The sequence below is a fragment of the Hemibagrus wyckioides genome, linkage group LG11 (genome assembly GCF_019097595.1).
Source record: "Hemibagrus wyckioides isolate EC202008001 linkage group LG11, SWU_Hwy_1.0, whole genome shotgun sequence".
In the NCBI taxonomy this organism is placed as follows: Eukaryota; Metazoa; Chordata; class Actinopteri; order Siluriformes; family Bagridae; genus Hemibagrus; species Hemibagrus wyckioides.
In genome coordinates, this window is record NC_080720.1 from 20696666 (window position 1) to 21273381 (window position 576716).

Below are 576716 nucleotides of genomic sequence, written 5' to 3' on the forward strand. Positions count from 1 at the left end.
TCTAAGCTTGTCTATTCTTGTGCATGTTCAGGAATATATATAATCATTTGTACACTGGGAATTTTGTTATTGAAAATGATCTGTCATGGCAGTTGAGATATTGAGATAATGAGGTGTGTAGTTCAAAGCCTGCCTTCACTCTGACACACACACACACACACAGTTTTCCTTACAATACATGTGGTGTGACATTATATGCCTTCACCCTGTTCTTTTAGTCTTTTTAATAAAAAGCAAAAACTTGTCAAAAGCAAATGTCCCAACTAGGTCAAAACTATCAGATATTCTGATCATTTTGAGAACATTTGGCAACACCAAGATACAAAAACATGCTCACATACACACATGCACACACAATCAGAGCAGAAGAGATAAGCATAAGAAGAGCAGACAACTTTTCATTTGCAAATTTCTCAGCACAAATTTTTTCATCCTCTTATTCAAGCATTGGATTCTCTACACACTTATCACTTTCCTTGATTCTATTTTTAGAGATTTAGCTTTCGTGTTATAAACCCTATAGCTCACCTAGGAAAAAAAGAAATTCACACGCATACAAATGCAAACCCTGAAATACACATTTACAAGAAGGGATATTAAGAATCTCATAGTTGTTTCAGCAGAAATGTCAGGGTGTGTTGTAACCTTTACCCAAACGCATTATCTACCTTGATAGTAGGAGGGGGGGACAAGGAACTGAAATGACACGATGGAATTTGAAAGGTCTCCATCGGTGACTGGCCCTGGGGCTATCTCCCCTTCACAGTTCAGTGACACTAGTACTCTGCCACATGCACACACCCACCCACACACACACACACACCCACACACACACACACCCACACACACACACTTTACCTTCACATGAGCGTCACTGTTGATCTTCATCCCTGAATCGAGCCTTGATGGCTGCTCTGCTGAATTATGGCTCTCTACCAACACAGTTGGATAAGAAGAGACAGTTAAATGTGTGGTGTGATATATTTTTTTAGATGAAAGATTGACCTAGTACAATGGTGGGTATAAGACAGTGACTTTTTAACATGCTTTAAGATATACCGAATGCCTTCATTTCTGAACTATTAAGTACATTTATGTCAAGAAGAGAGTAGAATCCTAGATAGTGAACATTTTGCTCTAGGAAAACAAGAATCAATCATGTCAGATTCAGATATCAGAAGTTATTGCCATTAGAAGTAGTCAGGTATTACAGAAAATACACAGAGATCCAACAAATCTTACGGTCAGAACATTTTCACAAAACTCACATAAAAGCTCAAATAAATTGAAAATTGAATCAGCCTGTAGCATTAGTTTTAAACTGAATAATTAATCATTAGTTACAAACCAATTCAAAAGAGAAACTGATCAATAAATGTAACAATGTAACATACTGCATTTAGCTAAACTGAGTCCACTATACTGTAGGCACTAGAGCCGTCATACTCATTTACTCTGAGTTTATTTGTACTCACTTAAAATATGCATTCAAATATTACTGAGCCTATTTTGTTTAGACTGTCACAGACAGATTCTCTTACTGCTTTTAATCATGAACATGGAAAAATATTGGTTAACAATTTCTATGAAGGTCAGGTGTATAACGAATGGAAAAACTTCACATGGTCTTTTTCCAGTCTGTCCAGTTAGGGTGAGCCTGTGCACATTGTAGCCTCAGATTCTTGCTGCTTCTGACAGATGTGGAACCTGATATAATCTGATGGTATCAATCTATATAGCAAGATCTATGTACACTGTATAAAGGTGGCTTGAGAATCTTTGATATTTGTGATGTTAAAAACTTGCTTTGCATCAAGTACATGTTAGCAACTCATAATGCATATTAAAGATAGCTATGCAGCATAATGCATATAAATAAAGAATTATTAGATGTGTACAATACCTCATGAAAGCAAGATAACATGAAATTAATATAAATTCATAGCTTTTTATAAATATGACTTTAGAAAGTCGAAATTGAAAGTGTTGATAACAAATATTGATACTTTCTCCAAAATTTTCCAGATCTGCAAATGATCGCTTTGTATTTGTAGCTGGAAAAGATAATGGTAATAGAAAGTAAACTTTCCTCTTAATAGGTCTCCCTGGTGGTGCGACAGAAAAGTGTTCACTCGTATCATCAGGAGATCGCGAGTTAGAATTTCAGACAATGCCACAACAGCCTTCTATGGCTGGGAGCCAGAGGAGCAAGATCGGCGGTGCTCTCTGCATGAGAGAGAGGTCATTCAAGCAATAAGCATTCTGGGTATTGCTCTGTTATCAGAAAACTCTGGTCCTAGTTTTAATTTATTTAACATGCAGAAGTGGGGAAATGGTGATTACTCTGAGGCTCTATTTTTCGAAAGAATATTATGGGCAACAAACAGTGGTGAAAATATTCCCAAAATCATATTCATATTTACTTTACACTACATGTTTACTTTACACTACATGTAACTTAACAGAATGTTTGTGTCACAACTCTGGGGTTGGAGGTTGGAGTTCTCATCCTGTGTGAGTGGAGGTTCTCTCTGTGCTTTGGGGGTTTCCTCCAGGTACTCCGGTTTCCTCCCACAGCCAAACAGCATGCACTGTAGGCTGATGGCATGTTTAAATTGTCAATAGTGTGTGATTGGGTGAATGAGAGTGTGCGGTTGCTTCTTTGCGATGGACTAGGGTGTCCAGAGTCCCCAGGGAGAGTCTCCAGGCTCTCTGCAGCCCTATGTAGGATAAATGGCTCAGAAAATTGAGGTATGGATGAATAAAGAGGTAGAAGAAACTGTGTAGTACACAATATGTCCAGCAGAATTCCATTTGAAATTCAGCCACAGAAAAAATATGAATTGAATGATGGATCATACTTTAGTTGCATGTATTATATCAGATGCCCTTTTTGATGCACCACTTCCATTTTATCTGGGCTTGGGACCGGCACTGAGAGCTCAGTCGCTGGGATGGTTCCCTGCACAGGAATCAAATGCAACGATGACAGCACAATATTCTTAGCCACTGGACCACCAGGAACATTTTTCACAAAAAAGAGACTCGGAAAACCAGGTTTGGTAATGCAGTAAATACCCATAAAATATTTAGCAAAACATAAAAAAACTGGACTCAAGAGGATTTGATTCAGTGATTGCCAGGGCATCACACATAAGCTTACTTTAGAGCAATTCAGAATGGTCAGTCCCTTGGCTGGCATGTTTTTGGAGTCCCCACCTGCATGGACACACAGAGATCACCATAAACTTAGAGCTCACACCCCTTCACATACCCTGGAATTTTGACGAAGCAACATTATATGCTGAATGATAATGTAGGTCCACCATGGTAACAAACAAAATATAGAGACTCAGTGGTTCAGCGATGATCAGTGGTAACTGATTATAAAGTTAGATGTTAAAGCCCTGCCACTGTTGGAGGGTCATGTCATGGCTGACCCTGTGCACTTTCTAACAAGCTGGGATATGTGAAGAAAGGGCTATCACTGTACTGTATTGTATATTCAATCAGTAACATTTGACTAATTAACTAGCAGGACATCTCTTTGGTGTGCTTAATTTGATGTTATATCACTAGGCTTCAAATCTAGGCAGCAGAAAGAGATGCAGCACAGATTTAGCACAGATATATCTAATGGAATGAAAAGAATGATCAAGGTCCTCTTTCAATCTGATTACCTGCAGTTAAAATGACCTGATAACGCACACAATCATCACTCCTTCCTTGTTATTGCCTGCACTGTAAAATGATATTCCTCTGTTTTGCTATCCTCCATCTTAGCCAGCACCTGCTGAGTAGTTTCTGTCTGTGCTCCCCTCTGCTCCTCCTTCCTCCTTCATCAATCACCTCTTGGAGGCAAACCATGTGCATATGGAGAGAAGCAAGCTGGTTCAATCTGGCAATCCTATCTTTTATTGCCAGTTCATAATTGAGACAGTTTTTCTGAACAGGTGAAGTCTGCCAAGCGCAACTAATAGGATCTCTCTCACTCCCCCTTGTTTGCTCTTTTCTATTCCTCCAATCACTGCTCAACCTTTATGATTTATATTAGTAAGGTTAAAAAAGTAAATTAATGAAGTAATTGAATGAAGCAGAGAATAATTCATGTTTGACCGTAATATGTCACATGTGTACTAGGAATTTCATTCAGTTTGGTCATGCGAGAAATTTATTTTAATAAATCCTTCAACTGTTGGTGACATGTTAATTATTTCATAGTGGTAGATTTCTGAATAAATATATGTGAAGTTTGTGCAGTTTGTAACACATCTATACTGAATGATTATGATATACTGTATGTAATAATTATGGCTGCTTGCATTACAAACAAGCTTGTTTATTTAAGGGATTAAAACAAAATAGTCATTTATTCCAGCAGAAGTAAATCTCCATGCCTCAGAGCTGTATCTAACTAATATTCTTCAAATCAACTCTGTCAAAAATAAAAATAAAAAAATCACTTGGCCTTAAATGAAAAATGTTTAAAGTTTAATTAAAGTAGGCTGAAAAATTATTGGATCTGAGGATGATGGTAATTTTTTTGTTTGAGTGCCTGAGGGCTTAAATGTTACCCAACACCAAACCACACCTTGAAATGCTTGCAAAATGCCCAAACAGACTGTAGAAGTTCAGTCATTACCACAGAAACAGGCAACAGAGCGAAATTTTACATTATAATAGTGATTAAAAATGATCTAAGAACTATTATGGTAACTACAGTTACAATACATAATCAGCCGTTGTCAAGTTTTAGTTTTCTTTTTGTAAGAGAAACATGATATAGTTATATTTACAGAGATTTTTTTCATGCTGTGTTTTGGTGAGAGACTGAATGAAAGCAAGCAAACCAATGTCATAAGCTCCACTCTCTTAAGGTCAATCCTTCACAAAAGGAAGCTCACAGTCTGCTCAAGACTAATCTCCTTCTGTCTCGCCATCCCTTTTTTTTGTATCTCTCACTGCTTTGTCTTCCTCCCTTTCATTATTTTTTTCAGCTTCAGTGCATTTTCTTCAGATCTTGCTCATGCTTTGCTTCTTTCCCCTTCTCTCTCTTTCCCCTTCTCTCTCTCTCTCTCTCTCTCTCTCTTTGCTAGCAGACAGTGTGTAAGTGCTCTAACTTGGAGCAGACTCTGAGTCTGTGTGATTGGCTAAACTCAGCAGTGTTCACAATCGATTACAGCATGCTATCACCCAACTAACAGGTTTTGTGTGTAGCATGTTTTCCTTTCATACCCCACAACCTGGCCGTGCAAATCCTCTTCTGCCATCTTCCATTAATATCTTTCCCAGTTTGTTCTTTTATTGGGTGTTTTTCTCATTCTACAGCTTTCAGGGTTTTTTTTCTTTTCTGCTATACAGCCCGGTTGTTCCTCTGTTTCTCTTCTCTTCTCTTCTCTTCTCTTCTCTTCTCTTCTCTTCTCTTCTCTTCTCTTCTCTTCTCTTCTCTTCTCTTCTCTTCCCCACGTTTCTGTGCTATATGCTATAAGGACATCTCTGACAGAAGATATCTGTGAAGGTGATTGTTTTCATACAGACAGATATTGTTGAGCTCTCTTCCTCAGCAGGTTAATGTGCTGTGACTAAAAATAAGAATTGTGAAATAAACATGCTGCCATTAGCTATGTTTTCCTACTCAAGACTAATTCTCCAGGTATTATATTTCAGACGTTGTCATTCAGTAACACTCTCCTAATACCCTTTGCCATCCTGACTAAAGACACTCATGTCCTTTTACATTTAAAGTAAGATAAATGCATTACAACAATAATTCTGTTTTATCTGTATTGCTTAGCCTTCTCAAGTCTTTTGTGTGCGTCTCTGTGTGTTCGATCTTGTTGAGGTCAATGTGGACTGAAGAGAATTGCCATAGAAAGTGACAGAGAGAAGGCCTTTTCATTCTTTTCTATCGGTTTGCCAATGTTTTTTTTTTGTATTATTGAAAGTCAGTGAACCATTCTCACAGAAACAGAAAGATGAGCTCAAAGAGAGGGCAATCCCTCAGTATGGCAGACACAATGTTCTCTCTCATTCGGAGGAAAAGAACATCATCACGTGTACTTTTTGAAAAGGTGACTCTGTGTCATGCATTTTAGGAAAGTCATAGTGTGTTAATGTGAGCGCTCCCCACCCAATTCACTGTGTCATTCTGTCTTGGCCTGTGTTCTTTTGACTTTGCCTTTCTCTGTCTCTTCCCATCTCCCTCCCTGTCTCTCACTCTCTCTTTTTCATTCTGTCTCTTCCCTTCTCTTATCATCTGTTCATCATAATGATTAGATTCTAGCTATCTCTAAATGCCCCAATGTATTTTCTGGCCACATATCAAAGAGCTAATAAATAACACTTTCATAACTAGAGACTGCATCTAGGCACCATTAAATGTGGCCTCCCATATACACACATTTCTCTCTGTTCTGGCCTCAGCATTTATCATGCCCTGGCCATTCACACGGTTATATAGTCATATAACCTGTCAAAGTCAGGCTGTAAATACAATGAAACAGAGAACATGTTGAGATTCCTTAAATGGCTTAGGGATGGAGATTGTACAGAGATGGGTTTATTTCCTGGGGGAGCAAATTGACATGTTTCTGATTTCTGTAAGTGCAGACCATTGGTGAATGCCATGGAACATTAACAAGCCTATTGGCTGCCAATCACTACTGCAATTCACTAGTACAACCATGCATACTTATAAAAAAAACACTGTAGCAATGATTTATACCTTTTTTGTTATTTTTTTTAATTTATCCTGTTGTTTAGGCTTAAACTATGTGAGTGTCTGCCATATTAGTGTCTGTGAGCCCTCTGGTGTCTCTACTATATGCATTCATCCCAACCAAGTACCAGAGTTTGAGGACCACCCATTCGTTGGCCAGACTCTCTTTATCTTTTAGGGTGCTTCTACCCCTTCACTATCTGGGACAACATGGCTCCCAGCCCCTGTCTGATTTTAGTGTCTGCAAAACAAAATGGTGGGAGCATATAAAAATGGTCTGCCACAGAGTACAACCTTTACCTGAGTATATCGGTGGTATGGCATGGCTCTGTCCACTGGATGAGATCTAGTGCCCCCTTTTTAGTTTGATCAGTCATCAGGACAGTGCCTTCTAAGTAGTTATGCCACAAAACTATGAAATACAACAGCCAGCCCCAGAAACTGTCTCACCTCTTTTTTGATCTTGGGCCTTGGACAGTCTGCAATTGATGCTATCTTATCAATTTAGGGAGTACCTGCTCGAAGCCCAAGTGGAAACCCTGATACCATACTTCCATTCGACTGGGAGTCCCGCCAACCTTCCCACTTTTAGAACAGCCCTCAAATGCCACTGCCAATCTAGATAAGCAGTAAACAGTGTTTGGACAGAGGATTCTGGCCATGTTTTGCTGGAATGCTGTTGGGGCCCCAAGCAACCAAACAGGAAGGGTCATGAATTGGTGTCATCCAAATGGAGTGGACACCTCAAAAACATGGGTATGTGTCAATTTTAGACACTACACAAAGCCTGACTGAACTGTCAGCTTTGGGAACCAAAACATTTGGGCTGGACCAGTCACTGTGGGACTTCTTGATTACTACCATATTGAGTATGGCCAGGAGCTCATCCCAAACCACCTGTTTTTTTGTGGTCAGATGGATGGTAAGGACAGCTGTGTACCACCACCCTTGGGGGTGTCTCTATGTGGTGTTTTATGATATTAATGTGACACTAATGTGTAATGATTGTAAACTACCTTTTACTCTAACTCTTTTTACTATATATATATATATATATATATTCACTTGTAGACATAATACTAAAAGATTCTTGCAGATGTTCATATTGGTGTTAAAATTAATCAATTAAGATGCTACTACTACTACTACTACTACTAATAATAATACCTTATATTATCCTCCTTCCCCTGAACACTGAAAGTTTTCTGGGTTGTATTAATCCTCCAGCCTAGAATAAGGATGGGGGTATGGTAAGTACCAATCTGTGAAGTTTGCATCAGCAGCAATAGGCAGAAAGATTTATTATAATTGCTACAGTTTTTGTAGGGGTTTGGTGCACATTGAACAGTTTACTCTATGGGCAATACATGTACAACCTATTAGTTATGTGTGGTCATTAAGAACAGTGATCTTCATTCTTATACTGTTTTTAAAGAGAATATAAATAATGTTTGTTTTTTGGGGACGAATGTAAAATATCTCATGAATGAATGTGTCAGAATGTTGTGCCTGAATTAAAATAATGCATGTTGCAAATGTTTATGGCCAATAGTACATTTTAGTCAAACAGATTGAATATTGCATCACTGCATTGAATGCGCAAGCCCTGGAAACCTCTAGAAGTTTCTATTGTAAAAAGTACATTAAAAAAGCATACTAAAACATTCCGATTACTGCTGATACGAGAACAAGAATTGACATCTTTTCCTTTAGTGTAAACATGCTTAAAGAGATTTGAAAGAAATTCCCAAGTTCCTGGAAAATCTGCTGTATTAGAAACACACCTATAATTGGCAGGAAGTCCAAAATAAATCATTCTGTGCTTATATAAGGAATTGTACCACTTTGCTAGCAGAGAATATAAAAAGTAATTTAATGTTGATGTGAAATTTATTGAGGAGATTAATATAGACCTTCTCAATTCATGATTTATATACTGCATGGAGAATATGTTTACACCTATTTTTTCAGTTTTTCTACAAGACGTCAAGCAGCAATATAGTTACTGTGAAATAGTGACAATAGATTTTTAATAATATGATTATATATGAGCTTCATTGACAAATTTCATGTTAATATACTAGAATACTATTCTCAGTCACATCTACAGTACACACAACTGTATATACACAACTGTTTTTAATATTAGGTGTCTTAGTAGCTGTATAAACACAACGACAATAAAAAGTTCAGTTCAGTCTAGAAACCAGACCATCACAGCTATATATGGTTCTAGCCAATGTCATGTCTGGGCGCCCCCGCCCTGTGCAGGACTCGATCCTGGACCTCTGTGATAGCATGTGTGCTGGCACGCCATGGAAACAGACCCATATGTGGGATTCAATGAAGCACTGCTTCATTCACATAGACAGACAGACATGGGGAAGACTAACAATCACATAGACTAACATGACACTAACTAAACTGAAACTAACAAAACCTTCAACATAAACTAGGACATGACTTGAACCAGAACAGTACATAAAACACTGAACAATAAACAATGACCGATGAAGACAGATACACAAGGATCCCTATTTATAGGGCTAGACATTAAGGTAAATGGGAAACAGGTGATACAACAGGAAGGAGAACAATGGGAAAGGCGTGGCACAAAATACACACAAAAAAGCAGGCTTCCAACGGTCACCTGCCAGCGCCCTCTCCGGGGCTGGCAGGGAATTGTCCAGCTGTTCCTGACAGCCAAACTGTTGCCACAAAGTAGTACACAATTGTCTGTAATGTCTTTGTATGCTGTAGCATTATAATGTCCCTTCACTAGAAGTAATAGGCCTGGACTAAACTTGTTCCAGCATGATAAAGTCCTTGTGCAAAATACCTTAAAGGTGTGCAAAAATATGAATGACCTGCACAGTCCCTGACCTCCTCCCCACTGAGCACTTGTAGGATGAACTGGAACTCTGTCTGGGTACCAGTCCTTCTTGTCCAAGAACAGTTCCTAACAGTCCCTAATCACCAGTCATACTCCAAAATCTAGTGAAATGGAAGGTTATAGAAGATTACTGCTGCAAAAAAGGAACCAAATTCATATTACTGCCAATACTTTAATAAAGGGATGTTCAACAAGCACATCGGAGATTGTTAAAGAATTCATGAATTACAAAACAATACCATCACTGTTCTAAATTTAATAAAGCACTATTTCTGTAATCAACAACTTGTGTTCAGTTAAAACAAAATGTGTAAAGTAGAATATCACTTTGTACACTGAAATCAGAGTTACTTGCCAAAATAGATTTTTGGAAACAGCATTTTTTGATAGGTTTTTGGCGTAATTATGCTTCTAGAGAACTGACTTTTCTAATAATTTCCAACAGGCAGAGTCTTTCTGATGTTCTTGATTGCAGGATGTATTTGATGGTTCTAAAAAATCTAATTCTTCTTAATTAAATACAGATTTTTTTTATTGTTCTGACTTGAAAGCTTTCACACACTGCCATTTTTTGTAGGCTAAAAATCACAGTTAAAGTTGATTGTAAGGTTTTCCTTACATTAGTTTCTGATGTTTCAGACACCCTATATAACAGCATACCATGACAAATCACATGTTCACAATAATGCTTTTGTTCTAATAAATTTCTTTTGCACAAAAATGTTTATGGTCCATAATAATCTAGGCCTAATAATAAGTGGATTTAAAATATTTAGATGTTCTACTACATGCGAAATAAAATCTATGCCATAATCATAGTTTACATAATGGTATAAAATGAATTTAAGAAGACTATTGTCTTCCTCACCCTATTGTTGTTTATTTTCCTATGACAGCATTTTTCATTGTGTTAACATAGAAAAAAGAAAAATAGAAATAGCCTTTATTTGTCACATATACATTACAGCGCAGTGAAATTCTCTCTTCACATATCCCATCCTTGAAGGTTGGGGTCAGAGCACAGGAACAGAGAGGGTTAATGGCCTTGCTCAATGGCCCAATAGTGACAACTCTGTCTCATTATGACAACCATAATGTTATTATGGCCCATTATGTTAGCATAATCACTATATGGCCAAAGGTATATGGACACCTGCCCATTACATTGCTAGGACTATAAAATATATATATATAGGGAGAGTTTCACTGTGTTTCACTGTTTTCATTTTGTTATTTTATTTCATAACTAATTAAATTATACAATTAAACAGGTCATTTAGTTTTACATTTAAAAGCTAAATGGATTTCCATTTAACTATAAAACTTGATAAAACTTGTATTATATGTGCCAAGTTAGTTATTGCAAGGTTTCTTGTACACAGTTAAATACCTTTCTTTCTTTCTTTCTTTCTTTCTTTCTTTCTTTCTTTAAATGCCTTCTTGTGTTGGTCATGATGCTATATTTACCTGATTGTTGGACAATTTTGGAGATACATAAATAACTATACATAAATAGTTATTCTTTTAATGTTAATTCTCTCAATCTTTTAAATTCTATCATGGTGCATAGTATTATAAAGACATTCTGTAGGATGTCAGGCTTTCTGATCTATGGGATTTATTTATTTAAACTCCAAGTGCAATGTGTCAGCATTGCCCAGGAAAATTACTCCACTCAAATCATTTGCTGAGGCAAGTACAACGTCTCTGATAATGTGAATTCTGCTTTAGAGATTTTATGTTCCTGTTTGTTTGGCAGGGAATGCTGAGTGGATTATTTCACTGGTAACCTCTTTATGCTGCCTTATTTGAAAAGAAAACCAAAACTTGTCAATCATTTTTGACCCCCTCTGCTTTATGGTCCTTAGTCCTATTTGTTATTTTTATGCCATCAAAAAAGAGGTGCAGCAAAAATACCCTCTGAATTTAGTGGAACGTGGCTTTTCATAGCTCATTGTCCAACCAAAGGCATACAGCAGCAAGCAATTAGCTGACTGACTTACTGCATAGACAACTAATGCTAGTTAATTTTTTTCTATTTTGACAGAAATATATAAACTATGTAATCCCTGTACATACCTAAGTCTCATATTCACATTCTTTTCAGAATGTCCATTAGATATTAGATGTTGGTATGTACACACATTATACTTCCTCTTACATAACACTCAAGCTAATTGCATATTTTTGCAATAATGATAATCCAGGCAATTAATTAATTATTTTAACCATTCAGATTCGAATGTTTTTAGAAATTCAGCACAAAATAAAGTTTTCTAATAGAATGTGTTTGATCAGGTTATTTTTTAAAGATGCAGCATCTCAGGATATTTTTTTCTTTTTTTCTTTCACATCCCTGTCATAAAAAGCGGATAAGCTGCTAGACGACTCCCATAGAAAATTGTTGTTTTGCGAAAAAGCCAGTTCATTTTGTTTTGACTGCAATGATGAACCATCTCGAACAAATATCTTGTTGTTGTTGTTCATAATGGATGTGGATCATTTCATACATGGCAATAAATTAACATATTTAAGAAGAGTTGTTGCTGTGTTGTTGGGCCTACTTCCCATTGAATTAAGTATAATGTTGCCCATTACTTAAAATGACATGCTGAAACCCCTGCTCTACTCAGTATTCAACCACAGCTCTGATGCCAGCCTGAGACTCAGTTTGTTTGGTAATCCTCATGACAGTACTGATTTCATGTAAAAGGTTTGTTCAGTGCTACTTCCAGTTCCATTATGGATGAATATTGGGTATCTTCACAGTGTATTGGTTGAGTAAAAGTTAGCAGTAGCAATTGTTATAATGATGGGTTGTATACAAGCTGAAATGAGACATCGGCAGAGATGAGAACATATTTGCCATGGATGGAACCACTAATTAGGATCGACAAACCTTGAAGAAAGAAAAGCACAGGTGCAAGATAAGAACTGAGCCTTTCTACAGTCCAGATGCCAGATAGTAAACACAAAAGCAGACAAAGAGCCTGATACCTGGCACCTTCTTGAACCTTCATTATCTGCTGATACACTGTTACCACCTTGAATGGAAATTTAAATACTTACACAATATATATAGGTGCAGTTTTAATTGTGAAACAAAAGTACAAAAGAACAAAAAAGCAGACATTTGTTGTTGCATAATTACTCACCTCCTTTGGGACTTGGTAGAACAGCAGTTAAAGAAAATGCAGGGGTTTTTTTTAGATGTATTTCCATAAGCTTTGTACATCTGGATACTCAAATTTTTGCTTATTCTTGGCAAAATTGCTTGACCTCTGTCAGATTGGATGGAGACAGTTGGTGAAGAGCAGTACTCAAGTCTCAGATTCTCAAACAATCTAAGGTCTGAGCTTAAACTGGGCCATTCTAATACATTCAGGTTCTTAATTTTGAACCACTCCAGCGTAGCTTTTGCAATATACTTAGGGTCATTGTCTTGTTGGAGGGTGAACCTCCTCCACAGTCTAGAGCATTTAACTTTTGGAACAACTATTTCTTCTAGGATTGCCTTGTATTCGGTTAAATCCATCTTCCCCGAATCCTATCATGGACTCAGATAAAAACCTGTCATTGTATCAGTGGCTCAGAAAATCTCAGGATGTGTAGTTTATTTAATACCTAGTCTTAAGGCCTAATTTTGCCATTACTGAAAATATCTAAATATTACCTCATGCAGAGACTTAAGGCAAAGCTTAGCAAAGTCCTTATAGAAAAATCTAATACCATTCTCATAGTCAACTTCAAGATTATATGATTTATTAACAAATTAGCCGTTATCAATTATCCACATAGTTTTAGTTTAAGTAGTTGTGAATTTATATAAAATACACACAGTATAATGCGTAATATAATTGTGGGAAAGCCCACAAAGAACATCTTGCAGTGGCATTTGGGGATAGACTCAGTCTCCAGTAAACAACTTTCAGTAACACTACTATGTATGTTCATTTATATAATTGCGCAAGTGACTCATAACCATTTCATATCCATCCTCTCTATTAAGTATTACAATATGATAATATTAATATATTATATATTATATATTATATTATTATATAATAATATATTAATATATATAATTAATATAAGCATAGTAATGTGTTTGCTGAACAATAACATGAAATGTATCCATCAGAATTTAGGCCTCATCACAGCACTGGTAAACTGGTAAACTGACCTATTACTGACCTCTGATTAGAGTTGCATCTCTTTGCTTGTTTTTAGTAATCTTGTTATTGTCAGTTTATCAGTTTAAATCTTGTGAAGAGAAATATAGTAAACTCCCGTTTCTAATTCCAATTAGAAACCATGACATTTTTTGAGATCTCCGTCACATATATTATATTTCTTTTATTTCTTATTTATATCTACCAGTTTTGATATGCAGCGAGCATGGGACTAGCTGCTATAGATTCAATTCTGTTCAGTTCAATTTTAATTAACAGTGTACACTGCCACAAAGCATTCTAAGAGAGGACAAACATTTCATATAAATCTATTCATAATGAGGAAGCCAGAGGTGAAGGATGATTTGTCAGTTTATCTAATGCAGTGTGTATGGGAGCTAGCTTTAACTTGCTATAACCTGGTGAATATATGCTAGGTTCTGTCTTCTGTCAGAGAATGACAATGTTGGATTAAAATGCAGGTTTATTAAATATAATTAGTCCAGACAAACTAAATAGACAAAGTAGTTACCAGCAACATCAATCACAGTGAAACGTTTACTTGTGTTACTGGTTACATGCATTTTTAAAAACTTTTGAAACTGGAATGTGTGACTAGATGAAAACAGGAATTTGGGTGATCACAGCTATATTGGGTTGTGTTTATTAAACAATGTATAATATACAGATGGGTGACAAAAGAAAATAATACCACACAATGATTCAGCAAGGTCTTTGGCCCCCAGACCAACAACAATGCACATAGATTCTACAAGATTTTGGAACTGTATAGAGGGATAGAACATTCCAAAAAATTTCCTCAATTAGTGTTTTGATGGAGGTGGTGGAGAGCACTGCTGTTCAGTTGGGTTGAAATCAAGGCCATAGCATAGGATTTACAAAATTCTCATACCCAAACTATTCAGTGTATCCTCATGCCCTTTGGACAGTGGTATTGTAATCCAGGAAGACATCACTTCTACCAGAAGTGTTATAATGTTTCTTCCAAGGATAAAGGTGATCAGTCAAAATAACTTTGAATTGATGTGCGATGACCACACTCTCAGAGGGGACAAGTGGACTCAAGCCATCCCATCAAGTTGCCATCTTTAGCAAAACAGCCACCTTTTTTTTATTCAATTTGTCACCTGTCTGTATCTTTGATGTGAGGGCCTCAGAGATACCTCTTTTTGAGTGAAGTCTACATTAAGAGTTTCTACATTAATCTGAAAATATATTAGGAAATGAGGTAGAAGCCTTTTAAATACTGCACCCACAGCATGACAAGGACAGGTTTCTCCAAGTATGCTGCAATCTATGTCCAAAGTGAGTTAAAAGTATTAGAGGAATTAGAAGTAGTGAATTCAGTATGGCATATTTGAAACCGGTAGAGATTTAGTGTATTATAATATTGCATGTGGTTATGTAGGTACTTTTGTCTCTAAATTATGTGTGTCAGTAGTCTATTTGGTAAATAGTCACGTTGATTGTCATACATAAGAACTCTCTTTTTCGCATGTTTTATCTTAAGCTTTAAAGATGTTTTAGCGAAAATTCGGCAAGGACATCACGTTTATCTTCTTTTGCAAGGCTGTCGCTCTGTCGCTCCTCTTTCTATGTCTGAGTGGTAATCACAGTGTGTGTCAGTGTGCCCTCTTCTAATTGGCCTGTCACTCTCCGTGTACCGGCAAGGAGGGGTCGGCCTTTGTGTGGCTGCCATGGCGACCGTCTGAGCTAATGAGAGGGAAAGGGCTGTGACTAATGACATCGCTCCATCCATCTGAAAATGAAGCACTATAACACACACCCACATGCATGCACACTTTCCCTGCTTGTGTCAACACCTCTAGCCCTCTGAAGACAGATTGCAGCATATTTGTGACATATTGTCCAACATTTGCTAGTAGCGTGCTAATATAAACAGTTTTCATCTGCACATCCTAATAAGGTCTCAGATTAATGTGAAACTCTTAATCCGGATTATTAATCCCTAATTGTATGTAGTTGACTGTAAGTGTGACAGATGGTCTGCTGCAGTCTTTAAATAAGATCCACATTAATCATGCAGTTTCCAGTCAATGACATAGAGAAGTGTGCTCATAGCTGGTAATGTAGACTATAGGGCATTATAATTAAAAGTAGAGAGTTAGTAGTTATTATTTCTCAGCAGCCTTCGGTCTGCTTTTGTACTTCATATCCTGGATATGAGAACATGAACAGAGTAACCGATGAGTCAGACAGTCAGTTACTTTGAGATGCTTGAGATGTACTTTTTTCTATTTTTGTGTCAGCATCAACATGTAAAAAATGGTCATCCAAATGATATTTCAAAGCAGAATAATGAGAGTTAGATAAGTGCTTTTTATATTTCTCTGTTAATTTTTTTTATTATTATTTGAAATTTAAGCGTGTTCCAATACTTTTACTTACCCGAGAATTCGGTGGTCTGTCAACAAAGGGACCATGTTCTAAGTTGTTCAACACATCTAGATGTATTGATGTTCCTATGTTTAGGAAATAAAAGCTGAAAGTCTGATCTATCGTCTCATATTTTCCATTTGATCTCAGATCCAAATGTCTTCCTTTTATAGAATTCACTGTTCCAATACTTTTAGAGGTGACTTTTTTTTGAGAGCAAGCTGGATGTGTTCACAAAATCAAATCAGTTTCTTTTAATTACTACTGCATATCTGGAAAATATAACAGGAAATTCAAACCAGAAATAAACATGTCTGTAAAACCACTGCCTGCTGTGTCCCAGAACGAAAGCCTCAATGGAACATTTACATATGATTTCTGATTAGATCAGAGTTTCCTTTAGAATAAAGTCAGTAATTTTATCCAATATTGCTAATGTGACTATTCAATCTCAGAATGCTGTTGGTGTATTATTTTGGATAAATGTTAGGTTAGGGTGGGAATTCAGCCTTGGCCCCCTGCTCAACTTCTCTGTATGCTTCATCTGAAACGGGATTATGAATTTTGCCTCGTGAGACAACATAAGCAGTACATATTGTACATTATAAAGGGTATGATTGAGTCCATTTTTGAATAATGGATACATCTGAGTCTTCTCAGTGATGTTGTCCAGTGATGTCCAGTGATGTACACAATGTAAACAGGATCTTATTAAGTACAAAGTCCTGCATTCTAAGATCCTAACCATCTATTTAGGACATCTATTTCCTGTTCCCACTTTCAGTGCTTATGCAACCTATCAACCACCCATCATCCATGCAAATGTCAAGTAGGTTCTTGCTACAGAGCTTGCTGTACTTCTTGTTGCAAGAGATAATGCAAGGCGACACATCTCATCTCGCTGCTGATAGGAAAAGCCCTAGATTGGGCCATTATTGGCTGTATGAGGCTAACACAGTTCAATCTTATGGTTTCAAGGAGAGGCAAATTAGCAGACTCTAGCAGAATACCATAACAAGTGACACAGCAGAAAAACATTATTGTTGATTTGGGAGATTGTGAGATCAAATCCTGACAATGCTACAGCTGTCATTGGCCAGGAATCAAGAGCAAAAACAGACCATGGTAACAACTAAGCAGTTTTCAGTGAGATCTACTATGTGTAAGAGGGCAGTAACATATCAAGCTCCAAACATGATGAGTTGCTTTCTCCCACAGCAGCAGCACATGTTCACATGTCTTGGAGAAAGGACATTTTGGTAGCTATTGTTAGTGGGTGGGAAATTACAAGATCAAAATCGCAAAAAATAAAATCTCTGATACAGTCACCTGATAAAGGCTTCTTGTTTCCAGGACCTGTCCAGATTAGCATTGCCAGATTGACTTCCAGCACTAGGAAAAACAGGAGACTGTATTTTAACAACTATCATCCATTCAGGTTTGGCATGACAAAATGGTTCTTAGATGTAAAAGTCCCTTCAAAGTCATCCAGTGTATTATTGAGGTATAATACAAGCTACAATTCGCATGTCAGTTTTGTTTGTCACACAGTTTAAATCTCTCCCACAGTGCCTGGTCCATTAGATGAAGCACCACCGAGCAGCTCCACCACTGGACATGAAGGGATCACCTGCTTATATAATAAGGGCCATTCTTATGCAGGACATCCTGGTCATAGGACTAGATTAATTCCACATTATCTCACTCCAGCATGACACCTGTAACATTATTAAGCTGATTGATTGTTTTGTGTGTTTTTTTTTTGTTGTTGTTGTTTATTGATTGTTTTGCCTGTTGTTTATTGATTGTTTTGCCTGTTTGCTGATCACCTGAGTATTGCCTACCATTTTGGGCTGATTTCAAGATACACGAAAACCTGCACTTCTCTCTGCCTTCATTCATTTGTGTTCCTTTTGATTACAAAAGATCATATAACTTCAGAAATTAAAAACCTGAAAATGTAAAACAGAGCTAAAATTATAAGCAGAAACAAAACGGAGCTGGGTAAGAAATCATAAGTGCATTAGTTGCGATGTTCTGACAGACCCCCTGTGTTAGCAGCTCAAGGGGAGCCTTATGCGTAGTAAGAGAGAATGCTGTCTCCATGACAGCATGCCATCTGACCACTGTTGACAGCTTTAGTCAGTGTGTAACAAATTACCTGTCATTAAACCCCCTGCAACAAACAATACGGCCTCTGCCAGTGCTTTGCCCTGCTAGCAAACATGTAAACCTATCCACCGCAGCAGGATGTAGACAGATCATACTGATAGATAACGTGGTAGTTTTGTGGGAATGTGTTACAGGTACTTGGTAGCAGAGGATGTCCAGACAGTGTTATCTGTTCCATTTGGCGATTACATAAACAAAAACACAATTACAGTCAAAGTGAAAGCGAATAATCCTCTTTGAATTCTTGCCTATACACAAGCTTCATTGTGACTCTTGTAGGGTTTATTATATATAGCTCCATACCTGTAATCTCTCATACAGGGGACCTCCAGCATTACAGTTATTATATTCACTGAAAAGCTTTTTTTCCTGTAGGAAGACACTTACAGTGAGGTCTGATCTATGATTTTGAGGTACGTAGTGCAGTAGCTGTGCATGGCCCTTGTTTCTTCTGCAAAATTGATATTAGTTCTGGGAATCCGAAAGCAGTTTTATGGTCCTTGATGAGGGCTGCACTTGAAAATTGTTTTTGCTGTTATTGTGTGTGTGTGTGTATGTGTGTGTGTGAGAGAGACAGAGAAAGAGCTCATGTTAACATGTTAAAATGGCAGTTTTAATGTAAAAAATGAATCATGAAATGAATCACACCAATTTTTATTTTTTACACCTTTAATGTGATATAGCATTTAACATGAAGAGAGAAAGGGCATGCAATAACCTGGCTGCATATGTGTGCACACCTTTTTATTATAGGGCTTGTGACTGTGTGTAGAATTCAAACTCTGTTCAAAAGTGATTATCATACACGTGTTTTAGTCAAGTGATTCTGATTAACCTCAAATAAAGATCATTTGTTTCATCTTCTTGGTTTCACTGACCTCCTGAAACCATGATTTTCAGCATGTGTAAGACCTGAAAACATTGACACCTACAAAGCCTAAAGATGTCAATCAGCAGTGGTGTCCAGAACATCTCTCAAAAACATTCAATGTTCAACTATACAACACCATGAAGGCCTTCATCTTGTGGGGAAAATGGGGCTTACCAGGAAAGCTGTCTAGAGACCTGTAGCTACAGGGGCTGCAGGAATATCGGGCAGGTACTGGTCACTCCTTGCATGTGAAAACAATCTGTCATATTTTTCATGTTTCAGCTATGGGGTAGGGTGTCATATCTAGATGGAAGCCCTCATGAAAAAACAACCAAGCCCACCTAAATTCTGCTAAACTGTGTAGCAAAATGTGTTGTGTCCAAGGTAGAACTTTTGAGGAATCATTTGAAAGGATTGGCTTGGTACAGATTCAACCTATCACGCCAACAACACCATTCCCATGATAAAGCATGGTGGTGGCAGCATCATGCTTTGGGACTGCTTCTCTTCAACTGGGGCTGGAGCACTAGTCAAGACAGAGGGAATCATACCAAATACACGTGAGTAACTTTCTTATGAAGTGTGCAATACTTCATAATATATGTTAGCATTTCCATGTAATTTTTCAATGGCATACAAAAGATCCATCAGGTGTTAATTCTTTTCACAAGCAGAACACTTAATTGTTCAACCTCTACATTCAACACCATGCTGTTGAAACAAACTTTGAGCAAGAGTTCTGTGAGCTTTTTGACCCAGAAATGGGACAAGATGCTGGAGAAAGACAGCTAAAACTTAAACAAGGTAAATTATCTGCTGCTAGCTTTTCATTAATGTTTTGTACTTTGGGTGCAGAGAGAGGAGTATGTCAAGGCCTCAATGACACTCCAAACCAAACTGGCTTGCAGAGATGATACCAGTGCTTAAATTGGACAGCTCACTGTCCAAACAGACAACTTGATTAAATCCCATAATCCCACTCACTGCTCTAGAGTGTCTCTCTACCAGGAACAAGCCAGAACCCATGGAAGTAGCTCAAACTATTCACTGTTCAGAAGAGAAGGAACACCATAAACACCTGGACTTGTATTTTTTTATTCTGGAAATAAAGGACATCTTCATGCAGCTTGCACTCTCAGATCAGAAAACAAGGATCATGATCAGGTGAGCCACAACTCTCATAACTCCCATGATTAATAAATCCCTGCCCTTGTCAGTAGACTAATGTATAGGTGATATGCTGAACAGCCCTCTCACAGAAAAAAAAGTGAATGCAAAACCTCTGGATGACTCCCCACTAGGTAAAGTGATAAGGCAAGTGAGAAGGTAAAGTGAGAATGTAAATGAATTATTACTCTCGAGATGCACACAGGCCTTTCAAAAGGAGAGACACTTTCATTCATAATAACCAAATCACCACAGTCCTGTAGTCTTGGTGTCCACTGGTTAACCATACATGATCCAGTCGTCTTGTGGAAGATAGGGGATAGGTTATCCTGGAATGCTACCTACTACTTGAATTGGGTATTCAGCATAACAAAGATTTCGCTAGGCTTAAGATTGTGCTATTGAGCTACTAGCAAGCACTTCTCCTTTTCTAAAGGCCATGACTAACCCATTTTGCTCCTAGAAACCAAAGCCGTGGAAGAGTACATTGCTGACACTTTGACCCAAGATTACATATACCCATCCATAGTACCTGCTGCTGCAAGTTTGTGGAAAAGAAAGATCATGGACCCAAGCTACAGTAAAGTATCACTACCCTATAGTGCTGGTATCATCCACCATAAAACAGGTAAGAGGAGCCAAATACTGCACTAAACTTGATCTTCACAGTGCATACAACCTGATCTGCATTAGTGAAGGTTCAGTGGAAGACGGCTTTCGTTACCAACACCAGACACTACAAGTAACAGGTTTTCATATTCTCTCTTTAAAGCATTTACCTGCAATTTTGTGAGTGTTTGACTATGCCTTGCCATGACCACTGCCTGTTTTTGTCCCAATAAACCTTTCACACATGGATCATTAGTCTGTCTCTGAATCCCATTTTACAAATGGAATGAACGGATGCCAAGCACTAAAATAATAGGAGGGCAGTTTATTGCCAATATTTTGCTGCATACATATTTGTAATTCTATTTTTTTTTCTATCAGTCACAGGTAGTTATTTGTGCATAGAACTTAATGTAACCACTAATATACTGTTTGTACTGCATTTTGGTCATGGAATTGTAATATTCATTGAATACAGGTTATATAAAAATGCTTTTAATTTAAAGGAACAATACTAATAATTATTTTTTTCTGAATTTAGTAGTTGTGTCTAGTGCTATTCAATATTTTTTATGTGCATTTAAGGCACAAGACATAATTTCAGAGTGACATACTGTATAATATTTGTTCAAAACTATCAAATGTTAGACTTTGATTTGAATTACCTGAGTCAATCAACAAAGAAACAAAAATTACATTTCAGGTCAGAATTGTGCGTAACCAACACACCTCTGTTTCAGGCCAATTCCATTCTGCACACACCTAGCAACCTCTGAATAATGCTTAGGTCTGTAGATATGTCTGCTCTGGCACTTAGCTGGTAAAATTAACTTCCCCTAGATAGTCTGAACAGCTGAATCACTAGCATCCTTCAAATCATTTCTAAAGCCCTACCTCTTCATGAAGTACTTAAATTTATTATTTATTTAAAAATATGTATTGTCTGTGTGCATTGCTTACAATGTTACTTCCTTAACAGAGTTTGTTTTGAGATAATGTTGATAGTTTATGACCTAGTGAACCCGCATCAGGATGTTTTCATTGATTTAGACTTCAACTCACGTCTGTAAGTCGCTCTGGATGACAGCGTCTGCCAAATGGCATAAATTTAAAGGACTGAATACTGATATACATAATTTTGGTCTTAAATCCTCACTAAATGTGCTTAATTATAATTATGGACCATAGTTAATACATCTCCTTGCTAATAAGGATAGAAGGAGTAAGAAACTACTATTTTATTAGCCTTTATTCAAGAATCCTGCATTGCTGGCTCCTAGAGCAGCCATGATTTATATAAATACATCAGTGTAGTTTTTTGCCCCTCTTCCCCTCATTCACAACATGTTTCTTGTGAAAACAGTGCCCTGTGACTGTTATATGAGACTTATACGAGTGCCCTGTGACTGATGCTAAATCATGCTAGACTGAATTACCCTGGACTTCCCCCCAAAAATTGTGTGTTTTCCTGTTGGGCTGTTTATGATGGCAGGTTGATGCATTTCTGCTTAAAGGGGAAATTTACTGCTATGGATTTTGTGCAGTCACCATTACAGTGAATCAGTGTGACCAAGCAGGTGGCCAGCAATTCTTCCAGTGAATTATATTCAGTCACACACCCAATTTATCCCTGAAAACACACTTAACAGGAAACAAGTGGGGAGGGAAAACAGGACACACACACACACACACATACATCTTTACATTTAAAATTATTATTACATTCAATAGATTGCTGTGGTTTTAATGTTACATGAAAATTGACACGATGACCAAGCTTGCAATTTCATCAGGGGTCAAGAGGAACAGAGAACAAATATACCAAATACAGAAAGCCATAGACTGGTCAGAGTGTCCATGCTGACCCCTACAACTGGCATGTAAGCATCAGAACTGGACCATGAAGCAATGGCACCAGCAGGAACTATAGGACAAAGTCAAGATATTCACTTTTCCATTTTTCTGGGAAACCTTAGGATCTGACATTTATGTGGCTGTTACAAGTCTAGCTTTATTAGGTATTCCCTAATGGCAGTGGCCTCTTTCAGCAGGATAATGCGCCCGGTCACACTGCAAAAATTGTTTAGGAATGGTTTGAGGTACATGACAAAGAGATCCAGGTGTGGACTTGGCATCCAAATTTCCCAGATCTAAATCTGATCAAGCATCTGTGCGATGTGCTCGACAAACAAGTCAGATCCTTGGAGACCCCACTTCAACACTTACAGGACTCAAAGGATTGTCTTGGTGCCAAATACCACAGCTCACCTTCAGAGGCATTGTGGAGTCCATGCTTTGGCAGGTAGTATTAATTTTGTGGTTGATTGGTGTAAGTGATACAATAAATTGCATACTTCAGTGAACTGTGAATTAAAACAGTCAGTAGTATACTGGTAATATAATGGCAAAAAATATATAAATATCTGCATATATTGCAATATGTACATTCATGCCCAGCCAACCATTTTCTGTACTACTTTTCCTACACAGGGTCACAGCCTAGGTCTCAGGGGATTAACGACACAAGGTGGGGACAGGGTGTCAACCCATTTCAGGGCACAGTCATGCACACACTCACACAGTTTAGAGATGCCAACACATGTTTTCAGAGCATACAACACATGTCTTTGAATTGGAGAATGAATGCAGAATACTCGTAGAAAACCCGTAAAGCACTGGGAGAAAATGCAAAGTCTGCACACACAGGGTTACAGATATAACCTGGATGAGCTGCCAGTCCTGCTACCTGTGCCACTGTGTCCCGTTGTTTATTGTTGATAAATATAAAGACAGTCATTATCAGCATTACAGTGAACAGTGGGAATAGAATGAATGATTATTCTGTGAGCCTCTTTCCGTCAAGTATTAATGGTTGCATCTCATGGAGCATTATGCTGCACTCCATTCCATTCCATTAGTTTGACTTTACTTTAGATGCATCTTTTGTTTGAATAAGGACAAATTTTGAAATTGTGAGTATTGGTTTCTCAGCATTTTCAGGGAACAGGTTTTTCTTGACATTGCCGCAGGATGTTCACCTGGAATTTTGCAAAGCTTCCCAATAACTGACTGTTAAAAGTGCTATATAAATTACTGGCAACTAAAAATCAGTAAAGACAAAATTTTTCAGGAAGCTGTTTGCACGTCATTTAATTTCGGTCATCTGAAGTGACCTTCTATTTGGTAACAGAAGCTGTTGGTTGGTCTAAATTAAGCCATTAATGATGATGGCTATGGTCTAAGCCAATTAAGGGGGTATCCAAGTACATGAGGCTGCAAATTACTCAGTCTAGTCAGTGACTGTGAAGAAAATGACTGCAGTAGTATGTGATTTGCAGTCTAATACTTGTGTGTCTCTATGCTTCTGAATCTGTATGTGTGTCTGTTCGTTCATCTGCCCTGGTTCCACTCCCCCTCATGCTAAGTGCTCTCATGTCCCTCTTTAATGTGTTCTGCCTACTATGAAAAATTTATCCTCGTCTCCTTGGTCGCAGATCATCAAGGTATTCTGCCCTGACTGCTCGGCAGCCCTCTCCTGTGGCCAGAGGGAACAGCTGGTGGAAATTAAGACACCAGATTGTGTTACTTACACCAGCCAGTGCGACTGATGCTGATGGCTCCAGAACCCAGAATGCAATCTGTCAGCAATGAGGCTCACAGGAGAGTGTGACCAAATAGGGGTGTCACAGAGAGTGTGTGCATGGAGAGGGGGTGTTCTCTCTTGCCCCCAACTTTAGGTAAGTTACAATGTCCAAAGTCAAAACTGTGTGTGCTGAGTGAAGGTTATGGTGTTAAAAGTGTACAAGTGCAGTCTGCAACCCGAATTGTTTTTTTCCAAACTCAAGATTCAGAATGATGCATTCTTATTTTTATGTATGAAAAACTACAACGTATAAAGCAACTGCGTTTGTATGATAAACACACGTCTTTGTAACATGTACAGTAATAAAACATCTTGCAGTCAACTATTATTTGTTATGGTTTGTCTGAATATTTTTGAGATTCTGCCAGCATGTGAAATAAACAGAATTCATTTGAAATGAACAGAATGCATTAGCAGAAAAAGAGAGTTAAACCACAAACTTTGTGTAACTAATACTTTGTAAACTGTGTAAACATTTCAATAGCTTATTATTTGATGACTACTTTACCACATGCATGCCTTACAAACCTTACAGACAGGCCAAACATTTTAGATCGCTAAGGAAGTATCTTTGGCAATCAGAGATATGGAATATAGATATCTTCCTAATTTGTAATCTAATTTGTCCTAACAGTAATGATGTCATATCTCAACTCAATTTGCTCTCTTAATCCTGTAAATGCAGGTAATGCATTGCATCTTTGCCAAATGGAATCTGGAGCATTAATAAGCAGACATGAACTGCTCAGTTATGTGGACAGATTGGTGGCCATCTTTTAATGAGTCAGTAGCATATCAGTGTGTCCACTATCATCTAGTACTCTGCTTCCTGTTAAACCCCTCCTAGAGAATATGATGTTTCATAATAACTCTGCACAATCAATTAGTTTTTCATTTTTCCTTGAGTTCAAAAGAGAAGCCCTCATTCCCTTGCTCTTGTGTGAATAGTGAATCACATTTGAACTGTCAGGACAAATATAAGGGCGTGATGGATGACCGTTTTCTCAAAAGTAGACAGTGTGACGAATGTGATTAATTTTCTGACACCACGATCTGCTGACAGAATCGTAGGGGAAAATAATCAGCTTGTTTAATGGGATGCGCATGTGCAAGCTCTGAGTGTGCAGCTTTCATTGCCTCTTTTGATTGGCTCACAGTCATTATGCAAATCACAGAAACTCATGTCATTTAGATGACTCTTTTCAATTTCCAATTAGATTTGAGGAAGACACAAAAATGGTGAGTTGAAATAACCATTTCTAGTGATAATATTTATAAACCACTAGCTTGTTTTCACCATTGCACTGGTCTCATTGACTATGTAATAATAATAATAATAATAATAATAATAATAATAATAATAATAATAATGTGCTTATAAAATACAACAGTTGATTTGCAATTTGCCTTTTTTTTTCTTTTACAAAATATCAAGTTAAAGCAGTTAGTTAAAAATACAGGAGAAAGTTAGTTAAAAATACAGGAGAAAGAATAGGGATAATACTGGAATGAAATAAACTGTACAGAATACATGAACTATAAAAATAACATTAGACAGACCTCATAAAATAGAAGCCCAGCTGTACTGATCTTGTAACATCTAGCCCAGAAATTTCCCCCATACCACCAGAGGGCACATTCTCTTGAATGTTGAATCCTTTCTCCCGTTGTTATTATCATTTCCTGATTAACTGCTAGTTAAAGCACATGGACTTGACCTTCATTATGAAGCCTTACAATTTGCCAGCAAATCTTGAGTTCTGAGTCATCTGATCTTTGCCTTGTGACTACATCTACCCTGCCTTACCTCACTACTACATCTTTTGATATTCTGGATTTGTTTGTATTTCAGGTGTTTGTTTTTCTGGTAATAACCCTGCCTGTTCTGACCTTGAGTGCTGTATTATCTGTTAAGCACAGGATGGATTTGATGACATCGAGGCAAGACTGGCAAAAAGATGCAAAGCTTCTTTGGGTATAAAAACCCTTATAGAAGGTATGTCAGGGGATTCAGCACTATTGTGGCCCCTTTGACTTCTCTCCTCAATGGAAAACCCAGGTGCCTACAACAGGACCCAGAGATGATGAGGGTGTTGAGCACTATTAGAGGTCACAGTGGATGACTCTGAGAGTGGAGTCTGAGCCATGTTATCTCAACAACAAATTAACTCAGCTAAACATTTTTCTCCAGAATACTCCCATCTACTGAGAGAACGTATGATGTGGTTGTTATGTTCATAAATAAAAATAATTAAGCAGAGAACAATATGTACATCTCTTAATATCAACAACTTCACTAATCTCTTTGTTTCATGTACCACAGCATTTCCAAATACAAATGAACATATATCTACCACAGTGACATCTAAGGGACATTAACAGTAAGGCAATGTAATAGCATTGACAGTACAAGAGAACACAACAGTGGGGAACCGGGAGTGGTTGGCAATCAATCAAAATAATGTGTACATTATTCTTTACCCATTTCAAATCCATGCTCACATAATGACCTGCTTAGAAGAATAGTAGGGCAGTTGATGTTTCATGTAAATTCTCTCAGCAAATCCAGTTCTGAAACTATTCTTCCAGAGTCCCTCTTTAAAGTCACAGTTCAGTGGGAAATTTTGAAGAAGATCCAACAAGCTCAGCAGGATGATCCCACACCTCCAGAATCCCCAGCTATTTGAGTCTGGGTACCTCAGGCCATGCATGAAGAAGTGATGTGCTGGGTACACACCTACCTTAGCTCTGGGACACCTGGTGTGAATTCTGATGATGAGTTCTGTTTGGTATCACTGAATCAGTACATTAAAAGGTATGTCAATGGCTGTTCTGTGTTTTCTTAAACCTAATGATGGCTACCCACAGGCCTTCTGCAACCTCTCCCTGTGTCACAACAAAACTGGCTGCACATAGCCATAGACTTCATCACTGATCTCCACAATTCACTGGGCTACACCACCATACTTGCCGTCATTGACCACATCTTTAAGGCCTGCTACCTCATTCCACTGACCAAACTATCCATGGCGTCTTTCCAGAGGTCTCCAGGCTCTATGCACTCCCAGAAGACCTTGTTTCAGACCAAGATGTCCATTTCATGTTGCAAGAATAAGAAGGCTTTTTAAAAGACTTAATATCAGTCTCTCCTCAGATTTTCACCATTAGTCCAATGACTGGACAAAGAGACAGAATCAGATCTGGAGGTTTCTGAGAGCCTACTGCAAACTACCATGAACAGAACTGGAACAGATATCCTTTCTGGGCTGAATGTGCCTGAAACACCCTCAATCACTCGCCCACAGGTCTCACCCCATTCCACTGAGTACTGGGGTACCAAACTCCACTCTTTCTGTGGTCTGGGGAATTGTCCAGCGTGCCTACTGTGACTAGAAGAAATAGAAAGAAACACCTTGAATGCAGTGAATGTTTTCGGGGAGTCATTCAAAAGAGACTAGCAGACTGATGTCAACACCTACACATCAATCTCTACAACTAGGACAGAGACCACTGTCTGAAACTACCAGTTTGAAAGGTAAGTCCACAGTTCATTGTTCCGTTTAGAGTAACAAACCAAGTAAACCCTGTATCATAAAAACTTGAATTTCCACAACAGTATAAAATGGCACCTACCTTTCACAAATCTCTATTCAAACTCTGTTTATTGTACCATCTTGCCAGGTGATCAAGAATGAACCATTTTTTATTTGAGATTAAGGGCATGCCACAAAGCTCTTTGAGTCCAAACAGTTGGCTAATATCTTAGCTATAGACCCGAGGAACATTCCTGGACATGACGTGCCCCTTGTCATTGGCGGGGCCCTTATAACTTCCACCAAGAACACACTCAGACCCAAAGGAAGACCCCCTGGACAGAGATTTCAGCCTCATTCTCATTCAGACTGCCAGAGGGCAACTTCAACCTGGTTTTCAATCTTGTCTTCTTCTGCTGTTTTTCTTATTTCCTGTTGAACTGCTTTTAAAGCACTTGGCCTATGAGTGTAAGCCATGTTTTCTTTAATAGATCCTTTTCTTTTACTTATTTTTGCCTTTGCATAGCCTTGCCCTGGTGCTATACCTTTTGTTATCATTTTGGATTTGTCTGTATTTCTAGTGTTTTTCGTCTCATAATGCCTTCCCTGTTCTGACCTTGAGTTTTGTATGTATAAATCTTTTGCAAATTGATCCTTATTGTGACTCCCTGACACAAATGTGTTACAGATGTATGGAAATGCTAGCCTATAATGATAGATGGCACAATGTCAGAGTGTCAACTTATTGCCCACATGACAACATCTATCTTTAAGAAAATATTTCCCTGGCAAACCTACATTAGTGATATAGTTTTTGCTGTCAAGGCTCTCGACAAATAAACAAACAGTTGTGTGTGCACCGCTGACACTTGCAATCACATTAAAATCCACCGCTGTTCTCTGCCAGCATAGTAATTGCTCTTTTTATGGTGGTAATTATTTCCTCTAAGGTGCAGACTGTTGCACAATGCAATTATACATGTGCTGTCATCGCCAGGTTCTGATAGGGGAGGGTGGCTTTTATTCAGGTGTTTGAAGAATACGCTGTGCATATGTAAATAAGTAAGTGTGTATAGATGTGTTTCTACAAATGTATTTTTTTATGAATTTGGGGAAAATGTGAATGTATACTGGTGAAAGAACAAAGATAATATTTTCTGGAATGGAACCACTATAGTTTACAGAAGGTTAGGTGACTGCAAGAACAAAGATTGAGTCACTGTAAGAACATAGTAGTGTAGACACAGTACTTTAAAGTAGTATGGACTGCAGTTTATAAATGAGCCCATTCTAATATGTTATTGTTTTTAGTAACAGCTTATCCATAGGGATGAAACTTGTATGGTAGACACATATAATCTTTTATCATATAATCTAAGCATAATAATATATAGGTTAAAAATAGAAATATTATTTAACAAAAAATCATTATTATGGTTATGCTTTTTAAAGGATATTTGCTAAAGAAGGATTTAGTACATTTTCTGCTACAGGATAGTTGGTTGGTTGGATGGTTGAGTTTGTGGTCTCTAGATAACACGACAAGCTGTGTTCTTTTCTATTACTAAGTTGAAGAGAGAAAAAAGAGAGGCTGAAGAGAAAAATAGAGACTGTTTGTACTTCTCTCACTCACATTACACAACATTAAAAATAACTATATATGATTTTAAAGGTTATACGTGTTCGTTAATATATTGAAAACCACTGCGTTAAATAGTAAAATAGGCATAAAACACTACAGAATGTACTTTGCATCAGGCTCTATGGTGTTTTATTCCTTACACATTATAGTTACAATATTTTATAAACACAGAGACTTACGAGAGACTTAAGAGACAAACTGTACTGCTTTGTAAACTTTGTTAAGAATTAATGGTTGCATTAATCCTATAATAATTTTAATAAATATTATGTAAATGTTATTGATTGTTAAATGTTTAGCTGCTATTAACATTAAATTAATGGCTCAGTGATACACATCTTGTCAAGATGCTCATTTCAGGAACCTACTGGCATGAATTTCTTCAAAATAATTAGCTATACATATTAAAATATAATATTAGGAATTATTATTGTTTTGTACATTTGGATTGCACATGCATTATTTGGATGTCCACATCAGTGTCATATTAGTATGACCTTTCTGCTCTTCCCTCTTCACCAGATTTCTTATTTCCTTTCTCTTGCTCCTTACCTTGAATGACCTCATGCCCCCCCCCCCCCCCCCCCCCAGATGCTACGCTTAGAGAAACACTGTTGCACATGTTCCGGCAACATTTTCCTGATGTTTGCTCTCATTCTCCCCTAATGTTTCCTTCACAGCTGGTAGGTGTCAAGACATCTGATCAGTTGTAGACATGTAGCAGATGTTCAACTGTGTGAATTTGGAAAGAAAAAGAAAAAACCTTTGGGGAGGTTAGTGAGGTGCTGGGCTAAAAATGAGAGAGAGAGAGAGAGAGAGAGAGAGAGTGAGTGAGAAGGATTAGCAGTATTATATTCTAGAAATTATTATCAGCAAATTATCCCATCAAGAAATTGTTTTTTTCTCATTTTATGCACCTTTTGATTAAGTTCAATTACTTACATAAACAATGTAACCTTGTAAATTCTTTCCACTGACCCCAATAACATTCCTTTTCATTTTTTTCAATCTTTATTTATACAGTATTTTTCCTGCTGTGTACCATATATGGCATTTATTTTACCAGATCTGTGTTGTGAATAATTGTTAGACATAGTCTTGGACCCTTGACTTTCAATGTCTGCGTGAGCTCCACATTTATGGCATCTCCTATATTTATTCTCACGGGCTCTCTTTATGAGCACTTGAAGATTTAGTAATCGTAATTCAAACAGATATTCATCCAACGCCTCCCAATTAACCCGCCTCTCCTCTCTGCCTGACCTCATTTCTAATAGTATTAAACTCTGTCATTGGGGCCCTTGTGGAATTTGTGCGTGAGTGTGTCTTCAGGTGGAAATGACACAGTGAAAATGAGAAACACTATTACTGATTCAGTTGATTGTTCCAGCTTTTTGTGTTTGTGTAAGTGTGTCTTAGAAAGAATGTGTGCACTTATTCCTGATGACAGCTTTAGTTGTTCTTATTGTTCATGAGACCATAGTGTAAAGTGTGGGTCTGCCTCCTTGTGAGGTGATGAGATCAAGTCCCACATCTCCGTATGTGATCAGTTATATGAGGGGTTATTTCAGTGTTGCATTTTAAGCAGCTAACGATTCATTATGTGATTAGAGCAGATTTTATACAGTATTATAAACTATTTTTACAGTATTATAAAATACCATGTGATTAATTTTAATTCTGCAATGTTAAAACTCAGCTAACTAAATAAATCTCAGAAATTTGGAATTATTCATTTTTGGAATTTAAGTCTTTCTTGCTGGAATTTTTTTTACTGGGGGCATACAGCTGTTTAAATTAAACAATGGTGCTGCATCAATTATGTCTAATAGAAAGTAACTGTATTTTTAAGCTGGGGATTGATCACTGAGCACATTGTATGCGTAATTGGGGAATTAACTTTGAGGAATGGGAGGACAGGTGTCTTTTAGAGGGACTGACAGATGAATATTTAGAAGCTTCTACTTAAAATAGCCTATGACGAGATAGAAATTTGGACAACTGTTAGGCCACAATATGTCAGTATATATTGTCTTAAAGTCTACAGTTCTGGAGGTAATGTGCTGATTACACAGTTGGGTTAGCATAAAGGGAAACGTTCAATGACAAGACATGAGTGGAGATATGACATGAATTAAAATAAAACACCAGTGGCCATGAGTGGTATAGTGCTGCAGACTGCTATGTATGCTGTGCGGCAAGGTTTGCAGCACTTGGTGTGACATATGACATTTGAAACTTCTTGCAATTTTGGCAATATAGGGGTTAGTTGTTGCCCTATTTTGCTTTGCTGATCTATAAAATGATGTTAGCTAGAGAAAGAGTATGCAATATGACTAAACAGCCATGTAACATAACCCAATTTCTGCATAAATCAAAGAGCTACAGCAATATTTACACTGGGAAAGTTGCTTTTATTAAGAGATGGTGCATGCAGCTGCTTAGGTTGATTTGCTGTGAGGGAATATATCACCTGAGTGATGCTAATCTTTCTTAAGTAAAAGCGTCTGCTACAGTGTCTAGAGCAATGCCATTAATCCCAAGCACTTACTTTTAACCCCTAATAAAATCGGGGGTACAAATATTTCTTTATGTCTGTGGTCTAAATACCAATGTATATAATTTCTGTATCAAATCTTCAACTCAACTTTGAACAGCGCTCTAAGTTTTCATATTTAAGTCATGAAAAATGTGTGTGATTTCCCCAAATCCAGCAGATTATATTTTGCTAATTTTTTCAACTTCCGAGCAAGAATATATCTTGTAAAAAAAATTAAATGATGTCATATTATACATGGGAATAAGTAGGGTAAAAAGGTGCCTCTGTTAATGGTGAATTGCTCTGACTTTATTATTTAGATACGGAGAGAGAGAGAGAGAGAGAGAGAGAAAGAGAGAGAGAGAGAGAGAGAGAGAGTAGTCTTCATCTCACAGTCTGTTGAGATTGTGAGTTTAACAGTGTGCTGATCTTTTCTCACTGTGCTGCCAAAACCATTTAGTGCACAGAGAGCGAGGATGAGAGAGTCGAAGAGAAGGAGTGAGAAAGCATTGCAGTTCAGCATTTCACCAGTTTCTTGATATCAACGGGTTAATACGGGTTAATATCAACGGGTTAATACTTCTTATAATGAATATGATTGATCATGTTATTATATTCACTTATGTGAATTTGAGAAGGTAACACTTACATGTCACGCTATCGTACTATATACTGAACATTACGAATGGTTTAGCTGTAGGCAATCTGGCAGTATAAATATGTAGCAATGTGATGTATTATGCAAGTTGAATTGTGTCCTAACCATAACAATTGAACATGAAATCCGTATATCATGACTCTTGTGTCCAATGACAAATATGCCACCTGCCAACTCATAAATCATCTAAACGCCCTTGTAAAGCTTTGACTTCCAATTCGACTGAAAGATGCCAACATCCTACCTCTACTTTTATAGCCTAATCTATTAAATCTAAAACCAACACTGCTGCGAAATTGTAAAGAATTTATAGAAGTTAAAATGGGGAATGAGTTACTCACATCAATCTCGTCACCTGAAATAAAAGTTGCTTGCAGCCTTTGACAAAACCGACATCATCTCTTGCCTCAACTGATCACTGTGCACTCATTTCTGTGCTGTCCACTAAATGCTGTGGTATTAATGTCTTTTATTAGGTCATTTCAGCTCTAGCGACCTCAGATGGATTTTGCCGGACTGCATCAATAGTATGGTGAAGGCATCCGTGAATAGAATAACAACACTGAGACATGTACAGCATGTAGGGATCTTGGAGCATGTCTAAGCACAACATTCCAAATTGTTTTATACAGGTTTGTGCCCCTGGAACCCCTTTTTAAATTCAGTACACAGGCTTAAATCCAGAGGACAGTGATTTTGTGTTTCAGCAATCATTTCTCTCTTGAAATGGATATATTCTGCTGTTTCACACTCACTCAAAATCAATATCTGTTAACAGCCCTAAAGCATCAATCATACCAATAAGGGATCAAAAACGACTCATTGTAAATTCATTTATTTTATATACTACTTATACTTGCCAAATTCTTGTCATACAGACCATTCATTCTGGTGTAGAGTGTCTGTAATGCAAGTAATGTTTTGTAAAACATAGGATTTTAATTGAATCTTATCGGTATTCAGCAAGGTGTATATCTTTTAATACCTACGTCTAGACTAATAGTTTATATTTAAATACTGTATCTAAGACGTGAATATGTAATGTGTTTTTCAGCCTGGAATTGAGCAGTGCTAAGTGATAAAGCTGAGATTAAGAGAGATTAATAGCAGCTGTGTGATAATCACAGTGCTGCTTCACTCCTTGGAACCTAGCAGGTGGATTCACCTCACTTACCAGCATGCGCTGCCCCCCCCAGTCCTCTTTTTTCCATCTTTACCCTGTTTCCCCTCCCCTTGCCCTCATGGGCAGATAATAACAGAGGGAAAAAGAGAATGTTAGAAAAGATGGTACAACAGAAAGGAAATCAGTGGGAGAGTCTGAGAGAGAAAGAGAACAGGTGCTGCCTGTATAAAGCTTAAGGATTAAATTATAGTGGCCAACAAACATCCTCGATTTAGACATGATGAGACCGATCTGCCGAAATAAAATGGGAGAGAACATTTGAGACAGAATTGGTGTGTACAGTATTTAGTGTTAATTCATTTACAATGGCATTTTCAGACAAGACACAGTATGACATTTAATATTTAAAAGGGATATCGTTATATTATAGAATGTTAATAGCTTCAGAGTTAGCTACTAAAAATGGATCCTACAATGATTCCTTCCCACCTTCTCAGTGTTTCTCACCCCCACCTACCTGTGCTGACCATCATGTTTCCATGACAAACACAGCACATGAGTCTGGGGTAGTGGTGTATTTGTCTGGCTTAGCTGATTGGTCAGTTTGTGCAAGACTGTGATAAGACCAGCAGCCACTGCTATTCAACAGCAGGATGCAGAGGAAGGGGTGTGAGTTTGTAAGCTGTAGAGAAAATGGTTTTCCTAAAATATTTTTTTAAAAAGCATATGGAACACAACATTTTAACACTAGCATTTGTACATGTTAATCTCTGGATTCTAATAATTGATAACTGAATTAGTCTTTCTGTGGGAATGTGGGAATGAATATGTCTACAGGATGTCATTTCAGATCTAGAGTTTATGGAACAGTGATTGAAACCAAACCGAGTGTCTTTTAAAAAAAGAAAAAACTGATGCACTAATATTCTGTATCTCACCAAGTGGTATATCAATTAATTTGTGGATTCGGTTAATAATATAGGTAAAGTAGAAGTTTTAGCCTAAACAGTAGGCCAGTGATATTATATAGTTACATAAACATAGCAGTGTTGTATTTGCTTATAATCTGTAGATGTTGGAGATACTGGAAAAATATGGAGCAAGTATGATAACATTTAAGGATGAAATTTTCAGCGATTTTAACAACATTGTCAGCCATCTTTAAAGAGCACAAATGATCAAATCACCGCTTGGGATAGTGGTGCATTGTGGGCCATAATTTTAATCCCCAGTGCTAGTGAAAGAGCCTGTTATATTCGTTAATTAAACACATAATCAAAAATTCCCTTTTAGCTGCAGTGGAAATGGAGGCTCTCTGTTCATTCCAGCTCAGGAAAGCTTTCCCTTCCAAAACACAAACATGGGCAAGAGAGTGATAGTGATAGGGGGAGATGTGAAATTAGGTAATGTTATGTGTTTGAGGATTGTAGCAACACAGGTTTTGTCAATTTGCCTAACTGTGGGGTTTGTGTGTGTAGATTTCCCCTGGAGTTATTTTAAAAGCTTGTTTATTTTATCTCAGTGCTGGAGCCTAATTACCTAGGGTTTTTTGGTCCGGAGCAAGAACGTGTGACACTGGTATTACTGAATGTGTGTGTATGTGTGTGTGTGTGTGTGTGTGTTGAGAAAAATTAAAGCAACACTAGAAGGCAATTGGATTACAGAAATGTGATCATGCTAATTACCCCTTGCAATCTTCTTGTTTATTTATGTTTAGGTGTATCCTTGTGAGGAGAGATTTTGGTGTGTATAGAAAAGATGGTAAGATTTTGTGACTTTTAAAGGAATTTATTTTGGATAATCCACAGCATTTCCACAGGGGTGTCTTGCTTAACTAATGTGTGGCTTGGGACAGAGGATTTGAGGTTCAGGCTACAGCTCATGTTTATTAGTTCATTAATTTATTCATCTTAACTCATTGTTTAATCAAGGTCAGAGTCACAGCGGATCCTGGTGCATTTGTCAAGATGGCCAGGACAGGATGCCATCCTCGTTACTGTATTTATAACTGAACTTTTCAAAACAACACAGTGGACTCAGGGAAGACAGGCATTCCATGGAAAATAAACTGGTTGGCATTAGAACAAGGATCAAGTTCTAATGAAATATAAGGGACTGAAACATTCTTTTTTATTACTGATACATGGCTGACATCTTTGGTACTGGTCACTGCATTTTAACCAAAATGTTTATTATATGAACGTTGGAAGTAGGAGAGGTAAATACATGTGTAATGTATGCATTAGACATTCTACTTCCCCAAGAATTTACATATTCACTGCTGTGTATATTCCACCTTATGTAGACAATGCTATGCCTTTTGAACTGCCCAGTGCCCTCAACAATTAACTGGACACATGCCTCATTCAATTCAATTCAATTTTATTTGTATATTGCTTTTAACAATGGACATTGTCTCAAAGCAGATTTACAGAAAATAAGAAACAAAAAGTCCTAGATGTTAGACAAAAACATCCCGAGTGAGCAAGCCTGAGGTGACTGTGGCAAGGAAAAACTCCCTTAGATGGTATGAGGAAGAAACCTTGAGAGGAACCAGACTCAAAAGGGAACCCATTCTTATTTCAGTGACACTGGAAAGTATGATTATAAATTATTCTAAACACAGAAGAGTGTGATTATGAACAGTGTCCTTTCTACAGTCATGTACAGTCAGTTGTGTGATGCAGATACTTATTGTGGTCAGGGAATTCAATAAGGTGAATGACAAGGGTAATGTACATCACTAACCGCTTTTACTCCATGTTTAAATATGCAGATGCCTTCTTGGTAAATATGACCACACCATCATTTTCTTCACACACAATTTCAAACAAAGGCTGAAAAGGAAGTTCTTAGGGAATCTACACACTAGATGAGTAGAAGGTATCCTGCAAGATGTACTAGATAAGTGTGGCAGAGCTCAGATGTCATCAGTGTGTATATGGAAGTGGATGAAATTTTTTAAGATATCTGGTGAATAATATTACTCATAAATACTCTAAAAGGTGATGATGGCCTTATATAGCATTTAAATATTGATGTAATTACATATTGGCAAGACTATACTCGATTAAGTTTATAAGTAGAAAAGCATTTCTAACTAATGAGTGTAACATAAACCTGCTATTATTTACCTATATCCTTTTTTTGTGAACAAACAGCATCATGAATGCAATAGACATCAAAACAAGTCACAGTTCTTTAAAAGTCTGAGATTATGAAAAATACCCCAAGCACCGAACATCCTTTAGAGTATCAATACATCCAGTATTAAAACATTTCAAAAAATATAGCACAACCATGTCTCTAGGGTGCTTGAGGAGGCTGTCTACCATAAGTATGTTACCAAATAAGGAGAGTATTTTACCGCATTTGTCTTATCTCAGCAGTGGGAAGTCAGAACTCAGAACTGAGTTATTTAAACCTCTGAATGTTCAAGCTAAACACAAATGAACTCTGAAGAAAACCACAGCTCAGATAGCAGAAGCTGTACACTGTACTGTGGATTAGAGAAGAGTGATGAGCCTCGTATAAAGTCTTGTTTTGGGTCAAGACAAAGTGGAGACTTAGCAAACGTGGAAATGTTTCTCTGGCCTGACCAGGCCAAAATGGCACAAAGAATTATTTGTGTTTGGTGGTCAACTAACACTGCTCATCAGCCTGAGAACACTACCCTCACTGTGAAACATGATAACATCATGTTCAGAGTTACCCTTGGCCTCTTGGTTGATTCTCTGACTAATAACTTCCTAACCCAGTCACTGACCTTGGTGGATTGCCTCTAGGCAGAGACACAATTGCTCCATGTTCTTTCCCATTTTTCAATAATGCATTTAATGATGCTCAGTGATACATTTCCAGACCTTGTTCTGGTCTTGTTTTGATAGGACTTTGATCTTCATGATAATGGGTGTTATTTACCTCTAGGTCCTTACAGGAACAGGTGTATTGAAATGGACATTAAGTGGAATGGACATAACTGTGCCTTAAAGATGTTATTCCTTTTGAAACCTCTGAAACAGCATGTATTAAATTTCCATTAATGATAAGTTCTGGGCTGTAATTCAGTCCAGTGTAATTCTATTTTTTTTCTTTTTGGCTGTGCATTTTACAGGTGTAGTGCTTTCTAAAAAATTCTATATATATATAGATTTATATATAAAGAAACTAGAGTCAGACCCTTCTTATTCTTAAATACATCAGAAATATGTATCTGAAATGAGAGGAAAGCACAATTGTAGCAGAAGTAGTTAACGGAGCAGGTGTGTGTGTGTGTGTGTGTGTGTAATTCAGTCCATGGTGGAGTCCATGCCAGGAACACTGGACGTGAGACAGCACCCCCTAAATTGAAACCCTCTCTACTCACACACATTCACACTTATGGCAATTTAGTGTAGCCAGTTCAGTTTCTGGCATTTGTGAAGTGAGAGGAAACCAGAAAACCCAGAGGAAATACACATGGACTCAGGGACAACATGCAAAACTGGAGCTGTGAGACAGCATTGTTCTCTGCCATGAAGTTACACAAGTATACTAGAACATAAATTGCAAAAAAAAAGAGAAAAGAAACACATTAAGCACTTTCCTGGTGTGTGTGTGTGTGTGTGTGTGTATGCCTGTGGTCTTTATCTGTGCTCTTTTCTGTGCTGTTGAGATGATTGATGACCTCTGTATGGTTTCTCAAAGTTTGACTATTCTGTGTTACAATCCATATCACTATTGCACTTATTGTTTTGAGGATATGGAAACATTTATCACTTGGCTCACTGTATTTTATCAGTTCTATGTTTAGACTACATTCTGGCTTTTTAACAGAGTTAGAGAATGTGTCAAACAAATAAAACGTGAATGTAAATTATTAGAAAATACTGTTTGTATTACTTCTGTTTATCGATGGTTTTATTTCCGTGGAAATGTTTTGTACTTTAGGGATTACATACAGTATAACTCGTTTATTCTACAGTAAACACGAAGCCATTTTAAACATGTTCTTTCTTCACCATGTTCTTACTTCTTATGAGAAACTGTTGACAAATATGCAAGAAATGAAGAGAGAACTCATTTGGAGGCTACAATTATTTTCTCGGCAAATGGTCTGTCAGCAAACATCAACTTGTAAAATGCTTGAGCATTAACAGACCAATGATTTTGTAATAAAAATGCTCTTGTAATAAAATGCACCATTTAAGCTGTCAATTCAGAGATGTGCATAATAGGCACATGCTACTTCACACATCACTTAAGTGTGATACTGATAAGAATTACTCAACCTTCTGGTAGTACTTTCTGTCAAGGCCGGAAAAATACTTAATGTGTTGGTAATCTTTTGAGAATAGCTTAAAGAGTCTTACTGTATTCTTGTGGGGAAGGATCACTAAAAATCCACCACAGTCCATCCATTTTTTGTACTACTTATCCTACACAGGCCCGGGGGGAAGCTGGAGCATATCCCAGCTGAATTTGTGGACTAAGTGGCGGACACCCTGGATGCCAACCCAATGCAGAATATAATCGCCAACCTATTCACGCACTAAGGACAATTTATAGATGGCAAATAGACTACAACATGGTTTTAGAATTGAGGAGAAAACCAGAGTACCAGAAGGAAACCCCTGAAACAGGGGAAACTCCACACAAACAGGGCAGATAGGGGAATCAAACCTCAAACCCCAAAAGTGTGAGGCAGCCATGCTAACCATTAAGTCACTCTGCCCCCATGGGTTGCAACAGTCTGTGTCAAAAGGCAGTTAATGGAAAAAGACACTTCTTGACCTGTGTTAACGGATGCTTGTGCAACCACTTCCTTTGCTTAATGGGATAACCTGTGTTTTGACAGCACATGCCCTTTAAGGTGCAACCCAAAGTGTTGGTCAGTGACCCACCAGCTGGCCGTTATTTCCTTTTAGCACTTGAGAGCCCTCACTGGACACAGGGCTGTCCTGCATATATTCTAATTTCTAACCCACTTCTGCTTTGCTGTGGGTGTTCCAAATTAACTAAACCACCTTCTTGTGAATTTTCCAATCCTATGTTTAATCAACATTTACTCTGGGATAACACATCCACCTGTCTGCACATACTGTATGCAGCACCTATGCATTTTTAGGGGTTCCAAAAATGCTGTTTACCTTCATAAATTATCTGTGTACTAAACATGCATCCAATTGGGTATGCATCCAAGACTGAAATGACCTAAGGTGTTTGGCCACTAATGTCCTGAATACCGTTATAATTCAGTCAGAAAGACTCCCATAATCTGCAAGTAGAGCTTCCACATGAGATCAGAAGTTTTGGTCCAGTTTATCGCTTGATGTTTGAACTGTTTACACTGCAGCCAGTTGTCCAGATGGGGGAGTCTGCATAGACCCCAGACACGCAGGGCAACCGAGTATCTCAAATTTTGTGAAAACCCTGGCTGCTCAAGCTAAGTCAAAGGGATGGACCCTAAATTGACACATATTGCATATGGGAGAGCAGAGGACTCTTCCATGGTCCACTGCAACTAGGAGTATAGAAATATTCATCCTTCAGGTCTTTGGTTTGTTCACTGTTCCTACCACATCTGCTACATGTAGCAAGTAGATCAGCAGTCATTTTAAGAAGACATTTAAATCTCTCAAATCTAAAGAGGAGCAAATTCTCATTCCTAGATTTGGGGGGAAATGGTAAGGCATTCTATGTACTATTTCTATTGCTTGTGTGTGTTTGTTTTGGTTTCAAATTGAAAGAGGCATTTTTTTGTCCGGATATAATGGCATGTGCACCAACAAACTCCTCCTCATCTGCGTAAACAGTCCCACTGATTTTTGTTACTGAGATGCTTATAGTTTGATATACTGTCTGTTAGATCTCTGTGCCCACTGCATCACTGCTTCAGGCATTATTTCCTTAAGAGCCACTACTATATCATTGTATTGATAGTTATATGTACTAGAAAGTGTATTAACTTAGAATGTCTAGTATATCACATGCTTTACAAACCAGCATACCAGATCATCTAGACTTGGGCTGTATGCATTGCAGCTTTATTCACAAAGCTTCATCAACCTATAATACTAATGAGGTGACCAGTCTCTTTACTAAAGTCACTGATCTCACTCCTAGGCTTTTTTTATTGGCCATTAAAGAATTTATGCTTGTTCTTTCACTAATTTCAAAATGCTTTTAAACCTGCATCAATTAAATTGCCATATTATGGAATCTTCCCAGCCACTCAAATGGGCAGATGTAACACAAAATTGATTAGATTCTTGTCCAGCCATTTTGAGTGGAGGATCCAATTTGAATTTTCCCCTGGCAACCTTAACTCCTGCTTAAGTGCTTTCAATGCCTCTGCTGTGCTGCACTCTTGCTTTACACTCTGATCTTTAATGTCATTCTTACCCACACTCTCTGCTGAAGTGCACCTTAAGTTCAGAAAATGTGAGACAGCCACTGATAGAGTCACATCAAGGTGGTTGTACTAGGCTCCCTAGAGTTCCTTACTTCCTCAAATCTGTGTTCACATGCAGTAAAAGTGCTCTGTGCTAGTCTATGGGACTGCTCAGCGCTGTCTTCTGTCTGCTTTGTAAAAGAGCTTAGCTTTTTTTTTTTTCTTCCTAGAGGGTTCTGCAGCTGTATGGGCTTTTCATTTTCACACCTTTCAGCTGCCACACAAGATCAGAGAAAGGTGATGAATATACAGTAGCATGAATAGATATAGCCAGAGTGGTGCGCTCGGCATCTCACTATTGGTATTATGCTGCATTTAGGGTAGGACTCTGTAAGTGCCTGTTGCAAATGGATATTGATCTTTGGGTTGACCAGAATCCAAATCCATCTGGTCTTGGCAGAACAAACAGCATATCAGCCTGCTCTGAAAGATTGGAAAAGTTGACAAAGAATATTTACAAGCCAAAACTTCATGGGCCTTTTAAAGATTTAAAGATAAATATTCTGCATCCGCATCATCGACGCTGCTACACGGCAGCATGTAGAATAGACCATGCCTTGTTCAGCAACAGCTCCTCAACAAGATGGAATGAACAGCTCCTCAACAAGATAACAGGAAAGAGGGTGTGGTGACATACAGGGGGCCATTTATAAACTGCACATGAGAGGTCATGGTCATAAAGTTATTGACTTTGCAAAACAAGCAAAAAGGAAAAACATCACTAGTTCTGAAAGAAAAAAAAACAGGTCCAGGACAAAATGAAGTATGCATGACCAATATCATCAAACGATACAATAAATTCCCTCTCCAGTCTTTTAACAGTTTAATTATTCCTGTATGGGTGACAGCATTTTTCATTATTTCAAAATTTTCTGACATTGTTTGATGGACTGATCTTCACTGTAAACTCATGAAAAACCATCTCAGTTACAAAAATAGTAAAATATGAACGAACATATAATCTAAAAATGTTGATAGTAAACAGTAAATAGATTCTATAATTGAATAGAAAAATTAAAGTAAATAAAAATACAAATCCAGCATTAAAACACATTTTATTTTATTTAAGTTTATTCACTTATTTATGACATCAGTAGCAATTAGGAAATTTCTTTTTTTTTAGTAATTCCTTATTAACTCTGGAGAAACTGTTCAAGAGGCACTTTAGTGAATATACCTCTCTTTGTGTATTCAGCCCCTATAGCCTACCCATAATTTGTCATAAGTGAAAGAGATCCTTCAGTCTGAACATGATCTGTGAGTTAATCTCAGACTGAAAGACATTATAAGCCATAAAGCAAGAACTAGCAGACCTATTTTAAAGACTTTCTCTTAAACCGTCAGTTGGGAGCTTTATATATATATATATATATATATATATATATATATATATATATATATATATATATATATATATATATTTATATAATATATATATACAGCTACTGAAGGACAAGGATCTGAATGTAGTGAAAGTGTCTGCCCTCAAATCGATAATGGCCAATGGTATTTTTCTAAATTTTAGAGCTAATGTGGTCTGTGAGTTTGAGTGAATGACAGGAATGGCTACAGAAAGATTTGTTTTATCAAGTCTTGTTGATGGGTTAGAAAAGAAAGTGGCAAGTGCAAAGCAGGCATGAAATTGCAGAAAGGATGAGGTGCCTCCTGCCATCCAGTGGGTCTGGCTGCATTAGGTCACCTCTAGGCTGTAGGGGTACAGTTAAGACCCAATTTTATCCTCTAGTAACCCAATCAAAAAGCAGGTCCCCAGAGCCTTTAGAACTTAGTTTAAAGCAAAGAGGTGGAAATAAAGACATTCATATGGTCATGAGAAGGAAAAGACACACATTTAAGAGTAGGGAAAGCATTCTCGTAAGATAATATAAGGAGGAGCGAGAGGGTGGAGATGTTAGTCTGGCAATAAGATAGTGAGTCTGTTGTAACAATTCTGACAAGACTGAGTAAATTCTAAGGTGTAATAGAGTGGATGTAGGAGAGTGTTGAGGACACACACACACACACATATTAATTATAAATTCCAGAACATAATCCATAGCTTAAGGTATAAGATCAGGCAAGGATCAAAACACAGATCTTTCAACAACACAACAAGGTCAAAACAGTACTATAAAGAACAATCCAAAGGGCAGGCAGAACTCAAGAGCACATTTATGCAGTTGGAGAAAAAACAAGGCTCAGAACATGGTCACAAGCACAAACTAGGTCACTGGCAAGACAAAAGAATGTTTGTGAATCATGTGCTTATATTGCTGAAAGTTAACAGGAAGCTATGTGTGTGGAAGAAAAATCTTTAGTATTCAGGGGAGGGGGACCTCAGCTGGTATAGAGGTATAATGGCCTGGGGGAATGTTACAGATCACTCCAATAAAATGAACAATCCAAGTACGCGAAGTCTACCGATGCTTGCCATCAAACTACTTGTACTCATAGTGTTAAGTAAAAAACACATGCTGTATTGTGCTCACTTTTCACTCCTTCATGACATGAATGACGCATGACCCAGATAGGTATCAAACATTTGCCAATGAAACTATTATATTTTAGCACTACTAAACAGTGCTTTACATGCGATCATGACACCTTTAGGTAATTAACTTCATATCGTTACATTTTCGAAAGATCTTGGTTACACTTAGAAGCCACCCAGTTTGTGATGAGCTGGCATTAGTTCAGCAGCTGGGTACCACTGTTAGTTACCATGGCAGCTAAATGCCAATCACAGCTTGAGCCGAACTCCTAAAGTTCACTTGTTTCCCCATTGGCTTTATTCAAAGGTAGGAACATTATACAGTCAGCAGCAGAATCGGCATCACTTATTACTTTTTGCAGCTGTAAAGGCCAATTTCCATGCCTGTTTATCTAGATAATAGTATAGGCACACAGGACGGTATGTATTGTCTAGCTGTCATCAAAATCTCTCATATTCCACTCTCATGTGGACTGCCCCCCTACTGGCATGCAAATTCATGGCACAGAAAGTAACACACACAAAAACGTTATGTGTTAACATTTATTCTGAATGGTTTACACTTTTTAAATCATTTTATGTGCCTCAGAAGATTGTCAACAATAAATATTCAAGCTATTCTATAAGAGTGTGCTCACTGTGTCACCACTCATCATTTTCTACTATCTGACTGAGAGACAAAATTAAACATGAATCTCATAAACTTGTCTTTTTCAGTACAACCAGGCATAAATAAATATGCTTGCATGAAAATGATTGCATGAGAGAGTTTACTAGTGATATATGCACATGCCATAGGACAGGAACATCTCCTCATAGCCTGTTGGTACTGAGACTTTCTCAGGAAAGTTGTCCATTAAAAACCATTAATACAAAATATGTTAAATGGTTTAATAAGATAAATGATGAATATATCATGGACAAATATACCAGCCATTAGAGGAGGAAAAAGAAGAAATAGTAAAAGAAGCTGGAAACATGTAACTATTGATTCTGCATGATAAACTAGCTAGGAATTGTGCTTGGGTTAGACTACAGCCTCCATGTGATGTCAGTCAGATGCGGGGCAACACACACACACACACACACACACACACGAGGAAAACATTGGGGAGTTTCCAAATTGCATATTCTTATTCATTTACTACACTTCCCACACTATAATATGAGTGCAAATATTATTTCTAAGTTATATAAAGTTTTTTAAATAATTTACATTTATGACATTATAAGGATGGCTTACATTTATATTATAGATTTTATATATAGTATTTCATTACTTTATGCTGTTCAACTATTTAAAAGTGAAATTTGTCAAATTTGTATAAATGGAGAAAAAAATAATCTTTTTGTATTTTAATTTTTGGCTATTTAAAAGGATATCAGCTATAATTATCAGCTCATTTTAGCTTCTTGAAATTAGCGTCTGTGTATATATCTTCATATCAGTCATGCCCTAGCGTGCTATTTAAAGACTGTTTAAAACTGCTTAAACTGAATGGCTGCTTATTTTCCCCCCTGAACTGAACAGATGATCTAATTACACACATAAGCACATTCCACCCCCCCGACCAACCAATAAACAAGATCAGGTCTAAACTACTCCCAGTTGTAGCATGCACTCCATGTGCTTGGAGATTAAGTGGAGAGTACACCCCTTCCGAGTGCGCATGAGGTAGACACAGGCTGAGAAATCTTGACAAGAGAATAAACCTGCTCTCTACTGCCAGACATACTATATAGTATCTGTACTGGTATGTTTAGTGTGTTGGTAAAGAGTAGAGTCATCCTAACCCAACTGATATTGGAAGTCAAAGTGTCAATATTTGAAAAAATTCTGATTGATATTATATCTATCAACTGTTTAATACTGTACAGTGTAGAAATTTCTTAGGTTGCATCCAAGGGATGAAGTGAAATTGGAAAAAGGCATGCTTCACTAATTCATGTGACCTGTGCTCACTGTGGACCAATGTTTCATTTATTTTTTACATAAGTCTGATTGTTGTAAAGCCAATATTGAATATTTTAGCATGTAGATCCGTCACAGGTAGGGAACAGCAATCAATGTTTTTTCTGCTTACTTTAATGCACCACATTTGTTTCAGTGCTGATAACATGCAAATATTTATTTTTTTGCATGATTTAATAATCTTAATCTCTTGTGCTACTATTTGCCAGGACTTATCACTACTGGGAGCTTGCCATTGCCCAGTGGTATTTAAAAGACTGTTGAATATTGGACAGCCTGTACCAGCTAGAATAAAAAATGGAAAAAGAACATTTTGATTACTTTCCAGAAATAAAAAGCCATGCACGTTTTTTATTTGGTGTGTGTGTATGTGTGTGTATACGTGAGCAAATACATGCCTGCTTCCCATGAGTATGTGTGTATGCATATTTGTACGTGCTAAGAGCTGATAATTATTGATTTCGTGGGCCGGTAGGGAATAATCTGACATGTTTCCGAGAGTTAAAAGCTTGATGTTTTGGAGCAGATACAGTGAGCAGGATTTCAGGCATGATTCCATGTTTAGCTTCATTTCCTCAAATGGCCCATTCATCTAATTCTCATGCTTGCAGTGTAGAGCTGAGCAGGAAGACCACACTAGCAATCAAACAAACGGGCAGTAATGATGCAAAAGTTATTGAACAAAAGCATAATGTTGATTTACTAAACTTTATATTTCTTAAATGTATCAGTGTATGTGGCATCTTGAAGAAAAAAATTCTGCACCATATGGTTCCTGTTTATCTCGTAGTTAGAGGAACAGTTAGATCAGGCCAGAAGTAAGATTTGTATTCTTCTTCGTTTAAGTGGTGCTAAATGATCTAAGTGATTTTCAACCAACACTTAGGACTAGTTTGTAAATGCAGCCTCTTATATTAAAAGGTTAATTTGGTCTTCTACAGCTAAAAACAATGTTTATGCATAAGGATTACACATACAGGGTTTGCACTTTTAGTAGACCCTCACCATCCACCTTATTAGGACACCTATACACCTGCTCACTAATGCAACTATTTAATCAGCCAATCAGGTGGCAGCAGCGCAAGTCATAAAATCATGCAGATACAGCTTTAGATTAAGAAAAGATTGGCATCGTTGTTGGTGCCAGGCAGGGGGTTTTATTACTTCTGAAACTGTTGTGCTGGGATTTTCTACACACTATTTAGCATGTGAAAATCTAAACAACAACAACAACAACAACAAAAAACAGGCGTTGATTAGAGAGGTCAGAGGAGAATGGACAAACAGGTTTGAGCTGAAATGAAGACTGGTACCTCAAGTAACACTCATTCTTTACAACTGTGGTGAACAGAAAAGCATCTCAGAATGCACATCATGCCAAACCTTGAGGTGGATGAGCTATCAGAGCAAAAGAGGTTCACTGCTGTCAGCCAGAAACATGAACCTGAGGCTACAGTAGGCACACTGAAACTGGAGAGTTGAAGACAGAGAAAAAGAATCACTTAATCTTCTTCCAACATTTACCTGCTCACTTTTGGTCAACCTGTGCAGTCTGTAGCCTCAGATAACTGCCATGGTTAAAGTCACAGAGCTCACATTAACTGTAGCTCCTGACCTGTTTCTGTATGATTGCGCTGCTGCCACATGATTAGCTAATTAAGTTATGAAGCCTTTTATTTGTCACATATACACTACTGCACATTTCTTCACACATCCCATCCTTGGAGGTTGGGGTCAGAGCGCAGGGTCAGCCATGATACCCCTGGAGCAGGGCGATGTTGGGGGCCCTGCTCAAGGGCCCAGCAGTGGCAGTTTGGTGGTGCTGGGGCTTGAACCCCGAGCTTCCAGTCAACAACCCAGACCCTTAACCACTTGAGCTAGATGGATGCAAATGCAGTTCAAATGCTTTAATGATGACAAAGGCAGCAGTATCTATAACATTAGGTAAAACACAGGTGTGGGTCATGTGATGAGCAAGAAGGATCAACTAGGCAAAATCAAGAGACAAAATGGCAAACACAGGCAAAAGGCTTGCAACAGTCAGATGTGAAAACTGAGATTCACTTCACTGAGAATGTAGTGAATGAGTGTTTCTTATTCAATTCAATTTATTTGTATAGTGCTTTTAACAATGGACATTGTCTCAAAGCAGTTGAGATGAGGGTTGCAAGTGCTGTGGTTTCTGGGAAGTGAAGTAGGGTACAGCCATGTTTGTAGGCCTTGGTGTGTTCTGGGAAGTGGAGATTGTGGTCCTGTCAGATATGTGCTTGAATGAACAAGTAGTTCCTAATAAACTAGGCAGATACTACATATAGGTGAATTCTAAGCATTACCATTTTCTATTTTTGTTAATAATGATCATAATAATAATAATGATTCTGGTCTGTAGTCCTCAGCAGGTGGCATTAAAATAAATTAATAGCAGCTTAACAGCTTAAAGTTTTGGAACTTACCCTACATTCATGATTAAATCAATACACTTTGGTTGGGTGACCAGTTGTTTCTGTATGGCAGGCAGATATCAAAACAAATGCAAGTACAGGGAAGCACATCTTGTAAAAAATGGGCCTGTCTCACTAAAGATGTGTGCCATCTTGTCCTGTGGGACAGGAGGATGACGTTTTCAGCCGTAAAGCTTGTAAAGGTGTAATTACGTATGGCTCTCTAATAGACTTTATGTGTAAGGTTTTTTGTTCCTTGCCTCATTCACTCACATAAACACACACTTGAAGTATACTAACAAATGTATTTAAATAGGACAGCGTGCTAGAGCAGTACTGCCTCACAGCTCCAGGTCCCTTGTTTGTTAGGATTTAAAATAAGCTTAGAGAACATAGAAGGCTGAAATTGATTCTATAAATGAAACAACAGCTCGGGCGAGAGTGAAGCGGACTAAACCATTTCTGTAATTAGTCAGCACACACTCATTGGTCCATAAAAAGATATGGATATATTTGTATGAGAGCAATCCTGTGTGGCCTCTCAGCTCTTTATTTTTTTTAACTCCTTGTCTACTGAGAAAAACCTAATGCCTTTTCATATCCTGCCTGTTCTCCACTCTTTTTAACTAATGTGTGTGCATGTGTGTGTGTGTCTAAGAGTGAGAGAGCAGAACGAGCTCTTATCTCTTAATTCCCTCATTAAGTTCTTATCAATAGTTTTAATGCTAATTAAGATGCTGTTTAAAGTGACGGAGAGGCGGGTTCATGCTGTGGAGCCGGATGCGCTTTTCACTGCATTTCACACACACATGCTGTATATGCGCAAAGAGGATTCTCAGCCCTTCTTTTAACCAGCCGATACTTACGTATGACCTTTCACTGCAATCTTCAATTAGACACAGTATTCCCTGGCAGTTGTCCCCGTGTAAAAGCACTGTGATTGTTTTAAACGGCACCTTTCACCGACTCAACTGCTGTTTCTAAATGGAAGGACATTTGGCCTAATTGTAAGTGCTTGCTGCAATAAAAGGACTTGTCTTCTGGCAAAAGGGCAGCTTTTATGGCTTTTTTTCAACTAGTTTAATAGCCAAAGTATTTTGAAATAAAATGTGTAATAATAAAATAATAAGATGAGCTCTCTCTCTCTGTCTCTCTCTCTCTCTGTGTGTGTGAATGATAAGTCTGCTTTGAGGTATCAGTGCTATAAAGAGGGCATTATAATAAGTCCTTTCCTTGGTAAGCAGCTGGTAATAAGCAAACGATCTAACCTTCTAAATCTACTCATTCTATTCCTTATTAAATCTGTGATGAAGGTTTATGACAAAGACTGAGAAAATGATTCATTTTTATCATGTGGATCTAAGTGAAGTGATGTGCATGACTCACATTCCCTTTTCTGAGTTTTATTTCCATGCCTTCTCTTGCTCTTCACATCTCTTTTCTCTGCTTACACGCACTCCGCTCTCTCATGAAGCAGGCACAAGGGACGGTTTCCTGTGGACTAAAAAGGGCCATTACACAGGGGTCATTAGACCCCAAACAGAGCATGACAGCACTTCAACTCTGTTATCACATGGCCTGGCTGTGTGAGTGTGTGTGTGTGTGTGTGTGTGCATGTATGAGCATGTTTTATGACAGAGTTTTATATTACAAAAAAGTATAGCTTTAAGTTTAATAATAGTGAAATAATTATGACAGTGGAAAGTCCACACAAGGACAGTAAGGTTCTCAGACCATTCTCAGTAAATTCTGCTACAGTGTGTGTGTGTGTGTGTGTGTTTGTATTGTGGCTAAACTCACTGAAAAATAAATTCTGTCATTTATCAATTTAAAGCCTGTATGATATTTTAATTGTGTTTAAGAGTTACATGGTATCAGAGATATAATTGGACAGTTATTTTGCCATCCTCAATTTTCCTCATCCTCAAAAAAAAGAGAACTTCCTTGTTTTAGCAAATCAGGATAGTGAAACCTGAAGGAGAATTAGTCAGCATTTGGTAACATTAGCCTATATGGGTAGCTAATGTTTGCTGAGTAACCTGATAGGCCATATACTTTGGCTTAGCTTCCTTCAAATTTGTCTGTGATATTTAGGCCTGTGATCAATTTCTTATTGAGTAATTTGATATCTTATGTTTGTTCTTATGTGTAACAACTGCTTGATAAAAAACACTTTTAAATCGTTTTATAGGATTATTCACTCTTTTTTTTAGCTATATTTGGCAAATAGCAGTACGAATGTTAAAAAGCAGCAGTGGTTTCGTAGTAAATTTCTGCTACTGCTATTAATACATGCTGTGCTGTAAAAACACAGGAACTTACTATTTAAAAATACGGCAAAATTTGCTGTCATTGCAAACAAACATTACAGCATGGATGCTACAAATGAACTTGTAATAGCACGAATAATTGACAGATATTTATTTTGTAGGCTTTCAAACATTTGTGACCACACTTCAAAAAATACTAATGGAGTGTAATTAGAAATCTGTATATGATTCTAATCAGAACTTATATCATATATAGTGGACCCATTCTTTAGGTCCATTTCTACAGGATTTTTAATTGGGTCCATTTGGGATATTGTTCAGGTCTAAACAGGAATTCAATGAGATATTTTTAAAAATGGATAGCAAAAGTGCAATGCAGCAACAGTGATTAAGATGTTTCCAGCAGGAGATACATTCCCATATAAACACCCTCTTCCAATAACAAGCCATTATTTCTAATAAAATACACATAGACTTCCCATCAAAAAAAAAAAAAAAAAAGATTCTACAGGAAGTTTACGGCAAGGCTATACAGCTCAGTTGAATCTCTGTATTAGTCTTTATTAGTTATTTATTCCTTAATTGCACTCCAGCTAAGCTGTGTTACGTCAGCACATGGTTACTCACATTCACAGCTCATAAAATATTTAGACCCTTTTGGCTGAGCCTCTCTAATGCTCTCTGACATCATAGTTAAAACACTGAATATTGTAGCATAACTGTTTGAAAGTCATGCAGCGTTGTTCTGCAGACTATTCTTATTATAATTGTGGGAAAATAGTGCAATCATATGATCAGGGCTGTTTGGGTGGGGTTTGAACATTTGGGTAACTTAAATATCCTCGTCTTATCTGTCTAATCGTTTCTGGTCACAGTATAGTAGAAAGCTGCTTCGGAGGAATTGATAGCATTTGAACACAAATAAGGCTTCATACTGGAAGGAAGCTTTTATTCCACTCACAGGCTGATCACAAGTCTGTTTGTTCACACAATCTAGAAATAAAACTTGTTTGTCTTTATGCTAGTCTTTAATTTAATATGGTTAATTTATGGTCATTAATGTTGGATGGTGCTGGTGTGAGTGTGTGTGTGTGTGTGTCTCCATACAAAGCTAAAAACAGTATTTGATGAATCATTGTATAGAGCCTATGAAATCATTTTACACCACTTTTCTTTTTATTTATTTATAGCAAACATTTTGTTTAATAAAGGCTGTGACACCTTGGCTTATGACACAAGTAAATGAGCTGAGTTAATGAAGACTTTGGCAGTTACTGAAGCCAGAAATACAATAGACATATCCACAATTCACAGTTTTGCTGGAATGTCATAGTCTGTAGATGATCAGGGCAGTCAGTGTTGACGCTCAAGTCAAGAAGAGTGCAGAGGGCAGAGACTATAATTATTTTTGCCTTTTAATTTTTATTTTTAATGCATTTTTTTTTCAGTCCAGCATAAGTGAGGCACAGTTTATCGAATTCTCTAGCCTGTGTATGCTAATTAACAGCTATAGCAATGGAAAAGCATGTTCAAACATGTTTCCATGTGAGTATGCAGATCTTTAGTTTCGTTAGTTTTAGTTTAGTTGGCACCCAGATGAGGATGGGTTCCTTTCTGAGCCTGGTTCCTCTCAAGGTTTCTTCCTCATATCATCTCAGAAAGTTTTTCATTGCCTCAGTCTTGCACATTGGGGATAAATGTTAGGGATAAATAGTAACTTAGCTTTAAACTTTATAATTTCTATGTTTAACAAAACATCATTTCTGTATTTCTGTAAAGCTGCTTTGAGACAATGTCCATTGTTAAAAGCACTATACAAATAAATTGAATTGAAATGTAATTGAATTGAATGATTATGAGCATGCTTTAAGCATCTATATCCTATTAAATTCTTATGCTATGGTTGTACACTCCTACCAGATACAGTGCAAAAATTATAAGTAGCTCTTATCTAGTGCAATAAGTAGCTAAATTATGTAAGTGAAATAATACTGAACTGTAAATAATGTCTGGAGTCAAACTGTGACATAGTGAAAGATATTGCACATGTATACTAGCATGTAAAAAAAATAATTATATTCTTTTAAACAATATAAACATTGTATGAAGTCTATAAGTGACGAAGTGGGATATAGTGTACTCTACTGCAAATATAGTACAAGGATAATCAGGGTTTAATATTAGTACTATCTATCATTCAGTGTCCAGTGTAAATGGAAGTGATAAACGATCAAGTGCAGTGCATGGAAGAGAGAGTGGGTTGTGCTAGAGGTTGTGTTATTGGTTGAACATTTCATTTTAACACCGTACACTGCTTCGAACACTTTTAACTTTTAACACTTAAAAATATACATAATCACTAATACACAGAATTTCCTCCCCAATAGAAATGGCAGATCAGCCAATCAGCATTTGAATCTAGAGTGATTGACAGTTGTGTTGGCTCTGCCCCCTCCCTCTGGTTTTTATTCCATTTTGCTAACTTTAGAATAGTTTATATTTAGTAGAATTTATTTATCTTTGTTAGGGATGCCAATAAAAGCCTCAGACGGCTACTCTCACTCACCCAGAGGTTACTGTAAAGCCCTGTGTATACATAATGCATGTGATTTTTGAAACATCTTTACTAAAACATGCTTAGTTTTTATTCAGCTGAAAATAATGCAATCTGTTAAAAATTCAGTTGGCAAATCTACTGGATGACATTAAGATTTTGAAATATACCATATCAAAGGTTTAAATGAGCTAAGCTTGTGAAATGCTTTGGTGTTACTTCTGAGCAACCTGAGCAAATGAAGGCTAAAGTGAGACTGAGTGAGGTGACTGCACAAAGATATGTTCTGAATTTGGCAGTTAAGACTGAGATTTGGATGTTGTATGGATTCCTGGGGCTAATCACTTTAACATCAGTCCTGTTTAACTCATGTATCTAGCTAACCAGCTTTACTGGACATGCATGCTGTGATGTAGCAGTGCACACAGAATCAGCACAGTCTTTCTAGAAGAATCTGAATGATGAAATAAGTTCAAAAAATTCTACAAGCACAAAACATTATGTTTTTGTTTAATAATTTTTCATTTCATTGTCTGTACCACTTATCCGATCTATACACGGGTCACAGGGAGCCTGTGCCTATCTCAGGAGTCATCAGGCATCAAGGCAGGATACACCCTGGACAAAGTGCCAACCTATTGCAGGGCACACACACACTCCAGACAATTTAGAGACTCCAATCAGCCTAGATGCATGTCTTTGGACTGTGGGAGGAAATCAGAGCACACCCACCAAGCACGGGGAGAACACGCAAGCTCCACACACACACAGTGAGAAGGAGCGAGGCTCGAACCCAGGATGCTGGAGGTGTCAGTCAGACAGTCAGACCTACAAAGTGTATAAAAATGGGGTGTTGGGCGCTTGAGCAAGGTCCCCAACCCACCCTGCTCCAGGGGTGCTGTATCATGGCTGACCCTGTGCTCTGACCCCAACCTCCAAGGAAAGAGAGAAGAAAGGATTTCACAGTATGGTAATGTATATGTGACAAATAAAAGCTACTTAACTTAAATGGGTTACTGTAATATATAACCATTTTTATTGGTGGGGAAATTTAATTATATTTTAATTGAATATAGTTGAATAGATGAAAGAATTTGACAAATTTTAGAGCAGTTAATTTAAGCTAAAGTTAATTATGTGAGGTGGAAAGTTAACTTGGGTCGTCTATGTTTACGAAGGGTGAGGGAACATAATTAGCTCGCTAACTGAAGAGCAGACAAAAACCTCAAAATTAAGATGCAAACATGCTTGTTACGCTACACTTTTCCATTCGTCCACTTGCTCATTTACATGGTAGATTGATCAGAAAGAGCTAACACAGAGACACAGAAACTGATAAAAGCTCAGCCGAAAAAAAGGAGAAATGCCTCAAAAGGCGATTTCTTCTCAATCAGAGATCAGATAGAATCAGACTGTGTGCATGTTAATGCATCAGGTCCTATTATTTACAGTTACTTACTGTAACCAATTCATCAAAAGTAAGCTATTGTTGATAATATGTAACGTCACAGAAATGACCCATGATGCAATGCAAATTACAGATAAATACGATATGATTACATTCTATATTTTTTAAGTTATTTTTGGTGAAAACACAGTGTGTATTCAATTGTAATTTTCTCTGTATTGCGCTCTCTCTCTCTCTCTCTCTCTCTCTCTCTCTCTCTCTGTCTCTCTCCCTCTCTCCCTCTGTGTGTGTGTGTGTGTGAGACTCATCATCACTTTGACATTTGAGAATGATAGCTCTGTAGCTCTAAAGATCTATCCCGTTAGTCATTTACAGTCGTAAAACAGGGGTTAACAGAGCAGAGGACAAGGCTGTTCACTACAATAAACAACCAATAGATCTGCCAATAGATTTCTGTGTGTACTTACGCACCTTTGATTAACCACAAACAGACCCCCTTACTGCAAACAGAAGACAACCCTGTACTAAAAAGCTGTTTTAACTTGAACTTTACAAATCTGAACAAATTCTATATATAAAGTGACATTTACTTCTTTCTTTGAAGTGAGTTCACAGCAAGGTGAGTTTCTGGAGTTTGTATGTTCTCTCTGTGCTTCAGAGGGGTTTCTCCGGATACTCTAGTTTCCTCCCTCCTCCAAAGACCCGAAGAAGAAGAAGCACTTACTTACTTTCAGTTACCATTTTGTTCTGGTCAGGGTCATGGTCATTTTGGAGCCTATCCGTTGAATGCTGGGACTGAGGCAAGAATAAACACTAGATGGGACATCATACACACACACACACACACACAGACACACACACAGACACACATTTACATGCTCATTCACAATTAGAAACAATCAATCTACTGCCATGTTTTTGCTTGCTTTGCTACTTGCTTTGCTTCGACATTGAATCCTTATTCAGAGAATTGAGACGTGAAGATGAGACATGTGAACTTCCCCATAAACTTAAATAATCCGATTTCTTTGCATTTAAAAGGTTTTCAAGGTTTTTCAATTAAACAAAATCAAAAGGTACTACTGTCTGTGGTGTTCGAGTTGAGTTTTATAAATGCCTTACTGAAGAGTTCAGCTAGAAAAATGGTCTGGAGTTCATTTTAAACCAACACATTTGTCCTTTCTGTCTGGCTGTGATTGGTGATGTGAATAGATTTTGTACAGACAGGAAAGAGAAAGATAATAAAGTGTAGGTGAAGAAAGAGGAAAGTGGGATGTAGAAAGATGCTTGGTGTTCTTTTATTTGGCTCAGAGACAGGGGCAACATAGTGTGATTAATTTCTGTCTGAGGGTGTCCTACTTGATCTGTGTGTGTGTGTGTGTGCGTGTGTGTGTGTCTGTGTGTGTCTGTGTAACAGCCCAACAGAGTCAGCACCATTACCCAACCTCATATGCATTCTCTTCCTTTATTTTATCATACTTGCAGATGAGTTTTGGTCAATATGTCTGATTACTACCACTCTCACCAATTAGAGTTCATGTTGCATCTTCCCACTATTTCAACTCCCACTACCCCTCTGCTTCCAGGCTGGGATTTCTCCTCGCTGTGTAGTTATATTTCATATGTCCTTCACTCAGTCTTCTTTATTTTCCTCGAATGTAGAATTTGAATGACTGTACATAAACAAAGATAATTCACCCATAATATGTAACCACCCTGCTAAATATCCTCATTGGGATTGGTCGATTTCTGATCACTCCCTCAATATTCTCTCATTTAGCAAGTCTAGACAAACTACACTATAGCCAAACTCAGTATATTAATTCTCTGTATGGTCAGTTGGGATGGGATGGAAGCTCATGCTAAAGGATCATTGCTTGCCCATGTGTGCCCATTTCTCTTTTTTCTTTATTACAGATTACATATGTGGTTATTGAACCCAACTATTTGTCTCTCTGCAGGAGCCAAAATTGCTATACTTATTCAACAGGACCTAGTACTGTCAAAGTACTGACAAATTTCTGATTAGCCTACTGACATTCAAACTGTGGGCTAACCTGCAGCCCACTATTGGCATGTGGTGTATGTTTGCTTGACATTTGGTTGGTGAGATTAAAAATGCGTTATTTCTAACTAAGAATAATCCCTTTCTGTTGATAATTCCAGCTCAGATCCATGATTTCATTGGTTCCTTTCTTCCTTTACATATTTTGAAAGCACTCCAGCTTGAGGCAATGTCGGTCATGCAGCAGTAGTCTTCGGCACGTTAAACGATCTAGACAGATTTGTTTGGATTTACTCAACAGAACTATCCAGCTGTATGAACCTTGTGCTGTGAAAGCACTGTTTGTCAAAAGTCAGGTATCTTTGACATTTTGAGACAAGGTATCAAAGCTCATTCAAGAAAGATGCCAATAAAACCAAAATAATCCACTGAGCAACCTGAAGGTACGAGAAACAGACTTTTAAGTGTTTATATAAGGATAAGGGATGATAAAATTACAAGTTACAAGGTGGTTGAAGGTACCTAAGTTCAGTGCTAAACCAAGGAAGTTCTTCCCAGATGGAGAATACACCAAAGAAGCATTTTGTGTACCAAAGAATTTGTTGAACAAGGGCATGATCATCATTAAGGTTAAAGACATGTCCGTCCCAGCAATACCAGCTAAATGCCATATTATATGAAAAAACAGGGAACAGCAAGTGACTGGTCTAAAGGAGTAATGTTAGAATAATGTTAAGTGTTGCTCTTGATTAAAAGATGGATAACAGTTTGACAGTGTTGGAAGTTGTGGCTGGATTTTTCGAATCTACATTATGTTGTGAATCTTATGTTGTTTTAACCCACAAAAACCACAACCCAAAAAACATTTGTTGAAACCACTAGAGTCGAGATTAGAAAAATTGACTTGGGGAAGCAAAAAAATTTTTTTTGCCAGAATAATCAAAGAGCAATTTCACCATCTGGTTTGTAAATTTACCAAACATCTGGAAAATCTCTGTGCAAAGATTTCAAGCACTGATCTAAAATTCTGTGATGGCAATGGTTGTGAAAACTGTTTCATTTTCTGAGAGCTTGCTTTGCCTTGACTCACAGGCAATTCCAAGCACTGCTTGAAGAGGTGGAATGTGCGTACAAAGACATACCGCATCACGGCAGTGTCAGATGGTGGAGCAGTGCGAAAGTGGTTGAGAGGTTTGCGAACTGAACTGATGCAATCAGTTTCTTGTTAAAAAGTTGACCAGCATTACCCAGAATGGGGGGATGTCAGGTGACCTAAAAAAATGATGCTTTTGACAGGCATTACAGTACACAGTACACTTGAATGAGTCTTTCAGCTGTTTGGCTTACAACTTTAGTTTAGACACTTCTGCCCAAAATGTGAGACAGTTAACATTACCATGTTCACTCACCAGCCTCTTTAATAAAAGCACATGCAATTCCCCAATCATCCAATCATGTCGCAGCAATGAAATTTCATGCAGATACAGGTCAAGTGTAATCTCACTGTGACAATGTTGCTGGTGTCAGACATGCTGGTTTAAATATTTCAGAAACTGCTGATCTCCTGGGATTTTCACACACCAAATTCCCCACAGTTTATAGAGAATGATGTGAAAAACAATAACGATCCACTGACACACAGCTCTCTGGGCGGAAATGTCCGTTTTTTCCAATTTTCAACCGTCTCTAGTTTTTCCCAATCTTCAACTGCTTCGGTTTCTAATCTTCAATCTGTTTCCTCTGTAGCCTCATATTATGGGTTCTTGGCTGACAGGAATTGAACTTTCTGTGCTCTTCTAGTGTTGTAGTTCATCCACCTGGAGTTTCAATATGACCTGAATTTTGAGATGCTTTTCTGCTCAGCATGGATGTAAAGAGTGTTTATTTGATTACTGTAGCCTTCCTGTCAGCTCAGACCATTTTCTTTTGAGCTCTCTCATCGAGCCGGGGCGGTTAAATAAAGAACTGTAATGAATACACTGTTGACCTTTCCTGAACATCATTATAGTGCAAATACTGGATGAAACATGTTATATGGCACATAATCAGCAGTGCTGTATATGTGTTATTCTCACCACCCACAAATTAGGAACTGTCATAAAATATTTTTTCAGGTCCAGCTACGCCTCTGCGTTTGAAAGAAAAAAAAAAAGAAAAGGATAATCTCTACTGGCCTGATATTGAAATATAAAAACTTTGAAGTCAAGACTAGTGATATAACTGATATTGTTAAAATCAGAATGAATATTTAACTTGGTGAAACAGACAAAAAAAAACGATTTTGCAGGTGTGTAATTTTCACTCTTGCACACACTTCCACTCAAATCCTCTTCATCTATAAACATTTCAGTCCCTAGTGCACCTCGCAACTATCCATTTACTGTTGAGCCTTGATCTGTTTTAGTGGATATCATTTGCCTTTGACTGACTCTGTATCTGTATCGTCCAGACAGAGCCCATAGTAAAGAAAATTAGACTTACAAAGCCTCACAAGGCCACAACAGAAATTTAATGATGCGCTTTTATCACATGGTTTCTGGGCCACTTACAGCTGCTGATCAGATGAAGAGGGTTTTTTTGTGCACAGTGTCTCAGAGCGCGCAGTTGAAGGAGAGAAGAATGGATAAGGAAGAGGAGTGGATAAGGAGAGTGGAAAGAGAGCGTCAGCAACCGTGTTCACGTTGGCAGATGGCTCATAAAGCTTAAGAAACTATTTTATTAGTTACTGATTAACAGGGACGGAGGTCCATTTTCAGTGCAGTGCTGTAGGACATGGTCTAGATATATGTCGTGTGACTATTTTAGGATAAAGTCACAACTCTTGTATGCGTATTTAGAATGACAGATGAATAGATCATTTGAAAGGTGCTGTTTATATTGAAACAGGTAGCATTTTCTTTTCTTTTTAGAGTACTTGATAAATAGTTGATAAAACAGATAAAACAATGTACTTCACTTAAAGGTCACAAACCTGCCACTATCCCTTACTACTTATTTAATACTATTAGTACAACACAACTACCCCAAAAAAAACTTTTAAATACATTTTAAACTTCTAAAATACATTTTAAACTATGACAACTTTGTCAATTGTTATTATTATTATTTTTATTATTATTATTATTACAACAGGACAAAGGAAAAAGTATTCAAGGGTCAAGTAAGGCCTCTTGCTGTATTTCTTTCACTAATCATCGTGCTAGCTGTCAATGTATAGCAGAGTGACTGAAAATTGTAGCTATTTATTTGTAAGCTATTTTAGCCTTAGAGCAGTCTTTAGTAGGCTAACAGTATGTTGTTTTGTGTTTTTGTGCTTCAAAGTTGGTGAGATCAAGTGGAAGTGAGTCATTTGAGTGAGTCAGATGCTTTTAGTTTGTGTATTTGTCACAGAACTGTGCCTTTTATTTTCCTTGTGTTTTAGCTGTTGCATTAATATTAGCCAGCTACTTCAGGAACAATGTGTCATAAAGCTGATTAATTAACCAATTATAGTTCATTATCATTTGCAGACCTAGCTAGGTGCTGCTTACAGTCACTTTTCAGTGCAACCTTCATTTCTTGTTGTTTAACTTACAGCAGTTTCAGGGTTTTCTCCTTGCTCAGGTGAAGCTCACCATCAGTTGTTGAATTGATACTCATTATATTCCATGTTGAATAATGATTTGCACAATGAAGTTTATTTTCCATAACACTTATGTAACACTGAGGAGAGGACATTAATGGGGATGACATGGTGGTGCAGTGGGTAATATTACTGCCTCCCAGCTCCAGGGTTGCTGGTTCGACCCTGTGACCCTGCCCAGAATAAATCGGTTACTGAAAGTGAGTGAGCGAGAGGACAATAATAAAGCACATTCCTTAAAGCTTGAACCTTGAAGAGTTGTAATTACTACTTTGATGCACTATTTACTTCATAGTAGGCAGTTTAAGACACAGTCTTGAGCACTTCTTGATTGAGTATCCACTTACAATAATCAATGCGGAACATCTCACATTAAGGAATGCTCCTATGCAGATGCTATCAGATTATTCGGAATCCATTCAGATGAATCCTTTAAGAGAATTCAGTGGAATCAGATGAAAACTCTTTGTGAGTGTATATATTCATATATGGCGTGGTTGCACAAAATGACTTTGATTTCTAGGTTACCAGAAGCATTTAGATCAAGCACAAACAAGATCAGACCACTGACATAATATTCTTTGACTGGCTATGTCAACTCATGTTTAAATTATTGCAGAGAGCTGCACAATGTTCTTCCTTCCCTCCTGGTGAGTGCAGTCAATGCTGTGCATGATTTGATTGTATTAGATCACCCGGTGTGATGAGACATAAACTATAGAATATATATAGAGGGAGATATAAATGTTTTTGTATATTATATTATATTATATTATATTATATTATATTATATTATATTATATTATATTATATTATATTATATTATATTATATTATATTATATTATATTATATTATATTACATAAAAATGTTCTGCCAAAACAGCTTCAAACCTCTGAAGGTTTGCTGCGCTGTCTGGTATCAAGATGTTAAGTCCTGTGTTAACTTACCTCAGTGGATTGGACTTGTTTTGTCCAGCACATCCCACAGATACTTAATCAGATTGAGATCTGGGGAATTTGGAGGCTAGGTCAACACCTTTGTCAGCTGTTAGCCAGCATGAACTCTTTTCCAGCAATCTGTGCTATAGTAGCTCTTCAGTGAGATCAGACCAGACGGGCTAGTCTCCACTCCCCGCATGCATGATTGAGCCTTGGGTATCCAGGAACCTGTCACTGGTTCATTAGTTGTCCTTCCATGGAATACTTTTGGTCAGTACTAACCAATGCATATTGGGAACATTCTGGAAAAGCTCTGACCCAGTCATGTACCAATCACAATTTAAACCTTTTCAAAATTGCCTATATCCTTATGTTTGCTCATTTTTCCTGCTTCCAACACATCAACTTTCAGAACTGACTGATCACTTGCTGCCTAATATATCCCAATCCTTTGACAGGTTCTATTCTTATGAGATAATCAACACTATTCACATCAGCAGTTTTAATGTTATGGCTGATCAGTTTATGTAAATATGTATACAGCACAGCTTTCCTCCAATTATATTGTGCTATTGTCAGAGAACATTGTTTGTCTTTGTCCAAGAATATATCTATCTTACTATTGCCTTTGAAACTGATCTAGTTGCCTTTTCATTTGGAAAATTGAATTATATTATATTACACCAAGAATTAATTAGATCAAAAACAATATCTATGCACAAAAAATGACTCTCTGGACTTCAAAATACGGCATTGTTCATTAAATCTGAAGCCTCTGAGAACTGTGCTGAATCCTAAACTCACTGGCACTCACTGTCACCATGACCATATTTACAGTAAATATCAGTAAATAGAGTAAATATCTTACGGTAATAACTCTCTAGTTTTTCATGCCCATTTATAGTTGAAATCTTGCAAATTCATAAATTTGTACTTGTATATATATCTAGTATTGGTTATACCATGATTACATATCACTTACATACCTGCAGACATGCATTTAAGTCTCTCCTCTTCTATCAAGCAGCTATCAAGAATTTTTTGTTTCCTCCTGAAAGAAAGAAAGAAAGAAAGAAAGAAAGAAAGAAAGAAAGAAAGAAAGAAAGAAAGAAAGAAAGAAAGAAAGAAAGAAAGAAAGAAAGAAAGAAAGAGAAAATCAATACTGACTCAAGGGCACACAGGAAGCGTTGCTGCATAAGATGGACTGTGTCATCTGTTCTCTAGTGACCTGCCTACAAGATAGCCACATGCCTTACCCAGAATAGCTGTGACACATGAAGTGAAGGCAGCAATAAACTGTGGAGGTTTTTGATGGTGGATTTATGTCTGTGCATGTTTGAGCTGAAAGGGATTTATTTGGGATCGATTAATTTTTGTCTATTTCTTAGAGAGTCAAAATGCTTTTCTTGTTATGGAATTAGTCTTTTATAATATTATTATACTATTTTTTTCAATCCAGTGTAAACAATTGTAATCAAAGATGATTCACAACTTTGTATAATCCAAATATCTAACATTTTGCAGTTTGCATGTCACTGTCTTTTAAATATAATTGCCAGTGAGTGCCTTTTTATAATTTAATACATGTCCAAAAGAACACATGCATCAAGAGGTCAGCAAATGTAACAGAAGGTAAATGGAAAGTCCTCTTATTGAGGTGTTTCCAAAATTAGAAGGTCACAATCAAAGAGGTCACAGAGGTCATCAGCACAGAGATCACAAGGTGGAGCTAGAGCAGAGAGCAGGCAGTAAGGAAAGCTATAAGGTTATGTGTAAATTATTTAAAAGTAACCTCCGATATTGATTTCTTATAGAGTAGACTCAAAATTAATTAGTCTTCATAAGTCGCTTCATAACTGCCAAACAAACAAAAGGTCTAGTCTATAAAAAAAGGACCTAATATTATTCTATCCTAATATTTCAGTTTTTTGGACAAATGTTCAGTCTCCTATATAGCATATATAGCATGTGTGTTCTGCTTTAATCCTGCTTTGGAAGTGATACACAACTCTCACAGCCAACACAGATATTCCTGGTGTAAGGACGCGTTAAACTTAGACACAACTACATCATAGACCCTATTATGAACGTAGCACCACAATGAATTAATTAATATATGAATGAATGAATCAACGGATCATTGAATCAGTGAATCAGTCCATGAATCAATAAATCAGTAAATCTATGAATGATCAGAAACAAACTCGAAATGGTTACACAAAAAGCAAAATATGGAATGTGTATTATAAAAGTATATAATATAGCAGTGTGTTCTGCTGAGTGTAAATTTCATTGTCAAAATTCACACTTCATAGCTTTGTGATTCGGTGAGGTTTTGTAAGCTCCGCCTCGCGCGCGCCCCCCGTCTGACACACAGGAATAACAGAGAGATATTGTGTGTGTGTGTGTGTGTGTGTGTGTGTTAGAGAGAGAGAGAGAGAGAGAGAGAAAGAGAGAGAGAGAGAGAATAAGGCTGAGCACTAGCACCAGCAGCCTCGACACATCAGTGTGCTCGACTCGCTCGCTGTGTCTCGGAGCTCCGGTACACGCGATCCGACTCCGGCGCTAAGGTTTAAGGCGACTCGGATCTCCGGAGGTCTTTGCCGTTAGGAGTCACGGTGCGCCTGCAAACCCGACTCTCCTCTTTCATTTTTTTCTCCAGCTGTCTTGAATGTTACACTGAAAATGGCGATCTGCGCTCAGTCCTCGAGTCTCTTCTGGCTCTTCTCCGTGCAAACGGTGTTGATTTTCTGTGTGTCCTGGCCCGGAACGGAGACGCTCCGCTTCCCGCAGCACTACACGTAAGTGAACTCAGTACGCGGTTCTCCGGGGCGGACAGGTGGCTTTAGCGCCTCACCGGCTTGTGCGCGAGACGCTTTTTTAATGTCGCACCGTACGCGACACGGGGATGTGCGTTTGTGCGTGTGTGTGTGTGTGTTATGGTAGAATGAATGCCCTCTTCCATGGTCAGCCTGGTGTTTGACGCGTTCACCATAAACATGGTGTTCTTGAGCGACTCACAGGTGGCCGCCGTTACCGAATAACTCGCGCCTTCAATTATTGATCGGAGCGCCGTGTTTTTGCTGACATGTTAGCAAGCGTGGCGATCGTCAGAAAGCATGAAAGCCGCGTTGGGTATCAGCTACTTTTTCCCCCCACCACCAGCTTCATACACACAAAACAAGTAACCTTCCTAAATTGCGGGTTAGACAAAATCAACAATGGTGTTTGTACAGACCGGTGTCCTTGTGTTAAGTCAATACCGGAGTTTCAGCTGTGCAAGTCCGTCATGTGTGTCATGTCAGGTAGAGAGCTTTTCCCCAACATAGGGAGTGGAGTTGCTCTGAGTGCGTTTATTGTGTTTATCTCAAGCTTCGCATTGATTCTGAGATTAGTTTTTCTTTTGCCAAATAATTGTTTACACATTCAAACGGATTACATTTCGACCTGTCCTAATATTGCCCTTTGCTTTGTCTGAGATATAGTCTAATAAACTTATATTTACAAATTAATATTAATTGCTATATATTAGTCATTAGAAATAATATTATTTCTTTGCATATTGAACATCTTGGATCCCTTCGGTATAGTGGTTAAAAGGATTATTTTACAGAATATTCCAGTGAAACATGACCATGAGCCTGCTTATATGCACGCTGGACTACATATATGAATGTCTCTGAATTTAAAAGTGGCACTTGATTGAGTCACTATATACTGCTGTGTACTGTATCCTGTTGTTTAAATCACTTTGTGCGCATATAGACACACCCTTCGACTTCAAAAATAGACTCTAGGAGTAAGTCGTTCAGGCTGCTGTGTCTGACTTGTGGAGGTCCTGGCTGTATGCCAATGTGTTTCTGGTTTGTTAGTCTGAGTGTTGAAAATCTAGACAAGAATACTGTCTTCACAAACTAGAGATGCAACAATAGCACTGCTTGCCAGTACATTACAGCCATGAGTATAGAGCGATATTAAAAATTGACCAATTGACCCAATGCGTACTGACCTAAATGGTATTGGTATTATATTTGCTACACTTTTCATAAATCTGTGAGTCTGCATATGTATGTATATATATATACCAGTCCAGGGTTTCAGGTCAGTACCAAATTAATTTAATTTAATATAATATAATATAATATAATATAATATAATATAATATAATATAATAATGTAATGTAATGTAATGTAATGTAATGTAATGTAATATATAATTTTGGCGATTGTGCTATTCTAAATGAACACAATATATGAATTATTAATTCCTTTAAGAGAGAGATGATTTGACCTCATTGTATAAACAACAGGTGTGTGTGTGTGTGTGAGGGTGGGTGTGTGTGTGTTTGTCGTTTTGCTCTACAAGGCCTTCTCACAGCTCAAATTACGCAGCTGTTTGATAGTTGAATCCCTCTGCCCTCAAACAAAGCTAGTTCCCATGCCAAGTATTTACACTATTGCCATTAAGGTTAACGTATTGTGAGAGTAAAACAATAGTAGAGTTAAATGCAATCTACCTTATTTAGCATCTCAGAAAGTAGTATTGTATTTTCTAGCAGATGTTGCTAGAAGACTGGTTTGAATCCTGATCACACTTCTTTCACTTGTTCATATGTGGAGAAAGACCTGATTTTCTTATGAGCAGCTATTCCTTAAGTGTATGGTAGTTTGCTGGCTAGATATAGAAATGTGTCACATTCTATAATGACACAGTTCCAGCATTACCTACATCATTTTTTTGGAGTAGCTAGTTAGCTAGTTCTGTTTATGAATATTTTCAAACAGAGTATGTATCTCTAAAGTTAGCTGTCAAGGTCATTAGTAAGTGTTGTTTTGGGATTCTCTAAAACATTAGCTGGCAAGTTAGCCTGGTTTGTTTGAACATAAACACTGTAAACATTTGCAGTTTAGTAATATTGTCAGATTTCTTGGGATTTTGTTTAACTTTATTGTGACAGAAAATAATTCTAAAGGCGATTAAATGTTTTTATACAGCCATGGGAACACTAGCAACGATTAGCAGCATAGCTTTGAAGGTCTGTATTAGCATTAAAATATTGTATTTAAATTGTAATGTAAGCAGTTCCTCACATTATCATTAGGAAAGTCTGTGATTATTATGCATTGCATATATTAGCTAGTTAGCTAGGAAAGAGGTCTTTGTTTTGTGTCATTTAGGTTAGTGTAGGAGGTTGTAGCTGGTGCTGTGTTATCAGTTCTCGGTTTTTGCACTGCTAATTGCTAAGCTAGAGTTATGAAAGTGCGACAAAAATAGCACGAATTTAAATGGGGGTAAAGTAACCTGGTTGTAAACACCACAGATAAAACATTTCAGTCTGAGTACAACATTTTGTATAACATTTTATGTCACATTTTCACTAAAGATGTCACTGAGTGGCTTATAATGAGGATATAATTAAGGGATTTTTATGAACCTTTAGGAATTTATCAGAATAACATCTCTGGATAAAGTAGGCTGTTACAAATACAATGTTGTAGTATATTTTAACAGACAAACTCATCATCATTACTAGTCTAGACGACAGCAACCGTGTTAGGTATACTCTCACTCTCTCTCTCTCACACACACACCCACACATACACACACACACACACACACACCCACACATACACACACACGAAACAAAGCATAACCTATTCAGAAAAACAAGATACATTTAAAAGTGTTTGTGTGTGTAATTATGCGTGTGCACTGAGTCTTGGCAGTAAAATTTATTACAGTTATTACAAATCTTAATAAGATTGAGTAAATGGCCTAATTTAGGCTACATTCGATTGCAACAGGAAAAAGAAATGCTTGTGTTGTGCCTTGGTCATACTTTGGTTCAGACTGATAGTCGAACATCTACTAGCCTCTTAAAGAACCTAAACCTAAGCAACTATTATAGTGGATTCTGTAAGTATTTACATGTATCTAACAATGCAGGTAGGTTTTTTTTTTAACCTGGCCTGTAGACGAGTAGAGCATGAAAACAGCCTGCTAACATGCAGTTGCATGCATGTTACTAAATTATAAGCAGGCAGATGATGATTTCCTGATGTTTGGTAATCAATAACACTTGTATTTGCTTGATAACTCATTCTACTGACTGTGATGCAGCCTGATTTCATGACCCTTGGTGATACAGATTTGTTTATAGCACTGCCTTGTGAAGTTTCCATGTTGGAGTAGATTTTTCCCAGAGTTCCATAGGAGTACATGTTACACAACATTTTAAAGCTCTGAATCGCTAACCCTTTCACACTACACAATATTCTAAATCTTAGAATTGTTAACCCTACATGTGTACTACATGGCTTGAATCGCTTGTGGTCAGTTGTTTGGTGTTGTGGACATGTATGAACTAAACAATTGCTCAAAAATTCACACACACACACACACACACATATATATATATATATATATATATATATATATATATATATATATATATATATATATATGCTACACGTTCGAAGTGATTCTGTCACCATTTTGTATAGAAACAAAAAATGAGACATAAGAGACAACATGGTGCAAGGATTGGTTGAGGAAATGTGGGCGGAGTAAACTGGCCATGCAGCTTGCACCCAGCTTTATTCATGGTGTATTTAGACTGTAGAGCTTTCCAGGGTCGATCGTTCATACTTCGATCTTAGAGCTCTCCATGGTGCTGAAAGTCAACCTGCGGTTGAAGAACAATGTCTGAGTGAAAAAGCAGCGCTGTCTGTAGTATGGAATTGAAAGCACTTTACAGTTAGTATATCAAACTGAACAGAAAACCTCATTATACAGTTCAGTTGCCCTTTAAAGGTAATGTCCTCATAATGATTATTGCTGGAGTTGCTAATCATATGAGGTAGCCCTGGAAGCAGGTTAAACAGCTTGACTCATAGACATTTGGCTTAGACCTCAGACTTTCATGTGCTCTAGAGCCATGTTCACACATGCCTGCTTTGTTCACAGAGCACAGCTCACCCCATGCGATAATTGTAACTATAACATTGTAGCTGAAACTGTGTTGTGCTAAAGCATAACATTTACCACTAGTTATTTCCAGTAATCATCTGGTTTGTGCCCAAACTCCAGCCTTCTGTTCTTTGTTTTGATGTTGGTTTTCCTGATTGGGCGTGTGATTAAAAAGTTCCTTAATGAGAATTTTCTGTAAACATTTGAGAGAAGTTGAAATGAATGCTGCAGCAACACTTTTTGTTTGTTTGTTTGTTTGTTTTTAACCAGTTTAGTTTTTGGCCTCTTGCTGTGGGATTACATGTAAAACATTTTTTGTGTGAGCATAGACAATCTAGGCTAAGCCTGAATCTTGATACTGTAAAGCTCTTCTTTCAGCTCATGAGCTGTGTGTTTTATCCAGACACCAGGTGCTCTGAAATTCCCCTTGCCTCCAAGCTGCCAGTCTCTGTTTATGCTGAAATAGAGATGATGAAACCAAACATCATAGGCTTTAGAGCATCTCTCCTGCCAGACTCTCAGTTATACACAAGCAGTTAGTGAGCTTATAAAGAGCCTTTTTGATACAGTATTGTTATATACAAGCTCTTAAACATGATCTGTCTATCATAGTGCACTGGGATAGATACAGCTACCACTAGAAGTATTGGTGCCCACTGTACATATGGGTAAGAAGGTTACAGGAAAAATGACTTTGTGGTTAATCTGCTGGGTCAAAAATATACATACAGCCATGCTATTTTATGGCAATGAATGCAGTTTTCTGGGTTTCTGACATGGACTTTAAGTCTGGACTTTGAAAAAGCCTTCATCCAAGACCCAGGTTTTTCTTAAGAATCTGGAGATAATCCTTCTTCTTCATCTTTCATTTGCTTTCTGTAAAGCACTAGTTCCACTGTCAGCAAAACAGGACCAGAGTACAATGCTTGACAGTGGGTTTTGACTAAAACCTCACCTTTTTTCCTCCAAACAAACTTCTGGTCATTTTGGCCAAATATGACATGCTTTAGTCAAGCGTTAAGGTGTCACTTCTGGAGCAAAGGCTTCCTTTTTGTATGGCAACTTCTCAGCCGATGGCAATGTAAAACACGCTTGACTGTGGATGCTGACACCTGTGCTCCAGCAGCTTCCAATTCATCACATACCTGCATTTTGGTGGTATGTGGTTTACTACTGAGCATCCTGAGCAATTTTCTCTCAGCAGCAGGTGATAGCTTGAATGTCCTTCCTTTAATGCATTGCAGTGACAATACTGCGCCATGCTTTTTATACTTTTTTACACAGTTGATCTTGGGACCTGTAGCTCATCAGAAATGGTTCCAAATGACTTTCCTGGCTTGTACAAGACAGTGATCCACTTTTTTAGATCCTTGCAGAGATTCCCCATTGTTGCATTTGTGGCTGAGTCTAATGAGTATATTACACCAGTCCTGTTTAAATAGACTCAGAGAAGTCACCAGCTGTAGTCAATCATAATCACTCACAGGATGGTAGGAGGCCATGCAACAAAGCAAATTTTTTATTGAAAACAACTTTCTACATCAACAAAATTTATAGCTCAATTGGCTGTATGTATATTTTTGACCCAGCAGAATTTGTCATTGTCTAGACCATAATAAATTTTATAAAAGAACCAAAATGCATGACTTTCCTTGTCTTTTTTGTGACAAGGAAATAAAGATGCTGTTTAATCTTTTCATGACAGAAATCAACAGAGCTGAAGAAAACTTTGAGAACTCAAGACTACCATGTTCTGTACAAATAAACAAAATGGCCTCCTCCATGTATTCTTCTTCTTCTTCTTCTTCTTATTGTTGTTGTTCTTTACTTTAGTGTTTAGGAACAAAGCCATTTTTATAACCTTTCACTCACTGTTAATAAGAGCACTGGATTCTGTCGCTGTAGTAACGACACCAAATGTGTACAGAGATACTGTTCGGTTCAGTATTACACACTTTGGGAAATGGTCCAAGAATTTGCAACCCTGAGGATATAAATAGCAAGTCTGCTTGTCACTGTGTTATAGAAGTTTTCTGAGCATACAGTTTTTTTTTGCTCATTAACATGGCTCACATTTACCGAGAATTGGATAAAAGTACCTCTTTCTTTTTATACCACACTCCTGTCTTTGAGCTCCAGTTGATGATGAGTGAACAGAGGAAGCAAGTATAAAAATATCAGAATGAGTGACGCAGACATAACATTTCCATACATCCATATGCGCACAGCCTCATACAGAGTAAACCCTCAGTTTAGCACGTTGAGAATCTCTCGATATAAAATAACACACACTTCACAGCACGCCCCGCTCGGGCCTCGTGGGCAGGATTAGCAGACATCTAGCTTTAGAGAATATGCTGAAACAGTTTCGCTTAGTATTAAACAAAAAGAGCAGACATCCAACAGGGCACACAAGCACACACACATACACGTGCACTGTGTATAGCTTGGGGTCAGAGGTGTTGTCACTAGCAGTTAGCATCAGTAGTGTGTGTAGCACACTGCTCCCTCTCTAGAGGGTTCTCTCCCTTCACTCCTAGTTGACCTTTTTTTAGCCGGTGCTTCTTCAGCACTGCTGCCTCAGTAAATCTTGTGTTGACTTCATGGTGCCTTGTAAGATGCAATAATGTCGTTTCCCACTTTGACTTGCAAAGTGTGGAAGAAAAACACGGACACCATTAGAAAAGTTTTGTTTTTTTCTGTCAGACCACGTTAAAACTATAGATAAATCTACTTAAATGGCATGTTTACAGTTACAGGCCTGTGTTTAGAGGCCATTAGCACTGCTCTATGTATAGTATAGTATAGTATAGTATAGTATAGTATAGTATAGTATAGTATAGTATAGTATAGTATATAGTATAGTATACTGTTCTATATATAGTAAACTTTAAACATTCATGCAACAGCCTGAACTCAATTAGCAAAAAAACAGCATGTAGTTTAGCAACAAGCTAGCCACCAATTAGCCTTCTCAACAAACTAGTCTTCTTCTTCTTCGTCTTTCGGCTTTTCCCTCAACAAGCTAATCAGTTGATGTTTATATTTACGCCATTTTCTCACATGTCCTTATCCAGAGCTTTCACAAGTCTCTATCACTGAATACATTGATACTGGTTCACTAGGTCATGGACGAAGAATACCATCAGTCTAAAACGTTTGGAGTAAATGCAGCAAGAAAAGCACACAGATAAAAAAAAAGAAGCTAGTTTTCAATGCTAGTTTAATTACTCCAGGAAGAGGTAGGTCTTTAGACGTTGTTTGAAGACAACAAGTGACTCAGCTGGTTGAATATTTAGGGGAAGCTTATTCTGCCACCTAGATGGCAGACCAGAGTAGAGCCTTGATTCTAACGTTAGTGATAATTCTAATAACGATGATAACTTTCTCAAAACCGTGATTACTACTGACCGCGTTAGAGATTTAACCAAGTGCTCTGTCTGTTTATTTTTCTGATCAAAAGCCAGCCCTGCTATAAACTAATTTAAAAGTAGAGAAGAAGTAATTTGTACTTCACACTGCACAGAGTACGCGTCATCACTTTGTAAACTTGGAAGGAGCTAGAAATTGTGAAGACGACCCTAAGGTGAAATTTCAAATTAAGGGGGTGTTTTTGCTGGTTTTATTGCAGAAAGGGATTATGTTCATTATTACGTTGCAACTTCGCCTCAAACGCAGGATAACTCTTACACCCGTGTTCTACATTTTCTACATTTTCACTCCGCTGTTTATCTGTTCACTTTTTTATTCCACATTAGAAATGCGCCATAGACTACGACAGATAGCATATTCATAAACATAAGCATAACATAAACATAAGCATAAACATATTCATGTCATAATAATAGAATTAAAAATCAAATGAAAGGTGAATGAAGAATGAAAATAGATGAGGAGCAGAATTTCAGTAAATTTAGAATTAATGATTCAAATTTACTCTACAGGAAAATCATATGGAAAATCTTCAGAATGTATATATTGTATGAATGCAGATGTATTAAGTGGTGGATCAGCATGACTGTTGTGAGTAAAATGCAGGTGTGCTGATTTGTGCAACTGTAATGCAATGAATATGCAATACATGTGTTGAGTTGGTGAGTCCAGGTTCTAAGCATTGTGCTGGTTGAGGGTCTGAGTGGGCTACAGGAAGAAGCTCCTCCTCATACGTTCTGTGGTTGGAGCAGAAGCGCTTCCCTGACCACAACAGAGAGACGATCCCATTGTTGGTCCATCACTTGATCGTATCTTGAAGATACGTTAAGTTTCTAAGTCAGTCATCTAGTCTATTAATATTATGAAACAGTAGACAGGGAGTAGTGTTTGGAAGCTGAAATCCTGGTTCTTTGGCCTTATGCTTTTTCTTCACTAAAAGGTCACAGTAGTTGTCTGTAAAGTCAATTGGTTAGCTGGGAATGGAAAAATGTTGATAGTGTGTTGCGTGATATATCACGATATTCAACACAACACGATTACCGTGGTGCATATCATGGTGTATTTAGTCTTGTGTTATTTTTTTAACCAGAGGCCAAATAATGGAATTTGCACTTGTTTTGTGGTGTCTGTGTTTAGCATTGAATTTCTTGTCATGTCACACTCCACAGTGGTGGTTAATGACTCATATGAAATCAGACACTGGGTGCTTTAAGAATTTACGGGCAATATATTCCTAGAAAAGTTTTTTAAAAAACCCATTTTAATACAAATGTTAAGATCTTTAAAGTAAACGGTGATATTAAACCCATTTTTTCACAAGTATCTAAAATTTGAAGGTGTTATCTGCAACCACTAATATTCTGTGTAAGGTTATCTGAACAGAGGTAAAAACATCTCACACTGAAAGTCAAGAGTATTCTGACTCATTTTATATCAGACTTTCTGCAATAAAATAATTCATTTATTTATACTGAATACAAATGTCTGATATGTTGATTTCCATTCTGCTGGAGGAATGAAACACCAGTGTACTGGTAAATAGAGTTAAACTTTGAATCAGTTCAGGCTCTTTAGCACTTTTATAATGTGTCATTGAAACTGAATTGAATACAGTGGATTGTTTTGATTATTTCTTTTATTTAATGTGGATTAAGTATTGAAGGTTGGTTTTAATAAATTATGCAGAGGCATAAAAGTTTTCTAAGTGGCACAGTGGATCCTATTGCTGGCTCACAGCTCCATAGTCTGTGGTTCGATCCTGAGCTCAGACTCTTTCTGGAGTTTTTTTTTTTACCTCCCAAAAACATATCAGTAAATTGCCTTGGGTGTGGATAAGTGTGTGTGTGTGTGTGTGTGTGCGTGTGTGTGTTTGTGCATTCCTGCCTCAGGCTCTGCAACCCTGACCGGGATAAAGTGGTTAGTGAAGATGAATGAATGATAAAGGTTGTTAATACAAATCCTGATAAAGGATGTGACAGTTATTGTGATATAAAAATGACATTTGGCAGCTGGAAGGTGGGGTTCATGTTAAAAATCCCACATGTCTTAGCAGTCTTTGTCTCCTGTTTCACCTCTGTGATTCTTTCTTTTGCTCATCACTCCATCCTTGTCATACAAATTAGGCTGACATTTCAAACTGACATTTATTTTGTGCCGCTGCCGTTTGATGACACCACGGCCGCGCCCAGTGCCGATGCGGGAGATAGAAGAAAGGGAAATTAGAGAAGGCCGTCGTAGTCATCGCAATTTGGCTTAGCCAAATGCGATAAACGGTATGAAATTATGAGTGGGTGTTCTGATCTGATGCAGAGTGCTAGTATGAACTGGTGTGTAGACAGTGCTGGAGAGGTCTAATTGTGTTTGTATGTTATTAGCGCCGTTGTAATTGCTTTAATTGTAGTTCTTGTGTCCTGTTTCGATGCACTTTTGCTGTGAGGTTTTTTAGAGAACGTGTGTGTATGAAACTAGGTTACATAAGATAATAAGAGAAACACCTAACAATGTCTTAAGCTACATTGTGGGATGTCGTGGGCTCATTTTTTTTTCTAGAAGCAATAGCCTGCAGTCCTCAGAGAAATGAAAGCACACTAATCTACTTTGTGTTAAGTGCTTGAGGACTACCTATAGAGCTGTTTAAACATGGTGATTGGTTTGCCTTTCACTTTCTCTAAATGCACACGAATCCAACTGTAGGGAGAAGAGTGAAAGATGAACCAACTAACTGTATTACATTTTTTCCATTGCTTTAGGGCTCCACATTTTATGGTTGGTACACATGGTTGTCTGTAAAAGATTTCCAAACAGCAGTTCTGTCATTAATTCCAGCTTAGAAATGCTCACAGTGTTAAGCATCTTATACGTGTGTAAATAGGATGTACAGACAGTGGGAAGATCAGGTAATACCAGGTTTGACTGGATGTACACATCTCTGAGAGCAACATGATTTATCTTCATTCGAGTCCCTCCTGGGAAATTCGTATTTACAGGTCGGGAAGTCATAATTACATCCGGTGCGTTCAAGCCACTCTGTTCGGCAAGAGACGGATGTGTACCTTCTCTTAATTAATTACAAAAACATACCGCCAGGTTTATGAACTCTACTGCTAGGAAATAGAGAACAAAAATGTGCATTTGGAGTGTGTGTGTGTGTGTTTTCATTTATGAAGCCACTGTAAACTTTATCGTCACATCATAATCGTAAAGTGCTTGTTTTGTTAATCTTATTTTTACGCAGATTGATTAGTTTAAATATTTATAAACAAAATACCTATGAATTTCAAATCTAACCATTTCTTTCATAAAGGAGCTTAAATGTTTTTTTGATATAATTGGCTTGTATTTCAATAATTTGCATAAAAACACAAACACATACTAACCGAAATCAGCTTCTGAGACGAGTAAACTTCCTTTTTTTTTTTATTTTTATAAATTTACGATTATGTTCCATCCACTGATTCCACCATGTTTTCTGTCTGACACACCCCCTATTCTGAAACTTTCAGTTTCTTCTTCAAAATTATGACTTGGTGGTGGCGTGCATGTGTGTTCAACTTGTAAATCTTTCAGACACGTATCCAAACCACCGTCTTATTAATAACCCACCGGTTATTATGATGTCTTAGGTCACATGACAGTGCCAACATGGTGGATGTGGTATGTCCTTATTAGATAAACAATCTGTCTAGCATGAACTTTCTGCAACAGGTAATCCCCACTCCACCTCTACCTTATCAACTCAGCTAGTGTTTCTAAAGGTATGGGGGGTAACACAGTGACACTGTCTGCATCTTCAGCCATAATCAAACCCAAAGTTATAGCCTAAAGCATTTTTTTAAATGAAATATAAAACCTAGTTAGACGTATCAGGACTGTCTACATGCTCTGTGCATTCTGCCTCTGATGATTCCTCAGCCTCAGCTACATCATTCAAGTTTAATCTCAACTCCTGATCACACAGTTGTACAACTGTACTAATAAACTACTAGCTTAATTTAAAAAAGGCACAACCCTGACCAGGCAGGTACTAAGGATGCTGTAAATGCACCGTGCTGGAAATTCTTTTTTTCCTTTACGTATTATTGAACTGGTATGTTGTAGCTTAGTGGTTAAGTTATTGGACTATGGATCAGAAGGTTGGGAGTTTGAATCCTAGGTCCACCAAGCTGCCCCTGAGCAAGGTCCTTAACCCTCAGTTGTATAAAATGAGATAAGTTGCTCTGGATAAGGGCTTATGACAGAAATGTAGTTGCTTGTTCACACCTATGTAAAACAGCTCTGTTCTCAACCAGATGGCCTGCAAGATTTTCTGGCGAGCAATCTGAAGAAAAACGCACAGTGCTCCGCTCAGTATTAGTATTTGTTTAATACACATTACCTGTTCTTTCAGAGTAATACATTCATATTCAGTTACATCCCTGACGAGATGATGTTAGTCATTATGTTCACACATACAGCGACTCGCAGCACAAAGCCACCGGAGATCATACATTTTCAATGAGAGCTGCCAACTTCCAGCGACATGAGAGACAGCAACCTTTGTCGTCTAGCTGTGGGCGTGTCCGGCGACGCAAGAAAGTTGAGAAACGGTTAACTCTATGCAAATATGGAGAGAATTGGCACAGCGACTAGCAACACTGCTTCTTCTTCATCTTGTATGATATGACGCTGCTGGATTTCATGTACAAACTCTCTCTATCCACAACGTTTTGTTTTAGCAGCAAGAAAACTGATTTGGAATGATAGTTACACCACCCACTGATAAACATTGTTACTACGGAAACCAGTAGTAGGAGCTCCTATTGAAGACTTCATAGTAAAGCGACTGGCGATTTTAAAGAGTACAATTCTTTATAAATATGTAGGTCTCCATAATTTAGATTGTGTAGATGATACCATTATTACGTTATGTAGATTGCATTTTTATTTACTGTACATGCATTATGGAGTGTGTTATATATATAGTGTTACTTTGTCAGGATGTGTGAATTCACACAAGGCCGATGTTCACCTTCTCCCTGGTCTCTCTCTGTCTGTCAATCCTCCTGTCTGCATCAGCAGAATCTTGGTAGACATCTTACTGTGTTAAGTGCTTTTGGGAGTGTGTGTGTGTGTGCGTGCGTGTGTGTGTGCGTGTGCGTGCGTGCGTGCGTGTATGTGTGTGTGTGTAGGAAGAGATATACTGTGCTGATGTGAGTACACTTGATGTCGTAATTCCTGTGCTGGCTCCGTTTAGTGCTGCTTAGGGTAGCACTTGTGTCAGCATTGGACTTTTTTTTATTGCAAGCAGTCAACTGAGAGAGAGAGAGTGAGAGAGAGAGAGAGAGAGAGAGAGAGAGAGATTGGGGAACAGGGAAATCTAAAATAGGAGCTTTAGATGCTTGATTGGACAAGAGAGAGAGAGTAAATGTAGCAGAAACACACACGCAGTTGGTTTTTACCATGTTTGTGAGTTGCTTCATTTGGTGTGTATTACTGTAGCTAAATGATCTTATGCTTTGACCTTAAAGTAAACCTTTTGCCTGTTTTAGTATTTAAAAAAACAAAAACAAAAACAAAAAACATTTTAATTTATAGGGACCTGCCAAATGTCCCCACAAGGTCAACACAGTCACATGTTCCTATTATGCTGCGGATATTTGGTCTTCACGAGGTGCTAAAAACCTACGAAACAGGATGCTATTATGTTGATAAAATTGTTTTTGGACTCATTTACACACACACACACACACACATACCACACACACACCACACACATTCTATAAGGGTGTTCTAAGGCTGCATAGTGTAGATAAGCCTAATTTCACACTGCAGGCCCTGGTTGCAAATCTCAGACCATTAAGGACTTTTAGATAAAGCTGTTAAAAGGTTCCTGTCACACTGCAACACTACGGTGTTGTCTGTCGACGTCTGATACCTTCAACGTGTGAAAATACCTCATTGACAGTGAATGCATTTCTGTAGATATAGCCTGCAAATAGGAAAATGTGCCACTATCACTAAAACTGGCAACACAACGGCACACAGCTAATAGTCTACATTATCCAAAAATATTACACATTGAAAAGCCAGGCCAGGTTTGAGGAGATTCCATGAGGCATTTCAGGAGTAAAATAACATAATGTAAAATTAAGCTTAATTAATCTTATCATACTGGTTTTCAACTGGGATCAACTCTACATGATATGACTTTGCTTTGAAATCTTGGGATGTTTACTAAAATATTGACAAACTGCCAATTAAACTCTTTTTCAACATTTGAAAGTCTTTGAAATGAATGTTTTAAACTCTTTGTGAAATTAAAGGTACCATTTAAAGACCAGTTTCAGGTTTTGTGCGATATTACTATTTTATCGACTCTACATAGCTTTACACTGCCGTGACATCCAGTGACGTTTACTCCAAATATATGATATTACCACTATTACCAGAAGTTTTAAAGCATTTTACGCTGATAACCATTTAAAACTCTTTGACATTGACGTTTTAAACCCTTTAATGTTAATTGAAGCTCCGCCCCCTTTCCATCATCTCACATGATCCTGACTTGTCCTCCCTTTTAGTCAAGGCAAATAAAGAATTTGTTTTTCTTGGCTAACAGTGGACATGTTTTCTGTTTTAATTTTAAGGTTAGTTAGCTGGATTTATTAGGGAAGCTGAAACAATTACGGCTGAAACGGGAAAAATAATCTGTTTTAGGTTTTCGGTAGAGAGAACAAAAAGAGTGGAGAGTTCAAGCTAAAAAGACAACGTAGAGTCAAATCACTTTATAACAAATGCTAATGATGCTCGTTAGAAATAATTAGAAAACCCAAGAAAGAACATTAAAATGCATGCTAATTTCAATCTTGTTTGAAGTGAAGCATGTCCTACGTGGTTTTGATTAACTAGGGGGAAAAAAATGACTGACCTCTTCCGAGAAAGAGGGATGATTCCATACCGGTGGGTTTTGTATCCAGGCTACCAGCAGCATATAAAACAAGGCAGACGTACTCATTCCCAGCAGTAATATGAGCCGTCCAGTCTCTCCATGCTGTCATTCATACAATAATCCTTGGTGAGATCAGATCCCGCAATGTGTTGATCAGCTGCCAAGTCATCAGTTACACTGAAGGCTGTCACAGCTAACTAAGGTTTGTGGGAAATGCAGTGCTACTGGTTAATGATGACAATTTACCACATCCTGACTCCTAGACCATTTTTTTTTTGTGTGTGTGTGTGTGTGTGTGTGTGTGTGTGTGTGTGTGTTATTTGGTCTGTTTCCTTGTTTAATACAATGAAAACAAGAACAGGACATATTTCTGGGAAGAGAAATGTTAGACCAGATCTTTTTTTTAATCCAAAACAGTTTACAAGTGAAACAGAATCCAAACCCAGTTCACATGAAGATCATTTAGTAATGTTGGATATGTTTCATTTTGTCCTTTAAATCATCTATTGATGTACGCAGTTAGAATAATAGTAATAATAATAATAACCAATTTTAATCCTCCTGCTATTCTCAAATTTACAAACATGTTTTGCCCTTGGGGTCAGTTTGACTCCATCACTTTAAGACTCCAGAATATACTTTTTTTTCCGGTAAATTATGTTTTTTTGTTGTCTACCTTAAAAGCTTTTTGAATAAAACATTAAAACCCTAATTCACCTCACCGCCCTATTCTCCTAAACACCCAGAATTTCTACTGCGTGACTTTAGAAAAATTGACAAATTACCATAAAATCTCACTGATTGACCTGAGATTGGACAGAAAGATCGTTTTTAATGGTTTTATTTTATTACTAAGCACAGATTTTTGTTATTTATAACATTTGGAAAGTAGTACAATTTCTGTTATTAGGTAAAGTAACATGTCTTTTCCTCTGGCTCTCTGAGAAATAATGTTTTCTCTTCCCCGTGCCGTGTAAACACTCAGTAGTTCTCGCAATACCACAGGGATGTTTATGTTAGCTTAGGGCCCTATAGCAGAGGAATGATCTGGAAGATTATAAAATTGATTGTTATAGTGACCTTAATATAATCCAAAACAACCGAAGCAGATGAATGTATTTTTTATGTGCTTTATACAGTTAAAACAGCATGGGGTCAAATGAACACTGATGCCACAAATTGTGTACAGGACACTGAAAACATGTTATGATCATTTTATGTTTACCTGGTTGTCCCAGTTAAATTAGGAAAAGTCTTTTTGTAGTGATTAAACAGTGAATGGGGTCATTTGATAGGATAGGATAATAGGAGGGTTGAACAACACATTAATTTTCCTTAATAATGAGTAGTTTTGCATTTAAATCCTCAACAGCAAACTGTTGATAACAAGATAGACTTCATATTATCAAATGAATTTCCTGGTTTTGACTATACAATACACAGTTATGGAAAGGAAATATTTTATAATGACACAATTCAGTGTAACCCATAAGAGGATGGGTTCCATTCTGAGTATGGTTCCTCTCAAGGTTCCTTCCTCATATTGTCTCAGGGAGTTTTTTTCTCACCACTGTCATCTCTGGCTTGCTCATTAGAGCATTTATACCCTAAATTTATAGATTCCTTTAAAGCTGCTTTGTAGCAGGGGCTGTTGTAAAAAAGCACTATACAAATAAAATGGAATTGAATATTAATAAACTTTCAAACTAAACATTTCAAATCCAGCCCAAAGTGCTTTACAGTGTGAAGTAAAATGGAAAAAACGAACAAACAAAAAACAAATAAAGAAACAAATGGTAGTCAAAAATAAAAAGTTAAATAATATAAAATAAATCGGTATGAAATACTATAAATTAGCATTATATGTAAGCAAATAATAATACAGAAATGAAAAATACCATTGACAGAGTGAAAAAAAACAATAGCAACATAAAATATTTAAAATATCTAATAAAAAATGTAGAGTAAATGTCCAATAATTCAAACGGGAAACAAAAATAAATAAATGAGATGTACTCAGAAATGTATGAACCAGTTTAAATCAGCTGTTAATTTTCTCTCTCTCTCTCTCTCTCTCTCTCTCTCTCTCTCTCACACAGGATGATGCACTGGGCGAGCTGCATAGAGAAAGAACTGGACAAAGTTCTTCCACAGGTCACAGGAGTCCACCAGTTAAAAGCAGTAAGTCTTACAGCTTGGCTGTTACACTTAAAGTAATAGATTAGCAATTTATCCAAACACTGCCTTCACACGTACAGCGACTAGCAGCGATACGGCAACCAGAGATCATTCATTTTTAACCAGAGATGACGATTTCTGATTGGAATGAGCAATGCCGACTGTTGACTAGATGTGGGCGTGTCCAAAAGCATGACAAAACTGACAAAAGTTGAACTTTATGTAAATATAGGGCGGCTTGGTGCAGCACCTAGCAATGAGATTAAAGACAGTAGAGAGCATGTGATCCGTGACAAAGAGCACAAACACTGCTTCTCCTTTATCTCATATGACAAGATGACTTATACACTGCTAAATTTTCCACACAATTCCAAATCTCTCTCCAGAATGTTTTAAGAAAACTGATTTGTTGTCAAGTAGAATGCTAGTTGCACCACCCACTGTAGTTATTACTACAACAACCAGCAGAGACTTGTAGCGATAAAATCACTGTATGTGTGAACGTAGCTTAGGTACTATGACAACTTTTATTAATTTTATTAAATAAGAAAAGAAAAAGAAAAGCTCATGGTTTTGGGACAGAAATTTCATTTTTGGTACAATACAAGTTGATTGGTATCCTCCATGCTTCTGAATGACAGTGACAGTGAATATTAGTCATTGCCTGCCTCCTGACACTGTCTCTTCTGTCTACACAACTTGCTAACGTTTTTTTTTTCCTCGCACACACTCACACTGTATCTCTTTTGAGTCCCTCAGTATGGGAGCTTGATACTCGGCATATGGTTTGGCACCACAGCTTGTGTGTGTGTTCAAGTCTTCAAAGGACTTTTGCATTTCCTTTTTGCTGCAGCAGTGTTAATTGCTAACAGTTTTGGATGGCGTAGAAATGGCAGCAGATTAAGATGACGGTTTTTCTCAGGGCTGTTATCACAGGGCTTGTTATGGGCCGCTCCATCAAATGAGTTTGGGATTAATTTTTTATTTTTTTTAAGCAGTATAACAGTCCTTGAAGATTTGATTGATTTAGTCCTACATAAACTAGCTTCTTGTTATAGCAGCATGTAACAGCCACCTGGACTCTAATTAAAATTTAGACCAACAACAAAATCGGAGTATATGTGATCTAGATTAGTATTAATTAAGCCTCGGAGAAGAAAAGGCTTTCATGCTACTTATTCGTCTTCAAAGCGCGCCGCTCATTTCGAATCAACGCCGATTGAGTCGTAGATGGTGAAACACTGTTGCTATGACAACGCACAACACCTTCATACTTAGAAGCGGTCGACCAGTTTGTCCTAATCAGTGTATGTTAGCAAGCTAATTGGTAAAACAGTCCCTTCAGGAGTTTTTTTTTGCGATGTTTGCAGGCAAAACTGTTTTTTTTCTGCTTTTTCAGTTTATTTTTGTTTTTTTTTTTGTTCAAGTTTTTCTGCCTTTTTTTGCAGAAATTTTGAATAGCTGAAATTGCTAGCACAGGATTCGTCTTTTAAACTCCTACATGTGAAGATCTGATTACTTTCTATGAGAGCTGTACTCATGTTCGGTTCACGTGAATAGAAGAAGGCTTTGGCTGAATGGGTGTTGTGATGACTTCACACTAAACTTCTTAGTCCAAATTTGCGGGAAATCTGCTGTAATTTCGAACATCCCAAAGATTTTGCATTCACTGCTGCGATCACTAAATCCTGGAAGGTCACTAAAGACTGATAATAAAGATAAAGACTGGGATTACTAATTACTGATAATTGGTAAGAAAAATAAAAGCTAAAAATGAAATAAAATGAGCATTCAGGAAGTAAAACAGTTTATTTTTCCGAATTTCTTGGTGCAAAGGAAAATAGGAATATGTGTTTGTTCCCAATAAGAAAGGCATAAGCCGTATACCACTGCGACAACACAAAAGCCCAGTTTGAACAAGATAATGGAAGGAAGTAGGAGGTAAAATCAGAGGCAGTGGCGTCATTAGGCTGCATTATTTTAGCGCGTAAGCACTGAATGTTTTGCACAGTGTAATGACTGTGTAGTCCATTCTCTTTGGCTGCATTGAATCTTCTCTCCACCTCATATAATCACACAGCACTCGACTATGAAAGGAAACTGACACCCAGACCCACAAAATACAACGTATATATCTATATATAAAAGAGAGAGTACGTAATTATTCCTCACGTGAAAACTTGATGTCACAACATCCACAACTCAAGAGCAACAGTGAGGACTTAAAGTGCACAATAGACCTACATACAGGAAAATGGAAATAAAACACTGTATTTTAGACACAAAAATTCATTAGTATGGTATATGGATGCTTTAGAAATGACATATACAAGTCCTGCACAACAGCCAGGAGGATTTTGAGCCATTCCTCTTGCAAAACAGTGGCCAGGTCACTATGTGATGCTGGTGGAGGAAATGATGCTGGTTTCTTGACTCGCTTCTCCAAAACACCCCAAAGTGGCTCAATAATATTCATATCTCCTGACTGTGCAAAACCATGGGAGATGTTCAGCTTCACTTTCAGGCTTACCAGTCCACTCTGTCACCAGTCTTGCTATGTGTATTTGCTGCATTATTCCTACTGATTCGCGGCACCATTTGAAATAAATCACAAATAAATAGATAATAAATACAGCGGAGGTCTCTGTACAGATGAACTGTACAATTAATATTAACTGACTTTGTGCATATAAGTATATTATTATTAACAGTGTGGTTAGCAGAAATTTAGTAATGTGTAGCTTTGAAGCTGCTCCATTGAAAAAGAAATTAAAATATGTGTTCTATTGATGTTCTGTTCATTTTATGCCTGAGTGATAGACAGCAAACTTGTGTCACTTTGTTTGTATTTTTCGTTATAGTTTTTCCAGCATATTTAAAAAGAATATTTCAAGCTCAATACACAAAGTTGAGTTTGGTTTCATTCAACAGGAAGCTACAGGATACCAAAAATATCAGTTACTGAATATGATCTTTGTGAAACCGAAGAGACACCAGATTATACAGTGATGTTTGCTGTTATCGTGAGAATTTAAAACTATACTGTAATAGAAATCTTTGGCCACAACTAAAAATAAGTAGGATATTTTGTGTCACGCAGTTGGCAGATGGCCTACAGATCCTAATCAGTTGTGTGCTCAATAAAGGAGGTACTAATAAGAGCAAAATAAGAGCAAAAATATAATATTTGTGTGACGATTAAAGCCTGGATCTACACAGTGACACAGCAAGAGCCAGTAATAGAGGCCTCACTGTGAGTGACACGGGTCTTGAGCAAGAACAAGAAACCTTCTAAGAAAATATGACGAAATAATGAATGTGTGCAAATGAAGACCATTCAAGGATGAAATTATATATAAAATAAATCAGCGCAGATACCATTACTACAAGACTGACTTGCTGAAGATGGTTTGAATTGAACCCAGGTGTGTTTTCACTCACCGGTTCATGTAGGCAGGTAAGAAATCAGCATTCGCAGAGGAAAACAACCAGATCGCATCCATCTGAGGAAGGAGGTCTCGGTCAACTTCCAGTCCAAACTCAAGCACTGTGTAACCATGTATTCTGGCTTTTGTTTCTCTAGATGTGAACTGCTACACTGAAAAAAAGGAACATGTTCTCAGCCTATATTGCGTACAGGTTACATAAAAATATTACGTTTCTCAGTAAAATGTAAACTCAATCTAGTTACTCAGTACTAAATCGTATTGTGAGATTCAGCAGCGAGACTCGTCAGTGTTCTAGCTTCAGCATTGCTTGCTTTGTTTGTTCGTGACTGAAGCCACAGCATCTGAATCATTTGCTCTTTCGCAGTAATGTCAGAGATGTTTTTTTGGCCATTCACAAAGTGTAGCATTTTGCTTTTGTGGAAAAAAAAGTGTAGAAGCTAAATAATCTTTGGATTTTCTGTCAGAATGAAAAGAAAACTGAAGGTGCTGGAATCTCATCTCACCCCAGTGACTTAAATGTCAAACACCAGGTCAGAAACAACATAGCATACGAATCCATGTCATCGTTTTCCAAAAGATACCAGACTTATTGAGAACAGACAGAATGCAGGACGGTCTGCTCCACTTCCCACAACTTTTTTTTTTTTTCTGAAGAAAAAACACACACAAAGATGAAAGCCACCATCTGGATCATGCTTATTCAAAACTCACTTTGAAGACTTCATCCTGGGTAAAGTCCTACCATGCATTGCAAATCCATTTCTTGTCAGAAATGTCATAGAATTCTCAAAGGAGGATCTGCCCATGGGCCAGTGCTGCCTTTCTGCAAACTGAGTTAATTGAATGCCAAGAAAACCTTGCCTTTCTCTGCCGTGCTCTGCTCTGCTGTGCAGGACGTTTACTGTGACCTTGTCACTTCCAGGACAAAGAGGGTTACTGCAGCAACTGTTCCTCTCCTGCACAAGATGACGCTTTACGTTCTCATCACGTTAATGTAAATTTGTACATTAATATTTTCAGCTCGGAATATGGTGAAGAACCCAAATTTATGCTTACTACACCGGTGTCTCTGCCAGGTCTTTTGTGTAAAGTTTTGGGTACATAAAATGGCCTGCTCCACTTCTATTAAACAGCATTTATACACATTTCCACTGTTTTTTTGCCCCTGACACTGGCATTATGTTTTCAAGGTACGTCCATATGTCTTTCTATCTGAGATTCTCATTAGAATGATATCTCAATAATGAATGTGTGTATGATTTCTATAACTTGATCACTGTAACCTGTAGATGTATTTATTAGATATTGAAATTGATCCAAACAGAATGAAGGTCACAGCAAGTTCAAATGTCTGAAATAGTTTTTCCTTTCATTTCCTTCCAAAGATGTTCATTATACCTCTAAGATCAGAAACATGAGACCATCCATCTGTTCATCCAACCAACCAACCATTCATCCATCCATCCATCCATCCATCCATCTATCCATCAGTGTGTCTATGCATCTGTGTAATTGTAGTGTAATATCTCAAAAGTGAATGGTTGACCCATAGGGCAATTTTACACCTGGCTTGTTTGAAGTGATTGTTTCAGAACCTGGTGCATTTTCTCCTTTGGTTTGGTTTGTTTAAACATATATGAACACGGTAATTGCCCTCAGATCCGCATCAAAATGAACTCTGAATCAGTTTGTTTGTAGTGAGAAAGCAATCTGACCCAACCAACCAATCTGTATACCAGTGCATGATGGGAACTGTTATGTAGATATGAATTGTGGGTTTGGAGTTCATAAACACAGTTTGGTAATTTTTGAAATTTTGGTGTGAAAGCAATTTTTGAGATTGAAATTTTTGACATTTTTGTGTGAAAGCAAACCAAGCCAAAGACAAAATGCTGTAACAAAACACAAACAATATAAGTCCTTCATTTCTGAAAAAAGCACGCATCAGCAGATTTGAAGATGGCCCTAGATTTTAAAATTGAACAGGGTCAAGGTCAAAGTCTGAAATAGTTTTTCTTCAGTCACTTCCTTCATGCTTGCAGTATGTTGTATAGGTATAAGGAAATATGTATGAGGAAAATATGGTGCTCAAGTAAAAGTCTGAAAGCTTCCCAGCAAAAAAAAATCAATCGCTGCATGTTTTATATCTTTTACATGGTTATCTTTGAACATTTTTACGACAGGCATCAACCATTCTAGAGTTTACTATTATTTGTTGCTTATTCGTGGACCTAAAAGTAATAAAAATGAATGATAATGTAAGTGACGGTTGTTTTTCTAATCTTCTCCACTCTATTCATCTCTGCAGCGTGTGTTCTTTGGTCTTCTGCCGCTCGGTTTGTGAGCGTACCTGGCGAGAAATGATACGGGAAGCGAATACGTCTCCCAGTTAATGGAGCAATTTTCCCGTTTAGTTGTGTTTGTGTCTTTTTGTGTTTGCATAGCTTTGAGGGAGAAAAAAAAGAGAAAAAGAACAGGTAGACAGATGGGACAGGCAGAATACAGCTAGAACGTTTGCACATGAAATAGCTGTTGGGAGAGGCGTTTGTGTGTGTGTGTGTGTGAGAGAGAGAGAGAGAGAGAGAGAGAAAGAGAGAGCATTTATCTCCAGCCCAAACAGGAGTCATCACAGGGTGTGCTAAATGGCCCAGCATGTACAGAAAAAGTCATTTTCTAACTGGATGCCTCTCCCCGTACGTGCATCTGATAGAAATCTTCCCAGGGCTACAGCAGGCCGCTAACAAGATGCTTTCCCTTCGCTTCCTCTCTTCCTTCATGGCCAGTTTATTCCAATATTTCCACCTTCCCCCTTAAAAAGTTAGAGTCTGAAAATAATTGAATGTGTGTTATTTTCCTCCCGAACTTACTTCCATGACACTAAATAGAAAAACCGACTGCATTGCGTTTGGCATATCTGTGAACTGACTTCACGGTCCTTCTGCTCTGAGAATGGCAGCTAGGCAGAGCGAAATCTCTATTAAATTATCTGAAGAAGAAAAGGCACATAAGCATTTTAAAGCCTTATCTCTCAGGACCCTTCTGTAGATCCAGACTTATATATTCCTCCTTCTTGTAACTGCATACTTTAGCTATTAATTTCAGTATAGTTACTGAATAACATGCTTTAACTTAACATAATAACTGAACATTTTATAGGTTAATATATGCCTACAAACTGTTGGCTGAATGTCTGATGCACGATTCAGGAGGTTGGAAGTCATCTGATGCTACAGGATTTCCAGACCACGTATTTCATGAAACAAAGCCTCTTTACTTCCCTCATGGAAGAAGGAAGCCATCTTGCTTACAACTGTGACAATGAGCACTTATGAGAATCAGCTAAATGCTGGATTTTCCAACTTATAGACTTTTGCTCAACTTTCTCAAATGATCCATTTATGGTCTGTTTCTGTAGGGACATTTTCATGCCCATTGACATGATGCTGAATGAAACAAACTGTGATTGGTTGCTTTACATGTCAGTCAGACACCATCTTGGGTGGTCCTTGGAGTTCAGACCTTCTGCCTTCAGTCTGAGGGTCTGGCCATGTGAGACTAAGCTTTATGGAGTTAAAGAAGTATTTAGAGTAAATGGGGATGGCTTTTGAGATTAGGTACATTAATAATCAACTATCAGTTCCATTTTTTTCATGTTAGCTCCATGTTTGTGTTGGACAGATGTAAAACATACGGAATAATACACAGCTAACCATAACACATGATAGCGCTGTACACAAGCAAATCCTTATTTTCGTGGAACAGCAAGGTTCCAGGAGGCAAAGTGACGGTACATTGGGTATTAATTGTGAGTACTCCCTCACTGTTTCACTTTGTGGTAAATGTCTCAGTATTCTCAGTCTTCCCTCAGTAAAGGTCACAGAATTTGTGTAGGATTATTTACTAAACTAGTGAACAAAATCACGAGAGTAAATCCACAGGAGAGCAGTGGCTGGCGCTAGTTCAGGTGGAAATGGGCTTAATCTGAAAAACACCAGCTCCGGGGATTTTTTTTCAGTACCACTGTGCCGATGATGACTTTATTTTTTCAACGCTACACATGCTGTCTATTCTTGTAGACATAACACCAGATATTTATGTGAACACCAATTATACTTTTTAGTATGTGTGTGATTTGCTTGTAGCCAGATGTGTGATGTATAATGCCAGAATTAAATAAGTGTGTTAGAGAGCATGGCCTAGTGTTCAGCTAAAATGATGCAGTAGAGGGTTTGGGGGCTTTGGGGGAAAAAAGTATTCCTCTGTCTCTTTGTCAGTACTGTTAGATAAACATTAGCCCAGCTTCACTCCCACACAAACACACACACACACTATTACAAACTGTACCTACATCAGCAGCAGTGATATAAATAGAACAGTGAAGACTCACAGGGCCTTTTTCCAGCGCCGTCTCTTCACGCCTCTCCTGCTGAAGGTTATGACAACTCATGTTAGGCCCCCTGCCTTTTTCTAAGAGGATGGTCCAATCAGCATGAATAATTCAATACACACAAACACACACACACACACACACACACACACACACACATAAGCACACACCCACTTCTCTCGCATTTGCTAGTGTTCTGTGTATCCACACTTAACTTAGACCCTCTCTCTGCTTCCTTTGTCCTTCTATCTATTTGTGTGTGTGTGTGTGTGTGTGTGTGTGTGTGTATACGCACACGTGTGGGAAGAGAGGATGGAGATTAGACAGAGCAGATGCATATGCTTTATTCACTGAAGCCAGAAGAGCTGTTGTTAAAAGAGAGAGGAAGTGAGGAGTAGGAGTAGAGAGACAGAGCAATAGGGGAAAGATAAGAAGGAGTCAGTGCTACAGGAACTACGATTGTTCACCTTTTATGGAGTTCAGAACTGAGCTGTCACCATATACATTTAGGCTTGAATAATAATCATTAGGTATGAAATAGAATAATGAGGTGATATTTGGATCAAATGGCACTGAGCAATTAAATGAGTTAAATGTGACTGTTCTTACACTTTCTTACACTTTTTTTGCCTCAAGCATGCTAACAGAGCTAAGACAGAAAGTGTGTATGATATTAACCACTCAATCCTTACATCTACATTTTGCCTTGATCCATAATGGAAGCCGGTTTTGGATTGTTGGTCATAGCATTGTTAGATATTTATAGTTATAATAGATATTTATTTATTTCAGAATATTCGGGGAAGCTAAAAATGTTTCTGAATGATCTCAGATATTCTGCAGATTTGTGCCGAGGCATGTAGCCTGACATCATCACAACACACGTTCAGCCAAAACCCTCTAAATAAGTAATTACACATGTGTCTTTACTTTACTGGTAGTAGTTAAATAGAATCCTGTGTTTGCATGTAGGTTATGTTGTTTTCTGCACAAATAATTATATAAAATAATTAGATAGATAGATAGATAGATAGATAGATAGATAGATAGATAGATAGATAGATAGATAGATAGATAGATAGATAGATAGATAGATAGATAGGTAGGTAGATTTAGATAGATAGTTTATTCATCCCAATGTAAAATTTACTTCCAGCAGTATCCACAAAAATAAATACAAAAAAATACTAAATACTAAAAATTTTAAGGTACTAAAGATAATAAGGTAATGGGTATGTGCAAAATGTGCAAATTTCATCACAAATTTTGGGAAGAAAATAAAATTGATGCAAAATCAAGCATTTTTGGCTGCAGCAATCATGAAAAACTCTATGAAATCCTGGAGAGACTGAATGTTATAGCTGTGATAAACATTCATTCTCCCAACAGCCTTTCTCTTTCTTCTTCATCTTCTTTCTTATAGTATCTCTCTCTCTCTCTCTCATTCTCTTTCTCTGTCCGTTTCTCTCTCTCTTTCTCTCTTTCTTAATATTTCTCTCTAATACTCTCTCTCTCTCTCTCTCTTTCTAAAACACACCTTGTCATTTGTCCAAGAACGTTCTGTACCGTTAAACTTCACAAAGCTGCCCTGTGGATAAGCTGTTACTATAGAAACAACAAAACAAGCGCATTAATATTTAACATTACGTATCAGTCTGAACTACTTTCTGAGCCGTACTGTAATGATAACAACTAGAGGGCACCACTTGACCAATCGGATTTGACCATTCGGCCTCTCTGTGATATAAAGACATTTATAGGAACTTGAACTCTTAATACAGAATGAATAGACTAAATGAAGACTTCTCACACATTAAAGAGATTTGTACTCATCGCTCATTAGAGCGTGACATTTAACTTTGCATTAACTTGTGCCACTCCATTTAGCAGCAGTCAGAATTCATGCAATCATAACTTTAACACATAATTTCACAGCTTCCTTCTACGATCAATTATCAGTGCATGGCATCTTGCTATAGGAAATTTACTGAATTATTATTATTTTATTTTTTTAATACAAAACTTGCCGGCTCCCCAGGTCAGCATTTTGGCTTGAATGTCCAGGACGTCTCTTCATACCGATGCGTTTTTTTAGCAGACTTACTTGAGCGCTTCAGTTTTCAAACTCAAGAATTCCTAGACATTTTTTCTCTGTGATGTCAGCTTGATCTGGGCTAGAGTTAGAAAAATACTCCGATACAGTTAAACTCACGCCTCCTTGCTTGACAGTAGGGATATGTTCACACATACAGCGACTCGCAGTGACAAAGCGACCGGAGATCATTCATTTTCAATGAAAGCTGCCGATTTCCAGGGACACGACTTCCTCCTACGCAAGATGCAGGTGTGTCCAGAGATGTAACAAAGTTGTGATATGTTTCTGGTGCAGTGACTAGCAATGGGAGTGAAGACAGTAGAGCATACATGATCCATGGCAAAGAGCACATGCTGTTTCTCCTTCATCTCATATGGTATGATTCATATGTGTTGTTGTTTTCCTTGCCCTGCTCTCTGTTCGGGGTCACCACAGCGGATCATCCGGATCAGGTTTTACGCCGGATGCCCTTCCTTTTGCAACCCTACCATTTTATCCGGGCTTGGGACCAGCACTGTGAGTTAATCCCTCAGTGGCTGGGTTGGTTCCCTGCCCGGGAATCGAACCCTTGGGATCCTGCTGCTAAACCACAAGAGACCATATGATGCCTATATACACTGCTGAGTTTAATATACAAACTCTCTGCATCCAGAATGTTTCATTTTAGCGGGTTGATTTGGAATGCTAGTTGCGCCACTCAATGATAAATGTTGTTACTATAGCAACTATGGTGCCATCATGGTACAGCGACTGGCGACTTGCTGAGATAAAATCACTGTATGTGTGAGCGTGGCTTAAGGATCCATTTTTTTTGTTACTATGCTGTATTAACTCATTGTCAGAAAGTGTCTCTATCGTTATGCCCAGAGAGTTTTGGACCAGCCATCAAGAACTTTCACGGCTAGTTCAGAATGCATCTGGCAAACAGCCAACCTTGTTCTTTTTTGAAAAGGGACTCATCGATTAGATTTCTGCTTAGGCTTCTCTCTATCGTATAGATCTACGCAAAAGGCAGCTTGGGAGGCTTATAGACGCCGAGATGTTATTTTTGATTACTTTTTCCCTTGGGACATTTTTGGAGGATTAAATCACTGAGATCATATTTTTTCTCATTCTGATGGTAGATGTGAACATTTTCTGAAGCCGCTGACCTGTATCTGCATGATTTCTCTGCATTGCACTGCTGGCACATGATTGGCTGAGTAAATAAGTGCATGAATGTAAATGTGTACAGGTTTGCCTAATGAAGTTCAGTGCGTGTGAGTTTAATAAATTTTGTTCTGGTTCGTTGTAATACTCAATTCAAGGTAGCACTTTTGATGTTGTTTTTGCAGTCTTGTGTTTGTTATCCTGCTGAGTGGACGTTAATAATAAAGTATGAATTCTGTTTGAAATGCATTTTGCAATTGGCTCACAAACTTTCAGCCATGACTCTTAGCATGTTATAGGAGTGTGGAGGTTCATCTGAAGCTCACATTGCCTTTCGTTTGTGTGTGTGTGTGTGTGTGTGTTTGTGAGAGAGAAGAGAGCTTGTACAGTATATGTCAGTATCTTCATGTTTCTTCTAGAAGCTTCACGGCTTCTAAGCAAGTGAAAATATCTTCAGTATAGTCCAAAGTATCTAGCGTTTCCAATTAAAGATCAAACAAATTAAACAAATCAAATCTAAGATAAATAAAGCCAATTCCTAGACATTTGTACGTTTAAAATTTACATTTCTGGCAGATTTTAGCAGATGCCCTTATTCAGAGAGATTTACAAAAGTGCTTTGAAGTCTCTATCAGTGAACACATCAACACAGGTTCACTAGGTCATAGACTAAAGATACCATCAGTCTAAACCTCTGTTTGGAGGAAATACAATACAATTTTTTAAATACATGAAACAAACAGGGAAAATAAGAGCTAGTTTAAGTGTTTCAGGAAGATGTAGGTCTTCACCTGAATTTTAAAGACTGTCAGAGACTCAGCTGTTTGGACATGTAGGATAAGTCCATTCTACCACCTCGATGCCAGAACAGAAGAGTTGACCTCAGTTGACCTGAGCCATGCTAGTAGAGTAAAATATTCCTAATTATCTTGCTCATTTATAAGAATTAATTTTTAGAAAGAAACAAAATGATCTTACAGTAGAACAAGACTATTTCAGGCTTGGAATGAATACAAATGTCTAGAAATAGGTTTTAATAATCTTACTTCAGGTTAATTGTAATCGTATAATAGGAAGTACTAGATAACTCCGACTATATTTAAGATATTTTCATTTGCCACAAAGTCTTTTTTTTTTGCAGTGTAATACTCTCACCTGACCTGTCCACTCTAGAACAGTAGCCTCCATGCTTCGGCTGGTCAACACCAGATGGGAGTTTGAGTTGTGTAATAGGATGTAGGTCAGAAAATCAGAGTGCAGTAATAGGAGCTTCTCAGGAGAATCGTAGAAAGCTGCTCTCTGGAACTTCTGACCTATTGGCAGCTTTATGCTCAGTGTGCTAATGTATTATTCACACTGACCGCAGTACACTAGACAAACAACACTGTTTGTTTTTTGTTTTTTTTAATTATGTACAGAATCTGGAATTACAAACTATATGAATATGCAGAACAAATCCTAATCAGGAAGCATGTTCCCAGTGCTACAGTCTTAACTGTGCAAATGTAATATGTATTATAAAAAATAACAGCATTTAATAAGCTGGTTTGTAGTCATAAAAAGGTAATTAAGAATATAGCTAATGGGAATTGATTTATAATGTGGACAATATGATTACATCCTGTTTTAATGCCATAAAAATTCATTTCACATCTTAACCATCATGTAACCTTTTAAAGATAAATAGAGGATGAATAAAGGAATTGCAGGGGTACGTTTTGCCTCGCTCCTCCGAGGTTATGGGTTTGATTCCTACCTTCACCCTGCATGAGGAGTTTGCATGTGCTCGCCATGCTTCAGGAGTTTGCTCTGGGTACTCCAGTTTCCTCCCCCAGTCTAAAGACGTGCATTGTGTAGTGTTTTAGCTCATCTCATACATCTGCCTGAACAGGTGGATCGGAATTCATCCGACTTTCACTCCAATCCATCTCAATATTCCTCTAAGTATCGTGCTACTAAGAAGGAAAGATAAAGGATTAGAGTGAAGTGAGGCAACAGACCTCGTAAACATTTGTGGTGACGTTGTACAAGCAAAATTATAACTGAAACAAAATGACCGAACATGACCACAGGAGAACCTGGCTGCTTAGCAGGTAGGGTAACGTTTCAGATGAACCAGTATTTTTCCTGTATCTAATGCTAGATAACTCCCATGCAGCTAATAATGCTAGATAAGTAGCACTGATAGCGAGAGTCAGCTGAAAAGCTCATGAGAGCTCATGATAATGAAAAAGATGACAGTGAAGATACTCTTACATTCTCACAGCACCAGATAGGTCTGAGTTCTCTAGGAGATTTTCAGCTGTTACTCTTACTTCTATTAGCAAGTTCACATACAGGGAAGTTAGCTAATAGTGCTATCTAGCTAAAACCGATAGCCAAAGCATTCTGGGTTACTTTTCTTAATTAGTTTATAGTGCTGAAATATGTGTCAAGCAGTTAAAAAGACTAGTGGGCAACATGTCATGGTTAAAATGCTAACACCCGAAGAGATTGCAGACACAGGGGTTTGATTTGACTCTGGCAAAAATGCTGCTGTAACAAGCGCACATGGGTAACATGATTAGATGATAAGTCGCTCCGGATAAGTGAAAAGTAATTTTCAATGCCAGTGCCACAGGAAATTTCAAAGTTCAAAAGCAAACTGCATAGAAACCAAAGATGTAGTCGAATATACAGCAAGGTCAGTTCAGAAAGGTGGTCTGTTCAGACTAATGTCAGATATAGGCCACACTGAAAACATAGCGTGAACAGCCTAGCAAATAAATCGGATTTAGTCAGTAAATCGGATTTGGGCTACTTCTGCCTGCTGTGTGAACGTAGCATTAGTAATGTATTGGGCCACCCTCTGAGTCATTTTTTGCAATGACATGGATTGTCATGGAGGAGTCCACTCAAATCAGGATAGAAATGTTTCTGCATAGGATAAAGATGATCAGTCAGAATAACTTGATTTTGCAGTGGCTCCTCCTTCTAAGGGGACAAGTGGACCTAAACCATGGCAGGAAAATGCCTCTAACAGCATAATAGACCACCAGCTTTTCCTTTAATTTGTCACCCATCTGTACATATTTGGAGGTTTGATGTGCTTTCATGTGATTTAAAATTGCTTCATTTGTAATAAATATCTAGAATCTGCTCTGTTGTATAGTTCACTTAATGGAATTAGATGCAACATTATATGCCCAAAGGTTTGTGGACACCTTCACATCAGACCCAGATTGAATCCTTTTTTACTGTTATAATAACCTCCACTCTTCTGGAAAGGCTTTCTATTAGATTTTTGGAGTGTTGCTGTGGAGATTTGCGTTCATTCAAACACAAGAGCATTAGTGAGATCAGGCACTGATGTAAGGTCAGAAGGTCTGGTATAGACTCAGTGTTCCAGTTCATCCTAAAGGTAATCAGTGGGGTTGAGGTCAGAGCTCTGTGCAGAACACTGAAGTTCTTTCACTCCAAACTTAGAAAACCATGTCTTCATGGAGTTCACTTTGTGCACAGGGGCATTGCTTGCTGGAACATGTTTGGGCCTATTAGTTCTATTGAATAGAAATCTTAATGCTACAGCATACAAAGACATTTTAGACAGTTTTGTACTTCCAAACTTGCGGCAACAGTTTGGTGAAGAGCCACATATGGGTGCAATGGTCAGCTGTCCACAAACATTTGGTCATACACTGTATTTGGCTATCGTATGAAAAAAACAGTGAATAGAGATTCCAGTGAAGAGCGAACATTTTATTCTTTTTGTAATAAAGCAAATTCTGCAGGATTGTTTCATGCCAAATAGAACACCAAGTCCTACAAAAAGCTAGGTGTATACAGTAAAATGAGTTGGTCTGAGCTGTTCTGGCATGTCTGTGGAGTAAATACTGACTTTTATTTTTAAAAAGCTGTACTTACCCTGAAATTTCTGTTGTATAAAATGACCTAAATTTGTTTGAGAAATGTATTTAGCTTGATAAGAGTGTACTACTTTTTCTTAACTGATAGAATTAAAACAGCTCTTGTTAATGGACTCACTAACAGCCCTCCTACACTGACTCATGAGGACACACACACACACACACATACACACACACACACAAACACACACACACACAGACGCTTAGGCTTGCAGTGCTGTTTCATCAGTGCCCTCCGATCAGTGTAATTTGTTTCCTGACTTAATAGCACTTAGTCCTGAAGACCATTTACAGGAAGTGCTGACTGTCACTGTACTTTCAGTAAAATTTGCTTTATCTGAGAGTAAACATCCACACCCATGTTAACATGGTCAAACAGAATGTAGGGAATTATTTGAACCTGTCTTGGGCATTATTACCTGCTCTGTCAGGCCTGTCTTTAGCAATCCAGGATTACCTGAATCCATATAGATTCTCTATACATAATCCACAATAACATAGTGCTCCTCATGGTCTTCATGTGTGACAGTTGAGTAGAAGTGGATGTAATTGGTGTAGCACATGGGAGCTACAGAAAGATTAGCCTTTATGATTGGCTGAAACTTATAAAATGGACTAGTATGTGACTGCATTGTGGGAGTGAGAGCATTGGATCTTCATGCACTCATGCTGACTAACTGCTGTCCTAAGACCTGGTAGCCCATAATGTGTGTGTGTTGAAGTTTGAACGTCAAGATACACACACTAAAGTGGGAAGTAAGATACGATCTATCCCAGTTTATTCTGATATATATTTGCACAAACATGAACCAGCAAAAATTCTGGCTAAATAAAGACATAATTAAATATAATAAACAAAATGCATTATAAATTTAGCACTGAAATGTAGAAAACTGTAAATTTTTTCAGAAGTATAATATAAAAATTAATGCTTACCTGTTATATGTCAGTATTCATCCATCAATCCATCCATCCATCCTCTGTATGGCTTATCCTACATAGGATCACTGGGATCCTTTTGATTTGAATTTTACATAACAAATCAAGCAGCTATCTTTCACCACTTAGACAACCAGGTAGGATAATGTTTCAGATGAACCTTTTTCCTGTATCTAATGCTAGATAACTCCCCTGCAGCTAATAATGCTAGATAAGTAGCACTGATAGTAAAAGTTATCTGAAAAGCTCATAAGAGCTCATGATAATGAAAAAGATGACAGTGAAGATACTCTTGCCTTCTTGCAGCAACAGATAGATATGAGTTCTCTAGAGATTTTCAGCTGTGTTACTCTTACTTCTATTAGCAAGTTAGCTAATAATGCTAGCTAGCTAAAACTGATAGCCAAAGCATTTATAGTGCTAAAATATGTGTCAAGCTGTTAAAAACGGCTTAGTGGGCAACATGTCATGATTAAAATGCTAACACCAGGAGAGATTGCAGACACAGGGGTTTGATTCCTGCTCTGGCAAAAATGCCGCTGTAACGAGCGCACATGGGTAACATGATTAGATGATAAGTCGCTCTGGATAAGTGAAAAGTAATTGGCAATTGCTTTAAATGGATGTCTGCTGAGGGTGGAGCAGTGCTGTTGATGCTTATCATACCAGATATATATACAAGCCTCGAGCCATGTGATATACTGTTAACAAAGCCTGCTACTTTTATATATCTAAATTATGAAGTAATTACAAAAGTAATATTATGACTGATTTTGAGTTTCGCTTCATTACCCACAAATGCACTGTTTACAACAACTTAGGTTGAAAGAAATATTTTGTTTAGACACTATAAATAGTATTTATATATAATTATGAGGGTGCCAATAACTCTGGAGTTCTGGACCCCATCCATATGCTTCAATTTAGTCTCATTTTGTCTAATGAGACATGTTTAACTTTGTGTGGATTCAGATGTTTTTTTTCCTCAATACTCTAATAATTCCTCTTCAACTTCCTGATCCTATGTCCTTCAGCTAGTGACCCCCGTAATCGATCGCAGTCCGTCATCATTAAGCTTGTGTTAATTGAACAAATGCACTTCGAGGAAACAAGGAGTGTTAGAGATGAGGCAGATTCTGGAGAGAGGATTTCTCATATAACTTCATACATACATGTCTTTTGTTTTTTTTGTGTACAAAATTCTGTCCTAATGACTGTATTTTGACTATATTGTTCTATTCACTGTTGCACCTCTGTAAGAGTGTACACTGTGTATATCTGTTTTTCTGATAATGTGCTTGGGTATTTTATGGATTTCACCATTGGATGTCTTTGCCATTTCAATCTCTACAGTGATGCTTAATGGTTCTTATGAAAATAGATACACTTTCAGACAATGCTTTAAGTTTTGTTTTGTTTTATTCCACAAATCTTCAAGGCAAATGTTGATATCAAACCCATTTTTGCTCTCTGAGACGCCCCAAGTGCTTGTCCATGAGCAGATAAAATTTGAAGGCATCACCTTCATCCACTAAAACTTTGTCTAAGGTTATCCATAAGGTAAAAAAGTCTTACACTGAAAGCCAACAGTGTCCTGACTAATTTTATATCAGATGTGCATTAATAAAATAATTCATTTGTTTTTAATGATTAAAAATATCTGATTAGTTGATTGGAACATGAGTGTATTGGTAAAATGGTAAAAATGGTTAAAATACTAAGGGTAAGAGAGGAACGAAGACACCAATATACTTTATATTTTCTCCTTTCCTTGGTTTCTAATTTAAAAAAACATTCAACATTACAATGCAATACAACATTTGTGCTGCACAATCCACATCAAATTCTTATTTGTCCCCCCCCCCCAATAGATTTAAATACTCATGGATCATTGTATAAACAGTATGGACTAATTACACCTGAATGCATTATAAGCAAACCCGTAAAAAAGGGCGGAAAAATGGAAAACGTCTGTTTTTTTTTCTGACGAATCGCTACACTTTGCGGAAAAATCGTGAGCTTTATCTAGAATAGAGAGCTGTTCATCCTGCTCCACAGCTGAAAACAATTTCACACTTTCACAGTTTTATACATGTAGGATTGTAGAATCGTTTTCATTTATTTTGAAATCTACTTTGAAGAGCAGATGTAAAGCACTGAAAGGAGGTCATGAGAGAAACTGTGCAAATGTGACAGAGAATGCGATTCACATCCTCGCAGAATTAATATTACTGACTGTTATGTAAATACTGTAAATTGGTTGTTTTAATGATTTGAAATTTGAACGGATATCTGTAGGGTTCACTGTCAGCAGCATAAAGCTGAACCTCTCAGTCGCTTTGCTTTAATGTGTCAATCTGTGTCAGATATGGCTCTTTGATTACACCGTAGCAAGGGAGAAATGTGGCTAGCCAGTTAAAATACAGCACAGCGAACAACGCTATCACTCCTGGTCACTCCTGATGTTTATTTTATCTATTGTATCTATTTTATTGGCTAAGCAGCTGCTTGCCAGCTGGTCAGACAGTAGCACGCTAGCCAAAACAGAGCAAAGAATATAAACCCCAAAGGAAGGCAGACAGCAATACATAAACATATAAACACAAAAAACCTCCTTTTGGTGTTACTAGTCACTAGCTGGTTATCTGCCGCAACAGTTTTTGGAACAATACAAATTCCACAACTAAGTTGACGATCACGTGTCTTTCATTAGCTTTCCACTCTAGCATACCAGGTTTTCCTTTTATTTGTCACCCGGTTGTATACAGTTTGGGAGTACGTGTGTAGACTGTGCGTCGGACATTTTTGGACTAACATTTTGAGCCATAGCTCATTTATTAAAAGCATTCTAAAAATAATTGGTGGTGCTCCCAGACCTTTGCCAGAAAGTTTGCATCTAGTGGAAGATGCGGAAGAGTAACGCTTTTGTCTGCATCGTGCTATTTTTATGCATCATGTTGAGAGTGTTCTTCTTCTGCGTAATCTCTTCCTGTGGATTTGAGGAACAGAGAGTTCTTTAGAGAAAAGCATAAGGGCCTTTGATGTATACTACAGTGTGTGTGTGTGTGTGCATGTGTGTGTGTGTGTGCTAGGTACAGCCCAGTGTGCTATTAAATTGATGTGTTTGTAGTGGACTGGTGAATGTGTGTCTCTCTGTACACTCAAATCTCAGTCCTGCTTTAACGAGATTTAGCCGAATGATCCTCAAGTTCCACTTCCATCATGACAAGCACCTTTTTCTCTGTGCACACGTATATATACACAACATACAGTAATAGTAAGATGACAGAATAACTGTAGTAGGCATGGATATAATGGAAACACATTGTTCCTTTGTGTTTAAGGCTGAAAGTCTTAGTAGAGTGTTTGCGGTAGAATGGTGCGCATGCCGCCGGTGTTATCCGCGGTCAAGTGCTCTCTTGCTGATGATGATGTTGATGTCTCTTTTAGTGTGGTGCGGCTTATCAGGTCCTTTATTGTGTTTTTGGAACTAAAGCATCAGTGGGGTTTAGAGATGCTAGATGTTCAAAAATCCAAAGAATGATTTGATCATTATAGATCCACTCGATGTTACTAGGGGGACTTATGAAGAAATAAAACACTGAAACAAATCTTCCAAAACCATTTATTTTCATAGCTCAGCAAAACTGCAGAGGCAAGTCATATATTCGCTCAGTGTTATCCTGGTTGTTGCAACACTGCTGCATAAATGGCTTGACTGTTGAGGAGTGTGTGTGTGTAAGCACCAAACTGGGCTGCGAGTTCTATAAACACTAGTAATGTTTTATTTAAATGGATCACAGAAGGGTTGTTTAGTAAGCATTTCTAGAACATTAAAGTGTATCAATCAAGATAATTACTAATATGATCAAAGATTTGCGGAAAACTGATATTGTGTCATACCTTTATCTGGCTCTCTCACAGAATGTTAAACATTTTCCCTTCACAGGAACTAAGAGATACCAAACATGTTCCAGTATGAGAATGCCCCTGTGCACAAAGCAAGCACACATGGTTTGTCAAGGCTGGTGTAAAAAATCTCCTGCACAGAACTAAAAACACCCACTAAAAACCATTAGCATTAACTGGAACACTGACTCAACACCAGACCTCCTCACCTCACATCAGTACCTGATCTCACTAATGCTCTCGAAGGTGAATGATCACAAATCCCTACAACCACACTCCAAAATCCAGTTGAAAGCCTTCCCAGAATAGTGGAGGTTATTATAACAGGAGGGATTTAATAAGGGGATTCAATCTGGAATAGGATGTTCAACAAGCACATATGAGTGTCAGGTCTCCACAGACTCCATATTGTGTGCATCATTACTATTCAGTAACATATATATAAAATTCCAGAAATATATCACATTTTGCCCTTTCTTAGTCAATACTATTGAGTTAATAGGAATCATATTCAAAAGGTCTGCAATAATAGTCTAGAAGCTCTGGATATATCCATATTGAACACTCAACTTTGTCAGCATATTTAACGTTTTCTTTTAGATGTCTATATGTCTGTATATTCTTTATAATTTATAGTTTTATAATTTATATATTTAAGTTCACTTATACCCGTTTTCATTCAGGTACTGTTTTAACACATTCATTGCAAAAAAAAAAAATAGGTAAAAGGTTTCATTCAACAAGATGGATTTAGTTGTATTATTACTATTAGCATAATTCATTTTGATTTTTTTTTAGTAAAAACCAAAAACTAATAAGAAATAAATAGAAGGAAAAATATCAGAGCCTTAACGTGGAGAATCTAAAGTCCGAGCACATAACTGTGGAGTTCAAGATTTTTATAACAAACTAATCCCTGACAGTAAGTAGTGCTCAGTCTGAAAACATCACTAAAGTAAGTACTGATGAACTGAAAGATAGATAGGTAGATGCATAAATAGATACTTTATTGAGCTTGTAAAGGAAATGCTCTGCCACAGCAGCCACACAAAGTACAAATGCAGATCATTTGCAGATAAACTAGTCATCAAATAGGGAAAGCTATATCTTCTGCAATCCCTGATAATCTAAACATCTACTTCCACATTCACTGTCTCTGCGGTTTATAGTCTGATAGTTTTATGAAATTCCACCTGATCCTCAAACGTCTCCTCCTTCTCTCATTTCCTGCTTCCTCCACGCCACCATTCTTTTCTTTACTTTAGGGTCTCTTTTCATTACCCTGCATTTAATCTCTATTCTCCACGGCTGTCATGGTTCAGACTACATAAATCAAGCAATACATTAGCTAGAGGAGTGTGGTTTCATTTGGAATGAAAGAGTTCAGGCGAGTATACGTTCTGTGGAATTGAAACGTAGCAAATCTTTTGCGAAGAGGATACTTCCTTCAGAGGCTCCCTCTTAACACGCCTTCTTCTTTTTCCTTCTTCCACTTAGTCTGTTGTTCTGTTCCTAAACCCAAACCATTAACAATGTTTCTCCAACCTCTTCCTGTTGAGTCATCAACCTACACACACAGCCTACTATGTCTTTCACTCTTTTGCTTTTTCACATTCAGTATTTCTCTCTTGTTACTCTCTCTCTCTCTCTCTCTCTCTCTCTCTTTGTGTCTCATCTCATGCTCTCTCTATCTCACATTCAAAGCCAGCTCAGGTTTTGATCTGAGCCTCTGGCCCTTCTCCCAGGCTTCTGTTGTTTGATAGGATTTGTGAACCTGGCATTGCAAATGCTACAACACACACACACACACATATGCACGCACGCACACACACAACACACACACACCTTACATTTGTCCCACCTGTGAGGACCTTCCATTGACACAATTATCCAACTTTTCGTAAGAATATAGTTTTCCTTGGGTGGACCATATAAATGTCCCGACAAGAACACACACACACACACACACACATCCCACTACCCTCAAGAGGACCTTATATTTACATGATTAATCTTTTTGTAAGAAAATAGTTTTTCTTGGGTGGACCATATAAATTTCCCTACAAGAACACACACACACACACACAGAGTCCCAAATGTATCCTCAGCATAAAGCATGTGAGCATCAACGTGAGTTCTCACAGGTGCTTCATGCACACGCACTTACACGTAGAATAGTGAGAAGTGACTGCATTAAGGAGCCTCATGCATAATTACAATAGCTAAAATCTCCCAGTTGATTGTACATCTGTTTCTGACAAATGCAGAACACACACACAGATGCAAGCAAACAAACAGAGTGCAAACAATAGCACAAACACTCTGAATATGCTTGCCAGTGCAGATACATAAATGAATAAAGAAGAGGAAAAGGATTTATACTCTGCCCCGGTTTTCAGTGGCTTTGCACCAGCACATTTTTATCACCTCCTCTTCCTGCGACAATTAGAGTGTGAGTGTATAAGTCACAAGTATGCATATTTTTGCATGTGTCTGTGAATGAGTTTGTGTGTGTTTTACAAAATTTATGAATGTATCCGAATTTCTGAATCAGTCTAATACCAATGGGACTAAAGACTCGACAAATGGGATGCTATAATCTTGCATAGTAGAACTGCATCAGGAAGAGTGTTTTTTAATTATTAATTAGCATGCAAGGATGACAGATCTTTCCAGAATAGGAGGCAGGTGAAAAAAACCGAGCCAGCTATCATATAGCAACTCAGTTTACTATAAGTAATTGTTGTGATGAAAGTGCTCGTAACTTGGATTTTCCTTAAATTCCCATAAACACAGTCCTAAACCTTGTGGAAAGCTTTCCCACAAGAGTTGAAGCTGTTATAGCTGCAAACACCATATTAAATTCAAGTGCATGTAAAGGCAGATATCCCAGTTTTGGAATGGCTCAGAGTCTCTACTCTAATTCATCCCAAAGGTGTTCTATCGGGTTGAGGTCAGGACTCTGTGCAGGCCAGTCAAGTTCCTCCACACCAAACTCACTTGCTTTGTGCACTGGTGTGCAGTCATGTTGGAACAGGAAGGGGACATCCCCAAACTGTTCACACAAAGTTCAGAGCATGAAATTGTTCAAAATGTCTTGGTATGCTGAAGCATTAAGAGTTCCTTTCACTAGAACTAAGGGACCAAGCCCAACTCCTGAATTCAATGATTTTGAGGGGTGTCCCAAAACTTTTGGCAATATAGTGTATTAGGTTAGCTACCAAATTAAAGGCTAGTAAGTAAAGTTTCTGTGCAAGTTGACTAGCTAATAAATAAATTAACAAAATTTTCAAGCCCTGATTTACAATTTGCAAATTTATTTATTTATTTAAATGTATAGATTTATTTATTCAAATTAAATTATATTGTATAAATAATATAAAGAAAAATGAATGAAAATGTCAGTGTTCACAATGTCAGTGTTTGTAATTAGGCAACAATCTTCTCTTCCCATACATGTGTTATTGTGTCCCAGTACATACTCCTGTGCTACACACTCAAATGTATATACTTTGTCTTTTCAAAAAGAGTACATACTTTTAATAGTTGATATAAGTAAGTGAATTAGGATGCAGCAAGATTGCACCTAACATATTTTATATGTGATAAACAATACACACAAATAATCAGAAAAATGACTATAAAAGTATATCTTTATTACAGCCCCACCTATCCAGGAGTCATTCCATCTTTATTAATAATCTAATATAGTTTCTATAAAATTGGCAACATTTTAGAAGTCAGAAAGAGCTTTATTGCCAAGTATGTTTGCGCATACAAGGAATTTCTTTTAGTGTCACAGCTTCCAGTACACAGAGACAATAACAACAATACACAGACAATAAAAAATAGGATGAGAATAAAAAAAATACACATATGTAAATGTAAATGAACAGAAATTGAAAAATAATATTTTAAAATTAATTTTAAAAATGAAACATTTTTATATAAATAAATTAATTTCACATATATAAACATGTATATATGATTATAAATCTATATTCTTACATCATAACCCTTTGTCTGTAATATGATGTAAATCTAAAGCAAGAAAATGCCCCTTACCTCTATTAGTAACCTACTGTAGTAAACATCCAAATATGTTATTATTCATCCACATTTGTCTAATCACATGATCACTTTCATGGGACGTTGGTGGCTCAGTGGTAGGTTTCTCGCCTACCATACGGAAGGCCTGAGTTCAATTCCCAGCCAATGCCCAAACCCCAGCCACTGTATGCAGTTCCCAGTCCCAAGCCCAGATAAAATGGGAGGGTTGCTTCAGGAAGGGCATCTGGCGTAAAACCTGTGCCAAGTTGTTGTGCTGACCAGTTGGTCCACTGTGGTGACCCCTCACACACAGGGAGCAGCTGAAAGATCAACAAAATGATCACTTTTACGCTCACATTGCTTCTGAAATATTCAGTGGCTATTTTTTTTTTTTTATACAAATCAGACAGAATCTCAGGTATATATACACCTATACAGCTTTTCTCTGTTTTGACGATACATTGTGCGTTTTTGCAGTGTTTGGACAGTTTAATGGCTAGTATATGCAAGTCTCATTCACTGCAGGACAAAAAGATTATGTGGTGGAGTCTGACTTTATCTAAATCTGCTTACCTGGACAGAGTCGAGCCAAAACTCTAGGGGGTTGAGTGTTTTTCAGACCGGATAAATAGATAAATGTGTAGATGTACAGCATTTCTGGGCTAGGGGTTATGGTTAGGCTTACAGTAGAAGTCAGATCAGATCCAGCCTGAACTTTTGCTTCTGTGTCAGTATATCTGATTACAAACTAAATTTAGGCATGTGGCTATATCACTATAGCACTTAGCTTGCCAACAACTTAATCAGAGCATGTGTGAAATTCACACTTACAGCTAGCAAGGTTTTAAATCTTCTACCACCATATTTTTTTTTTTAACTGGCTACTTATTTACTTAATGTGATCCCTATAGATAGATAAAAAGTTTAGTTTAGTTTTGCTAAAACATACTTGGTGGTAGATTGTTTGCAGTTTGCTAGTGACATTAGGCATCGGTCATATGCCAAAGAACTAAAGAAACATACAGCTCAAAGTGAACATTTTCTAAGGTCTCTTCACTTGTATTTTGTAAGCTAATCAAAATATTTCCCACAGTTTTGTTGTTGTTCGAGCCAGTTACAATTAATCTTGCTAATATTACAGCATGTTCCAGAGCATGCACACTTAAAAGGTTCTACATGCTCATAGCATCCATCCTCGCACCCTCCATTAGGTGACACACCTAAGAACGACGTTTGAAATAAATATCTATTTATAAAATAGCTTAGTGAAGCTTTATTTTACCTTGAAAAAATAAAAACAAAAACAATAAAAGATACTAGAAAGCAAAAAGGAAAAAATCTGTCAGCTCACTGACAACTCAGGTTAACGAGAGCTAATTATTCCATGTCACAGATTAAGATGCTAAAGATTTAGCTCCTTAGCTAGCATACCTATGTTACCAGCGATCAATCAGTTGAAACCTAAATGGAAAGGAGGAGCATAGAGGAACGGAAAAAATCAACTTTTTCACCAGTCCGGAGTTTGCAGGTATAATCTAGTCTGTGCATGATAGTTGTACATTAGTGTATCTTTAAAAAGAAAAACAGCTTAAACGATGCAGTTAAAACCTGACGGTGCACCACCCCCAGACAATTCCAACAGCTTCATGAACGTTTCCTCGCAGCTGTATATGTTAAGTGTGTGTCTTGTGTGATGACCATCCCTCACAGCTCATTTCACACTCAACTCAGACTTCAAACGCAGCCCGCATTAACCCCGTGTGGGAAAAAACTCGGCGTGAAAGCGTCTTCCCTCGCCCTTCGTTCACACCCTCATTCATATTAAAATAATGTAACATGTGGCCAAACTGTTTCACCGATAAGACTTCAAACGTGTGTGTGTGCGCGCATGTGTGTATGCATCCATGTATATCTTGAGCCCATGAGTGTTTTTGTATCCAGGTTTCCAAAATGAGCATACTACCAAATATAGACGTATCCTGATGAAGCTCTAATTTTAATATCAGTGTAGATGAAACTGATTGGATTACAGCACGCAGTGCACCCCATGAGTCCCAGTGTGTGTAGCGATGAATCTACATATATAAATAGAGATTGTGGCTGAAATAGTGTCAGCCTCACAGGCTCTGCACACAGGCGACATATCCTGAAATCCGTTGTCCACTTTACTGGCTGCAAGCTTTAGGATCTCTAAAGGCGCAATGTTACTGACACTCCACACATTTATATTCTAGAAAACATAATAGAAAAAAAAATTCTGAAAATCCTGACTGGGATACATATTTCATATTTTACTGGTCACATAGACAGTGAAAAATAGATTTTATGTAAACCAGAATTTACTTCTTTACAGGTAGGAAATGAAAAAAAAAGAAAGAAAGAAAATGTGAAAATATAATATAAGTAACACAAACATCAGTGGCTGTATGTTGAAACTCCTCATTTTTCTCTGTGGGTTTGCCTTCAGGGAGCGGAAGCGCTTCTCTGACCGCAATAGAGAGAATAATCCGTTGTTCATATGGCTGAGGTCCTTCATCTTCCTGGACTTGGTCCAGCATTGCTTGCTTTATATAGACTGCAGGTCAGGGAGCTCAGTGCGGATGGTGCGTTCAGCTGATCGTACAACCCTCTGGAGAACTCGCCTATCCTGCTTGGTGCTGCTGTTCCCAAACCAGACTGTGATGCTCTTAGTGGTGGAAAAGTTCCTTAGCACCTGAGAGGGTAGTTTAAAGTCTCTTAAGTGTCTATGCTGGTAAAGACACTGACAGACTTGAAGTAGTTAACAGTGAATAAATGACATAATGAATGACAGTTTTGTGAGTTGACTGGCTGAAGTTGATGGTCTGCGGTTGGCCTTCTGTCATGCCAATTTGTCTTTTGTTAAGTAGTCTGGTTTTTGGCCACCTTTATTGATTAAGCTATATATATAGGGATGATTTGTTCAGTACATGATCACATATTATTTTGTGTGTGGATGAAAGGGAGGGAAGTGGAACAGTAAGATTACAGGGTGAAGAGGTGAAGAAGGTACAGGAATTCAAGTACTTGGGGTCAACAGTCCAGAGTAATGGAGAGTGTGGGAAAGAGGTAAAGAAGCGAATGCAGGCACGTTGGAATGGGTGGAGAAAAGTGTCAGGAGTTCTGTGTGAAGGTGTACAAGACAGTGGTGAGACCGGCCATGCTGTATGATTTAGAGACAGTGTCACTGAGCAAGAGACAGGAGTCAGAGCAGAGAACAGGTAGCAGAGCTGAAGATGTTGAGGTTCTCTTTGGGAGTGACAAGGTTGGACAGGATTAGGAACGAGTACATCAGAGGGACAGCTCATGTTAGACGTTTGGTGGACAAAGTTAGAGAGGCCAGATTAAGATGGTTTGGACATGTCCAGAGGAGGGAGAGTGAGTATATTGGTTGGAGAATGTTGGACATGGAGCTGCCAGGCAGGAGGCAAAGAGGAAGGCCAAAGAGGAGGTATATGGATGTAATAAATGAGGATATGAAGCTAGTGGGTGCAAGTGTTGAGGATGCAGAAGATAGGGATAGGTGGAGAGAGATGATTCGCTGTGGCGACCCCTGAAGGGAAAAACCGAAAGAAGAAGATGATCACATATTCAAGCACATTTTATTTAGTAGTGCACTAACAGGAAAGTATATGAAAAGGCCCAGACAACCGAAACATTAATAAATTCATTACAGTAATACAAGGTCAATAAAAACCAACACTGAGTCCTTCAGAAAATACATTATTTCTAATAACTAAAGTAGACAGTCTTTTGACTAAGACTATTTTGCAATAACAACTAAGCCTCCAGTACTAACTAAAATGAAATGAGTATACAAACACCTTTGCCCAGGCCTGTTCAACATCTATACACATGAAACTTAAACAACACTCACCACAACTGGCACCTTAACAAACGATTCAAATCAGTGAAATTACACATAGCAGGGTTGATCGATACAATATTGAACTTCAAAAAAACAACTTCAGTTCAAAACACAATTATAGTGTGTAGAAAAGATGGGAACTAACAGTGAATACCAAGTAGGTCTGTTTACTTGCAGTGGCTTACAGTCAGAGGAAAAGCTATTGCGAACACCCAGTCTGCACCAAACACAGTGAACAGGGCCTTTTAATCAACAGCCATATTTTCTGTTAATTAAAAAGGGATTTGATGTTTTGTATACAGTAGATAAGTAATATTTATACATATAAAATATATTCCCTTTTAAGAATATGTAGTTATTTATAACGTTTTGGGGAAGAACCACATATGGGTGTGATGGTCAGGCGTCCACATACATTTAGCCAGAAAGTTTATATTTAGAACTTGTTGAAAGAGCTATTTAACGTGTGTTAACATGGATCATTTGACTCACCACTGGATTGCTTTTGTAATGTAGATCGGGCAACCCTGGACATTCATTCATTTTCAATGCTGCTTGTCCTATGTATGGTTTTGGGGAGCCTACTATCCCAGGGTAATCAAGCTACAAGGCAGGGTACCTTTATAACCAGGATAAGGTGCCAACCCATCGCAAGGCACAATTGCACACACACACACACACACACACAAACACACACACACACACACACCAGGCACCAATCAGGCAACAATGCATGTCTTTGTTAGTATGAAATACGCGGAGAACATGCAAACTCCATGCACACAGCGCGGAGGTGGGAATCAGTACAGAAATGGATTGATTGTGACTGGTTACACAACAGGTATGGTTATTGGCAACATTCTGGTGCAGTTCACATCCTGATGTAAGACACAGTGTGAAACACATGCTTTCTCCAAGACACCTGAAACCAGTCAGCTGCAACATTTTGACCTGCTACATCCCAGGGCAGCATAACACACTTGAAGGACAGCACTCCCCTCTTCCCAGACACCCCTGATTGGCTAGTGTCACACTAAATGACATGGGAGAAACTAATGCTATCCCTTCCACTCTGAGGGCACAGCCAGTTTTGCTCTCTTGACCCTGTCCACAGATGTCTGTAGCATTGTAAAGATTCAAACTCATGATTGCTTCACGTTTGAATCTGCTGTACCGCTCAGGAGTCTTCAAAGTACTGATTGTTATATTGATTATCAGCTACAGTCAGAATGCTGTAAGTAGACTCAGAGTCATTTGTTCTGTCTAACATCCTGTAAGAAAAAGCTTTTGGCTGTTTTCATTCCTTGGTCTCTTCAAGCTCTGCTTAACAGACACAGTAGATCATTTGGTGGAGCTTTGGTGGCACAAAAGCAGGCCATAAATAGAGGGAATGCTTTCAGGTAATATCTGTCGGATTGTACCTGATGTTGCAGGCAGATCATAACTGGTTGTGCACACACTGAGCACTCGCTTTCGACCAAAATGGGCTTTCTAGGCTCGAATATACATTGTTGCACCTTGCGGTCACATTTTCCTGAAACTGTTTTGGAGCAACAGTGAATTTTCTCTGGAAAGTGCATTTGAATGTGAATGCCGGTAGTAACTCGCAACTCTTCTTTCTGATGCTATTACATCTAACACGCTGCTCTGAGTCAGCATTCCCTCAATGAAAAGCAGATGAATGGGATTTGTTGTGCACTGGATGCTGCTTTCGTCCATCGCGTTTTGTGCACTGTCCCTGAAAATCACATGAACTTTTGGTCAATGCATTATTTGACCCTTTAACCACTCGTTTTGCCAGGGCGAATGAAATGCATTTGGTAAAATTAGGTTCATCACAGCTGCAGGGTCCCTGGTTCAGTGCTGAGTTCAGATTACTGTCTGTACTAAGTTTCACACGTTCGGCCATGTGTGGGATTTGTGCGAGTTCTCTGGTTTCCTCCCACTTCGCAAAAACCTGTCTGTAGGTGGACTGGCCTATATTTTCATTCAGTGGTCTCTTGGTTCAAATAGTTCAAAGCACACTTAGCTCACACCCCCACACACACATTGAGCAGGAGTGAAGATGATGATGATGATGAATCACATTATTCTCAGGGCTTGGGCAGAACACAGCATCTTTTAATAGCGTCCATGTGCCGATGCTGTAGATATAGCCTTGTAGCTTGTTAGGCTGATGATGCTGGTTAGGCTGATGTATTATAGTGTGTGTGTGTGTGTGTGTGTGAGAGAGAGAGGCGAGGCATTGTATTATTGTATCAAGCATCATGAGGTTTTTCATCTAGAGTCATTTCTTTGACATCCTTGTTTATTTGAGAGACAGACACAGGCTTTTTTTTTAAATAAACAGATCACTTAATAGCACAGTGTTGCTTCATTTCCGCATTGCTAATGGCAACAGATCACATGTCTGGCTCCATGCTTTCAGTTTAACAGCTTTATTGTAATGAAAACTGCTAATCCAATCTGAGTGTGTGTGTGTGTGTGTGTGTGTGCGCGACCTCCTTGGTTAGCTTGTGAGACGCTAGCTCTCTAATTAGCAGCTTTTAGTCATGGTTCCTCCCAATGACCTCATTTAGCGCAGTGCTGTGAAATGCTAATGTTGGATGCCAGAATCGTCGCTTAGTCAGTCTCTAATCTGTGAGTCAAGGTTAAGCTAGCAACATGGGCTAAGTGACTGTTGTGTGTTGAAGCAGTTTGGTAGTTTGCTAAGCTCATGGCATTGTGCACCTTAGCTGGAATTGCTGTAGGTGTAGCTTACACCACATAAACATGCTTGTAGTATGTAGCATGTGAAATGTGCATTGGCATAAAATAGCGAAAACTGATTTATCTTCAGAGAAAGGTGTAGGAATGCTATTTATGGCTGATTGCTATTAAAAAATATTTAGTTATCATTCATAATTATTTTAGACACTTCATTATGTAATGGTAATTATGAAGAACTTGCCCACAGACATGCATGCTTAATCCTTCTTTTCACTTAAGTGGAATTAATCCTGGTTAGTACTTAAATAAATCTATGCAAATGAGTAAACAGCAGCAGGCGCTTCAGTAAGTCTAGCTGGTTCCAGTTGATTTATAGGAATAGCGCTAGGCCCGATCCATTCTGTACACCGAAATGAAGGTGTAGCAATTCCGCTTTACTAGTCACATTTCTTTCTGCCTTCAGGCTCGAGCTCATGTCGGAAACTGAGAGAGTTGTTATAAAAGTGTTTATGCTGCCTTCATGTGCTATCGGAATGATGCCACTTCTACGTATTAGAGTATTTATGTATAAGAGCATGTCTTGTCTTCACATGCTCTGCTGTAGGAAAGAACATGAAACATGGACAACACCCAGGCTCATTCATACATATTTTTATGTTTTTTGTTTTTTTTTTCATTTTACTATTAATTTCACACTATAACACATTACTTGGTTTGCTAGCTTGCTGACAGTTGTGGAATTTTGGTCAAACACAAGTGTAAAAATGTACAGCATGTATAGTATTGTTGCTCATATACATATACATCAAGTGCTAACAATTAGCTGCATTTTGACTGAAAGTGGACTCTCCTCCATTGTGCTAGAAGTTTCTTAGAATCTCAGAAACTCAAGTTTTAAAAATAATGTCTGAGTTTCTCAGTCATAATTATAACTTGAGGGGTTCATTCATGTTCAGCTTCCTGTTAGGTAGAACTTTTTGTTTTTATGATAATTCTGATAGCATGTGAAGGCAGCATTACATCTCATTACAACATTCTCCTTCTCTTGCTTTACACTGAACATGTTTTACTTTCTTGATTCACGCTATAATGATAGTGATATTTCATTATTACATGCATATGCTGTAGGCATGAGATGATGAATATAGAAGTGTGCAGTGTAATATTATTCACATTAATGCAGGGTATATTTTTAAAAAAACGTTTTGCAATCACATATTGCAATATTGTGACTCAGTGCGAGTGTGAGCAGTTTGCTGCATCTAGTCCATATTTATTGATTTATTTTTTCAAAATGCCAGTTGAGTTTGGATTTAGTCAAACGCTTGCAAGAACTGATATCTTTTGTATTAAGATCAGTACAAGTCTATACTGAGACTTCTCCCCAGGATGTGTATGAGAGGTCAGATTTCCAGTGTATAATAGATAACAGATGGTCAAAGTTGATGTGATATTGTCATGTTTGGATATTTTTTTTCATTTTAACTAATTCCCACTGACTAGCTAGCTCGCCCCATCATATGATCAGGAAACATGCGCTAGCTCCAAGACATGTGAAACCGCATTTCAAAGATGCCTGTGATTAGCTAGGGTTAAAGTGATGGACAGGTGAAAAAGAGTAATGCCGTCCCACACATGTAGAGAACATGGCTAATTTTGCTCCCTCAGCTCCCTAGCTGTATGGATGAAACCTGAGTCACAGTGAGCATGCTTCTATTGGGGTGAGAGAGGAAAGTGTGGACTCCAGTATGTAAATCTCTTAACATAGGAAAGTCAGGCAGACTTTGACAGAGCTTCAGGCTCGTTTAATTTTTCCAACTAGAGCTTGACTCAACTCAACGGAAAAACTGAAATAAAACACTGTCTCAATATTCCGGGGCTTTCCAAGCTCGCACTTTGGCATGTGTGTTACGTGTGACCTCTGTGACCACCTCTCTCTCTCTCTCTCTTTCTCTCTCTCTCAATCTGTCTCTGTTTTATTTTTTACTCTTGGAGTGGTGCACACATAAGTAAACTCACTGTACAAATGCCATCAAATCATCACGTTACCTGCTGTTAAACCCTCTTCATCCATAGCTGACGCTCGACCACGCCCCACCGCTGCCACTGCGTGCCAACATTAAAACCTTAACAATAGAACTACCACTCAAAGGTTTGGCGCTGTTCAGTTTTAGGTGCAAATACAACAAGCTGAATAAACACAGCAGAGTTTTCTGCCAGTTCACCAGTCCAGTGTTCATTAACAGACAGATACATTTCCTGCTGAAAAGACATGCCGAGTTGGTAAGTGATAGTGGGGGGAAATAATTCCTGAATTACGAACACTAATGAAATATCATAGACAAGACAATCACATACCTGCAAGGCAATTAAAACTGTCCAACATTTATTAATTAGTATATACAAATAAAATGGAATGGAAGTAAAATTTCCGTATAAGCCTTTTTTTTAACACTAAAGTATATACACCTAAATAAACAGAACAAATGTTATAATATGTTTTTACATTACATTACAAATGTTTAAATGTATGCTTAGGTATTTCTAAAATGATGCCACCCAGGAAGATGGAAATGTATATGACTTCACATGTAGTAACATTATTTATTTATTTATTTTTGTCATAAATAATCATAAAATGATGTAAATGGACCATCCTTTTTCTTGATGGTCATTTTCCCTTAATCATCAAAATAGTTCTAGCTCATTTCCAAGCTCAGGAATTGCTGTGTTTAATGCAGATGGCTGGTAAAGTGTTCAACGTAGCAGAGTGAGAGAGTTTATATTCTCCTGCTGGAGCCTATTGCTGGTTGTTGGATACAGTCTCACATCCCATGGAAAGTACATGCTAACATGAAAGCTGTAGTGTGAAAACACTTGGCTTAGTTGCTTGTTAAGCACTTAGTAAAGCAGTGTGTGTGTGTGTGTTGTATGGTAGTCCGAGTCAAGCTTTTCAGGGCTTTTCTGCCTAAGAGGTTTTCTACTGCCTGGCCTTCTGGATTTCTGAGACTCCTTTTCTCTTTTGCGTTTCCATTTCTCCACTTCCACCTCTCTCTCTCTCCCTTTCTCTCCCTGTCTTTACTCAGGCTTTAGTGAAATCCCTGCTTTTTGTCTTGGAGGCAGTTTGAATGCTCTGAGGCCTGCTCTCTCTGTCAAATCCTTTGTCCCAACAGCAATTACAATGATGATGGAAATAAAAGACACAAAGGAAGGAACGTGACTTTCAGCAGGCAGCTTTTCAATGTCTCTATTGTTCTCTTCCGGCGAACGCAAAAACGAAAGAGGAACAGACAGGAGAGGGAGGGATGACAGATCTGTCTTGTAAAATGTCAGCATGTGGGATCTGTCATGTATACTGCAGACACGTTAACTCTCCCTCACTTTCCTCTCTGTCTGCCTGTCACTCTTTCTCTCTCTCTCTCTCTCTCTCTCTCTCTCCATTAATGTATGTATTAATGTAACTAAATAATGGCTTGGCTACCTCTTAAAGAAAAGTCATTGGCTCTGTTAGTCTTTGAAATAAAGAGCTGCAGAGTAACAGAGTTACTGCAGTGTAACCTTATATCAAAGGTTGCCCAAAGACGGAGACAGAGACACCCAACCATGCTGTTATAATCATTTTACTGTGTGTGTGTATGTGTTGGGTGGCTGTTCTTAACTTTATGAGAACAAATGTTCTCCAAAGTGTTGACAAATGTTCTCTATCCACAAGGCTAGAAATATCTTACTGTTACTCATTTAATTTTTCTCTTTAATTTATTCCTGATTCCCGTCCATCAGCCAGCCCTCCCCATCATGTCAACTGTGGTGAAGGCTATCACATGCTTCCTCTGTCCTCAGACTGCATCTTTTCAAACTAATGGTCATCACAGGAGGTTAGCACACTCAGAAGAAAGCAAATCTGCATGCATTACACATCACATCACAGACACCCATGACTGGCTGGTTTGTTTGTGATTGATAGAAGAGAGTAGGAGAGACAGTATGCCACGCCTCCCTCACTTAAGAGCTCCCTTGGAGTCAGATGGTTGTGGCAGCATCAGGATTCAAACTTGCTAGCTTCGAAAGGGCGAACACCTTTCTGTTGCACCACTCGTGCCAAATCTCTGACAGATGAGAGAATGTTTGGCTTCCCAGTGTGGAAAAATGCTTTAAAATGTAGTTTTTCTTTATAAAAATTAACTAGAGGTTACTGAGGTTAAGGCAGGCATAGCATTAATTATCTTCAGAATAATTATATTAATAGAAGGTCCTAACAGGGATTGTAAGATAAATGTGTGTGTGTGTGTGTGTGGGTGTGTACATGCAGTGCTGATAGAGAGATAGGTTTGTGCTTTATCTTTGTAACTGAAAAGTCACTGTGGTTCTCCAATGCCTAAAGCAAAAAGGTAGCAGCTATTTAGGAAATAGAAAATATTTAATGTTGAGCAGTTCTGTCCTGCACCCTGGATGCTGTCTGTTTTTGTGGAGTGTCATGTGATTTCCCATCACGTAACATGTAGGATTGCTACAAGTTTTCCAGTTTTATCTGACCTCCCTAGAACATCTCAGTAGCATATAACACTATAAATTTTGTATAAGCATGAGTACGTGCATGTAGTGCCCTGTGACAGACTGGAGCTCCATTCAAGGTGTCTCAATATCAGTGTTCCAGGGATAAACTTCGGATCCACTACGGAATAAATGAAAATTAATAAATGTTTATAAATATTTAGCTGTAATTCATTTACAGCCTGTTCTCCCCGTGCTTGGTGGGTTTCCTCCGGGTGCTCCGGTTTCCTCCCACAGTCCAAAGACATGCTTCTAGGCTGAATGGAGTCTCTAAATTGCCCGTAGTGTGTGATTGTGTGAGTGAATGAGTGAGTGTGTGTGTGCCCTGCAATGGGTTGGCACTCTGTCCAGGGTGTATCCTGCCTTGATGCCTTGAGGCTCCCCGTGACCCGAGGATAGATCGGATAAGCGGTACAGACAATGAAATTAAAAATAAAATTTATTTACATTATATCTGTGATGGACATGTATGAAGATTTTTGGCCACACACCATATCGAACTGGTCACAAACCCCCTGGATGCTAGTTTGCTATTTTGAAGCAAAAACATTAGACGACAGATGCTCTTCTGGTTAATGACCCCATGTTGCCTTATAGCTTCTGTTAGGTCTGGCTTTGTGTTTGGAAGCTTTAATGGATTTGTAATTGGATGTTTTTTAACGATAAGTGGACTGAAATTGCAGACCCAGGTTTTGATCGAAATAAGTAAGATCAGCCAAGTGAGCTCTGGGTCTTTCCAGTGAATATCCCCAGAATCCTTTCCCTGTCCAGTGAACTTTCTAGAAATGTCAAAATATTAAAAAATTTATCTGGGGGCTTCAGCAGGAATGATTATGCATTTTGCCTCTTTGTGTGTGTGTGTGTGTGTGTGTATGTGTGAGAGAGAGACAGAGAGAGAGAGAGACAGAGAGAGAGAGAGAGAGAGAGAGAGAGAGAGAAAGAAAGAGAGGGTTTCTTTTATAGAATGATGGCAATAATCCGGCTAGATCCATGCTCAAATTCCAAATGAGATACAGTGAATTATATATTTGAATGCCGGTAACTTCTGAAACGTTTGCTGAAAATTTAAATTGCAGCTCCAAACACAGAATAATGGAATAAATCAGCAGTGTAAATTTCTGCTTTTGTAGTCATGGGACTTGGATTTAGCTTCAGTCTTCATATTTCCTCTCCACTGAAATAACAGACATGTGTTGAGCATGCCTTCACCAAGATTTAAAAACCTGATATTATACAGTAAGTTAGAACAGTCATAAATATTAAATATTTTGAATTCTGTGATTAGTTATAGGTTGGGCTCGTGTATATTTTTTAGCTTCAAATTGAAATTTTATTCTTTTTTAATATGATGATAATGAGTTAACAGGACAAAGTAATTTTCTTGCATGGTGTGAGTTTTGAAGTCGTAACTGGGACTGTAAAAGGAAAATGAGAAAAAAATAACAGGATAGATGAAATATTATATGCAAAGATTAAAATGTCAATTTTTACAATTTTTGTAAAAACTTCCATTCTAAAGTCTTCTTGCATTGTTTATCGCTAACAGCTATCAAAAAAGTGTATAGGTTTTAAGGTCGCAGTAGAAGTGGATATTGAGAAAACAGTTCCAGTAGTGCATTCTTCCCTTTACAACCTCATTTTATTTAACTCAGCTTTGTAAACCAAAATAATACAAAAAAACAGCTAGAGCAGATCAAGAAATACTGTGGAGCAAAGATGCCTTAAAAATTATGAAATTAAGCATTTCTTCATGCAAAAAAATATAAAGAGCAGAAATACACAGTAATAAACTAAACAAACCCAGTATTTGATTTGGCAACCCTCTGTTTTTTTTTTTTTTTACTTCATCAGTTGTCTCATATTTAGTGCAGTTGATTAGCTGGTAAGTTTTACTGAACATCCTGCAGAATTTAACACAGATCTTCTGAAGTCTTGGTCCGATGGCTCAGAGCAGCTACTGTAGGACAAATCCGTGTCATCTTCATCAGACGAGCTTTCATATTTTAAGCCAGGAGTTATATTCTTGAAAAATGTATCATTTCCCATGCCTGATGATGATGATGATGATGATGATGATGATGTCGCTAGGAAGAGGAATTCTGCCTGATGAACAGACTAGCAGATTGATACACACAGTAAATGATCCCTGTGCGGTTATAGGAAATATGAAAGCCTCTCGGCCAATCAAATTATTCCACCATAATTAACTGTTGCTCCTTATTTTATAAAGCAGTTTTTTTGCTGTTCAGATGATCTTGACTGGTGTGAAGGGTCATGTGACTGCATCATGAATTCTTTTCATTATATTTGCTTGGCTCTGCCTGTAGATTGAGCTCTAGTTGGATTTTTGTTTTATGTTAAAATTATGTGCACATGGTGGCTTAGTGGTTAGCACTGGTGAGCAAGAAGGTCCTGGGTTCGAATCCCGGGTTCAAACAGGCAGGGGCCTTTCTGTGTCCCTGTGCCTGTGTGGGTTTACTGTGGGTACTCCTGTGCGGTTTCCTCTCACAGTCCATGAACATTAGGTCGATTGGTAATTCTAAATTGCCCGTGTGTCTGTCTATACTGTATGTGGCCCTGCAATGGAATGGTGACCTGTCCAGGGTGTACCCCTGCCTTTCCCCCAATGTGTGCTGGGATAGGCTCCAGCAGACCCCCGTGACCCTAATTAGGAATAAAGCGGGTATAGACAATGGATGGATGGATGATGTGCACACAAAATCTGTGTGGTTCAGCAACCATCACATCAGTGCATCTGAATCTCCCTGAACATGTCCAAAGGCATAAGAATGTAAAGCAGCTCAAAATGTTCTGCTTGAAGGAGTGGACCATGATCACGAGGAAGTTTCTCTGAACCTGTTAAACATTGCTCAGTGTTGTTATGTTGATTATTTGTTGTTATTCCAGCTTCACTAAATATTAATTTCTGCGTGAAATTTCTGTATTATTTTTCACATTATCTTTCAAATGATTTTTTTCAAGTGTTTTTTTTTTTTTGTCTATTTAAGATGTGCAGCACATTTGAGTGGTTATTTCCCAGGTAAAATGGAAAGTGCTGCTTTTTGGCATAATGCATCAATAGATGATAAATGTGCCCAAGCAAGGTTTCAAAGAAGGCTTTCAGACTGCACTCTTAGCACAATGCAAGCCATTTCTTACATCTGAAGCCAACTGAAATGTTTTGAAATGACAGTCTGCAAATGGACCCTGTCTAATTCTTCTGAGTCACTGCTCCCTCATCATGTGTGTGCTTCCAAAAGGTACCATGACTACTGCTAGCAAAAAAAATTACCCTAATTTTGTACAATTTCAGGTGCTTTCGATCTTAAATAGCTTACTTCAGTGCTTATTAAGTAGGTCTTTAAATTATTTTTGGTTAGAAAAATAAACCAAAATGAAGAAGCAGTCAACACTGGAACCCATAAATCCTAATGAGTGAATGCAGCTGAGAAACGCTTGTCCTCGCTAGGACTGGCTGCTATGATGATGTAAAATCAATAAATACAAGATTGTCTATTATGCTTTTTGTAAAATTCTTGGACATCTTTTATTAAATTTAGATTATAAAAGATCGATTAATGTAAGCAGCTGGTGTTAAAATTTTGTACTTAATCTTTTAAATTGTAAAATATTATAATGGTTTCTTTTTCACGGTTAATTTTATAAATAAATCACAAATTTAACATGACTAGAATTAAACAATAAAATTAAACCCAATAAAAATGTATACCTTTTTTTGTAGACTTCAATGAAGATACTACTGACAGCGAAGGACATTGAGGTACTAGACAAAAGGTATAGCATATATTTTTCCACAGTGCTTCCCTGAGCAGCTGCCAGCTACAGTAACTCCTTTATTTCGTCTCGTTTTGTATTCTTCTGTCAATGCCATCGAGAACCATGATGCTTTTTGTCCCAACACCGAGCCCTAGTCCCAATCGTCAGCTGAACGTTGGTACAGAGCATCGTACCGTTCCTCAGTAGAGCCTGATAGAGCCTGAATTGTAGTTCACATGGGGGAATTTAGAAGCAGTATTATCTTTCTTTATGGCCACAGTTTGCATTAATCTTTCCCAATCTCAGAGAAGCAAATGAACCATTTATGCTGATGGCATAATCGGGTTCCATACTGACCTCTCATACTAAATTGTTTTCTTTTCTTTTTTTTCCTTGGAAGAACACACACACACACATTGCTCCTTGGTTTTTTGCCATTATCAGTCATTAAATGTCTCGTCTCCGAAGAAGCAGTCAATATAAACAGAGCACTTTCAAAAGCACTGAACTGACAAGCCTGAGAAGCGCGATTCTTTTTGGTTACACCATGTGTGTGTTACTGCCATGTTCACACACAAAGACACACACACACACCAGCACTCAAGCAGTCAGGTACACACCGATCCACCCCCCACCTACCTCCCACATACACACTCATTAACCTAGCGTGTTAAAAGTCTTATCTCTCGTCAGCGTGCCTCTCTAAATGCCCTCTCTTCAGACTGCCCTCTTTTAAACGACTCTGATCCTGTTGCCATTTTACACAGGAGGCACATCACTTTAATTACACACACTGCTTTGTCTCACTGCTTGCATGCTCTCTCGCCCATCTGCCTTGTCAAGGGAAAATCAGGAGGATCGTGTGAACTTGATATAGATAGATAGATAGATAGATAGATAGATAGATAGATAGATAGATAGATAGATAGATAGATAGATAGATAGATAGATAGATAGATAGATAGATAGATAGATAGATAGATAGATAGATAGTATCTATCTATCTGTCTCTCTGTCTATTAGATAAACAGATAGATAGATAGATAGATAGAAGAATGGCTCTATAGTAGAGCAGATAACACAGTGTCTTGTGAAAGAATGTATAGCTATAAATGGTGCTTATCCCTATTAGACTTAATAAAACACATTTCTTTAAGAGCATTTAATTAAAGAGCAGTTATAGTAGTGCCTGTGTGGCGGTCTGGTCTATCAGATGAAGGATTAGTCTATCAGATGAAGTATTCCTTCCTTCAAACACACGCTTATCTCACATGAGGCATGTGCATTATGCAGTAGTGTAGCGTTTCATAGCATTCACAAGCTACAGGGTGTCCCAAAATTCTCCATGCATACAGGAAATTAACATTTTCCACTATTAATTCATTCATTAGCTCACTGATATTAATTTCCCCTATGTATGGAGACCATGTATTTATTTTTGAATAAGTGTGGTGCACCAATGCATCATGCCTTCACTCTCTTTTGGGTTGAATCAAAGTAAAAACGGCTGGATTTACTGATTGCAGGCAGTGAAAACGGGAAAAAGAGCTATGTTACTGGCAGAAAAACCTATTTTTACCAGACCACCACACCTTAAGAAAATTATTTTAAATCTGGATCTGTCTTCAGTATCCTTTTTACAAAAGATAAAAAACATCCCAACAATGTGAATAAACAATGCTTTGGGTTTTTTTAAAAAAGTGTGTGTGTGTGTGTGTGAGAGAGAGAGAGAGAGAGAGAGAGAGAGAATTTGTGAGCATATAAAAGTCTAAATACATGCTAGCCTGTAAATAATAGCACAATTTTGGATGTCTTGGCTTTGTCCGCCAGTACATTGGACTTGAAATGAAACGATAATGCCAGGTGGGTTTTTCTCTCTCTCTGATACTCTGCCAGGACCATGGTGCATCCATTTTCAGTTTTCTCATGCTCATTTCTCTGCCTTTTTGCCTTCAACCTCATTTACAGTAAGTGAATTGCAGCTCTAGAATATGCAGCTGATTAACAGCCAGGCAGACAAGACTTGTGTAGCATTGCCAACTCTGGATAGTGCTGAGAGTTCATGAGCAGAAGTTTAGTTTGCTTCACAAAGACACAAAGAGACTTAACCGGAGTTCAGGTGGAGGAGACCTCTAGTGGACAGTGGAGGTATTGCTGTCTCACACCATCCAAAGCTCTGTAAACATTCTGTCTTTATCACTGTTTTTTTTAGCACCCTAATGTCACTTCACTAATGAGACAAGAGGGAAAATCTGTGAAAGTGTTTGAAAACGTTTCCCTTTTTTGATAAGCTGTCTTTAGCTAAATGACTCACAATATATGTCATAATAGAGGATCTGCTACATGAGCAAAAAACAAACAAACCAACAACAAACCCAGAGTCAGTAAACTATGGGCAGTTTTTATTTATTTTTCTTCATATATTGATTGGTTTTGCCACAGTATTTTTTCTCTACACAATTTTAAATTATTGATAAGACAGAGCTTCTGGAAAAAAAAAATCAAAATCACATTATCAAAAGATTTCTTGTGCGTTAATTGAGTCCCACAGGGGGTGTAATGGCGAGAAATTAAAGAAAATCTAAACCTGCCGTTTCACAGTGGGCATTCTGGCTAGTCATGTTCATCCTCCTCTTCCTCAGCTTCCTCCTCCTTTTACTCTGTCTGCCAGAGCTCCAGAAGCTGGATGTCAAATGACTGATTGCACAAGTAGCCTGAAAGCCTTTTTTTTTTTTTTTTGAAGTTGACAGTATGCAGTGCATCAATTAAGCAGAGTTCATTTCTGAGTGAAAAAACGGAAGGCAAGATTTGAAAGGGTTGTTATAATGCAGGGATTTATTATAGTGTGTGTGTGTGTGTGTGTGTATGCGCTGGTAACTGTCTGTGCTTCTAAAAAATAGGTCCAGAGCCACAGTACATTCTCTTTGACTCGGCTCCAGTTCAGACCCTGGCTCATGGCTCATTGCTCTCGTGAATAAATCTGCTTAACCAGACTTTAATGAGTATGAACTCGAGAGCTGTTCTATGGACTGAATCGTGGATGATTCCTTAAGTGAGCCTTCTCTTTATAGACAGTGACAGTAGCTGTGCTTTTGAAAATTATTTGACATACGATGTGCTTTGGCAGTTGCACCGCAAACCTGCTACAATTACCGCTTCTAATTTCTCCATATGTTTGGTCTTAATAATAATGTTTACCATATTTCATGCTAGGATGTATCTTTAATTTCACTGAAGAAGGATGACAGGCAGGTAGTAACATCCACTTCCATTTAAGATGAGGGCTGTGTCTCTCCATTAGCTCGTTAGCTCCCTAAGTTGTGCCTGTATGCACTCCTGCCAACATCTGCACATGCTCTTGTTGAGATGGCAGACAGTGTCCTGTGGGATCTCTTTTCAGACCTAGATCAGGGCATCAGTGAGCTCCTGGACAGTCTGTGGTGCTACTAGGTAGCTTCAGATGCTCCAATACATATCTTCCCAACTCTAACTCCCAACTCTAAAACTACCTACACACTCTGGTTACCTGAGGCTGGCATTGCCATACACCAGGAGGAACCTAGGGCCAGTGCACCAGCGTAAGGTCTGACAAAGGCTCTGAGGATTTCATCCTAGTACCTAATAGCAGTAAGAATACTGGTGGCTAGCACATGGAGGTCTGTGCCTCTCTCCAAGGATGTTCCTCCTCAGACCCACCACCAAACTGGTCATGTTGGATGAGCATAACATTCCCTATAGCATTTCCAGACTCTTTCACTTCAGTCACATGTCTGCCTGCTCAGTGTGTACCTGCTTTCCTCTGTGAATAGAACTGGACACAAGTAGTGGACCTGCCAATTCTGGTGTTCTTTGGCAAATTCTAATCAAGCTGCACAGTGCTGGGCTGTGAGCAGAAGTCACACTAGAGAATGTTGGGCCACCCTCATGTAATCTGTTTCTTACATTTTGGTCAGAAACATTTGGTCATTTTGTGAAGCTCTGGCAATGCTCTTCCTGAGCAGATACTGGTTCTACTGTTGGGTTATGAGGCTTCAGGAAATATGACTTCATTTCTTAGGGAGGAACCTAGTGAGTTTATTTATCTACGATGTGTGTAACAGTATATGTAGTTGGTCTTTATTAAAGGACTCTTAGAAGAGTTCCAAAGTGTGCATACACTGCATACACACACACACACACACACATATATATATATATATATATATATATATATATATATATATATATATATATATATATATATATATATATATATATATATATATATATACTGTGCAAAGGTGTAGGGAGGAGAAGAGAGCTGATGAGCAGTTACTCCAGCATTCCGTCCATCCCGACAGACAGATGACGACCTTTATCAGCTGAAAAGGAAATAGAGCACTGATTAACATGATGAGAAGAAACACACACACACACACACACACTGCCGTATTCTGCTAATGGGTCAATCAACACAGTAGGGCATCTTCAAGGGTGGAGCCATGAGAGTTAAGTGTCAGACTCAATCATACAGAGCCTGAGGCGTGTGTTTGTGTGTGTGTGTGTGTGTGTGTGTGTGTGTACTGATTTCATCTATCCTCCTTCTCCTGCCTAATTAGTCATCTACTCTTTCCCAGAAACATTAAGGCAATTGAAACATGGTAGCGCAGCTTTCACTACTTACCCCTCTTATACAACAACATTGATATACGTATAGTGTACCTGTAGCTTGTAGCCAGCTTACTTTTATAATATTGCATCATTTTAAGAGAAAACCTTTTTTTGTAAACATAAGATGCAGCATTGAGAATAGCACATGATTTATATAACAGCAAATGGAGACGTTTATCAGCCATGGGATTAAGATATATTTATATATATATATTTTTTAAAGTTGCCCTTCTAAACACACACTCTGTCCAGATACATAGTGAAAAAGAAAGGCATAGGAGGTGAGAGGAAAAGGAGAAAAAGGATTTTTCGGATCTTGGAAATGGAAGGACACAAACACCAAAAACGCACCATCAGCGAGCTGATAAAACGACTCGCGTTTATCTCTGTCTTTAAGACAGATACTCTGAGGGGGAAGAGAGAGACAAAGTAACAGAAAGGAAAGAGAGAGAGAAAGAGAGAGAGAGAGGCGGTGAATAAAGAATATAACCTTCATCTCTCTTTCACATATGACCTGTGTTTTTAGCTTGTGTGTGTGGCATGTGGTGTTCAGATGTTTGATCATTTTATTAGATTTCGGTTTATTTGGAACAGCGCTCACTGAATAGTCTCTGCATTAATCATTTCCTTTGCTGATTTAAAAACAAAAGAAACAGTTCAGCATTTGAATGAGGAGAGTAAAGGTTTGTCTGGTAGTGAAAGATTTCTAGCTGCACATATAAGCACATTTTTTTTAGATATTGCATATAAAGGTGTCTTGAAGAGTTAATATAGCCACAGTGTTTGGTTTCTCAACATGTGGCAGCTGTTGTATTTGAAGTGGAGGCAAACACAGAGAAATGAATTGAATTGGAATTGAATTAGAACACTCTTTTGTGGGAAATAAGCAGGAGGTTTCAGAACTTATTTTAATTTAATTGTATACTTCTGTCGATGTAGATTGTATTTAAAAATATTATATTACTGTGCTACGATAGTAATATAGTCCATGTATCCATCAATCCATCCATTTTCTTATCCTACACAAGGTCACAAGTAACCTAGAGACTATCCCAGGGGACTAGGGGACAATCACACACCCATTCGTACTCTACTAGGGGACAATTTAGAGATAACAATCAGCGTACATCGCCTGTCCTTAGACTAAGGAGGAAATCAGAGTACCTGGAGGAAACCCTCGAATCACAGGGAGAACATGTAAACTCAGGGCAGAGGCAGGATATGAACCCACACTCTCGTATGTGAGGCTAGTGCTAACCGCTAATGCCATCTAGAAATAGTTTTACTATATAATACTACTATAATTACTATACAAGTAATAAATACCCAGTGGGGTGTAAATATCATACTTGGAGATGATTTGTCTAGTGAAGTTTACTGCATTTAGAAATCAGGCAGCTGAATGATGTTGGCACTATAGGAGGGAGTGAGCTGCGAGACTGATCTCTCCCCGCAGGTAGGATGTGGTGGATGTTCCGGATCCTCAGATAGCTCTTTTCATGTTTTCTGGAGCTTAACGTCGGTTGCCAGTGCCAGTACACAAAATCTGGTTGATTCATGATTTCATGATTCTTGTTCTTCCTCAGCAATTGCTGGCTTCATTAATAGTCAGGCAAAAGAAAACTATGTGTCTGACGATACCTTTTTGACAAATCTAACATGAAATGTCATTTCTAGTTTGATCCACCTGAAAGCTGGACACCAGAGTTAGTTTTGTATGTTTATTAAAAGCTGCATGAAAGCCAAGACAGAGTAGATACATCGACTTTTTGGCTTTATATGTATACAGATGCCAGCAAGTGAGAGACATTTTCTGATCAATGCGTTTCTCCTGATTGATAGATCAACGTCAGCCTTTATTAGCCTACTTGTCCTTAGCATTTAGTGGCCAAGTCTTCGTGTTATACATTTTCTCCTTGTCACCCAACACTCTCTGTCCTTTCTATCCTGTCACACATTTATTGAACCTTTGCGCTCACATACTATTTCTTTTCTGATGCTGTGTTCTTCACAGCCGTGGAACGTAGCTCTTTTAGCATTCTTTCTCTCTCTCTCTCTCTCTCTCTCTCTCTCTCTCTCAGTTTTATTGAACTGTTCCACAGGCTGGTTGGATGCGCTGTCTGCTTGGCGGAGTCCACTAATATTCCTTAATGACGCTGCATCTGTCTCTGTCACCAGGCTGCTTTCACGGCCCGATAAACTGAAGCACTTCTGCCTCAGACACCGAACCAGCAGAAAACAAACAAATAAACAAACAAACAAAGTCCCTCTGACGGAGGCGAAGCAGACAAAACAAAAAGTGCAAGGTCAAACGACACATGAGGTGGCTGTCTGAAACGATCTGTCCGGTAATGAATTGCTTAGTAATGCATGGCAAATAGCCATCAGCGTGGCAAAATGACAGCGGAACACGCGGGCCATGATTATCACAGCAACAGTAGATAAATGTTGACTGATGGTTTAAGACTCGGTAAACAAGACGCTCTGTTTGTCTCCCGGGTTTAGGCGCTAGCAGTGTTTCTTTCCTTCTAGCCTTTCCGATTGGATCACCGCAACAGTAAAAGCAAGACCCATCTTCAGGCAGCACGTTTTTTAAACTGACGCTCCACCGTGAAACATCCTCTGGCAATTCCTTTCTCTGTCGGTCTCTCTCTATCAGTCTCTCTGTCTCTCGATTTGTATTTTACCCAGCCTTTTCTTTGATCTCCTTTTTTTTCCTCTCTCTCTTTTTCCACTTCCCTATCTCTTTGTCAGTGCTCATATCCTGTGTGTGGGTGAGGATGAGGAGAAATGTGTACATTTGTGTGCATGGCCGAGAGCGCAGGACATCCAGCATATACTTAATCGTGTGCAGTGTGTAACTGCCAGTAAGAGCATATTGTCTTGGATTGGCTCTCTCTCATTCACTTTGGATCAGTGAAGTGTGTGTGTGTGTGTGTGTGTGTGTGAGTGTGAGTGTGTGCGTGCATCATGTGTTGGTCCTGGACCACAGATCTGCTGGCCCAGCACAGACAGCAGACCCTTTACCTCCTGTTACTCACATCCACTCACTTCCTCCCACACACTTTCACTCTGTGGATCAGCAGAACGTCTGTTTCGGTGCATGTGTGTATAGATATTGTTGCTGTCAAATTCTTTAATTCTTATTATTCGCTCAAGATTTAATATTTAATAAAACATTCTTTTCACCCTTATTTTATACTGCCACAGAGAGAGTGAGAGTCAATAGTGGTGCAGTACTTTTTGTGTGTTTGTACTGAGCTGTGTAGCTTTCTGAGGTAAAATAAATCCAGTAATTTAATAATAAATAACTGTATTTTTTTAAATATAAAAAGAGCATGTAATGCAATCTTTGAAAAATATGTGAATGTTATTCCCTTAAATACACCGATCAGGCGTAACATTATGAGCACTGAGAGGTGAAGTGAATAACACTGATTATCTCCTCATCATGGCACCTGTTAGTGGGTGGGATATATTAGGCAGCAAGTGAACATTTTGTCCTCAAAGTTGATGTGTTAGAAGCAGGAAAAATGGGCAAGTGTAAGGATTTGAGCGAGTTTGACAAGGACCAAATTGTGATGGCTAGACCACTGGATCAGAGCATCTCCAAAACTGCAGCTCTTGTGGGGTGTTCCCGGTCTGCAGTGGTCAGTATCTATCAAAAGTGGTCCAAGGAAGGAACAGTGGTGAACCGGCGACAGGGTCATGGGTGGTCAAGGCTCGTGGATGCACGTGGGGAGTGAAGGCTGGCCCATGTCAGAGCCAACAGACAAGCTACTGTTGCTTAAATTGCATAGAAAGGTTCCAGAATACACAGTGCATGATGGGTCAGGGCCAACACAATATTAGGCAGGTGGTCATAATGTTATGCCTGGTTGGTGTATGTCAATAGTTTGAATATGTGAATAGCTTTACTGTGTCTATATCAAGGCATGTAACGAATGAAAGAAAGAAACAACATAACATGTCTTAATATGGTATTGGACAAATAGGTCATTAATATTCCCTTAAGTGATGATGTTGTTTTTGAGTGCTGTCTATTACATAGGACCAAAATATCTAATAGTTGTTTAGTTGGTTTGAGACGTGATGACTGTAAAGCAAGCCAAGCAAATGATTTACAACATCCATACCCTGTAGATGAGAGCGGAGTCATTCAGGAAGAGACCACTAGTCGATAAATATATATAAAAGGATAAAATAAGCATCCTATATATCAGGATATATCATTTTCAAACTGATTTGCAGTAACTCTTCCTTCTACTTGGACCTAATGCTGACCTCTCGGTGTCGTGTTTCTCAGCCGACGTTGACACTGAGGAGTTTTGAACATCTGCAACACACCTGCACAACAATAGCCACAGTAAAATGCATTCAGTCTATTAACCCAATGTTCTCATGCGCACGTTTGAAAACACCATGCACGAGAGACCCAAGCACAGATCTCAGGGGTTTTTATAGCAAGTGTGTGTATGCAACAGAGTACAAAACAAAGTGTATTTCTAATCCCCCACACTATCAGGATGAGACAGTTTCTTGCTAGTACAATTCACGTCTGCTTACATATATTTTTAACTCTTGTGAATCACTAACTATGCATGTCAAAGTGTCAGTTGTGCATCTCTGAGTCAAGCATACCGTGCTGAAAGAAAACTAGGCATAACATACTGTTTGCAGAGTAACACTAACCATTAGTCAAAATTTCAATCAGACAAGTAGATTAACCTAGAACACCTCATCAGAAAGTTGCATATATTAGTATAAACAGTAGCACTAATCAGCTTCACTTTTGGTCTGTTGCAATTTATCAGAAGAAAAATTGTCATCTAGTGCCTTGCAGCTGGTGTTAAGACTTCTTCAAACCCTGCAACTGTAGCGTGAGCTACTATTAGAGATACATCTATACCAGCATCAGTGGCTCTGATATTTGTGTGAAAGTTATTTATAATGTTATGACTATGAAGAGTGTCTAACTGCTGCGTTCAGTGACTCACAATGACAAAGCTAACAGAGATCATTCCTTTTCAATGACTTCTGGTGACATGAGCAGATACAGTAACCTTCGGTGACTCGATGCAGGCTTTTCCAGCGCAAGTTGAGGAAAGTTTAACTTTTTGCAAATATGGAGCAACTTGGTGCAGCGACTAGCAACGGGAGTAAAGGCTGTAGAGCACATGTGAGCCATGGCAAAGCACAAAAACACACTGCTTCTTCTTCATCTTCTATGATATGATGCATATTTACACTGCTGAATTTTATATCCATTTTATATCGCTCTCCATCCTGAATGTTGTACCACCCACTGATAAATGTTGTTACTATGGCAACCAGTAGTAAGGAACTCTTACTTGTGATTTGCAGCAATACAATTGCTGCATGTGTAGATGTAGTGTGTTTCATCAGAAAAATAATCTGTACTGTAAACTTGAAAAGAAAAAAATCACAGCAAAGGACATCCCCATATACAAATATATACAGTTATGTTTACGACGAAAATGTTTACTTTGGGATTGAGAAAGGTTATTGGAGCATCTATAACTGCAAACCTGCCCCAGAATACTCCATTAAGTTAAGTTGTCTTTATTTGTCACATCTACATTACTGCATAGTGAAATTTTTTCTTACATATCCCATCCTTGGAGGTTTGGGGTCAGAGTGCAGGGTCAGCCATGATGCAGCACCTCTGGAGCAGGGTGAGTTGGGGGCCTTGCTCAAGGGCGCAACGGTGGCAGTTTGGTGATGCTGGGGCTTGAACCCTGATCTTCCGGTCCACGACCCAGAGCCTTAACCACTTCAGCCACCACCACCCATTTTGTGGACTTTATTTTACTGTATGAGTGTATGACTGTATGTATGTTCACTAGCACTGACATTCACAAAGTTATTTTTTTTGCATGGATCTGCACTAAACTAGCACATAATTCCCACATTGTGTTAGAGACTATGCCTCCTTTTTTTCCTTTTCTTTTTTTACTTGGTCAACAGAATTGCCGTCGGCACTTTTTGCCCACTGCTGACTTTTACAGAGATGGATTTGTGGGTAATGGAGTCCCTGGAGTAGTGGGGATAAGTGGGAGTCCCTTGGGGGCAGCAGGCAGTTGTAGACTACAAAGTACAATGCTGAGTCAGACAGGAGAAAGCAGACCCCTTGCCTTTAATCAAATAATATCACTGACATGCCAAGTACCTGAGCCCTAAATCCATCTTCCGTCTTCACCAGTATCCTTCATGTCCCTTAGAAAAACTTTCATTTTTTGCAGATGTAGTTCTTTTCATATTCGGCCCATGGTAAGAATTATATTATAAAGGCTAATAAATGCTTGATGTGTAAATAGTAAACTGTTAGTCATTTATTTCTGAGTCTGCTGGATATTTAAAAGGTCAATATACACTTACTGAGCAATTTATTAGGAACACCTGTACACCTATGCATTCATGCAGTTATTTAATCCGACAATTGTGTGGCAGCAGTGCAGTGCAGAAAATCATGTGGATACGGCCCAGCAGCTTTGGCTAATGTTCATGTCGACAATCAGAATATGGGGAAAAAATGTGATCTTAGTGCTTTTGTCCGTGGCATGATTGTTGACGCCAGACAGCTTTATTTGAGTATTTCTGTAACTGCTGATCTCCTGGGATTTTCACACAGCAGTCTCTAGAATTTACACAGAGTGCTGAAAAAAAAAACATCAGGTGAGTGACAGTTCTGTGGGTGGAAATGGCATGTTGATAAGAGAGGTCATAGGAAAATGGCCAGATTTGTTCAAGCCAACAGGAACGATACAGTAACTCAAATAATCACTTTGTACAAATGTATTGAGCAGAAAATCATCTCAGAACACACAACACATGAGCTACAACAGCAGAACATTGAGTTCCACTCCTGTCAGCCCAGAACAGGAATCTGAGTCTACAATGGGCAGACTCACTAAAACGGGAGAGTTGAAGATAAGAAAAAAACAGCCAGATCTTTTTCCAGTATTGAACTGTCCAGTTTTGGTGATGCTGTTGTGTGTGAAAACCTCAGAAGATCAGCGCGTGTGTATAGGGTTCCTAAAATGTTCTTGTTAATAGTATAATGACATTGACTGACATTGGATGTTTTTTTGTGCTTTTGTTTACAGATTTACAACGAGAAGAGGAGTCAGTTTGATGTGAAGAGGAACTCGCCCAAGGACCTGGTGGACAGAGTGGCCAAAGACATCGCCAAGCTGCTCAATGGCAAACGCAAAGCACTCGAGGTGAGAGGCTGACAGCTGGGCTGTTCCACGCTGTAGTGTGCAGAACCGTGTGCCTCGTCCGTATTGGAGAACATTTTTTGTTTCTGCCGCTTTTTTGCTACTTACGCTGTTTTATCAGGGGAGCGTCTGACTCTGAGTAAATCGTCCTTTCTGCCTGAGTTGACCTGTGAATATATTTCAGACAAAGGTGCTATATATTCTATTTTCCCTACTCTAATCCTCATGTCCCTGCAGAGCTATAAACTCAGGGTTCTTGATAATAAAATCTCTTCTTGAAGAGTGGATTGTGAAAAACTGATATGGAAAAAAAAATATGTATCTAAAATAAAATGTTTCGTGTAGAGAAATAATAATATTCTTTCATTCATAGCCACATAAACCTCTCGGTAATCTCTCAGCCATGCGCACAGTGTGTTCAGCCAGAGATTAACATAGTTCAGAATCCTTGCCATTACATTCAAAATCTGGAGATTGATCCTCTGTCTCTTCCAATAAGACAAAATTGGATTTCTAAAAGCATATTATCGATGCCCACGGTGTTGTATTAGCCTGCTTAACTAAGCAGGTAATGAGATCGCCTTGCTCCAGACTGCTCTCCTTTAAAAATCTGCAGGATATCTCCATAGCCACCGCCTCACCCTCTCAAACGTGACGTTATGTTACCGAATCAGTTTCTGCAACTGGTGACAACACAGGGCTCTGTCTAGCGTAAAGATACGGGTAATATATTACGTGACTGGCTGTTCATAATATTCACAGTAGAGTCGATTTCACTTATAGGATTTTTATCAACCCAAGCTGAATTTAGTTGTAAATATTAGTACATTAGTAAATTAGTAATTTAACAGTTGAAGTTATATTTTTATGTATTTTACAACTTCAGCTGTCTGCTACAAAACCATCCTTTGCATGTGCTGCATGTAACTGGAGTCAGATGTGTTCACATGCCAGGAGTGCCACTGTCAACACCTCCATAACCAGAAGGTTTCCTGCAGCTAAACTTAACTAATCTTGGATACCACAGTTTTCATTAGCTCTCCACGAAGCGTACTTCAGATGTACATCTTAAACACTGAGCAAGATAAAGTTAACTGCTGCTCACAAAGGGTGATGAGATACATATATGAGAGTGTCATTGCGAAACATTGTGTCAGTATGCCAATCTATGCTGAGGAAAATAATCTGTGCTCTAACCTGTAATCTGAGGTCTGGACATGCACACCTGACCTCTCCCATTTCTTCTCATGCCATGTTGTAAGTTGAGACATTTCAGTAGGTCAGCACTGCCTGTCACAAACACATCGTTTTTTTTTCACAGCATCCCGTATACGAATATATACAGATTAAAATGTTGGCTTCGAGATTGAAAGAGACTTCTCTAGCTGTATACCCTTACTTAGGTATGAATCTAATACTCCAGAACACTCTGTTTTCCTCTTGGCAATACAGTAGTATAATTTACTGTCAAAAGTTTATTCATATCTGCAAAAACTGCATCTTCCTGTGAGAAGACTACATCTAGGGTGCTGTGTCCCAAACTCCACAGCCTCACAAACCTAGTACTTACTTTTTATTCCTTTTTTCTTTTTTTTTTTACCCCAAAATGCTATATAATATATATAGGATATAAATGTATGTATATATACCAATCAGGCATAACATTATGACCACCTGCCTAATATTGTGTTGGTCCCCCATTTGCTGCCAAATCAGCCCTGACCTGTCATGCACTGTGTATTCTGACATCTTACTCATGTCAGAACCAGCATTAACATCTTGAACAATTTGAGCAACAGTAGCTTGTCTGTTGGGCTGGATCACGTGGGCCAGCCTTCGCTCCCCACGTGCAACAGTTCACCACTGTTCCTTCCTTTGCCCACTTTTGATAGATACTGATCACAGCAGACCGGAAACACACCACAAGAGCTGCAGTTTTGGAGATATAGGTGTTGTAGCCTGATTGGCATCTCTAAATTGTTATGTTTGTGTGTGTGTGTGTGTGCATGATAGGTCGGTATCGTGTCTATCATATCCCTCACCTTATTTTAGAGTGAGTTTCAGGTGCTTTCTTTGTGTGCAGTCCACATTTATCGCCAAACCTGCTGATATTTTGCATGACCAAAATAATTGCAACACAAATTGCCAAATGTAGTTCTAATGGCATTGCACTGTGCGAGACTCACTCAGGAAGACCTTTTTTCTTGCAACGCTTCCAAGTAGTTAGTTGTTATGAAAGTGGCATTTAACAACGACTGCAAAGTGTGCTTATAAGACTAGATATCTGGCCTGTAAAACATGTTGATGCTGCTCTAATTGTGCTTTAATGTTATTTGTAGCTATTTTTAAGGCGCTTTGTAAGCGCATGTGCAGTATGTCCTTCCCACACACGCTCCTCACATTCACAATACAAATCTGTGCTCAACTAATAGCTGTTTGATATTAGAAGGTTGAACTAGGAGGCTGCAAATAAGTCACAAGTTACCAGTGTTCAGTGACCCTGTGGCAAAAAAAAACAGCTTGTGGGTCAGAGGGGGTGAGCAAACAGATGGGCGACAATCCGGCAAATTACATTCCAATTCAACATTGCTGTGCAGAATGCAACAACGCACCAACGATCAGACTGGCCTGAGTTATTTGAAGTGCGTGTCATTTTGCTAAGAACAAGAAATTGCGTCTGTGTCTAAAACAGAAGGCAGTTATTTCATGAGTCATAAGGCAAAGCTTCAGTGTCTGCCGGTAAGGAAACGGAGAAAGGTTTTAAAGGCGGCAAACGTCATTATGTTGCCAAGATACCGATATACGCTAATGTTCTCAAACTCTAAATGGCTGCATGGTGTAAAGTGATAAAAGTATGTTGAGTGACTAACAGCTGATTCTCTTCAGAAATAAGTCTAAAAGTATTTTCAGGGAGATTTTGTCCATTTATATTGTGTGTGTGTGACACTGATCAGCCATAACATTATGACCACCTGCCTAATATTGTGCCCCCTTTTGTTGCCTTGACCCATCCAGCAGCCAGCATTGATTCCACTAGATCCATGAAGGTGTGCTGTGGTATCTGGCACCAAGATGTTAGCAGCAGATCCTTTAAGTCCTGTAAGTTGCAAGGTGGGACCTTCATGGATCGGACTTGTTTGTCCAGCACATCCCACAGATGTTCGATTGGATTGAGCTCTGGGGAATTTGGGGGCCAAGTCAACACCTCAATCTCGTTGTTGCTCATCAAACCATTCCTGAACCATTTTTGCTTTGTAGCAAGGTACATTATCCTGCTGAAAGAGGGCACAGCCATCAGGGAATACTATTCCCATAAAAGGGTGTACATGGTCTGCAACAATGCTTAGGTAGGTGGTATGTGTCAAAGTAACATCCACATGGATGGCAGGACCCAAAGTTTCCTAGCAGAACATTGCCCAAAGCATTACACTGCCTCTGCCGGCTTGCCTTCTTCCCATAGTGCATCCTGGTGCCATGTGTTCACTAGGTAAGCGACACACATGCACCCGGCCATCCACGTGATGTAAAAGAAAGTGTGATTCATCAGACCAGGCCACCTTCTTCCATTGCTCCGTGGTCCAGTTCTGATGTTCATGTGCCCATTATTGGCACATTCGGCTGTGCACAGGGGTCAGTATGGACACCCAGACTAGTCTGTGGCTATGTAGCCTCATACACAACAAACTGTGATGCACTGTGTAATCTGACTCCTTTCTGTCAGAACCAGCATTAACTTCTTCAGCAGTTTGAGCAACAGTAGCTCGTCTGTTGGATCGGATCACACGGGCCAGCCTTCACTCCACATGTGCATCAATAAGCCTTGGCCGCCCATGACCCTGTCGCTGGTTCACCATTGTTCCTTCCTTGGACCACTTTTGGTGGACACTGACCACTGCAGACCGGGAACACCCCACAAGAGCTGCAGTTTTGGAGATGCTCTGATCCAGTCGTCTAGCCATCACAATTTGGCCCTTCGTCAAATTCGCTCAAATCCTTACGCTTGCCCATTTTTCCTGCTTCTAACACATCAACTTTGAGGACAAAATGTTCACTTGCTGCCTAATATATCCCACCCACTAACAGGTGCCATGATGAGGAGATCATCAGTGTTATTCACTTCACCTCTCAGTGCTCAGAATGTTATGCCTGATCAGTGTGTGTGTGTGTGTGTGTGTGTGTTCATCCACATGATCATTTGCAGGAGGCTGAAGGAAGAATCATAACTTTGCTGCAACTATAAGAGTCTATCCAGCGACCGTGTTCTATATAAACAGACATTGCCTCCAGGATTTTGCTGGGTTTTTGTAATTGTTGAAGTCAAAAGTGCTTGACTTGTGCTGAAGCTTTTCAAACTTTGTGATGCAGCCTGCTGTGTTTTCTGTGCTTTTTGTGTAAAACTACTTGAATTGGTGAATTGCCAAGCACAGGATTGTTCTTTTAAACTACTACCAGTGCAGACACAAATGTACTTGCTTTCTCTATAGCTATACTCATGTTTGACACACGAAAATTCAAAGAGGGATTTGGCTCAATGCGTGTTGTTATGCCGTCACACGAGGCATTGTGGCCCAGATCTATAGAAAATTATAAGGAATATATTTCTATATTTACGGCAAATATGAGAAGGTTGTTGCGAACATTGTGAGTTTGTGTTGATTTGCCTCTGATTTATTTCTGCTATAGCTCCAGGAAGAGGCAGGCAGGTTTCGAGTTGAAATCTCTGCATCACAGAATTCATCATGCCATCACTCCACAAAATAGCCTCTGTGGAAATTCCGTGGTAATTTGGAAAAATTGCAAACTCCTCTGAATGTTGCAGAGTTTGTGTTAATTCCTGCACCTTCATTTCAGCACCTGCATTACAGTCTCTCCAAACTCAGACACACACTCAGATTCGGTGTGATAAGTGACCATGCACAAGGCAGACAGCACATTTGTACTGCTTCAGTGGTCTGCACACTAACCAGCAAATGTTTATAGCTACTAATCATAAATCTGAGTGGTTTATCATCTTGAAAAATATTTATCGACAAAACCCTTCCTCATGGATAATAATCTATGACAAATATAAGACGATAAATATGAGCGTATCTAAAGAAAGCTTTTTGCCTCATACCTCTGGGGTTGGGGGATCGATTCCCGTCTCTTCCCTGTGTGTGTGGAGTTTGTATGCTCCGGGGGTTTCCCCCAGTTACTCCCATTTCCTCCCCCAGTCCAAAGACATGTCTTGTAGGCTGATTGGCATCTCTAAATTGTATGTAGAGTGTAATTGTGTGTGTTATTGTGCCCTGCAGTAAGTTGGCATCCCTTCTAAAGTGTCCCCCCACCTTGTGCCTGTATAAAATAACTGGTACCGAAAATAGATAGATGAATTTAAATCATTTTAATTTGTACATCGGCACAGCCCCAACACCTAAAATCTAATGAAATGTTTCTCAAATGTATAATTATGGACTATGCCAAAAGGGCCCTAAGTCTGAGGCCAAATAAAAAAAATCTAGCTGCTACTGTTACCCATGTGCTGGCAGATTCAGTATCTTAAATATATAATATTACTATACAAAGGTAGGTTTATATAAAAGTATCTAGTTCTCTGAGTTGTGCAGCTCCTGTCACACTTCAGTACATTGAGTAAAACCAGGACGGAAATTTCAGGATAATGTCAGTCATTTTAGAAATGTCGTCACACAATTTGACGCAATTTACCTTCCTGCAAATCTGCTATCCGATGATAATCTAGCTTTTGCTTTGACCCGAGTTTAATCTTTAAATTCCGCAAACCAGATGCTGAATCACTCGGGTCAAACCAGACACACGAATATTTCTCTCATTTTTTTTTGCAGTGTAAGGACGATAAAATGTTTTAAGATGAGCTCAGGTGTCTAGAGTGTTTCAGATGGTCAGGTGCATCGAGGTCAGTGCTGCGCTACCGGCGAGACGTAACCGTGACCCGGCGAAGTGTCATGAGAGAGAGAAGGAGAGCGCGAGATAGAGAGAACGAGAACATCGTCGTCTGAGAACGACGCTTCAGGCAAATGGGAGATGTGAGGAAATGAAGTTCTGAAATTCAATGATTTCAAAATGAGCAGCAGGAGGGAAATGAGAAAGAGAGAGGTGGGGGGATGGTGGAATGAGGGAGAGAGAAGAAAAGAGCACTGAGTGGGTAGCAATGACAGCAGGTGATGAGGAGAGATGGGGTGAGCTGTTCCCTGCGCTGTTTAATAAAAGCACATAAACTGTATAATATAACGAGTCCTTTACACAAGGCAAATGTGCAGCAGAGAGAAAAAAACCCGCCAAATCAATTAAAACAGAGGCTGTTTAGAACCTAATAGAACTAGAGAATTCTATGATATTTGCCAGCTTATTGGCGTCTAATTTCTATACTGACGCACAGCCGAGAAGTGGGTTAGAGGAATGAGTGCAAATGCAAATAATATTGAAAGTATCTGGTTAACCAAACTGTTCCAACTTTTTACAAGATTCAGTCTTATCCCACATACTCCTCCCACAGAAGCTTAAGTTGTTTAAGTTAACTAATTTACATCAGTTTAAATGTCACAGTGTCATGTTTGCACTTTGTCGCTTGTTGCTGAAATTATGGCTCTAAGTGGTACATGTATGCAGAAACTGAAAGGTCACATGTTGCTTGTTAATATGAACATTGGATTATTCTTCAGTGCTCCATTAAACCACTTCTCTGATATTTGCATGCTTACTTTCCCTCATACAGTCTGCCATTGCATAGAGTTTCCAGTTTGTTTCTCTAGACGAGTCTCTGGAGAGCTCTCTCTCTCTCTTTCTCTTACTCTGTGTCTGTCTTTCTCTCTTGCTCTGTGTCTCTGTCTCTCTCTCTTGCTCTCTTACTGTATGTCCTTGTCTCTATCTCTTGCTCCATGTCTCTCTCTCTCTCTCTCTCTCTCTCTCCCTCTCTCTGTGTGTGTGTGTGTGTGTGTGTGTGTACTGTGTGTGTTTACCCAGCTCTTGCTTCCTCTGTGCTCTATTTTTTGGAGAAGTGTTGTCGCTATCATGTCTCTGACAGAATGAAGAGTGGTGTTGTCCTAAACATTTGTTACACATGGCGTATTTTTTACAAACAGCTTTAGTGCACTGATCCACATTAAACTATACACGACTTCAGAAGATTAGTTTATGACGTACTGTCGTATTGCTATTATGAGGTGACTGCTGGAGTCTGTGAGGGAAAGGAAAGCTCTAATGCCTTGATCCCATTTCCAAAATTTAAATGTGATCGCAGTGTCTGAGGTCTCTGAGTATTGATACTTACTGCGTTTAATTTGTTTAATCTGCTACGTTTCAGGGTAACATTGATGCTGATATGTGTCCATTATCGTCTCACCATGTATCATCTCAGCAGCCTGTCTCACTGAGTGGGTGTGTTTGTATGAGCAGGAAGTCCTAGGTCTAGGTAGCTGGTTTGTTTACAGACAGACATCGATTTTAGATGAAATATAAGGTAGACTTTATAGATTTTTAGCGCCAGCTGTAGATACAAACTGACAACCATGATAAGCATCTCCTTCATCTTCCTCAGGTTTACCACAAATGACTTAAGACTCACACAGACTGTTTCCTCTTAGCTGTTGGTTGATCATGTGAACTTTCTCAACTAATAAATTCGACTGGCATGCAGTGGTGGAGGTTGTTGTGGGAATTTTTTACTGGAAAAAGTTTGTGGATAGTATGTGGATCTTACCTCTAAATTGTTGCTACGTAGTTGGAAGCACACATTTGCATTGTGTGCATGTTACATGTCTTTGTATACTGAAGCATTTATATACTGAAGGACTAAAAAGTCCTTCTAAATGCATCCTCATTGTTTGGCTCTCAGGTCCCAGGGCATGGTTGCAAATTTCTAGCAGTGTACATGAGCCATCTTGTGTGAAAAAAAGCTATGAAGATAAATAAATTTGTATTGCTTGTTGGAATTTCACTTAATGTTCAGTAGGATCAAATCTGCAGCTATTTGTGGAAGTGAATAACTTCCTCTTCCTTCAGGCCTATACCATTTAAAAAACTGTAGAATGGGATATAGAAATGTAGACGAAGAGAGGATTTTTGAAGTAAATAAAATGTTGGGCGTGTGTGGGTTTGTTTTTTTTAGCTATCTTGGTGATGACCAAATGTCCACTGAAGGATAGGAATATCAGCAAGATTGTGCCATAATTAGCAGCATTAAGAATTACTGCTGTACGTGAGACCAGAAAAAGTGCATATGACCAAGCCTTTTATTCCATATGTTGTTTTTTAACCCTCTTTTTCATCTGTCTCCCTCTCGCTCTCTGTCACCATGAAAACCAGCCTGATATACAGACTGCTGTCTACTGTTGTCACTTCTAAGCTGCTGATGTACCATGTAATGGACATGACACACCAACAGCACTTGAAGAAGCAGATAAGATCATACATGTATACAAATACATATGCACACACACACACAGCCTAACACACACACCATGCTGAAATAGTTTGAAACAGTCGAAGTGTCCAGCTGAGGAGAAATTCACCTCTTGTTAGTGAGAGGGAGCTGCAACTGTGATTAATTGTGTGTTTATTTTCAGGGCAGGTAAGTGTGTCTGGCTAAATTTAGCTGTTCTGGAGATCAGGGGACTTGTCCAATTAAACCAGGGCAGTGAGGCAGGGGAGAAATCGCTTGGGAACTGGGGAACCACAAAGTTACAGACTATTAAAAACTGGAGGGAATGTGTGTGTGTGCGTCTTTATTGGTGGATACATTATTATATTAACCTACAAGTCCTTAAACAGTCTTTATCGATGAAAAATTGCATTTAACTCTTGAATTTAAATTATTTTCATTTTTAGAGCATTTTAATTTGTTGTTTGAATTTTACTTTCTTTTTTTAATCTTTTGTATATGCCTCACACACACTGGATGATGCAGCATCACCCACGTGAGGCAGGTGCGAGGCTGAGGCTAACATTACCTACCTGCTGACAAAATAGTATAGAAAGAAATACGCTTCTGTAGTCTGACACATTTAGACATTATTGCTCGTGTGTGAGTTAGTGTTTTTTTTAGATGAGAAATGTCTCCACTGCCTCGCATACATGCTTGAAAATGTAAAGTTATCTGCATTTCACTAATAACACAATGCAGTTTGTGTATTGTATTTTATGCCTTTTCCTCGTTTTAGGAAATGTACTTTGCCTTAATAAGAAGTGCTAAAAAGCCAGTACAAGCCCAGATCTTGGTTTGACTAAAAACAGAAAAGGTTTCCTTGGTGTATGTCATCTGTTTTATTCAGTGAGACCTGAAAGTAGAACACATTAAAAGGGGTCATGGAGCAGAAACTGTTGTTGAAAATAAAAGAGAGAGAGAGAGAGAGAGAGAAAAGCAGTGAACTAAATACAACTAACACTAGCAGCCTGAGTAAACTGGGAGTAGTGGACATAGATGTCTTTGAGGATTTTATTACATGTCTCTTACACATTTCTCTGTAACTTAAGTTAAACACATAGCTGGAGGCTAAAGATGACATCACAGCTGTCTTTGCTGACTGCTTTTTCTCTTCCCCCACTGTTCCTATTCCAATTTGCAGAATCCCAAACACATCAACATAAAGAGCACTTAGAGCAAATAACTGATCTAGGAAACAGACATTAGATTAGCATGTTTCCCCACATGGCCTTCTTAATGGATTTGCAAGGTTTTGTCCAACATCATTGTTTTGCTTTAGACCTCAACTTTGCTTGTCCCTTAACCTCCGGTCAAGCCCTGGGAACCTGGAGTACATTGTGTGTTCTGTGGGCGAGGAAAAATAAGTTCATTTCCAAACAAATAAACATAGCCAAGCATCATAATTGAAACAATCACAATGTCTATGATCGCCCAATGCTAATAGGGTCATAAACAGTCAAGTACTGCTTAATTTTCAGACTCATTTTACCCCCACAAAGGGGAGTTGTGTTCTGCGGCATTGCAGCAAATTGCAGTAATGTCTATGGCTTTGTAGAGGCCGTGTGATCTCTTCTCTGCTAATTGGGTTGAAGTGTGCCAAAGCCTGGTGATGTAGAATAGTGTTTACGTAATGCAGTAGAAGCACGGCAAGCAGATGGACGGAGAGGGAGAGAGGTGTAGATAAAGATGCCTCTTTACGACTGCTGACACACAGAAAATCTGAGCTAATGTACACAAAGGTAGACACAAGAAGCTCATCATCATCATCATCATCACTCTCTCACTTTCTCTCTCTCTCTCACACACACACACACACACACACAGAAACTGCATTTAAATGTCTCTAGTTTTTGAACTTACCCTCACGTAGCACCTGTTTTGTGCTCAGTACAGTTTACCCACCCGACCTTCATGTCCTTTTTATGCGTTACTTTTGTATGGATAACAAAAGCAACACATTTTTGCCTCCCCCTGCTCCAGTGCCTAAGAAAAAGGAGCAGACAAATCTAAGAAAGCAATTTAGTTTTCAATTTCCTGCAGGCCTGTGCTGAAGCAGTTATAGCGTTTGCAGTTCCCAGAGGAGCAGGGCTGGGCGGAGGAGAATTAGGCCGCGCTCTCCTTGGACTAAAATAGCACACGTCTCTGCGAGGACTGTTTGACAATCAGGCAGAAGAAAGAGAATCATTCTCATTTGTGGAATCAGCTGAGTTAAAGCTGACCGTTTTCTTGCAGAGGTTTACGTTAAACCTTACTGGTAATCGAGTATAATCAGTATTGATGAATTCAGTGAATTAAACAGAGGGGAAAGATGTTTTACCCGGCAACCTGTCTAGAAATTTAGTCAGTTGTATTTGAGATGCAGTGAGTCTTCTGAATTTTAGCTTGTTTTGTTTTGTTTTTTTTTTCAGATGAGATGTAACACATCCTCATTATAGGCACTTAAAAGAATCCAAGATTCAATGTAGTGCAAGAATGTACACACATTTGTCCTCACTGGCACTTAATGCTATTTTCCTGTCTTATTGTTGTCATCTATACCTTGCAACAAATTTTCATACATCGGTCTGTCCTGTTCATGCAACCTGAAATATCAGTGTTGTTTGATTATGTTTTTGCAGAGATGTTGAGAATAACTGGCTCATGTTTAACCACACATGAAAACGATTTTAGGGTCATTTTATTTGAGAGACCTTGCAGTACAGGATGCCCAAAACAATTCTTCACATGACAAAGAAGAAAAAAACATGTTCTTGTTCAAGAACAGGTTCTTTAAAGATGCACACATACATTATTACTATCAAGAACAGTAATATAGGGAACAGAGGAGTGTTACACCCTGTCAGTGGGAGATCGCCTTGGTAGCTGTTATATGATAGTGGAGAGCTGTTGCTAATTGGTCAAGGGCAACCCCTAACCCCGGAGATGCAGGACAAACGTTCTAACCACTAAACTGTCATGCCCCCCCATGTGGGCACTGACAAAAACGAGTCCTCTAGAAGCTGCCAGCCATGATCTAATGCCAGAGGTGTAGCTGCTTATAATCTTACTAAAGGCCGTAATGCCACCGAGCAACACCACTCGGAAAGAGGTGCCATGGGTCCACGGATCTCACAGTTTTTGAATTTTGAAGTGTATAGGTTATAGTGCCTATAACTAGAAGTATACCAGTTATAGGTAGTACAGTATTTATAAGTTTATCAACCAAATGCTTTAAAAATCAGAAGTCTCTTCTTGACTGGAAGCACACTTCAGTGGAATGTTCTGCAAAGGCCAATCTATTTTCTGTGACCTGAATCTAACTGAGCATGCATTTCACCTGCTGAAGCCAAAAACACCACGAGAACAAGCAAAAATGCAAATGCACTCCTTTTTTATTTTATTTTATTTTATTTTATTTCTTTATGTATTTGTTATTAGAAGTTTTAATTCCTTTTTTTTTTTTCAAATAAAATGTTGTGCATGTGCACACTACCGTTACTTCTTCCATGTGAGTTTGAGCTTTGCTGTGGGGAAAAAGGTTGCGAACATTTCTCATCGTATTTTTTTTCCAGCAGCATAATTAACACTGCCCTTGTGCCCGTTAAAATGTAAACCATCAGGCTTGCTGTCTCTTGAGGGAGACAAATACGGGTTGTTTACCTAAACATTGTTTCATTGGATGAATCTAAAGTGAAGACGTTTGAATATTAATTAATTCGTGCTAATGTATGTGGCTTTAAATGTATATTTTATACATTTGCTTTTCCTTCAGTGCTCTTTCTTGTTCTCTTTCTCTCTCTGTCTCTCTCTCTCACACACACACACAAACACACTCTTAGCCCACGTCATTCAGATCTATGAACATCCATTAGCAACCATCTGTTACCACCTGCAGCAAAAGCCATTACACCTCTCTCCACCTCCAGTGTGAGCCTCTCTCTCTCCGTTTCGCTTCTCTCTCTTTGCCTTGCCTCCTACACACACCCTAATCACATACACCGCACACACCCAGCTGCACATTATGCTCGTTCTCCTATTAAAAGCACCAGGCAGATAAACACGCTGATGAACCCTCCGGCCAAAGGCAGCGCACTTCTCAACACACAATCCCGAAAACTACACGAGTCTCATTTTCACGTCTGTTTTCACAAACTAGCCTCTGGTGTTATTCCTTCTCAATTAAATCTGGCTACAGCTTTGAAAATCATTACGGATTACAGATAACAAACGCTCACTCTGTCATTTTCTCTCCAATTTAAACATTTTTTGTCCGCTATGAACTCCTGCGAATCCGAAATCTCAGCGCAATCTCATTACCATCGTCATCGTCACTCAAACAAAGATGCCAGACATTTTATGTTCGTTTCTATGTTATAATGCATGCAATATGACTCTTTGACATTTTTATCTCCTTGTTTTTGTGCTAGTTATTACTTGTACCTATGTGTATAATTACATTCACATGTTAGAGAAAGATTGGAAAGTTTAAGATTGGAGCTTTGCAGCACTGTGTTCAGCGTTCTTGACTTTTCGAAGAGTAAGTAAGAGTAACTCTTCAACACTGTCAACAATCAAGATCACTGTCCACTCTCTGCCATTAGCTTCCTTTCTTTTGAGTCAGAAAGACTCCAAGATAGCCAACTTCATCTTCTCAAACTGCAGCTTCCCACTGCATCACAGAGTAACACACTAGGAGGAACATGCTGTTTGTCCTCTTTCTCATACATGAGCTCATATGATGCCCATGATTGACTAGTGTCACTGTGATTGACAGAGAAGAGACATGTCACGCTATGCCTCTAAGCTCTTTTGCTCTCTTAGATGGCTGTGGCATAGTCAGGATTTAAACTCTTTTCTGTTTTGCCAGCCTGGTGCAGAAGGAGGAGAAGTAACCACTTCTCCACATTACCTGTTCTTTCTCTGCAAATCATTCATAGTTGGCTCTGGAACACGCCCTCGCTGCCATAGTCGCCCTTTCATATCTTCACCTTATCTGTGCTAATTGAGTTTAACTGAGATCCTGTCCAGAAAATTAGCTTGAATATGAATGTAATATATTGTTGAGCTCACTTCAACTCAATTCACACTTATGCATTGGGTTCCAGGCGATTGAACTGAGGAACATCAACATCGTACATCCAACATGATTTGACTGTGCATTGTCAAAGACCTGAACTAAATCAAACAGCTGAGACTCAAACCCACATGGATAGCCAATGGCCAGCCCAAATGGCTTGGCACTATGAGGGAAGGTTTTAGTGGAAACGAAATCAAAATTGTGAATGCTCCTCAATCGTATCTCTCCAAGGTTTGGAAGAATTTCAGGTTTAAGGATGGGTCACCAAAAGAAATGTCCATTTGTAACTTTTGTGGGGTCGAAGTTCCATACAAAATATCTTCAAAAACACCTCAACATGTTTTGATTAAATTTATTACTATTAATAAACCCATGAGCACCAGCATCCTTGTTAGATTTCACAAATGAACTGGTTTATGTTAATACTATTTACTACTTAACAAAACTTAATTAAATGAAATTAACTCTAAGCGATGAAATCACTTTTTGTTAAGAAACAATATTTTTTTAATCTGTCTAAACACACTTTCCTAATTTTCAGTGTAGTTGGAGATAGTAAAACAACCATAACCACTTTCACTATCACATGATTAACACCACTGTTTTAGTCTCCAGATGCAGCACTTCTCCTAAATCTACATTCGAAACCAGCCCAAATTGACAATATCAGTAAATAATGATGATAGATAGATAGATGTTCTCGTAACTCAAAGCACTTTATAAGCAAATAAAATTCCAGTGACCGTTACATCTATTCAGGATTATTGTATAGTTTTATCAACACCCTGATAATGCTGAAGGAGAGAGAATGAACAGTTTAACGGTGTCTTATCGTGTTTCAGACAAACGGGAAGTGCACCTATAGACTAAAACATAAACACACATGAGAGCTAGAACCCTTTTGTCCACCCAGAAGTGGCTCCACAAATAGCTCCTGAGCATCAGATGTAACAGTGAACTGATTGTCAAACATCCAACTCATCAGGAAAATGACTCTCAAGCTTCTCTTCGAAATCCTCAGCTTCTCCATTTCCAGTTTATATGCATAACTATTCGGTGAGATTTCATCCATTACAGCAGGCTTGTGAATAGGCCTTTGGTGGTTTTCTGGAGCTTTTTGGTACACTTTTTTTTGCGGCTTTTCAGAGGCAGCCTAGCCGCATCCAGCACAATCCCTCATTAAGTTGACTGTTCGGGACAATGCACGTGTGTCTAAGGAAGGACGTGCCAGGCTTTCAGTCTCTTGCTGTTAATAGCTGCACAGCACTCTTGACAAGGACCAAAATGGTTCCTGCGCTCAAACTGCTTGTTCACGTAGCATCTGCTCCTCTCCTTCCCTCGTTCCTATGGAAGAGGAAGACAAGGGCAGGAAATTGACTGGATATGATGGTTTTTTTTTCCCCAACCACTAAAGAAAAGATGTGTAAAAAAGATGCATTAAGATGTGCATCCCTCTGTTTCACCACGTCTGTATATTTGATAGACAGAGAGAGAGAGAGAGAGAGAGAGAGAGAGAGAGAGAGAGAAAGTTGGCAGAGCTACTTTTTTTAACCTCTTTGAAATGTTTTTTTTTTTTTGGCATCTTCTGTTTATGGATGTGGTTAGGAACGAATTACTACTTTTGTCATCTTGTTGTTTTGCTTGCCTGCAGGCTACAATTGAAGGAGGTTATTTTGTGCAAAAGGGGCTTTTAAGAACATGCTCCTCTGCAATCTGACAGGATTTGTTGTTGGCACCTGGTTCGACCTTAGATAATAATAGCTGATATACGCCGCGAGAGAAATACGAGATATGAGCTTCGTGAAAGATTTTTTGTGTGAGAATGCATGTCAATTAGCCCTGACCACCCCAATCACACCGCGCTCTCTGTGTTGACCTCTCATCCACCCGGCCAAACAGTGACCTGAGAGAGGTCACTCGACTTTATTTGAAACTGTGAGGACAGAAGGATTTTTTTTTTCATATACTGAAGCCAACAGGAGTAGATAGAGGGCTGTAGATTTTCTCAGACAGTCTTCTATCTCACACACACACACACACACACACTGACTTTCATGTTGGGGAGGTATTTGAAGAGCAAACGGCTTCACCACAGGGCTGGTCATGGGCAACTGGCTCTTTGATTTGCGTTTGAGCAGCTGAATTAAAGTGGCTATGTGACATGAATGTGCGGAACACACAGAAAAATCACAGCTCCAACCAAGTGCTCTGCCGATACTCAAACGCCACACAACTGCCTACAGTGTAAAAGTGGCAAAGAATCGACTCCTGAACATCAAACGTTTCTTTTTTTTTCCCTTCTTCTTTTCTTTCTTTCTTTCTCGAACCCAAGCTGGGATCAGTGTTAGCCTGGAAAGCGAGCTGTCACAACCACAATGAGTAGACAGGAGCCATCATCTCTCTATTATGTGTGTGACAGCTCGCTTCTCGGGCTTAAATGTACATTGTGTGAAGGGGAAAAAAAGTAAAGTGGTCAGTTCACTATTTAATTTGTTATAGATTAACTGAAAGAGAAGAAAAAAGGTTCCTCACTTTACATGCACCAGTAAAGCTACTTCTCTGGTGCTTTGTCTTTTGAATAATGTGTAATAATGTAGGTTATGTGGTGTGAATGTTCTCTTTATAGCGTTGGCCTGGTTTCAGACTCATTCCATTATCCAGTGTATTTGCGTATATCGTACCTCATCACAAACACGCATGGAGAGCAAAACATGACTCAGATATTTGTTTTATTATTAATGTTATTATTACTATTATTATTATTATTATAATTATTATTTTGGTGCAGTTATTACACACAGTAGGGCACTTCAACTCTTCTGTGTCCCACAAAGTTCCCCTGTCGCTAATGGTACATGGTCTAATAATGCCATCATCAGTTACGCACGTTACTTTACCTCAAGAACAAATGCAGACCCGAGTACTAGCATTCACATTCAGAGGAATCGCACTACAGTTCCAGTGCAACCAAATTCACACCACCTCCTACAGGTAGCCTCGGGTTCAGTACCGCTGTGCGCTTCCCGGTCCACATGACAGCTTTCACATTACCAATTTATCATGCAAACTGTGCTCAGTTTCAGACTAAACTGCCAGTGTGAAAGCCTTGTTAGTGCTCACAGAGCTACATTACAGTCACAAGATAAACATATGGGATTCCAGTCATCATTAAGGAACATAAAGTCTGTTTTTGTCAAATTTGATACACATGAGATTTATGACACTTGTTATGATCCGGGAACTTTGCTTCCTGAATGTGAACGTCATGAACGTCAGCGTCTCGTGAGCTCCCCGAGGGGCGAATGTCTGTCTCGGACACATTCATGGCGTGTCTCCATAAAGGCGGTTAATCTGCCGCTCGTTTCCTCTTATCTCCTCAACTAGCCGGTCTCCTGTTCACACCTCCGCCGCTGGCACTGCGTGTCCTTTGAGACTACTGCCACTGAGTTATCACTACTCTCTTTCCCTCGACTTTTTCACTTTTTCACTGTAGCTTTTTATTCCAGCATTTTTTTTGACTTTGGACTCACTTTGACCCTGCTGCGCAGATGTACAGCTTGTGCTGTTTCCAATGAATTATTCAACTAGTGGACGGGACGAAAACGGATGAGAAAATATACCACATAATGTACGTTTTGAGTTACAAAGGGTGTGCGTGCTTTGTACCGGCAGAAGAAGACATTCACTAGGATGAATGGTGGCCGTGAATTGCTGCCGGGTTCCTGAATGGAGGTCATGGAGTCTGAACACAACTGCAAAGCATCTGATATGAAGCTTAGGCTTGCTCAGGAATCACCGACCATGTCCATAGCAGAGGTCAGATCACAGAGGAAGCAGTTAGGTCCAACAAGCTTAATCCATAATCATAATTCAAACTACTGACAGGTGAGGACCTAGACCTACCAAGTACCCAGGACTAGAAAATGGAGGTCATTATGAAAAATTTGGAAAGATGAACTTGCACAATGGATATTGCTTTGATTTTCATCCTTAATACAGCCTCACAGGAGTAGATATTATAAAACCTCCAGACACAGTAGAGAATGTAAGCAGAGGACACAAATAAGGAAAGTAATAACTGAGTCCAGACAGACAGTCTTCATCTAAAGTCATCATTAAGTCCACTTTTGGCTGCTACATATAGTGTCTCAATCTCTCCTTTGATCCTGAGCTCAGGTTAAAGTCTGCATTCACATCAAGTCACATTTTTCTTCCTGTCTACTTGTACGTCTTGTCGGGGGTCTCTCTGAGTTTTATACCACCTCCCATTAAACATGCATGTAGGTGGCTACACTGCTCTAAATTGGCTGAATAAATACAGCATGTGACTGTTCCAGTGTCCTGGCTCTTTGAGGGTGGAAAATGCTTTACTCCATGACCTTTAACCTGCCTTGCTTAGAGAGTATTTATTAGCACTGCCTCACTCAGATTTATTTTTAGATTTGTTTTTGGGTTTGTCTTTTATTTGGCTACTGATTAGACAACACTAGGATTTCAGTCATATGTTTCACTTGAAGCTGAAGGCATGTTTGCTATTCTAGCTGTTCTAAAATATGTGGAATAAAGGGCTATCATTTTGGAAAACCAAGTTTCCTCTTTACATTGAGAGCTAGCATCATTGCACAGGCTCCCCGCTATCTCCATCCCATCATACACAAGCTCACAGGCCGAGCACATTTCCACGTCCTGCCTGCAGTTTTGACAGCTTGTCATTTTGAGACGGCATCACACAGCGTGAAGACCCGACCTTCTTATTGATTGGCAGTTGGCTTTTCTTTTTCTTTCTGATGGGCGCGTGATGGTGTGAGCGGTCCGCATGTGCGACAGGTGTTTCAGAGAACACTGCAGGTGCGGATGGGAAAGCTTTCCTTGCGTCTGTCATATTGCAGGTGTGTGTGTCTGGGTGTGTGTGTGTGTGTGTGTGAGTACCAAACGCTCCTGCAGGCCTAACAAATGGGGAAAAACAGCGACACAGCCACTGACGTGCTGATGGTTATGCCCATGTAACCTCAGAAAAGCCTAAAGGAGAATTAGCGACTTTGACTTTGAGAAAATAACCTTCAAGATGGCGACGTGTGCGCTGCCTGCGTCTCGCTCCTTCTCCTTCCTTCCCTCACGTTCTCCTCCTCCTCCTCCACCTCCTCCTCCTCCCTCTCCAGAGATCTCTTTCTTCAGTAATCCAAGTAGCTCGAGATAAAAGGCTGTGGCGTCGGCTCCACTGTCTTCACACCTCTAATACAAATTAATCCCCCATATTGATTACAAACGTACAAGCTTATGTGCGGCTTATCAAAGTAAGCCTGCACCTCAGGTAAACTGTTCCACCTTCTCTGGCTTGCTCTGCACAGCCCTCTTACTTTTCACAGCACTACGTTTCCCAGCATGCACCATTTCTTGTGTTATGCATTATGTTTTTTTGTTTTTTTTTCACTGAATATTGGATTAAATTGTGGTTTTATTATATGAGCGTTTAAGCTTCTCTCGATTCATTCTAAACCCCTGACGCAGTGCTTGTTCATAACCTCCCAGTGAGCTTATGTTTTACAGAAGTTATGTAATATGATTAATGTTGTTTGATATTCTGTGCATTTGGGTGCATACACCAGGCTGTGTGTGGCTCTGTGTTTACATAACCCCTCGCTCCATACACTCCTGTTTGCTCGGGATCTTCTGACCTTGTGCTGAGCTGCCTGTCACTCTGTGCACGTCTGTAGTGTGGACTCGCTGTTGCTCAAATTATTACAGCTATCAGATGTGTGTTAAAAGAAGCTCTCAGGCAGGGATATATCACTCGCCTACGTCACATTCAGCCCCAGTGCGGCACACGTCCCAGTCTCCCTAACCCGTTTCCCCCCTAATCAGCAGCCCTATTGAAATTCTTGTTTCTCTCTCCACCGTTGACATGCTTTTATTGATGCCAAGTGTTTGTAGCTATGTTTGTAGTTCTGACACACCAACATATGGACACAGTCACAGATCGACTTTCCTCGGTCAGGTCAGCTCAAGATAAACATATGGAACGGCATCACACTGAATAGTAGAATGACACATTATTTTATAGATTCTCAAACTGGATTTAGTTTTTAATCCAAAAGCGCAGAGAGCAACGCTGTCCCAAATCCCACCGGCAGTGTTGTTCTTGTTCCACCCCAGGTTTCATTCTGCTCTTTTCATCCTCGCTAAACGTAATCTGTTTGGCTTTATTAATGTTCTACAGGTCCAGCTGTGCTCACATCTCTGACCTTGTGTGTAAATATCAGCAGTGACACAGCCAGTCTGCTAAGGGTCTCTGTCCCTCCAAAACATGGAGCCTTGATGCCTTTTTTTTTTTATCGCAACACAATATATCTAAAGCAGAAAAGATTAAATCTAGCACACTAATGGGTTTTTTCAGCTGGTTTTTGCTTCACTGGTCCTATATAGGACACAGGATCCTGAAATGCTTCCACATTGAACTTCTTTACAAAGCCAAAACAATTTACCCTCCATTTACCCACTTTTTCTAAAAGTGTACTATTAAATGATTTATTTGATGTTTCATTTCCCTAACCATCATACTAGCTGAACCTCCAGGACTGATAAAGGCTAGCCAACATTATGTCTTCAGCTAGCTAGATAGTTAGAACAGGTATTAACTCATGTGAAGGATTATTTCAAAGCGCTGTACATAATCTTGTATGTTTGTACTTATGAATTAATTGAACAGCACGGATCAGGCACTTGAACTGAATTTGGAGCTGCGTCTGAACATGTTCCAGCATGCATCATCCAGGGCGTCCATCGAAGCAGCCACCGATAGGTCTGTCCAGCGTGCGACCTCTGTCTGAACTGGAGCTTTTTGTTTGAGCCTGCGGGCATGAGGAAGAACAAGATTGTGCCGTTTAACATAACTGTCTTAAAACAGATCTCAGCCGTGGTCCAAGATCCTTTCACCCCTAGCGGGGCAGGTGATGTTCCGATTGTAACACAAACGTTCAAATTGCGTCAAACGGTGAGTCAAGAGATGCAGATCAACCGTTTTAATAAAGATCAGGGCAGAGGTATCCAAAACATCAGAGAAAGCTTGGGAATATCAGGACTGAAAACACAAACTGAGCTTTACTTCATAACTATCTGAATGTTCGTGATCTGTTTTTATATAAGTGCAGGTGTAATTGTATACAGGTTTGCATGGCTAAAATTCAGGTGATTGTGATTATGCTCTGCATAATAATCTGCGCTTTATAATGAATGCAGTATTTTACGTAATGCTGATGTGATGATTATTTCATTTTTAGGAGGCATTTATATATGGAAGGAGTCTTGGGTGTCAGTATTTTGTAACAGTCACTGTGCTTTGTAAAATGTCCAGGACAGAGGAGTTTACGCTTTGTGGGTTTGCAGTAATATGACAAGCGGCATTTTTTTCTTTTCTTTTTTTCTTTTTTTGTTGTGAGAGAGAGAAAGAGACATCGTATTTCAGGGCTCTAGTAATACAGAGAAACTGCCTGTCCTGCTGGGATAAAAGGAGGAATGCTGCAAGATTGCAGCCAAATATGTGACTTCCTGCCACAACCTGAGGAACAAGTAACAAGCCTCATGGCTACATGTATATAAGAGTATTATAATTATTATAGTCCTTGTAAGAGCTAACAAGAGCTTACTTGTCTCACGGATCTTTCACAACTGTAAAACGATAAAAAAAAAGCATAATGTTCATTAAAATATTTAAAACATTGTAGTATTTGGCACTAAGCAGAATAAAACACTTTGGACCGCTGTTATATAAAATAAATACACTTTTAGGTCACATTACCGTACATCAGCCTAGCACATAGTATCTTCTTATAACAGCATGGGCCATCGTCTGTTATTAGATACATTATAAAGCTGGGACTGTTAGTAATTGCTCTTTCACTGGTATAGGGTTCAATATAACATGACAATTTGAAGAACTTTTTCCTTTATTTTGAGTTATGTTTTGGATAAAACAAACAGCCCTCAAAAGTTGTCTTCTTTCAGTTTAACACCTGCAGTTAGACAGCATTATTTACCGCCTGCCAGTTAACTAAATCAGCTGCTAGATCGCTAGCAGGTTTAAAGTCTCTGGCTATTCCAGGGTGAATGCGTTTAAGGTCTAGCGAACACAATGTGAGACCGTAAAGGGCTGAATGTTCTTTAAAGCTACGTCCTTGTCAGGATCAGCCTGGTTGTTTTATTTATCGAATAATTAAAAGGAAGGCTGTAATGATCAGTAAGCTATTTCAGTTTCAAAGCCATGTGTCTGTGACTATGAGCTTATTGTGTTCGTACACAACAGAGTGGTTTAATTGGCTTTTAGATTTGACTTGTTTCGACCTTTTTTAGTTTTTTTTTCAGGAGAGAGAGAGAGAGAGAGAGAGAGATTATCGGGCCACTGAGGAAATGAGGAGATTAACTGGCAAATGAAAATAAGAAAATATGATAAAAAAAAAAAACCAACTGTAATTAATCTCAGGACTCCATATGAAAGCTTCCATATGACAAAACAAGAAGGCAGGAAGGAAGATAAATCTCTTTCAGAATTTCTTGCATTGGAGGATTGGAGGACTGGTGCTGGGTGACAAAGAATACACAGTATGTCGTCTTTAATGGATGTGCCATACTGTATAGTGTGTGAGCTCAACAACGTTGTTTGAAATCACTGTTGTTAAACTCAGACAACAAAAAATGCACACGTGGAGCTGTTCATGCTCCAGTGTAAAAATCTTATAGGCTAGAAAGCTATTACCATCAAGGTGTTTGGCTCGTTTCAGTCAGAGACAGTATATAATAGAGTTCAGCTTTAAACACTTCATATTTCATGCAGGGTCCCGTTTCTACTCATACAGTCTCTGCTTCCACACAGGAAGCCAAATCAACTGATGTGAGACAAGTGTGTAATTTACATACTCCGAAATCTGAACATTTACAGCGTAGGCAAATCCCTTTACGAACTGGAAAAACAGTCTGTCGGTCCCAGATACAGATACAGTGAGGGAAAAAATTATTTGATCCCCTGCTGATTTTGTACGTTTGCCCACTGACAAAGAAATGATCAGTCTGTAAGTTTAATGGTAGGTTTATCTGAACAGTGAGAGACAGAATAACAACAAAAAAATCCAGAAAAACGCATTTCAGAAAAGTTCTACATTGATTTGCATTTTAATGAGTGAAATAAGTATTTGACCCCTTATCAATCAGAAAGATTTCTGGCTCCCAGGTGTCTTTTATACAGGTAAGGAGCTGAGATTACAGTAGGAGCACTCTCGGGGAGTGCTCTTAATCTCAGCTCATTAACTGTGTGAAAGACACCTGTCCACAGAAGGAAGCAATCAATCAGATTCCAAACTCTCCATCATGGCCAAGACCAAAGAGCTGTCCATGGATGTCAGGGACAAGATTGTAGACCTACACAAGGCTGGAATGAGCTACAAGACCATCGCCAAGCAGCTTGATGAGAAGGTGACAACAGTTGGTGCGATTATTCCCAAATGGAAGAAACACAAAAGGACTGTCAATCTTCCTCGGTCTGGGGCTCCATGCAAGATCTCACCTCATGGAGTTTCAATGATCATGAGAACGGCGAGGAATCAGCCCAGAATTACACTGGAGGATTTTGTCAATGATCTCAAGGCAGCTGGGACCATAGTCACCAAGAAAACAATTGGTAACACACTACGCTGTGAAAGACTGAAATCCAGTATCACCCGCAAGGTCCCCCTGCTAAAGAAAGCACATGTACAGGCTCATCTGAAGTTTGCCAGTGAACATCTGAATGATTCAGAGGAGAACTGGCTGAAAGTGTTGTGGTCAAATGAGACCAAAATCCAGCCCTTTGGCATCAACTCAACTCGCCGTGTTTGGAGGAGGAGGAATGCTGCCTATGACTCCAAGAAGACCATCCCCACCGTCAAACATGGAGGTGGAAACATTATGCTTTGGGGGTATTTTTCTGCTAAGGGGACAGGACAACCGCACCGCATCAAAGGGACGATGGACGGGGCCATGTACCGTCAAATCTTGAGTGAGAACCTCCTTCCCTCAGCCAGGGCATTGAAAATGGGTCGTGGATGCAAAGAGGAGTGGGCCCAAATTCCTTGAGATGTGAGATGTGTGCAAACCTGGTGGCCAACTACAAGAAATGTCTGACGTCTGTGATTGCCAACAAGGGTTTGCCACCAAGTACTAAGTCATGTTTTGCAAAGGGGTCAAATACTTATTTCACTCAATGAAATGCAAATCAATGTAGAACTTTTCTGAAATGCGTTTTTCTGGATGTTTTTGTTGTTATTCTGTCTCTCACTGTTCAGATAAACCTACCATTAAAATTACAGACTGATCATTTCTTTGTCAGTGGGCAAACGTACAAAATCAGCAGGTGGATCAAATCATTTTTTCCCTCACTGTATCTTACAAACTGAGATCAGGATTGAAAAAAGGAAAAGGTTTAACAATTGATACTACCATCCTGTATTATGTGAATGAGAGAGAGAGAAAGAGATGAAGGGAGAAAGAGAGGAGAGGCTGATGGATAAAGATAATATCACAATATCAAAATGAAAGAGAACAAAAGAAAAAAACAGAAAAAAAAGTAAAATCTGGGAGATATGAATCAATAGGGATTCATATGAATGAACTGAATGTGGTTAAGGCTCTGGGTCATTAACCCAGCAGATCGGGGGTTCAAGCCCCAGCTGCCACTGTTGGGCCCTTGTACGAGGCCCTAACTCTTCTTCTCCAGGGGTGCTGTGTCTTGGTTGGCCCTGTGCTCTGACCCCAACCTCCAAGGATGGGATATGCGAAGAAAGAATTTCACTGTGCTGTAATGTATATGTGACAAATCAAGGCTATTTCTAATTTCTATACCAGACTGGGATCCCATCAGAACACAGCAAAAAAGTCACCAGTGTAACTTTCCTGCAAAAAGAAAGAGTGTATACAGTGTTTACATGGCGGTGATACAGTCACTGCTTTTACTCATTCATCAACACTTAACAGCTTCATTTCTAGGCCAGTTAATGGCAGTTTAAATGATTCATTTGCTTGTATTTGTCAGAAAATATTGCAGGCAGATGCAAACAAGGATTAAAGTTGGAGCGTGAACGGGCAGAAAAAAGTCAGTTGGAATAGGATTTAAAACAAATGACAGTCTTAAAGGCGAGAGACACAGAAACAAGAACATTTCACAATGCAAACTAATTAGCAGTAATGACCTAGAATTGTCATACTTCCCCAAACCATGAGGATTTACATGATTTATCTATTATACAATTATTTAGCTATGCGTCTTAAAGCACAGTATTCAGTAAGTAAGGGATCTGGAAGGGAAAACTAGTGATTGTCCAGTTGCTGCAGTTCTGTGCCATGCCTGAGTGAGGAATGGGCAAAGAAACGTGTCTTCGGTTTATTTCTTAGATTTTTTTAACACCCACTTTGCCTTGCTAGAAAGCAGAAACCAGTCGCTGATGGGAAAAACGCGCCCATTGTGGACGGAGTCCGCACTCTTAACGTTCAAGATGATGAAAATAAGATGGAGAAAAGAGCGGACAGCCTTTTTATCCACCATTATGAACTGTGTCAGCTGGCCTTGACCTGCCCTGATTGATGCTCACGATGTCGGCGACCCTTCATCATGAGCGGTTCTCAAGTGGCTTTTACCTGATTAGGCTGCAGATGAGAGTTTTAGTGGTTTGCGCTCTCTCTCTCTCTCTCTCTCTCTCTCTCTCTCTCTCACTCTCTCTCACTCACTCTCACTCGCTCTGTTTCTTTCTCTTAGCTGTTCCTCAGGCTTCTTCAAAGAGTACCTTTTTTTTGGAAACTACTCCTTATTCACCCTCCAGGCTCTCATGTGGAAGGTGTCGAAGTATTATTTTTTTCTTTAGAGTGCTGTCCATTTACAAAGGTGAAATGCAGAGTCACACAGAATATGAGGCAAGCAGTGCATCCTGGGAAACGTGTGTGGGAGGGTCAAGTCTTCCTGAACGGAACCCATATCAGTGGGTCTCTCAGTCTCTCTCTCTCTCTCTCTCTCTCTCTCTCTCTCTCTCTCTCACACACACACACACACACACACACACATACATATCTGTCCACTTGAGGCCTCTGTTTTAATTTGTCCCCAATCTACTGTAATTGCTTTGAGAGCTGGCTGGCTCTGCATGTTCCGTTTCAAGCGTCTTCCTCCTGTGTGTCACATCACTGCTGACAGGAACAATCACACACACACACAATCACAAATGCGTGCGATACGCATTGTCAAACACAGTTGTTGTCAGTTGGTGAAAGCTCAGACATTATAGCACTGTCATCCTCTGTAGCTTCACTTCTCTTACCCCTGCCTGTGAAGAAAGGAATAATAGTTCTATAGTATAATTGCCTGCTCAGTAGCAGTGGGCGACCTTTGGTTTCCGCCGAAGCCACTTCTTGATTGGAGCAGAATATCTGAAAGCTACAAGGAAACATGAGGAAAGAAAAGGGCACTGAGACAGCAGGCTGAAATAAACAGTCTCTCCTTTAGTGAAGGAGGTGATGGATAAAGATAATACTGCAATATCAATCTCAAGGTAAGCAACCAGCTGTCCTTGTGCTCTCTCTTTCTGTCTCTCTCTCTCTTTCTCTCTCTCTCTTTCTCTCTCTCTCTCGATCTCTCTCTCTCTCTCTCTCTCTCTCTCTCTCTTGATCTCTCTCTCACACACACACACACACACACACAAACTCTCTCTCTCTCTCTCTCTCTCTCTCACCCACACACACACAAAACACACACAGACACTCTCTCCCCTCAATTCAAATGACATGAATTGGCAAAGTAATTACGCATTTTAAGATGAACAGAATCAAGCAGTCAAAATTATTAAAACGTCATGAAGCATAAACAAAGAAAGAACTCTAGGAGAGATTCCAGTCTTTCCAGAATGCACAGAAATACAAAAAGAATGATTCCTTACTTGTTTTTCGTGTAACCGGCTTCTAAAAATTAGAGTAATGCAATTTGTTTATTGTGTATTTGTCTCTCTTAAATGATCTGTTTTTTGTTTGTTTGCTTGTTTCTTTTTTAAGAGGCCGGAGTATAGGTGGTGCATGTTCTTCTGATTTGTGTTTCTGTTGTCCAGCATCTCGTCCTCTCAGGGTGTCATGCAGTGTTGACCACACTGCGTGCTCAGCTTCTTATTTAGAGAGGGGACAAACTGGCAGACTGTGTGTGTGTGTGTGTGTGTGTGTGTATGTGGGGCAGAGAGAGAGAGAGACACTATGACTCCAGCACACTTATGGCTTTTATACAAAACCTATTTTCACCAATGTCAGCAGTTACTGCACCTTGTGTGTGTGTGTGTGTGTGTGAGAGCGAGAGAGAGAGAGAGAGAGAGAGAGAGAGAGCAGGTACACTTGGATATGTGTGTATGACAGTAGAGGTTCTTGCTCGTAAAAGTAAACACACATGCTGTGTAAAGGCATAATTAAGGACGAGAAAGACATGCACATGCTGTTTACAGTATGGAGAAGGAGAGAGAGTGAGAGAGAGAGAAAGAGAGAGAGACCAGGTTCCAGTCAGTTTAATTTTGTAATTTGCTGTTATTTCCAGTGGAGTCGTCTGACCAAGAACATTGTGTACATGTGAGACCGGCTTTGTGAGCATTGTTATTTGGCTCTGCAGACTTTGTTTGCGAGTGTGTGTGAGTGAGTGTGTGTTTGAATGTTTACACCCAGTCGGAAGCATTATGCCGTGTTTATTCCACTCGCTCCCACTTGTTTTCTCAAAAGACTTTTAATTACCTTCAGACAACCGCAGCCGAAGCGATTTGAAGTGAACAGTAGAGGAGCTTGCCAGGCTCACTCTTCACTCTCACTGGATTGGACTGGATAGAGAGACCAGAGTCTGCTTCCAGCACGGAGAAGTGCGACATGTTCGCCGCTCTCCCGAGAGAAATAAACGCTCCCATTTTTTTAGAACAAGCTGACTTCATAACAGCCAATTGTTTCTGAATCATCGAGGTATTTTTGGAAATGCTTAAGTGCAGACTTATTCAGACTTTTTATTCTCTAACTTGAAACTAAAATGACAAAAAAAAAAAACTTAATATACACAGATCCCAGAAAAGTGTCAAATAAAGCAGTAGGTCAGATTTAGAGGCATACATTTTTTTATTTGGGACACAGTGCAGGTGGGATCACATGGGTTTTTTTTTTTGCAGTTGGTGCTATTTTGCTGTGGGGACTTGTGCCGCCTGGCAACAGTCTCCGTGGAAACGAGAGGAAGGGAGTACAAGGTACCAGCGGAGAAGAAGCGTGAGTGTGCGCATGGGGAGAGGAAACAATTGCGGGATTATGCGCACACTCACTTGCGCGCGCACACACACACACACTCGCGCACACACACACACTCGCGCACACACACACAAACAAACACACACACCATAGCACACATCCTTGTTGTACGTAATATTAGGTACTGTCAAGCCTCGGAGCTTTGTGAGTTTAGATAAATGACAGAGAGATAAGACTGAGAAAGCACTAATGCTATACTTTAGGTGACTGCTGTAAAACTAGCAAGCCCAAAACTTTCATGCAGACAGTGAGAAAAACAGACAGACTCGACTTTTTGCTAAAAGTGAAATGTTTAAAGGTCCTCCCATCTCTCTCTCTCTCTCTCTCTCTCTCTCTCACTATCTCTCTCTCTCTCTCTCACTCCCCATCTGTTATTGTGCTTGTGTTCTGACTCAGTAGTTCTGGTGATTGGGTTTAATCCCAGCTGAGCGTGCTAGAGAGAATGAAGCGACTCTCGTGGCCAGGCCTCAGTGAACGCCGCTCCAGGTCCATTTCAGCGCCTCTCCTCGGACAAACCCACCAGAGAGCAGTGTTGTGGTACAGCTTTGTAAATAGAAAGTTAATTACTACGTGCGCGCTACCTCGGACAGGTTAAGGATCTAGGGTTAGGGCTGCTCTCGACGGACCGCCTCATGCTCACTTTGCTCTGAAAGGTCAACCAGGTTGCACCACCGGCCATAAGACAACAATTCATTCTGTAAGAAGAAGTGCTGGAAGGTTCTGTGTACAGCTCGGTGTAGAAGACTTACGGCACATGGCAGGGAAAAATAATGTACTGTAAAGAGGAATAAGCATTAGTGAAGGAAACAAAGTCATCATTTGGTGTGGGAGCCCTCTGCTTTTTAAAAACATTTCAGTTAACTATATTTTTAACTTCTATCTAATATCTATTCATGTTTAGCCAGTTCCCAGACAAAAAAAAGGATTAGCATGTTCATGGTTACTGAAAACCAGAGGGTTTGTGTGTGTGTGTGTGTGTGTAGCTGTGTGTGTGTGTGTAGCTGTGTGTGTGTGTGTGTGTGCATATTATAACTTATGATTCTGATTACATCTCACTGTTAAGAAGAATAAACGGCAGCTATTCATATCAAAGGCAAATGTTTTTACCTTCAGCGCGAGAGGACGAGCAAAGTGGCGAGACACAACACGAGGACAAAACAATATTAGTGGAGAATAATATTACGAGGTCAGCCATGCTGCTGAAGTGATAACAATGAGATAAGTAAGTGCCTTACTAACCTGCACTATTCTGTGCTTTATCTAACATTATTTTCTCATTTTAGTCGTTTATAGATCCTCTGCCTCCTCGTTCTGATTTATACACTGTAGCTTATGTCCATTTATTCTCAAGACAGCAGTACATACAGGAAGACTCATGATCGTATGGATCAGAGCCACACACACACACACACACACAGGCAGGTCTGATGGAAACATGCTGCAAGACAAAAGACTCGGATGAGAAAGAGAGAAGAAAAACAAAAAGAATGATTGATAGAAAATCAAAACATGAGAAGGAGAAAAGTCACGGAGAAAGACAGAGCAGCTTTTCACTGTGTGTGTGTGTGTGAGAGAGAGAGAGAGAAAGAGTGAAAGAGAGAGAGAGGATACTACAGTTCATACAGACTGATAAATCAACTTAAATCAACTTTCACAGATAATACATCAGACACACATACACACACACACACACACACACTTAGGTCTACATTGAGTTATTCTGGACATACTAAATCATTACACACACCAGTCCTATGGCCCCATAGCTACACTAGATTCTTAAGCTGTGTTCCATATGATGTAGTACACACTGTGCACTATGTACTCTACCATCTCATAGAGCAAATGGAAAGCTAACGTTACTACTAACTGGGTATAAGCCATTTCCCAGTCAGGGTTAAATGATGTCACGTAATGTAACACCGCTAGCTTTCCAAAAGTCTACCGGCGTGTCATCAGTAAATATAATGACATTATATATGTTATATACATTATAGTAATGAGTTTAGTCAGTTTCTGTTTTTTTTCTGTGTAATTACACCAACTGATCAGTTCTAGCTGAAGGGCTGGATTTCGTTTGCATTCATAGCCCCTTCCTTAACCCGCTGAACTTTTCCCACTGAAGTAGAAACATCTCATACACTCCAACTCTGTTGAGCTGCTGGATAATACTTCATTGATTAAGACTTAAATAATTCACTTTTATGAGCTGCTGGATAATACGATTTTGGGAGTAATACAGTGGCAGGGAAAGTCATTTATTTGTCAGTTAAGGAAAATTGCTTTGATTTTTAATATCTTTGATCATTTGGATTATAGAAGCATGACTGTGACTGTAGCATTATTTAAATCACAGATTTATATTAATGCAGTCTGGTGGTCCAGCAGCAGGATCCTTCGCTGTCATTGCCGCAGCCCAGGTTCGATTCCCGGGCAGGGAGCTAACCCAGCCACTGAAGAGTTAGCTCTCAGTGTCGGTCCCATGCCCGGATTAAACGGGAGGGTTGCATCAAGAAGGGCATCCGGTGTAAAACCTGTGCCAAATCAAAACACGCGGACCAAATGATCTGCTGTGGTGACCCCTAATAGGGAGCAGCCAAAAGAACAACATATTAATGCAGTCTAATGGCTCATTATACATCTATGTAGTACCAGCTCATACACTTGTATGGAAGAGTCTCCATATAATCTATAAAGGCTAATAAAAATAGATATCTGTAATAAAGAGAAATGTATAGTTCTTGATTCGGTGATGTTTGTCTGTAAAGAGATGTACGTTTATAAAACGTATGTCACATGTCAGGCTTCTGTAACAGTCAGTAAGGGTGTATACTCACACTGTGCCTGATTACCCTGTATCAAGCCCAAGCATTATTGTCCCCTCTCTGTCTCCTCACTCATGCACTCCTGTTACACTTCACATTCATGCTTACATCAGATATGATGCAATTTTTTGTTTTGAAGAAACAGCACAATGATAGCACCCATCATTGTAACGTCCCTTTGTTACGTTGTGGCTTATGGAGTCGTTTGGGATGTGGTGACATGTGACCCACGCACATGACTAAAAGATTTATTACTTAAGCAGCACAGTGAATTTCACTGAATACATATGAGACTATCTATACAGAAGCAGCTGATGTTCAAGGAGGAATTTGCAGCTTTACTTTCTGATCATCAACAAAGTGAGGACAAAACCGGTCACGTTGAAAAATCTAAATAGTAATAGAAGATGTTTGTAGTAGTAATGATGGCAGTAGCACAGACACAAGTAGTAGCCCTTACAGGTTGACATTAACATTAATGTGATTAGGCTGCTGTAATGTGACAAAAATACAGTAACTGCGACCACAACTAGACAACTAGTCAAACTAGATATTGGGGGTCAACAGCCTGGTGGTACACATGGCCTAGTGTGAGAACAATCTAAGCTGCAGCCAAGTCTTTAAGACACAGGAACATTTAATTTACAGGACGTTCTCTCTGGAACATGGCAATTTTGCTAGCCTTTTCCTCAGAGAGAGGAGAAAAAGAGGCTGGTGTGAGAATGGCTGTTTATAGCTGCTATAATCGAAGGTTTTGTGAACGTTCCACAAGATAAAATGTGACTATAAGCGGATAAAAAGTGCGACCTATTATTCATTCATGAACTGGATACTGTAGTCGTTGAAAAATTGATGAGGCATATGAGGAACAAAGCTTTTCGCAAGGTGATGTCAGAGGAAAATATAATCAGCTTCACAGGACATCACAACCCTCCACGGTTGATTGTTTTCCCATAACAGCATGCCCCATTGTGTTTTATTCAATCCATAATGCTCTTAACTTAATCAAGCTCTCAGCTTTTTTTTTTAGTTCATTAAAACAGCGTAAAAGCATTACAGTACTTTTTATTTCCTTTTGTCTGGGATGTTTGTTTGAAGGGACACGCAGCATCTGTAATAACATTTTCGGCTTCTCATTATCAGTAACGGTGTTGCGTATCATTAAAGGATAGCGCTATTTCCGATTTCATTACGACGAGACACGGTGACGCCGGTATAATGCCACATCCCTGGATGCATTCTGCAGTAAATATTCACCACTGAGTTCTGAAAAAGCAAACTAAATGCCATCTCAGTTCAACTCGATGCATCTCAATTACATAAGCAGGAGTAACTGTATGTAAATCAATAGTCTAATGATCTCTAAATGTCAGCTGATAAAGAACAAGCGCGCATCGCCTAATAGTTTTCGGCGTTCAATGAGTTTGACCCGCACATTACCCTCTCGTAGAAAGGCACCCGTGTACTCTTTAGCCACAGCTCTTTTCTGAAGAGAAGAAGACTTGGGTTAGGGTTAGATGGGGAAATTGTTCCACTGTCTTCACCAAGTCTGTGAGTCGAATCTGCTCAAGTATAAACAGCCTCATTTTTAAAATATCTCTCACATGAACCTTTCACAATGGATGCAACTCATAAACTAATTATCAAGTCGTTTGTCAGCTGGGTCAGATTATGCCGAACACGAGAACTAGAAACTGAGGCTTTGTTGTGGTTGCTATGACCTCATATTTACTTTTCAAGGTTCCAAATTGAGCTTTAACAGAATGTTTAGCTTCAATACTTTTAGGCTACAATGTTAGCCATGAATGTAACTACGTTAATGTAATATTTTTGTTGTTCTTTCGGCTGCTCCCTGTTTTTTGGGGTCTTGGTTAGCAACCTGCCAAGGAATCGAATCTGGGCCACGGCAATGCGAGCACGGGATCCTGCCTCTGGACCACCAGGAGGCCCAACTACGTTAATGTAATAAATGTGGATAATGATAAATCTGTCTATTATATTACACTTTGATGGACCCATTCTTCAAACCCTTCAAATCAAGCAGAAACTCTTGAACGCAGCACAATAGTTCATAGTATAGTTCAGACTCATTCTTATAGCTCAGCAACCGGCACTTTTTTTTAAATAGAGGATGCTACATCCCACAGAGGGATCTGTGATTTTTTTCCCAGACAGATAATAAAGAGCACTATAAGTTCAACTATATTCTCAGAACCACCCCCCCCCCCCAAAAAAAAAAACACTCTGATTCAGTCTCTAAACTAATGGCTCATGCCTCCTGACAGCTCTCCGTTGACTGAGCAGGATCGGGTAGCGACATGTAGCACATGAAGTTGAACACGCTTTTTTTTGCAGCAACACCGCTCACGATGGAATTTACTTTTACATTTCATTTACATTTTATTTAGCTTTTAAAAGAATTTGGAGAGAGTTTCTTCAGTGAGCAGGAACCACTTGTGATAACATCTACACCAAATACAAAGCAAGAACATTCTATTAAAGCAAGACAACAAAGAAAAAGACGATTCCTAGCATAGTTTTATACACACAGCACAGGATTCACTACCAGTGAAGACATATATGTAATTACTTCCTGTGAAAGCTGTGCACATGTTCTATGCATGAGGCTGAATGTGCGTTGCGATGGCATAACACGGCACATGCTAGCTCAAATCTTCAGAAAATCTGCATTAAATTAAGAAACATTGCAAGCTCCTTTGAATATGTTAAGGTATGTTTCAATTTGCAATCATTTCTGCGATCGCAAAATCACAAACTCCTGGAGGGACTGGACACTGGACCAATCTGACCAGTGTTGTTCTATTTAAGCACTTTAGATACTGATTGTACCAGGAAATAGAATTTTCAGTGTTGAGCTTCGAGGGATGAGAGTATGATTGAGTCGAACAGCAGCAAACAGGCACAACAGAGCTAGTATTGTTCTAACAAGCTGGTGATGACATACTAAAAATACATGATCAATGCCCTCAGGTTTGTTGAAAACAATCTTGTGTGTGGCAGCGTTGTTTTAATACAGCGGAATTGGCCCACGGGAGCGCAGTGTCATTTGAAATGCACATTACTCCTAATGGCCACGCCATTACACATAGCTGCCCTTAAATTAGCCCTTCTCGCCTGAACGCCTGCTATTATGATAATATTCTGAAATTTATTTGTGCAGAACCCCGACATGCTGGAGAGCATTTAAAATCATGATGAAACCGCTGTATATAACTTCATATGCATATATAATCGCGTAGTGAAGACCTCACTGAAGGGTCTTGTTGGTCTGGAAGAGTCAGTTTTATGCCGCCGGTTGTGTAGCGAGCATAAAGAAAAGGCTGTGAGGACAGGAGCACAGGACCTCACGGCCAAGCATGCGACTGTGTGTGGGAGTTGGCATCCTGCTCTCTTACAGGTAGATGACAAGAGGGCAGGTGTGAGTGGGTTGAGTCTGGACATGACCCAGACACTCTTGCTGTGAGGATTATGAAGGGAACACGCGAGAAAAACAAACCTCCTGCTTTCAGCAGTGTGACTTATTTAACGTTGATCCCGACATTAGCTTTTTTTCTTGTATGGAGACATTTTATTGTTAGTTTGGTGAGAACTGTTTTTCATCACCGGGAAATAAAATCCACAAATGAGTAACATAGAGTAATAAAGATTTGGGAATGCAGACAATGAAATGGCTTTAAATGACCAGAGATTTTTTGCCAAATCACGTTATGTGACGTCATCACAACACACATTTAGCCAAAGCCCTTTGTGATTCATATGCATCAAACATGATTACAGTTATTTTAGAATGTAATTAAATACTGTATGTGTCTTCACTGGTAGGAGTTTAAAAGGAAGAATCCTGTGCTTGCAATTTCACCATTTCAAGTATATTTCTGTAAAAAAGCACTCAGCATATCAAAGCCTTTTTAGCCACAGCAATCACAAAAAAACTCTTCTTGGAGGAACTGCTGATATACCAGATAATGAATAATGTGCTGCTACGTACCTTGGTAGTAAAAAGTATGGATATTCACTATGGAACAGAACAGAGTAAATACAGTACAACTAGCATTTCTACCCCAGTATTTCAGGAGTGCAGCTGTGCAGTGGGGAATGTTATGAGAGCGGCAGCACTTGCAATTTTTAGGTGGTTTCACAGTGATGACAAAAAAACAAACAAAAAAAAACACTATCCTAGTCAAAAGCACTGGAGATGAAAGAAGTGGGCGGGACTGCCAGGTGACGTCGACAAATAGTGGAAAATTCCAATCACAGCTAATTCTCAGTTTGTCATGTAGATTGGCTCGTCTGCTGTTTTGCCGTATCGAGTGATAACTTGTATGAGCATACTGCAGCGTTAAACCCTGGAGCTTCTATGCAAAGTGCATGAAGGTAAACAGCAGGGTTACTGCCATAATAATATCAATAACTGAAATATCATGGAAAATCACATAGAGAAGATTAAACCGTTATGTCACACAAGCCTAATGTAGAGCGTATACTGTATATACTTAAGTCTCATGTATGCCTTTATGTGGTATTTGAAAAGGAACGCATGTGACGACTGGGTGAAATTGGAACTTATTTTGGAAAAGTGGAACTTAAGTGGACAAATTTAAAAAGAGAGCTTTTTCAAATGAAAACTAGCTAGATCCACTGTATAGCAATATTATTAGCCATTATTACTTCTCTCCCTCTGGCAGAACCTTAATGGCTCTTGTGTAGAAATTCAAACTATTCACTAATCCTTTTATTGTTCCTTAGAAATGATATGACTTATGTGCAGGGGCAGCACAAAGCTCGATCCTGAGCTCGGATTATTATACATAAGTACGTAGAGCATGGTATTTATTGCATTAGACGGCTAACGTAATATGTTATTAGTCATGCAATGCAGTGTACTGGACTGTCGTAGCAATGGAGTATTATATCTGTCAGAATTAGCCCTGAGGAATAATTCATGAGTCTCTATCAGTGTTACATTTACATGTACAAACGACCTGCATGGTACAAATCCCAGTATATATTATGCAAATGTGTCATACATGTCACTGCTTTCTGTTACATTAGTCAGTGAGCCAGTGAAAAGATATTCAAAGTGATTTCTAGTGAAATTATTGGCATCTTCAGGATATGGCATGGATGCAGCATGAAGTAATCCAACTCTGGGAGAGCTGTTTTAAAGAAGCTGGCTTTTTCATGTGTACAAAAGATGTCCTGACGCTTCCTTTTCTACCTAATTTTTGCTAAAATTATGAACAGGTAAATAAAAATTACCAGCAGTTAGAAATGGTTGTGTTTGCTTTGGGAAGTCTGACCATGGGTGTGTTCTGTGCTCCAGGCTTCCAGGCTTAAACACTACTGTCTCACGCATATCACCGAGCTCTGTGCAGATCCAGGAAACAATTAGTTTAGCAAATAATCTGTCAGGAACTAGTTATTATCTGTGTGCCTAGGATCACATTATGCTATTGTTTATTACTCTTTTAGCAATGTGTTGACTATTTAATTACTTTGAAATTCTCAATTACACAGTAGAGTCTCCACATACAGTTCTGTTTTTTTTTTTTTTCTTTTGCTACTGTTGTATTTCAGGCCTGCAGTCTGTTTATTTTGCCTCTGGATTTGCCTGCTGGACTGAAAAAAGCAATGTCAATGTAGTGAAATTTAACCTTTAATCCCTGCAGCTTAGCTCCTGACCTTTTAACCTTTTATGTTCTACAGAGGCTGGCCAGAGAGGCGGAGCAGATCCAGACATTGCACCCCTGGAGGAACAACATTACGGTAAGTGTGCCTGTATTTTTGGATTTCTAATCCTGTCTTGTAGTCATGTGGACTGCAGTGATATACATTCAGGTACCGTCATCCTTTAAATTAGGCTAATACAGTGATAGTGATAAAGCGTCACTGAGGCTTAGTGGATAAAAAAGACTCCCCGTTGCTGATACACTATATGAAATTTCAAGGTGATTAAATGAGAAATAACTAGACTCAAGTAGATGATCATTCGTAATTCAACTCAGAAGTATTCAAGACGATGAATTAGTTTAAGTTTTAAAAAACGTATCTATCCAAACCAGTTGGAGATAAAGGAAAGTTGTTCACATTACTTTATGGGGCTATCATGTTTTACAATCTTTATAGATGGTGGGAGTTGACTTAAAATTATAAAACATAAATAATACAAATTAGTCCGTTTAAATTTATATAGCTATGCAGTGGCCATAATTTAAGAACGATCTAATTCTGTTTTATTTGTATAGAACTTTTAAGAATGGACATTATCACAAAGCAGCTTTAAAGAAATTTCTAAAAATATCTAAAATGATCGTTTGAACATCTACATTGGCAAAAGTCATGGAGGGTGTGTTGAAGAAAAAACTGTCTAGGATACATGGAGATAGCTACACATGCTGGGTCTTTATGAGATAAACCTACCACATGTACAGTTTGTAGAATTAAGTAAAATTAATACAGACATGCAACTGTTACTAGCCAACATTTTCCCACCCCATTATTGCTGCATCCAGTAGTGGGAAAGTGCCACCATGGTACAGACAAATAAATGCTTGTGTAAAATGATATACAAACAAATAAATGATGCTTTTTCATCAAATCCAAAACATTACTAGTGTGAAATGGGAAAAGGGCAGGGCTTCGGTTCATATTGGAGAGTATGAACCACTTGTGCCGATCTCAGTTAGCTCGTCTGCCATCCAGTGCGGACCTCGTATGCAAAACACATAATCACCGGCACGTCTGATAGTCTGTTAAATATTTATTTTCCATCTCAGCCCATCACCCGTGCCTCTGGGGCACACCCCACAGTTTCAATACCTCTGGTCTGGAAAATGAAGTACTGACACGGACTACTTGATAAGTCAGTTGATGTCATGTGATCGTGTCCCACATAATAATCCGAAAGCAGCCAAACATCCGAGAGCACTTTAACACCCCTACAAACCGCATTACTGTGTGTTCTAGCCCCTGTTCACAGCCACGTACTCCAAATATCCTTTACAAAAACACCGGCACCACACACACTCTGCCGTCTGTCTCCAGGGAGACCATGCTTGCTGTCATGCTACACTTCCTACAAATGGAATTTTAACCCCATGCCTCCCGAGGGATATTTGAGAAAAGACTCTAAAGCTAATAATTATGAAACCTCCTCACTGCGAGAGCCCATTTCTGTTCATGGCTGCTTAGCCACTGCACTCACAGGGAGGCGGGGAGAGAGCTGCCTATCACTCCACACACTCCTCGCTTAGAGCTCTGCAACTAAATGTGTTTTCTAGCATCACATGCATGCACGCAGACATTACATGCTTTAAAAACACTCGCCTCCATGTGTTCTGCAGAGTTAAAATTGGCTGCACACATTACAAATACTCGTTTTCTGTCTCTTTTTCGTCTGTTTTCATTCTTTCTGGTTTAGAACAACAGGCTTATGCTGGATGCCAGAAACATACCTCGCTGTTTAAGTTTCTTCTTCTGTCCACACTTAATTCTTCCTCACTCTCTCTCACTACCCTTTCGTTTCTCTCCCCTGTCCCCGCCTCTCTTTCTCTCTCGCTCTCTCTCTCTCTTTCTCTCTCTCTCTTCTCTTTCGCTTTCCCTCTCCTCCCTGTTATCAGCCCTCCTCATTTCTAATCAGCCATGAAAACAGTTTGAAAATGTCATATTGTTGCAAACACTGCAAATGAGACCTAATGGGGGTGCGGGCATTAATAATGTATCACGGGGCTGATTTCATTTGCTTTTATAATTAGCCCAGGTAATGAAGCACCGTGGAGGCCCGAACCGTTTCTGCACCTTCACACAAGAGAGAGGGGCAAGACACGTCCTTTAGTGAGGACGAGTGTCTTTGGTGATTCTGGCTTGCCTGCTCTCTCTCTCTCTCTCTCTCTCTCTCTCCCTCTCTCTCTCTCTCTCTCTCTCTCTCTCTCTCTCTCTCTCTCTCTCTCTCCCTCTCTCTCTCTCTCTCTCTCTCTGTCTCTGTCTCTCCCTCTCTCTCTGTCTCTCTCTCTCTCTCTCTGTCTCTCTCTCTCTCTCTCTCTCTCTCCCCTTGTTTGGCAAATGTACACTGTTTCCTTTTTTTGGCTGAAGACTGCTGACTGACACTGTAATTAGATTAGACCTCCATGCTTTTTGGGCACATTAGGGACCCAGAGTGAAAAGCATGTTAAAGCAGTTGGAGGGAGGAAAAGAGACTGAGAGAAAAGACAGCTACATGGAAGGAGGGGAGTAGAGAGAGAGAAAGCGAGAGAGAGGCGTGCGTAAAAAATAGACAAAATAATATAATAATGAAGAATAGTAAAAATGTGTGTGTGTATGGATGTGTGCTGTGTACATACACACCTCTCCTACATCGTGTGGTGCATCTGCTTGCAGTACTTTGGACAGTAGAGCTATTAGGCTCCATCATCCTGCACCTGAACACTGAATATTTTTTACACAGCCCTGCATATTTTTCATCAGAATATAAAAAATAGCCATACTGTATAAATCACACTATATACGTTCTCTGTTAAAAAGCTGTTTTCACACCAAAGATAAAGTTTCTGCAGAGACTATACATTCGCCAGAAGTATTGGAACGCCAAGCCCAATTCTTTTGCTCTACAGTGAAGATACATGGGTTTTAGCGTAAAGATGAATATGAGATGATATGTTATACATGAGAATTTCAGCATTCTTTTCCAGATATTTACATCTGGATGTGTTAAACAACTTAAAATAGAGCACCTTTGGTTTGCATCCATCTGTTGTGATCAGAAATATTGGAACATGTGTGTGACAGCTGTTAAACTGATTGTCTAAACAATTCATGTATCTATAAATATCTCCTCTTAGTTTCAGCCAAACCAAGAATAGACATTGTTAAAAATGATAAACCAGATTGAACCAGATTGAACTAACATAGGGGCAAGCTAATAGAATAATTTGGAATTTCCTGAAAAAGGAAGAAAGCACTGGTGTACTAAAAAACAGACATAGCGGCAGAAAATTTTCATTCTGTCTGCCAATTTACAGAGAAATGCATCCAAATTAATCAAGAAGAGCTTCATTATGCAGCAAAGCAATGACACAAAACACACTATCAAGACCACAATGGGAAAAGGTTTTAAACTAAGTCAATCACCAGACCTTAACCCAGCTGAGCAGCATTTCACCTCCTGAAGAGGAAACTGAAGAGAGAAACTCCACAAAACAAGCAACTACTGAAAGAAGCTGCAGCACAAGCCTGGAGGAAGCATCCCAAAAGAAGGATGCAACAGTCTGGTCATAGTTATTGTAAGCAAGGGACATGCTATTTAATATTACGTGTTTTAATTCACACTTGAATTTACACATTCGTGTACATTAGGTCTTTCTGTTCTTATGCTCACCTAAAAATTACGTGATTTGCCAAAAGCGGTGCCATGTTTTTATTCAACACATCTAATACCAGGAAATCAAAGCTGAAATTCCACTCTAATGTCTCATATTCATCTTCACCAAAACATTCATCCGACACAGGATGTTTTATAAAACATGTTTGATATCATCTTAACATCATACATTATCTCTCACTGTAGCTAGGTCACCCCACATCAGAGATATTTGCATTTAAAGAAAACCAATTCAATAAATCCATAAAAAGTGGCTGTAATACTAATGATAGAAAATCTGCCATTTATAAATGAAATATAATAGCAAACTGACAGCATGAATTTCATAGCCAGTGGTTAGATCAACTTGAGATCAACTGCCTAATTATAATCAGTTAGACATTTAGCTTTTAGTCATCCAGTGTCTGATTTGATTAACACTGATCACAAATCTAGGGTGTATGTGGCAGCACCAGGGTCCTCAGTTCAATCCCGAGCTCGGGTTACTGCTCACGATATTCACACGATATCCTCGTGTCAGAAATAAATCTCCTGAGGTCAGATGTTTCTGCATTCCTTTGGGATAGCAGAACTCATAAACACCTATTGACATGTGAAACCTCACTGTTTAGTGAGCTCATAAAAACACATTAATTTATTCAGAAATTTGCCGTTCATTAACATAAGTACATTCAGAAATATGTTCTTATATGAAGAGATTAGAGTTTGAGTAATTTTACTCGTAAGGAGACTCACTAATAAAAATTTCAACTGACAAGTTATAAATCATAAGACTGGCAACTAAAACTAAATCGAATTAATACAGATCTTGTAAAGCCTGCTCATTTCATAGTAATAGCTTTAGTAAAAGAATTAGTGGGAAAATAAGTATTGAGAGTAAGAGGCCCACTGTCCTTTAAAGATGTCTGGTCAAAGTCTGTTACACTATAATCATTATGCAATGCTACCTTATAGCATACAGTTTCCTAAATGTATATAGTATAGTGTAGATGTACTAGCAACTGATGTTATTTCTAAGGGCTATTAAACTCGTGAAGCTAGCAATAACAATCCCAGTTTTAGCACTACCTGTGACTTGTTATGATTGCAGATTTGATTTTGCCTCTTAAGAATCTCTCCACAGCTGCGTGTCCCAGCCGCTCTTATAAGTCCAGCCATTGTAACGAATGTGCCGGTCGGCCATTATGGCCGTTACAGTGGGCTGTTGTGGTGAGGACTCGTCGTACTCAGAGTAATCTCAACAGCAGAAGTGGGGCTGAGGCCCGTTTAAATCCATCTGAACGCAATAGCGTGTGAAATGGATATTAAAGTGGTTTATTGCGTCTTATTTCTCAAGGTCATTTGGGCTCACCGCGCCGTCAGATTTGGTTTGTGACCTGTTTTTCTGTTGATTAATGCACAAATCTTGGTGTTAATCTGCTAGCTAATATTTATGTCTCACTACAAGTACATGTATTAATATTGTCCTATTAAATTCAGTTAGTCAGATGTTGGTAAATAAGGCATGAACTGGTCATTAAAGCAGTCGGGATCTATCATCTGGTCTCGTTTAGTGTCTAGAAAATGCATCTGAATAATATGTATATTTACACTCTATTTACACTCCATTTCACAGACTAAATTCACTTGGGCATTGGTTTCCGTAACTGTACAGTAACTGTACCTTTTAATTAGAAACCAATCAGTCAGTGTGGGCATTGTATATCATACTTTACATACTGTTACATGCAACCTCACAGATATAAAAAGGTGAGTTTAGTGTGACTATTAATAAGCCTGTGGACCTCTGACTGCAACTGACCACTAAATATATCTGTTTAAAATCCATTTCACACAGGCGTGGTAGCAATGCTGCTTTAGCACTGCCATGCCACTCTTTACATTACAACTTATACTTCTAAAATAGAGAAAAAACAATACTAATGCTAGATTCTGCTAAATAATGTTATGTAAATAATGATGTTATAAGTTATAATTAGACATTACATGAGCCTTAGTTCAACTTGAAGTGTTCCTCTTGTGCAGCAGGAACAAATTTATTATCAGGATTTTGTGACCTCAAACCTGGTTGCTTTTTTCCAGGAGGTTAAGACTTGGACATGGATGGATGAATGAATTGATGGATGGATGGATGGATGGATGGTTGGTTGGATACAATAATACATTTTAAGGGTCATTATAATGTATCCATGAGAAAAAGAATGTGAAAGGAAGAAACCCTGGATGGAACATAAGCAGACATTCTTCAAAATCGAAAAGGTTTAAACACAAAATCTTTTTTGACCTGTGCTCTGAGATGAAGACGAAGGTGTACACACACAACTGGAAGAGTATAAAGGCAGCTTGTAATGCTGAAACTATTAAGTTTTAAAATGAAATAGCTAAATTTAAAATGAAATAGCTGTGTTAGAATATTTCTTTTAGCTCATATCTCCTCACTCATTGCATCTGTTGTTTATTGCAATTATATGCTTTTTAGGTCAAAGACACACTTCATTATAAACAATATGTTACTTTCAGACTGTAAATGAGGGTGTAGACATCTAATAACACAGAGCAAGTGCTTTCCCATTGCACATCAACCTGTTTGATTAGATGTGTTAGAAGGAAAGAGAAAGAAGGAAAGAAAGAAAGAATGAGGGAGAGAAATAAAGGGATAGAACGACAGAGAGGAGAACGTAAGCTTTCCAGCCGAACGTGGCAGCTGCTGTATGTTTGAAATGCATTAGCACTAATAGCTGTGCCATTAGGGGAAAGACGAGAGGCACTCTACAGATGGAGAGAGAGAGAGAGAGAGAGAGAGAGAGAGTGGGGTGATAGGAGAAGGAACCATCTTCCAGGCCATTTACTGTAATCATCATTCTCTAATCAATCAAACCTTTCATCATAAGTCAAGCATGTGTATATGTGTGCATGCAATAGTCTACATTATTGTGAGAAAGCCCTTGTGCTTCACAACACATGCAGTACATGCACTCTGCTTTTTCCCCAACGCATGCTCACGTGTACAATGCTCACGCGGCGTATTCGTATTCACCATCCGACACTTTCCACCATCAATAAACACACAATGGACAAAGATCTATGACTCCTCTGATCTCTGTCTCCTTTCATGCATGCCTCATCTTATACACCTCCTTTCGCTAAGGTCGTCTCATCAAGCACCTGCCTTTCAAACCCTGTTGGCTGGAGGAGGAACTGCAACTCGTAGCAATAGTGCTGTTGCCCACAGCAACTCAGCACCGCTGTGTGTAATAAAGCTTTTGTTTGAGATAATTGGCTTTACAAAGAAAAAAAAAGGGATGCCCTCTGTACTTGTCCCTCAACAGGCTGAAAAATTCATCTTGAAGGGAAACCATTCAGGCGAAAACGAGAGGAGGTCTATTTTCAGGCTGATTTCCCTGCCTTGCATTTTAAATGCCTGAGCGTGTGTGTGTCCTTCCTTTGTTGATTTAATTGTACAATCTGTCCAAAATTGAAAGCAAGTTTCAGTTTGAAATCAGAACAACGATTACTGATCAATATAAATAAAATTGGATATGTTTAGGCTTGTACATCAGAGGGACCTTCAGCAATATCGACTAGGTTACAGAAAGGCAGTGTTAACATTCTCAGTCTAGTGCACTGAGAGGCCTTCCTACCTGTCCTACCTATCAGTACCTTAACAGTGGTGCTGCTGTAAAAAAGGAGAAAGACACACAAGTAAGAACTGACTAAAATATCAAGAAACTCACCACCTGTGATGCACACACACACACACACACACCTGCTTTGCCGGCTGCCTCCAGCAGTTGCCTTGGTGACCCGTCAGGTTTGGTAATTTCAGCTTCCTGATTGCAGCACTAGCTGTAATTTGCTAAAGTGTCTCTCCTCAAGGGTTCACCTACTGTATCTCTATCTCTCTCTCTCTCTCTCTCTCTCTCACTCTCTCTCTTTCTCTCATCAACACATATTTCCTTCACTAGCCTTAACAGAATCTTCAGAAAACTCCTTGTGTGGGAAAACTTTTGCAAAATGTGTACTTGAAACAAATAACTTTTAGGCGATGATCCTAAGTGAAACCGTGTAATGCCTGGAAAGCGAAGAAACTGAATAAGGAGATAATACAGAAATTCGGCACATCTGTGTTTATTTGTCACTAAGCCATACTCAGACAGTAGCGTGTTAGATGAGTGTGAGAGGCATGATTGTGGAGGGTTTTGAAAAGAAAAGCGAGGCGTGTCTCGGTTACATGCGATTTTGTTCTTAAATTACATCAACTTTTCTTGTGTGATAGGGGCTCAGTGTAAATCCAGCACCTGACAGTTTGATTTGAACGCAATATGACATAGCACAAATTTATGCCGTGGGCTGTACATACACTCAAAACTCTATGGAATGTCATCTTACGCAACTGAATCATGCCTTCAGTTAACTGTCAGTACATAGTAGATCCTGAAACCAACAGAATATACAGTGTTTTTAGTTCCCCATAAGCCCTTGGTTGCTGTGGTAGAAAGGACATTATTTATTTACATTTACATTATTTACTGTCCAGTGTCACCCAAATGAGGATGAGGCTCCCTTCTGAGGCTGGTTCCTCTCAAGGTTTCTTCCTCATATCATCTCAGGGAGTTTTTTTGCAGCAGGCTTTTTCATTAGGGATAATGTAGGGATAAAATAGTAACTTTAATTTAATTTAATTTAAATTTAATTATAATTTATCATTTTTTTTTCCTATCATTCTCTGTTTCTATACTTCTGTAAAGCTACTTTGAGATAATGTCCATTGCTAAAAGTGCTGTACAAATAAAGTGAATTGAATTGAAAACATTTTTCACTCCTACTTTCAAATCTCCTAGATTCAAAATTTCAGAAACTGTACTTTTGTCAAAAAAAAAAAAAAATAGATTTTGTTAAGTTAAACTAAATTTCCAGTAGATTGACATTACACTCTCCTCTGATTTATAGACATTTTGGAAACCTGACCATCACACCATCCGAATTCTAGATTTAGTCTCCCTTAACTGTTATATAAACCGTAAACCTCTATTCTGCTGGGAAAGATTTTCACTAGATTTGAGTTCAGCCACAAGAGCTTTAGTGAGGAGCCTTGGGTGCAGTCAGCCATCCAGTTCATCCCAAAGGTGTTTAGTGAGGTTGAGGTCAAGGCTCTGTGCTGGAATATGTTTTTGGATCTCTTAGCTCCAGTGAAGGGAAGTCTTAATGCAATAGCAGACCTCCAGTGTCCTGGGTTCGAGCCTCGCTCCCGCTCACTGTGTGTGTGGAGTTTGCATGTTCTCCCTGTGCTTGGTGGGTTTCCTCCGGGTGCTCCGGTTTCCTCCCACAGCCCAAAGTCTGGGATGCTGCTAGGCTGATTGGAGTCTATAAATTGCCCGTAGTGTGTGACTGTGTGAGTGAGTGTGTGTGCCCTGTGATGGGTTGGCAGTCCGTCCAGAGTGTATCCTGCCTTGATGCCCAACGACGCCTGAGATATGCACAGGCTCCCTGTGACCTGAGGATCGATTGGATAAGCGGTACAGACAATGGAATTAAATGGAATGAAGAATGAAGTGGGGGAACACAAACTTTTGGCCATATGGTGTACACCATCATATTAGTCTTTTTTTACAATTTGTTTACTTTTAAATTGCTTTTCTGACCTTTCATTTTTTTTACTTCAAAGGCTATTGAAAGCCAATTCTTTAGAAACAAGCCATTTCTGATGAAAAATCTGCCAACCGCAGAGGCATGAAGTACACACAAGTCATTTTAATAACCTGAATACTGAAAACCTTACTGCACTTTTTAACACAAAAAAAAAAATCCACATCAAATATATAGTATACTATTCTTTTAAAAAATTTACAGACTGTTGCTTCTTTCCAATATTGACAATCTGTCACTTTTAGAAGGAAGAAAAGAAAGTAGTGTTTAGGCATAGTAGCGTTTACATATCGTTAAATGGATTGTCTATTCTCATGAATGCCTTTGTGAATGAGTGTAATGTGATGGACTGGTGGCTTGACCAAAACCTTTTGCTCCTGACCATGATAAAGCAGCTACTTCATAAGAATGAACTTCAGTTTTGTGAAACAGAGAGCAACACAAAACAACTGCAATTAACAATTGCAGCAACACAGAGAAAAAACATCAGAAATAAAAAGCACAATTTGTACAATGTGACAAGATAGCAAAGTTGCATATTAAATACCCTTCTGAGTTCTGAGGCTTTCTGGGCTTGTGAGCTTCTCTAAGTCTCTGCCTTGACATGGTCCCCTGGGCCGGAGCCACACTGAAAGAAACTTTGGTCCTGCAAAGTGCCGGTGCTCTTTCGTGTGTAAAACTGCACCATCGATCCCTTCACAGAGGCTGGGGGCGAGATCAATATGCCACCAAATCCACATAGCCACGCTCCAGAGGACAGCAGCCCATCTCATCACACACCAAAACCCCCATGAAGGACTCGTGTGTGTGTGTGCTTGTGTCTAGAATTTGGCCCGGTTGGAGAGCATGTGGAGTGAGGTGATGGTATTAGGTGAAGTTATGGCTTTCATAACGGTGGGGAAAACACACACATTCCCTCATTCTCATTGCACTCAGACTGTTTTACTGAACTGTTCAAGACTATAGCAGACCCTAGAGTTTTAACTAGAGTTCATATTATGTCTCTAGTTTCATTCACTGACTTCATTGTAAGATTATTTATTTTGCAGAACACACATGTCCTTTTTCTCAGTGAGTGATCTTACACCGATCAGCCATAACCTTAAAACCACTGAGAGGTGAAGTGAATAACATTGATTATTTCATTACAGTTGCACCTGTCAAGGGGTGGGATATATTGGGCAGGAATTGAACAGTCGGTTCTTAAAATTGATGTGTTGGAAGCATGAAAAATCGGCATGTGTAAGGATCTGAGTGACATTGACAAGGGCTAGACAACTGGGTCAACGATTCTGATGGCTAGAAAACTGGGTCAGAGCATCTTCAAAACAGCAGGTCCACTGGGATGTGTCTGGGATGTGCCGGACAAACAAATCCGATTCCCAAACTTACAAAACCTAAAGGTTCTGCTGCTAACATCTTGGCGCCAGACAACACGACACACCTTTAGAGGTCTTGTGGAGTCCATGTCTCTATGTCCATGTCTCAGATCTGTTTTGGTGGCACAAGCTGGACCTATACTATATTAGTCAGGCGAATATTAATGTTATGGCTGATTGGTGTATGCTCTAATACAATCATTTCACAGCATCAGTGCACGTTCCATATTATTGGAACAAAAAAATTCTAACTTGAGCATGGCAGTGTCATAGTCATGTGAAAAACAAAAAAGAAACAGACTTTGAAACACCACAGATTAGTAACTGTTGTGCAATATGACATTTAGTTAAACACTATATGGCCAAACAATTTCATATTTAACTACCACAGCAATATGTGGTTCTTTCCTTCAAACTGTTTCCACAATGTAGGAAGCACTAGAATGTCTTTACATGTTGCAGCATTACAGTTTTCCTTCACTGGAACTAGGAGACCCAAACATGTTCCAGCAGGACATGTATCCCTGTGCACAAAGTCAGCTCCATGAAAACATGGTTGCTGTCCAGTGGTTTGCACAGAGCCCCGAGCTCAACCCCACTGAACACCTTTGAGGTGAACTGTAATGCCACCTGCAAGCCAGGCCTCCTCGTCCAACATCAGTTCTGGACCTCACTAATGCTCCTGTGTCTGAATGAACACAAATGCTCCAGAAAGTAGTGGAAAGCCTTTCCAGAAAATCAAACAAGGACCAAGTTCATGTTAATGCCCATGGTTTTAGAATGAAATGTCTAACAAGAACATATGGATGTGTCAGGACTGGTGTGGTCAGAAACTTTTGTCCATGTATCCATTGCTTGAGGCCACACTCTTTGCACGAAATTGACTTGCCACTGGTTATACTGTTAAACTGTTAAATACGTCAATGAAATTTAGTGGAGTGGAAGTATGTTTTAAAAGACTAGTCAATGTGCTCACTGTCAGTGTTTGCAGTTAGAAAACTACATCACATTTCCATATAAGCCATTTAGTCCTCATGGCTGACATTAGATTGATCTGTTCAACATACTTAACCACCCTCTGATTTTCATCACTAGTAATGTGAATTATAAAGTGATAGATTTGATGCTCTTTCAGGACTTTCAGCCTAAAACTATTTAAAATATATGCAATCATGCAAGTCTCTTAAGCCTGGACCCACTCATACACCTCTGCCCCCATTTCAAACCACAATACCCAAAATGCAGTGCACCTAAACCCTAGCAAACCCCAGTATTTTTGTGGACCTCCTTTAAAAAATGTGGCGGGTAGGGTAATATTATATAATCTGTCCCTGTAGAGGCGATAATATTATTAGACATGTTGCACAAGCCTTGCTCAGTATATACATTCTTGTCCTGAGAGACAATCTTGTTTTTTTTCTTCTCTTATACGATTTAGTTGTGTTCACTGGAAATGTCACTGATTTGTGGGCACTTGATGTTTATGTTCCCTCCCTCTCTCTCTCTCTCTCTCTCTCTCTCTCTTTGTGTCTCTGTATCTCTTTGTATCTCTCTCTTTCTCTATCCCTCACGTGTCCTTGGCCAACACCGGCCTCCTAAAACGCTAGTGGCGATTTAGAGAGACTTTGCGATGGGAATGATTACGGGTTCACAAATAACATGTTTCTCGCTCCCCGCTGCTGATTGTTGATTGGCCACTCTTAGGTCAGCTCTGAAGAGGGGGCGGCTGGACAAGCTCTTCTTTAGAGAGCCAAGAGGGAATGAAGAAAAGATGGAGAGATGAGGAAAGGAACGTGTGGTCAGAGTCATAAAGCCTTTAATACAATCTGGACATAGTTGTGCTGGAGATAAGTAGACAGATATAGAGACAAACAGAAAGGAAGTGAAGTGGTGGGGAAAAACAATAGGGGGGCTTGTGTTTTTCCAGTGAAGGGAAACCCCAAGGATAGAGAGAGAAAGTACAAAAAAGAGATGATTAGATGGTATTAGAACATGTTTTTTTTACTAATAATTTTCTCTCTAATTTAGTCTTGGCCGATTCCCATCGACCTAGTCTACTAGTCTATATGACAGCTTCCAATCTCGCTGTGTGAAGGCTACCACATGCTTCCTCAATGGTGGTTTTCATACTGGGCACTCGGTCAGACCCAAAACTCGAAACCCATTTCTGTTGTGTTCATCTTACCTCATCACGAATTTGCATGAACACATTTTGACTCACCATATTTGTTATTTTTTATTATTTTTCTGCTGTTACATGCAGTAAGACACCTCTCCTCTTGTGTGTCCCACACAATGCCACTCAGGCAGTACACGTGTGGTGTAAACTAATGACCTCATCATCGGCTAAAACACATGCGCAGGTTGCTACAGCTACGCTAGAACATAACAGCACATCATATATAAACCTCTGCTTCTTATTACATCTAAAGCTATACAGAGCCTCGCACCATTATCTCTCTGAACCTCTGTACACTATAATGTTACTACTACTAATAATAATATATATGCAATATTAGTCTGAACCTGCATTAGACATCGAGGTGTGTGTGTGTTCTTTGAGCGCACAGGAACACACGCAGCGAACACTGTTCTTCACCTTGGAATTTGCACTGCCTATTTTAGCCTTTTAATCTAGTCGTGTAGCTGCTTATCGGCATTCAAATGAACATCTGCATGTAGCTCAAGTGCTCTGTAATCGTTTAAAAGCCCTGGGATTAGGAATGCCTGCTGATGAGCAAGCGGCACCCTCGGGCTCCCATCATGCACTCTGTTCCGGAGGGTCTGGAAACCATGAAGAGCCAGGCTTTACTACAGGTTGTTTTAATAGACTTTAAGGCAGCTCAATAGCACACTGGATATGGATGCTGTAATTTCATTTCTGATCACTTTTTCTTTTTTTCTGATTAATACAGCCTTCAGTTATCAGGCTTTCTCAGTGACTTTGAAATCCTTTCTCATCTCACTGTCAAAACCGAAGTTGTAGGGGGAAAAAGGTTTTAAAGAAACCAAATGCTTAAAGGAAAACGTATGTTCTCCCAGCTGAGCCAAGTATTTTCATTAAACTGTTTACTTCATAGAAATAAAAGTCGACTGAATAATCCTTCCTCCAGAAGGGCTGAGGAGAAAATGACAGAAATAATGAGAAATTACATTTATTGCTCACACTGAGGTTTTTTTTTTTTCCTGATGTAAAGAATTGCTTCATCAAAGTACCAGCTGCTGTTTTAAACAAATGATTACCTGTATTTTCAAGGCACTTTTCTGTGAATTGCACCCTGTGGACTGTTATACGTATTACATTATAAATAACAAATAAACCAGGTGATTTATAGGCTCTTTTATGAAAAACAAAATTCCCCCATTTTGGTGGAAGTCTTTCTCTATAACAGCTCATGTATTTATGACACAAGCTATGGAGCCATCTTATACCAAATGAGATTACTATATACATTAATGTCCTTTGATATCATCCTACAATAAACTGCACTGCTCTCTCTCTCTCTCTCTCTCTCTTGCATGGGTTTGCTTTAGTTTCCTCCCATTGTCTAAAAACATGTAGGTGGATTGGCTGTGCTAAATTACCCATACGTTTTTTTTTATGATTTGTTTAATGATTGTTGTTATGAATGCTTGAAGCTTTTTTTCCAAATTCTTTTCAGTGTGGGGAAATTGCAAGCAAATGATTCCTCTTTTAAACTACTAGCAGTGAAAACTACACCAGGTTACGTATGTAACCCAGTTCCCTGAGAAGGGAACCCGATGCTGTGTCATGGCTGACGCTATGGGAATTCCAATACCAACGCCGCCACATGCCGGGAGATGTCTGTCCCGGAAGTCGTGAAAGAGCCAGGAGCAGAGCATCATTAGTCCTGTATAAGGGAGTGGGGTCCAGGTTATAGAACCTGGTAAAGGTGTTCGGAGAGGACCAACCTGCCACAGCACAAACATCCTGGGGGGAACGCCCCTAGCCAGGGTGCTGGACAAGGTGATACACCTAGTGGAGCTCCAGCCATGATGCACCGTTGAGTTCCCTCGAAAGGAAACACACATGTAATCATTAGGAGAGCTGTACTCATTTGACACAAGTGAACTGAAGAGGGTTTTGGCTGAATGAGTGTTGTTATGGTGTCACACAACCCGTCTTGGCCCAGATCTGTTGAAAATCTGCTGTAATTTTGAAAACTTTCAAGTTTCTCCGAATATGTATTTGAGTGTGTATGTGCAGGTAGTGTGTGCCAGTGTCAGAGTTATCAAAAGTTGTCAAAGTCATCTCTGTGAGTGTATTATCAGGTTTTTTCAGATGGTTTTCTCCTTTCCAAGACATTTTCCAAGAAACAAGAGAGGCAAAGAAGTTGCTGCACTTTATTGGAAAGCTTCAGTGATTTGTACAGATGAGTCAGGTACAATCCTTTCAAAGATGTGAGCTAACACAGAACAATAAGGTCACACTTGATGTCAGATCGCCTTTTAAGGTTGTTTGATTCATGTCAGCTGGTCACCTGCCTTTCAGAAATCAGGACAGTTTTTTTTGGGGAGAGTAGATACCTGCACTGGACTCTGTTTCTTTCTTTTCACCTCCTATACATTCATAGTATTCCTGTGTAACTGGCCTCCTTCTGCTTACACAATCACCACTGCTTCCATCTCTTTACTCAAACCATACCCTGACACCTCTAATATTTCACTTGATAAAGTGATGTGTCTCTCCCTTGCATGTCCAGCTTCAGGACAACAGCCATGTTTCTGTTCCATAACCCCATTACCCAGCATGCTCTCCTCCTCTCTTGTCTCACCATAACACTCACCTCTCCTCATTTCATGGAGGCTTGGGGCTCTTTGCTAGATCCCTTTCCCCATCCGGGACTCGTGTTTTTTTTTCTCCAGCTCCAGCACTGACCCTAGTGCGACTTCCAGCCCCGCAAGCAGCTGCAGCCCCAGTTTTAGCTGCTGTTGGTCCCACCATCACTTTTAATGACACAAAACACACTTAATAAAAAGTTTTAACCAATGAACTGCTAAAAGTTTTATAGCGATTCTTTGTAAAAGATCTCCAGATTCCATGTACATTGCCATCAAAAAACACAAGAAGTCACAAGATTAGCACATTAGCAGAATTGTGCAGGCTCACTGAATAAATCATTCAGTTTGGATTATAATTATGCAGACACCTTTAAACTGCTTTATCACTTGTTTGTAAACCAACAACATGTAAAAATACTGCTGTGTGTCCATCTGTCTGTCAGAAAATCTGATGTGGTTTATCTCAGGTTGACCCTGCACACTCCTGCTCTTAGTGGACGATGAATCGAGGACAGTGGAGTGTGGTGTCTGAGTGCAAAGCCTTGTGTCTTTGTTATCTCTCTCTTTTTTTGTCTCATTCAACCCCACTCTCTGGCCAGTCTATGGCCTAATGAAGAGAAGCAAATGAAATGTGTGATTGTGTTTGATAGGAAGTCGGTTTCCATTAGAGAGCCATTGTACACTCTGTGATGGAGATCTCTGGAGTCCGAGTGCCTGGAGAGCGTCTCAAAAATGGAGTGCCGAGCCAAATCAGCTAGGGCTTGAAATGTGAAAGGATGAATGAGAAAAGTTATTTGATGATTTAAAATACATACATATAAGATGCTCAGCATAAAAAAGCACAGTGGAGATTATTTACATTGTGGATATCTTTATGTGATATCCACAATGTAAATAATCTCCACTGTGCTTTTTTATGCTGAGCATAAAGACTCTAAACTATACTATACTATACTAAACTATGCTATACTATACTATACTATACTATACTATACTATACTATACTATACTATACTATACTATACTATACTATCATTATAGCAGACATCATTATAGCAGAAGAAGGAAAGCTTGTATATTATTCTTGAGCGTTTCACAATAATAGAGTTTGTTTTTAGTGTGGACTCAAAATGTCACCAAACTGTGTTTGATATCTAGACTTATGCTTGGAGCTCAAAGCCGCACGTGTTCCATAGTGTGACCTTTAAGAGCATAAATGCTGCAAAAAAGTGAAATTAATGTGCACACACACACACACGTGCACACATCTCATATAGATCACTCACAAAGTCACAAAGAAAGCCTGAACTAGAACAGGACCAACTGGGACAGCTAGTTCAACTCAATTTCTTTGTGGAGAATCTACAGACGGATCAGATCAGGACACATGGGGAGTGTGTGTCGTGTAATTATAAATTAATTAAAGCGTGTCTGGGTGAGATATGGATGCAAAGTCAAAGCTGTCTCCATGGATAACACCGAGACCATTTGCCATTTAAATGTCAAAATGTCCCAACTTATAAAAGAAGAGCTGTGTGGATGGAACCAAAGTGTCACGGAAAACGTGTGTAAGTTAGCATGAGGATATACTTGCAAGAACTTTAGATAAGAAGTATATAATATAGGTATAGATCAATATTTAGGCCGGCGGTAGCTTAAGTTGTTAAGGCCCTGCGTCGCTGACTGGAAGATCGAGCTTTAAGCCCTAGCACAGTCAAGCTGCCAACATTTGGCCCTTGAGCAAGACCCCCAACCCACCCTGCTCCAGAGGCACTGCCTCATTGCTGACCCTGCGCTCTGACCCCAACCTCCAAGGATGGGATAGGCGAAGAAAAAATTTCATTGTGCAGTAATATAGATGTGACAGATAAAGGCTACTTATATTTTGGGGTAATAGTGACTAAAACATATCACACTGTGAGGGGTTTAAGGGAGGGGTGAGGTAGCTGGTCATGTGACCTTGCATGGTTACGGTTTTGCTGTAAAGAGTTGAGATCATGTGCCACACTTTTTTTTGTTACATGTATTGACATTTGTGTGTCTCCAAGGAAAACTAGGGACAATGAGATTCAGCAGGTGGCAGCGCATGAGTCATTTTCTTCTGTCATTTCCCCTTCAAGTTTACTGCCCTGGTCAAGTGACCTGAGTAATCAAGGTGTGTGCGAGGAAGTGGGAGTGGTCAAGGTGTCTGTGAGAGTAGGTGGGAGTGTTCAGGGTATCTGTGAGTGTGAGTGTGAGTGGTCAGAGTGTCTGTGAGAGTAGGTGGGAGTGGTCAGGGTGTGTGTGAGAGTGAGTGGGAGTGGTCAGGGTGTCTGTGAAAGTAGGTGGGAGTGGTCAGGGTGTCTGTGAGAGTAGGTGAGAGTGGTCAGGGTGTCTGTGAGAGTGGTCTGGGTGTCTGTGGGAGTGGTCAGGGTGTGTGTGAGAGTGAGTGGGAGTGGTCAGGGTGTCTGTGAGAGTGGTCTGGGTGTCTGTGGGAGTGGTCAGGGTGTGTGTGAGAGTGAGTGGGAGTGGTCAGGGTGTCTGTGAGAGTAGGTTGGAGTTGTCTGGGTGTCTGTATGAGTGAGTGGGAGTGGTCAGGGTGTCTCTATGTGTAAGTGGGAGTGGTCAGGGTGTGTGTCAGTGGGAGTGGTCAGGGTGTCTGCGAGACAGATCCAGGATGAATTAATAGAAGAATAGTGATAAGCTACACTGAAATGCAGTGCTGTTGTGTTGACTGCACAACCTAGCACAAGAGATCAGCAGAAACACGTTGACATGTGCAGTGTCTAAGACTGTAGTCAGCACAATGGTTTTACCCAGAGGACCAGAGTCAGAGAACACACACACACACAAACACACACACACACACACACACACACACAAACACACACTGCAGGCCAGTGCCCTCTCAAGCAACATTCTGCTGCCAGACAAGTGCTATTAATAGCAAACTCTCCCATCCTCTCCCAACTCTCTCTCTCTCTCGCTCTCTCTCTCTCTCTCTCTCTCTCTCTCTCTCTCTCACTCACTCTTTCTCTCTCTCTCTCTCTCTCTCTCTCTCTCTCTCTCTCTGTCACACACACAAAACATCTTGCAGCTCTGCTTTATTTTTTTTTCTCTTTACCAAGCTCTCTTGTCTCATTCATCCCTTCCATTATAATCGCATTTACTGTCTCTCTCTCTCTCTCTTCCACTCTCTTCTTTTCCACAGTCATTTTCCTTTTTTAACCATCATTTCCATCATCTTTGTTTTTTTCCTGTTTCCTTTCCTTTTTGCTCTCATTCCTATCTTTCCTCATCAGGCCTTTCCTATCTCTATTTTTCCTCATCTTTTCCTCTGCCTCCTCTCTCTCTCTCTCTCTCTCACTCTCTCATGCATTTAGCTAATTGGATAAAAAATTGTGAAAGGGGATATAGACAATGCTTCTACCCTGTGTGTGTGTGTGTGTGTATGTGTGTGTGCCAGTCTAAGGAATGGAGCTGTTTCTGCCTATTTATTTCTCCATATCATCATGTATGTCCCTCTTTCACTCTTGTCTTAATTCACTCTCTTTTTCTCATTCTCTGTCTTTCTCCCTACTTTCCCATATATTTAGAAAGGTCAGATTATATTTAGAATATGTGTGTGTGTGTGTGTTTGTGTTGTGGATCAATCAGTAGATTTGTGAGAGTTGCAGATTGCTGAGTGTTCATTCAGCCATTACAGTGATCTCAGTGCCGGCTGTCATCACAGCAACTGGGACTTGCTGTGTTAGCCTTGGCAGCTCGAAGAGGAGCTGGAACCGGGCCAGAACAAAAAAAAAAGGAAAAAGGGAGATGGGATGAGAAAGATAGAGAGATAGAAAACGAGAGAAAGGGGGAGAATGAAAGCGAGTGGGGTTCAGACTTAATAAAAGAAGTGACACTCAAATCCCACACTTAGGCATCCGGCGCTCCATTGCCCTTGAGAGCCTGTCGTCTTTGGGGACGTGAAGAAGACATAAGCGGAGGAGAGAGGGAGGAGAAGAGATACAAGCTGCCTGCAGAGATCAGACAGCAGGGAGTCTCAGCGTGTGACTGTGGTGGCATTAGACGAGATGGATATGCTGCTCTCAACCTCTGTTTAAACTTCATTACACAATACACATTACTCCTCTCAATAGAGTTAAGTAGCATGGCAGTTGTGTGCTATATTTAGAGATCAGATTCCAAATACAGGGTCTGATGCTAGAATGACACTCTAGAATCAGAGAGAGGAGAAAAAACAAGGAAATTCTGTTCTTGTTGCATCACTTGGACATTTTGTACTAATTACTGCAGAAATCATGTCAAGGACATTTCAGAGGCAGGAGAGAATGTCGGCTGGTGTTTTCTGGAGCATTACACAATCTTACTTACTCTCTTTATTTCAGGACAGACTCAACAATACCTGGATAATGGGCATGGTTTCATTTTCGGGCCATTGTCGACTGTGGTTTTAATCACACTAGGTGGCACTACTTTGAATAATTTCAATTTGATTGCAATAATCTGTTGCAATTAAATCACATATTGATGCACAAGAGCATTATCAGGAACTGTGCAGGCTTCCGAGCAGCGAAAACACTGTCTGCCTGATTCTGTTAGTGGATGTTAATTGGCATTATTTAATATTGAATAAAAAAAATAAAAAAAATATTACATAGCAAAATGTCATCCATGGTGCAAATTCAGTCATTTCATAAAGCTTTATGGGCTTTTTTTTTTAACCTCAAGCAGTTTGTAAAGTGTCCTCTCTATGGCTAAACTCTCATTTGTGTAACAGTCATGAATCTCTCACAATCACACCAAATGACAAACAGCATAAAAGACAGACTGACATTTCTGACTTCTAAGTGTGGCCTAAGGACAGGGTCATTATTTCATTACCACAAAGTTCCATTAGCAAACATGGAACATCATCAGAAATTGAATTTGAGGTAGAAATAGATTCAAACCGCTCACGCAGTGTTATAACGTCTGTATATGTTCTCTGTCTTGTTTTGTTTTTTCAGGAGAGCGCAATAGAGTACTACGACTCCAAGGCTGATTCTGATTACGTAAGTGACATTTCTGTTTTGTGTTTTTCAGAAATTGTTGCTTCATTTTCGCACGCTGATTTATGTGAAATGTGTAAACTGCAGGATGTAAAGACACTGCAGGGATGATTGAAATGTCACAAAAGGTGGACTGCTTTTTTCTCAAAAATTGGAAATCCTAATCCTGCAACCCATTACTTATGGTTTAAATGGCAGTCTGGGACAAAAACATAGTTAACAGGCAAAGCAAGGGTCTACACATAGCAAACAATAACTTACACCAAGGGTGGAACTGGCATGACTTTGCAAAGAAAAAACTCATGTCATGGCGAATTCTGTTGGTGAGGTGGTGTAATGTCTTAGACCAGTGTAACAGAAACCCCTGGTCATGGAGAATTTGGGCACTGACAGAAAACATATATAGTCCTGTCAGGATTTCCAAACACTGAGATTGGCCAGACTTCACAAAGGCGCAATGCATTTGTTAGCTTTATATACTGTTCTACTATAACGTAACCTGGAAATGGTGATCCAGAAGCTAAGCTAAATCAGTTGAAGATCTGTTGGTGAGGAGGTGTAACGTCATGAGCTGGAGTGACAGTAGTCATATATTTTTCTGTACTGACGCAGTTACTTAGTGATGGCGTTTCTTTCATGTACATGAACGGTCACAGCCCCTTTCTCCCAATATAGCCAAGGCTGATTGACTTATCATTGCCAAGAAAGGCACTGATTCCAGAAGTCAGCCAACCACAAAATGCAGGACATGACTGAAGGTGAGAGAGAGTGGTAAAGGGAGGCAGAGGGAGTGACGGAGGAATCATAAATCAAAGAGCCATTTTTTTCGTTACAGGGCAGGCATGTGATTAATGGCTGGCTACTTTAGGGGCCGTCAGCATCCCTAATTGGAGAGCATCACTCATCATTAAGGAGGCCAAGGGGACACCCCACTAACACATCCTTCTGACCCCCATCTTGCCCCCTACTGGCCTGAGAAACATAGGGCTATAGGGCATAAAGTTAATTCCCTCACAGAAATGCACACTACACACATACACACACACACACACAACTTTGGCTCTCTTTGAGGAAATCTCTTCAAGTTAAAAAAATAAGAAAACTACAAGCAGTCTAACAGTGATCCACTTCCTTCCTCCTAAAACCACTCACGCATCATCCCCAACCAGCCACTTTCTGTTAATATCTGAGCTTTATTAAAGTGTCTTTTTGGAACCAATAATGTTTTTAAATCCCTGCATTTTGTTCTTGATGTCGAAAAATAAATTGCTTGATGGTTCCAAAAAAAATAGAAAGAAAAGCATAAAAGCATCTACAATTTTACACTCATCAAGAAATCCAGACTGTATGAATATGAAAATAGAAAAGCATTCCCAACTCTGTGGATCATATTCAGAACTGGAGACTTAAGTGAAAAACTTACATTAATATTCACGCAGAGAAAGTTCCTTGCATTCAGACACAGGTTACACACATGCGTAAGGCGGTTTTCTGAGTGCCTCATTGGAAATGTTAAAAAAAAACATACATTTCCATCTCAGTGGATAACCCCCCGACTAATAATCAGAAGGTTGTGACTTCAAATCCAACAATGACCATTCTGCTGGGTCCTTAAGCCTCAAATACTCAGTTGTATAAATAAGACAAATGTAAGTCATTCTGGTTTAGGGCTTCTGCCACATACTGTAAATGAATAGTAAGGTTGTAAATTCTATTTTGTTGAAGTAATCAACTGATGGAGGCTTGAGTGTATAACTGTTTGTGCCAACTGCACTAAAGCCAACTTCATGGTTTCTAAGTAGTACAACTTATTACATCCTGCAATTATGTGTGTTAAATTTTTGTGTTTGCCTTCAGTTTTAATATACTTACAAAGTTTAAAACATAAATTTCAGCATGACAGTGATGCGTCTATGTTTTAGGCAGACTACCCCCCCCAGTTTTGCTTTTTAACTTATTGAACTAAACTCTAAATAAGACCCTATATGTCCATGCCCCTTTCACAAACTAGTGACTAGCCTATATTTGCTGATTTACTTAAAGTACATTATTGATAAAATAATACACCCTCCCAGTGACCACCACCTTTTTATTCTGATGAATCTCCTGTGCTGTAGAATCTTGTACATTTTTGCATTATATATTCTTTTCTTCATATCCTTTCAGCCTAAGACACAATACTTTAAAACTTCACTGCAATACCTCAGAGTCATCCTAATTTGTAATGATGTAAGATCCAAAATCTGTTTAGATGAACATTAGGTTCCCAAATCCACCATGATGCCCACATTTTTCTTTGTGCACTGTGAATTTCTACTCCACTCAACCCACAGCTCTCACAGACTACTCCCTCTTTCATTTCACTGTATAAAGCTGTACTTCTCATCCATCCAGTCCTATCACTCCTTAATTAGCTAGTCTTATGAGAATGCATGGACAGATGTTGAGTTTGCCCAAAAGCATCTTGAAGCATTTTGAGATTGATGGCTCACACGTTGCTTCAAGCATGAAGATGCACCAGAGTTATATGTTGGCTTTTCTTTGCTATTTAAATGCTGGATGATTGCTGTTATTTATACCTGACAGTCACAATCATACAGCTGGAAAAACTGATGCATAGTGACAGTGGACATTAATAGGAATTTTTCACAGCGGTGTTATTAAGTTCCCTATAATCAATACATGGATGAAGACCTCCTACTTTCTTCTCCACAAACTAATCTGCAGCTGCTGGAGATTTAATGTAGTCTTACTTAATGCAGTCTAATGTAGTCTTACATTCAACTGGGAATAAGGGATCAAGTCTAGACCCTGAAGATACAGAACCATCAACTACCTCAATAGCATAATCATATAGATGCTGTGGAGGAAGTGCATTGGCTTTGCTCTTACTAAAGACCTCTGAAAGGTGGTTACAATGGACAGGAATCTCTAAAGGGTCTAGGTCTGATGGGCTTTCAGCAGAAACAAATGACAGCATATAAGAGTTTGGCCAGAAAGCAATGTCTAATTTGTTTCACCAGATATGGTGGTTATGATTACGGAGCCTGTGGAGACCCAGAATAATGTGAGGCCTTGATAGAATGAAATTTCCTTGCAACTCCAATGTCAATCAGGACTGGAGCAGGTGCAGAACCACAAACAGCTGGAATGTAGAAGATATGAAACTCTCACGGATTCGGCTCAACATTCATTCACCATGTTAATGTGTGAATGAATCCTGGATGACTGAATTGGCCTGCCTCTATGGTGAAATTTCTCAGTGGAGGTCATTCAGTCAGGATATAGGTATTTATTCAGGCAGGTTTATTAAAGAGCCCTAACAAGCCAGCAAGTAAATCTGATTTTAAACCCCTTCTATTATCTGTGGCAAGAGCTGCATACAGCCACTACTGGCAGCCGGGGGGTAAAATCCAACCAACCTGTTTTTACCAGCTGAATTTAGACCCTTGGAATACTGAAAATAGACTATCACTAGCCTAGCCATTCCAATGATAATCAAGAACATCTCTTTAAAAAGATTATTTAAAAAGATATTATAAAAAGTTTATAATATATCACTACTTTACCACCATTACTCCAGATGGCACTGACTCATGTCTTATGTCTTCCTAGTACATTGAGAAATGGGAAGGGTAAATTGAGCCGAATCAAATCAAGACGGACTTGCAAAAGTGTTAAAATAAAAATCCTTTACAAGCATTATAGCTCTCCAGGAGAGTTAGGTGAACGGAAAAAGGAGTTAGTTAATGGTCTAATTAACTTCCTCCTGGGTGAGGGGCGAAAGAGGTGTAGTAAGCTCTGGAACACTGGACACAAGGGAAGTGTGCTGCTGCATCTGGTTGGCGAACTCCTCTCCTGAGGCAGGAAGGACACATGGTTATTGTTGTTGTGGCCTAAAATTCTTCCCTAATAACCACACTTTTTGAAAACTTTCTGAATCTGCCATCCTCATATGTTAGCTGAGTCGCAGACTTTGGCAAACTAATCAGAGCTGACTCTAGGTTAAACCTCTCATAAAAAATACGAGGGTTATTCAAACAAAAGCAGACAAGCAGTAATCTAAAAACTTAAAAAAGGAGAATGAATCCAGAACAGCCAAGGCAAAGACCATACACGGGAAATCAAACTGACAAGGAGACGATTTAGGCTGTAGGTAATAATGTAGGTGAAGAGCTGACACAATACTAGAAGACATATACATTCACAGCCAATTTATTAGGAACATAGTGGTGTTATTAAGTTCCCTATAATCAAAACATAAATGAAGACCTTCTTCTTTCTGCTGCTGGGGACTTAATGTAGGCTTACTTAATGTAGAGTTATGTAGTCTTACATTCCTCTGGGAATAAGTGATCAAGTCTAGACCTTGAAGATATGGTATTATCAACTACCTCAATATAGATGGTGTGGGAGAAGAGCATTGACCTTTCTCTGACAGGTTGTTACGATGGACAGGGATCTCTAAAAGTTCCTGGTCTAATAGACTCTCAGCAGAAAAACATGCCTGCATATCAGGAAACAATGTCTGAATTGTTCTAGCAGATATGGTGATTATGAGTACAGACCCACAAGTGTATTTATTAGGAACAGAGTACTAAGATTTCACAAACATGTGCAGGTGCAGAACTATAAACACAGCCTCATTCACACCTCTTTCACACATTGCTAAAACCTGGGATTTACACTTGTGTCACTACAAAACCCAACTGCAAAACACAAACACCTCTGAAATATTTCCCCAAATTATAAGATAAATTTGGGGAATGCCTATTGCCATGGCAAGTCAGTAACAGTATAAAATACAGCACCTCTGTCTCCAACAAACCCTGACATAGATATGCACATGTATGCAGTTCTGGATGTAATTAGAAAACAAAAAGTTCTCATCACACAAAATCCAAGGAATTCTTTAGAAATCCAGATGGTAAAATGTCTTCACCTGTAATTGATTAGTTTGTCAGTGCCCCAAGAGCACAATGTTATTTACGCTAAACCACCAACATCTGCTTTCTGGAGGGTGTTCCACCAGAATAAGTGACAGAGAAATAACAAATGGCACAACAACGTCGAGTCGACATCAGCCTGAGCCAATATTTTCAATCGTTTCTTCTAATGTAATCTTATATAGTAATGAGATTATAAGGGTATTTTTGGACACATGGTAATTTCCTAGCATCTCTTCGTCGTTAATCAGTGCACTGTAATGATTCAGTTGTTGATTATTGTATTGATTTGTACTGTACACTCTGTAAATGATACACAATCATTACATTCAGCTGCTGTAATTCAAGTCCCTTCTGGAGATCTTCTTAAACTGTGCACAAACATTAAATATCTTGGATCACTTGAGCAGCTCCCTTGCTTGTTCATACACACTTACACACACACAGTATAACACCATATGGACTTGGTGTCGTCCCTAGACGTTAGAAATCGTTATGTGTAGACTGCTGAGCCGAAAGACTCGGATTAGTTGACTTGAGACCGTTAAACACAGAGCTAATAATTACTCAACCAGCATGCATGTACTTATGTAACATGATCTGTCACTTAGAGTGGGACATCGGCGTGGCCCATTTGTGTCGAAACCAGGTCGCTTTATTTAAGGGTGCTTAAAGATTTTTGTATTATTAGATTCTGATCTAATAAAGACTTCGGAATTGTGAGAACTCACCAAAGGCTTGTATGTAAGGAACTTTTGATAAACTATTATCTATGGCACTATTTTAAGATAGATAGATAGATAGATAGATAGATAGATAGATAGATAGATAGATAGATAGATAGATAGATAGATAGATAGATAGATAGATAGATCTATTGGGTGGGTAGGTAGGTAGCTAGGTAGGTAGTAAAATAAAATAATATAAAAAAATGAAAAAGAAAATTTGAATCCAGAGAGAGAGAGAGATACGGACACACACACACACACACATACTGTATATAGACAGAAGCTTTATTTTATTGCATTTATTTCATGACATTTTCTGTGACATTCCTCTTTCTTGTGTGAAATGACATTACTTTATGTGTGAATAAAATAAAACCTTTTTGTGAGATATTTTTAAAGACATCAGATAGGTAGATAGGTCAATGTGTTATCAGTGTCTTATATCTAAGAACTGATGTATTTGAATGTCTAAAATACAGTGGAGCCCAAAAGTTGGAGACCTCTAGTAAATATGCTTCTATATTGTATTCTATTCTAATTGTTTGTATGAATTTTCATTACAAAATATATTATTGGCAACAACTTGAGTGAAATGTAGGATATTTGAAGTATTAGAGTTTCTTAGTATTTAGTACATCCGCTGATTGCTTTGATGACAGTGTGCACTCGAACTGGCATAGACTCCACATGTTTGTGCATAGCCTTACAATCCATTTGAGATCAAATCAATCAGACTGTCGTCTGAACACGCGCTTCAGAAATAGAGATTAGACATGAGGAAAATCGGACCTTTTTGTTAACAGTTTACATAATCAGCATCGCAAATTCCACTTCCATTTGCATACAGAGCTAGAAATAGAATATATATTATACAGTCAAGTCATATCTTTCTTTGTTTTAAATATTTAAAAATTCTAAAAATTTAAAAGAAATAGTAATAATAGAAATTTGGACCCCATTGTATATTCAGATAAATGTTGCAAACAAATTCTGGGCCCTTTATAATTAAATATAAAGCTGAAAGTTGCTACTTAAATGTTAACATTTAAATGCATAAATTGTGTCTAATATTTGGAAACAACATAAAGTTGATTCTATTAAAAAATACAGCAAGTTAATATTTTCTCTCGCACACAAGTAAATGTTTGTATTTTTTTAGTTTACTTAGAAATGTCACCTTCACATTTTCCCTTTCTAACACTTCTAAGCCTTTTAACAGCTACAGAAGCTTCGCTGTGATAAAATCGCAAACCTGTTGTTTCTTAAAGCACACAGGTAAAAGTGCTTCAGAACTCCGGGGAAGTATGTGTTTCTCGTGTACCCTGGGTCATTATAAGACATTGAAACATAACATCTGGACCATCATTAAGTGCAAAGCACAGCTGTTCGGTGCAGTACTGGAAGATTTTTGTTGGTGTGAGAGATAATATACAGATGCACAATGTATTAAAGGAAAAGCTGGAGGCTCGGCTGTGCAGGAATTCTGAGGAGTTCATTTGTTCCCTTACAGAGAGAGTCACTGCACAGCAATACTAAGCTATATCACCTTTATCCTGTGATCAGACATCTCTATCCTGATGTTAGGGCTCTCTTTCAGGATGATGAGGTCCACTTCCACAGGCATGAAGGCTCTCTGAAAGGTCTGATGAGTATGAAAATGCTGTAAATCACATGCTAGGGCCTTCACACTCACCCACTTGAACACTTTTGGGAGAGACATGTTCAGCAGCACTCTACACTGCCATCACAAAAACACCAGCTGAGCAAATATCTTCTGGAAGAATGATATCTATCCCTCCAGTACAGCTTGTAGAATGTGTGCTAAGGTGCATTAAGGTGCCATACTAAACATACATCATTTTTTTTTTTTACATATTTATATTTACACATTTATATTTATCTAGGTTTAGTGAGTGGAAATTTCAGCATAATACTACAATTATACAGCACCCTGGACAATGGACAAAAGCACATGGACACCTGACCATCTCACATATATGTGCTTGCTGAATATCCCATTTCAGAGCCATTAGCATACATATGGATTTAGTCTCCCTTTCCTGTTATAATAACATTTATTCTTCTAAGGTTTTCCACTAGATTTCGAAGAGTGCCTGTGAGGATTTGTGATCATTCAGCCTCAAGAGCATTAGTGAGGTCAGGTTCTGATGTTGGACAAGAGAGCTTTGTTGGAACAGGTTTAGGGCTAGTCACCTAACTCCAGCAGAGCCACAGCACATAAAGACATTCACTCCACATACAAAGGAAATGGTCAGTTCTCCATAGTAGTTATAGTTTTCAGAGTGGACTTCTCAACGCTGGTTGTCCACGTCTCTCTCTCTCTCTCTCTCTCTCTCTCTCTCTCTCTGACATTGAAAGGCTGTTCTTAGAGAAGCATGATGTCCTGTACAGCTTTGAGGTGTGTTTAGGGGTCAATGAATGAATACCCAGACCTTTGATACACACTTCTGTTCAGGTTATGATATAGTGTGGGAATAGTTTCTGGTTAAACATGTCTTCATTATTATACTTAGTGCTAATAACAAGAGTACAGAACATGCAGCAAAGCCCTGTCCCAAATCCTGCATCCGCACACACTCATCTTTAGTGTGCATAATGGGAGTGCATAAGTGATGCTTGTGATTAAGGTACACCCCTGAAAGATAAGGACGGGACTGAAAGAGTCTTCAAAATGTCATTCTTGGCCCCTGCAACCTTTAATTAAACCTGGAAAACGAGGAGATAAAATTAACAAATTGGGTAATGAATCGAGCAAAACAGGTGGTGTATGGCTGGAGAAAATGAACCAATCAGTCTTTCCTGTGTGGATTTTTAGCTCCTAATTAGAAGCTGCCTTGGTTAATTATGATTGGGGCTCTACTATAAGGGAGGGGATGAATGCTCTCGACGGGATGACAGTCGGGCTGAAAAATAAACAAATAAAGGACACTTAGCCGGTCTTCTCGGGAACAGAGGACATTTCGAAGCCAATCAACTTTATTGTTTCTAAAATAGCTGCAAATGTGGTCGATGCAAAGAGGTGAAATTTGCGCTACATGGGAAATTTTACATCAGTTTTCAGTCGGTATTCAATGCAGTGAAGTGGCTCTGCATTGGTTATGACTGATTCAGAGAACATTTGTGTTTAAATCAGTATAAACATCTGTGTGATAGACAGCATCAAGGCTTTTAGCTCAGACAGGAGTGAGGCGCTGCAGATCGAGGCAGTTTTAATGTGGCTCAGCGATATTGATTGGTGGGATTTACAGCTGAGCGAGCAGAAAAGGCTGAGTTGATAGTGCAGCTAAGTGGATTCAGCCTGCTGAAACAGTAAAGCGCAGACGTTCTGTCTGAGTAACTGCTAAGTGCAGGTGAAACTGCTGGCTTCTGTTGCTCAAAATCATATTTATGCGAAAGCAGAAAATGTAATGGTTGCATTATGTATAGGGCATGCTGAGAATTCAAGGTAATGTAAAATATTAATACATAATGAGGAGCTAAGTTCTCTATAATTTTGTGTAATTGGATTCATGTTTGCAAAACATATACTGATCTAATCTTTTCTGACTCTGTTTCTGGTGCGTGTGTGTGTGTGTGTATGTGTGTGTGTGTGTGTGTGTTTATCACATTGACATTCAAGGAGGTATCAACGGAACCGTCGCTCTGTTCATCTGAACAGCAGCTTGTAATTGCATTTTAATAGACAATTAAAGACAGGCCATAAATCAATTCTTGCACTGGGCAGGAGGTTCGAATTTGATTTGGGAAAAAACAAACAGTTTTTATCATGTCAAATGCAATTAACCCATGACTCTCTATCACGGCATGGGGCATCACTCTCTGTCTTAGCACGGGAGCGAGTGTATACACATGTGAAAAGAGGGATTAGGGTTAGCAGGTCATTTATTAATGAGAACAATTTTGGTGATTATTTATGAGAACAAGAAGCACTCTGTTTTCCACAACTGCATTTCATCAAAGGAAGACATTGTAAAGCACCAATTAATTCATACTATTTATATGTCATATTAATTCACATGTCATACACTGATGTATGTATTTAGAGAGAGAAATGATGTGTGTGTGTGTGTTATTGCATGCTTGCCAGGTTCTTTGTGTTTATCTGAAAACTGAGGAGAAATGGCTGAATATATAAACCATAGCAGGGGAACTGTACGGATATAGATGCTTTTCATGCATTTCAGTTTACCAAGAAAGAGTGCAAAATATCCCATTAATGCCAAAACCTCCCCCCACACAGCTTGTATGCCACATCCTGGCCCATTCAGCATTAATAAGTTTTTACTTCCTTTAATGCATATTAAGGATGTACAGACTTGAGAGAGAGAGAAAGAGAGTGGGAAATGCAGAACAGATCACAGCACTGCACACTTAACCTTTTTATATTACACACTATATGGCTGAAAGAACGTGGATACCTGAGTGACACGCATATTTGGATCTTCTCCAAAATGTTGCCACAAAGTAGGAAGCACACAATTGTGTAGAATGTCTTTGGATGCTGCAGCATTATGATTTTCCTTCACTGGAACTAAGAGGCCCAAACCTGCTCCAGCATGACAATACTGCTTCAGGGAAAAAGCCACTGATGTCGTCTGCCTCAGTTAGCACTCGGTAACTGGTCATACAGTGAAATTGAATGTGTCCCTTAGTCTTATGAATACTGATACAATACAATATCTGGGGGAAAATATCATATTTGTGCATATCCTTGTGGTCATTCAATTAAATGCTCTCTTGAACCGCATGTGTCCCGCTCCTGTCTTGCTCTACAGCAGCAGAGCATTAGAGCACATTTTTGGCTGTGCATTATTCCCTTATTTGAGAAAAAAAAAATGGTTTATTGGTTTTAAAGAGTAAGGGATTTTTACAAGGTGACAGTCACTTTTCAGAGCTTTTTATTAATTTGGGTCTCTTCAGTGTTAGAGTATATCGCTTCCTCAGACTGAGGGAGAATTTTATATGCGTCTGAGCTTCTCATCAGTAAAAGTACATAAAAGATTAGCTAGCTCTCTCAGGTTTGTTTAGATTGAGCAGGGGAATGACATATCTTGGACAGCGGCTGGTTTGTATATCAATCAAGCATTTCGACCAGACATAACATGGCTTCCTTGTTCAAAAGGAACTACATCAACATGCAGAATCAAATTTTAAGGAGCCTTTCAAGGGCGACTGAAAGAGTTGCCTTTCCCCCCGTGTGTCTGGAGGTTACAGGAGAATCAAATCCCATATATCTCCCATATATTTACATCTATCCATCTATCTATGATTAGATGGGTGATTTCTGAAAGGACAGTACTGAAAATGCACTGCAACAGGAGTACATATTCCTCTTCAGTGTTTGGCTGCATTCGCACTGCAGGACACAAGGCCCAAGTTGCTTATAATGCAGTATGCTGAGGGCATTTGTTAAAACGATTTGCTATTGAAATCCAATTATTTGGACAGTTTTGTGCTGCCTCGACATTCTCTGTTATTGAAGTTGCTTCACAAGCACGCTATGCAGATTTGACCGAAATGAATTAAAATGCTAATTAATGGTATGTGTGGCAGCTTAAAGGAGTGGAGCAGGACACTGTTGCCGCAACGATTGCGCGGTTAGTTATCGACTGGGATAATGGCATCCTGGAGTTTAGCGTGAAAGCAATAGCCATTTCACACACTAATTGATTTCGGGTGGTTATCGCCCACTTTGATATGTCCTGTTACAGTCTGTTACGGGTTTGAAAGGAGCAAGAATCTGAACAGGCCGTCAAAGGAAGGCATTTGATTGTAGGGGTTATCAGAACATTAGCCGTTATTGATGTTTATGTAAAGTCATGTGTTTTGGTCTCTGTGTGTTTCAGTCCGATTACAACTATGAAGATAACCAGTCGGATAAACTGAAGTCCATTTCACTGGAGTTTGTGGATGACCCCAATTTCAAAAACAAAGTCAACTATTCCTACACTGCTGTACAGATCCCAACTGACATCTACAAAGGCTGTGAGTACTCATATCAGGGTTACTGTCTCTGTCTCTCTCTCTCTCTCTCTCTCTCTCTCTCTCTCTCTCCCTCTCTCTCTCTCACACACACACACACACACACACACACCACTCAATAGTATTCATTGTCAGCCACATATCTCTCTTGATGACATCCAGATATTCCATCCATCCATATTCTGTACCATTTATTCCACACAGGGTTGCAGGGAACCTGGAGCCTACTCCAGGGGAATTGGGGCACAAGGCGGGGGGCACACTGGACAGGGTGCCAACCATCACAGTTCAACACACACACACACCCTTTCAGGCACTACAGACCATTTAGAGATGCCAGTCAGCCTACAACATGTCTTTGCACTGGATTTGGAGTTCTAGGAGAAAAACAGACTCCAAACACACACACACACACACACACAGGGAGGACTCAAACCCACAACCCCAGATGTGCGAGGCAAACATGATAAACTGCTAAACCAGTTTAAACTGAAACCACACAATCCAGAAATATCCTCTGATCTGGATTTGTGCTGCGCTTTCTTTCTGACCGTCCCTGCAGAATTGTTTTTTTTCTTCATTCTATGATAAGAAATGATATTAGGGATTCTCTGTACAGACAACTTGCTTCACTCAGGGGAAGAAAGACCGCTGCTATCTGCGCACACAAGATCAGTACATAGATCAGAGGGTTTTTTCAGCTTTCAGCCTGCATGAGTGATGGGTTTATACTGAACACAGAAAGAGACTTAAAACTGATCATGACTATGTATTGGTCAGTGATTTTTCATGCTGTCATCAGTTGATAAATGCTGTGTTAGACAACTGAGATATGATGGTATATGATGGAAATAAAGATCATACCACAGATTTATTAAATGGCATGGCGTGGTGAATATGATATTTGTTGTAGCAGATGAGAGAACTTTCGGACATGACGACCTACTGATTGCCCTCCACATTTAGCAGTTTCATTATAAGTGCTTCCTGATGGATTGGGAGTTGATTAAACAGCTGTCTTATCTCTGTCCTTTAGGGAGAGATTATAGAATATATGAGTAAGAGAATAAAGGAGTAGCTGTGCTACGTACTTTTTTCTTCTTTTGCAGAACTTATGTGTGATTTAAATTCACATATATACATACAGTCCATAGCTATTTTACAAGGTATGCCGGTTTATGGGAGCATGCTGGCTTAGTGCTTAGCTTGTTTGCATTGCACCTCTGGGGATGGGGGTTTGACGCACCCATGTTCTTAACATCCTTCATGTGTTTTTTCCACATATTCCAGTTTCCTCCCCTAGTCCAAAGACATGCATTGTAGACTGCTTGGCATCACTAAATTGTCCATAGTGTATAAATGGATGTGAGTGTGTGTGTGTGTGTGCACTTCTGCCCTGTAATGTGTTGGCCTCTGGTCCAAGGTGTCCTGAGTCCTCTGGGATAGTCTCAGGGTTCCCTGTGACCCTATGTAGGGTAAGTGGTACAGAGGATGGATGGATGGATGACGGGTTGACCCGAATTGTAACCCTCGCTTTAATGGATAATCTCACCGAAATTCTGTAGGGTTGTATATAAAAAACTGCTGCTATAATCATAAACACTCATCTCATGTCAGGACTAAGAAGGAAAATCTATTCAACACTCTTTGAGCTTACTCTCCTACAACTGTGTGCCAATTTGAGTTTGGTTTCTTCCACAAGTCCTCTCATGGAGTTCTTCCTTGCCACTGTCACCTCTGACTTGCTCAGGGAACCAAATCTACACCAGGATAACTGCTTTGGGAGAGTATCTTTATTCAAAATGAATTATTAGAATTATTAGAATTACCAGACTGAATAGAATTCATTTCAGAGCCACATTTGTTTGTAACTTGAAATGAAATACATGAATGCTGTCGGTCACCAAGTAAAAACACATCAGGATGTTCTACAGGCATTAAGCAAAGCGACATCATGAAGCTTTGTAATCTTACCAGGGCTTCAAATTAGTAGCTAATCAATAAGGCACCTGTGAGCGTGGACGTTGCTATCAGAATCAGAAGTGAGGTCGAGGCTCATGGGAATTATAGCTGCCATAGGTGAAGAGGTGAAGAAAGGAAACATTAGTGCTTGGGGAAAATAGAGTTTGTCTAAGCTAAGAGGATTAATAATGATCAGGAAATCAGGGAGGCTAAGACCTTTTCAAGCTCAGTTGATTATGAAGGGCGTGAAGAATGTCACATTCGTGTAGGTCAGTATTCTCTTAAAGGGCTAGTTCTGAAAATAAAGGTATATAAAGGGTCTTAGTAAACAATTCGGTGTAGATTGTAAAAAGCAATAGCATATAGAGTGCTTCAATGTATAAAGTGATGAAATTCCAACAGTAGTTGTTGTCTAATGGTTGATTTATTACATTGAAGTAATTTCAGTAATCTCAGTATAATCACAATAATCCAATAATCACACAGCCATGCTCAGTTAAGTATAGTATTAAAAGTTTTAGGCTCATTTACTGCTCCTTTGTGTAAAATGGGAGACTGGACACTACGATCAGTAGAAAGCCTTTAACAGTTCTTTAACTGTCTGAGGTGCAACACAGACCAAGAAACTGCTAAGTGCCGCAGCTCTCGGCAGTCAGAGAGCTTTTTTACTGCTGTTGTCATGTCTGAGGTCAGCATCGGCAGCCGATAAGTGGCACTTTCTTACCGCTTAATGTCAGTATGAACCTTGTGAGGGTCTGTTAGAGGTCCCTGTCATGTTATAACGCAGGTCACCAGGGGCATTTCAACGCTGCACTAAGGAGCATGTTAAAAGGCAGAATTACTCCCTTTTACATTACTGTGTTTTGCAAGCCATGTAATGGACTCTAATTGAGTTTTTTACATAGTCATGGATGACCAATATGACCAAATGACCACTAAGAACATAACAAAAATGAAGCCTTGGTGAGCTGCAAGTTTATTTAGATGTTGAAAAACAGAACCAAGGAGTTTTTTTTACTTTTTCCCTTAAACCCCTTTTTTTGCAATAATTTCACAGCCTGCTCCCTCGCCGTGATCTCCTGAAACCATTCAGGAGTTTATCCGTGCGTATCGAGAGATAGAAGAAGGAGGACTGAGACAGAGACACAGGGAGCTGTGCCCATAATATTAACAGCTTGAAGTAAAAAGTGTGACTGTTCTATTTTGCAGGGCGAAATGGGCCGGTTGGTGCTCACGTCCTGTTCAGACTGGCCTGCCAGGGCTCTGTGGCCGTTTATTGTGATTGAGAACGTTCCCCGGCTCGGCCATAATGAACCGTTTTCTGACTCATTATGCCGCCACTGAATTCCGCTGCCAAAGTCAGCAAACTTTCTAATTAGCGCAGGTCAAACAGCCAAACAGTTTTTATTCTAATTATAACCACTTATTACTGAGTGGCAGCAAAGGAGAAGGCAGAACGGATGTGAGGTGAGCACCATATGAGCCTTTACATGCCTCCAGCAATATTTTTTAAAGTAAGTATCAGAATTTGTTACTTTACCTACACTTTATAGACATCTACTCAAAAGCATACCAGGCTGAGATTACAACCTAATTTAGAATTGAACACAGAGGGTTTTTGTTTTTTAAAAAAAGGATGGTATGGAGGTACGGTGACTAAGTGGTTCACTCGGTTGCCTCGCACCTCCAGGGTTGAGGGTTTGATTCCTGCCTCCTCCCAGCATGTGTGGAGTTTGAATATTCTCTTCGTGTTTCTGGGGTTTCCCTCAGGGCACCCTGGCTTCCTCTCCCAAACCAAAGACAGGTGATATAGGCTGATGTCTAAATTGTCTGTAGTGTGTGAATGTGTGTGTCTGTGATTGTGCCCTGTGATGAACTTGCATCTTGTCCAGGGTGTCCCCCACTTTGTGCCCTGAGTCTCCTGGGATAGACTCCAGGTTCTCTGTGACCCTGTATAGAATAAGTGGTACAGAAAATGGATGGATGGTCAGATGGATGGATGGATGGATGGATGGATTTTTACTTAATCACCTTTAATCTGCATTCACCTTAACTGTGGCAATATTCAATTGTTGTTCCAGAAGTTCTTTTTAAGATCTAATATTGTAAATGTAAAAAAAAAATCATTAAATGTTTTCTTTACCTTTACACATGACGTCGTCCATGAAGCTACTCCTGGGAAATCTGTAACACACCCACTAACTGCCGGTGTAATTGATCAGACTGCACACACACACATTAGAACTTTCAGCAAATCAGGGCCTTCATGTTTTTCCAAGCAATCTTATGATTTCCTTTAATGCTCCACTGCACTGCAGATACGATTGTTAATTCTCTACTCCTCTCAGGCTGCTGATTGAGTTTAGGATTTGACAAAACAGGCTTGATGGCTGAATTGATCATGAAATATGATTTGTAAACAGTTTGGAAAGGAAATGAACAAAACTGATCATTTGAGATGTTGTGGTACCTGAAACCCTTTAGCTACCGAGACTGTGGAATAAGTTAGCGAATTAATTATCCAGCTGACATTAGCGAGGAAGAACATTTTCGATAGATAGATAGATAGATAGATAGATAGATAGATAGATAGATAGATAGATAGATAGATAGATAGATAGATAGATAGATAGATAGACATATACTGTAAATCAATAAAATCAAGCATTTTGATGCATTTACAATTTTACTGAACAAAATATCTCTGGTTTCTTTAGTCAGTCTGAGGGTCAGTGTTTTTCCTTTCCCAGTGTGGTAGTGGGGGAAGGATGGCACTGGTATAGCAGGAGGACATGGGGACATTTCTACTTTCATTATTCAACAGATATACAATTCAGGTCAGACGTTTACATACTGTGCAAAATCTGCAAAAATATTAATACTTTAAATAAATTATTTAAAACTGTGGGATCATAAAAATTGTAAGTACTACTGTGAATAAGCTATTTCACATAACACATGCTCACATATAGTCCAAAAGATACAATAATAACTTTATTTTACATAAATTACATACTATTGAACCCTTTTTCAACAGTGATTATATGAGTCTGAGATCCAGCTCTTCACACTGAGGATTACTGAGCCCTCATACACTGTCCAACATGAGAGCCTGATTAAGTGGGAACTTTTCTTTCTGGCAAACTTCATTTGTAATGATAAGTTTTGGAAACTGAACTCAAGTTTATTTGATGGTAGCAAGTGAACTTTCGTTTCTGAGTTTTAACCATCCTGAAATGTTTTACCCAAACATTACATAAGCAAACATTCATTTGTGTGAATACAGTTTCCTCAGTGTGTGATTCAGTGTGTCTTATGAACTATATGTAAACATCACTTATTTAAAATAGCTTATTCAGAGAAGTACTAAGTTTAAAAAATGCTATTTTTATGAACTCTCTCTCTCTCTCTTAAATTATTAACATTTTGCGGATTCTGCAAGGGGAATGTAAACTTATGACCCCAACTGCAGATTATTGCTGGATTTCTGGAAGTTTCGAACACATTAGCAAATACGTTTTGTATTTAAGTTTCTGTATAGTGATGATAAATCATTTTGTTCAAGATGACACAAAATATCAACTCAGTAAAGTTCTGACACAAAGACCTCGGCCAGTTGACCAGTCTGCTAATGTAAAACCTGTGCATTTATTATTCAACTGTTTTTGTTCCTTTGTAAATCTTTAAATCTCTGTTATAAAGGGTCTGTATTGTGGCTTGAATTAGTGGTGGAAATTGTAAATATTAAAGGGAAATGGAGGGACTAAATGTGTTGGGATGAAAGGAGAGGAAGGCTTGTGCTTGCTTGAGTTAAGGGATTACCAACCTTCTTAGAAATGAGGCTGCCCTTTCTTTTTCTTTTTCTTCAGAGCGACAGAAAACACATGAAATGCCTTTTGTGTGCTGTTTTGAGAAATGTAGCTGCTCTTACGCTGCCTTTAAAGGAAAAGCTAATTGATGTGTGTGTGTGTTTGAGAGAGAGAGAGAGAGAGAAAGGTTTTTAGTCAAATTTAGAGAAGTTATTTTTTTAAAAAAGCTCTGTGATTATTTGATGGGAGTATCCCAGCTGCTACTAATGCAGGTAACGTAAAGCCTTATGAATATTTCTGTCACCTGGATCTTCTTTAGCCTCCAATGTCCAAATGGACACAGACGGAAGGAAGAGAACGAACAGTGGGGTTTCACATATGTTTTTAGTGAGGGAGGACGGAGACTACGCTTTTAATCCCTCATCCTCCCACTTCTTTTGCTTTGTCTCAGTTCCGCCCCAAAGCCACTGAAGTAGCACTATCACTCTCGCCCACGCTAATTAAAAACGCCCTCCTCCACTCACCGCCAAGCTCACAAATTCTATTACAATTGTTTACGGCTTATTGTGCCATTTTTAATTAAAAATCTTTCTTCCTCTTCTTCACCATCTTATTCTTTCTGCATTCACCCCTTGTATTTGATCTTTTCCATCTTCTTCGTCTTCATCTTCTCCTCCTCCTGCTGCTGCATTTTCTTTCAGCATCCCTGGTGTTTGTTGGACTTTCTGGCTTTTGCTTCTGCTTCCTTCCTCCGTCCTTTTTTTTTCACCTTCACCTTTATCATTGGCTTCTTTTGTTGTTCTCTTTCTCTGGCAATTTGTGGTATAATTTCACTCCAGTACATTTAAAAGTGGATTCATCCATTTGGACTTTTCAGTTCAGACTACAAGCAGATCACATGACCTCATCGCATGCTGTTGGTCTCCTGTTCATCACACTCTCACAGTCTGTTCTGTGTTTCCATCTGATGCGTGTCCCCATAACGTCCCCAAATTGTCAGCTATTGGAGATCGCATCTGTGTTGTTTAGAGGCTTTACTTTTCCAGGCTTAATATAGAAGTATGTGCAAGGCTGTTTGTTCATAGGGATTTATATTAAATTATATCAGTCAAGGTCACAGCAACGCTGAATGTCTGAAATAGTGTCTTCAATACTTTCGATCCTGTTTGTCATACAAAGATGTTACTTACATGTTCATGATCAAGATCTCAAGGGCAGTTTTAACAAGCTATGATTTTTGCCATCAGTATGTGTGAGATTCTGTGCTTCATTAGCATGGTGTCTTAAGACCAAGTAGATGAAGGTGTTTTAGGATTTATAAGGAATTATCACTGTAGCAGATGAGCTGATTTGGAAACCAATCCAAATAGCCTCAAGGTCACAGCAAGTTCTAAAATTCTGAAATAGTTTTTCTTCAATTGCTTCCTTCCTGTTCGTCAAATGATGTTAGTTTCACCTTCACGGTCAGGAACACAAGACCAATGACTAGTCACTATCCGCAATTTTGGTATCAGTCTGTCCATACGTCCATCCTTCAGCATATCTGTGTGTCTACATGAGCTTCTCATTAGTGCCATATCTCCAGAATGAGTGGTTGAATTTTTTTTGTTTAGGATTTATAAGGAATTATTACTTTATAACTAGGTTTTTTAATTGATCTAAAGAGCATCAAAGGTCACAGCAAGGTCAAATATCTAAAATAGGTCTTCTTCAATTGCTTACTTTATGTGCAAAGTATATTTTAAGGCTATTGATGGCACACAGATGAGTAACAAGAAGGACTAGACTTGGTGGTGAAGGCATCATCGACAGTGCTATTGGTGTCAAGGTCGACTTTAATTCCACTCCTGTCTGCTCCTGCATGAAATTCAGTCATTTTCTCCAGCAGTCATTATTTCTGTTTGTGTCTCCATACAGTTTTCTAAGAAATTTAGTTCTGCTTCCCTGAATATTATAAACCATAAACCATTTACTGGAGATGAATGACTGAAGAATGACAGTAAACATACCTTGGAATTTTTTGTCCTGTAAGTATTAGAGGTCAGTGCTTGCTCTGCATGAGAGTAAAAATCGCACACTGATAAACCTCTTGTTATGTCCCGTGCGCTCCCGATCCAGACGTACACTTCTAGCTTCATATTTCACATCGCTGTCTACACATTCCGCCTGTGGCTGGTCTGTTCACGTGCGTGTAAGCTGGCAGTCTCGGCTAGGATTCTTGGTCTTCCTTTGGCAGGCGACTAATGAGCGGCGTGCATTAAGAAAGAGTCGGGCCATCGCTCTTCCAAGTGTCTGCTGTGCGTCTAGATAATAACGCATGCTCCATCATCTGAACTGAATGGTCTGTTGTGACAGATCGCCTTCACTTCTCTGCATCGCGTGCTCCTGTGTACGATGCTTGTGTCTGGATAACACGAGTGTCAGTGATGTGTGTTAACGCACAGGTAAAAGTTGCGAACCTAACAGTGTTTTGTTAAGTGTACACGTGTGATTATTGATTAGCACTTATAGAGTTCTATGTATGTTCAGTCAATAGGAAACATTTTACTCCTATACAAAATATAGTGATTTCTAAGCTGAGTGTACTGTGATGGAACACAGATCATGATAATAATACGTGTCATGGCAGGGTTATAGATGGAGGCAATTGCAGAGCATTTTATTAAGCACATTAATGCACATGAACCACGATTTGGACAACATCTCACAAATCCAAGCAGAATAAACATGAACATGGTGTAGACACAGTAATAACACAACGCTACTTAAACAGAAGCTAGACAAAGAACAACACAAATGTGAGTTAAATTGTGGTGCTCATTGTGTGTAAATGTGGTTTTATTTGCAAAGTGATCATGTGACTAGGTGCAGGATGTGAACCTGGAGTGCAGTGGCTGATGGGTAAACATCATGGGAACTGTGGGAATAATCAATATTCATCAATAATCATGAAAATAATTATAACATACTGTCCTTAAGACACATATAGCTATAACCAGTCCTTCCCTCAACAGCCAATTTTCCAAGCACAGATGTTTGTTGATGACATTCACAGCCAGAAATGAGAATTTTGCTGCATTCTGCGTCGTGTCACCTCTATCAAGTGGATCAAGTGTTTTATGATTTTTTTCTTTTTGTTTCTGTTTTAATTAATATTGTTTATATTGATATGATATGATATGATATGATATGATATGATATGATATGATATGATATGATATGATATGATATGATATGATATATGATAAGTCATGTCAAGTTAGTCACAGTATTACAATATTAACCTAAAATCAAACGAAATGACCTAGGTCACTGCCTGGCCCATCGCCAAATAGTGAGCAGTGCCTTTGGGTTCACGCTCTCCACAAAGCATCCATCGTTTCGCAATGCTGCTCCTCATCAGACCCCTGGAGAGCAGCCATGCTGTCCTTCAGTGAGTAATAAGAGCAGAGTAGAACCACTGCCAGAGCTTTCTGGCCCATAAATCGCCCATATAACCTGTTCCTCTCCGCGACAAGCCCTGTTCCATAATGGCCTAAACGTTTAGCACAAGCGGCGCTCCTAAATGCATCAAAGGGAGTGTGTCTGATGGATTAGCTTTTAAAGCCATCACAGGTCCCACTTTCTCTCTCTTTCTCTCTCTCTCTCTCTCTCTCTCTCTTTCTTTTTCTCTGTGTGAAGGATGAGCCTGAGGCCCATTCTTCAGGGGAGGGTTCGTTTCTTTTTATCATCTGTCTGGTGAAAGTCGTGACGCGTCCTCAACGAATAAATCAGAGCAGTTTGGCCCCTCTTCTCTTATCTTCCCAGCCCTCATATTTCTGAGTAGATGACCTGCCAGAGCCCCGCATTTGTGTGTGTGTGAGAGTGTGTGTGTGTGAGAGTGTGTGCGCGTCTGCTTGGTCACTGACAGTAGAGGAGGTATTGTTTCTGCATACCCACACGTGCTCAGTATGAACACTGTCTGTGACAGAGAGAGAGAGAGAGAGAGAGAGAGAGCACTCAAATGCACCATTATGTTTTTGTGCTTCTTTTGTCACTCATACATAGTAAAGCTGTGTAACCAGCTGTGTAACCTTACTCACATTTTGTCCTCGTAATCAGGATAACTAAACACAGCAATAAGCCGTACTCATATTTATAAAGCAGTAATTAACCTACAATGAACTGAGAATACACCTGTTTCCTAATTCCTGACTTTCTTTACAGACCACATCCAGTTTCTGGTCTGCCTTCCGTCTTTCAGCTTGAGCACTCAAACACATTGGGAAAAAAAAAAACGAGTGAAGCAGTGAAGCACATTTGCTTTTCAGACAAAAACTAGGCATGCGAACAAATTTCCTGTTTGAATGCATTCAGATATTCATGAGCCTAGAATTTTTGACTGCCACAGAACAGACACATGAGCAGTAAAGCATTCATATGCATTTGTATCACACAAACCACAGAATCCCAGCACTGTCCTGCTTTCTGGAGCAAAGAAAATCCATCCATCCTTCCATTTTCTGTACCGATTCTCCTACACACCCTATACACCGGACAGGTGCCAGTCCATTGCAGGCAAAACAAATCACAAGGAAGCAATGCTATAATTGTACTATAAAGTTTAATGCTTGATATTGTTGATTATTGGACAGACTTGTTTTCTAGCTTCTTTCATTTATTTGGGCAACCTTTATTGTCCTCACACCGAATTAATAACATAGGCTTCGAAATAGGATATGACACACTCATTCTGTACCCCACTTACATTTCTACCTAGAGCATTAGATACTCAGTAGAAGCTTGGTCTAGTGCCACACGCTTGTACAGCATTCTCTATGTACATTATAATAGCTCATCCCAGGCTTAATTGAAAACTACACAGGAAGTCAATAATGAGAATGTGTGTTTAGTGGCAGGAAATCCTGATGTGCGTGTGTGTCACGTTTCTTCAGGGTTGGGTGTTATCTAACCCCGACTGCCTCAACAATTAAATCAGAGCAGAACTGAGTAACATCACCTTTGCTGACTGTCCTTCCCTCTTCTTTTCTTTCTCCCCCTTTAATCAGCTACTCATTACTAACCTGATTGCACTCTGTGGTGTGTGTGTGTGTGTGTGTGAGATAGAGAGAGAGAGAGAGCTGCAGCACTAATTAGAGAGTTATTAATATAGAGTGCATGCCATGTTAGGAAGCATTCTTTACAATTTTATTTCATTAATTTATTCATTTTATTTACTTTTCAAGTCTGTCTGCAATGTTCTGCAGTGACGGTAAGACAGCACAAACATATACTCAGAGAGAGAGAGAGAGAGAGAGAGAGAGAGAGAGAGGAATAAGGAATAGAAAGACAGACATGTTGGTGTGTGCCATGTAGGTCACTAATCAAGAGCTATACACAGTGCTACAGGAGAATGAAGCTCGCCAGAGCAGACAGAGGCATGGCCGTAGCTATGAAGAAGCTTAACACAGCGAGACGTACAGGCACAGAATGGATAAGAAGAGGAGAGACAGCAGGAGCAGGAGAGACACAGCAGAAAGTAGAACACTGCAGACAGACTTGGAGAATTGAATAGACAGATAAGTCGAAAAGTTTTAGGCAGAGAAAATGAAGAAAAAAATAGTGCCCCCTACATGGCATGTACTAAATCTTCCAATAATGCAGCTCAGCCACTGCAGTGCATCAGCTATCATAGACACAGACTAACTCTCTTTTCTGTTATGGGGTAGCATTTCTTCCCAAATGAATTTTTTTGTCTTGGGTGAATTTGTTATGGATTACTTGCTTGCTCTATGATGGAGTGGCTCATCCTGGATGTGTTAATGCCTTGCACTCAGTGTTCCTGGGAAAGGCGTAGATCCATCACAATGCTAACCAGGATAAAGCTGATACTAAAGAGGAATAAATAAATACATCTATTTATTTATTTGTTTGTTTACTGTGCCCAGCTTTGTAATAGTGTAAATGGTCGTCATGTAGTTTGCTTGCTTGTGCCGATTAAACACCCTGCTCACTTTTTCTCCCATATTTATATATGGTCAATTCCCACCTTCTAGTTTGATGTCCCCTATCACATAACAGCTACTAACCTGCAGTTGCAGCAGTCGGTTTTACATTCAGGTCTCCATCATTGAACATTTGACTTCAGCAGGAAGGAATTAGTGTTAAATTACGCTGATTTATATGTTGCCCAAACGCTCCTGGTTACACACTTCAACACTCTTCAGAGTCACAGAGATGAGAATAGGTTCCCTTTTTTGTCTGGTTCCTTCCTCATATACAGTAGTCTCAGGGAGTTTTCTTTGCCACCATAGCATCTGGCTTTAGGAATTAAAGAATTAGGAATCATTAGGAATTAGCTTTTTTTTTGTAATTTTTATTCTGAATTTTTGTATTTTTGTGAAGCTGCTTTGAGACAGTGTCCATTGCTAATACATATAAGAATTGAATTGAACCTTGGATGATGACGCAGTGACATTTAGCTGGTGTGGCTGTGATTGATACAGGAGAGAGAGAGTATGCCACGCCTCCCTTGCTTACAAGGCAGTGCTGCCAATTTTGCTCCATGGATGGCTGTGGCATCACTGGGATTCAAACTCGCGATCTCAGCACAATAGGGCATAACCCTTTTTCCCAGGTTGTTTTCACATCTGTCCCAGGCTCATGTACCACCTTGCTCAAGGTCACATCTGACATTACACTGCTGTTCTTGGACACCCTGGGAATTCTGCCGTTCTCTTGCTTCCATTTTTATGGCCCTGCTATGCCAAGTGTCTGGTTTTTCCCATTATCAGAAATATCTGCCTAAATTATTTGGAGCTTGGCTGGAGGAGGAGGTTAATAGAGGTGAAATGGCTTGTCAGGAATTTTTAAATTTGGATTTTACAATTCATTTTCAGCTGTAAATTACTAAATAAACCACTTTAATTCAGTGATTGTAATTGATCCAGATTTTATTTTTATATCCCCCAACATTTCCAGTGATCAGTTTTTCCAAGGATTGTAAGGTGGCTGAAATGTGTGATGTTCTTTTCTTGAATTTTTTTAAATTATTTCTCATCACAGTTACTTACTAGATTTATTCAAACCATAACCTGTGAATTGCAACAGCACCAGCAATGGTTGTAAGAAAAATACACCAAAGAATGAGATGAAGAATTGAGGTCAGGCTGATTTCTTTCTAGCCCAGAGTGTAGATTCATGCAGTTTATCAATGACAGCAGTGTTGCGCGATTACACAGAGTGAAACACACGTCGATTTGATCTCTCATTCACATGCACATCTGTAACACATCAGAAGTGACTGAGAAGGAGCATGCAAGCTACAGACGTGAGTGTGATGAACATGAACTAGGTGGAATAATTACTCGTCTTTCCCCCGAGTAGATCGATTGAGCACATACTGTCCAATCAAATTACACAAAAGGACACACAAGGGAACCATAGATTTAGTTTTTTATTGGTTTCATGGTTTTTAACAAAAGGGTTTCAGAAGCACAGCATGAACCCAGTACAGCATTACAGACTCGAAAAACAAAAAGATCACAGATGCATCTGCCGTGGCAAGTGTGTAAATAATTTGCTGCACATCATTCTTAATATGCAATTGATGAAACCAAAGATGCAGCCTTTGCATCTTTAAAGTGCAATAAAATATTGACTGTAATTACGGCTCCAAAGAGTATGCTTCTGGTGCTTTTGAAAGTGTTCCCGAGAGGCAAAAGAAAGCGAGGACCTTATGTGTATTAGATATTCTTTGTACAGTGAAGTCCGCTGCTGCGCTTACCTGCCATTATGGCATCAATGAGTCGACAGTAGGGTATATCAAGAAAAAAGAAATGAAAATTGGTGAAGCCGTTGCTGTAGTTAAAGCAGTGGACACGATGGCTGTATGTCAAGTGTGAGATCCATATACCTCTTTTTTCCCTGAAATTGCTACTATTATGTGTGTGCAGGATTGCTATTAAAAGGGCATTACTATATATATATATATATATATATATATATATATATATATACTATAGATTCAAAGATGATAAGTGGAAAGGAAAGTTCCTAAATGATTCTGTATTCTCTCTCTCTCTTTCTCTCTCTCTCTCTCAACCTTGTTAGCTTACATTGTTGATACTTACTACACACTACTGTAGTACATAGTATTATTTGACATTTTTGTGTTTAATGTGGTACCTAGAGAAATTTATCCTTTTTTTTCAGCATCCTGCACCCATCCAGCAGTGATATTATTATTGTTATTAATATTAGTATTATTATTATTATTATGTTCGAATATGTAAACTATATCTTTCACATAAATGCCTGAAAATAATACTGACTTCTGGTTCTCTCTCTCTCTCTCTCTCTCTCTCTCTCTCTGTCTTGCTCAGCTCCCACCATTCTGAACGAGTTGAACTGGACACAGGCGCTGGAGCGGGTGTTTATAGATAACAGCAGAGAGGACCCCTCACTGCGCTGGCAGGTCTTCGGAAGTGCCACGGGTGTTACCAGATACTACCCAGGTGTGTCCTCACAGGGTTTGTTTCCAAACAAGTATAGATATGACCACATGCTGACATATCTGTACCACAAGCCAGGCGATATTTTAATACTCCATATAGATTCAGTGCTGCTGAATATGTCTCTCTGGCAGCCTGACTCTGAGATGAAGTAATCCTCTCATACTGTTTTGTGAAAGGATTAGTCAATCATTATAGTGTTTGAATATGTTTCTCCCTAATCTTTAATTCTCAGAAATCCTTGTTACTTCCCTTTAACCAGCTTAGTTTACATAAATGACCCATATAGAACACTAGAATTAAAAATTTGGATTTTTGCTTTTTGGGAGTAAGTGCATCTAATCAATTTGAATCAAGCTTTTTTGACACGCTATATATTTGACAGATATAAAAGGCTGTTCACAATTGCAATAGCCATTGATTCTGGGTGATTGTCAATTCCATGTACATTATTCTGGACGTTTTACATTGTACATTCTGTAACCCTGACTCAACTTTCTTGTATAACTATTTGCATATTTGCGACATCAACAATCATGTTTGGATAAATATAGTTTTCACATCAGCAAGAAAAATAGGCTTGGCCAATATATAAAAAATGTGTCTAAAAAAAAAAGGGCAGGTCACGTAGTGGACCAGTCGTTCCTTGATATCAAATATGTATAAAATTTCTCTGTAAAAATAAAACTGTCTTCTTTTTTGCTCCAATAGATACCTTATATATATATATATTTCAAATCAAACACCTTCAAACTGTTGTTTCCATAGCATGCAGGGTTTCTGCAACTGTTTCTGTAAATGTAAAAAGAGCATGATAAGAGGCATGTGCTGTTCAATTTCTGATTGGGTCTCTGTTGCTAAGCCATAATATTCTAACATGGCATTGTTTCACATTGTACACGTACTGTACGACATTGCAATGCGGAGTTAACCCTGGGTATAAAGCAGTGTTTCATAACCCCGGGTAAAAAGTGGTACTAACCTCAATTATAAGTGTGAATCGTTCCTCTGTATGTGGATAGAAACAGGGCTTAGAACAACAATAGTCCTGTGTTAAGAGCTAAGTGTTATAGAGTTGTATGAGTGTTAATATTGTCTTTACCTTAATTTCTGATTTTGTTATGAGTTCTACATTATTTTGTCTTTCTCTTTTCTCTGCCCATCAGCCACTCCATGGAGAGCACCTAATAAGATTGACCTGTACGACGTGAGGAGACGGCCATGGTGAGTGCAGCTCCCTTGGTGGTACACCCTCCAGTCTCTTCCACCAGAAGAGAGAATAAACTAGCCAGATTTAATCCTTGATCACCTTGTTTCCAGTGAGTGGAAACTGTTGGCTTCCTGCTAAGAGGCAAGCAGGCACACAGCGCTCACAGTACTTAATTCGAACCTCGCATGCTTGCTTACCCTTAACAGCCGAGCTTGCAGCTTACAGTTCCTCTCAGTCTTGGGTCAGTAATGTTCAGTCAGGTCAGGCCTGTCCCAATTTGCTTTTCCTGTCCTATTGCCTCATGCAGACAAACGCTGTCACTTAAACAGAGTGTGAAATAGGAGAAATGCACAAAATCAATATGATCAATATAACTGTTTTCGTGCAGGCCATTGTTCCATTAAAATTGAGCACAGAGTGTCAGGAAGCGTTAGTGTAACACTTGTCTTGTGGCCAAATAGCAAAGCAAGAAATTTAAAATGTGCTTACACTGGCAAAGCTAGTTGAACCGCTAAGCTAGCTGTTGTAGGAAGAGGCCACAGTCATGTCAGACCATGTCCCCCAAAGCTGGAGGGTGCTAGCGACTCGCTAACAAGGCTCCTGTGTGACAGGGTAATTAAGTTCTTGCTCGATGAGACTGTCCACTGTGCATTCACACAGAACAAAAGGAATCCCCGAATACCTGTACAAAGCTGTTAACACCAGCTGAGGACAGGCAACAGACATAGCGTCACTATTTAATTTGCCAGCCTGCCGAAGCCAAACAGATAGAGATGGAGTGGCACTAAACGTCAGTATGTTTTTAACATGTGCATTCTCTTTGGGTTCAAATAAGGCATTTTGAAGTTTTACTAAAAGTAGAACAATACGTGGCCCTGGTGAAGTTGGTAGAAGTTGGCAGGACCCCGTGCTCTCTTTGCCATGGCCTGGGTTCGATTCCTGGGCAGGGTGCCAACCCAGCCACTGAAGAGTTAACTCTCAGTGCTGGTCCCAAGCTCGGATAAAAATGGGAGGGTTGCGACAGGAAGGGCATCTGGTGTAAAACCTGTGCCAAATCATGCGGATCAATTGATTTGCTACAAAACAGCCGACCATACCATTGTGCCGGATGAATGCTAGGAAAAAAAAAAAAAAATCAGTTCTTGAAGTTAATGTGTTGGAAGCAAGAAAAATGGACAAGGGCTTAATTCTCATGGCTAGACAACTGGGTCCGAGCAGCTCCCAAAGGGGTGTTCCCAGTTTGCAGTGGGTAGTATTGACCAAAAGTGATATAAAGAAGGACAACCAGTGAACCAGCAACAGGGTCACAAGTACATTACCCATCAGCCCCTGCACATCTGGAGATCACACACACCTGAGTCACATTAAAATGTAATGAGCACTGGTATTTCAGTTTTATCTTTGGTAACATGCTTTGTCTTGCATTTGTCGCATTCACTTCATGTTCTTATGATTCTATGGTTGCCTCGTTTGTGTTTTTCTAGTCTCATTATACCATATCTGCACACTCACAGCCTACTCCAAATGCACCTCCTGACACCAGGCATTTACTGAGGAATGAACGCAGAAAGCCACATGTTCATGTTAATGCACTCTGTGGGCTTTGGATCTCCCATGAGATTCATATCTCCATATGAAAATAAAAACCCTGCATCTTACGTGATTTTACTTTTTGGCCCCAATGCACACGTGCTTCAATGTCCAGGCATGAAGACGATGAGGTGATGATGCCAGTTGAATATAGTCTGCCCCCATGTGTGACCTAGTGTGTGATATGATGTTGTGAGGCTGAGCAGTGATCTACATTATGTCTGAGCTCGTGTTATCTCTCCAGAATATTCCCTGCCCTTTCAAAGCCCTTTTTTTACACTGTCACTTAGCAACCCTTACCCAGCCATTCTGATTGACAGGGCCATGACAGGGTGCCAGTCAGGACGTGTCGGGTCAAGTTTGTGTGATTATGGGCTAGTACACTGTCTTTGTGTGTTACACTCTCCGTATGACTTCACCTGCCACATGGGTTCAAATGATAGTTAAAGCCAAGCATGTGGATGTGAGGAACCATGTGACAGGCTCAGGAAGAGTCTAATAACATGTGTAGGCACTTGGCCAAATGCAGGAGTCCTGGGATTTCTGGGATGTTTATATGTTTCATTTTATTGTCATCTCATCCATGTAAATGAGTGTAAGTGGCGCTAAATATAGGACCATATTGCAACAAACAAGAGAAGGGGTTTGATTACAGAACAGAATAAATTACAATGAGTGTGTTACAAACACCCCAGAGAATCGTAATCCTAAAGCAGAGCCTCTATTCTTGAAATTTTGTGAAGTAATATTTGGATATTACAAATAGTTTCATAGATGCATAATGTTAATGGGGAAGTGATCCTAGATCAGCACTCTCACTGCAGTAAGCAAAGATAAATTAAGTTAAAACCTAACAGTTTATACACTTACATATATTTACACATATACAGTACTGAAACACAACCCGCAAGTGCAAAGGTCAGAAAGGGAGAGGACCTGGACCTGAACGCTTAGCCCCACATTTCTTAAAAGGCAGTGGATCAGACACAACATTAACATATATCAGATCAACACACATGTCTTTCCTCTGGTTAATTCTCACGTTGCAAAACGATGCTGATAAGACAACGAAATCTAAAGAAGAGCCAAAACTGGATCAAGAGCCATACCCCATAAATATCAGTATAGAGCTAAACAGCTTTACATATAATTTGGGGCGGTGGTAGCTCAAGTGGTTAAGGCGCTGGGTTTTTGACCAGATGATCGAGGTTCAAGCCCCAGCACCACCAAACTGCCCTACTCTGCTCCAGGGGCACTTGGAGATGTGCTCTGACCCCAAGGAATGTGAAGAAAGAATTTCACTGTGTATTAATGTATATGTGACAAATAAAGACAACTTATAGAGTCGTAGTTAAAGTGGACACTTTTTATGCAGCTACTTTAGTTTATTTTTCTCTGAGGCCATTAAGATTCTGTAAATCACCTGGTTGTAGGTCACACCTCCGATTTTTCTCGAGTGCATGCACTCAATATTTTTCGATAGCGTCTAGACCACCAAGCACTAAAATGTAAAAAGTGCAAAGAAGAAAATGAAATGTAAAATCAAGATACAATTTAATAACACAAAATAAAAAATACTGTGTATTCTGAATGAGAAGATAAACTTTGAAATGAACATTAAACTTCTAAGTTTAAGAAAATTTTCAGTAAATTTCTGTTTAGCCCTAGTAGACATTTAAAACACTGCAAATTCAGTGGCTTAGAAGCTTATTATTCAGAAGCTTATAAAATAGCACTTGATCCATTTTTTTTTTTTCTGTATCATGCACTGGCAGTTAATTGAGCACAAAAATTAATGTAGCCATGTGATACTAAATTGAGGCCGTGTTTTATTTAACCATTAATTCATTAGTCGGAGATGTTGAATAAATAAAATAATGGCTGTGATTTTGTTCATGAAACATGTTCTCCTGAACATGTCGGACATGCTGACCTAACGATTTATCTGCTACAATTACAGCTTGAAGTAAGTGTTGTTATCCGTCAGCTCGTGACAGTAGCAGTGTCTCTGACTGAGATGCTTTATGGACTAAAAGGTACAATACTGTTAATTAATGAATAATATAACTTTTATCCATTTAATATTGGCCTCAAATGGCAGTCCCTAGTTTCTGGAGTGAATTTACAGCCCAAAACTTATATTTCAGTATGACATACAGTTACATCAAAGTGTCAGGCAGTGGCACTGGACTTAATACTGCTCCTCCCTCGAGCTGACAATGCACAAGAAAAATGGGCTCTAGTGCAAGGCCAGAAAGGCAGAATCGGCTAAAACATACCTCTGCTTTAATGTTAACTGCAGCCTGCGCATGTAGTTCATGCACAACTCTTGGTTCAGTCCGTAGTTACAGATGAGGTCTTAACACTGGTGTGTGTGTCATTTCTGTATTACATCCTCACAGGCACAAAGTTACCATGTGAGCTGAAAATAACGTTCTAGAAAGTTCTAGGAGACACTATCTGGGTGATGTTAATAACACGGTTTAGGAAAAGTATACTAAGGTTGTATACATAAAGTAAACATGCTGTAGGATAAATAGGACAAAATACAATAAAAATATGGCAGTGTGTTTGAAATGGCTTAAAACCCTGTTTAAGTGTTTGGTCTTCTCTGAAGTGGCTTTGAAACCTTAATAGTAATTGAAATTTGCTTAATTTAAGACTTTTAATCCAAAAGTCTTACTTAAAGGCAAACTGTGCAGTTTTAGATGAGAGGGTAATGTAATTTGCAGGATAATGAATTGCAGTTCTAATGTTAGGCTACGCTTAGTTACGGCAGGAAGCGAGACGAGGCAGCTCTCTGAAGTCAAAAGCCATCTGTAATGTCAGTGCTGTAAGAAATGACACCGCATGTGACTTATCTGTCCATATGATAAAATACAATTTAATGGATGGATTGATAGATAGATAGACAGACAGGCAGACAGATATATAGTGAGGAAAGGTGAGTGTGATTAGAATTCTGATCTATTTGGGCGTTTGTGTTTCTGGTCATATTGCACTTGTTTTGTTGGTGTATTTTGATGATGGAAAGGTTGAACAGTTGTGAATGAATCAGTGACCTTGTTCATACCTGCCTTTAACATCCATCTGTAGCCCTTTACACTTGACATTATTAATGCATCTCCAGTGACCACTTTGGATCAGATTTCTTTCATGGTTTCCAAAGGATGAAGGGTTGCACACACTTCTATTACTCCTGTCTTCCTCTGTATTTATTTTCAAACCTGCCCTGCAAATCCTATTGTATGTACATGTGTGAGCTGTTTCAAATTATTTAATTGCATGGTCTGCTAACACAAGTAAATGAATGAGAGATGAGAAGATGAAAGAAGCTTCGAAAACCAGCTACCATTGCCTCTGCTGTTATAGCACTGCTCTTATCCGTTAGCCTATAAGCTGCTATTAAGCACGATTTCTAAACAGTCTGACGATGATTACGTATTTAATGCCGACGATGCCGTTGATTTGACGGTCCTACGTTGCTGTCTGAGATGCTTCAAGACACTTTCATGTTCACAAGGTCAGATGCTTCCCAAACCATCTCCAGATCGGATTTGACCTTGTTCACACTTGAATTTAGTCAAAAAATACTAAAATTAAAAATACTGTGAATTCTGAATGAGGAGATAATCAAAGTGTAGTATACTTCCTGTATATTGCTGCATTATCATACTGCAAATTCAGGTTAATATAATAATATAGCTTTGACCACATTATTCAGAATCATTTTCATTTTACATTTTATTTTTTATTTTTTTTTATATCGTGCACAGGTAGTTAATTCAGCACACAAATTAAAGTAGCCATGTGATACAAAATCAAGGTCATGAAATTGTAAAGTGTGCACGAGATGTTTTATCCGGCTATTAATTCATTAGTCTGAGACGTAGAATATATAAAATAATGCCACTGAATTTGTTCATTCAATACTTAAAATGAATCATCCATGTAAACTAACCAACTGCTCTGTCACAGTAAGACTGTAACCTCAAGTATGATAGTAAAATGATAGTAAGTTTGAGGTTTGACTTCTTGTGTGTTTCACTCAGTCACTAAGGTGAAGATTTTAATCGATTCAATCGAGTCTTTCCCGTAAACTATCCAGGAAAACGGTTTCCTAAAACAAGTGGGACCTCTGGCTGGCCAAGTCAAATTAGTCTTGAGTGAGTTATGAGTTCCAGCATGCTTTTTGGCACATGCATTTCCTGTTTCTCTGTCTCTTGTGAGATGGAAGAGATGGAAACAAACCGATTAGCCGGCAATAACGCAGCACCTTTCCCCCTCTGATTTCACTCGTAACTCTGACCGGGAAAATTAATGGGCCAGTCAACAGGCTTAATTGTCTCCAGTTGCTCTCACGTTAATTATTAACATGCCTCCATTATAACCTGTGTCGGCAATGGTTAGCAAAAGAGGGCAGAAGGGAGAGGAGAGAGAGAGGAGAGTGTGAGAGAGCCTCCTTAAAACAACAGAGGATTTAGCAGTTATATATATATATATATATATATATATATATATATATATATATATATATATATATATATTATAGAGAGAGAGAGAGAGGATTTGAAGGAGAAATATGGAGTCAGAGGCAATTTCTGCTAGCCAAGTGTTACAGAGATGCTATTTGAGCGGTTCAGCTCAGCAGAGCGGCCCGAAAGCAGATATTGATTTTCTGAGAAAAGTCAATCTGGCTCCTCAATAAATATTATGGCAGCTGCTCAAACCCACCCAGAGCCATGGCTTCAAAATGTCATAGCCAGAAACAAAATGGAGCCTGGGGCTTGGCTTATCTGTCCTTTGGCTCTGTGTCTTTTCTCAGAAAGGCAAAGAAATGGAAGATATAACTTTCCGCAGGAAGCCGGTAAAACTGCACCACTTAATGCTACAATGTTACCTGCAGCTTAGAATGAATGTTTAATACAAAAAAATGATATGTTGTGTTGTTTTTAACAATTGCCATGTTTCAGATGACTATGTATGTTTCCATTCGCAAATTCGAATGAATTCCATCTGGCTGCAGATTCTGAAATTATTGTTTATTTGTGCTGTAAACATTGCAATTCGATTTAAATATTAGTTGACGTGCATTACAGATAAACGAAACCTCTTCACAAGCACATAGCAGCTGTCATCACGTTCACACTGCACATGCACACAAGGTATTTTTAAATCCGATTGAGAAAATAGACAGATCCAAGTGTTTACATGGCAATTTTTTCAAATCTACACCAACCCTTTCAGACTGTTTGGAATTTCATTTGGATCAGTCGAGGCGTTTACATGACAGCTTTTCAATCCAATTGACCTCTCAGTATGATAACTTACAAATTATTTGGTCAACTGTAAAAAAAATAAAATAAAATACTGAATAAAAAAACGTGTGTTTAAAATATTATACAGAATAGAAATTTTTTAATGAATTTAATGTCAAGATATTTTAGTGCTTAGATTCTGCTGTCTATTTCTCAAAGGAGAAAATGTTGAGTTCATAAATATATCAGTATACATTTAATAAGCATGCTTAAACAGCATTCTATAGTGGGTTTTTTTTTAAATACATCAGTTAGTTAGTCAGTGTAAAATGTTCCAGTAAACACTGATATGTTTTCGAAGAATTCCATCAGTATCAAGTATTCAGTACCCAGAAACCAGTTTTTTAATCATTTTCATATTTCTGAGAGATAAACAGAGACCTCAGTCATCATCTGCCAACATACGTTGGGTTAAATAAGAGTGAGACATTATTTCTCTTGCATAGCTGCTCAACATATTCTCATATTTTCATCTTAATTAAATTTTTATCCAGCTGGTGAATGCAGACAAAGAGCAGAGCGCCATAAAATAATAATAACTCCATCAGAGCGTCTGTACCAACGTACATCTTTGTGAAAGCAATGCTGTATCTCTCACTCACACACATGCTGTCCAAACATAGCTTGTCTCTCTCTCTCTCTCTCTCTCTCTCTCTCTCACACACACACGCACACACACTCAAACGTTTCTGCGGCCTGTAACTCAGCAGGCACGTGTGTCACCTGTGCACATTAGCATTAGTAATTGGCTCATTTCTTAACATTCTCAGTTTAGCAGCACCTCTACGGCTACGAGAAGAAAGAGAATAAGAACAGAAACATGAAGACGTTGAGATTCATAAATACTTGACAGGTCACAGAGTGTAAACACAATCTCTTTTTATCATTCTTCTCCTAACACATTTATTTATTTACATATCTATCTTTCTATCTATCTATCTATCTATCTATCTATCTATCTATCTATCTATCTATCTATCTATCTATCTATCTATCTATCTATCTATCTATCTATCTATCTATCTAGAGATAAAGAGATCTATCTATCTAGAGATAAATTATATATGTATAAATTGGCTGCTGAATTGCAACACCCCATTCCAAGGGCTGCCATGCAATAAAAAAAGGCTCACATTGACATGTGTTGTGTATTTCAAAAAAACAATTTCATCACTGAAAACCGTGTGGACCGTGATTAGGTTTGAGTTTTCCCAGCCCACCATCTAGCAAAAAAAAGGTCATTACATATAGATATATATATATATATATATATATATATATATATATATATATATATATATATATATGTGGCCTAAGTTTCCCACTGCGAACATCTCTGTGGCTTTCCAGTAAATAATACTTCAAGATGAACGTTGTATGTGACGTGAAATATATGTTATGAATATTAAATTTCTCATCATGCCCTTGATTTTATTAGGCCAAGATCAGGGTTAGATTCATAGACTCATAGGCTGTTAGTTGTTAGTTTAACGTCTGCACTCTGACTGGTCCATTGCTTGTTGCCATTGTGGTTTCTTGAGCTGTACACCTTTGGTACCATTAATGTGTCTTCTGTGTAGCCTTTTACATGGAATACACTGTGGGCATTATATCTGTTAAAATCTATTACATTATTTCCAGGTAAAAGATATATAGGGTATTGTTACAATACAGTGGAAAGGTACAGTGTAGATTTTCAGTTACATTTTTATTCTTTAGGGCCCTGGCAACACTCAACACAAGTAAATATTTACAGTATATTGTATGTTGTTGTTTTTTCCCCCATAAGTGCTGTCACATTTGATCCATCTCATCTCATGTGTTAGATTTATAAAACAGCAGATGTCCACGATACTAGCTACGCTAGAGAGTAAGCTACTAGCTTTCGCACTTGGGCTTGTTTGTGTGTTTCTGGCCAAGTGCTGGAGCATGTGTGTGTGTGTGTGTGTGTATGTGAGAGAGAGAGAGAGAGAGAGAGAGAGAGAGAGAGCTGGGAGACCAGGGGACCAGGATTGCAGTGGCACCAGCCAGGCCCATCTGTGCGTCACCTGATTCGGGCACTGGGGAGTCTGCGTAATGGCTGGGAAGGAATGGCGTCTCTGGGCCGCAGTGGAGGGGTAATTAAAGAGTGCAAGCCATGCAGAAACAGCACATCTGGATGCAGCAGGCTTGGGTGCAGATAGTTCTGAGGTTGAGGACATCTTAGCTCAACTCTGTTTGTGTAGCTTAGTGGCTTAGTGGCACTGTGCTGATGATTTTGAATATAGAAATGATGCCCTTGACTCTGAAAAAATATTCTCTTCAAATCTTTAGTGATGGAAATAAGAAACAAATGTAAAATATAAACATGTTGTGTGGAAGGTTGGGGTTAAAATCTCTGTAGTCAGTAAGTAAAAGCCAGCAGTAAGGACGTTAATCAAAACTCACAGCACAGCTATAAATGTTTAAACGAGTGAATCATTTACTTGAGTTTACATTAAAGGGATGATTTAAAGTACTGACTTCCTCACATTCTTTTAATTTAATATTACATTACTACATTTGCTTTCCAAATGAATACAAATGTCCCTATAACCTCAGGCTCACTTTAAACAATCAGCATTTCATGCTGTCCTATTTTCCCCAGCCTTCCTCTTCTTTACCTTTTAAATAGTTTTTAATGTTTTACACTATATAGAAAATTGCAGCCGCTGTTTATACAAGCATATTATTCAGCTTGAGCCTGGATTATGCTGATTAGTGCACTGACAGCAGAATATAGTGGTTTTCTTTAATCGCACGTCTGTCATTAGACGTCGTAAAATCCGACCTGGAGAAAACGTTATTGCGCAGTCTGTTGTAGAATACGGTTGAGATTTTATTGAGATCATCTCGTACAGCGTGACAAGTGGTAATCTTAAAAGACTGCTGAAATCTCACAGCGTAAACTCGACTGGTGCGAAGATATAGTAATGGGATTATTTTACAAAAAAATGACCTTTTACAGCAGACTTTCAGACTTGAGAATCTAACAATCCTTATCCTTAACTAGCCAAACTGTCAATATGTCAATTCATTTATTAATGGAGATGAAACATTTTCAGCCCAGTTTATTGCGTACCCAGCGTTTGTGTCAACGCTCTGTCTGCAGTGGAAAACCCCACCTCCTGTTATGCTGCATAGTAACAGTTAGATGCACCTTAATTGATATTGTCAATATCAGAATTCATAACCCATCATTTTTCATTATAAGAGTATGATTATTAATATCGCTGTCATGATTGTAGCACTAGATTGTATTCGTATGCAGTGGGAAGGGATGTATAAATGTCATCTGATTAGATTTTCACATAACAGAATGATGCCTATTTCAATTCACACAGGGCCAAAAGTAAGCCTTCCTCCTACTCAGATCGTTAGCATAATGAAGGGAAAAAAATCAGTGTCGTTGAACCAATTTCAAGATTTTTTTTGTGGCACGGACATAAAAGCCATATTCACAAGAGTGGATTGCTGGATCAGACCCAGGAGGCGAGCGTTGTAGCCAACACTGCAGTTGCATTAGATCACGAAAACTGGCTGTTAGCCATCATCATGCTCAAAATGAGCAGAAAACCCAGGGCTAGAACAATGCTAAAGCTATTCTAAAGCTAGAACAATGTTCTATTGAAGGACATCAAACGGAGGGTGTCTACTGGAAATATCATATAGCTATCATATAGGATGAGATACAACAGAGCTAGGCTAGCACTAAAAAAGTGAACAAGCCTCAGGGATGCTAGCGCAGCGTTTTATATAGCAGATGAAAGAATCCATCATTTATCATATAGGGAAAGTTCCAACACTTTTCCCCTTGATAACTGTAAGAGTCTCTGATCTTTATCCACAATTTAGAAAGAGTGAAGCAGACTTCCAGCATTCCTTCGCTTCAGAAGTGACCACTAAGACTGTGACTTCTGTAAACAGTGTCATTGTCACAAGCTGCACTTCTCTGCCGGTGGTTGCAGGGCCTCCAGCCACAGGTGGCTCAGGGTGCAGCTGAGAGTCTGCAGCACAGCGGGTGTTTGCACTTCTGCACGGCTAAGCGGAAGCACCGCGGGGAGCGCTCGTTCCATCTCATTTCATCACAGCCCATGACATTCACAGAGATTTATCACCTCTCAACGAATCCATGTTTTATTTTCCCTGACTTCCGTGTGTCCGTGTGTAATTAGTTTGATCCTGCAGAAGAGTCGAACCGATTAGAGCTCATCTAAACTAACGTAAATATCAAAGCATAATGACGTATAACAGGAAAACACACCCTTTTAAGGATTAACAGCTCACTTATCTCATCAGTTATGAGTTTTCATATGGAAAAAGAATCATTAGAGAGTAATTGCTTTGGAGCTGGGGTGGTGTGAATGCAGCATTGTCTTGCTGTGGCTCTGACAAAATACAAACTGCCAGATGAACTAGAGACATATGACAGTATTTGGACTACTGGAAAATTTATTGAATAGTTCTGATTATGAGATCATTATTATTCAAATCTAAGATTATTCAGTCTGTTAGACACTTTGTAGACATTTTTGTTCGTTTCGAGATTTTTTTCTCTTCTTTTGGCAGATTATGTTGCTTCTTTTTAGAATTAAATGTTAAGGATCTGGACAAAAAATAAGACTGTCATTTGTAAAATCTGTCTAGAAATAATAATATATTGAATAATAATATATTGATCTCATATTTGGTTTATTAGAATCTTATATTAGGAAATACTAGAGAAATGGAACTATATTGATGATGCGTTTACTTGCAGAAGGCTGCATCAGAGCTCAGAAAACCACATTGAGTGTGTAGAAGTGTGAGTGCAGTATGCACAGGCACACACCAGCACCCCCTCCGTCACACACACTGTGGTGCGTCGAAATGAAAGATTCCGCTAATTAAACTGATAAAAGTTGAGCCAACACGCTTCATGGCTACGGTGTGCCGATTTCTGAATGTCAATGCAGATCACGAGAAACTCGTGGATGGCCTAACTTTGATGTTGCACTCGCTATTATCAGAAATAATTGAATTCCTCCTTCCGTCTCTTTTTCCTCCCCCAAACTCCAAGCACATTCAAAATGGGGATCCTACAGTAATTCAGCTGCGTGCCTTCTCACTCACCGCAGCGGTCCTCCTTCAAAGCCTCAAGCTCTCGAGTGATGCTACGAGCTAGGTTTGTCTCAGAGCTAAGGGTTCATGGTGCAGGTTTGGAGGCTTGGCTGAGCTTGACGTCAGGTCACCGGGCTAATTATCATGGATGACACCCCAGGTAATTGAGGAAGCCTCTGGAATTCTATCATGGCCGTTCAGACAGCTCCTATGACAATCCGTTAACTCACAATACACACGCAGTACAATATTTGCCAGTTTTCCTCTGACGGCAGCGATACCGAACACATAGCTCGCATCCATCAGGCTCTCAGCCCCGACGGTGTCGTGCGTAATGTGTTTTTAATTGCTTACGGAAAAGTCTGTGCATGTTTTTTTCCTCCCCTTTTTGTCTTTTCCTCTATCCAAGTCTATATGTCACTGTGTATCAGTTGTGGACAGACACAGTTTAGGTCCTTCTTGTTTTTTTCCCTACTGGTGCTGCACATCTCTCACTGCCTGTCTCACTGCTGAAAATGGCTGCCTCTGTGTCATCAAGAGACAAGGCCCTCTTCCTCCAGAGTGCAATGTGCTAACGCCAGCACAAAGATGTCAGGAGATGGACAGACCGGCTAATATGTTTGTCTGCGGTTTGAAGAGAGCCAACCCTGTCTGGTCTTTTTTATTCTTGCTGTTGTTGTTGTAAGCAGTAAAGACGCTGATTTGCTCAGACTGCACCTTCAGTTAACTGAAATATACTGTAACCTGTTAGATGAAGATGGTAAAAGTAGTTCACCGCTCAGCTGCTTCATGCCTTCATGGCAGAATTATGATTCATTTTACTATCCGAACTAAATCAGGTCCCGGAAGACTCTTAGAAAGACTGCACTGAATACAGGAAGTGAGACTGTGGCTCATGTACAGTAAATAATAGATAATCCCCATTCTAAAGATATAGAGAATATGGATTTTTTTTTTCTTTTGACAGCGTAGCTCATTTAGTCTTCAGTGTCTCAGGTGTTTTCTCTGAGCCAGTGGAAGAATGTGTTAAAACCAGTAGTATGTAAAACCATTTGGTGGATGCATATGTCATTAAACTCTCCCATCGAAACGGTTCTGCTGAGCTGAGCACAGTTATCAGACCCAGAGTTCCATGCCAAACAAGCTCCATATGGAGAGTCTTGTGTAAAGACAGTTAGATATGGATTTATTGACCCAAGAAATACACCATCTTAAGTACCACAATATGGCTTTAAGTACTAAAATGGAATAACAACTACATATACTGTATATCACTTCAGCTAAAAGGAATAATATTGAATTACATCCGTTTATTCGTATTCAGCAAGCGATTTATCATGGTCAGGGTTGGAGTGGACTTGGAGTGGATTTCCTGTCCGGGGAACACCCTTGAATCATGGCAGTCCATCACACACACATTCAGTCCTACAGACAATTTTAACATACGTTTTACATGTTATTGAGTGGGAAACGTGGGAGAGGAACCAGTTGGAAACCAACACAGACATGGTGAATCGACGCAAGTAATACACATCTCCAGTTTTTAGACACACTGAGATCACTCGTACCTGACCCATCGACTCATTTAGCAAGATCAAGATTATTCATAACAGGAACAATTTATCAAGTAGCTTTAATACAAAACATTGTTAAAGTGGGAAAATGGAATGAACCCCCACAAGCTGGATTAAACAAACACATTCATGTTTGTGCACAAATTGATATGAAGGCAGAAACACTTACATGCAAACAAACAAACACTGTGTTAATTTTATGTCATTTTATATGTATATCTCCTTTAATAGCAGACATTGTCAAAGAGCCACTTTACAGATATATATATATATATTCAGGATATAAAATATACATTTGACAGTGAATTTTACATTCAGTGCTGCTCTTGGGTTTAATATTGACCAGATTTTATGTTCACATATATTTTACCTTCTCCTACTGAAGCCTAGTGATCAAAATATTTACCAGCCTATATACATAAGGTAATGACTTTGTGGGAACACAATGCACATGTTTGTCAGCTGAGCGACGCTACTCCAATATTCAGCCCAGATCTTCCCCAGGTTGTTAAGATGAGCACACACACACACACACACACAAAAACAAAATGCACCAGCAGCACCATGTAAAAGTGGTGTTCCACATCAATAATAACATGTCCTTGTTCTCTGACCTCTGCTGTATAGTCTAGTGTCGGAGTCTGAGGCGCAACAGCTTTGTTGGTTTAGAATGTATTACATTTAGGGCCTGAAGGTAACAAGTATAGAAGACGGTTAAATGGGTTTGTCGTATCTGAAAACCAATTTTTACTTTCATTTCTGTGTTAACAGGTACATTCAGGGCGCCTCTTCTCCTAAAGATATGGTCATCATTGTGGATGTGTAAGTATTCCCACCACACACACACACACACACACCTACACACACACACACACACACACACACTTCTCCCTCTTACACTTAGGGCAAAAACACACACTGACACAGAAATGGCTGTGGTGCTCTAGTGCCACCTGTTGGTTTTTTGTTTGTTTTTTTTAAAAGCCAAAAATAAAGCATTTCAGTCTCTTTTAACAATATGCAGGCCCACATTTTTCATATAACGATGTTATTGTGATCCTAGAAAAATGTTTTACTTGCAGTGAAAAATGGGATTAAATTTGTAAAATGGTATTGTGTTGCTGATAAATCTGCAGCAGTTATAGAATAGAAATAATGTGTATGGTGCATTGAGGAAAACAGTGGCATATACTGAAGGTACTTCAGCCTTATTTGGCTGAGAAAATGCTGCTGAATGTTATATTTTATATACACTGCTCAAAAAAGTCAACACTTCTTCATCACAGAATATCACCAAGTTAGTTAAACTTCAAGGATCAGGTTAAAGGTCCAGCACTGCCAATCTGCAACCGTTGGGGCCTTGAGAAAGGCCCCCAACCCACCCTGCTCAAGGGGCACTGAATAATGGCTGACCCTGCACTTTGACCCCAACGTCAAAGGATGGGATATGCGAAGAAAGAATTTCACTGTGCAGTAATGTATATGTGACAAAGACTTAACTTATCAATCAGTCTGTCCAGTTAGGAAGCATAAATGATGTGAATCACCTGTTTTTGTGTAAGTGAAACTAACAGCAGGTGCACTGAAGAAGCAACAGCAAGCCCCACAAAAAGGAATGCTTTTGCTCTTGGTGGTCACAGACAATTGCTTTCTCCTATTCCTTCCTGAGTGATTTATTTCTAGTTTTGTGTTTTGTTAGGGTCCATATCACTGCTTGTAGCATGAGGCAGTACCTGCATCCCAATCAGGTTGGACAGGTAGTCCAGCTCCTCCAGAATGGCACATCCATAAGTGCCGTCTCATGGAGGATTGGTGTGTTTCAAAAGCAGGGAGGATATACAGAGAGATGGGCTGTTACATAAGGATAGCTGGACAGGGCTTTATAAAATGAGCTCCAGCAGACTAGTGTTGTGCATGTTTCTGACAGAAACAGACTACATGAGGGTGGCATGATGGCCCGCCTTTCTTTAGTGTGACTTGTGCTCACAGCCCAGCACTGTTCAGCTCAATTGGCATTTGCTAAAGAACACCAGAATTGGCAGGTCCACTACTGGTGTCCAGTTCTATTCACAGAGGAAAGCAGGTACACACTGAGCAGGCAGACATTTGACTGAAGTGAAAGAGTCTGGAAATGCTATGGGGAATGTTATGCTGCCTGTAACATCATCCAACATGACCAATTTTGTGGTGGCTACGTGATGGTCTGAGGATGAATATCCTTAGAGAGATGCACAGACCTCCACGTGCTAACCACCAGTATCCTTACAGCTGTTAGGTATTAGGATGAAATCCTCAGAGCCTTTGCCAGACCTTATGCTGGGAGTAACTCTGGGACTGTATGTATCGGAGCATCCGAAGCTGCCTAGCAGCACCACAGACTGTCCAGGAGCCCATTGATGCCCTGATCCAGATCTGGGTGGAGATCCCCCAGGACACTGGGGCACTGTCATGCCCAGTTATATGTGGAGGCTGTACATACTGATTTACAATATGAGTTGCTGTAAAGAAATTTACGCAAGGTAATTCACCCTGTAATTTTATTTTTTTACTTTTGGGTGTGATTTTGAATCCAGCCCTCAGTGGGTTGATGATTTTATTTAACCATTAACCATTGTCACATCATTTTGTTCTCACCAAATCACACAATGTATGTAAGTAAATATTTTCAGCTTGACTATTTCATTCATCAAGATCCAAAGTGTGAGTTAAGTGTTCCCTTAATTTTTTGGAGCTAAAAATTAGAAGAATTTCTTGTCTCCCAGTCCTTAAAGGAACAGCTATCATGTGGCAGCAGCTCAATGCATAAAAAAAATATGCAGATACAGATCAGGATCTTCAGTGAATGTTCACATCAAAAATCAGAACTCTGTAATTTTAACTGTGGCATTGCTGTTGGTTCCAGTCAGGCTGGTCTGAGTATTTCAGCTAAAAAAAGTCCAGTGAGCAGCAGTTTTGTAGGCAGAAACTCCTTGTTCATAAGAGAAGCCAGAGAATGACCAAGTATGAGCTGACAGGAAGACTACAGAAACTGGTCTTTATCCAATCTTCAACTGTCCAGTTTCAGTGAGCCTGTGCCCACTGTAGCCTCTGTTACTGGTCCTTAGCTGTCAGGAAATAAAACCTTATGTAGCCTGTTGTAGCTCATCCACCTCAGTGTGTGATGTGGTATGTGTTCTGAGATGCTTTTCTGCTCAGCATGGTTGTAATGAGTGGTTATTTCAGTTCCTGGCAGATGCTTTATCCTCAACAAGTAGGTTCTGCTTTTTTCTATATCATTTTGTATAACTCTGCAGTCTATGTGAAAGTCCTCCCATCTGGCACCAGCACCAAGAACATTTCTATGGGCAAAGTAACTGAAATCATGTGTTCCCGATTCTGCAGTTTGATGTGAACGGTAACTGAAGCTCTTCATCTTTATCTGCATGATGTTATGCACTGGGCTACTGCCATATGATAAATGAGCAGGGGTAATGGGTGTTACTATTAAAGTGAAAAATGCAGCGTAAAATGAAGAAATAAAATAAAGAATGGACATTCTTTACTTTATTTCTTCATTTTACACTGCATTTTTCTTTTGTTTTATTAACTTCAGGAGACAGCTCTCTGCAAATCCTATGGCAAGAATTAATCTTCTATAGAATCTTTAACAGAAGTAAGAATAATTAACCCCAAACTGTATTAAAGGCTTCATTCCTGGCCGAAATAAGGTGCAGGTGTGTTTTGTAACCCTACTTAAATCAGACATTATTGTCAGTGACCTAAGCAAAAGCAGAGCTGCTGCTTCCTATTCTTCTGGGAATTTCTTCTGGTTCGCCCATGGCTTTACAGTGATTAGGTGTAAAATGAAACAATCCCTCTATCCTTCAGCAAATGTGCTCTTTCAAAGATACAGAGATCTCTTTGCTCAAAGAAAACATGACTGGAATACAAATACTGTTGTCTTTTCACCTGAAAGATCTACTAAATAAACTAAATCTTTTATAACATACTACAGAAAGGCAGAATAAGAGGGGAAATGCAGGGCAATTTAAAAAAGAGAGAGAGAGAGAACTATACACTTAATCTTTAGCACAAATTTTATATTCAGAGACACATCCTGAAAATGTCATGAACTGATTAGATGAAATCATTTGAGATTTACAAAAGGAGACTTAATGATTTTTAGTTTAATCAATCAGTCTAACCTCCGGAAAAAGATTTTCAAAGCAGGCTGGTACAGTTCAGTCTGAAAATAAAGGCCTTGTGTCAACACATTCTCTGATTTTTCCTTTGCTACAACAAAGCAGTCCGGTTCTGACAGCTCCTGTACATTTGCTTTCTCTGGTTGTTTTTCTGTTAAATCCCATATTTGAACCAAATACTTCTGAATCTCCTCTGCGTTTTTGAGGTGTAGACAGCGCACCTATCTCCTCTATTTGCTTTTGTGACAATGACACAAGCTCGGGAACTCACGTTGATGGACATGGTCGAGAAACGGCGACGCAGGATGCTTAGCAACAGGTGCTGCTTAGCAACAGCTTTTTGGTCCATATGTTTTCTCATGCTGCGATTACAAGGCAAATGGTTTGTGAGAAAATGAAAAATGTGTGTTCTAATGACTTGTTTATGGCACACTGCCTAATGTACTTCTAATTGAAATTGTATGATTGCTGTATACAGGGATTATTTTTAATTCTATTTGTATACAATATGCATTGTATGGTTTGTGTGTGTGTGTGTGTGTGTGTGTGTGTGTGTGTGTGTGTGTAGGAGCGGCAGCGTAAGTGGACTGACTTTGAAGCTGATGAAGACGTCTGTGATTGAGATGCTGGACACACTGTCTGATGATGATTATGTAAATGTAGCACAGGTAAGGAGACACACACACACACACTCACACAGAGAGAGAGAGAGAGAGAGAGCATGAAGCAAATGCTACCTCTGTAACTGTGACGAATTTAAGTACAGGTCAGTTTTCATGCCCTTTTTACACATTCAACGTAAGTGTCAGTGCTAATAGCTGACCCAAATGTTTATTTAAAAATGACATTTTAGAGATGTTTTATGATTGTAGCTGTGTAGCATGTGTATTCAACCTTGATGTGTATACAGTTGGGTCCATAATTATTTGGACAGTGACACAGTTTTCGTAATTTTGCCTCTGGACACCACCACAATGGATTTGAAATGAAGCAGTCATGATGTGAAGTGGAGACTTTCAGGTTTAATTCAAGAAAACATTGCGTTAAATGTTTAGGTTTATAATTACAGTCATTTTTACATAGTCCATCCTCACAGGCTCAGAAGTAATTGGACAGTTGAATGAAATGCAGCTTCATGGTCAGGTGTGGCCTGGCTCCTCATTGTTTTATAACACATTAAGAAGATAAAAAGATCTGAAGCTGAGTTCAAGTGCTGGATTTGTATTTGGTAGCTGTGTATGGGAACTCTTAGTATGTGGTCCAGACAGGTGTCAGTGCAAGGCACGGCTGAAAAACCAAAAGAGACAGCAGAAACTTTGGAGTGGCCAAATCAACAATTTCGTGCGTTCAGTAACAACTCAATAACATAAAAAAAGGCCTGGAAGACCACAGAAGTCAACTAAAGAATTTATTTCTTTGTAAAGAAAATCACCACCTCAACCTATATGTTAAAAAACATTCTTGAGGAGGAACTAATCTGTGGCTCTGACTGTATTTTTGTTTTAATCTCAGCTCAATGTGAACAGTGTAATCTGACACACCACAGTGCACATAACTGCCCTTATCAAAGGAACTTAGGTCTTAAACCCAAATTAAAATGTGTGTGTACGTGTGTGTGTGTGTGTAGTATACACCTTATTTTCTTTATATTCACAGTCATGCATACAAAGAAATGTCAACACTGCAACTTTAATATATGAATCGCCTTACCCTTAACCCAAAAATGTCAGTCCATTTGCAGCTTGACCTTCAAAAGAGAAATGACTTTTAACATTCTCACAGAAAAGCATAGAACTAATCATAAGTATGCACAAGTAGCTCTTCTGTAGAACCTAGTGTTTACTGTCAAGTGGTACACACACACACACACACACACACACAGCACACCGGTGGCATTAGAGCAGTGCTCTGCCTGATGTAGCAGGTGTTACTGTGCAGGTGAGTCAATGAGAACTGACAGCACTGAGCTACACATGAGAACACACAGAAACACACACAAAGATACATGCATAGAGGTCTGCTTTATTTTGTGCTGAAAGAACAAACAGAGTCGTCTTTGTAATTCCCCACGTTTTTTTGCATATGAAGTACAATTTCTACACCAAATCAATTCTGATTGAAATGAGAATGGATTAAAAATAGATTAAGATGCTTATACCTAATGGCTGAATGGTGTTTTAAATGTATTTTTTTACCTTTTTTTTTTACCTCTCGTTGTCTCTTTCCTCTTCCGGTTATAGTTTAATGAAAAGGCAGACCTCCTCGTCTCGTGCTTTAAGACGCTGGTCCAAGCGAACGTGAAAAACAAAAAGATCTTCAAAGAGAAGGTGATGCACATGCAAGCGAAGGGGACGACAGACTACAAATCTGGCTTCCAGTTTGCCTTCGAGCAGCTGCTAAACGTAAGACTAAATACACAGAGACACATAAATCCACACAGTCTGCTTCAGTATATCAGTTTTAAAGTCCTGATATTAATTAACAAACATCTGCTTACTGAAGTTACTCCATTTGGTCAAGGTGAGATATTTACAGTTTAAGAAATGAGACTTTAAAGCATATTATCTTTGGTAAGTGAATGGGAAAGATTGTATCTATAGTGTACTTTGGAGCAAACTTTTGGACAGTTCCAGTCACAGACCAGAAATCAGTGAACACCTTATAGTTTCTATATTCCACATTCACTTCCCTGCAAAAATCAATTTCAGGAAATTGATATTGAGTCACAATGATGCCACAGACATCTGTGGCTAGGAAGAGAGCAAAATTGGCCATGCCCTCTGGGTGCGAGGAATGCACACTCTTTCCCCGTCACTCAAAACGATGCTAGCCAGTCACAAGCATCTGAGAGTTAATGTATATAGAAGAGGGTAGATAGTGCTTTCCTCCCAGTGTGTCACAACACAGGCAGCTGTTTGAAAAAATGCAGAGATTGGCTTTACATGTCACAGAGGAAGCATGGGTTTGTCTCAGCCTCGCAGGTTGGTAGCTATCATGTGGTATAATTAAACTGGAAATTAGTTAAAGAATGGGGGGGGGGTTAAAAACATTAAAAAAGTAGGGGGGTAAAAGTCAAAACTTTTTGTACTTGGTTTGTAGTGGGTTTAAATGTCTTAAAACCATGAAATATTCAGTTGCAACCTTTTGTGGTCCCAATTTATTTCAGATTTTCACAATGTTACCCTCTGACTTTCTTAGATACTGTGTGTGAGTGATAGAGAGAGAACATGAACTTTTGTTATTTTGTGCATGTCCAAATTCATCGTATTTGTGTGTATGTATATGTGCAGGAGCATATGCGTCTGAGCTTTTATCATTGGTGCATGTCCACAAATCCGTGTTTGTGTGTGTGTGTGTGTGTGTGTGTTTTGTGAAACCTGGCTCTCTAATAGACGCTGATGGTATGATTGATGAGAGCGGCTGCGAGGAGATGGGCTGCAGACGCACAGATGAATTTGTATTCTCTGCCTGTTTGACAGAGTGGGAGAGCGAGCCAAGCTTTCAGCCTCACTTTGTGCTCGCCTTAGCGCCCTCCAAACTCAGCAGTCACTCTAATCGGAGCCCGAGCCAAAACTACTAAAGCATTTTAATCATTGCCCGCTGCGGCGGACGCTCCTGATTGGCGGAGAGGAAAGCAGCTGAAATGCGTAATTGCAGCCGTATTATTTATCTTTATTAGAATCTTGTCAGTGATGCGGCATCGGGCGAATGTCAATGACAGCCGTGATTGGACAGGAGAGAGAGGGGACTTCTGGATAGCTCTTCAGAAATAGGACAGCGGGCAGCAGTTGGGCACAATTGCAGACATGTGATTAGAAACGCACGCACTGACGCTCCATCTCGCTAATAGACAGAGGGAGAGAATGATAAAACACTGTCATTACGATGCAGATGTACTCGAGTGTACAGTCGGTTGTTTATCTAGAGAATAGAGTCTATATTATTATTGATAATTGTTTTTCAATTTTACTTTCTTTTTTTTCTCTCAGGAAACCAACGCTCCAAGGGCAAACTGCAATAAGATGATAATGATGTTCACAGATGGAGGAGAGGATCGAGCTCAAGAGGTCTTCGAGAAGTACAACTGGCCCAATAAAACTGTGAGTGTAGTGCTGCCAATCAACCCAAAACCTGAATCCCCTCTCCACATGTCCTTGTGTTGATGAAGCTGTCCAAAATAATGTACAAAGAATGTCTAGAAATAAGCCACTCAGTCCTGCCTCTCAATCTAATACCTAAGGATTCTTATATAGGATTCTCTTCTGATAACCCTCTGTACAAACTTTGCATATTTTAGATGCTTGACTGTTGCTCAACAATCCCAATCAATCCAAGTTCCAGTCCCATATTTCTTTATTATGCCTTTACATTTGATGCAGCACACAAAGGTCTGTAGAAATGGCCATTTTGAGCATTTTGCAAGATGTATATATTGTATATTCGGTTTCAATTTGGAAAACAGTACTTATATTAGACACTATTACTTTTAGTTCAGAGCCTTACATTCAAGACTTGCCTCCTCACACAGGTTCGAGTTTTCACCTTCTCTGTGGGGCAGCATAACTATGATGTCACTCCATTGCAGTGGATTGCTTGTGCCAACAAAGGTGAGTGTTTACTGTTTGCTCACCATAACACAATAAACTCTGTCCACTCTCCTGACTCCAAATTATTTGACTGAATATTTATTCCTTAAGCATCCCGAAAGTTTTATAATTGATCTCCTCTGGAGTTTATTCATCTTCACTAACACTATCCAGGTCAGGGTGATGGTGGATCTGGAGCCTATTCCATGAACACCTAGCACAAGGCAGGAATACACCCTGTATAGGACACTAATACACCACAGGCCACCAACAGCGCACTTATTCACATTTAGGGGTAAGTGCATAGCATAGCCAGTCCACCTATCTGGCTTGTTAATGTGAATGTAAATATATCCCACTACAGTCCATTAGAAACCAAGCTACTTAGGAGACAGCATGTTTCTGTTGACCAGACATACAATACAAACACAGTTTTCTGATTTTTAAAACAAAAGAAACATTTTGACGATCCTAACACGTGATTCACCCCAGCAGAACAAAATTCGGTATTTCTTGTTCATGTTTCTGCTTTTTGATTCCTGCTCTATTCTTTTACACCACCTTTTCCTCAGTGGCTTTTTTACATTGCTTCCTCGTTCTCAGCACTCTCCTAATGATCATTACTCATCCAGTTCTCTGATTAGTCAAATGCGAACAGTGCCAAAGTGCTCCAGCGGTCTCTCCCCCAGAATCCCCCCAGCCCCCCTGCAAGTTTCTAATTAATTAGGCGAAAAGAGACTGGCTTTCCGGTGATAAATTTGACTTCCCTCCATCACCCACCAAAGCAGCTCTGACTTAAGGATTAGCTTTTCGAGTGGCCATGTTGTACCACTCTAATGGCATGCGTGAAGGGGACCGGATTGGCACAGCAGGCACAGAGGTTTTTCCTTAGCCTTTCTCTGTGGACCTGATCTCCCCCTTTGCCACAGTGCATGCTGCTATCACAAGACTGCAGAGGAACACGATTGACACACTCACAAAGGCAAGATGGTGCCACCGCTTCCCTTTGGTGTACAAGACACTTGAGATCACGTGTCCTATCAAAAAGCATGCAGACACAAACACATTCTCGCTAGAGCAGAAAGTGAAGGCCCCTCAACCTACACACGCTCTCTCTTCCCCATATCTCTCATACACATGCAAATGGTCTTTGACAGGTTGAGAGGTGTACTGGCAGAGGTTTGCTCAGTGCATGTCTGCTTTGTAGAACATATTGAATAAATGGCAGAGTGATGTATTCACTTAAGTAAAGAGGATTGTAGGTAACAATAAGAAACATGTGTTTGACACAATTCATGTGTGTTATCACAGTGCCTGGTGTCCCTCAGAGACTGCATGCTACGGCTAAAGCCGATCCCAAGCCAGGTTCTTTCAAATCATTCATTCATTTGAGAAGACCTCTTTATACTCGTACTTTTTTTTTTTTGAATAATTTAATGGAAAAAAAGATGTGAGCTATTTACTAAAAACATCTTGCAGAAACGGCAGCAGCATTCTGAAAAGATTATGTAATAAAAGAACGAGGACATGTTTTAAAATTTGCCATAAAAAAAAAATATATATATAGTTAACCACAGGGAGTGACCACAAATTTAACTCTTTACTTATTGTGTTTTCCATAATATAACAAGTGTGCTTTAATTAAGAAAAAATAAACTCATGATACAATATTGTAATCCTATTGCTGTGTCACAAGTGGTAAAAGACCTTACATGTGCAATTTGTATCCATCTGGATTGGATCCATGAATTCTATCATAGAGAAGACATTTTATTAAGCATGCCACCCTCACTGAATATGGCTAAAATTATATTTTAAGCAAGGATGATATTTTGTCACTACACAGAATACACTGACTAGAAGATAGAATATTTCTATGCCATATTGACCTCTGCTAAATGTTAATGGTAGTAGTGTGATACATAAAATCATGCAGATACAGGTCAAGAGCTGTGGTTAATATTCACATGAAACATCAGAATAAAGTGTGATCTCTGTGACTGTAACCGTGGCATGGACACTGCTGATCTGAGATGAGTGAACAACTGTTCTGTGAGTGGAAACACCTTGTTGATGAGTCAAATCAGAGAAAAATGGCCAGACTGGTTCAAGCTACAATGAAAGTTATAGTTATAGAAACTCATATAATTCCTCTTTGAAACTCATATAATTCCTCTTTGATGCCAGAAAAGCATCTCAGTGTTCAATGCACAAAACATTTAACACTGAGGTGGATGGGCAAAAACTACAGAACATCAGATTCAGCTCCTGTCAGCCGACAAGACTCACCCAAACTAGACAGTTAAAGACTGAGAACAGACCAGGTGATTTTTTTTTTTTTGCAAATCTCCAGCTGTCCAGTTTCGGTGAGTTATATTTGGATAACTCCAAATATATATATACCAGATTGTATCGTGATGTGTTTTTCTTTGACAGTTGGTCAGTGTTTAATGCATGCTTAAATGCTTTGCACAGTTCAAACACACCAAAAATAGGGTTTATTTGAATTACTTTGGGCAGTTGTTCTTAATAAAATGTTGAGTGAGTGTAATAAGATTCATATTATTTTTTATTATAGAGAGAGCATCCTATCAAAGCTGTTATTATGTAGGCTTTTTTCCACAAAACTTGATACTTTGCAACATTCAACTAGTACAGTATTTCTCCTATTTATTTTTTACATCCCTGTATGTTTGGGGGGTATTTGCGTATTTGTGTAAGGACTATTGACTGCCTATAATAGGTGAGTTTGGAGTAAACAGGTTTTCTTTGCTCAGTACAGGTACATATCGGAATTCTTGCCAGTGGTAATCATACTGCACATGCGGTAGGTAGTGATAAGGCAGGAAAATGCTGAAGAATTCCTATCTTTGCTATTCATTTTGTGACATGACAGCTGGCATTTTAGGACAAGGTATTTTAGACCTGAAACAAGATATGATGCAGCTTTAGTTAGGGAAAGAAACTCTGTCTGTAAATGTGTGTGACAGGAAGAAGGAGAATCTCATCATGTAGGGTGACGGACATCTCTTAGTTATTAACATTCCGCTGCCAGTGCGCCCATTTTGCAGCTCGTTGTGCAAACACTTCTCACTTTAATAACCTACCGAGCTGGGCTTATTGACCCTGCTAGTGTCTCTGCTCTCCGTTTAATCAGCCTAATCCCAAGCTTCAGCATGCTCAATGACCTACACACACACACACACACACACACATACACACACACAGTAGAATGTGAAACAAACAGACACCAAGAAGGACATCTTTTACCAAGCTTGCTGTCAAATAGTAGCACTTTGCAAAATGTAGATTAATTTACAGAATGAAATATCCCTTAAATATTGAGAAATCTATTTATCTCTTATATAATTGTTACATGCTGCATAATCAGACTAATTTCAAGACAAATTCATTCACCGTCCATTTTATTAGGAACAGTTACCTAATCAGCCAATCATGCGGCAGCAGCACAATGCAGAAAGTCATGCAGATACAGGACAAGAGTTTTAGTTAATGTTCATATCAAACATCAGAGTGAAGAAAAAGTGACTGATTGGTGCATGGTTGATGCTACCAGGTTTGAGTATTTCAGAATCTGCTGAACTCCCGAGATTTTCACACAACAACAGTTTCCAGAGTTTATCCAGATTGGTGCAAAAAAACAAAAAACAGCAGTGAGCCACAGTGCTGTGGCTGGAAATGACTTGTTGATTGAAGAGATTGAAATGAACAAAATGGTTCTAGCTGCCAGGAAAGAGATGGTAAATCAAATACTTGTTACAACCGCGATGAGCTATAACAGCAGAACCTGAAGCTATGATATTATTGTGTTTGGACCGTATCTTTAATCGTGAGTGCAAAGAAGATCAACAGCGAGTATGGTCATTAAAAATGAGTACAAAATGGCATAAATTAGCAATAAATTGTAAACCCATGTGGGAGTAATGGGAAAGCAAGGGCGCATCTCAGTGCTCACTGAAATGAAGTGCTCTCACATGTGACAGTTTGTCTGCACGCTCACTTTCACTGCTTCATGGGCACATTTGTGAGTACACAATTCACATTACCTTATTCTTATTTTTAATAGCTATGCTCACTGATACTGCACGGTACTGCTCAGGTCAACCACCCACACACTCTCTGTTTAAATATAGCAGAAGGTGCTTCATCAGGTTACTTGTAATGTGGAAAGGTTCTGTAGTTCCTCATCTTTCAGAGCACAGTTTGCAGTGTGCTTTTGTTTTGATAATTAATTGTGTGTCATTATGTGTTCACTTGACTTCCAGCATCATGTCCCAGATATTTGTATGACATGCTTTTTTTTTTCCAGGGCTGCACCAGTAACTGATACCAGTATCTGTATTGATGTGTCCTTAAGTTTTTCATTCACTTTATTGTGATGGGTTTTTTTTTCTTTTCACCAGGATACTACTTCGAAATCCCATCCATCGGCGCGATCCGAATCAACACACAGGTTAGAATTTTTGTACTTGTCTGCGTGTGTTCATGTGTGTGGTTGTATGTTTGAATAATTCAGTAGAGAGACGATCTCATCTCATCATTATGATTTAGCTGCTATGGTGATTTGATGAAAGCCTCTGAACACACGGTAACAGAGATTAAAAATTACATCGCCTGTTTAAGTCTCAGTGATTTAAAGCATTCTAGCTCCAAATCCAATCTAACTAAAGGTGGCATATACAACCTTTAAACCTGAAGGGATAATGTTATCTCATTCCTTATTGAGGTAACCCCCCTCTATCTGTCTGTCTCTCAACACAAACTTATTCTGTTCCTTCTCCTGCTTACAAACCTTCTTTATGCTAACTTTCCCCAATCTTCCATATGTTTCAACATACACTTCACATCCTTGTTCTCCTCCCCCGCCACCTCCCCACCCACCGACCGAACTAACCTCCCCTCAGGCGCATTAATCAGCATTGTGAATAGACTGTCAGCTGTTTCATTAGACTGAGTGTAATTTTATTCAGAGACCTGCCACTTATTCTAATAGCCTAGCTGAGGCAGGTGTGAGTGTGACAGCGTGTGTGTGTGTGTGTTTGTGTGGGAGAAACACACCTGTGCACCTCATGACTGCCTGTTCTACTGTCACATTCTGTTACGACGGTGGCCTACACACATCACCAGCCACAAAGCTAGTGCCAGTGACGCATTCAACTACTGGGCTCTGAATGATTTTGGCAGAAGAGTTAGTCACCAGTGATGTCTGGTTTTCTTCTCTTTTCTTCTTCTTTCCCCTCTCATGCAGTGTCTCATGAGTTTCTTTTCTAATGTAATTTACGTTGTATTGCAAGTACGTTAGGCAAGGCACTTTTTACCATTTTACCAGAGAAGTGACAGGCCCTGTCAGTAGCCAGTGGCAGGACAATGCTAAACGCTGTGTGAACATTATATTGATTCCTGTACCTCTCAACACAGAGACTTGCTCCACTGCAGGCAAACAAGAGATAAATTATGCTTTACTGCATATTATTTCCATCATGCACAGTCTTATATTAAAACTAGAGCATATCACCTTTGATTAAAATGAAAGAAGTAACACTGATGAGTCAGTAGACGGAAAAAAAATATATGTTAAAATATTCAATATTTCAAATATTCTTACATCGCTGTGAGCCGCCCTGGAAAACCAAACATATTAATTCAGTGTTAGAGCTGCGGGGTCGAATTTGAGGCAGACTCATACATCAGGACGAATGACTCAGCATGGCGTGAACTTAAGATGCAAAAGAAGGTCAGGCTGCTATAAATGACAGTGTTGTGCAGCCAGTGTTAAAGCAGAGACATCCTAAGAGGAAGGTGAACGTAGAGGATACCCCCAATCTCCAACCACTAACAACTATATCGAGACTACACAGAATTAGAAATGTCAGACTCTTTTGTCCAATGGATTTAGAGCATCCACACTGTTCTGTCCTTCAAATTAAAGTAGAGCCAAAGATGAGTACAATTATTCACAGCAGCAGCTTATGACCAGAGATTTTGGTGTGGCAAGATGACACTAATAATGACATAGCCTGAAACAAAATTAATTCAAGAGGCTATCACACTTGACTTACGCTTTAGGCTGCTATTCAGTGAATTTTTAGAATAACCTTGTAATAGACAGCTGAGAGCTGACAACATACAGTTATCCTGCATATAGTACAGCAACTCAGTTTGAGTGTATTAAGAAGTAAGTATGTCAAATACAGAAAATGTGTTCCAGTCAGCATTATCCAGGACTGCCTGGTATCAGTAAAGTTCCAGCCCAACTACAGCGTGTCCCAAATGTCTCCAGACTCTCACATGTTCAGATAAAACTCTATATTTAACAGTATAATGCTTTGGTATCCTGAGATATTTTTATGCAGTTAATATATGCTATGACAGATTAGACCCACCTTCATGTATTTCTTCGAAATATTTTACAAGATTTAGGGGATAAAAGGTTAAAATCATACAACAAATATACCATAGTTAGGCTTCTATGCTCATTTAATAATTCTGCTGATTTTAAGGATATACCGTAGGATACACTTTCAGGCAGAATTTTCTCCTTCACACATTTTTATTTACCCAAAATTCAACAGAAAATATGTGGTTAAAATCCATTTCCATTTTTTTCCCATTGTCTGTACCGGTTATCTGATCTATTCTCGGGTCACGGGGAGCCTATATCAGGCGTCATCGGGCATCAAGGCAGGATACACCCTGGACGGAGTGCCAGCCCATCACAGGGCACACACACACACACACTCATTCACTTATGAAATCACACTCTACGGGCAATTTAGAGACTTCAATCAGCCTAGAAGCATGTCTTTGTACTGTTGGAGTAAACCGGAACACCCGGAGGAAACCCACCAAGCACAGGGAGAACATGCAAACTCCACACACACAGTGAGCAGGAACCCAGGACGCTGGAGGTGTGAGGCGAACGTGCTAACCACTAAGCCACCGTGCCGCCGTGGTTAAAATCACAACACTTAAAACTTTTCTAATCATAGATTGAAGCTGTCAGTTTTCTCCACACCTGTCTCTCATGTTGTTTTTTTCCCCCCCATGTCTCCAAATTAGAGCGAGAGAGAAAGATTATTTCCTGTCTCTTTCTGCTGCACGATAATGTCTGATAGTCTACCTGTCATCCTGTCTGATGAAAGACCTCCCTGTGGGGCATTAAACAGCGTTTTAGTGAGTTAATAATAGATTAGGTCACGCTTGTCAGCACCTCCGTGTTCCAACAAAGAATAAGAATATATAAAGTGGAATAAGAGCTATTTTTATGGCTTTTATGTTCACACAGCATTTGTTTCCCGCCTTTAGGGTCAGTGAGTCTCTCACTGCTGTTTCGTATAATGGTGGTAAGGCAATCAAACTGGTTCACACGAGCCTGTTCATCCGGAGAGTTTATCTTTAGTGAAGTGTGAACACTGTTTTTTTTTTCTGGTTGGAATGGTTCAACTGGTCACATTACTTCCTGTTTCAAGTTTAATGATGGTAGAGAAAGTGTTCTTATGGTCATCAGAGGAGACACAATACTGTATTGTATAAATTGTAAAAACAGACATGTTTAGGACTAGAGCACTGCAATTAGCTTACTTTTGTGTGACCAGAATCAGTCCTTGGTGTAGATGCAAAAGTGTGAAGAACCTTTAAAGCCACTGATTTTTTTCATGCTAATATCTCCTAGATCGAGTTGTTGTAAGAGCCTACCCTCTCCCTTTGTCCCATTTTTTAGATCATGTATAACTCACAACACATTTATATTAAAGCTAATAATTCATGGGTGCTTACAGTATACTGATCAGGTCGTGTCTTATTCTGTGAAATTGTGGACACCGATGTAATGGAAATTTAAAATAGGGTTTCAAAGCTTGTGTTGTTTTAAGGCCTTAATTTAACAAACTTTATACTTTATTTTCCCTTTTTTTCAGATTTGCTACTGAAATAATATCAGTTGAAGCACATTAATTAATTCATGTAACTAGGAACATCTACTCATCTACTTCATGCAATTATCTAAACAGCCAATCATGTGACAGGAGCACAGTGTGTACAGTCATGCAGATGCAGGTCAAGAGCTTCAGTTAATATTTGCATCAAACATCAGAATAAAGAGAAAGTGTGAACTCTGTGACTTTAACCGTGGCATGGTTGTTGGTGCTAGACAGGCTGGTTTTAGTATTTCAAAAACTTTCTAATCTTCTTAGATTTTCACACAACAGTCTCTAGAGTTTACATAGAATGATGCAAAAAAAAAAGAAAGAAAGTGAGCTACAGTTCTGGGGGTGGAAATGCTTTGTTGTTGGGAAGGATGAGAAGAAAATGGTCAGATTGGTTCCAGCCAACAAGAATACAGTAACTGAAATCATCATTCTTTACATCTGTGGTGAGCAGAAAATCGTCTCAGAACACACAAAACATCGAACACTGATGTGAATGAGCTACAACAGCCGAAGATCACACTGGATTCCACTCCAGTCAACCCAGAACAGGAATCTGAGGCTACATTGACCTGTCTGTCCTGTCTATCAGCACCAGCAGTCTTCCCCTGGTTAAAGTCACTGAGATCAAATCCCAATCTGATGGGCGATGTGAACATTAACTAAAGCTGCTGGCCCGTATCTGCATGATTTTATGCATTGCGCTGTTGGTAGATGATCATATAAATGGCATGAATGAGAAGATTGAACAAGATGAACAGTTGTTCATAAAAGTGTTCAGTAAGTGTATATATAACAGCAACAGTTGTGTGAACTGAATTAATTGACAGTTCTGACAGAATGTTTTTTCTCTAATGCAAGTAAAACTCTCACTCTATGCTATGCTGTGATTTATGCTTTTTATGGGAATTTTTCAAATTTTCAATCTTTGCATTAACTCATTGCATGTCTTCTCTCCTCAGGAGTATCTAGATGTTCTGGGAAGGCCGATGGTTTTAGCAGGCAACCGGGCTAAGCAAGTTCAGTGGACCAACGTGTACCAGGATGCTCTGGTAAGAAAGATGAGCAACATCATGATTATCTCATAGTTGCTTGAGCTGCCCATGTAGTGCATCTAACATTATATTTCTAAATAATAGATTTAAAAAAGGAGCACAGAGATGGAAAGGTACACCTGGTTCCTAATCTACAATGAACAAATCATTCTTCCCAGATATTAAAAGTGAAAATTCACCAGTCTAGAGTGGAGTATAGATTCCTGTTTTAAACCAAACTGTAATAAGACCATACACAATCAATAATCCCAGACAATCAATATACAATCAATACATCAACACATTTAAAGAAATAATGCAGTACAGTAAAAAAAATCAGTGTTATACAATACTAAAATAATACCATACTAAAAATATACTATATTAAAACTTCTACTATTTTTGACTTTTTATTGAAAAATAAAATCTAGGTGTAAGCAAACACAATAAAGGAAAATGAGAGACTGAGAGTGTACAATGGACTCACTGACTTTTTTGATGCATTCACCCTTACAGTAATATTATTCTTGTTGTAGTACTTGTTTCACAAACCTAAACCTAAACTTGACATTTGACTGCTCTCTGTTTGAACGGTCGAGCAACAATGAGGGAGAAAAAGTGCACCGAGAAATCCACAGTGCCAAAAAAGTGATTTGATAACAAACATATTACAAAAAAAAAGTGTGTGGTCTGATTGCCTTTTATACAACATATACATGAATTTGTGCAGCCTTTTTCCTAAATATCACAAATTTGATTCAAGTGAATCTTAACATCCGTGCTAGAATGGAGCTTGATGGACAGAAGTGATTGAGTCAGAAAGGGAATGAATAAAACCTGCTTATCAGGGACTTGCAGGTTGGGAACATTACCTTTGGGGAAAAAAGCGAATCAGATACAGACTATATTTAAACTAGTCGCACTCCTATATGTGCAGCCACATTTGGAGTTATCCTCATATTGGCTAAAGGCTTTTGTTCGTCAACTTGTTCCCCAGATGCACAATTTGTCCAAGCGACTTTGTTTTATTTGTTTTCACTGCTATATGAGCATTTCTGTTTGTACACTAATTACAGTGGAGCTCTGCATCTATGTGTCTGATTTGCCCGCTGATCCTTTTGTTGTTTTGTCTGGATAGTAATAGGCTGACTTCTGTTTTCACCTCTCCTCTGCCATGTTTTTATTGCTGTTGTTTTACTGCCACACTCTTTTCTGCTCCGTATGATTGTGATCGTCTTTCCACTTGCTGTTGTCTGCTTTATGTATTAACTCCCATTAGACCCCTCGTGATTTGTTTGTGTATGTAGTCAATGCACTGTGAAAAGTAAATATGCTCAATTTGCGAAAGATCCATTTCCATTCAATCCCTTTCTGCATTTGTCTTTCCCGACGATCAGTCGGTATTGCAAGTAAGATTTATCTCCTGTATTTTTTTTTTCCTAGGGCTTGGGTTTGGTCATTACTGGGACGATGCCGGTCTTCAATCTTACTACTGATGGGGACTCAAAGGTTATTTCTTGATACTATCATCAATCACTCAAAATGAGGGGGAAAAAACAATTTTCACTTATTTCCATTTTTAATATGTATTCATAAAAAAATGTTATGGAAAAAAAACTATAGTCTGAAATGGTGGTGGAATTAAGATCAAGACAATATGATTTATGTCTTATGATGTTCCCAGGTTCATTAATATTCTCTTAACATGTTCGACATGTTCAGCTATGTTTCCCAGCTCAGAATATCAAACATTAACATAACATAATGAATGTTTCCATGTGAAAAGCGAAGACTTGGTTTTGATTAGAGTATGACATTGAAGACCAAGGACATTTGAGACACGGTGCACCAGTCCTGCTTCATATAGCGATTCTGCCACCTTGTGGCCAAATTTGTTATAGCTTCATCTCTCTGTCTATCTTTTTCTTACTGTGTTTTGCAGAATCAGCTTATTCTGGGAGTCATGGGTGTAGATGTGGCACTTAGTGAAATTAAGCAGCTCACGCCACGGTATAAAGTAAGTGATACCTCACGCACAGACACACACACACACATGCACACACAGTGTTTTACATTGTGAATGTATATGCATATTGTGTTTACAGCTTGGCGCCAACGGTTACACCTTTGCCATAGACCCCAATGGCTATGTTCTGCTGCACCCAAACCTACAACCTAAGGTAAGGAGGAGACAAAACAGAAAGGAGAAAGTACATTAATGCCGCATAGTGTTATAAATAGATGTGAGTGTACCTTTAAAGATAGTCGGTACTATTTTCTTTTCTTTTTTTCTTTTTTTTAGAAAGCCGTCTTTGATAGTCTGTACTTGATTTCATTTCTACTTTGCAGATCATTAATTTCAGAGAACCAGTTACACTTGACTTCCTGGATGCAGAGCTGCCAGACAACAACAAGGAGGAGGTAAACATGCAGGCGGTGTTATAGAAGCAGCCACACTGTGTTAAAAGTGTTAAAAATTCTAGGATGTGCTTCTGTATGAGCTTTTTGTTTGCATGAGTCAGTTGAGAAATGAAACAGAATGAAATCGATTATAAAAATCAACATACTGTTTCGCTGTCTCACAGATCCGCCGACAGATGATTGACGGCAAGTCAGGTCAGAGGAAAATCAAGACATTAGTTAAATCTGTTGACAAGGTATGGCACCTACACCTACTCCAAACTGACACATTCCATCAAATGCACCCACATCCATTTCAAATAGTTACGGACGTCATTAACGTAGAATTGTAAGAACCGAATCCCATTAAATCTGTCCCAAAAATTCATTTTAATGTTGGTTTTCATGTCATGCTGTAGCTTGAAGTATGTTGAAATGATACATCACATATCTGCTTCTGTGATGAGTAGCAGACTGTTTCTTTAGAAGAATTTCTACTAATTTGTACTGAGTAGAAGTGCTACTAACATATTCATCACCCGTGACTGTGTCCTCACATATGGAATAAATGAATAGCTCCCTGCTGCGTAACCCTCTGCTTCTGCCTTCGCTCCCATCACTGAGAAGCCACTCTTCTTTTTCATGTGGGTTTTGCAGCCTCGTCAGTTGCCCACGATATGACCGCAGTGTCGATGTTAACAGACACCAGTTCTTCAGTAGATTTTGACGAGCATTTGCTAAAATCTGGGCATGGCTCCATCAGGGTTTAGCAATACAAACATCTCACTGCTGTGCCCTGAAAACAGGAGATTCAAAAATTGAAAAAAGTTCAGTTCACAAGTTTTAACTTCTCTGAGGTAGTGTACTACAACAAATGACATATTAATAATGAATAATATTTTGAATCTAGTCAAATGTATCTATTATGTTGTATTATAACATTCCAATAAACAATAATATAAGACTAAGCCTATTCACAGATAATTTTGCATTTTTTTCTAAAAATTTAATGCCTAAAAGTAGTAAAATAATCTGCCAATAGAACAAAAACATAGCTTAAAAATAGTAGACTATGTCTAGAAATTGGCTTGATATATTAACTTGCTAAGCTGCTATTTTTTGCAATCAAGAGATTGGTACTAAATTTGTTACCCAAGGTGCACACCAGCATCCTCAATGTGTTGGTGCTGCTTTTCCTCACTTACAATTAAGTGGAGTCTTTTGCAAGGAGTGTAAAAGTTTTTGAGTGCTTTTTAGCACATTGAATCCTCATCTTTCAGTTCCTGGGCAAGTATTGGAAAGAAGATAATTGAGACATAGCAGCTTCCTTTTATAGTCTGCACACTTGAGCTGATGCTTATGACGTGACGACTTTGCTAATAGTACTCAGCTAGGAAATGCGCATGTAGGAATAGTTCACCTGTTTAGAAGGAAACTGTTAGTCCAGTATGTAAGAAAGGAGAACAGTACATACTGGCCAAGATGTGCAAAAATTGTGAAGAAAACATCAGATATCAAATCATGTAAAACTGCGAAAAAAGATTTGACTTGGAAAAGAAATACATTTTATTTGTAATATATATAATATATAATTATATTTATACTTTATATTATATCTAATATATTTAAAATATAATTGATTTTCACATGAAAAGGTTTAATTGAAATACATTATATTTAAAAAATTATACTTGGTATTTTTTAACTCAAACAATATGCATGTTTATCAGTATCAGTTCATACTCAAGGCTTCAGTATCAGAAAAGAAAAAGGGGGATCATGCCACGTCTAATTATAAGTAATGTCGTACGGCATGGTTCTGTATGAGGACTTTTGAAATGCCGTTTTCTTTCCTATAGCGTTACATTGACCAGGTTACAAGGACTTACACATGGGCACCAGTTGATGGCACAGACTACAGGTAAGGACAAACACTTATTAGCTGGTGTGCTCAATAACACATAATCATTATCCTCACCATCATCGTGTCAGTCCACTTCTTCGAGGACATCTTAGCTTGTTCGTTTTACAACAAAGTTTCTCAGCATGACACGTAAGAATGAAAAACTGTCCAAAGCCAGCCACAACAGGAAAAAATCTAAAACATTATTTTATCAGAAAGGGATTTATATGTACTTAGGGACAAGACATTATGGGTTTGTTCTTGAGCTCAGTACATATAGGGTTACCCCAGGTTCTTAAGTTTCCTCCCTAAAAACACACTATAAGGTATATTATCTATGCTAGGTGTGAATGAGTGTGTAAAGGCACATGTGTGATAGACTGGCATCCCATCTAGTTTGTGTTTCTACCAAACAGCTCTAGTTCACTACAGCCCTGACTAGGATAAAGGAAGATGAATGAGAAAATTAGCATAAACTAGGCAACTAGTTTGACTCTTTCAATCTGTGTACCTTAGTAAACGCTGGTGAATTTGCTGAAAAGCATGACACACAAGAGAAAAGTGTGTGCACTGATATGTAAGCAAGTGAAAACATCCTGAATATCAGCAACGTTTTTTATGATGAGGTTATTTTGGAATCAAATAGAAGATAAATCAACCTGTTTTAAATGCTTTTTTTTAGCTTTACGTGTTTTATTCTACTGGGAGATCATGTTGCTTCTTAATAGAAATAAATGCTTGACATTAGGAACTGTATCTGATAAAAAAAAAACAAAAAAAAAAACAAGCTCATTACAAGCTTGAAATGAGTAATAAATAGGTTTAAAAATCTTACTTTTCAGTGGCAGTATAACAGTATAACTATTGTGAATAAAGTGCAGATAAATGTAGATAAAAAATGCAGATAAAAAAATTCATATTTTGTGCAATTTTGTGTAATATATGCTGTGGAAAAATCCAGTCCGTAAAGTCAGTCTTTATTGTGATTGTGTCTCTTGTTCCGCAGTCTGGGTTTGGTGCTTCCCACATACAGCGAGAACCACATCCGCGCCAACCTCAGTGATCAGATCCTGCAGGTCCAGTGTAAGTATTAAAAAACCCAAGACGGCCCCGAGTCTGTCTTTCCCCTCTCCTTCAGGTGAATCCCCTCTTCTCTTAACCCTCCTAACCCCACCCAGCCAGGTGATCTAGCAGCATCAGCACGACCAGCCCAAACATGGATTCCCGAAAAAATGTCCACGGACTGTCTGCTTCACTCTCTTCCTCTCCATAGACATTGGGGCGGGACAAAAAAGAATGGAAATATTCTTCTGTCGTCCCCCTCCTCTCCCCCTTCCACCTTTATCATACTCCCCCCTTTTTCCTGTCCTCATGCTGTTCTGTATTGAGGGGATTTTTCTTTCCCCACAGGGTTGAAAAGAAAAACCCCTTGCCAAAAAAATGACAGAAAGGTGAAAGCTGTGGGTTTTATTGTGTTACTGTGTTAAGTTGAAAATAATGGTGACCATTATTTTTCTTTTGCTCTCGCCTCTTCTCTATCATGATGATGATTCTGAAGCACTTTAACAGCTTTATATTATTTGTATGGGATGTGTGAAAAGAAACTTTTCACTTCCCCTGATTTTCATTTCTGTGTTTTTTTTTTTTTTTTCAGTTTTGTTTTATGATTTATATTTTTTTCTTTTTTCCTGATGTCTGGGAATGCTCAGTGTAGTTTGTTTTCTGTAATCAGCTTTGGAATCATTTATGCAACAAAACATAATGCTCCATGATGAGCATTTGTTCAGCATTGGAGATGGAGATTTTTTTTATGGGTCTCTCTTACTTCTCTCATTATTTCTCTCTTTCTTTTCTCTCTCTCTCTCTCTCTCTCTCTCTCTCTTTCTCTGTCACTTGACCCAGTTGCTCCTCTCCTCCTTCAGCATATACTCGTACGTGTTTCAAATTTTGTTTCTATTGTTACATCAGTCATGACTGTGGCAGTGTGTTCTGAAATGTCTTTGTGTAAATTTCGGCCATGTTGTTTGCCGGAGTTTGATGTTTGCTCTTTTTTTTTTTTTTTTTAGTTTTTTTCGTTCAGTTTCATGTTCATTTCTTTTATTTGACTCACTTGATTTTCCTTCTTCTTAAAAAAAACAATATTTTTATTCAAACAGTAATTGAATAAAATATTGTCTGTGATCCCCCCTCCTCTCCTACCCAATTCCCCCTGTTTCTTTTCTTGCTCACTCCTTCTCTGACGGATCCGCACAGTAAAAGACACCACGGGCAAGTATACTCCATATTGGTCCACCTCCTCCTCCTCCCTTATTCCCCTGTACCCTCGTCCCCTTGTTCTCTTGTCCTCACCCCCTGCTGACACCCACCTTCACCTGTTACAGCCTGCTTGCCTCCTCTGTTCCCCTGCTGGCCTTGCCAAAAGACTACTCTTTCTCTTTCTCTTCCTCAACCTCACTTTCCACTCACCCACCCTCCTGCTACAGCACGCACACATCTCTCTCACTCAACTCTTGTTCATTCTTTCACTCCTTCTTCTCTTTCACTCTCTCTCTTTCTCTGGCTAAACCATATTCAGATCTCTGTCACTTGCATCCTGAAAATAAGTAAATAAAATGTTCTGCACATATCACAAAAAACCTTGTATTTCACCACCCCCTGGGGCATTTCTGTCTTTCTATCTCTCCTGTTTTACTCTCTCTCTCTCTCTCTCTCTCTCTCTCTCTCTCTCTCTCTCTATCCTTTACTGTGTTATTCCTGCCCTGAATTTCGCAAAGTCCCTGAATTTACTCTGAATTCCCCTGGTTCAAGAAAAGCAGTAAGAATAGGTGAAAGTGTCTATTTGACTGACTTGATTCTTGTAGATTTTTTTCCTCAGGTGTTGTGTTGTTTAACAGGCTTTTATATGATCAGCTGAGAGCTTTTCTAATTCTGAATAGTTCGGTTAAAGTCTATGCCAGATAGCACATGCACATCTAGCATTGTTGCCAGTTGTTGTTAACGCATTCTTAATTCTGTTTTTTATCCTTCTAGACAAGACAGAATATTGTAGTGTGTTAGTGTGTCTTGTGTTCTAGTATCTAAACAACCCCCCAAAAATGTAGGATGAGGCTGATTAAAAGAAAGATTAATTAAATTATCACCAAGGGGGGCGCTGTCTTACATGACTGATTAGATTCGATCACATTATATACCCCTGGATGGTTAATTGTAGCAGATGAAATAAAAGTCATGCCGAAATCTTTTCAATTATCAAGAGACATCGTCAACATCTTTGAGACATACACTGCGCACATAACACTAAAAGTGAAAATATGAACTGGATTTTTAAATAGGGCTAGCATTTTAGCAGATTATAGTAATGTTTGAAGCTCTATAGTTCTCTATAGTAAAATACCTTCTTATCTTTGGAAAAAGTTTAGATTATATTTTATAACTTGTCCCGAGTGGGTGAAGGAGGGGAAAGAGGAGGCGTGAGGCAGACAAGGTTAACTCCACACAGTGAGTTTTATTTTCACAATTCAGCTTTTTAGCTTTTAGTTTACACACACACACGCGGCTCAGCTCTCTCCTTGCTCTGCTCTCTCCTCCCTTTTATTCCTTCCTGCGTTCACTGCATGAGAGAGCACATCACTAGAGCAATTATTCGCAGGTGCATAAACCTTGCCATTTTCTCCCGCTGGCTCCATCCACCATTCACAGGCGCCTGTCTACATCTATGCTTCCACATACCCCCACTGCCCAACTCCAGGGAGCCGCCTGGCCTGCAGTTGACTTCCCCCCTGCCTTCAGTGGAACAGGAAGTCTGCCACAGCCGTCTGTGCACCCAGCCTGTGGACCACCTGATAGTTAAAAGGCTGTAGAGCTAGAAACTGAAAAGGTGATCCAGGCATTGGCATCCTTCATGCGGTGAAGCAGGGAGTGAGCCAAACTGTGTGTGAGGACTGACCATTTGATGGCCAGGCATTCCTTTTCATTTGTGCTGTATTTAGTTTCTTTTAGTGGAAGCTTACAACTAATATACAGCATGGGGTGCTCCTCCCCCCTTCATGACTGGGTACAGCACAGCCTTCAGCCCCTGTCTGTCTGCAAAATAGAGAGAATTCAGGCGAATGTAACAACAGTCCACTACAGAGTGCAGCCTTTACCTTAGTGAATGCCTACTAGCATGGCTCCATCCACTGGAACAGGTCTGGTGCTCCCTTTTTAATGAGATCAGTCAGCACACAGGTGACGTCTGAATAGTTAGGTATAAACCAGCAATAATAACCAGCCAGCTCCAAGAACTGTGTCACCCCTTTTTTTGATCTTGGGCCTTGGGCAGGCCACAGTTGCTGAGGTTTTTATTAATTTGCGGCCACACCTGCCCATGACCCATGTGAAAACCAGATACCCTGCTTCCACCCATCCAATTGCTTACTTTTTTGGATTTAGCATGATTCCAACCTGTATGAGTGACCTACAGGGTGTGTCAATGTGGTGTTCTCTGATGTTATTACGGTCAGGGAGAAGCAAGAAAACATTAGAAAACCCTTTATGCAACTTTGCAACCTCTATTAGTTGGGACGGTGAGGGGTGGTCTCCACAAGGGACCAGAGTGCATGAATGGAATGGTTTTAATTTTAGCTAATTCCAGCTCCTCCCTCTCAGGAATCACCATTGCCAATGCCACAGGGACCACTTCCCTCCATGGTTTAGAAGGTTGAGGTGGTAAATTTGCCGTGCTTTACCTATATCCTTTCACTTAACCTTATAGTTGACCTCCCTGACTCTCCATGTGACTTCAAAGGGCCCTGGCCACTTTGTGAATAATTTGGAGCTTGTTGTGGGTTGTAAAACAAGTACATTATCTCCTGGTGTGAACTCATGTAGCTAGGCACCCCATCATACAGCCGGGCCTAAAGTTCTTGTGCCTGCCGCAAATTCTCCATCAACAGGTGACCCAGTCTGTAGAGTTTGGCACTCAGGTTCAAAACATGTTTAGTTTTATTCTTACTCCTCTCTATTTCCTATCACAAGACCTAGCATGCTGCGAGGTCTACGCCCATAGGGTAACCCAGATGGGGAAAATCCTGTGAAGGTTTGCAGGACCTCTCACACCGCAAACAGTAGGGGTTCCAGCCACTTATCCCAATTCCATGCATCCTTTGTGAACGAAAAATTATTTAATGACTAATAATTTTTACATAGGGCCTCAGACAGGATCAGTTTCAGGATCATGACTCGGGAGATTATATGGAAGAGTGCCTCTGGCATGCTACATGCTGAGATCATGCACTGTGGCATAGCTTCCAGATGTCATGTTGCATAGTCCACCAGAACTAATATAAACCGATATTCCGGTGCTGACTGCTCTAATGGCTTGACGAGGTCCAACCCAATTGTTTCGAAGGGGACCTGGATTAGCAGTAATGGCACAATGGCACATTTGGGGTGGCTTGCAGATTCACCAGCTGGCATTCTCAACATGCCACACACCACTTGTGAACATCGTCGTGAAAGCCCAGCCAATAACAGTGGGCCATTAGATGTTTCAGTGTTTTTTGTGACCCAAGTAACCAGCCATCAGATTACAGTGACCGCCTGGAAAAGCATTTCCTGTGCAGCTCTTTCTGACCAACACTTGGGTTGTTTCTTCTTTAGTTTAAGTGTCCTGTGTCACTCAGTTAAGGCTATCTTTAATAACACAATAATACAGGTAAGAGAGTGCAAAATCAGGCTGGAGGCACTGACCATCAATTACTCTCACTTGGTTATTAGAATGTCGGAGCATCTCGTCATGTGTCTGCTTCATGGGAAAATCCCACAAGAGAGATTTCCTGGAGCAAGGGAGGGATGGGGACCTATTCTCCCTCTGAGCTCCTTTGATGTAGCACTGACGTTGACACAACCAGGCAGCATCTCTCCCTCCATCTTGGATGTGTCCAGTTTCTCTGCAGCTCCAGCAGTTCAGCTCAGGCCTCACTCCTACCTCTGGCTGGCCAGTTTCCTGCACTTGTGGGAAAGAGGAAGTGTACACAGGATTGGAGGAGAGGTGAAATGTTGATGTTGGGTGGTATGGAGGTCAGCAAGGGATTTCAAAAGCTCAGCCAGTGGTGAGGGCTCTATGACAGTGTAGCTTCCTCAAAGATCCCAGGTTTTGGCACCAGTATAACGTGCCCTGAGTGGCTGAGGGAGGGGAGTGAGGATGCTTGAGGCAGACAAGGTTTATTCCATACAGTGAGTTTTATTTGCACAGTTCAGCTTTTCAGTTTTTTATTTCACACCCACACATTGACACACATGGCTCTGTGCATTCAGCTCTCTCTTCACTGCGCTCTCTCTCCTCCCTTTTATTCCTCCCTGTGTTTACTGCATAAGAGAGCACATGATTAGAGCAATTACTCTAAACCTCACAAACCGGCACTCGACCACGCCTTCTCTTCCACATATTTATTGTAGTGTTTAAAGTAGTAACACAGCCAAAATAGCTCATATTTTTCTTATTTAAGTAAACGAAAGCAGGTTTTCCTTCAAGTCCGTTTGTCTTGTGTTGGTGCTGGAGCGTGACCGCTCCTGGTTTGTTTGTCATCCTACTGTGACACCTCCCCTCACCCCTTCCCCCATGTTTCCATCAGCTTGACTCCTTTGCCCCTATATCACCCCTCAGACTGGCACGGCAATGGATCACCCACTCCCTCAGAAATTCCAATCTGGATGTGCATGGCATTGTGCTTGGGATACTACCTGGGCACTTCTGTAATCACAACTAATAAGAGACTTAAGAATGCAGTCGTAGCTTGCAGGAGATTTCACTCATTGTCAACTTTTATTAGCAAGACAGAGCACTTTCAGTGTTAACAGGTGGAACATGTTGCCCTGTTTCTCACCTTTTCACAATGCAGTGCACATCCTTCGATTGTGTCCCAGACAACGTCATTCCACCGTGCCAGTCTGAGGAGTGAACACCTCCATCAGGACCCCCGCCTCACCCACCTTCCTGCAAAATAGTTGGCCATGTTGATGCCTGCTTACAAAAGAACACAAATGAAATACTCCCCATTTTGAGGGCATTGCGTCAGAGAACTCGTTTCATTCAGCGCTGAACGTTTGAGCCAGTTCTCTGACATGCAAAAGCATCAGCAAACAAACTGAAAATTGGCATGCAATTTGTGCTTTCTCCACAAAACACACAAAAAAAGTTTGCCTGCGAAACTGCAGTGCTGTCTTTTGACGGCCAGTGATAGGACTTTATATTGAGGCACCATATTGGCTAACACTGGTCTTTCCCCCGTGATTCCTCGGTGTTGCTATGGTAACGTAAACCCCCCCACCACTGCGTCCCTGCACCCGTTGAAGAGCAGCTGCTGTTTTTTCTCTCTCCCAGACTCTCCTCCCTGCTCACTAAGCTTGCTGCCTCCCTGGATAATCTTGCCCCCTTTCTGTTGCAGATTTTGAATCTCTGCTGCCACAAACTTTTGAGTCAGAGGGACATGTGTTGATAGCCCCAAGGTAGTTCTGCGTAATTGCTTGAGCCCACCGTGATTGATATGTCCATGTTTTATCTGTAAATGACATATACCATCTCCTTTATGTCGTCGAGGTGTCTAGTAACCAGTAGTAGCAGTCATCATTCAGAGTGTGTGTTTGAGTGTGTGTGTGTCTGCGTGTATACATTGTGTTCCAGGTGTGTGCTGTTGTGTTTTTTATTCTATAATGTCTGTCTCTCTCTTTCTCAAGTGTTGGAGATTATAAATTAAGTAACATATAAGAGCTTAATTTTCCCTGGTCCTGTAATCCTAATGCTCTCACAACTTCAACTACCTTTCTGTTTCTTCATCGCATGGGAAAGACAATGGCATTTATTCATCAGAGCTGCATGGAAACAAGCACAGATTTGGATGTGCGATATGATGTATGAACAAATCTGAGTCTGATTCATGAAACGACATCAAAATGAGTGTTGATCTGAGTGCCACGAGGATGCAAGCTCCTTTAGATCATGTGCATTAGGCACACCCCTTGATATACAACTCATTTACATGCATCACATCATATGATACAGACAAGTAAATTAAATCATTTAGCAGACTATATGGAGTTAGAGGCGATTTTGTCATAAACATGGGAATGCACTCCTTTAAAGAGACCAGGGATTCCTCTTGTTAAAGACCAGGTAGAGAAAATGGTCTTTCATCCTCACCAAACTATTTATAACTCGTTTTTTTATTACATTTAGAATCATTTAGATTTAATTGAAGATTCAATGAAATACAGTAGAGCCAAGCTCTCATTCAGAACCGGTAAACAAATCCTTATTTCATATCTACGGAACACAGAAAAAAATGAATCAAGCACTGAACGTCAGGCTACCAAATGAATATATTTGCATCTGACCCACTTTAGTCTTGTATCCAGGTCAAAGCTTCATGGTGTCTCTTGTTCACAAATGAACCTATTACCAAAATGAAGGAACAATGAATTGATGAAGTTGCACATATGCTAATTCTCTCAAATGTATAAATTACATGTAAACACTAAGTGGATAGCACATTTGCCTTGCACCTTCAGGGTTGTAGGTTCAGATCCTGCCTTTTGCCCTTTCAAGAAAATGGATGGATTTGGACAATAAACTGCATTAGCTATATCTGTGTCTTAGGTTCCATGTGCACAATTGTATTGTTATAAGCACAGTTATTTTCTAGTTTTATTGTTACTCCTTAATAGGGGTGCGATGATTAGGCGAAGATGATCACTAAGATAATTAGTTTAGATCAGTGCATTGATGTATAAGGCAAAGATAGAACTGTTATCTATGACAACAATTATTATAGATCTTTCATTATAAAAGATTATTATGAATAAAAGGATAATCAATATAGTTTATATTTGTGAACTGATGTGTAAATTGCCCGTACCTCAGATACTTAAAATAATTCTTCTCTATGTCATCATCATTCACGATTAAGAGTATTCCTACCCCAGAGTCGAAACAAAGTTGGTCAGAGGCTTCTAATTCGGATCTTATCATATCATAGCAGATTTAGTGGTATTGTGAAACATCAAATTATTGCCTTGTGAATCTAAATCATATTGTGCGGAAGCCTGAGGTTTGCACACCCGCTACTTACTTACACTACTCTACCTACTACAGGCTACTTGCGATATTTACTGATCATACCGGTGTTCATATTGATTATTTGACAGCAAGTCGATCGTTTTCAGGTTGTTAGGTGGCCTGAATTTGATTGTACAGGAAGACAAATCATTAATAAGGTCATTAATAGTAACAAGATCATTAATAAGGACACCGTCAGTGGAATTAGCATACACTTGTTTTATGATCAGATTAGTGACTTTGATGAATACGGGCCATTGTTTTATGTGATGTTCTCATTTTCCAAAATAGGTTTGGCTGTTGCATGTTGCAGCACTTTGCTGAGCCATTGCATTTTTGGTGCATGTTTTTTGTGCCTGCCCATGTATTGATTGTTTTCCAGGGTGTGTTGTCTTTAAGTGAATACAGTGTATAGCCATGTATTTGGATTAAACATGTTTTTCAAAGTCAAAATATATATTTATTCAGCTGCTGGCATGCACTGTAACAGTGTGATGATTGTAACAATCCTCTGTGTGTTGGTGGTAGAGGTAGGAGTGTGTGTATTGTGACTATTAAACAATGCATCTACTTCTTAGGGAATACTGCAAAGAGCTGGAGCTTTCTAGCAACAACACAGAGTTCCTGCACACCTTCATTGCTCTGATGGAGAAAGTCACTCCAGATTCCAAACAATGTGAGGCTTGTGAAGAAATTCTACTCTTGCACTGAATACCATGATGTATTGACTAATGACAAAATCTTTCATAATAACCATTCTTGACTGAATCTTGACTGAATCCTTAAAATACTTGTATAGATCAGCTATTCTCACACTTTTTGCAGCCAGGAACCAGGAAAAATCAATTCTACAGATGCACTCTGAACATAATCCTACATAGATCCATAATCTATGATGTAAATGTGGATAATAATAATTTGTTTTTTCTGAAAACAGAGCACATTAAGTCCATGTAGACCTATTTTATAAACTTGTTTGAGTTACTGAGGTTTTGATTAAACTTGTTCAGTCCAAGTGATCAATCAAATAATTATAATATATATGATATATATAATAAATATGAAATAACTTTGGATGATACTGTGTTGTGACCCCTGGATGCATTTTTAAACCAATGGTGTACATCATGTTATTTTGGGGAACTTTAATGCCAGCAGTATCCTTTGTAACATACCTGTTATAACAATGAAAAGACAAATTTCTTGGAAAAGATTTAATAATAAATGACTATACAGGTGGACCACTAGATAGACTGCATCAAATAGTTAGATTAAAGCATCTTTTTGTTGTTTCCCTGACATTAATCAGTTCCCAGCAGTATTAATCAACCTTTCATGTGACTTGAAGGTGACAACTTCCTGCTGCATAACCTGATCCTGGACACGGGCATTATCAGACAGTTGGTGGAGAAAGTGTGGAAAACGAAGGACCTCAACACGTTAGTGCAATTCAGCTACATATCCTGACACAACTATATATCTAATAGGACTAGTCAGAGGCCAGTCACTCAAAATAACACATTTGCTGTAAGGTACAGTTTGTGCTACACTGTTGTGTGTGTCTGTGTGCATTCTTTCCTTGTCCTCTAGGCATGGATTTTTGGCCGTTTTTGCAGCTACAGACGGAGGCATCACTCGTATTTTTCCCAATAAGTGAGTCTGATTAACTGTGTAATTACAGGTTAAAATGCTTCTCATTCTCATTTAAGCAAAATATAGCATGTTAGGTATAAGAGTACATTTTAGGGATTTATTCTAAAAAGGATTTTGAATGTGTGTGTGTGTCAGAGCTGCTGAGACTTGGGAGGAGGATCCAGAGCCATTTAATGCCAGTTATTATCGCCGCAGTCTGGACAACAAGGGCTACATCTTTAGAGCACCCTATCGTAGCCGTGAGTAAACACGCAGAAACACATTTAGCGCACACACTCACACACTGAGAAATGTTTTTACTTTCTCAAAAAATTGGTGTAAATTATATCCTAAGGAAGCTTAATCATATAAAAAAAGGCTTAATGGATGTAAAGATTCAGTGCACTCCTTTCAATATTTAGGGAATAGCTGCACTACTTAAAACTGCATGTTTTGGATAAAAGTTGAAAGACACACACAACTGAAACAGTCCAAGCATCGACGTATCCGTAAAGTCAGATCATTTTTATTATTATATAAAATTCATGTTATGTGACCATCTGAGTGATGGCTGCTTTGACTGCATCATCAGATCGTCAATGACATATTCCACTGAAACAAATGCATCGTTTAATTTCTGAATATTTTTTACTTATTTGCTTATTTATTTATTTGTTTGTTTTTATCTATTTATTTTCTCCAGCAAATGCAATCTTCCAGGATCAAGAGAATGACACAGTTGGCATCCTGGTCAGTACAGCAGTGGACATTACAGTGGGGTCCAGAAACATCAAGCCAGCTGGTAATTTCATCACCTTCATCTTCCAGTTTAGAAAATATATTATGTTACTAACTTGGAATATTTCTTCAGCACAAAATGAACCATCAACCACTGTGTGCACTTGGTGAAAATGTTGTGTTCATTTCAAACATAAAAATGTTTTGGTTTGTATCATAAATGTATTAACTTTAACCCGTATGAATTTAAAGTAGGCAGAATAAAATCCAAGCTTGCTGTTGAGGCATCACAATAAAATCAATAAAAAAAAAAAAGTTAATAGAATTCATTTGACAGATATTGCTTTCCTAGTGGAAAGATGGTACAAGTTTAGAAGTTTGCATTTCTTTGCATATGTGACACAATCAGATATCAGGGTTGGATTCCAAAAGTGCCAGTATACAATAACAGATAACTCCAAAGCAGTTGTTTATGAAAGGAGCATGCTATTCGAAAGCCATGTGACCACAACACTTTGTTTTTAACATACTATAAAGGTTTAGGAGCTGCCTTTATTACAAGGCAGTAATATTGTGGGGAATGTACATTGTGTGTAGCATCTGTTTCATAACACTATTGTGTAGATGGACACAACGAAGGAACTTTGTGACATATCATTAAACATGTCGTGTAAAGCGCATTTCCATCCAAGTGTTATAAGACGAACCTGGTGATAAAGCAAGATCTATAATTATGATGTTTGGCGGCTTTTTTCATAGTTTTATTGACATTTATTGACTCTCTCTCTCTCTCTCTCTCTCACGCACACTCAGTTGTGGGTGTAAAGTTGGACCTTGAAGTTTGGACTTCAAAGTTTAAGTTCCTTGCCAGCAATCACACCGATAACACTCGGCAGAGTTCTCAAATGGTAAAACACACTCATCCATATACTCTCATTTTTTTCAGATGACGTATGAATATACATACATTGTCTTGGGTAATAAATATGATAAAGGTTGAGACTATTTACCAGCAGCCAGACAAATCAATATTAAGGCAAAGATTCTTCACATTTCCATGTTTTCGGAACTACCATCGTTTCCAGTTTCCAGTCCTGATCATTATTCCTGAGGTTTAGACAAGATGATGTGTATCCTGTATCTATCAATGTGACGACTGTACCAGTCTGAAAAATGACATGACATGTACATGTGGTCTAGTATCACCACATATAGTGAGGGTTGTGTAGTTCAGTGTGATGTGGAGTCCACAACAAACTAAACTACAGCTATCACAAATCACTGAAATAATAGCCCGAGATTCGTTTATTCTGTGAGCAGTTGTTTTATTTCCCTTAGTAATTGATCCCACACTCCTAATACACTTTCCCTGCTCTTTTCTCTGAACAGTGCAAGAATAAAGAGACAGAGTTTTATTTGTATTGAAATTGAGATCAATTTAAAAATGAAGGGCATAAATAAAATTTTATTTGATTAATATTCGTATGGTTGAAATCACTTCCTCAGTGTGGACAAACCAGTGATTGTGAGATGGACTGTGAGGCTCATGAGGTAAGACCACACCCTCTATTTTTCCTAATGACCATTCACTGATTTTTCGCTGATAAATTACCTTTTAAAATGAAAGGTTGCTATTTTTCAGTTTTACATTATTTAAATTTTAACAAATGTATGATTTATGTATCATTTATTGAATCTTGTACTACCTGTGCAGGACTTGCTGTGCTACCTGATCGATGACGGTGGCTTCCTCATCTTGTCCAATCAGATTCAAGACTGGAACAAGGTCAGGAGAAATATATTTTGCTCACATAAATGTATAAAACACACTTTTTTGAGTCTTCAGTCTCACGTTTTGTGTTTTTCTTTATAGATCGGTATGTTCTTCAGCGAGGTGGACCCGGCTCTGATGTATATGCTCTACAACAACTCCTTCTATACCTACACGGAGTCTTATGATTACCAGTCTGTGTGTGGACCTGTGCCTAACAGTAACACAGGAGCAGCACCTCGAGGAGTATTCGTGGTGAGTTAATAAACAAACAAATTCATTCATTCATGGCTGAATAAATAACAGCATGTTCATTTAAGATATAAGGCTTTACTCTCAAACTGTTTTCTTGTCTTGTAGCCCACCATTGCAGACCTGGTAAACGTTGCCTGGTGGACCTCAGCAGCTGCATGGTACGAGACAGAATGAGCAAATGCTAAACTGTAGAGTGTTTGTATTAGAGTCACACACACAAAGCTGATATTACAGATTGTATTTTCAACTCTGGGACTTAACCTGTTTTATTGGATTGCTCCTCCAAGTGAGTTTTTGCTGTGTTTATTAATATGCTATAGATTTATTTTAAGCAGAAGTGAACCAAGCCTGTTATACATTAGTGTCTATGCTCTGAGTTTCCATTGAAGAAGAAATAATGATTTTCATCACCTACTGGGTGTGTGTTAATGTCCATTTATTATCCAGGAAGGGGGTGTGTTAGTTGTGTCACACAGACCTGTATTGTCTGTATCCCACTGAATATATTCAACATTTACTACAATATTTTTAGTGTAGGTTTTTGTTCGATTACATGTTTATTTCATTTTCTTTTCTTTTTCCTGTAGGTCTCTGTTTCAGCAGTTACTTTATGGCTTTGCCTACCATAGCTGGTTCCTTACAGGTATGTTCAATAAAGAGCTTATACAACTCCAGAATTATTGGCACAATTTGTGCAAATGAGTTATTGTTACAAATAATACCTCAGCACGCACATTTAGAAAATATACCGATCAGGCAGAACATTATGAACAGTGAGAGGTGAAATGAATAACACTGATGATCTCCTCATCATGGCACCTGTTAGTGGGTGGGATATATTAGGCAGCAAGTGAACATTTTGTCCTCAAAGTTGATGTGTTAGAAGCAGGAAAAATGAGCAGGCATAAGGATCTGAGCAAGTTTGACAAGTGCCAAATTGTGATGGCTAGACAACTGGATCAGAGCATCTCCAAAACTGCAGCTCTTGTGGGGTGTTCCCGGTCTGCAGTGGTCAGTATCTATCAAAAGTGCTTCAAGAAAGGAACAGTGGTGAACCGGTGACAGGGTCATGGGTGACCAAGGCTCATTGATGGACGTGGTGAGTGAAGGCTGGCCCGTGTGATCCGATCCAACAGACGAGCTACTGTTGCTCAAACTGCTGAAGTTAAAGCTGGTTCTGATAGAAAGGTGTCAGAATACACAGTGCAGGACGGGTCAGGGCTGTTTTGGCAGCAAAAGGGGAACCAACACAATATTAGCCAGGTGGTCATAATGTTATGCCTGGTCAGTGTATGTATTAAATGTAAATTATATGGTCAAAGGTTTTTAGATACTGGACCATCACACTCATATGTGGTTCTTCCCTCAATCGCACACGATTGTCTTGAATGTCTTTCTATGCTGTTGCATTTCAATTTTTCTTCACTGAAACTAAAAAGCCAAGAAAGTTCCAGCTGTTAATGCATTTGTGCACAAAACAAACTCCATCAAGATATGGCTTGCCAAGGAAGAACTCGAGTATCCTGAACAAACCCCACTGAACACCTTTAGGATAAACTGGAACACAGACTATGTACCAGGTCTCCTCACCTGAGTTCAGTACCTGACCTCAGTAATGCTACTGAGGCTGAATGAGCACAAATCCACACTCCAAAATCTAGTGAAAACCTTTCAGACAAGTTCAGGTCATTAGAGCAGATATACTCAAACATCTGGCCATCTAGTTTTGTTGTGAGGGGTCGCCACAGCGGACCAACTGGTCCGTACAACTTGGCACAGGTTTTATGCCGGATGCCCTTCCTGACGCAACCCTCCCATTTTTATCTGGGCTTGGGACCGGCACTGCATCCAGTAGCTGGGGTTTGGGCACTTGCTGGGAATCAAACCCGGGCTTTCTGCATGGTAGGCGAAAAAAACTACCACTGAGCCACCAGTGCCCTTTGGCCATCTAGTGTATAATTGACAAAAAAAAAGGAAAACAAATTGTTTCAAGTTGTTCAGGAATTACCTTTCACCATTTCATGTTTTTCTGGGTTAGTCATTTGGGGATCTACGTGCATTTACCATGAAAAAAGGACAGAAACAGGACAGATAGTTGTTGAGCTACAGAAGTAACAGTTCACAGATATAGAAAATTAATTAGCTGATAAAATATCATGAAAACTAGACAAAAAAAAAGGCCACTGCATGCAAGAAACGTCCCCATGCATATACTGTCTAATATGGATAATGAATCATAAATATTTGGCAGCTGTTGGTTTTGGGTTTTTGTGGAGGTTGATGATATTGTAGTTAAGTAGCAGAATGTTTTAGGCCAGAATATGTTTGCATTTGCGAGGAGGTTAAGACATGATGATCTTTTAATAATACAATAATACAAACCTGCATTCAAATATTTGTGTGTGTGTGTGTGTGTGTGTGCAGATGAAGCTGACGCAGGAGATGGCATGGACTTCAGAGAGACTAGCTGCGTCACAGTACAAAAGCAGTTCTACTTCGGGAACATCAGCAGTAGCTACAGCATAGTGCAAGACTGTGAGAACTGCTCCAGGTCAGATCAAGATCAATCTTTTTTGTCTGTGCTTTATTTATGCTTATATATATATATATATATATATATATATATATATACATGATGCTACAGTACTCTACACTCACTGACCACTTTATTAGGAACATCTGTACACATGATCATTCATCCAATTATTCAATCAGATACCAACAATCATGCCATGATCAGAGTCACAGAGATCACAGTTTTCCCCTTTCTGTATTTGATGTGAATGTTATGCACTATGAAACTCTTGACCTGTATCTGGATTGGCTGAGTGGATAATTGCATGAATATGCAAATGTAGAGGTGTTCCTAATAAAGTGATTGGAGTGTCTTTTCTAACCTGACAGTTTTAGATACAGTAAAATAAAGGATTACGGATTACTATTACGAGTAAACAGATTTCTAAAAGGCTTATGCTCTACAGGTTGATCCATGCCAAGAGATTAAACAACACCAACCTGCTGTTTGTGGTGGCTGAGAAGCTGCTCTGCAACACATGCAATTTTGAGAAACTGTCTCAGGGCGAGAAGGAATGTATCCTTCCACAAATGATGACATTTGGTGACATTTATGCCGAGTTCACGCTGCACGATTTTAGCCCTGATTTTCACTCGAAAACTCACCGACAAATGCCCGAAATCGAAGGTAAATCGGAGCTGGTTCACGCTAGTGACAATCACACAGTGTGAATTATCAAAGACACAATCTGAGAGAATGGCCGATGCATCCCAGATGGCCGTGAAATGTTTGGCATGATAAATATCCGGACCTGTCGGCAATTCAAAATCCTGCTGTGTGATATGAGTTCTGACTGAAAAATACATCGGCGATGACCTACAGCCAATGAGAGAACATAATACAGGGCCACAGGAAGTTTGGGGAGGAGTTATAGACCACAATATCAGCAAGCATGGCTTCAGTTCTGAGAAAGGCTCCTTCTCAGACTATTTAGACCCAAGAAATGGAGAAAGGTTTAGTTGAACTTGGGCAGGAGCACCCATGTCTATTTGATGTTTTATCTGAGCTGTTCCAGGGTTGAGAAAGAAAAAATAGTAAAAGTAGTAAAGTAAATCACAGGACACTATGTACACACACAAAACATGATTCGAAAAGCTCTTAAACTTTCTTAAATGAGCATGTTCGTAAATCTTTTGAAAATAATCTTATCTGTAAACAGTCATCATGAGAATTTCCTTAACACATTTCCAGTAAAACAAGACCCGTGTACGGACAACCAACCAGCTCGGTATAGAAAAGGGCCCTCTACTTGTTTTGATTACAACACTGCAGTACGTAAACCTGCACAAACACACACACATGAAGATATACACAAACTCCACTTATTGACTGAACAACAGAAATACAATTAAAAAAAAATAATAATATAGGTAATGAGTATTTATTACTTTATGTATTTATATATATACCTCTTTTGCAGGAGAATACTACAGATTGTGGGCGAGGACACGCCTTCCGCCCGTCCATCCACACTTTACTCGTCCTCCAGCTCCTTCTCCTGGCACTAATGGCCTGTCCCCATGTTCTGCCTTTCTCTCTTTAACTCCCTCCACTGCCCAGCTCCTGCTCCTCGCCCTAATTCTCATATTTCTCCTTTCCCTTCCCTTGCTCTAGTCATAGGTATTAAAGGGACTTCCTGATGCCCCCATATGGAAGCCCGGCATACTGCATCATCCACTTTGCTTCACAGGTTGCTGCTTAAAGACCGGCGCAGAACTTGTTAATCAGCAGCTTTTCCGGCAGGAGCCCGAAGTTTCCTTGAGGGGGAAGCAGCTGAAGAAGTCAAATATGTTGAAACGCAATCACTTAAGAATTATAAAGGCCACGGCAGGAGAAAAAACATCCATCTAGAACCGACTAATGAAACAGAAGTAGTGTTGAAGAAATTGGAATCCCCCCAGTTCCCCATGGTACAACCTGCCTTTACAGATGTTTGTGTAGGAAATGCATTTTATCAGACGCTCTTCTTTACAGTTTAAGCCATCCTCCTCACTTCTCCTCTTCATCCTTTGACTCGAATTGCCTAATTTGACATGGGGCTAAAGAACTTTCTGCCATTTTCTAGCAATCAGTAAAAAAAATAAATAAAAAATCAAAGAACTTGTGTTCGATTAAACAAAAACAACAGTAAGAACCTGTGAGTATTTAAAGCATACCTGCATATGTTAGGATATAACCAGAGCAGAAAGGCGATAGACGTAACTTCTTTTTTTTAAAAAAATGAATCATTCATCATTTGTTTATATATATGCACTAGATCTAATTCTTGCCAAAATGAGATAGACTTGTGATGTGGTCTTATTTTTCTAGCCAAATTAGGAGGAGGAGAAAAAAGGGGATAAATGCCTTGCAGAAAGAAAGCAAGACCTCGTGTAGAGATCAGGCTCGGATTTCAGTTCGTCTCTCCTTTTTTTTTTTTTTTTGCTGTTCTTTCATTAGTCTTAAGGGCTTCAGTACGCATTTCATTCTGTTTGTCACGTCAGAATACACAGAGAAGCTAAGAAATGGTTTTAATCAAATGTGGAACTTGACCTTAAATGTTGTGGTGAACGTCCAATGTTTAGAAACGAGTGGGAATTGCAGCTTGATCTCTGCCATCATCATCAGTTGTGCATTCTGTGTAGTCTGTGTGTGTTTACAGGGTAGCCATTTTACACCAATGTTTTTACAACAGTCGCTGTTTCAGTCGACTGGTTTGACCTGGCTAACAATCTGTTAGTGAACATTAAAACAATAAACATATTGTTTGCTTTTCAAGGTTAGTCTTATCATTTAGAGTGCACATAATTATGGCTCGAGCTCGTAGTGGAGACTCAGACATCAGTTTGTTTGTTTTTTTTTTTTATTTGATTTATTGTGTATCGATATAATGAAAATCTCGTAAACCCTAGTAAGGGCCCATCTCCTCTAATATTGTTCTCTCTCTGTTGTGCCTTGATGCACTTCTGTATCTTTACAGAGTAGATGCTCCACTTTATAAATGTAGGGAATCTCCTCATGCTGGCACGTAGAGTGATTATTGACTGTACAGCTCCAACATGTACAACATACAGATCACCTCACACAGAGACCTCACTGACTTGTAAACATATGCATTTAAACTATTAGTATATTAATTGCCATAGTTTTCAGATTAAACCTGACGTAGCCTGCTGTCCTAATGGTGAGCTTCTGCCTGTGCAGGCATTTTACTTTTACCCTAGCCTAAGTTCTTCAAGACCTTTAAAGGCATCTTATATATAAAATGACAGTTTATAAGTCTTAGTACAAGAAACGTAAAATATCTCTTGATCTATGATGGTCTGGTTTTCATTTCTTTAGATGTTCCCAGAGGGGCAGCCAATATTATTCTAGTGAACACTAACAAAACTGATCACTGTTTAATACACTGTGGAGTCCACTCTATGTTTAGAATTAAATAGTTACGTATCTCCCCCCCCCCCATTCTTTTTATTCAGCTATGAATATTCAGTATGTAGGGTGGGCAAATTGGTGACTCTTCATTGCCAGCATCCTCTGGTCAGAGGTCATAAAGCTCTTCGCAGTATGTGTATGTGTGTGTCTGGACCCGTGTACGTGTCGTCTGCTAACAATGCACCCAGTTTATCCAGGATGTGTTTGAACAGGTGTCGGAATGAAAAACCAGTGATTTGATTATTAAAGCGTCTAAGGTGTATTGCCAGTGAAAAAAAAAGAGCAATCTGTTCCATTTTCCGTATGTGGTTGAGTCCAAGTCAGTTCTTAAAGCTTGGTCACATTTACATTTGTTTTGGGCTATTTTGCTTTCTTCCCACCCATCCCTTTATGCATTTGTCTGCCTCGAGTCACAATAGCTGAAGAAAGCACGTGCTTGATTAAAAGCATACTCATAACCCCCCCCCCCCCCAACCCCCGTGACTTCATTCACAGTGCGTAATGAGCGATGTAATTGACTGTTACATGAACAGCATAAACTCATAAAAAAACAGATATTTTTTAATTGGTTTGTAATTGCTTCTTCTTTTAAATATCAGCCTTCCATCACCACCAGTGCTAAACAATCATAGTGCAACACTGAGCGTTTGGTGTAAAGGTCAATTATTAATCATTAAGGAGCGTGCATAAATACAGGCCATACCCTAACAGTTATGTGCCCTCTTACTATTCGTATACTGTCATGACCTGATCCCTCACTGGCGTCGAAACACACATCGATATCAAGACGCACAGCACTCACTCCTCTAACTAAACAATACCAAACACTCCCATTTACACACATGAACCCATGCACAGGGAAATGTATGCTAATACATGATAATCTGATAAGTCTAGAAGAGTTAATGCCTTATTCTTTGTCCTCTTGTGAATCACATCCAAACTTTGCCTCTTGATTCGTTTTACAAAAAAAAAAGAAAAAAAAGAACTTGTCCTAATATTAAAAAAAAAATATATATATATATATATATATATATGTCAAAGCTGCCTATGAGATGCTGAGACATTTTGGCTAGACACTGAAATTAAACTGTGAGTGTGCGTCTGTGTCACTATTCCACATACACTGGAACAGAGGTTTGTGTTATTCAGTGGTTTAAAAAAAAATATTTTTTGCCAAAAATGCTGTTAAAAAAAAAAAAAAAAGAAGATAAAAGGAAGAGGTAGTCTGGAGGGGAGATGTCTGTCCCATGATCCACCTTAAAGGGGAGGGTCTTTTTTGTCAGGGCTGCTCCCTCAGCCTTTCCTCTCCTTTAACAACAGCGGAGTAGGTGTGCTTCAGTGGGAGAGCCGCGTGTGTATGTGACTCTGTAGTCCTTAGTCTGGTGCTCTGTGACAAATGTGTGGAAAAAAAAAAAATGAATAAAGAAAAGAAAAAAAGAAAAGTAATCCATCAAAAGGTGAAACTGAATTTAACATTAAATGAGGTTTAAAAAAAAAAAAAAAGAATTAAAATATAGGAACACAGTACTGCTGATAATCATGAGTATGAGGTCTGACATCACAGTGGGAGTTTCTTTAGTTTGTTTGTTGGATTGTGTGTGTGTGTGTGTGTGTGTGTGTGTGGAGCTAACATCACTGGCTCTTTGGACACTGGTCTATGTTGCTCCATTCTTTTGTACAGAAGAAAAAAAAAGTTAAGGGAAACATTTGTAAAATATTGTGTCTGTGACTCCTTGTAAAATATTTTCAAATTGTTTATTACAGAGAATCGGTTATTAAATAATGTTCATATTTTTCACTTCAGTCCAGTGTGTTGTGATTATTTTTTAATGTGCAATCACAGTTGTGTTCTTCAGTACTACATACACAATATCATTCATACATAGTGGCATACATTATTACAATATTTTGGGGCGTTTACAATCAGATAAATGATCAACACTGATTTATTCATTTGATGCAAGACCTGAATTTAAATATTACTCGAAACTCAGTCTGGTCTGTGAGTTTATTGACAGTGTGAGGAGTGTATTGCACAATTACTTTTTTTTTACTGCTGTTGTGTAACGGCTTTGGCCTAAAACACACAAAATGTCTGACATTGAAGTACAACATAAACATTAAAAATAAATTTCAGGTAAAGTAGAAGAAAAGGTGGAAATTTAGTTTTTTGTAATATAGATATAATTATATGATTATTATCTATAATGAAGCAAATCAAATGTGTGTGCACAATATTAAAAAGGTGCTAATAATCAGGTTCAGAGTGACAACGCCACAGCCGTAATTTCCCTTGCTGAACTGGAAGGATGGCCAGTTTCTTTCTCCCTCTGACAGTTAGTTTGATACTAGTTAAAAGGCTGTTAGTGTTCACTTAGGCAGGGGATTTTTGCACTTTCTAAGTGACAGAGGGAGACCTAGATCATGAAGTGGGAATGGTTAAGTGCTAAATTGGGATGAACATACCTTTTTAATCATAATAGAAATCACTATGTAATCACCCCACAGTTAAATGTGATGAGGAGTGTTTAGATTACAAAAGAGTGTGCAAAAACTCAAGAACGGCTTTATGCCAAGTCACTGGGTCGTCAAGGTAACAGGGATGCCCAGCCCCCTGCATCACCACCACCTTGTGATTGGGCAGATTCTTCAGGTTGTTCAGTGACACTTCTCCTAACTGAGTGTCCTGATCTCCATACACGATAAGAGTAGGGACCTATGGAAAAAAAGAAAACAATCTAAGGCATGACCATTACACCTCAGAAATGCATTTGCTACAACTAAATAAATCTTTTAAAGCCATATTAACTATGCCATATTTATCACAAAGATGTCCAAAGATACACTATATTGCCAAAGGTTTTGGGATGCCCCTCCAAATCATTTAATTCAGGTGTTGTTTTTCAGGGGTTGGGCTTGGCCCCTTAGTCCCAGTGAAAGGAACTAGACATTTGGATAATTTAATGCTCCCAAATTTGTTCATAAAAGGTCCATAAAGACATGACCTCAACCCGATAGAACACCTTTGGGATGAATTAGAGCGGAGACTGTAAGCCAGACCTTCTTGTCCAGCATCAGTATCTGACCTCACAAATGCGGTTGTAGAGGAATGGTCAAAAATTCCCATAAACACACTCCTAAACCTTGTGGAAAGCCTTCCCAGAAGAGTTTAAGCTGTTATAGCTGCAAAAGGGAGGGCTAACTCCATATTAAATTCATGGGCATGTAAAGACAGACGTCCCAGTTTTGGAATGGCTCAGAATCTCCACTCAAATTCATACCAGAGGTGTTCTATCAGGTTGAGGTCAGGACTCTGTGCAGGCCAGTCAAGTTCCTCCACACCAAACTCGCTCATCCATGTCTTTATGGACTTTGCTTTGTGCACTGGTGTGCAGTCATGTTGGAACAGGAAGGGGTCATCCCCAAACTGTTCACACAAAAATGTCTTGGTATGCTGAAGCATTAAGAGTTCCTTTCACTGGGACTAAGGGGCCAAGCCCAACCCCTGAAATCAATGATTTGGAGGGGTGTCCCAAAACATTTGGCATTTTATTGTGTATTCAGAATTGAGCTAATTCTAACCCTAACTCTTACCCTATTTAATTAGTTATTTGATTATTTAATCTTATACCATAATACGTTATCATCATATTACATTATTAGTAACTTGATTAATGATAAAAAGCATGATTAATCTTATTAATAACTTGTTTTATTATCAAGAATGAATTAGGCATAAGAAAGGCTTCCGTTGAAAGTTCAAAGTTAGTAAAATCTTGCCGAAGAAACTGGAGGCAGGAGCATCAAGTTGAACATCCAGGTGCTTCTGTAAATTTCAGGTAATGTCAAAAACGACACATGGATATTTCATTTGGTAGCCATGGAAAGGCAGGAATTTCACACCACTTGTTGAACTGAAGTTTCCATTACCTTCCATTATATTTCCTCTCATTCTGGATCATCAGGGCTGTTTCTTTTAGAACTAATGGAGGCCATATTTCAAGGTCAACAAAAGAACTCGTAACTCATCCAAATGGGTTGCCCTGCCTGACAATAACAGACAACAATCTTAAATAGTGCCAATAGAATAGTCTAATAAAATAAAGAATCACTGAAATGTTGATAATATTCATCATTAAATTAGTCAAGTGTTGATACTGAAGGTGTGCATGGGACATTTTTGTAATTGCAGTCCCACCAGCTCCCAAAGGAAATCAGACCAATTCTCATATCGGCCCTGGTTTAATTCCCAGGCAGGGAGCTAACCGAGCCACTGAAGAGTTAACTCTCAGTGCCGGTCCCAAGCCTGGACAAAATTGGAGGGTTGCGTCAGGAAGGGCATCCGGTGTAAAACCTGTGCCAAATCGAAACATGCGGACCAAATGATCCGCTGTGGCGACCCCGAAAAGGGAACAGCCAAAACAACAAAAATGAAATTAAAAGTAAAACATAAAAAAAAAAATAGAATGCTGTACTATTAATAATATTTGCTGAGCAGGGAAAAAATAAATAGACAAAAATATAGAAAATACATGGATACAGTACATGTGTTGATATGAATGAAATTACTATTTATATATAATAGTCATGAAGTAGCCTGCAGAAAGAAGCTCCTCCTTACCCTCTCTGTGTTTGCTTTCAAGAAGCGGAAGCGATTCCCTGACGGCAACAGAGAGATGAGACAATTGATTGGATGGCTGAGGTCCTTCACAATCTTCCTGTCCTTGACCCAGCACTGCTTGCTGTAAATGGACTACAGGTCTGGGAGCTCAGTGTGGATGGTACGCACAGCTGATCGCACCACCCTCTGGAGAGCTCACCAATCCTGCTTGGAGCTTTTCCACCACCAGGCTGTAATGCCTCCTGGCTCTCATTAGTGCAGGTGTAGAAGGAGCTTAGCACCTGAGCTCTTTAAGGTGGTAAATACACTGCCAGGCCTTTTTCACCAGGGTTTATGATAACACAATCATGACCAGTCTTGTGTGATATGTACACCTAGGTATTAAAAGCTGTTCACTTTCTCCACTGGGGTAACATTGATCGTAAATGGCTGTTGGTTCCTCTCCTGCTTTGTGCCAAAGTCCACTAAAGTTCTTTTGTCTTGCTGATGTTCATATGGAGAGTGTTCTCTTGGCACCACATCTCCAGGTTTTTATAACTCCTCTAGGTAGGCCATTTCGTTTGCTGGAGATCAGGCCCACCACAACTGTGTCTTCAGCAAACTTGACAATGGCAGTGGAGTTGAAGTGAAGTGTCCACACAGTCATAAATGTACAGTAAGTACAAGAGGGGACTCAGAACACAACCCTGAGAGACTCCAGTGCTGAAGGTGAGGGAGAGCGAGACATGCTTGGTCAGCTGTACTGCTTGTGTTCTGTCTGTCAACGTCCTGTTGAAGATCCACTGGCAGAAGGACAGGCTAAGTCCAAGGACCTATAACTTGGAGGTGAGTTTGGAAGGAATTATGGTGTAACTGTTGTTGACAACTAGCATTTTGACATAATTCCCCCTTCTGCTGTCCATGTGACTCAGGGCTGTATGAAGGAGTTATGTAATGGAGTCCATTGTAGAGCAGTTGGGATGGTACACAAATTGTAGAGGGTCCAGCATGTCAGGTAAAGAGTCTGACTAGTCTTTCAAAGGTCTAGATAAAGACTCTGACCAGTCAAAAGAAGATAAAGAGCTCTGTAAGCTGCAGCCTCAAAGCAAGCATAAAAAGTTTTCAGCTTGTCTGCCAGGGAAGTGTATATAGGGTATATTCACCATTCCGTAAGATGGTCTTTCACAGGCTTCCGTGTCTGCCTAAAGATGAATGTAAAGGCTGCTATGGCCGAGCTAAATTCCTGAGGAAGGTAAAAAGGGCATGAACTCCAGGTAGCCTGTACAGGAGCATGAAAGAGGTAGAATGCTTAAAATGCAGCATTGGGTCCAGGTTTAGAAACGGCGATAGGTGAGTGGATTGTAAATCAATAACCAACAATAAGATTGTCTTTGTTGTAAGTGTTGGTGTCCATGGTCAAAAGAAAAAGCGGTTAAAGAGGCGAGAATTGCAGAAAATAAACAAAAAAACACACAAAGCATGACAGCAGACATCACCAGAGCCATTTTGGATGATGTCATCTTAAAAGAAGGTGATGTTGAAGAAGAAGCTATGTCCATACAGCAGGAAAATCTGCTTGCACATAGACGAGGGATGCAAGAGTGTGAATGGTACTTGCAAACATGCCAGTATGTTAGGTCTGGCCCTTTGAGCAACCCCACAATTTCATGGTAGTCTGTTGTGGCACAGTGACCAGTTCATATGGGAGTACAGCTGTGGTTTGATGGGTAGTGGGCAGAGAGGGCCTATCATTAACAATAACACAAGCACATCAATTGTCTCTTCAGCCAGATGCTAGCTATCAACACGCCAGTTACACAACATATCCGAAGTGCTGTAGTATGTATGCCCTATTTGTGAAGCAGATTGGAGAGTGAATTGTCTGTCTGTTCACAAACAGTTGAATGTCCACTTTTCTGAAGGCAATCCATATGGGCTGAACTACCTAAAGTGTCAGTCACCACAACGCTGAGACACTATTAACGCTGCATAACTTAGTCAGGCTGATAGCTAGGCTGCTCCTAAAACAAGGGTTAATCTGTTCTTTTTCAGACCTTACTTGCCCAACCCCATTATCACTAATGTTTTTTTCCCTCTGCAATTTAGCTATGGCATGTGTTTATTTTCAGGTATGATAACTTTTTATGAATCATCTGATTTGTCCCATACTGTATCCTGATTTGTCCCTGACTGTATCCTGATTTGTCCCTGACTGTATCCTGATTTGTCCCTGACTGTATCCTGTTTAATGCTATCGTTCTGTTATTGAGGTTTCTAAAAGCAAACTTCACAAGTGTAATGGTTAGATGATTAATTCACAAATGACTCACTCCTCTTAGCGAGTCTAAGCTAAACACGTTGGTATTATTTGATGAGCCAAGTTGGAATTTCCTGGTATTTCAGTACAATCAATACTGGATTGCATGATCAGGCTACAAATTTGGGCAAACCATGTAACTGAATAAACAGACTCAGTTAACTCAGTTTATCCTTCAAGGCTTGTCCTGCCAGGCACAGTAGATGGTGTGTGTGTGTGTTCTGGCTTCTGTCAGAACTATTTAACACAGCCCTCTCTTTTGGATTAATAGTTGAATACAGGAATTCTGTAGCTACTAGCAGTTATGGCCATTATCTTATTAAAGATTAAGAGCAGCTGAGTTCTGTGTTAGGGATAGAACTATGTGGCACTATAGATATGGGGTGGCTTTGCATCTCTCGGAGGAAGAATGTGCTTGAAGAATTGACCAAGAGCAATTTAAATAGGGGAAAACAACAGTATGAATGGGACATTTTTAATGGCCACCCACATGGAATCAAAGCCATGGGGTGGAATACTCCACTAGTTTTGAAGGAAATATTCATGAAAAAAACAACAAAAGTTGATAAGTTTCTATTGTACAATGATGGTATATTATCTGAATCTGGACAGAATGCTGCAGAAAAAAATAATGATTAATGAACAACTGCTGGCAACACTCTGTATGCAGAAACATTGTACTCTAATTATATTTTGAAAACATATTCTGTCTGATTTTTTAGAATGTTTTATTAATATTTTACTCTTTCTTAAAATGGAAATAAAAATTGTAAAATGGTGGCTGGCCCAGTACCAGGTCAAGCCAAGTTTGAGATGTTTATCACAATAAATATAGACACTGCATCCCATAAATCACAAACATGCATGCATGCATACACACACACACACACACACACACACACACACACTGACCTGTACAGCTTTGTACTGTTCAGCCTTGAACTTGTCTGTGCAAATGGGAGCTACAGGAATATAGGCTTTCAACTGCTCAGAGTGCTGGAAGAGAAAGGGCAGCGAATACATGCCACTGAGAGAGGGGCTGATCACCACTACTGGTCCGGTGTTCAATCCATCACAGACCTGCTTCAGAAACAAAGCAGGGGCTGGCTCACCTACCGCTGCAGGGGCCTCTGCTGCCTTCGACTCACCCAGGCCTACACAAGGAGAAAAAAGGCAAAAATAATGTAGCATGGGGTGTAACTGGGAAGAACAAGTCATGGTTTGTACGTATAATGTGTTATTTATTGAAACTAAACATGGACAAGATAGCATAAGACCAAATACTGCTCTATTTACAAAGAGAAACTGAACTGCTCTTCCTTTAAAGTCCTGCCAGTCTCAGATGCTAGGACTTTTCTCATATCCAACCTCTCCTGCAGGGTCAATACAATGATAATGATAGCTTGTAATTTACTGACTATACAAACATCAAAACTTTTGCCATCTTCAACTCATTATGATGTGAATGGAGCTTGAATTCACCTCACTGTGGACCAGGTAGAGATTTTGCTCACAAGGTCCCACATTTCCTCCTTTGTTGTGGAAGGTTAGGGTAGCTAGCTATGTGATTGGGTCCATGCCATCCAGCTGACACAGCACCATGAGTTGCTGTTCATGCCTCCCAAACCTCAGGTTTGTGGAAATGGTTGTTTTTACAGAACCCAAACCTTACTTTATGCCCACCATTTGGATTCCTGCCATATGGTGCCTCTCTGTAGGCACTAAAATCTGAAGTGCCCCATCTGCTTACAGATGTGGCATGCCATTCTGGACCAACCTGTGTCTTCTTCCCTTTGCTCATTATTGCTGCCATTACCATGCACAGGAGTGTGAAGCTGGTTACAACTTCAACCCAGTATCACATCCATCTCCTCTGCCAGCTGGAGCATCTCACTCAGCAATTTTAGCCTTCCTTTAAGCTGCATCTGCTGTTGGAGGCATGCTGGTTTTAGTGCTCATAGAAATGCATATAGGACCAAGCTGTCATGGGTCATTGCTGGAAATTACCCATAGCTGAAAACTACCCAGCTTCTCTTTGTGTTGCTGTTCTGTGGATCTCTTCTCTTCCAGTACAGGGCTAAACACACTACCTATAGTAGTGCTACCACTTTGAGCACAGTTTATCAATGTCCTGCACTCACCATCAGTGTATAATTCACTGATCAACATTATTCCCAACAACCAATCCCTGATCACCATTGCTCATAGTTCGTCCTACTCTCACGACCTTTCGTTCTTTTTTTTTGGATCATTTTAATGATTAGGATCTTTGAATCTCGTTCAGCAAAATGAACTAATCTTTTTTTCAAGTCGCATCATTCATTTCAGCAGAATGTAATTACAATGTTAAGTGTTAATAGCCAATTACCTCGACACATTTACTTACACAAACATTGATCACATTTAGAATAAGACCAAACTATAAATCAACCTAACAAAGGCAGCTTAGCGATGCTGGGGCTTGAACCCCGATCTTCCACAGAGTCTTAACCACTTGAGACACCACTGCCCCCTAAATAACTGACTGTGTGTGTGTTTGTAAGGACGACTGGGAATTGTTAACTGAGTTCTGTATCCAATAATGCGTCACGTCACGTGACAAAAGAACGAACGACTCAGACCCGAAGACTCGGGGGATGAACTGATCATGTCTGCATAGCCGAAGCCTATGAGCCTGTCACGTGATGAACGAACGACTCGGGAAATGAACTAATCATGTTTCCCGCACAGAACCGATAGGACTTCGCGCATGCGCAGTCAATCCAAAAATGAACGAATCGCTCCCTCTGAGACGACTCGTTGTTCACGAGTCATATTAAGGATTCGACACATCACTAATTTACACGCCATAAGAGCACGTTTCTTTCATAACTACCAACCTTTCCCTGTTGTGGGTAGTTGAGTAGTTTGTAAATGCGTAAAAGGTTTATTTTGTGCATGGTGCCATGACAAAAGATGTTTCTTTTTGTGTATAAGTAATTAGACTCGGATAATACGCTTTTTTAAATACAAATCTTTAATTGAAAATACGATGTGCAATTGATCGTGATGAATACATTCATATACAATATTAGTTTATGATCTTATCTGGCAGTATTTGAATACGTATACCGAGATAAAACAAACAAACAAACTTTTACCCTGATGATAAGGTTGCACTCTTGTTAACAGGTAACAAACTTTTTAAGTGATTTTGATGATGATATTCGTGTAAAAGAAAAGTAAAGTGTGCGTGTGTGATGTACCTGGCAGGTCTATAGCCAAGGCCCGGTGTCCAGCCGCGGCCAGGGCGCTGAGAGTGCCGATAGTGAGCCAGTTGTGTGAGGAGAAGCGAATCCCATGCAGCAGCAAAACACACAGCTTCTGCTGTCCAGCTGAGGGAAGAGCCTCTCGGTAAAACAGAGACTCACTACACATCCCCACACTCACTCTTCCCTCAGATATTGTAACCTCCGACATCCTGCTGAATAAAGATAGTCGTGCTATAGAGGGTGATAATGTGCGTCAGGTGGCTATTTAATAATTCTCACACCTAGAGCAAACACAGAGCAAAGTTCACACCCGGACTAGCCTTTTTACTCTTGAATGCCCCGAACAGTTAAACCTGCTAATGAAATGATTAAGAGTTTAGTCTAGTTTAGTTTAGTAAGAGAATTAGTCTGAATGTTGCGTTTGGAAACTGTCAAAAAGTGCAAGAAAATCAAACGAGTCGTGTCAGAGGCGCTCGTGCACCCGAGAACCGGAAGAGACGCGTGAAAAGAAAATGAGGAAAATGGGCGAAGGCGGGACTCTAGTGGCTCGTGGGAGAACAACAGCCTAGTGCACATGTTCGTGTTGTTGAATTCATCAACAATTGCGTACAAAATAATGGTTGTAAAAAAATATGGACCAAGTGTTCATTTATAGCCAAACATAAATTGGTAAAGCATGATACTTAAGCATTTAAAAGAAAAATGAAGAGAGAAATGAAGGAAAACTAGTACATTAATCACTTACATACAACTTACATACAGTTACCCACAAAACAAAAAAGCGATACTTTTTTTTTTGCTTTAAATAAATACAGTCGATATTATTGACAGTCTATGATCCTAATAAGTTGCCCAAGTGCTAAAACATTATGACCAGAGTTTATGCTAATGCATAATCACAACCATAAAGTTCTGATCAATATAAATATCATATTTTTATATTTATAATAATTCAATGCTTGAGATTATAATGACAATGGCGCTGCAAGTGCATTGCTTCGTACCATAAAGTTTATTAGGCTATCCAATAACAATGCATTACATTTTTAATAAAATACGAGGTACTTCAACGTTTATGTTGATGCTATGTGAGCTTCATAGCACGCATCACACACGCGCGCGCGCGCAGACTCCCCAACCCCCCATCTGCCCCATACCCGAGCGCGCGCACACCACCCACAAGATAAAATCGAACTAACCAAAGTCCCACCGATCCTTTCCTAGAGACACGAAAACGGAATAAACTCATCCATAAATCATGAGCCTGCTTTTGTTTTTCTTGATTCTGGCGTTTTGCAAAGATGCCGTTCAAGGTAAGTCATTTTTAAACATATAAATGAATGTATTTGTACATTATAGTTGCGTTTCAGCTCAGTGTTGAGCTTAACTTTTAGAATCTACCTTAGATTAATTAATGAGCACATGTGGATTAGAGCAAACAGCTGGAATATATTCAGCTAGAAGAAATTCCCTTCCCTGCTCTGTTTATCTTAAGTGTGCTGGGCTAACCATCAGAAAATAGCATGATATTTACTGAAAAGTGTGTGTGTGTGTGTTTGTGTGTGTGTGTTGACGATGCCTTGGCACTGGTCAGTTACAAAAGTAAAGTTTGCAGATCCAAAGGTTGTGTGTATCTAAGCCCCTGTATGTGGATGATTTCTTCAGCCATTCTGTCAAAGGGAATCCCAATACACTGTAAAGATGTAATCAGATCCTGAGCCACTGATATGAACTTTAAGTCCTGTTTTTAAAACAATGACTTTTACCATGCTTACTGTTTTTGGTAAGTGCCTGATGTCTGGCTGTTGACAGTTAAAAATATATAGTATAAAATAGATAAGTAGTATAGTATAAATAAACTTTTTATTCATTTTATTTTATTTTTTTGTTTTGTGTGAGTGTTTTAGCTCATGACTGATTAAAAAAATCAGACATATCTGGAAAAAAATATGAATAAATAGGATTACAGTAAATATGGTTTGTGGTTTCAGTCAGTGTTGTAGCCTTGGTACATCAAAGCATAGGTGAATGAATGAGTATACACTGATCAGGCATAACATTATGACCACCTGCCTAATATTCTGTTGGTCCCCCTTGTGCTACCAGAACAGCCCTGACCTGTCCTGCACTGTGTATTCTGACACCTTTCTATCAGAACCAGCATTAACTTCTTCAGCAGTTTGAGCAACAGTAGCTCATCTGTTCATCACACGGATCACACGGGCCAGCCTTCACTCCACACATGCATCAGTGAGCCTTGGCCGCTCATGACCCTGTCACCGGTTCACCACCTCTATGGACCACTTTTGATAGATACTGACCACTGCAGACCGGGAACACCCAACAAGAGCTACAGTTTTGGAGATGCTCTGATCCAGTCATCTAGCCATCACAATTTGGCCCTTGTCAAACTCGCTCAAATCCTTACGCTTGCCCATTTTTCCTGCTTCTAACACATCAACTTTGAGGACAAAATGTTCACTTGCTGCCTAATATATCCCACCCACTAACAGGTGCCATGATGAGGAGATAATCAGTGTTATACACTTCACCTGTCACTGCTCATAATGTTATGCCTGATCAGTGTATATAAATAATCTTGTTTTGTGTTCATTTAAATACATTTTACATGATTATGATTAATTGTTTGTTAATTTAATCACTGCTAATCAAAACACGTTCCCCTGACCATGAAGCAGTGACTGAAGTTGAAATCAAAATGTACAGAACAATTATTCATTTCAGATCATATTTTTCTCCATATTATACTGTATATTGTTTAATATTGTTATATTGTTTGATTCCCACCTCCACCCTGTGGTGTGTAGAGTGTTTTATGTTCTCCTTGTGCTTCAGGGGTTTCTTCTGGTCTCCTCCCTCAGTTCAGAGACATGCACTGTAGTGTGTGTGTGTGTGTGTGTGTGTAACCCTGCCCACCCATCCAGAGTATCCCCCATTTACAGCCTGAATCCCTTGGGATATACTCTAGGTTATCTATGACACTGTATGCACAAGATTGCACACTTGACCTTAATGTAGATAGGTTCATTTACCTTTTAGCCCTTCAGTTTTCATAGATCTATGTCTTTATGTAGCAAGAGGATCCTGGAGGAACGTTGTTTCATTTCACGATGTACTGCATCAGCTATATAAGGTCAAAATGTCAATAAAAGCTTCTTGACTTCATGACTGTGTAGGAAAAGTGATGCAGAAAATGGATGGATGGATGTAGCAATTTGTCAAAATTCTGTATTGAGCTTTCTAGATAATGTATGTTCTGAAAATGTGTGTGTGTGTGTGTTTGTATGGCTGTGTGTTAACAGTGCACCGCAGTGCGCTCAATGATTTCCAGCGTTCTGAAGGAAGAGAGCTGGTACCAAGGAAAGCTGATCGTGCCACTCTGCTCCCTGGCATTACACTAGAGGAATGTGCCAAACGCTGCTCAGAGAGCCTTGACTGCAGGTCCCATAATCCCGCAATCTCTCAAGTCTCACTTATTTTGCTTTCCAAACAGTGATTGATAATTTATCTGGTAACTGGGAATGGGGACAGAAGTTTTTTATAGCAAGCGCCAGCGTTGTCATGACAATCTGCCTGTGATATAAATACAGTATTTCCTGATGTACACCTCCATACATAAGGGATGTTAACACTTTTTAGCAAAATGCAATTTTATTTACAAAACATCCTCCACATGATCGACATAAACACACAGTGTGGTGTCTCTCACATTTCTGGCTCCCGGATTGACGGCAGTATAGTGTGTGACGTGATTGCATAGAATCCTGTCGAAGACTAGAGCAACTTTGTGATGACTTTTGGGACACTCTGTAGCATCCAACAGTTTGCTTTTGCCTTCTAGTATATTTAAGGAAACATATGTGCTGCTTTATGTGCTAGCTCTGTCGTAGAGTACCAGAAGTAAAGTCATCACCTTATGACTGTTTATTGCTACACTCCCACATTGCATACGAACAGTAACAAATCTCATCATTTTGTAAGTGTCACTTGTTTCAGCTTACCCAAATTTTAGTATTCAGGACAAGAATATTTGTCTATCAGACCCTGATAGAGCTGGATAATGAATAAGGATAAATTAAAATTTTAAATGTATAATTTACACCGACCAGGCATAACATTATGACCACCTTCCTAACACCCCACAAGAGCTGCAGTTTTGGAGATGTTCTGATCCAGTCGCCTAGCCATCACAATTTGGCCCTTGTCAAACTCGCTCAAATCCTTATGATTGTCCATTTTTCCTGTTTCTAACACATCAACTTTAAGGGAAAAATTATTCACCTCTCACTGCTCATAATGTTGTGAAGGATGTGAAGGTGTATAGCCTGAATTTGTTAAATCTACAAATAAAATGAAATTCAACTGAACTGAATGATGAAATGATTTGCAAATATTACAAATACTCTTACATTATTTTGTTTCAAGGGCCTTCAACTATGTGTTTCGTCCATCTGTAATCTGTAAGCACTTGCCCTGGGTGGGCAACACGGCTAATGCGGAGGTGAAGAGAAACGTCAACTGTGACCTGTATGAGATGAAAGGTGAACTGTGAGGCCTAATGATTTAATGCTTGTCATATATCATCTGTTGAAAGCTTCCCTGTGCAATTGATGTTCTTTTGCTGCCCAGTTTATGTCAGGAAGTGCATTATCGGTAATGGAGAGGACTATCGGGGAGATGTATCTAAGACCATGACTGGGCGGACATGTCAACAGTGGTGGTCAAAGTTTCCTCATGATCACAGGTAGGAAAACAGAGCTAACATTTACAGTACTGAGGTAAAATTGTTAGCACCTTAATATACAATTTAATATAAGAACATTTAACATCTTTGTACAATGTCTGAAACAGATATACTCCTTCTTCAACTAATGGCCTGGAGCTAAATTACTGTCGTAATCCAGATGGGGACAACATTGGACCCTGGTGCTACACCACAGACCCTGAGCGCAGATACGAGAGCTGTAATATCCCTCAGTGTAAAGACGGTACAGTCTGCAATTTATAGTCACGTCATTAAATTAGAAAAAGTTAGAAAATTGGTAAAATACATAGAATTTTCCAGTTTGCATTATTTGCTATAAAATGAATTCATTATTGAAGTAAATTTAAAAAGAGTGTGCTTCTGTCATGTTATCATTTTTCTCCTCAAGTATAATGGAAAAAAATGTGTATATGTGTGCATCTGCAAGAGGTGTGTATTACCTGTAATGGAGAGGACTATAGAGGTCAGGTTGATCGCACAGTGAGTGGACGGGAATGCCAGAGATGGGACCAGCAACATCCACATCAACACATCTATCAACCAGAAAAGTATATAACATTACACACATCAACCTACACACAGCATTCGTCACTATATACTTCACACTGGTCCTATTTATTCTGCTGTATCAGGTTTAGCCAGCTTTTTCCTGTTGCTAAACACTATACCTTAAAGCTTCATATAGTATTATATTGTGATAGATTATTAATACACAATATATGTAATTGATAAGCATAGTATATTCAGATAACACTGGCTTGATGATCCTTCTTGGACTCTAGATACCCTGATAAGAGTCTGGATGATAATTACTGCCGGAACCCTGACGCCTCCCCCGTGCCCTGGTGTTACACCACTGACCCGGAGGTGGAGAGAGAGCGTTGTGACATCCGCATGTGCTGTGAGTCTTAACACAATCACAACAGATTTCCATGTTCACAGAACTTCAGCTATTGCACAAATCCAGATTTTTCCACAGACTCTCTCATTGCAGATAGATTTTATGAGCATAATTCAATATTATGGACATTATTTGAACATGTACAATATTCTGGCTATTTATTTTATTTTGTTTTTAATCACTCGAAATAAAATTGATTAGATTCAAATGTAAGAAGATTTTACAATTGAATTTAGGTATACATTTATAATTCTGTTATTAGAATTTATGTATAATTATTGAATTATTGTTAACGGTCTGTTTGGAGTTTTACATGTTCTCCCTGTGTTCATGTGGCTTCTTTGGTTTTCTCCCACTGTCTAAAAAGATGGATTGGTTACGCTAAAAGTGCCCACTGCCCTGTGATGGACTATAAAGTTTACTGGGTTTAGTACTCTGGGATGCCTAATAGGTGAAGATGGGGATGTTTCTAAGAGCCCTGTCCCACTCTTTTTCTTCTTATTCTATACTTTCTTGCGTATTTCATTGACTTAATTTCCTGTTCTGTATATTTCTTCACACCTCATAGCATATAACTGTTATCATTAACTATTATTTCCCACCACCGCCACTCACACTCTCTTGCTCTGTCCTAATGAACTTTTGCAGCCGAGGTTCCAAAACGGCGTTCTCGCTCCAGCTACACCACGAACTGTTTCCGAGGCCGTGGGGAAGATTACAGAGGCAAAGTGAACGAGACGACTTCAGGCATCCCGTGTCAGCGCTGGGATGCACAGTTCCCCCATGAGCACCCATTTTACCCCCACACTTATGAGTGCAAGTAAGTTAAATGAGAGTCTTTTTTTTAAAGCAAAAAATGCTTAACTATATAACACACAGATCATGGGATTATATCCTGGGATCAGTTCTAGGTCTACCCTTAGTAAAGTAATCAGCTTTGAAGATATTCCTTCCATGTCTTATTTGCACTCACATTTCTCAAGGGTAAAAAACATCAAATGCTTCAATTAAGGTTCATTTGGAAGGTGGAAGTGACTAGATGTAAGATATTAGAAAAATATCTGGTACATGAGTATAAAAATCTTAAATACATATCCGGTCATATATATTTTAATTGAGAATGTTGGACCTAAATATTAATGTTCTGAGCAACGTCCTCAGTTAAGAGCATTTCCTGTCCTGGCTATTTGTCTTGTAACAGAGGACTGGAAGAGAACTACTGTCGTAATCCAGATGGTTCTGAGGCTCCCTGGTGCTTCACATCCAGGGCGGAGATGAGGACGGCCCTCTGTTTACAGATCAAACGCTGTGCTGATGACATTGAGGCCGAAGGTGTTTTTATCAGCTTAGAGCCCCCTTGTGGAACTTAAAGGAATACTTCACCAAAATATCTTGAGTTTTTTAGATAGTTAGCAGGACCCAGTTACCTAATCAGCAGTTAGCTGTGTGAAGTGCTCCTTTAAGGTTTATGTCATATTCAGAGATATTCTAGTGCTGCTCATCGACAAATATCCACGGACATTGAATATGTTTCTTTCTTTTCCAGACTGTTATAATGGAAATGGAAAAAATTACAGAGGTACTGTCCGCAAAACACGGAAGGGCATCCTTTGTCAGAACTGGAGTGTTAACACACCACATAAAACTAAGTAAGACCAACAACACAAACCCATTAACATTCATTCACCAGGACCAAATTACACAACCACTGAAATGTCAATAACTGATGTAACTAAGCATACTCCCCTCAAAAGTGGCATCGACTCTATAGAGAGGTTACCTGGTAACACCCGGAAAATTCCTCCTGATTGTGTAAAGTACATTGTACTGTATTGTGTATACATTTTGAAGACCTGCTTTGATTCTAGATTTTGTATTTATTTGATGATATTTATATTTGGCTGTCTCAAATTCATTACTCTAACACAGATGTGCTAGCCACTATTATAAAATACAACACTGTTTTTGCCCCATGTCAGGGTACTTTTTTAGGGGGGGTTTGCAACTTCTTGAATTACATTTCCAAGCGACATATCTTCTGCATCTGATAATGCTGTTGGTCTACCACTAATGTCTGATTGACCTCTAATCATACTGAAATCATGTAGTAATAAAACACTGATCATATATAATAGATAAATAATAATAGGTAAAAAATAAATATTTTTTTTCTAAAGTTTTCTTTCATAATAAAGCAAAACACAGGTAATTTATTAGATACACATGTAGCAAAGCTGAAGATGATCATAGTCATAGGTAGATAGATGCTACATGATAAAATCTTAGATTATACAGATCTTTTATTTATAAATTTCCTAAGGTTACTTAAACTCATTCTGAAAGTGCTGATTATAGAAATATAAATCAACAGGAAGACCCTAGTACTGTTTCTGTAATCTAACATGTATTTATGTAGAATCGGTTTGAAATGTAGAGATGTATTCAAAGCAAATACAGAGACACCAGTCTTAAACATTTGGGATGGTACATGTTGTAGCTTAGCATTTAGATGTCAGATCAATTTAATTATAAATATTTAGCAGAATGAGCACAGGAAATGAATTCTCTACATAAAGTCTAAATGGTATAAATGATTTGTTAAGTTCTGCTCCCACTGACACTGGGTGAGGTTTGAGTTTTTGCTGCTTTTATCCATGTGGATTGTATCCTTCCTGTATGGATGCAGGATTAATCCAAAGACACATCCAGAGGCCAATCTGACAGAGAACTACTGCAGGAACCCAGACGGAGATCTGCACGGACCCTGGTGCTACACCACTGACCCCAAAACTGAATTTGATTACTGTGCAATCAAGCAGTGTGGTAAAAAGACTTGATTATCTTTGTCTTTTAGTCCATCACTCATTTTCGGCCAGAATAATCGCTGTTATGGTCTCACCCATCTCATAATGCTGCGTTTTTTCATCTCTTATCTAGAGTCTATTAAGCCAACAGCCTGCTTGCTAAATTCAGTTGATTTAAGTGTTTGAGATTAAGTACAACTATTATTAATTTTATGTGGTACTATAATAAAAACCAATAGCTAAGCCAACTGATTATGGAAAATAAATCATCAAATAGAGACAGTTTGTAGAAAAATCTCATGTCTTGGTTCAGTCTCTATGGATCTCTGTTCCCATTTCTAGAAAACATTTTTAGTTTTTAGTCCAAGCCACTTGAGATCCCTCTCTAGCTAGAGGCTCTGGGGAGCCAGAATCATTATACCCTGTACATTAACATCCCTGGACACCACAATCACAGAGCCATCAATTAAGTTCAACATGATTTTCTCTATTTAAGAAACTAAAATTCTTACTTATCTAAACAGCTGCAATTATTAAGCCGATACAGAGAAAGCATATTTACTGAATGGGCTTGTTTCTCTGTATCAAAATTGCAAATATCAGACAATAACAGCTGTTCATAGACATTATATTCTATATTAAAGGGCTGTAAAATGTAGCAACACATACTATATTGCTTATAGTTAAATCGCTCTGGTCTGATTAGTAATGGTTCTGTATTAGCAGGAGATGATCTAAATGGTTCACACACAGGATCACATGCTAAAATGTAGTTTTGTCAATTTATGTCTTTTCTTTGTTTCTGCAGCAGGGGAGGATCCACCTATCATAACACCACCCGGTAAGTCGCTGATGTCTTGCGTTTTTTGATGCTGTGTACAATTCCCAGTGAATGCTGTTGTGTATGTGTGTTGTGATGTTTGTGTACATACGGACAGAGGGTGTGGTGTTTAATGAATGTGGAAAGCGTGATGACCGCATGGTGAGAAGCAGACTGAGGATTATTGGTGGCACACCAGGAAATTCTCCATGGACAATCAGCCTAAGGGACAGGTCTGTTACTTTCCTCATTCTGTCCATTCCGTCTCTCCGCTCATTCATTTTTACATTAGCAGTTTAAATGACAGCTCTCTTTCTCTCTGGACAGGAAAGGAAAGCATTTTTGTGGAGGATCACTGGTGAACTCAAAATGGGTGATTAGCACTAAGCAATGTTTCTCCTCATGGTGAGTGCCTAACATTTTTCTTCCAGGAACATCTGACTCGTAACTATCACAATGATTATGGCTGAAATTTTGCGCATGTGTTCATGTGTATGTGTGTGTTAGCAGTTATGTGGACCTCACAGGGTATGCTGCGATCATGGGCACCGTGTTCCGAGACCCAAAGGAAGAAGAACCTGGCACACAGTCCATTGCTCTGAACAAAATTGTTTGTGGACCTTCAGAGTCACATCTAGTCCTGCTACAGCTAGAAACGTACTGTTCAGAATTATGACTTTTGACACTTAATAGACAAACTAATCCTAAACATGCTTCTCTGACATGTCTCTCGGTTCCCTTCTCTGTTTGTTTTATTAGTCCTGCAGAGTTTAATGAGCGTGTTTCTCAAATATGTCTTCCCCCTGAGCGCTACATCGTTCCAGAGGGAACCACCTGTGAGATTGCTGGTTGGGGGGAGACCAAAGGTGTAACACCATACAATCTTTCCAGATCTTCCCTAGAGTTCTAAGTATATTTTTTAGCTTCAATCTTTTTATTATGACGTCGACTTCTCTTTCTTAATCTCATTTTTATGTCTCTATATGTATTTTAGGAACAGGGGATGAAACGGTGCTGAATGTTGCTCAGATGCAAGTGCAGAGCAACAGCGAATGTAACAAATACTTCAAAGGGCGCGTGAAACAGAACGAAATGTGCACTACATCTTTTTTCGGTGGAGTGGGTGCTTGTGAGGTAAATTTTGTAATCTAGGGTATAGTGCCCTAAAATTAGTCACTACATCTGAATACATGTTTCTATTTTTAAATGGTGATTTACAGTACACTGTGTGTGAAAGATTGTAAAATGAGTAAGTGATCTCTCTCTCTGTCTCTCTCTTTCTCTCTCTCTCTTTTGCCTAATCAGAAAGACTATGGAGGCCCTCTGGCCTGTCAGAACAGTGATTGCTGGGTCTTAGAGGGAGTCATCATCCCTATGCGTCGTTGTGGGCATCCAGGCCAACCCAATATCTTTATCCGTGTATCGATGTACGTAGACTGGATCAAGAAAGTCATGGAGATGGCATAACTGGCACAAATTACTCAAACTGCATTACAGTTTATTCATTGTAACCATTTGCATACAGCAGGGGAAAGATTATATATCTGCTCAAGTCAAATCAAATCTAGATTATCTGCTAATCATTACAAATGAATGTAAGTAATCTTCAGAAAGAAGATATTACTATATGAGGATTAAATGATTGCTGTACAAGTTATACTCAAGTTTATGTTTTACAAAATATGCTTATGAATGTACTTATATCCAGTCCCCTACAAAAGTACTGCAACAGCAAAGGCAATTCTGTTGTTTTTCCTATACACTGAAGACATTTGGGTTTGAGATCAAAAGATGAATATGAAACGACAGATCATCGTTTCAGCTTTCATTTCCTATTATTTACATGTAGTTGTGTTAACCAACTTAGAACATGGCACCTTTGGTGGCAGACTGCAAGTATTGGAACGTTCTTCTTTTGTGAGACTTTCCCAGGCTTATATGACAGCTTCTTTCAGTGGTTGTTTGTTTAGGTGGGTTTCTCCCTTCATCTTCTCCTTGATGAGACTGGAAGTATACCTCTGTAAATTGGCAAAAAGAATGTTTCTATAAAGTCTAAATTCAATCTACTGGTGCCATCATGAGTTACATCATCAATAAAGATTAGTGAGTTTGTTTCACAAGCAGCCAAGCAAGCCCAAGCCATAACACAACCTACACCGGGCTTGAGCAGTAAGCTTGTATATTTTGGATCATGAGCAGATTCTTTATTTCTTCACACCTTGACTGTTTCAACACTTAGTAAAAGTTAATGTTGTTTCCATTATCTTTGTGGCTCATCTCTGCATTCCAGTCTGGTCTTTTGATTCTTACTAATGATGAGTGCTTTGCATGTTGTATTATGGCCTGTGTATTTCTGCTCTTCATCCGTGGCTGGTGGAGGTTGATATTGATGTCATAGAATTATTTTGGGTTTTTTTTGTCACAGCTCTCACAATATTTCTGTCATCAACGGCTATTGTTTTCCTTAGCTGACATAGTTGTTAGTACATCACTGTTTTTTATTTTTTTATGACATTGCAAATTATTGTATTGGTTGGCTATGCCTAACGCTTGTGTAATGGCTGATTGATTTTCCCTCTTTTCTCAGCTTCAAAATAGCTTGTGTTTCACCCATAGACAGCTCTCTGGTCTTCATTTTTGTGTATCCTCTTTGAAAAAATAAATGTAATCTTCACATGCTAAACCCAGCAAAACACCTAGAGCTATTAATTGTTTAATAATCCAGTCTAACAGGGCAGACCTGAACAACAAAAAACCCTCGTCACGCACGTGTTCCAATATTTTTGACGACTTGGTCATTAAACAAATATATGTAAATATTAGGAAATTAATCTGAAATACTGATTTGTCATCTCATATGCCTCCTTTTGAAACCCAATTGTCTTCAGTGTATATCAGAAGCAAAAGAATTAATCATCAATAAATCATATTTCTTCAATAAATCATAATACTTTTGAAGAGGACTGAATATGCTGTATAAGTCATGCTTATCTGCGTATCTAAACATACATCTGTAAAGTAGATTTTCACTTGCCAAATCCTATTTATCCTTTATTTGTTAACCTTTAAAAATAGTCCTGAGAAATTTCAGGAACACCTCATTTTGTAGCTTTTATAGTAGCAAAAGTCTTAATAAAAAAGCTTCGGTTTTCATGTGTTCTCTCTGTCTTTTTTTCTTTCTTTTTTCTTTATCTATTTTTTTAGGCACTTCAATTGCAACTATTGTTAACATTGTGCATAACTTTGTAAATATTTCTCTTTATACAGTAAGGGTTTTTTGTAAAATAACTTATGAAACCACTTCATAAAATTTAGATGTCCACCATAATCCACATTTTTTACTTCTTGGGTTTTTCTATCTCAAATAGGTCATTTTTTGTTTATGAAAACTGCGCTTCAAAGCCAATATGATCTTGGACATCGGAGTGATTAGCATGTATTTTTTTGCCTTGGTGTTTTTGTATATTTTGTTTTTTTGTATTTTTTAACAAAACGTTTGGGGAAGTTAGAGTTGAAGATATTTCTATTTACCACACCTAAAAAACAAAGTAAGACAAAGTAAGAAAGTTGTTCAATTGGATATCAGTAGGATTAATTCATACATGCACTAAAATTGTTGGAAATCATTTATCATTAGTGATAGTTTGGCAGAGCTGATGCCAGCTGACTGCAGCTTAGCCTTTGTCTCCACATTTCTAAAATAATCAAGATTTTATCCAATCACATTTAAGAACAGTATTTGTTTTCTAACAGAAAACTAATTACATATGTAACAGTGGTTGATACCGATGGCAATGTAAAGGACCTTCAGTACCTGCTTGTGCACATGCATACCAAGAGCTAGCAACAAAATAATGATGTAAATACCACCATCATTTAGTCATCCTTTCCTAGAGCCCTCTCACCAAGCCAAAAAAAAACAACCCTAGGAGATGTCCACCAGTTACATGCATATTTATTGTTCTACGTCAACTCAAAAGGTGCTTAGACATGACTGCCTTACTCATTCCACCTGGAGGTGGGGTGCTAAACTTTAGATCACTAAGTAAGATGCATGATATTCCTTAAAAGGTTGCTTGAAACAGTAGGGACTTGGCATCTAGCTTGGCAGGGTGATTATATCCAGCATATGGGCTTGCCTTTGCTTAGACAAGTGAGCCTAATTGCCAGAGAATTATGGCCACCAATGCATGCAAGATTAGCTAATTGCCAGAGCATTTTAGGAATTCCTCAATATCTTTGGGTTGTGAAAAAGACTTTCGAGTTTCAGAGACACATTCTGTCTAATGGACCAGACCCACAGACACAGGTGAGCTTGCTGTGGGTGAAATATTTGACTACTGATTGGGACAGCAGATCTGCCCATTGTGAGCTAGCAGGATGGTAGTAACATTGAACGTTTTAGAACCTGATACAAATGTGAGGTTTACAGCTGAACAAATCTCTTGAAATGAGCCCTGGGACATAGCAATGCTCCTGATGAATAAAGCCTTGAGGCCTGAGGGAGGCTATAATTGCTAAGAGTCCTATTTTAAGGTTATGATTCCACCAGCCAGTGTGAAGCATTTGCATTTGCTTAGAAATGTATTCACGCACATGAGTGGGAGTCCAAGCAACTCTCTTAAGACAGTAAACTTAATTCAGTAGCCTCTTCGGACTTAAAAGGCTATTACAATAATGCTTAGAGCACTACGGCGAGGTCCCAAGTGGAGGTAAGCTGCCTCATGACTGGCTAGGAATAGTAGGCTCCCTTTGTGTGTCTGTGGGCAAGGGGGTGCTGATCCATTGCTGTACTGTTAAAGCCAGTGTGGAAAGAGTTAATGGCTGCTGTATAAGACCTTAATGACTTAACATTTTCCATAAGGCCTAGTATGTTAGACACAGAGCACTTAGGAGACAGGTCTATGTATAATAGATACATGTCTGATTATAGAGCAGAAGAATTATCTCCATCAGGCATGGTGCTTTGGTCCATCTGTTGGCAATAAGAATTGATATTAGGCCCCTGCTCCTTCACTCTGGCTCTGGTGGACCACCCAGCTAGAAGCTACTATAGTTTTTTAAAGATGTGCTTGAAGCGGTGGTGCTGATCTTAGTTCATGCTTTCTGCATAGACAGTGAGTGAATCCCTGATTATGAGGAGAGCAATGAAGGTTGTTGAGAAGACTCAAGACTGCTGGCACTAAGAGACCAAAACTGCAAAGGCTTTAGATGACATAATGCTAAGAACAGCTCTGTAGCTCTGACAGACAGGTAGGTTTTTTTGGCAGCAAGAACATTTGCTGAATGGTAAGTGAGTAGCCTGAAATTTTTGAAATTACAATTGGAGGCCAAGATGAACTGATTCACCAAATGGTGATCAGGAATGCTCCTTTTGGTTGGAACAAAAGCCTACAGCGACACCAGCCCTTTGCAGATATGATTGACTGCTGAATAAATGTAGACCACTGAGGGATATAAAGACCCTGCTGTATAGGATTCACGCTGTTAAAATTCTTAACCCAGCATGTGCATGCTGCAGCAGAAATAGAGATTTATCATAGCAGGCAATTTTTTCAGTTGTCCAGTTCCATTTAGCCTGTGCCCAATGTAGCATCAGATTTATGTTCTTGGTTGACTGGAGTCAAACTCTATGTGGTCTTCTGCTATTGTAGCCCACCCAAGGTTCAGCATGCTATTCATTCTGAGATGCTTTTCTGCTCAGCAAGGTTGTGAGGAGTGATTATTTGAGCTAGTGTAGACCTCTCTCATCACCATGGCATTACTACCCACAAAACTGCCACTCCCGTTTATTTTTCACATACATCAACTTTAGAAACTATTATGTGTGAGAATCAGAAGATAATCCGGTTTGGTGAAATACTTAAACCACTTGGTCTGGCACCAACAGCAGTGTCCCAGTCAAAGTCACTGAGATCACACATTTTCCATCATTTTGCTATATGATGTTAACATTAAATGAAGCTCTTGACCTGTATGTGCATGACTTTTTTGCATTGCACTGCTGCTGAGTGGGTGATTATATAATTGCATGAAGGAGCAGGTGTTCCTATTAAATTGGTTGGTGAGTGTACAAACATACTGTATTTTTGCAATTATTTAACAGGAACTGTTCTTCTTTTTTTTTTTAGCTTCACCTCCCAAAATCTACCTGGAAATTGATGACTCTAAACTTACCTTAGATGTGTGTGCATGTGTGTATGGTGCTCTATAATGGACAGCCCCATCTTGTACCTGGTGCTCCTGGGATAGAGGCCAGATTTAACCCTGATTTGACCCTGAACAGGATAAAACATTCTTCTTACTCAAGATAAAGTTCATCATTTTTGTGTGTAGGCCAGTTGTTACTGTAAGGATGGGAATATCTGACAGTCAGATATCAAAGAGATAGAGATATTTGGCTGCTCCTCAACAAACAAACAAATAGATGAAATAAATTAGCCAAAGGTGCAGGCATAACATTAATTAAGTGCATTAAATAATTATGCCAGTAGAAAGTGTGTGTGTGTGTGTGTTTGTGTGAATGAGAGACAGAGAGAGATTGATTACCAGTAACCTACAGTTGCAGTTCCTTCTTGTGTACAGTGACTCATTAGTTACGGTTTTGCTTTGTCAAAGTAGGAAACGGACAAAAAATTACGTTGTGAAGTACCTGATCATGGCAATACGCCAAATAAACCTCAAGAAAGCCAATTTCCATGAAATTAAAGTGTGCTTTGACTAAGCGTATTCCTATTGCTACGGCTGAAAGTTGTACAGTGAAGTTCCAAGTTGTGGACTGGCTGAAGATGGGGAAATGGGCGGTGTTTCTCTTTGTAGCTCGGTTCATAGACAGGTATCAGATCTCTGTGTGCTACACACAGTATTACAGCGACTTCATGGGGAACACGAACGAGTGGTAGACCTTCATCAGTGGTAAATCAACATCTCATATAATTATATCATTAAAAATAGACAGTTGGTGATTGGTTGGGTTAGAAACTTCCATATTTATATCTGACAGATTCCTCCATTTTCACTGTGCTTCTGTGAGGTTTACATTTAAATGAATTTTTATACTTAGAATTTTATAGCTACTGTCCCATGGCAGTATTTTTCTTTACTGAATAATTTGAGAGAAAAACACACTGAATCCACTACAAGATCAGTGTGAATTGAAGTTGTTTAGGTTTTAACTAGGTGTGCGTGGGTGTGTGTGTGTGTGTGTGTGTGTGTACAGGTAGTAAAATAAGAAAAAAATGCCATTCTTTTAAAATTCTCCAAATAATGTGAGATAATGTGAGATATATTCTTCCTCCACATATTAATATTGTTTTGTATTAGTAGGTTACCAAGGCAACATTTCATCCAATAACATTTAACGACCGTCAACATCAATTTTCAGCAGGAGGACAGAAGCAATAAAAATGAATAATGTACTTGTCAAAAACACAAATACAAGCAATAAGAAAACATTACCGCAAAATCATGTTTATCCAAAGAAAAGATAATAAGAGTATTCAACATAACACCACAGAAATTTACTATTTGTATTTTCTGCTTTTATGCAGTTAAATGGTAATCCTGTCATTTAAATGAATGCAGTTTGACTTTTAATTCATTTTTTGTTCATTTTCGCTATTGTTGTTTGTCATATTCAATCCTCATCCAGCTGATTACAAATGCAGACAAGATTATATATATATATATATATATATATATATATATATATATATATATATATATATATATATATAATTCAATGTTTTGAAATTATGAAGATCCTTCTGTGTTTTTTGTCACCTATTGAATGTAATAACTGATGTACTAGCATCCACTTACACCTCATCAGAACAGAGTGTGTTTGTGGAGTCTATGTGAGGTCTGGTCAGGATGGAAGAAGAGATGAGTGGAGCAGTAGATCAACCAGCTGCTACACCAGCAACTGACACTCCAGAGGTACCACGCAGACGCAGAGGCAGACCACGCAAACCACAACAGGTACTATGACATCCCATAAACGCCCTTGACACTGAAACGAGTTTAACACTGAACTGAAAATCATTGGCTCTTTCAGGAGCCTGTTGATCCTCCTGCTCCCAAAAGGCCACGGGGAAGACCCAAAGGGAGTAAGAACAAGACCACTCGTACAACACTCAAAGTAAGAAAGGCTGAACCATTCTACTGAATCATTCTTTGAAAGAAGCTGTAGGTAAAGTAAGCAGTTTTTATATATATTATCACTAATCTATTTCTTTTTCAAAGGAGCCACCAAAGGAAAAGAGACCTCGAGGCCGACCGAGAAAATGGGTTAGCATCACATTTACAGATAACTAAAAACACACTATGATAACCGTACTATTTTATTTAAAACCTCACCCTGGCATTACACAACCTAATATATATATATACAGTACAGTTACATATGCTGACGTATATTTTACGTCCTCTCTTTCATTATTTACAGCCTCAGAAAACAGTGCAGCAACAAGAGCAAGAGGTGAGAGAAATCATTTATATCTGCAGAAATAATGAAATAATAATTACACATCATTTCACGTTCAAGGAACATTAGTTAGCTTTGTTAAACTGATATGAACACCGAGTTACTAATAACTCCTCACATACTGAAATTCTGTTATGAGTTGAAAGTGTTCAAAAACTCCCCTTTTACTCATAGGCATACAGGCAGTAGACTTCAACAGGAATCAAATGAGTCAGTTGCTTTAAGGGAAACTGAACATGGCCGTTATCCACCTTTCTTGGTTTCCTGTTCCCAACTGTCGCAGTACTTATTGCCACCGATACATATGGTTCCTTCTCACGCACACTCAAATGTATGTGGTCTTTTTCCTACTGTTAGCTTGAGGAAGAAGAGGACCAGCCACACCTGTCATCACCACACGACATCTGCAACTAGGCTCTGAGCTGCCGTCGTCTGAGCCGTGTGTGCAATAGGCTGCGTTTCAACAGTTCTAGCCAGCATTCTTACAAAGGTTTGCTATCAATTACTTGACAAAAACATACCCAAATTCACAAAGCACTAACAGAAAAAAATGAATATTCCCCTTGATAATTGGCTGCCACTTAGAGAATGGTGAACAGCTCTATGGATTGCATAGACTCATATCAGACATGGGCATATTTAAAGCACATATGCAAAAATAAAACAAAAACATAAAGCTATATGTGCACATGACAAGATGATCTGAGATTTGGATTGTAAACTGGATTTAGACATCCCATCCATCTGTCTAGACATAGTCAAAAACCAGACCTACATCTCAGATGTCCTACAGGTGCTTTCAGTATAACTAGAAAAACACTTACAACTACTTAGACATGGTACTGAATCACTAATGTAAAACTTCATGTTATCAGTACAGCACAGGCTATTTTTATTTTTCAGCCACATATACATTCATTCATTTGGCCAACACTTATTCTAAGCGTCCTACAATTGAGATGGAATAAAACTGAGCGGTTGACGATTAAGGGTCTTGCTTAAGGATCCAAGGACACAACTTGCACAACTCACAGTGATTAGACCAGTAGGCCAAAGCCTTAACCACTGAGACATCACTTGTCTAATTCATTCCACAAATAATAATAAAAATAATGATAATAATAATAATAATATAAATGAAAACTGTCATGGTCCATTTCTCCAAAAATCAGTCCCTGAGATTGTTTTTATTTCAATGTTTACAGTTCAGTGTCCATTTGTACTTGAAAACGTGTCAAACCTGCTGAATTTTACTATTTGAAAGAAAAGTCTTCAGTAGTTTACCATATCAAATAGACTACTAGATCTTTTTCTGCTGTGTGTCCAGTAAACTTGATAAAGTCTTTCGAAAGCTTGAAACAAAAAAAATAGTACAGTGTAAAAGAGTGTTTGCCTTTTGTTTACCAATAACCTACTGCTTTCATTCCTTTTCAGTAGTTAAATACATTATCATCTAGAATACTATACGTTATTGTGCCTTTTACATTTTTCTCCACTTTGTTGTGCTTTTTGAATGGCAGCTATTTTTAAGGAACAAAATCTTGACAATTGTACTGTTTTTTATTATTATTATTATTATTATTGAGGGTTTCTTTACAATATGTATATTGTCTTATTTCTATGTCTTGAATCTTCCATGCTGATACATTCATTTATCTTCAATAATTGCTTTGTCTTGGTCAGAAATGCAGTGGATCCAAAGCCTCACCAGGCTTTGTTAATAATGTTCGATAATGTTATAGCATGATGGTGACTGGTCTGTGGGAGGCATGTCTTGCGCCTCTGGGGTGGGGGGTTTGATTCCCACAATTCCTGTGTGGGTGTGTGGAGTTTGTATGCTCTCTTTGTGCTTCAGGGGTTTCCTCCCTCAGTCCAAAAGACATGCATTGTAGGCTGATTGGCATCTATAAATTGTCTAAGGTGTGGGTTTGGATGCCATCACAGGCAAGTGTCTTCCGCCTTGTGTCCAGAGTCCCCTGGTACAGTCTCCATGATCCCTGTGATCCTGTGTAGGATAAGCGCTACAGAAAATAGACGGATGGATGACAGATGTATACAGGATCCCTTCATACACTGCTGAGTTTCTCCATTGCATAAATTGGTTTGAAAGGTGGTGCCTCATAAACGCAGCTAAAAGCTCAGAGGAATTAGGCCAATCAGTTGTATGTCACCTCATTAATTGTATAGCTTCTACTATCCGTGTAGACAGACCGTGCATCAGAAAGATGATTTAATAAGCTGTTGTCTTTTTTTTCCCTGTCTTTAATCATGCGCCTGAGTTAACAGGATAAGCGCACACTGCCGCCTGTGTTAATCTGCAATTGAGTCAAATGATGCTTTTTACACTGAAGAAAAAGAAAAAAAACCTTTTAAAAGAGGAAAACCTCGTGAACTCTTCCAAAACACGACTTCTATAAATGCACCTCAATTTTAGGCATCTTAATAGTTCTTGTTGATAAAATAGTGACTGACGGAGCCTTGAAACAAGTGTATCCATTGTATTGTGTTGACCATGTCATGCTAAAAATGAATGAATGAAAAATGTAATATGAATATTCCCAGTATACCTTAGAGTTGTGATTTTATAAAACATTTCAATAAATTCAATTAAAAAATAATGATCAAATCTTCATGAACAGTCCATATGGTTTTTTTTATTTTATTTTATTTTTTTATGGTATCACAGGTCACACACATTACAAACTGTTTGTAATTCTGCTGGTTTTAGAGAGTGTGGAACACTGCTACGGACAATTGTATCCATAGTAGTGTGCACACACACACGCACACACACGCACACACAGTACATATACAGACAAACATAACATAAAAATGATCCTCAAGAGAATTTTCTAAAAGATGAATCTGTTTGAAACAACAATTATTACACTCCTTGTTGTGCAAGGAAGCAAGCAAACACAGCACCCACACTCTAGAGTATGAGAAGGAAGAAAGGAAGGAAGCACATTTCAGGGCAAGTGCACAAGAATATACTAGAAAGATGAAAATAATGCCCCATCATTTCTATTCATTGTGAACAGAGAAAAGTTGCTTATATTCTAATGGTAGTACGTAACTACATACATGCCATTGAGTGTTAAACTATTATGTTAATTATTACACTACCAGTCAAAAGTTTGGACACACCTTCTAATTCCATGGTCTTTCCTGAGGTTTATTTCTTTCTACATTGTAAAACAATGCTGAAGGTGGCCGAAATACACAATAATGTCCTTTGAACAGTTGATATTGAGATATGTCTGCTACTGATGCTCTGTAAAGCCTTCATAATGGCTCTAATCTGAGGTGCTGTTAATTGGTGATTTCTGAGGCTGGTAACTCTAAATGAACTTCTCCTCTGCAGCAGAGGTAAATTTTGGTCTTGCTTTCCTGGGATGGTCTTCATGTGAGCCAGTTTCATCATGGTGCTTGATGGGTTTTGCAAATGCACTTGACAATACTGTTCTTGCAAGAACTATTCCAGAACACCTGACCTTCGTGTCTTAAAATAACAACTGACTGTTTTTTGTTGTCATTACATATGGATTACTTAAATCCATGTGTGTTATTTCATAGTTTTGAAATCTCCAGTATTGTTCTAGAATGTAGAAAATAAATCCCTAAACAAAAAACACTGAATTAAAAGGTCTGTCCAAACTTTTGACTGGTAGTGTATGTTACTCTTAGTGCCTCTTTGTTGTTTTCATTCACACCAGTTCAAACAGGGCCATGAACTGGCATTACGGTTACTTTGAAAATCATTGTGGCCTGCTTGTGTAGCACTGACGCAGTTTCACAGAAACTCTTCTATAGAAAGCTTTAGATTTCAGTGGTGATACTTTTCAGGTGAAATAACCTGTCTCCCTTTTTCATACCTGTTGTCTTTGAGAGCTTGCATAAAACAGGAATAGGAATCGCCTCTCTCTTTCTATAAATACAGTTAAAAAGTGTGCATTTGGGATCTGGGTAAGGTTTGTGTCAAAGGAAGATTGTTGTACAGTGTCGAGCAGCTGATAAGAACAATATGATGCAAACAGCAGAGAAATAAGAAGTAAAAAGTTCGGGAAGCTGTGGTTTGTGCTATGGTAGAGAAAATGTGTGTCAAATTCCCCAACCACTTCTACTCTATTTTTACACACTCGAAGAAAGAATGTCCCTCGACTGTAATGAAAATGATCCTTGCAACTTTGGAGAAAAGACTTCATGGTTAATCACAAAACCTTTATCCATCATTTGTACTTTTAAAAACTGTTGTTGTAGCCATTAAAAGCTGTCCTGTGCTTACTCCATGAATATTATTCCAAATATAATTACATGTACAATCATTTCAAACATACATAATGTACAGTTGAAGAAAAATAATTATTTATAATGCCACTACCCTGCATCACCCAAAAGACCCAAGTTTTCTTCCTCACGCTTCCTCAGGGAGTTTTTTCCTTTCCGCTGTCACCTCATTAATCTACATCTAGATTACTCAGTCCCTCCAGGATCTCCAGAAAAACTTGAATTGGTGGAAGCAAAGCAAATTACAGATTTTCTTTTCTTTCTTTCTTTTTTACAGAAAACAACTTGAATTTTAAAAAGTGAAGGCACAAGATGTTTCTTTTAAACCAGTAAAGATGCTTTGGGTGAATGTGTGTTGTGATTACGTCACACAACACGTCTTGGCCCTAATCTGCATAAAATCCTCTGTAATTTTGAAAAACATTTGCAAGCTTCTTTAAATATCCTTATCATTTTGCATTAATATCTGTGATCTCAAAAATTGCAAAATCCTGGAGGGACTGTGTAGTGCTGCTTTGTTACAAATAACATTACTATAGACATTTCAAACGTTAGACAAATAAAAGTAGGCTAAAATGTATTGATCAGAAACATGGTTCAGAACAATAAAATGAATATAAATAACTGGAGCATTTGAATTGTGTAATGCAGTGATTGTGTACATGTCCTATCCAAAAATGCATGCAAATCCTATTCATGAACAAAAAGCAATTATTACTAAATGTCCTTAATGAACACTTCTAGAAACACATACACGTAGACATATATTGTATGTATATAGTATTAAACAAGGTCTGAAACAATCCATTTCAAAAAGATCGATAGAAAGAAATTAAATAGGCTTTTCTACAAACTGTACAGAAATGCCACTTCCTTTTTTAAATACAGCAAATGTAACCTAATCTTTCCTAAAGATAGTCTGAAACTTCCCTTATAGTCTACAGACGATTGCTAAATCGACGTCTGACTCCAGCCGTGTGTAAAAATACGAAGCTGGAACGTTCCCATTGTCTCCATGATGTTTCTCAATCTTCATCTATGCTGCAGGACCGACATCATACATTCATAGCATCGGCAACGTCCGTAAAGACCAGTCGACTGGCCATCTGAGCGCCACCCTGACCCGCTGTCAAAGTCTGAGAATGATAGAGAAGAGTGCAGTGCGAGCTAGAGCCTGTTACTGTTACACAAATTAGATGTAATGGGAATTGTAAGGTAATTGTACACTGGAAGATCAAATTGCAATAAAAAATAAAATGGCACTTTCTGGAATGTAACAAACCAGAAAACTAACCAATTGGGTTAGTTTGTGTAGAGAAGAGGGCAGTGTCACACACTCCTTTAAGCATGTTCTAAGATGTTGCAAGAATAGATAGATAGATAGATAGATAGATAGATAGATAGATAGATAGATAGATAGATAGATAGATACTTTATTCATCCCTATGGGAAATTTACAATGTAAATTGTACTTTGTAAATTGTTTCTTCAGATGAGCTAAAAAAAATAACAAATCTAAACCTAAACCTAACCCAGAATTCTGATCTTATTATAAACTTTGTACTCTAACACTGCTGTCCTTCCCCCATTCTTAAAATGTGCTATAAAAAGACCACATAGTAATGCTTGACAGAGACCAGTATCTGAAGCATGTGTGGAAATTCAGTGATAGTAAATCCCCAGCTTTTTGTCTTTAGGAATCTCTTTGTCTATTCAGACTGAAGACGCTGCTCAGATGAGTAGTGAAACATTTCTACTAGAAAGAAATCTAGTTGACAAGACTCAGCTTCTAGATTTGGGAACAGAGTACGCTCGGTCAGTCCTCAAGGGGGCTGACCGTGTTCATCGAAAGTGTTTCTCAATGAAAACGCTCTTGTCCGGCTCTCTTTTCGGAAAAAGAAAAAAGTGATGGGAGTCAGGCTTCTGCACCCTGTGGCTTAGGTCCCGTGTGTGCCGAGGTGGTCCGGTGACTCCGATCATAGAGCTTGCAGGTTAAGTTAGTGGAGGCAGAGCTTGATAGTTATTCTCCTATCTCTCACCCTCTTTACCAAATCAGAGGGTGCTGTTCTGGATACAGAAAGTATACTGTACTGTGATCTCTTCTGATCCAAACGAGGACCTAATGCTGTCTGTAGCCGGCTCTTAGATGTGGGTATGCATGCAGGTCCATAAGCATAGCAGCGAGTTATCTCTCCCTGCTCATCCAGGTCATGTCATGCGATGTTTGTGCTATGGCAGTCTGGTCTTCTCTGTACACATTCATCAGGTTTTATAGTTTGGACATGGACTCAACCCAAGGATCCCAGGTCCTTCAGGGATAGTCTGGTCCTGTCTGAACTCAACAATTGTCTCTGCTAATGCTACACAGCCTTGTTGGGCAGGCATTCTTCCTCAGTGTGGCGGAGATAATACTGATGATCCCATAGACGCAGTGTTGCATTCCCTACTACATCACCTGACCTCACGTGGCTCACCACAATTGGCATTTTTCCACATTTGCTTCAACGCCATGATGCAGCATCTCATTCCCTTTCTCAGGGAACCGGGTTATATATATATATATAAGACACACAGCTAGGCTACAGATATTCAGTCTCAGATTTTCACAACTCCACATATTTTATGTTATCAAAGATTTTTTTGTCAAGGCAATTACTAGTCAGAGGTAAACAACTGCATAGAGACAGATTTACTTCAGCTTAAATTAACTATATGAGAATTCCAGTGGGTCAAATGTTTATATACACCAAGTTGACCGTCTCTTTAAACAGTTCTATTGTGTTTGGTTCCTCTAAGGGTTTTTTCCTCATGTCATCTCAGGGAGTTTTTCCTGGCCACTGTCTATATCTATATAAAAATGTATATATGGAATATCTATTATTTTTATGCTTTATGACATTGTCCGTTGTTAAACACTCTATACAAATAGAAAACTGATTTAACGACAACTGCTCTTACTGCGAAACTGCATTAACAAATCGCAGGTCATCATTATCCTTTTTAGGGGTGTTCTCTGGTCAGATCAAACAAATATTTAACAGTATAGAAAAAAAGTTGAGGCTTTTCATTTAAAGAAGAACATCTCAACTGTGAAGCATGGGGATGGCAGCATCATTATGTAGGCGTATTTAAGAAAAGTGTCTGGTACACATCAGAAAACACGTGGCATCAAGAAAAGTTTAGAAATACTGAAACAACACCTCAAACATCAGCCTGAAAGTTCAAACTTGGTTGCAAGAGGAACCCAAGCATACCTCCAAAGATTTATCAGAAGTGTTCAAAAGGTAGCAAAGTGGAACTCTTTAAGCAAAAAAGAAAAATCCAGCAAAGTATCATGAGAAGCTTGTGAACAGCTACTCCAAGCATTTACACTTAAAAAGCAATGATATTCAAACCACTAAAATTTGATACGGTAAATAAAAGCTAAAATAAATCTGTCTCTTGGTATTTTTGAAATGACCTCTGATATAAATAAAGTAGATGCCCTTAATGACTTAACAGAGGACAAGTATGGAGAAATGAAATGCTTAAAAAAATGTAAGGAATATTAAAGCTTTTAGCCTTAATCATAAATAATATTTTTAATATATCAAAAATAATATAGACAATTATGTTATACTTACTTTGGAATTTGGTCCTGCCGGGCTGCCGTCTCGGCCGTGGTCCAGAAGTTCCTGTTCCAGGTCATCCTGCTCCTCGGCTGGGTCAAAGTTATACATGGGCATCAGCTGGTGCCTCAGCTTCTCCAGTCTGCACCCAAAAAATGTATCAGTGTTATGTTTGTCACATCTTGCAAATTACTGAAAATGCTAAAAAGTAGACCAGTGATGCAATGTTTTCTCACCTTTTCTTTTTCCTTATGTACAGCATCTGTAAACAGAAAAGAATAGGTAGAGAAGAACTTAAATTAGTACTTTATTAGTATTTAGAAATATCTCTGACTAATAACTAACTATACACAAAGAGCATGAAGAAAGCACAGTAGATTACATATTATTAGCATTGTTGTCCCAATTTAATGCGTTTTTCAATATTAGAAGTAGTTTTAACTAGACTGTTCATTCATTTTAGCAAAACATAAATCAGTTTAGGAGGACTACAAACATCAAAGATTTAGCAATCAGGCCACATTATCCAGACAAACATAACATCCTCACCACAACAACAGCCAGTCCGACAATACTGATTATGCCAAAGGGCATGAGGACCATGCCCATACCAGCACCATACACCGATGCCATTGGGAGCTGCGTGGAGTTGAAGCCCGTCTCATTGGCTGGTACAGTGATGGTGGGGAAGTTGGCTTTATAGGTAGCATTGTCCTGCACTGTCCTGCTCTCCACTGAACTGATAAGGATGGGGCTTGAAAGAGTAGGGACAAGTGTACGAACAGAGACTGGGGTATATTCTAAGGATGGACTGAAGAAATTAGTTTTGACTGTTGTCAGAGACATGGCCCTGGGATGGAGGAGCTGGTGGTGATGGAGATGATTGTTTGGGTCAGTCCTCAGCCATCCTGCAAAACGTGGTGTTCGTCAAATAATGTTACATCACACCTTCTGGCTCAGTGAAGCCATCTTAGCTTCTTACCTCAGAGGAAGGTTAAAAGAAAATAGAGAATTATTATGTACGCTATTCAGTACTAACATATAATAAACAAAACAACCATGCAGAAACATTTACCTAAATAGTTTATTTCAGTGTTAATGAAAAAAATCTCAGTGAACAGACTGTACCAATTCCTTGATATTTAAACATAGACAGTAAGTCAGTGATGTGTCTGTGTGTGTGTGTGTGCATACTCTAAAAACACTCTGTGGTCATGGATGCTTGAGAATGTGTGATAGCACTGGCAAGAGCACAGCTTCCTTCCACATCACAGCCGTTAGGATGTGTGTGGACGCGGGGGCTGGATGCTGGGGCAGGAAAGAGGTTTGAGGCTTAAAATAGAGAAGTGGAGATGCTGTAGACATGAGACCAGGCTTGGTGTGAATGAAGGTTAGAATCTCTCTAACCACAAGCTGCTTTTCCTGCTTTTCATTCACATCTTCTTGCTAAATTCTTCTGATGCATACACTCCTCAAAGCATTAAGCAGTGAGTTTTATTTTCCAGAGAGTATTTACTAAGAATGCTGAAATATCCTAAAAACATTATATGCTTAATTCTTCATTACATATGGTTTGCAGCAGCAGTGTACATTAGAATTCGACTTAGACGTTTTTGTATTAGGATTCTGATTATGCTGGGGTTTGCAGTAGATTTAGGTTTACACTAAAATCCATGTACACTGCATTTTACACTTCAATACTATGAGATGCAAGGTATAAGTGGCTTAATTTTTATTTGGCAAAATGTGTGTTATAAATATGGCATGCATTTGAATATACACACAGTTTCATATGAGAGGTTTTTCAACACATTTGACCTTCAGTTGTGATTACTTAAATATCATAAGTTCACCGAATGAACTTGCTAGGCTTAACATCAGCTTAACCCCTGGGTTAGACCAGGATAGTAATACATGTAAGCAAGTATGCATGCAAGGACATGCAGTTGGACGGACTGACTAGTGACACTGTGTTACAATAGGTGTGTGTTTTCACCTCTCTGCATGGTTAACTTCCCCTTGTCCCCCACCCTTAGACAGCTGGGCAGCAATGGGGGTTGTGACAGGATGTGGGTATAAGATGGGGGTGAGAAAGAGTGCCAGCGCCAGCGGTGATGCTGTACCCAGGAAAGACAGTACGCAGAAAAAAGGCCCGCGAAAGGAACGAGTGTTTCGTAAGACAATGCACAGCTACCTGCACCTAGCCTTTGTGTCTGTTTTTTTTCTCTCAGTCTCATTTTTTCTCATGAAAGCACTTTCTCTTCTCTTATCTTCTCTGGTTAAACAGTGCGTGTGGAGGGTAACTGCCAGTATGTTACATGGTACACATTAAAGTCAAACAACCTCCCACATATTTCACTATCATCTTGAGTAAAATTAATACTAATGGCTTTTCTGTGTAAAAGCGTCTACAGTTTGTGTTCTTGGTGAGAACGCTACAAAACAAGGTTTTTTTAAAAAATAAATAAATAAGTAAAAATAAAACAAACAAACAAACAACAAAAAAAACAGAAATGATAACCATACATAGAACCTTTTTTTTCTGAGTGTAAACTACTGTGATCCCACAGTGACCTCCACAGTGTTGTAGCATTTTCCTGACACGACTATTAGATAGATAGATAATCTATCCATCTATCTATCCATCTATCTATCTATCTATCTATCTATCTATCTATCTATCTATCTATCTATCTATCGGAAGACAGACAGACAGACAGACAGACAGACAGACAGACAGATACTTTATTCATCCCATTTAATACTGTTGGAGTGAACACTGATTCAATTATATTTGATTTATGAATAGAACTCTGCACATCTTAGCCTACTCTAGAGCACAAAACATTTCGAAACTCAAGGTACAAATTTGAGTTGTGTAAAACAAAGTATCTGTTTGGACCAGTGATCCCCAGTTAACTGCTCAACATGCGATTAAAAAAAACCTTCTTTTTTGCCTTGCTGTCAGAAATAAAGAAATGACCAGTTGACTTGATTATGTACATAATTATCAACATCCACCACATTGGCTTTTTATTATTAACATGACTCCCAACCCAAGTCTGGGCTCACAGAAAAATATTTCTATATATTCATAGTATTTAGCAGATGCCCTAGTGACTGAGTAATGCTCAGCGGCCCAGCAGAGGCAGCTTGGTGGACCTGGAATTCAAACTCACAACCTTCTGAGCAGTAACCTGACGCCTTAACCACTAAGCACTACTGGCACTATCACTATGCTGGAGTTCTCATTAAGTTGACACTGAACATTGAATGGGAAAAGGATGCCCCTGTTACACCACTGCCTGTGCCTATCTCAGGTGTCATCGAGCATCAAGGCAGGATACACCCTGGATGGAGTGCCAAACCATCAAAGAGGACACACACACACACACTCATTCATTCATTCACTCAGGCAATCACACACTACGGACAATTTAGAGACTTCAGTCAGCCTAGCAGCATGTCTTTGGACTGTGGGAGGAAACCGGAGCACCCGGAGGAAACCCACCAAACCCACCGCGGGAGTGAGACTCGAACCCAGGACGCTGGAGGTATAATTAAGCATATCTAAATAAAATATTTAAATACAGACATGTTTAATGTGTGTTCCTTTAACGGAGATATCCCTACACTCTGCTCAGTCTCATGCCTTCAATGTGTATGTGTGTACCCGGATGATGATGATGATGTTGCTGATTATGCTTAATAAAGAACATGTGAAGCTGTCAGCCAATCACGATTGCCAAGGCCTGATGAAGCGTCTCATCTCGACCAATCAGCGATAAGCACAGGACAAAGATAGTTACGCTATAACGTAGCGTCTAAATGTGTCAGTCATATGATGCAGGTTTGCCAGCCAAAACATTAGTGCTAGGATGACATAGCCATTATAAATGGACAACCGTTTTATATTATTACAAGTACACACTCACCTCATGATAAAGAACAGTAGGGAGGCGGATTATATGACAACACAGCGCTGAACGTGAGAAAAAAGTGGACTGTCTTCCTTCTCGGTTGTACCTCAACAGGGAAAAAGTGCTCAGCAAAGCAATATAAATGAAATACAAAACAGCTTTCAAACCCAACACTGTCTCATGCTTCCCTCGTCCATTTCTATTGCCCCGCTTTTCCTCCCATTGCTCTCTATTCCTGAATAAACATAGGCCGTCATATGGATGCTACAAGCCTTGACTACAGGCTACGTCTGACAACGTATACTACCATTCTACAAAGTATGTAAAACTAGTGCGCTACCTATACCGATTAACTGTTTTAACACACTCTTTAGTATGCTAGTAGGCGGTTTGATCTTTAGCTCCAAGTCCCACCCTATTCCCAGCGTCTTCGTGTGTTCCGATTGGTCAGTTGTAGCACGATGCCAGGCCATGATTGGTTGCAGTACACATCCTTCACTCATAACGGGATGAGATTTCATGGCTAAGCTCGCTTAATGCCATGACCGTGGTGGACGTGGGTTCAGGGATATTAACCCCTTACTGGCATGTAAGGGTGTTTTGTGTGTGTATATATATATATATATATATATATATATATATATATATATATATATATATATATATATATATATATTTATCATATCCTAGAGGTAAAAAATCGTTGCACATATTTTATGACTTGTATAATGAGGTTCGATATCAGTAAAACGTTAAACAAAATGGAGTCCTAATAATCCTTTAATTCAAGCATACAGTTGCTGATATCTGCAATTACATTACATTTCAGTGTTCATCCACATGCTTCTCCAATTTGAGTTTCAAGTCATCTTGAAAGAGTCTCCAGTCATCATGGCAACAAATTCTGAAAAATGTAATAAATGTATTTTTAGAGGAATATTTTTGAATATACACAGGTATTTCAGTATATCAGTAATCTGTCATTGAGACTAATAAAATGATGCTCTAATGAAACCATGGTGTAAGTAATCTGTATTTGGTTATGGTTTTGACAAGCTCCCTAAATTTCCAACCCTGATCAATGAGATCCCCTGGCCTGCACATTTTAGTGATTTCCCTGCTCTCAACACTGACTCATCACCTAAGTATCACTCTTTCTGAGTTGTTGTTGACTAGGGACGGAACTAAAATGTGCAAGAAAGGGGGTACTTCAAGACAAGGGAAGCGTAAAAATGTGTTGTGTAAAACAAAATATAGACAAGTATTAATTGTTATGTTGAACAAAAAAATGTCATTTTTGTTATGGAGAAGTGCTTAATCACCCTCATAATCAATTGTTCCATCTCTATCTTTGTCAGCCTCCTTCATCATCTGTTCTGCCTCTTCTTCATTGAGAGGCTCACCAGCATTCATCAACACATACCTGCACACAGTTATGAGGAAGTTCATACTAAATAATTAGGATACATGTTATGCATCATCAAGGTTTCAGGAATAACTGGCATAATACATGTAACCTAAATAAAGCAAGTCTTCATTCACTTTTATATGCTATATAATGTATCTCTAATGTATGTTGAAACAGTAGGCAAAAACATATTAATTCCTTACAGGTTGTTCTGTCCGATAAAGTCTTTATTGTATAAAAAAGCTAGAACCATGAGCAGTAGTTGCAACAGAGCTGTTGTGAAATGATTTAGAGTATTGTCAATCTGAATAAGATTGGTCATTAATTTACTTGAGTGTATTCCAGTCAATGTAGCCCTTGGCCTCCTTATCAAACACTTTAAAGGCAGCTCGAAGCTCAGTATCTTGGTTTTTAGCTCTCTCATGGTAAAGAGCCATAAGACCCAGAAACCTGTCACAGTTAAAGGTGCCTTTGCCTGTAAAAGTAAAAAAAAATGGTGGTATTTACAAAATAATCAAATGAACCAGAATAACAGCAATAAAACAGCACATTTTCATGCCAATTTTACAATATGATTTGCACTGATAATAAAATAAGGCAGATAAATGATTCAACTGGGACATTGAAAAAGATCCAAAGTTGCTTTTAAAAACTAAGGAAGCAAGACAATGTTCCAAAGCTTGTGCTATTGTTTCCATTTTATGTGAAAATAATAAATGAGGTTGCAGGTAGTTATAAAGGCAATGGGTGCGAAACAAGTTATACAGAAATACATTAAACTGCATTCACTGGGGCCTTTTTGTCTGTTTCGTACATATGCAAGCAATTTAAGTTTTAGATGATGTCTTTTCTCTTTAAGGTATTGGCTCAAATGTAAATTAAGCTAGCTAGGCAGAATATCTACATATGTCTAGGCATGATATCTACATGTATAAGCATAACATATTAGTTCCAGAACTGGCTCAAAAACACCCTGACCCCTGTACAAAAGATAATTACTGACTGTATTAGCATAATTATTACTTTAATTATTACTAATTTACACAAAGATTCAAAAACAAGATTTTATTGAATTTTATTGAACATGACTATTTTAACCTTTTTTAGATGCTTGCTATGAACACATGTCATTTTTGTGCTGTATATGTTGTGTTTTGTTGTATTAATTATTTATATTGTAGCAAGCTTTTTACTAAATACAAAAAAACTTACATTTAAATATAACTTTTTAAAAAATTTCTAAAACTGACATAACCCATGTCTTAATCCTTTCCCTGGCCTGTAGATGGCGATAATTTGCTTTTTTTAAAGGCAGCCTGGGGTCAAACGGTCACCCACATGTGGTGAAATCCTAAATCCCACCACTCATTCAGTATAATCCTCTTATACTTCCCTGTTTACAAAACTCAATTTGAAGAGTGCTTAAATTAACTGGCTGAAATATAAAGCCTCAGAAATATTTGAGAGAGAGAGAGAGAGAGAGAGAGAGAGAGAGAGAAGGAGAAAAAATGCACTACATTGTGATTGTTGTGTTTTCTGTGTACAGGGTGTTTCCTTTATAGCAGCTGTAATTCTCTAATTCTGCTCTATAAACAGTATTATATGTATAGATAACTTTTTATTTAATTGAATTTATTTAATTTGAAGTTTACTCCACGTAAACCCCCAAGGTTTCCTCCCCCAGTCCAAAGACATATGTTATGGGCTGAAAGGCATCTCTAAATTGTCCACAGTGTGTAAATGTGTGTGTGTTGGCACCCTGTCCAGTGTGTCTCCTGCCTTGTGCCTTGAGTGTCCTGTGATAGACTCCATGTGTAATAACTAGTTCATAAATGGATGCATGAAATTAACTGAATTTTGACAAATTTAACAACTGTTATGCCGGAAATTTTTTTTTATAAAAAGCTGCTTTACAGATGTGCAAATATATGGTGAGAAATACAACAGAGGCAGAGGCTACATCTTATTATTAATCTTACCATCTTTATCCACATCTTTGGCCATTTGACTTAGCTCCCGCTTTGTCGGGTTGATTCCCATCAAACTCATCAGCCTCTCCAGCTCTTGTGTCTTCACATCCCCATTCCCCTCTTCGTCAAACATTTCAAACACACCTTTATACTCTGTAATCTGCTCTGTAGTCAGTTTGCTTGCCTAAAATGAGAACGTCATTTACTGTAAATAAGTACATCTGATCAACCAGATTCTTTATTTATTACACACAAGCCACACATATGTGGTACAGAATAAACTAGTAACTCTAGTGAGTGTATATCTCAAAATACATTGAAGAAATATCACAGAGCTATACAACCTAATGGAAATAATCATACGTTTTAGACATAATATGTAGGATATAACAATAAAAATGCTTACCATTTTGTCCGGTTCAAAGACTGGTAGCTTCTGTGTGCTGTTCTGCTGGAGTAGTGATGGAGTCTTAAAACTTGTGGGCAATGTCATATTAAATTGTCCCATGAGATTTTTGTACACACTATAAATAGTATCTAAAAGATACATCAGAGAGCATTTGCCTGCTCTGCACTCGGAGTAATACACCTACTTCAAGTACTGTTGAGAGTAAATTCATAGCCTAAATTACACTTAAGTATTTAGTTCATAGTGCAGTTTGTGTTAAAAGTCATCTGATTAGATGAACTATTAGAATAAGGTTGGGTAAATCTTTGTCCCTCTTTGGGAATTGGGAACTTTTCTTTTATGTCAGTCTCAGCAGGTGCTTTAGACTACCCTCTTTCCCAAGACAGTGTTGGATATACAGCTTACCAAATAAAGGAATAAGTGAATCATTAGGTTTCTATTTCCAGTTCATACCAACTGTGGCCATCATTAGAAAGATTATTCCATCACATTAATTGTTTTGAAAGAGCTTCATCTTAGAAAGGGTCTTTTTTTTTGTTAGTTTGGCTGATTACTAGACAAGAGGAACTTTGGGGGTTTTACCTTTGACATTTTAACATTCATCTTAATATTATAACACCTGCACTAATATGTAATGCAAATATCTGTTTAATAAAGTAACTTTAAATCTAATATGAACATACAGACTATACAGTAACACAGAGAAATTTATAATGCAAAATTTTTCAAAATTAAATGAATGGGGAAGAGTACAACCCAGGTCTCTTACACTCTGTTTTCAAATCACAGCACCGTTTCTGATCTCTCAGTTTAAATCATCACTTATTTATTTGTTTGTTTACAAAAAGCACTTTCCTCCTGTACTTGGGATCCAGAGCCTAGGAACACTAGAGTTTGAGGTGGAGATTAGATGGCCACCAAGCCCACACACTAGGTAAGCGATGCACATGCACCCATCTATCTACATAGTGTAAAAAGATAATATGATCATCCTACTTTTTCAGTTGCTCCAAGGACAAGTTCTGATGCTTATATGCCTTTGTAGGCACTTTTGGACAGTAGATAGGGGTCAGCATGACCAGTCTGTGGCTACGCAACCTCATACACAGTGAACTGAGATGCACTGTGTGTTCTGACACTACAGTAGCCAGCATGAACTTGTTTAACAATTTGTGCTACAGTACCTCTTCTGTGCGCTCTGACCAGCTGGGCTAGCTTTTGCCCCCCACATGCACGTCACTGAGCCTTGCAAGACATGACCCTGACCTCAGTTCACCGATTGTCCTTCCTTGTATTACATATAGTTTCTTAGGTACTAACCACTGTATACCAGGAAAAACACCACAAGACTTGTTGTTTTGGAGATGCACTGACCCAGCCGTCTAGCCAGCACAATTTTTCCATTTTCAGAGTTGCTCAGATCCTTATGCTTGCTCATTTTTCCTGCTTCCAACACATCAACTTTGAGAACCGACTGTTCCCTTGGTGCCTAATATATCCCACCCCTTGAAAGGTGCAAGTGTAATAATATAATCAATATTATTCACTTCAACTGTCGGTTAGTTTTTTAATGTTATGACTGATCTATCGGTGTAAGCCGAGGTGGTGTAAATGGCAAAATATATATTCCTGGTTTAGCATTTAGATTTAGCACAAATTCTACATAGGAAGCAATGAATAATTAGAAACCAGTATGATGTGTTTTCAGAGGCTGAACGTTGGCTTATAAATTGGTTTTTATACTGCCAAGCCATCTGTTTTAATGATGTGCAACACTTTAGAGCCGGCAATAATTCGGCTGACAAAAAGATTACAAAAGATTTTGTAAAGCTAGGGTTATCTATTATTTATTTATTTATCGTTCTTAAATGATGATTCTCCATCATTACTCGAGCAGCAGCATCATAGTCCAGATTCTAACCAGTTAACATTTCTGATCTTTCTGGAGGTTTACGTACATCTAGGCTACAATTTTTTGTCCCCATACATTCCCTGTATTAAATTACTTAAGTGATTTATTTATGTACATTTCAAAATAACAGATAAGAGACATATTTATTTGTGCTTTTATTTACTATTTCAGGTTTGTGTTTTTGCTTTTATTTACTATATCAAAGATTTAAACTCACTTGGTGATAGTGTTTGGTGGCATTTCCATTTTAATTGATTAAATTCAATCAAACATTCAGGGTATCCTTCAACAAGTTTCTCATAATACTTTGCTGTAATAATTTTTCCTGTTTCTTCGGACAGAACTGGGGTTACTCCGTCAGGTATTGGTGCCTTCTTGCTCAGATTTTTATTTCAGTTCTTAGGGATTTAGGTTAGGGATTGTGAAAGCCAATAACTTCACTTTGTTGTCATAAACCATTTCGTTTTAATTTAAAGGTATGCACAGAGTCAGTAGCAAGTGTTCTGGCTGATGTCGTAAAGATTCATTTCAGAATTGTAAGTAATCCTCCTTCATTAAGAACCCATATTATTTTTCTCAAATACACCAGTCCCTTTGCCAGAAAATCACCTCCAAAACATGAAGCTTACACTCCCATACTTTATAGATAAGTATTCTTCAGATTGAAATTCTCACCCCTTTTCTCTCCATACTTAGCACTGATCACCATGGTCAAACTGGTCATTTTTTGTTTCATCAGAGAACACTCCTAAGAACAGGCTAGATCTTTGTCCTTCTGAGGCTTCTTCCTTGCATAACAGCTTTTGGTGGATACACATATTATGGTACCTAATGCCTCCGATTGCTTCACCAGCTTCTTTTTTTGTTCTCTTGGAGTTGAGACTATTAGACCAAAGTTCATTCATCCAAGGGTGTTCCTTTGTACCTAAACAATGCACTGCCTATGTGGTCCCAAGACTTGCAGATTGTTTAAAGAGATGTATGCAGGTTTAAACCCTTTGGAATATTCATATAGTGAATTAAAGCTGGAAAAATATCTGTCTCACTTTTTAATGACATGCTGAAAGAAATATATGTATTACAAAAAAATATCACACACATCATCACCCCCTGCACCAAACCCATTCTCATGTGGGTTGGTGTACTCCATCACAAGCACAAGATTCTGCTGCTATTTACCGCCTCCTCTAAGCACCCAGTCATTCTGGACATGATGGGGCTCCATAACCCTTAGCTGTCCAGGCCAGACTCAATTGGTGGTCACAATACTGCCTCAGCCATTTCATACACAGACCAGAATCATGTTAGCCTTCACTTCCACTGAAAACCCTGAGACATACGCCTAGAGAACTAGGACCTCAAGGATGTGTTAAATAAGGCCAAAGCCAGTGGGCTCCCTCCTCACAGACCCTATGACTGCGCCACTGATCTGCTGCCCAGCATGACGTATCCCTGTGGCTGAGTTTATCCTCTAACCTCTGTCATCAGCTAAATAACAGGCCTTGGAGGAGTACATCCACAAGACTTTCCAGCAAGGGTACATCAGACCTACCATGTTACTTGCCTCAGCAGCTTTGTCTTTGGTCTAATGCACTGACTGCATTCGTTCCTGCAATGTTGTCTGGGCTTTAAACAATCCAAAATTAAAGGCCACGAATTGCTGTAAACCAAATAGAGTGGAAAAGGGTACCTGCAACTTAGCATCCTCTTTGATTTGGAACTTGGAAAGGCGGTCTCTATAAGGGACCAGGATGGATTGCATCACTGTTTTTAGATTTACCTCTGGAACCAGTGCCTCCCTCTCCAGAACTATAGTTGCCAAAGCCACAGGGACTACCTCTCTTCATGGTTTGAAGAGATTTGCCCACCTCTATTTGTTCAGCTTACCTCATAGTTAACCTCCCCAACTTGATGTGTGACCTCAAAAGGTCCTTGCTATTTGGCAAATAATTTAGAGCTTGACATTGTAGCAAATAGATCACTTTATCTCCTGCTTCAGGTCTGAGCACTCCAGCTAGTTAGGCCAAGAGCTGTACTTCTATGGCATGCTCCAAGAGGTCTACAAATACCTCCTGGTCATGGGCAGCCTCTGCGAGAATACCCACTAGCTGGACCATGCTCCAAAGCACCTGCAGGTCCTCCACCTGGGCTTGGAGCAAGGCCTAGAAGCACTGTTTCTGCTGTGTGCAACTTGAGAAGGTCCTGAGGTCTGTGTCTGGTGGATGCAGTGGCAAGGACTCTATCACAACATATATTTTTAACTACTTTGATTACCTGTAGACACCCACAAACACACAAACACAGCTTTGTGCTGTTTAGCTCTCTCACACATAGTGATCAACTCCTCACTTTATCACTTCTCCTGCTGCCTGCAATACAAAACACATGTTATAATAATCCTGTAATGGAGCCCTTACCACTTATTTCTTCCTGCTTGCCTGCGGTGGATGAGTGGGTCTGGCGCAGCAAGCAAGAGTGGGAAAGCCAGCCATCAGCCTGTCCAAGCTTACAAAGACAAGGCTGACAGTCATAGAGGTCCTATCCTCCGATACCAACAAGGGGACTGTATGGATCACCACTTTAGACCTTTGATAGCCCATGACTATAGAAAACATAACCCTGCTTGGACACAAACATTGGACACGTCTACACATCTACAAGCAGATCAGTGACATCACTTACAAGCTGGAACTTACCATTTACATTTCTGGTATTTGGCAGACACCATTACATTACATTTCTATCTTATTTTATAATACTCACAACCTTCCAATCAGTAGTCCAACACCTTAGCCAATAAGCTACTGTACTGTACTGTACCACAATCCTTCTTTCAACACTAGACTCCATTTCCCATAACACATTGTGGCCTACAAACATTGCAGCACCAGAGTGCACTTTCCACAACACACCTGTACTCCCACATTCACAGTCACCAGGCTTTTGATTTCATCTCACCCGTTGCCTATTGATTCATTCATACCATGCAACTTAATAAGCCGCTTTTAGTTTCAATCTCACAGCAAAGAACCTGTTCAGTTTCCCAAGCGTTCTGTGTATACCAAGCCTTTTGTCTTTGTTTGCTCTTCTGGTTCATGACTTTGCCTGTTCTTGGATATACTGTTTGCTGACCATCTGACCTCTGCCTGTTTACTGTTTTTTTTTTCTTTCTTATATTGCATAACATTTTGCACTGTTTGCTGTTTTTTAATAAATCAAGCTAAGTGGTACCTTCCTAAGTGTTGTTCTGACATCAGTTTTTAACTTACAGTAGATTTAGAAACTTCAGTGAAGTAGCTGAGATATAGGACCTCACTATTCGTTATGAATTGTTAATGAAAATCCATCCCTGGGTTTTTCTCCCATATTTTCTCATTGTTTCTAGGGCATAGTGTTAGGATTCACATAAAAATAGGACAAATGCATAAATGTTGTTATGGCAATTTTTATTGTTACACATGGAGGAAAATTATTATCTCTTGGCCTTTCCTGTTTCCTGGTAACATGTCTGATGTAAGTATGATGTAAGTGATAACAAGGACTAACTTGTCTTGTAGGTTCCATGACGTTAAGTATAAGTAAAAATGTAATGCAGTAAAATGAAATTTAAAAAAAGTAATCATTGGCAAATTGCTGTGGTATAAGAGGAATAAAACCCTTATACCCTTATGGTTACAAAATAATTGCATTAAGCCAAATAGTACTACCCAGTTGGTGGTTATTTTCCTATAACAGAAAATATACCTCCTTTAATTATAGTGGTATTAAAGTTGTGCTGTAGAGATGTGTCAAGTACTATAGATCTACATAAACAATTAACATATAGTGCTATTGTCAGCTTATGTTGGTTGTAGTTACTGTTAAGTCTTATATTACTCATGGTGGTAGTGTTTCAGTATTTGTATCAGCACTGGTGGAGTTATTTCAGTGTTTCTCTCGACACTGGCAAAAGTGTTTCAGTATTTCTAAAAGTATAATGGTTGTTTTAGTATTTCTTTCAGTACTTGTGTTTTGAGTATTGTATCAGTATTATTGGCATTTCAGTATTTTTAGCAGCACTGGCAGTGTTGTTTCAGTATTTCTATCAGTACTGGTGGAGTTATTTCAGTATTTCTCTCAACACTTGGCAAAACTGTTTCAGTATTTCTCTCAACACAAGCAAACATGTTTCAGTATTTCTAAAAGTATAATGGTAGTGTTTCAGTATTTCTTTCAGTACAGATCCTGGTGTTTCAGTATTTGTATCAGTACTTTTGGCGTTTCATTATTTTTAACAGCACTGACAGTGTTGTTTCAGTATTTCTATCAGTACTGGTGGAGTTTTATCAGTACTTCTCTCAACACTTGGTAAGAGTGTTTCGGTATTTCTAAAAGCATAATGGTTGTGTTTCAGTATTTCTTTCAGTACTTGTACTGGTGTTTCATTCTTTGTATCAATATTGGTGGAGTTTTTTCAGTATTTCTCTCAACACTTGGCAAGAGTATTTCAGTATTTCTTTCAACACTGGCAAACGTGTTTCAGTATTTCGAAAAGTATAATGGTAGTGTTTCAGTATTTCTTTCAGTACAGATCCTGGTGTTTCAGTATTTGTATCAGTACTTTTGGCGTTTCATTATTTTTAACAGCACTGACAGTGTTGTTTCAGTATTTCTATCAGTACTGGTGGAGTTTTATCAGTACTTCTCTCAACACTTGGTAAGAGTGTTTCGGTATTTCTAAAAGCATAATGGTTGTGTTTCAGTATTTCTTTCAGTACTTGTACTGGTGTTTCATTCTTTGTATCAATATTGGTGGAGTTTTTTCAGTATTTCTCTCAACACTTGGCAAGAGTATTTCAGTATTTCTTTCAACACTGGCAAACGTGTTTCAGTATTTCGAAAAGTATAATGGTAGTGTTTCAGTATTTCTTTCAGTACAGATCCTGGTGTTTCAGTATTTATATCAGTACTTTTAGCGTTTCAGTATTTTTAACAGCACTGACTGTGTTGTTTCAGTATTTCTATCAGTACTGGTGGAGTTATTCAGTATTTCTCAACACTTGGTAAGAGTGTTTCAGTATTTCTGTCAGTACTGTCAGTATAGTTTCAGCGCGCTGAGTGCAGTGGTGTTTGTGTGTATGTGAGTGTATACGAGAGAGAGAGAGAGAGAGAGAGAGAGAGAGAGAGAGAGAGAGAGAGTGTGAGTGAGTGAGTGAGTGAGTGAGAGAGAGAGAGAGAGAGAGAGAGAGAGAGAGAGAGAGAGAGAGTGTGTGTGCGGGGTTTCCCGAGCCTGGCTGCAGGGTCACCGCGCCCATCTCTGTTCTCTGATGGCCGGATGAGAAGTACAACTGGAGAAAAGTGTTCCTTGAAGGAAAAGCAACGGGAAGTGGCGGCCGTCGGACTTGCAACCAGATCAAATTTGTCCCACGGACTTCAATGACAAAAAATTGACGCCGCAGTTGAGATATCTTGTTGATACATTTCAAACGCGGCATTTAATTTTCGCCTTCTGCATCGAATTATTTGAAAGCTCAACTCATTAGTGAAGCGCCGCTCCTCCGACTGAGGCTAGTTAGCTTAGCGAGCTAGCTCGTTCTTGTTCGTTGATGCGTGGATTTTTACAGAAACACGGTGTTTTCTTTCGGTCAATGCCATATAAAGCAAGGCCAACTACGACTGAATACAGGTATGTCATTTTCTGTGGGTTTAATGTTGACTAAGGAAGTGAAATGATATTCGGCGCGGTGTATTTGAGTACTAATGATTAGGTTGTAGTGAACGGGCGTGGGGTAATGGTAACAGTTTAGCCGAGCCGTTTGCATACAGGCAAAAACGCCAGGGAAATGAGTGTTTGACTAAACCGCAAACCTCACAAAACAGTTATTTTCTCGAAGCTGTACGTTTTATGATTTTGTGCCCAGTAAGTGCATGGCTAGCGGCACACAGAGAAACAACAGCAGCAGCTTCTCAAAAATGAATATTTTCAGGCCTTTGACTTAACTGCGGCCATCCGGACCGCTCTCGGCTTGTTTTTCCATACCTAACTTGTATCTAAGATTGAGAGCAAACAAATATACTTGTGCACCACGTTACTGGAATGTCTTAGAAATATATATTGTCTAACCTGTTACATTGCATCACTTGCAATATTTTGAAGCAAGTTAACTCTAGTCTTGATACTGTCGTAGCATGGAAGACCGCTAGCTAGCTAATTAGTCATTGTAGCTAGCTAAGAAAGCTAACTCAGCTGGTATGTTTTTTTTTTTTTCCAGCCAAGCTCGGTTTTGCTCTGCTTATTTCGGGGCTTAGATTCCAGCTCTAACTCGATAACTAAGCGATATAAATATTATTAACTGAGTGCATGCCATACTTTGTAAACGTTTGCTCTGGCGTTTTCAGTTTGTGTGTTTCATTTGAAGTTAGCTTCATTTGGTTAGCGGTCAAAATCCATCGGGGTCGCTTTTAACTGTGACTGACAGTTGTGCAGTTTTGTTTTGTTTAACCGATTTCACTTAAAATAAATGATCAGTGCATGAAATGTTACCACTTCGTTGAATATCGATAGCCATCGTACTCGGCAGCGTTGTACTGGTGTTTAGGCCAATTAGCTGAAGCCGTGTAAACCTTACAGAGTGTTAAATGAGTCCCTCTGTTTTTAACCAGTTAATCGGATTGGGTGGTTCTTTGAGGCAAAGGCCTCCCTGAGCATGATTAGATATATAATGTCTTAAACCTCTGTGATTCCTCTCACTGATCCACCCTAAAATGCTCACTTCTCATGACCACCATGTTGAATTAGACACGGCCTTTTCTTAAAGACATTTAATTGTATTCGGAGGAAATAGGCGTTAAATTGGACAGACTGATGGTCGGTGTTTTACAGCAGCTCAGCTCTCTGTCGAGTCACAAATGAAAACGAATAAAAATATAGTCGGGTTTTTTTTAAGCACATTTTCTTTCCACGCATCAGTATCCCCCGCATTTCAGAGCCAGTGAACCCCCAGTGGTGAATAAATGAGAGCAATGGATGGCTTTGGCGGGTCTCGAGACCAAGAAGCGGCTGCGAACAAGATGGCGTTTGGAGCTGTTTCTCCTCAGCTTCCCTTCTCCGAGATATTAGCATGCCATTGATTTAGCCCACAGGAGGGGTCTGTACCGGCCCTGACGCTGGTTTAGCCTATTTATTCTTAAATATTTGCTTCAGCGGGACGCTGTTTGCACTATAACCCTTATTTGTTTATGCAGCCATTGAAAACGTTGCATTTTAAGGAGTATTTACCTCCTTGATATTAAACATTTATTATGGCAGAACTGGCATGTATTGTTCGTCTAAAGTTTAAAAATGTTTTCCCCCTTACTAAAACTCCATCCTCTTCATCCTAAATCTTTCTAATGAGTAGTCATTACTGTAACACATCAGTACTCCTGGACTCAGTCTGCACCATTTCTACATGAACACCTACTCTTCTGCTAAATTTGCTCTCTCCGACTCAGTGTTAATGTATATTTTTGTATGCTCCCCTTAAGCAGCACTCGTGGTGTTTGTTGTAAACACTTGTATTGTCTCTTACGCATGTTGCCTGGTCCTGCTCTTTAAAATGTTGTTTTTCTGATTTGTTGAGCTGTAATGAAACCGTAACCAGCTACCACTAATACTGACACTGTGGCTTGATCTTGATCTTGAATTGTGCAAGAATGCAGTGCCACAGGGTTAAACAGGTCTTCTGAATTTGAAATGGTTAACCCCTGTCCCTTTAAGCTTGTTTGGCTTCATCTAAATTGTTAGAAATCCTGTCTGGTTCTATGTTTGCAAAAAAAATTAGGTTGAACCTCATTGCCCTTTCGTTTCACCCACAGCATCATTTCTATGCTGTAAAAGTGTAAATGCATTATAATTTACACTCAGAACTATATATATATATATATATATATATATATATATATATATATATATATATATATATATATATATATATATATATATATATATATATATTAGGACTCTCATGTTGCTCTCATGGCCTATATTTTCTAAATGCATCCTGGGTGGAGGAAAAGTGAATTCTCAAAAAGTCATGACTTTCACTCATCAGTGTTAGTGTTTTGAACAATGTTCACTGTGTTGTGTAAAAATAGTTTATACACCCAGTGGACAAATATTAAAATGAAATCTGTAGTCCTATATTGATGACTTTTTCAGAACTTATTACTTATACTTGAATCATATAAACTTCATATTGGCCTGTGTACTCAATGTTGTGCAGTTGTTGGGAGAACAGCTGAATGATTCCCAAAAATGAGCTCAGTTGTTTTGGAGAAACTGAAGGACTACATTTGCGATTTTGAAGGCCAAGTCAGCATTACATCACAGGAACCAAGACTTTTCAGGTGAAGAACAGTAGTGCGAACATTGTCTAACTTAGTATATTGATACAACTGATTACTTTTTAGTGATTTTTGTTATAAGGTAAATAAAATTAGTAAATTATGATAAGATGGAGTTGAATTTTTTTGTATTGCAGATTAATGGTTTGAATTTTGGTAGATTGTGTAAGCAGTGGGAGAAAATCCTATGGGCTACATTAGAAACATTATCAGTACAGGATAATTATCATAAACTTGTATCCTTTAGTCTTTAATAAAACTCTTATTGAAGTCCCCAGGAAATCGTTTTTTGGGTTTGAGTTTGGATATGTTATTACTTTTGCCTATAACCTAGTCAAAGAAATATACATTCCAAATGTACCATTCCTCTCTACCACCAATATGGATAAACAGATTTGATGAGATGGTAGTGGTTGAGATGAGATGGTTTTGTGGGGGTAGTGGTAGCTCAGTGGTTAAGGTGTTTGACTACTGGTTGGAAGGTTGAGTTTGGTTCTCAGAACCACCAAGCTGCCGCTGCTGGGCCCTTAACCCTCAATTGCCTAGTACGGCGCTTTGGATAAGGGCATCTGCCAATTGCTCTTCATGAGATCTTTCTGTACTTCAGCTTCTCCTCAGATTTTGTGAATCTGAAGTCTCCTGCTCACATAAGAATCATTCACTCTGCTGAAGTTAGCTTTGTCGAGCGAGAAAGATATGCAACTATGGGTTAGAAATGTGTCTTTGGATGTTTGGACACAAATATAAAAAAGCATATGCAAGTGAATCCAATGCATCGTTTTTGGGTGAATTCGCATACATAACTGTCAAGTAATGCTTAGCCTAAAATGCTTCTAACCATTTATAAATCTTTTATTGAGTCAGGGGTAAAAAAAAATATTGTAAAACATGGTGTTACTAAGTTCGTGTTCCTCCAGATATTTCTGTAATGGTAACTCAGTAATTCAGTCAAAGCTGTCAAGTTTGAGTCAGAAAATGTCCAACCTGTACACCATTTGTGCAGTCCTCTAGTCATGTGGCAGCAGCACATTGCAAAAAATCATGCGGATATAGGTCAAGAGCTTCAGTTAATGTTCACATCAAACATCAGAATGAAGAAAGTGTGAACTTTGATTTTAATTGTTGCATGGATATTGGTACCAGATGGGTTGGTTTGGTTGCTACTCCTATCACCCAAGTACAAGAATCAGAGGCTGTGATGGTCACATGCTTGCCTAAACTGGACAGTTGAAGATTACAAACAAGTCATCTGGTCTTTTTTCAGCAAAATAAACTCTCAAGACTATTGTGTATGAACACTGAATGAATTGTGTACATCACAAATCAGTAGTTTATTAAATGTGTAAACCAGGCCCTCCACCTAAACGTTTGGTGTGTTGTGTTTTCAGAGATAGGTTTCTGCTCACCCTGGTTGTAGAGTGCTTATTTGAGTTACTATAGACTTCAGCTCAGACCAGCTTGGTACTTCTTCTCTGGTCGATTTCAACTAGTTGTTTCAGCCCGCAGAACCTTTGGATGTGTTTTTTGTTTTTCACACCATTCTGTATAATCTCTAGAGACTGTTGTAAAAATCCACTGAGATCAGCAGTTTTGATGTAATCAAACCACCCCATCTAGTACCAATATCCATACCACAAAATCAGAGATCATACTTTTTCTTCCTCCTGATGTTAGATGTGAACTAAAACTCTCAATCTGTGCTGCTGCCACATGATTGGCTGATTAGAGAACTGTATGAATGCTCAGGTGTTCCTGATGAAGTGGACGGAGTGTTTGTGTATAAAATATGTTGAATCTAGTGAACGGACTGATCAGTGGGAAAAAAAATCAAGTCACAATTGCAACTCAATAGATTTTAAGTATACTTTTAACTATTTAAGAATCTATACAAAAGAAACGGCTTGGGCACACAAAAAAAAGATTTGCCTCCATGTGGCCTTTGAGAATTAGAGGTTTATTGGTTTGGGTTTTGTCTTTAAGGATTACTGGCCTGGTAAGCGGTAGTGCTGATTATCTTCTAATCTGTGATGTGGTTGAAGCATTGCTCACCTAGTGTAATGAGTGTCATCTGTAATTTTATCACTTACCATGGCTACTCTGTTATCAGTGTTTTATAGTTCTTGTGCACCTGAACATGATGGTGCAGAGGTTTTTCCCCTAAAAAATCTTCTACATTCCACTAATTCATTCATTTTCAGTACACACACACACAGATAGTCGCATGCACAGACTGACACATCCATCAATTTTATGCAAGCAAAGTGAACATGTTAATGCTTTAACTCCAGTTAACAAAAATGTGTAAACTGTAGTGTGTATTAGTTAATTTCTTACTTTAATAATAAGAAATAGCTTGGGAGTGTCCAGAGGGTGGCATTATTGCTTTACAGCTTCAGGGTCCCTACATTGATCCTGAACGCGAGGCGTTGTGTGTGTGTGTGTAATAGAGGTCCATGTGTTTCCCCTGTGTGGGTTTTTCAGTTTCCTCTTGTCTCAAACACCATGGTGATGGGTAGATTGGATACTCGACATTGCCCCTAAGTCTGATTGTGTGAGAGTGGTGCCCTGTAATAGATGTCCTATCCAGGGTGTTTCCTTTTTCAAATCCAGTATTCCTGTCCAAATCCTTCAATTGTAATAATACTAAAATAGTTAATAACACCGGTGACATTTCCTGAGCAGACATTTTAAGCTGGCATGCCTAGTACAATGCTGTTTTGAATAGTGTTAACCTAAATTTGATTTCATTCTAGTTCAAGATGTTGCTCAATATGGGGAACAGGAAACCCTGAACATTGGCCACAGTGGTGAGATGGCAGTTCTGAATGTTTACTAGATTTCAGCTGATGCAGTGTTTCACTATACTGAACATTATTCTGGCAGGTGTATGAATTTTTTTTTGATTTAACTAAACTTAAATTTTATCTGATCACTTAAATCTGCTTAAACTTTTGCTTTTCATAGTTTTGTGAATCTGGGTTACTTTGACAGAATGCTCACAGGTTTTTACTGAAGATTTAAAAATAGAAAATAGCAGGTAGAAATGATTATCAGTCTTATATATATATATATATATATATATATATATATATATATATATATATATATATATATATATATATATATATATATATATATATATATATATATATATATATATATATATATATATATATATAAATATATATATATATATATATATATATAAATATATATATATATATATATATATATATATATATATATATAATAAAATAAATTTGTTTCCTTAGTGAAGATTTGGCTGTGAATAGTCATTTTTGATTAGTCTTAGCACAGGGATGTGAGACATACTGACACTGCCATCTGCAGCACTATTGTGGTGTATCTCGTGTGCATCCATTTTAAGAGTTAAAATAAGTCAGGTAAGTGTTGAAGAAAAGAGTGAAACAAGTAACAGCCTGTTTGTAAAAGACTGACAATGTTCAGTTATCTTGCTGTTACACTGTGTACATGTTTTTAGGGCACATGGGACAGAAGGATGAGGGTGGATTCCTTCTTTGGCCAAGCAGCCGATCTATCATGTTCTGTCCCTTACAGTGGTTTTAATGGTTCTATACTGTATAATTTTTAGGGATTGTTGTCATTCCTGAGTATTTATAGAAGGCATGGTTTCCAAAAGTAAAAGGATTTGAGATGCATTTTTCTTCCACAGAGACAAACTTGTTCAAGTAGCTGTAGTAGTAGTTTCCAAGATGTACACTACTAAATATTTATAAATGGGCATAAAAATCTTCGATTCCCAGTGGCGACACACCCAACTGTGGCCAGGAGACCAAGAGTATAATTTGTCCTAATATCTTGGTGCTAGGAAGGCAATACCGAGTTATTCAGACTGTTCACCTTTATTTTATGATGAAACCTCTTTACAGAATCTATTAATATCCAACAGCCACAGGGCAGTGGTTTGAGTATCATTTGAGTTTAGAAGTGATCCAAACTCTTTCTAAAAATCAGTTTGGCTCTGATGACCGTGAGGGTGGTGTATCTAATAAAAATCTTATGTCTACTGTGTGTTAGAAATTTGCTGGCTCAAATGCATAGTGTTTTTCATGAGATGCTTTCAAAAATATACATGATTCGCTAGCACTTGTGAGAAGGTTCTCCCCATGTAAAAGAGCATTGTTAATAATAAAGGCTGGTTAGTAGCACCTCAAACTTGGCAGTCTTTATAACATCTTTCAGGTGTGAACTTGAGGGTTTTGTGTGGTAGACCATCTGTTTTTATAGGTTAAACCACACGAGGAGGAATTTTGGCAGACTGTTTGCATGATAGCAAGTGCTGTTGAATTAATGCTGTCCACAAATCTATTTGAGTAGAGAAAACTAAGATCAGTATTTAATGGGTTTTTTTTTTTTTTTTTTTTTTTTTTTGTTGTTGGTCGTCTTCCTCGCCTCTACCGTATAATCAATGCCATGACTCACTGAAGCTGTTCTGGTGCTGCCCCAACACCTTATTGAGACAGCTTATTTTGGTTTGTCCTTTATCATGTCTGTTGCAGATGTTTGATGTCAGTGTGGTGGGGTAATTTTTGGGGGTGGAAACAAATTTCACAGCAACCTACTGACAAACACATTCCCTGCCAAGCAAAAGGATAGACAGGTGGCATCAGTTACCTCTAGCCCCACAGGCTTTTGTGTAGTCTATGTAATAAGTACATTTTGGTCAAACCTGTAGGTGAAAAGTTATGCCTGTCAATCCATCAAGCTAGCATAAGCTAGACTGTTTGTTTGTTTATTTATTTAAGGCTTACATCTTGTTTGGGCTGTGTTTACATACAAATAATAATAACTGACAAGCAGGGAAAACTTCCTCCTTCCTTGAACATGTTTTCTGCTATGGGGAAAATGTTTTCTGTTAGCCTGAAAATGTCAATATAGCCAGACCATGTTAAAATGTTGAGTCATTTACATTTCTTTTCTCAGTCCAGCAGTTGTTTTGAAACCAGTTAATCCCTCACATCAACTTGGTGACATGAGCTGTCCTCTCTGGCTCAGTGGTATTTGGGAACAAAAGTGAACCAAATTCAGTATGGTTAAGGGTATGTCATGTGGACAAGGTATTAATGTAGTAGTGGAAAAAACTTAGTTTTTCATTCTATTCATTTTAAGGGTAAATATATACATTACATTTTATCTTTTAAGGGGAAGTTTACTAATATAATTTAACAGCTACTTTAACCATATTTGTTTAACATTACTTAATTTTTTTTTATTTTATTTTAATCAAAGCAGTGAAAACTAGGCTTCACTTCTGTAGTGACTCAGTAGGAGGTGGTCTGATGATCCTCTAGGCCACTGGCTACAGCTCTCTTAGTCCTTCAGTCAGCTGATTCTGATCAGGTGCTTGCTGAGAGGATGAGAGCTTGTTCCAGTAACAAACAGGATGCTATGGATTGCATTCAAACACAAGTTATGTGCTGTTTATCTTGTGCTGTAATGCCATCTCTTGTGGGACACTCTTAACTACTACTAAAAGAAACAAAGGTGTAGTCTGAGCTTTCAGATTCGATCCTATCATCAGTATGTGTATTTGTTTCACCAGTTTGCCTTTTAGCAACCAGATGTAATGTTCTGTGTTTTAACATCTTAAGTGTTTCACCACATGCTCCATATTCAGCCCTCTGTTATTCAACTGGCCTACGTCATATAGCCTTTGCCCCTTGACCTGACACTGAACATGGCAAACATTGGACATATAAGATAATAATAATAATAATAATAAGAAGAAGAAAAACATACAGGAAAATTTGGTTAGCTGGTGAACTTGATTAGTTCACCCCTATTTATGTAATTCTAGCCATCACAACGTGCTAAGTGTTTTCACACTGTCTCACTAGCTGGTATAAGTTGCTTTTCATGGGTATTGTTACAGCTAGCATTTAATTTAGTTGGGTCACACAAAATGTGCAAATATTTGGTGTTGCGTTCATGTCCACTTATCACATACCCATTCCATGATCTTAAGGTGTGCTTCCTTAAGGCAAAAAAAAACAAAGGGAAAAAGATTAGTCTAATGATTTGCATGACATTACACCAAACAACTGTCCTTGTTCTTCAAAGATCTGTCGTATATTTTACTGCATGTTTGACTAATTGTTAAATGTTTGTGTATTATTTCCCCCTATTTATGTCTGCAATGCTTTGTGCAAACGTTAAAATTGTTCTCTGAATCCACTTCCATATACTGTAATGAATTCTGCTCCAAACACTCATTTGACAGGCTCTTGTGTGTCATCGTATCTCACAATTCAGTAACTCTGTGTGTAATTTCTTTCTGTGCCACAGATCAACGTGTGTCCCGGCAGTAGGAGTGAGGAAGAGCTTTAGAAGAAGAAAATGAGTGAACTGGATCAGTTACGCCAGGAGGCTGAGCAGCTGAAAAACCAGATCAGAGTGAGCGCCACCTCCTGCACACATTTTCTCTGCCATGTGCACACATGCATGCACACACTTTCACTGACTTACAGTAAACAGCAGTAAAATGCTGTTCAGAAGCAATGTTCCGATGAAGATTTCTGTTAACGTGAGAGCAGGAAACAAGTTTGCTGAGTTCACAAGCTGCTTGTTGTTAAATTCCTGTCACCCTCTATACATGAAAGTTCTTTTTACAGTGTATTCCTTCATTACAGCAGCTGTATGCTCCCAAATTAAACTGACAATTTCTTCTGAATTACTCACACTGTTTTCGTATCAAAATGTTTAAATGTAGATCAGTAAAATGAACCTGAGCCCCATGTTATGAGGAAGAGAAAGGGGAGAGGACTGATAGAAGAGTCAGTGTTAAATGATGGCGACACCCAGTGTTCAAACTAGAAATATCAGTAGGAATGGTCAACATTAATTTTTTTGTCAAATAATTGTTTCTATTGTGCTGATGAGTGGCAAATGTTTTGAATGCAATTGTTTTGGCACCCCAGCTAGCTGTTGCTAATAGTTATTCTATTAATTTGAGAAAGTCATTCATTAAAGGAATTAATGTAATAAAAATGGCCCACGGTTTTATTTCAGCTGGTGATGTGGGTCTGTGTAATTCATGATTTAATCATGCAAAGTCAAGTAGAGTTGCACTCGTGAAATCTCAACAAAAAACATTACCGTATTGGTTTTTGAACATAGCAGAAGCCCAAAGTCTATTATAAACCAGAGTCTTATTTTTCTTGTAAGTGCTGCTGAGTCGAGCTGCAAATCCTAAACATCTTAAAAGAATCTCCCACAGAATTCTACCACTTCCCAATGATGTTCTACTGGATTGAGATCCAGTGACTGGGAAGAGCAGTGAAGAAAGCTTAACTAATCGTCATGTTCATGGCTTTTGCTTTGTCACATGGTGCATTGTCATGCTGGAAGTAGCCAATAAAAGATGGTAATGGCATGAAGGAATGCATTTAAGCAATAATGGATTGGTATTAACAGGCCCAGAGTGTGTCAAAAATGCATTCCCTACACCATTATTCCAACTCCACCAGACTTGATATCATGTTGATTCCAAAATCTGTCCCTACCATCTGTATGTTTTGGCAGAAATCAAGATTCATCATATCAGGCTATGTTTTCCCCAGTCTTCAAATGTCTGGTTTTGGTGATCCTGTGACCTCTTATAGTCTCAGCTTTCTGTTCCTGCTTGTCAAAAGTGGAACTCTGTCCACAATGATTGAGATGCATTCTGAGATGCATTCTGCTCGCCACTTTTGTACAGTTGTTCCAGCCTGGCAACAGGAATCGTGTTGAAGTCGAAATCTTGTCGACCAGTTTTTTCCCCATTCTAATGGTTAATTTGAGCGTTACACAAAGCCGCTGGTCTGCACGATTTTCTGTTTTGTACTGCTGCCAAATGATTGACTGATTAGATTGCATGCATGAGTATGTGTACAAGTGTTCCTAATAAAGCGTCCTGTCACCATCAATCTTAGACTGCATTTCAATTATATGGTGCAGTATGGTAAGTGTGATTGTTTTATGTATTAAAACTGTTAAACTTCAGGTAATTCCAGTATGTTCTCAATAGTTGTATAGCCAACTAACTTGGGTTTTTCCTGTTAGTCATGAAAGCAGACTTTGCATAACTGAGAAACATTTCCATAACCATAAATTTACATAGTTTACCTAATACAGCTTGAATGACTGTCTTGTGTTTGCTGAAAAATGTGCTGTTTTACATGACCGCACTGCCTATATGCAAAGTATCCGAATTAATGTGCTGCTTCAATGTGAAGTATTCTGCACTTCATTCTAAAGAAAATGTTAGGAATTTAAGTCTCATTTCATCAGTTTAGTAGCTAACATTATCTCTTACACCCATTCTTTGTGTTCACTCATTTTAAATGAAGGAGAATATTTAAATTGAATTATTTGTATAGGTTTTAATTAGAATCTTCTTCCTCTTGAAATTCATGTAAAATATGCCTTTGCCTCTGTCTTCAGTGATTTCCACTTTAAAACAGGCCTTAATTTATGTTGTTTCCATTGTATCTGTTTCCACTTCACTGTGATTTATATTTTTCTTGTTTCTGTTTTTCAGGATGCGAGGAAAGCCTGCGCAGATGCCACACTATCACAGGTAACACAATATTACTCTGTGGAAAAATGATACATACTAGAGCCTTTTTTTCTCGCTTGTTGTTTTCTAACTTTAAAAATATATTTTGGTCATTTCATTATGTTTAATTTATTTTCAGATAACGGCTAACATTGACCCCGTGGGGAGAATCCAGATGCGCACAAGGCGAACACTGAGGGGACATCTGGCTAAGATCTATGCTATGCACTGGGGCTCTGACTCCAGGTAACCAACTTTAACAGTGAATATTGTGTGTTATCTTATTAGTTATTTAGGGAAGCATGGGTCTACACAGGGTTCTGTCAAAACAAATCACACGTATAGTTTTACATTATAAGGTTTTATAAGGTTTGTCGTGATTTAGAGGATGAGAAAACTGTGATTACTAGGCATATCAAAGGTATTTTTTTCTGGCCATAACATTAACTTAAATTCAGACCTGTACAGAAAAAGTGCCACAGTCAGCCCAGGAGAGTGTGTGTCGAGACTCTTTTCCTCGATCTGACCTTCGATGTAAAAATGTTACTGCAAGTAGTCACTTACTGATGTTAGTCATTGTTGTTATTATTACCATTAAGTAATGGCTATACTGCAGAAAGTTTTGATATGATTATTCATGTGAGCTTCTCTCAAGTAGTGTATCCTGCATGATTTAATATGTTTATTAGGACATATTACTGCCTGAAATTGACCTTCATGCTGTTTTTCCTCATGTAGGCTGCTGGTCAGTGCATCCCAGGATGGTAAACTCATTATTTGGGACAGTTATACTACAAACAAGGTAAGCCAAGAAGTGCAGCATAATCAAAGTATCAAGGTTTGTTCCAAGACAGTTTTCAGTGCATTATAAAATAATTGTGTTTCAGGTCCATGCTATCCCACTGCGCTCATCCTGGGTGATGACATGTGCCTACGCTCCCTCAGGAAACTATGTGGCCTGCGGAGGCCTAGATAACATTTGCTCCATCTACAGCCTGAAGACCCGCGAAGGCAATGTGCGCGTCAGCCGTGAGCTTGCTGGACACACAGGTTGGATATTAATTTTACACACACACATGCTTATACAGTGGGCTATCTATTAGCAGTGCCACCTGAAGTGGTGCTCTCTGCTACACTGCCACAATTTGGCACTACCATGCTTTTGGGACAGCTGACGCTGCTACTTCTAGATTTTAATCCCCCAATCCAGCTCCCCTTTTGTGGCTTTGTCTGAGGTGATTGATAAAGGAGCTTGGTTTAGACCATTTAGATTAGAAATTGTTTAATAACAGTTGAGATTTCAGACCATTTATTAAAATTAATGTTTGACCTGCATTCTTTGGTGGTTCCAGGTTACCTGTCCTGCTGCCGTTTCCTTGATGACAACCAGATTGTCACAAGTTCTGGTGATACCACCTGGTAAGACTTTGTATTTATGTATGTCGTCATCCAACACAGCATGGGCATATAGTCCCATAATGCTGAGAAACTTGGTTATACACAGACCTTTTACAGAGATTATGGATAGCATTGGGGCTGGTGTAAACGGTGTGGCTGTGTGTGAATGTGTGCTCTACAGTGCTCTCTGGGATATAGAGACTGGTCAGCAGACAACCACTTTCGCAGGCCACACTGGAGATGTGATGAGCCTGTCCCTGGCTCCAGATTCAAGAACCTTTGTGTCTGGAGCTTGCGATGCCTCTGCTAAGCTGTGGGATGTGCGCGAGGGCATGTGCAGACAGACCTTTACTGGCCACGAGTCCGACATTAACGCCATTTGTGTGAGTAACACTGTTGTAACTTTTGTAATAGCTGACCAACACTTGGATTTTGTCAGAATGCATTTGCTTGTTTCATAGACTGCGTTTACTTAATTTGTGAATATTATAATCAAATAAGTTTGTGAAAACTTTCTCTCTCCAGTTCTTCCCTAATGGCAATGCGTTTGCCACTGGCTCAGATGATGCTACTTGCCGGCTATTTGACCTGCGTGCAGATCAGGAGCTAATGGTTTACTCACATGACAACATCATTTGTGGCATCACCTCAGTGGCTTTCTCCAAGAGCGGCCGCCTGCTGCTCGCTGGCTATGATGACTTCAACTGCAATGTTTGGGACAGCCTGAAGGCTGACCGTGCAGGTGAGGCACAGCGACATCATTCTGCATGAGCCTCAAATGCAAACCAGCCTCTCGAGTATCATTGCCCTTGTCAGTGTTACTAAAAGGATTTGTTGCAACACAGTGCTGTAGCATTGCTCTACATAATAATTCTGCCTGATAAATATCCTCTATTAATTTACCAAAAGTCGCATGGCTGCCAGACCTTTTAACCAAAATGCTTCTAATGACAATGCCTTCATTATGTGTTTCTTTGCAGGTGTGCTGGCTGGCCATGACAACCGTGTGAGCTGTTTGGGTGTGACTGATGATGGCATGGCTGTGGCTACAGGGTCCTGGGACAGCTTCCTCAAGATCTGGAACTGATCTCAGAAGGTGCTTTCAACACAACATGTCCGACACAGTAAGCCACAGCTCCATATGCTTTTAAATGCACATTATAAACATGCAAGTTAAATATCATTATTAAAAATTGATGCAAGTAGATGGTTGCAAATAATTACAATTATATTAAACCTCATTTTCTAATAACGATTTGCTGGTTTGATCCTGTTTTTATTTATTTAGAAGTATTTGTTTATTGTAATTATTTTTCAAGGTTAATGTCAGTGATTGCTGAAACACATTGGCAGAAAGTGAAATAAAGTGGTGAAAAGTGTTTTAGATTTAGTATAAAAGTGCAGGATATTGCTGTATCTGTACTCTTTTGTTGCCCCGGATTATGTGCTTTTTTCATCACTGTATACATTCAAGAAAATGCATTTTATTTCCCAGCCTCACTTCCTTCAGGAGTTTAGATCCTGAGAATTGAATATTTGATTCCTAATTGCAACGTATCATGTTTTTCTACTAAATATACACAACAGTCATGATGTTTTAAGAGCAGTGTAGTGATATGTTTAACTTTTTTTTTTGGAGTGTTGTTATTTCTGCATGTTTATGCTAATTGCCCTGATTCTCTCTGTTTCTCATTTAGATGTCATTTGAACTCCAAAGTTGACTGGAAGATCATTCCTACTTTAGAATGTTAAATTTCACAGCATCGTCAACAACAAAACTGACTCAGACACCACCACAAAAAGAAAAAAAAACTTCTGAGGAAAAACAATGCCTTTCCTACACAACGAAGAGCACAGTTTGTTCTATCACCCACCTTAAAAAAGAAGAATTCCTGTGGTATCAAAAGAATAACTTTGTGCATTCCCTTTCAGACCATTCTGTGTCACCCTGACAAACACTATCATCCCATGCTTATGTCTCATGTGTCTAGAAAGCAAATGTTGGAGTGTAATTGTACAAATTATTTAACTTTTATTTCTTTTTAGACTTTTATCAGGCTCTTTGTTATCCTTGGATCTATTTTCCTTCATAACATTCTTTTTAGATATTTTCCAGTCTAAAAAAACAAAAACAAAAAAGCCCTTTTTAATCCTGTAAAATTGTGGGTGAATGTTGGAGGCAAAACGTGTAGAAGGCTGAGATTAGACATGGAAGGAATAGCAGCCTTTTCTAAAGATTTTTTTTTCTCTCTTTTTTTTTTTTCTTTCCCCCTTTTCTTTTCTTAAACGGTGCACTAGATTACCCTTGAGTGCGTGTGCCTGCGTGCATGTGTGTTGGAAGTGTGCGTATGCGTGTAAGTAATCTTCATGAGCGTTTCTTTAGATGCTGTAAGACAGAAAGTGTGCTCACTCGTCAAGTCATGATTCATAGTCTTGGGCAACTTGGTAGACCCAAGCAGCTTTCAACTGTTCATCTTGTTCAAAGCTTGCTGAGCGGTCAGCAGTTACTGGGTAATAAGAACAGCCTTAGTTTTCTAAAAAAAACAAATGTAATAATCTGTGCATTAGTTAACTTTTGATGTGAATAACGGTCCTTTTGTCCTTGAAGAGAAAAGAAAACGCCATAAAGATGCCATATCTTTTAAGTCTTTTACCATTTTCTGAGTCTGAGGTACTCGCGTCATTTATCTCAAAATGGCTGCTTGTAAATACGAGTATCTGACTTGCACGCGAATGCAGCATTATATCCTAGCTACTTTTCTTTCCAGTCTTGTCAGCTTTGTTTGCACAATAAGAAACTTGACTAATGTTTTATGCGTTAACTAACCAAGCACATGCCATTAATCACATCAAGAGTGAATTTTAACAAAGAAAATAAAATTTACAACCCGGTCCTCTCTTTTACAGAGGTTCATTATTTGAGCTAACTTTGAAGCTTCTCTTCTGGTTTTACTTTTTTCTGTTGGAGTTACTTTTTTTGCGTTTGTGACGCCTCTGTCCAGGGATGGTCTTTTATTGGTGGGGTTAAATAGATTGTGGGGCCCCTCTTATTTTTATTTTTTTCTCTATTCTTTTCTCCGTCCCCTCCCTTTCTCCTCTCCTAAAACAAAACGGATATCCCTGTTTCTGTGCTTGAAAATACAGGTAATAATCTGTGAATGAAATGTTGTACAAATCAATGTCTGAAAATAATTCTTAAAAACTTTAACCTTTTTTTGTTCATCTGCCATGAAGTAACATAGTCGCATGCTGTAGAAATGCTTAAGCAGGTGCTCGTTTCTTTTTGATCTACTGATCTCTGCTACGATGGTGAAATGTGGTAAGACCTTGTAACAGCTGAAGCTTAATTCCAGTCATTTCTCCCACATCGTGTACACATCGTTTACTTTTACTGGCAAAGCTATGCACCCAAGTGTAAAACTGAATGAAACATTTCCTGTAGAATTCCTCTGCCCTTTGCTCCAGTAACGATTCTTCAAATGTTAAACGGTTACAAAGACATCTGTTCTGCAGCAGTTTAGTCTCATTTTCACTCAACTTCTTCAAATTAACAGAGGAATGGGTCCAAAGAAACTCTGTTCTGGCTTCCTGTGTCTAGAAAATGGCATCTGAAAATGGCAGATTTTTCTACCCCCAACCCCAACAAATACCCTCTTTCCCCTCTCCTCCACTGTAAACAGATGCACTTTCTTTGATAGTTGTGACTTTTTTTTTTTATGTTTTCTCTCTCTCTCTCTGCGATAATGTACAATAATTGTGATGTATTTGTGTGCTGCCACCAGTAAAGATTAATTGCAGTTCAATTAAAATGGATTCCCCACTTTATTTTCTCATCATTAATTAACTGTCATAATATATCATTAACTGTAGAGCTCCGCACTCCTCACCTTTTGTATTTAATTTCAGTCTGTTGGTGTACCACAGAAAGCTGGATGCAAGATAGATACTATATTAAAATGTACTGTTATTTAAGATGTAATAAAAAGAAGTTTGAGATGTCTCTCTGTTTGGATGTTTTGGTAGAAGTCCCAGATTAGTCTTTAGGGCTTTCTCTAGAAGCCAGGTATTACGCTAATGCTCAAATGGAACGTGTGAGAAAATCAATTCTTTTGCAAGGATACAGGTTTCTGTAAATAGTTGAGGAAACAGGTGGCTCTGAGGATCAATGCAAATTCAAGGCCAGCTGCTGGACATCTCCCAATAAAACAAAAGCCTCTTCCTGTTGTTCTAAATAGAAAACATAAAGTACAAAGGTCTTTTCTGTCTGAAATGTAATCCATAACAACTTATTCAAATTCCCAGTGTTATTAAAAAAAAAAAAAACACCTTGGTATGTGTGCTGCTGCGCTGAAAAAAGGGAAGTGGACGGTTGTGTGTTAAGAATTTATACTGGAACATTTAAAAACATTTTTTCCACATGGTGCAGTTCGCTTGAGTGTCATTCAACCTGAAAACAGGACACTGTCAAGGGTTTATATTTGCCACTTGTCCCTACTGACTGCATCATGTGGTATAAGCAAGGCTCTGATGAAATCCCGTAGTAAAGATATCAAACATGCACACAGCCACGGCATAATAAACAGCTTTTTAATGTTTTTATTTGTCTGCATCGGTTACTAACTTCCGAAATTCAAATTTGAGTGTTGTGTATAGAGTCCCCAACATTTCCGCATACATCATCTGTACTGACAAACAAGGACATTCATTGTTCCTTTCCTGTGCTGTGGACAGAAACCAAAATGTGTTTACATAAAACTTCCTCGTTAGAAGTCATCTAAGGGCAGTTGTTGTAGCAGACAGTATGTTTATTTACACACACACACACACATATATGTATATATAATTTTAATGCCAAATCTTTTTCTAAAACTTTTTTTGGTGAATTGTTTAGTCTTTATATCTAACTGTTCTTCATGCTTCTAGAGGCTCACAATCTCAGGGAAAGTAATCTTATTTTTCACTTTACTGTCCCAGTGTCATCATAAAATGGCTCTCTGGATCCAGGATCCTTTTCTTCCTCTTCTTCTTTTGGCTTTTCCCTTCAGGGGTCGCTGTGGCGTATCCCTGTATTCTGCATCCTTAACACTTGCACCCACTAGCTTCATATCCTTATTTATTACATCCATATACCTCCTCTTTAGCCTTCCTCTTTGCCTCCTGCCTGGCAGCTCCATGTCCAATATTCTCCTTCTAATACACTCACTCGCCTTCCTTCTGAACATGTCCGAACCATCTTAATCTGGCCTCCCTAACTGTCTCCCAAACATCTAACATGAGCTGTCCCTCTAATCCTGTCCAACCTTGTCACTCCCAAAGAGAACCTCAACATCTTCAGCTCTGCTCTTGTCTCTTCCTCAGTGACAGTTTCTAAACCATACAGCATGGCCGGTCTCACCACTGTCCTGTACGTCTTCCCCGACACCTTTCTCCACCCATTCCAACCTGCCTGCACTCCCTTCTTCACCTCTTTCCCACACTCTCCATTACTCTGGACTGTTGACCCCAAGTACTTAAACTCCTGTACCTTCTTCACCTCTTCACCCTGTAATCTTACTGTTCCACTTCCCTCCCTGTCATTCACACACATGTACTCAGTCTTACTACGACTGACTTTCATTCCTCTTCTCTCCAGCGCAAACCTCCACCTCTCCAGGTTTTCCTCCACCTGCTCCCTGCTCTCACTACAGATCACAATGTCAACTGCAAACATCATTGTCCAAGGAGACTTCTGTCTGACCTCCTCTGACAACTGGTCCATCACCATAGCAAACAGGAAGGGGCTCAGAGCCGATCCCTGATGCAGTCCCACCTCCACTTTGAACTCCTCTGTCTGACCTACAGCACACCTCACCACTGTCCTGCTCCTCTCATGCATGTCCTGCACCACTCTGACATACTTCTCTGCTACTCCTGACTTCCTCATACAGTACCACAGCTCTTTTCTTGGCACCCTGTCATATGCTTTCTCCAAGTCTACAAACACACAGTGCAACTCTCTCTGACCATCCCTATACTTCTCCATCAACATTCTCAGAGCAAAAATTGCATCTGTTGTGCTCTTTCTGGACATGAAGCCATACTGCTGCTCACAAATTTCCACTACCTTCCTTAACCTAGCTTCCACTACTCTTTCCCATAGCTTCATTGTATGGCTCATCAACTTTATCCCCCTATAGTTGCTGCAACTCTGCACGTTACCCTTATTCTTAAAGATCGGCACTAACACAATTCTCCATTCCTCAGGCATCTTCTCACTCTCTAAATCCCTGTTAAACAAACTAGTTTCCACTGCTGCCTCTCCTAGACACTTCCAGACTTTCACCGGGATGTCATCAGGACCAACTGCCTTTCCACTTTTCATCCTTTTCAAAGCCTTACTGACTTCATCCTTTCTAATCTTATCTACTTTTTGTTCCAGAGAGTTCACTCCTTCTACTCTTTCTTCCCTCTCATTTTCCTCATTCATCAGCTCTTCGAAGTATTCCTTCCATCTCCTCTGTACACTCTCCTCACTGGTGAGCACCTTTCCATCTCTATCCTTAATAACTCTAACTTGCCGCACATCCTTCTCATCTCGATCCCTCTGCCTAGCTAACCTGTACAAGTCCTTCTCTCCTTCTCTAATGTCTAACCTAGTGTACAACTCTTAGACACCTCCCTCTTCACTCTGCGCTGTAACTCCTTGCATTCCTGTCTATTCTCTTCAGTCCTATCAATGTTCCACTTCTTGGCTAACCTCTTCCTCTGAATACTATCCTGAAGCCGTACTGGGTGGGATCATGGAGGTTATTCTGCAGGAGATAGTCAGACAGCTGATTATAAACGATTCATTCGAGAAAAGAGAGAAGTGATACTGGTCTGTAATTACTGATGTCAGAGGGATTCAGAATAGGTTACTTCAGTATGGGGTATGACCTGATCAGATGTTATGGATCCATTGATGACTGTGGTGATGAAGGGCAGGAGGTCAGGTGAGATGGTCTGGAGCATAGTGGAAGGGATTAAATCCAGTGGGCAGGTGGTAGGATTGCAGGAGTGCATGATTTGCAAAACCTCTTCTGATGCTATGGTTGAGAGATGCTTCAATGAAGGAGTAGCTGAGTCTTGACTGTGTAATGTAGATGAAGTTGGGGCAGACATGAAGGTCTGGCAGATCTTCTCAATCTTCTCTGTGTAAAAAGTGGCGAAATCTTCGGCGGTCAGGGAGGATGGAGCAGGTGGAATCGGAGGGTTGAGTAGTGCAGAGATGATGTTGTGGAGCTTTCGGGGTTCTTGTGCAGAAGCTTCAAGCTTTTCTGGGCAGAAGTCACGTCCGAAGAGAATCTGGACCAAAGCGTATGATAAGAGGTGAGATCTGCGTTGAAACGAGATTTCTTCTAATTCCTCTCTGCTGTTCGTAGTTCTTGCCAATTGTTGCAAAGCATATCTGAGAGCCAAGGAGCAGGACAAGAAGCCTTCCTGCGTTTAGTGGACAAAGGGCAGAGAAGGTCCATGGTTGGGTTACGTTTGGGTAGGACAGGGAGTACGATAGTGAAGCAACTTACGATAGATAAAATCAAACCAACAAACGAGCAACATGAGAGTTCTGTGCTGTGACAAGTCTTGTTTAGTCTAACGCAGTACATGTAGCATGTTTTTTTAAATAATCTTTTTTTTTTTTAAATAAAAAACTAATTACCTACACAGGCGCGCATCTACAGCATGGCTAACTGCAAGCTAATGTTCACAAAATATATTTTTTTAAAATATATAGCGATAGAAGTTTTAAAAGAGCATGTTGCAACATGTTAGAAAATGACAAACTAGCACACTGTTTTAGAGATGGGGATAGAGTATTTTCTAGTGCCAAATTTCACCAGAATTTTTTTTTAGTTTAAGATGAGCAAAACTAAACATGCAGGCTATACTCTTAGAACAATATGTGCTTTTATGATTTATGAGATCATCAGTAGTAGGACTGTAATATATGATTAATATAAGTATAGGTTATTGAATGTGTTTATTTCATATTGCAGAGCAACTAGATGTGCAGTGTGAGAGAGAGAGCAATTTAGGGAAAGATTAAAAAAAGAGACAGTGAAAGCCTTGATAATCCATTTGATTATTTTGCCCATCCTCAGTTCAAGGATTTTTATTTATTTACTAATGCTAATTACTGTTTACTCTTACTGTTCTTTTCGTATGCCATTGAGTGAACATTGTTATGCTATTTACACTGTTGTAGCTTTTGTTAAGTTTGTGTTTGTGTTTCTGATACTTTTGATATACTGTACTTGATCACTGGAAATACATACAATATGTATTTCAACATTTGAATGTGTGTCTGTGTAAAAGTGTAAGCCAATATTCTATTTGTCTGTGGTGTGGAAGTATAGATGGTGTATTCCTAGTGAGTTTTTGAGGGTTCATTTAGGCCTTTTTATTCATTTATAATTGGTCTGGTAGTCTACCTATTGTCCCAGTCCGCCACTGAACATGTCCATTAAAATCTGCTCCTATCACCACTCTCTCACCCGTGGGAATATTCTCTATCACCTCATCTAATTCATTCTAGAATCTCTCTTTCTCCTCTAACTCACAACCTACCTGTGGAGCATAACCACTAACAACATTCAACATCACCCTTTAATCTCTAACTTCAGACTCATCACCCTATCTGACTCTTCACCTCCAGAACATTCCTCAAACTCCTCCTTCAAGACCACACCTACCCCATTTCTCTTACTATTACATCACAATAAAACAGCTTGAATCCTACTCCTATACTCCGAGACTTGCTACCCTTCCACCTGGTCTCCTGTACACACAGTATACCCACCTTCCTTCTCTCCATCATATCAGCCAGCTCTCTATCCTTCCCCTGTCATAGTACCAACATTCAGAGTCCCTACTCTTAGTCCTATACTCTTACCTTTCCTCTTCTCTCTCTGTCTATGCACTATCCTCCCTCCTCTACTTCTTCGACCAACAGTAGCCCAATTTTCAAAAGTTTTGGGACATCCAAATCATTGAATTCAGAGGGTTGGGCTTGACCCCTTAGTCCCAGTGAAAGGAACTCTTAATGCTTCAGCATACCAAGACATTCTGGACAATTTCATACTCCCAATTTTGTGGGAACAGTTTGAGGATGGCCGCTTCCTGTTCCAACATGACGTGTATGTAAAGGCAGACGTCCCAGTTTTGGAATGGCTCACAGTCTCCACTCTAATTCATCCCAAAGGTGTTCTATCAGGTTGAGGACTCTGCAGGCCAGTCAAGTTCCTCCACACCAAACTCACTCATCTATGTCTTTATGGACCTTGCTTTGTGCACTGGTGTACAGTCATGTTGGAACAGGAAGGGGCAATAACCAAACTGTTCCCACAAAACTGGGAGCATGAAATTGTCCAGAATGTCTTGGTATGCTGAAGCATTAAGAGTTTCCTTCACTGGGACTAAGGGGTCAAGCCCAACCCCTAAAAAACAACACCTGAATTCAGTGATTTGGAGAGGTGTCCCAAAACCTCAGACCTTCATAAATTACTTGGCCTATAAACAACATCAGCTTGGACCTAGTGTGTTTTTTATTGGAAATTTCAAGAATTAAAAGCTCGGTGGCTGTAAAAAAAAAAAAAAAGTATATTTATTTAAATAATAAGTTTCTTTTTTCAAAAATACTTTATTAAACTAAAAATGCTGTTTGAATAACTTTTCAAATCCTTCTGACTTGCTAGACTGACTAAATTTTACACATTTTTTCTGGCAGGTTCGCCCCAGGTTCATCCGGTTGTTTGGATGTTGTTTTTTGATAGCACACTTGAAAGCACGTTTTAGTTTCTTTTTTATTTTTAAAGCAGAGTGATGCAAGTATCTATATCTGTCTTCATTTTGCCCATCCATTCTCCAGTAAATGTTGATAAGAAGCCCAGATTCTTAGTGTGAAGCTTCCGCCTCCATATTTCAAAGTAAGGATGGTGTCATTTGAGGTATGGCATGTTGTGTTTGTGCCACACATAGCACTTTGAAGAAATATCTTGATCTTTGTTCCATTACACAAAAACATTAAGTCATCTTCACTGGGGCATGCTTGTGTTTGTTGATGGCTCTTCTTTGATGGGGCAACAATGTTTTCTTAGATCACTGGTGGCTCAGTGTTTAAGGTTCTGAAGATTTGGTGGTTCAAGCCCCCAGCACACCCTGTGCTTTGACCGCAGTTTCCTACTGGCATATATATGAAATTCATATTGTTTGAGCAAAGGGTCTGACCCAGTATTCATATAGTCTTCTGTTATGAAGTGGCTGATGTGTGTATAATTTATCCATCAATTAATACCTTTGAATTACATAAAAAGCCAAACTCTTTACAACTTTCAGTGTATTGAATTTTTTGTCAGCTTTATTTCACTCTTTCTGCATTACATTACATATCTGGCATTTGGCAGATGCCCTTATCCGGAGTGATGTGAAAGTGCTTTGAGGACTCTTATCAATAAATACATCAACCCTGGCTCATTAGGTCATAGACTAAAGATACAATCAGCCTAAACCTCTATTGGGAGGAATTATAGCGCTTTTTTAAAGACATAAAACAAACAGAGAAAATAAGAGCTAGTTTAAGTGTTTCAGGAAGCTGTAGGTCTTCACCTGACAGTCAGTGACTCAGCTGTTCAGACATGTATGGTAAGTCCATTCTACCACCTCGGTGCCAGAACAGAAGAGTCTTGACGTATACTTATCTCTAACCCTGAAAGATGGTGGAACCAGTTGAGCAGTGCTGGTAGCTTTAAAGTGTGAGGAGTGATAAGACCTTTGAGTTAAGAGGGTGTTGGTCCATTCTTGGCTTTTTAGGCAACCATCAGTGTGTGAAATCAGCAGTGGGGCAGGGTGTGAGTACTCAGTAGGTTGAAAACAAGTCATGCAGTTGCAATTTGTGATCATTTGCAGAGGTATAACTGCGTTTAGAGGTAGACCTGCCAGTAGAGAGTTGAAAGTTACAGACGACTCAACAAACACCTGAGCAGCCTGTGTGGATGAAAATAGCCGAATCCTTCTCATGTTAGCAATATGCTAAAAGGAAAGTGGATTGTCCATGTTTACCACTAGGTTGAGAGCAGGGGCAGAAGGAGAGATGAAAGAGTTGTGCAGGGATACCACAATTTCTCATTGTAATGTGGACCAAGGTAACATACTAAAAAGGTGTGTGTCAACAAGCCAGTTTATATCATTTTTATGGAGTGAAAAACTGAAGTAATTCATTCATTAATTTTCAGTGAACAAGCATAAAAGAAAACCCATGTCATATACTGCACATGTTTTGATAAGATTTCACCTTAATTAAAACTAAGTGCATGGATTATAGTATTACAGAAAATGGGCTGTGCTTAATTTTGTCTAGAATTTTTATATGACTTTACTGTGCAAAGGTCTGAAGTCCACGTAGGAAAAGACAGTAAAGTAAATACACTTCCAAAAATAATAAATTAAATTTTTATTAAATTAAATATGATTAAATTAAATATGATACAATTAAATGTATTCAAATAAATTACATTTCTTTAATTTATTAAAATAAAAAATAAATTTTCTACATATAAAAATTACAATGTAGTGTAGTAAAGCTAAATCTGATATTTGGTGTCCATTATCTTAAATCTTTCTGTGGGCTTGCTTGTGTTCAGCTGCTTTACTCAAGTTGGGAATTATGGATAGCTACAGATTTTGGTACAAAATCTGCAGGTCTCTGTTAGCAAGGTGAAGTTGCATGAAGATAACAACCCAAAGCAGAAAGGCATAGATATGAACACATATTATTAAAGATTCAGAATGGCTGAGTAAGACCCCAGACTTAAACCCTATCAAAAGCCTGACTTAGAGAGGGCTGTGCACCTTACAGTTTGATAAATTTGGAGTGTTTTTTAAGTAAGAGTGGAATAAAGTCAAATCAAGCCAAATCAAGACACTGGTGGACTCTTATAGACCAAAGGTGTGGGAAATTCCCAGGAGATCAGTAGTTTATGAAATTCCAGTCCACCTGGTCTCATGTTACCATTAAAGTCACAGATCACACTTTTCCTCATTCTTATGTTTGATGTGAACATTAAGTGAAACACTTGACCATTGTTTGCATGATGTTATGTAACTGATTGGATACAGCCAATTAATTTGTGTTGGCTATGCACCATAGACATTTGGGTTTGAGATTAAAAGATGGATATGGCTGGTTACGATTTATTTATTTATTTTTATTGCCTGGTATTTACATCCAGATGTGTTAAAAATAAAACATGGAACAATCTGTATCAGACCAACCTATTTTTCAGGGAGCAATAGTACAGGAACAGACAAGTTTTGAAGTAAATGAAAATAAATAAACACATAATATTTGGTTGCATATTTATTGCTTGAATCAGGCCTGTGACTCACTAACATCAACAGATTGTTGGTTTCTTCTTTTGTGAGGCTTTTCCAGGCTTTTATTACAAACTCTTTTAGTTTTTGTTTCTTCCTTCAGTCTCTATTTCAGGACATGGAATGCATGCTGAGTTGAGTTAAGGCTGAGGGCTGTTGATTGTCTAAAACCTTCCACTTTTTTCCCTTGATAAAGTCCTTTTGTTGTGTTGGCAGTGTGTTTTGGCTCATTGTCTTGCTGCATGATGAAGTTCCTCCTGATTAATTCTCTGTAATGTTCCTCTTTTCAGAACTACATAGTACAAAATGTCAACATTTGACCATGTGAGACATATGGTAACTGTGGTGTACTTCAGATACTTCAGTGTAGTACACAAAGTTTCCAAGGTTTTTTTTTGTTTGTTTTTTTTGACAAAGGTACATCATCACCTGTGCAGTTAACATGCCAGTAAAGCAGTTGATATTTTTAATTCTACCATAACAATGAAGATTAGTTCCCAAAACTTCATTTATACATTTAAAACAGTACATGTTCTAGCAGTTATAATCTTAAAAATATTTTAATGAGAGGGTGTGGCTTTACAGCAAAACTCATGCTGAATCCACCCTGTGCTTCAGCATACAGAGTCACGCCAACAGGGTTGCTGCGATTTTATAGCACACTGGGTTAACTTACAAAAAAAAAAAAAAAAACAGAAATATCTCTCACTGATTTTTCCAATGCTGCACATTCTTACACACAAAAAAATATCACTTTATTTTCCATTACTCTGATTTTCGGGGGATAGTTTCAGCTATTTGTGCAGTCAGAATATTTGCAGAATAATATGCAGTTCCAAAATATTAATCAACTGAAAAGGGAAACATACAGGACATATCCTGTATTGAAATAATGTACTGTATAAAGACACCACCATATTGTACTGTAATGAATTTCAAATTTTTATACTGATACAACCCTAATGCTTATAGGGGATAGGCTTTTGCTATAATAATAATAATAATAATAATAATAATAATAATAATAATAATAATAATAATAATAATAATAATGAGTGGAATGGGAGTCAATGGATCAGTGTCATATGCAAAATTATTTACAAAAAAAAGTACATGATACACACTGTTGCTATGAAGCTGCCACCAGTTGTTATCATGAGTCATGTAATTTACTGAATTATCTTTGTACAATTATATAATCACATAATCTCAAACTCAATTGAGGAGACGTTGCTGTGTAATGGCAATTCTGGATTTTCAGTTAGTTCCTGACAATGCAAAGATCTAGACTAGTCTGGCACATTTTTGTGAAATCTTTGTCCTTTGAAACCTTTGTCTTTCTAGAACATTTCCAATGTAAAACTCTGACATTTATGAATCTTTTGGCATTTACTTAAATAATTTATGGTTCGCATACAATTAAGTATATCAGCCATATTAGAAACCTTTATCCAGGAACAAAATAAACAATAAATAAATAAATAAATGACTGTTGTACATGTATGTTAATATAGTGATGGAAAACAGATGGAAATAGATTTCAACAAACAAATACAGCAGTAGAATTAATGCTTAGTAAGATAGACCTTGCATTTTTACTTAGAAGTTGCCCAGAACTGGAAATCTCATTTATGCTGCTATTTACTATAAAATAAATAGAGAAAATTCTTCATTAACTGGTTGCTCTGGCATTTGGCAGCATCTTTAAAGCCACTGTTTTTGACTGTTATTTGACTGAAAGTCATGTAATCAGTCAACAATGTGACGTCAGACACTCTTTAAAGATTGTCATGAGTCTTGGCAGTTTTTTTTTTCTAAAGAGAAAAACTTCTGAAAAGTGTAAATTGCACTGCAGTGTTATTCTTATATGTCTAGATGTCTGATCCATAGATGTAGAGAGAATCTGATCATGGGTTGTCACAGGTTTTTTGGTGGGGGATTAGACAATAAAATATAGTCAGTCATTTATATTTCTCTTTACTGCCTCTGGAGGTCCAGCTTTTCTTCTGGCTGCAGGACAGTGTCTATGGACTGACTCTTCTTCTTCTGGTTTCCTGATGGGTTCCTCAGGCTCCATGAATATCGTGACAGACGTATACTATCACTTAAAGAGCTGACTGTCATGCGCCGTGAGGCCCTGCTGAAGGAGGTTCGGAAGCTCTCTCCAGCAAAATAGTATAGTAATGGGTTCAGACAGCTGTTGGCTGCAGCCATGCACAAAGTGATGACCAATATCTTGAGCAGTTTTTTCTCCTGGTCTTCATTATTTGTTACAGCGGCCCGGAGATGAAGTGTTCGTACTATGTGGTACGGTGCAAAGCAAAGCAGGAAGGTGCTGAGGATCACAATGATTAGGGACAACGTTCGCCAGCGCTGGCTCTGCTTTTTCCTTCGACTCTGTATCTTCCGATTGGCAAACAGTCTTTGGATGATGCAACCATAGCAGCCCAGGATGGTGAAAAATGGGATCAGGAAGCCAAAGACCAGGCCCACATAATTGAGTTTTTCCACACGTTTCCAGTCTGTGTGGTTTTTTATTTCAAAACAGCTTGTTTTATTGTTAGCCTGCTGAGCCCCTGACATCAGGAAAGGAATGGACATGACTGCTACGAACACCCAGATGCAAAAACATGCCAGACTGGCCCGCCGTATTGTCACCAGGCTCTTATTTCGAATGGGGTGCACTACGGCAATATAGCGCAGAACGCTTAGGCCTGTGAGAAACAGCACGCTGGTATAGAGGTTCACATAGAAGGAGTACACACACCAACGACACAGCCAGTCCCAAAAGTCCCAGTGACAGTCCCTAAAGTAGTAAATCAGGCGAAAGGGCAACGTTAAGGAGAAGCAAACATCAGAAATAGCCAGGTTAGTCATGAACACAGTGCTGGCTGACTTCTTAGTTGTCTCCCTTAAGAACACAAACAGAGCAGCCAAATTACTGAAAAGGCCAAATGGAACCATTGTGGTGTAAGTGATAGTGTATGCTAAGTATTTGAAACTGTAGCAGTTGGTATCATTTAGAGAATCATAATTCCCATGATAAGAACCTAAAGAGACAAGAGAAAACATGATTAAACACTGAAACAGTTCATGAGCAGTCTACATCAATCCAATTCATTTCAATATTATTTTATTTGAATACTGGTTTTAACCATAGACTTTGTCACACAGCAGTTTTACAGAAAACCTGGTGTGTAGACTAGATTTTAATCCTTAATGAATAAGCCAAAGGTGACGGTAGCAAAGAAAATCTCCCTGAGATGATTTCGGGAAGAAACCTTGAGAAGGACTAGAATCAAAAGTAAAGCTATCCTCATCTGGGTGACACTGGATGGTAGAAATGTTGATTATAGTCTTGACAAATCTTTAAATTAAATCTCATATCTGCATTGGTATTATTAAAGATGCATGACTTCTTTTTGTTATGAACCAACTGATATGGCAGCAGGGCTGTTAGATCTGCTTGACAAAAGACAGACCATAACCAAAATTTAAACAATGTTTTGAACTGTTACACCTGGCGCTAAGGTGCAATCGATTGGGGAATGCAACACAACTACGTGCATTGGAACACATGCTCATCAATACAAAAAACAAAATACAAAAAAACTGAAGTAAGAGAATTATAATGTCAATAATCAGTGATAAATGCAAATATATACACAGTGTGTGTGAAAGCCCAAGGTCAAAATAATCACAAACTGAAATTAGAGTGAGTAGGTATAGCAAAGAGCCTAATTAGCAGCCCGGACTAGTATAACTGCAATGGGCAGTTGCAGAATAGAAGAAATGCAGTGTCAATCTTACTTCCTCCAAGGTTTCTTCCTCATAGCTCTCTGAAGGAAGTTTTTTTTGTCTTGTCTTTGTCACCCTTATCTTGCTTTATTAATAGTACACACATTAATGAGCCTCACATAGGCATGACCCTGTTGCTGGATCACCAGTTGTGCTTCCTTGGACCACTTTTTGGTTTGTATTAATCACTTTGCACTAATCACTGCATCCTGGGAACACCCCACTAGACTTGCTCTTTTTGGGTTAATTGTCTAGCCATTAATATCTTGCCCTTGTCAAAAAGTTACTTTTATCCTTACACTTGTTCATTTTCACTCTTTCCAATGTTTCCAACAAATCAAATGAACTGATTGTTCACTTGCTGCCTAATATAATCCCACCTCTTAGCATGTTCCAGTGTAACAAGATATTCAGTGTTATTTAATTCAGCTGTCAAATTTTGTAATGTTATGGCTATATTTTAATTAGTATGTACATCTGTTGAGCTGTGTACATGCTGATTAAATATAAGCAACAAACAATTTAGCTCTGGAGTACTTGGATTTGACTTTAGCCCTGTTTTTACAAATCTGTTGGATTCATGTTTGCAAATGGAGCCCCAAATTTACTAGAGAAACTGTCTGAAATATATCGTGAATTAACTTGTAGGTTATTCTCCACCCTCTCCCAAGGGCATATTAATTGTTTGTCCCTGTTAATTTCTTGGGAAAGTAAGAACTAAAAAACCAGAGTGTGTAGTTGTGTAGTCATTCCTAATAGCCTTCCAGCTTTACAGGTATCTATTTACACATGGTATAGCGAATTTCATCTGAACTTCATCTGAAGTTGTAGGCACTAGGCAGTTTGAGGCAGCAAGAGAGAGAGAGAGATGTTTGTCTATTTAACAGCCAGCAATTCAAATATAATGGAAATGTCAGTATCATTCCAAACAAAGGCAGCAAGGTGGATGCAAATGATGTATACAGAAATGTGAATACCCACGTGCCATCTTTAAGCCATTAATAGACCATAAAAAAGTTAACTAAAAGGTTTTTGTGTTTTTGGGGGGTTTTTTTTACGTTTTTATTTATTTCATTTTTAGATTATGTACATAATTCAACTGCTTGAAAACATATGAATGGGAATGCATATGCTACATCATGATCTAATGTAAATGTTATAAATTTCCCAGTGGGATGAATAAAGTATCTATCTATCTATCTATCTATCTATCTATCTATCTATCTATCTATCTATCTATCTATCTATCTATCTATCATGATGTAACCTCTCAATGTAATAACAAATAATTTAATTGTCACAGGTATTTCATTATTATAAGCTGAATGGGTTTCTCGGGAAAAAACCTGACTCTAACTTCGCTATAAGAGTGAATGAGTGTCATTCACACACACACACACATACACACAAACACACACACAGAAACACACTCGGTTCGCCTAAACCAGTATCGCCACAGTGACCGGCTACTAAAGATATATGAATAGGCTGCTGCTTATTATTATTATTATTATTATTATTATTATTATTATTATTATTATTATATTCATTTTTGTCCCACTCACCTTCCATTCTTGAAGGATCTCTTACTCTTCATCAAACACACGGAAAAACGCGATTAAAGCCGAGGCGCAAACTGTCAGAAAGTCCATGTCGTGCAAACCCAAGCGGACATTTCCTTTCCAGATGTTTACAGTGTAAATCCGCTCTCCTTCATCCGGAGTGTGCAGTGTTGTCTTGAGTCTCCTCTTAACTTAAACAGCAGTAAAATATCGTCAGGCAGAGCCGGTTATGAAGTGTTATGAAGTGAAGGTTCAGTGGCAGTTCTCTGGAAGTGCGTGTGTGTCCTCCTCCTCCTTTTTTTTTTTTTTTTTTAAGGGATCAGCCCAGCGACTATAGAGTCTTATTCAATACTATAACAGCATTCAAATGTCCATGTCTACCGACGATAATGATGATGCTTTTCTTCTACGTACAAAAACATGCTTTAAATAGCCTAGCACAAGTCAATTTTATTAGACCTGCTCACCAGATGTGTTTTATAGCCACTTCAATTGGTCTCAAATTCGTAAACATGCCATAAAAAAGCTCTGTGTGTGTGTCACATAGTGAGGCTTAATTTTGAGTAGTGTAGTCATGAAAAGTTTTCATTTAATCCGATTCCAAAGAACTCCGCTCTTCTTGGAAAGATATCATCCAGATTTTGGAGTGTGATTTGTGTACATTCAGCCTGAAGAGCTTTAGTGAGATCAGGCACTGAGGTGAGGTGAGGTGAGGTGAGGAGACCTGGTGTGCAGTCTTGCCAGTTTACAGTTCATCCCAAAAGTATTTAGTATTGTGAGGTCAGGTCACTCAAGTTCTTCTACAATTCCTAACATTAATACATCACGTCTCCACGGACGTTGAGGCAGTGTTTAGGTTGCTTAGTGAATGCTACAGCATACTAAGACATTCTAGACACCAGTTTAGGGAAGTTGTATATATGATGTCCACAAACTTTTGGCCATGTTGTGTATATTTTACAGCTGCTGTGTATTGCGTGAGCATTTACATTTACATTGATGTCAGGTGGTATAAAAGTAGCCATATTTCAAACATATTAACAAAGGAATAATTTATTACTGTTCATTATTACACAGCTTACTGTAGGGCATTGCCGAAGTCTGACACCACTACCAGTAATTGTTTTTATATTATGTAATGAATTCAGAAAATAATAAAACTCTCTTTCCATGCTCTCTGACAGTCTTTAAAAAGTCTCTGTGTGGTGTTACATGTCAACAACAGACACAGTGATCTTTCAATAATGAAGATCAGATCAGATTCGATAATGCTGTATACTCAATACATTTTAATAATTAATTCAGCATTGCTCATTCAGGCAATGGGTTAGGATCAAGCGTGAAATCCTGGTGTTGTAAGGCACTAGTACTACTGTGTTGCTCACAGTAATGTACAGTATCTTCTTAAAAATAAATGGATTGTACACATCAATTTTATTTTCGTATTTGTTTTTTGCTCCTGATGAAATAAAATGATTTAAACAATTCACAAAAACATAAGCGTACGATAGTAGCGGTAATACGAACACATAAAATACACAACATTAAAAGCTATGCGCTTCCACATTACAAAACCAGATTAGGACTATTAGGAGGCTTTTAGAACAACTGCCGGATGTGTTTCATATATCTGCCGTCTACAATGTGTTTATAGATAACAGCCAAATGTAAAAATGTAAACTACAAACCTATTTCTGAACAGGTTTGAAAAACAGGGATCCCTGAACTATTTACAAATTGAATAAATTACAACCAGATTCACAAGAGATAGGTATACAAACTCCTCATTAACTTCATTCATTCATTTGACAAATTATTATAAGAAATATCACTCTAAATATGAGGACAAATTTTGTATGCTACTATTTTGAAATTACTATTTTGAAATGTGACATTCAAACATTTAAGACAAGACATTTAAATTAAGTTTTTAATTGTAATTAAAAAATTTTAAATGTACACTATATTGCCAACAGTTTTTGGAACACCATAAAGACATGGATGAGCAAGTTTGGTGTGGAGGAACTTGACTCAACCTGATAGAACATCTTTGGGATGAATTAGAGCAGAGAATGTGAGCCAGTCCTTCTCGTCCAACATCAGTGCCTGACCTCACAAATGCGCTTCTAGAGGAATGGTCAAAAATGACCATAAATACACCTTTTGGAAAGTTTTCCCAGAAGTCCCAGTTTTTGCCTGGATCGCAGTCTCCACTCTAATTCATCCCAAAGGTGTTCTATCAGGTTGAGGTCAGGATTCTGTGCAGGACAGTCAAGTTCCTCCACACCAAACTCTCTCATCCATGTCTTTATGGACCTTGCTTTGTGCACTGGTGTGCAGTCATGTTGGAACAGGAAGGGGTCATCCCCAAACTGTTCCCACAAATGGAAACATTTGGGAGCATGAAATTATCCAAATGTCTTGGTACACTGAAGCATTAAGAGTTCCTTTCACTCGAACTAAGGGGCCAAATCCAACCCCTGAAAAACACTGAAAATTTCCATAGGACAACCTTAACTCAGATGCTCAAAAAAATTAGTTTTCTTTTTGTACTTAATGCCTAGGCAACAGATTTGCATAAAACGTTATATCTGCAGCTCAGCTAATCACTTTGGGTCCACCATTCCACAATGAAGCCTGATGGTGTTAGGATCATACTATGGGGAAGGTTTTCATCACCAGAAGCTTTGAGGAGTTGAGGGCAAGTTTAATGGAGTGAAATAGAAGGCAATCCTAAAAGAAAATCTGTTCCAGTCTGCAAAATAATTGAGACTAGACTAGAGCAGAGGTTCTTTCTACTAGAATCCTAAGAGGATCTTCCTACTAGAAAATGGCCATGGACATACAATTTTCTATACTGTAGATGTTCAGATCTAAGATCTAATAGCCCAAAGGTTTTAAGAAAAGACTTCAATCCAATTAAGAATCAGTGAAAGTTGTGCTTCAAAAAAATATGGCCGAAAAATATCAGGATCCAGATGTGCAGAGCTGATAGAGACATAACCCTGGCATAGTTGCAGCCGAGGGTTGGTCTACCAAGAAATGCCCAAGGGGGAGAATACTTGGTGCATCTGGTTCTACCCCTCTGATAGGAAACACGCTGTTGTAGAGTTCTATATATAGACTTCAATAGTTCTTCCAGAGTGACAACAAAATAAGCCAAAGGATTCTAAATGTAACCTTTTCTTCATCTGAGTATATATTTTATTCAAAAACAACCATAAAAGATCACACTCAACTAAAATACAATTAAAAAAATACAGACAGAATTTGGGCAATTTTTTTGTCAGTTTATTGTGCTAATAAACTGAACGCAATTCCTTTCTTCCATGTGGGCTAATCAAGATTTTTGGTCACTAGCTGAGATAATCTGAGTCTTCAGGACTGATTCAATTTAAAAACAAAAACAGGACAAGATACTCAGATTTGTATCAAAATATCAAGCTGTTCAGTAAATAATTTGATAAATTAACTTTTTAAAATAAAAAAATAGATTAAGATTTCAAGTGTTCCCTAAATATAAATCAGGCTCTAAGTCAGGTAAAAACCAGTAGGAATATGGCCATGGATATCAGCCAGGATCCCAATGAAATGCCAATTTTAGAATTTAATCCTAATGTTTTGTCTGGAGAACCACCTGCAATTAATTGTAGCATATGGGATTTGTTAATGTTAGGAATGGTTTATTTTATTAATGCAGGTTAGAAAAAAAAAGATCTTGGTAAAAAAACGTGATATCATTGTTTAGATATCTGGGATCACCGCGATTGGCCGTAATTGTTTTGTGTTAGCGTGAGACAGAAGAGCAACTTTGCTTCAGGTAACAGAGAATATCAGTGTAGGATCTGATCAGACTCTAAGCAAGAACAATCCACAGAATCCACTGAAAGGGTTGCTGTGTATAAACCAGTAAGTGTACAAACATTAATGCACAATTGAGAGCTCCCAGAACTAGATAGATGAAAGAAAATATTCTCCATATTCTCATCAAATGGGTGATTACATGTGTGGAGTACACTGTGAGAATGCTGGCTCTTGATAGATGTATTATGGGCTATTTAGAGGGAATGGCTACTGTAAATACAATATAAAGCTATACTGACTGAAAAGATTCATAATAGCAATAACTTTGTAATGATTTGCAGTGACCAGTCCCATCGGAATAGAGGTCTCTTCAAGGATAGTTTTACCCATGGGGTCACCAAATGTTTTAATGAAAATTTGGATGAGAATGTATGTGGGTGTGTCTCGCAAATAAATAAAATATTCATCAAACCATATGGACAATCTACAGTAAAAAGAGAATGAGAAAGGCTACACTTCAGAAAGGTAATCATCTTATAACAATCAAAATCTGAAATATATAACTTTAAAACTGCCTAAAAGCTTACATTAGCACTTGTCACTTATGCTAGGTTTACCTTGTTATTTACCAGCAGCAAATCCTTTAATTCCTGTAAGTTGCAAGCTGTGGCTTCCATGGAACTTATATTCATAGTCATATTCCTTGAAACGTTCCTAAACAATTTTTGCAGTGTGGCAGAAAGCATTATCCTTAGGTACAGCTTGCAATATACACAAAAATATGAATGGCAACAGCTCAAGAGGCTCATTTCTTTTGCGTGCGAGTTTTGTTTTAATGGATGACATCATCACTCACACCATTTTAACAGTAAAAGACTGATTTAATAGAAACAGGCAGAGGAAAACGTAAACTTTTTTTTTTGATGTGTTAATGACCTATAACTAGAACTCTAAAAGTGTAAGTGAAAGTATCATGGTGTGGTAACCAGGTCCAAACAGTAAGTTCCTAATAATAATAATAATAATAGAAAAAAAAGAATGAATAAAGGTCATTATAATATATTCCCTTGACATTAAGGTCACTTTAAAACCTGTAGCTCCTACTAGTACTGATTTGCCAATCAAGATGCCTATGCCACAACACCACATACAATCCACAGCACATAACCAACACCTCGGCCTCGACAGTGTAACATTCAGGAACACAGGAGAACAATATAAAAAAGTACCACATACATGACGAAGCACTAGTAAGACATTCCTCACAGCTAAAACTAGGTTCTGGAATGTTTAACTAACTACAGCGGTGTGTAACATCGGTGTGGCTAGAAAAACAAACACTTAAACTTTCTTGGCTCTGCAGAACCAACAAAAAGGAATGTGAAATATTTGCAGTACATTCAACACAAAAGCTTTAATTTCACTATTACACATGCATTTACTAAGCATTACGTTTTTGTTTACTAATTCACATTACTGTCAGTTTAATGTTTATGTTTACCGATTCACATTACTGTCAGCATTGTGTTTTTGTTTAATATTTACATTCGTCAGCATTGTGTTTTTATTTACATTTCTGTCAGCTTGGTGTTTTTGTTTACTATTTACATTACTGGTAGCATTGTGATGTGTGGACTATTTACATTACATTTTAAAATATTACTTTTTACTTTACTTTCGGATTTGTTACGTTTTTTTTTTTCTCTAGTCTTCGATATCTTCATGAAAAATCTATAAACATGAGCATGCATAAGTACACTCAAAAGAAAAACGCATAGTTGTGATGATAGAATATCCAGTGAAGCTTACAGCAGCAAAATGTACCAATGCAGACCTTTTCTTTTCTGATTCAAGATTCTATATTGGTCTGGGTTTAAAAACGCTTGACTGGAATGTAATGTAATTTAACGTGAGTGGTTCATAGGAGTGCCAAAAATCATAAAACGTCAAAAAAATACATAAAAGAAGAGTCACCAAGCTACGTTTATAACAGTTTGTAGTAGTGAGTTAATGCCTTATGATCTTAGCTTATCTGTTTTTTTGTCACTGGAAAGGTGTAAACTGGGTGGTTAAACAGACCGTGGAGAGGATTCTGCCAATTTCTCACTTAGTTCTCATAGCTTGTTTGTGTTTTTGGTGGTGATAGCCAGAGGCAAAACTCCATAGTTTTATCATAAATGTCTCCATATTTGTGAACAGTGGTCCTTGGTCTAACATGATGTCCTGTGCGATACTGATGTATCTGAAAATAAGCTGAAATGGAAGTTTTGGTGTTTGCGTATAATGTGGGTTGGAAGCAGGAAGCAGAACAAGGTGGAGGGTCATCATTATGGTAGGTTAGCCTTGAGAGGAAGGCAGATCTGTGATAAAGTCTATCATGATATGAATTTACAAGTAGGTAGATTTAAATTCAAGGTCCATTAACATTTTCCATGAGATTCTTAACTGAGTTGATTTTGTTGACTATTTTTGAAGAAGGTATTCAATTTTTTAAAATATTACCCATTGAAATAACTAATGTCCTGGACTGTGAAACCCCTCTTACAACACACTTTTGCCAAGCTTATCAAGAAAGCTGCAGCTGGGAGGCTGGGACAGAGCATCAATAGCCTGAATTCAAACGTTGCTAAGTTTATTTCTCTTGCTCTCTGTTTTGATCATACATCAAGGCATGTCTTTGGTGACCTTGGAAGTAGAATTAAAGATTTATTTTTATAATGAAAAACAGTTTATATTAAGAGCAAATGCACTAGAGACTGTTTATAAAACACTGACTTCCACAGAAAGGATGGCCTTTATCTTTTAGGAATATAGAACATTAACAAGATGCAAGTTATTGGGAACTCCACTCCACCAAATATAGGTGTACATCTGCCTTTGATGGTACCCTTACGATCTGTGCCCTAATTGCTGATGTGACTGTGAAACAGTTCAAGTTTTGGGATGCAGGACTGGCTTTGCAGAAAAGTTCCCAAAGACCTTAAAAAATGTTGTATATAACTGAATTGAAAGGTTCAAGAGGAATGTTTGAGCAAAACATCTGTTTATAAACATGATATTTACATGTTTATTTCAAACCTAAAGTTTGGAATTCATTCTTTAACATGCTGTGTTCATTTGCAACCTCAGCAGTTTGAGATTTAAGAAGGTTCAGATTCCATTCAATAAAGGTTCACATTCCATTCAATAAAGGCAAGACTGTAACTTCAGCTTAGGTATCTCTTTCAGTTCTGACAGAAAGAGAAAGCCTTGTCTTAGCCTGGTACCTGAGAACATTTCCCTCGCTTCTCACAGCAACATTCCCTTGCTTCTCTCTCTCTCACACACAGCAGATAGAGTAGGCTTAAATGTAGTGCATAGAGAGTACAATAGAGAGGTAATAAAGAAATAACTAATATAAGGGTATAAAAAATGACCTTAAAGGGCCTGTTTCTGGCAACAACAAAAAAACTCCAACCCTAGGTATGATTGGTCAGGTTTGCCTGCATTCACTGTGAATTTGAAAAGCCCTCATCAGATAAGCCAAGAAAGTCTGAAAGTATTGCTTGCACAGAAGAAACATCACTTTCTCAGCAGCAGAAAAAAGCACAGGCCTAGTGATTATACTACTGAAAGGTATAATCATTTTATTTCAAAAATGACTAAATAAAAGTTAACAAATTAATGACAGCTACTGCTTAAGGCTATAATCTTTGATGCATTTATCTTGTATTCACTATTTAGGTGGTATTAATAATGTTTGGCTTCTAATTAAAGTAAAAAAAAAAAAATCATATATCATATTGTGTTATAGTCTGGTAGTGCCCTGGAAATATGTGGTAGTGCTTCCACAGACACCTTTCACCCCAAAAAGTCCTGTTGTTTATGGAAAGAGTAATGTCCTTCAAAAACAATGGGAATACAAAAATAGCCCGCTGTGTGCTGTGGTGATGAGCAGGGCACAGAGTTCCGGAAAAAATACAGTAGAAAACTGTAAAATTGGCAGTAGAAAAAAAAAAACACCTTTGGGATGAATTAGAGCAGAGACTGGGACGTCTGCCTTTACATGCACATGAATTTAAAATGGAGTTAGCCTGCCCTTTGCAGCTATAACAGCTTCAACTCTTCTGGGAAGGCTTTCCACAAGGATTAGGAGTGTGTTTATGGGAATTTTTGAACATTCCTCTAGAAACGCATTCGTGAGGTCAGGCACTGATGCTGGACAAGAAGGTCTGGCTCGCAGTCTTCGCTCTAATTCCCAAAGGTGTTCTGTCAAGTTGAGGTCAGGATTCTGTGAAGTTCCTCCACTCCAAAATCTCTCATCCATGTCTTTATGGACCTTGCTTGGTGCACTGCTGTGCAGTCATGTTGGAACAGGAAGGGGACATCTCCAAACTGTTCCCACAAAGTTATGCTGAAGCATTAAGAGTTCCTTTCACTGGAACTAATGGACCAAGCCCAACCTCTGAAAAACAACACTTGAATTCAATGATTTGTCCCAAAACTTTTTGCAATATAGTGTACGTAGCACACTAATTTCACCTGTAGACTAGCACACATAAAAAAATTAACTTGTGTTACATTTGCAGCACTGTGACAAAAAAAGCATTATTTTTAGGGCTACTGTTTAAGATTTTTTTTATCTGCACAGTAAAAAAAAAAAGGACAAAATCTGCATGTGTTAATTGTACATGTGGAGATTTGTTATTTGTTATCTTATTGTTTCTTTCAGTACTGCTTAACTGGTTCCACCATCTTTACAAGAACGACATGCACCAGGACTTTCCTTTGTTCTGGCAATTAGATGGAGGAATGAACTTCCCACTAGCTGTTCAAACAGCTGAGTCATTGCCAGTCTTGATATGACTTTTAAAGTCTTACGTTTTCCTGAAACACTTAAACTAGCACTTAAACATTTCAAGCTTTAATCTTTTGAACTATAACTTTAAAAATGTGCGTTTGTTGCTATATTTTCTCCCAACATTGTTTTAAACTTAGGGTATTTTTAGGACATCGATGCATTTATAGAGCCTTTAAAAGCACTTCTGTATGTATAAGGGCATCTGCCAAACGCTGAAAATGTAAATGTAACTCTAAATGTACCATTTTGCATGTCAGTTCCTGAACCCTTTCATTTAACTCATCAGAGGCACATTCCCCAATCACAGTTCATCTTAGTGAGTAATAAACCACTTAACAAAGGATGTGTGTTGCCCACAATCCTGTAACGAGAGAGTTTACTAAGTGAGCCTGAGTCTTTGGTGGAACCCTCAATTGCTCAGTAGTGTAAGAAGCAATGTAAATGGGCTATATGAAAGGTAGCGTGAGAGGAATATTAGAGATAAACACATTGTGAGTTGCTGTAGATAACACCAGTCAGAGCCTAAGCATGGGTCAAGGTCTAAAACAAATAGAAAGCACTGTTTTAAGAATTGTACATAATCAAAAGATCCTCACAAACAAAAGACAATTCTCTTCCCTAAATTCCCTAACATAAACTAAGCCAAAACCCCATACCCAAATGCCAGCAATATACAGAAAGTGCTGCTAATATTTGCAATATATAAGGGGCTGGAAAGCTGGAAATCAGGACAGGTGCAGCTCAAAACCAGAAACACTATTCTCAGTAAACACAGAGTAGACAAATGCAAGGCGTGTGAGCATCGACAAATTAAAGCTGAATAGAATTACATTACTTATATAGCTAGTATTCTAAAAGACTATAACAAGATATATCTGGATTTATTAATGATTAAAGTTTCTCTCTATTGAACTCAGGATTGAATCTCCTCTGAGCTGTTTTCATCCAGAGGGTCAGCACCATTGAAGAAAGAGCTGCAACACTCTTAAATATTAACGCATAATGTGCATAGAATTACTTCTTTACTACGAGTCTACTACTGTGACTACACTGATAGTAGCATTTTTTTTCTGTGCTTAATTTTGGAGGGAAGGGGGCTGCTCATGTAGTATATTTACAGTATGCATGCATTAATATTTTTCTTGTGCTTCTTTCATCATCATTACTCACATTTTACATATGCATGAGCATGTACAACAAGGATGTCTGGGTTATTGTTGGTGGGGTATGGAAATGGCACTCAGCTGCCCTAACAATATACAATTTTTGTATTTTTATGCTGGAAGCATATATGCAGATGCCAATTTATTAGGTACACCAGGATAAAATTAATACCGTCTAACAGTCCTGAACAAAGATGATCTTTATGAAGGGTATAATGTATTCACATTAATGCTGTTGATCCTATCACCAGTCACTGATGCTAATTCAGTAGCCACAAAAGGTAAACTTTGTATATTACACCAGTAACTGCTTTTAATTTGAGGTAGGCCAACTGACATCTGGTTATGCTAGCTAGTGTGGTTTTGCTCATGCTAGCTAACTGCAATTAGAATAAACGACTATAACTAGCTATTGCCTAACGATAAACATTAACTAAACCTGCAAATGTAAAATTAAACAGGTTAATGTGAGGCCAGATAATGCCATAAAAATCTCAACAAAAACAAAAAAACAAAAAAAAAAACGCATTTATCAAATTTCCAGCGAGTGTGTTTGGGAAACACCTAAAGTCAACCGGGTTCAGTGGTGGAGCTTGTCACAACTCGATCTGTACCGGCAACATGATTTTTACTGCACATGTTTGAGATTGCTGCCAACAACACATTATGACATTAAAATGATGCTTTATTCAATGCCACAAGAATAAGTGGTATTACATATTCATATTATCACAATAACATTAGCTGCCAAATGAGAAAGGGAAAAAGAGAATGTAAAAAAAAATTACATAAACTTCAGTGCTTTCAGAGCACTACATGTTTTCAGACCTTTTTTGTTTTTGGTTTGTTCCAGGAGATTAACATATCATTTAAAGTCATTTATAAAATGTGGAAGATTTGGCTTATATTGAGCCCACTTTTTCTTATGTATATGGTATTTTCCTAATATGTTGTTCTTTACCTTTTAGATTTCCATTCTCTGTGTAAAAAAAAGCACATCAAATATACACATTTCTATCATACACACCAGTTTTCTATTAATATCAAATTCTAAATCCTTCCAAAACAATATTGTGTAAATACACTGAAAAAACAGATGCACAATAGTTTCATCATACTTTTTTTTATTATACAATTTTTTATTAAACAATTTGACATTGAAGTATTAAATATTTAGAACAATTCAAACAAAACAAGGCACAGAACAGGTTTACAAACAAGTATACTATAGTATTTATAGGATAACACATGATCATGAACAAATCAATCAACAAAGAGAGGAAGGAGGAAAAAAGGGAAGGGGGGGTGCTAGAGGGTACATTTAATCTTTATTGATGATGTTGAATTCACGGCATATATCAAGTTATATTCAATTTTTTCATTGCATATGCTTTAGTGAAAGGAGAACATTATTTTCTAGGTGTCTTATGAAAACAGAAAAGAGAGGTCAGGCCTTTGGGGTTTTACATTTGTGATTAAACAACTTCCCAAGTAATAAAATGACATTTACAAGAAAGTCAGCTTTATCATCAGGTAGCAGCATGCCAAAGATAATATCATTTCGGGTGAAGGGTGGAAGGCCTTGTATTTTATTGACCAACCAATCATGCACATCATCCCAGAAAGCTGGAGAGAAATCACAGAAGATAAATAAGTGTTGGGTTGTTTTTATATCATCCTCACACAAAAAAAACCCACAATTATTGTGATCTACATTAAATCTGTTCCTCAAGAGCTCATTTCATGGACAGATATTGTTGAGAGTTTTATAATCGATTTCTTTATTTTTGGAGGACACCGGAAAATTTAAGGTAAATAGTTCTAATTTTTTTTTTTATCAGTGTCTTGTTTGGAGAAAATGTCGTCTCGTCATACTTCACATAAGTGGACGCATCTCCGCGCATGCGCAGTACAAATCGTGTTTCCAGGACGGCTAGACAGTAGTGACAGAGCTATTCGGTTGGCCCACGACATGCGTCACTTCCGCATTCTAGGATTTTTTTTTACCACAAAAGTGTATAGCATCGCGATTGTTTTTCAACGGCACTGTGTCTCGTCGTTAAAAATGTTGTAGAAAAGTACATCTTTCAATTTAGCCGTTAAGACCTAGTATAAAAAAGACAAATGTAACACAGTCTGCTGAAGAACTGTAATGAAATCCGTATGAACTTCCTGAATATTTGTCAACTACAATACCCATAATGCCGCGGACTGCCTGCGCGGATTGATGTCCCAAAGCATTCTGGGAAAGAGAAGGCTGTAGTAGAACCATTTTAGGTGCTGATGCGGTCGACTGAAGGAAGACGGTCGTTTTCAAGTTTTCCCGAAGACACGTTTACCTTGTCGACCTTACGTTTCTTAAATTAATCTTTCTATAACACTTTAGCTGGTAAGTTAATGTTGTGTAACAGACGCTTTCCTGCATGTATAGTTGACTCGGACAGTATTGTCGCGCCTTCAGATAGCAGGTTCTGTTTAAGGGTCCATTTTAGTGACGCGCAGTTTAGCCGCCATGCTAACTACATAACCAACACCTTAATCTAACCTAACAACTACTTACACTGCTCTGTTGCTCCACAAAGGGATTTATATGGCCAACTGTTAGAATATATAACAGTTAAAGCCTGTGTTTGTTAGCGCTCCGTGTAATAGTTAGTCATTTGCATAGTGTCGATTGCAGTAAACTATAATTCCTGTTGCTGGTGAGAAGGAGTCTTTTCAAAAATATTAATACAGTTATTATAGACATGTGTTAAGAAACCAAACTGTCCTTTATTCCCAAAACCCCATTCATACAGGCCCCTGAAGAGTAGAGTCGGGGTTTAGCAGATATAAGCGAGCTGCTTTTTTTATATGCCGACTTTAATGTGTCTTTAAGCTTGGCACGCGCATGGAGCTGCAGAAAATGGGACTGTGTCATTGCAGCCAAGAAGGCATTAATGTTCTAGTCAAGAAGCTTTTATTGTCATTTCAGCCATATAAAGCTGACGCAGTACATAATGAGATGAAACAAAGTTTCTCCAGAATCATGGTGTTACCTAACACACAGGCTTAAAAATTATGGAAAGTAAAGTTTCACAGGTAATCCAGGTGAGCCATGTTTCCTACACTGTGACTGCATTTTCAGCCTTGCAGTGGATATTATGGGAAATATCCAGTTTTATTAAGGCTGTGATCATACTTTAGATTACAAAAAAAGCTTAAATTGTGCTGCAATTTTTGTTTATAGGAGTTCTTCATCTTTAACAAGGGATATTGACTGTCAGAAAACACCTTTATTTTCTAGATCAGTCTGTCTAGACACATGTCTGAAAGCATGCAGGATGTCAGGTTTCGCAGAACTTGGCAACAGCATTTTGCAGAACATTGAGTCACTTGCTCAGAGGATGTCAAAATTACATCAGCACAACGCCACAAATCAGAACATCAGCAGACACCCAGATCTCTGCTTGATATTTTCATCCTTTTTTTGTCCTCCGCAGGCGTCTCATTGGGCGACACGGACATGGGTGCAGATAAACGGTGAGTCTTCATTTCAGTTGCCGTGAACTCTATAGCTCATATAACATTCGTTAATAATGCTGTGATATGATGGTTTTTTAGGGTGAGCCGCACAGAACGTAGCGGCAGGTATGGTTCAGAGCAGTCCCGTGATGATGACAGGAGAGACCGGCGAGATCGTGATGATCGTGGATACGACTCTCACCGCTGGAGCGATGATCGTCGTAGTGACCGCTACGATGGAGACCGAGGGGAGCGTAGTGATCGCTACTGGAGCCGAGACAGCCCTGAGGTTTGTTTTGCGAGGCCTGTTTAAGCAATAAAATATAAAACTTCAACCAAACAAATTTTATTTCTTTTATTATGTAATAATATAATCATTATATTTCTTATATGTATTCATATTTATAGCGAGGCAGGAAGCGGCGTAGCAGTGACTGTTCTGATGATGGTCACCACTCGGATGGTGATTATTCTGAGCATGACTACAGGGGAGACCCGGCTGATGAAAAGGAGAGCAAGACTATTATGCTTCGTGGTCTGCCTGTGAACATCACAGAGACAGATGTAAGTACCAAAACGTGAAAAGAGACGAGTCTCTCCAAATGTGAGTTGTTATTTGTATTGCTAAGGTTTAAGCCGCTTTTCCATTTTTGTTTCACTTGCTCAGATTCGAGCAGCCATAGACCAGTTGGAGGGGCCGCAGCCAATGGATGTGCGGTTGATGAAAAAGAGAACAGGTGAGGCTGGTGTACCATGGATCTTTCCTCTGCCAAACCTGTGACCACTGGGCCAACCTGCTTCTGCTCAAATGCCTTTTGCCATAGCAATATTTTTTTTATATCTGAGCATTCTCAAAGCTCTGTTTCACAGTAATTCAGATATCATTTTAGCCTGGTATAAAGAAACCCTGAGGTAAGTGTGATTGTGCTGTTAAACTCAAAATTTGCATAGTCCAAGTTCAGTAACCAATTAAGTTGGATTATCATAGCATGTTTGAGCTGGTTTTATCTGATGACAATGGCTACATTTCTTTTATTTGGAATTGAAGTAAAGTCACACGTAACAGAATATTTCTAGGTTGTGTACATAGAATGATAAGGTTAATTCACCTGTGTGTATTAGTGTTCAGTTCTACACATTTGATGCAATCAGTTCCAGAGTGTAATTTAAACTCTAATGCAATGTGATTTTTTTAGGATTATTTTGCTATGGCAAAAGATTTTTTCTGGCACACTCCCAACCAATTGACCTCTCTGGGTCTCTGGGGGTCATGAAGCAGTTTGTGACAGAGTGTGAATGTTATACGACTGAACCATTAAGACTAACACGCCTCCCGTCTGTATATCTGAATGCCTCTCTAGGTATAAGCCGAGGTTTCGCCTTCGTGGAGTTTTATCACTTGCAAGATGCTACCCGATGGATGGAGACCAATCAGGTTGCTTCCTAATCACCAAGTCTAGCTTTTACCCTGGGGAATGATGCAATTTGAATTTTAAAAAAAAGTGCTACCCCAGAAAACAAAATGGACATTGGACCATTCCCCTCCTTTTTCGAAGGCATGGTGTGATTTAAAGAGGGGCATTATATGGACTTTAAGTGAGGTGACAAATAGGGTTAATAGCTTTGATATGTTTGTAGTCATGCATTAATACAGAAACTCAAGATTTAAGATATTTTAGATATGTTCATATGTAAGTGCATTCAATAATGTGTATACATATATTTGAAATATTGCTAATCTTAAAGATAAACAGACAAAAAGGAAAGTTTTGCTTTTCCATCTCCATTTAACCGACTTGTGTTCAGAAGAGAATGTTTTATCATATGACTAGTGAATGAGGAGAAAATCAAAGTTTCCTTATGATGAAAGACTTTGAGAATTTACAATGCGTTGTGTGGAGTCTGTACGTCGTCCCAAGGTTCTCTACCTTTACACTCTGCTCCGGCCCCATCCGGACACTCGGGTCCCAAACAGCATGAACACAAGCACCCACTGTTACACTCATACACTGAGTCTTCCTGGGCGATCCTCCCTTAAACCCTTGTGGCTGCTTTAGTGCTTGTTCATGGGCTGAGATCAGCAACAATCTGTCAATGAGGTACTAATGCCTGTTTTTTGTTCCTTTCACAGAAGCTGCTGACCATACAGGGCAAGACTGTTGCCATGCACTACAGTAACACACGACACAAGTTTGAAGACTGGCTTTGCAACTCGGTAAGATAAAATATGTTCAGTAAATCGCTATAGTGTATTTTCCACCTCATGCACTATAGCAGAGGTTAAAAAAACAGTAATAATTGAATTCCGTGACCATTTGCTTGCAGTGTGGCCTGTACAATTTTCGAAGGAGGCTTAAGTGTTTCAGATGTGGTGCTGCTAAATCAGGTAAGTAACTTACTGCGATTACAAAAAAAAAATTACTTATATTATTCTGTGTGCTTAAGGGGTGTTTATTGCATGTTACGTTGTGAGAGGTGAATACAGACTTTTAATAGGCCTAATAGTCTGTAGGCGTGTCCTTATCAAAGCCCCGATTATCCACTTGCGCATGTCTATCTCGTCATGTTAATTTCGCGAACATGTGCACTGATAAAGAAATATCCGATAGTTTGCAGTGTTGCTGAGAAGAATCAAGAATAAGAACCGAAAAGAAATGTGGTGAAAATCTGTGGTGTGGAATTTTTTTGGATTAACTAGCTATGATGTTGAGCGGCATGCTATAGTGTGTTTTTCTGCAGCATCAAGCAACACCACAAGTTAATTCAATCATTTAAAACTCAGCCACAGAGTGCAGTATGACCAGTGTTTTAGCGTGGGAAAAAAGCAACAAGCCATGCGAGAACTGTAACACACACACTCCCATCACAATGTCGTTGTTTTGTGCTTCTCCGTATCCCAACACAAATGGAGATAACTGAAGCCATTACGCATTTCATTGCAAAAGACATGGCGCCGATTAATACCGTTTTAATACAGGTTAAAACACACTGGATAAGAGATGTCATCCCCTCCCTCAATTACTTAGCCTAGATTCATAAATTAATTTTATTTTTAGTATAACATTATTAACATTATTTAGACCATGCATATTTTTCCATTTTTAATTTTTTTTTTTTTTTTTTTTTAAAGAAATCAAAGCAATGCAAAGTAATGTATAGTTCACATTTGAGTCTCAAGTAATAGAAGTTTTTCAGGAAGAATGTTTTCAGCTTTTTTAAAATTTGTATATAAAATATGGCATGCAGTTGATTCAAAAAATGGTATAAAGCTATTCAAAATAGCATTTACTGTTAATTGTGATGGTAATTAATAATCGCAATTACAGTTTCAAAGGAATAATCGACAATTATGATTTTTGTCATAATCGTGCAGCCCTGATATGTATGTATGTACAATTTCTCCGGTAATTTTCGGATGTCAATTTGTGAGGCTAGGATTAATGAGTTTCTTTTCAGTCAGAGAGCAAAAGCAAGGGCGTTTGTTTGTTGTGCTTCAGGAAGCTAATGGGATGCCATTTTCTGTTTTCTCCACAGACTCAGAAAGCAGTGTAACTGCTGGAACCACAGAAACCCAACCTAGCGGTGATTACTATGGAGACAGTAAGCTATATATCTATATAGATAGATGGATAGATATTATAATGCTGTATGTAAATACGTAAGTGTCCAAGTCATCAGACAGCCAATTGTCTGTTACAGCAATCATACTGAGGAACATTGCTCCGCTCTCTACTGTTGAGGGCATTATGGCAGCACTGGCACCGTATGCTAATTTGTCACCCAGCAACATCCGCCTTATAAAGGATAAACAGACTGGACAGAATAGAGGTTTTGCCTTTGTCCAGCTTTCCTCTCCTCTGGTATGTGGTCATTGAATCACCCCTTAGAATTTGACAAAATACGGACAGAAGGAAACAATTTCCTGGAGTCATCATGTTTATATTAAGGCTTTGTGTGGGTTGATGTCATGTCCACACATTCACCTCTGCCGTTGCTTTTGTAGGAGGCATCACAGCTCCTCACCATCCTGCAGGGCCTGCAGCCTCCGCTCAAACTGGATGGGAAGACCATTGGGGTTGACTATGCCAAGAGTGCTCGGAAGTATGTGCTTCAAGCAGCCTCTGTTGTTTATAGTAGTTTGTATATCTACTGATGATTTTGATGCAGAACTGATTTACTTCTCTGTAGGGACTTACTGTTGCCAGATGGGAACCGCATCAGTGCTTTCTCTGTAGCCAGCACAGCTATCGCTGCTGCCCAGTGGTCCTCTAGCCAGGTTAATACAACTTATAACCTTGTTTCAACTGTATGTTGTATTTCAACCTGCGCTTTACCATAAACATATTCATGTCCTCTTTATTCCAACAGCCACAACAAAGTGTGGAACCAGCATCAGAGTACAGCTACCTGCAGGAAGGCTATGTGCCATATTCACAGGTTAGCAAATAAAATTTTAGTGTTTAATTTAATGACCACTATTACTAAAGACTATTAGACATAACTTGTTTGTTGTTTTGGTTTTTTTTGCCCTGGTATAGGAATATCAAGCTCAATATCAGCAGCAGGCAGGAGCAACAGACCCTTCTCAGGCTAATGGCATACTTGGAGGTAAGACATTTAAAGTCTGGAAATAGACATTAAAAGGTGCAGAGAATTTCTGGCTCTGACATTTTTTTAAATTACTGGTAGATTTAAATGTTGATTTAATTGTGGTTGTAGTAGTTGATTTTGGTCACATTTTAAAAACAGGCCTAACCATATCAACACTATTGTAAGATCAGGTTTTGGAATCTAGAACTGAGTACTGATGATCCAGAGGTCTTGTGCAAATTTGGGGTAGCTATTTGAGGATTTAGCAAGCTATTTAAATGTTAAACCTGACTCTTTTATTTGTGTGTAGCGGCTCCAGGAATGAAGGTTCTACCTTCAGCTGGAGCAGTGGTCATCTCTCAGGGTGCTCATGTTTATCAACCCCATATCATCAGCCAGCCAGCCACACAGGTAAGACTGCACCACCTTCGTGTGACTTTCTACATGTATTGTATTCCTGTTTTTCACAGTGGCTCTGTCCTTTGCAGACTTTGCCCACAATGCAGGCTGCAACCATCACAGCAGCTGCCACCATCTCAGCCCCAGCTACCTCTACACTAGCCATATCTGCCACAACTACAGCGACCCCTTCAGCTACCTCTACAACTCCCACTTCAGATGCTAAATTTTGTAAGGAGCTGGCTTGAAGACTGATCCATACAGATTTTGTAATGAACAGTGGTTTGTTTTCCATACTAACTTACATACCACTTTCCAGCTCCCCCGGATACCTCTACCTACCAGTTTGATGAGGCATCTGGCTACTACTATGATCCTCAAACAGGTCTCTATTATGACCCCAACACACATGTATGTTGCCTTGCATACTCTCTCTTATGTTAACTTTATAGTAGAGACCATAATATCTTCAGTAGTTTTGATGAAGTAATTGTTGTTTTGCAGTATTACTATAATTCGTACACGCAGCAGTACCTATACTGGGACAGTGAGAAGCAGGCATATGTACCTGCAACAGATTACAGCAACGCTGCATCTAGCTCCTCCACCCCTGCGAAAGAGGGCAAGGAGAAGAAGGAGAAGCCCAAAAGCAAAACGGCTCAGCAGGTTGCTTTTGTGTTAAATATATTTTAAAATCCAGAGTGGAATATATTTCTGATGAGCAAGAAATTTCTTTGTGTATTTGTACAATCAGCTAAGCCTGCAATATTTTTTGTGTGTTAGATTGCAAAGGATATGGAACGTTGGGCTAAGAGTCTGAACAAGCAGAAGGAGAACTTCAAGAGCAGCTTCCAGCCCATCAGCCAGGAAGAGAGGAAAGAGGCAGCAGCAGCAGATGCTGGCTTCACACTGTTTGAGAAAAAGGTAACCATCCAATCCTAAACATGCTACATTTACACAGATTGTGTTTACCCACATTAATAAATGCTTGTTTTTTAAGCAGGCAACTGGTTTGGAGAGGCTTGTATCAGAGGCAGTGAAGAGCACCGAAGAGGAGAGTTCATCCTCAAAGGTTAGTTATTTTGGCATCCGGCCATTCACAAAAATATGTATGTAAATTGCCAGCTGTCTTTCAGTTTTGTAACATGAATTTATTTTGCAGGTGGGACTTGTGGCAGCATATAGTGGAGACAGTGAACCTGAGGAGACTCCAGAAGGTGATGATAAAGAAGACAAATTGACAGACTGGAAAAAAATGGCCTGTCTGCTCTGCAGGAGACAGTTCCCCAGTAAGGAAGCCCTAATCCGCCATCAGCAGCTTTCAGACCTGCACAAGGTACCTATACACACTTGGATTTTGGCATAGAAGTCATGAGCAAGAAATATATGTCTTATATGGTGGCTTTTCCCCCCCCTTAGCAAAACCTGGAGGTTCACAGAAGATCCAAATTGAGTGAAGCAGAGCTGGAGGAGTTGGAGAGGAAAGAGACTGAGGTTTTTGAGCTTCACTGTATATACCCCACCCCCCTTTGTTCCATCTCCCTGGACTGGAAGGTTTTCTGTAATTAGCTCAATATGAAACTTACTCATTTATATTCTTTCCTGTATGCAGATGAAGTATCGAGACAGAGCAGCTGAAAGAAGAGAGAAGTATGGCATTCCTGAGCCTCCAGCACCAAAGAAGAGGAAGTTCACACAGCCTGCACCAGTAGTGTAAGCTAACACTTTGCCACAATAACTGATAGATCACTGACTTGTAGCCTGTTAGATTACACTTTGCTATTAAATTATAGGTGTCTGTAAACTAAACCCTACATGATTTTGAATCCACTCCTCCTCAGCAGGAATTACGAGCAGCCCACAAAGGACGGGTTGAACAGTGACAACATTGGCAATAAGATGTTGCAGGCAATGGGCTGGAAGGAGGGAAAAGGCCTTGGCAGAAATCAGCAGGGCATCACAGCACCTATTGAGGTCGGTCAGCCTGCACTTTATTCATATTTGTGAAATTTGTGGCTGTGGAGCAGCTTCATTAATCCATTTTTTTTTTTTTTTTTGCCTGAACCTACAGGCCCAGATGAGAACAAAGGGAGCAGGGTTGGGCACCAAAGGCAGTAATTACACCCTCTCCGCCTCAGATACATACAAGGATGCCGTGAGGAAAGCCATGTTTGCACGATTCACTGAAATTGAATAAGCTGTTAATGTCATGTTCTTTAAATTGCGTTGTCTGCATTGCTACGGAATGATCTCGTAATTGTGGATAGGAAATCTTTATAGATGGCGGATTGGTGGCGATGACTGACAAGTGTGTATGTGTTTGTAAATATGTGTGTATAGAGTGTCTTGAAAAATGTGAATTATTTTTTTTTTGTTCATTTCAGAGGGGTGTTGTCCCTAAGTAAACTGAAAACTGTAAAGTTTGTACACTATGATCTTGGGTTTGTACATACAGGAATAAAATATGTTCAGTTATATTAATTTTTATATATTTGGTGTCTTATTTGATCAATATTTATTGTTCTTTTAAGTTGTTTATTTGAAATTTTATTTTGAGGGTTTCCTACCTTTTGTTTAGCAAAACATTTGTGAATATACTTTGAAATCTGGCCAACATGCACAATTTATGCTGCATAAATATTTTTATTTTGTGGTCTAAATCTTTGGTAATGCTTTGTGAACTCTGTAAATTATTTTTCACCCACTTCTGAATAAGATCCAAAGATAGATAAACTTCTCTACCAGGTGCAAGGTTTCTCTTTTTACCTGGGTTTTTGTTCTTGGAGAGACTCTTGGTCTTGTAGTAAATTTTCACACACTGCAGCTAAAACATCTCCATCTTATTTGTGAAAATCTCAAATATGAGTGAAAGCAGAGCTGCAGAACTCCCCCACCCCCACCCCACTAGTGGAAAAATGTTACAGTATTGCCCTGATGTTCGGGGTCCTTTAGATTTAAATATAATTCCATTCCCTATACCTGTACTTCCTGTAAGAACAAAATTCGCTGAAAGCTATTTTTGCTTTAGTAATTTGTGCATAAAAGTAGTGGTTGTGACTGTAGAGTGATAGTGTTGCACCACCACAAGGGGGCAGTATTATGAAATACCTTTCGTACAAAAGGCTTCAGCACAGTGTGATCACTCAAATTTACAGTTTAGTGTTAACCACATGGCATGTAAAAATTTAGGTGACTTAATCAATTTAGGAATTTTCACACCTCAAAGTCTTAAGTTTCTTTTATTTGTCACAAATACATTACTGAACAGTGAAATCCTTTCTTCAAATATCCCATCCTTGGGGCTTGGGGTCAGAGCGTGGGGTCAGCCATGGTGCAGTGCCCCTGGAGCACAAATTAAACTTTACACGGAAAACCTACTTATCATATATATACAGCAAGTAACCTGCCATTTTACACCATTATTAAAACAAACAGACTTGTGCTTTCCTTTATTATTTTCCCTTATGTTTCCATATGCAATATTCTCCCCAACACATTCCTTTAGAGATCAGATTTCTAGAGTGAAGAAAGACATCACTGCCACGATTTGTGCATTACCATCCCTTGCTGTTTTATCAGCTGCCACTGTCAGAGAGATTATGAAGCCTGCTGGAAGATTGCCTGTGATGTTGTGCAGTGAGCGGTTGATAGCACTCACTGCCCTGTTAATGAGGGCCGTCACTGGACCACGAGTGCACTTTTCCTCCACAGTCAGCACTTTACAGTCATGGCATGATTGATGGTGCCAGACACTCTGGATTAAGCATTTCAGTAATCTCCTGGGGTTTTCATACACAAGAGAGATTTTATAGCAGAGTGATTCAAAAAAACAAGTATAAGAACATGTGTTGATCAGAGAAGTAGGTAGGAAAATGTCCAGATTGGTTTGAACTGCTGGGAAGGTCTTAGTAACTTAATCACCCTTTATAACCGTGGTGAGCAGAAAAGCATCTCAGCATGCACAAAACACTGAACCTTGGGGTGGATGAACTACAACAACAGCAGGCTAGATTGGGTTTTACTGATGCCCAAGAACATGACTGATTAGATAACCACATAAATTAGCAAGTGAGTGGGTTAGTATTCTTATGCATCAGAAATACAAGGAGGATATAAACATTTTCCAAATATCGAGGGATAAATAGCGGATTCCTTGTGTAAATTCTTCTATTTAGGAATAAAATTGTTTGTATCCACCATGATACACTATATTACCAAAAATTTTGAGACACCCCTCCAAATCAATGAATTCAGGTGTTGTATTTCAGGGTTTGGGCTCGGCCCCTTAGTGCCAGTGAAAGGAACTCTTAATGCTTCAGCATGCCAAGACATACAGGACAATTTCATGCTCCCAACTTTGTGGGATCAGTTTGGGGATGACCCCTTCCTGTTCCAACATGACTGCACACCAGTGCACAAAGCAAGGTCCATAAAGACCCATGGAGGTCTATGGGGTTCTTTCACTGGAACTAAGGGGCCAAGTCCAACCCATAAAAAAATCCCCGATTTAATGATTTAGAGGGGTGTCCCAAAACCTTTGGCAATATAGTGTAAATGAAGCCCAAAATGACTAAATGTAGAAAGAAGTGTACTTTCACTGGACAAATCCCATCTGGCAAAGTTTCTCTTGAGTTGAAGACAGATCAGTTTTTCTACACCTTCCATCTGGGTACTGTACCACTCAGCTTGCTATGGCTTGTCCTCTGATTTTCACACATTTGTCTCTGTCGGCATTAGCTGTGAGTGATAAAATCAGGCCATGTACATTCCCACCACAGACATAATGTGTTCCTGTAAGTATTGCATGCCAACAGTCGTGGTATTTTGAGAGGTGAGGTTGTTTAGGGCCAATGATTAATTAATTAATTAAAAAAATAAAGTTTAACAATAAAATAAAATGAATAATAAATCCATCAGAAATGGTCTTTAATATGATTCGCTATTCATACAATTATAAAGATGTTAGCATTCTTAATGTCAGCTCATGTATTAACATTCACTTGTTCTCCTATATGTCTCAGTTAATGAAAAAATTAACCAATGCCATGCATAGTCATTTTTTACAGTGGAATGGTGAGCTTTTATATAAGCAGACAGATTATATAGACATTTATGGAAGGAGTCTCAAATGTCAATGCTTTGTAAAAGTCACCACAGGAAAGTCTTCATGACAATGGACGTTGTGCTTTGGGGGTTCTTAATAAACAGGAAAACCTGCCTTTTTTTTCTCTTATCAATGTCAGGACAGAGAGAAAAAAGAGGCTGGTGAGGGAACAACACTTCAGGCTGCTACTTTTGGGGTAAATGCAATGGTAAAAGAGGAATAAAACACTACAAAATGTGCTGTCAGTAAAATAACCTACACAGCTACATTATCACACCACCCTGATTATTTTCTTTTCACAGCATATCCCTAAGTTGTTTATTCCTTACATCAAAACGGGCCTGATTTGCTTGTTTCACACTACATTTTGTGAACTTTCAACTTGCTTAATTCTGAGCAAGTGTACCATCTCTTAGCCAATAGAATTGTTTGCTTAAAAAAATCACAAATACACTGCTTTCAGAGTCCACTCCCACAGTCATTAGGTTTCATTTCTGTAATCAGATGAGCTGCCTTTCTGTGATGATAAAGAAATTGAATGTCCACAAGTTTGGAAGGTTAAATAAGGGTACAAGGAAATAGATTTCCATTTTAATTTGATATAAAAGGACATTGGATATGAGATTGAATTCTCTGATTTCATCTTTTTTGACATGGTTAGCTCTCAAGCTTGACGCTGTCTTGATGTAATGCAAAGGATTCCTGAATAGTCTTTATTTTAACAAAATTAGGTATTAACCGCTATCACAACTAATGCTACTAAAACAGCCCTCAGGTGAGGCAGCACTTCTCACACACCATGCTGCAACATTCGATCCCTATTAGAGGTACTTGTGTAATATTGTTAGACTTGCTGTTGCAATGAATTACTAAATAACTAAATCAATCACTTATTGCACAATATCATGTGGGAAAATTGTACTTTTCGTTGTGCAGTCTGGTACTGTTTTGGATGATGTAATAATGATCAGAGATAATGTTATTATAGAAATAGTAAGCCTTTAGCTTTGCACACGATGAACCTTGGAGCGTTGCTTTTGTCGGTGTCAAGTAGCAGATACGTAATAATATCAAGAATGAAAGGAAGAAAATTTACATGGAGGGCAAATGGTTTGAAGTAAAAGCACTCCCCTGAGATACACTGCAAATATTGCAGTCCTTGCTTATTTTCTGAGCTAAACAAAATTGACAACGATAACAGACAGAAATGGAATAAAATGTCTGCAGTAAAGTGACCATTTACAAAAAAGAAAAAGGTGACAATTAAATAAGATAAAACATGACACTAATAAAGTGACCAGGACGTGATATTTCAAGTCAGTGTATGTGTGAGTTTTAAATACAAGCAACAGATTGAAAATAGAATAAAGTGACTGCAGTAATAAAGAGATCACATCACACATCTGATGTTCCGCATTAGTGCATGTGTGAGTTTAATGTCCTGATAGCAGTTTGGAAGAAACTGTCCTGTAAATAAGTGGTCCTTGCACTTAAGGACCTGTGTTCTTGATGATGTTTTTGGCCCTGCTGAGATGTCTTTTAGGGAGGGCAGTGAGCAGCAGTGATATTTTGGGCTGTGTTTATTATGCTTTGGGGGAATCTCTTGACTTCTGCAGGTCAGCCTGCGTAACACACAGAAATGCAGTACCCCAGTATGCCTTACACTGTGATTTTAACTTGAAAAGATTGTCTTGGAGTAATGGGGTATAATCTAATCAGAATAAAAGTGACATCTCTAACTAATGTGTTGTATGTGAGTTGTATGAATCATGTGGGGTTGCTCTGGAAGGACTGGATACTGCTGAAACTTCACCTTCTGGGTCATTACAGTACTACATAGCTTACACAAACATAATTAGCTGTTATGCACATTAAGATTTTAGGATTTAAGTATATTTCAGACTTGCTGAAAAGTCAGACTCTGTGGATCACAAAGAAGATCTAAGCTATTTAGCTCACTTGTAGGAATATCATTTGTAACACTTATTATAATTAGTAATAAAGTGTTAGTAGTGGGTTTATGTCTAATTTTCCATCCATGCAAAATACTGTTTAGCTGAAATGCATTGCTGTTGTATATGATAATCTAAGTATCTGTACCTTTTCCCTGACCATGGATTGCTTAATAACTGCAATGGTTGCTATTTAGTGCAAGCTGTTTTGAACAGTTTACAAATTTCTAGACTACAGATTCATCTTGTGGACCATAACTGAGCTGAAAACTGAAAAAAAAAGCTTGTATGTGTTTTATTAGGGTCAAAATAGAGCAATAAACTCAAGGCTATAAACTTAGATAGGCTTACTGATAAAATGTGCTAATGATTATAACTCTTCATTAGCAAGCTGTAACTGTGTCTCTTTCCAAAAGGGAAAAAATGGGTGAAAAGTGAGTCTTCCAAGAAAAGAAAAAAGTGTTGAGTCTTCCTAGAAACATACGAACCAACCATTATCACTGAGATAAGTGGAAAGGCAGTGTTTAACTTGCTCAAATTCCACAGAAATGCCTGAAAGAACATAGTATTCAACACCATTATCAGGATTGTTGTGCTGAAAAATACGATTTGCAAGCACAGCTGAGAAAAGAGATAAATCAGAAGAGACAGGAGACAGTTTTTATTCATAACCTGGACATCAGTGATAAGGCTGATTGCTGAAAACAAACTCATGGTACATTTGTGAAAACATAAAGGCTTACAGCAGTGCTGAGCCTTCCCCAGCATCAGTCTGAAGAGAAATGTAGTTACAAACATTTAAGATCTTTCTGAACAACCAGTTGGATATATACCAAAAGTTTTGGGACACTCCTCCAAATTATTGAATTCAGGGGTTGTTTTTCAGGGATTGGGCTTGGTCCCTTAGTTCCAGTGAAAGGAACTCTTAATGCTTCAGCATACCAAGACATTTCGGACAATTTCATGGTCCCAACTTTGTGGGAACAGTTTGGGGATGTCCACTTCCTGTTCCAACATGACTGTGCACCAGTGCACAAAGCAAGATCCATAAAGACATGGATGACTGAGTTTGGTGTGGAGGAACTTGACTGGCCTGCACAGAGTCCTGACCTCAAGCCAATGGTCAAAAATCCACATAAACACACTCCTAAACCTTGTGGAAAGTGTTGAAGTGGGCTAACTCCATATTAAATTCATGTGCACGTAAAGGCAGTTTTGGAATGGCTCAGTCTCCACTCTAATTCATCCCAAAGGTGTTCTATCGGGTTGAGGTCAGGACTTTGTCCAAAATGTCTTGGTATGGTGAAGCATTAAGAATTCCTTTCACTGGAACTGGAAGAGGCCAAGCCCAAGCCCTGAAAAACAACACCTGCTTTTGATGAAAGCACTGGTATTAACTATTGTTCTGGTTTGTGGTGTTTTTGTTTGGTTTGGCCCATGTGACATAGGATAAATGTAATGTGGCCTGTTAGTTAAAATGAATTTCACACCCAAGAATTAAACCCTACTGTGGTAATGCTTTTATACGTTTTGATTATTCTCCCCACTAGATGGCAGACAGGCTCAATACCAATTCATCAGGTGGATAATTGTAGAGAACTGTATAATAATTTTCCACTGAAGGTCGGAAACAACCTCTGTATATTTAGTTGGTAAACAAAATGTTCAAAAAACCCCTTAGTTTGCGTTTTTTCATCCAAACACCATAACTGTTAGATATTATATTATGCAGAGAATCACTTAGCTAGCTTCCAGACTAGCTGCTAGTTTACAAATGTATGCTAAATAACAATATTCACACTCGTACACTTTTAATGGACCTATTTTTGCATCCTAAGAATTGATATAAATATTAAACACAGATATTTGAACCAACGTTCATTGTTTCTTCACTTTACTTCCTTTCTTTAATTTGTAAACTGTATATAAACAGTAAAACAATCAAGGTTGTGTGTTATACAGTCATGGCTGCAGGCCGAGGCCGAACGCTGGTGTACTATTGCTTAAAATGCATTAGCCTCTGTAAATAGAAACTAAAATCACGAATAACCCACATCTCAATAGTCTGTCAGCTGCAAGAGCTTTAGAAACTTGCACCAATGATTATTTAAACACATTATTTAAAAAGTTACTTAGACCATATGTGTGTCTTATGACTATTAACATATTACCAGTATGCAAGAATACTGACTAGTAACTGGTTCACCTGTGAGATGGAAATCAGTAAAAGATAATGATAATATTTCAAGTATGTCCTTTTTTTTTTGCTTCACTTCTAATTCACAAATCATTATTTGAGTAAAACTCTCCCTGTAAATAGAATGATGGGAAACATTCCCTGATAGGATCATTGCCTAGATTTATTCAACTCAACCGTGTAACCATCCAGTGTGCCCTCTTGCCTCTACAAACAGTACAGTACAAGTCATGGGAAAACAAATGAGGCGCCACAACATTTTGCAATCGAGGTAGGCAAGAGGGTTTGCGCTAACAGTTCCTCACTAAGACTTGTGCAATGTGTATGAACAGAGAAGCGGTGACATGCTGCACTGAATTAATGACTAAGGATGACAATTTATTTTATCTCTTCAGGTCTTCACATTGTCAGCTGTTCGACATCCACTCATTCGGCCAAACAGAGAAAGCTGATTCTTATAAATCTAATAAAACCTTGACTCTTATAAAGTGTCTCAGATTTACACTGGGTATCGTAACTGTCATGTTAGTGCCACTGTGGCAGCGATGTTAATCACTGTACAATTACTGTACAACATATTCTACAAAATTGTCTAGTCAAGGCTTATAATGAAAACATGAAGTCTATTTATTCAGCTACTGAGTATAGAAATAAAAATCGTATCAAGCTAATAAGCTTTACTGAAGTGTTAAGTGTTAAGGCATTGTTTATTTTAATTAACTAATCAATTAATTAACACACATTTGTGGAGTTGGGGGCTTGGTGTTGATGTTTGGGGTTGAGGGTTTGCTTCCTACCTCTGCCCTGTGTGTGTAGTTCTCCCCATGCTTCGTGTGTGTGTGTGTGTGTGTAATTGTGCGATTGTGCCAAGCAATGGATTTGCACCCTGTCTATGATGTTTACACTTTGTTCCCCAATTCCCCTGGGATAGTCTCCAAGATTTGCAGTGACATTGTATAAGTTATAGAAATTGGATGGATGTGTTTCATAATAGTTTGTATTCAAATCATATTTGCGAAACAAAAGTGAGGAAGCACAGCAATCAAGCACCATTTTTCTCTTACATGACACCTGGCCATAGCACCCAGTGCAAAATAAAAAGGTTTGTAGAGAGGTTCTGGTTGTAATAGTATAGCAGGCTTAAATCTGTGGAAAAATGTAAAACTACCAACAGGTCAGTGTTTGTAGATGTACTATTCCTAATTAAAAGCAAAATCATAACAGAATCCATCTATTTCTATTCTAATAGACGTGCCAGTCTTCTCTATGTAAAATATGTGAGTATGAACCAAGGTCAGAATATGGGATAATGGATTGTTTGGAGCCAAAAGCTTGTGATTAGTTAATTCCATCACTCCCTGATTATGTTGGTAGATAATAGGATGCACAAAGCCTTCTGTCCATCTCAGCTCTTGGTTGTCACTAGTATGCAGTATGGATGAAAATTCTAATTAGGTCATGTTGCCTTTCATTTTTGGAGAAAAAAAATCAGAGAATTCTCTACTGCTAAATCCTGTGTGAAAATAATGAGTCTTCTTGTTTTGCAATACATTTTCAATTCTTCATTTCCTCAAATTATTTGAATTTGCTGAGGCTTCAGTCTAAATGAGACACAATTCTATGAGTATGAACATCTTTAAAATCAGCAGTTTGAATATGTAAACAGTAAGTGATTAACAATTACTATCCTCACCAATTTCAGGAGATACAGTACAAATCATTTGTAATACTTTTTTTAGCAACACATTTCATTGTGAAACCAGTGTTAAAAGCTCATTACTATAAACTATTAAAGCAATTACTGCAGCAGACAGAACAGACAGAACAACAGAACTTACTGTAGCTGTCAGAGTCAGACACAAACCAAAGCTCTGTCCAGCTGCTGTTTTCCTCCATAATCGAAATGTAATTGCAAGGCTTTCAGCTCTAAAGAGGCAAGGATGAAGGGCTGGGCTCAGCATCTAATGAGCTGGCATGGTAACCACTTAGAGTAGTGGAGTGTGTGTATATGCTCCCGTAGGGGTGGTGAAAGGGCTTGAAATTAAGCATATATAATATCCACTGATAACTGCATACTGCTGTGATTAAAAAGAGAAAACGTGTACTTATATATGCAATGTGTACTGCATATGCCTGTATTAAATGGCTGTGCTTTTTATACAGATTAATGTGGCTGAGTCTGGTCAATATCCCATGTCTTCTCAGTTTAAGACAGATAGTAATCTCCAACACAAGTAGAACACACACACACACACTCACTGCACATGTGCCATGCCTATATATATATATATATATATATATATATATATATATATATATATATATATATATATATATATATATATATATATATATATATATATATATAAATAAAGAAAAATAAAGGTTCTTCCTCTGTCCCCACAACTTGTTAATAGCAGTTCCGTTGTTGTGTAAAGGATGTAGTCCTTAAACACTGAGCTTTTTGGCCAGAGGGCTGTGAGTGTATAAAGGATTTCTGGTGTAGTGTTTTGCACAATATGTACAGTATACATTTAGGAGGAAAGGGGCTGAGCATAAAATAGTAGCTAGATATCTTCACATCAAATGAAACAAATTTAGATTCTAACAATATTTGTCAAAATATATGGATCTAAAGATGAAATAATACAATATAAAATAATAAAAATAAAATAAAATAAAATAAAATAAACAAAATATAATAATATTTTATGGTCTAGAACATTAATACTAAAATATGTGAAAGGAATTCACCAGCTTCATTTAAGGTTATTATTATTATTATTATTATTAGTAGTAGTAGTAGTAGTAGTAGTAGTATATTTTTTGTTATCCAGCTTTGCTCACTTGGTTATAATGTGATTGTGACTGTCATACAGTATGCACAGCACTCTTGTACAGTTATATATTTATGACAACATTGTGTTAACACTATTTTTGTTAGGCCTGGTATGGCTTGGCAGTTGGTGCTAAACTTCATGTTTCCTAATGTCAGCACAGGATTGACAGGGTCTAATGATGGTTGAGACTAAAGGGAACAACAGTGCTCTACTAAAATTCATGGGGTGCTGCATAGTTGTTGCTGTTTCAATAGAATGAGGGCATCTTGAATGGAATCTTGCTCATTATATAACGCTAACCAAGTGGAAAATATATATGTGGCCTGAATAAAGAAATTTAAAATTGTTTTGGTTTAACTTTTTGTTATATATATATATATATATATATATATATATATATATATATATATATATATATAAATGACACATTTTTGTATGCTAAACTCGTCCTTGTCCCCTGCACATTGCATCCCTTATTACAAATCAGTCTTATAAATGTTGTTCCAATATAAACAACTTAATTCACTTATTATACAACAGAGAGATGATATAATATTCCAGCAACAATTTACACTGAAAGAGTGATGTGTTTTTGCAGAGTAGCCATGACCTAGGCACACTGACTCTTTTTTGCAAACAGGTTTGTATTAATGAATAACTGATACCCCCGATAGTCAAAGGATGTTTATAGATTTTATAGATAAAAATCTATTTTCTATTGTTTATAGATATTCCCTGGATGTTTATAGATGTAACGGGACTGATAGCCTGATTACCTGGCATATGTGATGAAGAGCAGGAGTGGATTGCATGATTTGAGGAGCAGACAATGGATCCAGTTCAATATATGATGTCATATATTCAATTCAGCTCAATTTTATATGCAGTTTTATAGCACTTTTTACAGCAGATATTGTCCCTACGCAGCTCTGCATAAATCAATTCAATTCAGTTTTATTTGTATAGCACTTTTAACAATGGACATTGTCTCAAAGCAGCTTTATAGAACATAAGAAATATAGTACAAAAGCTCAAGATTAATATTTAGACAAAAAGTCCAAGATTAATAATCCCTAATCCCGAATGAGCAAGGCTATGGCGAGTGTGACAATAAAAAAATTCCCTTAGATGATAAGGGAGGATATGGATATGAGAGATATGAGGATATGACGGATATCAGGTTGGATATTTAGATCACTAAGAAACATGTGAGGGGTGTCCAGGCAAGGAAAAACTCACCAAAATGAAAAACAACAACAAACAATCCATTGCGAGAAATCACAGGACTCAAAAAAGGAAAGACTCCCAAGAAACCCATCCTGTTTTATGTGACTCTAGTGGGATTACCATGGGATTATAAATGATATGTGTTAAATACTACTGTATTTTGTTCTGAAAAATCAGAGAAAGACATAGCGGTTAAAGGAATCTAGTCCCAAAGTCAATGGGTCCAAGTTCTTAGGAGTCCCACATGTTGTAGGATTCAGCAAGTAAACTCTCACGTCGCAAACTGCATATCCTTGTCTCCTAGACATATCCTAGTCTCATCACAAGTACAGCTTTTGTAGTATCTTTGGTATTTATCTTGAATACAGTGTACTGTTCTAAATACTTTAAGGTAATTAAGGACCACTAATGTACCTTTAAAGCTTTGCTCTAAAAAGGTAATTGAAGGTACACCAGATCCATATTCCCAGCTTGAAAAGGAAACCCCTATAGTTTCTTAGATACTGCATACTGTCTTGAGCATTCAAGGATCGTATTAAACAGTAGTCTGTGTCAGATTACTACTGCACTGTTTGTACTAGCCATTATTTTTACACCTACTATTTTAACACAGTCTAGTGTCATGTACTGTAGCGTGCACTTTGTGACCTGTCTGTTAACCCATACGTGATTCTGATTGGACAGTTCAAGGAGGCGGGGACTTGCATAGCCCCGCCCACTTCTCAAGTAAAGAGCGACTCCGGATTTAGTTAATTTCTCAAAACATTTGATGTGTAAACGCAAGAGGAAGACAGAGCTGCGATTCTCAGGACACATCCGGCCACACAAAGCGACAAGCACATCTTTTAGAAATAGACAAGGCGCCTGGAAAAGAAAAAAATAAAGTCGTAATAACGCGTTAATAGAGGGAATAAGCGAAAGCCAGGGCTGTATTTGTCTATTCATCGACTGGTAAGCCACATTACACTTATTAGTCACTTTATCATTATAAAAAGTATGTCGCTTGCTACGATCAAAATGTAGAAAAAATATTTTTCCCCATTGGAAATATTTTGTAAGACGTATAATAAATTATAAGTAAGCTTATGTAAGTAAATTTAGACTCTTTGTTTGAGTCTGGAGACCGGCTGTAGATAGACTGTTCCTGTGAGTGTCACCTCCATGTGTTCGGGTTTTTTCCGACTTTACGGTTAAATCGATGTCTCACGATGTAAATAACCAAATATCGCCGCGCACATCACTCGAAACTAATCTCTTCGTTAAAGCATCGCCGAAATAAACCAAGGGCAATAAGAGTAGCTCGCACGATTACTGCGTGAATATGAAGTATGCGCTTTTTTCTTTGTATTTGCATTGTCTATGGAGCGCCTAAAAACACAGGGTTTTGAAATAAGAATTTCACTCTTGACAGAACGACAATATGTTGCTCATTGTGCATACATTTAGAGGCATGTTTCCAGTCTGTGATCCTAATGAAATGTTTTATTCGAGGTTTACACGCGGTGAGGGTTTTCAGCCTCCTCTCTTTATTGTAACAGGATCCTCTACCGCGTGGATGAGACTCAGGCTCTCAGAGCTAACCTGATCACTACATACTTCCGTTTCAGGAAGCATTATAAAGCTGCAGACGAAGAAAACAAGCATTACATTTTCTTTCTGAATGGTAGATGATGGAGATGATCATGTCTATATTCTGTTCTTTAGGTTCGTAGCAAAGGGACAAAAGTGAATTTTTGCAAAGGGTCCGGTTTTGCAGCCACCAGTCACACGTTTTTAAGTTTTCCAACATTACCAGTAAAGGAAATGTTAAAAGTAGCTCACCGCATGTTGAAGGGGTTTTTTTTTTTCTTGTTTGTTGTAAGCATTAAGAAGAACCTACAGCTCTCTTTAGTTCTGCTCAAGTGGCTACACCATGCTCAATATGGTTTCATTTGTTACTTCTAGTCTAGCCAGGATTGAGGGATGACAACTAATGTGACATATTTAAATAGAAACTGCGCCCTGATACACATGTATTAAATATGTTTTTATTGTGTGTTAATTTGTGTTGCATTTTGTTTATTCCCACGAGGCGTTGTGTACCGCTGTGAGGTCAGGTCACAGGGGGAGATCATGTACTTGGTGTTTAGTAAGAGAAAGATGAATTCAAACATAAGGAAAAGTACATCGATTAGGAGTAACATTATGAGCACTGAGAGGTGACGTGAATAACACTGATTATCTCCTCATCATGGCACCTGTTAGTGGGTGGGATATATTAGGCAGCAAGTGAACATTTTGTCCTCAAAGTTGATGTTAGAAGCTGGAAAAATGGGCAAGCGTAAGGATTTGAGTGGTTTGACAAGGGCCAAATTGCTAATGCTAGACGACTGGATGAGAGCATCTCCAAAACTGCAGCTCTTGTGGGGTGTTCCCGGTCTGCAGTGGTCAGTATCTATCAAAAGTGGTCCAAGGAAGGAACAGTGGTGAACCGGCGACAGGGTCATGGGCGGCCAAGGCTCACTGATGCACATATGGGGAGAGAAGGCTGGCCCGTGTGATCCGATCCAACAGACGAGCTACTGTTGCCCAAATTGGTGAAGAAGTTAATGCTGGTTCTGACAGAAAGGTGTCAGAATACACAGTGCATCCCAGTTCGTTGTGTTTTGGCAGCAAAAGGGGGACCAACACAATATTAGGCAGGTGGTCATAATGTTATGCTTGGTCAGTGTAGATGGTTTTCCCTGTTAGCGCCTAAAACAAAGTAACAAATGCTTCCTTTCTCATTTACCGTTTTGTAGCAATATTCAGTGGGATATCAATTACACTTTTATAACACAGTCGTAGGGAGACAGCAAACGCCTCACTTGACATCAATGCCTGACCCCAACGATGCTCTTGTGATTGACTGAACACAAATCCCCAAAACAACACTTCAAAATCTAGTAGAAAGCCTTCCCAGAAGAGTAGAGGCCATCAGCAAAGGCAGCGGGGGGTTGGGGCAATTACATATTAATGCCCATGGCTTTAAAATGGTCATAGATGGGTGTAATGGTCAGTTGTGTCCATAATGTTTAGCCATATAGTGGTTGTATTCAGACACAGCAAAGACATGTATGAGATGACTAAGCATGATGACGCTGATTGAGGACGGTGGTATTAATATGGAAATTGAAGCTTCGGAACCTATTGTGTGTGAGCAGAGTGAACAGATGAGGAGCTGGGAGAGCTGGATAGGGTAAAGGATTAAAGCACTGCTGCACTGGTCTCTTGAGGTAGAGTTGAATTCCCACTGGTGTCACTATCAGCTGGCAGGTGAACAGCATTGTGGGTAATATCAGAAAAGCAAAAAAATTGAAAGAACTGAATCCTAAAATAAATGTTTTGTACAATTTAGGTTGACATAGATGATAAATAATCATATTCAGGGTGTTTTTCTTTCTTTGAATATATTTGACTTCAGGCCTGTCGTGTATATTGATTGTGTCCTGGACAATGTTTTTATCAGTGTACTTTGATAAGTAGGCTACTTCATGCATCAGAGGATCACATGGACCCCCATGAAGGCAGGGCCCAGGACAGCTAACCCAGTTTTACCCTCTTGGCAGAAGGGCTGCTAGACATTTAGGTTTGTAGCAGTGACAGCAGATGACCTTTAAGTGTGTCAGTTTGAGATCTTCTCTGTTGACTGTGACCTATATAAAGAGACAAGACATTGCTTGGATACTGTTCTGAGTTCATTGGACACCATTTGGCTTAACACCACACTGGAACTGGAATTTCTTTAATAATTAACAACGCCAATTTAATAATAGTAAGGGAGTTATTTATGTTCAGAAACTCGAGATCACTGATTGAAGGATCAGTGAAGACACACTGCTAAACTGTTGCTATTGATTTTACGTAAATATGTATGTTTACTTTGAATATTTATAGTAGAAGTAGTTTATGCATGAATGCTATGCTGTTGGTGGCATTGCAACTGTGTTTGACAAGAAGGATGCTGCTTTCACGAGGGTCAATGTGCAGAATGTGTCGACAAACAAGTAGTCATTGAACTACTTCTGATAGGTAAGGGCATGTCCGGTTTTATGTGAACCAGTCTGAGGCAGTGTGGTTGTGCAAACATCACTAAAGCACATACATATCTGTACTATGATCCCAAACTCTTGTCTGCTTGCTTCAGAGTAAATCAGACGAGCCAATGTGAATGGTTGTTTTTAATAATTTTGGACACTGAGGTGGGAGCACTGAGATCGGACCTTAATGTACAGTATGCGTATCTGCACGTCACCATGTGCCAAAGCATGTTGTATTTGATGTAACCAATCTTAGTCTTGCTTCTTTTGGAGAAAGAGTCAATATTTGTCTTACGTTTATGGGAAGCCAAGTTCTTTTCTTTTTTTTTTTTGCTTTGCTTTCAGGAAGCAATCAATATCATATTCTCAATTATTAATTGCTAGGATTATCCTCGCTCATTACATAGTTTTGCCTCATATTGTGATCTTCTCTTTGGCTGATTTAAAAACGTAACAAAATTCTGTCCACTGGAATCAAAACCAAAAAAGTTTTTTTTGGTGTTGATTCCAGAACCAGAGTTAATGGAAGCATCCTGACTCTGAGGTGGGGGTTGGGTGTCCGCTGTTCTGTGGTCGAACTTAATGACCAAACGGTCAGATCAAAACCAATGTACTCAAACTATGATGGAACCCATCATTTCTTAAATACTTTATGATATTATATAAAATGTATATTATTGTAACACTGCAAGATACATGCAAATGAAGTAGATAATAACAGGACTGCAGAGATTTGATTCAAGTACCTATGGTTTGTCAAAACTCAAATCCTGAGTACTCATCAGGACTACCTGAGTGTAGATAGTTGCAGTGTTCCAGCATGAAACAGCATTATAATTAACTATGTAGTACTGGTTGTTGTGGTGTTCCTATTGTAACGTTTTAGGTCAGTGGTTATTTGTCAAGCCTTCATAGCTTTGTGTAGCTATTAAGTAACAAGAATTGTGTGATCAGGGGAGCTGCAGTATAAAAAGGAAAAGGTGATAAATAAATACTAGGAATGTGCAAACGATCCTGCTGCAGTTTAGATTGGTATAATCATTAAAACTTGGGGCACATGTTTAGGAGCTTGTTCTGGACAGAACCCATGGAAATGACTGAATGTTGAGCAATTGTAATTGTGAAACCTTGAATTCCTCCTTTAATGGCATTTCTGTGAAATTGTGAGAGACAATCTTGGTTCCACCTATTGCGCTTTCCTAATGACAATATAACAATGCTTAATCTGTAGCCCGTCCTGTGCTTTTCCACTGCAACACCAAAACTGTTTCAGAAATTATGCTGGTATGGGACCAGCAGTGAACAGGAAGCACGAGTTGTTTTGCAAATACGTTCTCTGTTTCCAAGAATGTGTGTCGATGCTAGCGTGGGATCTTTGGAAAGGTAGAATCTGCAGTATTGCTTATTGGGAACAAGTACAAGGCTCTAATGCATGACCTTCTTACTAGAGCAAGAATGAAAGCATAGGCCTGGAAATCTCAACGCTTTAACCAAACTTAGAGCCATGTTGCATATTTCTTAGATGAGGATAATCAGGTGGCGGATTGGCGAACTTTTACATTTTTTTTGCTGTTGTTCTGTGTGAGATATGTGCACACAATTATATAAAATATGGCTCCTGTACACAGTTTCATCACTGGCAGAAATGAATTGTCATTGAACATTAAAGGGATGCCTGTCTGTATAGATGGATGAATGTCTAGTCAGATATCCTGACCCAGATTTAATAAAAAAAAAATACTTAGCTATCCATAGCCTTGATATTTTGAGGGGTAGCATAATGGCAGGTTGGGAAAACTTAACCTTTAAAAGCAAGTGTAGGTCCATATCTGATTCTATTAACACTACAAAAACATGAGCAATATTTTGCCCGTTATTGATTTCAAACCTACTTCTACTTTTCAGCACTGGAGAATATTACTAACATTTTGAGCTACAAATTATAGAACTCTTTAACAACAGAATGTTTAGCGTTAATTGGTAGCCAAGAAAAGTCACAATGAGATATTTATTTTATGGAGTTTGTTCAGCAAAATTTATATTATTGATAAATTCTTCTAAAAATAAAAGAATGGCGTGGTTAGAGCTGATGTGGTGTTTCCAAAATACAATACAAATCTTCTTTTTCCTGACCATTTTAGTCAAAGTGGACCAAAGAAAATATTTTGAGAGAGTCTAGTCTGGTGAATATTTTGGAAAGCCGTGGCTTGGTGACGTGCCAGCATGCTAACATGATTTCAAAACGGTGTTGTTAAAGTGGTAGTTTACGAGGCGCTATTGGCCCGAGTCCCTTATTCTAGGCACAGTCTCTTTTAAGCCGATGAGGTACATGTTCTGGTATGAGAGCCCCTTTTCACTTCAAGCTTTCCACACTATGCAAGACCTGCCTGTGACTCTGTTTGTTTGGGTGTGCTTCATACGTTAACTCTATCCAGAAGTAGCTCTGACGTGTTGTGTACAAAGTGTGGCTAAAAATGACTCAAATTTCTCAAGAAAACTTAAGGGGAAAATACGTCCAAAGCCCACAATACTGTCTGATTTTCCAAACGTCTGGAAAATATTTATTGACTTTCAAGCACAGTAGGAGTAATAACCACCTTTATAACCATTTCTCCCAGTTTGGCACATCTTCCTGTCAGAATACAAACAAGCTGTTATGGAATAATATACCATATCATGGTATTGTAGATATCTTGGTTATTGGTAAGCCTTTAGAATAAGTTATTTTATGGTAGCTGTGTAGGCAGTGTGGAAATGTCTAATGTTTGTGAATGCCCATGTTTAAAATTAGTATTCTCTTTAGAAATAAATTAGAAATCTCTGAATAACCTCAAATAGGTTTCATTGTCTCAATCAACCCAGTGATTGAGATAGATCATGACAAAAAGGATTCAGTAATTCAAGTAATGAAAATATGTATAATATGGCCCAAAAGTTTGTAGACACCTGACCATCAAGCACCAAGCCATCGAGCACACAGTTGTATAGGATATCATTATATGCTTTTGTAATTCACTGGAACTAAGAGACCCAAGCTTGTTCCTGCATGACATTGCCCCTGTGCACAAAGCTCTATGAAGACATGGTTTGCCAAGGCTGTGAAAGAACACACTTTGAATGCTGACTGTACACTAGGTCTTTTGGGAAAGGCTTACCAGAAGGGTGGAGGTTGTTATAACAGCAATGGGGGATTCAATTCATGACAATGTGACATTCAAAAAGCACATATGGGTGTAATCGTTATAAACCTTATAGTGTACATTCACCAGCCACCCAACTACATATATGATAGAAATGTAAAAAATATTATGAAGACCTATTTAAAAATGTAGGTTTGATAATTATCAGAGTTGTCAACTGAACAAAAGGAATGACTCCAGTGCCCAATACCAGTGCCTTCACCATAATGACTTCAAAATGATTGAATTATTATAAAGGATTAATATTTAGTGCACATTTTGTGTTGCTGTTCTCGACTGTCATTAGCTAAGTAATGATTTTAAAAATCCACTTGTATTGTTTGATATGGGTTAGATATGAGATATTCCCATCATTCCATAGAAGGAGAATTGCTCATCTTAATATTTATGGGAAATTCAGGATAAACTATGAGCAAATTATTAGTGATTGTGAATCTAAAGTGTTTTTATGAGGTTTATTATGACTATTAAAAGCTTGATATCATGAAACAGATGTTCTATAATCTCAGGCGCAGATGTAAAAACTCCAACCACGTCTAAGTCCCAGATTGTTTCACCACATAAGCATAAAATTCTCCATCTGTATGTTCGGAAATAAAGAAGATTGAAGGTCACAGAGCTCAACACCTACAGATTTTCACCTGAGAAACGCCACTGATTCTCTTGAAATGTACTGTTAATCCTGGTATCTGCAGTGTTATTTCTGTCAGTGATCTGGCTTATTCTCTGAATGCTTTTGAGGACAGTGATTATTAACGGTATTTGGCTGCTCTTCATTGGCTATCCCCTGTTTAAACTTGCTCTGTCCCAGGTTTGACCTTCTGTCTATGCCAACTGAATGGCCTGTGGCTATGTCATGCCACCTTGATTTTCAGAAGCACACAGTGCTGCGCTAAATTTACCAGCATATGTGAACGAGCCTCGGGTTGCTTGTTGGCTTTCATTATTTAGTAGCATAGCATGTAGAAAATGATGGATATCAGTATTTAAGGCACTGATACTGGACGTTCTTGGACACAGGCGTATACAGAGGACGTGGAAGCCAGCACTGAGTGTAGAGGGCCTTCGATGAATAATAATTTTCATCTTCTAATATGACACAGTTTACATAAAAACTTACTTTTAACTTATACCATACCCTAGATCCATAAAAATAGAAAATAAAATGATGTGTACGTCTTTTCCACTCTGCCATTAAGAAGAATACGTTTGTCAGTTGGAGCTGCTTTTCTTGGAGAAAGTCTGTTTCTAGGAATCACCTATTCCTAGTCTTCAATAGTTTTTTTTTGTCATATTCAGCAAACAAGGGAAGAGTATGATAAGAGTTGTTGACGATCTTGCTTCACATGTCATGTGCAATTCTGTAAAGTCGTCATTTTATTTAACTGTCAAACACATGCACTATAAACGCTCACGGCATTCTGAAGTTCATCCTGGACTCTTCTCTGACGTGACTCTGACAAAGCTTAAACGGTTGGATATTAAAAGCATCCATTTAACTAACATCAGAGAACACAATGCACAGGGCCACAGGCCAAAACCACACATTCATGTAGATCATTCAAATAAAAATTAGACTTAGTTTTAAGGGATGATATTAACAAATATTGACTTTTTCATGGCGTCCACCAAGGTCTTAACAAATAAAACTAAACAAATAGTCAAAGACAAATCTAACCTCAGAAATGAAAAATAATAAAGTATATATTTAAAATAGTTAAATATATTCAGTTCAATGATATATGTTGTTATTTAACATTTAATGAATGCATAAAGAGAATAACTGGAGAAAGATACTCCCCGTTTTGCTCTTTGCAACAGAGGCAGCAGGGTTGTTTTAGCCATGCTGAAGAGAGGGCTAGGTTAAAATATGACTCAACAGCTGGGTGATTCCCCGTCAATGGCTGGACTGTTCTCTGCTTCTTCCAGAGTTTCACTGGGGCTCCAGTGCTCTCAGCCAAATTCTATTATAGGTCTAGTAAGAGTGTCAGCTACACATGTAGCTGTAGCAATACAGAATTTCATTGCACTTATAAATGATTTACTCGACTGATTGAGAACCAGTCTTAATGGTCAAACTTAAATTCAGTTATCTTTTTAGGAGGTCAGTAGTACAGAGGTTCATGTCTGTTTTGCATTAATAACCTTGATTGTTTAACCAGGGCCTCTCAACTTTACTCCCACTGGAGGCCCACTACCCTGCATGGTTTCAGGTTTCTGATCCAGCCAGTAGAGGCGATAATTAGCTCATGAGCTGGATCAGGTTTTGTTGCAAGTAGGGGTGTATATCTTATATCTTCAAATGTGTAGTGTACATACACTCACCTAAGGTTATCTAAATATCTTCAAATGTTCATGTGTATACACTCACTATTAGGAACACGTTTACACCTACACATTAACGCAATTATCTGATCAGCCAATGGTATGGCAGCTGAATAATGTAAAAATGCATGCAGATATCTATATATGTATTAAAAGCTTCAGTTTATGATCACATCGAACAACAGAATTGAGAAAAAGTGTGATGTCTGTGACTTTAACTGTGGCATGGTTGTTGGTGCCATAACAGCTGGCTGAGTATTGCTGTAACTGCTGATCTCATTGGATTTTCACACACAAGAGTCTCTGGAGTTTACCTACAATGATGCAAAATAAAACTTTTTGTGGGTGAAAATGCTTTGTTGATAAGAGAGGTCAGAGGAAAATGGCTAGATTGGTTCAAGCCAACAGGAAGGATATAGTGACTCGGACAATCACTCTATACAACTGCGGTGAGAACTCAAAACACAAAAACATTCAAATTTGAGGTGGATGGGCTACAACAGCAGAATACCATGTTGGGCTTAACTCTTGTCAACCAAGAACAGAAATCTGAGATAATCATGTTTATAGAAATGGGACAGATTAGAAAAAAGGTCTTTTATCCAATTTTCAACTGTCCAGTTAATGTGACCTTGAGTTTGAGTTTGAAAACTTTGATAGCAGCGACATAAAAATGCATGGAGACACAATTTATCATTATCTCATCTATGTGATCTGACTACTACATAAAGGCTGTTAGTTGTTTCTGCTAAGAGACTTTATGCTTTGCAGAGGTAGGAGTCGTGTTGAACACTCGCACATACAGAACCTGGTGCCTATTATTTCTTGCATGGAGCCTGTCCAATCAGAGATGAGCATCCTGGTTAACGGGAAAGGTCATGACCTTGGGGACGATATGAATGTGCCAATGAAGACAATAGCAGAGGAAGACCCGTAAGCATGCTTTTATTAATCACTCTCATGATTTTGTGCATAATTTATTTAGTACCCATGCTGCATGTCTAAATGTAAAAGCGTGCTTGTTATATATGTAAATGATTTGTGTCTATTTTGTCAATGATGTAAATGTTGTAATAATTCTTACCTGCAGTCCTGCTTATAGATTTAGACCGTCTTAGATGACAATTTAAAACGTTTTTTGTTTTTCTCTTTAAGGCTTTTTGTCTGCTTTCTAAATTCATAATTTAAGAATGACAATAAAATCCAATCCTTGTTTCATCAGTCTACATTTATTTGTTTAATAGATGAGGTTCAGGGTTCTTAGGTAGTGATGCTCTTTGATATTCTTCATTACTACAACTGGCCCTTTTTAACAATCATTAACACTCATCAGAATGATGCTTACTTGCTTATCGTTTCTATTTGGAACCCCACAAGCACAAAGTGACTGACTATATTCACATTCTTTATCTGAATGTTCAAACATAGGCCTATAGAAAGATGTGTAGGTTTCTGATCATTTCTATTTTCCAGCAAGCACTTTTGGTAAGGTTATTGATTGGTGATTGCAATTTTTCCTCTGATTAAGTTTTAAGGTTCTATATAAATTTATGAGTAGAACTGCACAGCTTTTTTTCAGATTATAATCATTTTGTTCACTACTATATATTGTGTATGAATGTTTATATAGTTACAGCATGTTGAATTGTGCTGGAATGGAGTGTTTTCTTGATCGGGTCATTTCTAAGTGCATTGCATGTTTGCCTTGTTTTTGTGCTTACGTTGGACGACGGATCATGTCTCGCTGCCTGCTCTAAGAAATGGCACTCAAAACAGGTATGTTAAAACGCCTGAAGGTTTATTTGAATCTCTAGACTAACTTAAACCTAAGTTTGCTGCTATTGTGATGAATCTTGATCACATTTCATCTTACGTTAGAATTACAGACAGTAACACATTTTCTGTGCCGCTGTCTGATAGATATGATGATCCTGATGGAACCCTGGCTGAAAATGTGGAGTTTCTGCCTGGCGGTGAGGGCAAAAAGCCACGTTTCACTGATGTAAGTTAGATAAACCATCTCTGAGGCCAGTTTCTGTTTACAGATTTTTATCGCAATGGTTGTGCTAAGCCTGTATGTAATACCAAATGTACATATGAAGTACATATCAACTGCATATTTGAATAATATATATGTTGGATTTTTTTCTTATACTTTATATGTTTATTTTGGCAGTTTGAAGGAAAGACCTCTTTTGGCATGTCCGTCTTCAATCTCGGCAATGCTATCATGGGCAGTGGGATTCTGGGTCTGGCTTATGCTATGTCCAACACCGGCATCATCCTCTTTTTGTAAGTCTGAAACATTTCTCACGATCACAAACACATAGGCATGAGCAACATCAAGGCATTTTGTATTTCCTATATTTAAAAGATATCAACTGCACCGCAAACTGCATTTATGAATTTGTTAACTTGTAAACGATTTTGTTTACCACAAGTTCAGTTACATTTATTTGTATGCTGCTTTAATCACAGTCATTATCCCAAGGCAGAGAGTAACAGAGTGCAGAGCATCTTGGCTTCTCTCTATTGTGGATCAAATTGTGTTTGCTATTTCTGTTTCTTAACATTCTAACATATTTCTTAACTAATAGTGATTTTTTTGTTATGAAAAATATAATCCCTAAACCACTATGCATCCAAACCCTACTTACTTTCTGGTAGTATATCTATTAAATCAGAATTGTATTTAAAACCCTTTCTGTGTTTAGTTCTGCAAGTGATGGCAGAGGGAATTGACAAATAGGTCTGACACGCTGCTTAACCACACACTCTCCCCTGACCTTAAGGAATGCCATCTATCACGAGTAGCAACCTTGTTTCCTAAAGAGGAGAGGAAAAGGCATGTCCTCCAGGATGTCAAGCAACTCTCTGCCCCTCCCACACCAGTTTTCCATCACTCAGCTCGGCTTTACCTGCTGGCCAAAGCCCCTCCTCCTAAAAGTTTCCATGACTCAGTCTCTGTCCTGCGTTTAGGGTTATGCTCCTACCCATGAAAACTTTCCATCTGTTGCTCCTGCCCCTTCTGTGCCTGGAAAGGCCAAGTCTGAAATAGTCCTCGCGCTCCACTCCCAAACCACCCCTCCCCCACCTGCAGCAAAGTCTCGCCCCCTCCCCTTATACGGCCATCAGATCTCATTCGCTCATCTGACTGGATTCACCGTCTGACCTGTCTTAGTCTGGCTTACACAGCAGAACTGAAATCAAGCTTAGGTGTCTTTTGTATCACACATGCCACTGGACACCATGGCTCTGATTACCTGGAAGGCTGATCCTTCTACTTAAGAACACAACTTGACCTGCAGACACATAAACTATACATAAACACAAGTTGTGTTGAACTAAAAGTCATTCATGCTCTCACATGCTTTACATAGAAATGAAGTTACAGTATAATCAATATATACAGATTATGGTTTTTAATAGAAAGCAGGGTACATAGGGTATCCTGTTATTACCATATACCATAAGATATTTATATCTGTACTGGTTTTACTTTATGCAGGAAGAGGTGAGGTGTGTGTTAGTGATCAAATATGGCTGAATGCATAAAGCAGATATCTGTTTGGAAATTTAAATCCTGTCAGATCTGACCGCTGACATTGCCACAATGCAGAATTACAGAAATTTGTGTCCAGGTGAATAATGCACAAGTTTGACATCAAATAATTACCACTGAAATTGTACGAAATTTCTGAGACCATAAGGAACAATGAACTACTTAGCTTTACACTTTACCGCTCAATTCCTCACGCCTTGTGCAGTTCTTTATGCAGCGAGAAGATCAAGTCAGAATTCATTTTGGTGTGAAACGCAAATGAGTTATGACTTCAGCTAGACATGCAGACGGCTGCCATCTGTGCCAGCAGTGGAACACTGAATTGCTTTTACTGAAATTCTCAGCTAGACCAAGCTGAGGCCGGTAGATCATTCATACCACAATTGTCATGGGAGTTATGCAAGTTTAATAGAGCTTTTCACATGCCTCATACCATGTTCCACAGCACTACAAATCAATCAGTAATCAAACATTAATTCAGCTGTGGCTTTCCCGTAATCATCAGCAAACTTGACTTCTCACAATTGCTGGTGTTTTGTAAGTGGAAATTCGGTTATCAGCCTGTGTGTCAGGCGTTAACGTCACAAGCATTTGCCTACGCACACACTCCAGCAAAGAACACGAGGGCATCAGTGGGGTAACTCGCTGGTCTGGGAATGGCGGTGACTGTAACGATTTCAGGATTGCTGAGTGATGAAATTTTTGCTCTCATCTAGTAGGTCATGGCAGGCAACCCATTGCTCCATCCAAACCTTGGCACTGGGTTGTGAACACAAAGGGTCATGGGAAATGCTCTCGATCCAAAAAGTGGGCCAATAGAATATTCACTGCACAATTTCTCACAGAATTCCTGTGCCTCCTGAACACCTACTCAGTCGGGTTAAACTAGTTTGTATTGTCCATACACAAATGCTACTTTGAAAAGGAAAAAAAAAAATTCTACTGTTCGCAGATGCTTTTGTTTTTTACACTTTCTCATTGGTCAGGCACTCACAAGTGACCATAGAAACTAAAACAATCGCACATGAATGAACTAAACTCAAAGAAGCTTTCATAATTTTTTTTAAGATATGGCCTATATTAAAATGCGAGTGTTTCTGTTACGTGTTCATTCCTCACACTAAGTCTTCTGTGTCCCTGGTTAAGAAAAACGAACTGACTCGGCTGAACCCTCAGCGATGATTTTTTATAAAGTCTAGGTTGCTGAAACAAAATGTGGAGCCATTTCATTACAGTATTATTATACCATGCTGTAAAAAAAACAACAACAGTGCAGCAGTGGTTAGGCTCAGCAGTTTAACATATAGTTGTTTTTTTTCCACAACTGATTAACTGATTCCACCTAGGCAGTGAATTCTGCCGTTGAAGACCAGGCCTTGGAGTATCATAAATGAAATATAAAGTTAAATAAAATCTTCAAGTTGCCAACTTCATATGTAAAGTTGTGGTTTTCATGACATACAATTAGACATAGTCTTATGAAACTACTTCTCTAACACATTCAGGCCTGCAAGCCACAGGGTAACAGTACTATAACATGAATATTTTCAAAATCTGTAGTTTTTGCTCTGTAAATTCTTTAGGATATTAAGAATTCAGAGACTTTTGAAAATGTTATATTGTGTTACCAAGCCCGATTGTGTTTGCAGAGAAATCTATTCATATATCATAAAAGCACAAACTAGGGGAATGCTTAATATATATATTTAAAAAGATTACTTAAGACATATTGTTCTGATTCAAATAATAGTAATAGAAGTATAAAAGGTGCTGCATATAAGTTACATGTGTTTTTTTTTCTGCGTTTCTGGTCAGGTTCCTCCTCACAGCAGTTGCTATTCTTTCATCCTACTCCATTCACCTCATGCTAAAAGCCTCTGGTGTTGTGGGTGAGTTCATACCTGGTTCTGTGACTGTAATCTTCTGATCTTTTAATTAACTCTTAATTATTTGGGGGTTGATTAAACAGTCAGAGTTTTCTTTTCATGTTCTAACAATGCTTCCAGGAATCAGAGCCTATGAGCAGCTGGGTTTCCGGGCTTTTGGGACACCTGGCAAAATGGCAGCTGGAATTGCTATAACACTGCAGAACATCGGAGGTGAGAAGAGCCTCATGTACTGGATTGTTCTGTGTATATATAATCTGAGCTGTGTATATGGGATAGTGTGTAAATGTGTAGAATGTATACAGAAACATGGAATGATTCGTTTTTGGACAGGATTTTTTTTTTCATGTTTCACTAAACTCATGTTTAAACTTTGCATTGAAAATGAATAGAGCTGTGATTACAGTGGCATTCATTTGTTAAAGGTTTGCATGCCGTGATTACTGCTAGATTAGCGTGAACAGTGATTTACTAAACCAGAAATTTAGGGAAGGACAGGGATTAAATTTGCATATGCCAGTTTTTTGCACCATTTACAACATCTTAACAATGAGAGAGTTTACTGAAACGATGTCTTCAAATACAGGTGTGCATGTGTGTGATGAGCTTCGGTTTGTTCTTCCAGGAGATCTCTCTGACACCACCAACTATTCAGAACAATGCAAAAATATATTCCATATTTTCCCTCCTCACTCCTTTGCACTCGACATCATTTATGCAATCTTTCTAAATCCCCCACAGCATGCCCACTACATTCACACAACATTCATCAGACTGCGGACACGGCAAATGCATACCATTTTTTTATGGCCTGGGTTCACCAATATTGGAACAAGGAACAGAAAATACTGATAAATTATGTTATGGTAATTAAGTATTAAAAGGGGATTTACTACCACCTGGGAAAAATCACCATAAATGTATATATTTTTAATTAAGCTTTCAGTTAGTTTAGCTGATGTAAACATAACTTTATTGACTTGCATCCTTCTTTTTTCTGATCCCTTTTGCTGGGCTCATCCAATGTATCCATCCAGGAAGTGATTCATTAAAACAGTTCCTTAATAGCAATATTGTGTAGAAAAGCAGGATATATGCAGTGTTATATCACATATCCTCAACTCTGACACATTATTGTATGCTTCACAGCTATGTCCAGCTACCTGTTCATCGTCAAGTCTGAGTTTCCTCTGGTCATCCAGGCCTTCTTGCAGGCAGATGTCAACTCTGGGTAAGTGATTCAGGCTTGGTTAAAGAAATATGTCTGTGAACACATGGTAGCAAGGTTGGGTGACTGGAAATTGTAGTGTAATGGTGGAAGATCTTTTCTTGAATAAAAGTTTTTGACATAAAAACCAAAAAATTGAAATGACACCATACACTTGGCGTGTATATGATGTGGCTGTTCCAATTCAGCTCCAGATCTGGCGATCTACTGCTCTGTGAAATCTAAATCTAATCCCAGTGTAATGCTTTTCAAGACATTGATTTGCTAGATCATGTGATTTAGCTTAGATTAGTGTTTCAGGCTCGTCTATCATTAGCATCTATTTCTGTGTTACCCAGACACTCGACTCGACGTATAGGAACCATGCACACTGTATGGTCACAAGGTTGTGGACACCTGACTGTAAAAAGACATTCCTGACCATTGTGTGCTTCCAGTTTTGTGGCAACAGCTTGAGGAAGGCCTACGTGTGTCCGATGGTCAGGTGTCTACAAACCTTTGGCCATGTAAGTGTATACTCACAATGCTGATTTAGTTCCCTGAAGTCTATTAATGACGTGTGTCAAGGTAGTGAGTAAATTCCCAGCTCTGTGTTATCTAGGAAGTCGTTTTATCCTTGTTTTATAAGCTGTGAGTTTTATGTTTTTATTCAGTAAAGCATCTGGTTACTACTACTATTTTTTTTTTCGCTTGGCACTGCTAAGGGTAAATACCTGTGATCTGTCACGACTGCCCTCAGAAATCTCAAACAAGTACAAAGAGGAGGTGTGGCAGCAGAATTGAACCAGAATTGGGCAGCTATGTGAAGCTCAGCACCTGATTGGCACTTTACTGCCACTCCTCTGTCCCACTCCTGATGACAACCATCGTAACAGCAGCTGCCATCATAGCATTAACGTGACTTACACGCATGCCTGATTCCTCCCCCTTCTCTCACTCCTTTTTTTTTCTTTTTTTCTTTTTGAAGCTAAAATCAGATGCTTTCCTGGCACTGGAGTCACTTGCTTTCTCTCTGTTTACATCCATGTTTGGCATATTAACCGCGCATGCTAGCACAGATCGTCAGAGGACAGCAGATATCCCTCAGAAACAAAATGAACTTTAAGTAGCCTGTATTTTCTCTGATGTTTCATATGACTGTGTGAGAGTAGCCCTTCCATGCACACAAGACCAGTTATTCCTTTGTTTAAAACATATTTAAATAAAGATGTCACATTTTTTTTATATCCTTGCAGAGATATATGGAAGTACTTGAAGTTTATATGGCATAGAAACACCAAGATTATAAAAAAGTAGTCTATAAAAATGATTTATTTCCAGTAAGTTTGCCTTCTATGCAAAGCCGCACACAAAACCACCATTAATCTATCAGTAACGCAAATTGAAAGCCTTTCTCAAGACTAGCCCTAGATTTATAGTGGCCTAGTGGATAATATATGGATTAGGTGTGTGAGAGAGACAAGAAATCAGCTCAGTGTTCTTTTCAGATTAAGCTCATTAGTTAAGCGTGTCCTAGTGTAAGTATACGGTGTACTCAGTGAGACTTACAACAAACATTACCAGAGATTTCTTTTTGACAGTCAACAATGTCAGGAACAGCAGGTTGTCACGGTTACAGTCTGCGACCACAGATGTGGTGTGTAGTTAAAGATTCATCATCATTCATGTGATGCAACTGTGTGAAGGCACTGTTTATACTGATTCAGTACAATTGGAACAAATATTTGCGTAGCCTACATTTGAAGGGCGTGAAACAATACTGGTGTTTAAAACAGAGCTTGCACACAGCACAAGGCCCAAATTTCTTATTCACAGCTTCTTAAGAGAATTTAACACCTTGTAGAGGACACTCATCATCTTTTCCTTTTTCATCTGGTATTGAACTGGGCAGTCATATCCCTATACTATCTATACTTCTAATTGGGCCAATTTTATCCTCAAAAAGGCTCATAATTATATTTTTCTTTACTATTGAGGAGTTAAAACATCATGGGTCACCAAAAGGTAACTACAACCTGAAAGAAAAAGACTTCTTGGTCTTCCTGAAATCTTGCTTACACCAAAGTATTGTATTAGATAATATAATATAATTAGACATAAAATGCTTAATTTCCTATAGGTGTGACTCTCCTTCTACCCTCCATGTATTTACTCACTAAGTGGAGTGGAGTCATTTTTTGGCTTCCAGTACTGTACTGTATTGGATTGTAAATGGAAATTTGGAGAGAGATTTTTATATTAATGCTCAAGACAACAGCAGCTTGTCTCCTGACTCCTGATCAACCAGTGCATATTAAATCATCCATTGTCTATACTCGCTTTATTCCTAATTAGGGTCACAGGGATCTATCCCAGTGCACATTGGACAGGTCGCCAGTCCATCACAGGGCCACACATATAGATGAACCACCACACACACGGGCAATTTAGAAATACCAATCAACCAAATGTACATGTTTTTGGACTGTGGGAGGAAACCAGAGTAAATCCACACAAGCATGGGGAAAACATGCAAACTCCACACAGAAAGGGATTCGAACCCAGGACCTGCTTGCTGTGCGGCAACACTGCTAACCACTAAGCCACCGTGCCTTTCTAACTTCTGTCAGTCCTTAGCTGTTTTTTTTTGTGTTACTGAGGATGATCTGTACATTCATACATTCATCACTGTGTTCTAGAACATAAGCCTGCATTTCCATTAGCTGATAAATTCATTCAGTCCTAGAATTATATGATTATTTATTTTTTTTTATATATTTTGACATATTGTTCTTTGATATGCTCGGGTGTCGTTTTCCTGCCCTGAGAGCACAAAGTATAAGCTGAAAATAGACCCGCACCAAACACATGCTGCAACTCCAAATCCCCTTGCAGACTGATTGAGTGTCTGTATGCCCGAGGTTACTCAAGGTCTCGGGTGGACGTGACAGCCACGTTTTATTCACCAAATTTGTCCTGCGCCCGTCTCGCTTACAGTAGCAAAATTCAACCGGAACATAAATAATCAGCACTGAGTAAATAGGGGATTCTGTCATCTGATGCAGTTTCAACTCTCTGTGATCCGTGTGATTTATGTCATTTAAACATGAAAATTGCTCACATTGCTATTGAATATTTATAGGACAACATTTACCAATCGTGTACTGTCGAAAATGGATTGGAAAATAGAACAGAACAGTGATCATGATAGGTTTAGCACTAGTGATCCATTAGTGACCTAACCATCACTAACAAAGCCACGGTTGTATCCTTAACTGAAAGACTTCTAATTCTCAAATGCTGAGCAAGATGCTTGATTGCATTGTCACACCCTCCGGGATTTCTAAGTCAAGCAATATATACCGAGGAGTTTGCAATTTTTTAAAATTACCACAGATTTTCAACAGATCTGGGCCAAGATGTATTGTGTAATCATCACAACACAACAAAAGAAAAATCCTGTGCTTGCAATTTCACCAATTCAAGTAGCTTTTCACAAAAAGAAGCCCAAAAAATCTTCACAAGCTGCATTGTAAATCTTCAAGGAAAAAAACAAGCTGCAATAAAATCAAGTATTTTTGGATGAATAAGCATACACAATACGCAATACAAAACGAGCTCTGAATGAACATGTATAGTTTTTTTCATGCTTATTATTTTTGTGTCTAATTTAGAGAGTGGTATCTGAATGGCAACTATCTGGTGGTACTGGTCTCTGTATCTGTGATTTTGCCTTTGGCCCTCATGAAGCAGCTCGGTGAGTAAAGCCTCTTGCTCTCTTTCTCTCCTATATTCAGTCACTATACTCCCTTCTTACATACTTGAAGCACTTTTCTCTAAAATGCAAACATATTAGTAGTAACAGAAAAGAGGTATTGGCATACTAGCACTATTGTTAAATTGTCAATATTTATTATAACTTTTTTTATTTACTGAAAACAGATTGTACAGTTTGTATCTAATCTTTGAACTGTTAACAGCTACGAAACAACCATTTCTTGGTATGACTTGCATTACAGCAACTAGAAACAGTCAGCAGCTTGTCACAAGCAAGTAAGCATGAAGTTGTGTGTCCCAAAGACGCAGTGGTCCTTTGGCGGAAAATTTACTGACCATTACAAAGGCTTGACACTCAAGACTCCTTCCATAAATGTCGCATCAATGCCCTTACAGAATGCATCACCATATCAGTGATGATTCAGGTGTTTTGTTTTTGTTAAACGTGTATTTTTCTTTCGGCTGCTCCCTGATCAGGGTCGCCATAGTAGATCACTTGGTCCACATGTTTCGATTTGGCACAGGTTTTTTTTTAATGACGTAGCCCTCCCATTTTATCTGGGCTTGGGACCGGCATTGAGAGGTAACTCTTCAGTTGCTGAGTTAGCGCCCTTCCCAGGAAACGAACCCAGGCCACAGTAATGACGGTGCATGATCCTGCCGCTAGACCACCAGGAGGCCTTATAGTTTTTATAAATAACATTTTTAACCAGTTTATTATTTGCCTTAAATGGTGTGAGTCAAATCACTGTATGTGATCTGTCACGTTTGATACATTAGACAAAGTGCATTAACCTAAAGCTGTTATACAGTTGATATACAGCTGATATTAATCTAAGAGCTGCCACTGTGCTGAAGTAATCAGCACCTCTGGACCAATCAGATTTGAGAATTTAACAGCGCAGTGGTATAACTAAGAACGATATACAGCAGCTAAAGTTATGTGTCACGCCATGCCAAGCTGGATACTGATGAATGTTGGCTCTTACTAAAAATAGTGCCTCAGATCAACTGTTCTCACTGATCTTTCCGATAAATTGGAAGGAGGAGTTATGAAAGTCCTGTTTATTGTGTGATGTTGATATACTGACACGTCTCCATGTTTTCTACCTGACAGGTTACCTTGGGTACACCAGTGGCTTCTCTCTCAGTTGCATGGTTTTCTTCCTCATTTCAGTACGTCGCTGCTCAGTTGCTCTCAGCATCATGTCTCTTGGTTATAACTTTTTCTTACACAGTAACTTCAGTCCTAAACTGCACAATAGCTGTATTGTTAACATTTGCTGTATGGGATTTTTAATAATTGTGGGACACTGACAATCTTTCTTCTTTTTTTTTTTTACTTCTCTGATGTCTTTCGGTGGCTTTTAACTTCTGTAGCTTTTAGTGATTTTTTGGAAAAGTAAAAATGGATTTGAATCTAGATGCCTTTATGAGTAATAAGCCCAATTAGAAATCTGGATATGTTTTATAATTTTTGTCTGAAAGGCTTAAACATCCACTAACATCCAGAGGAGAATCATATACTGTATATTACATAATATCATTATATAAGTGTGTCAATGCTGTGGTAAGAATTTATTTTAGCATCCAGATCATAGCTGCTTCTCATTAGTCTTTTGGTAGTCCATATGGAAATGTTTGAAAAATGACAAAATCATGACAGAATGTTAAAATGTAATCTGAATGCAAATTTCACAGTGTCTTGCCTCTCTCTCATTTCAGGTCATTTATAAGAAATTCCACATTCCTTGCCCTTTCGAGGAGTTCATGGCCAATAACACAGCCGTCCACATGCTCACGACCGAGTTACCGTTGACCGACAGTCATCATGATGCACACATGGTGGACGATGCACAGTGCACGCCCCAAATGTTCACAATCAACTCTCAGGTACTGTCTGCTGTTGTGTAGTGGCACTTTAATAGCATTAAAGCATGTCTGATTTTTCTAATAAGGACAGAACAAGCAGGATACTGTTGTAGTGTAATATTGTTTAACCCTTGTTTTAGACTGCATACACCATACCGATTCTTGCCTTTGCCTTTGTGTGCCACCCGGAAGTGCTGCCCATCTACACTGAGCTGCGCAAGTGAGTTATCTGTCTAGCAGCAATCCATTAATGCATCCTTCCATCCTGCTCACATAGTCACCTTTAGTGCTTTATTTAATCTGTACCACTGTACCATGTACAAGTTGATCATGCAGGTTTTTTTGTTTGTAATCTAAATAATCTTAATGATTATTTCAGCCCATCTAAAAAGAAAATGCAGCAGGTCTCCAACATCTCCATCTTCATTATGTACGTCATGTACTTCCTGGCTGCCCTGTTTGGCTATCTGACCTTCTACGGTGAGACACATTTGACATTTGTCCTTCTCAGACCTTAGAGCACTGTAGACAACTGCTACATTCTTACTTACCCTAACAGTCTGAACCTATGAACTGAGTTAATGAATTGCTAATAATAGAATAGAGATCACATAGCAAATGAAATAATTCTAGTCTGATCTAATCAGCCCTCACTATGTGTGGAGTAGCTTGATGGGACATGCCATTAATAATAAATAATCAATTCAGTTGTCAAATTTCAGTTTATTACAGAAGGATTTGTCACGCTTTTAATCCCTTGATTGTTGTATTTAATTTGGTCCACCGTCTGCAAAACAAGTCCGTTCCTGTTATTTATCACTTAGATTACAGCAAGAGTTGATCCCTAGCAAGCCTCAATTTTTTTACATATTTTAAAGTTAATAATACCAAATTAATAGCACCAATTTTTTAAATTTGTGTAAATGTGTGAATTTTCTTGTATGACTGATTGGTGGGGGTTGTTTTGGTTCATTTTCATTTAAATTTTGCACAAAAGTAAAAGAAAATAAATCAGTCTCTGACCACTCAGAACCAAGAATTCAGCAGTGTCATGGTATAAGCATTGTTCTCTTATTCTCTGGGATTTTTAAAGTTAAAGTGGCATTCAAGAGTGAACCTGACAGTTAACAGTTATTTTCCACGTGGTGAACCCTTCCCACAGAAAACGTTGAGGCCGAGCTGCTGCACACCTACAGCAAGATTGAACCCTACGACACTCTGATCCTGTGTGTGAGATTGGCTGTGCTCACCGCCGTCACACTGACTGTTCCGATCGTGCTGTTCCCTGTGAGTATGCACACACCATCTCCACTAGGCTTTCAAATCTATCTAGAGCTTAGAGCATGTTTTGGTTTTTCGCAACAAGTAAAAGCACATGTTGCATATCATTCACCATCTTTAAATTGATCTGAATCCTGTTTTATTCCTTCATGTCTGTGCACGCCTCAGGTGCGCCGGGCCATTCAGCAGATGATCTTCCCCAACAAGACGTTCAACTGGATCCGTCACATCATCATCGCCGTCACCCTCCTCACCTTCATCAACATGCTCGTCATCTTTGCACCGAACATCCTCGGAATCTTTGGAATTATCGGTGAGTCTTTCAGTCACTACAGAAATGGGACGCCGCATCCACGTGGATCCCCAAGATCCAGTTAGAGCGAACTGATAAAAGAAATGATAGGGAGTATAGTTTACTTTATGCAGTCAAATTTGGACTGCAGTGTATGCTGATGGGCTGCCCGCAAGGAATATGGCTCTGTTTGACCTGCCACTGGCCGTGAGGAAAAAAGAGAAAGGTTAAATCAATATTTTCTCTGTCACTCCTTATAAAAAGGATGCGTCAGGAAGCGTTCCTGATATTGTACAAAAAAGTGAACTATGCATACAGCCCTTGAATATACTGTATATACAGTGAGGGAAAAAATTATTTGATCCCCTGCTGATTTTGTACGTTTGCCCACTGACAAAGAAATGATCAGTCTGTAATTTTAATGGTAGGTTTATTTGAACAGTGAGAGACAGAATAACAAAAAAAACATCCAGAAAAACGCATTTCAGAAAAGTTCTACATTGATTTCCATTTTAATGAGTGAAATAAGTATTTGATCCCCTATCAATCAGAAAGATTTCTGGCTCCCAGGTGTCTTTTATACAGGTAAGGAGCTGAGATTACAGTAGGAGCACTCTCGGGGAGTGCTCTTAATCTCAGCTCATTAACTGTGTGAAAGACACCTGTCCACAGAAGGAAGCAATCAATCAGATTCCAAACTCTCCATCATGGCCAAGACCAAAGAGCTGTCCATGGATGTCAGGGACAAGATCGTAGACCTACACAAGGCTGGAATGAGCTACAAGACCATCGCCAAGCAGCTTGGTGAGAAGGTGACAACAGTTGGTGCGATTATTCCCAAATGGAAGAAACACAAAAGGACTGTCAATCTTCCTCGGTCTGGGGCTCCATGCAAGATCTCACCTCATGGAGTTTCAATGATCATGAGAACGGCGAGGAATCAGCCCAGAATTACACTGGAGGATGATGAGGAACAAGAAAACAATTGGTAACACACTACGCCGTGAAAGACTGAAATCCAGTAGCACCCTCAAGGTCCCCCTGCTAAAGAAAGCACATGTACAGGCTCATCTGAAGTTTGCCAGTGAACATCTGAATGATTCAGAGGAGAACTGGGTGAGTGTTGTGGTCAAATGAGACCAAAATCCAGCCCTTTGGCATCAACTCAACTCGCCGTGTTTGGAGGAGGAGGAATGCTGCCTATGACTCCAAGAAGACCATCCCCACCGTCAAACATGGAGGTGGAAACATTATGCTTTGGGGGTGTTTTTCTGCTAAGGGGACAGGACAACCGCACCGCATCAAAGGGACGATGGACGGGGCCATGTACCGTCAAATCTTGAGTGAGAACCTCCTTCCCTCAGCCAGGGCATTGAAAATGGGTCGTGGATGGATATTCCAGCCTGACAATGACCCAAAACACACGGCCAAGGCAACAAAGGAGTGGTTCAAAAAGAAGCACATTAAGGCCCTGTAGTGGCGTAGCAAGTCTCCAGACCTTAATGCCATAGAAAATCTGTGGAGGGAGCTGAAGGGTCAGCCACAAACCTTAATGACTTGGAGAGGATCTGCAAAGAGGAGTGGGCCCAAATTCCTTGAGATGTGAGATGTGTGCAAACCTGGTGGCCAACTACAAGAAATGTCTGACGTCTGTGATTGCCAACAAGGGTTTGCCACCAAGTACTAAGTCATGTTTTGCAAAGGGGTCAAATACTTATTTCACTCAATGAAATGCAAATCAATGTAGAACTTTTCTGAAATGCGTTTTTCTGGATTTTTTTGTTGTTATTCTGTCTCTCACTGTTCAGATAAACCTACCATTAAAATTACAGACTGATCATTTCTTTGTCAGTGGGCAAACGTACAAAATCAGCAGGTGGATCAAATCATTTTTTCCCTCACTGTAATAACTGCTCAAATTATTTTTTCTTATATCCTTCTTGAAGTTTTTTATTTTTATCCTTCTATCCTTCTTTCCCTCTTTCCTTTTTTTTTCATTTTGTCCTTCTATCCTTCTATCTTTCTTTTTTTCTTTCTTTCCTTCCGTCTTTCCTCTTCCTTCCTTCCGTCTTTCCTTTTTTCCTTCATTCCATCTTTCCTTTTTTCCTTCCTTCTTTCTGTCTTTCTGTCCTACCATCCTTCCTTCCTTCCTTGACTGACTGTGATTATATTTTGTCATAATTGAGTTCTGCATCATCTGCCTCATTCATATCATCCTCTTCCTCTTTCAGGTGCTACCTCTGCTCCCTGCCTCATCTTCATCTTCCCTGCTGTCTTTTACATCCGCATCGTCCCCAAAGAAGATGAACCCATGCGCTCCAAAACTAAAATCCTGGTGAGCTGCTTTTCAGGCATCAGTTGGAAGAGCTTGTGGTTCTTGTAGAAACCCTTGGTATTTGCTATACTCTCATTTCTAACCAATTTCTAGTTTTCTAGTTATGTGCATAATAATCAAAGTGTGGACCTTAAACCCAATCAGATTACTTGGGGCTTTACTTTAATTTTATCAGTATTGTAGCAGGTCATGAATTAGGCAGGCAAATTGAGTCTTTTAGCCAGACAGTTTATGGAAATCTCTCTCTCTCTCTCAGGCTGCCTGTTTTGCTGGTTTGGGTGTGCTGTTTATGACGATGAGTTTGAGCTTCATCATCATTGACTGGACTACAGGAAGCAGCAATTCTGCTGGTGGCCACTAGAGGAGAGTTCAAGTTTGTTTGTGTGTGTGTATGTGTGTGTGTGTGAGTGATAAGGAGAGTGTGTATTGACAAAAATTAATGTTATATAGCAGGTTGAGCGAGGCTCAACTGAAGCACATTTTTGTATATTTCTTTTTTTTTTTTTTAGTCTAGCACCAAACACACCTGAACCAGGTTTCCAACACACTTTAAATAAAAACAAAAACAAAAAAACAGGGAAACTGAAATAGAAATGAAAATGGTAGTGGATGAGGGCTGTAAAGGGCAGGGATTGGAAGCTTTGGGGTTCAGGGTGTATTAGATTCCCAAGATTTGAGGAGAAAAACTAGCAGGGTGATTGCCTTGAATTGCTGTTTGAGAGAACTTGCCATGACTCTGAATCATCAGGTTTCAAGTTTCAGATAATTCAGTGTTATCTATTTTTTAAGGTATCCTCACCTGCCTTTCAGAACGCTCTAGTCTTGTTTTTTTTCTTCATGCTTTCTCCAACTGCCAAAACTTTTTTATTCTCATTTTATTCTAACAGATCTGCAGCTAGCTCTGTATAAAATAAAATATTGCAATGTTTCTGACAGTTATCATAGATAATAATAATAACAATAGGAAGAAGTTGAAACGATTTATATGTGTACTTTTTTTATTAAGTCACCCATAGGTGTGACATGGTATAGAAAGTTTAGTAATGTACGTATAGACACTTTAGTTTAGTTTTGCAGAATGAAGGATTGCATAAAGGTGGAGTCACATGTTGGAAGCTGCAGGCTGTTCCCCAAAAAGCAAACTATTCATTAGTAGTAGCTTTGGCATTCCTTTCTTTAATGCTCTTATGTGTTAGCGTTGAATATTTGAGGAGTGGATGCATGCATGTTTATAGACCAATATCAGCTGCTGTTAGAGAAACAGGTCTGTGGTGCTGTTGTCATCTTAAATATATGACACTGGCACTCGTACTCATAAAATATAAAAGTTCCTCCAGTATCTGCAAAGTGCACAGTATGATTGGAGATTCACACATACATAAACAATAAGTTAAGAAATATTTATTCTGATGTATGAAATATTTTTTTAAGTCCGCTCCACGAAAGTGTGTAGGGGGTATTTAACCATATAATCATTTTCAGTATTCAGATGAAGTATGCAGAAGGTTTATGAAGAAGTATCTTGTAAATATTGACGGCGAAATGTGTGCAGATCACACACGAAGCTACTCTCATGAATTACGACAGTGTAAAACATGTAGGAATAACTTGTTTGTGTATTTTGTATGGATTAAACAAAACCTCACCTCCTCTTTTCTTCCTGTACCTGTGCTGTTTCGAGGTGTTTCATGTGACTTGTGCCTTATTGACATTCTCAGTAAAGGATAGTCTTTGCGTGATTAGCGCTAGTTGTGTAAAGTTGTGTTCTGAAATGTTCTTGGTGTCTTGGGCTTTTCTTTTTGTGTTGGGGGCAGAAACATTGACTGAGCACTTACGCAGTGTTGGATATCCGTAGTGTCGGGTCAAAGGTGCCATTTAAAAAGGGCTCTGTTTAAATGTGTGTGTGTGAAATTTACATCGCAACAAAGTTGTGAAGTAAAAGCATTATACTTTAACAAACTGACATCTGTTTATAGGATAAACAGCAACTAATGGCTGTAGCTATGTTCATACAACTAAAAACAAACTAATGGCTATAGCTATTTTCATACAGATGCATTTACGCCAAGTGGTATACGGCAAAACTGGTTTGAATGGTATTAAATAATTTTATGCTTGCTTGATGTAATGACAAAAAAACCTATTTTGACTCTTTGCTGCTGAGAATGACTAACAGACGCTGCATTATTTTGAAAAAGGTCTATGTAAGGTCTATATATAAAAGTGTATGTATTAAAGCAATTTAGTATTAGTATGAAAGTCCTGTGAGACCAGTTTCTAGACTTACAATGCAACCAGTCAAACTGTTAGCGCCAGTCATAGTGGCAGTTCACAACGGATTATCCTCATCACTTTACTATTAACATTAGACCAGTTAGTGTGGCAAAGCATTCACATTGTACTGTTCTTATTTAAAACTTTTATTATTTACAATGAATATATTAATGATAAGCATTAGTTTACTGTTCATTTTAAAGCGTTTGTTTTGATTCTATCTCGATAGGCCTCTTGTTAAGATGTTAACTTTACCTAATCACTTCTGCATACCAAAGCTGCTCTTTCTGAATTCCAGTTTATTGTAATCATACTGTAGCATTCATGGCATATAAAGGATAAGAGTTTCGTTATTATCCCTATTCTGACTTCACTGAAACCAGCATTCAAAGATATTTAACGACATCATCAACACCAGCGGAGTCATCAAGTTTATGCTATAAGTAAATAAAATAAAAAGGCTAATCTATTTCCATACACATGCTTTGGTGGTATAGAGCAGAATTGGTTTGAATAATATTAAATAATTTTACGCTTGTTTGACTGCGAGGGAAAATGGATAAGAAGTATTTAGAGTTGCAGAAAGGCACTCACTAAATAAAAAATACTGCTATAATATACAGTATAGTAAGATAAAGATAAATTTAATGATTAGGGTAATTTAACCAGTTTTTTTTTTCATTCATTATTACATTTATATACTTTACTTTGTTTTTTAGTGTAGTGTTGGGCAGTGGTTCTCATCACCGCCTTCGAGTATAGACGTAATGCTCTGTTCACAGGCAGTAAAAATGTTCATTAACAGATGTAAATTAAGGAGATTAAAGAGTCTGTCTGTTTGTTTATTCACCTGAATAAGAGTTTATGGAAACAGTTTGGCTGATTTTTGTCACTTAGATCTAAGATAACGTGACGTGTATAACATGATGTAACGGCTATTGTTAAATTGTTTGGCCTATTCAATCTTTTCCTGGGGTCCTATTTCTATAGACTGCAAATATTTTCTGTTGATCATCTAACCAAATACTGTTCACGCCCCTCAGCACGCCTGAACTTGTACCAAAGGGTCTTTAACATCCAGAGGTTTCAATGTGTCAGACAGGCACTCTACACAAGTATCCCATTCTTATTTATAATTATGTTAATTGCCATGAATTCATGATTATTGCCTTTGTTTTGTGACTACATGGTGGTAATACACACATGGAAACATGCCCTTCTGTTTATGCCTGTGAAGCTTGTATAGTGTAAATAACTGGTTTTAGTTTAACAATAAAGAAATATATATAGTTGTTTCTAGCCCATGGTTGTGTGTTTTTTTTCCTAATTATTATCTTTTTTTCCCTGCACATACTGTGGAGGGCCATTACAGATATTTGATAGTTTTTCTATGGAGATATAAGAGATGCCTGGAATTTCTATGAAAATATTTAGTATGCTAACCTTGTTCCATGAACACTGCATAACCAGAGTATGACCTGGATACCACACACACATACCGAGACCTTCAGCAAAGTCACAAACTGAACGTCTGTTAGACGTTATTTGATACAAATATTGTGGTCATCATTTATCTGGAAGTTTTTTGCTAAATTCCTGGTGAATCTGCACTGATTTTAAATGACAGGACCTTGGTGGGTATCCAATATTTATAGAAACACAGTTATGTATGTAAGTAGTGTTCTGTTTCAGCCAGCAGCTGTGTATGTCCATAGATTTTGGTAGGGCAGGATAAACTGTTAGAAAAAAGTTGAGAGGCTATCACTTGACTAATTAAAATAGCAATTTCTTTTATCCTAAAAGTTGAAAGTCAACAACATAAATTCTTCTGTCATATCTATTAGATCATTTTGAGTGGTTTTGGACACACCTTTGTTTGACTATGTTCAGTATATCAGGTGTTATTTCCATTGCTAGCAAGGCTGACACAGAGGAGCTAATGTGTCTGTGAAGATTCTCAGTCATCCAGGTGCAGTTATGCAGTAGCTGAGTCATGTTAACTAGACATCTTTCCAGTTAGAACGAAACGTTTCACTGCTCATCCCAGCAGTTTCTTCAGGTAGCTTCGTTAAGGGAACAAGGGCAGGTGAAATGGGAGGAGGTGTTAAGAGTACTAAAAGCCTCCCTTAACAAGGAGGAGAGGATCCTTGACCCTGGGGTATATAAATTCATGGAATCCTGTCAGCTTACCTCAGACTGAAGAAGCTGCTCGGTTGAGTAGTGAAACTTTGACATGACTCAACTTCCAGAGAGGAGCTGATATCATTAACTGGGGTTTCCAGGTTTCAGCATAAGTTCCACCCCAATTAAATGACAAAAAAACACACAAAGGAACAGTTCTGTCCATAGATAAAGGTCAAAAACATTTTTAAATTGTTTATATTTGCAAATAAGGATTTATATTATCATAAGATTAAAATTGTTAACAGATTGTTGAATGATTGATATATATACCAAATGATTTCACCCTTCCTAACTGCCAAGCACAGTGAATATTACCTGAATAATGCGTCAAAATCTCGCAAGCAATTGACCCACATTACACCGCCTGGAAAGGTGTTTGGAGATGACTGCCAAACTGATGACACTGGAAATGGTGATGTGAACCTTGCAGAGCAGCGTAGAGTGACATCACAGTTCAGTGCAGGTAATTTTGTCAATTATCCAGTAGACCAGTTTTGGATTAAAAAAGAAAGCTTAGGCCTTCCCTTTTGTGGTAGAATAACAGCTGGTCGAATCACTAATTTACTTAAATTTGCAGCATTTGGCAGAGTGCTTCAACCTCTATCAACCCTTATCCTCTATCAACCCTTATACAGAGTTAATTACAGAATTCTCTATCATTAAATACGTCGATAATGGTTGGGAGGTAATATAGAAGTACTATAATAAAGAAGGTAATATAGAATGCACACTTTTATTAAGTGCTAGTTTAAGTATTTCAGGAAGAGGTAGGTCTTTAGATGTCGTTTGAAGTGTTTGGACATCAGCTGAATTAAGGGAAATTCATTCCACCACTTAAGTGCCAGAACAGAGAAGAGTCTTGATGCATACCTTCCTTGTACCCTGACAGATGGTTGTACCAGACCAGGGGTGTGATAAATGCATTGAGGTAAGTGGGTGCTGGTCCGTTGTGGCTTTGAAGGCAAGTATCGGTACTTTAAATCTGCTACCACAAACCAGATATGAGCAGAAACAGTAGTGTCGGAAAGAGAGTGTCGGAGAGAGGACAAATGGACGAATGGACTATTATTCACATAACTGTGTAATGAAAATTCATGTGAGTAAAAGGCTTCGCCAAGAGAACGAATATTAAGGGAGAACAGAAGAGGACTGTAGTGGAGAATCTGCATTGAGTAGATGTCAATCCCCTCCAGGTTACCTAAAACTGACCAGGTAAGAAGCAAAACTATTGCAATCTGATCTAACTGGTAGTGTAGGGCACAGATGTGGCACAACAAGGAATACTCAGCAGGACCCTCAGCTAACCATAGAGCATACCATGCCAGTGTACTAAGTGCTCCTGTGTTCAGGAATCTCTCAACATGCTCTCCAGAGGGCCCAACAATAGTGCAGGTAACCTGGTTGAGGATGCCATCTTTCAGTCCATTAGGGACAATAGATTTATTCAAATATGTACTGACCACTAGTTAGAGCAGCAGCAGAAAGGTCTTGCTGGCCTCTTCTGGGCCAAAAGCAGAAATATACAGGCTGACTTTTGAATTCTGTCCACTAGAGTCAGAAATGTGTACAGTAGACAGTGAGATGATTAATGGGCCTGTACATCCTGAACCAGGAATACTATCAAGCTCTAGCAAGAAGAACCACATCCAACAATAAGTGAATTTGGCATTGGCAAAGATGTCCACCTGTGCCCTGCCAAACTTTTCCCAAATCTTGGCACAGTCTGACTGGCAAAAAGCCAACTTATGTATTGGTCTAGGTGTCCCATTGCAATGAGCAAGGCTTTGATCAACTCCATTATAGAGACAGTTCAATGCAAGCAGCAAAAATAGTTAAAGAATTAGCTTTCCACACCATATTTGGAAGACCACACTTTCTATCATTGTTTTAAATTATTCACTTTTAATCACTGTGTCTGTATTTGGTACTTTGGCACTGCACCTCTGAATGTAGTGCTAATTCCAGTGAAGACACTAGTAGCAAATGATGGCGGCAGGCATGTGGCCAAGGCTAATCTAATCACCATCTATCTTGTTAGCTAAGGCACAGGCCAAACATGGAGACCAGGCACAGTAAACCTCATGTGAAACCCTCAATATAGTATTTAAATTGTGGCACAGTGAAATCCTTGGATTCTGTCAGTGGTACATGCTGAGGCTAATTCAGATTAATTTCTGGATGCTGCTGATGCTATAGTTGAACATCCTGGTGTAGCTGTTAGTTCACTACCAGACTGGTCTCCCAGATGTTGCTAATAGTGCTGACCTCATCTCTAAAATGGTCAATGTCAATCAGCAGACACACAGCTGGAGTTCATTCTTGCCTTCCAGGAAATCCTGTAGCACAGTTGGGAAGTTACATAGAGCTGAAGCTTTGTTTGGGGAACTTGGTAGCTAACCATAGCAATGGATAATGTGGAATATTGCAGAAACAGTGTCTACTTGTCTGCTTAGTGGAAATCGTTGGTGGAAACCAATACAAAGGTTTTTTTTTTTTGATCGACTGGAAGAGTTTCTTGATGACTTTTGCCAGTATCAGAATAAAACCCACTTAGATAATACACCAACATTGGTGGACCAACGTTCACCATTATCATCAAAACATCATTAACACCACTATCATCTAAACAAGAAGTTTAGTGGATTTCAGTACAGTTTATCCAACACTGAACTTTATAGTCAGCTTTGTATTGTGTATTATTAACACATCCAGACTCTGTATCCATTATAATCTGTCACATGATTCAGGGATTTTTATTTATTAAAACACATGAATTTAGATTTAGTTAACAGAAACTTGGGGGTAAATGGTCAGAATAAGGCTTTGCCCTTATAAGTATCTGCAGAACAGACAAAACATGCAAGAAATTGTAAAAAAATTGTAGAAATTATTGTTTTAATGAATTCTAAATAATTGCTTAAGAATTTGGGAAATACATAAGATTTTTAAACACTAAGAATATTGATGAAACAATCAATTATAAATGTTTGATTTATTGATTATATAAATAATTATTATACAAATAAATCAGGTTTAAAATGTGTAATTGTGGATGAAATGTGCCCCAAGTTACCAAACATCATCATAGTTTTCATTCAGTCTTGAGAAAAAGGGTAAGCCTTGCTCCTTTAGAATAGTGGCAACATTTTCCATTTATATAATATGTAAATAATCACCATCTTGAGAAGTTAAGAATATGGAGAAAGAAGAAGTGGATCATGCATTCCTTGTATTGAAGGCAAGCAATGTACTTACATTCTCACCCCAAAATGTTGATTACTGTTGGAAAAGGGCATAAAATATATATTTTTAATATTGTATGTTATTTTAGTAATAAAAAAATTATTCCATTATATTCTAACAAAAGTTTCCATTAAAAGAACATCTTTCTGTTGAGTGTCTTCTTGGTGAAATCAATGTTTTTATATTGAAAGACTAAATTTTTAGTTACTTTGGATTATAAAATAGCTAAACCCTCATTTAGATAAACAAATGACAATAATTAAAAAAAGGCTAAAAAGGATAAAAAGCAAAAAATTATAATTTGGATAATTATTCATAGCTTTTTTTTGGCCAATGCTTACTTAGTAATAACTAACAATGTACAACAATCATAACAAACTTAGGACTGGAATTTTTTCCACAATGGGGATTATGTAAATAAAGCTATTACAGTATTAACAGTATAAAGTGAATATAGCCATATTTACACAAGATGTGAAGCAGAGCAGCTGATCCCAAAAGAGTGACAAAGGTTGTGTAGTTGTAGAGGGCAATAATACGATGAATAGCATCAGTGCAGTAAGCAGAATACAACGTAACATGTGTCCAGTGAGTTTATTTTAGGAATAATGACCTGGGGCAGTTATGAATTGTAGAGGGTGATCGCTGTTGGTAAGAATGACCTCCTGTACCATTTCTTGCTACAATGAAATTGATTGAGTCTTTTACTGAAGGTGCTCCTCTGTTTGATCAGTTGAGCTTGGCAAGGATGTGATACATTGTTCAGGAGAATAATGTGCTTAATGTGCTTTCCACAACCACTTCAAAACTGTCTGGGGGCATCCCAGAGCAGAGCCAGTAATGTTTATCAGTTAATTGAGCTTCCAGGCCTCTCTGGTTCTAATCATGGCCAGCCTTCCCAACCATATACCTCCAACCACTTTACCCCCCACCCCCACCTCTGCAACAACAGAGCGTTAGAAGACCTCCAGCACCTTGCCGGAAACATTAAAGCATTGTCTGAAAATAGACTCTGCACATCCTAGTCTTGTATATAACCTCGGTGTTGACCTTCCAGTGCAATCTGTTGTCAGAATAGTCACCAAGATGTTTGTAGGTGTCAACAAGCTCAACATCCTGTCACGTCCGGTCTGGTTGTTGTCCTTTTCCTCCTGAAGTCAACCACCATCTGCTCGGTCTTGAACACACTGAAGCATATATGGTTCCTCTCACAAAACTCAACAAAGTTGTTCTCCAGGTCTTTATACTCCTTTTCCAGTCAATACCTGATACACCCAAGCATCACAGAGTCATCAGAGAATGTCTGCAAGTGACGAGAGAGCTGACTTGTACGTAAAGTCAGTGGTTGAAAGGATGAAGAGGAATGGGGGGGTTAGTGGCAACTCGGACTGGAAGCTTCACAGCCACACGAGGTCTGTCTGTAGGAGCTGATGGATGGTGTTGAAAGTAAAGGGGTCTATAGTTTAACACATATGAATTGGCGGTGGTAGCTCAAGTGGTTAAGGCTCTGGGTTGTTAACCAGAAGATAAGGGCCCAAGCCCCAGCACCACTGGGACCTTGAGCGTTGGGCCCTTGAGCAGGGCCCCAACCCACCCTGCTCCAGGGGTGCTGCATCATGTCTCTGATCCTGTGCTGTGACCCCAACCTCCAAGGAAAGAGAGAAGAAAGAATTTCACTGTACAGTAATGTGTGTGACAAATGAAGACAACTTAAATCGCAGTGGCACGGTTTCATACACGCGATGGCGCCAAGAATTCACTTTAGTTACAGATCAGCGCGTTTTCTTGGACTGATTTTTTTGGACTGTCTGAGCACCTTTGTAACCTTTGAACCTCTGAGTCGTACCGTTGTAACCTCATGTTCCTCAACCGTCTGCGTTCACGTCCGCAGTGTAAGCAACATCCGTGTTTAGAATCGCGTTCACACTGCGATGCAATATATAAATATATATATATATATATTTACAAGCAATTTCTGCATTTCCCACAGTACACCAGCAGCTGGCTGGCAGGCGCATGCGCAGTAGGCGTTTTTCGGCGCTATGAGGTTTTCGCGGACTCGCGCTCTGTTCATTCCGCATATATAAAGTTCAGTGCTACGGGCGTGGCTGCGCTGAACCATAGGTTTATGAGGGGTTTTTTTTTTTTTTTCTTTGTCAGGTCCCGTCTGGTCTGTGATGTCACCTGTTTAATGAGAGTGGATAGGATAGATGAGAGTGGGAGGCAGAAATCCGCCTGAGTTGTTTTGTGCGTTTTAACTGAACAGTGCGTTGCTCTGCGTTGGAGTTCACGCGCTCCAGTGGTTTCGCCTTTAGCATCTGAATGTAACTGTCGCTGGGTTGAAGGGTTTAGAGCGCGAGACCACTGATCTGTTGTCCAACTGTCTCACGGCAACTTTGAGTGAAGAGCCTTACTAACTGCTGGTGTGTGGATATCTAATGCCATTCGGTTGATGGAGCGTCGCAGGCCTTCTGTTTGCCATTTCCCGAGTGCAACTTTTTAAATTCGTGACATAGCCTACTTATACCGCGTCCGTCTGCAGCGTGCGCCTTCTTCACCGTTTCCGTTGAGTAAAAACGGTCAAATAACTGCGCTCGAGCCGCACGCTTTCCAGCTTCCCACCTCGGAGGTTCGACATACCGTCGGCTTGGTTTTGATTTTTTATTTTTTTTTATTGTTTGCCTTTTAAAAGCGCAGTTGGTCAGCGAGCTGGTAGTTAACTCGGAGCCATGGGCTGTACGGTGAGCGCCGAGGACAAGGCGGCCGCCGAAAGGTCGAAAATGATCGACAAAAACCTCCGCGAAGATGGCGAGAAGGCGGCGAGAGAGGTGAAACTGCTTCTTCTCGGTAAGTCACGGCACGCGACGCCGTGCTTTTTTTCTTTTTTGAAGGGGTCAAAAAGGTGATGGTAGAGGGGAGGCAAAAAAAAAAAAAAGCTCAGTTAACCTTACACTTCCGGTTGGGAATTCACACCGACGGTATTTCATTAAAACTTAATTCACACATACAGTGTTTATAAATGTAGCTCCACATGGGCAGGCCTATACACTTCACCCAACACTCATTAATCGGCTTCTTCTTGTGTAAAGCTATTAATGTCCGCTCTTTTATATAAGCTGTCATCAAACCACCATTTCTGGTGAAATCTGTGAATGGGGTTTCCAAACTGTTCAGCTCACTGTCAAAACAAGCTCAGACTACAGGATTGAAACACAATCGAACACAGACTACGAATAGTGGACAAGCCCTTTATTGTATGATCGACTGTCCGTGTTTAACTGGCCATCTGAATCACCCTGGAACTAATAAGGCCTCCCATGTCGCTATCAAAAACCCACACTCTCAATACCAAGGCCACGGAGAAGTACGGCTGCATGAAAGAGCAGGACCCCTCCCTTCCTCTCTTTCTCTCAAACACACTTGCTGCACGCATGTGACAGGAAACCCATAAATATTGGGGTGTGTGTGTGTACAGCAGAACCTTGACTTTCTTCGATGTTTGCTGTTAATGCAGACTGAATACACAAATCTGATTAAGACACTCTTGTATCCCATTTAAAAACAAACAAACAAGCTTGACTACACTTTTTTGTAATAAGCGTATCCTGAATATCTCCTGGAATCTCCCCTGCATGGTCGCCTGCCAATAATTAACTTTTATGGTTATGCTTATGATGTCAGATTATTATTTTTACCCTACCCAACTTTACAAAGTCACCACCAAACCGGCTAGATGCTTACTTTTTCCAGGCTTCTCTTCTGTGCTATTTTTCATACCTTGTCATTATATCATGATCATGGACCTTGCTGTGGTGGCTTGTTTTTAGCCAGACATAAGGCAGTAAAATCTCAAAACGCTACCAGGTCGGGAAATGGCTGGCTGCGAAATCCTGCAGTTCTCTGCCGAATCCATGCCGAGCATTAGTGTAAATGAATATTTAGCCACACACATGAGGCTCCTTCTTGCACTTCCTTAAAGTGCTTCTGCTGTCTGATACGTGTTTCCTCGGTGTGTCTGTTATGTGCATATGCGGAGATTGTAAACTAGGATAAACTGTGAAACTCCTGGTTATTTATTGACCTTCAGGTAGGTGTGAGCTTAGATACGGAACAGAATCTCTACGAAAACCACAGATATGACAAATCATCTGCCCTGTCCAGACTACAATACCATTCGTATGGCTCATTGGGTGTACACTGCAGTATGTAAAATTATACTTGGGAGCGCTCTCATTTCAACTTTAGGTGGTTCTGTTGCCTGTCTTGGTGTGTAATTGCTAGTGTTGGTTCCTGACCTTATTACAAGTGTGCGGACTACAGAAAGCTATGAATGGAAAAATGACAGCGTGCTTCTGAGTAGCAGTCTCTTACTTTTCTGAAGTGACTGAGCTATAGATCAGAGAGCCAAGAAGCAAATATCGTCTTTCCTTTAGACGTGGAAAGAGAGAGTGAAAGAAAACGCAGTACAGTGGGAAAGGAGAATAATTTTGATCACATTTCATATAATAAGAGATACGGTGTCTTATAGATGGACTGCCTGAAGCACCTTGGTTGGATTGGTTTTGCAGGCAATGTCTCAAACACTCTTGTGCCAATTCAAATGAGTTTTTACACAAATTCATGGCACCATGAATTTGCAGTGTGTGTGTGTGTGTATCTGTGTAACTTCAGTGTTAAGAATCCTCTAATGCAGACAGTACTAGATTTGATGGCTTAGAACTCAGGTCATGGGTTTAATCAGTAAAAGGGCATACTTGAAAGGAAAGTCAAATGTAACACCGTTTAATCCCAGCAGTATCAAAATCCTCGGCGTGCTGTAGTTTAATCAGAATGTTCCTTTATTCACATGTGTACCTCACTGCCCGCAATCGTAGATCATGCAAAGGTCACTGACTCCCCTGGTTGGTGTGGCGTAAGTAAGCTTTGTGTAATTATGGAGAAAAACGTGGTGCAACTGTATGAATATTGCACCATCAAATTCCAAAAATGATGTAACTATCCACATCTAGGAGTCTAAGAGAACAGTACTGCCTGGGTGGGAAGGATGGCTCAGTGGACCACTAAAGGTGTATCGAGTGTAGTTTGGGTTCTCCTGCAAGTGCAGTCAGTGGCTTAATAAATGTTGCGAAAGTTGTCAGGAATTGAAAATAATAATTGATTGAAACTGTGATGGAGGATTGCATTGTTTGTGAGGTATAGATAGGAAAGTAAGCACTTTGAAGAAATGGCTATTTCTAAGAGTTATTGTTTGTGTATTTTATTTATTTTCATTGAATTTTATGAATTTTCTTTTTTCTGAAGCAGGATTCTCCCTAATAAACTCACTTGTATAATGTCATGCTCAGAGAAGATCATGACAAGATCACCTCATCAAAGTTTCCTGTGAACACGTTCACAAAATCATTCCAGTATGTTTAAACCAGATCGCGAAGTCGATACTCCCCATGCCATCGCTTGTGTTTTGTAAAAGCCCGGCCCTGTATTGCATAACTGATTGCACCAGCGAGCGTCTTTATGAGACTCATTAGAATCTTCTTCACCCACGACTTGAACATTTCCACATGTTTGTTGTGAAATGCCTGATTTTGTGAAAGGCAGGAGTACATACTAGGAAGCTGCAAAATGTAAATATTTGAACTTCTTTAAAGGGTTAATGATTGAATATTCCGTTAACTGCTGTAAGAGGGAATACGGCAAAATAGGGTTGTTCTTTCCACAGCAGTTAGATATTAGTCTTGTCGGTGGTGCACGTGACAGATGAAGCATAGTGAAGTAATGAACAGAAATATTAAACACAAAAGCAAACGCTTTAGTGAAGGTCAAGCCTACAGGCCTCCTGTAGCAGTGCACGCTCTAGCATTTGGTCAAATTAAACCGCTGGAGTTTAAAAGGCTACACCACTTTGATATTTGTCAGCAGAATGTTTGGAAAATGTCACTGGATTAATGAACTCCGTGATCACAGCAGCATTGCATTTATTTATTTTTAATAAGATTTTGATAGTCGGTGTAGATATTTGCATGTTCTATTTAATAAACCAGTGAACAATGATGCAAAATGAAAATTGCAACAAAATGGGTGCGCTCCAAAACAGGCTAAATTTTTTTTTTACTGCATGTGTATTGACCATTATTGGAAATGTATTATCTCCGCTTTGTGCTGCAAGCATGCCTGCTCCCACTCACATGAGAGTTAAAACCGCCCTCTCCCGAGACTTATTTTGTTAGTCCTGATGCACGCTATGACAGTGCTGCTCTCTGCACCAAAATACTGCCATTCATACAGTGAACGAATAGCTTCAGAAAAACCCAAATGGTGCTTAGAGTAGCCGAGTACTCGAATCCCCACGCACCCAGACGTACACTCAAATACATAATGTATGTTAAAAGCACTGCATACTGCCGTAACAGACTCCTATAGAAACTGTGATAATGGATGTTACCTCAAGTCTTCTAATATATTTTTCCAGAGATTTGCCCAATGTCAGTTTCAAGGCAAATTGTTAGCCACCATCCAAAAGTAAGTCGAGGCGGGTGGAATGGGCACGGAGGAATGTGTCACGTGTTTGTTAAAACCTGGTCTTCTCACTATGAGGGTGCATAGTGTTAGCAACCAAACCCGTCGGTTTATTGACCTTCGTCCTTTCTCGTGTCCCTGAGGTGCCGTTTTTATCCAGCCCAACAGCTATTGTTAAAACGCAGAGGAGGACAAAACAAATGAAGGCGGAAGAGGAGTTTAAAGAAAGGGAGCAGGCCAATATTTTTTGCCCTAATGGAGATCCTGTGGTGAAGTAGGTCACTGAGTTGATGTGTGCATGGCCCTGAGAAAAGACGTGTAAGCTTTGTTTTTAGCTGTCTACAGAAACATGCCCACACGTTGCCAGCAAGTGTTGTTTCTCAAAACACTCGATGTGTCAAGGTTATGACCCAAGCCTGGAAGAATCCTGGTGCTATTTGTTTGAAACGAGGCCTGTTCCATTTTCATGACAAACTTGTACCACTACATATTACTGCTTAAAGCTAATTAAATTCACCATTAAAGCTGGCTAATTTGATGAGATCATATCAAGATCACGATCATTTTTAAAAGAATTGTATTTCATGTAAAGATTTTGCATCTTTATAATAATGTTGACATTTTTGTTTCTTCCTTGCAGTGTTAAATCATATTATTTCTGTAACTTTTATTTACATACAGTTTTACACAGTTGTTTTATAAGAATTTGTAGTAAACGTTGTGGTGTCTTATCATATGATATGTTTTTTTTGTCACATTGTCTAGTCACAAGTTACATTACTTAAAAAATAAATTGCAGTTGTGTAGAACTAAAATTTTATGGGGGTTTTTTTGGGCCATGGGCACCTATTAGTTTACTCCTTTGTGCTCTAATGGAGTCTTTCTGTAGTCTACACACACACACACACACACACACACACACACAGCAAACCATCAGCAGTATTGAGGCAGCTATAATGCTAGTGTGTGCATGTAAGCACTCTTCAAGTAGTTGGCTGCTATATTCAGCTTGAGGTCCTATGGTAGACTTTCAGAAACCATTACGGCTTCCGTGCACTCGGAGGAAAAAAAGCATACACACTGCAATGCCAAGAGCAGATTTCTTACCCACACTACTGATTTTTTTTTCCCTTCAATGCTTCACTGGCTGTTACAGACGATCTTCAGAAACAAAGACCCCAGGACATAGTTTCCGTACTACGTTCAGACCGAACACTATACATTAATAGCGTATATTGACCGTTGCACTCTGACTGCCATGCAACATCCACTCATTCCTTTGAAAAGGAAAAAGGGAGCCGTCTATACACATGCACCTCCTCTTGCACATGTTGCAGTGTAGTTGCACGTTATTCACATATTCACTCCCTTTTTATCCCCTGCCCACAGACATGGTTTATTTTTTTCATAAGGTAGCCGGTGTTTAAAAATTAAGGGGTTTATTTCCCAGACAGAGTGATGAGGTCAGGGTTTCAGCGGCATTTGATATTCATTGTTGTAGTATTGTTGTATAACTGCAGGATCAGATGGCGACAACAGCACATATATTTATTGACAATGAATTTCTAAGTGCTGCCAAAAATACATGTACAGAAGAAGAAAGCAGTCAGTTTATCATTTCTAGATAGTCTGTTTTTTTTTTCCCCCCCACTCAATTTGTCAAAAGTGAGTCTTTTTTAACATTTCTAATTGTCTAATGAATTGTATCATTTTCCACATATTTGCAGGAAAGCAATGCCAAAATATTTGCCTGGAAAGTAAAATTAACATGAATTCCTAAACAACCCGAGAAGCCTTGTAGCCACTTATAAGCCAATTAAATGCTTTAATGCTGGAGTTGGTAATAAAGGCCCATGTTTTAATCTTATTTCTTTTCACTTCATAATTTCAACTAATTGCAATAATAATACAAATTAATAAATGGCCCATGGTCAACAGCTCAGCATTATAGCCGTTTATGGTTGTTGCATCTAACATAAAACATGAAGGTCAAAGTAAACAGCTGTCAAGCGTTTGTTTCCTCCATCAAAACAGCCGAGTGGAAAAAAAAATTGGCACCGAGGAGAAAGACCGATTTAAAAATAGCACCTGATCCTGTAACTTCTGAAGGTGTAAGTGCCGGAAAGACTCATCAAGGTGATAACGGCATTCCGCTCGGCTTTGCTTGCACACATTCACACTTCAGGAAAGGTAGGTGGCAAATCCAGAGTACACAGGTTTTGTGTTTTGCAATGACTCGAAGGACAAAAGTCTCATTTATACACTTATATGAAGTTAATGCCTTAAATGAAGATGAGCCAAGAATAACAATAGTGGAATAACACAAGGTGTAAATGTGCAAGGAGTGAACAGTAATTAGCCACTCAGAGGATGTGCATTTTAATAATACATGTAAAAGACACTAAGTCTTGTGTTGCCTTGAACATGACATTTTGGTGGTGCTAATGTCCAACGAACAATAACGGTAATCAAAAGCAGCTAATATTTACTTGGCAAACAGGAGTTATGGTAGGCTAGTCTGTGATTGGCATGGCATCCGTGTGTGTGTGTGTGTGTGTGTGTGTGAGTGTGAGAGAGAGAGCTATCTCACACACCTGTGTACTTGTTACATCAGTCTTAGCAACACAGAAAACTGGTTGTTTGTATTTTGCAGGTTCAAAGGTGTCTCTGTTGGTTTGGCTTTTTGTGCCTGATGTAACCACTACAAAATAATTGTCTTGTTTCTTCATCTGTTTTCATACCTCAGCATGATAACATTACACGTGCAAATTTATGAAACCAGCCTCGTCAAAGTGTCTGCTGTAGATAAGAGAAAGAGGGGAAATGAACGTCTACTTTTTTTTTTTTATTTAAAAAGAAAAAATTCTTAAAGTGTACAGAGGACAGACATGTAATCTTACAGAGCATCATAGTGCTCTGTTTGCCCTCTCCAAGTCTTTTATTGAGCTGCCCTGAGTTTGATTTTCTCTGGTATAATTAATTCATAGGAGTGCCCTGACTAAAGCACCAGGCTAAATTAGTCCTCCATTGTTATCACCCCCATCATTTCCTTGATATCAGGTTAGTAAGTTTGTCTGTCTCAGACGTAGTTTGTTCTGTGCTGGAAAGGACAGACGCTGGCAATAGTTTTAGGAAATAGTTTTCAGGAAGAAGTTTCAGGTTTCAAGTTGCTTTTGACATGTAAACCACTGAGCTCTGAAATTACCAGGATTGTATCATCGCGGTGTCTCTGAAATGCCATAGTGTTCTTTAAACAAGAACTGCTTGATCAAAGCTTCTCACTATCTTGTAGTAGCTTCAATGTCCATCTGACAAAGGTTTTTTTTTTTTTATGATTGGTGTGGGCAAAAATTCTTGACATTTCTTTCTTTCTTTTTTTTTTTTTTTCAACATTTGCAAAGATTTTTGTACGGAGATTTACTTTAATTGTGAAATTGCAAAGACTGGATTCTTCTTCTGAACTCAAACTAGTAAAGGCACATATGTAATTACTGTATATGATGGCTGTACTCATGTTCAATGCACATGATACAAATAGGCTGAGTTGAATGTGTGATATGGTGATGTCACACAAAATGTCTTGACCCTAGTCTGCTAGGGTCTAGACTATTCAAAATATTCTTCCAAAAATTGCTTGATTTTTACGTTAATATCCGTGATCGTGAAATCCTGGAGAAACTGCTCTGACCGACTTTTAGACCTAATGGCATGGGAGATTAGAGACAGACTATAAGGCATGTCTCAGTCGCATGTGGTATCAGCTCATGTAGCTAACCAGCTTTAATGCCAATCAAGTCTCACCAGTGGAGGGATAAATGGAGCTCTGTAGTGCCCTTAAAGGCATGTTATTAGAAATGTAAATTTGCCGTGTCCCCTAATTAACCCTACCTGACAGCTGGCAGTGTAGAGAAAACCTCAGCTTGAAGCACTAAGCAGCAGCGTAAGTACCCACTCATTACAGTATGCATCATATTGGTGCTCCTGTAGCCTGACTGTCTATACACTGACTGACTGACTGCAGTACTTTTCCAGGGCTAAATATATAGTAGATCAGGAGGATGCATTCAGCTTGGTAGTCATCAGCCAGAATACACCAAGCAGACTGAATACACTATATGGCTAAAAGTTTGTAGACACCTGACCATCACACCTATATGTGCTTTTTGAAAATCCCACTAGATTCAGTCACCTGTGTACTTGAGTTCTTTACAAGCCATGTCGTCATGGAGCTGGCTTTGTACACACATGCGTTGTCATGCTGGACCAAGTTTGGACCTTTTTACTTCCAGTGAAGGGAAATCTTAGCACTACAGGATATGAAGACATTCTAGACAATTGTGTACTTCCTGTGTTGTGGAACAAGTTTGGGGAAGAACCACATAGGACTGTGATGGTCGTGTGTTTGGCTATATAGTGCATCTTTATGAACCTTCTAAGCTCTCCTCCTGCCGTGATCTCAAATCATGTTGATTTTGACCCGTGAGGAAGGAGGATCGCTTTAAATGTGCCGTCAAACAACTAGCTAGCAGTTCGTAAGGTCTCTGTAGGAAGTTCCTTTAAGCTACAAGCTTAAAAAATGTTGGTGTTTTGCTTGATGCTCTTGCCCCCACATTGCCTGATGAAGTAATTGGCCTAATTTTGAGCCAACCACATCCGATATTTGGGAAATGCAGACACAGTTTAAACAAATAAGCACAAAATAAATGCTATCGAGACAAAACGGCTTTTAATAATCGTCTTGAATTTGTATTTGGGTTTGTGTATTTGTTTGTTGTCTTTGGTTTTATTTTGCATACTACAAGTACAAGTAGCGCTGTCTTATGAGGCAATATAATAGTGATACTTAATATCTTAGATATTCAATACACTGTCAGTAAATCTATTTTTACAACTAGGCAGTTAAGGTTATTTTGCTTCTCTTTTTTTAAGCATGTCTTGTACACCCACATTTTTCCAACAATAAAATGGGGTGTGTGCATACTGTGTGGTGTTCAGACAGTCTTGGCCTAAAATGTCTCAGTGGCTGTGTGTCTGATTGCATGTTACACTCAGGCAGAGACACTGTAATTCCTCCAAATCCACAGCACGTCAAGAAGGTGATGAAATCTAAAGGAGAAGCTGGAAACACATCATCTCTCTTTTTTTTTCTCTCTCTCTCGGCAAACTAGAACCTCCCTTTGCTCTAGAAGTTGAGGTCAGTTGCCTTCCGTGTGACGCAGTCAAAGCTAATTATAAATGTGGAGAAGAATAGGGTACGAGATGGAGATGGAGAGAATGAGGTTTGTTCTCCCAAGGAAAATGTTATAAGGACATGATATAAGGCTTCACACTCTTCAGGGTCAGAACTTGTTTTGAATAAAGAAGAAAATTGGCAAGGCTGAGAGTAGGGTTTTGTTCAGTGTTAATGAGTAGTTCCAGATTGTTTGGTAGAGTAGATTAGTTTTTTTTAAGGTAAGAGTATTATATTGCTATAGTAACCATAAATATTCCAGAGATGAGCCTTTTGAAACAACCTGGCTTGAATCAGAGTCAGAATTTCAATAGAGGAGAGTGCTGTTCTGTGTTTCCTTTTATCCAGCTATCTCAGATGGACTTCTAATCTATTGGTAGATCTTTATTATTGAAGAGAACAACTACAAAAACCATCTTTACACTTAAACTCTTGGCTTTTTTTTTTTTTTACCTAATAAAGGGGTTGAATTATGAGGACTTTGATCTATGATGATGATTACAATGGTGGTAAGGGTGAGGACATGGGTGAGGCATGCTGTTAAAGAAAACAATAGAAAACGGCTTGCATTTGCTGTCTCTGGTCACACCCAGGGAGAATTTCGAGCTCTGGTTTTTGCCCAGGGTTTTTTTTTTCTTGTTTTTTTTTATACAAAGTTCACGAAGTCGTTGCAGAGTGAGCACCAGGTGCTTTGTATGATCAACTTTCCGTACACAGATTCTAATGATGAAGACACCCTTCAAAGTGCAGTCTGCACAGGAGGTAAAAAAAAAAAAAATCTAGGGTACTTAAATCCTCAATCTGCCTTAAGTTTGAATATCACTGTGCCGTACTTGGCAGGATTGCCTGGAACACAGATGCCTGACCATTCAGGCTGGTATTTCATTTACCACAACACACCATCTAGTGTGTTGAGAGACATGTGGTGCTAGAGGGAACAAGCCTGGAACTATGTGAAAATCATTATATTTGAATACCTTTCAGTCTAAATGAAATGCTGACGAGATTAATGTAAGGTCAGATACTTAAATATGTGGACACTGACTGTTACTGATATTTTGGATGTCTACTACAGTTGAAATTACATCATTAGTTGAGTGAGATTTGGTTTTAAATCAGGTGTAGGAATGACAGCACTTTGTAGAAGTCTGAAACCCCGTAGTAATCACCAGACACTGGGTTTCTCCAGGTTACTGCAGCTGTCTTCAGTTTCTGCTTATTCTTCTGGTGATTTGCCTTCAGCAAGTGAAGTGCAGTGGATTCAGTTCATTCATGTGATTGACTTGGCCATTCCATTGCTTATCGGTCTTGGGCTGCTTTCGAAGTATACTTCCGCTTATTGTTCATCTGAAGTGTGAAGCACCGTCTGAGTGAAGCATTTGGCTGATTGTGAGCTGAAAATATTAGCCATGTACACTTCAGAATTCACTTCCACACTCACCAGGAAATACTCAATAAAGCAAACCAGTTCTACTGGCAGACATACATGCCTATGCTGTAATATGAGATGATTTTCTTCAGATCATGTACAGTTCTTTTTCATCATGGTTTTCCCATGATTTAAGGCTTACCAATGGTTTATATCTTATGGTGAAATATTTGTTTTTCCTCTAGATTGTTGACTTTGACACTAATAGGCCTACCTCCTGGATAGTGTTTGTAATCTGTTTTTCTTCACCAGGGAAAGAATTCTTTAGTCATCCACCGCAGTTTTCCGTGGTCTTCCCAGGCATTTTGGTGTTCCTGAGCTCATGGGTGTTCTCCTTCCTTTTTAAGAACCCTCCAAACAGTGTGTGTGTGTAACTGGCCTTGACCACACTTTGGACTTGAGAGTTAAGAGAACAAGATTCTAAATGCAAATCTAGACCTTTTAACTTGTAGTGAAATAATGAGGGAATAACGCACACCTCAGAAAGAACAGCTGAGCCGCCAGTTGTCCGACTGGCTTTGATTCCTTAAAAACGGGGACCACATATAAAAAGTGCTGTAATTCCTCTGATCTGGTTATATATGCTCATAGTCATTATTTATTTTAAACTCCAATATGCAATGGTAGACAGCTAAAATAAGAGAAACTTGGTCAGGGTCCCAATATTTATGGACCTAGTGTGGTTTGTTCAGCAGAACACACATTCTTAAATATGTCAGGGTGAATGTATGTGGTTTTACCTCGATTAGGTCATCACGTCCCAGCACATAGCCTGGTGATTTGTGTGTGAGTCAGGACAGCATGAAGTGTCTCTGATCATTAGCTTTGGCTTAGTTTGAGCATTGTGCCAGCATGAGCTTATCCATCACACACAACTGAACCTGTCTTATACTCGCATCAAGGTTGTTGTTATATAACATGTAGTAAGAGAAGGTGCTCAACCATCCTAATTGCATTCCATGAGGAAAATTCATTAAAACCAAGTATTTTTAAGCAATAATTTAATCTGCACTAATTTCAGGCAGCAGGTAGCAGATTACAAGTCGCAGAAAACCTGTTATTTCCCTGATGATGTAAGGTGGTTTATATATAACTGACCAAGAAACTTTTGAATCCTGTGTTTATGGAAGCAGCTGTTCAGCATATGTGGCTAGTAACTACCTCATGAAAAGATGCAGAGTAGAGAAGCTTTATAATCCGAGAGAGAGAGAGAGAGCGGGAGGGATGGAGAAACCAACAAACCTCCATGCCTGGCAGCAGCCGTAATTGGATGAAGTCCCGGCTTTGCAGCGCCTACCGTAGAGCCAGACCATCTCAGTCAGTCCAACGTGGCATCTTTGGGTTTTCTGGTGCTTCCATCTTTCTCTAAAAGTGTCTTGTTTTTTTTTCTCTTGTAAATCGGATTTGAGGGAACCTGATGATGTGCGGAGCTGCCAGGAAATAATTTTCACTCCCTAGTTGTGGACACATCTGTTCATACTCTTCTTTGCTCATATTTTCTGCTGTCTAGCTCACCCCCGTCTTTTGTGCAGCTGTCTTGCAGTACCTGCTGGAATTTGTTCAGTGCTGTAGGAAGTAGCTGCTCTTTCAGCAAGGTGCAGGCAGCCTTTTCCTTTCTCTAAATTAATGGGGCTTTTACTGAAATCGCGATTGTCCCTGAATAGCTGAACTTAATGCCATCCGTTTGCTGCTTTTGATGCTCTGTGTCTCCTCTAATGTACTGTTGGAAAAATTTGTTAAAAATAGAGAGTCATTTATTTCGCATTATAGCAGTGGAAGGAGTGGGCTGTTTTCCTGTTAAGGCAAGTGTTAAAATGGGAAGATAATTATGTGGAATACAGAAATAGTGTATTGAATTCACATTGCTAGGATCTCCATTTTGTTTTAAAACATTGTAAGGCATGTGTTGGTGTCAGAAAGTATACCATCACTCCTATCCAGAGAGCAAGGCTAATTGTACAGGAGAAGATAGAAATCCAGGGGGTAGAGCTGGACACACTCCAACACTAGACCTTTTTGCTCAAGTAAGAAGAACTAGATTAGGCCCAGGTCAGATTTGACCCCATTGACTTTCCAGTTTCCAGTTACAGGTGGCTGTGGCATCATGAAGATATGAATTGCTTTTCTATCGTGATAAAGATTTGAAGAAACGTTGGTGTAAATCTTATCACGCACATTCAGTAGCATGAAAGTAAAGTTTATGATTTATTTTTGCCAATAAAGCTAAAATAGAGCGTTATTATTCCAAGCTCTTGTCTCATCAATGTTTGTAAATTATGCTTTGCTCAGCAGCATTCCCTTCTCATTATGGTCTAATGTTGTGCTGACCGTCTGTATGTCTTAGTGGCTTCATTTACTGGTATGTTTACAGGTTGTACAGGAAAATCCCTTTGTTTCTGGAATAGTGGTTAGGTTTATAATTTATTTCTCAAAACTCATTATTTTTAAAGATAATTGATTACGTCTCTGGGGGGCAAAAAAATGCAGTGTTCATATTGCATAAAACATTAGGCCCTAGGACGTCTGAGGCTCTTCAGAATGAACACAGAACACAGTAAAATAAATGGTTTGTTAATGTGCAAAGTGTATACTTGAGTGGTTGCAAAGGTTACATTGCAATAAAGTATGTAATTATATTGCTACTTGCTGTCATGGTGATGGTTTGCAAATACATTAGTGAGCATTTTTTTGTGACATTCTCACAAATCTAAGTGCGCCTGGTGTTTTTGACAAAATCCTAACTTTCAAAGGTATAAATATACCTGAGGCAGTGTTACACAATGTTCATTAAGGACATTAAGCCGGGGCTGGTGGGGCTTATCTAATGCTCTGGAAATTTGTTTTTAAGAGTGCGTATTGAATAATGAATCTTTTAGAAAGATGTTGCAGTGGCAATGTTAAGCTCAGAGTTGCCAGAGTATAAAATGCATTGGGGATGTCTGTGAGTGACATCACACCATTTCATGACCACCAGATTTCAGCCTTTATATAAATATCAGATTGCTAGAGAGGCTCATCCTTCTGATTTGACTGAGCAGATACGTTTTTGTGCACCGGGGACCTGGGATTTAGTTTAGCCATATTTTATTACCACATCTTAATCATTAATGTCGTCTATAACAGTACTGGTTCAATTGGATCTAAATATAGGATTAATTTAATCTCTGAGAACACACAGAGCAGGAGTCTATGATTACATGACCAATGAACCAGTGACTGCATTGGATTCCTGTTCCTGTCATTGTGTTTTAGTGCCTATACATTGCATGGTTGGTAAATGAACTGTGATTTTGCATTCTGTACCATCTGTATCATACCATAAATAAATACCCTTGCTGAAATTGGTTCACCTTCTTGCTGGAGTGCCATGTCTGCTAACACAGTCTAAAATAGTGTCTCTAGAAATGGTTCAGACTGTTGACTGATCAAGAGCAATTTTAAGAGAATCAGTCTGATGACGTCCCTCCAGTACTGATTCAATACACAGGTAATGTACACAATGTGGAAAATTAGTGACCGTAATGTCCTCTAATGAATTTAGAAGCTCTTCTCTTCAATCTTTTTTTTTTTGTTTGTTTATTTTAATCACTGGTATTTTATATATTACCCAGGGCTATCTGTATTTGTGTTTGTGTTTTTTCTTGGTTTTCCCCATCACAAGATTTGTTCATGAAAGTGTGAGGGTTTGATTCCAGCCCCTGCTTTGTGTACATGGAGTTTACATGTTCTTCCTGTGATTCATGGGTCTCCTCTAGGTACACCAGTTTCCTCCCCCAGTCCAAAAACATGTGCTGTCGGCTAACTGGCATCCCCAAATTGTCTGCAGTGTGTGAATGGATGTGTGAATGTGTACCCTGGGACAGGCTCTAGTCTCCAGTCCCTGTGTAGGATAAGCAGTAGAGAGATAAGGGATGGATGCGTTTGCCAATGCTACATTTCTGATGGAGTAAAAGTAAGCACAAGGTTGTAAAGTAAGCACATAAATGTCAATTCCTGAAAGTTTAGTGAAAATTAAAGAGGAGCAAACTTTTACTTAATGGCTGCCTATTCTCCCAAACACAGCTAATGGAGGCAAAACTTTACTCTTTAATGAAAATACAGAGGTCTTTGAGTGTGAAGTTTTCCAAATGATATTAAATACACACATGCACGTGTGTATACACACACACACCCACCCACACACACACACACGCAGTCATGCATTTTTTCGGGCTGAATCCCGAAAGGGCTTTCTACACTTTTTGTGAAGGTACTAGGTAGCTCTTACAGCATTTATGCTATACGGAGTGTGTGTAGGGTGCAAACAAAGGAAATGGGACGCCATTTGATATGCTCCAACTAGAAAATGAGTCATGTGGTGGAAAACCTTTCATGTGGTGACATTTTGAGATTTTCTACTATACAATGCTCAGAAAACTATAGACGAACGTAAATGTGTTTCTCTCTGGCTGTCTGCAAAAATGAAGAATCATATTAATAGTAATAATGATAAATGTCTCCCCATAGGTATTTATTTGGTGTGTAATGATGTGCAAAATTTAAGTGCATTGTTTGAAACAAGCGTTGTTTAAATGTGTGCCTTAGCTTATCAATTGAACATTCAAGTACGTTAATTGAAACTTAATGTCAGCTGAGGCAAAGAAAAGCTGTGGACTGGAATGGAAAAAGAACATGGCTAAGCTTTGACTGGTGTGACCCATGAGGAGGCGTGTCTAAGAGCACAACGGCGTAACAGTAAAATAAGAAAGGCCCATGCTTCAGAATCACGTAACTGTCTGTATCCCTCGGTGTGTGTTTGAATCCGGCGGTGTCCACTACCAAACATGTCCTTCCCATGTGATTTCTTTAGCCTGGATTGAAACAGCAAGGAAAGGCTGTCTGCCTCACTGAAGAAAAGGAATACGTGATGTGTCAGTTTTAAGAAAAAAAAGATCAACAAAAGTATAAAGTTTATCCGGAAAACATGTTTAAGTTCAATATAAGCAATGAAATCCACTTTCTAAGTGAATCATGTAGAGTGTGCGTGCTCAATTCACGTAGTATTAACGTAAACCAGTCGCATCACATGGATGTTGGTGCTGATGGGAGCTAGAAGTAATTTTAGAAATGTTGGCAACTAAAATAGTGCAGTAGTAATATGGCCGTTCCAGCATCATGGGTCCTCGATTCAGCTCAAACTAAGTGTGTTCATGTTACTCACGTGGATCTGATGTACGCATTTTAATTAGGTGAATTCAATGAGCTTTACTCCCCAAGCACAGGAAACCAAATCCAGGATATATTTCAGCTTTTACATTTTACTGTATAGTTATAGATCATACATGTTTTGTTTTTTTCTCTTTCAACCTAGTGCTCTAGAATTGTGTTTAGGGAGCTGGTGGTTGTTGTTTTTAAACCACTGTAGCCTCTCCTGATTCCTGAAAAAGAGGAAGCTGCTATTTCAGAAGTAGAAGTGTGGCTTGATTTGAATGTAAATGTTTATTCCATTTCATGTAGTACAAGCTGTATTTTATGTTAAATAGCTTACTTTAATACGCATCCTGTTAAATGTATTTTTTTTTTCAGCTACCCCGATGTCACGAATCGAGAGTCTTATAGAATACGATACACCCTACCGCTGCACCCATAAGACTTATGTAACTCTTCCTAAGCGCAGGCACCAGTCAGAGCTGATTTCATGGGAGGCATTGCATGAGACGGATGTTTTCTGAACAGATTATTACTCATCTTAAGTGATAACTGGAACAATGCCTTAAGAGCTGACGTTAATGAGGTCAATCGAGTGTTGATCTTCATGTAGTTACAATCAGAACATAACCTCTATTTAGCAGAATGTTCTGCAGGATATAAACACGCAATCGTGTGAGGGCAAACCAGTAAAGCAAGCATTGCGATCTGACTGCAAAGCACCTACATATGAATGAAGACACCCTTATGACACGCTTGCACACCATAAAAGGAGCCCAGGTTTTGTATGTTGTTCGTGTGTCGGTCTCGTATCTGGTTTGAACTGAAGGAAATGAAAGCATGGGGTGTGTGTGTGTGTGTTTTTTTTATGTCCGGATGTTGGTTTTTCATATGTAGGTTTTTCACTAGTGAGTCAGACCTCCACCCACAGGGTGCCAACAGTTTTAACTGTATTCTCGAAGGTGTAGTGGTGGGATAATGTCAGACAGGGGCTTTGTCTCTGGAAGCTTTAATGAGCTTTAACCTTATGTTCCAGTCCATTTGTCTGAACTGAGAGGAGGCTGCATCAGGAGAAAACTTATAGTTGGCTGGTTAAATATAAAGATGTAAAAATTCAACTCAAGATTTTGATTGCCATGGACTGTATTTAATTTGCATTACATAAACATATACCTAATTAGCAGTTTTGTGTACCTTTTTTTTTTTTTAATTTATATATTTATTTATTTATTTTTTAAAACTTGGTGCCTGCTTGTTCTATATATGTATGTATGTGTATAATATACAGAATAAATATATAAATTAATGCAGAATTATATATCATGCATCATATATTCTAACACCTTTGTATCCGAACCAGCAACCAGCACTTCTTCAGCAATTTGAGTAACAGTAGCTCGTCTGTTAGATTGGACCACACAGGCCAGCCTTTGCTCACCACGTGCTTCAATGATCCTTGTCTGCACATGACCCTATCGCTGGTTCACCACTGTTCCTTCCTTGGACCACTTTTGATAGATACTGACAACTGCAGACCGGGAACACCCAGCATGAGCAGTTTTGGAGATGCCTGACAATTTGGCCTTTTGCCAAACTCACTCAAATCCTTACGCTTGCCCATTTTTCCTGCTTAAAACATATCAACTTTGAGGACAAAATGTTCACTTGCTGCCTAATATATCCCACCCACTAACAGGTGCCATGATGAGGAGATGATCAGTCTTATTCACTTCACCTGTCACTGCTCATAATGTTATGGTTGATTGGACCAGGAGACGAATGGAGGGTGATATGCCACATCAGGTATCTGTCATTCAGACAGTAATACCTAATTGATTATTTATGAAGACATATAGAGATCGTTCATGACTTGGTAGACTGAGCCTACGCATTTATGTATTCATTTGCCTGGAGTAAATGTATGCATAAAATCCCAGAAATTGGTGTAAAAGGCTGAGTCATGGTTGACCAGCTAGCTATCTGCCAGCTAATTAGTGTGTGGCAGGTGGATTGAGGGGAAGTTCAGGGGAGTCACATGCCTCACCCGAGGCCCTTCATTTATCTGTATTGTTTACGATCTGTTTGACAGCATTTGAGGTGAGTTTCATGTTGAGAGTTTAAATTTATAATTAGTCATAGTTTGGATTAAAGCAAGTGCTGAGTGGGCGAGTGTCTAGCAGCATTTGTTAGTCATTTAAATTACCCCTGAATGTGTCAGTAAACCACTAATAACTATGCAGCTTCGAATATGCTGAACGGAGTGCCCATTTATTCACCAAAACTAAAGAACAGTACAGTTAGTTATCGAATTGTGGTTACTGTTACAGCTGGCTGCTTCAGTACATCCTGTATTGTAGATTTTATACAAATAATTTTACTAGCTAGTTAATTAGGAAATTGTGTGATGTCTTCATGCTATTGTGTTCACTTATGATGGATAGTATTGGAAGGTGGACATGACCAGACGTGTATATATTAGAGAACGAATATGAATATTAGAAGTGAGATACGAGTTGGCTGTTGCTGCAATCATGAACATTTAGGGGTTTTTTTCCTAGCAAAGTAAGGAATGCTTGCATATCTAAAGTCAGGACTGATCAAGGTATAATAAAGTACAAATGCGTATGGTTCAAGTCCAACAGCTGCATCGGAGAAAGACGTTTTGTTGCTTTGAAGACAAGCAACAGGTAAACGAGGTGTGTCTAGGATACAAAACGGGTGAAATGAAACGCATATTATTATTATTTTGAACGTCTGACTTAATGGCCATCATAATAGTTCTGTCTAATCTTTGAGCAACTCCCAATTTTATCATCACTCATCCCAAGCATATAGTCAACTGGAGCTTATCAATATAAAACATACCTGCGCTCTCAGAAAGGAGGAGCATAGAGGAACAGGGAAGCAGGAAAGACTGGCAAGAAAGACTCAAACAGGCAAACAGTACAAGTTTTTGTACGGCCAATAAATAAAAAAATAAATAAATAAATAAAAAAAATTATAATTGCACTAGTTCAATAGACATTGGAGTTGTTGTGTTTTCCATGCAAAAAATAGCCGAAATATTTTTGAGCTACCTGCCAGGCTTACAATGTAAATTCTGTGGCTTAAGCTTATCAGGTTCAACATCATCTGCTAATACTTCATAATGGACATGATGGGTTCAAGCCATCAAACTTATTTTGTGATGTTACAGAGTAAACTTTATTGTTAATTCTATGATGAACTGAGAAGGTTACCTTAATTTATGAGTTGCTCAGGAGCTCCTGGCTACACAACTCCGAATGTCTGTATATGACTGTAGAAAGGACATTATGTCTAATCATGATGGTTTATGAAAATTCACACTCTCTGGTGGTTATACTGAATTATAATCACACACACTGGTGTCAACTAAATAAAGATGGATTCCCTTTTGAGTCTCGTTCCTCTCAAGGTTTTTTTCCTCCTTTCCTACTCCTCTCGAGTTTTTCCTTGCCACGGTTGCCTCACACTTGCTCATTAAAGATAAATACAAATACATTTAAATCAGAGTCTAATAATATTATTATTGAACTTTTTGTTCTGTAAAGCATGATGTCCATTGTTAAGTGCTATGCAAATAAAACTGAATTGAATATTTTTGGTATTAGATTTTATGCAAAATTTTCATTCCTCACCCCTCTGGTTTTTAACCCTGCTTCTGGAAAACCTTTCGGTCAAGCTCGAACACACCCACTTCACCTCAATTAGGATAGTTAATTAGCTGATTAGTTAAATCAGGTGTATTGTGAGCAAGGAAAACACTAAAATGTCTAAGACAGGAGTATACCAGGACCAGGGATCGGAATGAAACCTCCTATACACACGCATAAGGCTTTAATATATATATATATATATATATACACATGAAGCACTGGCGGCTTGACAGCTGCATAAATACCAAACTCCTGTGGAAGTTCTTTCTTGCACCTCAAGAAGTCCAAAGTGGTATAGCAGTGATGGATGTGGCAACCCTTCTCGCATTCTTTTTCTGTTTTTGGCTTCTCTGTGTGGCTTCCTGTCATAGTGGAGATGGTAAGTTGATTAATAAGCCAAGACTCTGCGCACTTCTCAGATTTGAACCAATTCCCTATTTGAACAGGCATCAAGCCAGCGCTTTAACTAGCCGGAGAAACAGTTCCTCCTTCTCGTGCATTTCTGAGTGTTTTCTACTGCTTCACTTATCCATGGAACTGCTTTGCAAATCCCTGTAAAAGTGCCAATCGGAGAAACTCATCTAGGCAGGTTGCTGACGAAAGCCAGGCTGGGAAATTACGGCCCACGGCATTAAGCAGCATATATACGCCACTGCGTTTTCACAGATAAGTAAAAACGGTGTAAGTAGAAGTGGAGGAGGATCCACGCTGCTTTGTTGCTGCAGTGCAGTAGTGAGGACTGGGCAGCTATGGGCTTCTGACCCACTTTCTCTTTCGCAATCATTTGTTCCACTTCACTATTCATCCCACCCACAAACTGCTTTCTGTGGCATAATGCACGAAAGGATTTTTTTTTTGTCACTTAGAACATACAGTTTGCACACTGAATATCAGGAACGTACATTACAGGGACATTGGTGTTTTGTTTTTGTTTTTTTTTAATCTTCTTTACTGGTTTTAGTGAGCTACAGTAGATTTAACACTGATCAAACTATGCATTCACAATTTAAAATGATTACATTTGTACAGATATATTGATTCAGTTTCCTGTATTATCCCAGAAATTGGTGAAATAGGCTGAGTCATGCTTGACCAGCTAGCTAACTGTTTGCTAATTAATGCGTCCCAACAGATGGTCGAAATATTTTTGAGCTACCTGCCTAGCTTACAATGTCTCTGCTGTGGCTTTTTTTTTTTAAAAATTATTCCGAATCCCTTCGGTTTTAAAGCAGTCACTACAGGTCCACGAAGGCTTACTTTTATAGCAAATTATATCGTCACGAGGCAGGTTAAGAAATCATGTAATGTGTTGCAGCATTTTATTATTATTATTATTATTTATTTATTTTTTTTTGGTGGATTCAATGAAATAAGCATTTTCTTGGTTCCATCTGCTAATTTCTGCCATCTGCCTTGTAATGGGGGGAAGAAAAAAAAAAAAAGGACTGTTAGACTGTTGGCCTCATGCTGTCTGAAGGACCTCCTGTTGCAGGTGATTCTAGCAAATATTTAGAGGTCAAGTGCTCTGACATCTCTCCTCAACAAGGCGTTTCCTTCTGCAAAGCTGAGGCTTACTGGATGCTCGGGTGTAAAAATCCAGATCAGCATTTTGTGAAACAGCGAAAGCATCCTGTTTGACACAAAGAAACATGCACATGCATTTCCCCCATTCTGATGTTTGACATGAGCATTTGACTTGCCTTGCTCTGCTGTCACATAATTGGCTGAGAGTGCTAAATGTTCTTATGCAAAAAGGCTGGTTGTGGTTGTGTACGGTGTACTGTAATTGCTCAACTGTGGCCACAGCAAAAAAAGACATTTCTTTAGGGTGTGAGCTTTTCACTCTTGATTAAACACTTGGTAGCGAGTGTGTGCGCAAACCTGCAATTTTAAGTCGGAAACAAGTCAAACTTAAGTTCATTTAATAGTAGAGTAGCCTAAGAGACGCAAGCTGTAATTCAGCGAAGGAAAACGAGCCGGACTTTCCTTTAAGCCTTAAGGACGTAAGCTCGAGAAAAGCTGGAATACGCTTTCTTTAAAACGAACATGAAAGAGACAAAAAGGCCCAAATAATAAAGGTGCGAATCCTCAAGCTTGATGTCCGCAAGAAACAGAAGAACATGCGTCAGCTCGAGGTTTTCCACATCGCAGTTAATGAGAAAACTATAGCAGAATGTGTGAGGGAATAGAGGGAATTTTGAATAATAAAATAAAGGGAAGTGAAACTCACAGAGCAGCAGCAGTTTTAATCAAGCATTCCCTCCAGGCTTGGTTTAAGTTGGCTGATTATAGAGACTCTGGAGACACGGCTCAGCTCGTGATGCCCTGGAGACATCATTACAGCTCCAGTTTGCAGGGACACCTGCAACAGACCGGCAGAGAGCAAGCACAGGGGCAAGGGATATAATCAAGTGCTCCTCCAGTTCATATAGAGAGGAAAATGTGGCCTGATCAACTTACTATACAGTCCTAACAGCTGTGCGGTGATAAACTGACAGATTTATTCCCCTCCCTTGCTTTGAGTATTGAGCGTCAGCCGGTTGGAGGTGTAGCACAGATAATAGCTTTGGTTCACATCTCTCTGTGAGTCACGGCTGCAAATTACATTTGAAGAAATGTCAGAAACCACATGGCAGTAATAAACTTCTCAGACACTTATGATGTTTGAGCGGGTGTTGATGCGCCAATTGAACTTTAATAACCTGGGACCAGCACGTTAAACAGGAAAGGTCAAACGGGAAACAGAGCGGCCGGCTAAAAATCTGGTTAACGCTCTTTATCCCGTTGCTTTGCCAAACACTAATAGCAAGAAGTCAGTGCAACGGCTAATATCGCGTTACTCATTTATTATTTCTTTATACGCCTTACATTTAATATTTTTTTAAAATTAAGAATCTGGGGGGGGGGAGTCTAAAGGATTCCCTTTCTTTCTCACTTGAACTAGATATCAGACTGGTGTATAAGTAGTAAAAAGTACTACAGAAATTAATAAATTTGCTTATTTATTTATTGTATCTATGATACAAGACTGAAGACCACTAAGCTTGCTCCTACTGTACTGTCTTAATAGGAAACTTTTTTTTCTAGATACTTGTTTTTTGATGAATCGAAAAGACCAAAAGCGTTAGCTGTGCTTAAATAGATTTTGAACGAAGTTCCTCAAGTATCACTTCTCTGCTTCAACAGCTCTTCATTCTGGAGGTCATAAAACTGTCCAGTCAAAGCGTGCTACTCAAAATTGTGTTTTGTCTTCAGTCGGAACGATGGAGCCATGCCTGTGGAATTGCTGTTATAGTTCAAGAGGCACGATACATCTTTCCTATATTCCCATACTGATACTGAAACCTTGAGTAACCTTGTTTTCTTGCTTTCCTTTTACTTATTTATTATTATTTTTTTACTAATGCACTTCACAGTTAAACTCAAATCATTTACATTGTAAATATTCTAAATATAAGGTGTCTGAAAAATCAGGAACCAACAGTCAAACTACATGTGCGTAATGTTGTGTTTATGATTTACATCATATGCTCTACATGCTCACCCACGTTTTCTCAGCCGATTCTCTCGTGTTCTCTCTGTTGGCAGATTTCGCTCGGCATATTCACATTTGTTCCTGACTTTTCAGGCACCCTTTATGAGAAAGTATAAATATAATAAAATCAATACTAACGAAAGACCAAATGGACAAATCTCTTTCTGTGCAAATGAAAACATATATTATTCCAATTTCTCTCTTTGCAACATAATATGCAATATGTTTTCTCCAATATGATATCTTTTTCTTTTTTTTTTGGCTAGAATCAACCGGATACCAGTGCTGAATGTGAGATCAGTGCCGCCTCTTCATTTAAGCCTGATAACCAATTTGTAAGCCATGTCCTGGCTGTTCTTCTAAGAAAGCATTAATATTTATTAATCCTAATGCTAGATAGGGTTTATGCTTTTTAAAGTTGAAGGTTGTAAGCTGTATTCCTGAGAAGACGTGTTGGTGAGCCCTTTGCTTAGCCTTAACCGAGATCTGTTTGTTACAGTTGTTTTTGTTTCTTCTCTCCACCCCTGTGTGTGAATGCCTGCATGATTGCACTTTCACTTTGTGAACTTTGATCTGATAAGACAGGCATGCTTGATGACCGTCCACTTGAACATTTGAGGGATGTGGCCGTGTTCCCTTAGGGAGTAACAGAGAGAAAGTGAAGGGGGGGGGGAAACGGGTGAGAGAAGAAGAATGAGGTGGTGGGAGGGCAGCCAGGGACTCAAGGAATGACGACTCGTTTCCTAAAACAACCGTTAAAGGGCCAGTCCAATTCACAACCTGAAAAAAGCTACATTTCTCTCTGTCCTCGAGGCGACCTTCTCTTCTTGAGAGTGTAGAAGCTACACTACTGCACCATAAACTCTTACCAGTTTATATAACGACAACATGGAAGTTCTATTTGATTAGCTTAATTAGCTTTGGCCTGCGACAGATTGGTGCTCTGTCACCAGCAGGGAAGCTTTTTGAAAACATTCGGTAATGAGCAACAGCGCTGAGGTGTGGATGAGTGACGCCACATTACAAGATCTGTCCGTGTTTCACTCCTGTTACAGCACAGTGAGCCTTAGTGCATGGGACGTATACAGCTCCAGTTCTGGAAATGTTTACTACTGAAATCTGTACTGTTATAAAGGACATTTTAAATATGATGTCACAGAATAAAATGGTGTGTGCGCAATATATACCAAATGTAATTTATTTACATAGTGAGTTGTATGGTACACCCTTACCATTTTATTCTGTTATTCAGGAGTAGATATATAATACATTTACAACCTAGCACACCAGGTAAGAGAAAACTTAATGTTTTGGTGCCCAGAAGCTCAAGCTCACTTTAAAAAGTGGTAGCTATAGTAATGTAATAATGTATGAGAACTAGCTGGTTATATATTTTTATTTCGTAGCACATGCCAGGTTTGTTATTCTTGTCAGTTTCCACATACCTGCATATTCTTGATACTGAAAGTATGCCGTTCATCTGTGCATGTTAATTCATCTGCCTAGGGAAAAACCCCTCTAACTGCCAGCCAGGTCAGTTTGTGTGTATGTAGTGCAGCAGGTGACTGGATTCAGAAAAACACAGCATGAAGTTTTGTGAAAGTCAATAAGTAGTAGTTTATCATCTTTTTACAGTTGTGGAACCTATTCATCTACCAGGCAACTGTGTAGATTACAAAAATCGAACGCAAGATCTACATATTTATCCGCCGGAGAGAACAAGATGAATAAACGAGTCTAGTGAAGGTCTGAATTATTAAAGCAGTGCAGACTTTTTCCTGTCCTGGCTGTTTTCTTAATATAACATCATTATAGTTTCCTAATGTTTAGTCTGCTTTCATTCCAAGTGGAAATTCTAGTTGTGTAGCTTTGCTTACCTGCAGGGTTTCGGTCCATATTTCAACAGTAAATGCCATGATATAAAGCTTTTTTTGAAGTCTAACACTTTAGGGATTAATGTGAGAGTTCCAGCTGTGTGGAGTGTGTTAATGTTAGTAGCAGTGCCACGATTAAATTAACAGTTTTGTAAAACACTGAAGCCAATCTCACATTGTTCAAATATGGCTGATGATCTGGCCGATTATAAGAGAGAGGCTTATTATAAAAATAGTGGGAAATTAGTTACGGTCTCAGCTGAAAGCACATGATACAGCAAAACAGGCACAATATTCTGCTTCCGTCAATAAAGTGAAGGCCTGCGCTTTACAGTAGTAATAAGTTTTTAAGTCAGGAGTCAAAAAAAATTTTTTATTGTTATTTTAATCTTATATAGTGCAGTGCATAGTGAAATGAAACAGGGCTACATAAAGACATAAAGCTGCATCAAACAACGAGGAACTAGGCACTAGTACAGTCACACAGTTCCACATACAGTGCATATGTGCAGACCGGTGCAAAGATAAGAGACGGTGCAAAACATACAGTACAATACAGACAGTACAAAACACTACGTGGCAGACAATACACTACAAAACAATACAATGCAATGCAGTAGAACACAAAGAGCGGCGCCGACCAGTATACAGAGTGTAAGCAATGATGCTTTGCAGTATCACATGCAGAGACATTCAAGACAATGTGTACTTCAGTTTGAGGAAGGGTTAGATGTGTGTGAGGGGCAGGTGTCCATAAACTTTGGGCCATATAGCGTACTTTGCCCTCATAGGAAACCTGAAAGCTCTGAGGTTTGTCAGGGTACGTGCAGATTTTTCATTTTATTTTTTTAATTTTTTGTGCTTCTGATATGGATATTGCAGAAACCAAAAGTGCAATAGCTTAACAAACAATATACACTTATAGCACTTTATTAGGGACACTATATTAATACTGGCCAGGGTCTTCCTTTCGCTTAAAATAGCTTCAGTTCTTCATACCATGGTTTTCACAAGATGTTGGAAACAGTTGGGTCCATGTTGATATGATTGCATCATGCAAGTCCTGCAGATTTCTCGGGTGCACTTTCATGCTGTGAATCATCCGTTCTACCACATCCCAAAGGTAGAAGACTGGATTCAGATCCGGTGACTGGGAAGAGCACTGAAGAACACTGAGCTCATTGTCATGTTCGTGAACCCAGTTTTGCTTTGTGACATGGTGCTTTATCCTGAAGATGGTACATCGTGGTCATGAAGTGATGTCATTAACAATACTCGAACAGACTGTGGCAATGATCGATTGGTATTTATTTGGTATTTATTTATATTTATATTGGTATTTATATTGGCTCTAAATGTTTCTACAAAACATTCCCCACACCATTACACTACCTCCACCAGCCTGGACTGTTGACACAAGGCTTCATGGATTCATGCTGTTAAAGACAAATTCTGACCATACAGTCTGGGTGTCTCAGCAGAAATCCAGATATAGAATGTTTGAGCCTGTGCCCGCTGCAGCCTCTGCTTTCTGCCGTTGTAGCTCATTCACCTCAAGGTTTTAAGTGAGCCTAAATCAGCTTGAACCTAGCCATCTAGCCGTTGCTTGTTGACCACTCAGTTGAACAAGGATTTTCGTCCACACAGCTCTAGCTCATGGGATGTTTTTTTTAATTGTTCCATTTTGAGTAAACTTTAAACACGGTTGTGTGTAAAAATGTCAGGAGACAGCTGTTAGTCAAATACTCTAACCAGCCTGTTAAGAATCAGCAATCATGCCACAGTCAAAATCACTGAGATGACATTTTGAGGGTTGATGTGCTCTGATTGTATTCTGGAGCTCTAACTTGATAAAATGAAACACTACTGTGACACCACGCATTACTGAAGTATGCAGAGCTTTTTCCACAAGAATATATTTTAGAAAAAAAAAACATTTAGTGGATTTTTTTGTTATTTTATAAGGATTATGTAAGAATTCGAACGCTCCCCTTTGTCATTTGCTTTGTATATCCATCTCTTTGTTCTCTTCTCTTTTACCTTTTTCTGACTCGTATCAATATCATTTCACTCCCTTTCCCTGTCTCAGTCCTCCGCACTCCACATTTCCATTAATAATTTCTCTTCTCTCCCTTCCTCCTCCATCTTCTCACATTTAATCTCGCTTGCCATTTACCTTTTCCCTAGTTGGCTTCTACCATACTTTTTTTTTTTTTTTTTTTTAATGATCTATCTCCATCCTCCATTTTACATCCTCCCCATCGTACATCTTAGCCGTACTTCATCAAATGTGATCTACGCTGAGCGTGTTAGAACATGTCTCCCGGTTAGTCTGATGGATGAAGCAGAATGGATGGGGCAAGTAGCATCCTTACTTCTCAATCTGTTAATCCTGGATTAGGGTGAGACAAGGATAACCTTTATAACACTGTACATCACTATCAGTCTCCAGCTTGCTTCATCATCACATGTCGACCAAAAGCAAGAGGCAGCAGCTTGTGCTAATGGCAACCTGCTAGGAATAAAGGCACTAGCCTGACCGAACACTTCTGCTCTGTTAATTATTGGGGGCTAATAGTTTGAAAGCCTTGGGGAACGTTCATAAACATACAAACACACATGTACCAACAGGCATATTGTCTCTATTCACTCGGCTTGCTGAATTGGATTAAGAGCTTGTGACTGCTCTGAGTTCGCTCTCTTGGGCAATTGAATAGTGTCGTTGAATGCCAAAGCACCTAGCTGTGAGCATACTACTAGTGGTCCAAAATAATCAAGAGACGACTTTGAAAACAGTTGGAGAATTAGGGAATGGTCTTTCGGAAAATTAGGCTTTTATTAATCAGATTTCAGAGTTGAATTAGCTTATCCAAATATATTAATAGCTAGTGTCAGCATTTTTTTTGGATCTAGACTGGTGTGTTGCATTGCAGCTGGTTGAATGATGAATGATTTCACACGAAGCCTCTGAAGGGTGTCTTCTGTCTTTGTTGGCTGTGGTAAAAGCGTGGACACTGTGGTCATCTCCCACCACTAATTGCTATAGGGCCTTTTGGGATCTCATTTAGATGCTTATTGTTGCTGGTCCAAATGACACCAAACAGAAGAGGCCTGTCTACTTTGCCAGGCAAGTTCACAGAGGCCTTTGTGAGGTAAGACTCGGACATACAATCATCCCTCTCTCTTTGCGCCCGTCTCTCTCTCTCTCTCTTCCTCTCCCTCTCTCAGCATTCAATCTGTATTGGTACCTCATACATAAATTTGCATTGGGCTCATATCATATGCAGCTGCTGTAACTGGGCTATCCCTGTTCAGCTAGTCTCCGTTTTAGCCATTTGTATGACTTGTGATTTGGTCAATTTGACCTCATGTTAATTAGCTGAGTCAGTCGGTTGATTACATTTCCCTCTCACCTGAGCTCAGTTCTCCATTTCCCTGCTCTCAGTAAGCACAGTTAAGTAATAAAATAATAAATATTCTTTCAGTTTTAATTAATTGGTCCTCCATGGACAATAACGTACAGATCACATCCAATTAAACTCTGTTTTGCTATTTACATCAGGTTGGGAAAAGCGAATAAACAAGGTAATTGTTTCCATTATGTTCCTCAGAGATCAATTATAAGCTCTGTGGTTTTTTGCCATTAGTGAGCATTAGCATTGTACCTTAGATCTCTGGAGAGGTGGTGTTATAGTTCAAGGGTTAGCACCTCTACTCTCAAGGGTGGCTGTTCTGGGATGTAAATATTTGAGGAGGTACAGGTTGTGCGTCATTGTTTGTTCTTTTTGTTTTGGTACAATGTGCTTTGGTTATGGTTCGAGCTAGCGTAGTTTTAGTTAGTCTTAGCTATCCCAAACCAACATTTGGTTAAAATTTGTAATAACCATGACTTGTTCTTTTTTTTTTTTACTTTATTATTCTCCTTTACTTTCTAAATGTTATAAAGGTCATTCTTTGAATGTACCAATAAACAATTTTCGTTTATTCAGTGGCTACTTTTAAAACATTTGCCACTTATTTTCTAGGTTCTCATCATTCCACATTAAAGTCGCAACCCGGAGACGTACTGTCTATCTCCGCCTTGACAGTGTTATCATTTTTGGACACGTTTTAAAGTCAGTCTTGTAACCTTCGTGCTTCTACAGATTAAGGAGACAATCACACAGCAGATCAAAATTATAGCTCCTGCATTAAGTATTACACTGTCCACTGAGTTTAGACCTGTTAGCAAATCCGTTCATTTTTTACACTTGCACATTTCGAGTCTGGACAAGTAGCAGTCTCTAACGGCTATGGAGTGTTATTTTGTAAGTCATGGAAAGACCGTCTTGAGTTTCCACTTATATGAATGACTGTTCAGTTAAGTCATTGACTCCTAGCCATGAGTTAGGCACGACTATAATTAGCCTAATAAGTAGTGCTTCAATATTTTTTTTCTTTTTTTTTTTTTTTCTTCATGTGGGCCAGTTATTTTTGTAAACATGGCTGCAATAAGCGCACTTCCCCGTGAAAACGTGCGCACTTTGCCCTTAAACCTCCACCACCGTGTATGTGGCATCAAGTTACAGTTTCCAGTGGTGCATTTCTGTTAAACTGTCTGCATCACAACTGTTCCTGCTGTCTCACGTCTCTTACTTTAATAATACAAACTTGGTAATTAGCGTTATATACTAATACTGTGTATTATATTCAGTTGTGCCGTTGTAGCTCAGCTGACGAAATATTAAATACAGTGACCAACTATTGTATAGACATTGTAGGAAAGAAATAATAGACATGACTCTAGTTTCATTGTGGCTATTTATACACTGTAAACTGCTTCAAAAAATACAATGCTGTCTATTAAGATAGTAAAGTAGTAATAAAAAGTTAAGTATTAACTCCAATATGAACTGGTGTGATCACATGTAGGTTATTAAAACCCTGATAATATCATAGGCCTCATTTGATGTCATTAGAACAGAGCGTTTTATTAGTGTTTGATAAGTAAAACCACAAAAAAAACTACAATAACCATTTACCATCCCAGTCCCGCATTTAGCGCTCAGCCACCCACATGGGTACGACAACAACCTGTTCTACTACCGAGTCTGAATTCGACCTCAGGTGATATCATGACTTTGATATCCATGTTTCTAAGCCACAATACACTCGCTCATAATTATTGGAAATCCCCAGCTTCAGCGGAAAGCAAGGAAGAAGCAGCCAATGAGGAAGTATGCAGTAAAATAAATATTAGAACCAGTTAATATGACCTATCTCTTCTCTTGTTTTTCTTTTCTTTTTTCTTTTTTGCATGAGATCACTACATGAACATGTATTTAACCAGACTCGTTCCTTTTTTAATTAGTTTCTGTGCTGCAATAATCACTAGACTATTTCTGGTAAGTAGTTCCTTCAGTGTGAAAATGTAAGTGAAAGGTAAATACTTTGCAAACGATTTCACAAGCTATTTAAAAGGAACTCTACGATTATGCCTCCGACGTGAGAGATCATTGGCGGTACATGGGTACTTCAACTCCCAGGGATTATCATACAAGCAATTCTACCTATTATCAATGCAGCTGTGATTCAGCTGTAGTCATGAAACCACAGGCTGAGTGGCATAGCTAATCACAACAGAGCCAATATAACCGCACAGTTGCGAGTGCGATATTGCAGACATTATACGGCCAATTATTCTGTTTATTTTTGCTTCGCTAGCGGAAATGAATCCCGGAGAAGCCATACTCGCTTTATATTACATGGGCTAGGGTTAGCTCACAGTGATTCATACATTCCCGTTAAAGGTGCTTCCAGTAGAATGGGTGTCCCTTCTTCCTTTTCATCTTTATCTTTCTTAGTGTAAGGCAAAAAAAAGCCTGAAAAGTATCAGTTTCTCTGTCTGCTGATCATGTCACTTGCACTACTGCGGTAATTGTTTCGAAAACATGTGTAATGTTCGCTTGTGACTGCACAACCAACTGCTTAAATATACTTCTTCACCAACGTAAGAATGCAGTGTGAAAACATTCATTCAGTCACTCTTGTACATATTTGCAAAGGGGCACAAACCCTAGTAACCAGTCGCTTTGTTATTATATTCTCTTCCAATGTGTTTTCAGTTAGTAATGTTTTGTATACAACACATAATAATGTGTGTACGCAAGTGTGTTTAGGTGAAGAACATTATTTCTATTGGATCCTGGAGACTGTTGTATAATCCCTCTATAAGGAGTTAAGGTGACATTTATGACTTATGGAGACTTCAGTATTTCTATGTAAGATATATATATATATATAAAGCTTCCCTAAATGTATTATTCTTTATAAAACATCTGTGGTATTATAGACCTGTGGTATTATCATTTCTGTTGAGCAATGACATGACCTCATGCACTGTATAAGTGTGTAATTCTTGTGTATAGTATATCGGAGTTAGCTCTCGACTCCAGGACTCCTTGAGACCTGTGTATTTAGCTAGCTGTATGTTTCCCTCTCCTCTCTTTGGATAAGTAGGAAGTGCTTCACAGCGCCATGTAGGATGAATTAGCATTTGGTCCAGCCTTGCTGCTCAGATTTACCAGATGGCTGTGATGGGAGGGAGTGCATTTCTCACACTGACTTAAGAGAGGACTGCCAGCAGCACTGTGCAGCAAACTAGTCTCAATTTCTACTGAATCATGAGTGGGCTGAAAGGATAGACTGTGAAGTGTAGTTTGAGTGAAGGTTTGTCCTTAAGGTTGCGTGCACAAAGAGAACATATTTGCCATTTGATATTTTATGCACTTTCATGTTAAGGGTGAGATATTGTGGTATGGCGAGTGGTGAGAACATAGCAAAAACAAAACCGCCTATGATTCACAGAGCTACTGGCTTTTTGTGCTGAAAGCTGCAGAGCTCAGTATTTACGACTCAGGTGTGTTTGTCTATATGGAGAGGCTCACAAATGAACCATCGTAAAAGAACAGATTTTTAATTTGTATAGAAATAACCTTGCTGCGAATTAAGAAGCAGCAGGTGACAGCAGGTACACATCGATCACCGTCCCGTAATCCTTTGCACATTTATTTTCCACAACTCCCCTTTGAAAATGAATGGGTGAATTGTTCCAAGATGGAGAGTTCACATTGTGTGTGTGTGTGTGTGTGTGTGTGTGTCATGCGGCTTCTCATGTCTTTTCAGGCCATTTGTTTTTGGCCTTTATTTCGTGTGAGGTGGTGAAAAGTGAGGCAGAGAGATTGAGAAGCTGTGTTGAGGTTGTGACAGGTGCACATGGTGCACCGAGTTGCTACGACTGAATCTGACAGAACTGCAGTGACACAGCTGGGGCAGGTGAACACCAGGGATGGACTACAAATATCCTCCCTTTCTCTGTCTCTCTCTCTCTCTCTCTCTCTCTCTCTCTCGTGCTCAATCAAACACTAAGCCAGATTCAGCCCTCCCATGATTCAGTGCTGCCATGATTGTGTTTTTGTCATCTTAAAACACACTCCTTGAAGAATTTGAGTGCTTTGCAGATTCAGCAAAGGTAGACTGGTGAGCTGTTTAAATGTGTAATTGACACTCTAGAATAAGACATGCAGAGACTCACTAACAAGAAACCGCTCTGGTCGCAAACACTAAAGAAGCAAAGCAAATTTGGGGCATTTTGGTTTTTGGAAATCTCTCTGGTAGCCATGTTATTGCAATCAACTTGTGCAAGAACATTTTGTAACGACTTGATCTAATAATTTCAAGTAGCAAGTCAATACAAGAAGTGTTCAAGACTCGATTTACTCGTCTCCCAACCCTGTAGTCAGTATGAGAGAAACTGAAAAACTGCAGTGTGCAGATTATTTTACATGATGAATGGAGCCTATTATTTGCTAAGATGGTGGCAAGTCAACAGGGCTCCATGATGATGGGGGGGGGGGATCATTATGCAGGAAAGTTTTTATAATACAAGGATATGACATGTGATGAGACTAAAATTTTAATGTGTCTGACTGAACATTCTATAGCTGGTGGTTTATAAAAACAATATTGTCCAAAAAAAAGAAATGAATGTGCACAAATGAGGACACTATCCGGATGCTTAGGATTTTGAACCCTCTCTTTAGTACCACTCAGTCTATCTCTCTCTCTCTCTCTCTCTCTCTCTCACACACACACACACACACACACACACACACATGTGCGTACTTACAAAGGAATTCTGACCAATTCTGTTTGCTCCTGCTGTCATTATTTTGTTTGTGTCCATCGTATTTTAAAAATAGCTTACTTGGTTCTATTTCTAAAATTTAAACAATTTAGTCATATGAACCACAGTGGCTCTGACCAAGATAAAGAATTTACTGAAAAGGAGTCAATAAACCATTGTGTCCAGTATGCTCCTGTCTTAATGAACATGGACCATCACAGCCATGTGTAGATTCTTCCCCAAACTGTTTCCACACAGCTGAGGGTATACAGTTGTTTAGAATGTCTTTGTATGCTGTAGTATTACAATTTTTCTTCACTGGATCTGAGAGACCCCAAACATATTCCAGTATGGTTCCAGTAATGCCCCTGTGCACAAAGCAAGCACACATGGTTTGTCAATGCTGGTGTAAAAGAACTCCTGCACAGAGCTCCGACCTAAACACCATTAGGATGAACTGGAACACTGACACCAGACCTCCTCACCTTACATCAGTACCTGATCTCACTAATGCTCTCGAAGCTGAATGATCATTCCCCTGGATTTTGGAGTGTGGTTGTAGGGATTTGTGAAGTGTGGAGGTTATTATAACATTAAAAAGTGAATAAATCTGGGTCAAACACACACATAGTATAGGTGTGATCCTCTACAGACTTTTGTCAAAATAGTTTAAATCTGACCATGACCTCTGTCTCTCTTCCGCCACTAATATCTCTATCACCATCAGTGGTTTTCTGGGAGGAGTACATTTTATTTAAGTTATGCTAACATGCAGCTGCACCAAATGCCAAATTACTTCCTGTTTACCACTAAACACCATATAACTCGATGGTCTACACCCTACATATCGTGCACCCCATTTGAAATTCAGCCACAGGGGTCAACAAGTGGAATGTAACTATTCCAAAGTACATTAAGGTCTTCATGTATTTTCTACAAATGTGTGTACGCTTTACAGCAGCAATTACTGCTTAGGTGAATTTGCCATGCTGCTCTAGCTGACTGTGCCAGGAACCCTTTGAGCAAGTAGCTAGAAGGCATTGTAAGTGCAGCAAATAATGACAGAGGAGTAATAGTTTTTCGTGTCTGTCTATTCTTCCTCGCAGCGTGCCAGAACACCATGTTTTAGGAATTGTTTTTTCCCCCCACATACACAATCAAACAATTTAAAATCGTAATTAAAATGGCTGTTTAATTAGCAGCTTCCCTTTGGAAACAGTTTTCTCATTGTTGTGTCGTCGTCTTTGTGTGAGTTTTTACCATTTTATGTTTTTATTGACACACGCCTGTTTTCACAGAGTATTCCAAGTTTTAATAGTTTTAACGTCAAATTCACTTTTTTTTTTAAGCGGATTTCGTCTGACTCTTTTTCTGTTCTTATCTTTGCAGGTGCAGGGGAATCTGGAAAGAGCACCATTGTGAAGCAGATGAAGTGAGTGAAATAATGCTTTCATTTGCCATTCCTTATCCTTCCTCTCTCCTAATGCTTAATATTATTCACTTTCACTACAGTGCATTTATGTATAAAGCATCCAGTCAAGATCAGTTCAGTCTTGCAGATGAATGTCAGTAAGCTCAATTGCAGCTACTTGGGTATATATTTAATACACACACACATACATACATACATTTTTTATATATATATATAAAAAATATAAAATGAAGTAATGAAGCATTAATGAAAGTACTTTGAAAGTGAAAGCCATTTAAGTAAATTTTTACTTTCCCTTCATTTCTGTATGTCATCAGTGTTCTTTATTGACATCAGTAGAGTGATACTTTAGTCTGGTGTTTTATAGCGCCTCATCGCTTATCTTGGACCTGCATTTCATTTCCTTTGTAGCGCGGTGTTTCCAGATGCTGCACTCTTCCACAGGAAGACCTTTGTTACTGTGCTTTTAGCTAAATGCTTTGCTCATGATTAATGAACACTGTGTTTTATGATTCTAAAACGCTGCCCTAGTTTTCTTGCTGCTTAACTGGGCTTTGTTGTACTGGGAGCATTCTTATCTAATATAGGTGTAGTGGCCAGGGAAACCCCATCCATATGTGGCTTAATCTTGCAAAACAGCCAAAAATGACCACGAAAATGGGCGAAAATTGGGTTTTCTGCCTGTTATATAGACGGTAATAGTAACACCTTTAAGAAGCTGAAGAATATGTTTCACCAAGACTGTGCAGTGATGTTTTAGTTACTTCCTAACCTTGTGTCCTTACAGGTCATGCTGGTAAGTAAATAGCCAGGTTTAAAAAATAAAACATGACTATAATTTTTCAGTCTGCTTGAAGATGTTTTCATTGCCGGCATGTCAGCTAGCTAAAATTCTCTCACATGGTAAATCCGATGCTTAGATCAAGTTCCAAGTTATGAGCCATAGCAAAATGGACATGGGTCTAAACAGTATAAACATCAAGTACCATCGTTTTAAACCAACAGAACAAAATAAATCAGTTGTCATTTAGCCTGGTTGAGGATGGAAATGAGTCTACGGTGACGTGGATAATGGTGATGCTTATTGATGACTTTTTTCTTTCTTTTTTTTTTTTTTTTTTTTTTTTTTTTTTATAAGTGTCTCTAATGTTTTCCATAAAGGTATGATATAGATGCTGTTTGCTTGACTCAGCTCAGGATAGTTAGTTCCAACAAAATGTATTAATCAATTAATAATGTGAAAATGTCAACAGGATATTTGGGAACAAATGTAGTTCATAATGTAAATGTCATGAATTCTGATGGGCTGGAAATCTGTGTCTGAATCCGGACATTGACTTCCCTGCTCTTATTAACATTTTAAGTACAACACTAAATTTATTACAGATCAAAAGAATAAATAGCAGGAGGGCTGAAGTCTTTGAATGACATTTTCTCTCTCTTAACTTTGCGGAGTAAGCCAATTTACAAAAACTGGAACTTGTGACTGAGATGTGCAAAGCCTGGTTTGAACTTTAGTGGACTGTTTTCCAAATGCATTATAAAAAGTACCAGTATATCTGTTTTTATGTAATGGCATGTAATAAATTTGATAAATTAACTAACATTAATAATCTTGCCATGACATTTAACTTATATAGACTGGTAAAGTATAATAAGTCAAATAATAATCTTCACATCTATCTATCTATCTATCTATCTATCTATCTATCTATCTATCTATCTATGTGAAGACTCATTTGCAAAAAATCATGCAGATACAGGTGAGCAGCTTCAGGTAATGTTCACATCACACCTCAGAATGGTGGATAAATATGATCAGTGATTTGACTGTGGCATGGATGTTAGTGCCAGACATACTGGTTTGAGTATATCTCTATCTCCTGGAATTCTCACAACTAGCAGTCTCTAGAAGAGACTGAGTATAGTGTGAAAAACAAAAAACATCAAGTGAGTGACAGTACTGTAGGTTTAAGTGCTTTGTTGAAAAGAGAGGTCAGAGGATAATGGCCAGATTGGTTCAAGCCAACAGGAAAAATACAGTAACTCAAAAAAGCATTTTTTTTTTCTTACAAAACTGGAGTGCATCTCAGAACACACTCGACACATTGAACCTTGCCGTGGATGAGTTACTATAGCAGAAGACCATATTGGGTCCACTCCTGCCAGTCAAGGTCAAAAATCTGAGACTACATTGGGAGCAGACAGTTGAAGATTAGGAGAATAAAAAACTTTTCTTTTTCCAATCTTCTGCTGTCCAGTTTCAGTGATCCTGTCCTCATTATAGCCTCAGATTGCTGTATCCCAGGAGATCAGCAGTTTCTGAAATACTCAAACCAGCCTGTCTGGCATCAGCAATCATGTCAAGGTCAGAGTCACTGAGATCAGATTTTTTTTTTCTGATGTTTTATGTGAACATTAACTGAAGCTCTTCATTTGTATCTGCATGATGGTACACACTGTGCAGCTGCCACATGATTAGATTATTGGATGAATGTATAGGTGTTCCTAATAAAGTGCTCTTTGAGTGTAATTTAAGTATAATAAGTGGGGACGGTTCAGTGGCTAGTGTTGCCATCTCTCAGCTCTTGAGTCTTTGATTCGATCCTGAGCACGAGTTCCAGGTTCTCCGGTTTCTTCCCGAAAACATACCAGTAGGTGCATTGGCTGCTCTACATTTCCCATAGGTATGAATGTGTAAAAGTGTTTGTGTGTGTGTGTATGGAGTACTGCAGTGAACTGACATTTTATTTAGAGTGTATTTCTGCTACGTGCCAAGTTCGATCCACCATCACCCTGACCTAGATAAAGCAGTTCCTGACGCCGAATAAATAGAAAATAAAACGAAAAGTTCTATATGCCAAATGGACCAATCACAACACGATTTTTTTTCCTGTGCTTTTCTGTAAAACGGCTCTCAAGTGTGTCTCCTTAGCATTTGTTAAGCACAAATAAAAATGGATGAGTGTACTTTATTCGTAATTAAAGGCAGAAGTGCAGGTAAATTTGTGTGCTGCATTTTGGAAAGAAACTCATCAATCAATCTAAATGGAGTCTAATTCAATTTAAACCTTATAAACCATATGGATCTGCCAGGTTCAGTAAAAATCCAGCAGCATGATGAATAGGAGCTCACTGCCCTTTCTTTCATTTCATCCTTCTAGATTCATATCGACTAGCTAAAGAGAGCAAATGCACTCTGAGTGGCTTTTGCTTCGATTTACCTCGAGCAGTCTGATTGTACAAGCTGACCTTTACTGTAACCACACTGAAGAGGTCTCAGGGTCATGCTCATCTACAGGAGCAGGCACTAATCCCCACCCTTTAGTTTAACTGGCTTGTTGAACGAAATTATAACTCGTGTAGCATGCTAGATAGACGGAGGGGGGATCCTTCCCCAAATCTCGAATCATAATAAACAAATGCGCCTTTCCACAGGATATTAACGCGCGGTTGTCTAGATTAGTTCCATCTGATGAGTGCCACTGCTCTAATCAGCCTGATGTTTTTCGGCTGTGCTGTGATTACTATTGTCAAAAAGCATTCAGTTCTAGCAAATACATGGATATCAAGGTACAGCTGTTCATAAATTAGACAGTTGACACACAGAGACCAAAATGATCCAAACTCCTGGAAGCTGTTCATTTTGAAAACGAATGACTGCAGTTTGATGGTCATTTATTTTGGAAAGTCTGGAGAAGTCAGCATGAATAATTTACATTTTATTCTGTGTTTATTATTTAAAGCAGCCCCCCCCCTTCTATCTCTGTGTGTGCTTGATTTGCTTTTGTATAATAATCTCAATGCAATTAAAAGGTTGTGGTTACAGATATAGACACACACATACACGTACATGTAGACGGGCACTCAGATGGCCTTGAATGGTTTAATAATTCACATTACTCTGGGGCAGTTAGGCTCCAGATCCATTTTTTATGAGAAGGGAACGTAAAAAGCTCAAAACCCAGATTATTACACTTCAGAAAGATAAAAATGGCCACAGAGCAGCTTGCACAGACATTACCTCCCTCCTGTCTTTGCTACAGGCCACATAATGTTACAGAGGCAAAATAATAGCCCAGTACTGGTTCATATTTCTTCCCATGCTGTAGTTATACGCTGGGCATATGTGGGCTTGTAAGCCAAGTCTCTATCATCACTTTTGTTTTCTTTTAACCCTGTGTCTGGCTTAATGGTTTGTATGAAGCAGGGATTTAGAAGTTCTTGAGCAAATTCACCCCCAAATCTACACACCAATCTAAACACAACCTCCTTGAAGGAAAAAATCCACCCTGATTCACCTGGATATAAATCTTTATAAAAACCAGTGGCTGCCTAGACTTATATAATAGTGAAATAATGAGTATCAGTGGTTTGAAGGTCTGTTTTCACTTCAGTTAATGATTCCTATATTACCCCACAATGCCATTCAACTGTTTGCTGATAGTGGAGCCAGTACCTAAAGAGAGTGATGCAGCAGTGCTTTTAGTCAATTAGTCTGTCCACCTTTCCTACTTCATATGGTGCCAAAGCTTCAACATGCAAGCTAATACCGCTGTCGCTGATGCTCATCACCTCTCAGATGGCAAACTAGCTGGGCCAATTTTCCCATAATTTGTGCACCTGGAATAAAGGAAATGCAGGAATAATGACAACAATTCAGAGCTAGACCCTCTATGCAGATTACAAATACTTAAATACGCTGTTTATTAGATTTTTTGGGTTTTTTTTTAACATTCAACCAGTCTTTCCCCATAGTGCCTGTAACATCAGTAAAAACATCTTACTTCAGCATAAAGCACTGCACATCTTCCACGATTGAAGGCTTTGTTGACAGCAAAGCTGTTCTCCTGTCTCATGCCTGATCTCTTTCAACTTCCAGAATCATCCACGAAGATGGCTACTCGGAAGATGAATGTAAGCAGTACAGAGCTGTGGTGTACAGCAACACCATCCAATCTATAATGGCCATCATCAAAGCCATGAGTAACCTCAAGATCGATTATGGAGATTCAGCGAGAACGGTAGGAAACCTGAATGGTGCTCTGGGTTTCAGTAAACTGGTGCAGCTGAATTGTAGACTAGATTAGCTGCAGTGTAGAACACTTAGCATTTTTTAAATATATACACTGCTTGTGGTATTAAGGTTAATTGCCAAAAGCTTCTTTTTGGAATTGCTTAACGTCCATTTCATGTTCTCAGCAAGAATGTTTTGAAAGTAGAAATGGATCATCTGAGATATTTCTTGATATTAAGACATATTAGCAGCGGCTCGCCCACAGAACAATATTTGTGGTTTTGAGCGATTAATTTTCTGGGACAATCCGCAAGTTGTACTGAACAGTGAATCACAGCCTAATCTTATGACCATCATTCGGTATTAAGAGTTTATTACGATTCCAACGTTTTATTTTCATAGCTAAAGGTTATTTACTGATTGGGTTCAGTTTTTCAATAAATAATGATTTGGTGTCTGTCTCTCTCTCTCTGTGTTTCTCTCTGTATGTGTCTGCTTGTCTCTGTGGGTGTCTGTTTGTCTCTCTGTGTGGGTGTCTGTCTCTGTGTGTGCCTGTCTGTCTCTCTCTGTGTGTCTGTCCATCTGTCTGTCTCTTTGTGTGTGTCTGTCTCTGTCTGGCTGTCTGTCTCACTGTCTGTCTGACTGTAGGATGATGCAAGGCAGCTCTTTGCACTGTCTGCTGCAGCAGAAGAGCAGGGAATCCTCCCAGACGACTTGGCCAATGTGATCCGCAGACTGTGGGCTGACAGCGGGGTGCAGGGATGTTTCAGCCGCTCCAGAGAGTACCAGCTCAATGACTCTGCTGCCTAGTGAGCACATGCGCGCACACACACACACATACACACACACACAGAGGAAACTTAACCTTCACAGATTCTTAAAATGGTCAGCTATGACGAATTACTTCTCAATTAGATCATATCAGTATTCCCACACACTAGTATTTGTGCATGTTCCTACGTCAGACAGGAAGCTCTCTGGCTTGTTAACCTTGCATCCATCACTGTCAGGGAGGTGTGTTGACCAAAGTGAGATGCATCAAACAGTCACAATATGCACACACACCTAATACCTCTGCCACTATATATGTAAATATATGAGAGACATCCTTTCTGTGCCTCCATCTCACTCTACTTAAATCTATTCTCATTTATTTTTTACTTCCTGCACATCCACAACCAGCATTACCTACCCATTCCTCACGCAGCTTAACTCAATCCACTTTTCCCCCCATTTGCTTTAATGAATAATGAGAAACGAAGGTGAATGAAAAAGCAGAGCGAAGGTAAACAGATTGGAAATGTTTTGTTGAGCAGAACGTACTGCTTGCAGTAGCACAAATGAGTTTAGTTTTGTTTTTGTCAATCCAGTTGCTGTTTTGACTTTATTTGTTCCCATAACACTAACATCAGTCTTAATTGCTATTATTAAATCAGCTTTAAGGGTGTGTAGATAACAGTTAATACTACACTGTTCTCTGCATCTCTCTGCACCAAAATCCATTAGTGTAGACTTATTTCTATTAGCACTGGCCAAAATTAATTGCATTAACTAAAGCTGACGGATGCCGTTCTGCTTCATCCAGCATGACTTCTCAGCTGAAGCTCCTCATTCACCTTCATGCAATGCCACTTGTCTTCTCTTGACACCCCCGTCTACTGACGTCCACTCCAGAGCGATGCGATCTTCCTAAGAAATCCAGCCTGACTGGGCAGTTGCTAATGAGAATTTCTGTCAAGTCCACCCAGGGTCCTCTTAGTTGAAATCAGAAATGTGAAATGCCTTGTCGAAGGAGGCGATGGGGAATTAGATAATGAGATTCATTCATCTTGTGATCAGAGAAGTGTTTTATTTTCAACTAATTTATAATGACAATGGATGTGCTCAGATGGTGGATTTGGTGTGTTTTTGTGAGGATGGATGGATGTAATATTAGTTAGTTATTTTATTTTTATATTTGCTAAGAAGATCCACATAAATATTATGTAGTTCATGTTAACTCATCCCTGCTAGCTTTTGTGAATTATCATCTCATCATTTGCAGATCACCTGTATCCTTAGCAGCTCCAACGGTTGCATGGTACCTGTGTATCTTAATCTCTAACATGAGTTAATGTAAATAAACCCATCCCCCAGCGGTCACGTTTAGATTAGCTATTGAACAGCAACACTAACCAAGTTCCAGCAGATGGCTTCAGTGTGGAATAGCAAACACGAAGGGCTGTTTTGCATCTTACAGGTTCGTGGTGTTCACTGCCGCAGGGTTCACAGCTGAGAATGTGTGCTGTCCCTGCTGCAAAGCCCACGACTCTTACTGCCCGCTTTCTAACCCGAGATCTGCAGATAGCACGGCGCTTTCAGGATGTGCTGAATCGTATCAGAATGCTCAGTGTTTCACAGCAGATTTTAGTGCCTCCTTTCTTCTTGTAGATAGGCTGTTTTTACCCCACCACCCCCACCCCCCCTACAAGTGTTGTTAATAATTGTGACCCAAGCAATTTAACAACTCTTCTCCCAAACCACAGCTTCACCTTTTGCAGTGCTCATCTTTCAGGCAGGAGTAACACGTATAAACAGTCAGCGTGATAAACGAGAGAGGGAACAAAGAAGAGAGAGAGAGCAAGCCAACGTTGCCATAGAAATGGTCTCACTTAGCAAAGTGTGCAGGACTATAGCACGTCCGTTAGAGATGGCTCAATGAGCTAACGGGGTTATTTCTGGCCCACGAGAGAGCCTGTTTCTGCCACATTGCCAGCTACAGTGGCCTTGAAACCTGTTTGTGCTCTTTGGGTTGGATTACATTTGGATGTGCTTATTTTTCTTGTTAAGAAATGAAAATGATTGAGTAGTTGTTGCTGTGTGTAAGGCCAGTCAAGAAGAGGCCAGCGTTTTGGGTCAAACCTTTTTCTGTGCTTGTGTTCATTTTTATTTATCACAGATTTTCACTCATTTATCTTCATAAAAGAAGCTAATGATATAACTGTGTGTGTGTCTAGTTATTTGAATGATCTTGAGAGGATAGCACGAGCAGACTACATTCCCACCCAACAGGACGTGCTGAGGACCAGAGTGAAAACTACCGGTATCGTCGAGACACACTTCACTTTTAAGGACCTGCACTTCAAGTGAGAGAACATGCTATCTCTCTCTTTCTCATTCACTCTCTCTCACTCTCTCTCTCTCTCTCTCTCTCTCTCATTCACTCTCTCTCATGCGCTCTCTCTCTCGCTCTCTCTCATTCTCTCTCTCTCTCTCTCTCTCTCTCTCTCTCTCTCTCTCTCTCATTCACTCTCTCTCACGCTCTCTCTCTCTCTCATTCACTCTCTCTCACGCTCTCTCTCATTCACTCTCTCTCATGCTCTCTCTCTCATTCACTCTCTCTCACGCTCTCTCTCTCTGTCTCTCTCTCTCTCACCCCCCCCCATCTCTCTCTTTTTTCTTCATGCATGCATTTGTTTTTCTTATGCAGAGGTGCCAACAACTATGATTTAACTAGCTTTTATGGTTTTTGACCTTCTGATACCACAGCACACGAGACACCTTGAAACACTTTTCTGCTTTTTCAGTTCAAAATGTGGTCAGAACAAGGTAGAGTACAATTCACTCTTCAGAAATGCCAATTCTCTGTAGGGGAAAGGACACAGGATGTGAGACTTGTTTGTTTCTGTCAGTGGTTCATTCTGCTTTATGTAAACATGTGAGCCAGTAGAAAAGATAAAGGCAAGATTATGATCTTTTATGTCAAAAAAAATGAAGGAGCTGTTAATTGAGCTAATTTTGCCTTTCTCTTGCTTTCTTGCTGTTACAATAGAAAAGGGAAAAGCTTAGCCCTAGATTCTCTGCAAAGAAGAGATGACACCTGCCCTAACCAAAAGACTGTTACCGCTGGTATCACCTGATCAGTTACACTTCCTGCTAGAAAACTCAACTGATGGGGATGTGGTAGCTCAGTGGCTTAGGTTGCATTGCAGATCAGAAAATTATGATTTTGTCTAAAATTGTTAAAAATTGTATAAAATGAAATAAATGTAAGTCGCCCTGGGTGAGGTCGACTGTCAAATGCTGTAAATGTATTTAAAGTGCAGGTTGATTATTATTATAGTATTCATTTTGAAACCGTTATTTAAAGTAAGCGCATTGGCATGTTGTTTTATGAATCCAAACGTCTGCAATTGGTCGTCCCACCCGTTTTGTGGTAAATCTGTTTTGTTTTTTTTCTCTCTCTTACTAGGATGTTCTTGTTAGCAGTTAAGTCCAATTTGGAGAGAGAAAAATAAGCTGCATCAGCCTAGTGCTCTTGCCACATGCAGTCCATCACCCCCTCTTCTGTTTTGTGTAATGAATAATATATTATAATAATAATCAATAGAAGGAGTTCGAACCGTTGCTTCTTCACTTGTCCCAGTTCCCGTAACCATAGAAACTTTTCTCCTAAAAATGTTGGTGACAGTAATGCAGGCTCAGTTGTTGACTGGACAGATGGACCGCACATGTCTAATCAGTGAAAGTGTTTATTATAATACACACATTTCTTTAAAACACCTAAACTGACGGCCATAAATAAGTTGTGAAATCTCTCTATTGTATTAGTTGGCGTCATTACCCGAAGCGGAGGCTGTAGAAGCCCTCTGCTAATGTAGCTTAATGCCCCCCTCCTCCTTTGAGCTTAATGAAATCTTAATGATGAGCAAAGACAAATTTTTTTTCTCTCTCTCTCTCTCTCTCTGTCTGTCTCTCGCCACACTTTCTCTGTCTCAAGGATGTTTGATGTTGGAGGCCAGAGGTCTGAGAGAAAGAAGTGGATCCACTGCTTTGAAGGAGTGACTGCCATCATCTTCTGTGTGGCTCTAAGTGCCTATGACCTGATGCTGGCTGAAGATGAGGAGATGGTGAGGACAGTAGCTCTTTGACTTTCATGAGCACTCGACTTAGGGCTTTCCTAAAGATTTAGCTGAAATTAGTGATGATAAACGCTGAGGTATTTTTGTCAGAAGGTGAGACTAGAGAAACATGGGCCATTACCACAGAATATGGTTCAGAGGAAGAAGTATTAAGTGGTGGCTCCCCCTTGTGGCCACTTCATGGTGTAATCTTCTGGCTTTACCATTTTTTCTCTTTTTTTCCCCTCCACAGAACCGTATGCATGAGAGCATGAAGCTCTTTGACTCCATCTGCAACAATAAATGGTTCACAGAGACCTCCATCATCCTCTTTCTCAATAAGAAGGATCTGTTTGAGGAGAAGATCACACGCAGCCCTCTGACCATCTGCTTCCCTGAGTATACAGGTCCGTAAGACCAACTCCGACTCGATCAAACCACAGAATCCACCCATTTGTTTTTGTAATACTACTTAGATATTTTTAATAATTTAGGCATATCGCTCCTCATCTATGAGTCAGGAAGTAAATATAGGGGTTTTATCATTACTGTATATGATATGTTGTATTGTAGATAACATCAGAAAACTGTAGTAGTTATTTAAACTGGCAGTGAAAGCAGATGTGAGATAAAAAAAAATCTCTTAACAGCTTAGATTATCGTATAATACTAGGGCCCAAAAAGTTACCAGTATTTGCATTTTAAACTGAATAAGCATATCGGAAGTTATTATAGGTGTGCTGTTAACAGCAGGATGCATTTCAAGTAGAGTTTGATTAAAGGAAGTATATATATATATATATATATATATATATATATATATATATATATATATATATATATATATATATATATATATATATATATATATATATATATATATACACACACACACATATATATATATATATATATATATATATATATATATATATATATATATATATATACACATACATGTGTATATATATATATATATATATATATATATATATATATATATATATATATATATATATATATATATATATATATATATATATATATATATATCTATATTTATCACATATATATATATATATGTATGTATGTATATATATATGTATGTGTGTATGTCCTAGATTTCTACCTTTTTCAGCTGTAATCTGCAGTCCTGTACAAGCACATGACTGGTGTATTTTTTGTTAATATAATTCCCTAATCTTGTAAGGAGATATCTTACCCTGTAATTAAATAATTCATATGTAGATTAGTTGGAGCATGCTGACTTGTGCTCACTAGAGTTTTTGAATGAATCGTTTCTTCCCAGGGTTTCTTACTGCATTATGCTCACACCGATGTTTTCCTCATCTTCCTGTTCCTATTGTTTAGGAGCCAACAAATATGACGAAGCAGCAAGCTATATCCAGACCAAGTTTGAGGATCTGAACAAGAAGAAGGATACAAAAGAGATTTACACCCACTTTACCTGCGCCACCGACACCAAGAACGTGCAGTTTGTGTTCGATGCTGTCACCGACGTCATCATCAAAAACAACCTGAAGGACTGCGGGCTTTTCTAATGACAACATCAGGGAGCATGCCAAGGTACACACACACACACACACACACAGAATTAACGTGAATATGGTAACCACTCAACAGGACATTCTCACAGTGTGTGTGTGTATTGAAGTTTGTTTTTTCCCTTTGTTTTTTTTCCTATTGTTCAGGAAGAGCTCAGCTGTGTGGTGCACCTGCATTAGCGTCGGTCATCACAGTGCCAGACTGCCTACAGCCATCCAGACAAACGCTGAATTTTCATCTAATACCTTTTTGGGGAAGGGGAGGGAGGTTTGACCAAGAACCACGTAAAAGAGAAATTATATATTGCAGAATTCCACCAGTCACAATTCCAAAATCCCCTTTCGGGGTACCTAATTTTTATTCCCTTTTTTTTTGTAAATATTTTTGAGGTTATTTTCTTTTAGATTGTTTCTGCTGTTTCTCTTTGCTCCTTGACTTTTGTTTTTGAGTACTACAATGCAAAAGATTGAGGGAGATTGGGGGCGGGGGGATATTTGATAAATAAATTTTCCTTTTCTTTAACAGATGCAGAAATCTTAATAAATGTTCCTGTGTAATATGTCTTTTGTAAAAGCTATGTAAGCACAGATTGGGATCAATACAACTTTTGCTTTGGTCTTTTTATTTTCTTTTTCTTTTTTTACTACTTACACATGAATTTTACATTCCTGGCTTAACTGTACAACAAAATGAATGATAATAATAAGAAAAAGAACAAATAGCTTGCTCTGATTTCAGCCACAGTGTGTGACATGCTCTCAGTAATTTGTCTTAGGCATTTAACTTTCTGAAATCCTAGCTTCACTTTGCTCAACACTGTACAACTGTGACTAATACGTATGACGCATAACTGTCTTCTCTCGTCCTTTTGTGTTCCTGCCCCAACTCTTTCCTTCTGTTTTGTGCCTTGACTTCTGTTTTTTCACATTGTCCGTAGAATTTAGAGCAATTTCATTTTCCAGTATCTAATGAAGTTAAATATGAGGTTTGTGGTTTTAGGAGACAGTTAAAACGTGACCGCCATCTGATGAATATGAAAAATGCCATGAAATGTTTTATTGAAAATAAAACTTGATTTCACTTCAACTGTGAACCCTGTGTGTTTGCTTCCTCTTTTTCTTAGTAGTGTTAAAGATCTTAGCAATGCAGCCTCACACATGAGAAATTTCACCCTTAAACCTCTGGCATCAGAAATATTAATTCATCTACAGTGTTTGAAATAAAACAGCTCATTACAGTTGGTCCATAATTAAACCTGCCGCAATGTTTCGTCACAGTTGGTGTTGCAATCACAAAAGCAATGTTTTGTATGTTGTTGAACTGAAAAAAAAAAAATCTGAACTTGAAAAATATTGCTTAGGTGTGCAGTAAAATTCAGAAGTAATTGATGTATACTAGAGTTGATTCATTTTGCGTGTGTTCATTTGAGGGTCTACAAACCGAATTGGTATTAATAGCTTACCTGGGGTATCTTTCATACAATTAAAAACAACAAATGGTTCAGGTAATGATCATACAAAAAGATTTTTTTAAAGGATTAGTAACTCTTATTACATAATTGTATGATGGTACAGTGCAGTGTAGTAATGTACACCATATATCAATGATGAAAATGCACGAGTAATGAAATGTGAAGAACAATACTGTGAAATAATAGGTAAGATGCTGATCATTAATTAAGCTAATTAGTTAGATGAGTAGTTAAGATGTTGGACTGTTGATCACATCAGAAGATTGTGAGTTCAAATCCCAGGACCTCCAAGTGACCGCTTCTGATGTCTGCAGCAAAGCCCTTAACCCACAACTGTATAAATGAGATAAATGTAACTTGCTCAGGTGTTGTAAAGGGTGTCTTCCAAATGACTTTACGATTAATGACTTAACATTGTTAGCTGAAAATGTCTAATGGGAAGAGGTTTGATGTGTATTTACCTAGCAATTCAACTGGACACGGTGGTGTTAGCATTTATGGCATTTGGCTGACAGCTTCATCTAGAGGGATTTACATTTTGTATCATTTTGTATAGGGTTAAGGGCCTTGCTCAAGAGCCCAGCAGTCCAGCGAGGAGGTCCCTGAACTCAACCTTTTGAAGCCCAGCGTCTTAACCTCGGAGCTTCCACTTCCCCAATGAATTGTGTACATCAGGCAGCCATTGAAGTGCTGTTCACATGATTGTTGAAAGAGCACTCATGATGCAGTAGCCTGTTCCAGCTGCAATCACTCCAGCCTTGGTTTAGGAGCTAACCAGGGAAAAGTGCATTGTGAATAATCCAAACATTGAAGAGCAAAAGCATAGATCATGTTCTTGGCATCATCTTGCAGTCTGAGGTAAAGTCTAATTAAGGCTGCGTTTCTAAGATGCTGTTTTGGTAACACTGTCAGTATGAAAAGGGTACAGTGAGTTGTCTGACTACTTTGCAGTAAATGTGACTTTTCAACAGCACACAAAACAACACAATCCAAACATCTGTCTAATTTTATTTAGATGGTGTGTTCAGACATAGATATTGTCACAATGCAGGTTTGCAAAAATATATAAATTCATAAATGTATTCCTAATGAGCAAGCCAGATGTGATGGTGGCAAGAAGAAACTCCCTGAGATGATCTAAGGAAGAAACCTTAAGAGGATCCAGACTCACAGTGGAACCCCTCCTCGTCTGGGTGACACTGCAGAGTGTGATTGTAAATCATTTCTCTTCTAAAACTCATACTATATGGTCAAAAATTCAATTTCCTTAGAAAGATCTTATAAATATGGGAATCAGTGTTCAGTGTTGACTTCAGGTCTATTGTATTGAATTAAGAGCTATTCAATGATGGTGACATGGGTGCAAAATCTTAACAATTGCAGCCCTATGATTATCCAAGGAAGAACATCCACAGCCATCTAAACCATTCCTAAACCATTACTGTGCTTTCATCCACAGTAATCTCATAGGGATCTTTAGGCTGTCTGTGTGCAGCCTCCTCCTCAGCAGCAGTGAGGAATTTCCAACTGATGAAAACTCCAAACTGAAGTAGGGCATCAGGATGGAACAAGTCCAGAGAACAGGAGGAGAATTCAAAAGGCTTGCTGGCAGTCTGTAGATTTGATTTCACAAACTTCTGGTTTATAGCACAGATCTGTTAAGACTTCCCTTCCCTACTGGGATCCTGGAGCTGGAGCTATAACAGTAGTTCTCAAATCCTTATGGCCACCAGACACATTTTTTTTAATCTAAACCAACTCAAGCATTTCTACAGATAGAGAAAAATGTCTCTGTCTGGAGGGCTCGAGAACAACTATCCTACACACTGACACTGTGGTATAAACTCTAGACATCTGATTCAATTTAGTTCAACTCTATCGTCCTTATATTGTACAGTACATATACACTGACATAATAATATGACAAAATATAGTTTAACTAGCCTCAGGTAGAAACATAAATAGTGAATATAAATCATTTGGAAACCATTCGCTGCTGCTGAGGATGAGCTCACATAGACAGCCTAAAGATATATGAGATTACTGTGGAGGGTAACACTTAGAAACCATGAAGATGTCTTAGAACTGTGACTGATACGATTAGTTTCACATTCAAGTCTCCATCAGTGAACAGCTGATAACTTCAACAAGATAGACTTCATGTTAAAACTAAAATGAGGTGGTTACACAATTGCACTTTTTGACCAAAGAGTACACAGTTATAGAAGAGAAATTATTCATAACCACACTCTCCAGTGTCACCCTGATGAGGATGGGTTCTCTTTAGAGTGTTTTTCCTTACTGGTGTTGCCTCTGGCTTGCTCATTAGAGATATATGTATACATTTCTAAACTTGTAATGCATATCCTGAATTTATATATTTCTCTAAAGCAGCTCTGTGACAATGTTCACTGTTAAAAGTGCTTTATAAATTTGATTAATTTATTAAACAATTTTATAAATTTGAATACATACAGAAAAGACTTTAGATTTTAAGATAAACCTGATTTATAAGGCTGTGATGTGGATATTTATTTGTGCTAACTGACTATTATTTTAGCCAACATTACTGCTTTTGCAGTCTCAGATTTCTCAAATTAGAAATACAGTAACATCATAGAGATGGTCACGTGACCATCAGACTCATATGTGTCTGCTAAAAATTCCAATTCCAGATTTATTCCCTCTTTGCTGTTATATTAACCTCCAGTCTTCTGGGAAGGCTTTCCACTAGATTTTGGAGTGTGGCTGTAGGGCTTGTGATCATTCAGCCTCAAGAGCATTAGTGAGATCAGGTGCTGATGTGAGGTGAGGAGGTCTGGGGTAGAGTTCATCCTAAAGGTGATCAGTGGGGTTGAGGTCAGAGCTCTGTGCAGGACACTTGAGTTATTCTAGACCAATTTTCTCAAAACATGCCTTAACATGCCTCGCTTTGACATGCTGGAACATTAAGTCTCTTAGTTTAAGTCTTACTTTCCAGTGAATGGAAATAGAAGCCTTTATTTGTCAGAAAGAAATCTTTCTTTGCATATCTCAACTTTCAAAGTTGTGGTCAGAGCACAGGGTCAGTTACAATGCAACAGAGCAGTGGGGGTAAAGGACCTTGCTCAAGTTGAACCCCAATCCTCCGATCAGCAACCTGGTGTCTTAACTGCTTGAGCCACCGCTGCCCCGTAATAAGAATAAAAAATAACATTTTAATGCTTCAGCATACAAATGCATTTTAGAAAGCTTTGTGGCAAAAGTCTGGGAAGCACATATGGCTGTAAGGGGTCCACAAACTTTTGGTCATATAGGGGTATATATATAATTTCAGTTAAATCTAGGGAAATATATACTGTATATAATATATACTGTAATATATCATGGCATAACTAATTAGTTGTTTGCCAATTTGTGCCTGTTTTCAGCCATAAACTAGTTATTTAAGTGGCTATGTAATGCTCCTTTTTAAAAACAGTGATCAGACATTTAAGCATCCATAAAATGGTGCATACAATAATGTATGAACGAGATCAAAATCACTCATTCTGAAATGGGCCCTTGTTCATCACATGCATCCTATAATCTAACTATTTGTCTTGTTTAGTGTGCAGTCCATTAGGATGACGAGCTTCAGCATTCAAATGCAAACCTCTAGCCATTCGAGGTCCATATGGTGGAAGTGTCAGTTGGTTGCATTTAAATTGCAGAGCCATTTGCTTACTTGTGAGGAACAGTCGTTAGTTCTGGAAAGCAGAATTGATGTCGGTTGTTTATAAAGAAGTGTGTAGAAGTATTGCATATTGATTTTCACATGTATTAACATATCAAAGCATTAGCAGAGAACTGTGTACATCTGTTGAGTTGCTCATCATTTATCATGCATGGATTTTATCCGATGAAAGAAAAAATCACTTGAATGAAAAAACAAGAAATATCCAATAAGATAAAATAAGAGATAGATAGATAGATAGATAGATAGATAGATAGATAGATAGATAGATAGATAGATTTTTAAATAAATACAAACTGAATAAAAATATGGATTTGTAATGAAAATATTGAGAACAGACGTGTTCAAAGATCCCTCCAAAATAAAAATAATGATAGATTTCAAAATATAGGCATCCTAATATAAGATATTAAGATAAGATAAGATAAGATAAGATAAGATAAGATAAGATAAGATAAGATAAGATAAGATAAGATAAGATAAGATGAGATGAGATGAGATGAGATGAGATGAGATGAGATGAGATGAGATAGAACCTTTAAATCCCAAAGGAAATTCTTTTGCCAGAGGCAGCTTCAGATTACAAGAAAAATAAATATAAATGAAAAATAAATGAAATTATATATACAAATGTATTCAAAAGTACAAAATGTATTCAAAAATATAGACGAAATATAAAATATAAATAAAAAATAAATAAAATATACTATATATATATATATATATACACAAAATGTAAAATGTATTCAAAGTACAAAAAAAGGTGCTAGGGAACTAGAACATATTGCACATGATGTGATATTACCATACCTTGTAATTATGGTGGACAAAACATATGTACAAAACATTAAATTATCAAACGAATATAAATTTCCTTTACTTTACAAACTTCTATATATGAGCACTTAAGAAAAAAAGTGCTCAGAGTGCTAAGTGTAGTAACATCACCAGGTCTGGATTTGCATCTTTAATCTCCAGCCCCATGAGGAGAGGAATGTGTGGAATGTCTCGAGGTGTTGTTGCTGGTCCAGGGGACATTAAGCACACTGATTTTTCAGGACACTGCTGTTGCTTTACATTCATATTATTATCAGGGGGTCTTTCTGGGTGTTATATGTGTGAAGAGTGGCAGTATGCTGAAGATTGCTGCAATAGCGCCAGAAAAACACAGGATGGCAGTCAGTGTGCAGAAAGTCCCTCTCAGTGCAACGCTGTCTTTGGTCACAACAGCAAAACATCATTTTATTACTTTTGTGCTTTTATATAACTTTTAGTTTTACTATACGCTATGTACGAATCAGTCTTACATTTAATTTAAGGACTTTTTAATCTTCACGAGATGAAGACCGAAGAAAAAAAACCGTGAAGCATAACGCAATGCAGGAAAACAATTTTAACACATTTTCTGTCAGGAATATTTTCATACAGTTTTAGGTCGAATGTAATTCAGTTAATATTATTCGAGTTTTGTTTCAATTTGCTATATTAATAATAAAACTTTTTTATTATTAAAATAAAATAAAATAAAAATCACACGGATTTTTATTTAATTTAATTAAAATATTTACAATAACAAAACCAATTCTCAAACGGCTAAATACCCAAATAATTTGCTAAATGTTTAATATATATTTAAAAAAAAAAAATACACACTGAATAAAAATATGGCTTTTTAATGAAAATATTTAGAACAAAAATGTTCAAAAATCCCTCCAAAATAAAAATAATTATAGATTTTAAAATATTACATAAACAAAAATTCAATAAATTAGTTGTAATTAGATTATGATTCATATAATAATCTTATTAATAATTAATTGATCTTTTTTTTTTAAATAACAAAATAAGTCTGCAAAACATCCTACATTCAATTCAATTTTACTTGTATAGCGCCTTTTACAATGGACATTGTCTCAAAGCAGCTTTACAAAAGAAGAGAAACAGAGAAAGGAGAGGGGGAAAAATAATTATATAAATAAAAATAAATAACTAAATATTTAGAAATAAAAACAAATTTTTAAATTAAATTATTAAACTATTTTATCCTTATTTTATTTTATCCCTACATGTTGGACTACATTACCATGCATATTGATTTTTATTTAAAATAAAAATAAATATATAGGTGAATGTTTTAAATCAGTATTTTTTTGGCCTGATTTTAAGGGCGGTGATTTTTCCCTCGTCTTCAGGTGAGAAGTGTTATTTTCTGGGTCACATTTCAGCTCTCTGTTGATTGGCTGGCTGGAGGAGGATGGTGTCCGCTGATTGGCTGAGGCTGCAGTCACTGCAAACGAACGGTGCGCTCAAATCCGCTCTCGCGCAGCAGCGTGAGGAGTATAAAGACGGTGGAGAAGGCTGGAGAGAGGCGCAGTGTGACCACACACACCCTGACACACTGCACCTTCATCTGACTCCTGGACCTGCGAGATACCCAAGTTACTATTCACACATCAGTAAAACTTTTTTTTTTTTTTCCCTCTCTCAGACTTAAATAAGGATATACACAACGGGAGAGAAACAAAATGGTAAGTGTCTTATTTTGAGCGTCTGAATGTTGGACTTGTGTTATATTAGACAACACTCTTATATGGATAGATTTTACTGTCATTAGAAAACTTGTGTTTATTCATGTCACCTAGTCAGCTATTTCAGCTAAAATACTAAATTTGTCCTTTTGAGTGCAAAACTCATCTCTGGCATCTTTGACTTTCTGACAGAGATGTGATGATTGTTTAGGACACACACAAGGCTCCTGTAGTGTGTGTGTGTGTGTGTGTGTTAGTGTTTTTCTGTTAGACGCACCAAATGGCAGAGAAACAAACTGCCTCAGCTACTTTTGTCCTTGTCGTTTATTTGCATATAGCTTCACAACGTGTTCTATTGATTGATTTATTTATTTATTTGTGGTTGTTTTTTTTTTTAAACACAATTTTAACCTTTTTTCGAAACGCCTCAGGAGGATGCATTATGCAAGCACTTCCAGATTCACACGGTTGAAACAGATGTTTCTGTGCTCTGCCGAATTATGACATCATCAACAACCGATATAGAACATCTGGTCAAATTAATACAGCAAAAATATTTGCTCATATCTTCTTACTTTTCAAATTTCTGATCTAATAAATGGTTTCACATTCATCGTACCCGAAACTCTCAGTTTGGGACTTGAAGTAAAAGGACAAGCTTTACACAGAATGTATGTGACTAATTGGGAAAGCATTTGAGTTTAATTAAAAACAATCTCCACCCAACTGTATACATTTTACATGGCCATAAGCCACAGCTGGCTTGATCACGTTTGAAGCCAAACACTTAATTCCTTGCAGCTGTGATAACAGGCCTGAGTGCTCTCCTAACTGTGCCTCTCACCACAGGCTATAAACTCACTGTACCAATGCAAAGTCCACAGATTCTACAAAAGCCCAGGCGTCAAATAATGGTAGCAGAATTCCATTTGAAAGAAAAACAGAGCCGCGGTTTAGGGATGCATTGTAGTTTCATATCAGAAAGGAAGAGACCGGGGAGAGTTATTGTTTCAGTGTGGCCATGCAGTTTAAGATATGATCAAGTGACTGAGTCATAACACTGTATTTGAATCTTTTTTTGTTGTTCAAAATGAAAGACGACTTGATAAACGCATTATTGGAACGGATCACTGATTTAGACCCCAGCTCCACCCTTAAAGGAAGAATCTCAATTCTTTTCTATGAACTATGACCTACATTGTATAGTGTAGTTCGAAAGTGATGTCATTTCCCCTCATGACCTGCGGGTCTGTGGTACAGGGGTTTGTCGTGCTTCACTTTCCACCTTTTCCTCTCCTCTCGAGGAGGCAGGGAGGTATCCTACTCCACATCCTGCTCCCACGGCCAACACGGATATGTCTGCATTCCCTACGTGCTGAATCTTATACACTCACTCTGTTGTTTAACTTTTCTTCTACTAAAATCACTTTATATGGATGCCAAATGTTCTGTGGTTATCTGCTCAAAGGCTTGTTAAGTGCAGCTGCTCTAAGCACTAGCTTACTTTCATGTGAATCAATGGAAAAGTTTAGTCATGTATTGAACGTGTATGTTCTGAAGCTTCTTTGTTTTATGACCCTTTTTCTTTCCGTTCTGCTTTTAAACAGTTGTGTGTGCGGAATTCGGGTGACTGCTTCAGGGACCAGATGAGGTACATGATACGCTCAATGCAGGACCTGAAGCAGCTGCGGGAGCCCAGCGAACCCAACAAGTGCTCTTACGCAGTGACGCGAGCTTGCCATAGGAGAGCGCTACAGCGGGAACAACTGGCCCGACTGCGGATCTCCCAGTCCAGCGATGGCAGCACCTACGACTCGGCTTGCTGTCTGGCGAGTCCACTGGAGGAAGAACAGGATGAGGAAGATGCAGTTGGTCATCTGCCTCAGGGTTCACCGTGTAGTGAGAAGAGCGTGGACTTTGATTCAGGATATTCCGAAGCGTCTTGGCAGGACGAGGGTGTGGTTCTACGCCGCACAAGGAACGTACGAGTTTCATCCTCTGCCTGTGTCCGCACTAACCGCATTCGGCCCAAATCGACCTCGGACGCATGCCTGGAACGCTGGACCTCGTTTGAGGCCAGCGAACCCGCGGACTGGACCGCATCCCTTCTGACTAGAGGCCGCAACAGGCAGCCTCTCGTGCTGGGAGATAACAGCTTTGCAGATCTCATTAAAAACTGGATGGACCTTCCTGAGTGTCCTGATGTGACTGATTTAAAGCCCAACTCAAGCAGCAAACTAGCAAAAGACTTTCTAGTTAACGTGAGGCGGAAACTAGCCATCATGTCCAAGGGAATAGAAGGACGAGGAAAGTCTGCTGAGTCTTGCACAAAGCGGATGTCATGTCCTGTAGGGTTTCAGATTCCAAAGCCGTTCTTTCACCAGTCACACACTGGACTGCACCAGATGGAAACAGACTTTTACCAGTTCAGTGCCCTCATGAAGAGTGGGAGCAGACAGCCTATCATATGCAATGACATTATTGGCTATATCTAACGCCTTGCCATAAAGAAGGAAGACTTGATAATAATAATACTGCATAATTATTTTTATAAAAGTATGTGTACGTAAAATATAAAGTGGAATAAATGTTTTTGGAAAATACTAAAAAGATGTCGGTAAATTATTTCAAGTATGTACAAGCTGACTGCGATTGCCACAGTTTTGGACTCCACTAAACAGTTGCTAACTTCAAGAATGTTAAAGCTAGAATAAATTTCTCAAGGTTTCTTCCTCGAATCATCTCAGGGAGTTTTTCCCTTTTGCTTGCTCATTAGAAATAAAATAAAATTTATAGTTTATACCCTCAATTTACATATATCTCTGTAAAACTACTTTGTCCAAAGTGCTATACGAATCAAATTGAAACGAAACACTGGCATTACTGCAAATTAACTAATAAATGCAAAATATGTACAGAAATTCACATAGTATGTCAATGTCTTGAGCATAAGATCTGATTTGTTGGGTTTTAATGACTGTATGATCATTATCCTTATCTCAGATCATGTTAATGGTAGTGCTATGGCTTTTTAAAATCCACTCTAGATTTACATGTGTACTTCAGCAATAAGATATGAATCTGGTCATGTCTCTTAAAATACAATAAATAAAAAGTGATGCTGCAGGTTAAAAATAAAAAAGCAATTTCATTTTTTACTGTATGAAAAGAAACAATTGTCTGTTCTAGAAATTTCAGTACACAGCTGTCATAGCAACTGTGTGTTAGTTTGACTGTGCTGCTGCAGCTGGGTGTGAATGTACTTAACCCAGCACTCACGTCAGGTCTGCTGATGGCTCGCCTGCTTGGCTACGAGTTTCAAAGGAAGAAGGGAGTCCCGCAGTTCTGTTTATGTTTGAGGATGAAGAGGATGCTCGTGTCAACACCTCATTGGAGATGCCTGTGGTGGAGGGTTTTGAGCTCCTGCTTGGCTCCTCAGTAAGAAGGTCATTCTGTGTTTTGGGTGTGTGTTCTGAGATGGGGGAGTGTGGCTGGATCAGTCGGCTGGGCCCAGATGGTAAAAAAAGAAAGCTTGAACCTTGAACAAACTCACTTAACCTCTTAAAAAAAAATACAATTCATCATGTGTGCACATTCACACGATTCTTCTAAAACACATTCAGATGTTGAGGTCTTTTAGAAGGTTTAGTTTAGCTGAGTTGGCATATACACATCACTGGTTTAAACCTCATCCTCTGACATGAACGAATGGTCTGATGAATAGATGTTTGCTATGTAAGAAATAAAGCAGCATAGGGGGTGTAATGTGGCCCGACATGAAGCCGAGTGAGATTACCACCCTGAAGCGTACCCCTGCAGACCCTCTTACACTACTGGCAATGATTTACAATTTTACTTGATCATTCTTAAGGAACATTGTTAAGACCCATGAGTTCCTATTCTCTCTTAGATTACAGCTATAAACTGTTGATGGCCCTCACAAGCCTCTGTTATTCCTTAAAAAACAAACAAAAAACCCCAGTCATGTTAGAGGAACCAGGCTGTGCAAAGTCATCTGTCCACTGGCTTGTAAATAGCTTACTAACTAACATTAAAACAAAGTACTGACAGTGGAGACAACTTGCATAATTGTCATATAAATACAAAGTCTTTGGTAAATAATCCATCCATTTTCTGTAGCGCTAATCCTACACAGGGTTTCAGGGAACTTGGAGTCTATCCCTGTGGACTCAGGGCACAAGGTGCGGTACACACTGGGCAGGGTGCCAACCATCACAGGGCACAATCACACATACAATGGAAAATGTAAAGATGCCAATCAACATACAACACTGATCTTTGTACTGGGGAGGAAACTGGAGTACCCAGAGAAAACCACTGACACACAGGGAGAAGATAACACTCCATACACAAAGGGTGAAGGCAGTGTTCAAACCCACAATCCAAGAGCTGAGAGGCAAACTGTCAGTGTAGAGGCAAAAATGATAATCTGTCTTTATTTTTACTATGTCACCTTAATAGACATGGCGTAAGGTTTGGAATGAGTTATTTCTTTTGGTTCTGTCCTGTGCATGACAAAAAAATGTATTTACACAGCTGGTCAAGAGTAATAGCTTGAAATTTTCAGCTTGCAGATTTACACATTAGCATGTTCTCTGCAGCACCTCTGAGCTAGCTGTCCCATTGTTTCAGCCAGTCCCTGTATAATTACCCACAATGCATGCACCCACCCTCCATATTATAAACAAATGCAGGACATGAGAGTAGCAAAGAGGTTTAACAATGTATAACTCAAATAAAAAGCCTTTGAATAAAATGGAGCAGACAAGATTAGAGTGTTCTTTAGAGTGTTTACATTGTTTTAAATGATAAGCTGATAGCAGTGTGTGATAATCTGTGTATGACAAAACACTGGGGTGAACAGAGGCAGTGTTACAGGTGTCACAGTGTCTCACTAACAAGAGGACGCATTTGATCACTATCTTTGACTTGAATGTTAGAGAGAATATTGGCTCCTGATATATCATTAACCTCTCTCTCATGAAAAATGTTTCTCTTTCTCATTCTTTTCCAGTTGAACCCAACACAATTCATTAGAAATATTAACATATTAACAAGAATCTCATACATAAAAAGTATCCCCCTTTTTTGCTTTAATGACAGGGTGCACTCGAGCTGACATGGACTTCACAAGTTTGTGCAAAACATTACGATCCATTTCAAATCCATCAGAACGTCACCTGAACACTCCAGAAGAGATTACACATTAGTTTTAGTAGAAGAGATTAGACATGAGGAAAATCTGACCTTCTGCACAAAGCAGTTAACATGCTCAATATCACCAATTTGCTTACATTTAAATAGGGAGATAAAATAAGTGCAGAATATTAAATATTAAATATTCATTAAATTCTATAACCTTCATTTTATTTCCTACATTGAATGAAAAAGAATTCCCAGATTTTTAGTGTGATAGAGAGAGAGAGAGAGAGAGAGAAATCACAGAGCTAATTAAAGAAACTATTATAAAGAGAATGAACAGTATTTTCTTTTTACTAGAACAATGTGATAAAGCTGACATTGAAAACAGTTGACTTTATTTTGCATTCCCATCTTGCTGACCTCATCTAAAGAGGTACCTAACTGGTGGAACCTTCTCACAATCCTCATCCTCCTTGAAAGAAGGAATGATCTCCAGCATCTGCAGGTGAGCAGGAATCTCAGTCTTGGTGACCATCTGGACAACTTCTGACACTCTGCTGAAAAGAAAACATTTCTCTCAGGAGGAGACAACTACCACTGTAAACTGCATCCAGGGCTCACGTGGAGAATATTTGTGCTGTAAATGATCACAGAGGAAGAGGGAGGTCACCATCATGCCAGCAAAACAGAGGAAATCTCTGTTATGGTGTTTGTGTTCCATGCAGAATTTCCTGCAGCCACGTGCTAAACTGTTTGGATACAGTACAAGCAAATGAAAGTTTCAGAGCAGCTGAACGTGTGTTCCTGGATGAGGTGTTACATGGGCTTTCCTTTACTTGTTAACACCCTGACATTCGCTCACAAATGAGTGTAAACACAGAATATCGCTGCTGCTGTTGCAGTACAGGAAGAAAACAACACATGGCACAGACTCTGATTGCTTTGTCCTCACATTCGTCTACAAAGATGAGACCCGGAAGAGGAAAGGGATCCCTGACAGAAGCTGGAGCTCTTTTGACAGGTGTAAAGACCTGAGGGTTAAGATGATGATTGGTGAATAACAAGCTGCTCATCTTTTAAAGCTGCTAAGACATGCACAGTCCCTAAGGAATGTGTTTGGTTCAGACATGAAACTCTTTCTCCCATGCTGATTGGTTCTCGCTCGTCGAGGCCTATTGCCACGCTTCTTCATCTATGTAACCCTTTATTATCCTGTCTAACTTCCGGGCTAGACCCGAGAATTCACTTCTCACCCTCCTCCTCCACAGCATGTCTCTCGATATCTGTGTTGCTCAGGCCCACAGGAAGTCTCAGCACTGTCCAGCTGCTAGCCACAAAGACCAAAGCTATCTACATTCCATCTCCATTAAAACCATCAATAAATACTTAAACTTTACTTGGAGAGTTGTCATGGCTGAAATATGGATGGGTTTCTTAACAATTCCTTTCTGCCTTTTAACTGTTTAATGTAACACTTTGAGGCATGATATGTAAGTGTCATGTTTGATGTGGTCAGTTCTGGCAGTAGAGATGGACAGACACAACCTGCGCAGAGAAAGTAATTTGGTATTTTATATACATTTAGCTGATTGAGTACATGGTATTTTGATGTTAATTGTTCTTATGGTGTTAAGAGAAATGAACAATAGCACACTGTGTTTTGAAATACACAACTGACCTACTAATTCCTTGAGCAAAACAGCTCAACAAACTTGATCAAAATTAAACAGCATGTTTTTTGGATTTTTGCCAAAATTACTCATCCTGCATCCATTTGACTTCTGTATCTCTTTAAAAATGTATTTTCTTCCCATTAGAGGAAGTGAAATGAGAAAAACTGCCTTACACAAGAGAGCTCAAAAGTCTGTTCTTCTGAAAGTGCAAGAAAAAGGAAGTCTATAAAATACAAAATCGTTCACAAATATTACATTTGGAATCAAATCTAATAGCACTAATAAAGATATTAAAAGATAATAAAGGAGTAACATCCATAACTGTAGGGGTATAATATTTTTTTTAAAATAAGGAATATATAAAATACTTTAATTTGAGTTGAAATTACAAATCCCCACCTCTGTTTAAGTCGATCATCGTCTTTCGGGTACAGCATTGCAGGTCCATAAAACAGAGCCGTGATTTCCAAGTGGTAGTTTTCCTGAAATTAAGAGAAAACACAACAAACTTTTACCAGTGCAACAGGATCACATGTGGTTGTTGTGGGAGTTTAGCATGAAAAAAACTCACATATTACACTACATTAATACAAAATTCTAAAAATGTAAATTATATATTAAATATTATATTATATAATACAAGTTTTTCACTTCAGTAGCACATTCTACCTCATACCATACTTTATCTCATTCATGATGCTCATGCTTGTGTGTGTGTGTGTGTGTGTGTTTGTGAAATGTATCAGCTGGCCCTGGTGAGAAGGAACATGGGGTCACTAGGGAAGTGGGCCATCTCGACATTGAGTGCTGACGGAGAGAAGAAAAGAAAGGACGGAAACAGCTCAGGCACTTGATAGCCTGCAATGATCACTGTGTGGTGTGATATTCAGCTCAGACTGATTTGTGTGTGTGTTTGTAAGTGTGTGTGTGTTAGTGGTTTTGCTTTAACCTTGACGTATTTCAGCAGCTCTTCCACTGTCATTTCCTCCTGTCCTTCTTTTCTTCCTTGCACCAGAATCTGGTCCCAGAGGGAGTACTCTTTCCCCGCAACCTGCAGAGAGACGCAACACATCAGTTCTTAACACACTAGCGCACTCCACAGCAATCACACCAGAAAAGAACATGAACATGTCTAATATGGTTCTGTGAAGGAAATGGAATTGTTTGTAAAAATGACCATATGATCAGAGGTGGCTAGGGATCTAGGGAGCAAAAGAATGAGCGGGAGAAGAAAAGAAAAACATGACCAAGAAAAAAAGTCTGAATGACATTCTGTTGTTTTAACAATATAATTGTTCATCCACAAGTCTGGAGCGTAGCCCAAACACAGGCCTCTCTGGGCTCTGAGGTCACATCCTAAGGGAGCTATAATGGAGGACCACAGGCAAAGACTGGAAATAAAAAAAATGATGTAATGTAGGCTGAAAGTCCCACAAATATTTTGGACAAACAATAGAAAAAGCGATGGAAAACACCAGGCAGTCAAGAACTACTGTTATTACCAAATTTAAACACATGTAATCTTTACACCTTACTCCACTTCTGTAAAGTGTAGGTTTCAAATGTTCAAGCTTCTGTATTTCTCACTTGATCTGGTTAGATATGTTCCAAACTCAGCCATGAATAAAGTAATTTTAGTTCACAAATGTACTGTATATATCTAGAGTAAATGTGCACAGAACTCATAATGCTCAGCATTCATCCAGAACATTTGTATCTTTGTAAGAGTGTCTGTGTGCATTTGGCTTACAGTGTGGAACAAATTATTACACATCGAGGCCTGTGCCCAGTTCCACAGGATGTGCTTGATTCTGGCCAGCGACACACACTTGTCGATTCCAGCCACACATAGTCCATCAAAGAATGCATTCATGCAACACAGTTAGCCTTTCTTTTACTGTCTATTTTAAAATGTAGGTTCCAGCAACATTCTAGCTGCCAAAAGATATTTTTAACATTCATTAAGCCACAAATAATCTGCAGTGTAATGTATGAATATAGGCTACTGTAACTATAACCAACAGCTGCTCTGTTTGGATATAGTGGGATAGTGTAGCTGTACATGACTCTTATATGTTCTGCTGCATCTCTTTATCAGAACCCCAGATTTGTTGGTTCAATCAGTAAATCTCATCTTACTGCAGCACCTGCCCATTAACCACACTGCTGACACCCGATACTTGTTGACTCCAGACTCTCTCATCTATTAAATTGTGTGTGTGTGTGTGTGTGTGTGTGAGAGAGAGAGAGAGAGAGAGGGAGAGAGAGATGGTGTGTGTATGCAAGTATAAATTATTCCCCTCTTGTAAAGACATAATTTTGTGTGTCCTAAATCGCATATGTACACCACTATTCCAAAATATTTTTAGTATAAATAGTGTGAAATAGTGTGAAACAAGAAGTGCACCTCAAGTTTCTGGACCATGCATTTATTCAACCCCCCAACAAAAATAAATAAATACAATATTGGAATTTGTGGAAAATGCTCACCGCTTTGCTTCTGTAAGGAAAGATGGAGGAGCTAGATATGACATCTTCCCAGTCAGCCCACGATGTGTGATCAACCTTTTTAGAATTTCACTATATTCTGTTGAAGCTAGTGTTGTCGTATTACCTGCTTTTGACATCATTTACCATAGACTGGAAAATGGCTTATACTTCTAAGTTTAGTAAAAAAAGTTTGTGTTCCTTTTGTGATGATAAGACCCTTCTACTGAAAGTGCACAGTGTGTAGAATACAATTTGGGCCGCAGGTACAGTCTCATTAAGTCAAACAGTCATCTTTTGTAACAGCTTTCCCCTGCTTGTGGTAAATTTGGATTGCTGGACTGAGTCTGGAATTCATCCTATAATGTACTCTTTCACACTTAGGAGTAATTAAGACCTAGTCAGTTCACCTACTGACATCTGTTTGGGAGGTGAGAGGAAACCGGAGAACCCGGAGGAAAACTCCAGACAGACAGTTACCTGAGCTTAGGTTTGAACCGTAGACCCTGGAGCTGTAAAGCTGCAGTACAGGCTTTCTTCTGATAATCACTTCAGCCCTTAACCATATATTAACATATCTACATCAGGCAGAGTCTTGTATTTAGTGCAACCTTAAAATAAAGAAGAATAAAAATCAATTTAAGCAGGCAATTTAATCGTATAACTATTCAGTCTTTGTGCAATTTATTGTCATATATATCAACGTGATGCTGTCTTGAGGTTTCCCCCAATCATGATTGTTGACACAATAATCCAGGACTAGAATATTATTCTCTGTACTATTTATAATCTAATCATTATCACCATGTGTTGTTATTTAATTCCTGATTAAATCAATACAACATTCTTGTATCTGACAATGCATCTTGACAGAGAGCAAACAAAATGATATTCTAACTCTTGCAGGAAAAGACTGTTTGGAAGATAGGTTGGAGGTTTGCCATACACTTCATCACAGAATGCCACGGAGCATTTGCAGCCAACCAGAGCTGAGGATCAGCAGCCGCACATGTGGGAATGCGATGCCAGCTACTCTACCCACTCCACAGGGGTTTAAAAATAAGCAAGAACACCGGAATCCAGACATTCTCTGGAAACCATTAAAACATTCCTGCAAATCTTGTAGAAACAGTCTTTTTTTTCTCATTTTCTCACAGCTGAGAAAATGTCCAGCCTCAGGAAGATTCAGGAACCATAGGGTCGGTTTTTAGTAAGTGATCACTGAATATGCTTTAAAGCATACAGTACAGTACTGAGGTACCTCAAAAAAGCCTGAATCGAAACACTGTATTTATATATAGTGCAGAAAAATGTTTACTTTAAAAGCATTGCTCTACATCTAGTATAAAACATACAACAATGTTGAACTGACAAACTAGAGACTTGAGGTTTTTGCTAGCCAAATGGACCGGAGCCAAAACTGTCATCTGTTCTGCGTATATCAGAGGCTACATTGTAATCAGGGCTTCCTCTGACTTCACCATGTGTCTTTACTCAAGCCATGCCAGAACGTGGAACGTGATGGAAAGCACAACTTCTCTATTATACTATTTAATGTTAACAAACACACACACGACACAGTTTTAACAGACTGATCTGAACAGACCCCGTCATCGAGAATCTCCTGGTTATCACATGGGTTTCCTCTGGGTTCTCCGGCTTCCTTTTACAGTACAAAACCAAACATGCTAGTAGAGTACAGGTGTGAATGTGTGTGCATGGACTCCTGTGGTGTACCAGCACCCAATCCTGTGTAAATTCTTCAGTGTTGGCCCTGCAATAGACTTTGGTTCCACTGTAATCTGGCAGTCTTTGACTGTTTTCAGCACAAGTTTTCTGTGACTATTGCCACCACAAATATTTTTGCTGCTTCTTTTTTCCCCTACAATTTGTGATAGGTTTTTATTGTTTTTTGAATGGAAAACTACTTCAATTTGTGAAGTTACAAAACACAGGATTCTTCATTTAAACTACTATCAGTGATGATAGTTTCAGGCTTTTGGCTGAATGTGTGTTATGATGATGTCACATTACATGTCTTGGCCCAAATCTGTGGAAAATCTGTGCTAATTTTGAAAAATTGCAATGTCCAGAGAAAACTGTCCAGTTTAAATGATGTTGTGTTAATTTCTGCGATCACAAAATCATTATATCCTGGAGGGACTGGAAAAGTGTCCAATAACCTGCTGGCTTCAACAACCACTTCCCATCCATATTTCTACGAATGCTTTATGATTGTTCTCAGTCATGATGCGAATTCCACAGCCCCCTAACATCTACAATGCAAAAAGTCTAACAATTTAGACTAAACTGTTTTGCAGTAGATCTCAAGACAAGAAATAGGACAAACATGCCATTCTCTAGCCTGCCAGTACACAACATCTAAATTACAAGAATAAACAACAACAAGTATGAATTCCTGTCCCAGGCAGTGTTCCCAAGATAGATTCCAGATCCACCGTGTAACTGAAAATGATTCAGGTATATATATTGGGTGCACCAGGATCATCTTCAAGGGGTCACTCACACACACATAAACACTATCTACTCTTAAAAATGCTTTACCTTTACTGCCAATTGTACAATGTAGTGTTTAACACAATGACCAGATCTGAGCCAGGAAAAGACCCAAGACAGGAAAGTTGCAGCAAGTTTCTCTCCCTGTAAATCAAGCTAAATCAAGCCTTCCTGAATTCAGCTAAAAATAACAGTAAAAGTAACGGTCAAATCTGTCGAACAGGACACACAAAATAATACAAGATGAGTACGTTTTTTCCACATAAACTTTACACACCATGCTATAGTTTTGCATGCACAGATATTGCTTGGCCTTCAATATAATAAGCATGCTTATTAAAGTGTGGTGATTGAACATTCTGTTCACAAAGTTCACAAAGTTTGTTCTCAAACTATGATGCCAAGTCATCACTAGTCCAGCCTTGTTTGTATAAACAACAGCTAACTCAGGAAATACATGGCGCTTGACTTAAGAGGAAAAAAAAGAACAATCCATTTCCTCTTTCTCTCTCATGTGAGCATGCTGTTCTTATGTATTTAAACACGTCAGGTTAACAGAAACCACACTGCCATTTAAGGATGGTTACTCTAGTGCTATAACAAAGACCTTTTAACACAGAGAGACTACTAAAGTCAATACATGGCGTGAGATGATAAACACTGGAAAATCAGCTGATCCATGAAAAAAATGAGTGTTTAGGAGTAAAAAGACAAAACGGATCTTTTTCTGTATTCAGATTTATGCCTAAGATGGTCTGGCCTATACCTAAAGGGTTTTTTTATTTGCTTTTTTGCATGGATTTCTTTGTAAAAATGATTAAATATGATCTTTGTCATGATCCCCCTAGAAACAAACACTGGACTGGGAATCATTAGAAAAATCCCAGAGGTAGAAATGTCAATACTGTCAGCATGGTCTGTGACTTCTACCTCAACCTGATCTCCCATGACTCAACTTCATCATAACTTTTTCAGTGAATTTTGTTGGTTTTATTTCCCTAAATAATAATAACAACGCAGAAGCCTAATTTAACCCACCGTAACCTGATCAGACAGTTACTAAGGATGAATTAATGAATGCTGTAAATGCCTGTAAATGAAGTTGGAATTTAATCATTCCATGTGCTTCTGCTTACTCATACTTCAAAAGTAAAATTAACCTGATTATGCAATCAAACTCTAGTCTCAACCAGATGTCCGGTGAACCTTTCTGAGAAGAAGAAGAAGAGGAAGAAGAAGAAGAAGAAGAAGAAGACAAACCCTTTATCTGTTCATTTTGAATAATGTATTTTAATTGTATTGTATTGTAATTTGATTGCATTAAGAATCAATATACACATTTATATTCTGTATTTATTCTATTTAATATAATCAATCAGTTACATAACTTAAAGCTAAATATAAGTAACACAGACCTTATGAGTAAGGTTCACTTCCATATTGTGGCTACAATTCTGACTATGTAAAACCACTGTGTTCACTCACTTTTAGTCATTTTATTTTCTATTCGTCGTGTTAGAACAGATGGATAGCCCGTCCACCAAAGAACCGTAAAAGGAGAGTGAACGAATTGAAAGTGTGTCCACAATTAGGAGGTGCTGAGTGACCTGAGTCAGTGGAGTGACTTTACGGTGACAGATGTCAGCTTACTTTAGCACAGCTTTGTAGTATTACTGCATTACAGATCTGCTGTGTCACTCTATAGCTATATAATATATTTTAATATAGCTTAGCTGAATGCTAGGATATGCATAAGATTATCAGAAAAGGAAAAAAACAATAAATGTGGTCCTGTTTTGATTTCATTACAGCACACAGACCCCCCTGCCATTTTGAGCTCACCCCCTTCCAAGCCCTAATTCATTTACCCTTTAACCTCTCTTATCTCTGCCATGCATATTCAGCAATCCAGTAAAGAAGGTGAACAAAGGAGGGAGAGGGTTGGCAGAATGGTATTTGTCTCCTGAAGGCTTGACACTTACACTCTAGCTACTGCCTTCTATTCAACGGGCCCTTTGACGTGTTAAATAGCAAACAGAAGTTGGAGCAATTGTCTTGCCAATGAGGGTCTCTTCACTACACTGACGACTCGTGCCAGAAGGACTCCATCAATACAGGCAGCAAACAAATGGTGCAGTTTGCCTGAGGGCTCCTTTTTCACACAGATGAAAACAAGGCCCATATATCAGTCTCATGTCCATCTGGGGACAGGATCTCATCCCTTCTGAAGAGATCAATAGTCGTATAAATGTAGCGCATCGATTACCAATGACATGGTGACATGCTTCTACGGGTTCTTATATAAATCAAAATGGCCTAGACCAAAATGTGGGTGTTTAAACAAATAAATCTAGTCAGAATAAAAATGTCTAGACTAGCTCTCCTGTTGCAGATGTTGATATGTTTCACTCTTCATGTACTAACTTTCTAGACACAACAGTCTACAGTTGCAGACTTTAAAGAGGCAGCTACAAGCAGGATCAACAATAACTGGTTGACTCATCAACAATATTGACCAGTATTGATTCTTTTAGTCACATGGGCTCATAAATGTCAACTCCTTAAATGTAAGCAACACTTTTGTTCAGTCAGTACAATCACATGGTCCTGCACAGACCTACACTTATCTTTATGTCTGCTGACATTGCACAATTAGCGATTGGTGATCTGTACATCTGTGCCACACACCACTGGCTGATTGCCTCAACTTTGCATAAAGTATAACTAAAGCTATTATTCTGGTGTTTCACCAAAAAACAAAATTGTTGCATATACACTAAATGGCCAAAAGTTTGAGGGCTGCAATATTCAATATTCAGTCACAATTTGTGGTTAAAATGAGCTGCACTCTTCTGGAAAAGTTTTTCACTACATTTTTGCAGTGTTCTTTGCCCATTCAGCTACAAAAAACATTAATAAATGTCAGACACTAAGCACAGGGCCCTGCGCAAGTCACTTGAAATCTTCTACATCAACAGTGGAAAACCTTTTCTTCAAGCAGTTCACTTTGTGTACAGGGGAATTGTCATGCTGGAACATTTTTTGGTCTCTTAGTTCCAGTAAAAGGAAATCTTAATGCTTAATCAAAAATCAAAGCCATATTTGACATTGTTTTTCATCTTGGTGGCAACAATTTGGAGAACTACAAATGCCTGTGATAGTCATATGTCCACAAACCTTTGGGTATAATTCTAGGTAAAAGTCTAGGTTAAATTTTAGGTGAATTCTAACCTAATCCTAAATTCCACTGAGCAGGATTCCAAGTAACTGACAGGTTTAGATAACAATGTACTGAATACAATGAACCGTGTGTTGGTCAATAAGTAAAACTGAAATAGACAACCTTTCAAAATGTATTACTGCTATTGCATACAAATTTGGATCATCTAAATATAGACTATCTAAAGATAGATGCTTTTAACATAAATGTTGTATTGACTGCATTAAGAACTAATATGTACCAATATATTTTTCCAATCCATGCACTGGGAATCTCTGACTACTCAAACAGGGGTTCACTGATCTATGGAGTGCTGAATATCGGTTGGGATCGAACAGAACTAAAATATGAGCTAACCAGAAATTTCACAGAAATTCTCATACAAGAATATACTGTATTGATATAGTCCAACATGAACATGTTAGATGTTTAGATTGCAGAACTATATATTCACGTATGTTGAACCCACAAATGAAGATGTAAAATACAGGGGTAAATATATTACTATATGAATCATTTACCCTAATTGTTCCATACTGAAAACTGTTAATTCCTGAATTAGCTGTAATCTTGAGGAAGCACAGGATGAGGTTTTTTTCTTAACATATTGAAGTAAACTGCTCTTCAGTTGTGAAAAGCATGGCCATGACATGTAGTTAATTGTTTGTATTAGCTACAGCTGGGATACCTTAACAGGCTCCACTAGGAAATCGAAAACTCTTGAAACTCATGCATATCTGCTTTTCTCACAGACAAGGTAATTATATAAAGTGGTGATAACACCTGGCTTGACTGGTGTCGAGTGTCAAAAGTGCAGGGTTTGAGATTGGAGTGAACCAGACAGGAAATGAAGGCAGTTTGGGGGTGAGGGGGTGTAGATGTGGCTGGTGCCAACTGAAGGCTGTGTCTAAAATGGTTTGCAGTGGCTTAGTGAGAGCATCGGTATAGCTCACACATTTTCATTTCTCTGAGAGCGAGAGTGAGGTTAGACAGGTCATACTCACTTAGTGTCAAAAAATCTAATTGTTATCCTTTTTGTCTTGTAAGGCTCAGAAAAACCCTGTGACTCTTGAAATTCTGAAGCAAAAATAAATCTTGCTGACTTTCTGAAAGTATGTTTTTGCAGAATAGATACACAACACAGTAAAACAGCCAGTATTTACTGGAAACACCACTTCCTTACCTAACTACGTAATGCAAGCACGCCACACACAATGAAATTGCAAAATATTTTTACTATAGAGACTCTATGCAAACAATGATCTCTATCTGATTTAGTTCTTCTCTCAGGATGGGGTTCCTTTTTCTCCATATGGCTGATATGTTGTTTACTTGTGGTATATGAAGCTGTTAAAGACAATGGTGTTAAAATGCGTCCCACACCATCTACTTCCTATTTTGGGAGATGAAAACTTTCAACTACACACGAACACATGCACATTGTGTTTATGCGCAGAATCATTGCTGGGCAGAAGCAGAATGCCAGTTTCCCTATTAATAATGTTAATCACAAATATATGGGGTGTTCTTAGGTTTTGATATGATTTGTTGAACAAGAACAATAATTACACATGGTATTCAAGCTTAACAAGGAGACATTTAAGAATAGGATAAAAAGTAAATGTCACATGAATGACAAAAGAGAGTTATGGCACTACTAAATATATATATACTCAAGTAGAAAATCTAAACATTAGGCTGAAGTAAAAGTTCTGTCAGGTAACCTGTGTTACAGCAGTGCAGAGTGTGTAAGAAAAGACATGATTTTTATAAAAAAAATGGGTGGTTTGAGCAGCATGTTTGACTCAGATGTCTGTGGTTGGGGGTTCGATTCCTACCTCTGCCCTGTGTGTGTTTCCCCATGCTTCGGGGGTTTCCCCTGGGTTCCCTCCCCCCGTCCAACGACATGGTTTTTAGGCTGATTGGCATCTCTAAACTGTCTGTAGAGTGTGAATGGGTGTGTGAGTGTGTGTTTGTGATTGTGCCTTACAATCAGACCAGTCCCTTGGCTCCTTGTGTAGGATAAACAGTTCAGAAAAATGGATAGATGGTTGAAGCTAAAGTCTAAAGAGAGTGTTGGTCAATCCTGTACTATACTTCGATCTGAGTATTCTTAAAATCGAACATATGACTGAAGTTGCAGAGGTGAATGAGAGCAGCAAAAAAATTTATCAGCGATGTATTTAATATTTAATCATTTAAATTGCATGTTACAGTAACAGATGCTTTTTCACCAAGGTTCTGGCTGCACACTTCCTATTTGAGTTGAGACTGCCATCACACTGCCTAGCCCATTATCATTATCTAAAATAAAAACAGAAGTTTTAGACTGTGTGACAGTGAAAACAGTTGCTATCTCAGGAACATGTGCCAAAAGGTCAGCAGCTCAGTGAACTTAAATGTCACATTTATTATTTATTTATTATTTTTTTGCTTTTGCTTTGTTGCACAAATTATGTTTAAAATCTGTTGGAAAAACTGTGATGGGCAGCCTGCTGTAGCAAATGTAATGTGTCAGTGTGTTTTTAACACACACACACATACACACACACACATAGCAGCAAATGAAAGTTTTTTTAAGCAAATCCATGTAGGCAGATGATAATGAGTGCCAGAACCCGGGTCACTAAGGGTGAGTGAGAGGTGTAAGATACACAGAGAGCGGCCTTGCAGTGGATGCTTGACGTGAGGTGAAGTGGAGGTTAATCAAAAAACGTCTGCAGTATCTTTGGATAGAATCCAGCACTGGATGATAAATCTAATGTACGCTCCAATAGATCACATAAAATCAACAAGACAGGGTCCAAAAATAATCCAGGAACATGTGTGTTTCATTTCAAGGCACTGAAACAGGGACAAATCCAATAAGATGGTGCCAGAAGTGAGAAGTGGCAGCCAAGTGTATGCAGCATAACAGAAATCGCTCTTTTGCTCTGTTCTATCTTTTTTTTCCGCCTGTATGTGAGACATGTCAGAGCACAGGGTTGGTGTCTTACTGTGGAAAAAATATTATATGTATAGTATTCCTGAGATAGTTTGAACTGAATGCAAATGCATCTAGCTGATTTCAGAGAAAAAGAACTTTGCACTGATTCTGTTTCCTCATGTGAGTATTGTGAAATTTGAATTCTAAATTAGTACGGTCTGAACCTACTGAAATTATTTTACATAGATGACTGTAGGACTGATTTACAGAAGTAGAACCATGAATGTGTGTGTGTGTGTTTGCGTGTGTGTGTGTGCATGTGAGAGAGAGAGTGAGGGAAAGAGAGAGAGTGTGTTTGCATGTTTGTGTGTTAGTGAGAGAGAGAGAGAGAGAGAGAGTGTGTGTGTGTCTTTGTGTGTGAGAGTGTGTGTGTGCATGCTCAATTTGTGAGATTTTATTTCCTTGGGGTGAAAGTTCACTAACAAAAGCCTTAATCAGCAACATATGTCACTTGTTGGTAACAGAAGGATGGACAAACTACAGAAGAAAAAGAGGTGTAGAGAGTGTTCATGATAACAGAAGAGAGGATGATGAGCGAGGTGTGGTTTGGAAAAGGAAAGACACAAGGAGTGAATCATTTGGGTAGAAGATCAGAGATCTAGGATTAGGCTTCTGAACCATTCCCATGTTGATGTGACATGATAAAAGCAGTCCAGTAAAGGGCTAGGCTTGCTGGAAACTAGTCAAAAATGCTTTTGTTTCTTTTTCTAGCTAGGAAAGCAAATTAATATGTCAGTCCAGGTACAAATAACCCCCAACAGAGTGAACCAAAGGTGATGATAAGGTCAAAGTCTTTCACTTGAATCTTCTTTCAATCTAAGCTCTTCTTTAAAACTATAATATAGCGCTTACTATGAATATGCCTCATGTGCTTGGAACATGTGCAGTTACTTAACTCAGAGCTTGGGTTCATGCTGAATGTTCCAGTGTCTCTATTCCCTGTTCAGCCGATGGGAACGACTATAAATTCCAGAGTCTTATTTCGTGTACTATAATCGAAAAGTCTCAAGCTTATATTCATGGATTTTCCCTGAACTTAACTATGTTTCTTAGAAACTTCCCTTTAAAACAAGAATTAACACAATCCCACATTCATGAACCTAAATTATACAGAAAAATGAAAAGTATGTATGCTGTAGGATTAAATGGTTTCTGTTCATCTGCTTCACAATACAATAGTTATTATGGAAACATTGTGCATTCCTTAGGATCGTGTCATCATTCAGTCCTAATTTAGAGCCTAAATAACAGTTCTACTAACATACAGTTCTCTAAACGTGCTTGCTTTTAGATAGTGGTATATATTTTACGATAGTTTCCTAAAAGGTTTGATTACACAAAAGTTCATTCTTATTAAGTCGAGCCATTGTTCATGTTTCATTCCTTGTTTTTATTGGCTGTGTTGGAAAGACTTGTGCTGCCTATTAAGGATGTTGCGGTTTTAATCGGGCTCGCTGGGATTCTTGGGGGGGGGGGGGGTAGAGCTGCATGGAAAGATCTTTGATTAAATAAGTGTTTTCTTCTGTCTGTTTGTTTTTATTACTGCATTCCTCCACAGTTATCAAAATGGAACATTGTAATAGGAACAACAGACGTAATGGAAGTCTTCAGTCATTAGCCATAATCCATGATACAGCTCATTAACTAAACCTATTCCGATATATGTTCAGTGACAGACAGAACGAATCTAATGATAGTGTGTGAAAACTCCATTGAATTAAGATAACATAACAAAGGGAGCTTCATGACTAGACCTTAATCCAACAAGGGACTATTTATTATCCTGACCCTGGGGCACTACGGTATCTCACAGACGTCTACACCGCTGATAAATCTGAGAGATCCCACTTTGTTAGAAAACCTAAAGACGAGTGCTTAATCTTTGAATCTTGATAACGTTTAAATGTGGATTTAGGATGTTTAAGCCTGGTTGGCCAAAGATCCTAAAACACAAACTCTTCCTAGTCGGTGATAAAAATGTCTCAGATCTCATGGCTGTTGCTTTTTCGTTATTATGTGAAAAAGACAAAATTAGGGTAAAAATAAAAAGATCTACAGCAACATCAGCTTTCTGATGTGTCATTTGATGTCTCAACTATTTTTTTTCCTACTACCTATCTTATTTGATCGATATTTAAGCAGCATGAACAAGACCCAAAATCATGCTTATTAGTGACCAGCAAAAACTACCAATGCAAGAAATGTATTACACAAAGCAACTATGTGGAAAACTATCCTGCAGAGTGACAAACAAAGCACACATGCCACTTTTGTTGTGTCTTTATACTCTTAAGACTGAAGTCGTCATGCACGCACTCCCCAGGGAGCCGAAAGACAGATCTGCCTTTTCTTTCTGTCTCTCTTTTCCCTTCTGCTGTCCAGTTGAATCAATACTATAGCGTGTGTCACTATGAGAAATGAAATCTGACTTAATGGTATGGAATTTGTATCTGATGTAAGCACAGAGCACACTTTATATATAAATCACCTGTAACTAAAACATTATAATGAATAGGATTGTAACAAATCAAGACTTAATTTTAACAATATGGAGCGTACAGAATTTAGTAACGAATATAGATAGGAATATAATCAATGACTGATTAATGTAACTGACACAAGGAAGTGTCTGAGTGATCTGAGGAAGTTCTCTTGGGGTGTCTTTCAGAACCCAGGAGTGGATAAGGGCAACCTTAAATCAGATGGTTTATTGCACTGAAGAGGGTTAAATGAATGTGATTGTGTGTGTGTGTGTGTCTGGGGGGGGGTCTATGATAAATGAAAATAAGAAAATAATTAGACTTGATTGCTATATATCAAAATTTCCATATTGGTATAAACAATATTAACCTACATGTAATATAAATGACAACTACATTCTCAATTAATACACAATAAAATATGGCGCTGCACCTTTTATGTAAACATATTCAAGTCAATATGTTTTCAAGTCAAACTGTAATTAGATACTCGCAATGAGTATCACAGTGCCCAGTACACAACTCAAATATAAACTTTATAAATATAAAGATACCGACAATATAAACATGTGAATGCACTGAATGTCTTAAACAATCGCAATAATCCCAGGTAAACATAGTGTTGACTTATAACCCAAACCCTACAACTAACAAGAACCACCCTGAGCTCTGAGCCTCCATCCTGAACAATCTCACGTCTCAGAAAACCTGAAGTTTTTTTTATACAGCTGTTACATTTGTTATAAAGTACTGACAGTGGAAATTCCAAAATGCTACAGAAATACATCCACAAAGAAAGTGTTTCTTTTACGCTTTTTAAAATCTGTTTACGTGAAGCATCCACCATTCACATGTATGTAAGTTGTTCTTTGTCTTAAAGCCAGCAGTACTGGCAGAACTGCTGTTATAATATATTTCTAGAAATTAGGTAGGAAAAGTAATTTCTGAAAATGAATGGAAAATGAATCAACATCTGCTGACCAATCAGGTTGGAGAACTCATCAGCACTGAGGTGTACACGCAGTTAAGCGCTGGTAATGGAGACCTTTAACACAAACATACCACACCGGAATATGAGACTCAACTCTAAACTCTAAAGGCCACTGGGTCAAAGTCAAGACAAATGATCAACATTTTTTCATACATTCGAAGGCATTTAAATAATATACCTAATGTGTTTTAAAATAGGTCACACAGAAGCTTACAGTACTGTCTACATGTATATATGTGTGAAGGATGTGTAGAAAAATTTTCATTGCATTATGACTTCTGCAACATAAATATTACAGACACACTCAAATATTTAAAAAAAAAAGGTGTAAGAAACTGGTAAGCAATGTATTTTCCAGCAGGGAAGTGAGTAAGAAGGAAAAACAAAACTTCGCATAGGGGCTTTGAAGCCTTAACACCAGGTCTGTTCATCCCTTCCTTCCTCCTTCTAGCTTTCTGAAGCTGTGAATGATTAAGGAAATAAAAACTGGAGCCACATCGTAATGCTGCTCTGAAGGAAATCTGGTTCCAATAGAGAGGCTTCCTGTGATAGCAGGAAATAGCAGTCATTTTTGCATACATATGTGCGTGCACTCACTCACACACACAAACACGGACCACCACTTCGGGGCTGCTTTAAATTGTAGGTGTTCAGAAAAGCAAAGAAGCCATAGTCTGTGTGGTATATAATTGTGAAAGCAATGCAATGCAGAAAATCAGGCAGATATGAGCCAGCAGCTTCAGGTACTGTTTATAACAACTATCAGAATGGGGAAAAAATGTAATCTCAGTGATTTTGATGACAATTCTGCAAACACCTGGTTGATGAGAGAGCTCAGTGGAAAATGGCCTGACTAGTACGATCTGACAGAAAGGTTCCAGTAACTCGGATAACCACTCTGTACAATTCTGGTGAGCAGAAAAAACATCTCAGAATGCACAACATGTCAAACCTTTACGTGGATGGGCTACAACAGCAGAAAATCACATTAGGTTTACTTCTGTCAGGCAATAGAAAGCTAAGTATCACCAAAACTGGATAGTTGAAGACTAGCTTTGTCTGATGAAGCCCAATTTCTGCTGAGGAACACAGATGGAATATGGTGCCAACAAAATGAATCGCTGGACCCGACCTTCCTTGAGTCAACAGTCCAGGCTGGTGAAAGTGGTGTAATAGTGTTGGGAATGTTTTCTTGGCACACTTCCAGCCCACTAAAATCCATAAATCATCACATGAATGCCACACTCATTTGAGTATTGTTTCTGACCATGTGCATCCTTGCGTGGCCACAGTTTACCATCTTCTACTGGCTACTTCCAGCATGATAATGCACCATGACACGAGGCAAAAGTTGCCTGAATCTGGTTCAGGGACCGGATCTGAATCCAGTAGAACACCTTTGTGATATTCAACATAGACCCAAATCTCAGAAGATTGTTTCCAACATTTTGTGGAATCCATGCAAGCCACAAAAAAATTGAGGCTGTTTTGAGAGCAAAGGGAGACCCTACACTGGAATTAGTATAGTATAATAAAGTGATCAGTGATAGACTACACACCACAAGGAGAGACCGGATTTAATTTCAGGTTGTTAACATATACTGACAAAGCCCAAACTGAAATGGAGGACAAACTTAAGAGGGTGAGTGTGACAAATGAGACCCAAGGTTCAACTCACAGGAAAGAGCTCTAGACTTTCAGTCCTTCACATTGGACACCTGGGAAATGGAACCATGTGGTTATTTGCTGCCCACAGCTATGCCTCAAAAGCTCCCCAGAAACCCCCTTTGCCCTCAGATCTTCTTTCATACAACTGCAGCAGAATGTGTTACTGTGAACTCACCCTGCTATTCTCTCCAATAAACCGAACATGCACTGAAAAACAATCAGCGAGGAGAAATCCAGATTAGAAGCCCAGTAACTCAATATTCACTCCCCACATCTGTGGGCTTCGAGTAGAAATCAAGAAGTAGCTTTCCTAAAAGAAACATTCATATTACACTACTACAATAAAGCCAAGAACAATATAATGATTTCATGGAGAAAGTATGTAATAACTGAATGAAAAACAAACATTAAACTGAATTATTAGCCTCACAGATGTTGGTTAAACATTGAGGTCCGTTGTTTTAACCCCTACATGCATGGCAGATTTTTTTAAATCTAGCTTTATATCTATTTCTGAATGTTTTGTAATTCTGCAGATAGTAAATAGAGTTAGCAGAGTGAACTATTTTAGATTCAGCAAATACTTTGCTTAGTCAAGTGAGTGATTTAAAACACTGAATCTGCAGTGGAAATAAAACATGCTAAATACATTCTTTGAAGCAAAATAATTTAATGAAGTTGGGAAAAAAAGAGATGATCTTTCCAAATCTGAGACTGGATAAGATCTGGAATAAAATCAGTGATTTCGAATTTCACATCACATAAGAATCAATATAGTTGCCAAAATCCCATCAAATCACACTTGTTTAACTGATTTTACAGAGTTTATAAACTGTTTTAATTGATCTATTTCTGTTTTAATTAAAGTAACTTTGATGTATGAACAAATGATTGTAATAAGTGTTTGCAGAAATATGATCTATATAAATTGGTATCTTTTAAAAGTTGATAATTAAAAGGAAATCTACAGAAATAGGATACAAAGGATGGGTAGCCAGGGGAGTCATGATCTTTAAGAGTCGTATCAAGTAAAAATGAAAATAGAACTATTAACAGTTTTAATTAAAGTACAATTAACAGTTAGTGTGAACATTTTAATATCATTTCCCATTCAAAACTATATGCTGAAAAGTGTGCAAAAACCTGACCATTACTCTCATAAGGTTTATTTCCCTTTTACTGTTATAATAATCTCCATTCTTCTGTGAAGGCTTTCCACTAGATTTTGGAGGATGACTGTAGGGATTTGTGATCATTCAAACACAAGAGAATTAGTGAGGACAGGCAATGAACTGAGGCAAGGAGACCTGGGGTGCAGTCGTTGTTCCAGTTCATGCAACACAAAGGTGTTCAGTGGGGTTGAGGTCAGAGCTCTGTGCAGGACACTCGAGTTCTTTCACTCCAGCCTTGGCAAACCATGTCTTTATGGAGCTGGCTTTGTGCACAGGGGCATTGTCATGCTGGAACATGTTTGGATCTGTAGTTTCAGTGAAGGGAAATCTTATTGCCACAGCATGCAAAGACGTTCTAGACAACTGTGTGTTCCTAACTTTATGGCAGCGGTTTGGCTAAGGATCACATATGGGTGTGATTGTCAGCTGCCCACAAACCTTTGGCCTTATAGTGTATGCATAGTACTTCTTGAGCAGAAGTACTATATCAGACACTATCGGTGCAACAGAATGCTGAAAATATCTGTGTTCTGTATGTACTTCACCATGGAAAATGTGCATCATGCTGTAGAGTGACTAGTGTACACCAACGTGTCTGTGTGCTCTTTCTCATATATCTGCATGAAACCCACTATCTGCTTTAACCTACCCTCTCCTTATTGCTTTCTCTTACCTGAGCATTTCTGTCAATACACACACACACACACACACACCCTTCCTTTTGAAGACATTTCACTGATATAATTATCAATGATAATTAAACTGCAGTTGTTGTTACAAAGCAGTTTTCCTCGTGGGGATCAATCAACCAGATGCCCCATGATCAGACATTCCTATCCGTATGGAGACGTTTAATCACCACACAGATAAAATGCTCACCCGCCCCCCACCCCCCAAACACACACATGCGCACACGCGCACAGCATTCTGCCAAACGACCGCAGTAATAGCAAAGGACTGCCAGCATGCAGTGTTCTCTAGCCGGTGCCTAACTAATCCCACCTGTGGAAAGTACGGCTTCTTTCCAAACCAGACAGCTGCCAGACATTTGAGCCCAGTAGACAAAAGCAAAATGAGTGCTGGAGGGAGAGAAAGGGAAAGATGGAAGGCAAAAAGGGAGCTGAGAGTTCAAATGCTGAATGCAGGGGTTTCTATGAATACAAATCTGAAACAGAGTATATATCTGCGAATGAAAAATACAGAACATAAACAGGCACGAACATTTCACTGTCTAGAGAACAAGATCTGTTTATGGTCTGAGTGTGTGTGTGTGTGGCAGAGCGTTCGAAGTATTTTAGTTAGCTGTCATAGCCCTCTAGTAACCCAAGCTGGTGTGTTTCAAAGCAAAGTTCAATGGCTGTACCCTTGGGTGAAAAAGTCTCTGACCTTGTACACTGAAGGGGGTGTAAGGACACACACTTCCCCCCCTCCTCCACAATTTAAGCAACTGCAACACATTACTTCATCGGGCGTGACCCCTCCCCTTCTCCCTTTCTCAGAAGCTCAGAAGCAGAAATTTGGCTCTTGTTGTAATGTAGTCTTTTCTATATTGAGAACAGCAAACAACATCCACAAAATGGCATATTTTAAAAGTTCACCCCAGTTCACTGGATATCTCTGTTTCTGAACTTGGAACTCGCTTGATTTTGGTGGAAGTCCCTCAAAATGAGTGAGCATATGAAGCTCCCTGAAGTGAGGTCTATATGTGAGGGTGTACAGTTACTAAATGCTGTAAGCCCTTCAGGATAAAGGCAAGGATCACTTAAGCCTGGACTGAGTCTAGACTGCGGCTCCACAAACACACACACACACACACACACTGCGGCTCCACAAACACACACACACACACACACACTTACCCAAGTTCTGTTCTAGAATATGTATAATTATATAAATCAACTAAAGAAAAGTTAGCTAATATCTGCCAGTGGTGCATCAAGAATATTGCATGCCTAAAATATCACACACATAAATGCCTCAAAGGATTTAACTCAGACTGCCTTATATGTGGACTATCACACTATTATACACACACACACACACACACTCAAACAAATATACACATGCATAAAGAAGCTAAATAGGTGATATCTAATTAATCGGATGTCTTTTAAGGGTTTTAAGTAATACTCTACTGTGTAATGTTTCCTCAGAACACCAAGCATGGTAAATAGAAAAAAGACAGAAAATACATTAAGCTCACAATTCTGTTGCCGTAAATACAGTAAATGATCGACTCCATTTTGATTAAAATGCACCCATGACTGTATTTTATGTGAGCCTGCAATCACTGTTGATGAGAGGTTTCAGATGTATCAGTCAAAATGGATACCTAGGGGGTCTTTCACTCTGTGTAATCACCTGATGTGAATGCCCCCGATAAGCTGCATGAATCTACAGTCCGGGCTAGAAAGAATTCAGACCAACCTCACTTCTTCATCCCATTATGTGTACAAACATTGCTAGTGTTGTTGTGCTTGGTTTCAACGTCTAAACTAATCTGCCTTAAGACGTTATTTAGCAGTAACCGATCTAAAATTAAAATTTTATATTGATCTCTTCTTATCATTGAAAGACTAGAAATGTAAAAAAAAAAAAAAAACCTCTGGCTACACCTCCTTTCTGACAAAGTCTGATAGTCAAAAAAAGAGATCAACATCCTTTTGTTATTTTTTTTAAATAGATAACAGTATGTTTCCTTGACAAAATCAACCAAGCAACTCAGATCACAGATAAACATATTAGCTCAAGCATCTTTATAAGCATCAGCAGTACTCACTGTGAAGCCTGGATCCTTCAATGGTTGTGAAAGGAAGTAGTAACTGGTTGCCAGGTTAAGGAATGAATTACGGAAGGAGCTGATTTGCTGGTGTCCCTGCACTAGCTTATAGAGCTCTAGACACATGAGGCCTGATGTTGCTGCTGTGGTTGTGGCGATAGCAGGGATGATGCGACCAGCAATGAGCTTGCTCTGTACAAAACAAAACAAAACAAAACAAAACAAAACAAAACAAAACAAAACAAAACAAAACAAAACAAAACAAAACAAAACAAAACAAAACAAAACAAAACAAAACAAAACAAAACAAAACAAACATGGAAATGTACTTTATTGGAGTAGGCTGTATTTGTGTGCATGGGTTTAATAGCATGGTGTTGCTATAAGTATATGCATACAGATTTTAGTTTAGTATGTGTTTGATGCAGCAATCATCGCATGAGAATTACATCCAACACAAACACACACTAACTAGCATTAACTCTAGTTTCTTACCTTGTGCCGATCTGCTGCTGGTATATCATAATTCTCTGCCCTCAGGTTAGACGCTGCCACTATAAAGTCCATGTGGAAATTACTGTCATCATCCTAAAAGCAGATTGAACACTGAGCTATAAACAACATTCCGCACTCAATGTGCACTGACAGATCAGTTAGCACAAGCAATAGTCTATCAGGTGTTAGGAAAATCACACAGAGACCTTGTTTTGTCTACCATTATATCATCTCTACAAAACCAGCTGTTATGAGTTTCCACAGGAAATAAAGAAAACCATGATATTATGATATTTGCATGATGAAGAAACTGTCTATTTGTTCCTGCTGGAATAAATTCAGGAATAGAGAAAATGTGTCAGGTTTTAAACCTGTCATTTGTTACTGGAGCTCCTATTGTATCCCAAATTGAATATTCCCTTTGAGGTGACAGTGTGTATGAAGTCATTCTACAAGCACGCTGAATCTTTAAAAGGCCTCTGTGACCGGCAGGGATTTGAGGGGGCGCACGTTGGCAACCTTCCCTCTCTATGACCGTACTGGCTGCAAGGCATGATGACTGAGATGATGCACAAATTAAACGTGTGATTGTTTCATGAAACACTGTGCCATCTTTACTCAGTATCTGATGGTAGTTATTAGCATTTTTATGATTAAGAGAACAGTTACTGTTTAATAGTTATGTTACATTTACGGCATTTGGCAGACGCCCTTATCCAGAGTAACTTACATTTGTCTCATTTATACATCTGACCAGTTGAGGGTTAAGAGTTTTGCTCAAGGGCCTAACAGGGGCAGTTTGGTGGTCCTGCAATTTGAACTTTTGACCTTCCAATCACTAATCACAATCATTTCTAGACTTATTAGGAAATTTATTAGGCAATATAGAAAATTAAGTAATTTGCCCCATTTGAATACTTTAAGGTTCTGAGAGAAGTTTCATATGTGTGTGTGTGTGTACAAGTGTGTGTAACTCAAACCTAATCCCCACTTCAGTGGTGACACACTCTTTGGCCATTAACATAATATACCTGAGTGAGGTTTTCTAGCACATTCCACAAGCATCAAATTGCCAGATTACACTACCTCATCACTGCACTCATCACACCACTCATCCCAGCCTTTCACACATCTGAACACAAAACGCAAAGCCTAATCAGGTTGCAAGTAGTGAACACATCACAAATCCACAAGTATATTTATATTGTTCTGTGAATGACATATTTGCATGATTAATGTTCCATATGCAGTTAAGAAAAGCTTCTATTTGTCACATATACATTATAGCACAGTGAAATTAATTTTATTTTTTTGCATATCCCAGCTTGTTAGGAAGTTGGGGTCAAAACACAGGGTCAGGCATGATACAGCACCCTGGAGTAGAGAGGGTTAAGGGCCTTGCTCAAGGGCCCAACAGTGGCAGCTTGGCAGTGCTGGAGCTTGAACCCCTGACCTTATGCTCAGCAGCTGTATTTTCCTTTTTCTGATGTCAGTATGAGTAATTACATGTTCAGAATCTAAAACATACATCTCACATTTATAAGCACATTAAGGCACACACTGAAGTACTTAATTTCTGTGCCTGTAGTGTATATCTGAATGCAGTCTTTTATCTTTAAAATGTATAAAAGAGAGAATAATACGTAAATGTCTGCAGTCAGAAATTGTGGCATTATAAAATTCTCCAAAGAAATAAACATAAAAGAGGATAAAAACTTGTGTTTAAAAATAATGACAAAGAGTGAGAAACTACTGTTATACATATTCAAGTGTGTGTGTTTGTGTGTGTATATATGTGTGTGTTTGTGTGTGTTACAATCTCTCCTCTACTTCACTGAGCATATTTATACCACAGGAAAAAGAAGATCCAGACTCAGGAACAAACATTCCTCAAGCTTTTCACAACATGTTTTTCTCTCCTTCTGAAAAGTCTCCAGCACAAGGGTGGAGTTTTGCTTTAACAGTGAACTCTACTGTTCTCTGTGCTCCATTAGGGCTAGTTAGCGATGGTGTTGGATAAGGATCAGTAGTCACTTTAGTGTAGGGCAGATGGCTCAGGCGCTTGAGAAGCACAGATTTGTGGTTCTATTAGACCTCCTACCTGGGGATGGTCGCCAATGTGTCTGATGCAGAGGAAGAACACACAAATGTGTATGTATTAAGTCTACACATGCACGTGCACACACACACACACACACACACTACCTTTTCAAATTCTAGAGGGAACATCCGACACTTCTGACCGGCTATCTGGAGGCTTGACAATTTCTGCTTTAGCTCATCCAGCTTGGCTTGGTCTGAGAGAAACAGATAGAGCAGTTAATGAGAAGCACACACACTTCCTCACTGGTTCTACTCATCAAGACTGTGGCACTTGTTTGACATGCTTAACAAAACACAAAACAGTACAATCTGTTTGGAAGACAATGGAGCCATCCCTTTTACTTTTAATTTCCTGCTAGCTCACCCTCATCATTTCTCCCCTCCCTGCTTTCCTTCAGCTCCTCGTCCACCACGGCAATCGTCACACTGGATTTTGGTTGAAACGGTGGCACATGCACTCCTTCCAGGACCTTTATCATATCAGCACGATCTGTTGATCCCTCAATCCCATAAATCTGCCCATACAGGTTAGCGGAGGCCACGATAAAATCCATATGGGTGGTCTAGAAAGTAAAAGAGTATCTATATAAACCTTCAATAAATCTCCTCACAGCAGGAAACATAGCCATGAACTAAATAATTATATAAGAGCTAATGGAAGATAAACAAATGTAATAAGTGGGGTTTAGACTGTGTTACTGAGCAGGAGAAAGACACTTAATTTATTGCAACGAAACATGTACTCTGCATTGATTACTATTAAAATAATGTATGTTAATAGTTTTTTTAGAAACAAAAATACTAGCACATATCTGTACATCTGTGGTATATTTATTCATAAAACTCATATTGTTCTGCTACCAAACTTCATTCATATACTATATTTTTATATTTTCTATAATATACCCTCCCCCCTTTTTTACCTGTATATTTAAATTCTATTTATGTTGTATTTCTATTCTTAGTCTATTTTTATTCTAAAATAAACATTTGCACAGATTGGTTCTCAAGAATTAACATGGGAAAAATAAGGGCTCTGAAAACTTTAGTTTCAGTTCCCAGTCTAATACCATAGAATGCAAATGGTCTAAGTGGGAGAAACCCTGATAACACAAACTGACAAAAGGTCATAAATGGGAATAATGACCTCAACATGGATAAAATAACTCTTGGAAACAAACAAAAGATTTAATTAGAGCATTGTAGTGTAGCATGTGTACTTAATCATCATTTAAGTATAAGGTTCCAGCTCACAGCAGGAGAGAAAATGTAAGCCATTATCAGATGATAGAAAGATATTTCAGGCATTCCTTTCCTGAGGGGAAACCAGCAGAACCCAAACCCTGGACACCCAGGGCTCACACTTACGTTGGCTGGGTCAAAGGTTAAGGGATGAGGACATCTTTTATCTCCCATCCAGAAAGGAAGATCTGAGCTAGTTACCTGGTGACAGACAAATAGATAATTTCATAATAAACAAAGACACATTTGGCAAAAGACAGTATCCATGTAAAAGAAAATGACTCAAAAGCAGTCAGACATAAGTGGAAATGGAGGCATGGACAAACTCTGCAGAGATTCACAAGCCTATGTTAACAGTAATACAAGGTAGACTGAATGTCTGCAAAGCTCTTGTCTCCATATACCTTTTGCTCAGGCTCTGTAATGAGTTTATCAGATGTGTGTGTGTGTGTGTGTGTGTGTGTGTTTAACGCAATTAGTCCTGTGATAAAAGAACAGAGAGGGCCTGTTTAGAGAAGCAGGAGACAGTTGCTGTGGACCCCTTTGATCTAACTGTGCTGCAGCAATGCTGGGACTGATCCATTCAACATCAGAACACAGCACTGAACTTATCAGCAGTCTGAAGACCCCCTAGGCTCCATGAAGTATAGTTGGGGGGACAGGAGATGTATTAATTATTTTATTTTACAGTTGTGAAAATCACAACCCAGTAAAATCAAATGTATTTAACTTATTACTGAGTTCATATTGGGATTAGCCTCAGTAACTGATCACTTAATGAACCTCCTACAATGTGTAAAAGTAAGTAAGTGTGTAACAACTTTAATCAAATGACTATGTTATTGAATATGCGTTCTGTCATTGACAAATTCAGGAATAAAAAGCTCTAATAAATAGCTAATTATCACTATATATACATATGGCCTGTCCCCTGGTTATTATTTTTAACAATTGAAAAAAAGGACTAATCACAAGTCAAAAATAGCGGAAGTTCCTTTCTTAACATCCCTGCTCGGGTCTGAAACCTACGTCTGAGTTTCATGATTTTGTTTTAATGTAGCCAACCAGTTTAAGTCAATTCACTTCAAACACAATTTTGGCATAGATTCTTCACTGATCATTGTTTGCAGCCATGCTTATTTTTTGTCGTGATGAGAAGCCCAGTCAGGGTTTAATCACTCGTCCTTTGTCTCTTCAGTCTTGCATGTGTTAAGCAATCTCTGCCTCCCATGATTTCCAAACCTGACCACTGTTTACAAATGTATACAGTATTACATCATCAAAAAAAGTTTTAGAATGAACTGCCACCTAGATTTGAGCTTTGCAATACACAAGACAAGCAGTAAGATAATGAATGTGAATAGGACATCTGCTCAGATATTTACTGTATGCATATAAATCTGATTTACAGAACTAGATCACGCTATGATTAGCAACAAAAGGAAATACTTTTATAATTGCTGAATGAGATGTCCCTACAACTTCCCTTTCCAATTCATTTATTTGCTTATTTACAATTCACCTATATGTTAAACAATTATTAGCAGTGATGATGCATGTTTGCTTTATCTTGAGCTGCAGCCCTGACAAGCTTCCTCAAAATGTGGTGAAAATAATGACACCTAGACCTGAAATGAAACTAGCAGGAGACCCCACAAACCTACTGCTGGAGCTTTTCAGTTAAGATAAGGTGTGTGTGTGTGTGTGTAGTGTGTGAGAGAGATAGGGATAGAGAGAGAGACAGAGAGAGAGAGAGAGTCAGAGAGAGAGAGAGAGAGAGAGCGAGAGAGAGAGAGAGCGAGAGAGAGAGAGAGAGTCAGAGAGAGAGAGAGAGCGAGAGAGAGAGAGAGAGAGAGAGAGAGAGAGAGAGAGAGAGAGAGAGAGAGAGAGAGAGAGAGAACATTAATTCATCATAAGTCATAAGTTTATGGCAATGCTGATAATGCAACAATTAAAAACATATTGTAGCTAAAATTATTTCGCTAAAATTTACAATAAGAAATAAGATTAATACAGTTGTTAATTGTATTAATCTTACTGTGTCTATATAGATACTATTCCTGCTATTTTAAACCATCCTCATAAGCAGTAAGGAGTATACAGTACGTGAACAATATTAATTTCCCAACAAATCTGGTAATATACCAAATGGCTAGGACAAATTTTAATGAAAGACTAAAAGAGAGCGCAGCAACTGTTCATGTATTATGTTTTTTGTTTTTTTGCAGGTAAGCTAAAGAAAAGTACTAGTACCTATATGAGCATGGTACTGATAAACAATCAATAATCCTATAATCCTTAGCAATGACTAAATACCTTAGCCAGTTTTACTTCATTGTTGTGGCTATTTAAGTATTTAAAATTTATTAAGTCATTTATCCATATTACATCAGAAGCTGTTTATTCCTTAACTAGCACTGATGCCTTTATGGTATGTATTTACAGTATTGTGCTCCTGAATGTAATTCTGAGGTATCTGCACCCATATATGAATTTTACTTACTGGTACTGACATGAGAACATGACATGAACAATAATTATTACATATTACTATGAGGAATAGTAAACAGTTTAGAGAATATTCTGGTGTAGCTTGCAGTAAGCCATACTATGAACAGCGCCACATCTTTCAGAGCTTCATGAACTGAAGTCAATCAGTTGGGTTTGGTAGGCCACAGCGCCCTCTGCAGGTTTCACATGGAAGCTCTGAACTCAGCTGCAAGCTTGGCACTGAACCAGCCAACTGTTTATAATCATCATCTACTCTAACACACAGACCCTCAACATACATTTACATTACAATACATAGAATTGTAGTTGTGTATGTGTGTGTATGTATGTGTGTGTGTATGTGTGTAAAATACATGGTCATGAGGGAAGCAGCAGAGCAGCTGTGCGATGTCATTTTTGTAAAAGCTCTCAAACTGCAAACGAGCCCAGGCCACACAGCCCTGCCAGCCACGGGGTCTGTCCTTCAGACTTCTATACACCGCCTCCACCACCTCGACGGCCTCGGCCTCTCCTCGGCCAACAGTACGAGCCCAGAAATCAGCATCACTGTCAGGGGAAAGCATGGCAAATATTACAACAGAAGAAAACAGAGTGATTATCATAATTTAAAACGACTAAAATTAGGTCTATACGAGTTATATTTGAGCCCTGGTGTTATTCATTTTCAGTATTCGGTTCAGGGTATGTGTCAATCCAGAGTCTATCCTGGCAACCTTGGGCACAAGGCAGGCAAATTCATACAGACGATACCACACATTCTCATACTCTTTTACACCTAGGGGCAGTGCAGGGTAGCAAATCTGCCTACTCGTATGTTTTTGGGAGGTGGAAGGAAACTGGATAACTCCACACAGACAGTACCGCAAGCTAGGAATCAAAGACAGGACCAATTCAGGTGTAATCAGATTCTATATAGTTTATATTTTATGGGTGCATATGCTATGGGCACGGTGGCTTAGTGGTTGACATGCTTGCCTCAGACTCCCAGGGTTGAGGGTCCGATTCCCTGTGTATGGAGTTCTTCCCATACTTAAGGGGTTATTTCCACTAGTCCAAAGACATGTGTTGTAGCCTAATTCGCATCTCTAAATTGTCTGGAGTGTGTGAATGGGTGGGTGATTAAGCTGTGATGGACCCAGGGTGTCCGGGGCCTTGAGTCCCCTTGGATAGGCTCTAGGCTTGTCACAACCCTGTGTAGTATAAACAATAGAGCTACAACCATATATAGTAATATGCAGAAACACTTTATTATAGTTTTTCGAAGTACGAACCACAGATGAATTGCCAATCTGCAGTTTCACCACAATCTCACCTCAAATCTGTAGATTTGTCTCTTTACTGACTCAGCACTGACTTTACTCTTCTTCAACTGTACGTATACTGTAATGATTTACAATCCCTGAAGAGGATGGGTTCCCATCTATTTTTTTCCTCGTGTCATCTCAGGAAGTTCTTCCTGGCATTACAGATTTAAATCTACATCCTGATTTCTGTAAAACTGTTTGTGACAATATCCATTGTTCTAAGTCTGATACATAAAAAAGAAAGAAATGCAAACACAGCCAAATCACTACTGGTACTTTGAGCACTAAAACTGGTCCCTAGAGTACACTAAAGTAATGCGTTGATTCTTAGCCTACACTTTTCAGTGTAAGTCTTTAAGTGGAATACTTGCTGAGTCGGCATGTAGGCACTGGCGTAAATTATGCAGTCAGCTAACAGGAAGTATTTGGGTTTAAGGGAAGCACACTGCAGCATTCACGATGCATTATCTGCATGCACCATAAGCCACCTCTTCCTGTGCAAATGTGTGCACTCTTTTCTTGCAAAACCTCCCTCTTTTTCATTTAAAGGGGATAGAAAGAAGATCTGGTTTGTGTTAAGATTAACCACAGGAAGTAAGAAAACAGATTCAAATTAAGCTAATGGCTTTATCTGGATATTTCAGAATATGTGTGTGTGTGTCTCTTTCTTTTTGTTTTGAGGGGTGTACAGTATCTACCTTTTTGTCCAACGTGATAGAAATACATGATAAATGCAGTTTCAGGTTCAATTTTCTTCTTCTTTTTTAAAGCCAAAAGATTTCCTTCAAGGTGACATCAGTGCTGGAGTTACACAGTGTTATTAAGCTACAGTGATACACAAGTCAATGTATGTGTTTCTGTGTGTATGAGGTATGTGAGAATTCACAAGCAATTTCACAAGCAGAATTTCACTTCTAGTTATTTATCTCAGTCCGTTTGTGTTCTCCTAACAGTTATTGAATGCTGGAAATGCAACATACCATAGATACTGGTTTACATTCTCTGGTGATTGGTTGAACAGGCCTTCAAACTGCTCTCTGGCCCACTGAAATGACAGATTGTCAATATATATTTATATATCATAAGTGCTACATGCAGCATGAGCTAGGTAAGGAATATAACATGAAGAGGTGTGCTGGTACAGCAGTCAATGATGATGTGATATGGCCTGGCACAAAGCAAAGTATTTTCTTATAAAGCTTTTATTCCTGTTATAACAGCAAATTGAGGGTGTTTCTTTTTGTTATAGTTAATGAATGACATCATACAATATTTTTAGTTAATATTTAGATTTAATGCTGTGGAACATCTGTCCCACAAGTTAGTGCCTGCTATCGTGAACGATACAGTAACTTTAATCTATCATACCCTGACCAGTCTTTCTTTTTTCTCTCTGTTGAAGACAATGAGATAATATGATAAACTCAGCTGACTCAGACTGCAGGATCTATTGTTACAAGAAGATGAAATTGGAGACTTCTTCCATAGATAAATAAATGAAATGTGTCCTGATAGAAGGCCTCACACATCAATGATACATTTTAAAAAAGAAATGTGTTTAATTACTAGCCACACAGCCTTGTGAATAAGCCATTAAGATAAGATTTCTCAAAGTCTTTACCTGCAGTGTGTGTTCTATGCGATGAGGGAAGTGCTTCAGCGTGCACAATGGAAAAGCTTTCTGTCCTGAAGACGGCGCTGGTCCATAGGATTCAGTCAGGTGTGGAACCACCACAAGTGTAGAACCTTTACCACCCAGAGTCCCTCCTTCTAACATGGCCTTTTGGTACCGCACACAGCGCTCATCCAAATACACTCCTGTACAGACACACACACAGAATCACGTTATCACGGTAATCGTATAATATATTAAGCTCATATACTGAACAGTCATTAGATGCTACGGCATGCGGTGTTGAATATAACGTCGCCTAACCTGATCTTGTCAAATGCACTTTAAAAGTAAAATGATATACATGTTTTTATATAGATTATGTGTCACACAAGATTAATAACTTTTACAAATATATTTATAAGTATTCCACAGATTTGTTAATATATTTTCAACACACTCCAACATATTTCAGTATATTACATTTCACAGTATTTGGCAGCTGAGTAATTGAGGGTTAGGGGCTTGGTCAGGGACCCAGCAGTGGCAGCTTGGTGGACCAGGGATTCAAACTTACAACCTTCTTAGTAGTTCAACACCTTAACCTCTAAGCTACCACATCCCCACAAGAGTAAGTATTGCCACTGATACACAGCTGGTCATATATTTTGCTTTCAGTCATGTATAATGATGTAGTATGAAGTATGCATTCTTAAATACTTGCTGAGCTTATTGCAGAGCTCACATCCTGTCATCTTTATTCATAACAGCAAGACCAACTGACTCCCTCAAACAGATACTAGAATAGCAGAGCTGCTATAATTACTCACGGGCTTCCACGTTATCCAGTGCTGCTGCTACTCCATCCAGGCTGCTGTAGAACTGGTGTGTGTAGATGCTCTCGCTCTCCTGACACACACGGTTCTGGTGAGACGTGATATTTATGCTGGGGTTTATTTTACGCACGGCCTCAGCTGCCACCTCTGATTTCTGCCTCTGTATGAGAGGGAGATGAGAAAGAGAGAAAAAATGATGACTCAGTACAGCTGGTCTAAATGTGTGGCTAATGTTGATGGGAGATGAAAGCCTTTATCTCAATCGAAATCAATAGGATCTTGTGCTTTATCACTGTGCAATTATGCAAAGTCCATTACTCGATTAATTAATAATATTTTCAATAATAAATAACCACACTATTAATTCATCACATTTACGTTGTGGTTATACCAGTCCTGTAAAGCACAAAATATTATGATTTTATTTTCTTACCCCAATATCCTCAGACCTAAACAGAAACTGGCGATTCAGGTTTGACCTCTCGATCGAATCCATGTCTGTCACTGTGATGTGGCCGCCCTCTCCAGCTCCGAGGCCAATCAGAGCAAAGTTTTTCAGAAGCTCACAGCCAATGGCACCAGCACCCACCTGATTTCATACAAATGTTTTGGTTCAGATAACTATTAACAGTACAGTGTGTAGCCAAATGAGAAAAAGTACATAATTTAAGACACATTTCTATTTTTAATGGGTGAAAAAGAGGCAATTTTAGTGCATGCAAAAACATTCTGCAGTCTAAATGTAATCTGTGTATACCTAATTAGTAAAATTGGGACTGAAATAAAGATTTCTTAAGAAGTAATAATGAATTTAAGTCAAAATAACTATATAATATCCTGAAATAAAAATCTATTAAACATGCAGTGACACATTCTCACACAAATTGCACCTGGTATCATTATAAAAGATTTTTGGTTGGGCCAATTTCACAGAATAAGTAGCAATCAGTGTAAAGGTTAAAGAGCACCCTAAAACTCAGGGGCAGTATTATAAAACAACACTCAAATGATAAAAACATAACTAAAGACTAAAACATCCCTGACAATGCAAACTGTTAAAAAAATATGCAGGTGGAAAGTTCAAGAAACTACAACTAATGTTCCCCCGACAGGTGTGCCAGCTCAACTCGCTCTCTGTTAAAAATAATGAAGGTAAGACATCGATCGAATCCGCAACCCTGGAGGTGGGAGGCAGTTCCACTTTTAAATATGTTAAACTTTCAATATGGTAAATTTTGTTTCATTATGTTCTTAGCTTACTTACTTCTTATATACTTATTTTATATGTATATATATTTAATGTAATTGTCTCGTGATTTCAGTTCTGAACAAGGTCTGAATGTCATAATACATGAGCAGTACATGCTAAGTGCTCAACAGGAAAAGCTGATTGACTCTTGACTACGTTTCTATATGTAATTCTACTGTAATTCCAGGATCAGCATCCTGAGAACCATTTCCTCTACAACTGTCTCCCCCGACAGCATCTTTATGAACTCAACTTTAAGCAAGTAGACTAACAAAAGTTATTGGTGCTCTCTTGTGGAGAAAATGAGGAACAGCACTCACCAGAAAATACCTCTGTTTCTTCAGTTTCTCTTGGAATTCAGAGCCAAAGACAGCAATCTGACCATCATAGCGACTGTCTCTCTGCAAAGGAAACAGTCATGTCATATCATTTCATTTCATTTCATTTCATTTCATTTCATATATCATGTACCATCAGTCTATAATAACATACATATAATAAAATACAATCGGCTTTTCACAATTTTTTTTTTTTTTTTTAACATGATTTAATGTTCACAGCTGAGATTTTTTCATATGATTCAGATGTAAGACATGCAGTTTTATTAGTCACATATTACTCAGATGATGCCACATGTGAAATGTAAATGATTCTTCCATAAGGGCAATAATGTCCATTGGGAGTTGATCACAAGAATTTACTTCACTTTATTAGGAACATCTGTACAGCTGTGTACAATCATGCAGATACAGATGAAGAGCTTTGGATAATGTTTACATAAAACATCAGAATAGAGAAAAGTAATTTCAGTGACTTTAGGTATGGCATGGGTGTTCCATTCCTGTCAATCAAGAACAGGACACTGAGGCTATAGTTGGGGATGGGATCACTGAAACTGGACAGTTGAAGATCGGAAAAATGCTAGGTGATTTTTTCGTTTTAATCTTCAACTGTCCATTGTTTGTGAACTTGTGCCAGTGACTGCCTCAGATTCCTGTTCTTAGTTCTTATAATTGGAACGTTGTGGCTCATTCACATCAAGGATGGATGTGTTGGATGTTCTGAAATGCTTTTTTTTTTGCTTACAAATTTGATTATTTAAGTTACAGTATTCTTCCTGTTGGCTTGAACAAATCTGGCCAGTTTCCTCTGATCTCTCTTATTTTTCACCATTCTGAGTAAACTCTAGAGAGATTTATAGAAATACTCAAACCAGCCCAAATGGTATCATACCACAGTCACTGAGATTTTTTTCCTTTGATGGTATATGTAAACACTACCTGAAGTTGCTGGTCCGTACCTGCATGATTTTCTGAGCTGCCATACTGCCACACAATTGGCTGATTAAATAATTGCATAAATGAGAAGGTGTACTTGGTCAATATAAATAAGAAAAATAATTATTGCTTACTGGAGCACAGGCTTCTTCTGTCAGCCCTCTGTCACAGTCCTCCTGCTCAGGAAGGCACTCCAGAGCATCAAAGTAGAGCCACTGTTTGAGAGGAGTGAACTTCCCACTGCAAGCCTGCACAACATTATCATTAACAGTTTTCTAAACAGCAATTTAACAAAAAATATAATAACAAGGACTACATAAAGGTTAAAAATCCTTTTTTGATACCATCACAGGTTTTCAGTGCACTTCATTTGCCTTGGTCTTTCTCACCTTCATCACCTCCTGGGCAGCCAGTCCTCCAATGAAAGCATTGATGGGAGCCAAATTGCCCCTGGCAGTAAAAGACAGTTTCCTCACGACGTCCTCATCAAGCTTGTCAAATTGTGCAGCTTCACTGAGCTGCTTCGTCATGGTGAGCAGCAGATTAGCATCCTCCTGGTTAAGAAAACAACACATAACACTGACTTAGCTGTAATTCTGATTCCTTTTTGTATATCATAGTGTATATACAATATATCAATATCTTTAACATATTTGTCATTGTTTTATATACTTTTATATATATATATATATATATATATATATATATTTTATATATATATATATATATATTTTAATGTCATGTCAGATGCTGTCAACTCATACCACACAAACCATAAAGCAATTTTTGTGATATTACAATGATGCAATAGGTGTGTGCTGACAGCGATGATAATCAGTCCCGTAGTAGAGAGTGGAATGAAGAGATTTTTCTTTTGAGATGTTGTAAATTGTAAAGATTGAATCCAGACTAAAGTACAGCAATAAAGTCATTGTACTTTGGTACTTTTCATCTCTGGAGGTCAGTGACTAACCAATAAGTCAAGCTATCAATCCTGGCTGATAAAATTCTTAAAATTAAAATTAAAATTATATGATCCTTTTTCCAGTAGAATGTTTAGTATTTCTAATGTTTCAGTTATTTCATAAAATACTTCAAAGCTGGTATAACATTGTTGTCAGTCTGTCCACCTGGGTGCCATTTAGCAGTTCAACAAAAGATTCACTACTGACCTGGTTCCTGGGTTTGGGCAGTCGATTGTATTTCTGTTGAAACTCCTGCAGCGCTTGGAAGGCCAGGTGAAGAGATTGATGTTTCTGAACTTTCCCATAGTCAGTGAACACCAATAGATCGGGACCTTGCATCACTTTCTTCAAAGCAACATCTAGAGGTAGCTGACATGTCCAACACATACACATGCAACTCACCTTTAACTTTATTAGAAACTTTTATGCAGTTATCCATTTATGGTAGCAGCACAATGCTTAAAATCAATGATGTAGGTCAAGAACTTCAGTTTATTTATTCAGCTAACATCAGAATGGGGGAAAGTCTGATTTGAATTACAACAGATTTCATGTCGGCTCAAACCAGCCTGGTAATTTTCCTCTAATCTAACTCACCAACAGCCTGTAGACTCTGCACACAGGATTTTTTTTGCACCACATTGTGTAAACTCTAGAGACTGTCAGAGATTCTCAGGAGATCAGCAGTTTCTGAAATACTCAAAGTGGCCCATTGGGCACCAACAATCATGCCACGGTTAAAAGTCACAGAGAACGTTCCCCCATTCTGATGTTTAATGTGAACATCTGCCACATGATAGATAACTGCATAAATGAGCAGTTTACACACAGTCCTGTTAAAGTAGAGATAGTGTATCTACACTATATAAGATTTTATTGCATAAATAAGTCAGATATTGTTATAGTTCTGACTCACAAAACTAAGAGTCTTTGTTTCTTTGACTTCAGTTGCCACGCCACCTTTCTCAAATTCAGAGAAATTTGAAGTGTCACAAATGCTGAAGGAGTAGTGGCCTAAAAAAACAAACAAATGAGAGACACAGCTACATAATCCAACCCTTATTTTAAGTAAAGAATTAGATTCATGTTTTATTTTAATTGTTCTTTATCACTTTTAGTATTAGAACAACAATTCTATTTCCTGTTACATGGTACTCACCTATCATTTTGATTTCAGTAGGCCCATAGCTGTTGAGCTCGGTCATGCCCTGAACCCCAGAGAAGACAACATGCATGCCATCTGAGAAGGCAGCCTGGTCATCTGTGCATGTGACTATACCTGGATTTCCCTGTGTAAGATAAAGACATCACTTCATACAAAGTGTAGCACACTCATTTAAGATCAGGGGTCACAACATGTTAAATCAATACATCTAACCTCTTTAAATATACATGCATTGGTATTTCTACTGTCTGTAACAAATACAAATCACAGTCACAACAAGCGGTCAGAACCACAGCACAAGCCCAATCCAAACATAGCCTGTCCAAAGACCCAACCAAACAAGCCAAAATATAACTAACAGTAGTCACTGGAATGACAGACTCAACAAACCCTTCGATGACAATTGCAATATTTTCCCTCACCTTCAAATCTGTTACTCTGTCCATTACAGATTGTCTCAGCAAACTTATATTAAAAAAAGCTTGTCAGTTAAGGCACTACAGATCATCTGCCTTCAACATGCATGTTTCAACATGCCTTTCAGTGTAGTGATTTCTTGAGCAATGATATATAACTTAGCTTGACAGCCTTCATTCAGCATCATTCGTTCTCACGACTATGAGAAAAAAGAACCTGTTACTTTGTGGGAAATGAAACTAGCCTATTGACCTCATCTATCTGTATTTGCCCAGTATATACATAGTTTAATAACCACAACTAGTTTCATATTGCCTTTTGAATGTTAACTTGTTTGGGAGCAGTCACTTTCTGAAAGCAATTTATATATGAATGTTTGTGGTTTATTTCTGAGAAGAAATATGTTGTTGACGACGCTGTAATTCACCTTAAACTTCCAATGCTAGTCTATGTGTTCATTATGCATGCCTGGGAAACCGTGCCAAGCAATGGCAAAAACACAATGACCCTCTAGCAGATAAACTTGGAACTGCACCGAGAGTCAACGAAAGATAGATAAATCAGGAACTGCATTGTAATGTTCTTCCCATATTTGGTTTTGGCTTTGCATCCCTGATATAGAATTACCTGTCATTTGTTTAGAACATGAAAGCCCCACCTCGCACCTTACAAGACTTAAAGGGTACTTCCCAGATAGCAAAATAAGTCTGGCCCAGATCTGGCCCACACAATGTACTTACACTCGGCCCACATACCACAAAGAATGACGGCCCTTTGGTGGCCCATGTCTGGTTTGCCAGAGGTTTGCCAGCACTGGGCCACACCACATAAACCAAACAATAACCGGGCCACATCTGGCACGCCATCATATAAATAGTGCCATCACTGCCAGACCTGGTCCGCATCTGGTTGACATACCACTTGCCATGCCAGAACTCAGAAGCCAGTTCCGGCTTAATGCCAGATCTGGCCCAGACCCGTCTGCTATGTGGGTTAAAGGATTTAAAGGACTTACAGGACATAAAGGATACTTTTGATAGATAATGACCACTGTCGACAGGGAACACCCCACAAGAGCTGCAGTTTTGGAGATACTTTATTCCAACTTTTTATTTATTATATATATATTATATTTATTTTATTTTATTTATTATTATATTATTTTTTTAACAGTATTGCTTATTAAGAAACTGGCAGAAACACACTTATAAAATCAAAGAGTATTTGATTGTATTGAATAATATGATTTTATCTTTATTTATTTAGTGTTCAAATTGCTTTCTAATTTCCTGAGTTTTAATAAAGCAGCTTTGAGGCAAGCTTAAAGTGTAACTCTTGCTGAGTTGTAAAGTTTTGCTTGCTGTAGTGTAAAGTTTTGACATACAGTAAAATTGTCTAAGCAGCATTCTTAGCTCATCAGTACATTCCATACACACCCTGACTGCCTTAAAGTAACCGTAGACACATTGTAATTTCTGTTTCACTTTTAGTTTTCTCTGAAGGCTCTGAATGAAGTGAGGGTCAGGTTTAGATATAAGAGTGTCACTGTAGAAAAACGAAAGTCCTGTGTCTTTACCTTGGAAACATGTGCAATCATGGACACATTTGGCGGATCCCCGTCGGCGTCTTTGACCAGAAAATTTTCTCCAAAGTCACAGAACAACTGCCTACAATTAAACAATTAACAATTGGACAGAAACTAAATAAGAAAATTAATTCACCACATTAGTCTTATAATGAAATGAAAACAAGTTATCTGTTAAATAAGTACCACTAAAGTACCATTAAAGCACTAACAATGTAGATGTAGTTTCCATACATTTAAAAATCATTTTTTTGCCCAGTCAGCCTTAATTATTTAATAATAATAATAATAATAATAATAATAATAATAATAATAATAACAACAACAACAACAACAACAATAATAATAATAATAACTGTTGGCATTACCCACAAAGTCCTTTGGTGTCAGCCAAAATAAATTTGATGTTGTTGGAGTGGCAGAATGCAGCCACTGAAAGCTGCTCTTCTAATGATGAATCTGTCAGAACCACCACCTAAAATCATTGTGGACAGAATTTACACATAGATAAATACCTGCACTTTTATTCCTAGTTAATTAAGGCAGGATTTATATAATTTTTTGGCTACACTAATTATGCCTAGTGAATTCTTCTGTATAAGTTTAGTAAATCAAGACACCGTGATGGCTACCTGATGGCTGTATTATTTTAACCCTTTTATGCATGCCTTATAAAATAATGAATTAAAAAATAATTGGCAACACTTTTGTTTTTTTTTTACTCATAATGGTGCAAAAATAAACTATCAAACAATTACTTTGGAGTAACACCATGCAGTAGCAGTAGTAAATAGAATCTTATTTATTATTTTTTTATCACATTTTATTAAAGTACCCATTAAACAACTATATAAGGAAACATGCACTGATAAAAAAAGCCAGTTGCTGTCATTTATCCTTTTAGTGATGCAACAACACGCAAAGAAAAAACGCTCTGCAAAATTCATTTTCAGTTCAGTTTTTATGTTATGAAATCACACAGTGGCTCAAAAACAGCTTGGTATTGGTCAATTGTAAAATTGTTCTTCTAGTGGCACAAATAAACTTGGGACTGTCTCATACAAGCCTGTAAAACTGGAATATCAGCAATACTAATCTAATACTGATCTGTTTGTCTGTCACACTAAATAGTAAATGCCAAAAAAGTCAAAAGTAAGAAGACACATCTACCTGGAATTTGTGCAAAAAGTCCTTATTTGGAGTTTCGGTATGGATGGAAAGTCGAACATGGCTATTTAACTGGGCAAGGTGTTTTTCAGAACAAATTGCTCGGTTCTTGCCCAGGTCACTCTCTTTTAGGTAAAACTACAGAGAATACAGACAAAAAATATGCAGTTAAAACAACTAGAAGCAACAAACGGAATACATACAGGATATACTGTTGTATTTTTTCAGTTTTTCTTCCCCCAACCTCTATTTAAACACACTCTGGACTTTACTGTTTCTCTAATCTAATCTTAATTACAGAGTTTCATTACCTGAGAGGAAAGGTCACCCCATTCGGTCGTCCCCTCATCCTGGATGGTGACTGAACCAACTCCAGCCAGAATTACGTTCTTGGCCACCTCCACCCCGAGACCTCTCATCCCACAAATAAGTACACTGGCCTCTCCCATACGCCGCATTGCATCATGGCCCAGGACATATCTGTGTGAATGGTTCAGAATAATAAATTACACCAAGGGTGTCCAGTCTTATCCTCAAACAGTTGGTGTATGGATTTTCACTGCAATCCACACCTGTTTAATCAGCTGATCTTGGCTTTCAGTAAACCCAGCTGTGGTTTCTGCTTGGTTGGAATAAAAAAACCTGCACCTTTCTGGATAAGACTGGACACTATGAAGGACACCATTTAGCTGACCTCAGATCAGATGCTTTATCCAGTTCCAGCTACTCAACTTCAGTAAAAACATACTTGATCATTCTAATCGTCAAGCCTTTGCAGTGACAGATGATAGTTTTGTGACTTTTGTCCGCTTTCACACTGACAGATTCATTCAAAAACTATCCGCTTGGTGAATCGCAGGATTCGGCGTTTCAGCTTAATATCATTAGAATGTGATGTGACTGTATAATATACTCACAGTTGCCGGGAATATAACCCCTCGTCTATGTCAGTCTGCTCCATGGTTGTGGAATAATATACTGATATACTCAGCTGTGTTTTCAGTGAAAGAGCTCTCAGAAATCACTTTCTCATTTTCACTTTCGTTTCTGCCTGAATCACACAGAGTTACGGAAAAAGAGCTGAAGCACGTAGGCACGAATTTATCATGTTGCATTACTTCCTCGTCAGCTTTCTGCAGTGATCTTTTCATTACTTAGGTTTTCCATTTTCATGCATTACTTTTTTCTTTGAGAATTGGACTTTTAAGCAACCCCCACCAACATTGTCATCATGTTGAAACAACAACAACAATATAATAATAATAATAATAATAATAATAATAATAATAATAATAATAATAATAATACTATAAGCAGTATATGCTTTTGTCTTGGATAGGAAACGCTCCCATGCACAATGAATGGACTGAATTAATTCCGCTTATTATTATGATATTTACGAAAAATTATGTCAGGATAAATTGCAAATTTTTTAATGGCTGTCTATTTGTATTAAAGGGTTTTATAAAATATTCTGTATAGACCACGATGCCGCTTCTTCAGCCTTAAACAGCACTGTTTTGTGGTCAGTATCCAATTATTTTGAAAACTACATGCACTGAGCAATTCTGTCCACAAGATGGCGCTGCAAACGCGGGATATGCTTCCCTTTTCAAATACTGATTCTTAACCATGAAGAGGTTTTGTGTTAAAATATGATTTTTGTTTCAAATACAACATGTGAGAGTTTAGAATATTCATTTTGTTTTTTGTTTTTTAAGCGAGGCCAGACTTTAGAGTATTTAAAAATTGCATAATTGTATGCATTGTACAATTATGGGGGCGGTGGTAGCTCAAGTGGATAAGGCTCTGGGTTGTTGCCTGGAAGATTGGGGGTTCAAGCCCCAGCACTGCCAAGTTGCCACTGTTGGGTGCTTGAACAAGGCCCTTAACCCTCTCTGTTTCAGGGGTGCTGTGTCATGGCTGACCCTGCGCTCTGACCCCCAACCTCCAAGGATGGGATATATGAAGAAAGAATTTCACTGTGCTGTAATGTAAATATGACAAATAAAGACTATTTTGAATTCTATAGGGCATTATACAATTATAGGGAAATAGTGGCTCAAGTGATTAAGGCTCTCAGTGGAGGATAGGGGTTCAAGCCCCAGCACCAGCAAGCCCAGACTGTTGGGCAATTGAGCAAGGCCCTTAACCCGCTGTATCATAGCTGCCCCTGCGCTCTGACCCCAACTTCCTCAGCTGGGATATGCAAAGAAAAGGATTCCACTGTGCTGTAATGCATGTGTGGTGATAATAAAGGCTTCATGCCCTCAGTTCTATGTTTATACAAATCATTTAAGCCCCTACTCTCTATTATAAATTGATCAAATAAGGAAGCAAAGTGGCTGTAGAACTGTATAATTCTTGCTCTGAAAGAAAGTCTTAGCATCAAATCTCTTATTTCTTATCACTTTTGTTGCAACACATCTTATGTATATGAAATGTATGTGCTATTTCTGGAATACAGTGATTACAGTTACGTTTCAGACGTGCTGCATTGTACTGAAATAAAATGAAAACGAAATACCTTCAAGCATGCTGAATGTGTCTAACATGTCAGACAAGTAGCATTTCACAACTGCTGTTGAGTCCTTTAACTAACACACCTTGAATAATAACGCAAAGAATTTTGTTTTCCATTGCATATGTTTATAGTATTAATTAGATATTAATTCATTACTGTCAAAAAAGAAATCTGGCCGAAATGGACCTAATTGTGCATATACACAAACTGCGTGCTATATGATTTTTTTTGTTATAAAATATAGAACTTTATTTAGTCAACAACAACAATAAAAGAAAAAAAGCACAGTAAAGTCAGTACCATAACATTAACTTTGAAGTACATCTATTTCCAATAATATTTTATACACAGAAAATATTAGAAAAGACAAAATGAAAGACAAACCACAGTGGTATACAATGTATTACAAACAGAACCCCCGATATTGTACAACAGTCATTTGAAGCAGCCTGCTTTACCACGAGTCAAGCAAGTACACAAGACAAAGGCAAGAGAGACACGAGAGTGAAGTCCACTTAGCTTCCTAACACCTTGTCTTGTGCATAAAGTAGTACTCTGTTCCTTTAAATCAGTCTCTATGTTTGTGGTTTTTCGCATAAAGTGATTTTTTTTTACATAAAAGACCATCCATAAACATCTACACAACAACGTAACTGGGTTTTTAAAACTAATAAAGCTGTACAGTACAAAACCATTTCATGCAAAAATGAGAACAATTCTCCTAAAACTCTGGGACGACAGTCTAACTGACCGGATAAGGTGGATAAAAGTGCTTTCCTTGATTTCTCTGTTCTAAAGATATGCAAGGTTATCACAATAGGGCGTACTCTTTCAATATCCTTTTTTTAATTTGGGGGAAAAAAAAGAGAAACAACGTTCTGATTTGAATCCTATGCGTTCTGTAATTTAGTGTACCTAGTTCTTGTGCGTGCAATAATTGTATGTACTATTTACAAATAATTTGTCAACGTGACTAAAAAGCATGTGGTTACTACATGGGATGTCCGTTTGGGTTCGAACCACACCTGGTGACTTACAAAAGAATTCTGCACATGTAGTCATATAGACATGGAAGATCAAGACCATTACAAAGACGTAAAGTTGATGTACTGTGTAGAGCTGGTCAACTGTACACAGTGTTATCTTAGTCTGTGTGAATTTTCTTTCCTCAGAGAGATATTATTATACATGAGTTTGACTACGTAAATATTCAAACATTTACAAGGATAGATAAAGCAGGGGTGTCGAGAAAGGTTGTCATCTTGATAACCAAATAAAGTTAGAAACCCTGGCTCTAAACCGAGATCGTCTTGTGAACTGTAATTGAACTGAAAAATTTAGACAGTTTTTTACTAGTGGCAAAATAGAGCAATAAACTCATGGCCATCAACTACTGATAAAATATCATATGCTTAAAATGTGTCCTAGGATCAATCAATAAAGTTTATTTCAGTTCCAGGTTGTAACATTACAGTGGAAAAGTGGAAAGGTTCCAGGGGGTGAATCCTTATGCAACCTACTCTATGGAAAAACCATTGTCTAGAAGAAAATGCTTTTCTTTTAATAAATTGCTCGTTAGGTTTGTATGAGGCACATGTTCAATCCATTTGTGTATTCCCAATGCTAAATAAATGCTGATGGAATAAACATCTTTAAGAGGAGCTGCTCATGTCTTATTGGTCTAACAAACTGGGTTTTTCCTCTCACTTTGGACACTGGACAAGGAAGTGTAATGTGCCCCGTTACATAATGAGCTAAATCATAGATAAAGTGTGACTGACTTGGAATACAACTTGTATCCATGGAAACGGCTTGGTAAGTAAAACCATAGGTGTTACAGCTAATGTCTTGTATATTACCTGGTGGTCTATTAGGAGCTCCTATAAATGAGGCACCATGAGTATTTATCCACTCAGTATATACAACTGTGCTTTTGCCTTCCCGCATAATACAATCACACAGTTCATTAGGACAAGAACACTATAATAAATATGCTATACGAAGAATAACAATAATAAAATATCTGCACAGAAGAATCATATACACAAAACAGTTTGTTTCTCTCTCTCTTTTTGTGCTCTCAGTACAAAGATATCCACAGAGTCTAACTATGTACAAACTACAATAAATACTGCCTACTCTTGCTGCTCTAATGTGTCCACTTAGTCCATCGGTCACACTGTGGTTTAACTTATTTTCATGTGTAACGTGTTTCAGCGAGTTGGAGTTTTTTTTTTTTTGTTTTTTTGCTTGAGTCTTGTGGATGCATGTACTCTATGTGTCTGTGTTTCTGTTCCTGGCCTCGTCAGCCTCCTACTCATGTCTCGGCTGAGCTCCTCTGGGTCTCGTGGTGTCTCCGGTTCCGTGGTTTGCGCTGCTCCTTGGCTTCGTATAGGTCTTTCTTGTCATGCTCAGCGATTTGCCAGTAGTCCTGGCAGTACTGGTTGATTAAGCCCATCTCAGGCTGGCTCAGGATGGTCAGCAGGTCTTTGTACTGTTCAGCACTGGGTGTCCAGGCACTGGTCTGTAGGGGAACAGCAGGCATGGCAGGTATAGAGGCTCCCGTCTCCATTTGGATGTTGTTGACAGTGCGCACCGAGAGCACAAGCAGCTGCAGCTTGACCAGTGTGTGCTTGAAGTTCTTCTCTGTGGCTGTGCACTGGTAGGTGCCAGCATCTGAGAGTTGCAGGGAGCGTAAAAGCAGGCCCTGATCTGTGTGCAACACACGTCCATCTGAACGAATCTGTAAGAAAAACAAATGGTAAACATATCAATATAATAGTAATAATAATAACAAATACTTAAAAAGATAACACCCTTCTTAAACCTTACAACATTTTATGATTTCATTAAACCAACATGTACTTGGTAGTAATGTGGTATTTTAGCTGTGCTCTCACAAAATGGTTTCTTATCTTATGTCAAATCCTATAGAAAGTGGTTGCAAGTTGTTCTGAATTGGACTGCTTTCAAAAGTTAAAAAACCACAAGCACTTTTTTTTTAGGTGATATTAAATCAAGTGATACTCAAGCCAAAAAATGACCAGTGCTCTTTTTATATCCATCCATCTATTTTCTGAACTGATTATCCTACACAGGCGAGGGAAAAAGAGAATGGATTCTATCCCAGGAAACCCAGACAAAGGACACCCTGGATGGTGTGCCAACCCATCACAAAGCACAATCACACACACTGCAGCCAATTTAAAGATTCCAATCAGTCCACAATGTATGTCTTTGGACAGAGGAAGAAGACTAGACTATATGGAAGAAATCCCTGAAGCATGGAGAGAACATGCAAACTCTAGACACACAGAGACACACAGGAATGGGCTAACCACAGTATCTATTAATATAATACAAAGGCCTCACTAGCCAAGCTAAAATCATTAAAGTGTGAAGTAATAATACATTTTTGAATCTACTCAGTGTAAGTAATAAAAGGAACCACAGCTACATAAACTGAGTATGATGGATTAAGTAAATGTGAGAATTATAAAGCAGCAATCTGTGATGAGAAAAACTACAAACCTCTCGTCTCCTGTCACTGTTCTCCTTCTGAAAATGCCATTTGATGGACACGTGAGGAGACCTGGCCTGGCACTCCAGGAACGCCGTGCTTCCCTCTACTCCATACTGCACTGCCTCCAGAGTGTTTCTATTGGCTGAGAAAGAAAAAGAAAAAGCGCTCAGTAGGACCGAGTATGTAAGAGGAGTTACGCTGTGTAACTCATACTGCTGCTTAGAAGTCATTCCTCACCGTTCGAGTTGTAGCCTCTGCACTGTCTAATCGGATTGCCGTACTTCACATCCTGTCTTCGGCTGCGTCTAGACGAACAGAGAATCAGAGCCGAAGAACAAAAATCAACAATCTCTTTTGTAATTGGACAAGTTTCAGATGCTTGGCATTCAAAAATGGAATTAAATTGATTTCACTAATAGTAAAATTTGATGTATTCCAGTAGAAAAATAAGATTTGCAAATGCAAATGAATGTACACTGTTTATTTGTACACAGTGATACTCCCCAGAGTACTACATGTTCTATACTTTTTATCATTTACACTTCATTTTATTGAATAATATACCAAGAGACTGGACTGACACCAACCCACCCACACACACACTCCCACACTGACATTCATTCATTCATTTATTGGTTAATAATCAACTGTCATTCATTGCACTCCCTTTAAATTTTCTTGCAATTATTCTGATTATACTGCACTGTCTTACACACGTTTGCACTTTAGCCTCTACTGTGTAGTGTGCTTAGTTTTGTGTTGTCTCTTGTAGCCCTGTGTTTTATGTAGCACCATGATCCTTGAGGGAACGTCGTTTCATTTTACTGTCTACTGCACCAGTGGTATTTGTTTGAAATGTTGAAATGACAATAAAAGCTTCTTGACTTGACTTGACTAATAAATGTGGACAGATGGAATATAAGGTCAATAAAAAAACCTTGGCAGAGCAACACTGTAGTAAAGGAGGTATGTGCACAATCATCACTTTTACAGAGCTTCCCATTATTGTATTGCATGTACACACACACACACACACACACACCTCTTGTGGTTGGTGGAGTAGCGGGAGCAGGACTTGCCATCCCAAGCGCAGTAAGGGTCCCGGGCGAGGCAGCAGTCTGCACAACCCTCACCGTACACATCACATCTGTGTAATGCCAGGTGAGTCACTCCCACTGCTGAGCTCACATACAGCTGTTGCTGTAGAAATCAGACCACAAACACACTAGTTGTTTAGTGGCTGAAAATCTTTGTGTTAACTTCCTGTTTTTTTTTTCTTTGCCTTTGCTCCAACTCTATAATATTTCATCTGCATCTCCTTGTGATGATTAAAAACTGAATTTATGTCTTTCCCTATGAGCTACGACCTTTCAGTATTCAGTGCAGTGTTAATGTAAAATGGATTCATTTTCATTTATAAAATAACTGATTGTGTATCTTCAGAAGTTTTCAAGAAAGTTCATACTTACTCGTTTTGGTGAAATCTTCATTGTGGTTATTGGAGTTGGAACCTACAATGAAAATATTAGGAAATATTAATGCTATTATTATCTTTTCTGCAATCCTAGAACATAAAATATATATGAAATAACTCACCCTAAAGACCTCCACTTCCTCCAGAACTAGTTCCTCCGTCTGTAGATCATCTCGAGGCAGAACAATGACCTTCTGCACTGTGCCTCTGTCTGTAGTTGTACAGAGCAACACTCAGTGTATAAAGACATAATGACTTATAGACTAAATGTTTTTTCCTAGCAGTCTGTAACACATGAGAAGGTTTAGATGAGAGTTTTGGCAGATTAGCTCGAGCTCTGTGAATAAAAGTTCACTAAAATCAGTCTTGTTTTTAATTGTACATGGAAAACTAGTATTAATGACGTTGGTGTCAATACTACAAGTCATTTTAATGTTTTTAAATATATCTGATCTACGGTAATGTATGTTTTGTCTGTATATAGTAACAAAGTACGTGTGAAAATGAACACTGTCTGTGGATCCAGTATATGACTCAAAAAACCATGAAAAGTCTGCTATGTTCACACTGTGACTGACTGGAGGTCATTCATTTTCACTGAGAGCAGGTGACTTCTGGCAACATGAGCGACAACATCCTTCACATTCACTGTCGTGACAAAACTGAGAAAAGTTGATCTTTATGCAAATATGGAGCGACTTGGTGCAGCGACTAGCAATGAGAGTGAAGACAGTAGAGAGCATGTGATCCGTGACAAAAAGCACACACTGCTTCTCCTTCATCTTGTGTGATGTGATGCATAAATACACTGCTGAATTTTATATACAAACACTCTCCATCAAGAATGTTTCACTTTAGCAGCAAGAAAAGTGATTGGTGTTCAAGAGGAATACTAGATACTGCAAATGGAGAATTGGAGAGATAAAAGCATTGAATGTGTGAACGTAGCTTAACTGATTATTAGGACAGTAGGAACCAGTCAAACGCTCCGATATTTATTTAACAATGTATTGTTTTATTTACTTAACAATACACTATTAGACTGTTCTATTTGCCAAATTAACAAGATTACTCACAAGATTATTTTATTCTTCATTAAGTCCAAATACTGCCATTTTATTGGTCACTCTTTGCTCATTTTTGCACTTATCCAATCATGTAGCAGCAGTACAATGTATAAAATTGTGCCGGTTTCCAAGAGCTTCAGTTAATGTTCACATTAAACAGAATGGGGAAAAATGTGATTTTAGTGACTTTAATCATAGTATGTATGTTGGTGCCAGACAGGCTGGTTTGAGCATTTCACACACTGCTGATCTCCTGGGATTTTCCCACACAACAATCTTGAGAGTTTACACAAAATTGTGAGGAAAAACAAAAAGACAACCAGTATGTGGCAGCTCTGTAGGTGGAAACATCTTGTTGATGACAGAATACTGAAAAAAGACCAGATTTCCTTTATTTCTTGAACTGTCTAGTTTTTGGTGAGTCTGCACTCACTGTGGACTTGTGCTTGGCTGACACAAGTGGAACCTGATTTTGTCTTGGTTTAGCCTATCCGTCTCAATGTTTGACATATTGTGTGATTTAAGATGGTTTCCTGCTCATTCCAGGTGTAAAGTGTAGTCGAGTCACTGTAGATTTCCTGTCAGATCAAACCAGGCTATTTTCCTCTGACTTTTCTCATAAACATGAAAATCTCAGGAGATCAGTTTCTGAATTACTCAAAGCAGCCTGTCTGGAACCAACACACATGCCATGATCAAATTCACTAAGATTACCACATTTTACCCCATTCTGATGTTTGAAGTAAACATTAACGGACGCTCTTGACCTGTATCTGTATGGTTTTATGCATTGTGCTGCCACATAATTGGCTGACTGGCATAAATGAGCAGCTGTTCTGACTAAAGTGGATGGGAATTGTAAGCATTTACTGTCATGAGTAGCTTTTTTAAGACTCAGTATTTCTCATTCTATTTGTCATGCTTATATATACAGTTGTCTCACCTGTTCCTAAGAAAAGCACCTCGTAACTGCCATCTGCTGCTGCAACTTGGTCCACGGTGATAGTGGTGAACTCGTAATCGACATTGGTGCGCACCACCAGGGGGCGCTTGTGTACTGGATACACGGCATTGTACATGGTGGGGTGGTTCCGCATGAAGTTGATCACCTCATCTGGGTAATCTTTAGTGGATTTCATGTTGGGGGTAAACGTCCCTCCTGGACACTGAGTTGAGAAGAGAAACGCTAAGTGGATTGTGTACTACAGTGTGTGTGTGTGTGTGTGTGTCCATCCTACTTCTATATTCACAACATCGTTACAGCAGCACAAATTATGTAGAATACAAGAGAAAAATGATCAGAAAACAGGTGAAGACAGAGAAAATGAGTGTGAAAGAGAATGAAGGATAAAGGTAGCTATAATAAAAATGTAAAATATCTAAAATTCACAGTAGAGTACAGATGCTTTCATAAGCTTCAGATGCTTAGATACAGTGAATCTGTTTTTCATTTGTCACAAGGAGAGGAATTTGGGATTTAGTCTAGAAACATATTAATGCTGTCCAAGCCCAGACTTCTAGGAGATGCCTAACAAGAATAATTTCATCTCACGGGTCCAGGCTTGATCTCTTATGGGACTGCATGTCTCTCGCTGAGACAGTCCTTCAAAAACTTGGTAGTAAATTGTGGTGAGAATGAGAGCAAACAACACTACACCCACAGGCTTTCTCTCTAAAATCCGCCCGCATGCTACCATATGCTTGTAGTTGGTCGGACAAGCCACCTTTTTCTAATCGCTGCTTCTATTAAGCTTTGATGCTGCATTTGGATATTTGTAAACACATGCTTCCTCACTATGTTCCCAGGCTGCCCTTAAGCCAAAATTTCTCACGGGCATCTCCAGAAATGTATACTCATTAGATATCATGTGTGGCCCTACAAAATTAAACAACTGTCAACACAAAAGTCAAGTGAAAAATCAATTTTTGTGAGCTAAACAACAATGACAACTTCTAAATGACTAAATTTGTATTGTACAATGCACAAGACATACGATGAAGGATGTGAGAACAAACTAGAGAACAAATAAAACTAAAAAACACCACATGACAAATATGGGAAAAAAGTAGAGTATGAGAAAAAAAAAGAAAGAATTGCATTTTCCCTGCAATAGCTGGCAAGCTGTTCCACTAAACTGGAATACTGTATTAAGAACATGTATTACAGTATATTGGATTGTCTCTGTGTGCTGAAATATGTGCATGTGTGAGAGAGAGAGAAAAAGAAAGAGAGATGCTTACTGTCCCAGGCCGTGGGTAAGGGATTTTCCCCTGGTAGGCAATCCACTGGTAGTTTGGACCTTCCTTGTGGGCAAAGGGGCCGTTAAAGACCATACGCACGTCAGCCATGGAATACACACATATGGCTGAACCCTTAAACACTGACCTGTAGAGGAGAGAGTTAATGACTCATCATAAGTCATTTTGAGCTATTAAAGGTTTACATATTATTGCTCACCCATGCACATTCTTTTGTGGTCTTGTGCATAAAAAATGCAGAAAGGTACACGTGATTATGGAATAAACAGAGCGAGTGACAGAAAGAGAGAGAGAGAGAGAGAGAGCTGTGAAAGCACTCCTGCCCTGCAGCAGAAAGACAACACATTTTTCATTACCATGTAGCAGTGTGCGTTTGGCTTTACAAAGCTTAGACAAAGCCTGGAGGCATCACTGATTTAATCTGAAACGGAAAGACTAGAAAATAAACTCGTCAACACTGATCCCTGTTATTCGCTGTATATTTATATATTTTTGTATGTGAACCTTGCTTAAACTGCCTGCTGTTCCTGTTGGAGGCCTCTGTGCTTGTGCTGAATTCCAACGTCATTCATTACACTGATTGCTGTGATATAACATACAAGGAGCAATATTCTGTTTCTCATTCTCTTGATGACATGTGAACTGTTTCCTGTATAAACCTACTAGATTGGCCAAACCATATTAGATTGCAAACATTCGCAGTAAATCTGCTGTCCTGGCAGCTTGGATATGAAAGAAAGCACAATTCATGCTTTCCTGCCAATCTGATAAGTCTGATCACTGAGTAGTGTTGTATCAAGCATACAAGACTGTATGTTACATTCACTGATACTTACCCAGACACTGAGAAGACTCCATAAATGACTGGATTCTTGGTGTCTTGAGTCTTCTGAATAAAGACATCCCCTGAAAAATGCACAGGCTTAGTCTGAGGTGTTCTGTGATCAGATACAGATCAATACTGCCAAAAGAGTCTACAGGGAAAAGAGCTGAGAAAGAAATGTGAAATAAAGAAAATCCTATAAAGTTCTCATAAGGTTCATATAGTCTCTCTTGCAGACTCTCCCATACACATAGACGCAGTAAATTAACCCCTGAAGGCTAGAGAAGGTGTACTGAGCCAAAATGAAAAAGAAGGTTAATATGACAAGAGGGAAAAGTACATACTGCTGGACATGCTTGAGTGCTATAAGACTGTAAAGTGGCAGAGAAGGAAAGAAAGAGAGAGAGAAAGAAAGAGAGAGGGAGAGAGATGAGGAGAGGGGGTTGGTAAGTAATATCTAGAATGTTCAAGTCAATCATGAATCCCCAATGCAGTCACTGCAATTTAATTTTTTAATTCCATATGCTCTTTTATTTATATTACTCTTTTTGTGTCTCGGATCAGATCATGGTATATGCTAATTATGTAACATTTGACATGTAAAAATGTCACTTTATTATGTGTTGCTGTATAATCTATTCTAAGGGAAGGACCATACACTGGGCAAAGGCACAAAACAGAAGGACAAAAAGAAGAGTCAGAAGATTGAAACATTCTATCAGGCTAAGACAGGAGAAGACCACAGACGCATAGACTGTCACAGATAATCAGACTCAAATTAATCAGAAACCTGGACCGCACTGAAAGCTCCAGGCTCATTATATGAAACAGCACTCTTGCTAACGCATCCTTCGAAAAGCAAATAGCCATAAAATCCTCACTGGCCCTGAGTCGACATGGGAAAACATGAGGTCAAACGGTCCTTTCAGGAGTGAATTCCTTCCACACAATCACAGAAATAGAATAAACACTAGCAAGGAGGAAAGCTGGAGGCCAAGATGAGGGAGGAGGAAGAGAAAAGTCGGCATGGAATGTGATAACTGAAATGAACCGGGCCCGAAGCAAGCACTTTGCTGATTTGAGCGCCTGCAGAAGCGATAAAAAATCCATGCTTCACACATTTGGATTCAATTGTGGCTAAAAGAGAGGAAGACTGGTTGTTTCTGCTGGATTTATTGCCCAATTCTGTTTCACCCTGTCAATCAAAAGCTGGGCAAGACTCCCTTACCTTCTGGCAAACCTGGCTAAGTAATACATTCACAGATTCACACAGTCATATACACATTCACAGAAACAACACATACAAATGGCATACACACATACAAAGTGTGTAAAGAAGGCCTATGCTTTTTCAGGTCTATACCCAGTTTTCTAAAGTGTACTTCACTATTATGGGTATACATTTCAAACTGAATGGAGATCACTCCAGAGATTTCCTTCTGACATTGGAAACCCATTTGGCCTGTTATTTTACTTCTAGCACTTAACTTGAAAGAAAAAGAAGCACTTTGACATGAGAAAAAAAGAACAGAAATGACTGTTTCCAAATGGAAGACTCTGGAGAGCTATAGCAGTCAATATATCCAACTTGAATGCTTTATATAAATGAGCTGGATCAGGGCTTCCTTCATTCCCTGGAGATCTCTTAATTCACACCAACTCAATGAAAAAAAATGAATTGGGGATGAACTCAAACAGCTTCATATATATCCATTTATTTTCTCTACAACTTATCTTATACAAGGTCTCGGGGAACCTGGAATTTATACCAGGGGACTCAGAGCAGGGAGCAGGGGGCGAGGGACACCTTGGGCTACTGCAAAGGCATGAATTATAGGCTGACTGGTGTCTCTAAATTGTCTGCTGGGTGCGAAAGGAAGTGTAAGTGTGTCTGACTGTACCATGAATTTTGCTGGCACCCATGGGACTCAGGGTTTCCTGAGACTGTGTGTTGGATAAGCAGTACAGAAAATAAATAGATGGATGATGGAGATATCCATCCACCCATCCGTTCACGCCTTACAGACAATTTATTGTTTCCAAGCAGCCTAGGCATGTATTTGTACTGGGGGAGGAAACCAGAGTACACAGAGCAAATACAGGAAGCAAAGCAAGAACATGCACACTCCATACACACAGCCTCTGATTTAGATATTTAGCAGATATGAAACACCTCCTGAACTGGGAAAGCACTGTCCTAGAAAACTGGGCCTGTAGGATGATGACTATCACCACAGTGACAATGTGAAAATGAGTTTAAAAAAAACAACAACACCACAACCGAGAGATACGTGTGATTTAAATCCGAGAAGGATTGAAAAATATAAAAGTCTGCAAATATATACTTTTTTTTAACAGAAAGAGCACAGACAGTATTTTTATCATCTATATGTGTTTTACTATCCTGTGTGATTTCTTGGTATTAAACGTTAGGATGTATTGCTAATTTGATGGCTCTGTGCAGTTTTCTTTGCAGCTGCTTTCAAGGTCTGTTGGCACACTAGGGTTTTTTTAAAACTCACACTAGGTTTTAACAATGTGCTAACTGTCTGCTGGGACACCTCTTTGTCACTGATACATCGCATGTCTCAATCCACACAAGCCGGCAATCAGATGATAATTTCTACCACTGAAACACTCAGTAAGAGTCCCTCAGTAGCGGATTTGATTCGATAACACAGCAACACACCTTTCACATCTAATGTATCCATTGTAACTACACCTTTTTTGTAAGTGGATGAAATTACTGAAAATATATAACATCATATTTATATACAGTTAAGTATCTGGTATATTTATAAACGTAAAAACCTAGATGCAAAATCCAACCCCTTTCCAAACCAAAAAAATGAGACAATCTTACGGAGCTCGTCGAAGTGTGTCTCGATGCCGTCAGCCCCAGTTACGGAGCAGATTAGTCGAGCCTTCAGAAAGGTGCTCCACTTGTTAACCAAACAACAGTGACCTCCATCATCATTCTGTAAAGACACAAGATGTAAGCTTTAGGTACTATATATGTGACAATATATTGTTCAAATAAATATATTTTTACACACTATGCTTGTGTATTTTGTCTCATTTTCTGTCAGTCTCCATGATTCAGAGAGCTGCATTTAGTTTTCCAAAACTGTCTGTTATATTGATACTAAACTGGTATCTCTTCACACTCACTAGTGGTCTCAGACTTTTGGACTCCTCTGCATGTGCATGTGAAAATCAGGCAGACGTTTCAATAGCTTATTAAATCTCTGTATTTTTCATTATTCTCATTAAAAAAACCCAGAACAAAACAAGAAATTTGCATTAATTTTCTCTTTTTCTAAAATCTCCTTTTCTTTTTAAAAAAAATGGAGTAATCTGACCCAGAAAAATATTATGGAGTAATCTGACCCAGGCTCCATGAACCAAGGAAAATTGTACCATTTCTGTTTCAACTAATGTTAATAACAAGACAAAGGGTTTTATATAGGAATCTCTCACACTCATGTGGTGTAGTATATGTGTGGGCTGCATGGGTGGGGTGGGGTATGGTTGTAAACATTGCCTCTGAGCACTGCTTAGACCCATCTGCTATGGACGGTCGCCAACTCCAATAATGAGACATGGCAATGCCCAGTAACCAGCAGCCAACAACTACCCACACGTTACAAACGTTCAAACAGAAAAGAATGGATTTGAGGAAATAAGAATAAGAATAATTATTACAATATGGCTGATAAACATGACCATAGATAACTATCAGTCTAAGACTCATTATATAGGTGTGAAACACTAGATCAGAGCAGCTGACTCAGGATATGAATAGTGAAAATTATGGGATGTCTAAATGAATCTCCACTTGTTTCTGAAAAAGTGCTTATATGCAGAATGTGCCTGTCTGTGTATGTGATATTGATGAGTGATGTACATGTATGTGTATCTCACCAGACAGATCCTGCCAATTCGTGATTGAGTCATAGGGGTCTGACCCATCTCTGAAGCCTTCTCCCGGAAGAAAAAGTACAGCTTGTCGTCGTTTTTCTCTGCACTGTCTGGTATGAGCTGTGCGTGGACAAATGTGGGATCTGGGGAGCATGGACAGGAAGGAGAAAATGACAAGAAAGAGGTGGTGAAAAATATTTGGATGTTTATGTCTGTATGTCAGTCTGTATATGTATGTATGTATGTATGTATGTATAATCTATCTATCTATCTATCTATCTATCTATCTATCTATCTATCTATCTATCTATCTATCTATCTATCTATCTATCTATCTATCTATCTATCTATCTATCTATCTATATCTTTGTCTATCTATCTATCTATCTATCTATCTATCTATCTATCTATCTATCTATCTATCTATCTATCTATCTATCTATCTATGTCTCTATCTGTCTGTCTATCTATCTCTCTATCTGTCAGTATGTCTAACTATCTATCTGTCTGTCTGTCTATCTATCAATCTATCGTATTAATCACAAAGAGAGAAACTCTGATATGTGTCTCTGCATCTCTGATCATGTAACGTAATAGTGATATAAAGTGTGATATAAAAAGTGTGATATAAGGGGAGATTAGGCAAAAACACCTCATACACATCACACTATTATTTTCCATTCTCAAGTGTGTGGCTCAGTGTGTTATGTTCATACCATTGAGCCAGCGTGAGTTGTACTGGTCAGTCCTCATGGCCGTGTGTTTCCCTAGCGTACGAAAAATGGCAGAGTCCGTTCCCATAAAATCGATGTACACTCCAGCGTAGAGCTGGCCATCTGTCCAAAGAGACACAGAGACCAACAGAGAAGAGGAAATGGATACACAAGCATTAAAGACGTTCTAACTGGATCCCACAGGCACAGGATGAATGAATATGCACGTTTGTGTGAGTGGAGCTACAGTATACAAGTGAAGAGCTCTGTAAATGCAGGCCTGGGTGAAGGAAAAAAAGTGAGTGCACAGGTATGGCTAAGGTTCTTACTGATCAGCGCAGAGACACTGTTTAATTTGGGGTCAAATGGGCATTTTCCTTTCCCAGAATCCACTTTACCCGGCTCCAGGCGAAAGATGTATTCCTGGAATGGGGGGAAACATGCGAATCCACATTAATGGGTCTACAGTGTACATTAGAAGTAACATTATTGATTGCTATTTTGTCTCAGCTACATAGAGCTTTCCTGGTTTTCCCACTGTCACCATCTGACATCCCATAACATAATGTTTCATATTGAAAGTGTAAAATTTCAGAGAAATTTTGTTTCTGCAGGAATTTTTGGATTCTATCGAATGCTGTAAAAAAACAACAACATGCAGTGTGACATTTTACATATAACGTTACACCGCTCAATAACACAAAGCAATGCATCGATAGTGCAGAGGTTGGCTGGCTGGATGAAGCCACACTGCATTCATTATTTACTCACTACAGTATATTCTCATAATGTGGCAGCACACAATCCACTCTACAAACCACAATCCATACACATAATGCAAAATACACCAGTCCTTCCGTTGCAGAATTGTTAAAATTCCTCATCAATAGCACTGATAAAAGTGTTAGGTTACATAATGATCTGGAGTATCAGTATGTAAAGCAATCCTCCATGCTTCTTAGGTTAGTAACAATCATTGCATCTCAATTATTAAATCAACAACTATTTACTAATCAAAAGTAAAACCAAATTGTAAACTGATAGCAAATTACGAGGAAATAAAAAGATGACCTCAATGAGTCACTGGAATGAAAATGAACTGTTATAAAATCTATCCCAAAGTAAATGATCTGCAAAAAAAAGTAACTTTTATATGTATTTTCCATAGATAAAATGTGTTTTGGCTACAAATATATCACATATATCGTTTCATCAAATTAATATTGTTAGCAGCAGTTTCATTTTCCAGCAAAAGTCCATTTCGAATGTGCAGATACCACATCTTTCCCACTTGCCACAACATCCTGGTTCTAGCACGAGATCTTGGTGAGTGTTGCTTGTTACCCTTATAGTCAAAACAAATTTTATCTAGCGAAACGTTATCTAACACGCCCTGCTTTTGAAGCACACTCCCCATGAGGTAAATAAAGATTTATCTGTTGGTTGCATGATTCAAACAGCTGTCAGAATGGAAGTTCCTGCAAAATAAGATTAGGATCTGTTGTGAACGTTAGAGATGTAGAATGTGATGAATGTACAACGTCAAGATAAAAACAGACATCGAAGTGGGTTTCAGTGTGAATCTCCAATTCAGCAGCTGCTGTGCATGAAATTCGTGTCTCGACAAACCATCTATTACGTTACACCCTTGAATAAGGGGAACATGCCCCTATTTGGGATTTGTTCTGCTCTGACATTTTACAAGCATGCCTTAAATTTAACATTTAACCCAGATTAATTTTTTTGGCTGACTCATCTCTTTGAGGTTGTAATAACCCACAATCAGTGGGTGTCATGAGGGTTTGGCAATTTTTTTTATACACTGTCTCTAAAGGCACTGTTTGGGCAAGTGGAGGCAAACCTGACAGGAGGAGGCATCCAAAATCAGCATTTTTCCCCCATGTTTATTTATGCTTCCCGTTGACACATTTAACAGCAGCCTGGAGCAGCTGCTACTCTGTGCACACTCACTGTCTCCTCTCCTACCACACTGAACTAAGACAAGTGCCACGTCAAGAAGGATATTAGAAACCAAAAAATTTGCATTTTAAATTGATTGCAAGTTTGTTTTCACAAATTTGACACTTTTGAAACATATTTAAATATTATTCAAACAATATTTCTGCTCTACCAAAACCTTAAAAAACCCACAGAAATCTTTTAATATCTCTCTCTTTTGAGAAGGGATATCATATCCCACCTTGGGTGCATAAGGCTCAGGTGAGGCACTGGGTTCTGCTGCACGACTTGTTCGGCCTCCTGCTCGAAGATTCTGGTTCTGGAGCAAAGCCTGAGAGACAAGCAATGTTAGTGGGTTAGGCTTTCACTTCACACTGGAGCTTGTTATTTAGGAGTGACAAGGCAGTGTACTTAGTAAAAAAAAAAACAATGGTGACTAATTACATGCTTTGTCAAACTGTGGTTTTGAATGTTACTGTTATCCTGAAGATGCAGAGCATGCAGACACGTGCATGGTGGACCAGGAAAATCCATTTCACATAGCCAAATTCTGGCCAAACACTATAGAAGTAAAAATTTAATTTTAAAAAAATATGTCTATAACATGTTAACACCTCGTTTTTATTATTGCTTTGCAGACATTACACTGGTTAAGGAGCCATATCAATGAAAGTGTTGATAAAATTTATTAGACTGCCTGAAGATTTCTACACGCAGTAAATGTCATGCTTAAATATGTGGCAACTAATCAATTCAGGTTGTAATCAGACTGTCTTTGGAATCAGTCTGTAGTGCTGCTGCTGTTAATAACTGGTTGAGATACTTGCAAAGGAGAAACATATTTCAATTTATAAAATATATATATAATAATATAGATTTCAGAACTATACACAGTACAAAATGTCAAAATTTTACAATGTGAATGGTTTCACCAGGCCACCACACATAAAGTCCCATTTGAAAGTACTGGAAGAGTAAGGCCAATTCTACTGTTTTTACTATAAGCTGAGGACAAGCTTAGGATCGAAAGATGAATATGAGATGGTAGATCAGCTTTCATTTCCTAATACTTAGATGTAGATATGTTAAACAACTTAGAACATAACACCTTTTGCCTGAACCCACACATTTTCCAAGCCATCAAAAATATGGGAACATGTGAGTGAGAGGTGTTTCTTGTTAGCCAGGTGTGCCCTGACAGATTGAGTGTTTAAAATATAAATAGCTCTGAATGACGCCTCTTGGTTTGAGCCCTAGGTTTAGCCTCTGAAGACTGCATTTGAATAAACCAACCTAAAGACCAGAGATGTCTATGGAAGGAAAATAAGCCATCTGAGAATAGGGGAAAATCAATTAGCCATTGCACTAATATTAGACACAGCAAATACAACAATTTACAATGTCCTTGAAAAAGAAAGAAACCACTGGTGTACTAACAGCAAGGAACAGGTAGGCCAGTGCAAACAGCAATTGATGACAGAGGCCCCAAAACAACAGTGACATCACCAACAATATGGTGGAGGTAAATGTACACAATTCAGCTTTCAAAGATTTTTTTAAGCAGAAATATAGAGGTCATACCACAAGCCTCTCATCCACAGTAGGAATCAGGCTAGAATTCAGAAATATAGAAATACACCCCAAAAATTCTGGAAACAAGTTGAACCTCTACCAAAGTGATGGAAAGACCAAAGTGTGAAGAAAGAAAGATCTGCTCATGATCCAAAACATACAAGCTTATCTGTCAAGCACGGTGTAGGTGGTTTTATATGGCTACTTCTGAGCAAGACTTACTCATCTTTATTGATGAGATAACTTATGATAGTAGCAGCAGAATCAATGCAGAAGTCTACAGAAACATTCTGTCTGCCAGTTTACAGAGAAATGCATCCAAATTAATTCAGAGGAACTTCATCATGCAGCAAGACAATGATCCAAAACACACTGCCAACACAACACAGGAGAAAAACTGAAAAGTTTCAGAGTGGCCAAGTCAGTCACTAGACATTAACCCAATTGAACATTTCAACTCCTGAAGAGGAGACTGAAGGGAGAAACCTCCCAAAACAAACAAACACTGAAAGAAGCTACAATACGAGCCTAGAACAACATCACAAAAGAAGAATAAAACAGTTTGGTGATGTCAGTGAATTTCAGGTTTGATGGCGTTTTTCCAAGTAAGGGATATGTGGCCAAATATTAATTGTTATTTATATTAATGTACTTTAAAACTGTTCCAACACTTATGATAACCTAAAAATTGGGTGGTTTGTCACCAATGGTTCCAAGTTCGGTTGTTTAACAGTAATTTAATCTAGATATAAACTTCAGTGAATTAAAGCTGAACTTCTGATCTATCATCTTATAATCATCCTTTGACCTCAAACCCAAATGCCTTCAGTATACATATATAAGAACAATAGAACTGACCCTGTTATTCCAGTACTTTTAGAGAAGACTGTATACTGTTTTGTTTAATAATAAATCCAACTGAACATGTAAATTCAACATGTAACACTAATTAAAGGTCTTTCATTGTGAAAAAACACATTTTTTTGTTAAAATGGTAGAAAGAAAGAGAACAAAATTCCCCAAATAATCTATGCTCCTGAGCAAGTAATCATAATAATTGATGCTTTACTTTGTAGAGACAAAAAGCTGCATCCTAAAGCATTTGAAATTTTCACTTAAATAGCTGTATTCATGTGCACTATATAAAAAGGATTAGGTACGATGGACTATAAGGATTTTATATATCTTAGGGTGATCTCAGCCAATCAAACTGAAATAGATGTTCTAAACACAATAATAACTCAAGAACATGTTAAAGAGGCAGCAGGAGGAATACTTTATGACAGTTCAAAAACTGCTCACAGTAATAATTTAACAAGAAATTAATCTAAACATTACAAAGAGAACATCTTGGATAATATGAGATTAAAGTTTTCTTTAAGTGCAGATTGACTTGTTACAAGAAGCGTCCAATTAACAGGTTGAGGTACGTTAGATATTGCAGGTTGTATAAATATTCATAAAATCCTATCTTTCCACTGCTACATATTAACACAACTGTGACTATAATAACATTACTCAATTATTATTCCAAGGCATTGCTGGTTGCTGCTCCAGCAAGAAGCAGAATCACCAAATGATCAAATAATTGTGGTTATTGTACATAAAGAGCGATAAATCATTTCACTGCTTCATCCTTGTAAATAATAATAATAAAATCATAATATGTATAGTAATAAGACTAAACAATGTAACATAACCAAAATATCACATATATTATAAAAAATATAATAAAAATATATAGGTTATTAACGTTATTAACATGCTGCAGAAATGGGTGTAACCCTCTATGTTGCTGAACCATTCCATTTCTAAAGACTGTAGACTTGGATTTTATGAACATACATACAAGACTAATTCTGCAGTAAAAGAGTTTCTCAGTGGATTTTTTCCAATGAAAATGTTATGACTGTGCCACGGTCAAATGTGGTTAAATAGTGTTGAGTCAGAATCGGTTAGTTAGATCTAGAGTGAGTGCATTCCTTTATAATATTCTGTGACCAAAGAGGAAAATTTTGATCTCATGAATCAGGAGGTAACTGCAGGTCAAGCTGTGGCAGATGCTTTACCTGTGATTTTTGACCCCTGTCCACATAGGTGCAAATGGGGTTGTAGGCGCCAGTTCCACAGACGTACAGGTGAGTCCGGTTCCATGGTTCAATCAATCGAATGAAGTTCCCGCATTCGCCCTAAACCAACATGAATGCAAAACTAAGTTAAATGATTTCACATAAAGTGTGTTATAATGAAATGTAACAAAATTAATTTTCAAAAATTATATCAAATTCTGTTATTCTTAATAGTAACAAAGTGGTTTATTTAAATGAGTACCAGAGAGTCAAACAGACACAAGCCACGGATTAAAGTGTTTCTATATTTATTTATCCTTTCATCTATCCATCCATCCATCCATCCCTTTTCTGTAGTGCTAATTCTAATTCCCAGGGACCACGAGTGCCAACCCAATGCAGGACACAATCTTACACACACATTCATTCACATACTATGAACAATTTAGAGATCAATTTAGAGACCAATCAGCCTACATTTCATGTCTTTGGACTGGGGAAGGAAACTGGAGTGCACAGAGGAAACCCTCAAAGTGAAGCGGAGAGAACATACAACCTCAGTGCACATAGGGCGGAGATAGGAATTGAACCCCCAACCGCAGAGGTGTAAGGCATGTGTTAACCACTATAGCAAAACTTCATTCGTTCATTCATTCGTTCATTCATGCATCTATTTTCACTTCTGGTGTTTCCATTCAAGTTTTCAAAAATAAGTGGACAGAAACTTCACTACAGAATGCTCCAAATAAACCTTTTTTTCCCCATTTATCTCTGACTGTAAAAGAAAATGTACATTCAGAACCTAACCTAATATACTGATGCATTTCTGATGTGTTTTATGGTTTCTCTTAAAATGTTCAAAGCTTCACATTGGCTTCCATGGACAAACAAGACAACTGTGTGGTCTTGGAAGTACTGCCACAGTAATAATTCACATCCACATGCAGTGCTGCTTTTAAGATGCAAAGAACATACCATTTTACAAGAAGATGTTAAGAAGATGACTGAACATAAACGACTTTATCACTTGAGAGGACACTTACATTGATGTCCTTCCCTGACAGCACACACTCATTCTTCCTCAGAGGAGCCACAGGCCAGTGGATCTGAATACAAGAGGGAGGAATAAATGATTACAGAAAGTGATGATAAGCTCTGACACTCAAATGTTAAACATGGTTAAATAATTTCATTGCAGTCAAGCATACTGGGTGATTCCACTATGATGGAACTTGCCTTTAACCATTCAAATAATCCCATTTCTACAAAGTTTCCTGGCTGCGTTTTGCTTTTAAATGAGGAACAGGACTGAAAAGAACAAGGCTGCATTTTTATGCAAAGACTAACAAATACACAAAAGCTGGTGAGCTGGCATCCTTGCTAATGACATGGAGACATTCTAATACTTAATTCTTGTGCTTAATTCTTTAAAATGCATATATAAGCAATGTTTATCTTTCATAAGCAATGATTAACTTTCAATCCAGTGTTTGAGTAACAGGCTTGCACTTTTAAATTGATCACCTCAGTCAGTATCACAACATTGAAAAGAAATAAAAAAGAAAGCTTGACAGCTAATCAGATGTTATTCTGTCACAAAATGTACATATTCTTCTTCCCACGATCTTCAGGAAATTTGGATTTTGCAACATCTTGCCTTGTGGAATACTAAGTGAATGTTGTGGAACAAACCTAAAATGGACACTTTTTACAACCCATTATTGAATGATCCAAGTAAAAGATGTTGGTTATTAGACTTGCTCAGATACTTGTGCAAAATTATTGTATTGATTATATTTTAAGATAGAATATAGTTACAGAATTATTACACATTTTGCCTGGCCAAAAACCAGGTTGTTATATGGATTTAAACTATGACTGGATCATTATTGTAGTGATTAACATCTTTCAAATGGCAATAAGTTATTTAACCCTTACTGATGCAGTGAGTAGCTTCTCATGTCTTAAACAACCATGTTGGAAGACGCAGTCTGTGGTTGTGGAAAAGGTGTTAACAATATTTCAGAAGGGACAAATTATTGGTGAGCAAAGAAAACAACTAAGGAGATTGCTGAAATCAGTGGAATTGGGTTAAGAACTGTCCAGAGCATTATTAAGACCTGTAAGGACAGTGGGAAACTGTACACTCTGCAGGGGAAATGAGGTTGAAATGATCATGATGGGAGATCCTTAAAATTCTTGTTTTACAATCTATGTAGATAAAAGCATTTCCAAACACGCAATGTGAGTTTAAAGGATTGATGATAAACAGCTGTGTGACCACAAGAATGCTACTTGGTTAACCAAAAAAAAAATTGCTAGGGAGCATAAAGATTGGACTGTGGAGCAATGGAAAAAGGTCAAGTGGTCTGATGAGTCCAGATTCACCATTTCCCAAAGCGATGGGCTATTCATGGTAAGAAAGGAAGCACATGAAGAGATGCACCTGTCATGCATTATGCTTACTGTACAAGTCTCTCTAGGCAATGTTATGATCTGAGGTTGTTTTAATTGGTCAGATTGGTCTCAGCAACATTATATAGCAATAAAATGAAGTCATGTACTGAATAACCAGTTGATTCTATCAATGGATTTTTCATCCCTGACAGTACAGGCATATTCCAGGATGGGAATGCCAAGATTTGTCAGCTCAAATTGTGAAAAAATGGTTCAGGGAGCAGGAGGAATTGTTTCACACATGAATTGGCCACCACAGAATCCTGACCTTAACCCCATTGGAAGGCTTTAGGATGTGCTGGAGAAGACTTTAACGTTTTAACTGTCTTATCCTCAATATAAGGTCTCAGCCAAAAATGAAAACAACTTGTACGTTTTCCCAAACAATATCACAGGATAGAATAAAAGCATGTTCCTGCTTACTATGAGGGGCTCTTTGTTGATGTCATTTAGGTCCAGGGAGAGGATGTAGTCTTTGCTTCCCACATACATGCGGTCATGATCCTCGTCCATGCGCAGGACCCTGTAGTCAGTGGAGTTGAGCAAGAAGGCGAAGTGATGTGCCGTGCCTGTAGACTTCAGCTCTGTGAGAGAAGAAGAAAAAGAAAAGCAAACACTGCCGTTCACAAGTGGTTCATTAGAAACTAGGAACAAAGCCAGTTGAGGCCTTTTAAAGAACTTTTTGTTATGAATAAATCTGTGTATGAATGCTATGAAAGGATGTTGATGAGCAATATGCATCTGTGACCCTACAAACATCCATCATCACCTCAGAAATGATTGTTTATTGATAAATGATCATGATAATGGCTATTCTGTTTCATTTCTTCATGTCATTAAAAATAGAAAACTGAGCCAAGAACAAACCTCAGAAGTTCTCCTCTGAGCAGCAGCAGCCAAGTAATTGGACCCTTGCAATAAAACTATTTATCTAAAACTGTCTATACCTGACTATTTTCCAATCCACACACCCCTGGCAGCTGTGACTCCCTCAGGGCCAACAACAAAGCCAAAATCCTCTGTTATTATTATTGTAACAATGTAATTGTAGTGTGGCTTTCTCAGCGGCTTTGGCTGTCACTGGGGATCCATGAAAAAGCACAAATCACTAAAAGCTGTGACCACGAGTAGTGTGTACAATAGTAATCTGGTAAGATGTGAGAGCTAACTGTCCTTGGTTTCAGTGTAAAAACTGTGAAATCATTATGGCATTGTGTAGTATTTGTGAAGATTCGATGGATTTCACACAATAGCTAATCACTGGGGGGACCTGAGAACCTGCCAAGAGCATACTATTCATCTTTAAAAATCACGAGTGAGGAGTTTTACAGCCGAATCCAGAATCTGAATGCACCATCAAGATGTTGATTTTATTGTTTGGCAAAATAATAAAAAATATTCATTTAAGACTGCATAACATTTTCCACTACACGTTTCAAAAAAAAAAAGTTTTATAAAGCAGTAGTGCAGGAGAGTGTAGAAACTGAGGCAGTGATAGAACAGTGGCAGCTTTGTGCTAGTAACTGGAAGACTTTATGTTTAAATCTGTGATTGGCTCCAGAAATGAAAAGAAACTTGACATTGATATTCTATCATAAAATGGAGGATTGCTTGGATAGAATTAATAGTTAAAAGTGTTCGAAAGGTTTCAAATCGAGGTTTAGCAATTAAACAAAATATTCAGCAATTTGAATAAATTGGACAGGAACACTTTTAGCCCTGGCCATTCATCAAATTATGCAATGAATCAATAAATCAATTGTGTGGCAGCGGTGCAATTTGTAAAATAATTCAGTTACAGGCCACTAAACAGATAAAAAATAAACATGATTTCAATGTGGCATTATTGTGGATGCCAGAAATAAAACATCTATTGACCAGCAGGCAGAAATGTTTTGGTGTTTCCTGGTTCAAGCTGACAGGAAGGCTATGCTAACCCAAATAGCCACTCTTTACAACCACAGAGAGTGGAAGGACATCTCAGAACAGACAGTATGCTGAACCTTGAAGCGGATGGGCTAGAAGACCATATCGGTTTCCACTCCTGTCAGCCAAGAACAGAAATCTGAGGCTACAGTGAGCATGGGCTCACAGAAACTGGGCAGTTGAATACTGGTAAAACAATGCCTGGTCTTTTTCCAATCTTATACTGTCCAGTTTGGATGAGCCCATGCCCACTGTAGCCTCAGATTTCTGTTCTTGGCTGACAGGAGTGGAACCCAAGTGTGATCTGTCAACAATTTTAACAACAATGCTATTATTTTATTATTAAATTTACTTACTACTGGCGGACACAAATAAACTATAATCTTATATTAAAGCCGTGTGCTACTAAATATCAACATTAAAGTAAATTTTTAAATCTTAAATAATAATGATCCCATATCTTATAATGAAAACTAAATAAATGAATGCATTGAAACAATTCTCGCATTGTGCTCTGTATGTACATAATGACCGTCTGCAGTGATATGATGGAGATCACTTCTGATCTGCAACTCATTTGTGAACACAACAGCTTGCAGCAGGGAGACAGTGTACAAAGAGGACGGAATGCTGCGGCTCATGTTACTGTAACCCAACATCTTGTCCTGGGTGGAAAATGCGAACCTGATAAGGCAATGTGAGAGCAAGTTTGAGAAGATGGAGTTGCTGCATGACACACAGATTCAATTCTGGGAAAGAATCCTGATAATTCATATCAGAGACAAATTGTACATGCAAGTTCAAGGCTAGACAGGCTCGAATGATCCAATCCAGATACTAAAGAGAAATAACAAGCCAAGAATAATTCTACCTAAATACAACAACTCTCCTCGCCTATTTGGCACTTACGGTTTGGTTCCAGGAACTGGTACAATAAACAAATCTCAAGTTATTTTAACCGTTATATATAACATGATTATTATTTCTGTCACGAGAACTGTTTTAATTTCATCCATCAAAAAAAAAAAGAAAGAAAAAACAAAAGTTTTATTCATTATTCAATTCCACATCATTTAATATGGAGACAAATACATTACTTAGCTGGCATAGCCTCAATTACCAATAATTTTGTGATCAACTCCACAAAAAATGCTTGTCAGGAACCTTTTTGATTTGTTGGCTTCCTTATAAAGCACACAACTGTTGCACAAACATTTCACTCACCTACAGGCTGACAGATGTGTGCTACACACACACACACGCACACACACACACACACACACACACACTGTTTCGTCCACAGCAAATAACAACCTGCAAACCCTATCAGGGAAAGAATTACAGAAAATAGTCTGTTGTGGTCTGAAACTCCAGAGATAACGTTTGATTTTTCAATTTCACGCCAGTGGTGTTCCACCAGACAGAAAGAACTTTCAAGTAGTCAAACTCTTTTTTTAAAAAAGTCTGCAACAATGGGAAACTAGAGCGCTTTAAAGAAGAGAAATGTTCTTCAAAAGTGTCATCAAAATATGACAGAGAAATAGATAATGAAGCAAACTCAATCAATCAGCTTCAAACTTTATCATTGTTCTTGGCTTGTGTTTCACGGTTTCATGGTAGCAGAGATAATTTGTGTCTTTACGCTTATCCTACAAAGCAGGGCCTGAACCCCGACCTTCCAATCAACAACCCAGAGCCTTAAATATGCTAATCACTTTTAGTTCTAAATTTCAACATCCAAAAATATAAAAAAAATATTTTGGCTATTAAAGTATTTTTTCAGATGGATGAACTCTATAACCAAATGAATAATTTAAACTAATCAATTCCCTTCAGTAAATTCTATTATGCCATTTCTTCACAACTATAAACATTTGACTTAAACACATTTGCACAATTTTCCCAAAACTCTACACACACCTGTGAAAGCACTAGCACGGTTCTCATGTCTCATTTTTATGAATGTTCGAGTCAAATCATAACTCAGTGTGTTAATGAAAAAGAAAAAAAAACAAAACACATCTCACCTGTGTAAACACAACTCATCACAATTATCCAATCAACTCTCTTTATATAAAGTCACTCAGCGCAATTCTCACTATTGATCTTGGGCTGCAAAACACTGAGTAAGAATAAAGCAGACATGTATAGTTCCCTTTGAGGGGAATCCTGAATGTATGAAAGAGATGCATGTATGTACAAGTGAGAACCTACACATGCCTTCGTTCAGAGAATAATGGAGCTTGATGCAAATCCTGACTCTGTTGAATATGTGTGTGTCAACGACTTTGGCTTCAGTCTAAACAAAATGTGAGGTACAGGGAGGAACATCACAGGACAAAGAGCATCTGTGGTAGTCCCTGACCCAAGGAGGGCACAGGAAGCAAGAAAGGTAATCTCAGTGCTACTATCATATAAAAACTCGCCATGTGCAGCACAGCAATTTGCCCCTCACTGCACTACCTACAATGTTATATGCAATAAAGTCAAATTTCACCATCCAAGAACAGTTTGTCACCCATGCTGTCGATATTTCTCCCACTGCATACACAGTCCTCGATCCAAGTGAATTTTTTTCCAGCTTGGCAATGGAATGTATGTTATCGGAAGCATCATGAAGTGAGTCTTCTTGAAGCGATGCCTGGAGCGTGTGAATACCTAACTCAAGAGTTGAGGATGGAGCCGGCAATGTGGGAAACACAGGTGTCTGTTGTACTGTCTGTTGTACTGTTGAACCACTGGTGTACTGAGCAACAGACACCAAACAAACAATAGTCAGGGATATCACCAACAACCTCCATGGGGCCTCCATTAAGGTAACACACTACTTGAGAGCAGAAAAATAGGCGCCATATATAATAAACCAGTACTAAGAATCAGAAAGCCAAAATTTCTGGAACCAAGATGAACTTCTACCAAAGTGATTGAAGGGCAAAGTTTGAAGAAAGAAAGGATCTGCTCATGATCCACAACATACATGCTTATCTATGAAACATGGTGGTGGTAGTGTCATAGCTTGGGTTTGCATGGCTGCTTCTGGAACAGATCCATTTCTTTTATCCAGGAAATAAATGGAAGGTTTTAGCTTTTCTGCAAGTTTTTTTTTTTTATTTAATTTACCCATACCTTTGCTCACCTAAAACTTAGATGGTCTGATACAAAAGGTTCTATGTTTGATGTTGTTTAACACATCTAAATGTAAATACCAGGAAATAAAAGCTGAAATCCGAAACCCTTGGCTCATATCATATAATATGAATCGGCCTTGCTGTTCCAATAAAATTGAAGGAAACTCTACACCAGCATATAACAGCACTACCAGAAGACAGCATCTTTACACATGGAGTCATTTAAAGTGCAGCAGCAGACACAAAACCCTCTTTTTACCTGTGCGGGCATTTCAAGAGCATAGTTAAAATTCCTCCCGCTCTCATTGCAGCATTCCAATTAAAAACAAGGACAGATTAAGCTTGTTCCTACAAGTCAAATACCATGAGTGTGTCATTACCGGTGCTAATAAATGTGGGACAGTTTAATTGAAAATGTGCGTTTGCAGTATTGCATAGAAATTTAAACTGAAATCACACCCCAGGCTAAAAAAGAAAATATGCTATTTAAGCCATTATTTTGTTACAAAATCTCGAACATGTAGGCAAATCAAGTATGCAACTGATTAACTGATGGCAAACGATGCCAAGACTTGTACATGGATGATTACAAAGACATTTTTAATAGAAATTCCAATAGTTCCCCTATTCTAAAGAATCAGACCAATAAATCTTGACTCAATCAATCTCTGTAAGAGAGTTAATTACATTTGATTTTATTGTGAGGTTGCTGATGATACAAGCAGTGTAATTACCTTCAAGTCTATAAAGGACAACATTTTTTATGAAGGTCGAGAGGAAAGACTTTTTTGACAGGAAAGACTGATAAAGCCTGGGACATTTGGAGGACATTGGAGCATCAGCCACACACACACACACATTGCCCATAATAACCGCAGGATTAGATCATTAGATCTTATCTTTGGCCTTCCATGAGCTGTCACTCCACTGTGTATGATTGAAAGAGAAGTAGAGGCGAGGTAGAAGGAGAAAGCGAGGTTATGGGAGATTTTTAGTTTGTGTGTGTGTGTGTGTGTGTATTAGTACTTGTTACACACTTGTTCTCCGATCTTCAAAGTAAACAGCCTATATGGGACATCGATTTTACCAGCCTTCATCCTTGCCAAAGGATTAGCACATCATCTTTATCGCTCCTTGATTTCTCCGCATGACAGGAGGGCCTGATTAAAGCTGAGAAATTTAATCTAACAAGTCAGATAACATGACTTTTCTCCCTCCCTCCCTCCTGTCCATCAAACTGCACAAAGGGGAAAGTCAGAGTAAAGCAAACAGAATAGTTAAACAGACATTTACAGCTTGTAACAGAAGTTATAAAAAGCAGAACTAAGTGTTTCATCGCTTATCAAAAAAGGTAATGAAAATTACTTTAGGTTACTAATTATTATTATTATTCTTAATTATGATTCTTCTTCTTCTTCTTGTTATTATTATAGAGCAGGGAACAATAATAATACAATATACATTGGTAGTGTGATGAAAGAGAATAAGCAAAAAAAAAAAAGAAAGAAAATAAAAGAGAGAGAAGTGTGTGAACAGGTGCCCTGACATCTGTCTGTCCTCAGGGAAAGAGAGAGAAAGCCACTGTTTGCTTTGGATCATGACTTCAGGGAGTGTGTGGCTCATAGGACTCTCTCTTTCACACACACACACACACACACACACATACACACACACACACATACACTGTCTTAAGCAAATCCATGATCACACATTACTCTGACCTCTCTGATCCTTTATAATAGCTTCTAGCTCAAACAACAGCCCCAAGAGCAGATAAACATGGCACTAATTAGCTATAACTCCATTTGGCATGATGACCCAAAGTGGTCTACAGTTCCTTGTGCACTGTGAAGAAGCTTACTGAAGTTGTCAGGTTTTGTTATAATAAGATTCAGGTCCAATAATAAGCTGGGGTGACGTGTATTTATTTTTCATTAAGGCTTCATATGGTACCATTTTATCTGCTTCCAAGAGTTACAGCTCCTGCCTTTCGACTTCAGAGTTTCATCTTTAACGTGGCCAAGAACAACATCTTAATTTCTCTCTTCATATCGTTTAAGGTGTCAAATAAATCAAGTGTGGTGAACAGATGGGTGGGTGGTGCTATAGCTTCACCAGTGGATAAAGAATACAGTGTGTCTCTGAGTGTATATGTCTTTGTCTGTGTGTGTAATTAGCAAAAAGCTTTTCTTTCAAGAGAGGCTAAAATATCAGAAAAAAGAATCACAACCTAAAAAAAGCAGAACTGTCAAAAACTGTAAAGGGCAATTGTAGGAGCTTGGGCAAATGAAATGGTTGAACTGAAGTAGGCTTTGATTTGTAGGTTGAGTAACTTGCATAAATCCCCTAACTCTAACAGATAAACCTCTTACCACATAAACCTGCAAAATCTCAAAACACTGCAGTAAATCAGTTAACATATAAACACAAGTTGATAAGGCTGATCTGACGTTTAACCCCAGATACTTTTAAAGTGACTAATCGGGGATTGGAACTTTTGCTTCTCTGTATCACTGATCATCTCACCTAGGTAGCGCAATATACAAGAAATAGAAATGTGCTCTCACTGGCAGAGCAGAACTTATGGAGGCTCCAGCATGTCCAAGCTGCCTTTGAGGGTAGGACCCTTGAGTAAAGCTAGCATTTGCGTTTATGGCATTTGGCAGACACCCTTATCCAGTGTGACTTACATTCTTCTAATTCATCTTCATTTTTCTGTAAATTTAAGCACTTGAGGGTTAAGGGCCTTGCTAAAGGATCCAGCAGCTTGGTGGTTCTGGGATTTGAACTCATAACCTTCACATCAATAGACCAAGACCTTAACCACTGAGCTACCACTTTCCCTATAACCCTTTTTGTTCCAGGTTTGCTGTATCATGGGTGAACCTGTGCTCTGACACCAATTTCCTATAAGTGAAGAAAGAATTTCACTGTTCTGTAATGTATATGAATTTCACTGTTCTGTAATGTATATGAATTTTACTGTTCTGTAATACATATTTGACAGATGAAGGCTTTTACTCTGTAAGGTCTAATGATGTATTGTAAAGCTAGAGGACGTAATACTTAGGAATTTTATTTTCTCTGGTAAAATCTACCATAAATTTCTTGTGGAGGAACATTTTTTATGCGAGTTCAACCACAAGTTGAAATATCACAGCTGCAAGCGCACACATTTAGACAGTATTCAAACCTGTGTCTCAACTAGTGTTAAAGTAGTATGCAGTTTGGTGTGTTCTAAGAGTTCTGAGTACCAGATAAAAAAAAAAAAAAGTTTATTAAAAGCTTGTTTTTTTGCTACCAGCAGCAGTAAAATCTAGCAGTGGTTAAAGAGAAATGTGGTTACTTTGTTATAATCACATACTGCAAGGTATACACTAGCCAGTCCCTCCAGGATATCGCCAAGTTTTATAATGATGATTGTGGCCAAAAATGATTTTGAAACTGCTTGAATTAGTGAAATTGCAAGAACAGGGCTCTTAAACTCCTACAAGTGAATTCACACATCTAATTACTTTATATAAGAGCTGTACTCATGCTTGATGCACATGAATTGAAGAGCTTTTCGGTCTGAATGTTATGATGTGTGTCTCGTCCCAAATCCGCAGAAAATCTGCTGTAATTTTTCAACACATTACTAGCTCTTCTTAAAATCAGAGTTTGCTTGATTTTGCATTCATTTCTGTGACTGCAATATTGTGGGAGAATTGACTAAAGTATAATGTAGAAAACAAAATTAGAGAGCCTCTGCAATGTATTTTTTTTAATGCTGAGCTACGTTCTCTGTTTATTTTGTCCTTTTAAAAAGGATTGGCTTGAACTGGACAGCGTTAGCAAGCAGAGGGTTCAGATCACTCAGTTTTTCCTGATTTAAATACAAAAAACACGGACAGACTCACCAACAGCTTTCATTAACAACTAAAAACAATACAAACTCGCTAAATTGGTTGACTAGCATTGATCATAAATAGCTTTCAATCGAATTAGGGAACAAATACATGCTTTAAGTGTTCAGCAAGTACAACACGAATCATTTTTTCTATTATAGTATCTTACTTTTTCACTCTCACCTGCTTTGTTTAATCCCCCCCCCCCTCTCTCTCATCTGATTACGGGATTGTCAGCTTAATTCAGAACATCTTGGAAATTTTAGATTTTATTAACTCCTTTTAATCCCCTGATTATCACTACAAAAAATCTTCTAAGCACTATAGCATTAAATGGGTTTCAATAGTTTAATAAATCTTCCCATAATTCAGGCTACAAAAGATGTTCCACCTCAGTGGCAGCTGATTCGATGTAGCATAAAGGAACTCTATTCAGGTGCATCCTAGTATTGACTTTCCTGCAATGTTACAGTTTAAATAGGGATGTCGACAGGGACGGCTTCCTGTTTCAGATTATACCTTCTATTATCATTCACTGGCATGCAGTGGGCAAATCTTTTAGCGAGCAGTCTGGGAGATAATTAACATCTCTGACCTGTTTGTACTTCTTGTAATCAGGCTCATTTTCCTTTCTTTCCTCCCCTATTTCAACGCAGCATGGCTGTTATTAAAAGGAATCCTTAAGGGTTATCATTCTTGGCTGAGACCTCGCTTTTTCTACACCCTGCTCTGCATACCAGAACACAGATTACAGGTAATGCCAAGTTCTTTCTTTTGTAACTCTCATCTCTTCCATCATCTTGCTTTTTTTTTCCTGGAAAAAGTGGCAGATAGCAGTCGTGAGTGTGAGGTGAAGTAGTATGAAGGTGGTGGGAATAAGATTTTCCTTGAAACATGTCACACTTAGCTAGTGTACATGGACATTGTTGCAAAGCAGCCGTACAGGAATATAAAAATCCATAATAAAATGTATATAAAATTTATATTTATTCCTAATAAGTAGGCCTAAGGCAACTGTTGCAATGAAAAACTCCCTGAGATGATATGAGGAAGAAACCTTGAGAGGAACCAGATTGACTAGGGAACCCATTTTCATCTGTGTGATATCGAAGTGTGATTATTATAAAAAAAGCAAAAAACAAAACTTAGAAAATGCCACTCAAATTTTGTGGTTGCAGTTAAATTTGCCATTGTGTCTCAAATTGTGTTCAAATGTGCCTGTGAGTGCTGAAAATGTTGGTCTTTTATTTTGTGTTGTGATTTTGTACAGTATTTCCTGGTTTTGGTCACATGAGTGGTGCAGGTGGATATATAGAACATGTTTTATCACGTTCTATATCGTTCTATCATGTTCTAATTGTTTTTAATCGTGCATTTGTTTGTTACATCGTGTTAATAAATCTTTAAAGAGAACTTTAAAGGTACTCCTTCTACTTAGCCCCTCAGAGGCTAAAGACTGCCTTCAAATCCTGAAATGCCAGTTCTAAATACCATTAACATACAGTATACTGCTGATTAGGGGTGTAAAGTTTGAAACAGAGGCTATTAATTACTTTTAGTTTCAGAGATGAGGAGCAGAAGTGAAGAATTTGCTAAAAAAAGCATTTTTTAAAAATCCTTTAAAAAGGCAAGATGACCTGATTAACCAACACAGCAGACAGAAGCCAAATAAATAAAATACTTTGAGCCTTCTATCAGACTTGGGATTTTGTTTTCAGGTCATTTTAGCCAAAAGGCAAAAGGAAAAAATCCACATTGATTCATTTTAATTTCTCAATATTTTGTGTCTTCTTTCAATGGTGCTTCAAGTTTTTACACCATTACTGCAGACACAAACTATATTTTTAGATATACACATTTATCTTACTCTTTTCAGGCCACAGTAACCATTACTGGAATTTGAATGGATTTTTTTGGACAGCTTTATGTCTACTGATAACGAGAATTTATTGCATGAAAATGCCAAAATTTACATCAGTGCAGTTTGTTTATGAATGATGTCATCAGGCTGGTTATTTTCTAAGCAAGAAGTTGCATGTAAAAAAATTGGTTTAAATGGTGTTTAATAATTATTAGCTAACTGAAAATATTTTTTATGAACAGTACTATGTGTTGCAAAAGAAGATTCAATTGAATCTTTTTTGCATTGTGCTTTTAACAATGGATACTGTCACAAATCAGCTTTACAGAAATATCTATATTTAGAAGATAAACTATTAATTTCTCAGTTGACGTTGCCAAGGAACAACTCCCTTGAGATGATTTTGAGAGGAACCAGGCTCAAAAAAGAAATCAACCTCATCTTGGTGATGCTGGATAATGCGATTATAAATCATCTCTTCTATAACTGTGTACTACATGGGCAAAAAGTGCAATTGTGCACGATTTTAGTTGTGTTTGGATTCTATCTGCAAAAATAGGTCTATATATGCACACTTATTTTAACATTTTTTTTTCCATTACACTAGTGTTTTGACTCAGGATAAACGAATGTGTGATGATTTTACCTCTGTTGGGATAACCTTATTAGAATTTTAGTGGTTAACCTTCAAATTTTAGATGGTTATGAAAACTTGGCGCATCACCCACAGCAAAAATGGGTTTGATATCAACAGTTGCTTTAAAGACAGAAACATCTGTGTGAAAAAAAACCCAGTAACTTTTAAACTTAATTTTTTTAATTATTTTTTTTAAATGAAAATACTGTACCTTGGAGGCTATGTAGTATGTAGAAATACTACATATTAAAGTGCTGAGTGTCTGATTTCATATGAGCCATCACCACTGTGGAGTGTGACATGACAAAGATATTCAATGCTAAACATGGACACCACAAAAAAAAACAGGGCCAAATTCCATTTTTTGGCCTCTGGAAACTCTGTGAACAAGAGAAAAGCAAAAGTTTTGGTATAATGTAGAGCTTCTGATTCTGATCTTAACTCAAGAAGCTATACAGAAGCAGCTCACTCAACCCAGCCACTAGTGGTTAAATTGGTTAGCAAGAGCAAGGGTCAAGAGTGTTATCACAGCCCACAAACCACTAGCAACAAAATTCAGCTCAGATGGCCCTCCTCAGATTGTTTACATCAGGCCTGGAGGTGCTGTCCAAACCCCTTCTGAATGCTCAACGAACACCCTACTTGACCCCTGTCAAATGGAAACAAAGGAAGGATCACCGCCTGCTAGTCAGAGTGCAGCACAGCCCGGCAGTCGAGCCTAATGTCATCTGACAGGCCAAAGACATGCACTTTACCATGGCAGCTGGGTGTATGTGAGCTTTTAAGTAGCAGGTGAGGGTCCATTCGCTCACAGAGTGGCCTTTATGTTCCATGACATGCCCTAATCTAAAGGGTGCTTGAGGTCTCTTTGCTGTTTGGTACTAATCTTTCTACTGAACTTGAGCATTTACTTGCATTCCTATAGTGATGGTTAAACTTAACTAAAATCCTATGACAAAAAATTCTTGAGTTAAACTGAGGACTAGATTAAATGATGTAATTTTTAATGAAGCAATTTAATGAATAAAAAATTAAATGAAGCAATTTATGTTATATTAAAACCAGATACATTGTGAAGTCTCACAAGGCTGTTGATGATGGGGAATATAACTATAGGATTAAAATTGGGTGCTAAAAAAGATACAGTGGTAATGTGTTTGCTGCAAAATAGCATTGGGGGTGAGCTTGATGTTTGATTTTATTCAGTGCTTTGAACACTCAATTCATCTTGGATGTACGAAAACTAATTGTGTTAATGTTCCTCGATTCAATCCTGTGAAACCGATGTACGCATTTTAATTAAGTAAATACAATTAGCTTTTATTTCAGTGTGCTCAAGATTTAAGAGTACATACACACACACACACAAACACACAATACAAAAAAAATCCTGCATTGTTTACAAAATGAACCATATGGTAGGTGTTAAAAACTGGGATTTCTTTTTGTTGATTGTATAAAATATTATTCGTTAATCAGTGGCAAAATAAAAAGCCATGATCAGTTGGGGTTTTAGCTGTCCGGTCATGCATTATTCAAACGGAGAGAGTAAAAACTCTCAATAACACAGCATGCAGAGCAGCACAATGCATCAGAAACGCATCTGTCTTTTTCACTCTGTCTCTCTGTTACACACACACACACACACACACACAGTCCTCAGGGAGAGTGACACACAAGAAAAAAAGCATTCTTCTTCATGGGAGGTGTGAGTCAGGATGCACATGAACTGCAAAATCTTATTCTGAGCAGTAATGCTATCAGAAATTGTTACCAGATTAATACAAAAATGAATAAACATAAATGTCATGTGTGTTCCCTTTTCAAAAATTGACAATTGTACTAAAATAATAATAATAATAATCATTTCTGAAACACCTTGACCAAGACTACATATCTAACGGCTAAACTATCAGGAATAAAGCTATTCCCTGCTGTTCCCCAAATTTCTGTCATTCTTCATGCAGTATATGACTTTCTTTGGTGAATTAATTTACTTCACTCTCAGCTTAAGTCAGTAGCCTTCAGGTTAATCAAATCATTTCTTAGTCAAGAACAATCCCCAGGCTCTATCAAAAATAATTCCGAAAAACTAATTTTATGAAAAAACAGAACCGCATATTTCTTGTCAGTAATGAGAGTGGACTGGATTTCCAGATGCATACTTTCCAGACACAGGCTAGTTATAGAAAAAAATTCCCATAGGCGTAGTCATAGATTTTGATTTTTCCCTGACATTAAAAAGGATTTTGGATTTAAGAAAAAATATTACGTGTAGTTTACGAAAAATATTACGAGATTTCGTTGCTTATACTAAACTTAATTTAAGCAAGTTTCTTAATTATTAGATTGAATGATGTAGAGTGAGTGTGATCAATACATGTAGTACTAATGTATGTATGTTGTGAAACCACCAATCTCACCAGGATGTTTGGCACTGATTGGGAATATAACAATAGGAGTAAATTTAGGTTCTCAAAACACACACGGTAGAATGGTGCAGTGTTAATGTGTCTGTTGTGGGTTTGATTGAGAGCTCAGTGCTTGATTTCTTTCAATACACGCTCAAAACATGTCAGATGTTCACAAACTAATTGTGCTAATGTTCCTCAATTCAGTCACATGGAACTGATGTGCACATTTTAATTATGTAAATTCAACATGTTTTTTTTATGGTTTACCAACAAACACACACACAATTTCTCACACACACAATAAATAGCAGACAGGAAAATTAGCATTTCTACAAATTTAAAGAGTGTAGAAGAGAGTGTAATCATATTACCAGTTATGCAGCGGAAACACTTTGGCAGCAATGCCGAAAAAAAGAGAAAAGGAATAAAGCAGCATATTTAACCTCTTCCTAAATTTCATCACCTTTAGCAATATCTGTAAAGCACTACATATGACACTTAATTGTAAGTGTGTTTAATCCATCTTCTCTACTGGCTGGTGGCATCCATTAAATATACTCGTCTGATGTTAACTCTATCATTTTCTAATGTGCACTAAGCTGAACACACGTTGATGGATTTTATTTCACATTAAGAAACATTTACCTTGACAGAAATCAAGGTCCCGGGAGTCCCGAGAGCCCTGACAGCATGTGAGATGAGATGAAGGGGGAGTTCAAAACACCTGCGCTTTCCAGATTCATATGTCGAGTGGCTCATCTGTTTTTCTTCATGTTTTTGAGTGAGAAGTAATGCTAGAATAGTTTGACGTTCTTTTGCAAAGCTCTTGCACAAGTTGGCAGGTCTGATAATATAATATAATGGGAGTAAATATCCCCTGGATATCATGGTAGTGGAATATCATGTTGAGACGATTTGCCATATTGCACAAGCTTTTATAACATTTGGGTTGCCTACATTTGGTTTGGGATGTTTGCTGATGTGTTCTTTAATGAGGAAAGAGTTGACAGATGCTAGCCAGAACGGCTTGTGTAATCACATGTAATCACGCCTGAAAGCTGAAAGTAAGCTACAGCACCCTTACGATGCTGTAAAGATAAAAACAAAGATCAGGAATAAGCGCTGACGTCACAGCTGATGAATGAGGTTCCACTGCCCTAAAGAATTTGTCATGGACTTTTAGAGAGGCCAGCAATTATACAGTCCCATACGTCCTTGTTCCACAACAAATGGGTGTCCCATATGGAGCATGCAAGCAGGCTGGCACTGCATGTGCTGAGAAAACTGATCTTCTAGAAAAGCAACTCAATTCTCAGATGTAAAAGCGTCATTAGGCAGCACATTGGATTATGTTGTACAGTGACTCAAACCAGAACAATGAAATTTAACACATTTGTAAAATCCTTCCATGCTGGTTTATTTAACAAAACAAAATCACCAGTAATAATTAATTATTTAGGATTCCATGCGTCGGTGGTTGGCTAGACTTCTGTGTTTCCATCCACAACACCCAGTGCACAAATCTGACTGAAAGATAACTTCTGGTGATTCACATGGTCCATATTAGATGGTTTGTGCTGGCTCTTTCACATTGTCTCTTCGTGTTAACATTTGTCTCAGGTAATCATCTCATACATGTGCAGCTCAATACAGATGTGATGATATATATGCCAGATATATCTTGTGACCTGATCATACAGACCACAAGAAGAGGTGTTCTTTTTAAAGCATGTGTCCACATTACATTTGTTTTGTGAACAGAAATGCATCCTGATGCATCCCTGACAATATCAAAAGTCAGCATATTCTCCAGTGACGCTATTATAATTTTTACATTTTGCAACGAACGCCTTGATTTTGAACTAGTGTATAGGGTTGAAGGGGAAGATGCTGAACTGGGCAGTGTGCATACAGCTGTCAGATGGCTTTGTTGGACAGAATTTCTATAATAAAGCTGTCATGTTGCACAAGCTATTGAGCAACTGACATCTGATGGCTAAACATGGCTAGTATTTTTGGGGTTTTGTTTTAAACTGACATTTAGTCGTTTCTGGCAGATTTGGCAAACTTCCTACTGTGGAAATATGATCGGAAATGGTCAACGAAGACATATTTGAGGTACATGAATAAATGTTTGTCTTGGCTTTCCATGTATGGTTGGATCACCTGAGACAGATGTTTAATTCAAGCATGAACAAGGCAGTTTGACTGTCAAGAGGCCAAGCAAGTCCTTTGGCTTTAAAACCACGTTTTAACAAAAATTGAAAAAAAAAACAAACATAAATTGAAAGAACAATTTCTTGGTTCTTTTTTCTACCAATACATTCAGAACATTGTCCACTAAAAATACACCAAAATTACACTTAAGTGTTTTAACCAAAAGAATATAAATGCGGAAGGCTTTGATAGACTATCCTAATGAGGATATAACGGAATATAAACAACTCTGTACTTGTAATATTCAGCCTGTAGTTGTAATTGGGGCTAGTTTGCAGGAATCTTTCCAAATTGATTTAACCAGTTCACTGGTGTTGCGTTCCGTCAGTGGGATTGAAATCGATTTAGCAGACATTTTCAAACAGTATAAAAAAAATCAATTATTTCATCACTGCAAGTCTGATGTAAGTCTCAAGTAAGACGTTTGTATATCTGTTAGAGTAAACTAACACAGAATTTTAGTGGTTGAAGACCACTAAAACATTTTAGATGCTTATGAACAAGCACTTGGAGCATCTTAGAGAGAAAAAATGGGTTTGATATCAACATTTACTTACTCAACACTTATAATATAATAACCAAAAATAATAATACAAAATAATAACCCTTTATTTGATTTTTTTTCATTAATTGCCCCTAGTAGGCTCCGGAAAAATATAGTGATAAATTTTTTTCTGAGTGTCTCTACTTTCACATGAGCCATTAAACACCACTGTGGAGTGTAACATGACAAAGAATTCAATGCTGAACATGAACACAACAAAACATTAGGACATTTTTTCAGCCTCTGGTAAAAAGAATTAAAAGCATAAAAAAATCATATATCTTATATGTACTACATGCGGTACAAAAGGCACATTGTACCTTTGAAAAATAAAGCTGATTTGAATTTGGATTTCTGGCCCAGTCTAGCCTTTTCTGATTATATTTTGTTTAATCATTGCATAAATCCTACTCTTGTGTCATACACATAATGATATGATCTATTTTACTTGTCAATCAGCTATATAAAATAAAATCAACTGAAATTAGCTCCAGTCAATTAGATGATTACTTTGCGGTTTCAGCATGTCGGGGGGAGTATTCAAGGAAAACAAAATGTACTTTGTTAAAAAAAAAAAAATCAGATCATTAACAAAGTACATTCAGAAACAGCTCGTCTTTTTAACTCAATGGCTTCATTAACTATGATTGATTGCTGTGCCTTTTTAGCTAGTCTATAGCAAATGGCCCAGTGTGTTGTTTTAATGAACCTACTGATTCATCCATGTTGAAGAGACTTATCTACAAAGCAGCCATGAAATTGTATAATGGGATTTCCACTTGTTCGGAATACTAACTGAATTCCCGTGCCAAGTGAAACAAATTTGCCAAAAGATAAAGCCAGGATTGAAAGAAAGAGGAAACGGTGTTATGGGAATACGGCACATTTTAATGGGGAAATAATTGAAAGTGATTACTACAGCATAATTTCAATAACCTGAATATATACAAAAAAATATCAGGCATAAACCAAATATGATTTGTTCTTTGCATTTACTGAAATAGAAATGTATAGAAATGAGGATAGTGTACGCATTTGCATGATGGAAGATTTTCACACAGTTTTATGTGGAAGCATATAAACAGTGGTACAGTAGATATCTGTTAATCCTACACACATTATCGCAATCAGTGTAGACAAAATAATTCTGTTTTTTTTTGGTATTTTACTTTATAAATATATGAAGTATTTTATAAACTCATAAAGTTTTCCTTGTAGTGAAGTACTTAACACACTACATAATCATTACACTGGTATACAATCACAGCCCTTTGTAGAAACCTTTACACTGTGTCCATTATTTCTGACCAAATAAAACTCTACCACTTTGCTTGTGTGACCAAATGTTATTTGAATTGTATAAACTCAAAAACCTATAATGTAAAGTTTGGACCACAGATGATATTATTATAGGTCTACATCATGAAAGGTGAAAACTGTAACAGACTCCGTCATTGTATTTTGCCTCATCAATCATACTTACTCAGACAGTTTTCACACTGCTTGCAGTCGGAATCTGGTGCCCCTGCAGCGCTGGTCTGGTTTTGATACTTGAACTCTTTGAAAATGAACTCTGCATTTGTGTTCATCTTATGTCATCTCAAAAACACGCATGGAGAACACAACGACTCACCATTTTTGTTTTTTTTTTATTCTGGTGCTATGATGTGCAGTATGGAATCTCACCTCTTCTGTGTCACACAATGTTCCTCTGTCACTAATGGTACACATGTGAAGGTTACTTTACTTCCTGAACAAGTGTGGACCCGAGTATGAGTTGTGTCACATTCACAGAAAATGAGGCACAGGTCCAGTGCACCCAACCTCACACTACCTCCTACAGGTAGCCTCAGGTTTGGAACCTTTGTGTGCTTCCTGGTCTGCATGACAGCTTTCACATTTTTACCAAATTATCATGAAAATTTGCTTCATTACATTACACACACACACACACACACAAATATCAGTGGCATCTGGATTGCTGTAATACCTTTTTCACATCATTCTCTCTGTAACCAGCAGACAGACAATCCAACAAAACAGATGTCATCCAACCACATGCAGACCCATATACTTTCTCCACCACTATCCATTAATTTTTATGAAGATCATTAGCCAAAAGCTCACTTTAGACTGTATTTATAACATCTGACCACTTTAAAGTATCATGTTGTTATTATTACTCTCTTCTCATCCCTGTCTCGTTCTAATCCCTCTCGCTCTTTCCCTGCCTCTGGAAAGGCATCTGTTACTCTCTGTGCCTTTCTACACCGTATCTATCCATTATATTATCTCTCTTGAGGTTCAATTTCCTGCAAGGACTAATGTGACATGGACTCATGATTCAAAGTGAAAAGTGCTGCTCTCAAAATCCCAACATTATACCTTCACACTACCTTCACGCGAACAACCTAAAAACGTCTGGAAGAAGAATGGATTTCACCTTTAAACTCCTTGTCACTTGTTACTTTCCGTCTCTATAGAACAACCTTCCAGACGTCCTCTAAAAGACTCCTTTGTTCCCACAGACTTGTTTTTAATACGCTTTTCAGAATAGTAGCTCTCTGCTGTTAAATTACTTGAGCATGAAAGCAATACATTCTCACACTTTTTTCCATGCAAGTATAGTTTGCTCTTTAGAATGTCATCAGCACTTTCAGAGGTCCTTCATATTGTTCAGTGTCGAACTAATTATTACCTCACAGTGTTTTTGGTTTTGATAGCTGGCTTTTCAGGATTTCTTAAAACCCAAGCCTGCAGTTCATCACATAATCAGGCATGAAATTTTGACTGACAGTGTCTTTTTCATTAAAAGTGAATTTTCTGAGTAACTAGAGCCGGGCCTGTTCCACAGAAAAAACATAATCCTGTCATCTCTCTCTCTCTGTCTCTCTCTCTCTCTCTCTCTCTCTGTGTGTGTGTGTGCAAGGAAACCTGACCTCAAAAGTGTAGAAGCATGCTGCACTGCTTTTATTCGGTTTATGTAAAGTTCATAAAGCCCATCAGAAGGATGTCATTATCAGTTGTAATGTTTGGACTTTATTACAGAGAGGAGATGAAATTACCAGACACAGAGATTTGAGAAGCAGTGACAAGTGTGTGAGACAGAGAGAAAAAAGAAGAGCTCTACTAGAACAATGAGCGACTCTCAACATGTGCCAAATAAGACCACCTTGCAAATATCCGAGCACACTTGCACAAATGAGGGTGACATCATCTCTACACAGAACACGAGAATGCCAATATAGTCCCTGGCCATTACAGAGGACACCCATGATTTTATCCTCGCCACTCACACACTCATACACACACTCCCACGTGGCTCACAAAGAATAAACACGGCATTCGCACATCGTTGAAAGCGTCCCTAGAGACCGGAGCACAATCTGGCCTAACCACAGGCCCCGTTTTTCCCATAGACAGGCTGCCTGAGCTCCGGCCCACATGTGGCGCTCCACGCTAGCTCACATTTCTCCTCACGCAGATGCGCAGCTGCTTGAATTGAAGTGCACCATCTGGACAGCATCAGGGATATTACCTGGGAGATGTATAGAAATACATATAGACACAAGCACATACAGACTTCTCTTGATGTTTAATGCTGGCACACACTCCGTCCGGACGTAATGGACATGCGCACATATGTGCAAACACTTACATACAGACACATGCACTTTTGTGTCCGAAATGAAAATATACGCTAAAATCCGCACCTAGAATGTTCTAATTCATAGATTGTTTTTTTTTCAGTTCTTTCTTTTTCTATCTTTTTGACTATTCTGTATTATTTCCACTCCACACCATGTATGCTCATTAATGTTCACAGTCAAACAGCTTGCTGAGCTCTCTCTCTCTCTCTCTCTCTCTCTCTCTCTCTCTCCTCCCTGTGAATCACTCCTCCCTTCTTTAGCATCAGAGCTCTGATTAGAAGAGTCTGTCTCATCCGTCACTCAGTGATTGCTGATTATTGCGTATTTCCAAGAGCCCTGCTTATTGCCTCCAATAGTCTTAACACTGCACCTCACCGCTGTAATGATAACCTACACTCCATTAGCGTTTGCTCATTTCTGTCTCCCTGTTGTATAATTTTTCTCTTCATTATCTTGCCTACCACTTCCCTCCCTGTCAAATGAATTCCACATAGTGGGATGGAAGGACAGATTTTTCCTTTTACCATTTTTTACCCCCTGCTGTTAGCTACCACTTAGTTGTCTTCCTACAGCTCATGGATTGGTCAACACCCCCTCTTTCCCCTGCATGTAATAATGTTTTTGGTCTACTGGCACGGATCGCTGGCCGAGCCGCCGCTCCGCTACGGTAACAGCATCCAGTGTTGACTGACAGATGGTAATAAATGGTGGCAGCCAAAAACAACATACACAGAGAGGCGCCCTTGACCCCGGCACCCCACCCCAGTCTCTGGACCAAGGTCAAGCCCAGTCTGCTGACCTCCGCACTACGACTCCTACAACCATGCAACATGTCAGGAGGCCCCCATGATGACAGATTATATGTATAATTTGCTTGATGTCTGCAGTAATGCTTATAATGGTCTTCCTGCTGCTAATATCTTTGACTGATACACACTTACTACTGTATGGAAATGGAAATATTCCCATTCTGTTAAAATGTCATACACAGCAGTGACAGATATCAAGATATAGAATATTTGGCATTTCCAGATAAGACTTGGAGATGTATTATGACTAGAATGATAACAGAGACACACAACATGTTTGCCACTTACACATAACAATTACACACACACACGCAAACACACATTTATTGGACTGCATTTTCAATCACCACCATCATATTCTACTCTGGTTCACTGCTTCTTTATTTTAGTTCCACACAAAAGCTTCCACACAAAGGTCTTTGCTAGCTTAGGCACAGTGGTTTAGGCCCGGACTCCCTATGCATCTGCTTTGTGCCAATGCCTTTTGTGAACCTGGCTTACAAATAAACCTGAATGTGGGTGAGTTTGATTGAATTGCAATGTGCTGGACCCCACAGCTCTTCTATTTTTATACCAAAAAGAAAAGGCTACAATGGGGAAAGTCAAGCCAATTTCACAATTGTTTGACATCAAATTCAGGGGCCGAGAACGAAACGTTGAGCAAAAGCAGAATGGCCGTCTGGGAAACTTTATCAGCCTGGTATTAAAAAAAAAAAGCAGGGACGTGGAAAAAAAGCATATGATCCTTAACTGTGGGAAATATTTCCCTAATCTGACCAGCAATTGGATGAGAAACATGGAGGGCTTAAGTCATTTCAATGCCTAGCAAAAGTAATGGAAAGTAGGAGCAGGAACACTGCACATGGATCTATTTTCATTGTGCCTGACATGATACCATCTGGATAGAAAATGCCGTCATCATGAAGGAGCCATCTTTCAACACACTCGCACAGACACATCCACACATACATGGAGTTTCATTTATTTATATTATGTTTTTCATTTACAGGTGACGTTTTTCATCTCAACCCGGAATTCTGACTGTTGCCTTATCATTTTGTTCTTGTCTTCCTGCATTAATCACAACTACACAAAATGACACAAAACATCTGTCTGGAGCAGATAACCTACACAAGACTGTTGAAATTCCACTGTGGACTTAAAGAACGTGGGAAAATAAGCCATGATCATTTATGAATTAAAAGAAGAGTCCAAAAAGTAATTCATGCAAGAAATGAGTCAATATTTTGCTCAGGTTGGGATTTAGGTGGATTATTACTGGGGATAGAATATTATCTTGCTTAGAAAGCCTTACGGACATGTTTCCTTTCTTTAGTTACAGATAGAGCTCCAAGCTTAGTAAGTCTTAACATACCATTGATTATATTGTATATTGTATACTGTAGTCAAGTTTAGGCTGGTTTAAAATGGTCAAAATGATAATGACAAGAAAAAGAAAATAATAATAATAATAATAATAATAATAATAATAATAATAATAATAATAATAATAATAATAATAATAATAATAATAATAATAATAATAATAATAAAGAATAAACACTGAAGAATTGACCACAGAGAAAACTTGAACATTTGTATGAAGGGATTTAGAATATTGCTCTTTAATCCTATCCCATGACTTGCACTGGTCCTTTTTCATTTCTTTCTTCTGCATTATGGTAGCGTTCAATCTGAGATGGCAATAATCTATGTGCTAGATAGCAATATCCATAGACTTGCGTATAAAAAATATAATATATACTGTTCTGTTTGCGGCATAGCATGACAGGATCTTGTGCTCAAATCCACTAGGATCAACTAGGATCAACACAAAGATTCTAGCCTTCTCTAGATTCTAGCACATATATGAAGACCTGTGCAAAGTAAGCTGATGATCAATGATCTATCATCTATCTACCTATCTATCTAGTTGGATATCTAGCACTGTTATTGTACAATTTAAGTGAAATAATTGTGTACACAAAGTTTTTTGGGTGGCTTGTTGTCAAAAAATATCTGTTTATAGTATTAGATACAGCCTTTATATAGTTATACAATGGATTTATAATAAGTAGCTCTGTGTCAGCACATTGCAAAAGCCAGGCTGTCAGCACTCATTTCATTTAGTTCATTGGAAGATCTGCTTGATCTTGGCAGCACAAATATATTTGTTCTTGCACAGTACTGCAAAACCGGCATGTCCAAATACCCTGATATACAATATTTCCAACAGATTGCCACATCCTAATCTGAAACATGTTCAATCTTGGCATGCTTTGTCTTCATGTAAAAGAGACAAAGAGAACTGATTAAAAGCAATTGGTGAAAAAAAAACTGTATCTGCAGATGAAAGACAAGTTATTAGCATTGTTATAAACCATCTGCCACAGTTAAGTTCAAACTCCACAGTGTCTGCACACAATGCATGGGGTCCATGAAACTGACATTTCGCTTGATGCCAACTTCATTACTTTTTCCCATGAGGATCAAAAGTGCACAGTGAAAGCAATGATCTTATTCCTATGGATGAAACATCCAGCCTCCGGCATTAATGGGGCCGTGTTGGAAATGATGGATGTCTGTAAGCTTCTCATCCATCACAGTTTCTTTCACTGTTTCTTTTTTTAAAGTGGTCCCCAAAACACATGCTTGGAATGACTCATCCCCGGGAAGAGTGCCCTTACCCAAAATGAATGTCCGAACTCCTCTCACGGGAATGTCCGCATGCATACAGAAACATGTCCTAGAAGATTGGGGTAATAGATGGACATTAGAAGAGTGGAAAGATAAAAGATAAAGTGACCAAGATGACAAAAATGAAGTTGAACAGGAAGAAGAAACAAATAAAATGCCAGAGACTGACAGATCGAGGAAGAAAGGAAGAGAGAGAGAGAGACAGAAAGAGAGGGGGTGTGAGACAGTAGGGTCTCTATATTTAGCCGTGCCGCTGTCACCTTCACTCTTCCTCCACAGAGCACACTCAGTGTGACAGCTCAGATCCAGTAAAGCAGCACAGGATCCCAGGATGCACCACCACCACAACCACCTTCAAACTCACATGCTCACACACATACAGATCGATTTACTAAAATCCAGCAGGCAACACAGAATGATACAATTCCATCCATGCCAAATAACCGCACATAATCGTGTGCTATTTCTCAACCGGTAATCCAATTTTCTCCAAATGTGATTACAAGGATGAAAATGAGCCTGCTTTATAAACAATTAACTTCTGACTGAATAAAACACAGAGCCAGAGAACGTAAAGCTGCTTGTGCTCATGTACGTCTGACAGAGCTGTGGGTTTCTTGCAGAGAGCTTGCACAGAGAGAGGGAGAGAGTCTGGAAGGGTCAGCAGGCTAAGTTTATTATGCTGCCAAGAGCTCCATTAGAGTGCAGCCCATGGGACGACCCCAGAAAAATGTGCAAGAGATGCCTCCCAACTCCCAGGGTTATTAATATCGCTCTGTCACATTTCTGTGGCTGCAGCTACAAAGCAAGAACCCGACTGGGCCTGTAAGTGGAGCCTAATGATGGGCAATCATGATGTCACCCGGGGGCAAATATGTTCAGTTCAAAAGGAAGATGATTTGCGACAGTGTCGGAAAAGATTTTTGATATAATGGGATCTCATTCACTCTGTCCAGACTTTACCCGAGACAAAGAGATAGACAGAGACGCGGAGAGGCAGGCAGGTAGACAGATACACAAAGGCGGATGCAAACACACGCACACACACACACATAATCCCTTTCTTTCTGTAACACCTTTTCTTAAATGATTCAGGTGAAAAGAGAGCTAACCAAGCTGTGGCTAGATCTTTAGTGTAGGATAGAAAGACTTTCATAGACCAGGGGCTATTGAAATATTCCTAACAGCACTACAGAGATTTGTCTTTCACAGCAACACAGACACACACACACACACACAAAGTGTCTGAGTGTGTATAATCTTTTCAGCTACTAGTCTCTCATATTCTCTATGGGTATTGTTTGTATTATTTCCCTACCCACAAACTACCTTTATTATTCACTGTGTCTCTCATTGTTTCTTTTGCTTATTACAGAAAGACAATTTTCTCACCATTCATGCCTTCAAAATAACTTTTGAAATAACATTTTCTCCTTTCCTCCTCTCCACCATGTTCCAACAAAGCAAGAGCGAATACAACACTTCGGGGCAAATACATTTCCATAAATATCACCATTACAACAGGCCAATTAAGAGAGCACGGTGGGAACATAGCAAAACAGTGCTATTAGTTTGAAGATATAGCCGACAAAGACGGTCTCAACGGCCATGCTGCTAAAGCAGAGGAGTAAATTTTGCCCTGTGGCATTTTAATACATAGTGAATTAGGATAATTGGAGAGTCAAAGGTGTGAAGGACACAGCTATTGGTGCTGTCAACTGCCTGTCCAATGTGTTCCAGAGACCACAGGAGACAGAATGAGGTTTTATGTTTTATCTTTTATGTGAAATGAAAGAAAATCATCAAAATGTTATTGAGCGGTGCAACAAAAGGAAACTGGATAACTGGACAGATCGAAACATAAACATGGCCACAGGGGACTCTCACGCACTGACTGGACTGACCCATAAACTTTTTTTTAAGCTTGATTCAATTAACAAAAGCAACATCAAATATCACTGTGACCCTGACCAGGATAAAGAGATTACTGAAGAAGAAAGAAAGAGTGAACTTTAAATATATCCATTATACTATCCATTTTCTTTTTGTGCACAGACAAAACCAGCAGTGCACTTTTGGTTTCTCCCTACTCATGGCAAGACAAAACTGAAACAGAGTCGTACAGGTATTGTTTAGCCGACCTTTTGGAAATTCATTTCAAAATTGAGAAATGTATGTACATAAAGCCAGCTAAAGAGAAAACATACAATGACATTTTTAAATAACATTTTGGAGTTAATGCTGCAGCTGGGGGTCTGCATGGCTGGTTCTCTTTTCAGAACGCAGCCAAATTATGGTTCCAGGTGTTTCAGTGACCACACAGGAAACGGGGGGAGAAAGATGAGTTAAGTGTTTTAAATTCAAGTGACTTTGAACAAACAGAAACCGGGAGCAAATAACACTGAATACCAGCCTCTGGCATACATAAATGGGTGGTCATTAGTGCTTGTTTGGGGATAGAAATGGGTGCCCCTTAAATTCAAACACACACAATAATGCTCATAATGCCCTCATAAGGTCACACATGTAAACTGTGGACCCCAATTTCTCTCTCTCTCTCTCTCTCTCTCTCTCTCTCTCTCTCTCTCTCTCTTTCACACACACACACACACACACACAGAGAGAGAGAGAGAGAGAGAGAGAGAGAGAGAGCCCTGACGGCGGGGTCACAGATGTAAACCCTAGGTGGTGTATTCTGCCTAAGCCTATTAGAACTTCTATACTGCTGAGGGATAATACATCATTTATTCTCTGTGCTGAGAGGCGGACTGGTCCTGCTGTACAACCACAAACAAGCAGCACAATTACAAACACAACTATTTACACAACTAGACTTAAACCCCCCTTTAAAAGTATTGGAACAGAACATTTACATTGGTTACACTGACTGTTTAAACAATAAATATCTCTTGGTTTAAGCCCTGGGTTTCACCTGTGAAGACTGCATTTATTGCTAAAAATGTAACCAAGGCATTTTGAAGCTGAAAAAAGGGAAAATCAGTCAGAATCATCACATAAGCATTTGGCTTGGGCAAAACAACTATTTGGAATGTCCTGAAAAAGAAAGAAACCACTGGTGTACTGAGCAACAGACACCAAACAGGTCAGCCAACAGCAGCTGATGACAGAAACATTGTGAGAGCTGTGAAGAGAAAAACTCCCAAAACAACATTCAGGGTCATCAGCTAGAACATCCACAGGGTGGGGGTGAAAATATCACAATTGTTCGAAGAAAACTTTGAAAGGGGAAATATAGAGGCCATACCACAAGATGCAAAACTCTCATCAGCAGTAAGATCACAAGCCAGATTGGAATTAACAGAAAAGCCACAAAAGTGTTGGAACCAAGATGAACCTCTAGCAAAGTGATGGAAAGGACAAAGTGTGGAGAATAAAGGATCTGCTCATGATCCAATACATACAATCTTATCAGTCAAGCCTGGTGTCATGGTTTGGGTTTGCATGGCTGCTTCTGGATCAGACTCACTAATATTTACTGATGATGTAACTAAATGCTAGCAGTAGAATTAATTCTGAGAAATGCATCCAAATTAAACTTCATCATGCAGCAAGACAATGATCCAAAAGACACTGCCCACACTTCATCAGGACTTCATAAGGGGGAAATAATGGAAGGTTTTACACTGTCCAAGTCAATTACCAGACCTTAACCCAAGTGAGAAGCATTTTACCTCCTGAAGAAGAGACTGAAGGGAGAATCTCCACAAAACAAACAGCCACTGAAAGAAGCTGTGGTAAAGCCCAGAACACAACGATAGTAGAAGAAAGTTACAGTTTGGTGATGTCAGTGAATCACAGGCTTGATGTATTTACTGCACCTCAGATATATGCAGCCAATAATTTAATGTTATTTCATTTCATGTACACAAGACTTATCTGTTCCACATTTTTTGCTCACATAAAAAATTTGTGGTCTGCCACCAAAGGTGCCATGTTCCAAGGTGCCACGTTGGTTAACATCTAGATCTAAGAGCTGACCGACTGTCATATATCCATATTTTGACCTCAAGCCCAAATGTCTTCAGTCTATAGCAAAAACAACAGAACTGACCTTATTGTTCTAATACAATTACAGGGGACTGTTTAAAGATGTGCTATTTTATGGGCCCTAGAGTCACAGAGACACAGGGTGCTACTACATGCAAGATAAGCAAGCCTTAAATCTGTCCTTAACAACATTTAAGGCTTACTACTTATCTCAGGGCAAAAAGTTAAAGCAGCTTTTGCTAGAAATCTATAAATCTATTATCAAGGCTTATCTTGCTTGCACCACAAGTCAGAAGGTTATTTGGACCCGACACACACAAGTCTATATGTCCCCCCTCCAACACACACACACAAAGATCACTGGAGCCTCTCTTATCTTTTTGACCTACACATAATCAATGACAAAATGTCATAGAAAATTAACGGTAGAAATAGACCCTATAAGTAAATACACAACTCTGATACACAGTTCTATGTGCAATTTTATTCTCTATTAGCCATATACTGCACTAGCTAGGGTACAGCCTTTCTGCAGTGTTGTCTCTTAATGGAGAAATTATATTCCCTGAATAGTTCACTGTTATTACCCATAATGCACCACAAATACACACTTCCACACTAAGTAACACAATAACTGCTTTCAGCTTAAAAAAATGTACTTGTCAGGATGGATACCATATCATCAATGCATGTATTTAATAAAGAAATCACTTCTGTGTTTCTGTGGTTTCAAGTTGGCATGTAATTTGTAATCCACAAATTGTTTATGTAATAGCAGGTCACGATCGTGTGCTTTAAGAGCGGTCAGACTAGCAAACGGTGAATTCAGTCCGATGGCAGTCAGTTACCGCTGCCCTATATAACACTCTGTATAGAACAGTCTGTACAGTAAATATTGAACAAGTGAGTGAAAGAGCGATTTCAGACATGGCAAAAGTCTGAGTCTGTGTGGTCATTTCTTTAACTTCTCACATATCCCATATCGCAGATGATAATACAGCGGCGACTTCAACACTCCCACGCCTTAAAAAAACAATAGGGACCTTCATATACAACAACGTGGTTCAGACAGTGCACTTAAGCAAGCTCAGGCTGCCGCACACATTAAAAGCTTACACTGGAGAAGCCAGAAACACTTACACACTTAGACGAGCACTTAAGAAAGAAATTCTGCAGCAAGCAGAGTCTTTCATTATGATAATCTACGCATTGCTCTGGACACTCTGCAAACATCTGTGTAAATCTCAGCACTGCCTTTTCAAGAATACAACATTTAAAACATGCGAGTCTACTGTTACGTTTTGAATGATGGAATCCGAATGAAATCAACATGCACAAGATTTGCTTGGAGCAACATTTTCCATCATGAGCAAAGAATTCTTTCTGCCAAACTGTTGAATTTGCCTTAGGTGTTTTCCTAACCATTAAACATGGATATGATATGCAGGAACATGTCCATAAATCCACCAGCGTGTCAAAACTGAGTAGTTACATGGACGTGCACACTCTTAGGTCACAGCGGGGCACTGAAAGTCCTCTGGGCTATCTCTGAGCAAAATAGTGGGGAATCTGGAAACAAAAGAAGGAAGGGGGAGTGCTCAGGGTGCAGAAAGAGGAGAGAAAGCAAGAAGCAAGAATGTACATGAAATAAAAACCTGCATGAAGGCACACACCTAAACTTGAGCTGGCGGTGAGATGATAGAGGGATCGAAACTCCTGTAAATTGGAGCCCGAGACCGTGAGCTTCAGACGTGATTTATCTTGGCTTCTGAGGACGTATTGCCGGCCCAGACGGCATGTAATGTGAAAAGGGGCGATAAAGACAGTGGCATCTCTCTCTTCTCAACTTGCCGACACCACCATCGGAGCTGAAAACAGACTTGACCTGGCAGGGTTCCTCTTCGTGCAGGTCGAGTCAGTTTTCATCTTCACACACACACACAAACAGAATGGTGATGTGGTCTAGTCACTAGGCGTCTATAAGAATGTTGATGGGAGTGTTAGCAAGGGATAATCCCCTAAAAGCTTCGTGTTTTCTTTGCCAGTGTTGCCCTAATCAAAGTCAGATTCTTGAGATTAAAATTTCTTTTCCACCATAAAATAACACACCTCTATACTGTTTGATTGAGAACCTCTGGGCTATACTTGACAACATGATGTACCGCTGAACATGTTATAACCATCTTTCAAATGTTTAAGTGAGCAGTTCAACTACAATCCTAAGATCACTCACTAAAAGCAGATAAGAAAGGCCAAAGTCTATCTTTTGCTGAAAAGTGTGTAATGGCTGTTCTGGATTTAAATAATCAGTTAAACCAGTATAAAAAATGTCTCTTTAAATCAGAGAAAACAGACTGTGTGTGTCAAACCCAACAACCCTAAAAGGCATATATCACAAGGCACGCTTTCATTATCTCATATCTTTAGCTTTAGTCATTTATATCTGCCTCCTTTAGTAACAGGGCAGCCTAGTGAAAATTTCCAGACTCTTCTTGTGAGAAATGCTTCATGTCTGCTGCCAAGCTGAGTTGGCCGCTGTAAGCATGTAACTAGTATGTTCTCTGATATATATCTTGGCACATGGTGCTACATTATGGTCACATGGGAAAAAGCTTTACGTTTCCATGTCAACTCAGAAAAAAAGGCAGAACTGAATAAACAAGAAAGAGACAACAAGCAACAATAGAACATTTTTTGGTCGTCATTCAAAACTAACTGTCTCGGCAGAGGAAAGTACAATAGCAGAGTTTCTTTTGTAATGCTTTACAAATATAAGTGAATATTTTATATATTTTTTTATTTAAAAAAAAAGTCTCTCTACAGCAGCTCATAAATCTTATATATATTTATCTTTTGCCTTTGATATGGACATTATTTTAAACCCCTAGTCATCTTAAATCCATATTGATATCTTATAAAAGGGGAAAAAACAACTGCCTATGATTTGTCTAGCCATCTGTTCCCCTAACTGATACAACCCAGAAGAAACGTAATATCATGTGAGAGTCTACAGGAGTAGTAGTAGTAGTATCTTTGAAACGCAAGCCTGAAGAACACTGAAACAAAGTGCATTGCTGAAATCAACCACGCAGCAAACCGGCTCATTGTGGTCAGAGTGCAGAATATCCCCCAAGCCACATGTTAAATTAAAAAGACTGAATAATGTAAAACTCAAAAGTAAACTAGCTAAGTAAAAGTAGAGGCAGACTAGCTGACTGATTGACTAAGAATTTGAAACATGTATGGATATGCAGGGAGCTGCCATGCTCAGCACTTTATCCACAAACCCAAAGAAACCTAAACTCTATTACAGAAGAAGTCTCTGACCACAGAAAAACAAGCTATGGAAATGGAGCGGAAGCATAATGGGCGAGGAAATACACACTCATGACACATGTGCGAGAAGTGTGTGGAGTGTGGCCTTGATTGTACTGCAGCCTGAAAACACAGCAAGTGCTAACTAACATTGCATGTTTCCCACACCATCTCGATCCAAGCAGCCATGTCTCTTGCCAAGAAGCAGCCTACTAAGCAGTTGCACAACCAATTGAAACAGGAAACCACTGAATATTGCAGCTTCCTCAGACGACATAACCGCACCAACAGCTTCCAGATTGGAAAGAGTCATAAATCAGAAATGTCAGAAGTGTGGCAAATCTAAACCCCTAAGTAGGGAAACGTTAAGCATAGTCTAACGATTTAAGCTCGTACGAATTTACAATTTGAATCTATATGAAAAGCTAGGAATGCTCATGATTAGGATGACTATTGTTTTCATCCCTTCTATTGTATGAAATTAGTATAGTTTTCTTCATAGTACGATTCAAGTATACTGTATAGTACGAAATTAATTAAAATCGGTTTCACTTAGAAGAATTCCATCAAAGCAGCGTCGGTATATCTTACCTTTAAAGGACAGGTAGATCCTCGGAGCTGAAAGAGGTGGCAGGGAGGCAAAGGGGTTGCTCTGGACAGATACAGCTGAGAACACAGAAACCAGAAGGGTCCCCAGAAACAAATCCCTCATGCTCTGCACAATCATTGTGTCCAAAAACATGGAGAAACAGTCAGCCCTGCAGAGGACAAAGAGCGAGGGGTGAGGGGGATGAATGCTCTGACAGGTTACATCGACTTCTGATTAAACCGAAGCCTGAAATCTGAATTAGACCATTTGAATGAGTTCAAATTTGGTGATTCCCCTTGTTTATAATGATCCTAAATGGAATACTTAATTACAGTGTAGTAGATGTGTTAGAGAAAGGAAAGGATTAGCATGTACTAGATTTTTAAGGGGGAAAAAAGTACTTTCTTTTTTCCTTCAGATAGAAAAACGTACCTGGCCTCATATAACATGGAACCAATTTTTTATTTTTTTATTTTTTTTTTAAATCTCTGTACCTGCATAGAAAGGTAAAGTGATGTTATCCTTTTTTTCTCTCTCTAAGTGTGTAGAGATTACAATCTGCACTCCGCTCACACCAGGCATGGTCTAAGATACAGAACTTTATTCATTTAAGGTTTTTACTCAGCATAATAAAAATCATGCACTAGTTATCATGATGGACCCCCGCAAAAACAGCCCAGGGTGGAAATCACATCTACAGTCGATTTAATTCTACCTGGAGGCAGGAACCGTTAATTTAACGCTGTAGGTATTAATTGTCTGCTTTGCCACGAACAGCAGGTGGACACTGACCCTCACACACACCAGGAGACTTTAATGACTGCTGGTCTCGCATAAGCAACTTAACCTAAGATCCGATTGCACCTGTAACTAAATATAATAGTGGCATCCTGCACACGCGCGTGCTTGAGGAAAAGAAAGGAAGGTGTCTATAACGCATCGTTATTATTATGCACCGTTCAATTTAGCAGGCACAGTTGGATGCTCCGGGCTTACTGCTATTCGCGCTGATCTCCCAAATATAATTAAAAATGTAAATAAATAAAAGTAGCAAAATTATAAAGCAACAAACATCCACGCCAAGTGGAACTAAGGATTAAGGGAAATTTATGATTACCCTTATTACGATTTAATTATGGTAAGATAAATTATAAAAAACCCCAAAAAATTATACAACGATAAAACTGAAAGAATATATCTATTCCTATATCATTAAAAAATCCACAAAAAATGTATCTTCTCTACGCGTCCATGTAGTCCCAGACTTCAGCATTCACCTGAAAAATTATCCGAAGTTTATCCCGGTATAAAACCCCATTCAGAATCCAGTGAGGAGAGAGAGGAGAATTCCCGCGATGCGCCCTGCTGCTCTTCTCCAGTCCAAACACACACTCTTAGATACACACCCGCTTACTGTCACAGGCTCAAAATCCGAAGACTGAAATACGGTGTGTGTGTGTGTGTGTGTGCGGGGTATTCCTCATGAACAGCGCTTATTCACTCCGCTTATTCGCGCCAGAGCAAGACGTCTCTCTCTCTCTCTCTCTCTCTCTCTCTCTCAGGCAGGTGGACGCAGCGCCTCCTGTGGGCGGAGTCTCACCTTTACAGAAAAGCCCAGTCGCGCCCCGCCCACTCCAGAGCAACAGAACAGAAGCGCGCGAGATGATTAAACCTCACAATTCTCTCTCTCTCTCTCTCTCTCTCTCTCTCTCTCTTTCCACACTACTACAACGCATGTCTGGGGGAGGAATCAAACCCGCAATCCTGGAAGTGCGAGGCAAGCAAGCAAATCAATAAACCACTTTGCCCCACTATTATTTATATTTTGTTTATTTTATTTTTAAAAAAGTGTATTTATGCTTCTTGATATTGCTTAACCCAAATACTGTAATCACATGAGGTTTTTCCATGCAGTTTGCATTCAATTAACTGGGATTTCTAAGCCTTGAACTTTTTGTTTATATTTGTAAATGAGATTTTAATCACTTAATCTTTCTGACAAGAAAATGGATCTAAATATTTTGGC

General features: G+C 38.7%; 14 protein-coding genes across 27 annotated transcripts; 8 read left to right on the forward strand and 6 right to left on the reverse strand.

The window, feature by feature from the left end:
• The first annotated feature begins 63712 nt into the window (after window positions 1-63712).
• On the forward strand, window positions 63713-272484 carry cacna2d2a (calcium channel, voltage-dependent, alpha 2/delta subunit 2a). 2 transcript variants are annotated; one of them, XM_058404248.1, is made up of 39 exons: window positions 63713-64091; window positions 80720-80801; window positions 131382-131498; window positions 167869-167928; window positions 188358-188402; window positions 199941-200079; window positions 214211-214342; window positions 215506-215563; window positions 229921-229971; window positions 233899-233998; window positions 235571-235732; window positions 237320-237430; window positions 237859-237937; window positions 242341-242390; window positions 246825-246914; window positions 248340-248405; window positions 248839-248913; window positions 249002-249076; window positions 249246-249317; window positions 249482-249553; window positions 251156-251217; window positions 252206-252282; window positions 253453-253467; window positions 258627-258687; window positions 260872-260969; window positions 261642-261732; window positions 261884-261946; window positions 262082-262185; window positions 262629-262727; window positions 263477-263571; window positions 264170-264214; window positions 264378-264449; window positions 264537-264689; window positions 264795-264847; window positions 265277-265332; window positions 267114-267240; window positions 267671-267780; window positions 268456-268535; window positions 268685-272484. In XM_058404248.1, exons 1-39 carry the CDS (start codon window positions 63976-63978, stop codon window positions 268805-268807), a joined length of 3336 nt encoding a protein of 1111 aa, XP_058260231.1. In that variant the 5' UTR covers window positions 63713-63975; the 3' UTR covers window positions 268808-272484. The 2 variants fall into 2 exon arrangements, with proteins under 2 accessions (XP_058260231.1, XP_058260232.1); XM_058404249.1 differs by lacking the exon at window positions 253453-253467.
• Window positions 272477-281357, reverse strand: abhd14b (abhydrolase domain containing 14B). Its single transcript, XM_058404252.1, has 3 exons — window positions 280844-281357; window positions 278511-278752; window positions 272477-273397 (listed from the first exon to the last, which is right to left on the reverse strand). The coding sequence occupies exons 1-3, from the start codon at window positions 281055-281057 to the stop codon at window positions 273215-273217; spliced, it is 639 nt and encodes a 212-aa protein (XP_058260235.1). The 5' UTR covers window positions 281058-281357; the 3' UTR covers window positions 272477-273214.
• Window positions 281358-282001: 644 nt separating this feature from the next.
• mst1 (macrophage stimulating 1) lies at window positions 282002-293311 on the forward strand. 2 transcript variants are annotated; one of them, XM_058404250.1, is made up of 18 exons: window positions 282002-282162; window positions 284173-284311; window positions 285296-285411; window positions 285500-285614; window positions 285722-285858; window positions 286063-286183; window positions 286418-286536; window positions 287185-287356; window positions 287738-287868; window positions 288083-288185; window positions 289223-289359; window positions 290149-290181; window positions 290279-290393; window positions 290488-290565; window positions 290668-290817; window positions 290920-291026; window positions 291155-291294; window positions 291466-293311. In XM_058404250.1, the coding sequence occupies exons 1-18, from the start codon at window positions 282108-282110 to the stop codon at window positions 291625-291627; spliced, it is 2130 nt and encodes a 709-aa protein (XP_058260233.1). In that variant the 5' UTR covers window positions 282002-282107; the 3' UTR covers window positions 291628-293311. The 2 variants fall into 2 exon arrangements, with proteins under 2 accessions (XP_058260233.1, XP_058260234.1); XM_058404251.1 differs by having other exon boundaries at window positions 290671-290817.
• A 3621-nt stretch (window positions 293312-296932) lies between these two features.
• Window positions 296933-301224, forward strand: si:ch211-161c3.6 (high mobility group AT-hook 2b). Of its 2 annotated transcripts, none has more exons than XM_058403807.1 (6): window positions 296933-297075; window positions 297992-298140; window positions 298217-298300; window positions 298405-298449; window positions 298607-298639; window positions 299003-301221. In XM_058403807.1, exons 2-6 carry the CDS (start codon window positions 298033-298035, stop codon window positions 299057-299059), a joined length of 327 nt encoding a protein of 108 aa, XP_058259790.1. In that variant the 5' UTR covers window positions 296933-297075; window positions 297992-298032; the 3' UTR covers window positions 299060-301221. The 2 variants fall into 2 exon arrangements, with proteins under 2 accessions (XP_058259790.1, XP_058259791.1); XM_058403808.1 differs by having other exon boundaries at window positions 296938-297075; window positions 297971-298140; window positions 299003-301224.
• A 44-nt stretch (window positions 301225-301268) lies between these two features.
• On the reverse strand, window positions 301269-310929 carry si:ch211-161c3.5 (uncharacterized protein C3orf18). 3 transcript variants are annotated; one of them, XM_058403806.1, is made up of 5 exons: window positions 310476-310929; window positions 307090-307448; window positions 306777-306802; window positions 306556-306682; window positions 301269-304068 (listed from the first exon to the last, which is right to left on the reverse strand). In XM_058403806.1, exons 2-5 carry the CDS (start codon window positions 307384-307386, stop codon window positions 303988-303990), a joined length of 531 nt encoding a protein of 176 aa, XP_058259789.1. In that variant the 5' UTR covers window positions 307387-307448; window positions 310476-310929; the 3' UTR covers window positions 301269-303987. The 3 variants fall into 3 exon arrangements, with proteins under 3 accessions (XP_058259789.1, XP_058259788.1, XP_058259787.1); XM_058403805.1 differs by having other exon boundaries at window positions 307090-307517; XM_058403804.1 differs by having other exon boundaries at window positions 307090-307522.
• A 277-nt stretch (window positions 310930-311206) lies between these two features.
• LOC131362030 (calglandulin-like) lies at window positions 311207-314394 on the reverse strand. The gene is made up of 5 exons (XM_058403749.1): window positions 314245-314394; window positions 313848-314022; window positions 312199-312343; window positions 311783-311883; window positions 311207-311364 (listed from the first exon to the last, which is right to left on the reverse strand). Exons 1-5 carry the CDS (start codon window positions 314386-314388, stop codon window positions 311321-311323), a joined length of 609 nt encoding a protein of 202 aa, XP_058259732.1. The 5' UTR covers window positions 314389-314394; the 3' UTR covers window positions 311207-311320.
• A 7035-nt stretch (window positions 314395-321429) lies between these two features.
• Window positions 321430-337047, forward strand: gnb1b (guanine nucleotide binding protein (G protein), beta polypeptide 1b). 2 transcript variants are annotated; one of them, XM_058403144.1, is made up of 11 exons: window positions 321430-321824; window positions 330851-330958; window positions 333084-333122; window positions 333241-333347; window positions 333840-333903; window positions 333989-334151; window positions 334454-334520; window positions 334681-334882; window positions 335025-335241; window positions 335480-335595; window positions 336197-337047. In XM_058403144.1, the coding sequence occupies exons 2-10, from the start codon at window positions 330902-330904 to the stop codon at window positions 335584-335586; spliced, it is 1023 nt and encodes a 340-aa protein (XP_058259127.1). In that variant the 5' UTR covers window positions 321430-321824; window positions 330851-330901; the 3' UTR covers window positions 335587-335595; window positions 336197-337047. The 2 variants fall into 2 exon arrangements, with proteins under 2 accessions (XP_058259127.1, XP_058259126.1); XM_058403143.1 differs by having other exon boundaries at window positions 321431-321824; window positions 335480-335623.
• Window positions 337048-346115: 9068 nt separating this feature from the next.
• Window positions 346116-352511, reverse strand: cysltr3 (cysteinyl leukotriene receptor 3). The gene is made up of 2 exons (XM_058402088.1): window positions 352250-352511; window positions 346116-349936 (listed from the first exon to the last, which is right to left on the reverse strand). The coding sequence occupies exons 1-2, from the start codon at window positions 352254-352256 to the stop codon at window positions 348864-348866; spliced, it is 1080 nt and encodes a 359-aa protein (XP_058258071.1). The 5' UTR covers window positions 352257-352511; the 3' UTR covers window positions 346116-348863.
• Window positions 352512-364284: 11773 nt separating this feature from the next.
• Window positions 364285-373027, forward strand: rbm5 (RNA binding motif protein 5). Of its 4 annotated transcripts, none has more exons than XM_058403399.1 (25): window positions 364285-364442; window positions 365536-365575; window positions 365657-365846; window positions 365966-366121; window positions 366225-366294; window positions 366919-366992; window positions 367689-367772; window positions 367883-367943; window positions 369092-369157; window positions 369257-369417; window positions 369561-369658; window positions 369746-369833; window positions 369926-369994; window positions 370096-370165; window positions 370458-370558; window positions 370636-370777; window positions 370866-370957; window positions 371051-371212; window positions 371330-371470; window positions 371547-371618; window positions 371709-371882; window positions 371966-372040; window positions 372159-372259; window positions 372388-372520; window positions 372618-373027. In XM_058403399.1, the coding sequence occupies exons 2-25, from the start codon at window positions 365559-365561 to the stop codon at window positions 372741-372743; spliced, it is 2523 nt and encodes an 840-aa protein (XP_058259382.1). In that variant the 5' UTR covers window positions 364285-364442; window positions 365536-365558; the 3' UTR covers window positions 372744-373027. The 4 variants fall into 4 exon arrangements, with proteins under 4 accessions (XP_058259382.1, XP_058259384.1, XP_058259383.1 ...); XM_058403401.1 differs by having other exon boundaries at window positions 371550-371618; XM_058403400.1 differs by having other exon boundaries at window positions 364286-364442; window positions 372391-372520.
• Window positions 373028-384610: 11583 nt separating this feature from the next.
• Window positions 384611-413234, forward strand: slc38a3b (solute carrier family 38 member 3b). Of its 2 annotated transcripts, none has more exons than XM_058402905.1 (17): window positions 384611-384817; window positions 394221-394382; window positions 395208-395225; window positions 395370-395451; window positions 395626-395741; window positions 398827-398900; window positions 399018-399110; window positions 400047-400128; window positions 403779-403861; window positions 404999-405057; window positions 405607-405774; window positions 405894-405973; window positions 406133-406233; window positions 406916-407040; window positions 407203-407347; window positions 409558-409718; window positions 409918-413234. In XM_058402905.1, exons 2-16 carry the CDS (start codon window positions 394279-394281, stop codon window positions 409707-409709), a joined length of 1482 nt encoding a protein of 493 aa, XP_058258888.1. In that variant the 5' UTR covers window positions 384611-384817; window positions 394221-394278; the 3' UTR covers window positions 409710-409718; window positions 409918-413234. The 2 variants fall into 2 exon arrangements, with proteins under 2 accessions (XP_058258888.1, XP_058258887.1); XM_058402904.1 differs by having other exon boundaries at window positions 384612-384817; window positions 409558-409661.
• A 6193-nt stretch (window positions 413235-419427) lies between these two features.
• On the forward strand, window positions 419428-466955 carry gnai2b (guanine nucleotide binding protein (G protein), alpha inhibiting activity polypeptide 2b). The gene is made up of 9 exons (XM_058403095.1): window positions 419428-420209; window positions 454364-454406; window positions 459289-459430; window positions 460072-460232; window positions 462420-462548; window positions 464183-464312; window positions 464557-464710; window positions 465675-465890; window positions 466016-466955. Exons 1-8 carry the CDS (start codon window positions 420092-420094, stop codon window positions 465863-465865), a joined length of 1068 nt encoding a protein of 355 aa, XP_058259078.1. The 5' UTR covers window positions 419428-420091; the 3' UTR covers window positions 465866-465890; window positions 466016-466955.
• Window positions 466956-473386: 6431 nt separating this feature from the next.
• inka1b (inka box actin regulator 1b) lies at window positions 473387-476638 on the forward strand. The gene is made up of 2 exons (XM_058401976.1): window positions 473387-473583; window positions 475191-476638. The coding sequence occupies exons 1-2, from the start codon at window positions 473581-473583 to the stop codon at window positions 476076-476078; spliced, it is 891 nt and encodes a 296-aa protein (XP_058257959.1). The 5' UTR covers window positions 473387-473580; the 3' UTR covers window positions 476079-476638.
• Window positions 476639-478019: 1381 nt separating this feature from the next.
• On the reverse strand, window positions 478020-519722 carry uba7 (ubiquitin-like modifier activating enzyme 7). 3 transcript variants are annotated; one of them, XM_058404119.1, is made up of 24 exons: window positions 519565-519722; window positions 518959-519127; window positions 518651-518785; window positions 517849-517955; window positions 517472-517562; window positions 515473-515602; window positions 515230-515327; window positions 514521-514682; window positions 513738-513902; window positions 513483-513596; window positions 512392-512472; window positions 511256-511411; window positions 510817-510982; window positions 509996-510192; window positions 509355-509419; window positions 507424-507616; window positions 504686-504760; window positions 503682-503880; window positions 503420-503511; window positions 501215-501307; window positions 500720-500911; window positions 481369-481470; window positions 480819-480901; window positions 478020-479300 (listed from the first exon to the last, which is right to left on the reverse strand). In XM_058404119.1, exons 1-24 carry the CDS (start codon window positions 519606-519608, stop codon window positions 479168-479170), a joined length of 3042 nt encoding a protein of 1013 aa, XP_058260102.1. In that variant the 5' UTR covers window positions 519609-519722; the 3' UTR covers window positions 478020-479167. The 3 variants fall into 3 exon arrangements, with proteins under 3 accessions (XP_058260102.1, XP_058260101.1, XP_058260103.1); XM_058404118.1 differs by having other exon boundaries at window positions 478020-479303; XM_058404120.1 differs by lacking the exon at window positions 478020-479300 and adding an exon at window positions 479347-480618.
• Window positions 519723-521749: 2027 nt separating this feature from the next.
• On the reverse strand, window positions 521750-576226 carry sema3fa (sema domain, immunoglobulin domain (Ig), short basic domain, secreted, (semaphorin) 3Fa). Of its 2 annotated transcripts, XM_058403067.1 has the most exons (19): window positions 575968-576226; window positions 574693-574859; window positions 543432-543592; window positions 541595-541657; window positions 540552-540671; window positions 537152-537241; window positions 535281-535374; window positions 534955-535074; window positions 534242-534381; window positions 533181-533295; window positions 530331-530400; window positions 529477-529621; window positions 528179-528401; window positions 526291-526379; window positions 526164-526205; window positions 525737-525894; window positions 524932-524999; window positions 524703-524836; window positions 521750-523914 (listed from the first exon to the last, which is right to left on the reverse strand). In XM_058403067.1, the coding sequence occupies exons 2-19, from the start codon at window positions 574841-574843 to the stop codon at window positions 523489-523491; spliced, it is 2409 nt and encodes an 802-aa protein (XP_058259050.1). In that variant the 5' UTR covers window positions 574844-574859; window positions 575968-576226; the 3' UTR covers window positions 521750-523488. The 2 variants fall into 2 exon arrangements, with proteins under 2 accessions (XP_058259050.1, XP_058259051.1); XM_058403068.1 differs by lacking the exon at window positions 537152-537241.
• Between the last annotated feature and the right edge of the window lie 490 nt (window positions 576227-576716).

Bases quoted from the DNA above. Each gene is read 5' to 3' on its own strand.
- cacna2d2a (XM_058404248.1), top strand. From the start codon at position 63,976: ATGGCGATCTGCGCTCAGTCCTCGAGTCTCTTCTGGCTCTTCTCCGTG. The intron at 214,343-215,505 runs GTGTGTCCTCAC...TCTGCCCATCAG, and splicing joins TGTTACCAGATACTACCCAG to CCACTCCATGGAGAGCACCT. The intron at 264,450-264,536 runs GTCAGGAGAAAT...TTTTCTTTATAG, and splicing joins AGATTCAAGACTGGAACAAG to ATCGGTATGTTCTTCAGCGA.
- abhd14b (XM_058404252.1), bottom strand. From the start codon at position 281,057: ATGTCGGAGGTTACAATATCTGAGGGAAGAGTGAGTGTGGGGATGTGT. The intron at 278,753-280,843 runs GTACATCACACA...CTCCTTGTGTAG, and splicing joins CTTGGCTATAGACCTGCCAG to GCCTGGGTGAGTCGAAGGCA. The intron at 273,398-278,510 runs GTCAGTGTGTGT...TTTTTTCCATAG, and splicing joins AACAGTACAAAGCTGTACAG to GTCCCTACTCTTATCGTGTA.
- mst1 (XM_058404250.1), top strand. From the start codon at position 282,108: ATGAGCCTGCTTTTGTTTTTCTTGATTCTGGCGTTTTGCAAAGATGCC. The intron at 290,182-290,278 runs GTAAGTCGCTGA...ACATACGGACAG, and splicing joins ACCTATCATAACACCACCCG to AGGGTGTGGTGTTTAATGAA. The intron at 290,818-290,919 runs GTACTGTTCAGA...TTGTTTTATTAG, and splicing joins GTCCTGCTACAGCTAGAAAC to TCCTGCAGAGTTTAATGAGC.
- si:ch211-161c3.6 (XM_058403807.1), top strand. From the start codon at position 298,033: ATGGAAGAAGAGATGAGTGGAGCAGTAGATCAACCAGCTGCTACACCA. The intron at 298,450-298,606 runs GTTAGCATCACA...CATTATTTACAG, and splicing joins GAGGCCGACCGAGAAAATGG to CCTCAGAAAACAGTGCAGCA. The intron at 298,640-299,002 runs GTGAGAGAAATC...TCCTACTGTTAG, and splicing joins TGCAGCAACAAGAGCAAGAG to CTTGAGGAAGAAGAGGACCA.
- si:ch211-161c3.5 (XM_058403806.1), bottom strand. From the start codon at position 307,386: ATGTCTCTGACAACAGTCAAAACTAATTTCTTCAGTCCATCCTTAGAA. The intron at 306,803-307,089 runs GTGAGGATGTTA...TTCTGTTTACAG, and splicing joins TCGGACTGGCTGTTGTTGTG to ATGCTGTACATAAGGAAAAA. The intron at 306,683-306,776 runs GTGAGAAAACAT...TTTTGGGTGCAG, and splicing joins TACATAAGGAAAAAGAAAAG to ACTGGAGAAGCTGAGGCACC.
- LOC131362030 (XM_058403749.1), bottom strand. From the start codon at position 314,388: ATGTATCTTTTAGATACTATTTATAGTGTGTACAAAAATCTCATGGGA. The intron at 311,884-312,198 runs GTAAATTAATGA...AACTGTGTGCAG, and splicing joins ATTGACTGGAATACACTCAA to GTATGTGTTGATGAATGCTG. The intron at 311,365-311,782 runs GTGATTAAGCAC...TACATTTTTCAG, and splicing joins TGGAACAATTGATTATGAGG to AATTTGTTGCCATGATGACT.
- gnb1b (XM_058403144.1), top strand. From the start codon at position 330,902: ATGAGTGAACTGGATCAGTTACGCCAGGAGGCTGAGCAGCTGAAAAAC. The intron at 333,904-333,988 runs GTAAGCCAAGAA...ATTGTGTTTCAG, and splicing joins ACAGTTATACTACAAACAAG to GTCCATGCTATCCCACTGCG. The intron at 334,152-334,453 runs GTTGGATATTAA...TGGTGGTTCCAG, and splicing joins TGAGCTTGCTGGACACACAG to GTTACCTGTCCTGCTGCCGT.
- rbm5 (XM_058403399.1), top strand. The intron at 369,158-369,256 runs GTAAGCTATATA...TGTCTGTTACAG, and splicing joins CGGTGATTACTATGGAGACA to CAATCATACTGAGGAACATT. The intron at 369,418-369,560 runs GTATGTGGTCAT...TTGCTTTTGTAG, and splicing joins TCCAGCTTTCCTCTCCTCTG to GAGGCATCACAGCTCCTCAC.
- slc38a3b (XM_058402904.1), top strand. From the start codon at position 394,279: ATGGAGCCTGTCCAATCAGAGATGAGCATCCTGGTTAACGGGAAAGGT. The intron at 399,111-400,046 runs GTGAGAAGAGCC...TATGCTTCACAG, and splicing joins AACACTGCAGAACATCGGAG to CTATGTCCAGCTACCTGTTC. The intron at 409,662-409,917 runs GTGAGCTGCTTT...TCTCTCTCTCAG, and splicing joins GCTCCAAAACTAAAATCCTG to GCTGCCTGTTTTGCTGGTTT.
- gnai2b (XM_058403095.1), top strand. From the start codon at position 420,092: ATGGGCTGTACGGTGAGCGCCGAGGACAAGGCGGCCGCCGAAAGGTCG. The intron at 459,431-460,071 runs GTAGGAAACCTG...GTCTGACTGTAG, and splicing joins ATGGAGATTCAGCGAGAACG to GATGATGCAAGGCAGCTCTT. The intron at 464,313-464,556 runs GTGAGGACAGTA...TCCCCTCCACAG, and splicing joins TGGCTGAAGATGAGGAGATG to AACCGTATGCATGAGAGCAT.
- uba7 (XM_058404118.1), bottom strand. From the start codon at position 519,608: ATGGAGCAGACTGACATAGACGAGGGGTTATATTCCCGGCAACT. The intron at 510,193-510,816 runs GTGAGTAATTAT...GTGTCTGTACAG, and splicing joins ACTGGATAACGTGGAAGCCC to GAGTGTATTTGGATGAGCGC. The intron at 500,912-501,214 runs GTAAGAAACTAG...TGTTTTGTACAG, and splicing joins CAGCAGCAGATCGGCACAAG to AGCAAGCTCATTGCTGGTCG.
- sema3fa (XM_058403067.1), bottom strand. From the start codon at position 574,843: ATGTTTTTGGACACAATGATTGTGCAGAGCATGAGGGATTTGTTTCTG. The intron at 543,593-574,692 runs GTAAGATATACC...CTTCTCTCACAG, and splicing joins GATCTACCTGTCCTTTAAAG to AGCTGAAGTCTACAGGCACG. The intron at 529,622-530,330 runs GTAAGTATCAGT...TCTCCTCTACAG, and splicing joins GGAGTCTTCTCAGTGTCTGG to GTCAGTGTTTAAGGGTTCAG.